General features: G+C 39.5%; 2 protein-coding genes and 2 pseudogenes across 2 annotated transcripts; 1 reads left to right on the top strand and 3 right to left on the bottom strand.

Moving 5' to 3' along the window:
- Positions 1 to 6,065: 6,065 nt before the first annotated feature.
- On the bottom strand, positions 6,066 to 6,199 carry LOC137769724 (U6atac minor spliceosomal RNA; annotated as a pseudogene).
- Positions 6,200 to 31,731: 25,532 nt separating this feature from the next.
- On the bottom strand, positions 31,732 to 443,889 carry SLC35F1 (solute carrier family 35 member F1). Its single transcript, XM_068551025.1, has 8 exons — positions 443,683 to 443,889; positions 197,034 to 197,209; positions 125,458 to 125,585; positions 82,779 to 82,938; positions 76,297 to 76,453; positions 74,226 to 74,278; positions 66,838 to 66,992; positions 31,732 to 33,751 (listed from the first exon to the last, which is right to left on the bottom strand). Exons 1-8 carry the CDS (start codon positions 443,850 to 443,852, stop codon positions 33,527 to 33,529), a joined length of 1,224 nt encoding a protein of 407 aa, XP_068407126.1. The 5' UTR covers positions 443,853 to 443,889; the 3' UTR covers positions 31,732 to 33,526.
- On the top strand, positions 398,968 to 400,536 carry LOC137769334 (centromere protein Q pseudogene; annotated as a pseudogene).
- A 95,677-nt stretch (positions 443,890 to 539,566) lies between the features above and the next one.
- On the bottom strand, positions 539,567 to 567,645 carry NUS1 (NUS1 dehydrodolichyl diphosphate synthase subunit). The gene is made up of 5 exons (XM_068551149.1): positions 567,097 to 567,645; positions 551,801 to 551,926; positions 550,375 to 550,524; positions 546,401 to 546,500; positions 539,567 to 542,415 (listed from the first exon to the last, which is right to left on the bottom strand). The coding sequence occupies exons 1-5, from the start codon at positions 567,578 to 567,580 to the stop codon at positions 542,325 to 542,327; spliced, it is 951 nt and encodes a 316-aa protein (XP_068407250.1). The 5' UTR covers positions 567,581 to 567,645; the 3' UTR covers positions 539,567 to 542,324.
- Positions 567,646 to 576,716: the final 9,071 nt, after the last annotated feature.

Here is a 576,716-nt window from a genome sequence, read left to right on the forward strand (position 1 = left end):
TTTTATCTTTTTTTCTCACAAGCTAAACATTGCCAAGCTTTTGAGTTAGGGGTTGAGCTGTGCAACCTTTCCTTCCACGAGGATTTTCACCCCCAGTAGATTTCAGGAGAGGCTGCCAGCCCCTCTGAAGTCACCCAGGACCTCTCTGTAGCCCTGACCACAGGATGTCACTCTAAGTCTTCACAGCTTTAGACAGAGGCCGTTTCCATCTAACTCTGCCCTTTGATGTCTGCGCTTTGCTGTTTACCTTCTGCTTCCCTGGATAACCTGCGCCTCTTGTCTCAGAAGTTTCAGTCAGCACACCCCCCAGACGCAAACAGGCCCAGCTCCTGTCAATTCTGCCTTCACATCTGTCACCTCCTCTGATCCTCTGTCACCGCCTTGGTTCAGGCTTTTGTCACTTCCCACCTGGATGATCTCAGAGCCTTGCAATGGTCTTCCTCCTTCCTCTCTCACCTCTGCTTCTCACAGCTGCCAGGACGTTCGTTCAGTCCAGACCCCTGCTGACATGCCTTTAACAGCTTTTTATAACTTTCAGGATGAAGTGCAAACTCCTTAACATGCCCCCCCCCCCCCACCCCCGGAAAAAATTTTAAAAGCTCTTTCCTTGTTCTGGCGCCTGTATTCTCATCCGAGCACCATCCCTCGCACCTTCCTCACCCTGACTCCCCCTCCAGCCCTGTCATCAAATTCCCTCTCGTTTCCAGCCCCTCCTCTCTCCCCTCCCCCCGGCCAACACACAGGCTTCAGCATCAGCGCTTGGGAAGCCTTCCCCGAGCTGCCTCGCTCTGCGCGCGGTGCCCCTCCCACGTGCCCCGCTCCGCTCACATGCCGTCACTGGGTTTGGCGTCACACACTTATCTACTGCTTTGCCGGACTACGAAGAGCCAGCGGGCAGTGTCTTACTCACCCTTGAATCCCAGAGGGTGCAGAAGGCCTAGCACAGAGCAGGTATTGAATACACGTTTGGATGCTTGCTGACCAGGTATCTCTCACCTGCTATTGCTCCGAGGACTCCTCCCATCTTGGACTCTGCTCCCCTGCAATTCAGTCCATACATCCAGCACCCTGGCAAAGGCCTTTACTCCCTGCTCTCACTGACAGATATAAAGAGAGGACTTAGATCTCCCCCTCGAGGCCTTTTCCTTTCCCCTTGCTTTGGTCCCTGGTGACACTCCATTTTTCAGACATTTCTAGCCTGTTGTCTATTTAGGAGACTTTGCCATACTTATCTTTGTATCTCCAGGATCTGGCCCAGGACTGCCTTGTAGAAGATGCTCGATCTGAAGGTAAAACGCATCTTCACATCCAGGATGAAGAGTCTAAGGTCAGGGAGGTTACCGGCTCACCACCGTCACACAGCTGCTCTCTAATGCAGCTGGTGTGAATTATATATGTTCTCACTTCAGTCCCCTGCTCTGCCCCTAGAACACCCTGTGATACTGGCGTGTGTGTTCTATTTCATACTAATAATATTAACTTCTGAGAGAAGATTTGGGAATTTGCTGTGGTTGACAGGAGCTGGCTTTACAATATATGAGGATCAGCTTCTTTGTCCTCCTTCATTTCCTCTCATTGCTCCTGAAATTCCATTCTCCCCACTAATACTTTCCCAGAAAGTTAGCATATGTATTTTAAATGTGCTTGCTTTAGTGCTACACTAGTTTGTAAAGTCCTGTATTTTAATTCAGTTTGTGGAATGCCTGTGTATTAGTCAGGATAGGCTGAAGTGCTATGAAAATAGACCCAACAAGTAATGAGTGAAACACAATAGAAGTGTCTTTTTCACTCATGTGAAGTCCACGGTAGATGTTCCAGATCAGTGGGGTGACAGTCAGATGGCTTCCTCTCCTTGTCATTATTCAGGCTGACATTTGGCTCTGCCGTCTTTAAATCATAGCTTCCAAGCTTGCTGTGTTTGTGATATCCCTTTATCTGAGAAACTGGAAGGAGAAAAAGCATGGGAGAGGTGTGCAAGTGGTTTTATGGTCTAGGTCAGGACATAAGGTGATGAACTTGACCTGATTTTCCCTGAGCTATACTGGCTTTAAAGCAGAAAGCTTCGTATCCAGGGAAACCCCTCAGTCCTAGGACAGCTAGGACAGCTGGTCACCCTCCATGGAAGTGGTACACTAACCTCTACTCTGATTCCCTTGGCTAGAGCTCGTCCGATGGTCATACCAGGCTGCAGAGGATGCTGGAAATGTAGTCCACCCATGTGCCCAGGAAGCAGTCTCACAAATATTTCTGCATAGACAGTTGGTGAGTATTTCTAATAGCTATAAGCACTGAAACAAGGAGCCTAAAAAGTGGCTTATGAGAAGAAATAGACACAGAGGGGTGGGAAAAGGACCCAAAATCTAGATCAGGAGGGGATGGCTGAATAAAGCCTTTGTTGGTGATTGTTCAACGCATGGGGACCAGTTCCTGCATTTTCTACCATGCCCTTAGCCAGGGTTTGTTTAGAGTGGAGGTTTTCATAATTAAGATGAAATACAATCTTGTTTCAAAATCTTACCTCTTTTCACCCACTTGTAGGTTATCAAGGATTCATTTGTGATGGCAGACCAGAACGACCTGCACTGGACTTCATCTACATGCAGCTTTCAGGAATACATCTACTACTTCTGTTCTTGGAGAGCCTTGCTTGATTATTGTCTTCTAGCAGCCATGATTTGACCCATTGGTATTTAAATCCATCCTCTATTAATCATAGCATCATTTGTTGTAAGCTTTCTATATGCCAGCAATCTTGCCAAATGCTTTACTTACATTATTTCATTTTGTTCTCACAACAACACTTAGGTACTTTAATTTTTCCTCTATTATAGATAAAGAAACTGAGGCTGTTAGATGTTTAGTGACTGGTGCATCACTACACACCTCTATGCTGCAGAATGAGAACTTAACCGCTTCTTGCCTCACTCCAACGCCTGATTGCGTGTACTGCACTAGAGAGACTCCTAAGGAGATTATGTTGTTAATTTGGGGATAAACTAAAATCTGCTCCAAGGATATTATATTTCTCTAGCATGGGATGCAAGGACAGATAAGAAATGCATGCTCCAATAATATGCTCGTTAGGTAAGCCCTGTGTTACAATATATTGTCTTATTTCTAGGAACACACTCATATTATCAAAATGTGTGTGTGTGTGTGTGTGGTCAAGGCCAGAATCAGTCTGCAAATATTTATCATAAATATTATTTATGTAGTCAAGCATGTATATATATATATATATATATATGGGGGACACTGAGTTGTGACATCCTGACACTCCTCCCCACCGCCCCTTCCAAGAACTCAGGTATTAGTCCCTCCAGGTTCTGGGAATGTTGGCGGCTGACAGCTCTTTGCTTAGCTCCTCTCTGGGACTTTCCTCAGCTAGAGAGAGACAGCTTGCTCAAGGTCTTGCCCCCTTCCTGAGGGTAGCCCATTCCCAGTATGACTGGTTGATGCAAGGGTACAAATGCCCTGTCTCCTTCGCCCAGTTTAGGACAACTTTGAAGACCATCTGTGATGGTTAATTCTGTGTTAACTTGACTGGGCCGAAGGATGCCCAGATAGCTGGTTAAACATTATTTTTGGGTCTGCCTGTGGGTGTTTCCGGAAAAGATTAACATTTGAATTGGTGGACTGAGGAAAACAGATGGCCCTCCCCAATGTGGGTGGGCATCATTCAATCTGCTGAAGATCTTAATAAAACAAAAAGGCAGAGGAAGGGAGAATTTGCAATATATAATATGTAATTGGTTCTTTCTCTTTGGAGAACCCTGACTTATACACAATGCAAGCTCCAGACCTCCGTGTAGGATTGGCTGAGGCCCCTGTCGCTATTGCATTGCAGATCAGCTTCTCCCTGTGACCAACTGTGCTGCCTTCATGCCTTGACAGGTGATGACTCGGAGCAATCCCCCCAAATAAACTTTCCTGTGCGCCAATCTCCATCTCAGAGTTGTCTTCTTGGGAAACCTCATCTGCATTTTATGCCATGTGCAGTCTCCATAGTCTGTATAATCTCTATGATAAAGACTAGAACACAGATCCTTTCACACACCCACACACACAAATATGTTCCTTAAATAAGCATAGATTATTCACAAATAAATTATTTGCTGCTCACCACTCCCTCTGCAGTGGGACTACGGAGAGGGCAATTCTGGGTCTGCAGTACGTCTCTGTGAGAGTGTGTGAATCTGCATAAATGTGTTCATTTTGAGTTTTCTTTTTTTATATTTGCTATATCTCTTCCCTCCTGCCCCCTCTAACATTTATTATTAGACTGTGGATATAAAACCAGGAATAGCAGTAGGGACAGGGTCAGAAAAGGCCAGCAAACACGTGGTTGGGTTAGAGCATGGATGTACTTTAGCAGAGAGAGCATCCTGTAGATTTCACTTTCTGAATAGTTCCTGATTTTGTCTACTTCCCGCCTTCCTCCCTGTTTTCTCTTGGCTGCTTTATTCCACCAGTCTTACCTAGATTACTACAACACATCCCTGGCTTATTTCCTGTTTGCTGTCTTATTCCCTCCAAACAAATGTCCATACTGTTTGGACGATATGGACAAATATGTCCAATGCATCCAGTGACCTGCACTGTCAATCTAACTTGTTATCCTGCTTGTTTAAATCTCTGAGTGGCTCTGTGGCACAGAATGCTAGCTGTGCTCCAAGGTTCACGTTCCCTTCCTCAGGATGAAGTTATAACTAGGAAACAGTGGGTACGTTTGACAGGCTCCCTTGTTTCTTGGTGTGACTATGTGATTAGCTCCTGCCAATGGAATGTTAGCAAACATGGTGCCAGTCACCTCTAGGCCACGGATTTTAAGAAATAAACGTGGTTTGCCATGCTCTCTTCTCATCTCTTCTGGCTAGAAGCAGATAAGACCCTAGGGAGCCGCAAGATGGAAGGAGTCTTAGTTTCCGAATCACCACGTGGAACAGAGCTGCCCACTGACCAGACTCTTCTGCTTCAAACTATTACATGAGCAAGAAGTCATTTTCTGTTGAGTTTGAGCCAAAATACATATTGACATCTACCAGTTACAGCAGCTAACCCACCCAAACTAATAAACTGCTTATTACTCTTATGAGATATTTAAGCCCTGTAGCGTGGCTCACAAGCTCCTGCAGATGTAGCTCCTGCTTGCTTCTTCAGCCTCAGTGGGTAAGGCCTCAGGCTCTGAAGCTGGTCCACATGGGTTCATGCTTTAGCTCCCTCATCGGCTTTGTGACCTTGGATAAAGTACTTGAGTTCTTTCTGTTTCCCCTCCAGAAGAAGATAACATTTGTCAAGAACTCTGAAGAGTCTGAGAATTTACCCTGCTCCAGAGTTAGCTTGCCTTGCTTTCATGGATGCTGGCAGAAGACACGAGACTCCTAGGTTAGAGGAAAAGGGCTTTATCATTCACAGCACAGCGGGTGACATGAACTTCATGTTTGTATTGGTTCCCCTTGTCCTCCAAGATCCCCCGTGCGATCCGAAGCAAGGCCACGTAGATGCTACACACGCAGTGCGTTCGCATCACAGCTAAAAACCCTGAGCTTAGGAATCCCAACTCTTTTTAAATGGCTGTGAACAAATCTGCCTGAACTTTGCTCCAGCAGGAAACATTATCCTTATTATAATAGACAAATATAATAAACAAACAAACCTGCTTCTGCTCTGGAGGAGATAAAATCTCTATCTTCCCAGGGAGCGATGTCTCCCAACAATATTGCCTTCTCTTTGGATTATTACAAGGACTAAATCAGTTAGCACCTAGAGCTGTTTAGAATCATGCCTGGTACATAATAAACCTTCAATAATTGAGCTGTTATTATCATGTCTCTCTATTCCACCTGCTTCTTTTTTTCTTTTTAATTTATTTTTTGTTGCAGTAACATTGGTTTATAACATTATTTAAGATTAATGTGTACTTTATATTTCTACTTCTATATACACTACACCATGCTCACCACCAAAAACTTAGTTTCCATTTGTTAGCATACAGTGGATTCCCTTTACCCTTCCCCTCTGGCAATCACTAATCTCTTCTCTGTATGTATGTTTCTGTTTTGGTTTAAAAATAATGGTTAGATGCCACGAAGTAGGTGGCAATGCTTTGACCGTATGCATGTTGTCAGGTCCAAGGGTCTCTTCCATCCTTGTCCCTGGGTCAACGGGAGTGCTAACCTTCTCTCCTTTCATACAACACTCCACCTACTTCTCTACGTGAACCAATCTGAGCTGCTTTTACTCACTCAAATGTGCCGCACTTTCTTTTGCCTCTGGGTCTTCAAACTGATTCCTGTGTCTGGAGTATTCAGCCACTCACCCCATTCCTGCTTTTCCCTCACTTCTGCCCCCACCCGTGAGCTTAGGTGCCCCTGCTCTGTGCTCACACCTCCGCTTACTCTCTTTCCCTCTCCTAGAACACTTAGCAACCCTCAGTGTTGATGTTGTTTACATTTCTTAAACTCCCCTGGAATGTAAGCTCTGGGAGGCTAGAGAAAATATGAAGCAGCAGAAAGGGCTCTGGTTAGCTTAAGGAAAAGGGAGAATTTATTGCAAGTTTTCTGAGTTACCTCATGCGATCAGAGCTGGAGTTGAACAACCAAGACCATGGGAAGGGAAGGGCCAGGTGATCTCCAACAACCTCAGCATGAGGTGTCCGCAGATCCATTTACTTAACTCAGCTTTGATGATTCCCAGGGTTTAGGTGTATCTTTTCCAAATTTCAAACATTAGAAACAGAATCTGAATTCAGCTTGGGTTAGGTGATCACACTGGATAAGTCAGCTATGGTCAGTGGATGGAGTTACATAATACAGATGTGGCCATTGGAGACCGTTCCCAATGTAAAGACATTAAACTGGGCCAGTCACTCCCAAGGATTGTCTACCACTGGGAATATGCCCAACATGCACTTTATTCCTGACGCCAGGCTTGCTGCCTCCAATTTTTTCCCCCATTGCAGTAGGACTCTTCTGGTATTAAGTTATTCTCTCTCAGCTTTAAACCCACTCGATACTCTGTTTAGTGACACTGGGGCTGGGTCTCTGCAAACCACATTTCTGCCCTGCTAGATGGATCCCTGCCAGGCTCCGGCAGTGGGGGCATGAGAAGCGGCCTGCAAGGCTGGAGGTGGGAGAAGGGACTTGTTCCTTCCTGGAGGCTCCCTGTTTTTGTTGGTGTGACTCACCCACCTTGCTTCTTCACCCAGCTGTGCCAGTTCGTTCCAGCAGCAGCATTTGAATCCAGTTTGCACTCTTTACAATACTCACAGAATTACTCTCATCATGCCCACTGATACCAGCGCCAGCCAAGCGATGCCCCCTCAGAGTGTGGGAGCCACACATGTCCTCTCCTCTGTGTGCGGAGACACCGACACCAGCTGAGCAGCACGCTTCCTCAATGTTTGGTGGTCTCCCAAAGCTCAGAACCCGCCCCCCCGCAAAGCTCAGGGATACCAATACCAGCTGAGCAGGACTCTCTCCTCAAGGGCCTGAGTTTCAACTCCGAGGGGCTCCTTCTCCAGGCTTCTGCATCTTGGCAACCACTTCTCCCTGTATCCCCAACCCTAGGGATAGCAGCTGCTTTCTACAGTTCCCACCCTGTGATAATGTACTGTTTTCTTCTTGCCTTTTCATTTATCTGACTAATAACTCTTTACATTGAACTCTATTAAAATAACTGGTATGATTTTTTCCTGGCTGGACCCTGACTGATATATGGGATGATTTTTCTAAAATAGAAATCTGATCTGATTTCCATTTTGCTTAAAATGCTTCAATGATTACACCAATGTTCATATCGGCACTATTCATAAGAGCCAAAAGATAGAGACAGCCCAAATGTCCATTGACAGACAAATTGCATAAACGACATGTGGTATATCCATCCATAACGGGATGTTGTTTAGCCTTAAAAAGGAATGAAATTCTGATACAAGCTGCACCTTGGATAAACTTGGAAAACGTTATGAACGTGAAATAAGCCAGACACAAAATGACACATATTGTATGAGTCCACCTGTATGAGATACTTAGACTAGGCAAATTCATAGAGACAAAGTAAAATGGAGGTTACCAGGGGCTGGGGGACTGGGAGAAGGGGGCATTATTGTCTATCAGGTACAGAGCTTCTGTTTGAGATGATGGAAAATATTCTGGAAATTGATAGTGGTGATGGTTGCACAACACTGTGAATGTACTTCATGCCACTGAATTGTACACTTAAAAATGGTTAAAATAGTAAATCTTGTGTTAGGTATTTTGCTACAATGAAAAAATTACCAAAAGCAAAAACTGAATAACGCTTTAGTGGCTCTCATTGATGATTTGGTTCAGTGAGGAAAAAGATGTGAAGATGTGACTCGGGCTTTTCCTGAGCAATATCAGGCTGTGGCGCTGCCCTGGCTTATGCACCTGCCATCGTAATCGGCGGGATCCCCCCTTCCATCCCAGGAGAGCCTAACATAGTCGGATGGGATCTACTACCAGCATATGCAGCGTTCTCGACAGGGCTGCTTTTCTCTCTTCATTTAAGCAGTGCTTTTAGGATCTTCTAAAATCATCTGCGCTTAATGCCTTCCCACCAGGCAGTGTAGTTACTGCAATTGTTTCTCTCTTGTCCTCAACTGGACTTTCGCATGGACATTCTTGTCAACTCACTTTTTTTTTTTTCTATTTTTTGGCTGCGCCTCGAGGCACACAGGATCTTAGTTCCCCGACCAGGGATTGAATCTGTGCCCCCAGCAGTGGAAGTGTGGTTTCTTAACCACTGGACAGCCAGGGAAGTCCCTCACTTTTTGATTCAAGATGACCACCCATTTAGTGTTTCTCTTTTTGTCACAGTGTTGAAATTCTAAGTTTTGATGGTCAGAAAACCCCACACCATTATAGCAGGAAGCACAAGAACCATGTAAGTGAAGTATCTCTGACCTAGTGCTTTGTTTGCCTTATAAGAGTTAATTTTAACCTAGAAGATTTGGGACCATAGATTGTCCTAACATCCTCAACTGATGGAAGATAATGGGATGATAAAAGACAGTTTCAGGCCCAGAAAGTTTTTTTCCCGTTATCAATTCTCTTCTTAATGTCCTATTTCAGAGAAGGAAGTTTCAGTGGTACTAATAAGATTTCCTCTCTCTCTTTCTCTATCAAGGAATGAGTACAATTTAGATATTTTGCCTGAGCAAAATAATATCAACAAATGTGAAACCAGCCTGATACTTTCATTTTCTTGCTGAGGCATATCAAGATCCGCGAGCTAGCTGCCAGAGACTATGAATCTAACTAATCTTCCTCGAAGCTCTTTCTAATCTCTCGCTCCCCAGCTCATCGAAGGCCCATTTCCCCTGCTAAATTCAATGTTAGGTTAATTGGATTGGCTGTGTAATATGCAACTGACATTATCTCCATAAAATTCATTTATAAGTTTTATTGCCTACATAGTGACAGAGTGAGATAATACATTTTTAAAATGACTACTGTAGTTAACATTCCCTAAAGAAGAAAATGTGTTTCAGGCATTTGGATTTATTAAGGAAAGGAAAATAGAGTCACAAGACAGAAAAAGAAGAGAGAGAGACAGATAGAGGGAGAGAGAGGCAACACCATTTAACTTCTAAAACATGGGTTGGATTTTGGACGACCTCTGAGGAGACTATTTCCTGGATCTTTTTGTCACAGTGCTTCAAGGCATGCTGAGTGACACGAATGATACAGAGAAGGGACGAAGTGCATTTTCAACATCGTATCTGTGGCCACTGTCCAGACTCCCCTTACGTTCTGTTACCCATGCAGTGGATGCTCGCAGAAGGCAATCAGAGGGACACGTGAGTCTAGGGGAGGAGTGGTACATTCTTCTCCAGCCCTGGGACACAGGGGCAGATACCGCGGGACAGGTCTGGTGTGGCGAGGGCTGCGTGACTCCCCAGTAGACCCGTGGCAATGCCTGGTGGCCATGGACCGCAGCTCTTCCATTCACTCGCTGTAAGATCTCTGACAAGTCACAGGGTCTTTGTGCGTCTCTGTTTCCCTCTCTGTACAGTGGGGATGAAAAATACTTGCCTCGTAGTATTATTTTGCGAATTCAAGGAGATAATACACAAAGATCTTAGACCGGTGCCTAGCGCGTACTGAACATTTAATCATTGTTAACTACTTTTATTAGCATTCTTCTCTCAAACTCAGAGCCTCAGGGGACTGGTGCTGAAGATGGCCACAAATAGTCGCATGAGAAAGGAAAAGAGAGGGACTGTCGGGGCCTTGGAGAGAAGGAGGAAAGCACCACAGTCCTGCCCTGGGACGGGCCTGGTACCCGTCGCTCAACCTGCACAGAGCGCAGCTCGTCTGCAGACTCTTACTTTCTAAGTCCTCAAGGCAATGGAGTCTAATGTTAAAAATGTGGTTAGAGCTGGTGTAGTTGGGCAAGAAGAGGCATCGTTTTCACCCAGCCTGTGTAGCTGTGGAGATGGCAGAGGGTAGGGGGTAACAGAGCGGATTTTGGAACCAAAGTGTGTCGGTTTCTATCCAGCACCGCCAGCTATTAGCCGAGTTCATTGGCGAGTTGCTTAACATCTCTTCTGAAAAAATGGGGATGATGATACTATCTACCTTGTAGAGTTGTTATGAGGATTAAATGAGTTAATAACTGAAAAACATTGAAGGTATTTCCTGGAACACAGTAAGTGCCATGTAAACATCTATAGCTGAAGAAGTTTATAGTAATTGTCATTTCCATGTGAGTTTAATGCTATTATGTATATGCAACCTCAGCTCTTGCATGGAATTTAGGGTGGAAACATTCACCAATGCAACCATGTTTCTGATTACCTGGGATGTGGTTTTCAGATTCTGTAAAGACGGTGAATCAAGCACACAGATTGTACATGATTCACTGGTAAACATTTAAGGTGTTTCCCAAACATGGAAACGGAAAGAAAAGGGAGAAGGGACAACACTGCCTAGTGATAATGAACCGAATGGTTATAAAAAGTATAGCGTGCCTTCAGGGGGCAGAAAAGGAGAAAGCACAGAAGAGGATCAATGAGAGGGAAGGTGGTCACTGTAGCCGGGAGAAGGAGTTGTTTGGCAGAATGGCTTAAACCACTTTTTGACGTGGCAAGACGGAGTTGCTCTAATGAGACGGTTGCATACACAGCGAGGCATATGCTTGCCCCCTTTCCCTTCTCCTCCCTCCCACGATGCCTTTATATTTTTAGCCTGTGTGGTTGGAATGATGAATGCCCAAGTGGAAATAGTGTTGGAAGGAGATTTTTCTTGGCAAAATGGCCGCAAGGGCTGCCAAGTATTTTCTAAGATGTAAACAAATCATCCATCTTCATGGGGAAAGATTAACACGGTATTCCCGAGTCAGGGTAGGATTTTCACCTGCTGTCATTTGCAATGCGAATCCCCCCCCATCATCATAAAGTTTACAACCATTAAGCAATCCATGACTCAGAGAAATCATTAGTGTCCCAGCTGCTAGAATCAAATAATCAGGCAGAAAATAGTAAATAAAAACCGCCTACTATGAACAGTGGAAGGCTACAGTGGAAGTGGCACTGGTTTGTAGGTTTGGATTTTCTCTTGGTTATACCACCGACTGCCCTCGGTATATCTCTACTTTCACAGTTATAAGAGAAAGGTGTGGGATTAAATGATGCTTGAGATACCTTCTTGCTCTGAATCCTACAATCTAGTGTAAAGTGTGATTCTAGGCTACTTTGGCCAGAAAGCAGCTCTGTCTTTATATTTATGATAAAAACCTTCCAGAATTTCTGCACCCCCCTCTCCTATCTTTTGGAGGGTCCCTTTCCACCAGAGTCACACAGTTATTGCCCTTACCATGCCTCACAGCTTTCTACTACAGTGTATGGATTCTCCCTCTCAACGGACTTCACAGGCTTGCTATGCTCTGGAATGTATCCTGTTTGACATACTATCTCCATTTCTCTTAACTTCAGCTCAACCCAAACTCACCTGTCTTGCAGCTTCCTTCCCCGGAGCCATACTCTTAGCTAGATAGCTTAAAAAATTATGTATTCCATCTAAAAAAAAATGGTTCTGAAGAACCTAAGGGCAGGACAGGAATAAAGATGCAGACGTAGAGAATGGACTTGAGGACACGGGGAGGGGGAAGGGTAAGCTGGGACGAAGTGAGAGAGTGGCATGGACATATATACACTACCAAATGTAAAATAGATAGCTAGTGGGAAGCATCCGCATAGCACAGGGAGATCAGCTCCATGCTTTGTGACCACCTAGAGGGGTGGGATAAGGAGGGTGGGAGGGAGGCTCAAGAGGAAGGGGATATGGGGATATATGTATATGTATAGCTGATTCACTTTGTTATACAGCAGAAACTAACACAGCAATGTAAAGCAATTATACTCCAATAAAGATGTAAAAAAATATGTATTCCAAAAAGTATTCCTCTTTTAGCAGAAGATATCTGCCTTTCCATATGGACTTAACCCAAAAGAATGGTAGGCATTTCAGTGACCACAAATGATGGGGGGATACCTACTCACACCCAGAAACTTTGGGAGTCCCAGCTCACACTGATAGCCAACTGCCTACATGTAAAGTCTACTTATATCTTCAGGCGATTCAATTCAAGGACCATATATCAATCACCAGATATTTGCATTTTGTTGTCCTAGGCTCTGGTGCGGTGAAAGGTATATCACTAAGGTAAACAGGACAGTTCCTTCTTATAAGAAGCTTAAGCCTTTGTAGAGCTACAGAATTGTTTTTTTTATCTTAAAGGATAGCTTTACAAATTTTGTATTGTGGAAAAATATACATAATATTCACAACATAAAATTTATCATTTTACCCATTTTTAAGTGCACAATTCAGTAGCGTTAGGTACAGTCACGTTGTTGTGATAATAGTTTTATCCACAATAACTTATTTATTTATTGGGAACCATAAGTTTGAGTGTATAAAACTGAGTAAATTATAGTTCACACCTTGTAGGTGTGACTTAGCTGAACAAATAAACGTGATATAAACTGGTCTAGAATTTTAAGTCAGTCTGCCTGCCTTCCTACTTTCCTTCCTTCCTTTCTTCTCTCTCTCTTCCTTCCATTCCCACTCTGTTCCTAAAATGGTCTAAAGTGGATTGCAAAGCTACATACAATATAACAGGGTGAAATAAATGGAAATCTGTTGGGGAACATAAGGGTGGGAAAGTGAGATGGAGCCACGTGTGAGGTGAGTTTGGAAGACACGTGACTTGGAGTCCTATAAACACATTATATACAGGCTTCAAATTTTATTCTAACCCTCCCAGAACCAGTTTAGCAGAGAAATTTGATCCATTACAAGATTCACCGTATCCTGACCGGGACATCAAACAAAAAGAGGTGCTCAAGAGCACACAGCTTTTCTTGATACCGAGATCAGAGGAAAGTTCTCCTGTGGGTTGTGCTTGAGAGGATGTACGTGGTATGATGAACCACAGCCATCCGTCAGTCTACACAGCAATGAATCACTATGGACTGTCTCTTATTAACAACCTCCAATGCAGCCTAATGGCATTGCCCAAATGGTCAGTTCAGTAAAAAAGTGTTGTTCCAGTGCTCAGGTCTTTATTGGGCTGGCCTAATCCAGGGGTGGATTTTAGAGGGTCTATGGTGGATTAGGAGGTTGGTATGCACAGTCTTTAAGGTGGTCTCAGCTGGGGCACTTGGCACATCCCCAGGTTGAATGCCTGTACTTCAACAACCTCCTCTATTTACCTCAGTGTGCCTTGCGAATGTTATCATTGTCTGTGTGTCTGTGACATGAGAAAAGTAGGGAAGTATCATTTGGGGCTAGTCTAGTTTGTGATGAAGAAGTCCCATCGCCTACACCTAAGAGACTGCTGAGCTCTGAATATGTAAGTGGGAAGGTCTGGTGGTGTGACCTACTGTTCCCAAAGTGGTATTAAACATAAGCTAAAGGGAGGAGAACCAGATCACAGGGCTTTTTAGCTAAGAGGATTAATCTATTTCTTCTCATCTTGAGTCTCAATATAAGTGCCATCATGGTTTCAGTTCTAGTCAGACAGAAATGTCCAGGTTCTCCATAGAACCCATGAAGATTAGCCCAGTTGTCATGATTTTTGGCTGTTGAGCATTTCTAGCATGCGGAAGTCCCTCATTGGAAGAGTCTTGGTGATGATGGGAATCACTGGAGAAACCATGAGCTGGGGGACCCCCAACTTTTTCTTGCACATGACTTGGCCAAGTGTACATTCAAACTTTAACTCTTAAGTGGTACACAGATGAAGAGACTGTGAGATTTGTTTCTCAGTAGTTGTGGTGGTGGTTTAGCAGCATTGTCTACAACTGGTGACAGTGTCCAGTGGCAGCTGAGTCAAGTGGCCATAGAGGTATTCAGCCGTGACAGCAGTAGTTCCTATCTGACGAAGTCTTTACCTTGGGTTTACGTGTTTTGTGAGCCTAGTTCTCCAGCCTTCTTATTGGGCTTCTGAGTTGCCCAATATTTTTTCTAATAATTCCTTTATTGCTTAAGGTAGTCAGGTTGTAATAAAGACTCTTGATGATATAGCCCACAACTGATTCCTTCTCATGGAACTAAAAGCTAAAGAAAAGGTTACTTTAGTCTGGAACAGTGTCTCCAGAAAGTGATACAGAGGTCAGCCATGATCCAGGAGTTAGTACCAAATGACCCATGCCTGCCATACCTACCCATAACACACAGGCCAGAGAAACCTAACCTTGTAATAGGGCAGGAAACATTGGAAATAGAACATTTGGTTAGCCAATAGGTTTTTAATTTATGGACTTTAAAAAACGAGATACCTTCTACTACGGATTTAACTTGAGAAGCCCACATCTATAGAGTTGAGAAAGGCAAAACAAATAATCAAAATCAGGGTCCCACATTGACAGTGGTCTTTGAACACCTCTAGGGGGCTGAAACTCATCCTCCAGAAGATTACAGTCAGCCTGAGCTTACTAATCGAGTGGAAAATCCTGACCTGGAGAACAAGCATCCTAAGAATCTGATGACATTCAAGGCATGCTACCCTCAAAATACAGCACCTTGGCGTATTGAATATTTCAAGTTGGAGGAATTTGAGAAATGGCAGGTGCAGGAAGGTCTTTCTGATCTTCTCCTGAAGCAGGTCATAAAAGCTTCCTGTGAGAGCTGCCCTTCACTCTTCAGCAAACCCAGCGTAGAAACACTCAGGTTGAACCATTCTTTTGGGGTCTTCATTTCCTTACAAAGTCTCCCGTGTCATGTAAAACTTACATTAAATGAATATGTCTGTTTTTCTCTTCTTAATCTGTTTCTTGTAATAGGGGTCCCTGTAGAGAACTTAGAAGTGTAGAGCAAAGAGATATTTTTCCGCCCCTACAAATTATAACATCCAGATATTGGCTGTAATTTGTGAAGCTGGAAGAGCAATCCTCCCATATGTGAACTTAGGCCTGAACTTCTGGGAATTTTCCTACCATATTTATAAGTATGGCTGTGGCTGCATAACTCCAATCAATGGCTCCCTTTTCCCATGGTCTTCTCCTTTGTGTGTCTCTCTGTCTTCTCTTCTGCCTCTTATAAGGACATCTGTCATTGAATTAAGGGCCTCCCCAGGTAATCCGAGATGATTTCCTCTCAAGATCTTTAATTACATCTGTAAAGACCTTTTTTCCAAATCAATCAGGTCACCTTCACAGGTTCTGGGCGGACGTATCTTTTGGATGGACCACCATTTATCCGACTACAGCACCATTCCGTCCCCCAGACCTAGGCTTCCACGTAAATGCCAGGTGGTGTCTGTTGGGGCCTAAGCTCACCTCCGAGCTGACTGGGGCTGGTGTTGGCTGTTTGGGTTCAATGGCAGCTCCCAGAGGTTGTGCTGCCTCTCCCCACAGTCCTCACCTCCTGGAAGAGCCAGTGAAGCAAAGCCCGGGAGCAGCTTAGCTCATCCTGTCTTCATGCCCAACAGAGGCTTTTCATGCTCAACTCCCCGCACTGCAAAATAGAAAGGAAAACTCGTCATGCCCCTATTTTCTAAAGACACTCATTCCTGCTTTTATTTACAGCCTTGAAAATTTCTCATTAGCTCTTATTTCTGTGGTTGTTACTTTCAGAGGTTTTCCGTGTTTATGCATGGGAAGAGATTCATTCGGTATCTCAGGCATTTTAGAATTTAATTCCAACCTGCCACTATTATTTTGTTTCACATTGTTCATGAGCCCAATCTCTTTTTGACTTTTAAGCACGATGATGATACCTGGCTCTCCTTCTCCTCCATGCCTGGGTCATATATATGTTTTTTATCTTGAAACTAACTCCTGAAAAATGAGATTGACTGTAATTTGCACCCACATTCTTTTTTTTTTTCAGAGGAAGTTGCAATATCTGATGTCTTAATATGCAATATCAAGTGTTCCTTAAATTATTCTCTCAAGAGGCAGAAGAGGATGTGGAAATTATAGTCAGCTCTCGACTGCAGACTGCCTGCATTTTCCTGTTCCCTAGAAACTGTCAGGGGTAGCTTGAAGAAAGGAGAGGAATCAAAACTCACATCAGCCAACTTTGCTACTTGTGAAGCTCTCTGGAAAAATATTTTGGGAGAAAAAACCTGGAGTTATCGACTAACATGAGGTGTGTAGTGTGTTCTGTGAATTTCACTCTTTCTGAACCGTTCGGACCCATACGTCAGATGACAGCAAGTCAGGCATCACTTTGATAATCTAATTTTGAAAATTCCTAATAGACTCTAAAGTCAGAATGTGGGGACATTATGAAGGACATTAGAAATTATGAAATGTTTGCCCATTATTTATTTCCACTCATTCCTGGTTCACATGAGATTTGTTACTTTTCTTTTCTTTCTGGAAGATGATTATCTCCTAGCATGATGTCAGAGTGTCTGGGGCTAACACAAAAGTAATGAAAATGCTTTTTAAAATTCACATTTTAGAATTCTTATTGAATTTTTTCAGAACCTTGTTTTTCAATATGAGGGTGCATTTATTTCATAATGAAAGTCAAGCAGTCAAGCTCTCAACTGCTTTTCCTTAATACTGCTAAAAGGTAATCAAATTCAGTTCATATAACTAGAAAATCTTTTTTCTTTGAGCTTTTTCCCCAGACTTTGTCACTTAGGGAAAAGATTCAATCCCAGCCTATTAGATCTCAGACTGCCTATGGCAGGACTGTAATAATTGGTTTTTAGCATGAAAGAACATGCATGTTTCAGACATTATTGTTTCCAGAAGGTACACTGCACTGAGTGTCAAGAGAATCTGGAAAGAGCTATTCCATAAGGACATTTCATATTGTGGTCAGGAAAAACCCTAATTATTTCAGTTAATTTTTACATTTCTTTTATTCAAAAATAAGTTGCAAGTTTGTTATTGACTGGGTTTAAACATGCTACCCCAGAACACGACATGTTGATATATTGCATATTTTAAGCTGAAAGAGGTTGATAAAAATGTCAGGAAGCAAGAAGGTCTGTCTGACCTTCCCTTGTGCTTTTCCATCACTGAGAAGTGTCCTCCTCACACCCTGGGAAAAGGAACATGCTTATCTCTAAGATAGAGAAGAGTCCAAATAAACAGGCCTAAGTTTCCCCAGTTTATTGCAATTAGCTCATACCTTCTTTTTTTTAAGTCACAAACACTTTTCTTTTTTTACTTCTTATTTTTAAATAATTATGTATTCACCAGAAGTTGATGAGAAGCCCCATATACCCTTAACCTAGTTCCCCACAATGGTTACATATTTAAAAAAATTTTTTTCTTTAAATTTTATTTTTTTACTGAAGTATAGTTGATTTACAATGTTGTGTTAGTTTCAGGTATATAGCAAAGTGATTCAGTAATCACAGCAAAGCGATTCAGTATATACATATGTATATATATTACTGAATCACTTTGCTGTATATATACATATATACATATACATATTCTATATATTTCTTTTTCAGATTCTTTTCCCTTATAGGTTATTACAAAATATTGAGTAGAGTTCCCTGTGCTATAGAGTAGGTCATTGTTGGTTATCTATTTTATATATAGTAGTGTGTTGGTTATCTATTGTACATATAGTAGTGTGTATATGTTAATCCCAAACTCCTAATTTAGCCCTCAATCCACCCCCCCCTTCCCCTTTGGTGACCATAAGTTTGTTTTCTATGTCTGTGGGTTTATTTCTGTTTTGTAGATAAGTTCATTTGTATCATAATTTTAGATTCCACATATAAGCCCTATTGTATGATATTTGTCTTTCTCTGTCTGGCTTACTTCACTTGGTATATAGCTCATGCCTCCTTTGTCCCATCATATTTCTCCACAGATGTCCACTCTTCATCTAACCTAGCATGAAAACACTCAGGTTTTAACCACTTCTTCAATTCTTCATTTCTTGAGGAAGGCTCCTGTGTCATGTAAAACATGTTAAATAAACTTGTGTTCTTTTCTCCTGTTACTATGCCTTTGTCATTTTAACTTTCAGACCCAGCCAGTGACCCTAAGAGAATCAAGGAAAACTTTTTCCTCCCCTACAACATCGAAGGTTAGTTCATGTTTTATTAAACAAATGTTCAAGTCCATTGCCACCAGGCCCAAGATAAATGATTTTCTGGTTTTCCTTTTTTGGAGTGAATGTTCTAGCTCAGTCATTTCTTTAAGAGACGGTGTTCATCATCACTGTTGTCTAACTTCATATTTTCATCCAGGAATTTTTACCACTTCCCTAAAGATAGTTCTCTTTTTGCCCAGACTTAGATAAATAGCCATGGATCTCTAGTCCAAAGTCACTCATTCACTTCCCTATATATTAATATTTGTGAAGGGGTTGAATATTTTTAAAAGCTGTATTTCTGGCTTAAAAAAAAAATGCTTCCTACTGATTGTGAGCCAGGTTTTGTTTATCAAAGATGTCTAAGGTCATACCAGGAGCACAAATGCTATTAAAACTCTACCTCAGAGAGTCAGAACGTTCCCAGTGAATTTCTTTCTCCTTAATCTGCTCAGAGCCAGTTTATGTTGCTTCAAACAAAACAAGTACCTAATATTCTTTCTAGGCTTACAGAGTTTATACTCTAGTGGAGAATATAGTAATAAACACAACAAGATGTTATTTTAAATAGCAGGAGGTATTATGAAGAAACTAAACCAGGGTAATGGAAAAGAGTGAGACTGGGGTTAGGGTGATCAAAGCAGGCCCTTTGGGGAGGCAGCACATGAGCTGAAACCTGAACGTGAAGCACCAGAACTGCAGTGATGGGGGAGCATATCCTACGCAGAGGACGTGAGGGCCTCGCGGTAAGAATGGGCTTGGTCTGTTGGAGAAAGAGACACAGGTGTGGTGAGTGAGTGATGGGAGAGTAGAAACACATGCACTTGTAAAGCTGCTAGGCAGGATCCAGGTCTGGTGGGTCCTGAGAACCATGTAAGGCGTTTGAATATTATTCTAACAGCTACTGGGAGAGACTGGAGGGGTTTATACAGGGAAATAACAGGATGTAATTTGCATTTTAAAAAGATCTCTCTAAGCAGAGTTGTAGGGAGTAGAGATGCGAGAGCACTTAGCTGGCAGTTTCCACAGCTCAGGATGGAGAGGGAGGAGGCTTGGACCGGGGCGGCAGAAGCAGCTGTGTTGAGTAGTCATGTTCAGGGCATGAGCCATGGGATTTGACAAGATTTCCTGATGGATTGGATGCGAATGCTGATGAAAAGAACAACATCGAGGGTGGATCTGGGGTGCTTGGCTCTAGTGACCAGGTAGATGATGGTGCTATTAAGTTAGATGGGGAAAACTGGAGGAGAAACAGATCTGGGGAGAATCACAAGTTCTGTTTTGGACCAGTTAGGTTGGAGAGTGTCGCCCAAGAAATGCAGAAGTCTGCAAATGAGAAAAAGAGCTTGTTTACCATCTTAAGAATTGCACTGCAGGAGGCACCAGTTTGAGTAGCAACTCAAATGTGCTCTGAGGAAAGCAGAAAACGGCGGGTTCATAAAGACTACTGACAAAGACATTCCAGAGACATTACATAGCTTATTTTTACAGAACTACGATTGGTGCAGGCATTCAGTCACTTGGCAGCAACTGGTTGCTTAGCTGTGATTCCTAAAGGGTAAATAAAGAAAACAAGTTCTGGTGGTCTCAGGAAGGCCAGGTCAGAAGTTTCTACTGCATCCAGTGTGGATGTAATTTCCACTTCCTTAATGGCCTCCTGGCTTCATTTTAGAGCCTTTGACATAAATGACCCCGTGTTGTTGTTCATAGTCTACAAGAGGCCCAACGGACATCCACGTGGACACGTGGAACAGGCAGGGAGAGGTCTGGGCTGGGGATGCAAAAGGGAGTCGTCAGCATGAAGCTGGTGTTTAAAGCAGTGCGAGTGAGTGCAGATAGAAAGGAGAAGCAAACTGAAGGCAGAGCTGTGGGCAGCTCCAACGTTCAGCGTTGTGCTGTGGGCAGCTCCAATGTTCAGCGTTGTGTGCGAGAAGGAGGGTCCAGTAAGGGACACCAAGAAGGAGTGGCCTGCGTGGCCTGTGACGTGCGGGGACGCCAGGCGAGCATGGTCCACAAACCTCAAGGGAAAGAAGTGCTTCAGGAAGGAGGCCGCGGTAGGCTGTGCCAGTGCTGCTGAGAGGCGGAGCAGGAGGTGGTACAGATAAGGTGTCTCCCTGGGGGAGGGGGTGGGAGGGACCTGCTGCCTCGGAGGGTGGGATGGAGCCTTTGGAGGAGTCAAGGACATTTCCCCGACTACGTCTTTCTACCTCCAGAACAAGTTAGTATTTCTTCCGTTTTTGTTTTGTTTTTCTTTTCTTCAGACCAGTGTTACTGTTGGGACTACACAGGGGGAAACCTGCCTGTCACGCGTTTCCGTACCCAAAGGTGAGCCTTGAATGTGGTTGGCGTTGGTTTCCTAAGCTAGCTGATTTAATCGTTACAATGTAACCCATTCTATACTTGGATACAGAGTCACTCCATTCCTCTCCCACATGCTTCTTTTCACCGGATTCTTGCAGGTAGCTTCTCAAAGGTTTGGTGAATTTGAACCATTTTCTGAGATATCGTAAGACATCTTGTTCGATAGTGTATCTTCCGTCTTTGGAGTCAGGCACACCTGGGTTTGCATCCTGGCCTCATCACTTGCTAAATGTGTAAACTTGGTGATTTTATATCACCAAACCGTGCCTCTATTAACTCATCAAAAAAAGAAAAAAACTGGGATACACTTTACAACCCACCCCATGGGGTTGTTTTGAGGACTCATTGAGACAATCGCTACAATGCCCATTGTCTAGCACACAGTAGAATAAATTATATCAGTTGTAGCTTCAGCTACATAGAAATCTGTAATAGATTCAAAGAAAATGCAATGGCTCCCCTAAAATCTTGAGCCAGGATGCTCCAAGATTGGCAATGGGCAAAGGTCTCTTTAAAGGGAGAGACCTTGAGATCTGACACTTTTCACTGAGCTGCATCTTCCCCTTGAAGATCTTACACTAATTACTGTAGCTCCACATTATCCCCCAAGTAATGGGAGAGTCTCCATCCATTGTCAGTATCAGAGGACCAGGGCTTGATTTTATAAAGGGAGCAACTGGTTTCCGTTATAGATGCAAATGGAAAAACTGGGTTTGGCCTGTTTGGGGGCTTTCATTTCTCTAACTTAAAAAGGCATTCATTGAAATCATATCCTAAGCACAGGTCTGGTTGCATCCAGGAAGGAGGAATGTAGTCTACCTGCTTTGTTCTCAAGCATTATCTCGTTCTGAACCACATGTGCCATGGGATGCTGGGCAAAATTGATGTCTTTGGTCTTATTATTAGCTGCCCTTGGGCTTCTCAGAGAAATCTCGGAGGCCTGAGTTCACAGCTCTGCTGGAGATTGACAGCTGGAATATGATGTTCAAATGAGGAACACATCCTGTTAAGGTAAAAGTAGACATAGCTACTAGATCGAGCTGCAAAGGAGAAGAGGAGGAAGGATTTTCAAATTTCCTTTCCTGGAGAAAACCATCAACTCGTGTTCATAATAGGACATAATCTGTAAGCAAGTGGCTGAAAGGTGGTCTCAAGTTCCATGTAGAGGTAGGTTTTGGAATCCCCTCTGGTGAGTCCAAATAAAAGCATTATCTGGAGCAACTCTGGGCTAAAAAAGGAGACCTAGATCATCTTAGTTAACTTGGATTCTCTTACTGTGTCTTTTTTTTTTTTTTTAAACATCTTTATTGGAGTATAATTGCTTTACAATGGTGTGTTAGTTTCTGCTTTATAACAAAGTGAATCAGCTATACATATACATATATCCCCATATCCCCTCCCTCTTGCATCTCCCTCCCACCCTCCCTATCCCACCCCTCTACGTGGTCACAAAGAACTGAGCTGATCTCCCTGTGCTATGCGGCTGCTTCCCACTAGCTATTTTACATTTGGTAGTGTATATATGTCCATGCCACTCTCTCACTTCGTCCCAGCTTACCCTTCCCCCTTCCTATGTCCTCAAGTCCATTTTCTACATCTGCATCTTGATTCCTATCCTGCACCTAGCTTCTTCATAACCATTTCTTTTTTTTTTAGATTCCATATATATTGTTAGCATATGGTATTTGTTTTTCTCTTTCTGACTTACTTCACTTGGTATGACAGACTCTAGGTCCATCCACCTCACTACAAATAACTCAATTTCGTTTCTTTGTATGGCTGAGTAATATTCCATTGTATATATGTGCCACATCTTCTTTATCCATTCATCTGTTGATGGACACTTAGGTTGCTTCCATGTCCTGGCTACTGTAAATAGAGCTGCAATGAACATTGTGGTACATGACTCGTTTTGAATTATGGTTTTCTCAGGGTATATGCCCAGTAGTGGGACTGCTGGGTTGTACGGTAGTTCTATTTTTAGTTTTTTAAGGAACCTCCATACTGTTCTCCATAGTGGCTGCATCAATATACATTCCCACCAACAGTGCAAGAAGGTTCCCTTTTCTCCACACCCTCTCCAGCATTTATTGTTTGTAGATTTTTTGATGATGGCCATTCTGATTGGTGTGAGGTGATACCGCATTTTTGTTTTGATTTGCATTTCTCTCTAATGATTAGTGATGTTGAGCATCCTTTCATGTGTTTGTTGGCTGTCTGTATATCTTCTTTGGAGAAATGTCTATTTAGGTCTTCTGCCCATTGTTTGGATTGGGTTGTTTGTTTTTTGATACTGAACTGCATGAGCTGCTTGTAAATTTTGGAGATTAGTCCTTTGTCAGTTGCTTCATTTGCAAATATTTTCTCCCATTCTGAGGGTTGTCTTTTCATCTTGTTTATGGTTTCCTTTGCTGTGCAAAAGCTTTTAAGTTTCATTAGGTCCCATTTGTTTATTTTTGTTTTTATTTCCATTTCTCTAGGAGGAGGGTCAAAAAGGATCTTTCTGTAATTTATGTCATAGAGTGTTCTGCCTATGTTTTCCTCTAAGGGTTTTATAGTGTTTGGCCTTACATTTAGGTCTTTAATCCATTTTGAGTTTATTTTTGTGAATGGTATTAGGGAGTATTCTAATTTCATTCTTTGACATGTAGCTGCCCAGTTTTCCCAGCACTGCTTATTGAAGAGGCTTTCTTTTCTCCATTGTATATTCGCCTCCTTTATCAAAAATAAGGTGACCATATGTGCATGGGTTTATCTCTGGGCTTTCTATCCTGTTCCATTGATCTGTATTTCTGTTTTTGTGCCAGTACAATTCTGCCTTGATTACCATAGCTTTGTAGTATAGTCTGAAGTCTGGGAGCCTGATTCCTCCAGCTCCTTTTTTCTTTCTCAAGATTGCTTTGGCTATTCTGGGTCTTTTGTGTTTCCATACACATTGTGAAAATTTTTGTTCTAGTTCTGTGAAAAATGCCATCGGTAGTTTGATAGGGATTGCATTGAAACTGTAGATTGCTTTGGGTAGTATAGTCATTTTCACAATGTTGATTCTTCCAATCCAGGAACATGGTATATCTCTCCATCTGCTTGTATCATCTTTAATTTCTTTCATCAGTGTCTTCTAGTTTTCTGCATACAGGTCTTTTGTCTCCTTAGGTAGGTTTATTCCTAGGTATTTTATTCTTTTTGTTGCAATGGTAAATGAGAGTGTTTCCTTAATTTCTCTTTCAGATTTTTCATCATTGGTGTATAGGAATGCAAGAGATTTCTCTGAATTAATTTTGTATCCTGCTACTTTACCAAATTCACTGATTAGCTCTAGTAGTTTTCTGGTAGCGTTTTTAGGATTCTCTATGTATAGTATCATGTCATCTGCAAACAGTGACAGCTTTACTTCTTCTTTTCCAATCTGAATTCCTTTTATTTCTTTTTCGTCTCTGATTGCTGTAGCTAAAACTTCCAAAACCATGTTGAATAATAGTGGTGAGAGTGGGCAACCTTGTCTTGTTCCTGATCTTAGAGGAAATGGTTTCAGTTTTTCACCACTGAGAACAATGTTGGCTGTGGGTTTGTCATATATGGCCTTTATTATGTTGATCTTACCATGTCTTGACTTGGCCTCTTTGTTGGCACAAAGTTTTGCTGGCACCCGTTTTTGCTACATTGGCTGACATGTGAGATGAGCTAAGTCTGTCAGGAATCCTGTTTACATCTGTCCATTTGCTGCAAATGGGCCAGTTAAGGGCAGAACCTGGATTGGAGCAAAATATCTGACTTTCACCAAAACTTTTATTTAGTTTGATTTTGGGGGGGCCTACATTTATTGCCTTATTTTTTAGATTTTCAACTCCAATATTAATACTTTTACTTATTACTCTGTTCTTCTAAGGATAAAGTATATAAGAAAAAAAACTTTTAGTTCTTTGTCATCAGGATAACACTGAATTATTTGCTCTATATTATTATCTCCACATTATCTTCTTGGTCACAACTTCCTCTCAGGAAGGTTTCCTTGGATGAATAAAAGAATAGCGTAAAAAAATTTTTTTTAAATGTTGGAAGTGAAAGTGCAAAAGAAAGAGAAATGGAAGAAAATAAGTTCATTCTGTAGGATGGATGGCATGAACCAACTCCACCAGCAGTAAAACATTTCACAGTGTTTTGCTAATGTGGGGATCTTGAAGTATGGTGTTGACAGGTAAGGACACTAGAAAAATAATAATTTTAAATTAAAAATATGATGTAATTTTTAAATCATTGTAATTTAGAACCTAGACTATTTTCATTTAATGAACATGCAGTACGATGTTAAAAAATCTAATTCTATTCTAATTTTTAAAGCAAATGTGCATACAGCCTAGACACAGTATCTGAGATACAACCATTCATGCTCTGTAGAGTTTCGTCCTTTTCTTAAATGATTTTAAAGACAAAAGATCAAATACAGTTGAGTTCTAAAGTGAAGAAAACCATTTTCCTGAAATGCTCAAAGAAGCAGTGAGCAAGAATGAATTAATGAAGTAGAAAGACCAAGCTAAGAAGATGGCAGCAGACGTGGATGCTGCCGTGAAGCTGGGTCAGTCACTTCAGGAGGAGTAGACAGAAGTAGTGTGATGCCAAAACTCGGATGCTGGTACAATCACATTAGAAACAGATGCGAACTACGTTGTACCCTAAAGAAGACATTCTACTTTATCATGAAAATGTAAATAATCAAAATTGCATTAGTACATAAAAGTCTATTCCTTTACAATGTCAAGAATCAAGGAAAGGAGACTGTATTATGAATAGAAGCAATCCATTCAACCAACCACAGGAGAAATAGTAAAAGGGTGTTTTCACCCCGTTAACCCAGGAGTAGAGGGTGGTGGCCCCATAGAGCCCTGAGGGCTCTGAAGAGACTCTGGTGCCTCCGGATAGACAGGGGCAAATTTTGCTTAAAAAAATTGAAAGCTTCAGTTATCATGATCTCTTTTTCAATGACTTTTATTTCCCCCCATCCTTGCATTCCAGGGCCCACTGGACTGAGTGGTTTCTGTTGTGCCAATAAGGAGGAAAAGAGAAGCTTCTTCACCTTTGAGTGCAGTCGGGTCTTCATTCAATGGCAGGTAACTTGTTTCCCAAGGGTGGTGGCCTCACTAGTGACGCTGACCTGCCATAGGTCATTGGAGAATATAGGAGTGAGGGCTAGTGGGTGTCTGGGAGTTTGAAATCCCCCCATGGAAGCAGTGAGCTCTCAACTCTGGCACAGCAGTTGCAGATAGACCATTGCAGCTCTAAGTAGTTCGTCTGGTTTTGGGAGTATCACAGGCAAAGCCAGTCCCAAAGACCCCTCTTCCACTTGTGTGTTGAGTAGGAGTAGCAGAGGGAGAATTTCCCATCTGTGTATTCAGCTGGATGGATTCAATCCAAAGGGCAAAGGCAGTCTATCTTGGGCATGTACTGGGTGCTTTTCTTTTCTTTTCTCTTTGGGATTCCACTTCCGGAGTTGGTTGGAAATAGGGATCCTCCTAAGGGTCATTTATCCAAGCTGCCTAACAAGCTGCCCGGCCCCTTAACGGGAGGGATCTGCATTAGTTCTCTGACACTGGTTTCCGGTGATCACAGAGCAGCCTCTGTAACAGAAGTACCACACACTATATTGTTACCTACCAAATTTTGCCAGTGATGAACAAGGCTGTAGCTTCTCCAGGCTAAAGATCTTTTCTTCAACTGAACCATCTCCACCCTTAGATGCCATGACATGACTTGAGATTTTGAATGGATTGATCGCCAGTGTTCCCGCTAGCTCTCAAATTCTGTGTCTAAGCTTGTGACTGAAATGAAGATGAACTTCACAGTTGTTTGGAGGTCATAATTATGAATTGAAAACTGAATGTCAAGTGAAGTCTCAGTCTTCAACTACGACACCAAACTCCTCACATTAAGTTGTCCTCTATCCCTGATAATTTTCCTTTTAATTAAAATGCAGCCTGATAGGCAGACTCATGGGGCCCATGAAGCAGTTATGTGATTCACTCAACCATTTATGCATGAGTGACCTATTTAGCTTTTAAAATCCTATTTAATGCCCAAAACTGTATTAGAGAATTCAAACAAAAGCTCGCAGGGAGTCCCATAATGAGACTGTTTTTTTTTTTTTAACATCTTTATTGGAGTATAATTGCTTTACAATGGTGTGTTAGTTTCTGCTTTATAACAAAGTGAATCAGCTATACATATACATATATCCCCATATCTCCTCCCTCTTGCATCTCCCTCCCACCCTCCCTATCCCACCCCTCTAGGTGGTCACAAAGCACGGAGCTGATCTCCCTGTGCTATGCGGCTGCTTCCCACTAGCTATCTATTTTACATTTGGTAGCGTATATATGTCCATGCCACTCTCTCACTTTGTCCCAGCTTACCCTTCCCCTCCCCGTGTCCTCAAGTCCATTCAATGAGACTGTTTTGATTATTCCAGTGATTAGCCCATTTCCTCCCTCTTTAATAATTTCATTTAAAAAAGTAGTCATTTTAAGAACAAGCAGATTTTCTTAATTGCTTTTCTAGTTTACTGTGAAATTGGCAAGTGGCCAACCATCTGTGAAACTGCAATTATTACAACTACTTAAAATTTATCAAACCTCTTCAGGTACTATGGAAGTAATGCTCCTCACCTACAAAGACAAGGGCAAGAAAGGCAGGAATAAGACCCAACATTGCACAAAAGTAGGTATCACCCCATGTTTCAACCTTTTAGCCCCAAATCCCAGAAATGGCATTTGTGGACACTGTTGGGGGAAATGTCAGGTGCAGAAGGCTTTTGACCCACCGCCATGAGGCGTGTGCTCTTCAGCACCTGGGGATCTACTTCTTCCTCCCATGAGGAATTCGTGCATGCACACATTTATCTGTCACTCAGCATTTCTTGAAATGGATGGGTGTGTTGCCTCGAGTGTAATTTACTTCTGAATAATTCCAGCAACGCCGCTTCCTTTAGCCTCACGTTTCTCTCTTGCTCTTTCACTTTTCTACACATTTAGCAATGACACAGTGGTGAAGATGTTCGAGATGTTACCACTGGAACATCTCTCGCTTCACCACCCCTGACCACAGACGTTTGGGAGGAGGAAGCCTGAACAGTAAGATGAGAACCTAGACCGGGGCTGCCCCCCAGGAATGGAGAATCCACTAACAGCTTCACCACTGTGGGCAGGTGGTCATCCTGATGTTTTAACCTCAGACAGCGACATCTAGTGGCCCAAAGACATAGCTATCCACAGTGCTGCCAAGTTCCCAGGGTCAGGGATGTACTGGTGTTATGCCTCTTAAAGCCAGTGTGACCACACAGCCAGCTTCGCCTGCAAAAGACTGGGTCTACGGACCTGTTGTCCAGGCATAATTACTGAGTGCCTGCTTGACGGATTGGATAATGAATTACACAGCCTATTTACTGCCTGACATAACATATTCTCAGCCAGTGCCATCACTGTGGGGTAATGAGTTCAGGAAGATTACTCCCCGTTGTGTAAAAAGCAATATTTATCTTTATCCATCCTGAAGTTATCCTCCAAGCATTATGGGATGGTTCCCAGCTCTAACGCTGAGGCCTGGTGAACAAGCTCGTTTTCATGCTTTTATAGATTTAGTCATATTACACCAGGCCTTTGTCTATCCAGATGGAAGCCCCTAATTTTAGTCTATTCCCAGGGACCTCCTCCCTCTGATCATTAGTTTTCCCTGTTAATCAGGTTGCAGTGTCGTTTGGAGGCGACTTGCCTGGCTGTCTAAAAAGTGACACACAATGCCTTGTCCTTTCAGGCACTAATGAAAGGCCATCTGGTAGGTGTGGGGCTTTCCAGCTGTATTATAATTTTTTTTGAATTAAACATTTTTGACCACATAGAGAATAAAGGACAGAGACCGAGTAGGTGGCCCAGAATGGTCCTCTGTTTATGTTCGCAGAAAGAAAAAAGAAAAAGAAAAAAGCAAAAAAAATCAAAGAAAAAAGGAAGAGAAGAAAGAAAAAAGAAAGATCAGTGTACATAATTAAGAAGCAATGTTATGCATTCAAAAACACTATTTGCAAGTGAAAAAAGAACTTCACTTTGTTGTTTTTTATCCCAGGGTCAACCTGAAGGAATACCCTAACATTTTAAGGGTTTGTTAAAAAATACAAGGGTGGTTTAATTGGACCTCGTGATGCCTTTCTTTCCAAGAACAGGAATTTTACAGAAAAAAGTACTTAGTTGTAGAAGGAAAAGGGGAACACTTTGTAATAGAATATCTTAGCCTTGTACTTTGTATTTCTGATTTAGAAGTTAGATTCCATTAGAAAAAGATGTATGAGAGCCTTGCGTGAGCAAGGTGTTTCGTGGGGACTGAAAATAGATCAGCTGGATTTGATTTCAGTCCCTATCACTGCAGATATTACAATTTGTTTTCCTATGGAACATCAAGACAATACAGTACTTACAGCTCACTTGAATTTTACTTGTTTCTCTTTTTCTTCATGCTAATAATCACAAAAACCATTCAAGTACTGCCTTAGCTTCCCTTTGCAAGAACTTCCAAGCATTTAGGAAACCCAATTCTTTCTCTTAAGAAAATGATAATTCACCGGGAAGACAGACTAAACATGACATATATGTTTATTAGGTATACTATGTGGACCCCAATAATTTAGAATTGTTGGACATTTAGACACAGACTGAGTTGAAGTTCAACTGTATTTCATCTTTGATCAAAGAGTTTACTAAATAAAAATAAACAATACTTTAGAGAAAGAGTTACATTTCTCAAGGAAAAAACTTTTTTTAAACTGAGTCATGCTGTTTAAACAAATTATTTATGTGAAGTGTGGTACTGTTCTACTTATAAAAGCAGATCACAGCGGATCTCTACTTAAGAGCCCTGTACAAAGGCTGTGTGCCACTGCTCCTTTTTTCCTTGAAAAATGAATGTTTTTCTTTTAAGATTTTAAATATATAACTCGGACACACAGTCTTTTCAGCTCATTTAATTTTTGAGGTCTGATTGTGAACATAAATGACAAGAACATGTAAATTTATATACAATCGTTTCTCAGTACTTAAATTTACTGGGTGACTGCAGTTAGTGGAGAAGTGACAATGACAAGATGCCGTGTAAGTTCGGAGCAGAAACGCAAACAGTCCTGCTTTACAAATGTTAATGCTCTTTCTTTGTGTCTGGCATTGTGCCGAGGGCAGCTTACACAAATCTTTCTTCTTTATGAGAAATTGTTTCTTGGGGGTAAATTTATAATTGTCCTACATGTGTTTTAAATGTGGGCTTGGAGGTTGTAGCCCCAGAGCCTCCTTAAGTACCTAGATAAAAAATTAATTTTGCAAATTACAAATGTGGCTTTAATTTGGCTTTTCGAAGCTACAGCTCTGAGACCAACTGTGCCCTTCCTAATTTGGAAATATTTTCTTTCTGGTTTTTATTTTGACATGTACCCTGCTATCTACTTTCGTTGCTATTTCTAGCATCCCACGGGAGCTGCTTCCCTGGTTGTCATAGTGCAGACAAACACTCAAGAAAACCAAGAACTCTGTGCTTTCATAAAGCATTTATTTTTATTTGAAAACATTATACAGGCATTACATTGCCACAGCCAGTCCATAGGGGAGCATGCAAATATCAAAAATGGAGAGTTTGTTCAACTTATCGGTGTCAATTTCCTTTTTGGTTCATATCTTCCATTTGCAGTGTCTGGATTAGTGTGCTTTGTTACGTGGCTTGACAGTAGAATCCTACCCATGGGGTAAAATCTGTACTGGTAGCTAGCTGGGGACTACTAAATGGTTACAAATCAAAAACAAACCCAAAACAAACAATACTACACGCTTGTCAAAAGGTTAATAGCACAAGTTAGCAATACCTAAACTAAACATTGAAACATTTTCATGGGACACAGTGGTGCAAATTTTTCCATTGCTTGTTCTACCTGGTTGTGTATTTCAGAGCTCGGAGCTGTGGGAAAGTGTGACCAAGGCGAGCAGTATCCCCAGTGCAAGTTGTCATTGAGTGAGGACCGCCACTTAGGAGAGCTAAGGTTTGCTTACCCAACCAAATTCTAGACAAATTGCTGAAGTCTCATTTGTGGAGGAGAGAGTGGTTGGTGGTGGATTGAAAAGCTGAAATTTTTGCTGGTGTCTACTGAGGTTATGAAATTTCAGAAACTCAAACAGCTAGAGTTTATGATGTCCTACCCCCATTTCCCACCCCACTCCCAAAGGATCGATGTTTTTAACACAGAAAAAGAGTTTGTTTCTTGCTATTTTCTTTTTTCCCCGAAGGGTCAATCTGGAACTCCTGATCTCAGACAATTCAGTACGTTATCAGCCTTTCTAAATGGAGAAGAACCAACACAGTGAGCTACCCCAGTGACATGAAAATCTTGTGTACAAGGACATTGGATGGTAAAGGGTATACAGTGAATTCACCTTAACATTCACACTTGGTTTCCATACAGTGGAGTCAATTAAAATATCCTAGAAAATAATTCAGATGGCAACTTGTAGCCGTCCACTGATTTGCAAACCCTTTTGAAATTTAAATTTGAAAAAAATTCCCAGTCCACTGAGTCGACTTGGAAATACTTTCATCCACTTATTTCTCATAAGACTTTACTAAGCGTCTACAAATTAGTGTCATAAAAATGAATAAAAAAGACTAAAACATTTGGCTTAAAATAAATACTAAAAATGCAATAAATCAAGCAAATTATGCAAACCAAAGGAATGTAAACACAAAAATAAAACCACAGTCTTTAAAGGTCTTCAGATCTGAATGGACAAAATATTCAGAGAAAGGTATTTAATTGGTTTAAAGGTAGCAGAGAGCAAACATTGGCAAAGTTCTTTTAACTTGATATAGCTTTAATGGTGATTTTTTTTCACTGAAAATAAAACATGTTTCTAAGGGGGTTGAACAGAGATGAACATAAAATCTGCATGTCAGAAAAGATAGTTTGTCTGCTCCAACTCCAAGGGCAGGACTACCTGTCCTGGGGTAGAGGGCAGGCAGAAGCGTCACATGGGTGCTGGCGGACAGCATGGGATGCTTCTGTCAGCCGTATTTAGGCCTTGTTCAGGCTACTGTGGAAATCCTGACTAAGCTGCAATCTGTTCCCTACCTTACAGAGACCCCACTGATGTTTTGCTTTGCTTGCTTAAGATGTATTGATTTGAATTGCCCAAAACATTTATTTTCCCTTTACAAACCCTGTAACTCTATCGAGGATCTTTTTGAATCGTATTGAGGCCAGCCAAAGGTAAAGACTATTGCACGTACTGACATGTAGAATCTATTGTAAATCATAGAGGTTTGTGGTGTTTCTTGATTTTCTGTGTTTGAAGAAAGGGCTATTTTAAGGGCAACAAAATTAGACCAGTGACATACCCCTCAAAGCCTTATCAGGACCCTGTAATATTCTCTGTATCCATAAGAATGTTGTGTGATATATTCTGCTATTGAATGGATGCCAAATATGACCACAATGCCAGACTTTTTCATTGGTGGCATTTTTACCACTACAAAATGGCCAGATCAATCAAACTATCGTCAGAGACTGTTCCACATCAGCACCCTGACTTTGTTGGGAGGCCAAACAACCAATGACACTCCACAGTAAAGGTAATTTCCCATGCTGGTGTATTTCAAAAAGGATGTCACACAAGAGGGCAGAGGACCATGGCTTTTTCCAATGCCTTGATTGATTTCCATATTATCACTAAAGAAATCTAGGGGGGAAAAGGAAAACCAAATATATTTTTTGAAGAGGGAACATAGGGAGGAGCAGAAAGATGAAAAAAAATGTATTGCCCTAAGCACAAATAATATTATTTCTGGGGTTTCCCATAAGCCACAGAAACGGAACTTTCCTTATCCTGTTATTACAGGGACTTGATTAGCAGAATTATGTGGCACAACAGAAAGGCAATGGCCTGGAGTAATCAGAGATTGAAATATAAAAAGGCTAAAATGTTTGTTTTATATCTATTCCTAGAATAGAGAATTATATGGTCAGTTGCCACTCCCCACAAGGGTCACAGCACAAAATACATATTGAGCAGGCAATCCAACAGGTAACAGAGGAAACTGTGAGCCCCCAGGTCCCTAGGATAAGGAAGCGTCGTAGGGTGGAGCTCCTGTGGCATGCAGCACTCAGAGACTGTGCACAAAAATAAAGTGTGATTCTTAAAAAGTGGCTTGCCATAAAAAAGTGGGATTGATGTTAACTACATGTGAGTGGGTCTGGTGAGAGTTCCCATCAGGAGTACAAAACCTCCTCCTGAAAGTCGGTGTAGTAACAGTAACCGTAATAATACAAACAATAATACTTGCTTTTGATTCAAACATTTTCACAGTAATTAATGCAGGGGGGTTGTGACCCGGATACACACTAGCTAGGCATCTCCCCAGGTCAGGTGGATCAGAGCCTGTGTCTCCAGGGATGTTTAGCTTACGCCTTTTACAGGCTTTCAGATTCGCTACCTTGCAGTCCACCTGTGTAAACCGCACCTAATAAATACCTTTCTCTATGTACAAAACATGAGATGACGGGCGGACACACGGCTGCGGAGGTGTCCTCAGTGGGCTGGGAGGGTGTCGTCCTAGGCCACACGAACGTGGGGCTCGTCTTCAGTCTCCTGGCCCAGGCTGGTATAGGTGACTGAAGGCTCCACCTGAGCTGTGGCTGGTAAGTCCACGACGGGTCCCGAAGGATTGCGGAACTGCTTGTAAACCCGGGGGTCCTGGGCTATGTATGTGGAGGTGGAGGAGTAGAGCACCAGGCCGAGGAGGATGGTGAAGAAAGACAGGAGATAAAGTCCTGAAAACTAAACAACACAACAGCCAAGTCACTTAGCAGCCAGAGCAGAAGCACTTACACATGAATGAGGTGCAGAGACGGGAGCGGAGCCGTGACAGGCAGCTTGATGAGTCGGCCAAGGATCTTGATGGAAGGTGAATGTTCTCTTCTACCCTGTCTTGGTCTTATTGATTCTCCTTATCTTTTTTCTTGACTCCGTGGCTAACACAGAGGAACACTCAGCTAATTGTCCCTAAAGCTAATTGTCCCCATCTGAGTACCTGATGTGAGAGAGAGTTAATCACGAATTAAAATACAAGTTAAAAGCAAAAAACTCTCCAGTATCACTCAACAAAGAGTTGGTTGTTTGTGACTTCATTAAACACGGAAGAAATAGAGATATTCCACTTAAGGTTGTAATGAAGCCATAAACACCGAGTGCCTCACTGACACAGCTGCATCAGGCACTTCTGTTTCACCTTAATCCAATTCAGACACTATTTGTCTTCTGAGTAGGAATTGTTATTGACTTTGGTAACTGTCTTTGCAAGATTAGATTATCCTTGGATAGAAAGAAATAGTATAACATTTCATTCTTGCTCCACTAATTTAAAAACAAAACCAAGTAGGGATGGATATATAGTATTCTGTTCCTAAACTACTGCTCGACAACTCATAGAGTTCTGTGGTGAAAAAAAGAAAATATTGGTGTATACAACTTCCCCGAGAATTTACATATGTTTTTTAAAAAAAACTACACCTTCTGGGCCTTCTTGAGTAGTTATTCTAGAATTATTTGAGCAGTTAGTGGGGGAGAGGGAGGTAACAGTATGAGTGTTGCCATATCTGTTGTTTCATTCATTCATTCACTGCTTCATTCAACCAATAGTTTTCTTCTATGTCTTCTCTGTATCAAACTTTGAACTATGTGCTGGGGAAAGAGAAATGAAAACATATGGTCCTTACCATCAAGGACTTAATAGTCTCAGTGGAGAAACAGAGGTACAGATAGGTTAAAACAATACAATGCACTTATGGCCTGCCAACTCCCATTGTAGTTGACAGCTGTTGTCCCAGTCTTGACTACATCTTGCATCCATTGGGAAAAAAGATCAATTTGATTTTCCTATTTTATTTTGTATGCTCATACTGTAAAAGAACTAAAAACTGGTAAAAAAAAAAAAAAAAAAAAAAGACAAAAATTAATTGGAAGCTGGAAGAAAGGAAAACAGGAAAAGGATCCAGAGAGTCTATAAAGTTAAGTTGCAATGCTATAATAAAGAGTTAAAAGGTGGCTATAATGTTCAGTAATAGGAAAGGCGGTTTTGAAAATGACACTTAGAAAAAATATTTCTGTGGTTAAAAGTTCCTGCTATGATGTTTTGTTTTGTTTTGTTTTTTACCTCTCTGTCTCTGTCTCTCTGTCTCTCTCTGTCTCTTTAGCAGCAGCAAGGTAGTTAAGACTAAAGATCACTTTCTGATTTTCTACAGCACTTCTCACTCTGTCCTGTAAGTCCTTTATCCTTCACACTCATATGATACTACTTTCTCAGATGGATTTGTATACTAGACTCAGCTTGTAACAGCTTCACTTAATTAGCTTGATTAATTCAGTTTTTCCCAGTGAAAATAATTTTTTTCTTTATGAATTTGTTTGTAAAACAAAATGGTAGCAAAAGAAGACTATTAACTCAGGACTGTTGTATATGATCTCAGAAAACTTATTTACCCCCAAATTTGCTTCCTGAAGTTCTACATTCAAGAGCTTCATCCTTTACCTGAAACTTTGGCAAATGAAATGAGTTTGTTCCTAACATTAGCAACATTTCAAATATTTTGTTAATGACTCTCATTTTCAAAAATCCCCTCATGCACCTCCAGTTTCCAGTGAGAACTTTTCAGGTCTTGGGTGTGAGGCCGCCCCTGTTGCAGCAGATGAAGGCCGAGAGATTAAGAATGGGGCTCTGAGATTAGAACTGCATTATAACCACAAACAGGATTCCAATCTAGCCCCACTCCTCTTTGGCTGTCATTGTGGACAACTTTTTTCCGGGTCCAAGTTTCCTTATCAGTACAGTGGGGATAATAATTGTACCTACTATATAGAGTTGTTATAAAGATAAAATTAGGTAAAGCATGTGAAGCACTCATCCTACTGCTTACCTCGCAGTGAGTATTCAACCTACATTGGCTCCATTGTTATTATTATTACAGCACTATCTTATCATCAATGACTATACATATAAGACTGTTACAATACTCTTATATAATCATTGATGAAATTGCCTTTCTCCTATAGTCCCTTGACTACGGGACTGTGTCTTTCTTGACCAGTGTCAAGTGCAGAGCCTGGCATAGTGTAGGCATCTACTAAGTGTTATTTGCTCTTTGTTTACATTTTGAATGAATTAATGAATTTAATTAAAGTTTCAAACTAAAGAAAGAAACCATAAAAAAATCAGCCTGTACCAATAGTGTATTTCAAATGTTTTAGCTTTCAACTCAATCTAACGTCATCTCTCATACATAAAATGCTAAACAAAGACTCCTTGAAAGGGAAGTCATAGCACTGATCCTTAATCATTGACTCCAAAAGTCATCTTCAAACCTGTGATCAGTTAGAGGAGAGTGATAAGACGATGAATTGGGAGGAGCAATGCAGACGGCAAGAGTCTGGGTAGAAGATTGTAGGCTGCTGACCAGAGGACTGGCAGAGGAAGTTTCATAAACTTGAGGTGGACAGGATTTGGCAACTGAAATAATGTAGAGACAGGAAAGGATCTGATACAGGGTATGAGAAGGATTTGAATTCCTCTCAATTTCTAATTTTGGCTGCTATATTCTGACTTGATCAATATGACAAAGATTTTAATAGCCATTTTATGTAAAGCTAATGCCTTTGCCAGTGTAAAAAATAATATCTGAATCAATCATTTTTGGGGCATGGAACTATCAAGTTGAGTGATAAAACCACTACAAAGTGTTTTCCTGGGACACAGCTTTAGAATGACAACACATACCTTACTTACAATGCATTTCCATTTAATCATACAGAATTCACTCTAAAATCGTTCAAAATACAGACAGAATGGAATTTGATATGATAGAGGCATCTTGGAAGTCACCCAAGGGGTTTTATTAATAGTCGGTAGAGAGAGTTTTCATTTAACACACAAACCCAAAATGGGAGCAGTAACGCAAGCATTAGATTAATCCAGAGAAATATTGAATGTTAAAAATAATTACAGAAAGGCTTTGTATTTTAAAAAGTAAGAAAAAGTTTCATTTTTCTCCTCTTTATAGATTGATAAGAAAAAAGAAAATTTAACAGGGGTAACTAATTGGATGACCCTCAGTTCTGGATGCTGCACTTATCCTGATAGGGCAATTGTTTAAAAAAACCAATCAATCAAACAAAAATTCTGTATATTCTAGGCTGCTTAATTTGTTTACTGCGAAGAAATACTCATGCCTAGTTCCTGGAAAGCCATCTCCCAGTGACAGATAAGGTGAGTTTCAGGTAGAGGTTTGCTGCCTCCCTTTAAGAATACGGGTTGGGCTTCCCTGGTGGTGCAGTGGTTGAGAATCCGCCTGCCGGGACACGGGTTCGAGCCCTGGTCTGGGAAGATCCCACATGCCACGGAGCAACTGGGCCCGTGAGCCACAACTACTGAGCCTGCGCGTCTGGAGCCTGTGCTCCGCAATAAGAGAGGTCGTGATAGTGAGAGGCCCGCGCATCACAATGAAGAGTGGCCCCCGCTTGCCGCAACTAGAGAAAGCCCCCACACAGAAACGAAGACCCAACACAACCGAAAATAAATAAATAAAAAAATTAATTAAAATGTTAAAAAAACCACAAAAAAACAATACGGGTTGCTGTCTGAAGTGTACTCCGTGGTCCTCGCCACAGTCAACTGTAGCCCTTCAGAAGATGTTGTGTGTTCGGTGCTGCACTTCTGCCTGCATTTTATCTGACTTGTAATTTTGAGAAGCTGAAAAAGGATGCACCCTTTCTCACTACCACACTGCACACACTACTGACTTTTCTCTTGCCTTTTTCCATCTTGACGGGTCTCACTGCTAGCAAGGATCAGAAAGCAGTTGCTGTACATAGGAGAATGCCTGCGTGTTGCTTAAAGCAATCTGACTGGGACACGAGCCATTAATTCAGAATGGGGTGGCTTGGAAGACTGATGATAAATCTGCACCAAGCTCTTTAACCTCCAACTAGGGATGAAACCTAGCTCTTAGCCAGCTGGCATCTCAATATAATTACTAGTTAGCTAATGGGACATTCAGCACATCAGTTAGCGACAGGCCAAATTTTCATTTTAGTTTTGGTATTAAGCATCTAAGTTGAGTTTTAATAAACGAATGACTTTAATGGGCCTAAATCTATACAAGTAGAAAACCACATGGTTTGAAAGCCATTTCAAAGTATATTTATAAATATATCAACTATACTATGTGAGGAAGAGGTCAGTTTTTAAGGGAGGTATTCTTTTTAGGTTGACTAAAAGATGGCAGGGGTAAGCAGAGGAGAACGTGGGCAACTGCAGAGAGGCGTGAGGTAGGGCATGAAGTGACTGTGGGTTAAAGCTCTACTTTCACTGACTGTGTGTACCAACTGCCTCTACATGGAGGGCCTGGTTTTTCCTTCTTTCCTGGAGAGTGCACGTTAAAAGAGGCCTTTTATGCTGTATGCCTCTGTGTAACATGGCTTTTACAAGGTTCCTGATGTTAGACTGGTTGTTTTTGCTCATTGACTCCACTTGGGCCTATTAATGACCAGAACTAATTTTGATTTAATAGATAATGAAAAGTTAAAAGATTCTCTTAGGGGCTTCCCTGGTGGCGCAGTGGTTGAGAATCCGCCTGCCAATGCAGGGGACACAGGTTCGAGCCCTGGTCTGGGAAGATCCCACATGCCGCAGAGCAACTAGGCCCGTGAGCCACAACTACTGAGCCTGCGCGTCTGGAGCCTGTGCTCCGCAACAAGAGAGGCCGCGATAGTGAGAGGCCCGCGCACCGCGATGAAGAGTGGCCCCCGCTCGCTGCAACTAGAGAGAGCCCTCGCACAGAAACGAAGACCCAACACAGCCAAAAATGAATAAATAAATAAATAAATAAATAATTCAAAAGAAAAAAAAAGATTCTCTTAGTTCTTAAAGAGAGATGTATGGCAGTTCTGTCACCAAAAAAAAAACAAAGGTTCGTTGGAATCGGAAATTATGTCGCTTGTGAGAGGTGGAAGGAAGACCCGGAAAAGAGCAGTTGGTGGGTTTCCTAGGAAAGTGGGGTTCAGGGGGATGAGACTTGGGTAAAGCTCCTGAAGTTATCTGAGAAGAAGGGGAGATTTAGATTTAAATCCAATTTAGGTCTAACTTGGAGAGCCGAAGAAGCTCAGAGAAAATACAATTGGAAGGAGGGAGAAAATAAGGTCAGATTAGAAAGAAGAAAGATACAGGCAAAGAAGATTTCTCAATAGCTAGGAGGAAACAGGACTGAAAAACTTGGAGAGCCCCCTTCCCCTATATAATTCTTTTCTAAATTTACTCAGCACGTATTTTTCTCTCTTTGTCTCTCTCTTTTAGTGTATATATATACACACACACACACACACACATCTATGAGCCACTACTGCTGATCTGATAGGATCCGCCTTCTGAACTTTTCTTGAGAGAAGCTGAGCAGCCTGAAAGAACACCACCCCTGAAGGTTTCTCATGTATAGCAGGTGAGCAAAGGAGTTGAAACTGGTCTCTCAACTGCATAAGGAAGCTTCTCAGAAATGAATTCAAGGATATTTCTAATTTGCTTTAGACATGGCTTTTGACATGGAAGTATTTCACGTATACAAAGGACATGTGGCCACAATAATGATTTCCTTTCTAGTTCTTATTCAAGTTTATTCTTTTAAACAGACACAGATGTAATCAAACCTTTCCACATTTTAAACTCTTTAGCAGAAAACATCTAAGAAGGTAGAGTCTGGGAATCTACAAATTTAGCAGTTGCTTCAGAAGTCAATGCAATCATGGGTCAGTAGAACCATGAAAGCAGTGACTGGTCATTCCCAAGGTTATATGCACAGGCTGATACAGGTGAGGTTCAAGGGCTGCTGGGAAGAATTTCCATGCAGAGAGATTGGCCTGGCAATTTCAGCAGCAAGTTATGCCTGGGAAAAATTAGACTTTTAATTAAATTTGGGAAACTGTCCTGAATACTCTGCTGTGTAAAACAAAGTGTCTTCTCCCCTATACTACCACACTCCATGATATAAAATGCACATATAAAGCCAAATCAACTGGCACATCTAACCAAGATTTCTAGACTCAAAGGAATAAATAAGCCCAATTCTGTTTCAAACAGAATCAGATTACACAGTTTGGAGATCTTATAGGTACCAGGGTAATTTAAAGACACAACAGTGACGAAGTTAAGCAAAATACCAATTAAAAGAATGAATCATGGGACTTCCCTGGTGGCGTAGTGGTTAAGAATCCACCTGCCAATGCAGGGGACACGGGTTCAAGCCCTGGTCCAGGAAGATCCCACATGCCGCGGAGCATCTAAGCCCGGGTGCCACAACTACTGAGCCTGAGCTCTAGAGCCCGCAAGCCACAACTACTGAGCCCAGGAGCCACAACTACTGAAGTCCGCATGCCTAGAGCCCATGCTCTGCAACAAGAGAAGCTACAGCAATGAGAAGCCCTAGCACTGCAATGAAGAGTATCCCCCGCTCACTGCAACTAGAGAAGGCCCACGCGCAGCAATGAAGACCCAACACAGCCAAAAATAAATTAATTAATTAAAAAAAAAGAATCAATCCATTAATTCTTCAAAAAAAAAAAAGAATGAATCATAATTAAAGATAATGCTGCCATCGTGAAGTTTTTAAGTCCAAATATTATGGGTAGGTAAAACTGGATTTTGTAACTAAAAGGGGAGTCCAAGGTCTCTTGGGTCCCCACTTGATATGTGGGTTGAAAGGTGGACCCTGTGGATCACAGCCAATCTGCTGAGTGTCCTGGGCCAGGAGGGAGAGGACAGCTCACCATGAAAACACGTCTCTCAGCAGCCGTGTGAGTATCAGAGGGCTGTGGACCACACCTTGAACCTGGGAGTGGAACGGTGGGGAGAGAACCAGAGGAAGCTGGTCATTGCTGGGCAGGCTGTAAGCTGTGGCTTGGTTGGGATCCTGTGACAAAAGGCTCTGCCTGCTCCTGATCTATCGCTGCTGAATCTGAGTCAATTGCTATTCAGGGCAAGGAAACTAGACAGACCTGGCTCCACAGAAACACCAACATAAACAAGTTGGTACTTGACCTCCTAATTTTGGCTCTGCACTAACCTAACAAGATCATTTTTATTATTATTAAGGGCATTAAAAATGCAAAAGTTCTGCTTCTGAGTTTACTGAACTGGAAATAAATTCCCCTCAGAGGCCCAAGCTTTTTCAAATTCTTTGGACCTGCCTCATTATTGCTTTGTCTCCTAGTCTTGTCTCCTCTTATTTCTCTTCCTCCTCTTTTTTCTTCATTCTTTTTTGTTTTTAAGAAATAAAAAGGGGCTAAATTTCTCTGGCTAAATATTGCAATATTCCTTTTTTCTAAGTCATAGCATGGAAAATACCAAATGTGGGCACGGCACACAATCTATCGACAGACACTGAAATTGGTTGTTTTTAGGGACTAAGAATACTGACCTCCACGCCTCCTTCCACATTCTTTCTCCAATTAGGAGAGAGGAAATAATCCCAAATTCATGCTAATCTAATTGAGACAGAAAATAAATCAATGAGTGCCTTAGTCAAAATGCCAAATGGTCTCTCTATCCATATCAGAAAACCAAGATATCACTAAGATTTAAAAACTTGGGAAACAACTTATCCTCCAAATATCATATTGTTAAGGAGAGAAGCAGCAACCAGGGCCCTTGCCCCTCCGTGGCCTGACACTGTCACTCGGGGCAAGGCTATGTCCCCCTTGCAATCTGAGTTCAGTTTATGAGGCCTTCTGTTTGGTTTGCAAAACCAATTCATTTGGCAGTACATTCTGTGCAGCCAATCACATCTAAGGCCAATAAGGGTTCTCTTACAGGCAAATATCTTCCCCTGTGGGTAATTTCACACATGAGTACAGCAACAAGGAGCTAAAAATGGATTCCTGCCACTATCTTTTATATGACAGACTTTTTCACTTGGTTTGATGAATTGTTAGAAATCCTCGTTCATGCAGATTTCTATTCTCTGCAGTCCAGCAAAAGACCTTCATAGCCAAGCCGCAAGTGGAATAAAAGGGGGCTAGTCTGTGGGAATGTTTAATTATAGGCTCAGTTACACCAAAGGCCATTCGATGGCTCATTTACGTTTCCTTCCCACGAGTGGTTCTTATTATCACTAGTCAAGAAAGGATGACATTTGTGTGTGAGGTACACCGAGCAGTGGCCTTCACTCTCATGTTTGGACTCTTGCATCACATGAGATCTATTTTCTCTCTACACAGCACAGGGGCACACACTGGGCTGGAGTGATTTTGCAAGGGACTGAATTTTAAAGCAGGTGAAAGATCTTAATTTATGGAAGTGATAGTATTGCAGCTCAATACACCTCAAAGAACATCTGTTCCATTACAGTGGAATCAAGAGATGGAAATGGGAGTGGCACCACTCACTTTTTCCTAGTGATCCACTGGTAAAATTTTGCTTCTTGTCACTGCAACCTTTTGCTCTGCTGATCTAAAAGTCTTAGTTCCAAAGGGAGGAACATATTCACCAGGAGACACACAATGATTCCACTGAACTGAAAGTTAAGATTGGCACCCAGCCACTTTGGGCTCTTCATGCTTCTCAATGAACAAAGAAGGGAGTTCTTGTCACTGCGCTGGCTGGGGTGGTTGACCTCGGTTACCAAGGGGAAATTGGGCTGCTACTTCATGATGGAGGTAAGAGTACGTCTGGATTACAGATCTCCTAAGCATCTCTTTGTATTACCATGCCCTGTGATTGAAGTCAACGGAAACCTTCAACAACCCAATCCAGGCAGGACTACTAATGGCTTGAACTCTTTAGGAATGAAGGCTGGGTCACCCCACCAGGTAAAGAACCACATGGTTGGCTGAGGTACTCGCTGACGACAAGTGGAGTAGAGAATGGGTACGGGAAGAAGGTAGTTATAAGTACCAGCTACAGCAACATAACCAGTTACAGAAATGAGGACTGTAATTGTCACGAGTATTTACTCCTTATTTTGTTATTAATATGGTTGTCAGTGTGTGTGTATAAAATATCTTTGTTTTCTCCCTTCTCTTATCCCCTTATCAGATAAGATGTATTGATTTTACATCATAGTATTTAAGTTACAGGACATCAAGGAGAAGAGTGAACATCCCCTGAGATGTTTGCATCCTTTTCTAGGGAAAAGGTTAGTGTGTTTTCAGTTGTGTGCAGGCTAGTTGTATCATGTTGGGCAAAAGTACCATCTTGTTATTGTCTTTATTTTGAGATTAAGTATGATTTAAGGAGATGTGTATATGGGTGCCGAGTTGAGAAGACGTAGACCTGTGACAGTTAATTTTATGTGTCAGCTTGGCTAAGTCATAGTGCCTAGATATTTGGTCAAACATCAGTCTAGAGGTTGCTGTGAAGATATTTTTTAGATGAAATTAACATTTAACTCAGTGGTCTCTGAGTAAAGCAGATTACCCTCCATAATGTGGATGGGCTTCATTCAACCAGTTGATGGTCTTAAGAGAAAAAGACTGAGGTCCCCGAGGAAGAAGAAATTCTGCCTTTGGACTCAAGCTGCAACACCAATTCTTCCCTGGGACTCCAGCCTGCCAGGCTGCCCTCCAGATTTCAAGCTTGCCAGCCTCTACAATCACATGTGACACTTCCTTAAAATAAGTCCATCTCTCTATCTCTCTAGCTCTAGATTGGAAGATGGATAGATACGACTATGTAGAGATAGAGATAGAGAAAGATAGATACACACACACACACACACACACACACACACACACACACACACACCCCCTATTGGTTCTATTGCTCTGGATAGCCCTGACTAATACAATTAACAACACAAAAATCTGTTATATTAAAGGGCTAGATGCTGATATAAACTTTTATAACAATTTCTCTCCATGGCAAGTTTTAGAATTGGAGTGTTTAATGATATTTTCCAGGCAATATCAAGTGGTGGTTCACAGTACAAGCTCTAGAGTCAGAATGCTGGGGGTTGCATACCTGTTTGCCACCTCCTTGTATGGACAAGTCCCTTACTTCTCTATACCTCTGGTCACGCATCAGTTAACAAGGGATAATAATAGTACCTGCCATATGGGACTGTTGTGAGCATTAAATGAAATGCAAGTATAAAACTTTTGGTGCAGTTCTTGGCACATAGTAAATGTTCAATAAATGTCAGCTATATTGTTATCTTTATATCACAAGAAGTAAATGCTAAAGCAAAAATAGATATAAAAAAACCTTCCTCAATAGCCCTCTCTGAAAACTTCAGCATAAATCAAGTTGAACTGAAAATGCATTTATAGAATTGGCAACTTAAAAGAAGAGACAATCAATCCATCTGGAGAGGAAGGCTTTTTTGGCAATGCAAATAATAACCCCCTGGCTTATAGGCTCAGTGTCTGGACATATTTTTCTTGAGTTTTCTTACAATGATAATTATATAAGTCCTCATAAATTCCTATTCTGCTTCACCTTGTTTATTAATTTTGAGCAACTGCTCCCCATTGACACAAATCACGTTTGAGCAGCCCTGAGTATATGTAAGTTTAGCAATTAATTTTGCTTCCTCATTGTGCTAAGCTTTAAAGTGGACCCCAAAGTACATTCACGTCCTAATCCCTGGAACCTGTGAATGTTGGTTACCCTATTTGGAAAAAGGGTCTTTGCAGATGTGATTAAGGAGTTTGAGATGACAGATTATCCTGGGTGCTATGGACTGAATTGTGCACCCCTCCCCAACAAATTTGTATATTGAAGCCATGACCCCCAATGTATCTGTATTTAGAGATGGGGCCTCCATTAAGGTAATTAAAGTTAAATGAGGTCATAAAGGTGGATTAGTGTCCTTATGAGAAGAGATCAGAGAGCTCTCTCTCCTACCGCCCGGCACTCCCCCTCATGTGTACACACAGAGGAAAGGCTATGCGAAGATGTGAGAAGGCAGTTGTCTGCAAGCCAGGAAGAGAGCCCTCACCAGAAACTGAACCCTGCTGGACTCTGATCTGGGACTTCCAGCCTTCAAATGTGTGACAAATTTCTGTTGTCCAAGCCACCCAGCTTATGGTATTTTGTTATGGTGGCCAGAGCAGACTAATATATCTGGGTTATTCAGGTGGGCCCGAAATGCAGTCACATGTATCTTACAAGAGGGAGCAGAGGAAGATTTTAGACTCACAGAGAAGAAGGGGATATGAAGACAGAGAAGAGAAATTTGAAGATGCTGGCCTTAAAGACTGGAGTGATAGAGCTACAGGCCAAGGAATGCTGGCAGCAACAAAAGCTGGAAGAAAGAACAGATTCTCTAGAGCCTAGAGCCTCGAGTTGGAACATGGCTCTGCTGAACCTTAGTCTTGGCCCAGTGAAACTGATTTCGAACTTCTGACCCCAGAACTGTGAGAGAATAAATGTCTGTTTGTTTTAAGCCACCAAAGTTTGTGGTAATCTGTTACAGCAGCCCTATGAAACTAATAGACTCAGTAACTATTAGTAATAGACTCAGTAACTAATAGCTCAGTAATTATTCATTTAATAACTGAGCTTAACCATGATCTGAGATCCTAAATATCACCCTAAATATTATATCCATCCCTTCAAGAAATGCTTACCGAGTTCCTATTATGCATCATGTGCTGGGGATATGGTGACAAATAAAATGGATATAACTCTGTTCCCAGTTTCCAGTCTATCGTGGGAGACAGACTAAAACTAACTTGAAGAACTTAATCTGTAATATGACTTTGGGAAAGACTGGTGTTATTGCAAAAACTCCTATATCTCCTGGTTTCCCCCCTTCCTCTTTGGAACAGTTTTCTCAGCACTTATCTGAGACGCTGTCTCCCGGGCTTGAAGTCCTAAGAATGTCGAATAAAATATAACTCTCAACTTTTAGGTGGTGCATCTTTTTCAGTCAATAGAGCCACAGGACGTAGGCACTCAGGAAAGTTGTCAGGCCCTTAGAGGTCAGCAGGGCATCTAAATTTTGCTCAAAATGCAGTGAGAAAGAAGTTATTAAAGGGTATTCAGAAGAAGAGAACATAATCTGATTGGTGTTTTAAAAGGATCACCCTGGCTGCTGGTGGGTGATTAACTGTAGAGACTAACTAAAAAAAAAAAAAATGCACCACCTAAAAGTTGAGAATTATGTTTCTTTGGCGGACAAAACTGAGCACTTAAACCCAGGATGCAGCCTCTCGGACAGCTCTGAGGGACCGCTCCGAAGAGGTAAGGGGGGAGCTGGGATATGTACGAGTTTTTGCAACAAAGACCAGGTGGTTGGAACATCAAAAGATTACTGTTAAAAAAAAAAAAAAAAGATTACTGTTAATTACAGAAAACAGACATCTCAAGTTAAGGAATTTAGCACTTTTCTGTGTATGGAAAGATGCAAAAGTCTGGGCTCATTGAAATCACTCCTTTGATATGCACCGCAGCTATCTGGGGCCAGTATCCTGTACTTTCTCACCCTGAGTCTCCTCAGAGTGCACCGGAGGGGGTGGCTGACTTCTAGGTGCATTCTGTTTCTATCCTGAGTCCCGTGGCTGTAATGTGATGACTGTGATGTGATGCAACATCCTTTGTTTTCGGATAGGGCAGCCAACATTGTTTCACTGACAAGAGGATTAAGTGGAAGCAGGAAGACCAAGAGACTATTGAAATGGTCTAAGTGAGAGATGGTTGTATTCTGAACCAAGATGATGGCAGTAGAAACAGAAGGGGATCTATTTTGTCGGAGGATGGATAGAATTTGCTGATGGAGTAAACGTGGGGAGTGAAGAAGAGAGAAATTAAGAATCTCAATTACTGAAGCTGACTGTTCTGAGAGTATGTGATTCTCTTCTAAGCATTTCTCATGGTGCGTTTATTGTCCTATTGTCACATATCATCTTTTTAATGGAGAGGATTTACTCTTAACACCTTCTATAGCACTAGCATACACTGTGTGGTGTCGTAGGTATAATTCCTGCCAATTGGTCTCCTTTCTCACAACCTGAGACGTGTTCTAAGATGAGAACCATATTTAGGAAAGTACATTTCATAACAATTCTAAATTAAGATTGATAATCTTAGATAGCAAACAAAGCTGTGGTCCACTTCCTCCAAAGTATCTTCATGTGTATCATCTCATTTCATTTTCAGAAAACCAGTCCCTCAGAGAAGCATGAAGCGCCGTGATGAACGACTTGGAACTGAGGACATGGGAGGTGTGGGCAGGTCTAATAGAGAACTTAGGGCTTGTCTTGTAGTGACAGCTAACACAGCACCCAGAGGTTCCACCCAATTCTCTTCCCATCTCCTAAGTGCTTGGTTAACTGCATTGCAGCGTAACTCTTTTTGTTTCTTCCATTCCCTATATTCAAGCTTCTAGGGCAATCCATATCTCTTATTGTACAGGGGTGGGTGGGGCTCAACTGTATTTAATTCAACATATCTTGGAACAACTTTAATGGATTGTTGATGAATTTGGAAGCTGTTCTTTCTCAATTCATAGAAATGCACAATCATCAAGAAATATTATCCTGGCTGCAGGCGGGGGAAACCCCTTGACAAAATGAAAAATGAACTCTCCTGCAACCATATTGGAATTCCTCATTTCCTTCTCTCACATGCACGTGCTGGTGGCAAGAGAGACAGAAAAATGAAATAAATGGATGAGTAATTTATTGTAAAGAATATCTTGACGTGGCAGCTGTCAAGGAAGAAATCATATTATGGTTTCAATGGTTAATACATTTGTTTTCTAAATAAGAAGTCTGGTACTGTAGACTGAAAAAAATGCACTACCTAAAAGTTAAGAATTATGTTTTATTTGGCGAACTTCCTGAGGACTTAAGCCCAGGAGACAAGTTCTCAGACAGCTATAAAAGGGAGTATTCCTAAGAGGTAAGAGAGGAGCCAGGATATACAGGAGTTTTGCAAAAACAAACTAGGTAGTTAAACATCAAAAGATTTCTGCTAATTAAAGAAAAAACAAACATCTCAAGTTAATGAATTTAGCGCTTTTCTATGTATGGGAAGATGCAAGAATCTGGACTCATGGAAATCATTCCTTTGATATGCACCTTAACTATCTAGGGTCAGTATCCTGTTTTTCTCCATCCTGAATCCCCTCAGGGTGCACAGTCTTGGCTCAAGTGGCTGATGGCCTGATGGCTGCAACATCCTTTGTTTACTGGTAAGGCTGGTGACACTCTTCATCCACAGAACCTGATAAGTAGCTGCCACCTTCTTAAATAGCCCTCGACACTCACTTTTTAATTCCAGAATATCACTGAGAAGTATTGGCAGTAGGCCCAGAATATTTGGTTATCCCATCATAAAATCTTACACCATTATTACTTTTTCCCAGAATTGTATAATACTTGAAATCCATGAACTGCTATAAAAAATGTGACAGACATTCAACACTGTTCATTTTTTTTCTTTGTACCTATTATTAAAAATTAAATTATCTAATGTCTTAGGACTTGCAAAAAATGTGAATTTTGGGTTATGTTACTATTATACAAACACATTTTTAAAATAAAAATCTAGAGTTTTCCCCTAAATTTGACATCCATGAATTGATATACCCATCTGTATGTCTCTCTCAGTATATAGTTTTGAGGGAGATGGTGAGAAGTCACTAAGCTGTAAGGACATTTGTCACTTGGAAACGACCTTCTTTATTGTCAAATTAACCTGTGCATATATACAATGGTTTTCTCTGGACACGTGATTCTGGGAAAGTTAATTGGATAATATTATTGTTATTATCTGATATTGTTGTTTCTTCTGGGGCACACAGTATGCAGAAAATCAGTTTAGGATGTGCTCCCTGTCTCCAGATGGCTTTGCTTCATCCTTCTCTGTCAGCTATGGCTTTAATATCCATCTTAGCTCAGGGCTGTTGTTTTGCATTGGCACCCCATTCCTCATTCCTTTACGTAAAATGAAAACAATTTAACCAATAAACTAAAGACATTTCACTGTGTTATATGCATGCCACAGATATCCTTATAACAAAACTAACAGATGCGGCCTTAGATGCCACCAAGAACTCAAATAGGAGGCGGATACTCCACTTATTCTAAAACTGTGTAGAAATGATTACAATTAGCTTTGAAAACAAGTCCACGCACTTGAAGTGAAAAAAAATCTGTGGCATTTTGTGTAGAGCTTCCAGCAGCTTTGTTAATGATACACTCTGCAGAGGAAATGGTTGCTTCCTGGTGCTGAAGATTAGGGAAAAGTTTGCAAGGACAATTATAGTCCACATCAGGGGTCAGTAAACTAACAAATCTGGCAGCTGCCTCGTTTTGTAAATAAAGTTTTATTGGAAGACAGCCATGTCCACGGCAGAGTTGAGTGGCTGTAAAGACTGTCTGGCCTGCAAAGCCTGAAATATCTGTAGTCTGATCTTTTACAGAACTGTTTGTGGACCCCTGTGGATGTAGACACATCAACAAATACAGATATAGATACAGAAATACAGTATATGATAATGACATTTCACAATTTTACTGTGGGATGACTTATGAATAATGAATCTGAATATTAGATATGATTTTTTCTGCAAATAGAATAAATTTCTTAGCAAATGTTCAACCCTTGATGTGAGTTCCATTCTTCCTGTCTCCCATGACAATGTATACAGTTATTATGGCATTGAACTGCTTTCTAATGCCCATGTTCCCTTGAGATGTTCCCTAAGCAATCCATCAATTCAAAGAATGAATCAAAACAGTGACTTGCTATTGTGGGATGTAAATTTTTAACTTTTCATCAGCTTTCGTCAACTTGAGATGTAAAGAGTCCATATCAATCAAAAGCTTTTTGCATCCTATGTGAAAATTCCTAGATAACATTCAGCTTAGAAAACTGAAGTTTAACCTTTAATGTTTCTTGTAGAAATAAGCCTTTCAGTGAATAAATAATTGCTGAACAACTACCATGCCAGGCCCTGTACCAGATATCAGGGAGACATGCATGGCCCCTGTCATCTTGAGCTTAGTACTTACTTCTTCCATAAGGTCTGTCCTTTCATTTAAAGCTGCGACTGGGTAGTGCACAAAGGCAACACCAACATAATCCCTAACTGCTGAGACTTCCAGAGCGATGGGAAATCGCTCCACTCCTGCACGAAAATGTCTGGTTCTATGGAGCATCAAGAAGGAACCGGATGTAATACTGGTAGCCAAAATTTACGTTCAAGTTGCATTGAGTTAGATTGCTGAATGTGAGGCCCCGCAGAATGGTTTACAATGTATTTATTTAAAAAATAGAACCGCATCCCAAAATACATTTAAATGAGGAAGAAACTAAGCATATGACTAAGTTGGTGCTTAGCAATGTAATGAGTGAAGGGTTTTAGTTATGTAAAAAGAATGAGGAAAACAAACACAGAGAAACCCTTTAATTTTTTGTCCATGTTTGTCAATTAAAACCGAGAATAAACCACTTAGAAACTTCTAATCAGAGTCTCATTGCAATTTTGTCCCATTTTTCAATGGCAGAGATTCGTATTTAGATTTCCTTTTTATTTGAGGGGATTGCTAGCCTTAGGTATTTCTGAACTGAAAATAAATTTTTTTATGATTATAAAAATAACAAATGTTCATATAGTGTTTCAGCAATACATAATTTATCCAATACTTTTAAGTGAAGAACATGAAATACAAGCACTCAAAATTCTACCATCCTTGATAATGGCGCTATTTATTGAGTGTTCACTGTGCCAGCTACAGTAGGTGATTTACACACACTATTTCATTACTATAAGGACCCCTAATGCTACCAGTTATACAGTATCCACTATTGTGACCCCCATTTTGCTGATGGGGAAACTAAGGTTGAGAGAAATTAAGTAACTTTTGCCCCTGGTAGCATCAGGGGTTCTTGTATAGAATTCAGAGGGTCTTCAAACCTGGACAAGAAACCCGGATTTTTAATTTCATTGACCTCTAGCTGACATTTAACATTTCCTTGTCATAAATGTAAGCAATGAGCTACATTAGTATTGTTGTACCATAGACTCTTTCGCAATAGAAATCACATGTATTTTTATATCACACTACAATTGCTGCACAGATGTCTCCAAATATTGCTTACACTCGTCACTGCTTTGAAATGATAATAGTTATTAGATGTGCTTCCAGATCTTGTGGTTTGTATATTACTATAACATCACATTTAAAAATATTTTGGGACAGATCATCCAAAATGAAAATAAATAAGGAAACACAAGCTTTAAATGATACATTAAACAAGATGGACTTAATTGATATTTATAGGACATTCCACCCAAAAACAACAGAATACACATTTTTCTCAAGTGCTCATGGAACATTCTTCAGGATAGATCATATCTTGGGTCACAAATCAAGCCTTGGTAAATTTAAGAAAATTGAAATCGTATCAAGTATCTTTTCCGACCACAACGCTATGACACTAGATATCAATTACAGGAAAAGATCTGTAAAAAATACAAACACATGGAGGCTACACAAGACACTACTTAATAACGAAGTGATCACTGAAGAAATCAAAGGGGAAATCAAAAAATACCTAGAAACAAATGACAACGGAGATACAACGACCCAAAACCTATGGGACGCAGCAAAAGCAGTGCTAAGAGGGAAGTTTATAGCAATACAAGCCTACCTCAAGAAACAGGAAACATCTCGAATAAACAACCTAACCTTGCACCTAAAGCAGTTAGAGAAAGAAGAACAAAAAAACCCCAAAGCCAGCAGAAGGAAAGAAATCATAAAGATTAGGTCAGAAATAAATGAAAAAGAAATGAAGGAAACAATAGCAAAAATCAATGAAACTAAAAGCTGGTTCTTTGAGAAGATAAACAAAATTGATAAACCATTAGCCAGACTCATCAAGAGAAAAAGGGAGAAGACTCAAATCAATAGAATTAGAAATGAAAAAGGAGAAGTAACCACTGACACGGCAGAAATACAAAAGATCATGAGAGATTACTACAAGCAACTCTATGCCAATAAAATGGACAACCTGGAAGAAATGGACAGATTCTTAGAAATGCACAAACTGCCGAGACTGAACCAGGAAGAAATAGAAAATATGAACAGACCAATCACAAGCACTGAAATTGAAACTGTGATTAAAAACCTTCCAACAAACAAAAGCCCAGGACCAGATGGCGTCACAGGCGAATTCTATCAAACATTTAGAGAAGAGCTAACACCTATCCTTCTCAAACTCTTCCAAAATATTGCAGAGGGAGGAACACTCCCAAACTCATTCTAGGAGGCCACCATCACCCTGATACCAAAACCAGACAAAGATGTCACAAAGAAAGAAAACTACAGGCCAATATCACTGATGAACATAGATGCAAAAATCCTCAACAAAATACTAGCAAACAGAATCTAACAGCACATTAAAAGGATCACACACCCTGATCAAGTGGGGTTTATCCCAGGAATGCAAGGATTCTTCAATATACGCAAATCAATCAATGTGATACACCATATTAACAAATTGAAGGAGAAAAACCATATGATCATCTCAATAGATGCAGAGAAAGCTTTCGACAAAATTCAACACCCATTTATGATAAAAGCCCTGCAGAAAGTAGGCATAGAGGGAACTTTCCTCAACATAATAAAGGCCATATATGACAAACCCACAGCCAACATTGTCCTCAAGGGTGAAAAACTGAAACCATTTCCACTAAGATCAGGAACAAGACAAGGTTGCCCACTCTCACCACTATTATTCAACATAGTTTTGGAAGTGTTAGCCACAGCAATCAGAGAAGACAAAGAAATAAAAGGAATCCAAATCGGAAAAGAAGAAGTAAAGCTGTCACTATTTGCAGATGACATGATACTATACATAGAGAATCCTAAAGATGCTACCAGAAAACTCCTAGAGCTAATCAATGAATTTGGTAAAGTAGCAGGATACAAAATTAATGCACAGAAATCTCTTGCATTTCTATACACTAATGACGAAAAATCTGAAAGTGAAATTAAGAAAACACTCCCGTTTACCATTGCAACAAAAAAAATAAAATATCTAGGAATAAACCTGCCTAAGGAGACAAAAGACCTGTATGCAGAAAATTATAAGACACTGATGAAAGAAATTAAAGAGGATACAAATAGATGGAGAGATATACCATGTTCCTGGATTGGAAGAATCAACATTGTGAAAATGACTCTACTACCCAAAGCAATCTACAGATTCAATGCAATCCCTATCAAACTACCAACGGCATTTTTCACAGAACTAGAACAAAAAACTTCACAATTTGTATGGAAACACAAAAGACCCCGAATAGCCAAAGCAATCTTGAGAACGAAAAATGGAGCTGGGGGAATCAGGCTCCCTGACTTCAGACTATATTACAAAGCTTCAGTAATCAAGACAGCTTGGTACTGGCACAAAAACAGAAATATAGATCAATGGAACAGGATAGAAAGCCCAGAGATAAACCCACACACATATGGTCACCTTATCTTTGATAAAGGAGGCAAGCATATACAGTGGAGAAAAGACAGCCTCTTCAATAAGTGGTGCTGGGAAAATTGGACAGGTACATGTAAAAGTATGAAATTAGAACACTCCCTGACACCATGCACAAAAATAAACTCAAAATGGATTAAAGACCTAAGTGTAAGGGCAGACACTATCAAACTCTTAGAGGAAAACATAGGCAGAACACTCTATGACATACATCACAGCAAGATTCTTTTTGACCCAGCTCCCAGAGAAATGGAAATAAGAACACAAATAAACAAATGGGACCTAATGAAACTTAAAAGCTTTTGCACAGCAAAGGAAACCATAAACAAGACCAAAAGACAACCCTCAGAATGGGAGAAAATATTTGCAAATGAAGCAACTGACAAAGGATTACTCTCCAAGATTTACAAGCAGCTCACGCAGCTCAATAACAAAAAAAACGAACAACCCAATCCAAAAATGGGCAGAAGACCTAAACAGACATTTCTCCAAAGAAGATATACAGATGGCCTACAGACACATGAAAGCATGCTCAACATCATTAATCATTAGAGAAATGCAAATCAAAACTACAATGAGATATCATCTCACACCGGTCAGAATGGCCATCATCAAAAAATCTAGAAACAATAAATGCTGGAGAGGGTGTGGAGGAAAGGGAACACTCTTGCACTGTTGGTGGGAATGTAAATTGATACAGCCACTATGGAGAACAGTATGGAGGTTCCTTAAAAAACTACAAATAGAACTACCATACGACCCAGCAATCCCACTACTGGGCATATACCCTGAGAAAACCATAGGTCAAAAAGAGTCATGTACCAAAATGTTCATTGCAGCTCTATTTCCAATAGCCAGGACATGGAAGCAACCTAAATGTCCATCAACAGATGAATGGATAAAGAAGATGTGGCACATATATACAATGGAATATTACTCAGCCATAAAAAGAAATGAAATGGAGGTATTTGTAATGAGGTGGATGGAGTTAGAGTCTGTCATACAGAGTGAAGTAAGTCAGAAAGAGAAAAACAAATACCGTATGCTAACACATATATACGGAATCTAAGGGAAAAAAAAAGGCCATGAAGAACCTAGTGGCAAGACGGGAATAAAGACACAGACCTACTAGAGGATGGACTTGAGGATATGGGGAGGGGGTGGGGTGAGATGTGACAGGGTAAGAGAGTGTTATGGACATATATACACTACCAAATGTAAAATAGATAGCTAGTGGGAAGCAGCCGCATAGCACAGGGAGATCAGCTCGGTGCTTTGTGACCACCTAGAGGGGTGGGATGGGGAGGGTGGGAGGGAGGGAGATGAAAGAGGGAAGAGAAATGGGAACATATTGTATATGTATAACTGATTCATTTTGTTATAAAGCAGAAGCTAACACACCATTGTAAGGCAATTATAGTTCAATAAAGATGTTTAAAAAAAATATTTTGATAATTTTAATACAACCAGCTTACTTTGTAATGCTATGTATTTTATTTTAGACGTTTAGAAACATTGAAAAAGGGGTCTTCAGGCTTCACCAGACTGCCAAAGGGACACATGGCACAAGAAAGGTAGGGGCCCCTTGGTAGGGAGTGAGCTGAAATGCACACACAGGTGGTCTGACTCCAGAGCTTGGGCTCAGGCTTGTGACAACTCTGTCATTCTGCCTGCCCTTGGACTCGTGTTCACATTTTGGTGAAGATATTTTCAGCTGTCTCTCCAATTTGGAGAGAATTGATTAAGTGGTGATTAGGCAAACTCAGGGAAAAGTCAAGGAAACATTCTTAGGAAAAAAAACCCTTCCTTTCTTCCTCTTATTCTCAAGGAGGCAGGGGAATTGGGGCTTGCCATTATCTGGGCCTCTGGGGTGAATTAGGGGAGCAGTTTCAAGGCCACCAAGGAACTGTATCCCTGGGAACGGGACAGGTCATAGACCAAGTTGACCTACAAGTGTAAAGACATCAGAGATATTCTCAAACAGAAAAAAACCCCAGAGATACCACACTTGTGAACTCTTGGGGAAAAAATAAAACCAAATTCCTTAATGACAAAGTCCAGTCACTCAAAAGATTGGAAAGGACTGGGTGCAGTGCTCAATTTTTAAAACAAAAAAAACCTCTCAATAGCTATAAAGCTCTGAAAAAAAGAAAGTGTTACCTAAAAAAAGTTATCCTTTGAATACAAACATAAGACATATTTTCAAGGAAGCAAAGAACACTTCCTGACAGACCCACCACTAGCCCAGTGGCACTTTTGCAGTGACTATAAAGTCTCCCCTCTTCAAGGCACTTGACCATCTGCTGGAACATATTCCTTATAAATGGACAAATTGCACTGTGGACAGCCTGGACAACCATGCATGGCAGCCCTGCTTCCTGACAATACCAATAGTGATGAAATCCAGCCAAATAAAGAGAAAAATCAAGATAAGGAATTCAGAAAAGAGCCTGCATTTCAGAGACTGGTGGTATAGTAAATGTAGTAAGTATGGAAATATGGGCTTTAAAACCATAGGGATTATATTGATAGAAATTAACTATTAAAATAATTGACAACATAAAAACAGTACAACAGAAGTCAGGAAATGAAGAAGGGATAATATCAATCATCTCTCATGGAAGGAAATAAATAAAAACTCTCAAAACTTTAAGTATAGAGTTTAAAAGAAATCTTCCATCTATAGTAGCCCCCTGGAGATGTATAGGGTGATGTCTCAGCTTTAGGCAAGGCAATGTTTGAGCCGATCTTTGTTCTTTACCTTAGCAAACTGATGCTCTGATTTCCACGTGCTTGGGTCATCCATGGGAGATGGATCCATACAGGTCTGCTGACAAAATTAGGTGTCTGATTGTGCAGGAGGGGGCCAGGCTATGCACCCTGATGACAAACACATCCCATGTATTCTCCTGGAAGACAGCTAGCTGTTTTTTCCTGGCTATGCTTCAGTCCAACCACAAGCCTTTCCATATGAAACTTCTGCAACACTTCTAGCTCATTCCATTTTTCCTTACAGCTTGTCCTGATGATATGAGTTCAGAATATCTGTTTGTGATGTGGAGTTTATGAATAGATTCACGTAGAAGGAATTTTTGACTTCTGGCTATAATTCTGGACCTGCCGCACAATTTATCCCCAACTTCTCTAATCCTTCCAATACTTCTGGTAGATGGAAATTGCTAATATGGCAGATACTGGCTACTCGTTCACTAAACAAACCTGTTTTCTTTTCTTCCCCCACAAACAGCTTGACTACATTTCCCAGCTTCCCTTGCAATAGAATGTGGCCATGTGACTGAGTTCTGGCCAATAGAATGAGGAGGAGGTTATATACATCACTCCGGACACAGCCATAAAAGTCTCCGGGCTGTCTTACAGCGAGCCCTGAAGAGGACTCCAAAAGCCTAGCCCAGGAGCAGGCAAACTTCTTCTTAAGGGGCTAGATAGTAAATATTTCTGGCTTGTGGGTCACACAGTCTCTGTCACAACTACTCAGTGCTGCTGTTGTAGGGCAAAAGCAGCCATGAATAACATACAAAGAAATGGACGGGGCTGTACTCTGAGAAAATTATATTTACCAAACCAGGAGGCTGGCTCACAGTTCATAGTTTGTTGATCCCTGCACGAGAGGATGGCAGAGCCACAAGATGGAAGGAGCCTGGGTTCCTGAATGGCTGCCTGGGAAGCACTCCCTTCCACCCGTGAAAGCACTTACTCTAATTCAGCAAGATGGAAACTTCAAAAGACACTGTACTGAGTTTCCAGGCAGGGGGAAACCAAGTCTAAACATTCATTGCTCTCACACCTGGGTATTTCATGTGAAATGCTTTGGGGCCTCAGTGATGCTAGTTTCTCCAATTCTCTACTCACCAGTGACAGTTTAAAAAATATGAAGAATCATAAAAGCTGTGTCAGTTTTAAAATCTCCCATTAATAATTGCATTAGGGAGTATTATACTTAAAATTCAGCCTTTTAAGATGCTGTTCTTACAAAAAGAAATATAACTGGTTACTTATGCAGGTATTTTTATAAATCAGATGTGAAGTATTGCTTTCTGTTCATCAGCTGCCACAGGCTGGAGCTGCCTGCCTTGGCTTTTCAAGTGCAGTTCCATTACTGAAATTGCTCACTGTCGCCGAGGATCAACAGGGTTGCTTGGCTGCAGATTCAGATCCGTGGCTAATGAAAGATTCCACTGTTGATGCAATCTCTACAAACTCTGGCATTGAAACTCAGATGTTAAGGATGCTTGAGATTGCTGGCCTATTCAAGTTTCAGTGGTTTGGAATCTCATCCTTTGCATTAATCCGCCTGGTGATTTTTGCTGTTCTTGTCACCTTTATTTATAAATAGTTAAAAACCAAAACAGTGCTTGGAGCATAGCAGGCATAGAATACATAAACGTTTGCTGAATGAAGTTCTTTTAAATTTAGTACACAACAACATATTATTAAATTAGCCCCACATCCAGAGTTATTAAACTTTTCTTGCCAAGTCCCCTGTAACAACAATAACAACAAAACTAGTAAGAGAAACTGGCGCATGTTGGGAGGTAATTTTTAGTGGCTGACAGAGAGGGTCAGGGTGGATCAGGGAGCTTGACACCTGTCCTCATAGGATGTCATCTGGATTGCCTGAATAGGCAGTTGGTGTTGTAAGAAACTTTTCTGATTACTTGTCAAAAATAACTCGCAGCAATTATAAAAATTTATCTGGTATAAAAATGCGACTAAAACATACAGATGAAGTTCTCAAAAATTCACGTGAATCACATTACCCAGAATAAAGTGGCATTCTTAGACAAATGATTTTGAAATCTCTCTCTACCTTTTTTTTTAGTAGTGAATATTTGGATGGTAAAAAGGTCTTCCTGATGTAAGTGTGTAAGTTTTATGGTGCCCTTACCTTCCTAAAATATTACTCTTTCACTAGGATAACCTGTGGTTTCAGGCTGTTTGATATGGGGGGCCAGGTAAGCCAATGGCCTAAGTGGAGTGTTTAAAGGGGACTCGGAGAGGACTTACATTGTTCATTTCTTTCTCTATCAATTTTTTATTTATTTTGATAAGGCTACAAAAATAATCGCTTCTTATGAAATTACGCTCAACTTTATTACAGCAATTCTGTGGCAATATTAAGCCTTGAAAAGGTAATAGCAAAGTATGTGAAGTAAGCCATTTTCTATTTTAAATGTCAGGCAAAAGGGAATACCCTGCATATTCAACACTGGCAGCTTTTTTCCTGAAGAATGTTCAGCACATGACGGCATATCTTGAAAGAATGATTGATATTTTATTAACAACACTTGAAATTTTAAAATTTACGGCTATCACCTAAAAATTCTATTGTAAGCAATGAAATAATCAAGGAATTCAGCTAAAAATGACTGATAAAATATTTTCTAGGGCTTCCCTGGTGGCGCAGTGGTTGAGAATCTGCCTGCCAATGCAGGGGACACGGGTTCGAGCCCTGGTCTGGGAAGATCCCACATGCCGCGGAGCAACTAGGCCCGTGAGCCACAACTACTGAGCCTGCGCTCCGCAACAAGAGAGGCCGCAATGGTGAGAGGCCCGCGCACCGCGATGAAGAGTGGCCCCCACTTGCCACAACTAGAGAAAGCCCTCACATAGAAACGAAGACCCAACACAGCAAAAAAATATAAATAAATAAAATAAAATAAAATAAAATAAAATAAAATAAAAATAAAAATGAATGGAATGAGATAGGGATTACTAATCCTCAACCGTACATTCAATCAGAGAAATGCATCACCACTGGTCACTTTTCAAAAATTACATAATCCCTTCAAAAACTCCCTAAGGCAAGTCTAATCTTGAAGTTGGGCGAGAATAAATAGCTCGTTCAAAGCACTTAAACAGTAAACAGAAGCCACAAATTCAATCTAGGCTCCTTTGACTTTTCAGTCCATGCTCTTTTTGCCACAGCAGACTGCTGAATTCATGCTTCACACAGCAGACATTGAAGTAGTCTTCTCACCCCAATTCATCTTCTCACCACCTGACTTAGTGTTTTCTTTGTTAAAGTGACAGATTAGCAGGTAACATAACTACTTTAAAAAGCAGTTGGGAAATTCAACAGGGTACAGTGTGTGTAAGTGGAGCGTACCTTCATTGCCCAGATTTGGCTTCTGAAGAGCACATGCACATGTCCCAGTTGGTCTGGCTTGGAGACATTGTACCCTTATTTGTGTTGGTGTAAATTATTAATGTGTCTACTGTAGTTGGCAGAATGATGGCCTCCCCAAAATGTTCACACCCTAATCCCTGGAAGCTGTGAATATGTTACCTTACATGGTAAAAGGAATTTTGCAGATGTGATTAAGTTAAGCATTTTGAGATGGTGAGATTATCCTGGGTTATCTGGGTGGGCCCAATGTAATCACATGAGTCCTTACAAGGGAAGCAGGAATGGCAGTCAGATTTGAAGATGCTCTACTGCTGGCTTTGAAGATGGAGGAAGGGGCCACAAGCCAAGGAAGCAAGCAGCCTCCAGAAGCTGGAAAGGGCAAGGAAACAGGTTCTCCCCTAGAGCCTCCAGAAGCCACCCAGCTCTGCTAACACTTGATTTTAACCAAGTGAGACTTCTGATCTCCAATACCGTACAGTAATAAATCTGTGTTGTTTTTAACTATTAAGTACATGGTAATTTGTTACAGTAGCCACAGGAAACCAATACCCTTTCAATTTCAAAAGTGTCCTTGTGTTCAATAAGCAAGGGGATGGAGTTCATAACTGGTCAAGCTTTGACCTTGAAAAGCCAACACACCATCAACTTGAAAACTTCCTATGTGAATCTCTTCCTGGGTTTGGTTTTAAGGGGTGTCTGAGGCCCAGTAAAGCTCATCTCCTGTAATTTCCATGGATTGCTATAGATTTACTGTTCTGGATTCAATAGTGTTGTTAGGTACTAAAGAACAGAAATATATGACCACTTCTCAAAAGTTTTGTAAAACTAGAGTTTGCAAGAGCACTATACCATGTAGATAGTCCACTTCAGAATTAGGTCTTTTGCTTCCTCGGGATGTGGGGCTTTATTGCTCAGTCAGCACAAGAGGTAGAGAAGCTGCTGACAGTGGACTGATGGGTGGGGAAAGGAATGGATTTTTTCCAAGGATGGAAGGTGAGAAAAAGCAAATAATCAATGTTGGGCAGGAGAGCTTCATATAATCATTTAGTTCTGCCTGAGTAAGCAACATCTGTGAGCAAATAGCCCTCCTCTCTCAACTTGTAGATATTTATAACCAGACCAGAAGGTTGTTTAAAGACATCGTGATTAGGTGAAAGGTAAACTCTGACTGCAGACTGTAGTAAAACCAAATGAGATCAGGTCACGGGTTAATCGTCAGTACTGAAGTATGAGTCCCCTCCCCGTTATCCCTCTCACATTCTTGCCCAGCTTCCTCCAGTGAGGGGAACCCCCAAGACAGTCTAATCCACTTTCGGATGACTCATTGTTAACAAGGTTTCTTTCTATTTCACTATAATCTTATAACCTTCACCCTTTGGTCCTAGTGCCACCTGCTTGCAGCCACATAAATTGTCTGAACCAATGACTCTCAATTCTGGCTGCACACTAGGGTCAACTGGGGAGTCTTTAAAAATCTAATGTCCAGGCTGCACTGCAGGCCACTTAAATACAGAATCAGTGAGAGTGAGACCCAAGCATCAGTATCTTAAAAACTCTTCAGGTGATTCCAATGTGTAGTCAAGGTTGAGGGGTACTGGCTTAAACTCTCTTCCACACTATACTCTTTAAATAGTTAAAGACGCCCTGACCTGAAAGGAATCTTCTCTTCCTCCGGCTGTGACTTTCAACCGTCTCCTTAGAGCAGACAATGTGAGGCAACTAGCAGTCAGTACTAAGCTGCCCTGGAGAGGAGTGGTATCAGGAACCACAAGGGAAGACTTGGTGGCCCAAAGGCCATGGTGGGCTTGAATTGGTTCCTTCCATGGTTTTAAAACTATAACCAGATAGATACTTCCAAGGACACTAGCAAGAAAATGAAAAGGCAACCATAGGGTAGGAGAAAATATCTGAAAATCATGTATCTGATAAGTATCCAACGTATATAAAGAAATACTATAACTCAAAGACAAATAACCCAACTAAAAATGGGCAAAGAATCTAAATAGATATTTTTCCAAAGAAGATATATAAAAATATAACCACCTTCTCCCACTGCCCCAAATACACACACACAGACACACACACACACACACACACACACACACACAACTGACATCACCATTTTTAAATTTTGCAAAACTTGCCAAGATTTTTCATTGACCATAAACTGCTCTTAATGATAAAAGTACCCCCAATAAGCAGTTTTTAAAAATCAATTTTCTGCGATGGCTCATCTGGCTGTGGTAGGAAACCTGCACGCCGCCCAGACCTGCCCTGCTGCCAGCTCTGGAGAGCCTCCCATCTGGGAAGACCACGGTCAATTTCAGAGGCAGGCAAGCTGGGCCCTGGGGAAAAACATCCTGGATTTTCCAAATAATGACTACTTGATTGCAAATTCAAGCATTGCTTGGAAGATTCTTTTAGAAATTAAGGAAAAGGAATTTTTTAAAGATTTAAATTGAGAATTCAGCTTATTTCTTTGCAGATATTAAATACTATTGTTCATAAAACAGAGAACAGTAAAAGGCAGTGTTTATTCAAGAAGTGATGTGGTATCATCTGTAAGTACAGGAGAGTGAAGGGAAAGGAGAAATAGAGCATTTGTCTATGTCATATGACATAGCCCATAATATTAACATGGCTTTGTGAATACTGCCTCTATACAAGGTTCCTGATTGGTCAATAGGATTCTCAAATTATTGTAAAGATATTTGTTTCAAAAAAGAAATGAAGTCAATTACGAGATTTATTTAAAAATTGTTTCAAAAAAATTGAAATATAGAATGTGAGCAAAGATTTAGTACAAGCTTATTCCCCAAATTATTTATAATAGCCAAAAAGAGATACCACTTGAATTCAATAAGCAGGGATTGTTCAATCAGTGGTTCTCAATGTTTAGCAACGACTGGAGACATTTTTGACTGTCACGACTTGCAGGATGCTATTGGCATCGAGTGGGTCAAGGCCAGGGATGCTACTAAACATCCTATAATGCACAAGACAGATCCCCTCCCCCCACAAAGAATCATCTGGTCTAAAATGTCAATAGTACCATGGTTGAGAAACCTGGGATTAAATAAATTAAAAGTATAGCCATTCCATGGAATACTAGATATCTACAAAAATAATCTCAACTCTGGCTGTGTATTAGGATATGTGATGAACCATCTGAAGAGCTTCTAAAAGTTCCCACTCCTGACCAATCAGGATCAGACTCTCTGGGGTAGGGCCTGGGCCTGGCTATGGGTTTTTTTTTTTTTTAAATAAAACTTTATTAAATCAAATAAGTGGGAATGTCTGTTTCCTAAGAAAGGCAGTTACAAAGGATAATAGCTGGTATGGGTTTGTTGACTTGGCTTTGAGCCTTATGGTCTCAAACCGTTGGAACGGCTATGTTTTGTATTTTCTCCAGGTGATTATAATGCACAGTCAGGGTTGAGAACCACTCATTCACATTCACATTATATACAGATATTAAAAGACAAGGAAATATATACATGCTAAGTTTATTTATTAATTTTTTAAAGATTTTTTTTTTTTGATGTGGACCATTTTTAAAGTCTTCATTGAATTTGTTACAATATTGCTTCTGTTTTATGTTTTGGTTTTTCGGCTGTGAGGCATGTGGGATCTTAGCTCCCTGACCAGGGGTCGAACCCACACCCCCTGCATTGGAAGGCAAAGTCTTAACCACTGGACAGCCAGGGAAGTCCCTACATGCTAAGTTTAAACAAAGCACGTAACAAAGCAGTATGCATGGTGTAATTAAATTTAAAAATATATATGGGGCTTCCCTGGTGGCGCAGTGGTTGAGAATCTGCCTGCCAATGCAGGGGACAAGGGTTCGAGCCCTGGTCTGGGAAGATCCCACATGCCGTGGAGCAACTAGGCCCGTGAGCCACAACTACTGAGCCTGCGCGTCTGGAGCCTGTGCTCCGCAACAAGAGAGGCCGCGATAGTGAGAGGCCCGCGCTCCGCGATGAAGAGTGGCTCCCGCTTGCCACAACTAGAGAAAGCCCTCGCACAGAAACGAAGACCCAACACAGCCAAAAATAAATAATAAGTTAATAAATTAATTTAAAAAAAATGAACTGCAAATATGTGTACTACAAAAATAATATGCACTGTAAATGGTACCAATGTATAACAATACTTATCTGTATTTTCTGACTTTCTCACAACTGATATGTATTTCTTTGTAACAAAAGATAACAGGTCACTCAAGAAAACATTTTGGCAATTTCTTATAAAACTAAACATGCTACAACCATAAGCCCAGCAATTGTACTCTTGGTTGTTTATTTCAGAGAAATGAAAAATCTGTTCACACAAGAACGTGTACATGAATGTTCATAACAGTTTTACATGTAATAGCCTCAAACAGAAACAACCCAGAGTCCTTCACTGAGTGCGTGGTTAAATAAATTGTGGTACACGCATACTGTGGAATAGTACTCAGCAATAAAAAAGGAGCTACTAATATATAAAACAATATGGATGAATCTCCAGAGAATTATGCTGAGAAATTATGCTGTGAAAAAAGTCGATCCCAAAAGGTTACATACTGTACAATTCCATTTACATGGAAGTGACAAATTTAGAGAAATGGAGAATAAATTAGTGGTTTCAAGGGGTTAAGGAGGTGGGTGAGAGACAAGTAAGCATGGCTATAAAAAGGCAACAAGAACAACCCTTGTGGGGATGGAAATATTCTGCACGTTAACTGTGTCAATGTTAATATCCTGATATTATACCACAGGTTTGCAAGATGTCACCAATGGGGGAAACTAGGTAAAGGGTAAATGGGAACTCTGTATTATTTCTTAAAACTGCATGTGTATCTACAATTATCTTGAAAGTTTGATTTAAAGAAAGACAATAAGAATCAATTTTGACTAGAGAAAACACCTATTGTGTTTTCTTACCTTAAGGAAATGTATCTGTTAAATGGTAACGAAATATATGTGTATAGTGAAAAGCATTGCTTTAAGAATTAAAAAACATCTATGACACCTCCAAATAGGTGAGTACAGGAATGTAATTTTCGGATAACACAGGTTCCCTTCTGATGGCACGATGACAGGGTACTGCACGGTTTCCTCTTCCCCAAAGTTACTTATCCTAAGTTAGCAGTAACATACAAATGATGAGAGGAGAAGATGAATTTTGGAGAGTTAGAATTTACCTGGTTCATCAGCCTTCCCAGTTCCTGATGCTTGTTTATGTAGAGAGCCCCAGGTCTAACCAAAAGTCAGTGGAAGTATGAGGAGTGACGGACTCAAACAGGAACAAGCACTGCTCAGGGACCCTTTTCAGGTATTTGTTCTCAAATTCAGAGAACATCAGCCTCACGGAGGAGCAGACTCCCCCAGGTGCACCCCCAGATGCTGATTCTGTGGCTCAGGGGTGTGGCCCAGGAATCTGCATTTTTAGCAAGTACCCCTGGTGAAAGCAGACTTTCCAGAGCACTGCTATGAAGGATGCTGAGAGCCAAACTGGATCTGGACTGCCCAAGAAGTGACCGTAGTCCTTCATCAAAACAATAGGTTTCAGTCATCTTTCCTCAAGGACAATTAAAGGGATTCTTCTAGTTGGACCTTATAAAGACAATTACAGGAGGAAGTGCTGAGAACAGAACTCATGCTGAGGAATGGACTAGATGTGGATGCTTAGCTGTAGAGGAGAGACAGAAAAATGGCAGCCACTGTGCTGTACTGATGAGACCCCGGTTGAGCAGTCCCCAGGGCTCTGGAAAAGAATTGGGTGTGTTTGGAGGGGGATTCTGAGGGAAGGTGGTCCTCCTAACACTGTGGTGGGGAGCAATGGGGGGAACATGCTGAGACTTTACTTTTTACCCTTATGAGGACCAGGGTGCACTCAGGAAACAGATTGCACCAACTAGACAAAACAAATTACCAACAACGTACAAATGCTGTCCAGCAATAAACAATTTCTTTAAGCTGCCATTTTTGCCACCACGCTTGGCAGAAGTTTCCCTGTAAAACAGGGACTCAGCATTTCATCCCTATCTGCTGCCATGGTTGCTTTCTTCACCTCTCATCTTCCAGATCTGCTTCTGGTCCTCCCAGCTGCCAACCTTGTTTGTGACCTCTTTTCCACCCGTGTCTGCTCTTCTTGGTCTGTTTCTTGGCTATGATTTTGGCTTAGCACAGTGATATTTCTGACCATTCACTTCTGCTGCTTGGCCTCTGGTCATCATCTCAAGTACATACTCCCTCCAGCTCAGCACTTCTCCGGGAACCTCCAAACCCAGTGTGACCTGGTTGAAGATGCTCTGCCCACCAAGATGCCCTATCAACTGGCCACATCCGTGAGAGGATGACATTACCTGTAATACTGCTGGTGAAGCACTTGGCTAGAAGTGGCCCAGAGCAGCGCCTCTTTTCTTCTGTCTCTTCTTCTTTGGCCTGTCCTAATTTGGTCTTATCTGTTTGGATATCCCTTACTCGTCCTTTTTCACACTGGTCATAGTCTCCACTGACCCTTATCTTATAGGACTAGTTAAGGAAGGGCAAGCGGGTCTCTTCTCACATACCAACTCTAGTCAATTGTTAATGAATCGGTGAGTGTAGTGTTTTAAAAATAGCCTCTCATAGCACACCTCAGTGGGCCATAACCAATGTCACACCTGCCTTGGGTGAGGATGTGGGTAGAGTCTTACACTTGAAGAGATTGCCATCTCGGTACTGAATAGTTTCTCCTTTAGGGCTGATATAATAGAAACTATTTTGAATGCATTAGCATTTTCCATTCATATTTGCTATAAAAATACATGCAAAACAGAAACTGCAGGAACTCTGTCTTTTCTCCAATGAGAATACACTCTTCCGATGCCTTTGGCAGAATCCATTTGGCAGCTATAGTTTGAGGATTGTACAAGTCTCCCTAGCTTTAGGCTGGAAAAAGAGTAGCTTCTGGGGTGAATGATGTCAGAAAAACTGTCCCCCATTATTTGAAAGCCTTTCCCTCTAGAGCTGTTTCTTATCTTTCACTATCAAATGTCTGTAGTGACTAGTCTCTTATGACAAAATGTTGCTTCAGTCTTACAGTTGGAATGTGAATACCCAGGTCATAGGGGTTAGCACACAGAGGTGCATTCCTGCTTCTCAATGCAAAATCACAGAATTGGGGCAATTCCGCAGCAGAGTATTCCTACCTATATGCATTCCTTCCTACAAAGTATCATCTTCAGAAAGGAGCACTGACTCCGCTTACCTTGTAGTGGAAGAGAAACAATCCACAGAACAAGCTGTACAGATCTGCGGTGAGCAGGGAGAGGTTGACCGAAGTGGCGCTGGTTTTCTTTATGACCACTGGCATGAAGCTGTAGAGACCAAACATGCAGGCACTAAAGCCAACGTAGAGCAGTCCTGATGGGGAGAGGAAAGAGAGGCGACGTCACAGCCTCTTCCAGGGCCTCTGTGGATCCACAGTGGGTGAAGGAAGGGGAATGGTGCCCCCCGACTTATGTTTCACTCTATTAACGGATGTTTATTATTGGGCAATACATAGCTAAAACATAAAGCAAAAAGTGAAAATCTGCACGTGGAACAAAAACCACATGTTTCTCACACATATATGATGTTTTGCTTCTTCCGGGAAGGAGTACCTCTTAGTGGCTACAGTCAGAACATAGGGTCAAGTCTTCTAAATTCTATTTCTGGTTGTGCTGTAAGTAGTTTCTAGTACCCATGTCTTTTAAAACTTTTTTCATTTCTTTTTTATTTGCAACATAGGAACGAAATTACTTGGTGTCATGTATTGCTCACAACGATGAATAACTACACAGTCCTTAAAATGGAAGGGCTTACATGACAAAGAAACGTGGACTAAGTCCGAGTACTGCACTGAAGTCCTAACTGTGTGACCTTGGGCAAATCACTTCATTGCTTTGACACAAGATGATCTGTCAGTTTCTTCCAGATCTGTGAATCCTGCTCAGCCCTACCGCCAATACCAGAGTCCTATTCCACCATCACTCTTCCTAGCATACCGTGGGCTCTCACATGCAGGCTCTGCTGTTTTAGAAATAGATAGGTAAATGCTTTGTAGACCATCAAAGAATGAAGTTTTGCAAAACAGAAAGATAAAAAAGAAGAAAAAAATGCCCTTAAAATGCTATATGATCAGTCCCTCATCCTCTGAAATTCTCTCTCTCTTTCTCTGTCTCTCATTATAACTAGATACACAATTGTTAACACTAATTCCATAAGCACATAATTTTGTTGAGTCCCAAACAGAAGATTATGGCTAAATCTAGAGTTTGGTTCATCACTTCCTAGATGTTGATGTAACACAAATGTAGAAAAATTATGCTCATTTCTCTACCTTGAAAGAATAAGGCATAGAATAAGCATAAGTAATGCGATTCAGTGGATCTCTGGGCATTTTTATATAATAAAATATCCAACATTTCCAAAGGAACCTTGATTACATGTGTCTGCTTTAGGCTGTGGGCAGATTACTTCCCTTGAGTCCTATGAATTTTGGAGGATTTGGTAGGTACTAGACATGCAGTCCCTTTGACTGTGAAGAACAGGGATCCCTCCATGGAGAAATTTGGTTTTCCCATATGAAAAGCATTTCAGGGCATGAAATTCATTATTCTATATGTTTCTGATATTTGAGGAAAGTTTCAGGAAAGCCATGCCAAGTCTATATAAGAATTTTATTTTGAACACTAAGTAAGCAAACTCAGTACAACAGCCCCCTCTAGTGTGGTGGAAATGCCCTAAGAGGAAACTGGAATAATCACTTTTCTCGTTCAGTAAATTATACAAGTCCTCTCGCGGATATTCTGTCATGGTAATGTCAGATGGCTTTTGGCTCCCCATCCAAGGTTTTAATTCCCTAAATGTTCAATTTTCCTGTACTTGGGTTTCATGCTACTTATAATTCATTTTCCTTTTAACCAAGTTACTAAAAATGCAATATTAAATAACCTATGATTAATACATGAAAAGACATAAAAACTAATTCAGTATTCCTTTAAGGAATCTGAGATGAACAGACTAGGGATAAAATATATCCTAAATTAATCCACTAAAAGTAATCAAACTTGATCAGAACATAGTCCAGGAACCAGAGCCTTAAAAATTTTTATTTTTTCGATTATACATGACTGGGCTAGGAAGTTCCACAATCCTACCCTCCCACCACTTTACCTAGCACACTATGGACTCTCACATGTGAGATCTGATGTTTTACATTCACTCAATTATTCACCCATGTATTCACTGAATACCTACTAGGCTCTAGGGACTCTGCTATGGGTTAGCAATACAATGGAAAACAGGATAGACAGGAAGCGTAGAGTTGGTATTAGTACTATGAAGGAAGAAAAGGGTTCCTATAAGGAATGACAGGGGGCTTGCTTTAGGAGGGGTGGAGGTGGCACTTACCTTGAATGCTGAAGGACTAAAGGAGATTGCCAGGGGAAAAATAATTTAGGCAGGAGGACCTACAAATGTAAAAGACCCTGATGGGTTCCAGGAGCTGCCAGAGGCCAGAATATCTGAGCAGGATGAACAGAGTGAGGCAGTGATAAGAGAGGACGTTGGAAAATTAGGCAGGGGCTGGATTATGTGGGGTTTTGTAGGTCTTAGAAAGAAATCGATCTTATTCTAGTTGTAACGGGAAGCCACTGAGGAGTTCATAGCAGGTGGCTAACGTCGGATCTACATTTCTAAAAGATGACTTTGGCTACTGTGAGGAGAAGGAACTGAAGGAGAAAAGCACGGAGGGGACCAGTGAGGAGTGCAGGGTCTCAGCCCAGGCAAGAGATGCTGGTGGCTTTGCTCGGAGTGGCAGTGGAGACGAAGGGAAGTGGCTGGTCTGCGAAGACTCAACACGCCCTGCTGGTAGACGGGATGTGGGTAGCGAGGAAAAGGACAGCGTCAAAGACACCTATGGGTTCACATGGGCTCTGGCTAATTTAGAAACTGGGTGAATTATGATGCCATTTACTGAGATGGAGAGAACTGAGCAGGAGGACCAGGTTTTCAGGGGAAATAAAAAGCTCTATTTTGAACACGGTAGGTGTTAGACGCTTACGCATCATCCAAAAGGATTTGTCCAGTAGGGAGTGGATATACAATTGGCAGCTCAGAGAAGAGGTGTGACTCTACAAGCAAATTGGTGAGCCAAGGAGTGTAAGAAAATAGATACACAGCAGAGTTTCACTCTACTCATCAGGCTACCTTGAGATGCTCCAAGCTTAAACACTCTAGACCTGTTCTTAAAAACTGCAGAAATTAAATTTAGAGGGATAGGAGTGAAATATATACACCGTCATAGTTAATCACTTTGCTGGGTCAACCAATGTTTTTGTGTGTGAATATCCTGTTTTGTGAGCAAAGCATGGTCAGCCAAGTGAACACATGATTAAGTGGAGAGTGGGAATGCAGTATTGCTGCAATTTACTGATTTGTTGTTCTTAGATGGACATTAGCTAGTTAATGGACGTAAGTGATGCATCTGAAGGCCCAACTTGCTGTGCATGTGGGGTTTTCAAACAATCGATCGACATGATCAAACAAACAGACTGAATTACTTTTTGACAGACAACCACATGATGGGTGCAATAACTACATTTACAAAGTATATGTATAACCATTTCTTATTTGAAATGATTCCCCTCTCACTAAAGACAGAATTTGGTAGCTCTTGTCCTCACGCACTAAAGAGATTTAAGCTAAAGAAATTGGAACGAATACTACCAGCTAATACTGATTGAGCACTTGCTATATGTCATGTACTTTATGTACATTAATTAATCTCCATAACAGTATAATGCCCTTGCTGCCATTGCTATTGTTATCCTCTTTACACACGTGAGGAAATAGGCTTATAGAGTGTATCAGTCCAAAACCGCAGTCCATACCATGTTCAAAAGAGGAAATATAATATGGGGCACAAGTTAAAAAGGTGTTTGAACGGGTGATGGGGAAACAGGGATGGTGAGGCAACCCAGACATTAGCAATAGCAGTAAATTATTCACACCCCTGGAGCCAGAGGGATCCAGGGAGGAGGCCATGTTACCAGAGGTTAGAAGTCAGGGAAGCCCAGCAGAGGAATAATCAGAGGACACTCGGCCATTTCTAGAGACCTGACCTGAAAGAAGGAGACACTCCGTGGTTTCTTTCTTTCTCCCACCCTCCAGTCCCCTTCTACTGCTTCCCATTGGCCACATCTAACTGAAAGCCAGTTAACAAAGCAGCCTGGGAAGCACTGTTTGTTTTGCATGAGTCAGTTGTCAGCCTCTGCAATGAAGAGCAGAGTAACGGTAAGAAAGAGATCTGTGAGCAAACAGGCAGAAGACAAGCTTATAGAGGTTGAGTAGCTTGCCCTCAGGTCACTCGGGCTGCCTGAATTTAAATTCTGAGCACATACTACTAACCTATGTTGTCTAATTATTATGAAGAGAAATGGGGCTTGGATGAGCCATCCTATTTGACTGTAATGAGCATCTCATTTTATATATGATATATACACATCATATATACATGATACATCATGTGATATGTGCTATATATGCTTATATATGATGGATATGGTATATACATGTATATAGTACGTGTCTGTGTATGCTGCATATTTTTATCTCATCACTTTCTTTGGGATCCCACTGGTGTCACTGGTGTTCTTTTACTTTCCTTTGACTAGACTAGATTTTTAAAACATTATTTTTAATTCTTAAAAATAAAAGCGAGGTAAGATGGTTTCTCAGGACATATGCACTAAGGCACCAGGCTGGGGGGATGACTCAGAGAGTGCAAATTAGTCCCACCACAGGCAGCCGTGAGCCCAGAGGAGCGGCCTCAGTTCCCGAGGCCTCCAGCTCAGCATCGGTAAAAAGAAAGGCTGTATTCTTAATGATCTTTAAGGTCTTTCCTGCTCTGTGGTCCCATTACTGCATCTTCAGGGAAAGGTCAAATCTCTTGTTTTGGACTCTAGGACAAAACCAAAACCAAAACCAAAGCAAGCATCACCCACGGCAAGAAAAGTGAAGCCCCAGCGCACCACGAACTGGCGTTGGCTGACCCACTGCACACTTTTTCTTCCTCTGACGCTGAACTTGCACGTCAGCTAACACTTGTTCACACGTCCTTCAACACAATATGGCAAATGGGATAAAGGGAACGCTTAAGCTAGTTATTAGATTTCTGACTAATCTGTCCACCTGTTCCACAGCAGGACATTTTAGCTCTATTAGGTCTTACATTTCACTTGAGTCTCATGATTACATAACCAGACCCAGTCATTCTGTTCAGTAGAGTAAAACAAAGAAATAAAAACAAACAGCATCAATAAATGAATGTTATCTTCTTGCTTTTAATTACTCTTTGTATCTTGCAATTGGCCAACATTATTAGAAAATAACAGAATCTGTTAAAAAATGCTTTCCAAATCCAGAAAATATGAAACATGTTTATTACCCCACTTGCTCCATTGAAAAAAAATCTTTTTACTTTGATAAAATGGCAACCATAGGAGCTGTCCAAGAGACTATATGATGGGGATTACTGATGTGGAGAGAGGGAAGGGAGAGAAACGCATCGACAGATACTGGGAGATATAGTCTTGGATTTTGGTTTCTTAACTAAGACACTGGGAGCGCTCCACCAAGACACAGTGATAAGAGCTTGGCACTCTTGGGTGATTTCCCGTGGAGCATGGGGAGGCCTTGATGGGAGGCTGATCCCCTTGATGCCTCCTTGCCTCTAGGGTCCATGAGTTCCAGTAGCTGCTATGCCATCTCCTGGTTTCCCAGAAAGAAAGTGCAATGCCAAGCCTAAGCCTCCTGCCCTGTCTCCACCACTTCCCTTTTGTCTATATTTTTGTAAGATAAGAGAGGGCAGGACAGCCCGTCTCCTTTGCTTGTCATTCATTCGCTCATTTAATAAACATTTATTCACTGAATTTTATGTGCCTAGAACTGAACCAAGCAGTAGAACATTGTAGTAGGTCAGGATGAGGTAGGAGGACAAAGATGGCCATGGTGTAAAAACACTCAACCCGTACCTGTGCTTCTGAAAGAAAAGATGAATATTTGGTTCCTTTTCTAGACCACCTGAGCCTCATTTCCAGTCAGAACTTAAACGAATGGTTTTATGATGTGTTCCCTTCATCATCTTGGACCACAGGAGATTGACATTTTAATGGCAATACGAGGGCTCAGAATAAAACTACCTTTTGATGACGTATTTAACTAACACTGAATTATAACAGAACCTTGGTGGACATGCACGTGACATCCACATAATTAGAGGACAAATTATTTTTTATTAGTGCTACTACTATTAATATAAAATTAATTTATACTCATGGACCACTGCATGTGAAGTGTTACCAAGCACAGGTAACATCCTGGCTCTGAGAATCACAAAGGTCAATGCAGCTGTAACCTGCAGCTGGCTTCCTTTCCCAGCCGCCTTCCTCTCCTCCCTACAATCCCTTCTCTCTATTGATTTTCATTTAATTGTATCATCTCGGGAGAATTAAACGGCAGGACTCTGTGACAGACACAAGGGCTGGGGAGCCCTTGAAGTCACTAGAGATAACCCCAGGGGCAGTCGTGCATAATTCTGTAGCACCTGGTGTGCCTTCAGAGGCCATTCTGTCAGCAGCAAGTCAACCCTGGATGCTTCAGGGTCAAGGATAGGTAAAGTGATGCAGGGAGCTTTATGTCACTGTTGTCCTTGTTCGGAGAAGCAGAATTTGACTGAAGCTGTCAGTTCCATGAAAGCTCATAGAAGCTGGAGATGGCTCAAACGGCCAGCTTCAGAGTGGGGAACCACCTGTATTTTCACCCGGGCACACACTTCCCAAGCATGCCCATAAGCCAAGCTCTGTGCTCACTGCTGGAACCCAGGTGTCTTGGTATAGACACTGAGGGGATATTTCAGGGCTGAGGGTAGGTCAGTCCCGTCTAGGGCTTGCTGAGTGATCATTATTAGAGCATCACCTGGGATCTTAAATCCTTGTCCTAAATTTTTTTTAGAGAAAAGTGACTTTAGAAACAGGTGGCATCTAGATGCTCTGGCTGACTATTAAGTAGCTCAAAGTCTGTCTGGTATTTTCCACCAAGTCCATCTGGAGATCAATTAACCATGTCTTTTGTGCAAACTGCTCCCTTCTGAAAAGGTTTTTATGGGTTCAGAATGCCCATTACCTTGTTTTCTTTTGTGCCTTTTTGTTAAGTTCAGTTTTTTTCCTTTACTAAAGTGCCACTTTTTAATGATCACGTCAGTTTGGTGTTTCTCAGCTGGAGCAAATTGCTGTCATTTGTGTCTCACCACTGCCTTGGGGCACTTTTTCTTTCCAGTTGGTCTTTAACCTAATAACATACTTCTGTGTCTACACTAATGGCATCTGGGCGATGATAATGGGCAGAGGCTCAATTAAGAAACATTATGAATCATACAGTTCAGTCTCTTCTAGTGTGTACGAATCCCTAAAGTGACAAGGGGGTGTCCTTTTCTTTTGTCCCTTGCAGTCTAAGTCCTTTCCTTGTTTGTGCCTCACCGCCACCCCCGTCACTCTCCATACGTTATTTCTCAGGTTTACTAAAAACAGCATCTCAGGTGAGCAAACCCCTTACCTATTTGCCAATCCCAGGGCACCTTTAACAGCTCCTTGTGCTCCATTATAGCTCTGCGAATTGAAAGAAAGCAGACCTGATAAGCAATGCGTCCTACTTCTTTTTTTCACTTACCAGATTTATACAAATCATGAAGCAATCAATTGAATTTCAAAAATTACTCTGGATCACGCAGAGGCAAGTTTCATTAGGCAGCCCAGCCCAAGGTTTATCCCTGCAGGATCTTGTTTGGTGAGTGAGCCAGTGGGCATGGTGGAGCACAGACCCTCCGCAGTCCTTCTCACCCAGTCTGCCTCTAGCCTTTGCTTCTTCTTCCTTAGATGCTTTCTCAAAAGTATATGGCGAGGTTGCAGGTTTAATCAGTTTTCTGATTGAGCACTCTTCAGGGCAGTGGTTCTCAAACTTAAATGTACAAAACCGCCACCTGGAGAGCACGTTAAAACAGTTTCCTGGGCCCCATCCCTCGAAAGTCTGATTCAGTAGATCTGGGTGGGGCCCATGGATGTGTGTTTCTGACAAGTTTTCATGTGGTGCCAGTACTGCTGGTCAGAGAACTACACTCTGAGAACCACTGTTCTGGAAGAGGACCAGGAGGGGAGGGGGCACGGCTCCACTGGTGTCCCTTTGGTTTCAGTGTGCCCTCAGTGTATCCCATTTGCCAAACACACTCATATGTCACTTCCACTATTTTGGCAGCAGTGTTTCTGAAGGGCTCTGTCAGCTCTAATGGCCTATAACTGAAGCAGATGAGTGCTAGATCTCTGAAGATATTTTTTGGATTCAAGAATAATAATCCATAAAATGAGCCATCCATCTACACAATGTTGGTTATGAACAGTTGAACTAGGCTATTTCTTTTCCTCTTACAAAGCTGAAGCACCAAATTTAGGAACTTTAAAATGCCAGCATGCTTTCAAAATGAACCAAAAATAAATCTTTCTTAGGGAGTCTTCCCATGTCCTTGCCTTGTTTGCTATGGAGTTTTTCACCTGTATCTCAGGATACCGAAGTTTGCAGGATTCTTGGAAACAGCCTATTTGCAAAACCAGTTTAAAGTGATGCCAAAATAGCTTCCATAAATAATTTCAGACATTGCCCCAGTACAAAGAACTTACTTTGTAGAAAGTGATTTGGTGAAATCAGAATTACTTGCTTTGCAGAGAGGGATTTGCTGAAATTAGACTGGAGGTTATACTATCCTTCTTTATCTCTTATGTGAAACTAAAATCCATGGCCTTTATTGATGGAAAATTATGCTTTGTTTGACACTTATTCTCGCAACAACTTCTGAGGCCTAGTCAGTGATGACTTATACGTTCCAATGTCAGAATTATTGCTAAATTGTTGTTTCTGACTTTTTGATGCTTAGTGAATGCCTGTGTTATATCTTCACTCGTTTAAGGAAAATGGAAACACTAAATTTCTAAGAGATGAATTTGGTTTTTGTTTTTCGTTTTTGTTTGTTTGTTTTTTTGGCTGTGCCGCACTGTTTGTGGGATCTTAGTTCTCCTACCAGGGATTGAACCTGAGCCATGGCAGTGAAAGTGCTCAGTCCTAACCACCGGGCTGCCAGGGAATTCCCTAACAGATGAATTTGAATATGGTTCACTTGTGCAAATCCATGCACAATAAAAGAAAAAAATTTATAAAAGGATAATTTAAACTATGAGTTTTCTAGTGGTGGTTACTAGTAAGACTAGTTTACTGGTTGTCAGTAGTAAACAGAATGCCCCTTTTTGGAAGTGCATCAAACCATGGCATTTATACTTAGTTTGTCTGTTTCTCTAAGTAAAACCTCATTGGCTGGTTTGGGAGAATCAATGTACTTCTCATGCATTCTTGTAAATTATCTTCAAAGTCCATTAAATATATCCATTAAAAATTCATTCAGTTTGGAGGAAATTTACTAATAAAGATATTGAGTTTTTCAGATTTCATGTGGGAGGTTGGTGACAGGTTTCTACCTGTGATTTTTGTAAAATAAAGTGAACAACCATACCCCAAATGAAAAACAAATTGTAAGAATAAGCTCTAAGAGTGTCGACTGCCTGAATTTCTTATTTTTACTCACAACTGAATTCCACTGAAAAATGCCCCGAAGAGTCCAATCATTCCCAGGAATTCCACTCGGCTCAGGGTTCGGATGATGTATTCTTCCCAGACGTTGGAGATACCGTAGAGCGTGGCTCCCCCTAAGACCAGAAGGTCCCCTACCAGCTTATTTTCCCCTAGGAACCAAAAAAAAAAAAAAAAAAGAGGAAGCTTTATTAAAATTTTCCTAACAAGAATCTGGCATCGGCAAAATCAGCTTCCTATGCCTATTCTTTTCTGACATTTTTATAGAAGTTCTGTATTTTGCCAACTGAGATTTAGTAAAGTCCGTTTATGTGTGCTCCAGTTATGTTGTGATACAAAAAGGTTGCCTATGTCCCCAACAAGAAGTCTTCCCTAGCTAAGAAAGGGACCAGTTTCTTCTAGATTGTACCCTCTCCATAAAGCCCCATGTCTTCTGTCTGAGCAAAAGGGATTATGGGTTGAAATGTTCAACTCCCCTAAAGTAAGTAACATAAGGGTGAAAATATATGTAATTCATTATCACATTAGTATTTTTCTTCTTTCATAAAAATATCTATTTGTTCTAAATTCAGTTTTGGTTAGTTTTGGTTCCTGTCCAATCTCTCATAAATTACGCACCTAGCTATTTCCTATACTTAGGCCAACTCTTTCCACTCCAGGAAGTGTGAAGCTAGGGAAGGACAATGGAAATCAGCAGCCGGTGGCCTCACGGTGGGCTTGCACCCAAGGAGCCTCCAGCTGTGTCCTCTGTAGTTGGCTCATCGGAGCTCAGCAGACATGCAGCTCTGGGGCAGAAGAGGTGCGGGATTGGGAGAGCGCTCTCTCCAGCGTGATTCTAAGGAAGAGACCCACCTTAGAGTAGCCTTGGATTTCCAGATTAGCTGGAACAACCTAAAACTGCAGAGGCAGATGTTCACTGTACAGTTGGGGCCACTGCACATTCTCTAGGAAGAGGTTTCACATAAAAGAATCTGGGCTGGGCTTGGGGAGAGACCTCTTCACTCTAATTACTGTCACTTTTTCTAAGACAGCGTCCCACTGCTGGTAAGAATCAGAGAGAGAAAAGATACCCCGGAAGGCAGGAGAGCTTGCTGGAGTTCAAGGGAATGGAGCTGAGAGCGTGGAACTGCGAGGGCTGGGAACCCTCCCGGGGCTCATGGGGAGTGGGTGGCCCAAGAACATGAGGAGGCTCCAATGAGGAACCAGACCTCACGGCTGTGTCCCTGGGTGTGTCTTCCAGGGAAATGAAGGTTGCTGTTACAGAGCAACCTGATGAATCTTTTTTTATGTGTCAACTAGGAAATCATGACAAAACTTCTAATTTTAAGGAGTTCATTTGCGGAATAACCCATAAAGTAAAAAGTATCCATTACTAAGACTATAAAATTATAATGAACATGATTCAGTCACTTTTCAATAAGGATCCATTTCAGAGTCTTGTGATGACATGGGGCCATTATTATGAATATCAATTATTGTTGTATTAGTGAAGTGTGGAAGTGCTGCTCGATAGAATTCTTGGTTACATGAAATTAATTTTATATGAATAGATTCAGGAAAGTTAAATTATAATAAACTATTTTAATAGAAATTAGGGAAACATCAGTCCATCTTTTAAAAGTCCTAAAAAGAGGCCACACTGTTTCAGTGAATAGTCTCAACAATCTTTTTCAAACTCCACATTTATATCATTATGGCCTATTCTGTTAAGCCTTTGACTATATGAAATCTACTGCCGAGTACTTTGAATTTTCACCAGTGCAGTGATAATTATTGTTAATAATGATACAATTTTGTGTAACTGCAAGTTTAGAAGTACTTCCCAAGTTATCGGTAACAAAGTGATTAAATATTACTTATTAAAATTGTACTAGTAAGTGTATTTATCAGTTTTTAAATCATGTGAAAGTGGGTACCTATACATAGAGCATGTATGAAATCTTAGATGATTAAATATAGTTAAACTAACTAGGACATGATTTTATCCAACCATATTATATAATGCAGTGTTTGATATAATATTTTGTACCTACAATTTGTATCTAGTTAACTGGAAATTACAACATATTACTCTATGTTTCGTGCCTTATTAACGCAATAGATATCTGACACGGTAGAGTCAATTTCTCTGAAAGTTCACAGGGAAAATTATATCTAGCAAGTGTGTCATTTACGTATGGTTGAAACCACAATGAGTGATAATGATTTGCAAACTTGGGGCAAATGTACACATTTGAAATTATGAGAAGTTCATTCAACCCAGTGCCTTCTTTCTCTCCTCTGAATTTCACACCATTGTCACTGCATATGGCCCCCACTGCACTTTGCTCCACGTCTATTATTTGTTAACTTGCCTGTCTTCCCCTTCCTGTTTTCTTATACAGTAGGGTTGAAGGGCCTACTGTGACTTACTTCGCTTTATATTCTCTGCGGTCCCTAGCACAGATCCTGGCATATTATAAGATCTCAATAAATGTTTAAATGAGTTGAGCTGATGGAAAAGGTCTTAATACATCTCATGGTAAAGATTTTGAGTGGTGACATCTTTCAATTCAGGTAGACATGGGTTCTAATCACATCTCTGTCACTTATTAGTTGTTAAACATTGGGCAAGCTATAGAGTCTTTCTGACTTGTGTTTCCTTAATTAAAATGAGGTTATGGCGAGGATACCATAAAATAGTGTCAATAAGATTTAAAAATGCAAAATAATGTAAAATGCTTAACATAGCATCTGGCACTTATTAAATGTTCAGTAAATGGTGGTTAAAAAAGAGTGAATAAATTGTTCCCTTTGAATCACCACCTGTCTGTTTGGGTTGGCCATTTCTCATTTTGGATTGCTTCTTAGTTCTAATCAACCCAGTCATGACAGCTTTGCAAGAGTTGGTTTTCCTTATTAGATTTTTGATTAAGTACTAGAAACACCATGTTTGGAGGGATACTTGTGTCTGTGTGGTTGTGGGAGGAGAAGAGGGAATATTATTTAAAATCATTACTTACCACTATTTCAAGAATAAATGGTGAATTATAGTATTCTAGAGTGTTGAAAGAGTGCTAATGCAATTTATGAAAATGAACCCATCTCACTGAATATTTTTGAGTTTTAAATACGACCAACTGCTTTGTTTTCCTGGGATTCTCTTGGTTTTAGCACAGAAAGTCCCACTTCTGGGGAAACCCTTCCATTCTGGCCTATCTGGGACAGTCATTCATCCTAATTTACTGCAATTGAACAATGGTACCTTTCTTACATGAGTCACAATTATGGAAGAATAAGTATTAAGTGGTGTAGCAGAAAGATTTCACATCTAGGCCACACCATTTAGTACTGGTGTGTACTTGCACATGTTTCTTATCTTCCCTGAGCCTTGATTTCTTCAGCTGTAAAAATGAGAATAAAAATACTTTCTTTGCATAATTAGGAGGATTAAATGAGATGATGTACAGGAATGTGCCTGGCACCAATAAAATTGTCACTTTTAAAAATTATGTTTAATTATCTAATTCTTTGAAAATGTTTTCTCTCTTTTGAAATAAATATAAAATTATGTCTGGTAGTAAAGAAAATGTCATTATGGTTATCTAACATCTTTGATAAGTGAACTATAAGATGCAATAAATGTATTGTGGTAGAAAGAAGATACTTTGAAAAGCAAGAAATACATTTTATGATAAGGATCTATTTTAATTGAGTTTTATCTTAATCTTATTTTCTAACCTTCCCTTTTATATCTATAAGTTTTCCAAGGAAAGTAGAAATGTCATGGAGAAATCTCTTTGGCCTTATTAAGTCATTTTTACACCCTCCAACATCCATCATATTCTCAGGAGCCACTTTATTGCATGCCTCTCCCCCATGCATCAATAAATGCAGAGCTGGTCTCTCAGAGGAGACTTATAATGCGGAGGAAGGTGGGCAAAGAGGGAATGCACATATTAGTCCCACCGATTAGCAATGACAAACTTGGAAAAAGACATCTTCTTTCAGCTGAGCTCAAAGGCATGGGAGCTCCTATAGTGGATGATCAGTTGTTCCTGAGACAAGCATAGAATTGGAATGTAAGTGTTTTTGTGTCTGTCCCACTTTGTAGACCATTCCACAGGCTCCAAGGCAGAGTCTCCACAGCTGATATCAAAAGTGCTTGAGGACAGAATTTTCAAAATCCCAAGCTAAGGAGAACCGTGGACTAAGCAATATAAAAAGGACTAAGTCAGTCATCTTTTCCTGATACAGTGATGACAATTTAAATCGGGTTGAATGCCTGATTAAAGTTCTGGTGAGTGCCTGAAGGATTTTAGAAAAGTTCCGTCCCTGGCGAATTAATGCAATTGAACCAACTCTACGGTAAGAGTGGTAACAAATGGAACATTTTTGATAGGGATGAACACAAAGATTATATTGTCCTCAAAATCAGTGTGTTATTTTCTTTTTTCAGGACATTTTATAAGATAGCTTAAATTGCTGCCTAATTTAATATTTTTGTAGCTGTAAGCATGCCCAATCATTATTTTGTAAAATGAGCCCTTGGATCCTAACTTTGGGCTGCTGTCAGGACATTATGCCATGTAGTTAGGCGCCATCAGATGAGCGTGGAAGGTACTCAACAATGAAAAAACTTAATTCTGTTAACACTGGTACTTCATATGTTACAACAGGAAAGATGCTGTGGGCCTTAAACAGGTTCACACGGACAGTTAAAACTCCGCTCCACCATGTTTCAGCTGCCCTGCACTCTTTTTAAAAATGACCACGTTTGAAAGACTCCCAAATGGACTTACTTTCTTTTTCTTAAATAGTACTAGTACCGCTTTCCTAACACTTCAATTGAAATCAAGAAAACATTTTTTACAGGATTAGTGAATACAACCTAGTGAAATCAATTCAAATTTGTTTAACATTTTGGGCGTAAATATTTAGATTTATAATGACAATTGTCTTCCTTGACTATGGATACAAAATGATGGCCAGGGTGAATAGCTAGAGTTCAGCAAAGCAAAATTTTCATAAATAAGGGTACATGTTGCTCAGTCTGTACTTACACAGTTCAAGCAAAGCTGAGAAAGTGTAATTAAATTATGACTTTATAACAACTGGGCATGTTGTATCAGACAAAAATATTTTCTGATTGGTCCAAAGAGATGATCTATATTGGGATCATGATGGGTATAGAGCAAAAACTAGCCTTTCATGTAATATATATCAATATCCCATGGAACCACTATTTCATAGAACAGAATTTGGGGAAAGCTGGCATAGGTATTTTTAGTCCATCTGTTGAGGTGGGGACTGATTACGTTGTGTAGGCAGCATATGGAGAGGACAGAGGCTGTCTCTCTTTTGCTGTGTTTTATCTTCAGCTCCCAGCAATGTGGGAGAGGGAAGGAAGCCTGCCCAGGAGGTCAGAAGACTTGGGTTCTAGTCTCAGCTCTGTGACCTCGGGCAGCTCACTTGGCTTCTCTGTGTTTTGGAGTTTTTGTGTGTCAAATACAAATGAGCCGAACAAGGTTCCTTTCAGTCATAAAGTTCTATGGTGGAACTTAAAAATATAAATAACTTTCATTTCAGGTATTTCTTATGACCTAGTCTCAAAGAGAAATGCCTCAATTTTAACTTTTTATCTCTAATTCCCTAGAAGAAAAGGCAATTCCAAAACTACAGAAGAGTGGGTACTTTCTATCCTATTCCTGATGTTAACAAAGAAGGTCAATTTTTTCTTGTCCCCTGAAACCTTCTGTAACTCAAGGATTTTTGGTACATTTTAAAGAATTACAGTGCTTTAAAAGTGGTCCTCTGGAAAGCGTTCTGGATCAGGGCTCCTCAGAAGATTCATAGCAATTTGATGAGTAAACCTTGAAGCTTTGTAGGTCTACAAGATAATGACCTGTAACTGCCACCCAAAACCTCCCCACAAATAAACCAACCAGAAACATGCATGAGGAGACTGCACTTAGCTCTCCCTCATAAAATTATCGAGAATTCCTAATCTAGGCTCCAAAGTTTAAATATCCACTCTTAAGCCTGTATACCTACCTTCACCCAGTAGTCTGAAAGCTCAGTCTTTCTCTGACGTGGGAGAGAAGGCGTTGGCAGGTGGGGTGTGGGGAAGGTCCCTGTGGCTCGGGAGTGGCCTGACCCACTGACACCATCTCTTACTAGCTGGTCTGGATCAGGCAGCTTTGATCCCCAACACATACTCCAAGTGGGTCCTGACTCTCAGCTTTAAACACCATCTGAATGTTTCTGAGTTCCTGTAGAATGGGCATGAAAGCTGTATTTTGCTTCCTTTGTTCACTAAAGAAATATGTATGAAGCACCTCCTATGTGCCACTGTCTTAGGTGTAGGGAACAAACACGAGTAAGACACAGACAGTAGGAAGCCCAGGTTCCTTGTTTCCACCATGAACCGTGAACATTCCACGTCTTGCCTTGGTCTCACCCACAGAGGCAAGTAACCCGGTGAACACGGAGACTCACCTGCTCCCTGATGCCTTCCCACAAGCACATCTGCGCCCGCCATGCATCCCATTCCCAGGATGCAGACGATGATGCCGAGGAAATGCACAGCCTTGTACCGGATCAGCAGGAAGAACCAGGAGAGCAAAATCACAACCGGGATCACAAAACAGTCCAGGAGCTACAGGGAGGGAAGGAGGGAAGCAACAATAGGGAGTTCAGAGGGAAACTTTCCATATAATGGAAACTGTCAGAAAAATAAGTTTGCTCTGTAGAAAGGGCATTTCCCCTGGATCTGTGTTTTTGGGTCGACCCAAAATTGATGCAATTAAAACAGACTCTGAAACAAATGCACATGAACTTTACTTAAACATCCCCCAGCCGTGAAGAAAAGGGGAGAAGGCAAATCAATAAGACAGGCTGGTGGTGAAGATTCTCCTGCCCCTATGGTGTCAGGGCAGCTTGGCATCCACCTTCCTCAGCACCCTGGCCGACTCCACAGGGACACTCAGATGTGGGGAGAATAGACGGAGCCATTTTAGATGGTCCCAGCACTCTGGGAGTAGATCTGGGAATGGGAGGTGAGGGGGCAGAGGTCTTATAATAGTTTATAAATTATTAGAATCTAGGCAAAAGTTTAATTTAATTTCTCCCAGAACTTTCTCTCCACTACCAATAAAAGTTACTTTAATCTCTCTTTGAAATTTCACTCTTTATAGGAAAAAAACCGCTCTAAATGTAAATGCAAATATTAATCTCAAAAGTTTACAAATACTTTTAAAATACTGTATAAAAAAAGTTAAAAACAAAAAGGAGGGAGAAAAAAGAATGAACAGAGTATTTAAAAAATCTTTGACTTCATTTCCTATATATTTTGTGCAAATAGTGAGATTCCACCTGAAATGGAAGCCCCAAGAGATGGTGGAAAGTTTGTCCCAGTCATGCAGTGAGACAACATAATGAAATGGGAAGGCCTTTGTGTCAGGAGCCAGAAGATCTGAATGTGAGTACTAGATCCTTACTTAGAGCAGTGTGACCTTGGGCAAACCACAAACTCAGGAAGCCTCAATTTCCTGTTAGTATAATGAAGATAATAATTCCTACTGACTTTCTCTGAAGATCATTGTGAAGCTCGAAGATAACACATGTGGAAGCATTTTGTAAATTACGAGGACCTCAATGCCAGTCTATACCCTGCTTCCAAACACATGCTCTGGACTCCACAGAACTGGTTGTCTCTACCACACCTCGGTAAGATGCAGTGACTTCTGGTTACTCCATGTGAGGCAGGGTCTCCACTAGATACACAGGTGGCACCCAGGACTCCAGACTCCATGTACCAAATGAGAAACTGGTGATCTGGTCCCACTGCACAGTACAGCTCCTCTGCTAGAATCCTAAACAGGTGGCCCTACCAGCCAGTAGCCAGATCCAGGGCAGTGATCTCTAACACTCCTTCACTCTTACTGTCTATATCCTATGGATCACTAAATCCTGCCAATTCACCTTCTAAACACTTCTTAAATCTACTCACGCCACTTCCGCCACCTAGACCAAACTAGCATCATCTCCTACCTGGAGCAAGCCCTTCCTTCCTGCCTCGGGTCTTCATGCATCCCCTTCCTTCTGGAATGCTCCATCTAATTCTTGAAGTCCTGCCTCCTTCTTCAGGCTTGCACCTATATTCTGCCTCCTTAAGAAAGCCTCTAGGGTCCCTAGGCTAGATCAGGTCCTATTCGATGATTTCCCTACATCCTATACCTCTCCTTTATAGTGTCAATTATAATAATTCTTAATTAATATGGAATTATTGGCATAATGTCTGACTTCCCCACTTGTCTGGAGTTCCATGAGAGCAGGACTACATTCCCAGCACCCAGAGTCCTGCTGGGCTTATGAGAAGTATCCAAGAATAGTTATTGACCAAATACATACAAGGATTTTTAATAATCAGTAACAGCAAATTAGAGTCACCAACATTCATTACAGGCTGAAAAATGTTTGTATATTTGCAAAGCATCCTGACCATCAGAATGGCTTTTTGGTACTGTAAACAGCACTTAGGATTCTCACTATCCCAAAAGCTGTTGGTGACCTGGACAGACCCTCATGCTTCTCCGTACCTCGGCCTTCCCCTTTGCAGAATGGAGCAAGCAATCAGAAGAGTAAGCTGTCCCCGAGGTTACTGGGAAATGATAACGCTGAGTAACACCGTTAACCCTAACACGGTGATGGGCTGGGGGCTAAGCCCACACGTCACAGCGCTCCGGGAGGGGCTGACTTCAGGCTTGACGGCTGGTAGGATTGCACTACAGCATATGGTCACCCACTGCACAGTTAATTAGCAAGTTAATGATCCTACTTGATATGGTAAAATGCTCTAAAGCAGGTTTTACAGCTGGCCTCAAATACCATTTAAGTATATTAGGAAATTTGTGTTTGCCAGTGAAAACTCTTCACTGGGCATAAGACAGTTGGTATTTTGCTTTAAAAATTAGAAATGATTGAATCAACAGTTAGAATATTTACCTACATGCTCCACAATTGGGATTTCATTATCTGGCCGGATGCCCTCGGTCAGTGAAGCTGAAGGCCTCTATACCTGAATTACTGAAGGCAAACCAGGCCTCAATCTTTGAGGAGGGCTCAAGTGAGCTTTTCTGGTTCTCAGTGTCATTAGAAACCCCAAAGCACTTGATGAGTCCTGGGATCTGTTCTCTTAATGGATTGAGCTGAAAAATCCTTATTTGTGAGTGTCAGTTGGCCCTTCGGGTAGGGAGGACTTTTAGAAAGAAGAGAAGGGGAAAGAAGGCTACAGTACAAACCAGGGTTTCTGGGACATTTCAGCTGGGAAGCGTGGCACCCAGCATACAGTAGGGAATCAACAATGGGTGACTAAATGAATCAAAGAATGGAGGGGCGATTGGTATCACTGACTGTCAGAAGGGAAATTCGAGGTAATCTACGCTGCTTCCGGCATTTGGTCTGGGACGATTCTTCATTTTGCAGGACTGTCCCAGGCTCTCTGCGGGGCATTTAGCACCACTGGGCCCTGACCACTAAAAAACATGCTCCTACACATTTACAAGTGCCCCTCGGGGGCAGTATCTTCCCAATTTAGAATCACAGAGCCCTTTATTTAAAAACTGAGGATTCAGAAGTTTCAAGAGGTGAAGTGATGTGCTCCCCGTCACTCAAACTGTTGGTATCAGCCGCAGTTCTGTCCTGATTTTTTTTAAATCATATTTTAATGAAGGTCAGTAACAGGAATTGCTACAGGTGGAGGTCTCACCACGATTTTTGTAACTAGAGACAAAACAACTCAAAAAACAAAAAACATTTGGGAGTTGCTGTTAGTAAACAGGCTATTATTTTTTAGTGATTTTTGGCTCCAGCTTTTCCCCAGCGATCATATAGTATAAAACATACTGACAAAATAATTTTCCAATAATTTTCTGGTAGCTTAACCCCTTAGCAAAGAGGTTGTTAGAGTAATAAAAGAGAGCAGCATTATAATAGATGCCCACGACTGGGGCTGTGAAAGCAGAAAATGAATTGAAAAACCTTCGGGTACTGTCATTAACCTTTTTAATATATTTACCTTTCTTTGCATACATTTCTATACCCAAAAGGAAATTATAAAATATCAATACCCAAAAACTAAACAAAAGAATTATTTCATAATCATTTTATACTCTGAAAAATCTCCAAGAACATGAAGAACTTCAGAAAGAAAAGTTCATTACCTCTTAGATTTACCTGGCATCATTCCTCCCTAAAGATATAAGCTAATTTTAGTCATCTATATCATTCATCCTTAAGTGACACCTGCCAGTGAGGTCTACGACCCCAGGTTATCTGATTTGACTGATGGAGGTGCTGAGGCACACCATGCTCAAAGACTGGGGCAAAGTCTCTTAAGTCATCATGATAACACCAGGATAATGATTTGAACTTGGTAGTTTTAAATATTTCCTCAGGATAGATTCTTGGCCTGAAACTACAGAGTTAAACTCTTGATGCATATTGCCATTTTTTCCAGGAAGTTAGTGGCTATTTACTTGTCCACCATTAGCGGGAAAATATGAACTAAGATGAGAGAATTGCTTTGCAAATTAAAAAGAGGTATTTCAGGTGAGGAACCTTCAAGACGGTGGAGGAGTAAGACGTGGAGATCACCCTCCTCCCCATAAATACATCGAAAATACACCTACATGTGCAACAACTCCTACAGAACACCTACTGAACGCTGGCAAAAGACCTCAGACCTCCCAAAAGGCAAGAAACTCCCCACGTACCTGGGTAGGGCAAAAGAAAAAAGAAAAAACAGAGACAAAAGAATAGGGATGGGACCTGCACCACTGGGAGGGAGCTGTGAAAGAGGAAAGGTTTCCACACGCTAGGAAGGCCCTTTGTGGGCAGAGACTGTGGGGGGCAGAGGGGGGAAGCTTCGGAGCCACAGAGGAGAGCGCAGCAACAGGGGTGTGGAGGGCAAAGCAGAGAGATTCCCGCATGGAGGATTGGTGCTGAGCAGCACTCACCAGCCCGAGAGGCTTGTCTGCTCACCCGCTGGGGCGGGCGGGGGCTGGGAGCTGAGGCTCGGGCTTTGGAGGTCAGATCCCAGGGAGGGGACTGGGGTTGGCGGCGTGAACACAGCCTGAAGGGGGCTAGTGCACCACAGCTAGTCGGAAGGGAGTCTGGGAAAAAGTCTGGACCTGCCTAAGAGGCAAGAGACCATTGTTTTGGGGTGCATGAGGCGAGGAGATTCAGAGCACCGCCTAAACGAGCTCCAGAGACGGGCGTGAGTCATGGCTATCAGCGTGGACCCCAGAGACGGGCATGAGCCGCTAAGGCTGCTGTTGCAGCCACCAAGAAGCCTGTGTGTAAGCACAGGTCACTATCCACACCTCCCTTCCCAGGAGCCTGTGTAGCCCGCCACTGCCAGGGTCCCGTGATCCAGGAACAACTTCCCCGGGAGAACACACGGCACACCTCAGGTTGTTGCAATGTCATGCTGGCCTCTGCTGCCGCAGGCTCGCCCCGAATTCCATATCCCTCCCTGCCCCGGGCCTCAGTGATGCAGAGCCCCCTAATCAGCCGCTGCTTTAACTCCGTCCTGTCTGAGCGAAGAACAGACGCCAGAGGGCGCCCTACACGCAAAGGCGGGGCCAAATCCAAAGCTGAACCCCAGGAGCTGTGCGAACAAAGAAGAGAAAGGGAAATTTCTCCCAGCAGCCTCAGGAGCAGCAGATTAAATCTCCACAATCAACCTGATGTCCCCTGCATCTGTGGAATACCTGAATAGACAACGAATCATCCCAAAATTGAGGAAGTGGATTTTGGGAGCAATTGTAGACTTGTGGTTGGCTATATGTGACTGACTAGTTTCTGATTTATATGTTTATCTTAGTTTAGTTTGCAGCGCTTGTTATCATTGGTGGATTTGTTTATTGGTTTGGTTGCTCTCTTCTTTTATTAGTTTTTAAAAAAATAATATATTAAAAAATGTTTTAAATTTAATAACTTTAATTTATTTAATTTATTTTTCTTTCTTTCTTTTCTCCCTTTTCTTCTGAGCTGTGTGACTGACAGGGTCCTGGTGCTCTGGCCGGGTGTCAGGCCCGAGCCGCTGAGGTGGGAGAGGCGAGTTCAAGACACTGGACCACCGAAGACCTCTTGGCCCCACATAATATCAATTGGCGAGAGTTCTCCCAGAGATCTCCGTCTCAACGCTAAGACCCAGCTCCACTAAATGACCAGCAATCTACAGTGCTGGACACCCCATGACAAACAGCTAGCAAGACAGGAAAACAACTCCACCCTTTAGCAGAGAGGCTGCCTAAAATCATACTAAGTTCACAGAGACCCCAAAACACACCACCAGACACGGTCCTGCCCACCAGAAAGACAACATCCAGCCCCATCCACCAGAACACAGGCACTGCCGCCTCCACCAGGAAGCCTACACAACCCACTGAACCATCCTTACCCACTGGGGGAAGACACCAAAAACAACGGGAACTACAAACCTGCAGCCTGCGAAAAGGAGACCCCAAACACAGTAAGGTAAGCAAAATGAGAAGACAGAGAAATACCCAGCAGATGAAGGAGCAAGGTAAAAATCCACCAGACCAAACAAGTGAAGAGGAAATAGACAGTCTATCCTGAAATAGAATTCAGAGTAATGATAGTAAAGATGATCCAAAATCTTGGAAATAGAATGGAGAAAATATAAGTAACATTTAACAAGGACCTAGAAGAACTAAAGAGCAAACCAACAATGATGAACAACACAATAAATGAAATCAAAAATTCTCTAGAAGGAATCAATAGCAGAATAACAGAGGCAGAAGAATGGATAAGTGACCTGGAAGATAAAATAGTGGAAATAACTACCGCAGAGCAGAATAAAGAAAAAAGAATAAAAAGAACTGAGCACAGTCTCAGAGACCTCTGGGACAACATTAAATGCACCAACATTCAAATTATAGGGGTCCCAGAAGACGAAGAGTAAAAGAAAGGGACTGAGAAAATATTTGAAGATATTACAGTTGAAAACTTCCCTAATAGGGGAAAGGAAATAGTCAATCAAGTCCAGGAAGCACAGAAAGTACCAAACAGGATAAATCCAAGGAGGAACACGCCAAGACACATATTAATCAAACTATCAAAAATTAAATACAAAGAAAAAAAATTAAAAGCAGCAAGGGAAAAACAACAAATAACATACAAGGGAATCCCCATAAGGTTAACAGCTGATCTTTCAGCAGAAACTCTAGAAGACAGTAGGGAGTGGCAGAACATATTTAAAGTGATGAAAGGGAAAAACCTACAACTAAGACTACTCTACCCAGCAAGGATCTCATTCAGATTTGATGGAGAAATTAAAGGCTTTACTGACAAGCAAAAGTTAAGAGAATTCAGCACCACCAAACCAGCTCTACAACAAATGCTAAAGGAACTTCTCTAAGTGGGAAACACAAGAGAAGGAAAAGACCTACAATAACAAACCCAAAACAATTAAGAAAATGATAATAGGAACATATATATCGATAATTACCTTAAATGTGAATGGATTAAATGCTCCAACCAAAAGACATAGACTGGCTGAATGGATACAAAAACAGGACCTATATATATGCTGTCTACAAGAGACCCACTTCAGACCTAGGGACACCTACAGACTGAAAGTGAGGGGATAGAAAAAGATATTCCATGCAAATGGAAATCAAAAGAAAGCTGGAGTAGCAATTCTCATATCAGACAAAAGAGACTTTAAAATAAAGACTATTACAAGAGACAAAGAAGGACACTACATAATGATCAAGGGATCAATCCAAAAAGAAGATATAACGATTGTAAATATTTATGCACCCAACAGAGGAGCAACTCAATACATAAGGCAAATGCTAACAGCCATAAAAGGGGAAATCAACAGTAACATAATAATAGTAGGGGACTTTAACAACCCACTTTCACCAATGGACAGATCAACCACAATGAAAATAAACCAGGAAACAAACTTTAAATGACACATTAAACAAGATGGACTTAATTGATATTTACAGGACATTCCATCCAAAAACAACAGAATACACATTCTTCTCAAGTGCTCATGGAACATTCTCCAGGATAGATCATATCCTGGGTCACAAATCAAGCTTTGGTAAATTTTAGAAAATTGAAGTCGCATTAGGTATCTTTTCCGACCACAACGCTATGAGACTAGACATCAATTACACGAAAAAAACTGTAAAAAATACAAACACATGGAGGCTAAACAATACATTACCAAATAACCAAGAGATCACTGAAGAAATCAAAGAGGAAAAAAAAAAATACCTAGAAACAAATGACAATGAAAACACGATGGCCCAAAACCTATGGGATGCTTCCTATGGGAAGCAGTTCTAAGTGGAAAGTTTATAGCAATACAATCCTACCTCAAGAAATAAGAAGCATCTCAAATAAACAACCTAACCTTACACCTAAAGCAATTAGAGAAAGAAGAACAAAAGAACCTCAAAGTTAGCAGAAGGAAAGAAAACATAAAGATCAGATCAGAAATAAATGAAAAAGAAGAAGGAAACAATAGCAAAGATTAATAAAACTAAAAGCTGGTTCTTTGAGAAGATAAACAAAATTGATCAACCACTAGCCAGACTCATCAAGAAAAAAAGGGAGAAGACTCAAAACAACAGAATTAGAAATGAAAAAGGAGAAGTAACAACTGACACTCAGAAGTACAAAGGATCATGAGAGATTACTACAAGCAACTATATGCCAATAAAATGGACAACCTGGAAGAAATGGACAAATTCTTAGAAAAGCATAACCTTCCAAGACTGAACCAGGAAGAAATAGAAAATAGGAACAGACAAATCACAAGCACTGAAATTGAAACTGTGATTTAAAATCTTCCAACAAACAAAAGTCCAGGACCAGATGGATTCACAGATGAATTCTGTCAAACATTTAGAGAAGAACTAACACCTATCCTTCTCAAACTCTTCCAAAATATAGCAGAGGGAGGAACACTCCCAAACTCATTCTACGAGGCCACCATCACCCTGATACCAAAACCAGACAAAGATGTCACAAAAAAAGAAAACTACAGGCCAATATCACTGATGAACATAGATGCAAAAATCCTCAACAAAATACTAGCAAACAGAATCCAGCAGCACATTAAAAGGATCATACACCATGATCAAGTGGGGTTTATCCCAGGAATGCAAGGATTCTTCAATACACGCAAATCAATCAACGTGATACACCATGTTAACAAATTGAAGGAGAAAAACCATATGATCATCTCAATAGCTGCAGAAAAACCTTTCGACAAAATTCAACACCCATTTATGATAAAAACTCTCCAGAAAGTAGGCATAGAGGGAGCTTACCTCAACATAATAAAGGCCATATATGACAAACCTACAGACAACATCGTTCTCAATGGTGAAAAACTGAAACCATTTCCACTAAGATCAGGAACAAGATAAGGTTGCCCACTCTCACCACTATTATTCAATGTAGTTTTGGAAGTTTCAGCCACAGCAATCAGAGACAAAAAAGAAATAAAAGGAATCCAAATCACAAAAGGAGAAGTAAAACTGTCACTGTTTGCAGATGACATGATAGTATACATAGAGAATCCTAAAGATGCTACCAGAAAACTACTAGAGCTAATCAATGAATTTGGTAAAGGAGCAGGATACAAAATTAATGCACAGAAATCTCTTGCATTCCTATACACTAATGATGAAAAATCTGAAAGGGAAATTAAGGAAACACTCCCATTTACCACTGCAACAAAAAGAATAAAATACCTAGGAATAGAGAACAGTATGGAGGTTCCTTAAAAAACTACAAATAGAACTACCATACGACCCAGCAATCCCAATACTGGGCATATACCCTGAGAAAACCATAGGTCAAAAAGAGTCATGTACCAAAATGTTCATTGCAGCTCTATTTACAATAGCCAGGACATGGAAGCAACCTAAATGTCCATCGACAGATGAATGGATAAAGAAGATGTGGTACAAATATACAATGGAATATTACTCAGCCATAAAAAGAAATGAAATGGAGGTATTTGTAATGAGGTGGATGGAGTTAGAGTCTGTCATACAGAGTGAAGTAAGTCAGAAAGAGAAAAACAAATACAGTATGCTAACACATATATACGGAATCTAAGGGGGAAAAAAAAAAAGGCCATGAAGAACCTAGGGGCAAGACAGGAATAAAGACACAGACCTACTAGAGAATGGACTTGAGGATATGGGGAGGGAGTGGGGTGAGATGTGACAGGGTAGGAGAGTGTCATGGACATATATACACTACCAAATGTAAAATAGATAACTAGTGGGAAGCAGCCGCATAGCACAGGGAGATCAGCCCGGTGCTTTGTGACCACCTAGAGGGGTGGGATGGGGAGGGTGGGAGGGAGGGAGATGCAAGAGGGAAGAGAAATGGGAACATATTGTATATGTATAACTGATTCACTTTGTTATAAAGCAGAAGCTAACACACCATTGTAAGGCAATTATACTTCAATAAAGATGTTTAAAAAAAAAAAAACCTAGGAATAAACCTGCCTAAGGAGACAAAAGACCTGTATGCAGAAAACTATAAGCCACTGATGAAATAAATTAAAGATGATACAAATAGATGGAGAGATATACCATATTCTTGGATTGGAAGACTTAACATTGAAAATGACTATACTACCCAAAGCAATCTACAGATTCAACACAATCCCTATCAAACTACTAATGGCATTTTTCATAGAACTAGAACAAAAAATTTCACAATTTTTATGGAAACACAAAAGATCCCGAATAGCCAAAGCAATCTTGAGAAAGAAAAATGGAGCTGGAGGAATCAGGCTCCCTGACTTCAGACTATACTACAAAGCTACAGTAATCAAGGCAGTATGGTACTGGCACAAAAACAGAAATACAGATGAATGGAATAGGATAGAAAGCCCAGAGATAAACCCACGTACATATGGTCACCTTATCTTTGATAAAGGAGGCAAGAATATACAATGGAGAAAAGACAGCCTCTTCAATAAGAGGTGCTGGGAAAACTGGACAGCTACATGTAAAAGAATGAAATCAGAACACTCCCTAACACCATACACAACAATAAATTCAAAATGGATTAAAGACCTAAATGTAAGGCCAGACATTATAAAACTCTTAGAGGGAAACATAGGCAGAACACTGTATGACATAAATCACAGCAAGATCCTTTTTGACCCACCTCCTAGAGAAATGGAAATAAAAACAAAAATAAACAAATGGGACCTAATGAAACAAAAGCTTTTGCACAGCAAAGGAAACCATAAACAAGGAGAAAAGACAACCCTCAGAATGGGAGAAAATATTTGCCAATGAAGCAACTGACAAAGGAGTAATCTCCAAAATATACAAGCAGCTCATGCAGCTCAATATCAAAAAAACAAACAACCCAATCCAAAAATGGGTAGACGACCTAAATAGACATTTGTCCAAAGAAGATATACAGATTGCCAACAAACACATGAAAGGATGCCCAACATCATTAATCATTAGAGAAATGTAAATCAAAACTACAATGAGGTATCACCTCACACCACTCAGAATGGCCATCATCAAAAAATCTACAAACAATAAATGCTGGAGAGGGTGTGGAGAAAAGGGAACCCTCTTGGACCCTTGGTGGGAATGTGAATTGATACAGCCACTATGGAGAACAGTATGGAGGTTCCTTAAAAAACTAAAAATAGAACTACCGTACAACCCAGCAGTCCCACTACTGGGCATATACCCTGAGAAAACCATAATTCAAAAAGAGTCATGTACCACAATGTTCATTGCAGCACTATTCACAATAGCCAGGACATGGAAGCAACGTAAGTGTCCATCGACAGATGAATGGATAAAGAAGATGTGGCACATATATACAATGAAGTATTACTCAGCCATTAAAAGAAACAAAATTGAGTTATTTGTAGTGAGGTGGAGGTACATCGTGTCTGTCATACAGAGTGAAGTAAGTCAGAAAGAGAAAAACAAATACCATAAGTGAGCACATATATATGGAATCTAAAAAAAAAAAAAAAGGTTCTGAAGAATCTAGGGGCAGGACAGGAATAAAGACGCAGATGTAGAGAATGGACTTGAGGACATGGGGAGGGGGAAGGGTAAGCTGGGACGAAGTGAGAGAGTGGCATGGACATATATACACTACCAAATGTAAAATAGATAGCTAGTGGGAAGCAGCCGCACAGCACAGGGAGATCAGCTCAGTGCTTTGTGACCACCTAGAGAGGTGGGATGGGGAGTGTGGGAAGGAGACGCAAGAGGGAGGGGATATGGGGATATATGTATATGTATAACTGATTCACTTTGTTATACAGCAGCAACTAACACAACAATGTAAAGCAATTATACTCCAATAAAGATGTTAAAAAAATTAAAATTAAAATTAAAAAAAGTAAAAATAACAATAGGTATTTTGGGAAATGTCCATGGTATTCCCATTTTGTACTTATTGACTTAAAAACTCAACACGTCTTGTTTTTAATTTCAAATTATGACCCTTAAATACCTTCAGAAAAGCCAAAAATAGCATTATGTTTTCACTCTGATAAAATGTCTAGATTTAGAGGCTGTCCTTTGTGTCTAAATTGCTACATGTACTGATATCTTCTTTAATGTTGGAGGCTTGTGGTTATGTCTCCTCTCCTCTGGAGTCTATCTGGCAGAAAGTAATAGCTTGATCCATTTGGGATGGCCATTTTTGTAGGTCAATTATGACAATTTCAATATTGACAATTTCACATAGTTCACCTAAGAGACCCAAGGAACCAAATGGAGATCCGACCCCCACCGTATTAACTTTAAGCTTGGCTTCCAGGAGCAGTGTTGCCTAGTATCTCCCACTCCAATTTTAACTTAGCCTAAACTTTCTTAGGCAGATATACTGGGGTAAATGGTCCTCAAGCCTTGGACACTGTCTCAGGGATCCTTCCAGCAAGGAACGGTTCTTACCAGTCCATTAAGCAGAGAGAAATGAAATACTCTGAAGACAGGTTGTTTCCTCCTTTTTGTTTACTTTTAAGGCATAACAACCCCACTGAGTGGTAAAGTCCCCTACTGGATACTTCATTAGCTATTTCCCCTTCGGGTTGGAGCAAGAAGGAATGGAGAGAGAGGAAGAGTTTTCTTCCACCCTCCCAGTGTCAGAAGGGAATGGATGTCTCCCCTGGCCTGGGTGGTATCATGGGGAGAACAGAAAAGTCCCTCAACATTCCTTCCCTACCATAACTTGGTTTGGGTGACTCCTATCTTCATGTGAAGGTTCATTTCTTCATTGAGAATCTACATATCATAGTATTAGGCATAAATATCTCCGGAAGGAGAAAATCGGAATTTGTAAGAATAAAATGTTAATAGTGGTTATCTTTGAACGGGTTCACTGAGTCTTCACAACCCCACTCCCCAAATTCTCTGTGGTTTCCAAATATCCTCTCTTGAGCATATACTACTTTCAAAATATATAAAACAACACCTGTTATGAGAGTGTAAAAAATCTACAAGAGTCAGATCAGTCTTTCTCTAGGGAAGCGAAGAGTTTGTAAAAAAAAGTAAAACAAAACAAAAAACCCGCTACCCAACTGCTTCCATTCCAGGAGAGCATAATGAGGAGATGACCTCATCCCTCTTTCTAATTCTCTCTGCCCAAAAGAGACTCCTCCGCCAGCCTTCAGTTCCTCATTAACGCTCCCCTCCGGCTATTCACAGGGCTCCGCTCCCCTCACGTGGCCCAGCTGTCAGAGGCTAAACCTGAGGCAACTGGTAGGTGATTCCAGGAAAGAGAACATTTCCGTCTCCATCCTTCCTCTGCTTCTAATTGGCAATTCTCCCGTGTTTCTAAAAGTGATATATATTATAAATTCATCTCCCGTGAGTAAAATTGAATCGTTAACAGGGAAGGATCTTAAAAAAGACAAACTTCAGTAACACAGAGACAACAAAAGTCCTCTTTTGGCTGACGGTCCAGCTGAAGAGAGTGACATATAATTTAGTAAATGTACCTTCACACGCAATCATGAACCATTTAACTGAGTGGCCTCGACAAGCAGCCATCCCAGAGGCATTTGAAAACCCAACCAGGAGTACAATTTCAGGGAGCAGTGTCTTTCATTTGGAACAGACTTTTCTGGTAGACACCCTGACCCCCTCCACACCTTAGGACTTAATGTTTAGGTTTTACTTTCTTAAAATGTTCATATTGGATGAAGCCATGTTTCCATCATGTTGCCCAGGAGATCCGAACTAATAAAATGTGTCATTATGATGACTATGTGACAGCCATTTTCCAGAAAATGTCCTATTTTCAGAATTTAGAAAAAGATTTTCACCAGACTATCTTTCTTGTTTCTACTGATAAGGATTTAAATGTGTGAATTTTATATGTTCCCTTGTGCCAGTTCATCAGAACTTCCTAGTTGTTAAAGTATCTTCTCTTGCTTTTTTGGCTTCAACTCTTAAAGACAAAAAGAAAGAAAGAAACAAAGATACTACCATGAACTAAAAACCTGGGACAAGCACCTAGAAATCTAGGTGACCACCGGAAGATACAGGTAATTAGGAAGACACACACTCTCTAGCTCTGCTGCAGGGAAATCTGCTTTGGGTGAGAGAAGAGCTGTCCCAGGGGACAAATTCCTACTGGGTGAGCATCAGTGGAGCTTTAATCACGTTTAAAAACAAGCTCTGATTGTCAGCAAACTAGATTCCAAAAGTAGAGAGCAAGGAATTAACATTTACTGAGTGTCTACCATACACCAGGTGCAATGCCTGGTTCTTATTTTTCCCGTTTTTACAGATGAGTGCTAAAGATAACAGGGCATTTACTTGAAGTCACATAGTAGAGTCAGAGCCAGGATGTGGTCCCAGGCCTGCCATTCTCCTCACACAAAGTGAGCTTAAGCAGTCAAGGTCCAGGTGCAGTAAAAAGTGTAAGGATCCAGTTATCATAACAGTGGTCTAGGCAGGGTCAGCCTTAACTCAATCTAGCGGGATTGTGCACTCTCTTTTACATTGAGAGCACTCTTAGAGAGAGGCAGACTCTGAGAGAATTGAAAAAATAATTACTGGTTGTCTGCATTTTTCATATGAAAGAAGGTGAAAGGTAGAAGAAAAGTGTGTGAGAATTAGAATTGTTTCTTTTTAGTGATGGGTCTCTGATACTGTGTAGCTATCTTGAATGCTTTTGGAGAAGTACTTGCCTTAAGTCATCCCAAGCACTACGAACTTGTATTTCTTATTTATGCAATCCATGAACATAAGAACATTAACAATACCATTAAAGAAAGTACACGTTTCAAAGCACATGTTGAAGGAAATGAACATTTTCTGATACAATATTAATTTTACATTAGTTTTGCATTACTTGTGATTCCTCCCAACATTAAAACAGCAAGGAGAAACAATTTCAAAAGCTAGAGGAAAACATCTTGTACCTTTTGGGGTCTATCTCTAGGTCTAATTCAACTACTCCAGGTTTTATTAAAAAAGGGAAAGTCGGATTTTCATCACCTTATACTTGTCATTTATTTCTTCAGTCAGCAGATGTTTATTGAATGCCTACTCCATGCTCAGCATTGCTACAGGTGCTGAGCATGACCCAAACACTCTAGGTTCAAGTGGACAGTTGTCAATGAACACACGTCTTTCCTCCAGTTCACAGCCAGTGTCTTCTCCTAAGGACTTGCCGGGCACTGAAGGAGATTCTGCCCTCTGTTCTTTGGGACCTTCCCCTCCTGCTCCCCGAGGGACCTTCCTCCAGCAGCCATCCTGTGTCTCTCCTGGATCTTCGTCCCTCCCTCTTCGCTGGCTGTTTTCCTTCACCATGTAGACATGCCCTGATCTCACCCTTGATGCCCAATTGCTCTGTAGCTATTTATCTTTCCCTCTTCACAGCCAGGCTTCCTGAAAAATTCATCTACAGTCTGCTTCTCGTATCTTGGCCCCATTCATTCCTCAAGCTGCATTGATACTGACAACTCTCTTTGCCATGATGACCAAAGCTACTTTGCACGGCCACTTTTGACTAAAGCTTTCTGCAGCATTTGGCATCATTAACCACTGTGTCCTTGCATTCCCTTCTTTCCTGTCTGTCTCTTTTTCCTCCTACCTCTCTGGCACTTCCTTCTGTCTTTTCGTGGACTCATTTTGTTCTTTCTGTCCCTCACAGTTGGTGTGTTTGAGGTTCAGTCCTTAGCTCTCCCATTTCCACACTTGACATATGCACTCTTTGGCTCTCACCCAACTCTTACTTCCTTTCCTGCCAAACTTCTTGGGAAGAGTTGCATTCAGCCCCACTCTCCATCTCTTCAACATCCGTTCACCCCTCTACTCAGTGCAATCTGGGTTCTGTTCTCCAAACACCATCAAAATCGCTCAAAAACACACCCCATTTCTGAACCGAGCAGAGCCATTGCAGTCCTTCCCTTACTCAGTGCAGCATCTGATATTCTCTCCTCCCATTGGCTCTTTCCTGCCAGGCCTGCTTCTGCCCCGCATTTCATCTCTCATGCCTCCTTCACAGACTCCTTTCTGGGTTCCTGGTCTGTGGGCCCCTAGATCTACTCTCATCTCTCAAATGCTGCGCTCTCAGGACTCTGTCACAGTGTCTCTTCTCAACTCTCCCTATTTACTCTGGAAGATTTCACCTACTGTTCTGGCTTGAAAAGTCATCTCTGTACTGGTGACTCCCAAATCTGTATCTCCAATCTGGATTCAGCTCTACACTCCAGAGCCATGCAACCCGCTTCTGATCTGGCGTGGAGGTACCAAAAATGTCTACAGTTCTGTGTGGTTCAACCATGTCCCCAGTTGTGCTTCCTCACGTAATTCTTCCCTCAGTGAATGGGACCACTAGTAACTTAGTTGCTCAGGTCTGAACCCTGCATGTCTGGCATCTAGGGGTCATTTCTTCCCTCTTGAAACAATTTCTTGACTTGCTTCCAGATTCTCCTCTTAACCACATTGGCCCCTTCTTGGCCTACTTTCCTCCATATATACTCTCCACTGGTGATTTCATTTGACCATGACTTTCAGCACCTTCTATAGGAAATGACTTCAGATTCGTAATTCCAATCCCACCACTCTCCTGAACCAGAGACATATACCCAGCCGCCTTGACTGAGCTCTGCCTGGATGGCTCACAGGAAGCTCAGACCTGCACAGCCAGACAGAACGCTTGATTTTCTGCTTCACATCTGCTCTTCTCCAGTTCTCCTCATCTCACCACATGACACAACCCAGCGGCTAAGGCCAATAACTAAGGAATCATTCTCGACTCTTCTTTTTCTCTCAAACTTCCTCAACCACCCCCATTCAAACACTCAGAAAATCCTGTTGGTTTTATCCTATAAATGCACCCAACCACCCCTAAACACCTCCACAGTTGGCACTTGGCTTCAAGTCCCCATCACCCTTCTTTTTTTTTTGGCCACGTCACGTGACATGTGGGATCTTAGTTCCCCAACAAGGGATTGAACCCATGCCTCCTGCAGTGGAAGCTCAGAGTCCTAACCACTGGACCACCAGGGAAGTCCCCCCATCAGCTTTCAGCTGTGGTCTCCTGACTGTCTAAGCATGTCCACTCTTCCTCCTATGTAATCAATCCTCCATGAGCGGCCATAGCCACAGTGATCTCAAAATACAAACTAGGTCGCATCAATCCCCTGCTCTGAACATTCTAATGATTTTCCTCAGAACAAAGTCAAACTCCTTTCCTTGACTTACATAGTCTTCTAGCATCTGGCCCCTCCCGCCTTCTCAATGTCATCTCTTACTACTAGTAACTGCATTCACTCTTTCCATTTCTCAAACATGCATGCTCAGGGCTGTCACCCTTGCACTGTTCCCTTTGCTTAGAACTCTCTTCCCCATATCTTTGCATCTCTCACTCCCTTGTGCCCTAGTGGGAGAGACAGAGAATAAAAACCAAGTATCACTTGGAAGGGAGGCTTCATGAGGGCAAGAGCACCGTCTTCTTCATGCTATATGTCTAACACCACGGAAAAGTATATAAAATATAGGCTCAATAAACATTTGCAGAGCATGTGAGTGACTAAAACACAGATTGACCCTTCTTCTTCACCCGCCCATCAAATAAGTCACCAAGTCCTGTCTGTCTAGCCACCTAAATATCACTAGAATCTCTTCACTTGTCCCATCCTGTCTGTCCCTTCTTCATTAGATCATGTGACTCTTTCTAAACTGCAAATCTCGTCATGGCATTCCTACACTAGCAACCCTCAGGATTAAACCCAAATTCACCAACGTGGCTTGTAAGTCCCTTGGTGATCTGTCACCAGCTACCCCTTCATTCTCTTCTTTGACCATGTCCTTCTTCAAACTCCATGCTGAAGAATTTTTAGTTCCTTAATGTGCTATGGCCTTTCTTGGCTCATTTCTTTACACATGCCGTTCCCCTGCCTGGAGTTCTCATGTCCATCTCTCCTTAGCCCACTCAGTCTTATCTTTCAGAGCTCAGTTTTGGACAATACTTCCTCCAGGAAGCCCTCTCTGATTTCCTAAGTAGGGATTAGGTGCCCTCCTCAGGGTCTCCCACTGATCTCTGTATTATCGAACTGTACTTACCGTGCTAAAACACAATACCTTCTATAAGGAGAGGACTTTTCCTCTCTTGCACTCAGTGTTAGCTCCTGCAACTGGGATGGTGTTTGGTACACACTAGGGACCCTTATTTATTTTGTTAATCCCTTCCAAAATATCTATGGGGCATCTACCAGACGCCAGCTACTATGCTAGGAAATAAAAAATCTAGGTAATAAAAAATATTCCCGCCTTATGGGGGTTTGTAATCTTGTGTAAGAAGAGACAGACAACGAATATATATAGTATGCCAAAGATAATAAGGACTATGCAGAAAAAGAAAGCAGGGGAGAGGGTAGGGAGTGTTGAATGGGGTAGGAAATTGTGATTTTAAACTGAGTGGTTGAGGAAGAACTCACTGACACCTGAGCAAAGTCCAGAGGTGCTTATCTCATTTGCAGACAGCAAATGTTGAATGAATGAATAAGTTGAATGAATAATGTTGATTTCTCTGAGCCATCTGGGGGAGATTTGCTGTCACTGAGGTAACTGGTACTGTCTAAAGCTGCGATTTGAGATGATTTCAGTCAAGAGGAGCTGAAGCTGAGCATCCTGTGCAGTTGCTAGTTCCTGTCATCATTCTCTGGCCCAGATGGTGTCACAACTCCTAATCTGATCACGGAGCCGCTAACTTGATGGCCCCAGAAAATGCACAGGCACACTCTGTCTCCCGGTACAAGGGCTTTTGAATTGGAAATGGCCCCAACCCAGAAGATACAAACAAGAGGGAGGAGATAAAGAAAAGGGACAAAAATAACTCCAGCTTTTTTCTCATATGTTGGTTTTTTAAATGAACTCTCATTGTCTGAGTCTTAAAAAGTCTCACAGCTTTAAGACTGTACTCTTCAGTCTGAAAGCAGCTCACACGCTTTTATTGACTAATGATTTACAAACAAACACATCCCTTCAAATGCATTGCCAAGGGAAGCAGGCTATGCATGTTTTTTCTTTAAGTGCAAGGTCACCGTCTCACTTTAACCATTTATTACAGGTAAATTTTGTACAGTGATTGAGTCGAAATGAGCACTTCTCTAAAAGCAACCAGTCACAGCATGGAAATGTTTTCACGTGCATCTATCCATGGCAGACAGCACCAAAGTGCTCTTCCAAGGAGCCCATCTAGGTGGCATTGAGAGTATCCTTTTCTCAAAGAATGAAAACACCAACACAGATGGGCAAAAGAAACCTGCTCTGGCATCCATGCTTCTGGTTCTTTTGGGAGAAAGCCCTCCAAAGGTCAGTTCCTTCAAATCCGCTTGGGAGTGGGAGTTAGGGGGAGAATTAAATATTGTCTCCAACTCTATTTGTTTCTTATTGTTGCTGTAACAAATGACCACAAACTTAGTGGCTTAAAACAATACAAATTCATTATCTTACAGTTTTGGAGGTCAGAAATCCTAAAATGAAGGTAATGCCTGGCCTGTGTTTCCGCTGGATGAAAGGGAAGAATTCCTCTCCTTGCCTTTTTTCGGCTTCTAGGGGCTGCCTGCATTCCTTGGTTTGTGGCTCCTTCCTCCACCTCTGACCCCTACCCCGCTTTTCAAAGGACTTTTGTGATTACACTGGGGCACCCAGATAACCTGGAATAATCACATCATTTCAATTTCATAATTTAATCACATCTGTAGAGTCCCTTCTGCCTTAAAACAATATGACAGAGGCAGAAGAACGGATAAGTGACCTGGAAGATAAAATAGTGGAAATAACTACTGCAGAGCAGAATAAAGAAAAAAGAATGAAAAGAACTGAGCACAGTCTCAGAGACCTCTGGGACAACATTAGATGCACCAACATTAGAATTATAGGGGTCCCAGAAGAAGAAGAGAAAAAGAAAGGGACTGAGAAAATATTTGAAGTGATTAGAGTTGAAAACTTCTCTAATATGGGACAGGAAATAGTTAATCAAGTCCAGGAAGCACAGAGAATCCCATACAGGATAAATCCAAGGAGAAACACGCCAAGACACATATTAATCAAACTATCAAAAATTAAATACAAAGAACAAATATTAAAAGCAGCAAGGGAAAAACAACAAGTAACACATAAGGGAATCCCCATAAGGTTAAGAGCTGATCTTTCAGCAGAAACTCTGCAAGCCAGAGGGGAGTGGCGGGACATATTTAAAGTGATGAAAGAGAAAAACCTACAACCAAAATTACTCTACCCAGCAAGGATCTCATTCAGATGTGACAGAGAAATTAAAAGCTTTACAGACAAGCAAAAGCTAAGAGAATTCAGCACCACCAAACCAGCTTTACAACAAATGCTAAAGGAACTTCTCTAGGCAGGAAACACAAGAGAAGGAAAAGACCTACACTAATAAACCCAAAACAATTAAGAAAAAGGTAATAGGAACATACATATTGATAATTACCTTAAATGTAAATGGATTAAATGCTCCAACCAAAACACATAGACTGGCTGAATGGATACAAAAACAAGACCTGTATATATGCTGTCTACAAGAGACCCACTTCAGACCTAGGGACACATACAGACTGAAAGTGAGGGGATGGAAAAAGAAATTCCATGCAAATGGAAATCAAAAGAAAGCTGGAGTAGCAATTCTCATATCAGACAAAAGAGACTTTAAAACAAAGACTATTACAAGAGACAAAGAAGGACACTACATAATGATCAAGGGATCAATCCAAGAAAAAGATATAACAATTGTAAATATTTATGCACCCAACATAGGAGCACCTCAATACATAAGGCAAATGCTAACAGCCATAAAAGGGGAAATCGACAATAACACAATCATAGTAGGGGACTTTAACACCCCACTTTCACCAATGGACAGATCAACCACAATGAAAATAAATAAGGAAACACAAGCTTTAAATGATACATTAAACAAGATGGACTTAATTGATATTTATAGGACATTCCATCCACAAACAACAGAATACACATTCTTCTCAAGTGCGCATGGAACATTCTCCAGGATAGATCATATCTCGGGTCACAAATCAACCCTTGGTAAATTTAAGAAAATTGAAATCATATCAAGTATCTTTTCCAACCACAACGCTATGAGACTAGATATCAATTACAGAAAAAATCTGTAAGAAATACAAACACATGTAGGCTAAACAACACACTGCTTAATAACCAAGCGATCACTGAAGAAATCAAAGAGGAAATCAAAATATACCTAGAGACAAATGACAATGAAAACACAATGACCCAAAACCAATGGGATGCAGCAAAATTAGTTCCAAGAGGGAAGTTTATAGCTATACAAGCCTACCTTAAGAAACAAGAAACATCTCAAATAAACAACCTAACCTTACACCTAAAGAAATTAGAGAAAGAAGAACCAAAAAACCTCAAAGTTTGCAGAAGGAAAGAAATCATAAAGATCAGATCAGAAATAAATGAAAAAGAAATGAAGGAAATGATAGCAAAGGTCAATAAAACTAAAAGCTGGTTCTTTGAGAAGATAAACAAAAATGATAAACCATTAGCCAGACTTATCAAGAAAAAAAGGGAGAAGACTCAAATCAATAGAATTAGAAATGAAAAAGGAGAAGTAACAACTGACACTGCAGAAATACAAAGGATCATGAGAGATTACTACAAGCAACTATATGCCAATAAAATGGACAACCTAGAAGAAATGAACAAATTTTTATTAAAGCACAACCTTCCGAGCCTGAACCAGGAAGAAATAGAAAATATAAACAGACCAATCACAAGCACTGAAATTGAGACTGTGATTAAAAATCTTCCAACAAACAGAAGCCCAGGACCAGATAGCTTCACAGGCGAATTCTATCAAACATTTAGAGAAGAGCTAACACCTATCCTTCTCAAACTCTTCCAAAATATAGCAGAGGGAGGAACACTCCCAAACTCATTCTACGAGACCACCATCACCCTGATACCAAAACCAGACAAAGGTGTCACAAAGAAAGAAAACTACAGGCCAATATCACTGATGAACATAGATGCAAATGTCCTCAACAAAATACTAGCAAACAAAATCCAACAGCAGATTAAAAGGATCATACATTATGATCAAGTGACGTTTATCCCAAGAATGCAAAGATTCTTCAATATACGCAAATCAATCAACATGATACACCATATTAATAAATTGAAGGAGGAAAACCATATGATCCTCTCAATAGCTGCAGAGAAATCTTTTGACAAAATTCCACACCCATTTATGATAAAAACCCTCCAGAGAGTAGGCATAGAGGGAACTTTCCTCAACATAATAAGGGCCATATATGACAAACCCACAGCCAACATCGCCCTCAATGGTGAAAAACTGAAACCAATTCCACTAAGATCAGGAACAAGACAAGGTTGCCCACTCTCACCACTATTATTCAACATAGTTTTGGAAGTTTTAGTCACAGCAATCAGAGAAGAAAAAGAAATAAAAGGAATCCAAATCAGAAAAGAAGAAGTAAAGCTGTCACTGTTTGCAGATGACATGATAGTATACATAAAGAATCCTAAAGATGCTACCAGAAAACAACTAGAGCTAATCAATGAATTTGGTAAAGTAGCAGGATACAAAATTAATGCACAGAAATCTCTTGCATTCCTATACACTAATGATGAAAAATCTGAAAGTGAAATTAAGAAAACACTCCCATTTACCACTGCAACAAAAAGAATAAAATATCTAGGAATAAACCTACCTAAGGAGACAAAAGACCTGTATGCAGAAAATTATAAGACACTGATGAAAGAAATTAAAGAGGATACAAATAGATGGAGAGATATACCATGTTCTTGCAGTGGAAGAATCAACATTGCGAAAATGACTCTACTACACAAAGCAATCTACAGATTCAATGCAATCCCTATCAAACTACCACTGGCATTTTTCACATAACTAGAACAAAATATTTCACAATTTGTATGGAAACGCAAAAGACCCCGAATAGCCAAAGCAATCTTGAGAAAGAAAAACGGAGCTGGAGGAATCAGGCTCCCTGACTTCAGACTATACTACAAAGCTACAGTAATCAAGACAGCATGGTACTAGCACAAAAACAGAAATATAGATCAATGGAACAGGATAGAAAGCCCAGAGATAAACCCACGCACATATGGTCACCTTATCTTTGAAAAAGGAGGCAAGAATACACAGTGGAGAAAAGACAGCCTCTTCAATAAATGGTGCTGGGAAAACTGGACAGGTATATGTAAAAGTATGAAATTAGAACACTCCCTAACACCATACACAAAAATAAACTCAAAATGGATTAAAGACATAAATGTAAGGCCAGATACTATAACTCTTAGAGGAAAATATACGCAGAACACGCTATGACATAAATCACAGCAAGATCCTTTTTGACCCACCTCCCAGAGAAATGGAAATAAAAACAAAAATAAACAAATGGGACCTAATGATACTTAAAAGCTTTTGCACAGCAAAGGAAACCATAAACAAGATGAAAAGACAACCCCCAGAATGGGAGAAAATATTTGCAAATGAAGCAACTGACAAAGGATTACTCTCCAAAATTTACAAGCAGCTCATGCAGCTCAATATCAAAAAAACGAACAACCCAAACCAAAAATAGGCAGAAGACCTAAATAGACATTTCTCCAAAGAAGATATACAGGTTGCCAACAAACACATGAAAGAATGCTCAATATCATTAATCATTAGAGAAATGCAAATCAAAACTACAATGAGATATCATCTAACACCTGTCAGAATGGCCATCATCAAAAAATCTACAAACAATAAATGCTGGAGAGGGTGTGGAGAAAAGGGAACCCTCTTGCACTGTTGGTGGGAATGTAAATTGACACAGCCACTATGGAGAACAGTATGGAGGTTCCTTAAAAAACTAAAAATAGAACTACCATGCGACCCAGCAATCCCACTACTGGGCATATACCCTGAGAAAACCATAATTCAAAAAGAATCATGTACCAAAATGTTCATTTCAGTTACAATAGTCAGGACATGGAAGCAACCTAATTGTCCATTAACAGATGAATGGATAAAGAAGATGTGGCACATATACACAATGGAATATTACTCAGCCATAAAAAGGAACGAAACTGAGTTATCTGTAGTGATGTGGATGGACCTAGAGATTGTCATACAGAGTGAAGTAAGTAGAAAAACAAATACCGCATGCTAACACATATATATGGAATCAAAAAAAAAAAGGAAATGGTCAGAAGAACCTAGGGGCAAGACGGGAATAAAGATGCAGACCTACTAGAGAATGGACTTTAGCATACAGGGAGGGGTAAGGGTAAGCTGGGACAAAGTGAGAGAGTGGCATGGACATATATACACTACCAAACGTAAAATAGATAGCTAGTGGGAAGCAGCCGCATAGCACAGGGAGATCAGCTCCGTGCTTTGTGACCACCTAGAGGGGTTGGATAGGGAGGGTGGGAGGGAGAGAGATGCAAGAGGGAGGAGATATGGGGATATATGTATATGTATAACTGATTCACTTTGTTATAAAGCAGAAACTGACACACCATTGTAATGCAATTATACTCTAATAAAGATGTTAAAAAAAACACAACAACAACAAAAGAATCCCAACAACAACAACAAAAAACCCCAAAAAAAACAATATGACATATTGTAAAGTAAAGTAACAAATTTATGTACTACAGGGATTAGAACGTTGATATCTTTGTGGGACCGTTATTCTGCCACTATAGCAGCTATGTTCATGCATAATGAAAAGTGTGCCTTGAAAATTTTTTTTAAGGGAAAGGAAATTGTTGCTTATTGAGCAGGGTGTGCAGGTGTTTACATACCTAATCTTCTTTAGCACACTGGAATTCATTCATCTGAACATGGTTGTCTTTCAATGTAGTCACTCTGAAGGTCATGGGCGTACTTTAATGAAGCTCTCATTGCTCAAGAACAGCTTGAACGCTTTGAAATTGCCTTCGGAGCACTCATTAGAATATCCTTGATGGAAGCAAACGCTCATTCTTTGAGAGTAAGATTTATTTTTTGGAAAGAAGCAAAATGCTGGATTAAGCTAGATAATACTTTCTGGATCCAAAAGAAGGATAAATTATAAAGAAACTTGCATGACTTAAAATTGGCTCTGAAGATTTTAAAAGAGAAATTCTAACAGATTTTGAACAATGATAGTCACATCAGAATAAGTGTATAATAATAAAAGATAAGCACTTTGAATATTGATTTGAATGCATAAAGTTTGCTATTTACTAAGCTACTTTGTTTACATCGTATATAGTAAAACATCATTATTACTTCAAGGATATTTTTATTTGAAAAGTAAAGACAATTCTTATATAAAAAGATGTTTCTAACGAAACTATTTGGCGTTTGCTTACTCTTAATTCTCATGTTATGTTGCCTAATTATGGAAGCGATTTGTTACAAACTAGCTCTTTTCAAGTCCATTATCTTTCATATTGTGTCCTCTCACTAAATCCTTTATAAGATGTAGTATTGTTTTTTAAAATGAGCTGAAACTAGATCATTGGTTTTAAAAAAATCCTCAAGTCCTGTATCCAACCCAGAAAATCATTGACTTTCTCTTTCATCTGATTAATGATCTTTAAAGTTTCAGGAACCAAGTAGTAATTATCTGGAGAAAACTATGAGAAATTATCAGTGATGCTATTTATAGAATTTTGCTTCAAGAAAGTCAGGAAGGATGACTTGAAATAAAAACATGATTCTAAATTTCTATGAAAAAATTTCTTACCTATAAAAATCACTTAAGAGGCCAAATGAACACTTTCAGCCAATGAGCATACCCTAATTGGCAAGATCTTAAAGCATGACTAATTGGAACACTCTGACTTTAGAAAATTTTAAATTAGTTTCTATCAAGGCTTATAAGTCATAAGTTTCTGAAGTAAAGAAAAATTTGAGTTTTAAAATTTTATTTACTTTGCCATTAGAAAACTTGTGTTTTCAATGCTGTGCTTTCTTTCCTTCTGTCTCTGTCTTGGTTTCTCTCTGTCTCTCTCTCTCTCACACACACACACACACACACACACACACACACACACACACACATTCCTTACCATTGACTAAAACTGTCCATTTGTACAATCATCTGCCCACAATTCCACTAATTGTATGCTGTAGAGACCGTTCATGTTCAGAAGGTCTAACGCAGTCAATGGTTAACAGATTAATCTGAGTGAGCATAAAGTGGCCTTGAGGATAGCCAAGGCTGGGCTTCCTGTGTCTTCCCATCTGCCCTATTCACCCTTATCCACCAAAGATGCCAGGCGAGGCAATTTGGCCACTAACTCTGAAAAATATGAATCCTTGTGTGTGGTGTAATAATGGACTATAGGAGTGTTTCACTTTTCACAAACTCTGTACATGGAAAGAATACCTAAGGAAACAAATGTGAGTTATTATTCATAGTACAAAATGATTTTTCAATTTACAAGCAATACTCTGTGCATTTCCCAGTATTTTAAATATATAAATTATTTATAAAAATTTATTGGGAAGTATTATTTCAGGAACATGTTCACTGCAAAAAAGGTGGTACAGTTGTACCATAGGAGAAATTTTTCTTGATTTTACATGTCAAGCAACAGCATTCCAGGGCTTTAAGGTTTGTTTAGCCTCTGGTACTGTGAAAATATTCCAAATAGGATATTACCATATTTTCTTGTACAATTTCCCTTGATATTTTCACTCTCAAACAGAGTGGGTGGGAGAATTTTGTTCGTACCTAGCAGCAATCTCATTAATTTTTATGAGATTTCACCTCTATTGACTGGCAAATGGTCCTACCTGAGGTAACACAGTAATCAATCAGTGGCAAAGCTAATTGGAATGTGGGTTTCCATAACCTCCTCCTTGTGTCTCAAGCAGATTCTTTCACCTAGATCACTTTGCACGCAACTGTGAATTTTTTCATCGCTCTTCTTAAAATTGCTGTCCAAGAGTGAGAGTGTATGAGAGGATGAAGTGGTTTAGGCAACATGTCTATTTTTAGTTTTTTTTCCCCTTAAATTGGATCAATGGAAAGAATATGTGAACTGGAAAATATGTGAGTAAAAGGAGCTGGCATTTAATGAGCAGCTACTACATTAAGGAGACGTTGCTAAAGCAGTGGGCATCACAGGTTGGCTGACTGCTTGCCCCATGGATCTCAAGACAATTCTGAGAATGTCAGAAGACCAGAGACAGGTCTATTTGTAGGAAGGACAGAGGAACTTCACTGAGGAAGGTGCTAAAGTCTGCAGTAGGAGATGGTGGCAGGATCAGAACAAGATAAGGTGTTATTGTTTGTTGCATTATTTTCGCCTTAGACCTGGTGGAGGAACACGGACCATTGGATGCAATGTTACATTTGCATATCCACAACCACAGCAGGAGGCAGGTTTTTATATTCTTACTTATAAGAGGGGAAACTGATGCTCACAGAGAGAGAAAACAAACACATAAAGGCATCTCACTTTTTTAGAACTTGTCTACATGAGCCAATGGAGCTGACGATCACCAGGGAACCAACCTGTCTAGTTTTACTGTCAGATTCATGTTCTCAGTGTCCTCGAGAGTCTTCCCTGTCACGGGTGGATCCAGTCACTCCACTTCTGCAATCCCATAGTATTTTGTGTATAGATGCATTTTACTGCCTTTCATGCTGCACTGTAATTTGTTTACAGATCTTTCTTCCAGCAAAATAGGATAAAATTTTTGGAAATTTAATTTTCCCCCTTAAATCACACGCCATCCAACCTTCTACCCATAAAACGGAGCCATGAGGAAAACAAGAGCAGGTCCTTTATAGAACAGAGAGGTCATTGATAAGCTTTCAAACATAAAGCTGATTTTCCTGACTTCTTATTAAGGAAGGGTCTAGAGGGTCAGGTCTGTGGAAAGATAAGGGGTTCAAAGTTCTGTAATCTCCCTCCAACATATCAAGAATCGATATTGCCAACTCCATCAGAATTTCCTCCAGAATGTGGAAGATTGCCTTTTCCTCCCTTAGGGCCAAGCCAGGAGGGCTGGTGTCCCAAAAGGAGGATGTGAGACGAGAAAGTCCATGCTAGAGAGGATGAGGGAGGGAGCACTTGTCCCCCACCGTGGACATGGCCAGAGGAAAGGAAGCTGACAGAGGAGAAATGGCTGCTGAATCATATGTGCCCAGAGGGGCCCTCTCTGAACTGAAGGCCCAAGGGGAGAAAGAATGCTAGACAGTTTGAAAGGAAACTGAAAGCAAAGCACCTATTTCCTTTTGGACAGCACCACACCCACCTGAAGAGGTCACATCAGACAACAAGCAGAGGTGAAGTGTCATTAGTAGAACACTCTCGTTTCCCAGCATCCTTCTTAGCTCCTGTTTTGCCAGAAGTCAGAGTGCTCTGCAAAGGGGTGCAGGCTGGCTGACCTGGGGCAGGACAGGGGGTTCTATGTGGCAGGAACCACCATGGCTGGAGACCAGAAGCATTCACAGCCAGATACCTGGAGGTCCACAGCATCAATGAGAATCAGGGGGCTCAGCAAGGGGGAGGAGCAGCAGAGGCCAGCAGAGTGCCAGACACAGACTGAGCCGCAGATCCACATCCAACCCAGCAAGTGCACACTCAACAACTGGCTGACTGCCCAATGGTGGACAGCAGCCAAAGGACCAACGTGAGGCCAAAGGTCATGCTAGAGACCCACGTGCCTTCTCGGAAACACATATGGGACAGAGGAATTCTGAGAGGCTGGGCATTTGTCCAAAAGCAACTGAACTATCCAAAGAAAGTTTTTAAACCAGAAGAAATTGGTAATTTTTACATCTAACCAGACTTTTCCCTCCAGCCACTGCTATTTAGCTACCTCGGGGATATTTGGAGAAGGTTCACTATGAAGATTAGATCAATTGTAGGATATAAAGAAGGTACAATTGCTTTGGACATCTAAGCATAGCATGAGTGAATCTGCATCTAGGCTTTGCCTGCAACACTTGAGAGCTAGGACAATTTTTTCATCATCTTTATATCCCCAGAGCATAGTAGACTACTTAAAGGTGTTTAGAGTTCCATACTTGGGTCCTGCAGGAATAAATGCACTTACTGATGATAAAACTATTAAAGATCACTTGTGCTGCCTTGCCCAATAACTGGCCCTTAGAAATTCATCCTTTCATTCATTAACTTTTTTATTCAAATATTTCATATATGTTTGACATCTATATGTACCTGATCTTGTGAAGGAGACAAAGATGAATTGTTTCCACATTTATTCAAACATCAGACATTTTTTCAGTGCTTATTGTGTATCAGGTACACAGGTCTCACCTCAAGGACCTTACAGACTTAAAGGAGAGAGGAAATACGTAAACAACCATCATATAAAGTAGAAAGTGACTGTTACAATAAGGAAGGTGAAGAGGAAGAAACAGAGTCAAGACAGGATCAAATGCATGTTTTCCTGGCTGCTGTGGAGTGTAGTGGGAGGAACGGAGAGAGACAGTCCTCTTACTTTCCAATGGAATTACCTGATGGCATCAAGGGACCAACCCGCGGGACCAGAGTCAACGGAGGTAGAGTATGAAAGCTCCCTTTTGTAGAAGGCGGTTTGACAGAACACATTTAAAAACGGGTTTAGGGATAGGCATCATCTGGAACTAAAGAAAGACTGAAGATAGTTTTAGTGAGTCCTTCGATGATATGCAAGGGTCTCTCCCCTATATCAGGACAAAAGGCTGACCAAAAACTGTGCTGCATCCAATCAAACATTTGGATTTAGACTGCTACATATTTAAGTTATTTTCACAATCATGAGAATAGGAAGTCCAGATTTAAGAAATCTGAGAGTCAGAATATCATGTTCCCTTTAGGGGTAAGAACATTGTTTTTGAATGCTTTGCCTTTAAATGCACTTTAAAATAGCTCTTGAATAGTCATTAAACTGCCACAGTCCTATACCAGGGACAGGTAAAAGCAGTGAGGATAAAGAAGGAAATACAGTCTTAAAAGCTGAGCTCATAATCGTAAACTCAAGCCCACAGGACATGTTTCTAATGTGCACAGGCGTGCTTTCTCTCTGCTCATCCACGGAGGTGGAAATTCAGGTTGGCTACAAATAAAAAGTCTGCTTAGTGACTTTCTCTCGTGTGTCACAACTTCTTGACTATAGGACCACCGTTACATAAATCTTCAGGGTGAGAAGTATCTCTTCCCATGTCTCCACTGAGCTGAATGCATATTTTCCCCACCACACTGCCACACTGTATTCTAATTGTTAGGGTAGCTGTCTATCATCCCATGGTACGGCTCTGGTCTGATCAGTAGCTGTGTCCCTATCATCTAGCCACAGTGTTGGCATTTTTTAATCAATAAAGGAATCTGTATGCCAAGTCTATTCATATGGCTTAAACTTTAGACTCCAGAGAGACATAAGAAGGTACAAATTACCCAGCCTTTCTCTGTATCTTATACAACTTAATTCCTAGCCTACTGAAAATGCAGAAAGAGTGGACCTAGAAAGTACTGAGAGTTACAAAAAGCCATCGCTTTGGTAAAAAACTGTTGCATGTGTATGTTGTACTATGCTGTGTATGTTACACATGTATGCTGCATGTGTGTACCTTGTAGAATTAGTCGCAGGGTCAGATATCACATTGCACATTAGGGAGGCTGGCTTTCATTCTGTATTAAGCTCTGCTAACATACCCAAGGAGAGGAGTGGGCTGAAGGAAAACAATCAGGGCTAGAGGGTTTTCTTTCTCGTTCTTTGCTCCTGCGAAACTGCTTAAAGAATGGGAAGAGCTCAGACACACGCACTGTGTGAAGGAGGGGATGTGTTAAAGGTACACACTCCTCAGTATGGTTAGCAAGAGAACTGGAAATTGTTTCCCATGTGAGTTCATTTTAATTACCAAACTATCCTGTTTGAAGAGACCTGCTTTTTTCTTATTTCACAGATGTACTAGTTTCACCTGTTTGCATTTTAGTACTACATGGCTGAAGAAAGATGAATAAACCTTGGGTGAGAAGTTGTAAAGCTGGTATTTCTACTGAAATGGTTCATATAGCACAGTTATAAAAATAGCACAGCTTTTAGAATTTATCCAAATGTCATTGCTAATCTGTCTCAAAGTCACAGACACAATCTATTCATTCTCTACAAGTCAAGAGATACAAACCCACAAATGTGCCTATAAAATAAAATCCTTATAAATCTAACATGATGGTGTTAACAATCTCTCCTTTGACTTTCTAATAAAGAAAACAGCTGGTTTTCTTCACTTCCATGTCTGTCTTTCATCATCTTTTTCCTGAATAAATGTTATCTTTTGCCTTTGTTAACTTTCTTTAGCTCCCTACTATAAAGGCAAAGTTAAAAAAATTTTTCCAAAAGATGTTTGACATTGTTAGCCATTAAGGAATTGCAAATCAAAACCACAATGAATTATCACTGCACACCTTTTAGAATTGCTAACAAAAAAAAATAATGATAACACCAAATGCTGGTGAGGGCAGGGAGAACGGGACCTCTCATACACTGCTGGTGGGAATGTAAAATTGTACAACCACTCTGGACAGTTGTTTAACTGTTTCTGAAACCAAATAGTCATTTTCCACATGATCCAGAAACTGTACTTTTGAGCATTTACCCCAGAGAGATGAGATCTTATGTTACTATAAAACCTCCACATGAATGTCATAGCAATTTTTTGTTTTTGTTTTCTTAATTTTTGAATTTAATTTATTTTTTTATACAGCAGGTTCTTATTAGTCATCAATTTTATACACATCAGTCTATACATGTCAATCCCAATTGCCCGATTCATCACACCACCACCCCCATCCCCCCGTGGCTTTCCCCCCTTGGTGTCCATACATCTGTTGTCTACATCTGTGTCTCAATTTCTGCCCTGCAAACCGGTTCATCTGTACCATTTTTCTAGGTTCCACATATATGCGCTAATATACGATATTTGTTTTTCTCTTTCTGACTTACTTCACTCAGTATGACAGTCTCTAGATCCATCCACGTCTCTACAAGTGACCCAATTTCGTTCCTTTTTATGGCTGAGTAATACTCCACTGTATATATGTACCACATCTTCTTTATCCATCCGTCTGCGATGGGCATTGAGGTTGCTTCCATGACCTGGCCATTGTAAATAGTGCTGCAATGAACATTGGGGTGTATGTGCCTTTTTGAATTAGGTTTTCTCTGGGTATATGCCCAGTAGTGGGATTGCTGGGTTGTATGGTAATTCTATTTTTAGTTTTTTAAGGAACCTCCATACTGTTCTCCATAGTGGCTGTATCAATTCACATTCCCACCAACAGTGCAAGAGGGTTCCCTTTTCTCCACACCCTCTCCAGCATTTGTTATTTGTAGATTTTCTGATGATGCCCATTCTAACTGGTGTGAGGTGATACCTCATTATAGTTTTGATTTGCATTTCTCTAATGATTAGTGATGTTGAGCATCCTTTCATATGTTTGTTGTCAATCTGTATATCTTCTATGGAGAAATGTCTATTTAGGTCTTCTGCCCATTTTTGGATTGGGTTGTTTGTTTTTTTAATATTGAGCTGCATGAGCTGTTTATATATTTTGGAGATTAATCCTTTGTCTGTTGATTCATTGGCAAATATTTTCTCCCATTCTGAGGGTTGTCTTTTCGTCTTGTTTATGGTTTCCTTTGCTGTGCAAAAGCTTTGAAGTTTCATTAAGTCCCATTTGTTTATTTTTGATTTTATTTCCATTACTGTAGGAGGTGGATCAAAAAAGATCTTGCTGTGATTTATGTCAAACAGTGTTCTTCCTATGTTTTCCTCTAAGAATTTTATAGTGTCCAGTCTTACATTTAGGTCTCTAATCCATTTTGAGTTTATTTTTGTGTATGGTGTTAGGGAGTGTTCTAATTTCATTCTTTTACATGTAGCTGTCCAGTTTTCCCAGCACCACTTATTGAAGAGGCTGTCTTTTCTCCATTGTATATCCTTGCCTCCTTTGTCATAGATTAGTTGACCATAGGTGTGTGGGTTTATCTCTGGGCTTTCTATCTTGTTCCATTAATCTATGTTTCTGTTTTTGTGCCAGTACCATATTGTTTTGAACTGTAGCTTTGTAGTATAGTCTGAAGTCAGGGAGTCTGATTCCTCCAGCTCCGTTTTTCTCCCTCAAGACTGCTTTGGCTATTTGGGGTCTTTTGTGTCTCCATACAAATTTTAAGATTTTTTGTTCTAGTTCTGTAAAAATGCCATTGGTAATTTGATAGGGATTGCATTGAATCTGTAGATTGCTTTGGGTAGTATAGTCATTTCCACAATATTGATTCTTCCAATCCAAGAACATGGTATATCTCTCCATTTGTTGGTATCATCTTTAAATTCTTTCATCAGTATCTTATAGTTTTCTGCATACAGGTCTTTTGTCTCCCTAGGTAGGTTTATTCCTAGGTATTTTATTCTTTTTGTTGCGATGGTAAATGTGTTTCCTTATTTTCTCTTTCAGATTTTTCATCATTAGTGTATAGGAATGCAAGAGATTTCTGTGCATTAATTTTGTATCCTGCAACTTTACCAAATTCATCGATTAGTTCTAGCAGTTTTCTGTTGGCATCTTTAGGATTCTCTATGTATAGTATCATGTCATCTGCAAACAATGACAGTTTTATTTCTTCTTTTCCAATTTGTATTCCTTTTATTTCTTTTTCTGCTCTGATTGCTGTGGCTAGGACTTCCAAAACTATGTTGAATAATAGTGGTGAGAGTGGACATCCTTGTCTTTTTCCTGATCTTAGAGGAAATGCTTTCAGTTTTTCACCATTGAGAATGATGTTTGCTGTGGGTTTGTCATCTATGGCCTTTATTATGTTGAGGTAGGTTCCCTCTATGCCCACTTTCTGGAGAGTTTTTATCAGAAATGGGTGTTGAATTTTGTCAAAAGCTTTTTCTGCATCTATTGAGATGATCATATGGTTTTTATTCTTCAATTTGTTAATATGGTTTATCACATTGATTGATTTACGTATATTGAAGAATCCTTGCATCCCTGGGATAAATCCCACTTGATCGTGGTGTATGATCCTTTTAATGTGTTGTTGGATTCTGTTTGCTAGTATTTTGTTGAGGATTTTTGCATCTATATTCATCAGTGATATTGATCTGTCATTTTCATTTTTTGTAGTGTCTTTGTCTGGTTTTGGTATCAGGGTGATGATGGCCTCATAGAATGTGTTTGGGAGTGTTCCTTCCTCTGCAATTTTTTGTAAGAGTTTGAGAAGGACAGGTGTTAGCTCTTCTCTAAATGTTTGATGGAATTCACCTGTGAATCCATCTGGTCCTGGACTTTTGTTTGTTGGAAGATTTTTAATCACATTTTCAATTTCATTACTAGTGATTGGTCTGTTCATATTTTCTATTTCTTCCTGGTTCAGTCTCGGAAAGTTATGCTTTTCTAAGAATTTGTCCATTTCTTCCAGGGTGTCCATTTTATTGGCATAGAGTTGCTTGTAGTAGTCTCTTAGGATGCTTTGTATTTCTGCGGTGTCTGTTGTAACTTCTCCTTTTTCATTTCTAGTTTTATGGATTTGAGTCCTCTCCCTCTTTTTCTTGATGAGTCTGGCTAATGGTTGATCAATTTTGTTTATCTTCTCAAAGAACCAGCTTTTAGTTTTATTGATCTTTGCTATTTTTTTCTTTGTTTCTATTTCATTTATTTCTGCTCTGATCTTTACGATTTCTTTCCTTCTGCTAACTTTGGGTTTTGTTTGTTCTTCTTTCTCTAGTTCCTTTAGGTGTAAGGTTAGATTGTTTATTTGAGATTTTTCTTGTTTCTTGAGGTAGACTTGTAGAGCTATAACCTTCCCTCTTAGAACTGCTTTTGCTGCATCCCATAGGTTTTGGATCGTGGTGATTTCATTGTCATTTGTCTCTAGGTATTTTTTGATTTCCTCTTTGATTTCTTCAGTGATCTCTTGGTTATTTAGTAACGTATTATTTAGCCTCCATGTGTTTGTGTTTTTTACTGTTTTGTCCCTGTAATTCATTTCTAATCTCATAGCGTTGTGGTCAGAAAAGATGCTTGATATAATCTCAATTTTCTTAAATTTACTGTGGCTTGATTTGTGACCCAAGATGTGATCTATCCTGGAAAATGTTCTGTGCGCACTTGACAAGAAAGTTTAATCTGCTGTTTTTGAATGGAATGTCCTATAAATATCAATTAAATCTATCTGGTCTATTGTGCCATTTAAAGCTTCTGTTTCTTTATTTATTTTCATTATGGGTGATCTGTCCATTGGTGTAAGTGAGGTGTTAAAGTCCTCCACTATTATTGTGTTACTGTCGATTTCCTCTTTTATAGCTGTTAGCAGTTGCCTTATGTATTGAGGTGCTCCTATGTTGGGTGCATATATATTTATAATTGTTATATCTTCCTCTTGGATTGGTCCCTTGATCATTATGTAGTGTCCTTCCTTGTCTCTTGTAACATTCTTTATTTTAAAGTTTATTTTATCTGATCTGAGCATTGCTACTCCAGCTTTCTTCTGATTTCCATTTGCATGGAATATCTTTTTCCATCCCTTCACTTTCAGTCTGTATGTGTCCCTAGGTCTGAAGTAGACAGCATATAGATGGGTCTTGTTTCTGTACCCATTCAGCAAGCCTGTGTCTTTGGTTGGAATATTTAATCCATGCATGTTTAAGGTAATTATCGATATGTATGTTCCTATGACCATTTTCTTAATTGTTTTGGGTTTGTTTTTGTAGGTCCTTTTCTTCTCTTGTGTTTCCCACTTAGAGAAGTTTCTTTAGCATTTGTTGTAGAGCTGGATTGGTGGTGCTGAATTCTCTCAGCTTTTGCTTGTCTGTAAAGCTTTTGATTTCTCCATCGAATCTGAATGAGATCCTTGCTGGGTAGAGTAATCTTGACTGTAGGTTCTTCCCTTTCATCACTTTAAGTATATCATGCCACTGCCTTCTGGCTTGTAGAGTTTCTGCTGAGAAATCAGCTGTTAACCTTATGGGAGTTCCCTTGTATGTTATTTGTCATTTTTCCCTTTCAATAATTTTTCTTTGTCTTTAATTTTTGCCAGTTTGATCACTATGTGTCTCGGCATGCTTTTCTTTGGGTTTATCCTGTATGGGACTCTCTGCGCTTCCTGGACTTGGGTGGCTATTTCCTTTCTCATGTTAGGGAAGTTTTCGACTATAATCTCTTCAAATATTTTCTCGGGTCCTTTTTCTCTCTCTTCTCCTTCTGGGACCCCTATAATGCAAACGTTGCTGTGTGTAATGTTGTCCCAGAGGTTTCTTAGGCTGTCTTCATTTCTTTCCATTCTTTTTTCTTTATTCTGTTCCGCAGCAGTGAATTCCACCATTCTGTCTTCTAGGTCACTTATCCGTTCTTCTACCTCCGTTATTCTGCTTTTGATTCCTTCTAGTGTAGTTTTCATTTCAGTTATTGTATTGTTCATCTCTGTTTGTTTGTTCTTTAATTCTTCTAGGTCTTTGTTAAACATTTCTTGCATCTTCTCAGTCTTTGCCTCCATTCTTTTTCCGAGGTCCTGGATCATCTTCACTATCATTATTCTGAATTCTTTTTCTGGAAGGTTGCCTATCTCCACTTCTTTAGTTGTTTTTTTGGGTTTTATCTTGTTCCTTCATCTGGTATATAGCTCTCTGCTTTTTCCTCTTGTCTGTCTTTTTGTGAATGTGGTTTTTGTTCCACAGGCTGCAGGATTGTAGTTCTTCTTGCTTCTGCCTTCTGCCCTCTGGTGGATGAGGCTATCTAAGAGGCTTGTGCAAGTTTCCTGATGGGAGGGACTGGTGGTGGGTAGAGCTGCCTGTTGCTCTGGTGGGCAGAGCTCAGTAAAACTTTAATCCGCTTGACTGCTGATGGGTGGGGCTGGGTTCCCTCCCTGTTGGTTGTTTGGCCTGAGGCAACCCAACACTGGAGCCTACCTGGGCCCTTTGGTGGGGCTAAATGTGGACTCTGGGAGGGCTCATGCCAAGGAGTACTTCCCAGAACTTCTGCTGCCAGTGTCCTTGTCCCCACAGTGAGCCACAGCCACCACCTGCCTCTGCAGGAGACCCGCCAACACTAGCAGGTAGGTCTGGTTCAGTCTCCCCTGGGGTCTCTGCTCCTTCCCCTGGGTCCCGATGCACACACTACTTTGTGTGTGCCCTCCAAGAGTGGAGTCTCTTTTTCCCCCAGTCCTGTCAAAGTCCTGCAATCAAATCCCACTCGCCCTCAAAGTCTGATTCTCTAGGAATTCCTCCTCCCGTTGCCGGACCCCCAGGTTGGGAACCTGACGTGGGGCTCAGAACCTTCACTCCAGTGGGTGGACTTCTGTGGTATAAGTGTTCTCTGGTCTGTGAGTCACCTACCCACTAGTTATGGGATTTGATCTTACTGTGATTGCGCTCCTCCTACCGTCTCATTGTGGCTTCTCCTTTGTCTTTGGATGTGCAGTATCTTTTTTGGTGAGTTCCAGTGTCTTCCTGTGGATGATTGTCCAGCAGCTAGCTGTGATTCTGGTGTCCTCAAAAGAGGAGTGAGAGCACATCCTTCTACTCTGCCATCTTGGTTCTTGTCTCAGAAGATCTCTCAGATAATCAATGAGATTGATTTCAAGTCTGTCTCCTGTTACATGGATGTTAGAGCTAATATAATTCTGTGGTCAGAACATCAAAAGAATAGACTCCTTTTCCACCTTCTACAGGCTATCCACGTTCCTTGACTTGTGGCCTCTTCCTCTTTCAAAGACAGCAATGATGGGTTGAGTCCTTATATCACAAAGACAATAACCTTCTCCTGTAGTCACACCTCCCTCTAACTCCTCATAGTAATTTTATTTGTAAAAAACCAAAGCTGGAAACAACCCAAATGTCCTTCAGCTGGTGATGGCTAAACAAACCCTGATATATTTATACTATGGAATACTACTCAGCAATAAAAAGACCAAACTATTGATATGTGCAACAATTTGGGTGGACTTAAGGGTATTATGCTTAGTGAAAAAAGCCAATCTCAAAAGGTTAAACGCTGTGTGATTCCATTTTATATAGCATTCTCCAGCTGAGAAAATCATATAGACGGAGAATAGAGCAGTGGTTGCTAGGGACAGGAATGAGGGTGGTGGAATGGGTGTGACTTCATAGGGGTTGTATGAGGGAGTTTCTTTGTGGTGATAGTATAGTTCTGTATCCTGACTGTGGTCGTAGTTACACAAACCTATACATGGATCAAATTGTGTAGAGCTACACACACACACACACACACACACACACACCGACAAAGGAGTGAAGGGATGAAAGGGATGAAAAAGGGATGAAAAGGGATGAAAACTGAATCAGGTCTGTAGCTTAGTTAACAGTATTGTACCAATGTCAATATCCTAGTCATATAAAATGTCACCATTGGGGAAAAGCTGTGTGAACAGTTCAAAGAATCCTATATAGTTTTACAATTCCTTGTGAGTCTATAATCATTCCAGAAATATATATTTTCCTCTCATGCTTCATGCATTAATTGTTTGTGACATTTAACCATGAGTTTGAGGAATGAACTGAAAGGGCAAGAGGATAAAGCACAGAGAGGCTCTTCATGTCTTTTTGATCTACATCACTGTTTTTAAGAGAATCAGAAGACAAAAGTACCTGGTCCTTTGCCAACTAGTAATGAGGACTGTCTTGTTAAAACAGGGGTGCCTTTGCAAAAGGGCTGCTGGGCTACATCCTATCATTTCTTTCCTCAGAAACCTTCACAGCTCTCTTTTATTTACAAAATTAAGCCACACTCTTCATTCTGACATTGAAGACCTCCTACGACATGACCCCAGCTTAACTTTTTGGCACTATCTTACTTTATTCCGTAATGAGCGCCCATTGCTTCAATCTGTTCTCTGCACCACAGCCTGCCTGGCTTTAAAACTCAAATATGGCTTCCCACGGCACTTAGCCTAAAGACTCAAACTCTTGACCTGGCTGTCAAGACTTGTTGAGTCTAGCACTTGCATCCTTCCCCAGCCCATCTTGCACCACTCTTTTCTTCACTCTCCTTGCCCAGTCACAAGCCCTTGCTCACAACCTCCTCCTTGCCATGGTCCTTCCCACCACAGAGCCTTGAGCACGCTGTCTTCTTTGCTTGGATCTCTTTCCTTCTCAACTAATCTTCCACTCCTCTTATAGATCTCAGCTCTACCACTAGTCTTTTAGGAAAATTTTCCTCAACTTTCCAGTTTAGGTCATGTTGCTTTGACAAATGTTCTCGTAGAACTGTGTTGCTTTCTTTTAGAACACTTATCTGACTATAATGATACAGCCATTCATTTGGTTATTTGGTTGCCTTTCCCATTTGCCTGGAAGCTCCAAAGAATACAGAAAGTATCTTTTTTTGCTATTTGCTCACTGTTCACTACCTAATACACTGACTTGAACAGAGATGTATTCAGTACTTATTTTTGAAGTGACTGGATGAATCAAACTAGAATAATTGTTCTCCAATCATATTCCTCAGGTTTTCTGCCCCTAGGCTTTTGCCATGATTTTCTTTCCAGGTTCAAAGCTATACCTAAATTTTATCCAATCTTATAGACTCCTCTGAATGGGTACTTTCTTGCCTCTGCAAATAAACATCATCTCCGGCTCCTTTGAAAACTATAGCACTTTGGCATCGGTTCTCTTGCCGTACATGATGTTACTATCAATAGACTGTGCCTCTTGTCCCCTTTATAAGTTCAGAAGCTCCTGGAGGGTAAGGTTGATTCATTTCCTTCATTCTTTTTTTTTTTTTTAACTCTGTAGAAGCTTTATCATTCTTTTTTTTTTCTGTTAATGTTTTTATTTTTAAATATTATTTTATTAAAAAATTTTTTTATTTTATATTGGAGTATGGTTGATTAACAATGTTGTGTTAGTTTCAAGTGTACAGCAAAGGTTGATTCATTTCTACTTACATCACTTGCAATAACTAGTACATTTCTTAGATGCATAATTAATGTATTTTCCTTATTGATTAATATATGAATAAAAGCTAAAAACTTAGCACGTATTATGTGCTCAATTAATATTTATAGAAACAAGGGAAAATCATTATAGGTCCTTGTTAGTTCCACTAATTTGCAATGAGTAAACAGAATTGAATTACAAAACAGCAGTACAGACATGGTTCCCAGAGCCAATGCCTTCTATTCTGACCATTTATTATTATTTAATAAGTTTATTTTTGTAGGTAGCAAAATGGTTCTAGAATTGTTTGATTCAACTTTCTTTTTTACTTCCCCCTATCCCTTGCTCAGTAAGTTATAATGAAGACAAAGCGATATTTCAGTAGAATTATTTTTTGTCTTTCTACAGAATTAAAATAAATTTTGCATAGAACGTAGCATTAAATGCGGTGTCAAACAGCTAGTTTGAGAGAAGTGGCAGGATGGATTAATGGTGGTGCATAACATGGGTTGAACAAAACACCTGAGGACAAGGGGAAAGTTGTTAAAACCTTGTCACTGTCTACAAAAAGAAATTGAAAAACTGAAAAAAATTTGTTATAAATCCCCATAGGACTTAAGCAACCAGTAATTGGTTGTGACTTTTCAATGCTTAACAAAAGAAAACAAAAGTCAAATGGATTTCCAAAGGGGTAAATTTCCTCTTCATGGTCCCCAGGAGGCCCATTTATAATTTTTGACTCTTCACTAATGGGCCCAGTTCTGCCATGAAGCCAGCATTCCTCTTTCTTCTCCCACATACCTGTATAGACATTCCAGGGGCCTCTGCATGTGGGTAGAGAACTGCTGGAAATTTCTGTGTCCCCAAATACTGGAAGTCAATGCAATTTAATTAACCCCTTTAAACATTTTTGAGTGCCTATTATGTGCTGGGTTTCCTACCAGGTACTAGAGCTTCAAAGGTGAACAAGAAATCCTCCTTGCTGTGAAAGAGCTTACAGCTTGGTGGAGTAGGTGGAAATATTCAAACACCATTCTTAGGTAAGACAGACTGTGAAGACAGAGCTATAAAACAAAGTGCCTGGGAGCACAGGAGAGAGAGAGCATGAGAGAGAGAGAGAGAGAGAAAGAGAGAGAGAGAGATTTGTTGTCATTGTGGGGCTTGTGGAAGTGAATAGGAGCCAGGCTGAGTTTGGAGCACTGTGGTTGTTCTCCCAGCATCCATCCACCTCATCTCTCCCTTAATGGGTGACAGATATGTGATTGGGTGAGATTGATCCTGCCCTGACTCCAGGAGTGAGTGCTGATTGGTGAGCCAGTGATTCTTAACTAGAGATGGTACCTGCTAGAGGGCATTTGGAAATCCATGAGGACACTTTTAGTTGTTACAAAGGCTGAAAGATGCTATGGGCATTTGATGGGTAGGGACCAGAAATCTTAAATGACCTATAAAGTAGGAAAATGACTCACATCATGAAAAATTGTCCTACCCAAAATGCCAGTAGTACTCCTACTGAGAAACATTTGTCTAAACAAATCAGAGAAATCTCATCCTGTATTGGTTCATAGAGTCCAGGTCTAGGTCAGTTAGCTCACACTATTCCCCTGCCATCAGTGTGGTCCAATCAAATAGAGCTCTGGACTTTTCTTCAGTGGTTGTAGGGAAGCATCCTTTCTGTCCCTTATTGGGTATGCAGAAGGAAGCATGTAGACCCTATCTAATTCTGATTTAGATAGATTCCCATTCAATCTATATAATCTGAATTTATTCAAGTGGTTTGTTTGCTTGTTTGTCTCTTCATTTTTGTTATTGTTTCTAAGCAAATTATTGGAATGGCAGCAATGTTGTTGAGGTATCAAATCTAAGTAAAATCTGATACATGAACAATATTTTGTTTTCATCCTGGAGCCTTGGAATGACTATAAAATTCATAATATTGTCATAAAAAGAGAAATAAGGGTGAAGCAAAAATAGTCAAGATTATTATTTATGGTTTAATGAGGAATATAAGAGGTGTCTGGTAAAAATCGTTAAAATCTAAGTTAAATTTGCAATGGTGTGTGTGTGTGTGTGTGTGTGTGTGTGTGCGTGTGTACACATAATTACATAAAAGAAAAAGAGAGAGAGGGAGGGAGGAAGGAAGGATGATGCAGTGGCTAGCTTCTTACCTAACACATTGTAGAAATTTAAATCTTGTCCCTTTAGGAAAAATTCTGTCTCTTCAGCTTACAAAATCTACACATTAAAGAAAGCTAAAAGAAAAGATTATTAAGCACTTTGATTACTTAATCAAAGTCCATTAGCATATTCTAAAACATTACAAGTTGTGATTAAAATAGATTTATTTTTATGCTTATTAATAATTCTTCTGCTGACGTAAGATTAGTATTCTTAGCTACAAATTATTTTCCTACATTGTCAATGGTTCTTGTGGTATATTAAAAACAAAGAAGAGATGTACAATTACATGTGAATTAAGAAAAATTAAAGGAACACAGAAATAAAGTTCAAGTTAATTTTTATATAACCGATTTCCCTCTTGTTGCAAAACTTACAAACTAGTATTCAGAACTCCCAAGTGACCAAACTGAAAGTAAACTACATCTGGAAAATGAGGAAGATGAGAAGGGAAGAGAGCCTTGGTACCTGGATACTGGTCAGAGTCGTGTACTGGTAAGCCTTGACCACCAGATAGTTTGCTTCCAAGTCTATCAGTCCCAGGATCATATACTTCCACCATCTTCGTCGTAAAATTGCCAGGAGGTTTTCTTCTCCTGTGTTACAAAGTTAAGAAGAAATGGATTAAGCTCTGAACACGTTGAGAAACTGTATATTTAGAAGGATTCTAAAATATATATTACAGTACTATATTTTTTACCGTACCTTATCAAACGTTTAATTAAACAAATGAATCAATATGTCAAGAATGATATGCTTGTGCTTAGTTTACTAGACTTCATGGTAGATTTCAGCCCTTCAAATTAGTTCCTATCCCAGAACAAGACTGGACAGGTTTTTAGTTCACTATGCAAAACATTTTCTCACAAACATTTGAACAAAAAATTTTGTCAAGTAAAAATAAAAGGAAAGGTGTTCAGAAAGGCTGTATAAACACGTGAAATCCAAATCATCCTGAACTTCAGGATTGTGGTAAAATAGACAAAAATGGAAAGAGGGTAGTCAAATGGAGAAAAGCCTGTGCTCAGCTGCAGATCTGCAGTAAGGCTGCAGGGTGCCACCCTGAGGGCTCGCTCGCCTCTGAACCTTACACGCAGGTGGTGTGTGGGTGATGGGAAGAGAGAGGAAGCTGGGGGTCACTCAAGGACGGGGAAGAGTGTCACAGGCCTTGGTCTTAATGCTGCTGACGACTGCAATCTTCACCATCTTGCCTCTTACGCTGGTAGCCTCAGAACAGACTTTGAACTGCTTAGTTCTTCATCCTTATTTTTACATATTTCAGGCCTGAAATGTACCTTTTCTCAAAGTGGGGGAACATGATTATTAATAATAACAGCTTTCTGGGGCCAGCCTGTGAGGTATCCTTAGAGGATGTGGAACATGCAGAAACCCTGAGTGAATGGTGACTCTTGATACCAAAGAAACAATCCAAACATTTGGCCCAAAGTATGCTTTCTCTTGCTTTTCCATGTGCTGATTCCCCTGCATGGACTATTCTTCCCCCAGCCTTCAAATGAAGGAGCAGCATAGACTCTACCACCAGGAAGCCTTCCTTGATCTCTCACTTTGATCTTCTCAGAATCGGTTGGGTTTCCATGCTATGGGCTCCTTTAACCCTCTATTCCACAGATACAGTACTTATCTCCCTGTATTATAATAGCCAGTTTTCTTGACTCTGTTACTCATTAGATTATTAACAATTTCAAGAGAGTGGCACTGTCTCGGTCATCACTTTATCTCTAGGGCCCAACAGCGCATGGTGAGTAGTCAGTAAGTAATACAGAATCTATGAGCACATTTTGTGTTTAATAACCTCAGCAATGTTAAATAACATTGAAATTGAAATAGTTAAAATATATCTACTACAAACATTCATGCGCCAGACAATGAAAATTGTTTTCTAGTTAGAACATCTGATATAAATTCATTTGGTGACCGTTTTACACATAACACTCTATACATAGGATGTAAAAGGTCAATGGCATATTGAACCGCAAAGCTGAAATTCTAAGGTCACAAGTCATTGTCCCGGTTAATTTACATGATGAACAGAGAATTGCTAAACTCGGAGCACACCAGCCACATTTCAATATGTGACATTGAAAATCTGGGTCATGGCGCTGTTTGTTCCACCAATCAATACATATTCAAAGTTACACAGATTCAAAGGAATGATTTGTTGTCTTGCTGTTCTGCTGAAGAAGTTTGCAAGCAAAACACTCTAAACAAATGCTCCCATATTGTTTCACTTGAGCACCTGAAAACGTACAACACACTTGCTTAGCAAAATTATCCAGGAAGGCAAGAAAGCTCTTTTTTTTTTGGCTGAGCAAAAAATGCAACCTTTAAAAGGACTGCTTAGGGATTTATCTACATGACTCTCATTAACACTGATGTACAATAGGCCGTTAAAATTCTAGAATAGTGAAGATATATTCTTTAGAGCCCTTGTGCCAAAGTGCTTTCTAAACCTCACGAAACCGGGCCATCCATAAAAGCACCAGCACAACTGGTGGTAAGTTAACGTTTTGAAGCAAAAGAATTTAAAAAATATTAACGAAGAGGAGTAATAAAATCTATGGGTGGAAATTTTAGAATTATAATTTGGCATTTAAATTTGTTCTGTTATTATTCTTACTATCAACATGTTCAAATATAAATAAAAAGCATAGAGAATAATGTGATAAGGTAATCTCCAACCTGATTTAATTAATATTAAAATTTTGCCATGTTTGCTTCAGATTTTTTTCTGAGAGAGGAAATGTTACAGATGAAATTGAAGCCCCCTTTCTGCCATTGCCAGATTCCATTCCCTTCCCTCCGTCCTCAAATCACCATCTTGATATTGTTATGTATCCTTCATGTTCATGTCTTTGTTATATGTTTTCTACGTATGTATGTATTTAAATGAAAGTTTATTGTATATACTGTACCTGTCATTCTTCTAGGGTTCTTTATACTTAACACTGTTCTACAAATAGATCCCTATTTTTTTAATGTAGAGAATAAATGTAATATACTTTAAATGATATATAATCACATTTTATGAATATGCCACAATTTATCTCATCTCCCACTGACAGACATTTAAGTTGTTTCCAATTTTTCTTTAAAGAACATCCTTGTACATATGTATCTCTATAATTGGTTTCGAGTTTAATTTTGTTTTCATTCTCTTTTTAAAGAACTGTGGAGTATGCAAGTATTCACAAATGTGTAAAACATAATTAAAGAAAGTAACCCTAATTGAAAGTAACATAGCGTTCCAGCAACAATAACTATGGCAATAATTGAGAATAGAGAGGGAAATTATTGACAGTCTTGATCATGTGACTCATATCTCATTTTCTAAGCATCAACAGAATGACCAATCAATGTGTTTTTTCATTTTTGTAACAAATACTTATATGATACTATATACCAGGCAGTGTCTATGTGCTTTACAAATATTAATTTACTTAATCCTTATAATATCCCTGTATGGAAGGTATTTCTGCTAACCTTATTTACAGATGACAAAACTGGGGCCTGGAGGAGTTAAGTAACTTGCCCAAAAGTTCACACAGATGAGCCAGGATTTGAATTCATGACAATCTGGCATTAGGCTTCATACTCACTGGTACTGCACTATTTTTGCCTTATTGGTTTGTAATTACGGCACTGTCCTCAGGAGTCATTAAAGGAGCTATCATGACCTGCTTGTCCCAACCCACCTGCAGGGTGCCCCCTCTGCCAGACTCCAGGGGGCGCCTGGCACATTGAAGCCGACGTGCACGGCGTCCCTTAGTGTTGCCGGTGCCCAGCCGCGCAGTCGTGCGTCCACTCCTGAATCAGCTTAGGGATGAGCACGTGTCCCATCACCCTCATTTCAGTATCAAAAGTTGATGTTGCCCTGCCTGATCTAAGTGCATGACAGAGTTTCCCTTGTGAAATGTAAAATAAGGCTTTAAATCAAATTTATGGCTTAAAGTCTAATGATAAGAATTACTGTTATATGCTGTACTACTAGTTGAAGCCTCGGGCATAATAACAATGGTCACACATGGGGTGGGGCGAGCGTGGCAGTGGTCAATGAATGTTGAATGAAGGAAGAGGAAACGCCTGTGCAAAGACTGAAACATGGTCCACATTCACAGCAGCGACTGGAAACCTGAAGAGCCTTGATTCATAGACAGGACTCTTGTTCACCCCCAGTGGTGGTCTGAGTAGAGAATAAAAGGATTGCGAGACAGCACCAGAGGTGAATTCAGCAAAGGGAACAAGAAGCTGCATTATTCTCGGGACTGCATTTTCATTAAGGGCTCTCATGGGTGGTGTGATCCTTCATGGTGTTTTTCTGCAAGGACAGAACTCAGCATGCATTTGCACAGAGGGTCTGCAGCAAGAGTGAAGCCCCTGCACAGGGGGCGAGACCCTTGCTTGAATAGATGCCTCCTCGGCTCACAACTTGAAGCCATAATGCCATCTTCCTTTACCAGAATTCCAAGGGAAGAGGTTAAATATTCATCAGTGAATTTGAAAAAAGGAATGACTGAAGATGGAAGTTTTAATTACTCACCTTTAAAAGGTGAAATTTAGTATTAGGATGTAGAATTCAAAACAATTCTTTTGTCAGAAAAGTGAACAAAATGAATGTGTTAATAATAAGGAAATGAAAACATAAATGGTTCACAAAAAGAATTGCAATCAATTGCACTTCATAATGTGAATCTGAGGGTAAGGATGAAATATAAAAAGGACAAATAATGAAGATTACATTTTGTTTTGTATTGTTTCATTCATTGTCACTATTGGAGCCAGACAGTGAGATTAAGAAGAGCAAAAAAGGCAGTCCTTTAATGTCTTGGCTTAGTGGCAACAGACCTGGTTTTGGCCACTGATGTACCTTAGTGGTACTGAGTAACTTGGGTAACGGCTCTGAACCTTGATCCCTCTACTGTAAAATGGAGACTGTAGCAACTATTTCATAGGGCATTGTAGATTAAAGGCAGTATGAATGTCGTTGTTAAGCTAATATCTAATGCCAGGTATGTGCACAAGACATGACAGCAAGTGGTGGGGTCCTGGAATCCTTGAATCCTGACCAGCCACCCACTACAGACTGGCTCATTGCGAGTGATGGATCCTGCATGGAGGAAGCCCAGGGAAATGAACTCTCTTAATTTCTCATTAGGTCTTTAGCTGCACATCCTCTGTCTCTAACTCTTGAGCTTGTGGATGGATCACACTGCAGCCAGCAGATGACATTTGCCCAGACAGGAGGCAGCCTGAGGGCCGTGTCCTTGACCTTGACACCTCTCCCCTGGGCCAGATCCTTGTCTTGATTCTCTGGATCTCACTACTTGATCTGGGAGGGGAAGTCATATGAACACACCCCTTCCCCCTAAGGCTTGAACTAGAAATGGCTTCGTTCTCTGGGACTCTAGTCCTACTGGGCCTTTCCAGGGTAGGGGCTTTGAGGAGGTGTTTCCAAGGTTACCACATAGGCTGCATGTGACAGGCAAAACGTAAAAGAGGAAACCACACAAAGGGTTCAAAGAAAGCCAAGAGGAGAAGAGACACGGCCTCAGTTCCCATTTTACACCCTTCACATCCCTCTTGCTCAAGTTCCCACTCACACTGCAAGATCCAGTTACCTGGATGTGAAGCTCCCATGTGAAGCTTTCCCAAGGTCTCTGCTTCCCCTCAGCACTTATTTCTCTTTTTTACATATCCTGAACTATGCCTAGCATAGTGATTTAGACAGATAGTTACTCACGTAAATAAGGTCCTGTTATCAAGGTAAGATAGCTGAATAACACCGTTAAAATCTACTCAGTCATCTGGCTGTTTTCCAGAGATGCCTAATAAGGGTTTGGAAAAATATCTAAAAGCAATTAAAAATGAATCATAATCACGTAAGTTTCTGGTAGCTGTGACTTTAAGAGAAAATCCATATATGTGTAAAAATGATTGTATATAGGATAGGCTTCTCAACAGTAAGTTTATTTTATTTTTTTCAAAGTTACTTTTTTGGCATTGATAAGTAAAATAAGATATTCTAGCCCTAATTACAAACTCAATCTATTACCTTTCTGACACAAAAACATATATACCTTATGATTTGAAAAATCTTTCAATGTATATTACCTTTTTAAACATGAAACAGATCACTTAAACCTCAGAAACCTTTTTTTTCTGGATTTTTTAAGCTGTCATCTTTTATGAAGCTAAGATACATGATTTTATGTGACACGCTTATACTCTACACCTCTGAAATATGCAAAACCTGTGTTCTTTTTTTTTTTTAATTTATTTATTTTATTTATTTATTTTTGGCTGCATTGGGTCTTTGTTGCTGTGCACAGGTTTTCTCTAGTTGCAGCGAGTGCGGACTACTCTTTGTTGCGGTGCATGGGCTTCTCATTACGGTGGCTTCTCTTGTTGCAGAGCATGGGCTCCAGGCGCACGGGCTTCAGTAGTTGCAGCACATGGGCTCAGTAGTTGTGGTTCGCGGGCTCTAGATCACAAGCTCAGTAGTTGTGGTGCACGGGATTAGTTGCTCCGCGGCATGTGGGATCTTCCCGGACCAGGGCTCAAACCCGTGTTCCCTGCATTGGCAGGCGGATTCTTAACCACTGCGCCACCAGGGAAGCCCCAAAACCTATGTTCTTGATGTATCTTAGGAGAGACACAATTGCTAACGTTTTCTTCTTTATATTAATAGAAAAATTGATGGTAAGTCTGCCTAGATTTTACCATAAAGGCAATTACAACAAATAGATAAACAAATAAAGAACTTTTCCGAAAGTTCAGGATATCTAAAACCCCATATATGAAAACTGTGTACTGACTATTAAACTCTGTTGACCAAAATCTATGTGTTACAGGTTCCTCTACCTCTTAATGAAAATAGTGCATGAGAGCCAAACAACTCCCCTAAACAAAGTCCATTCAGAATTTAAAAACTAGTTATACATTTAGAGCATCCATTTCATATTCTTGGAAAGAACACCCTATAAAGAATACACCCGCTTGCATGCTAAACACTGTCACTATTGATCACTGAAAATCTTAAGGATGTTATGTTGTTGCATGATCAAACACAAACCAATACTATTGTCCCATATTTCTAGCTGTGATAGACACATTTCTTTGTACTGATATATGTCATCCAACAACCAAAATTTAACTGATTAAAATGGAGCACATCTTCCTACTCCAAACTCCTGTCCAGTTTATGCTTTTTGTTGAGCAACCAGCCCTTGGGGCGCATTTTAACTTTGCTGGCTCTTTTGCAGTTATCTATATGTGCAGATTCTTGCTCTGAGAAGTCTCGCCAAGAGCTCTTCCCTTTTGATTTAGATAGTGAGTCGGTCAGGCTGGCCTTTCCTTTCTGGCTCCAGGAGACAGCCTTCTCAGGGAAGACAAGAATGGTGCCCTGCGGAGTTGTGGACGTGGCAGCCACACCTTTCCTTTGGCAGGGCAACACAGGGAGAGCACTGGAGCCATTCAGCAGTGGGCTCGAACCCAGCCTCTTCCGGGCACTGGGTGTATGATATTGTTGCACAACTTAGTCTATCTAAACCTCAATTTTCCTCATCTGTACATCGGAATTACTAGGTGGACCTGCCTCCCTGAGTGTTGGTCAGGATTAAATGAGATATTTATAAAATGCTTAACATGGTGCCTTGAGAGGAGCTCTTATCTTGACTTTTATCACAGCTGGTCTTTCCCCATGCCAAACTTCCAACATACTGTAGACGTGCAGTAAAGAATTTAACCTTGCCCCCAAAGAGGTCTGCAATTTGTCCTGGGGTAACGTTATGATTCAGGGCTAAGGATGGCCATGTCAGAAAGACCAACAATGTGATTTGGGGTGAAGGCTTTGGGTCATGCCCAGAGACTAGAGAATCAATCAGGCTTACATAACGGAGCTTCAGTAAAAACCTGAACACAGAGGCTCTAGCGAGTTTCCTTGATTGGCAATATTTTGTCCGTATTGTCACACACTGGTGCTGGGAAAGTAACATGTCTTGTCTCCATTGGGAAAGGACAATGGAAGCCCTGGACTTGGTACTTCTTTAGGACTCTGCCGTATGGGCTTATTCCCTTGGTTGATTCTAATCTGTATCCTTTCCCTGTAATAACTCAAACCATGAATATAATAGCTTTCAGTGAGTTCTGTGAGGCTTAGTAAATTTCTGAAACTGAAGGTGGTTTGGGGGATCCTCCCCCAACCCTGAACTTGCAATTGGCATCAGGAGAGAGGGTGGTCTTGTGTGGACCCTGAACTTTCCCATTTGGCCTAAACTCTCACAGTGTTATGAGGTAAGGGTAGTGTTGGGACTGTGCCCCTAAACCTTTGCACCTGGTTTTCCTCAAACACAACTAAATTTGTCCTTCTCTTGCTCAAGAACTCAAGTATGTGTTTGGTGCATCTCAGCAAAACCAGACCCTAGAATCCTCGAGGTCTGAATTCAAATTAAAACAAACAACTGGTGTCCTTTCCAGGTGATTTTAAACAACATATGTGATTATTTGTGGTCTTGAAAGAATACAGAAACTTCGCACTTTAAACCTAAATTTTCCGGCTTCCCTGGTGGCGCAGTGGTTGAGAATCTGCCTGCCAATGCAGGGGACACGGGTTCGAGCCCTGGTCCGGGAAGATCCCACATGCCGCGGAGCAACTGGGCCCGTGAGCCACAAATACTGAGCCTGCGCGTCTGGAGCCTGTGCTCCGCAACAAGAGAGGCCGCGACAGTGAGAGGCCCGCGCACCGCGATGAAGAGTGGCCCCCGCTTGCCGCAACTAGAGAAAGCCCTTGCACAGAAATGAAGACCCAACACAGCCAAAAATAAATAAATAAATTAATTAATTTTAAAAAATCAGCTATACTTCAATTAAAAAAAAAAAACCTAAAATTTCCGTCATTATAGAGATATCACTTACCGTGGGAAATACTGTTCACTAGCTCAAAATGGTTAATGATAGGTTGGCTGTGTGTGGGGTGGATGCTTTGATTTGAAATTATTCAAAGCAGTCATAATGAAATGATGGACTCATATAAATCTCTCTACTTTCCTGTGGCGAGCCTGCTGAGAGGAAAATGTATTTGTCCTTTTTAATGACATGACTATTTTCCTTTTCTTCATCCCATTTTGTGAAAAGTGACCCTGTTTGCCTTTTGAAGGCTTCCTGTAATTGGCTCTGATGCCCCCCGACGTTAGCAGATGAATCTGTCAGTTTTGTGAATTTTGTTTTGAACAAAGAGCTGTGTAGTAGCTAATGACACACGATGTAAGGGGAAGAGGCCAGAGCAGGCTTGCCTCCGGACTCCTGCCACACCTGCTGAGCATATTAAAAAGACAACATGACAGAAGATGCCAGCCTGAACTCTTGAGGGCTGACCTTGAACTTTGACATGAGAGCATCTGTCATGATGGACACATAGGTTAGACCCAAAATGGGAAATTAGCAAGAGGAGCGTCAATGGGCCAGAAGCCTGGCTAAGCAGAAAGCTGGCTGGCCTCCTCTCCCCTGTTCACGCTCCCATCTCCCACCCCAAATGTCAAGTACAGATCTACCAAGGCCACTTCTGTTACCTGACATTTATTTTTCATTGAACACCATTTGTCAGGACAAGGCCAGAGGCAACATATATTTACTTTCTCATTTAACTGCCACCCTATACTCTAGGTTAAAGGCATCAGAGAAACCTCTGTTAAAGTACTGACTTTGCCACTTAACTGGCTGTGTAACCTTGGCAAAGTTTCCTCCTTTACAAAAGGGGGCAAACACTACTTACTTGAAAATGTCGCTATACCAATTACATGAGAAAATGTATGTAACATCTCTGGCTTCCAGTAAATATTTGATAGCTTTGCTATTAACAGCCTTATGAAGAAACTATTTTTCAGATCATGAAGTCAGGTTCTGAAGAATTTTAAGCAATCTGTCCAAGGTCTGTCCTGACTTTTTACTGCAAAGCATTCACTACTCTAAGAATGATGCTTTTTGTTTACACGGTACATTTAATAAAACAAATCAGAAATATTTTAATCTTTTTATCAAATCTTTCTGAAATTAAGTTCAGTAGAAACAAGGCAGCATTTTCTGAGCAATGCAATAATAGTATGCAATGTGTACTTCTAAAATACACAGAATACACACACATATATTCTAAAAGATATTTCCATCTGAAAATATTGAAGAATATATTCATGGAGTTAAAAAGTTTCCACTTCACTAACCTAGTGGTAATGAGCACCATAGCACACAGATTATCATCTTAAAATATCATCTTAAAATTTTCCACCAAAAAAAAAATAATAATCTTGGAGAAATGGTTGACTGCAGTTCTGGATCAGGAAATGTAATACAAGTCAAACCTGGAACATTTTGTTATACAAAAGAGCAAGGAAACAATAAAAAAAACTACTTGGGTTGTGTCAAAAGGACTCAGAGGCCAACTTGAAGTGTCTTTTGTATAAAAATAACACTGAAATGGATTGAAATGCATCAGATATGTTTCAATCCATGAGCTCATAAAGAATCTAAAAGCAACAGCAATAGAAACAATCACAACCAAATTTTAAAAGCTAATTGGTCACTATTGGATATTAGTAAACCAACTCAATATTTGGAAAATTGGTAAAAAAAGGAAAAGAATCAAGTTTTCCCCCCTGGGATTCTCATATGAACTATACCAGTAGGTAACTAAATTGTAGATGAGGGGAGATTGGTCTTTATGGTGATACTCTAGCTAATAAAGAAGAAATGAGAGAATTAGAATATCATCATTTTGTACCCTTTAATGAATATAGGCCTAGAAGGTCAAGCTACTAGCATTTCAAAGAAAGAGGCAACCAAGCATTATGTTTTATGTGCTTCCTGATGGATGAACAAAACACTACCTATGGAAAAAAAAAAGAAAGACACCAAATCTGATCAAGTTTCAGGACTTGACTACACCAATTTAAGAAATACAGAGGTCACAAAAGTATGTATTGAATTACTCTAGAAAGATTCAATCAGCAAAAATCCAGATTGTGGGATATACTGTAGTCCAGCTACTCAGTTTGGCCTGTTGAATGGCAGTGACAGCAGCAACTGAGAATTTGTCAGAAATGCAGAATCTCAGGCCAACCCCAGACTACTGATTCCAAACCAGCATTTGATCAAGTGCCCAGGTTATTCCTATGCATTACAGTTTGAGAAGCAGTGATTGTATGGACCACCTGATAGATTCTTCAAAAAAGAAATTGCAATAAAAATGAAAGAAGGAAGAGGAATCTGTGGGTTAAAAGAACTTAAAAAAAATATCAACCACTTGCAATTTGCAGACCTTATTTGCATCCTGACTCAAACAACCTGTAAAATATACACATCTATGAGACCACTGGAAATTTGAACACTGACAGGATATTTGGAATTATTGTTAATTTTAAATGTGATTATGGATTTATGGTTATGCTATTTTGAAGCTCTTATCTTTTAGAAATACACACTGCAATACTTAGAGATGAACTTATATAATAGCTGAGATTTAATTTAAAATAATACAAGATGGGGGAAGTGGTAAGGGTTAAGGATAAAATAAGCCTGACCATGAGTTGAAATTTGTTGAAGCTGATACATTGGCTTATAGGTGTTCATTATACTATTGTGTCTACTTTCCTATATGTTTGAAATGTTTCATAATAAGAAAGTTATAAAGAGAAGAGGTTCCATTGTGCAGAGAAAGTTTAGCTGGTGCAGTAGCATTGGCCGGAACATCTGATTATCAATGGTGTCTATGTGTCTGTAGCCCTTTAAAGCATGTTACTGGTGCAGTCACATTCCCCTTACAGTGTCCTTGAGTTGCAGGTGGTATTATCCTCTTTAGCAGCCAGAGAATGCAGGAGTTTGAATTCTATTTCTTCCATGTGCTCACTTCAGTCTTTGAGGTCAGGAAGAACACTTGGCAACTCTTCCAAGCAGAGGTCTTGACAAGCGCTTAATAGCTAAGAACTTCTCTTGTTCATTTCCCTGTGTTCTGTGGTTGTGGCAGTGCCTTGCCCTTGTACTAATGGCCAAAACGTTCCCTGCCCTGGCTGCTTCCTTTACAGACAAAGTCTGTCTATGTTTGAACCCCAAAAGCCCTTTTAGGGAATCTTTTGTTGGTGCAATGTAGCATCTGTACCAACTACTGAGGCTTCGTAAAGCTGCTGATGGAGAAATCACGCCTCTCAGGGTTGGTGGCACTGTATTCATGTAGGTAGATATATAAAGGTAGAGCCAGCTGAGCGCAGTAATACCCGACCAATTGTAGGAGATGGCATGATATGAATCGTGACTAACAAGAACCAGGAAAGGAGAAGATGGGGAAAGATAATCTAATGTCCATCCCAAGCAAAGCCTCCTGTGTCATGTGGCAAACATATTCGGAGCCACAGATATCGATCAGGTATGGCAGGTCACAGAGCAAGGGAGGTTCCAGAGTATGTCACCAGCCTTAGCCATAGACATAAGCCTAGAATAAGTCATTCAACAGGGCTAAAATATTTGGGAAGCAAGAAAACAATCACTGAGCCAGTGATTCAGTTTTTTATAAGATTATACAAATGTCTACTTCTTGATGAAATCAGATTTTTGCCATTTTTCCCCCAGCTTTGTCTAGTCTGGCTCTTAACCTTGAGTGCACAGTAGAATTACTTAGGGAGCTTTTAAAATTGCTAATTTTGGGGCTCTACCTCAGACATTCTCCTCACTCAGCAGGTCTGGGCTGGGGCCCAGGAATCTGCATTTTAAAAAGCTTCCCAGAGACTTCAGTGCTGCATGTCACTGATTCCATTACATTTTGGCAATCTTGATCTAAACTAATAAATAAATTGGCTTATTTTTCCGAGGCATTTATGCTCCAGGGCCAGCTACCTGCTTGGCTGGTGACTAGAACCAACTGACAGGGTCGCCCCTGTTATAGGAATAAATCTGATATCTGTTCTAAATCTGTCAGAGCCCAGGGGAGTGGAGGGGCTACTTACAGACAAATGCAGCCTTGTCCCAAATCCTATCTTCTCAAAGAAACAGCCCCAATTTGACCCACATTGACTTTTCCTCTGAATTCTTACAGTCCTTATGCATAATTCTATTGTTTTTTGAACTTATATTTTTTCTCATATTTTTAAAATGTTGCAAGTGTGTATTTTTTTCTGTCCTGAAATAGTGGTAAACTTAGGAAAAGCAAAGTCTCTGTTTTATACTCTTTTTCTGTTACATACATTATTGTCTGCTAGACAAATATTTATTGATTTTCTTTTACAAACCAGTCCTGAAACATATGTAGAGAGAGTTATTCCATAGGACCTAAGACCTCTATTTTTATTATCTTCTACTACATTTACATATTACATTTTAGGGTGATTTTAACTTTCCCCAAATTTTATTCCTTTATTTATTGTGTGTCAACTATGGCACTAGTGAGTCAGCTTGTGTGCACTGCCAATGTTGACAAAACCTAATAATCCAAGTTAAAATTCATAGACATGTATACCCCTGAGGAAAAGGTCAATTTTACCATATAATAATTTTTTTAAATCCACAACAAATACAAACCCTAATGACCCATACTAATTGTCTTGCTTGAAAAGTGTTTCTGCTCTTGGATCTGTGTCCATCCACTGAATGTAAATCTCTGAGAATTAAAAGAATAGTGTCTCTGAAGGGTGTCTTTCTATGAGACACAGCAGATGGCCTGTAAGATAACGACATGAGTATTATTGACTAACAGTCCACCAATACATTTCCAGAACTTGGGGTTAGTTACTGATGGGAAGTGAACTCTTAGGAAACAAAATTGATCAGAATGTGTCCCAGAAATCACGGGCTATATAACAGCTTTTAATATGGTGTTCCATTTGCCTGTGGATTTCTTAGGACACAGAGAAATAGTAGGAGCTTAAAAGTGAATAAAAGAAAACTCTTCGGATTTCCAATTAGTAGTCAAGATCAGAGGTAAGGAGGCATAGGCTAAAATTAGCATTCCTAATGTCAACTTGGAAGACAATTCAAGTTATGCGCCCAAGTAGCCCCATCAACCGTTTTTGCTCTCTTCACTTGGATCTAATTCAAAGATCAAACTTGGCGTAATCATTGCCCACATCCACCAAATCCAGTTTATTTTTAGATCTGACTTCAACTGAAGCAGAGAGCTCCTTTATAAAGGTTAAGGATGAAATCTGAAGGGTGCCTGAAGGTTGTGGATATTCACCTGGCTGAGAAATGAAGATGCTATCACAGCTAACCCCTTAGGAGGTAACTTGACCTTGAACAGGCATAGTGTCAAAGGATATTTAGAGTGTTTCTTCCCACTGGTCTTCTGGGGGCACGATGCCAGTAAGCACGCTTCCTCCATTCTCTTTGCTTAACCATTTTCCTGAGAGGCCCCTGTCACTCTCATTTCTTCCTTGATAAGAGAAACTTAGACTCACCAATAGTCTGATATAATTGAACACAAATCCCAAGACTAGCATTCTACTTCAGAATAAAAAATTGGGCCATCTGTCCAGTCTGTGGGCCTGCTGCCATCCATACCCTGCCATCTGTCCTACAAGGTCCAGCCAGGGCAGGGAAAGCTAGGCTTTTCTCTTGTTGTCTCAGTGCTGCCCCCCAAGCATGAAGCTGGCCTTAGCAACTAAGCAGATAAATAAATAATGCTTCAAGAAAGCAAGAGAAAGAGAAATTTCCAGGAGAGGAAATTATTGAATTGACCTTGCAGTATCCTACAGGAGTTTAAATTAAGGCACATCGTGATGCCACTGTTGTATTTTTGAACCTGAGGTCAGGAGAGGAAAAAGCAGAAGGGCACAGTTTCAGCAAGGAATAATTCAATTGCTGAGTTAGGATGAGATGATTTTTTTTTCAGTGATTGTTATTTTTTTCTCTGTGTGGTAAAATATACATAACATAAAGTTTACCATTTTAACTGTTTTAAGAGTAAAGTTCAGTGGCATTAAGTACATTCACATTGCTGTGCAACCATCACCACTATCCACCTCCAGAACTTTTTCACCATCCCGTTCTGAAACTCTACCCCCATTAAACAGTGACTCCCAATCCCCGTCTCCCTGAGCCGCCGGTAATCATTGTTCTATTTCCTGTCTCTATGAATTTGACTACTCTAGGTACATCATATAAGTAGAATCATACATTATTGTTCTTGTGTGTCTAGCTTATTTCATTTAGCATAACATTTTTAAGGTTCATCCATGTTGTAGCATGTATCTGAATTCCATTCCTTTCTAAGGCTGAGTAATATTTCATTATATGTATATTCCACACTTTGTTTATCCATTCATCTATCAATGGACACTTGGGTTGTCTCCACCTTTCGGCTACTGTGAATAATGCTGCTGTGAACATTGGTTACAAGTATATGTTCAAGTCCCTCCTTTCAATTCTTTTTGCTATATACATAGAAGTGGAATTGTGGTAATGATCTTTTATAAATTCTGGGGCTCATTAGTAAAGTTATGTAATGAATGAAGCTACTACAGGGAACTCTTTTTTTCTGATTGTTTTGGCCCCTCTTTGTACTCATCCACAATGGCTCTTCCAAATCACTGGATCCTCAGGCCAGTGAGATGGTTTCTCAATTTTAATCACTTTGGAATCAAACTCAATTTAAGAGCAGTCTATGTGAATGAGGATGTGTATGAGAATGGGACTTACACATTATTACGTTCAAGTTCTATGGGAAACCTGGGTAGCTGCTATTTTTGGATTAAACCAAAGTTCATATATAAAACCATTTCACTCTTTGTAGAATTTGAAATTTCACAGTCTTGTGACTGTGAAATCATGACTGTAATAAAGTGATACTCTGTGTTATTATTTTGAGCTCTCTTCAAATAAAGACAATATGGAAATAATTCGTACACAGTAAGTATATTATTGATAGTTAATGAATAATCTTCATCAATTCTTATGATATGGACTTTCTTATAAATAAATTGCTGTAGAAGCCTCTGACTCAATTAATTTCAACCATTTCTTGACTGTTTTAATTCCTCCAACTTAAAATAATTAAAAAGCCCTCTGTTCCCTTTCTTCAACATTTTTTGGGGGTACTTACCTTCTTTACCTACCATATAACTTTTTAGTAGTAAGAATGACAAACTAAGAATTCTAAAGACTATGGGATCTAGAATAAGAACCATGCATACCAAGTATCCAAAATCTTTAGATTCTTGAAATGAACAGTGTTCATACTCCTATGGAAAAAAAAGAACTATGATATGAAATACCCTTTAACCTCTGTCATCATCTATCAAACACATTTCACTTTTAAGTGACAACCAAATTCCTTTGTTAGGTGAATGATGAATCAAAAGTCCTTGTTTCCAATTCAGAATACACCATATTCACACTGCTAAGATAATCAAGCTTTGCTGCTGCCCCTAATAGTTGTCTAATATACTCTGAAATCCTGCAGCTCCTTCCACTAACAGAGTCATCACAAGCTAGAAAGTTAGAAAAATCTTCTGCTAGAATAAACAGGCCATTCTGCATTAAAAATGTTAGCTGCGTCACACAAAAGTTTGGTATATTAGGCAAATAAATTAAGACACCTGACCTCTCTCAGTCTACCACATCTTCATTGCTGCCACCTTCCATTATGGGAGAAACTCGTCAGCCTGGTTTCTATTGTGACAAGAACTCACACTAAAATCCTCATGAGTTCCTCTACTCTCCTGGCCCACCATTGTCTTGGTATCTCTGTTGCCTGGCAGCAAGACCATCTTATCTATGCAAGCAAATAACCTTTAATACATATTAGTTGAAAGCACTTCTTGGCCTTTCCTTTATTTTTTTAAACTTTCAAAAATACTCTTTTCTCACATGCATTTTAAATTGCATCTTTTTTTTTGACATATAAGACAGCAAGGGAAAATTCACTGTGCAGTTTCCTGCTCTCTTCTGTTTCATCTACCTCAATACCTTGCAGTCTGGCCCAATACAGAAATCCCCAAGGAACAAAACACATCTGAATGCCAGCGCACACTGTGGTCAACAGCTTTTCTCCCCAGCTTTGCAGTGACTCCTACCTCAAAGTCCACTTTGCTTGAGTAAAGGACACCAGTGACCAGACCCTGGAGGAAGGTTAGGGTTCTCCTTTGCCTCCTGATTCCAGGGAAAATAGTATAATCAAGCTCCCTGGGGAAAGATCTTTGGACACATTTTGTTCACCAAAATACTGAGGCAGCACCTTTCACTTACCAGTTTTAAGAAAAGCGAGAGAGAAGGAACAAAAACTAAAGAACAAAAATCACACATTCATAAAAAGGAATAAGTATGTTATTGCTTCTCTGTGTTTCTGCTCCCCTCCCCCTTTATACTTGTGTCCCCTTTCTCTTTCTTTCTCTCTCTTTCACACACACACACACACACACACACACACGCAGCCTGCCATTTTTTGTCTCTTTGCAATTGCTTAGGGGTTTTTCTACCACATTGAACCTGGTCGCTCAGGGAAAAGGGAGCACAGACAATGTGCAAAAGCACGTGGAAAGCCATTGTATTAGCTGAGGGAATAAATCCAGAACCATCCTTTAAGGGCAGGGCCCTTGTGAGCCCCATGCTTCTACCTTTACCCACAGAGTTACTAAGCTGTATATGCTGTGGATTCAAATTCCTTATGATGCCCTAGAGGATCCATGAACCTATGATGCATTCAAAATTCAATTCAAGACCTCAGTCAATGAACACACATTGAGTTTCTATTGAAGGTACAGACCTTGCTGGATGGTCTGCCTTATCAGTACTCTTCAAATTCCTCTAATCTCACCTAGAGCCCATATCAATTCCTTTTGCTTTCACTGATGATTTTTACCTTTCTAATTAGCTCTGTGAAAAACACAGACTGTATTTTGGATTCTGCCCCTTCTTTCAAAACTCATCCACCGTCCCCTTTCTAGTCAGGGCAGAGGTGTGATTCTTCGACTTCTGATAGACAGTTCTCAGCTTATCATTCTTCACCTTCCTTCCCCCACTGTTGGCATCAGCAATAATTCCATTGTCCTGGTGTGGAATGAAAATCAAAATGGAGTTGGTTTTGCCAAGAGAGCTCTATAAAATAGAGCTGAGAGGCCACAGAGGAAGTGTGACTTATGCACATCTCATCCTGGATGGAATCTGACCTTTTGGTCACTTACTGTCCTAACGAAGGCATCCAAAACATCTGCCAGAAACTAAAGATACTTATCAGACCCTTATCCTAAAATAACTTGTGACAGCCTATATATCCATCGGATCCTTAACCTAAAATAACTCATGACAGTCTATCTACTTATCAGACCCTTATCTTAAAACAATTGTGACCGCCATGCATTACAGGCAAATATTTCCTTTCTTATGTCAGAGTACAGTCTCACAGCTTTTGCCTTTTTAAGCCCCTGATTCTTTCTCTTCCCCAGAACACTCTTTCAGTTTTACCCCGATCTATGTCTCCTGAAATACAATTTTTCCCAAATAAACTCTTTCCCTATTTTCAGCCTTCTGTGTTTCTTGATTGACACCTGTTATTTCAGCCTAAAGCTCCTGTGGCAGCTGCAATGGAGAGACACCCCAGACGATGATTTTCCACTGGATATCCACTTGGAATATTGATATTATAGAGAGATACTGGGAAAGCATAAAAAAAGAAAAGATGCTGTATGGTCATGCAGAAATGGATAGAAGACATTCTGAGTATAATGAGTAATTTCTGGTTGGCCTTTTCCAGAATATAGTCCTATACTGGTATTCCTTATTGTATACTGGTATTCCTTACTTTACATAATGGATGTGCTGCCCAAAAAAGTCAATGTAAAGAGACTTTTTTTGTAAACACCATCATATTTTGTATGTTCAAGAAAGAGACCTACAGTGAATCATTTTTTAAAAAAGGAAAAATTCCTTTTTAAAGTGTCAATCACACCCTAATTTAATCTTTTGTAAGTGGTGATTTTCTTGTTATGTTTTCATAGAGTGAAGCTCACCCACATGTAATTTCATGACAACTGGAATAATTTCATATCACAAGCCTATTGAAAATATTTCCACATTGAGGCATGCCTAAGCCCACATGTACTTTTTCCAATAAGGACTTTTAAGTTCTAAGGCTTCAAGATCCTTTCGAATAGGACTATGTCTTATATGCCTTTGTTATTTCCTGTTGTACCAAACATAGCGTCTTATACATAGCAGGCAAGTAACATATATTTGTTGGAAAATGAAGGAGTGAATCAAGCATCTTGTGTCATAGATAGTAGTGGACTTGAGAAGACTTTTAGTTTTGACAAATAAAAATAGAGAAAAATAGCTGGTGACACCAACGTATTTATAATAAAGAAATGGTAATTTTTAACATTTTCCAAAATACCTTCAAAACCATTTTTAAGAACAAAGTCAAATAAAAAAGAATTCCATGTAAAGTCGAAGTCTTCACTTTCCTTCACACCCAATTCTATTTCTCCCATCCTCAGAAGGAACAATCGGGAATTTATGAATTGTCTCCCAACCCATTTTTGTTTTTATACACATGTACATGCATATGTATGCATATCCATAAATATCATGGTTTTTTAAGAGTTTTATAAAATTTAGAATACTGGTATCATGCTCTAGTTACTCTACATATCATTTTGCAACTTGCTCTTTTTCTACTCAACATTGTGTTTGTGAATTAGCCATGTTACATACAAATAAACCTGGCCATTTAAAAAAACGTGCATGCTATATTTTATTTATTCATTCCCCTCATTCTTGGACTCACAGGTTATTTCCAATTTTTGCTATTATAAACAATGCTGCAATAAGCATGTTTCTATGCCTGTGTCAAACTCTCCGGTCCCCAAACTTACTGGTTTGTGGAATATGTGTATTTTTTAGCTACAACCAAATAACTCCCCAAATTGTTTGTACCAGTTTACACTCCACCAGCAGTGTATGAGAACTCCCTCTCTCCCCATCCTTGCTGATAAAAACTGCACACATCCTGCATGCTTATCTCTCAACTGACAAGGGGGATAAACTCTCATCAAATTTATGTTTTGTGATCAAGACAAATTCAACAGTCCTTAAATGATGGCTAGTACAGTTTGCATAATTATAACATGCTATAGACTTACTGATTTTAATACACTGGGTCTTTTTTTTTTTATTTTTTTAATACAGTGGGTTCTAATTGAGAGGTAAGTGAGAGAAAGGACTGAGAGCTGAGAAGTGATAACTTGAGCAGAACTGGAGTGCATCTTTATGCATGGCTGAATTTTAAAAAGATGCCCAGGTGGTGGGGTACCCCACCTCTTAAGTCTTTTCTTCAATAGTATGGTTTTAACTTTTTATAGGTGAGATCTAGTTTAGATATGAATTACTTCTTTTTTTTTTTTTTTTTGTGTATAAATGCTCATAGCACCTTTATTTGTAATAGCCCCAAACTGAAACAACCCAAATGGCCACCAAGAGGTGAATGAAAAGACACATTTTTGTATAGTCATAGAGTAGAATACACTCAGCAATAAAAAGGAATGAAATATTGATCCTTGTCAGACTATAAATAAATCTCACAGTAATTATATTGAATGAAAGAATCCAGACAACAACAAAAAAAGAGTGCCTATGATATTATTTCATTAATATAAAATTCTAACAATGAAAACTAAATTATAGTGACAGAAATCAGATCAGTGATTGCCTGGGAATGGGAGGTGGGCAAGGAGGGACAGAAAAGGGGGTTATACAGGGGAACAGGGAAAATTTGTGGGGTGATGTATTTGTTCATTTTCTGGACCGTGATGATGGTTTCACAGGTGTATACCCAGGTTAAAACATCAAATTGTATACTATAAACATGTGTCATTTATTTTATGTTAGCTATAACTCAATAAAGATGCTAAATGCTCGAAAATATCAGAAAAGAGCAAGTAGCTTTGAAGAATCAAAGAAAAACCTAAAAATAAAAAATAAGAATCAATGAACAAAAGACAGAACTGAAGACATTATCTGGCATGCAGCAGAAACAGTAGATGGAAGAACCAGACAAAAAGATAGAATATATTAAAGAAAATTTAGATGAAATGCACATCTACCTAGAAAACACAACTTATCAAGAAGAAATAGAAAACTCTAATAGTCTTATAAAGAAAACTCCAGGTCCAGAGGTTTTTTGTTTGTTTGTTTGTTTGCTTTTTGGCCACAACTCATGGCATGCAGAACTTCCCGACCAGGGATGGAACCCGTGCTCCCCTGCAATGGAAGTGCTGAATCTTAACCACTGGACGACCAGGGAAGTGCCCATGTCCAGAAGTTTTATCAGTGAGTTCTACCAAACATTCAAGGGAGCAAATAATTCCAATCTTACATAAACATTCCAAAGCGTCAGAAAAAAAAGGAAGTAGTTTCTACCTGCTTTATGACATTAGCATAATCATCACACCAAAACTTGACAAGGACTGCATGACAAAGGTAAATTACAGATCATTTTCACTTATGAACCACAGGTGCAAAAATCTTAAAGCATTAGCAAGTGGCATCCAGCAATAAGTATAAATGTTAATACATTTGGCCAAGTTGGATTAATTTCAGGAATTCAAGGTTGGTTTAATGTATGGAAAATTTTTTTCATGTAATTCATAACATTAACATAAAAAAGACATGATTAGCAGGAAAATCCATTTTTTGTCCTTCTACTGTTTCTTCTTCCAGCTGTGATACAGACATGCAGCTGTGGCTCCAGCAGTTATCTTGAACCATGAAGTGACCTTCTGAGGATTGCAAAGCAGAAAGGTAGGAGCCTGAATCCCTAAAGGTACCAGGGAGCCACCGTACTAGCCTTGGACTATTGACCTTCTGACTTCTACTATGTGAAAGTGAAACAGAGTCCTATCTTTTTTAAACTACTGTCATGCTTTAAAAAAAATGAATTACTTCTTAATATAATGGTGTTTGATCATTAGGAGATTTCCCAAAGTCAGTTACAGTATCTGTTTCTTTAAGAAAACTAGGTTAATTATTGCTCTAAATGGCTTAGAATACCGCTGATAAAAGAATTTGGATGACGGCAAGCTATATGATTATTTCTGTATAAAGATTTTTACAATTGAAAGCAACAGACATCAGCTGTGATGGATGATAAGTAGAAAAGAAAATTGTTGGAAGGCTGGGGAACTGAGTTTGAAAAAGTCAGGAACCAGGACTTCTGGGACATCTATAAAGTAAAGACAGATAGTATTTTTAGGATTCAATGGCTGCAACAAATTAAGACCAATTGTTTTTACAGTTTGCCCCACTCCACTCAAGATTTAAATACCTGGGAGAAAAAGAAACATTGGCTCAGAGGAAAAGTTAAGTTTACCTTAAGTAAAGTTACAAAAAGAATGCATACACAGGAAGAAGAGCCTATTTCTCCGAAGAAAATAAGGGAAAATCTAGCTAAAACAGAGGAGATTGGCACAAAATAGCAAATAGCTGCCACACGCGGCGGGTTGAACAAATATACATCTTTAATGTCTACCATATGCCAAGAATGACCAACACAGACAGGGTCACCATGCTGCAGGAGACTCCCACAAAGCCTTTGAGCCTGACAGACTATAGCTTGAGTAGGTCTGTGTGATTCCACCAACTGCAATACCTCCCAACGCAGCCAGATGCCCCCCAAGTATCCAAAAGGATGTGTTGTAAACAAGTGAATCTATTTCTTCAAAACTGAACTCAATTATGCCTTGCTCTGCGATGCTTTCCTACCATTATACTCCCAATTCTTGCTAATGGTGCCAACCAAGTCTCAAACCTCAGAAGCATCTTTGACGTTTCCCTCTTGACATGTACACCCTGCTATATTTAAAATGGATAACCAACAGGGAACTCTGCTCAATATTATGTAACAACCTAAATGAGAAAAGAATTTGAAAAAGAATAGATACATGTATATGTATAACTGAATCACTCTGCTGTACACCTGAAACTATCACAACATTGTTAATCAACTATACTCCAATATAAAACAAAAAGTTAAAAGAATTTTGAATCCCTGCTCATTCTCTTCCTCTGTTTTCTGCATTCACCACCTCTTAACTGTCCTGTATTGATTCAAGTTAAGTCTTTTACTGCTTCTCACCTAAACTATTGTACTAGTCTCCTGGCAGATCTCCTTAGCTCTCATTCCGAACCAATTGGCTCCACTATATACTAGTGCTAGATTACTTTTCCTGGATACGTTGAGAAAGGAGAAGGACAAATCCAGGCGAGAGGGTGGTTTGATGTTGGGACAGAAAATGTCACGTGTCTACTGTCATTTATCTTTTTGGCTGCTCAACATCCATACATCCTTACATATCCTCTTGGCTTCCTTACACTTACAGAAATGTCAGCATCCAAATAAAATTCACTCACTCTCCTCTCATTAGGGAAGCTACTAATGTCTCATCCAGTTATTAGGTTAAGGTCTTCTTTCAAGTGCTGAAATCACTGTTGCCAGTATTAAACCCGGAATACACATTTAGATCCAAGCCAAAAATCCCAGAGTAACAAAGCAACTTCTCAGTGAGCTCTTAAAGATCTGGCAACCTTCCTCCTAATGAAAGCTTAACCACCCCTAACGCACTGACTTATGCAATGAGGGAGGGAGAGAAGAGGAAAACCACACTAGAGCTCTCATTTGAGAAAGTGGAGAACTTTCTGCCTTTGTATCGAAATACTTTTGCTCAGCCAATGTAGTTGACTGCACTTCTGCCCTGGAAGGGGTCTCTTGTCTCTTGCCTTCCATGGTCCTTGGTTCTTCTCTTGGGGAGAATGTTCTTGTCTATTTTGCTCTGTGGCCACATGTGGGATGGACACACTGGGGAGGATTCTTCTGTGGTCCGTGCATTGTGAATAACCCACTTCCTGGGACTGGTGGGTGGCTGGAGAATCAGACTGTCAAGAACCGGGGCAGCATGAAATACTTGCTCTTGTCGTCAGGGCTGCAAATGGAATGTGGCACCTCCACCTCTTCCTGTTCTGCTCTGGGTTGTGTCTTCTTATGACACAGCTCAAGGCCCAAGGTCCCAGGAGACAATGTCCCACTGGCTTCAGTTTGGTCATGCATCCACCCATCGAGTAAGAACTGGGGCTTCCCGAGAGCCACATGGCCTGGATAGGGGATGGGGGTAGATCCCCTGACAAAAGTTGGGCTTCTTCGAGAGTGAATGGTTGCTGGCTGGGTAAAAACAACAATATCCACCCCAGAAGGTTTTACTACATATAGTTCTGATTCCTTTTTTACAATCTGTGGATGCCTCTGTATTATATTTATTGTGGGAAAATCAACAGTTAATATCCTCACCTGAGAAATCCAATTATTTAGGTAATGTATCAACTAAGTTCTCAAACTCCTTTCCACTTAGCTGTGCACAGTTCTGGCTAAGGTCAGACAAGGAAATTTATTATAATAATGATCTGTTAATACCAATGTAAGCTCCTAGCCCTGTGGGGATAAGCAACAGGAAGCTATTAAAATGCTGTAGTCAGCATAACCGGATCTTGGCACCACTTCTCCTCCTCAAGAGTCCATATGTTCCAGGTTGCTGTTCTTCGGTTGATTATACTTTCTTTAAGAACTGACATTTCCTAATGATTTATGCCTGTCACCTGCCTCTTTGGGGTCATATTTATTCATTCAGCAAATATTTATTGAGTGCCTAGTAAGACTGTGCTACACTCATTGTTTATCGTAGGCACACAATGACTATTTGATGAATTAATGACTGCAGTGCAGGCAGTGTGAAATGAATTAGACTTAGGTCTTGCAAAAGATCTCACGGTCTGCAAAGAGAGATATGCAACACCAGCACATGCACAGTTGTAAGACAGGTAGAAAGAAAGAAGGACCAGAAATTCAGAAGGCAACAGAAATTCAGAAGAAAAAGGGCTTACCTCTGACTAGGGTGGTGCAGTCATTTGCTAGGGCTACCATAACAAAGTGCCACAGACTGGGTGGCTTAAACAACAGAAATGTACTGTTGCACAATTCTAGAGTCTAGAGGTCTGAGATCAAGGTGTCTGGCAGGTTTGTTTTCTTCTGAGGCCTGTCTCCTTGGCTGGTGGATGTTGTCTTGTCCCTGTGTTTTCACATGGTGTTTTCCTCTGGGTCCTAATCTCCTCCTCTTACAAGGGCACCAGTCAAATTGGATTAGGGCCCACCCATAGGACCTCATTTTCCCTTAATTACCTCTTTAAAGATTCTACTTCAAATACAGTCACATTCTGAAGTACTGGGGGTTAGGCCTTCAAAATATGAATCTTGGGAGGGGTATGCAATTCAGCCCATAACAAGTAGTTAAGAGTGGATTCGTGAGGAAGGGAGGCAGCACTTGGGTGGGGACTCCCCTTTGACTCAGTTATGGAATAATCAGCATGTAACTTTACCTTAGCTAAGATGGTTGAGTTAAGATTGGACACATAATTTAAACAGAGTTAAAGAAATATAATAGGTTACCACAGTGACCAGGAAAAAGCTTTGCTCTTCCCCTAAATGTCTGAACCTGAAAGTTTGGAGACTAGAACTGAGGTAGATTTCTTATAATCACAAGGAGAGAAAAAGCTCATTTGAGAATGGACTGTACCCAGGGAAAGCCAGAGTGAAGACATGTAAAAATGGACAGTTAGGTCCTAATGTATAATCAGAGCCAGGTCAAGCTGCATGAAGCCAGCACTACCCTTCAGTTTCTCCAGTCTTTTTGTTGTTGTTGTTTTGTTTTGTTTTGTTTGTATTCAAGCAAATTAGAATTTGATTTTTTTTTGGTCACTAGTCACCACAAGGCTCTCAACTGGTAGGCATTCCAAACAAGACTTTTCTTAGATCAGCCGGTAAAAGCTTAACAGGGAAAAATGTCTTTAGAAGGGATTAGAAAATGAGGGACATGAAACATTTTAGTATATTAGGTGGATAATTTTTAATTGTTGAAAATTGTTAGGAGACAAATAGTAATAATCATAAGTAGGTCTGATTTTAATTATAAGAAGCATTAATAACTCAGGCAGAAAACTATATACCTGCCACTTTCTCCCATTTTCAGCCAACCTCCTCAAGGTGGAAAAGCACATATTTGCATAATTGGTTCCTTTTGTTCTTTTACTTGCTCCAACTAAGTGTCTTAGAATACCACTGCTATTGTTTCCACAGCTATATAGAATAGAGATAACATACTTTTTACAGGCCACTGAAATTATCATTGCCATTACTTAGTTTATTTAGAAAAGCAAAAGTGCAGATAAAACCTTTGGAAAAATTAGAATCAGAAATTACTTCTGTTCCTTTTTGTCATATGGAGCCAGAATGCATTTTTTTCCTTTTTTGGGTAACCAAGACATTTCAGAAGTCTTGATAATTTTCAAAAAATACTGACCCCTGTTCAGCAGAGTAATAAAATTACCTGTAATAAATTTATAAACTCTTAAACTTGTAGTGTCCCTGGTCCTATGAGAGCCCAGCAATGTCCTAAGGATATGGTAATTCTGGGCATCTAAACACTTAATAATCCAACTATAAAGGTAAGATTCACTACATCTACTTGTTAGAATATTTAACAGTTATTTTAAAAAACACTTTTAGAAAGGCTTTGTAAAACAATATAAAATGATGAAATATTAAATGTACAATAATCAGGTGTGAAAACTGTAAACCCAGTATGACTTCAATTATGTAAAATAAAAGCACAAATACTTAAGTATGGAAAGACTCTAAAAACGACATTGAAACACTAACAGAGGTGTTTGTGATTGGGTGTTGGCACAGTATGTGTTTTTTCTATCTGGTTACATGTATTCTGTAATTTTTCTTTAATAAGCATGAATTGCTTTCATAATTAAGAAGCAATTATTCAAAAAAAAATCTGTGCACTCCAAATAATGAAAAGGTTATTTTAAAATAAATTCCTCTTCACAAGTTTAAACTCTGATGATTTTTAAAAGATTTACAAAGAAATCCGAGAATGATTTAATCTACCAAACCATAAATGTCTTGCTCAAAGGAAATTGCAAAGTCATTTGTCATTATTTTATGAGCATCGTTCACACTCTGTGGTAGCTTCTCATTTCATTACCAGGTGCTTCTAGATTAGAGAGAGAAAATTACTTCCCAGGGTCATATATGAGTGGAACATAAAGAACTGGAGATCTCATCACAGCCTGGCTAAGTGGAGGGCACAAGCAGGTCATATAGGACGTGCTTTAACGCGCGCGTGTGCATGCATGTGTGTGTGTGTGCGTGGTGCGTATTCCTCTCTTGATGCTTCCATTTTCTTCTAAGGAATCCATTGCCCTTCTCTAGGGGCCCTGGACCTTCTACTCAGGGCAGAAATCATCACCCTGATTCAAAAAAGTAGAGATTTGTTATTATCCTTTAAACTTAATGGATTCCATTCATGCCAGGTGGGTAACTCTATTAAATATTTAAATGCCAATGGTATTTATGTCTAACAATGGGAAAAAGTCTTTATCTTCAATTAAGGGAATTCGAGGTGATGGTGAGCAGGTAGTTTAGATGCAGTGGGTGAGGGAGGCTGTCAGGAGAAATAGTTTCTTGTCCCTGAAATCAGACTAGGTCTCCAATTTGGAAAAACAAAGAACAGCTTCAGTCTTCATTAGGTACCTAGGAAGGTATGCTGACGTTGTCTTTCAACTTTCCTCCCTCTTATTCTGAACTTCACTTGTCCCTCCCCATCTGTAGGCCATCATCCCAACCCAAGTTTCTACCCATATTGATGGCCACCACTTTGTCGTAAGTTGCCTTTGAGTAGAACAGTAAATTTCATGTGTGTAGGGAAACACAGCCTTTGTGGTTTGTTATACATGTATCTTAGGTGCTTAGAACTCCAGGAAAGTTCTATAAATCATATTCAACAGAAAATACCTCCTAAGTCTTGTAACTCATTACATATGAATATTTTAAAAGAAATTACTTCTTAAAATCAATCAACTAACCAATCAATAAAACTCTGACTCATTTACTGATTTATTTTAAACATGCTTTTTTATTCTAACATATAACTTAGGAATTTTAATTTTGAGTAATTGACCCAATCATTTTTCTCCTACAAAAGGAAGCAAATGTTTCCAAAGGTCCCCTCTGAGGTCTGTGCTTATATTCCTTAGTCATATATTCCTCCTTCCTTTTAAAACATGATTTTGCCTAGGCTTATCATTAATATAAACATAGACCCAAGTATTTTTCTTACTTTGCCCATTTATTTTTACCCAAAGGCTACTCCCTCTTACGCCTATCTCTTCATTTCTCAATTAAGAGGTTCTTATTTATAAGTGAAGGTAAGCCTTTGACCAACTGCACATGTCAGAATTTGTTATATTAATCACTTAAAAGTATTTTTAACTTTTTAAAGAAAATAAGACAAATTGTTCAGAATATCAGCTTCTCAGCTGCAACAAGTGATTAAATCCTGAATCTTCTAAATGTTAAGAGCTTTGATAGGGAAAATAAACATTTGTGCACAAGTGCTGTGTCCTGCCAGACACAGTGCAGCTAATTCGATTTGCTTCTTGGTCCCCTGAGAAGGAGGGACGATGTCTGGTTTGTTCACCAGACAGCCTCTGTGACACAAAAGGCAGGACTGTCCCACCTCTCAAGTGACCCAACTGCATGATTGATCACAGGATCCTCAAACCTTGTTGGAATTTTTTTCTGTTTTAGAAACATATAGAAATACAAGGTTAGAGTAGTCACATCATTCTTTCTTGTGATATAAGGATCCAGAAATGTTTCCTATAGCTTTGCTTAGAATAATGAGAATTCAAAAATTCAAAATTTGACTTCATGTAAAAAGTTTTGTCTGTGGGTGGCTCTACATTAACCCATGTGCTGAGGTGATGCCCTCCCACTGGGATAAGCCACAGGGCGTGGAAGTGAGCTTAGAGAGGGATGGGTATGGTCCCTAAGTACTTTCTCCAAAACTGGCCCCTTATCAAAAATTTTTCCAAAGATAGCATGTTAACATGATGGCTAAGAAGATGACGAAAAAAGTTAGAGGATATAGTGTGAAAGCCAAGCCATCAGATAGGTAGAGAAAGGAATCAAAGAGTAGTAGCTTTTTTTCCTCTTTTTATTGTGGTAAAATATAGGTAAATATATATACATATAAGATAATATTAACAATTTTAACCATTTGTAATTGCACAATTCATTGCATTAAATATATTTACAGTGTTGTGTCGCCATCACCACGCTCTATATTCCAAACTTTGTCATTGTCCCCAGCAGAAACTCTATATCCGTTAAACAGTAACTCCCAATTCTCCCCTCCCTCGAGCCCCTGGCAACTTCTATTCTGCTTTCTGCCTCTGTGAATTTGCCTATTCTAGGTACCTCATATAAGTGGAATCATACAATATGTGGCCTTTTGTGTCTGGTTTGTTTCACTTAGCATAATGTTTTCAAGGTCCATCCATGTTTTAAGATATATCAGAATTTCATTTCTTTTTATGACTAAATAATATTCTACTTTTGTTTATCCATTCATTTGTTGATGGACACTTGCCTTGTTTCTACTTTTGGTTCTTGTGAATAATGCTACTACGAACATTGGCATACAAATGTCTGCTTGAATCCCTGCTTTCAATTCTCTTGGATATTTACTTCGGAAGTGGAATTACTGAGTCATATGGTAGTTCTCTGTTTAACTTCTGCAGGAACGGCTCAATTGTTTTCCACAGTGGCTGTACTATTTTACATTCCCATTAGAAATGTATGAGGGTTCCAATTTACCCACATCCTTGACAACACATATTTTCTGTTTATTTTATTATAGTCATCCTAGTGGGTATAATGTGATAACTAATTGAGGTTTCGATTTGCATTTCCCTAATGACCAATGACATTGATTTTTTTTCATGTACTTATTGGCTATTTATTTTCTTTAGAGAAATATCTATTCAAGTTCTTTGCTCATTTTTGAATTGGATTTTTTTGTTGTTGTTGTGAGTGGCTGCTTTTTAAAGTGTTGCTTTACTTCCAACCAACAGCACAGGCACCCTCCTCTACCAGAAGCTGCCCACTATCTTATACCCTATTTTAGAACTGCACACAAGTTTGCAATGTCCTATGACCTTCCTTCCTAGCACTGTCCTGCCTTTATGGAAGATGGGGAGCGCAGATGCAGCTGCAACAGGAAAGAAGGGGAACATCTTCTGGGGGCCCCCTGGATGTTGCAGGAGCCAAAGAAACTCTGACAAAAGAAGTAGAGGTGAGAGGTAAGCCCCCTTTCTGCTCTACTGGGAATCTCCACTGTGGTTTTCTTGCAGCCGGGGTCACCTCATACTACTCATGGGATCCATTGCTTTTTGGATCTTCTTGCCTTTTTTCCTTGGTTCTCAAGGAGCTTTAAGTCTTAATGTACCTAATCAGCTGGTCAGTGGATGATGTAATGAAAAGTTTCTTCTAACTCTGTATTTTTAAAGTAGACAAAGGGCTCTGTGGTACATTGTGGTAGAGTGTTACAATGGTGGCCCCCAGAATCATGCCTTCCTAGGAGCACACCCTTGCACAGTCCCTTCCACATTAGCTCTGGACCAGCCGGGGGATCTGCCTTGGGTCACTAGCAAACATGACACAAGCAGAAGCTTGAACAGCGCTTGTGCATTCAGGTTTGCTGTTTTGGGGCTGTGGTTGGAACCTTGAATTTGCCATGTGAGCAAGCCTGAGTCGGCCTACTGGAGAAACCATGGCAGGTGCTCCAGCCAACTATCAGACATGTGAGTGGGACCAGCTTAGATGGTCCAGCTCTTGTGGAGCCTTCAGGTATATGCGGACACATGATCGAGCACAGTTGAGCCCAGCCCAAGTCACAAACCCACAGAATCACAAGCAACAGCAGAATCACTGTTTTAAGCCACTAAGTTTTGAGGTGGTTTCTTATTCAGGAATACGTAACTGACACAGTCTTGCACCCACAATATCTAAAGAACTACAAATCAATAAGGAATGGACAAAACCCAACAGAAAAATGGACAAAAGGTTTGAACAGGCATTTCACAAAAGAAGATAAACATAAACATACAAACAACCAATAAACATAAGAAAACGTGCACATCTTGGCATGCATCAGGGAAATGCAAATTAAAATGATACGGAGATCTTCAGCAGAATGGCTAAAGTTAAAAAGGCAGAAGTTATTAAGTGTTGCTGAAGATATGGAGCAATAGGAATTCTCTTAGATTGCTGGTCTCCTGTGGGAGTGTAAGTTGGTACAATCACTTGGGAAAACTGTCTGTCTGTATCCACTAAAGATGAATGTATACATAGCCAAGGCTCTGGAATTTCTCCTGAGTACGCAGAGGTATACTAATATATGTTTAACAACTATCCTGCTGCGAACAACAACAACAACAAAAAACAAGAAATAAAAGCCCTGATTTGTAGCATTTGTTGATTTCCGTGGTATAAATACTCCCACTATGTGACTTTAAGCTACAACCTGACATCACTGAGCACAAAGTGGGAACAAATGTGAACAATTGGCTTTGTGAGTTGGTACAAGCTAGTTCCAGCACACCAGTGTATATACTCAACATAAATGTATCTATACACCAAGCAATAGGTACAACAATGCTCACAGCAGCACTATTCATAATAGCCCCAGACTGGAAAATACCCAAATGCCCATAGACAGTGGAATAAATTGTAGTGAATCCACGCACTGGCACACCATTTAGCATTAAGAATGAATGAACTACAACTATATGCAATAAATATGGATGTATTTTATAAACATAACGTTGACTAAAAGCAGTCAGACAAAAGAGTATACAAATGTTAATGATTCCGTTTACACAAAGTTAAAAAACAGGTTAAGGCTAATTTATGTTGTTAGAAGTTAGGATTGTGGTTAACTTTGGGAAAAGGATGGAGACTAAAAGCAGTTATGATGGGGGGACTTCTGCTCTGGGGAGTGGGTAATAATACTCTGTTTCTTCATCTGGACTCTGGCTACAGAGGTAATTCACTCTGGAAACTTCTTATAATTTACTGACTATTCTCTAGGTATGTTATACTTCAACGAAGGCTCAGAAGAGAAAAAAAAGAGAGAAAAAAAACTGCCCACTCAACAGATTCAGTAGCTTTGTGATATGTCTATTTCGTACGTAAGTCACCTCTGAGAGCACACTAGACTCAAACCTAAAAGCTCTTAAATAGTTTAGAAAGTGAAAATAGGAATTTCCTAGTGGTCAAGAATCAAGAGAAGATGCCTTATTTGTCCAACCATTATTATAAGGCAGAGTGACATTTTTAAAAGGCAAATTTGATCATCTCTGTTTCTAGTGTAAAAAGCTTCCGTGATGTCCCAGTGCAGTGACAGCAAAGCCTGCACTCTTTACCCTCACCCAGGAGGCCTCACGGGATCTGGCACCTGCCTGCCTCTACATCTGCATCTTGTCCTGCTGGTTCCCTGACTTTCGGTACTGCAGTAACACAGGTCTCCCCTCTGTTCCTCAAGCCCACCCGCCCCTCTCCCCTCCTCACCTTTGTGTCCACTGCTCCCTCTGCTGGGCTGTTCTTCCCTGCCCGTCCACATGACTTGCTCTTTTCTCTCTCTCTCTCTCTCTCCCGTTGGGTCCCATCTCAAGCAGTACCTCCTCAACATCTTTTTAAACCGACTTGTGTAAAATAGGCCCTCCATCATTATTGTATTACTTTCTATATCATCTCCTACTTTATTTTTTTTATGGCATATGTTACTATTAGCAATTATCTTGCTGACTCATCTTCCTCACTAGCATATTATCCTCCATGAAGACAGAGACTTTGTCAATCCCGCTCGCTGCTATATTTCCTGAATGCTCGCAAAGTTCAAAGCATGTAGTCTTGCAGAAATGCCTATTTGCTACATAAGTAAATGAAGCCATGAATGGTTCTAAATGAACTGGAAAGAAACCAGGTCAAGGTGGGACACAGCAAACATCATGTTCTCCCGCGGTATGGTTTCCAAAGGACAATTCAGATTAGATGGGTACTCAGCTGGGAGTAAGAGAGTTTGCAGTTATTTCTCCTCTAACGTCTCTCTGTGGACAGGCTTGCCTACAAGTCTTGGCAGGAAACAGACATATCCCTCCCAAAGGCATGGTTCCCTCCCCTTCACAGAGCAAGGTTTTCCTCCAATGGCCTTGGATGCTTGTCTAATGCACACAGAGCCCTCAGAGGGAGATGTATAGAGGGGCCCTCCTGAAAGGTGGGAAAATGGGATAAAGAAAAGAGACTAGTGCAAGGCACTTATAGAAGAGGCTGTGAGAATACTCAGTCTGTAAGCTCCTGCCTTGACTTCCGAGAGGCAGCCCTGAGCACGGGCATCTCTCTTGCATTTGGCGTTCATTCATACAGATGCCCTTTGATAGAGTGCTATCACAGGAGGACACTGCTGATCAAAGGGGCTGTGCTTCACTTAAGGGAACCACTGTCCTCAGAGTCCTGTGAATCTCAGGTGAGGGTTGAGATTCTGTGTAAATAGGGTGGAAGCGTGCATGGAGACATGCCCCAGCTTAGGAGTGAACAGCAGGAGTGAACATGAAAACTCCCAACGCTGCCATGAAATCTTGGCCGCTGTGTGAGAGCAGCTGGGCTGACTTGTGTTGAATGCAGTTTGCCAGAAATCAATTAGCCACAGGTAGCAACGATGGCTTCCTCTCCTTCTCCAAGGAAGCTGGTTTGTTGGGTTCTTATGCTGTTTGTAATAAAAATGTAAATTGTTGGTGCCTCTGCACTAGTATTTTCTCTGCTTAGAACACTCCTCACCTATGCTTTTTTCATGGCTAGAATTTATCATTCAGGTCTCAGCTCAAATGTCCTCTCTTCACTGAGGACTTCCCTGATGACCCAACCTAAAGGAGCATTTCTAGTCTCACGTAAGCCGCTCTGTCACACAAGCCTATATAATGGCCTTCGTAACATTTGTTACTACATGAAATCCATCTATCTGATTTGTTTATGTGGTTGTTTGTCCCCCTCCACCAGGTTGTAAGTTCCACGAGAGCAGGAACTTTGTCACCATCATAACTTCAGTGTTCAGAATATCCTAAGTGCTCGATACATTAATTTACTGAAGTACTGGACACTTTAAAAGTCATTCAATAATGTAGAATGGTGCAGTCACTTTGGAAAAGTCTGACAGTTCTTTAAAAGATTACACACAGAGCTACCGTATGACCCAGAAATTCCACGCCTAGGTATATACCAAAGAGAAAAGAAAAACTTGTACATGAACGTTTTTAGTGTAATTATTCATAACATACAGAAAGTAGCAACAATCCAAGCTTTTATCATCTGATGAATAGATAAATAAAATATGATATAGCCATACAGTGGAATATCATTTGGCAATAAAAAGGAATAAAGTGCTGATACATACTACAAAATGGATGAAACTTTAAAATATTATGATAAATGAAGAAGTCATTCACAAAGAACATACATTATATGGCTCCATTTCTATAAAATGTCCAGAATAAGCATGCCTATAGAGACAGAAACTAAATTAGCATGTGCCTAGGCCTGGAAAAGTTGGCCGGAAATGGGGAGTGACTGCCAATGGGTACAGGATTTCTTTTGGGGGTGATGAAAATGTTCTAAAATTGATTATGGTGATGGTTGTACAACTCCGAGTATATACTAAAAACTACTGAATTGTATACTTTAAGTGAGTGAATTGGATGATATATCAATTTTTATCTCAAAAAAGCTAGTATTAGAAGTCTATGTTTAATAAAAAATATTTAATAATAAAAAACTATCATAAAATCATTCAACGATGCATGATACCTGAAATTATTCATTCATTCAATCTTTCAACATGTATTCATCAGCTGCTTTGCAACGGGCTCATTGCTAAATGAGGGGGATACACAGATCAACAACTACGGTCTCTACCTTGAAGAACAAATAATCTACTGAAATGTTTGTAGTCTCTGTGCCAACTCCTCGCCTTATTTCTCATTCTGCAGGAAAAATCTGATTATAAGAAATGATGTGTGGTGGAGACTGCTATTTGTTGAGTAAAATCCTCATCCTCTTATTCTGCTCAAGCACACAACTAGATTACATTTCCTAGCCTCACTTGCAGTTGGGTGGCCTTGTAAGTGAGTGTTAGCTAACAGTTTGTGAGGGGAAGTCATATATCTTCCAAGTCTGGCACATAAAATCTTTCACTTGCTCCTCCTTGCATTTCCTCCCTTCCTCCAGTGGAATGAAAATAAGCATGCTGATCTTGGAAGCCACATGTTGAAAACGGCAAAGTCTTCATCAACTTGAGTCCTTGAATGACACTGTGGAGGCAAACTTCCCAAGTTGACCCCTAATTGCACTGTTATACTAGGAAAAAATACCCCACTAATACTAAAGCAAAACTTAGTGTCACCCTAACAAACACACCGGGGTACAATAAAAAGACAGAAGTATTGTTGGCTGAGATGCCCCTTTCAATCCCTTAAAAATCTAGGCTTATAGGTGCTGTTTTCCTTTCCATACAAAGTGGTAATTTTACAAAGCTTTGATTAGACATGTGTTATTGCCTTTATTACTTAAACCTGGTTTGGTTTCTTCTATTCCTTGAAACTGCTGCTACTGCAGCAACCAGGTACCTGGAGTGATACTGGCAGGGGAGAGAGTAGTTGTGGTTAAATACAGTGGTCCAGGCAGGTGATGCTAAAATGTGAAAACAAACAAAACACCATGGTGTTCATATGTAAATTATCAAGAAATATTGGGGTGATCCCCTAGCAGAAGTGTTGCCCCATCCAGCCTCCTCCATTTCCCTTCTTGATTTACTTTCCTATTATGCCTTTCATTTTTAACTGCTTTCTGACTAACCTTGATAGTAATTTAAACCCGATTCCATTCATTTTATCACATTAGATGGTGAAGGACACTCTTTGGGATGGATTCTAACCCAGGGATTGCAAACAAACTTAGATATTTGTTCAAATAAGCCCACTTTAGGAAGGCCAAGTTGCCATGAAGATATCATCAAACTTTTGAGAAAATAAGCAAACAAGGAAATGAACAAACAAAAACAACTGTCCTGGTGTCTATTCATTTGTGGGAAAAATTAAGTATCACTTCCTATCATAATTCTTGCACTTATTGCCAAGCCCCAAATTCTTCCACCTGCACAGAAATAAGAGATTGTAAACTTAAGTAAACAAGGGAAATTCTGTTACCCTTCCACAGGCCACCAGGTGTTTAGCTCTGTGTCCTAACCATCAGAGGGCCAAGGGAAGAGGAGGAAGAACCTGGGAGGGAAAAATATTTCCAAGGCAACTGGCACCAAGGCTCTAGCTATGGACAGAGCGACCAGAGTCCTTGTGCTTGAGACTTCCCAAAAATAGCTAAAGATTAAAAAGAGCAGCCAGGGACTGCTTTAAACTAACACCAAAGAAGATGCCCAGAAAACCATGGGGAGAAATTAAAATTGATGCAGAAAATACAGAGGATTATATCTAGCACGCTCAAGGGCTTTGCTGCCACTCTATAGTTCTTACTGTCCGAGGGACTTTCAAAACAGAAGGCTGTCAGAGGTACAGTTCCAGAGTGCTCTGAAAGAGACATTAGATGAGAAAGAGAAAGGAGTTTGAAGGGACGTGTTTTATGAGGTTTTCAAAAGCCATAGTTGCCATCATAAGTTGAAGCAGTTTATAAACGTGTAATAAGTTTTGGTGTGATTTCGGGGACCTGGCACTCTCACCTACACTGCTGGTGGAAGTATGAATGGTACAACAATCTTTCTAGAGGGCAATTTGGCACTGTGTACCAAAAGTCTTAAAATACTATTAATTAATTCTCCATCCCTCCAGTCACAAACTATGTGCTCTTTGATGGAGTTACTGCATTTCTAGCAACTTATCCTAAGTTTAAAAATGAAAGGAAACAAGGTTTTCGTTGTCAGGATTTTTCACAGTACAATTTATTATTTGGAAAATTTGACAAGACGATGCGATTGTAAGGAAAAATTTGGAAAATTTTTGAAAGACTTTGAAATTTACTAGGTGTCCTGTCTAGCCGCCTCCATCATTATTTGTGTTTGTGTGCTATTTTACAACTCTGTAGCGAAGTTCACTTGTAGAAAACGAATAGTAACGCAAATAATTCCTGTCTGTAAGAATACAAATTGTGTCTGGTAGAAAGCAATTGATTATTTCCCTGTGGATACTGACCAGTTTTCAACCAGTTTTGCATCCATTTGTAAATCTATTTCAGTATTCTTTTTTTAAAATTAATTAATTAATTAATTAATTTGGTTGCACCGGGACTGAGTTGCAGCAGGCGGGCTCCTTAGCTGTGGCATGCAAACTTAGTTGCAGCATGCACGTGGGATCTAGTCCCCTGACCAGGGACTGAACCTGGGCCCCCTGCATTGGGAACTTGGAGTCTTATCCACGGCGCCACCAAGGAAGTCCCTATTTTGGCATTCTTTATTTGACTCTAAACATCTGAGATAATTAGAGGTCTTTTAAAGCTGGTTGTAATACCTTACTGGTTCCTCATTAATTAATGAGATAAAATCTATGGTATATGTTTATTTTAAATTTGTATGGGAGTTATGATTTTATCCTCTTTAAAATTTACCCGTTAATATGGAGATTGGTTAAATAAATTATGGTACATTCATATAACAGGATGAATGCCTTAAAAGTTGTTGCTGCAGAAGAACATTTGACATAGAACAAGGCAAGCTGCAGAACTGTACGCACAGTATGAATTCCTCTTGTATAAAAATGTAAATATAAACGTGTGTGTGTGTGTGTGTGTGTGTGTGTGTGTGGCTCAGGACACAGTACCCAAAATATGGCACCTTGGCATATTACATATTTTAAGCTGATGGAGCTGAGGAAACAGCAGAAGCAGAAAGATCTTTCTCAACTTCCCCTGCCCTTCTCCCCAGAAGCAGGTCACAAGACCCTCCTGTGAGAGGTGCCCTAACTATATCCAGAGAAAAGGAGTATCCTTAGTTCAAAGATGGAAGGACACTCAGAAGACTGTGAATAAACAGACCTTGCTAAATCTCACCTACTTCACTACACTTAGCTCCTATTTTTGCCCTATTATATTTCTGCATGACCTTCCACTCTTCAACAAACCTAGCATAAAACCACTCAGTTTAGCTGTTTCTTAGGTCTTTCTTCATTTCTTTATGAAGGTTCATGTAAAACTCATAATTAAATAAATTTGTGTGCTTTTCTTCTGTTAATCTGTCTTTGTCAATTTAATTTCCAGATCCAACCAGGGACCCTAAGAGGACTGAGGAAAAGTTTCCCTCTCTTACTAAATATGTGTGTGTGTGTGTGTGTGTGTGTGTGTCTAAACATAAATGTGATATATATGCATATATTTCAGTTGTGGGATAATATACAGCACGGTAATAATAGGGATTATCTCTGGAGATGAAAGTATAAGTATTTAATTCTTCTATATGCTTAAATGTATTTTCTTGCTTTTCTAAAATAAATTACACTTACACTAAAAAAGTGCATTTAAAAAATGCAGTGGGATGGGCAAGAACATTTTTATCTTGCAGTGATTTATTTTCAGATTTAAAAACTCAATCCCTCATGCATAAATTTGCTCAGGACAGTCCTGGTTTCTGCCTGATGTCCCCACATGATTATTCAAAGGCCCCCTTTCATTCTTTAAACTGTCCCAGATTGAAAGAAAAAAAATTATGGTCATTTTACTTCTGTGATATAAGATCACAAGATTTGAAACATGTCATGCCTGACTGCATGAAGTAAGCAGTATAAAGAGAAACTAGAATATCTGTGAGCAATTTCATAATTTACCAGTTCAAAATCTGAATTTTATCTAATCCAGAAAAATATTCTTGCAAAAACATAGGATGCTTGCCTTCACAGATTGCACAATTGAATTCCAAGCTGATTTAATTGTCTGAATAAATGGGGAAAATGATCACAGCATTTCCTGCCATTTACATTTACTAACATTTACACTGAAGCTGAGTCCTCAAGTCAGTTGAATATTTTAGGGGGAAAAGTGTTCCAGAAGGAAAGTATCTATGATATAAGAACTGCTCTTAATAAAAGAAAATTTTTTCCTCTGTAAGTTTTACATAACTGCAAACAACTTAAAGATTTTAGGACAGAGAAAAGTCTTCAGCTATAAAGCAGCATTTATCTTGTCTGCAAGCTGATTAGAGTGATGCCTTTACAAATCCACCGCCAGCCCCATCCGAGGCTCTCCCAGCGGGGAACCAGCCGTTTCAGAAAGTGAGCTTTTCAAATGTAAAGTAGGGTTTTTTTCTCCTGCCTTCTTCCCTCTGAAAGCAGACAACTTAAAGTCTTAAAAATTCAACCCCGAATTGTTACAAGGGCATTTGTAAGGGCTGAGTACAGTTTGGGCCTTAGGCCATGGTCTTTATTCTGGCCAAAGCCCCATGAGGCAGGAGATCGATTTTTATAAGCTCAGAGTTCTATATTTTCCTGAATCCTCTTCCAGCATATTAATATTATACTGGAATCAGATAGGGAAACTTTTACTTAATCCGAGAGGTAGTGGAGTTGGTCTGATCCTCTGTACTTTCTAAGCTAGATGTGGGAAAATAACTTCACAATAAAGTAAAACCTCTTTTTATTCATGTATTTTGCTATAAAGGCAGCACAAAGATTCACTGAATTTTTAAAAAGAGAAATATTCTAACATTATTAATTTTTCATGTCATTCAGTTTCTAGACACTTGGAGACTCAAAGATACATCTTAGGTTATCTAATGAAAAAAAAAAAGGAAGGAAGGAAGGGAAGCAAAGAGGGAAGGGGAAAAAAAAGGTTTAAAAGGGAAAAGAAAAAAGAAAGGGGCAAATAGCTGATTCAATTACTAAGCCAAATAACTAAGGCATGCTGAGAACTTTTTTTTTACACGCCACTGGGTTACCAATGCTCCAATAAGCTTAAGGGATTTCAGCCAGAAGTATAGTTTTTCTTGCACTGTGATTTTCTTTGGCTGGACTTTACTGAATGAAGACAGCTCAAAAGACAGTGGAAGCATAACCAATATAAAAGGAATTTTCTGCAAATCAGAAGTGCCATCTCCAGGAGAGATTTAATCATTTTGTGGACAGCCCAGCTGGTGTCCACAGCAGCAGATCTATCTCCCCTGAATCTGTGAGCCTGGGTCAAGTTCTAAGTGATACTGTAGCATCATGGCTTAAGTTAAGGACAGTTACACATAATGAAGCAATCGGCTACAGTATTAAATTCTTTGGTAACAACTGACCGCTCAGAGACTTGACAATATGAGTTAAATACACTATGTTGTGGTCTCAGAGGTGCTGGACGATAGGAGTTTATGCCATTATTCTTGAAACAACTCTGTCTCCGGCAGAGGCCAGAGACAGTGGCCTGTGTCAGCGTCTTCCCCCCAGTGTGGAGCTAGCGAATGATTTATATGCCATGAGGGAGAAGAGTTTCTCCCTTGCCTGTAACAAAGACTATTTTTAACTCTCTCAGTTGAGAAAATTCTGTTTTCTGGCTCAGGCACCTTTAGATTAATAATGCTTCCTAAAATTGCAATGACTCATTAGGATCTGTGCTTGGAATGGGCTGCAAGCTTGGTTTGCACATCTCTCTCTGAGAGAGCTGTTTCATCTCACAGCCTCTGGAGAAGTCCCTCCAGCCACCTACACACAGACGACCAGGGGAAACCTGATTAAGGGGCTGTCAAGGAAAAAAACCCAAACAGCAAAGTGTAAACTCCTTTACGATTGAAGAAAGGCTTTCGTGACCAAAAGGTGAAATAGCGCAGAAAAAAATTCAACTTCTTTTTGTTGTTGTTTCTTTTCCACTTTATATGCTCAGAGAACTGCTTTTATGAGTTGGTTACAGGTTTTAGGCCTCTTTTTTTCCCTTACATTTCCTTACATTTTGGTACTAATTGGAACACTCGTCAGTCTCAGCAAAGGTGGTAAAGAGAGAAAGACGTGGAAACAAAAACAGGCTCTCAGAATGTGAGCGCTCCATCTGACAGAAAAGCAATTTCAGCCTTGGCTTTTCAGGGATGAAGAGAGAAGAGAGGTAACATTCACGTGTCTGCCTTGTGCAGGGTGTTGGCACATAAATTATCTCACTTAAGAGATGTGACTCAGTGACAGAGAGCAGGGGCAGTGAACAAATCCCAACTTGTGCACATCAGGGGAAAATGAGATCTTTCCAAAAGGCAGCTGGTTGAGATAGAAAGAGAGAGACAGCTGGGTACAAATAATGGGACTGATATGAGAAAAAAGGGGGAATGTAGGGAGGGATATGAGGGTCTGGAGAAAATATCTGCCCATGCCATGCCCAGCTTTAGAAGGTAGCCCAAAGCCCTGGGAAGCTGGCTTTGGTTCAAGTTGTCTAGGAAACTCATCACAAGTCCTTAGCGGTTCACCAGACAGGAAAAGTTGTACCTTTAATTTGGGGTGTGGGGAGAGCTCCTTGAGCTCACCATTTCTCTGGGGAAGGATCACTGTGGCCTCATTTAGAGAATGTGGGCTGCCTGCCTCATCACCTTTCTAGCCCTAGCACCTAGCTGGGCACCTAGCAAATAAGAGCAGCTCAATAAATGCTTACTGAATTAATGCCAAGAACAGTTCAACGAAAAATCCTCATCTCTTATTTGAAAATTGGGCGAACTCTTTCACAGTAAATTTAGTCAATAGGAATAGTTAGGAATAGTTAAAAAAGAGAAAACTGGAGACTGGGAAGAGGGAAAAAAGACGCAGTGACTTAGATGGTATGCTAGGAATAAATGTGTTTGCAAAGTGGTTTTTGTGCATTGCATAAGATAAAGAAGGCTGAAGAAAGGTATATTTTGATGCCCTGGAATTGTGCTCCTGGGAACCATCCTGGATTTAAATAGAGGGGCTGTGGGCCTTTTATTTCCATTCACAGGTATTGGGTGCCCTTTTCTGTGTTGGGCTTGGGGTTACAATGGGAAAGAACTCTTCTTTCTCTTCTCCTGGTGCTCACATTCTAGATGGGAAGACTGACAAGAAACATGCATCCAAGGTAACTCCATATATAGCCAGGATATATGGTGGTGTGTGTGACGTGTATGTGTGTGTGTGTGCGCGTGTATGTGTGTGTGTGTGCGCGCGCGTGTGTGTTAGAGAAGGAAACCCTGGCTCTGGACAGGGTGACTCGGGGAGGCCAAGGAGGCCATGTGACTACGTCCTCTGTTACAGTCCCCTCGAATGAGACCACTGAGAATAAAACTTACGCTCTTGATGTTGTACATTGCAGATAAATGGCAGAATAAAATTGTCATGTAAACACAACAAATCTTTTTTTGGGGAAAGGGAACAAAGCAGAGTTGAATAAAAATAAAAAAATTTTTTTTCAGCAGGGAGAGGGGTTTGAATCTATTCATTTTAGACATATTGATATATGTCGAATCCTAATATACACCAGACACTGTGTCTGTTGTAATGAACAAGAGACCCTCCTTGACATCACAGAACTTAAAACGTACAAACTTAGACGAGGGCTCACAAACTCAGGTCCCTGCCAGCTAAGTAAAGGATGAGCTCGTGGCCACCTGGAGGGTGCCCGTCTTGTCAGGTGTAGGCGGTGAGCCACAGCTCACTTCCTGGGATTGTTGCTGTCAGCCATGCAGAACCACTGTTGCCAGTTTGTTACTTCTGTGTTAGACAATTTTAGTAAATCATCATGACAAAAAGAATAATCAGGGTACCACCTGAAACCCTAAAGGGGGTCCCTACACTAGTCAGAGAATGCTTCCCTGAAGCATCTACATCGAAGTTACCATATGGAGGAAAGAACTGCTTACATTATTTGATTTTCTTTTCATGTTGACTTTTGTGGCTAGAATCCATTATGTTTTCTCCCTTCCTCCCCGCTATTCCTTCCACTTATTCAAACGGATAGTCGAGTTTCTGTTTCATTGCCTCAGAGAAAATGTGGCAGGGCCAATGTAGAATTAGCTTGCAAATCTTTCTGGCTTTTATTTTCCCAAAGCTTAATACCTTAGGAGTAATTTGCAGATGAGGTAAAAGAAGAAAAGATTTTCCAGTATATGCAGAGTCTTGGATATCCAAAGGACAAAATACTACTTATTTCCTGCCCCAATCAAGAAAGAAACTCCTCCCAGACTGGGAAGAGGTAGAGGAAGGAAAGAAGAAACAATAATGGGCTTCAGAGCAATAAGGATCCCAGCCTGGCCTCTTACTAATGCCACCGCTGATGCGTCTAGACAGAGGGGTCTGTAGGCAGCTTAAAGAACATAGCTGTATCCCAAGCATGGCATCAGGAGCTTCTGGGCAAGAAGGGGCCATGCAGACAGGACGACAGGTAATTCAGTGGAGGCTACATCTCCTGGTTACCCAGGACCATGGCCACAAAACCTCTGCACCATCCCTGACCGTGGAAAAGATCTTGTAACCATGGCGCAGCCCTAACGGGAGGGGAGAGCCCCAAGTGCAACAGAGGTGAGGTTTTCTTCCTCCTCATCCGTGGTAGCTAAGGTAAAAATAGAGTGAGTCACAGAAAATATGAAGATGTTTTATTTCCTCCACATTTGGGGATGTGGCTTGAAATTCAAACCCACTATAATTTTTAGTTATAGGCATCACACACTAAAGTGTCCATGTTTTCATATTAAGTCCTTTGGAACCTTTCTTTTTTTAAAATACAGATATGGCACAAATTTTTCTTTTTAGCCACTAATTCTATGTCCTGACCCTGAAAGACTGCAAAGACAGTTCCTGTTGCTCCCTTCCTAGAAATTCAGGTGCAGGGTACTCTGGTCCTTTGAGGGACTAATAGGCAGGAAGAGTGGAGTTGGGGCATGTGTTGCCTACTCAGAGCATAGTCTTTGGGTGCTGGTGAGAGAAGGTTTCACATTGTATATTATTCACCTTTAACATAGTAGTTGAGAGCGATTCCATGCTGCGGTGAAGCTTGGAAACCCTTCGGATTGCATTTCCAGAAAACCTGATCCATGTGTGGTAGGGCCAGGTACCCCATCATCCAGAAACCCTTTTGAGAGCTGTGCTCTTAATAAGTATTCCAGGGCATGGGCACAAAGGTACTGCCATAGGCGAACCAGGATGTACGGTCACCTTACCCTCGTGCGTGGAGATCCTTTCATGGTATATGGTGTATGGTATGTTGTGATTTGTTCTTTGTGCTTTGTCAGGAAAACATCACATCCTAAAAAATTACAAGCAGTTTGTCTTTTCTAAATCACCCAGTGGAATTTGAACCAATAATGAAGGTGAACTGTGTGCTGGTCCACTAGCAATTCCACAAAGGTCTTTGCTAGAAGATCCACTGTTCCAAGAGAGGTGGAGAGAGAAGCAAATTTTTCTCTGCTTCCTGATACTGAAAGATTAGGGAAAGGAATGAAAGCCAGAAGAATAGAGAATATTTTTACCTCTTATAAGAAAAAATTCAAATAAATGATTTAAAAAATCACACAAGAGAAAAGAAACAGTAAAAGATCATGGTAGGAAGAAAGATGGATTCACAGTAATTTGCAAAATGCTTCTATTAATTTTCAATTAATTGCAGAGTAAGTTGCAGACCTTAGGCCTACTGAGCCCTATTCCAGGAAGGCACCTCTAGGAAGTTTGGCTCTTCTTGAATTAACTAGATTGGGATTCTAGGTAACAAGAACTTATTGGGAAGCACATGCTTTGAGTTCTAGGGACATACATTGAAACAGGTGTTTTTTGATGGCCACTGTTGAGTACTGATCTCTACTCTTAGTGTTGTCAGTTCACAGGATCCATCCAATTTTTCTCTAAAAAGCAATCTCCTCTTCCATGCATGTCTTAGCACTAAGAAAAATTTTGCTCTGACACCTTCACCCTCTGTCATCAATAATGGCTCTCAACAATCCAGGTGGAATTCACCTCTAACCTTAACTTCAGAGAGTGAAATTTTAACTTAAATTGTGAACACAAAATACACAAACACATGCCATCCAATCATTTGCTATCTGTCACTATCTGTCATGGGCTTTAAAGCCACCTAATAAGCTTCAGAAAATAAAAGTCTTCACTGCTGGAGGTATTTCAAGACATCTGGTTATCATGATTGATTGTAGCAACCTGAGCCATATAATTTCTCTTACTTTGAAACAGATTTTGAGAGAGGTGTTTAAAGTTTTAGAGTCAGACCAAAAAGAAATCCTTCCAGGGAAAGCGTTTCCAAAAAGCAATAATATGCTTTAGGTCATTCATTTGAATAGAATAATCACAAGGATCACCTAAGTTTTATGGCAAATGGTCTTTAAGGATTAAATTTGGTCATGAAAAAGCACCAACCAGGTTATTTCACATTATAGGGCTTTGATAAGTCTATGAAAGTATAATTTGTTACAAATGTTTTTGTGCATGTGTATATATACATACATATACATATATATGAAAACAACAATGTCATTTCATAACGATGAATAATATAGGACACCTACATCCATTTACCTCTTAATTGTTTTCAAATTGCTTTTTTATGCTAGGGTTTATTAATGCCTTGTGTTTATTCTGTACTCTATTGAGTTTCTTAATCTCAAAGAAAAAAGTAAGAAAGGAGATAGTAAAGTATAAGTGGAGAAAATAATAAAATAGAAAACAAAGACATAGAAAGTATCATCCAAGTCAAAAGTTGTTTCTTAAAAAAATTAGCAAACATACTTTACAATATTTCTTGATCTATCAGTTATTGAAAGTCACCTTAAAAATCTCCCACTTTGATGGATCAGTTTTTACTTTATCTATTTTGAATCTATTCCATAAGATGTTATGGAAAAACCCAAATGGACATTTTGGCCAACCCAGTGTATTACTAGGTATTTACAAGCTTAAGATTGTTTAACATTTTGATTAACTAAACCTTTAATCAATAGGTAGTGAGCCTTCTCATCACTAAGTAATATTTTTGTCTTAAAGTTTTTATCAAATATATCTATAGTAACTCTCAGGGTTTTTCCAGTTATCTTTTTCCATTCTTTTACTTTTAATCTTTTTTTTTTTTTTAATAGTTCCAGTTTTAGGTATATTTTTTGTAATCATACAGCTAGAATTTTTAAAAAATTATCCTGATTTTATTTTTAAGTGGGAAGTTTTGGGCATTTACATTGATTGTAATTTCTCATATATTTCTACTCATTTTTGCCAAATTTTTGGACTTCTTATTTGTCTCATGTAATGTTTCTTCTCCCTGCTGCACTTCTTCCCTTCTCTTGGATTTATTGAATTCTGCTCCCTCATTTCATTGTCTTCCTCTGTTAGATTTTAAGTTTCGTGTCCTAACTCTATTCTTGTAGTGATTACTTAAAAATGTAATATTTCGGGCTTCCCTGGTGGCGCAGTGGTTGAGAATCTGCCTGCCAATGCAGGGCACACGGGTTCGAGCCCTGGTCTGGGAGGATCCCACATGCTGCGGAGCAACTAGGCCCGTGAGCCACAATTGCTGAGCCTGCGCGTCTGGAGCCTGTGCTCCCCAACAGGAGAGGCCGCGACAGTGAGAGGCCCGCGCACCACGATGAAGAGTGGCCCCCGCTTGCTGCAACTGGAGAAAGCCCTCGTACAGAAACGAAGACCCAACACAGACATAAATAAATAAAATAAATAAGTAAATAAAAATTTTAAAAAAATGTAATATTTCAATGTTTAAAGTTAACTTCACCCTCCTCCAAATCAATACAGGAACCTTGGAACGTTTTAATCCCAACCATTACTTCCTGACTTAAATGCTATTGTTGTTCATGGTTCAAATAAACATTATCGTCATGTTTTACACAATTAAGGTTTGTATAGATGTGCCTTAATATCTATTATTTTCTTTATTTACCATTTGTTCTTTTACCTTACACCTTACTACAATCTTATTTATTTTCCTGAAGAACATCTTTCCCTTACTGAAGGTCTGTTAGTAGTAAACCTATTTTCACTTGTGAGAAAATAATCTTTAGTACACCCTCTTTTTTAAAGGATACTTTTATTATATGTAGGTTTTTTTCTGTGCACAGTTGAAAGGCATCATTACTATTTTCTACATGTCATTGGTCATCTAATTGTTACTCTATTTTTTGAAAAAAAAATTTTTAACATCTTTATTGGAGTATAATTGCTTTACAGTGGTGCGCTAATTTCTGCTGTATAACAAAGTGAATCAGCTATACATATACATACTCCTCTTTTGTTGTGTTTAAGATCTCTTTTCTTTGGTGTTCGGTAGTTTAATTATGGTGTCTCTAGATGTGGTTTTATTTTAACTACTTTGCTTGATATTCACTAAATTTTCAGAATTTAGGGGACTCGGGTTTTTAGTTAATTCTGGAAAAGTTGTTACCATTATCTCTTTAGTACCACTCTCTTTTTCTTACCATAATCTCCTTCCAGAGTCCGAGTTCATGTTGCATCTTCTCAGTACTCTCCATGTCAATTAATATCTGTTTCTCTCCATGTCAATTAACATCTGTTATTTTTATCTATTTGTGCTGCATCCTGAATAAATTTTTAAGAACTTTCAGTGCACTAATTCTCTCTTAATTGGAATTGATTCTGTTTAACCTCTACATTGAGTTTCTAATTTCAATTATTATGTTTTTCATTTCTAGAAATCCTATTTGGTTCTATTTTTTAGATCTACCTGATCAATTTCTGATAGTCTCTTTCTTTGTCATATAATAAAGTCCTCCTCTATTTCTTTAAGCATATTTACTTTAAATTTTTAATCTGGTAATTCCACTAGTTGTAATCGGGGCAGGTCTGTTTCTGTATTGTTATGCTGGTTCCTATTCATGATGGTTTGTTTTCTTAATTTGTTTAACATGAAAAAAATGATTAGCTCATATTCCTTAGAACTTTATCTATGGAGATTTTTGAGATCATATTTTAAAGTTCGTTCCTCCAGAGGATCTGTAATTGTTTATGTCTGACACCTAGAGCAACTACTAATCTGAGACTACTTAAATTTTAGCCTCAGTGTTTTTTAATTCATAAAGATAATATGATTTCAAATATGCATGCATGTGGCCTGTGGTCAGAAATTTGCAGGGGAGAATTTATTTCTGCTGATTCTGCTCTAACCAGATCAAAGCCCAGAGAGACACATATCCCTACTTCTTCTTTTTGAGACAGAGTTCATCCACTGAGAGGCTTTCCCTTTGCTGGTCCTGAATTTATTCTAGGTCTCTGGTCCTACAGTCCATACTTATTGGGTTCTAGGCTTTTACTTTTGAATGCCATACAGGTGACCCCTTAAAACCAGTACTCTAAAATCAGCCTCTGAACCACCAGGATTGAGGGTACGTGAAGGTAAACCAGCACCAGTGTATGTCCATCCAGATGACCTTCTGGCTGACAGCTGTGTCTGGCTTCTACAAATTCCCATAAGTTTCCTGTAAGATCAATTATACTTTAAAAAAAAAAAGACTTAAAAAAACATTTTATCCCATAATCTTAGGGGTGCTGTACTGGGAAAGGTTGCTCAGAATATATATCCTATGTCATGTTTACAAACCAAAAAAAAAAAAAAAAAATAGAAATCCTAATATGGTCATTCTAAAAAGTACTCATTGTCTGAATTCCAATAACATAAAATATACTGGAGGCCCACCTTGGCAAAATATGCTAAATAAAAAAATAGAAGATAGAAGACTAATTTATTTACAGGATATAGAATTCTTGAAGTTAACCCATTCAGCTATATCAATAGTAAAACTACCTCCTCAACCCCCAAAAAGGCTAGGAGGAGAGGCTCTGGTTAGGGTTCTGAATGCTAGATATCTATTTAGACGGGAAGTAGAGAGGTGCCCTTGTCCTGAAAAGCTCTGAGATAAGCCTGGCTCCTGTCTGTTTTTCCTTAGTCCCCAGGTATGGAAGGGGTAAACATGAATTTAACAACAACAAAAAATTAGGTTAATCTCTGTCTAGGAAAGAGATGAATCCATTGAGTCACATATATTCTGCATTAAAAAGCCTTCATTAAAATTTCTAGTAATGTGGGCATTGTTTATTTATGGCTCTTCATAAAAATATTCTTAAGGGTTATGTTCAAAACTATTTTGCTATTTACCTGAGCTTAGTTTTAAGACACTGAGTTGCAGAACCACCATGGGCAAATCTGATTCTGTGTCAATCACAGACCTGGGTTTTTAGAGCACAAATCTACTCACAGAGGTACTGAAAAATCCTAGGAACAAGAAAAGAGAGTTATCTTTGGGATAAATCTTACATCTGTCTTGTGATTGTCTGGGTTTCTTTATCAGTCCTGTCAGTCTCTTCTACTTGAACGTGGTTAGGATAGAGTCCTCAATGAGGCTCAGTGCAGGGAATTTTCTCCATTTCCGGGCATAGTGGAATAAAAAAGCCATCTGGTTTTACTTCATATAATTCTTCTTAACTACTTGTGATCCTCCTTTTATAAGCAACAGTTAGGTAATAGGTATCATGAAAAAAAATATGCCAAAATTCACTTTTAATGTTAAAAAATAATACTAAAAATAAATTCTTATAAATAAGATGGTCAGCTGAATTGAATACAAACAAAAGGACATGAAAACTTTTTTAAAAAGTAGCTGTAGAAACACAGGGTCCAAAGATATCCTTCCAGACACAGGCGAGCGGCTGGGCCCTAAAACAGGACACTCTGACAAGAGAGGTGTGGAGAAAGACGTGAGGCAGAAGGTTCCAGGTGGAGAATGAGGGAAGGTAAGAGGACAGAAGAGTTGGTGTCCTCCAGAGGAGGGTCAAAAATCCAAATCACCAAGTCCTAGGAGGTGTTGATATTCAGTGGTGAAGATATCCTAGGGGTCTGAACAGAATCGACAGGGAAGAGTGATGGGGGTCTGAATCGCTGTGGTTTTCAGGTTTAGGGGCTTACTTGAGTTGCACCGTTGGGAAAGTTACTGTCGTAGGAATAGTAGTATCCACACCTTACAAAAGTGAGCATGAGAGAAGTCAACATCCACCCAACCCAGGACTGCAACAAAAGGAGGTTTAACAGTGTGACCTCAAGAAGAGGTCAAACAAGTAAAGAAGTAAAGAGGAATAGGGAATGGATCGATAGGCGGCTCTTAACCAAGACATTTTCTTCCTGCCAAAGGCCAGTGTGGTCTATGTACCCACTGCCCCTTCACACTCATGCAATGTAAAACCATTCCTAAGCAGGCAGAGACCATTTTTTTCAGGGTTCATGGTAGATGTCAAAGGGACTTGGAAACTATAGTACCAAATTAAAAAGATCATTCTGTAGAACAATGGAACTATAAATGATGAAGAATCTGCTTGAAGTATGAATACTGATTATTAAAAAAAGATTAAGAATTATCTGCAATTTGTAACCAATTTGTCATAGATCAGTGAGGCGCTTAGAGGACAATAAAAAGAAGAGACTGGACAGGATTAGAACAGAGATCATTCCCTGACCAAGGTTCTGGCATTTTCCCTTTTAAATTCAAGAGGAAAATTCTTAAAGAATTTTAATCCATCCTTTTCATTCTGAGTTTTCACAATGAACCATACACCTATCCCATGCTCCATTTATAAGGGACATGGGAGGGCTTACCTCCTTTACTTTCTTAACCATTCCAGTAAGTTTTGATTTAATGGAAGAAATACAATGAAATAAAATTTGTCTAAGATAGTACAAGGATAGGGAGGCTTACTTAGAAAAGAGGAACTTCTGTCAGTTATATTTAACAGTATCTGATGTATAGCTTCCCATTTTTAGGGACCATGGAGAGATCAAAGAGTTTGAAGGTGTGCAGTGAAAGCTATGATAAGCATAGAAAAAAGGACCTATGAAGAAAGCTCTAAGAAGTGTGCAGTAGTCCTTAATAAAAGATGGAAAGGTTTGGTGATTTAATATGACTTAAGGTGACTTTGAGGGATACAAAAGATAATTAGAAAGAAGTGGGTTTATAACACAGTGGCAGAAATTCTGGTCAGATATCAGAAAAAATAACTTTTTAACAAGTTAAAAGTTATGGAAGTAGCTGCTTGGGAAAATTCTTTCCTACAATAAGGATATAGGAATATGTAAGAAAATAAATCACTTTTTCATTTGGCATTATTTAGGTGCTGTGAGCTTTCAGTGCAAAAAAAAAAAAAAGATCAACTGCAGATTAAAATTTTATTAAAAATGTAATATTTAGAAAGAGGGAAGTGATCACTCTCTTTCCACTCTGAACAGCAGAGAAGTGGGTTTTTCTCTTGCAAAGGGAAAAGGAATAAATGGAAGGTGCTAAGAAATCAGAATGGGGAAGGTGCTAAGAAATCAGAATGGAGAAGGTGCTAAGAAATCAGAATGGAGAGGGTCTGGAGAGGTTTGCCTAGAGGAGAAAAGTGTGCATGAGGTGTGTTTCAAATATTTCAATGAGAAGAATTTAATATTCCATGGGGCCTCCCAAAATAGATTTAGGATACTGGGTATCAGTGAAAAAGGAAACAGGTTTTGAGTCATTGTGAGGAAGAAATTTAATGGTCAGAGTTGACCAAAGATGGGATGCATTTCCCTGGAATATAATGAGTTCAAAATACTTAAGTATACTCTGAGTCCCTGGTTTGGATATTGTAGAAGCAGAGATTATACAGGTGGAGTAGGTGACTCTTAAAGTCTCCATCAATACTTTTTTGTTCTTTAAACAGTCTCACTATAAACAACAAAAAATTATTTTCCTTGTTTGACTCTGTCTAAAATCAGATTAGTCAACTATGAACAATGTAGTGACTACAGATACTTTCTCAAGTGGAGCTAAAGTGCTTGTTACAAAACAAGCCTTTTCTCCTACCTTTCAGATATGACTTCTCACTTTCTGCCCCCAAATGCAGGTGTAAATACATTCTGAAAAATGGTAATTTTTAAAACTGCTAGTCATATTAGTTGGTAATATACATGTGTATGACAAAGACAATGGTGATGTTTGTGAAGGTGAGGCTGCTTCAGGTCACGAAACTGGAAAACATCTGAGTGATGACATGTGGAGTTACCAGAGTATCCTTGGCAGGAGGAAACCACATAAAACTTTTTGCTTTCTTTTATAACCCAGATAATTAGCTTAATGTCACTGTGTTAACTGGTTGGAAAATTTTGCTCTTTCTGATGGTTTTCTTCAAGTTAGAAAGAAATAGAATATTCCAAATTTGCATATTTAAAGTATTGAATTTCTTATATTTATTGCCAATGAGGATTTGCCTTAACAGAGAAGTGTTGACAAGGATTCTTGTTATGACTTTTCACATCTCAAGTCTAAGAAAGAGATCAAGGAAAGTGGGCCATGTTGAGCTACTCAGTGGAGCTTGTCTCTCATTTCTAATTTGTCAATTTGAGTCTATAGGAAGTAAAAAATGAGAACTTTTTTTTTTGGCCATGCCACACAGCATGCAGGATCTTAGTTCCCCCACCAGGGGATTGAAGGATTGAACCCAGGCCCTAGCAGTGAAAGCGCTAAGTTCTAACCACTGGACCTCCAGGGAATTCTCAACAGTCATTATTTTTATAATAAAAACAAACTGTAAAAATTAAACACTTAAAGGCTGGCATTGCCCATGATATATCCCAAAACACAACAAATACAATGAGGTAAAGGCAGAGCTGACTGTGATGGGAAGCAGAATTCCCATTTATAGGGCTCTGGTTCAAGTCTTGGCTCTGCTTCTTATTAGTTATACGCCTTTTATTTGCCTTCACTTTAAAAAGGTACTCTCATTATATATAGACTTGTATGATGACAGATTGTTGTTTTTTCCAGCACCTTAAAAAAGTTGTTCCATAGCCCTCCTGGCCCTATTGTTTCTAGCAAGTGGTGTTTTTCCCTCTTTGTAATGTATCTTCTTTCTTTTGCTGCTTTCAAGATTTTCTCTTTGTCTTTAGTCCTTAGCAGTTTGACTATGATATACCCGGGTGTAGCCTTCTTTGCATTTATACTGCTTGGGATTTTCTGAGCTTCTTGGATCTATTTGATGTCCTTCAACAAATTTGAAAAGTTCTTAGCTAAGATTTCTTCAAATATTTATTCTGCCCCATTGTCTCTCTCTTCTTCTGGAGTCCAATCACATGCATAATGGATCATTTCATTTTGTCCCAGATAGTCTATTCTGTTTTTCTTTTTTTTTTCCTGTTCCAACTGGATATTTTGTACTCACCTATCCTCAAGCGTACGGATTCTTTCCTCTGCTGAATCCTACATTCTTCATTTCTGATATTGTGTTTTTTATCTCTAGCATTCCTACTTGACTATTTTAAAAAGTTTCCTGGTCTCTGATGAAATTCCCCATATCCTCAACCTCTTCCACTAGAACTTACAATTTTTACCATAGTTATTATTAAGTTCTTGTCTGATAATTCCAATATCTATGACATCACTGGGTCCGTTTCTATTGATTATTTTCTCTCTTGACCATGTGTCACATTTTTCTTGCTTCTTCACATGTCTAGTAATTTTTTATTGTATCTGGACATTTTGTATAAAATAACAGTTGAGACTGAACTAAATAATATTTACTTTCCAAAAGAGGATGCCCTTTTTGTGTCAGGCTGCTTGGTTTTTGGGACTGAGTCAATCTGATCAGTGGGGCTGCATTTTCTTGTACCTTTAGTTTGACTTAGTTGACTGCTGACTTCAAATATTTGCAAGCAGGATCAGCACTACTTTTTTTCGAGACTTGAGGTTTGAGCACTGTTGAGGTTTTAGAGCTCTCTGCACTCTGCAACCAAGCAACCAACAGTCTGAACCATTAAAAAATATATCTTTGCATTATAGCTCAGCTGACTACTGTTTGGGTTGCTGGGGAATTCTCTTTGCTCTCCAGTCATGTGATAGGCTTTCTGCACCATAGAAATCTCTCTCTGTCTGTAATGTCTCTGAAAGATTTCCCTCAGCAATCCTGCCATGCCTCCAACCCTTGGAAGGTGAAAGTCTATAGTGCCTCAAGTTCATTTCTCTCAGATCTCCTGAACTGTTCCCTCCACCTTCAAAGGAAGACTGCCATGTACCTGGGGAGGCTCCACACATCTCAGGTGGAATCTCTTTTAGCTCTCTTGCTCCACACCTCAGGCTTTGGTATACTACACGCCCAGCACTAGACACAGATCCATGAAATACAGTTTGCCGGTATAGGTAGACCTGCTCTGTGGCTGGGGTCCTTTAGAATTAAAATCTGCCATACCAGCTCACATGTGGCCAGTAAAACCTAAAGTTTTGGCTGCCTTTTTTTTTTTTTTTTTTTTTAAACCTCTCTGTGGATTCCTTCTCTTGTCACTCTGCCATGAATGACAGAAGTTGTGAATCTTTTCTGTCTTACAAAGGGAATTTTCTGGAAATTTTTTATACACTTAGGTCTCTTTTCTTCCTTAGCTTTCTGGTAGGTTCATAAAAACAATGATTTTATATGTTTTTTGTTGGTAGAGTGAGACTGATGGTCTTTTGTGATTTACTATATGCTAAGTGGAAGCGGCTCTACACTTTTTGATAAGTCAGTATCTCAAAGCTTCAGTTTCCGTATCCATAAAATGACCTAAATGATGGTTATAAGGCTTACAGATGATGTAATTGTGTTGTATATTCTCATTTCCTTTCTCTTTCTCCTTTGGGGGGTACTTGAAATGGTGCATAGCATGGTCATAAAATCAAACAAACTCACTATGCACTATTTCTTTCTTTCTCCCTCATTTAAGTGTGTTCTTCTCTGTCAATAATTATCCAAGTTGAATGGACTGGCTTTTCACCTGTTGCTTCAGAAAAGTCTTACTCATCCTGGAATATACTAGTTTTATTCAGAGCCAGAAGTAAATTAAAGGCCAACCCTAGAAAAGTCACATACAATTGAATACTGTCTCTCAAATATCAACTAGATTGACATTTTAATGAAACCACCTTGGAGCACATAAAATGATCAATATATATTAGTAAACAATTTTTATTTAATAGTCATCCTCACTTTTTTAGGGAGGAAATTTGAGTCACAGAGATATTAAGTTGACCTGCTTAAGGAAGGAACGTAACCATGGTAGAAACCGTCCTTGAATGTAATTTGACTGTTCTGAATCCCACAGCAGTCATCTAAACCATGCTGCTAATTTATACTGATTTGGGATTCCTGGAACCTACTTCCATGCCACTTTCATTATTTTTTACAGAAGAGATAAAAAAACATATATACTAAACTGACCTCATTCTTTTTGTATTAAACATTAATAAAAATGCCACAAGAGTGAAGAAAACCATATGTAAATGACACTGAGCTATAGCAAAAGACAGGATCTATTTGGCTGATGGGCATATTCCTGCACTGATATTGGCTAAAATTATCTCTATTTCTCACTCCGATCCATTCTTCTCAGACATATTAACACCAGTAAACCTCCCCTGGAATCCAAAATCCAAATGCTGGAAAATGCCCCTGGGTTATCCCTCATATTCTGCTTTCTAAGCAAAAATAATCTTTTTTTTTGAATGGATATTCTGGTTATACCACAGCTAAACTGATTCAAGTACTTTAGTTTACATGATGCCCTAAACGATTATTACTGATGTCATTTATGTGATCACAAGCTGTGTTTACAGCCATAAAGAAAGCTAGGCTTGGGTAGTATTAATAGCCCTACTAATTACACTACTATAAAAGGTTTATGGATGATATAAATTTCTACATTATTACTCCAATGCTTTGGCAGTGGCGTTCTTCCAGAGGAAGGTATCACAGGGCCCATTTGTTTTCCCTTCTTTGCACTAATTCATGAGGAGATGAAAACAAGAGACTGACTTAAAGAAAGAAGGAAAGGAGTCCACTGGGACTTACTCTTACACCAAGAACAGACTGCAGAGGGATCATTATCATTTCATGTTTTTATTTTAGGGTTTAAAAGTTATTTCATCTTGCCCATAAACATGTGAAAGGATGCTCATTTCACTGGTAATTAAGGAAATGAAATTTAAAACAATAAGTATTTTTCACCTTTCAGATTGAAAAAAAGTTACTGATAATATCAAATGTCAATAAGTAAGTGGGAAAACAGATACTCCCAAATACTGTTAGTATGCTTTTGAACTGGTAATACCTTTTGGAGAGGACAGATTCGGTGATATTTATCAATATTTAAAATGCCTCTTGACTCAGCATTTAAATTTTTAGAAATCTAAACTATGAGATACTCTCAGATGTATTTAAAGATATATCTACAAGGTTGTTTCTTGTAAATGGATGGAAATGCAAAATTGGCAACAATCTGTATGACCAGTAATTGTGAGTTTATCAATACTATCGTAGCAATTAAAAATGATTAGGTAAATATACATGTACTGAGATGGAAAAATTTCCAGTATATATTATTAAGTGAAAAAAGCAAGTTTCAGAATAATATGTATAGCTCCAAGCATTTACATGAAAAACACATTATAATTATGTACATGAATGCATATGCATAGAAAAATTCTGTGAATGGTGAATACAAAATTTTAACAAAGATTTCCTTTGAAGAAGAGAGTGGCATTTATGTGGTGGGTGAGAAGCACTATCTCTTTTTTAAAAAAAATATTTATCTCTATATTTGCAATGTTTATGAATGTTTGTAATGTTTATATTCATGTATTACTTGAGGAATTTAAAAATACAAATACATTTTATAAATGGTTATAACATTGTCATCTCAAATATTGTCTGAGTCTCTTGAGCTTTCATGGTTTCTTCTTAGTATTTAGCAGTTTTTATGAAGTATACATCTGCCTTAGAAGTACTCCAACAAAGATCTTTGATCAGAAGATTTTTTACTAAGGAGATCTTCCAGTTTATTTTAACTTTCAACAAAAGTGAATTGATTTTATTTTATTTTTTAAATTTTTATTGGAGTATAGTTGATTTACAAAGTTGTGTTAGTTTCAGGTGCAGAGCAAAGTGAATCAGTTATACATGTACCTCTATGCACTCTTTTTTTAGAATCTTTTTGCATATAGGCCATCACAGAGTATTGAGTAGAGTTCCCTGTGCTATAAAGTAGGTCCTTATTAGTTATCTATTTTATATGTAGTAGTGTGTATATGTCAATCCCAATCTCCCAATTTATCCCTCCCGCCTCCCCCACCCCCTGGTAACCATAAGTTTGTTTTCTATATTTGTGACTCTACTTCTGTTTTGTAAATAAGTTCTTCTGTACTCTTTTTTTAGATTCCACATATAAGCAGTATCATATGATATTTGTCTTTCTGTGTCTGACTTCAAAGTGAATTGATTTTAATTGGAAGTTCTATATTAAGAGATGAACTGATTTTTTTTTTTTTTTTTTTTTTTTTGCTGCGCCACATGGCTTGCGGGATCTGGGATCTTAGTTCCCAACCAGGGATAGAACCCGGTCCACAGCAGTGAAAGTGCCGAGTCCTAACCACTGGACCGCCAGGGAATTCCAGAACTGAATTCTTTGAGTTTAGCGATAATGCTGTGTACAGAGCACAGTATGAACCAAAGTTATATCTTCTGAAACTAGTACCTAAAATATTAAGTTTATTTTTTTACATTAGGATCAACGTCTCCTGCTCTAAAACCCAAGGCAACTTGACTTGCACTTCAGAAGACACCCTACTCAGAAAACAAAAATTAGTTATTATATCTCTGGTCTCCTTTCCTCAAGTAAATGGGCATATTAGAAAGCAGAAATAGCAACATCCTAGTATCTTGATTTTGAGTCTCTTTGAATCCTTGTTAAAAGACCGTATTTCAGTTTACAAAATGAAGCTGGAAAGTAGATGTTGATTTTAATTGACATGGAAAATAGTCACCTTTCATTTACCAATTCCTCTCCCAACTGTTTTTAAAAATCCTGGTTTCAATAAAAGTCACAAATAAACAAGATTTACATGATCATCCAAAGCCTGGTTGACTGCTGCACTTTAGCTTAGCATAAATAAAGTTTTAAAAGAGGGATTACAGTGATGAAGATGTGGCAGATGTCAGAGACAGAGAGCTGTTCAGGGGTGGTAGCGGCAGTCCAGGTGAGAAGGAATGCTAGGCAGTGCTAGGGTTGATGGGGATGGAGAGAGGGCATCTGAAGGGGTCTCATCAGGTGCTGGTACCCAGTGGGCTCAATAAATATTTGTGAAATTTAACTGAAGACAACTTTGTACCATCAATATATTCCACAGTCAAATGAAACTTCAACCCCAGAGACGGTGGGACTTTTCTAAGTTAGTTGCTGGCTGTGTTTAAACTTTAACCTTGGGAGCTGCATTGATACGCAGGGGATACCTGTGGCTAGAGATATGCTTGCTAAGGGGAGATATTCTTTTCTGGTTTTCAGGTGAAGCCATGAATAAATAGATTTAGATCAGGGATTTTGGTACAAGATTAAGAGGATGCAATAATGGTTTCTTCAAGGGAATTATAACCATTGCTGTACTTAGTTGGATATTTATCTGTGCTACTTTCTAGAAATGAATTGGAACTACTGGAAATTGCACCTATTGTAACCCTAGTTTTCTCCTCTAGAATACTACGAAATGGAAACCTAACACCCTGAAAGAGATGTGATGAATACGTGCTGAATGGAGCATGCTGAACACTAAGAAAATAAGATGAGCTAGTTGGTTGAAAGCAAGCGGTTGATATTTTGTCCTTCCTTCTCACCCCTCCACATACGCTAAAGGTCCCAGTGAGTGGTTGGCAGCCTTTTCCCTTTGTCAGGTACTGGAATAAAGGCTGTGAACTCTGATATCCTCCACTGTATTATTACTTTTCATTTTATAACATTAAATTATTGTGGTTTCTATTTTATGGTTGTTAGAAACTTGAGAAGAGCTTAAATTCATGTAACAGTAAGTGCTAAAGGTACATTCCTAAATCACCAGAAAGGTAGACTTCTTAAAAGGATAAAGCCAGAAAAGTAAAGGGCTATTTTCCACCATGTAAAGGGGTCACTTAAGTCAGGCAAAAAGACGTAAATCTGTGATCCATATATAAACTGCCTGTAAGAGGCGAAGAGACTTTTGAGGGTCTTGGGAGCCACTAATAATCATGAAAATACCAACTGCTCTAGTTCATAGACGCCTAGCAGCCAGGAAGTTGCCACAGCCAAGTCTAAATAAAGGAGGTGGGTGATGTCTGTGCTGTGTTCTCCCAGGAGACAGCATGGGGCGTGGTGCAGGGACTGGGGGAACAGCTGCCACCCTTCTGAATGCAAAGTCAGGGTCCTGGAGCAAGGGGTGTGCACCGTCAAAGAAAGGCCAAGAGGAAGGCCGTGAAACAGCAATGGATTGATTCTAACTGCTTGGACTGAATCCTTCTACTGTGAATAATTGGGAAAGGGTGGCTGAATGGAGCAAAGAGTGATAAAATGGACAGCAGAGAAGTAAATTCTTTTGCAATGGAGATTTGGTGGAGATAAGGGAAAGCTGGGGGTGGTGCTCAGATCTGTCGGTACTCTTGCAATGACAGGGACTGTTTACTCTCCTCCTCTTGTCTGTGAGCTTAGAAGGGGTGTCAGAAGGGAGATCATCTTCACTCAGTTAGGTATCCTTCACACCTGGTAGTACAGTGCCTAACAGAACAAGGCCCTCAAGAAGTGTTTGCGGACTTAATGAATGCAATAATGTATGAAAGAATACATAAAGGAGGAATGAGCAACTAAGGAAAGTAAGATAACTTAAATTTAGATAAGAGAAAGTTGAATAGATGTAATCAGGTCAGAGTGTTCTAGAAGGTTCTGTATGAAGTAATCATGGGCAGAACTAAAACTATAAACCTCTGTAGGCTAGGGAGAATTTGAATCCTTGGCTTGTACACCAGGCTGATTCCTTCAGTTAAGAGACACTGAGTATAGGAACACATTTATCAATGACTTTCCTGTCAGATATCTAAATTAGTCAACATATCTGATACCAAAACAAGAGAAATCAGGGATTGAGATCTATTAGGTTTCCATATAGTAAACAACTACAATTTTTAACAGTGCAGAGACTTCTACATTTATGCCACTTATATAAGCTCTGCCCACACATTTCTCTGTGAAAAAGAAGTTACCAAGTTCCTTAACTTTATTTTTTAGAAGTTGAGTTCTTTGCTTGCTCCCGAGTGATCTTAGTTTCTTTTAGTCTGACAAAAGTGTAAAATCAATAGCTTGCTTAAAGCTGTGCTATAATGGTCCTGAGTTTAACACAGCACAGCTGGAAATTTCGACCTCCGCGAATGACATTCACTAAGCCAAAAGTTGAATTGTGCTTGTAGGTATAGAACCAGCTGCTTTGAATTTGGTGAGGCCCTAGTAGTCCATTGAGTTTGTCTGCAGCATGTTCTTCTTGCTGAAAGATGGCTGAGCGATGGCTCCGCGATCTGTGACAGCCTCTCCCCTTCTTAGCTAGAGACTGACGCACTGGCGGCCTACACTTCCCTGGCTGTGTAGCCCCCAGTGCTTTGTGCTCTCTCTGGGTATTTCGCAGCTCTTTTTCATCTTGGACTACTTTTATTTTTTCCTATTGTCACCCTGATTTTATTTTTCAACTTTAAAATAGAAATAATATTCTTACCCTGTCAAAAAATGGGAGCGAGATTCCCCCCTTCCCCTTCTGATTTCTTGTAGTTTGGACCATTTGAGTGAAGTTATGCTTGAAAGTTGAAGGGGGGCTCTGGCTCCTTCTGAACAGATTCTGGGTGCCCATGGTCTCCCACCAAGTAGCTTCCTCAGGCAGGAGGGAGCCCCACTCTACATGCTGGGGGGGAAGGACTTGGGCTCAGGCATTTCAGAATTAGTCCTGTTCTAGTATAATAATTATATCAATGAATTCCCTCATTCACAATGGACACCGTAGGTAAGAAAGCATCTAAAATGTCTCTCCTTTTTGATCCCTCTGTAAATCATACCAGTGCCTACTCTGACATCCAGTGACAAGTTAAGGAGAACATAAGTGCTGGGATATGGCTAATGAATTTCAGGGTCCGCATGATAGAATTGATTCAAATTAACGGGTACATGTGTAAAATCCAACTATCTGGGGAGGAAAATCAATCATTTATTAAGCAAATCTAATTCCAATGATGGCAGATTATATTCATTGAATGCTTTTTATATGTCTGACACTGTGCTAGGAGTTTTCCACATATATTACCTCACTTGGTCCACATGAAAGCTGTAAGGCAGTTACTATTATTATCCTGACTTGTGAAATGAAGAAATACAACACAGGCAAGTTAAACCAGGATGACTCAATGGCTCTTGAATTTCTATTGAACTGAGAAACAGAAAAAGTCTAGATCCTAATTGTTTAAAGTTACATTTTAATTTAGTGAACATAAGTAATAATTCCCAAATATGATTTTTAAGGGTAGACATTTTCTTAGACATGACTAATTAGGCAGTTAAAGGTAAAATAAAGTAATATTCATGTTCTTTCATACAAAGACATATCAAATAGTAAAAAATGGTCACAAACAAATTTTGATCATATTTTCTTTTATCTGGAAGTAATTTCTTTTATATTTTTTCCTCATATAAGTCACTGAAGGGGCCCAGTCACTCCAACATGTAGTCAGAACCCACCATTTGCAAGAATCACATTTAAATTTGGTGAGTTACACATTCTTCTTCCTGGTCCTCAAAAACTCAGAAATGGAAACCAATGAAACCAGACAGTCAAAAAAATGCATGGACAGGGAACTCTGATCTAAAGATAATCACAATGCAATTCTAATCCTGTGAAGAAAAAAAGTTTGCTTCATTGTTTTATTCCCCCCCCCACCCCCTGCAAATCTCATGCAGCAGACTGCAATAGTGTCTGCAAGATGGCTAACTGCTGAGTCTTTGATTTAATGAAAACTTAGGGAAAGCAATTCAATTCACTGCAGGGACTGCTTTGTTCTTCCATTATGATTCTTTTTTAATGAGAAAGATGATTGTAAGGATAAATTCTATTCCTCTGAATTTTTACACTCATTACATACAAAGCACTATTTTGGCAGAAGGGGACTTATCTCCTTCAGGCAATATAGTTATCATCTTGTAACCACCCTTCAATCTCCCACAAGAATGCTGGAGCTTCGTGCCAAGAATGAGTATTGCTCTATGCCAGCTCTCAGCATGGATAGATGAATGCTTAAAGATTTCCAGAATTAACAGTCAACATAGACTCCAGATAAAACAGGGAGACAATCCCTCCCTTCATGCTTATATGCTGTTTGGAATAGAAGAATCAGAAGGGCATCCATTAATGAAGTATTTGGCATGGGGAATGAGGGAGGGCCTGATGTATAGTGTGTGTGTGTGTGTGTGTGTGTGTAAGTTTATGTAAGGATTCATTAAAAGAAAATGGTGTTGCATATTCATGTCATTTTCCTTCAATCTAAAAGTCATTTATTGTGCTAACTGATATTGAAAGTTCTGGCTAAGGAATCACTCTATTTGAGATTCAGTCACTTTAGCACAAACAGTATATGCGCTATTAGGTACTGTAAATTTAGTTAAGACTGTGGGAGACTTGACTTGGTGCAGATTCACCCTGTAAGCACTGCATATGTATGAAATTTATGTACTTTTACATTATTTAATGGATTGTGAGCTTGATAAATAATAATTCATGTCCCACAAGCAAGTTCTTTAGAGTAGGTACATTTTCTGGGGTTGGAGGAAACTGTACTCATTCTTGCATTCTGAAAGCATGCCACAATGAAGTAGGAGGTTTTAATGGCATTTCCTAATATCCATAAGTGACTGAGGGAATAGCTACACATTGGAAACTCTGAGCCCAGTGATACGTTATTTCATCATGGCAGCCATGGAGTGAGAGTAGACAGTCAGTTCTCTTTTTTTTTCCCTTTGGTCAAGTGTATTAAAGTATAATTTATATGTAATAAAAGGCACCCCTCTTAAGTGTACAGTTGGAAGAATTTTGACAAATGTATATAGTCCTGTAACCTCTACAACAATCAAGGTATACAGAACATTTCCATTACCCTAAAAGTTCCCTTGTGTCCCTTTGCAGTCAACACCCCACTCCCCACTCTAGCAACCACTGATCTATTTCCTGACCTTATAGTTTTGCCTCTTCCAGAACATCACATTACTATGCATTATGTAATTATACAGTGTATAAGCTTTCGTGCGCGGCTTCTTGCACATAGCATGATGCTTTTGAGATTAATCCATATCATTGCATGTGTCAGTAGCGTTTTCCTTTTATGGCTGAGTCATACTCCATTGTGTGCATTTACCACAACTGTTTTTCTCCTTTCACAAATTGATGAGCATTTGGGTTGGTTACTGTTTGGGCTTATGAATATGAATAAAACTGCAATGGACATTTGCATATAGTCCTTTGTGTGGATATTATGTTTTCATTTCTCTTCGAAGAATGTGATTGATGGGTTACATGGTAAGTGGATGTTTAACTTTATAAGAAACTGCCAAGCCGTTTTCCAAGGTGTTCGTATCGCTTTGCATTCCCAGCAGCAGTATATGAGAGTTCCAGTTGCTCCATATACTGGCAGGCAGTTTTGCTAGAAATGGATTTTAATTTTCTCCTTTGAGCTTCTCTAACAATTTCCCAGCATGGTTTGTGTATAAATCCCTTCGCCCCCACCCGCTGCCCCACCTTCTCTTCTCCCTTCCCCAACACAAGCATAATTCCCATGGAGTGTCCACCAAGGTTCATTTCAGAAATCACTGAGGTACAACCTTTCTATACTATGGGGGATAAAACTCTCCAATCATACATATGAAGTAAAAATAAATGCAACATGACAAGGAACAGGAATGGAGGTTTGCCAAGTTATTTCCCACAAGGGAGATGTTTTAAGAGGCTCCAATGACTATTACCTCACCAGACGTAGGTAACTGACAGTAATATCTCCCCCACGACTCTCAAGGGAGTTACAATTCAGTATTTACATTTGTCAAGTCCTTCCTTATCCAACCATCTAACAATCCCTTCTCAGTGATTTAGTCAAGGTTATCCAGAGAACTGGACACTGAACTAGCTGTGTATGAGCAAAACTCAGGCTTCAACATACAAGATGGCCAAAAAGCACATGAAAAGATGTTCAACATCACTAACTATTAGAGAAGTGCAAATCAAAACTACAGTGAGGTATCACCTCACATCGGTCAGAATGGCCATGATCAAAAAACATACAAACAATAAATGTTGGAGAGGGTGTGGAGAAAAGGGAACCCTCCTACACTGTTGGTGGGAATGTAAATTGGTACAACCACTATGGAGAATAGTATGCAGGTTCTTTAAAAAAATGAAAAATAGGGCTTCCCTGGTGGCGCAGTGGTTGGGAGTCTGCCTGCCAATGCAGGGGACACGGGTTCGATCCCTGGTCTGGGGAGATCCCACATGCCGCGGAGCAACTGGGCCCGTGAGCCACAGTTACTGAGCCTGCGCGTCTGGAGCCTGTGCTCCGCAACAAGAGAGGCCGCGATAGTGAGAGGCCCGCGCACCGTGATGAAGAGTGGCCCCCACTTGCCACAACTAGAGAGAAAGCCCTCGCAAAGAAACGAAGACCCAACACAGCCATAAATAAATAAATAAATAAAATTAAAAAAAAAAAAAAAGAAAAATAGATCTACCATGTGATCTGGCAATCCCACTCCTGGGCGTATACCTGCAGAAAACCATAATTCGAAAAGATATATGCACCTTAACATTAGTTGCAGCACTATTTACAATAGCCAAGACACAGAAGCAACCAAAATGTCTATCGACAGATGAATGGATAAAGATGATGTTGTACGTATATACAACATCACTGGAATAATGGAATATTACTCAACCATAAAAAAGAATGAAATCATGCCATTTGCAGCAACATGGATGGACTTAGAGATGATCATATGAAGTGAAGTAAGTCAGACAGAGAAAGACAAATATCATATAATATCACTTACATGTGGAATCTTAAAAAAAATGATACAAATGAACTTATTTACAAAACAGAAACAGACTCACAGACTTTGAAAACAAACTTATGATTACCAAAATGGGAACATTGGGGGGAGGGATAAATTAGGAGTTTGGGATTAACAAATACACACTACTATATATGAAATAGATAATCAACAAGGACCTACTGTATAGCACAGGAAACTCTACTCAATATTCTGTAATAACCTATATGCGAAAAGTTCTGAGAAAGAATGGATACATGTATATGTATAAATGAATCACTTTGCTGTACACCTGAAACTAACACAAAATTGTAAATCAACTGTACTCTAATATAAAATAAAATTAAAAAACAAAACAAAACTGAGGCTTCTGCTCTGAGAAAATCCTGGATCCTGCTTTAACTCTTTTTACTGCTCTGGCCTGTGTTTTTGACTTCCTATGGTAAGCACCAAAGAAAATTCCAACAAAGGCAAGGGGCAAAGATTCACAGAGGCAGAGCCATACAAACAGAACTGGGGAGGTGAGATCTTCAGGGGATTCTAGGGTCTGACATACTGTGAAATGCCAGATACCTAAGTTTCCCAGACCTTGTTGTGGTTTTCTGAGAGGTCTATATTATTTCATATGAAGTCCTACATTTCTTTTAATTACACGGATATTTTAAATCTTGCAACATTGGTAATTGAGAATTTAGCCTATGTAACTGTAAGAAGTGTAAGAAGTATAGTGTTTCTGCAGAGAACAAATATGAAGCCTGCCTTACATTGGAAGAGGCAACAATTATCTTCTGATTAAATGTCTCCCCAGCCACCACCAAAAGGAGCAATACTTTTTTGGTACAGATTCTGAGAAGAACATTCTTGTGGGGACTAGACTACTGGGCCATGAGTTGCATCCAGCTATTGTGTGTAGACAAGGCTGTCATCTTTATATATTTCTCTCACCAATCCTGCCCTACTTGAGTGCTCCAGATGAAAAAAGAAGATAGTGGGTAAAAGGGATCAGGAGAGGGTGAGTGCTTGATATTCCTGAGCTGACTTAATGCCTTCAGCCTCCCCACTGAGAACTGAAATTTGAACCTAGACCTCTAGGATTTCTGGAATTTAATGTTCAAACTGAGAATATTTCTCTTGAACAGTAAGGCATGAATTTACTTTTCAGTATTCTCTTTGGAAAAAATCAAAGGGATTACACATGATATTTTTGAGTGTTCTGTTAGTACTATTGATGACTTGTTTCATTTTCACACTCACCCAAAGAAATATATAAAAGATTCAACAAATATTTTAATGTGGATGTAAGAATTTGCTGGAATTCACGCAATATTCGTCAAATTTTTAGCTGCAAGCTTGTCTTTTATTCAAAATTGGAAGAGCTTATAAAAATATCTTTCAGTGAAAAAGCAAAACTTGTAGAACCAGTCACCAGGAATATCTCTAATGATGCTCAACAGTGGCAACCTTTTCTTCTCTTTCTAGGGTCTGTATACAAAAAGAAGCAGGCACTTCTGATTCTATCCATGTGTTCATTACTGATACCCATTCTTTCCCCGCCATCATGACTTGAGGAAGAAAACAAGGAACGAAAGTGTTTTCTTTTCACTCTCAGCATCCTGCTTTAGCTCCACAATCCTTACCTCCCCCATCGCTGAGCAACTTGTTGATAAGGAAAACAAAAAGAAGTTGGAGAGGCAAGAACTGAGAAAAATTGGCAGAAGAAAAGGAAGAAGAAATTATTGACTATTTAAAAATTGTGTGGTTTATATATATTCAGAAGTTAAAAACTGCCAATAAAAGAACCATGGATATCTATTACTTAAGAACTGCTGAAAGTAGATCTGGGAAGCAGCAGGATTCTTGTAATAATTGATAAAAGAAGCTTATGGGCAAAAAGTTTGATGACATAATTTTTCTTGATAAGAAATATATCCTGGGCTTCCCTGGTGGCGCAGTGGTTGAGAATCTGCCTGCTAATGCAGAGGACACGGGTTCGAGCCCTGGTCTGGGAAGATCCCACATGCCGCGGAGCAACTGGGCCCGTGAGCCACAACTGCTGAGCCTGCGCGTCTGGAGCCTGTGCTCCACAACAAGAGAGGCCGCGATGGTGAGAGGCCCGTGCAACGCGATGAAGAGTGACCCCCGCTTGCCGCAACTAGAGAAAGCCCTAGCACAGAAACGAAGACCCAACATAGCAATCAATCAATCAATCAATCAATCAATAAATCTTTAAAAAAAAAGAAGAAATATATCCTATTTCACCTTTGTTTTAAAAGCCTGTCACATTTCTTGCTTCTACATCCAAATGCAAGAACTGAGTGGTCTTTAGTTGTTCATAGTCTTTGCTTTTTGTGTTTCTCTGCTTCCTGATTTCAGCTAGTATTACATGGAATTTTAAGAAAAAAGTAGGCATGAGGAAGAGGCTTCCCAGGCAAATCCGTAAGTTTTGGGAAGCTTCACTATACTTTCTTAGTCATATACCTGTGAGATAATAGAAATATATATATATCATTCTCTGCCCCCAGTTCCTGGCACAGAGCTCCCAAAACACTTGTAATTTCCTCAATGAGAAGAACGCTAGGAGCATATTTTGTTCTAATATTTGGTCTTTGACCCTAGTTCCTGACACAGAGCTCCTAAATCCCTTACAATTTCCAGGGAGATAGGAATTTCTTTTGTTTCTAATGAGGTGACTCTTGGAGCGCTCCTGGATGGGGCTGGTCACCAGAAACACCAAGCTATGATTAGAAGCCTGGAATTTTCAGCCCCGCCTTCCCATTTTCCAGAGAGAGGAGAGGGGCTGGAAATGAAGTTAATGATCATGCCTACCTAATGAAGCCTCCATAAAAATTCCAAAAGCATGAGGTTTGGAGAGCTCTAGGGTTGGTGAACACGTGACATGGAGGTGCTAGGAGTGCTGTGCCCAGAGAGGGCCTGGGGGCTCCACGACCCTTTCCACACACCTTGCCCTACTCACCACTTCCATCTGAGTGTACATCTATATCCTTCATCACATCCTTTTGCAATAAACTGGTACACAGTAAGTAAACTGCTTTCTTGAGTCCTGTGAGATGCTCGAGCAAATTAACCAAACCCAAGGAAGGTTCGTGGGAACCTCTGATCTATAGCAGGTAGGTCAGAAGCACAGGTAATAACTTCTATCCACCTCCAGATAGAACTGTCAGAACTGAGTTATACTGTAAGACACCCAGCTGGTGTCACAGAATTGCATGGTGTGGGAAAAGCCCCACACATCTGGTGTCAGAAGTATTGTGGTGTGGTGGTAGAGTGAGAGTAAAGGAGAAACACAAGAGGAGGACTACGTTTTTCTTTACAATTCCTGAAACCCTACTTTGTACATATAGTGTGAGTAGATTTCAGGCATTACTTCAACGGGTATGTGTGTGTATATATATATATATATATATATATATATATATATATATATATATGTATGTATTTTTTTTTTTGGCTGTGTTGGGTCTTCGTTGCTGCACGTGGGCTTTCTCTAGTTGCAGCAAGCAGGGGCTACTCTTCGTTGTGGTGTGTCGGCTTCTCCTTGCGATGGCTTCTCTTGTTGTGGAGCACGGGTTCTAGGCATGCAGGCTTCAGTAGTTGTGGCACGCGGGCTCAATAGTTGCAGTGCACGGGCCCTAGAGTGCAGGCTCAGTATTTGTGGCACACGGGCTTAGCTGCTCCAAGGCATGTGGGATCTTCCTGGACCAGGGTTCAAACCCGTGTCTCCTGCATTGGCAGGCGGATTCTTAACCACTGCACCACATTGTCTGAGTAACTTCCCCAAAGTGGTTACAACTAACCAAGTAACAGTTATCTAAATTTTATCTGAATTCTCAAATGTGATACATTGTCATTGGAACTACTTTTTTGAAGTACATTTTTTTTCTACAGAGTTGTATTAAACAAGCTCTTTAGGAGAAACAGCAAGATTTTTTAAAATTTTAGAACCATCTGGAATAAAAAAACCTAGCTCCAATCACGAAGGGCTAGCCTTAAAACTTGTTCTACAGTATACAATTTTTTTTAAGGAGGATGGTCTTTGTAGGAATCAATTTTTGGTTTTCTACAAATTTTTGTAGGAACCAATTAATAATCAGGGACAAATTCAAAACTCCAGTTTGAACTGGCGTTACACTGAAACTTATACTGCATTCTGTTGCTTCAGAGTCTTTGATCATTGGTTCAGTGCAAATTTGGTGAGGAGAATTCACGTTAACTCTGAAGTCAAATTTCCACAAGGCTTTTGTAATAACATCACCCTTAATGCTCTTGAAAGGCTTCTTGCATTTATCACATTGTGTTTACATGTGACAATCATACATTTTATAATTAAAATGATAAAGAAAGATTGTTAACTCCTGAGTCTAACTTCTTGCTATTACGTGGCCTAAGGTGGTATCAAATGAATATGGTGGCCCTGTGGGGCCAGTGACATCTGTGCTGGAAGAATTGGGAAGGCTGGCATCTTGCTCAATCCTGACCTGCAGCGCTCCCGGCAGAGTACTTAGAAGTACCTGGAAGGGAGGAGAAAATGTGGCCATGACAGCACTTCCCTCACACACATCACACTTTCCATCCTCTCCTCTTTGCTCTGTTCATTCCCTCTCAAATCTTGAGGTGCATGAGGAAGGAGATTATTATGTCTCTAGAACATGGCACTGAATCAGCCTATACAAAATTAATGTAATTACTATGTTGATTTCCAGATGTTAGCTTAACGCCAGCCTATTAAAACTTATAAAGATGAAGCTTAAAACAGACAAACATTCTGAGTAAACACCCAAATAAAGGCATGCCAGCATATTTAGTGATAATCTGAGGCAATGCAGAAATCTCTGGATAGGGCATTTTAGAAACTGGTTCTCTCCATCACCAACTGCAATGACAGTCAGAATTTTCTCAGGTCCTCCCTCTTCAGTCTTTTCCTTCCAAAGAGCCTCTGAATTCCTTGCTGCTTCTGGTCCTTGGCCTCTTTCCAGTCGTGCCTCTGCCCTGCCCACCCTTGCCATCCTCTCCCAGCACCGTTTACAGTCACATCCTCCTGACATCAGTGCTGTGCCTCACTCGACTTTGCCCCCAGGGCTGGTTTCTTATCCAGGGTTTTGAAATTCAAGGGGGAAAAATCCTCCTTTTGCTCAAACCTGTCTCCCTTCCCTCTTCCTTCCTCCCCAGACCGCACATGGGTGGGCACAGTGGGCCATGAAGGCACCCAGCCCTGGCCTGGGAGGGGCCCCTACTCTTCCTAGTTCTGTAGCCTGGAGCAAGTTCCTGATGCTGGGAGAGCCTCCGATCTCTCCTTTATAACATTTTGGATAATAATTCTTATTTCCTTGGATTGAAGGAGTAAAAGAGGTAACTCACATATGTAGTAGCTGGCACATTATAAAGCCTCAACAGAAGGTATTATTATTAACCTTGGGTCTTTTCTACATTTAGTTTCTTAAGCTTTTCTGTCTCTACCTGTAACTGTGAAATTATTCTCTGTTTCTTAGAATGGCTTGATTTTATTTTTTTCCCTGATGAGAGTTTTTCTTAAAGCTCTGGGCTCCTGGAAAGTAAGACTGACAAGAACCCAAAGACTAGTTGTAGTTCACCATCTTGTAGTCTAGACTGTTTGGTTCTAAAAATCTCTAGAGAACGTAAATTCACCACTTTCGTTTGATTTTTTTTTTGGTTATATTAGAGTGTTGCAAAATTGCTCTTTGTTTAATCTTACTATCCTTAATTATAATCCTTGTACTGCGCTAAAATCATTCTATTCTTTAATGATTCTAAACTATTATTCAAACTTTCGTTAAGTGATTTTTAAGTTGAACTGCATAGCTCTCTCTTCTTGAACGACCAAACTATACATCCCTCACGTTAACAGTCTCTCATAAGTAAATTTCTAATTATATGCCTCCCCAGTTTCCTCATTTTCTGGAGTTCTTTCCTGGATTGAGGCACCAATGGTGAAATTGTGGGTATAACTGTTTAGATAATGCATTTGTGGCATTCAAAATCATTAGCTTCCAAATCCTACTGAGGAAATATAGCTGAGACTCAATGTCTATAACTTTTGTAGCCTGAGGTTTTATTTGAAATTTTACTCTTAAATTAATTATGCCTACCGATGTTAAATTTTAAAAAACAAACACCAATAGCACCAATATTTGAGAAGTAAATGAAATTAGCTTTTCCAATACTTTAAACAAATCCCAAGTTAAACTAGAATTCAGTCCTAACTTGTTCATTTTTACTCTCCCTCTAAGATGAAATCTAGTCCTGGTCAAACCATTTTAATTAAGCAATATTACTCTGAAGGACAATCCAAATAAGGAAATGTAAAAATTCAATGCTGATATACAATTATTAGCAAAGTTTCTAAAGACTGTGACTCTTAGGATTGATGTATATGGCTATACACATATCTTTATTCATTATTATGGTATATAATTGTCTTCAAACCTATTAATGGCTACTTTTCAGCGCATATTTTACAGTTGACAGCTGCTACTGGGGGATTATTATTGGCTATTTCTGGGCCATAGGTATAATCATAAGTCTCTGAAGTATATCCTCCAGAGATATACCCCAAGGATTGCAATTGCCCTTTAATAAGTTTTTCTTGCACTGACTCTTGGAGGACTTGTTTCATTGTTTTGGCTCTTTTAAGTTTAGACAGAACATCTCACATGGCCATTTGTGGTAGCTTTCTTTTCTTTCTTTTCCCCTTTGTTATTACTAGAGTTGTTTGTGTTTACTATTTTTATCTTTCTCGTGACACTTTCCCAAGAACATATATTTGTCTGTAATTCCCTTGGATTTCTAAGGGTTAGCATTTATTAAGACAGCTTCATCAGGCCTGTTCCAGGTTCCAGGGAAGCAGTCTATTTAGATTCACTGAGGGGTACAAGGAATGCTAACAGGAATTCAAATATGAGCAATTGTACATTTCTGCCTATACATGCATTTCCTACTTCCTGCTGAATTCACACAATTTATGCTTCTTTGTGATTTACTCACTCATTTTGTTTGCTGTATTACTGCAAAATAGAAAAGTGAGATTTGGGGTGTTGAATTGTCTTACGACGCTGTAAGTGAAAAAAGTTAATCTGGTCATCGTTCATCACTCTTGTAGATGTTGCTAAAAGAGAAACGAAGCTATATTCTTGGGATTTTGCATGCTTACCTTGTCTGACAGCTAGTGTGGTGGTATAGACCAAGAAGAGAAGGATGTAATTGAGGAAACTCTGGAAGACTGGTGTATTGGCATGGAAATCTTCTGACAGGTACTTGCTGGTCAAGCTAATTCCACAAATAAGGAGGGATAACACCTGGCCTAGAGCCACAGAGATTAACATCTCCCTAAGAAATAAAGAGAAACATAGCAAAGATCAGCAGAAAGTCCATTAGAACAATCACTTAAAATTTACTGAGCACTTGTGCCATTCACTAGGCTAAGTGCAATAAACAGTATTTCTTTTAATCCATCATAGCAATGCTACCTTACTGGGGTTTTGCAGAGGAAGAAACCAAAGTTTAGAGGGGTTAAGGAATTTCCTTACAGTCGCATAACTAGGAAGTGGCAAAGCTGAGATTTGAGACCAAATCTCTCCAAGTGATCCTGGCTTCTACCTACTGAGCCCTGGAGCTCTGGGGGGAAATTAACATCATCCTGATGCCACCATGGCATGAACAAGTGTTCAGAAACCTGAGACAGAACCTGAACACTGACGAAGCAGGACCATATTCCAACCTTGTCCTCAGGTTCTTGTACCAAAATACGGAGACTTTTTTTCTTCATAGACCGAAATCTTGGCTCTAGGAACACTTAGGTAAAAAGGCTATACAAACCCCTGATAATCTAAAAGGACTATCTCCTCTCCATTCCCAGATATTGAACAGTTTGCTCTAACAAGCACTAATAAGAACTAGTCTCTGCTCTCCTCTGCTCAAGTCGCAGTTGCTGACACATTAAAACTCTCATTCATGAAGGAAATTTAGTGACTGAGGTGGTACAATAAGACATTTCAAATTCTGTGAATATTTCCTATGGCTTTTTTTTATAGGCACTGACCCTACAGACCACTGTAGTGGAGATTACAGGCAAGAGTGAAACGATTCACTTTGCATAGAAATAAAACGCCCATGTGGGCTTTATGGTTACATCCACCTGTATGCTCTGACACAGGACAAGCCCCTGGCTTCTGCAAAGCAGACTTCTGCTCTCCCCAGGAGTCTCATCTGACTTTCCTGGTTTATTTATTTAAAGAAAAAGCAACATAAAATAAGCAAAGAGTAGTATTTCTAAACAGAAAAGCATTAGGCAGAGCATCTGCAGCATTGCATATTCCCTCCCCCATGGCAGATGTGAATCCATCTTTCTGGAAGGGGCACTGGGCCCCTGGGCAGGGTTCTGGGTGGATACCTTGGTGGTATCCTTCTTTTTAAAAAAGGCATCCATCACTCATTCCATTTGCTTCCATGAGGAGGAAAAATTGTGGCAATGCATGTGGACCTATGAAAAAGACTCTGCAGAGGTTAGTCTGTAACATATTGGCAGAGGCTGCCTTGGTAGATGGGTAGATTGCTCTGTTTCCAGGTACTGGCCCCGACCCTTCAATTCAATCTTCCTAAAGGTGTCAAAGGAGTCAAAGTAATATTTTTAAACATATAAGTTTAAAATGTCAGTCTGTTGCTTAAAATCCTACCCTATAGATGGTACCCTACAGAATGCAGTGATCTATAAGGCCTATGTTACACCATCTACAAAGATGTCTGCCAACATTTCCTCACATCCCTCTACATTCATGCTGCTCCTCCCAAAGGGAGGTGGGGTCTATTTTCCTTTTCCTTTGTGACTTGCTTTGACCAATAGAAGGTAGGGGGAGAGATGTCATGTGACTTCTGGTCCTAAACCTTAAGAAGCTCTGCGGCTTCCATTTTCTGCCCTCTTAGGATACAGCTTCCATGTAAAGAACCAGAGTTAGACTACTGAATATTGAGAGGCTGTGTGAAAAGAAGAGAGACCCAGCCAACCACTGCCACCTCAGCTGAAGTACCAGACATGTGAGTGAGGATTGTGGATCCTCTGGCCCCAGTGGAGCAGCTCCAACCTGAGTCATGTGGAGCAGAGATGAACCATCCCCAGTGATTGCTGCCCAGTTGGAGAACTGTGAGAAATAATCAATGGTTGTGTTGTTTTAGGGCATGAAGTTTGGGGTGGTTTGTTATGCAGCAGCAGATACTGAAACAAGGCTCTCAATACCCTCCCTCCACTCCTACTACCGCAAAGCTCTGCCTCCTGCTTCCCCACTTTATTCCCCCATGAAGCCAGAGCTCCAGACCTACAGAGCTACTTGCACTTCAACAATGAGTCATGGTCTTCTTTGTTGGCATTCCTTTTCACGTTATTATTTCCAGAATGTTCATCCCGACGTGTCAGTCTGACTCTTATTCATCTTTCAAGATTTGGCTCACACGTTATGTTACCCCCTTTAAAAAGCCTTCTCTGCCCTCTCTTCCCTGGGATGTATCTCCTTTACTTCTATATCATTGTACTATAATTATTGTTTTTACTGTGATGTTGGTGTAATGTTCTTCACTATATTTACAGCTGGGCAATACCATTCAGAGGAAGTAGAAAATGGAGAGCTTCAAGACAGTGCAGAGGTAGACCTAGGCAACACTGAACAGTTTTGTTGAAATGAAAGGATGATTTAAAAAAAAAGAAGAAAGAAAAGCAGAAGTAAAGAGAAGTACCAGATTTAACTCAAAGGTTTTTAAGCCAGCCTAAGAGAAGTGTGATATCCACTAACAAAAACCATGATAAGGGGTTGGTTTTAGTGTAAAGATAACAAAACATTTTTAGTGTATTGAATTTGAGCTGCCAAATGAACTTACAAATGATCCAGCAGTATTAGAATCATGGGATCAGAGTTGGATAGGGAGGTCAACCAGGAGAAAAATATGTGGAAGTTTTACATATAAGAGTGGTGGCTAAAGTACTGGAAACGGATGCTAAAAACTTGGAAGGAAGAAGAGGAAAGAAAATAAGAAGGCCTAGGAAGTCTTTGGAGAATCCCCAGATTGGGGTTAGGGAAGAAAGAAGAGGCACATCATTGGAGTCAGAAGAGGCACATCATTGGAGTCAGAAGTCAAAGAACCAAGATAGTTCTTTATGTCAAGGAAACCAAGGGAACAGAGACTTTCGTGGAGGGAACAGTTGTAATATTGAATGTTGCTTAGAGGGCATGAAGAATGAGGACTGACAAAAGATGATTTGTAGTCACTGCCAGCCTTTGAAAGACCACTTTTGGCTGTGTGGAGAGCACCAGAGCAACACTTGGTATCATGGAAACAAAGGGAACAGAGAATTTCACAGAAGGGATAGTCAGTGGTGACTAATTGGACAGAAGTGGTGAGAAATAAAGGTGCTGACTTTGAAGAATTTTAAAGAATTCAAAGAATCCTTTGAAGAAGTTTGATCTAGTCACTACATAACATAAAAATAACAAAAATAGTTAAAATAATAATGCTTAAAATGATTAAAAATAATTTAGAGTGGATTCATGATTATCCTCTCATTGGGTCACTCTTACTTGCATAATAACTTACATCCTTAAGTGAAAGAGAAGCGGGGAGAGTTACAGCTCATATACCAGAGAGTGGGTCCTGGTGCTGAGTATGTCCGCTGGAGAATGCTGTGTATGGAGCATGTCTCCTTGGGAAAAGAAGGTCGACGACTACTGCTAGGACATGGTAATTCCTACAACTGCTTAAGTTACAACCATGGTATTTGAGACCTTGGCAATATCCTGAACAAAATCAAGCCACAAAAAATGACAGGGTGCTTACATAAGAGAAAAAAATTTTTAGTACTTCTGATGTATATGTGCCAATATGTTGAATACTATAAAACAGCCTTCACATGCCAGGCACTATGTATGCAAAGATGAATAAGACATAGTCTTTGTCACTGGGGAACTACCAAACCAAGATTTTGGAGCTTAGTTCCCAAGTAACTTACTACAGAATGGACCCAGTTAAGATGAAATAGCAATAATAATTCATATTTAATAAGTTCTTACTATGTGCCGAGTCCTAGGCTTAGATTTATACATTCTGTCTTATTTAATCCTCATAATAACTTTCCAAGGCAGATATTGTTATGGTTCCATTTGATAGATAAGTAAACTGATGCTTAGAGAGGTTAAGCAGCCAGCCCAAGGTCACAGAGCCAGCAGGAAGAAGATTTGGATAGAAACTAAGTCATATGATTCCAAATCCCAACTTCCTAATTACTATGCTACACCATCATTATGCTGCCAAAAAAATACTCTTTTCCCTCACAGAGGGCACAGAACACAGTGCTAAACCTAAGTGGCTGGTTTCCAGAAATATTCTGGGGAAGGTGAAGACAAAACAAGTCGTCCCAACTGACTGATGAAAACTCTTCCACCAAGACATCTGTAATGTGTGCCTTTCAACAGAGGTCAACACAAGCTTATTCTTGCTTCTTCATCCAAACAAAACAGCAAATCTGCTGTATCCAATTTCTGCTTTTAATTAGTGGCCGTGTCATTCAGCTGCTGCTGGTATGATTTGATACAAAACGCACATTATGGTTTTATCCATCATGCTAATAAACATGACTTGTAAAACAGGAAGGAATGGAAGGGACCTGTTATCAGATTAGTTCACCAGTCCTTTCCCAAGTGAAGGGAGCTAGTACTGGAGCTGTTGCAAGTCTGCATATCTGAGCTAAGTTACTAGAATCACCAAAGCAAAATAAATAAAAATATAAATAAACCTAGACACTTGGCTGATTCCACCTCCCACTCCTCTCCACTGCCCCACCATCTTCCCCTCATCAGATTCTCCTTTGTTCTTTTTTAGCAGAGAGCAAATCCTTTTGGTAATCTGTGTCTCAGAATGTCTTCCTACCACTGTCTCTGCCTAAGGATCTTTTCAGTTCATTTACTGTCACCTTATCCCTCCTAACAATTTTTTCCCACACTAACTAACCACTATAATAAATCTGTGGTCCCTTCACTTAATTCTTCATGAACTTAAGGTACCTTCTTCTCCAGGAAGCCTCCCCTTGGTCGCCCCTTGCTTGCTAAGGCTGAGTTAAGTGTCCTCCTCTGTATGTTCCTATCTCTACTTGTGCTCACCATACTGTATGACTCATGAGTTCCTGAAAAGAAGGGAAGGTATTCTAGTCATTTCTATATTCCTGGTGCCTTGAGGACTCCTGAATGGGAAGGAAATAGATGCTCAATAAATACAGAATGAATGAATGAACAAATTTACAAGTGAAAAAATATCTACAAATGAAAAAGATCGGAAGATTTGAAAGATGGCTGCTTATCTTATCTTGAAAAACTACTAGCTCTGAAAGACAAAAAGCATCTCATTTTCACTGTATTCCTTCTGCCAGTTAGACACTGAGATTAATAAACTCTTTTCTGGTGCATTTCTGAACAAGCCTGGTAAGGTGCTATCTTGCAAAAATGATGCTAAATACGGTGCCGGGTGGAATTTTATACTGGGAGCTGTTGGCTATTCATGTAGTTTATAGAATAGCACACCAGATGCATTCTAACATAGGATACAGAGTTCCTATAATTTTAGCAGCAGAAATGGAGAAGAGACTATGATACACATTTTCATCTTTGTTTATGCATTTAAAAGGACATCCTATCTACTTTAAATTCAGAATGACTAGACAATGAAAAATGTATGAGTCTCAGGAAAAAGTGCTGCTGGAAGCTGAATACCTGTTATAATAGAGCTTGTATTCATAAAGACCGACATAAACCATTACCACAAGCACTCTGCTCTGTTAAAGAAATAGACGTTAGAATCTTGTGAATAAACTTGTGTTTTACAAAGTAGATATTCAAAATAATAAGATTTAATATAAAACATAAGTTGAATCTCATTTTCTTCCCTTAGTTATAAGAATACATTCTTTTAAAGAGGTATGAAAAATTTCAGCATAGAGTTACATAATCATATTGCTTTGTAATTCTTTGGTATGAGAGTGAAACAATTCCATCATCATCTTGAAGGACAGCACATCAAACTTTCTGCAGAGACATCTTCATTCTGTTAACTATTCTCAGGCAAATCATGTCAGATCTGAATCAGCATATGAATTCAGATGAACGTACATAAATAACATGTATACTGCCTTGACTAAACACAATACCACTTGAACATGGGAAGAATGTGTTCTACTATGTTCTCTGACAAGATTGCTGTTTTCAGAAGTTAGGACATTAGCTTCTTGAAGATCTTTGCTGAAAGGCTATATTCCATTTAAGTATTAATTAGACTTCTATGTAAGGAGATTATTAGGCAAGAAGCAAATACACATCTCCAGAGGTTTAACATTCATTGGAGTTTCTTTGCCTCAGATTCTGTATTCATGGAATTTAACCTGTTCTCTGGTTCTGTGGTATCTGTTTCTTTTGTTTTTGTTTTTTAGAGGGAACCAAGTAAGCCACAAGGAAGCCCTCGTAAACAATATTCCACTGAGTCCATGAGGTAGTAAGTGTAGGAGACATTTGAAACTCTAGTGTGAGAGGATGAGTCACAGATGTGCATGTATACTAGATGTTGTTTGTCTAGAGAAGTGGGACAGAAGAGTGAAAAGCACCAAATAGGGAGTTAGATAGAAGCCCCTGGCTCTTGAGTTCCGTTGATTAAGCTCCACGATCCCGCGCATCTCCAACTTTGGGCTTGGATTCCTTCGTGTAAAGTAAGGATATTTTAATTGATGAGTGTCTAAGATACTTATGCTCCCCTTCAAATCTTGGTCTCACTATCTCCAAGGTATCCTAGCGCCAGTGGTGGCTGCCATGACAGACTGTGAATAGACTGCAACCAAAACTGTGTGGGCACAGCCCAGTGGCCCCGGGCCTCATGCCCATTCTGTGTGCCTTGTGCCTTCTACCCTGGAGATTCCAGGTAGATGCTGAAGGCCGGACCTTGTGGGGCCCTATTTGGTGCCCACTCATCAGCAACTGGGAGGTGCCAGGGAATTATTGCACTTGAGCAATAGAAAACTAAAGCAGACAGATAGATTCTTCTTCTTCCTCTCCCCCTGGCCCTCCCCCTGGCAGACTGTCCCGAGAAGCAGTCACTTCTGCAGGTTCTCTGAAGATGGTCCTGCCTCACAAGGTGCTCTGTTGGGTACTCAGTGCCCCAGAACTGTCTCTCCCTCCTTCCCTTCCTCACTCCTGCTCCCTGGGATTGCAGTCCTAAATAAAGTAGCGGCACTTAAGCCTCTGCTTTCTGGGGAACTCAAGCAAAGATAATGAGCTCTACATTTCCTTCTACTCTGTAATTCTGACTTACTTTTAGAAGACGCTGATGTGTAATCATTAACTCTTGAAATTGGCATCTCCGATCTTAAAGTCTATTCCTTCTGTGTATTTGATTAAACTCATTGGTAGCTGAGTTAGCAGCAATGTTTACTCGTTTATTATGCACACACTCTGCAGGTTTGGGGATTAGCTGCAGAGAAAGAGATCAGTCAGTAGCATTTGCCAAGGCCTGCTGGGTACAGGTTATGAGGAAGGGATGCTTGGTCCCTGCCTCCAAGAAGCGTGGAGGGGCATGGAACTTAAATAAGTGAAGCTACTTTACCTGCATAGAGAACATAAAAATACCCATGTACTCCAGTATGTCTATATAAAATTGCTAGAAGTTATCAGAGATAATTTCAGTCTTTAAAATTAGGCAGAGCGTATGTCAGTCCCAATCTGACATATACACACTACTATGTATGAAACAGATAACTAATAAGGACCTACTGTATAGCACAGGGAACTCTACTCAATACTCTGTAATGACCGATATGGGAACAGAATCTAAAAAAAAGAGTGGATATATGTATATGTATAATGGATTCGCTTTGCTGTACAGCAGAAACTAACACAACACTGTAAATCAACTATACTCCAATAAATTTTTTTAAAAAGTTGGGCAAAGCAAATATTGAAAGGTTTCATGGAGAACAGAGTTTTGAGTGCTTGTTTTAAATAATGGAAGAGAGTTAACTTGGTATTTTGAAGGTGGCATATCATTCCAGGAAAAAAGAATGCTGTGCTGTCTCAGAAGCAGAGACTGACACGCAGAATCACTGGGCTGGCTAGTGAGAATCATAATAATAGCAGAGATGGGTAAAGAGAGGTAAGAAGCAGAAGACCCTAAAGTGTAGGGTAGTGTTTTAATTCAGTAAGAATTGTTCTTTGGAATTTCTGAGCAAGGGAAACGAAGTAAGCTTCTGCCATAACATCCCCAAATTTCTCTGCTCATTCCATTAGTCAGATCCAAATCCTGCTTGTATTATGGGGGAAAAGTTTCAGTAAGGAGCCAGATCGAAGAACCAGATGTCTCTATGCAAGTCTGGCATCCTGAAACTCCATTAGCTTCACGGTAAATCCACCTCTGACGGAGGCATGCTAGATACATCTGTACTTTCATCTCAGCATTGCAAAGCTGCAGGCTTTTAATACTTGCTTCTTCCAATCTTCAGCATAGCTTTTTATGCATCTTTCAGTATTATTTGCAGAATGTTGCCATCTTGTTTTTCTTGTGTAATATAGCCATCTTTACAGTGATAAGAAGAGGAATTTCTCCAGTAGTATTGATATAAGGATTTTGATCATTTATTAATAAATAAGAAATACCAATTGAGGCTAAACAATGATTATTATATTTAATGGAATTTTTAAAAAAGTGATGGGTTGTATGACATTGAACATAACTCCCTTCCCTCCCCCCACAAATTGCAGAAGTTATTTTTATGTTATGGTTGCTTAGTTTTTTAACTGCTTGCTAACAATATGTCAGGTAATATCTTAAGGCACACTGTATACTTAGAGCAAAGTCCAGCCTTAATAAAAGTAGAAGCAAATGCATATTTTGTCTTATAAATTGTCTTATTGACAATTACAAATTGTAGCTAATATTTTTGTTACATGTGATTAGATTTCACTGTGTTTGTTTTACTTTGGCACATGGCTGATGGAGAAAGGTCAGATTAAGAATAAGAGAAGTTTCAACCGAGCACTTTCTTTGGTTATTTATTTATGGTACATTGTGGTATTACCTCTGACTCTCAGCTTTTGTGTAGGCATCATTTTTAAGGCAACAATCCTCTTTGTGAAGCTTAGTTACTGAGATGATACAATTGCTAAATCCTTTAACCAGACACTCACATAAACTGTCTACTATGAACCCCCTCTGACAGCAGGACAGCCACTCGTCTGTCAGAGAACCTCATACACCTTAAACGAGTCAATCATCCAAAGAAACCAGTGACAAAAGACCACAGTTTACATGATTCCATTTATATGATATGTCCAGAATTGGCAAATCTACAGAGACAGAAAGTAGATAGCTTGTTGCTGAGGGCTAGGGGGATGGGGAGATCAGGAGGTGATAATTAAAGGGTAGGGGGTTTCTTTTCGAGGTGATGAAATGTTTTAAAATGACTGTGGTGTTAGTTGCACATATCTGTATACTAAATACTAATATTCTAAAGAACATAGAATTTTACACTTTAAATAGATGAATTGTATGGTATGTGAATTATATAATATCTCAATAAAGCTGTTACCAAAAAGAAAGAAAGAGAAAGAAGGGAGGTAGGAATAAAACAGGTAAGGAAAAAAGATAAAGAAAAGAAAAAATTACACAGCAGTTAAAAAATGAAGTTGCAACCATCTGATCTACAAATTAAGAAATTGCACCAGGGTCAATTTATACGTTAAAAATTAGTCAAGCTTAATTCTTTTCTTTTTTTTCCCCACATATAAACTAATGATAATATTTTCTTCCTGGATCCCAGGGGATCAACCTGTATTTTCCCCTGAGATGTGTACTCTCACTTTGGAGACAACTGACTTAAAAGATATGTTTTTAATTCTTAGCTTGTAAGGTTAAAACTTTTGTCATCTTCCTCCAGAGAACCACCATGGTGTCATAAAATAAGAATATGTTTTGAAATGGATAGATCTGGATTTGGATCTTGACTCTGCCACTAACTAGCTGAGACTCATCTATTTTCTTCATCTATAAAATAGGGATAAAAATACATATCTCTCAGGGCTGTCATGAGGCCTAAATGAGACAGTTGATATAAACTTCCTACTACAGTATCTGGTTCATGATAAATACTCAGAATAATAGCTCTTATTACATTTTAGCACACTTCATAAGTACCAAATACGCTTATTGATTACTTAAATATATCTATATGATTGCATTGATACGTTGAGAAAATATTGCTAACATGCATCCCAGATTTATTTCCTCAAGTTCTGACTAATTAATTTATTCCTAAATATGGAAAGTTTAAAGGATTCCTGCTCTTCATAAGTTGGGGAAGGAAAGCAAAAAAAAAAAAAAAAGCAAATGAGGAATTTTTAAAGAGTCTTACCTGACATGACTATTATGAAACTAACAGATCTTAGTTTTAAATAGGAATTTCTGACTTGAATTCTCACACTTGCTAATATCTTCTTGGAGATTAGGAAAGAGATGACTACATTTTAGGCCAGCTGTGTTGCTGTCTTCTTTCTTGATGAATTTTTAAATGACTGACATTTTTCTTTACAAAATGTTTTTAACTTTGCATTTTGAATTATGTTAGTGAACCCTAAGGCCAAATGGCAAACATTTAACTTTAAAATCTATTGAATAAATAAAAACAAGAAAGTACAAGTGGACTGGTGACTCACTTTCTTTAAAAATAAAGACCCATGTCAAATTCCATTATTTTATCACATATTTACCAAATTTGTATGCATGAAGTGTAGTGTATTTGAAGGAGAGCAAATTGGGAAAATTAGATTCCACTAAGTGCTGAACGTCTACACACACAATTAAAACCTGCTTGAAAAATGTATAATCAACTGAGATCATCAATTATGCCTTTTACTTGGAAGAACTTAACAGGAAACTCAGGATAAATAAATAGGAAAGCCATGCTTCATTTTAGAAGACAAATATATCTGGCTTTTGCTTTCAAGTCATAAGAAGATTCTCTGAGTGGAGACTAGCTGACATTTTCCACCTCATTCTTTGCATCAAAAGATGACTCCAATTGCCCCATCACAAGGATCTGAGAGTAAAGGAGTAATTTTATCTCAGTACTTCTGACACACTACCTTGAAAAATAACTCAAAATTACATCAAAATCCAATTTTTGCAACATGGGCTAGACAAAATTTATTCTAGAGGAAAAGGTCTTCTGGAAGAGTGAACATTGGCTATTTACTATAATTAAATGTTATATATTTAAGAGATTTGACCTGTTGAAATTTCTATTGTAGGGATGATTCTAATAAAAAAAAATCTATTATTGCCACTCCTGCTTCAGGGTTAAAAGAGGAAAAGGCAATTAGAAGATCAGAAGGAAGGGATGTCCTTAAATGGGAACTACCAAAAGGTTCTCAGCTGCCTTTAAGATGGAAGAGGACAGAATTGGGGGTGAGGGGTAGCGGGAGGACCTCCTGAGGCCAGGCAATCAAAGGAAGATTTTTAAATTTTTAAGACTTGAGGCAGGAGTGGGGGGCTGGTGGAAAAAGAAAAAAATAACAATATTAAATTGATGAATTTGTTCAAAGACAACTCAGGTTGGTTCATAAGGTACACAATGTTCCAACTTTTTAAAAGGTGCTAAGACTAAGCATTATGGTAAACACAGCAGGCCAAAAAAAAAAAATCAGGCAAATTACAAACCAATGGTGCCATAGCGATTTTTATTCTGAAAATGAGCCTTCTCATTAAATTCATGTTCTATATAAAAGAGATTAGCCTATTCTTATAAGTAAAGTAGCTGCCGAGGCTATGACTGAAAACCAGCCTCAGGCCCTCAAGTCGTGTTCTTTAAGAACAAGGAAGAAAAGAAAAATGAAGGGTCACTTATGTAAACATAAACTGCACACTCACGTTCTCCTCCTTGAGCTCATTGTGAAATGCTGTTGAAGGTACCAAATGTGCTCTGAGACACTGGCTTTGGTGAAATCCAGTCCCCAGGGTGGGAAGGGACAAGGCGAGGTGTTTTGAAACCTTCAACACGGCTTCAGTCTGGTTGGCCCTTTTACAACAGAGACTGCTGGGGAAAGCAGTCACTTACTGTCTCCAACAGAAACCATTTACAAACCACCTTTCCTTCCTTTTCCAGATTTGGGGAAATCCAAGCAGTTTCAGATCTTTGACACATTTCACCTAGCTCACCTGTGTCACTTAGTAAAGGCTGCAGCAATGTTTCCAAATTGTCCAAGGCACAAAGGTCATCCAATGAGTATGTGGCAAAATATGAAAGAAGACAATGTTAAGATTTTGATGTTAAGGTTTTGTCTTTAAAATTAAAAAAAAAAAAATAGGGAATGGCCTCATTCAATTTTTTAAAGTTCCACTAACAGGGAAATTAAGTAAAGCTTCAAGAGCTAAAAACAAACACTCTAATTTTAATTCTAACGAATTTTTTTTTTTTTTTTTTTTTTTTTTTTTGCTAAAGGCGTATTTCCTATCTCCCCACCTCTCCTCCAGCCTAACTTCTTGAGCAATGCTGAGGCATTACCACAGCTCCAGCACACTGGTAAACCAAGAGGGCAGAGGGCTCACCGTCTGCTTGAGAATGCCTCACCTATAAGCAATTTGGGATCAAGGAAATATAGGAAAAAGACACTTGTTATCCCCCTTTGTTTTTAAATTACAGAAGCTTATAGCCTTGGAGGATTTCTGCTATATTATCCCGGCCCCCAAAAACCCAACATACAGCACTATGGCTCTCTTCCTGGAAAATGAGTTAAGTCGGCATTCTTCCAGTGTTGCTTATATAGGACCCACGTGGGCCCAGGCCCTTTAACATTGTGTTAGTAAGACCAGTTGCATCCCAGTATGGCATGTCTACTCAACAGAAAAACAATTTCCCGACACTTTAGTATTTTGAACCACAGCATCCCTAAAGAAGAGAGTTTCAAAAGCCATCACTGGTTCTCCTGAAAATCTAACGTTTTGTTTTTGTTTTTGCTTTTCCCCCCAGTTTTATTGAGGTATGATTGACAAATAAAAATTGTATATATTTTGGTTGTACGATGTGATTTTTTAAAGGTGTATAACTTGATGATTTAACCTATGTATACACTGTGAAATGATTACCACTATCAAGTTAATTAAACATATCCACCACCCCACAGTTACCCTTTTTTGTGTGTAATGAGAACACTTAAGATCTACTCTCGCAGCAAGTTTCAAGTATAAGTACAGTATTAACTATAATCACCATGCTGTGCATTAGATCCCCAAACCTTATGCGTCTTATAACTGAGAGTTTCTACCCTTTGACCAACATCTCCCCATTTCCCCCACCCTCCAGTGCCTGGCAACCACTATTCTACTCTCTGGTTTTATGACTTCAGCTTTTTAAAATTTCACATATCAGTGAAGTCGTACAGTATCTGTCTTTCTCTGTCTGGCTTTTTTCACTTAGCGTAATGTCCTCCACGTTCATCTGTGTTGTCACAAATGGCAAGATTTCCTTCTTTTTCTATGGCTCAACAATATTCCATTATATATATATATATATAATATATATATATATATATATATAGTGTGGCTATTGTGAATAATGCTGCACTGAACATGGGAGCGCAGATATATCTTTGAGATACTAATTTCATTTCCTTTGGATATATACCCAAAAGTGGGATTACTGAGTCATATGGGAGTTCTATTTTTAATTTCTTAAAGAACCTCCATATTGTCATATTGTTTTCCACAATGAAGGTACCAAGTTACATTCCTATCAACAGTGTACAAGGGTTCCCTTTTCTCTACATCCTTGCCAACACTTGTGATCTCTTATCTTTTCAGTAATAGACATCCAAACAGGTGTGAGGTGATATCTCACTGTGCTTGGATTTGCATTTCCTCCACGATTAATAATGTTGAGCACCTTTTCATATGCCTCTTGACCATTTGTCTTCTTTGAAAAACTGTCTATTCAGGTCCTTTGCTCATTTTTTTAAAATTGGGGTTTGTTTTTTTTTTTTACTGCTGAGTTGTATGAGTTCCTTATATATCGATATTTTGGATATTAACCCCCTTTATCAGATATACGATTTGCAAATATTTTCTCCTGTTCTGTAGATTGCCTTTTCATTTGGTTGACTGTTTCCTTTGCTTTGCAAAAGCTTTTTAGTGTGATGTAGTCCCGCTTGTTTATTTTTGCTTTTGTTGCTTGTGCTTTTGTATTGACACCTTAAAGTTTTAATAGTGACTGTGAAGGTGATTTGAATAGAGTCTGAATATCATTTCTTTTCCCTTATTGATCTATTTACGTGTGTGTGTGTCAGATGGAAAACAAGGGAGGGGCTCAAAAGGTCTCGGTTTTGGAAGTGTAAGTGAACTGATACCTGAAGTACTTGTCTCCCCAGCACACAGTCTGCCAAAGAGATTAAATTCATATGAGTTGTGTGTGGCATGCATAGTGATGAACACATTTTGTCTCCCTTAGTGCTCCCAAGGACTAGTTAGTTTCTATATGAAATGGATTACTTTAGATAGACTACTGCAGGGCTAAATAACTTCACTACATCTTTAAAGTAAAAATAGCAAATAAAATGAATCAAGGTGCAACATCTAAAATGATGTATGCATTCTGCTGAATTTAATTGAATTCTATTAAATTACTTGGAGCAAGATAAATTAGATTATTTTTCAAGCACATTTTAGATAAACCTAATGAAGTTCTATGAGTAAGACAGGCAGAATGGGCTTTGTTTAATGACTTAGTTGCTGATACATTCCCTAAGAGTGAATAAGAGGTCAGATTGACCTTGGATCATTTCTTCCTTGGGTGAGACGGATATTACATTAACTTCAGAAAGAGTGGCTAAAAAGAGACTAGGATTTACTTTATGTTGATAGTGAAATAATTTATTGAGACATTTAGTTATGTGGGTTTCCCCCTATAGTTTTTTCCTCTCAGGCTTTGAGTTCCCTGGCATAAGAACACTTTCTATTGGGAAGGAAAACAGAGGACTAAAAACAGAGGGCTAAATTTGTTTCTTGAATCCCATGGAGCAGATTGTGTTAGGTGTAAGGAAGGCAGAGAGCTAAAGAGAGGAGGGCACAGAAGTATCAAGCTGGAGGAAGAGTCAAGACTAGGGTAGGTTCTACAAGTGAAATGGACCCAGAACTACCTCCTCATGCCACTCTGGGGAGGGGAAGGGCACAGACGTCTGGGTGCATTGGCTTGGCAAACCATTTAGGGAAGCTATATCCCAGGAACCAGGGCTCCTAGCCTGAATAGATTTCTGTGTCCATGCGTGGCATAAAACTCACAAAGCTTCTGGTTTCCAATGGACAGTGCAGTCTCGGAAAACATGCATACTGGTAGTCCAGTGTGTTTTGATATGCATGACAGCCTGAGTCATCTGTGTGGCCCTAAAGGAATGGATGGGATTGGGAATAGTGGGATGCCAGGGTTTGGGGTGAATTGGGAATGAAGAAAGGGTACCCTTCCCCCAAATGGCTGAGAGAGAATTTCCTCTGAGTCCAGAGCCAAGAAACTTGGAGTCAGATTTAATTTGTTTTGTGGAAATCTACGAACAGAAGGTCTCAATTTCTTCTACCCTTGGAAAACCTTACTTCCATTTTGGTTAGCTAAGAAGTCATTCATGAGTAAAGCATCTTGCTTCCCTAAAATACCCTCTTTTCCTCCTCCTTTGGAAATGCTTGGAATTTTATTATGGGGACGGACTATAGTTTCTTCGACTTTGGGAGAGAGTGACAAGTTAAGTCTGAGAGGAGGGGGAAGGGGCAGAAAAGAAAGGTTCACAAAGCTAAAAGACACTTAAATTATGTGCTGAAGGATGAATGAAGTGTAGACAGGATGATGTGTAATAATATCTAGAAAAATAGAGCTATTCATATGACAATTATTCATTTTTTAAAACTATGACATATAAAATCAAAGAAGGGACTTCCCTGGTGGCGCAGTGGTTGAGAGTCTTCCTGCCAATGCAGGGGACACGGGTTAGAGCCCTGGTCTGGGAAGATCCCACATGCCGCGGAGCAACTAGGCCCGTGAGCCACAACTACTGAGCCTGCGCGTCTGGAGCCTGTGCTCCGCAACAAGAGAGGCCGCGATAGTGAGAGGCCCGCGCACCGCGATGAAGAGTGGCCCCCCACTTGCCACAACTAGAGAAAGCCCTCGCATAGAAACGAAGACCCAACACAGCCAAAAATAAATAAATAAATAAATAAAATTTTAAAAAAAAATCAAAGGAGAATGGCTTAAGAACCTGCGAACATTACCTAGCCATGAATGAATGGATATTGCTTATCTACATTCAGGTGAGAAATGAGGCCCTTTGAAGAACAGAACATGATAGCTGCTGTGATACATATTTCATAAAATGTTTTCTTACAGAGTGTTCTCTTCAGTGCATTCCCAATGCTGTCTGAGCTGGATCAGTGACAGAGATGAAAGGCGCCAGTTTTCTCACTAAACTCACCCTTTCATGTTTAGCACACAAACTTTTGGTTCAGTCGACAATCCCAGAACACACCTGCAAACATTTTCCCATTTGGTATTTACGGAAATATTTATTGAAACTATATGAGTGGAAATAGAGCTAGACTACTGAACTACTTTGGGAGTCTCTAAGAACAAAAAGGGGAGGGATGAAAGTAGAAGGATTAATGAGAGAAACAAGGCTCCGTCCTCGACTAGCGCAAAAATTCCTTCAAGATATAAATACTGTGATTCAACTATAATAAACTTAGAAACTGGAAGAAAAAAATGTTTTATTCCCATCAAGGCATGCATGTTAGCATAGAGACCTAAAAGCCTCAAATAGAGACACTCAAATAGACCAGAGGGTATTTTTTAATGAGCTTTGTTAAATGTTCCAGCACTATGGGGACAATTCTATATCTACTTCTCTTCAAAGATGAAACAAATACAGACATAGAACAGTGTGTTTAATAGGTTAGTAACTATAGATTACACACAAGACAATGGTAGGGAGACATCTGAATTCTTCACAAGTATTCTGAGGTAAATGTAGACCATTGCTAACACCAGGAGAATTATAAAAAAAAATAATGCTAACTTATAGTACAGCATGGCCAGCGAAGGGCAGGCAGTGGGGAGGAGATACTGCATGCTCACAGTAGGGCATCATGGGGAAGGCACTGTAAGAGAGACAGTCCGTCAATGTCAATTCCTGCAATCGACACGATGGCAATGACTTAAGGGTTTCTGCTCCTCTGCGTCCTGGTCTTCCCTAAAGCCCAGTGCACGCAGTGGGAACCCAGGAAGCCCAGTCTTTCACAGGATCGCTGGCAGAAGTGAATATCTGGCTTCCGGACCTACGAGGAAGATCTAATTCAAGATCTCCCACCCCCCAACTATGTGAGACAGGTGGTCTACACCTGATGCTATTTCCCCTCTACAGAAATATCTGGAAGAGAATTGGTGAGGGAATTGTGTTGGACAGAACGTGAATTTTGTACAGTATATTTAGCTGTAGTGTCAGAAATTGCCCAAATGTGCTGTCCAAGCTCCAACTTCCCTTCACTCCATGAGTAGCAAAGGTCTTCAGAGGGTTTAGAAGCCAGCAGGTGTTTAATCTGTGCATGCAGGGACAGATGCTGAAATTCAACTGGACTGTGAAGCCAGTGGGAAGTTCAGCTGGCCTGCAGGGCAGCCAAGCCAAATGAAGGGCCTGGGCAGGTCCTACACAACAACCAGCACAGATGGCCGGTACCAAACACCCAAATACTTCCAAAGGTGGAGATTTCATAATCCTCAATCCTCCCCTTTATTTCATATGCATCTTTTTTTGTTAAACAACATAAACAATATTTCTGCTGTAGAAACATAATAGTTCGAGTAGCTTTGACATTTCTTGAATAGTATTTTAGAGAGAATGCTACGATTGACAAAGAGTTTATAACCTGGAGAATAATTTTGAAGGACAGAAGGATTATTAACTTTTCAGTTTATTCGCATGCTAGTAATTAAGAGCCATCCTTGAAATGTGGCTATTTTGAGTTTTAATGGCTCTCTGGTAAACCTGTATCCTGAGCACGCTTATACACTAAAGGTGGGGTATGGGGCAGGATGCCTCTCAAAGTGCCTAGCATGGTCCATAGCTATTTTAGAAATATACATCATAGTAAAGGGGCATTCTTCACTCAGAAGCCCATAGAGAGGTGACCTACTTGACCTTCTCCATCTACTGATTTAGCCTTTGTATATATAACCTCTGTTAACAAGTAAGCTTTCCAAATTCATCCCTCACTTTGAGTAACAGAAGAGGAAGTCAAGATTCAAATTTTAATGCCTGGTTTGACAAAATGAAAGACAAAACTTAAAGAAGAGAAAGGAAGACAAGGAGGAAGAGAAGGAAGAGCAGGAGGAGGAAGAGGGGGAGGAAGTGGAAGAAGAGGAAGGAAGAGGAGAAAGTAGTACAGATTCTGATGTTTGCTTCTGCTGCTTTACGGAGGGAAGCAATGGCAGGTCTCTAAAACTGCAGTTCTGAGCCACTCTCCAGGTGTGTACACCTTGGAGGGCTTTTTTTTCATATGTCATTAGATTTTTCGAGTCCCTGGCTGCACATCCCAGGAGAGGCCTGCCTCATAGGGTCATACTCAGAAAGCAGAGACAAACAGAACGTTGCTGCCTACATCAAGTCACCTTGGTCTAGGTCTCTGCTTCAAATTCACCTTGGGATCGTATTTATTAAACTCAGCATCATGTGTCCTCATTCCGGGGCTCAGCACTATTTACTCACCAGCCTTCATCAACAATGCACTGCTGTGAGCAGCTCATTTGCGGGCCAACACATTTCTCCTGGCTCTCATGCCCCCAGAGTGCTGAATCAGAGCTGGAAACAGCCAACGTTTCTAATTCTCTGTCTCCAACTGGACTTGACAGATGATAAAGCAAGTGTCCCAAAGGCCGGGAGGAGAATTTCATAGTAAGTAATGAGATAACAGAATATAAAATGCAGCCAAACTACTTTTCTCTGTGAAGAAGACCTTGATCTTGTCCACCAATGTATTCTTCTTTAAGGCCCAACACCCACCTTAAGCAGTTCACCTTTGGACATGGTACCAAGGGCTGTCCTGCACAGGCACTCTCTTCTTTTTCTGTGATGCGGTAATCTGTTCCTCTTACTGAGATATCTTTATTAACTACAGATTTTATAAAGATTTGAACTTTCAAAAGTGGGTTGTGTTCCATCTTCTATAGAAAGGAGATAGATAGATGGACATCCTCAAACACATGACACATTAAGGCTGCCTTGATGGTCTCAGAGACACTTAGGAAAGAGAGGTATCAAGACACGGGGAAGGGATGGACAGGTGTTAACCAAGAAGGCTCTCCATGGACAGAAAGGTCAATGCTTCCAAGACACAGAGCACTAGATCTTTCAACAGGACAATGCCATGCAGCCCCTGGGCATCCAGTGAGCACCACAGTGACATGGTCCTAGTTACAGAGACTGTGATAAGGAAGGTCAGAGCAGATGTATGTGATCACCTCTAGGAGTTTAGCGGTCTATCAGTAAATCAAAGAACCCATTATTTTTGACATTAAAAAAAAAAAAAGTCTGTAAGCAACAACAACAACAACAACACCAATAACAAAATAGCGTCCTGTAGCTCTGCGTTACAAGAAGGAAAAGAGAAAAATAAATCAAAACTCTTTTTCCTTGAGAGTTGAAGGCTATTTTCTGTAAATTTAACTCCAAAATGGAAATCAAGAGAGAACATTCTTCTCTCTGGTAATTCTGCACACTGAAATGTTTCTTTGCAGTAAAAATTGGCCTATTTTATTCTATCAGTATGATTAACCTTTCTATAAACTTGTTCTAGGTGGAAATTCATTTTCTTCCTAGCCAGATATGTTGCCATTTATGCATCTAAAAGCTAGGTTTAGTGGAAAGAAATGACATTTTTTAAGAACCTAAAAATACTATTACTATTATAATAGTAATAGTATTACTATATATAGTATTCTATAAAGGATTATGTATCTGACACTTAGGGAGTTTATACAGTTTTTGTGACAAAAGACTTAACCATATTTATGTGGTGTTACTTATTTCTAGAAAAGCCTGTCTAAGAAAAGAAGATCATTGGTCTTAGCATGAAGATGAAATAATTCATCAGTACAGTGATACACATTATTTATATCAGTATATATTTATATATTTCTATGTATGTAGTGTGTGGATATTATAATATGTATAAAATATTAATATAATATAGTATAATATAATATGGCATATATTCAACTGTTGTTGATTGCCAGAATGCAAAATTTAGAGTTATTGCATCAATATGCACAACTTATTAAGTGGAAAAGGTGAGAGCTCCCGTGTTTAAAAAATGGGGCAAAACATCTCCTGCATTACTGACAGTGGTATATACTGAGATACAACCATATTCATATCCTTTGATGCTTCCAGTAATCTCCTATCTGAGAATGTATTACAAGGAAGTCATCCGGAAGTCGGAAAAACTAGACTTGCATCACGATTACTATTCATAATGACAAAAAATTGGAAATGACCTAAATGTTATTATAATAATGGTTCATTAAGTTACACTGCATCACGGAGGACCTTCAAGATGGCAGAGGAGTAAGACGTGGAGATCACCTTCCTCCCCACAAATACATCAGAAATACATCTACACGTGGAACAACTCCTGCAGAACACCTACTGAACACTGGCAGAAGACCTCAGACGCCCAAAAGGCAAGAAAAATCCCAAGCACCTGGGTAGGGCAAAAGAAAAAAGAGAAAACAGAGACAAAAGAATAGGGACAGGACCTGCACCTCAGGGAGGGAGAGGTGAAGGAGGAAAAGTTTCCACACACTAGGAAGCCCATTCACTGGCGGAGATGGGGGGTGGCGGGGTGGGGGGGAAGCTTCAGAGCCACGGAGGAGAGCACAGCAACACAAGGGGTGCAGAGGGCAAAGAGGAAAGATTTCTGCACAGAGGATCTGTGCTGACCAGCACTCACCAGCCTGAGAGCAGCTTGTCTGCTCAACCGCTGGGGTGGATGGGGGCTGGGAGATGAGGCTCAGGCTTCGGAGGTCAGATCCCAGGGAGAGGACTGGGGTTGGCTGCGTGAACACGGCCTGAAGGGTGCTAGTGTGCCACAGCTAACTGGGAGGGAATCCGGGAAAAAGTCTGGAACTGCCTAAGAGTCAAGAGACCATTGTTTCAGGGTGTACGAGGAGAGGGGATTCAGAGCACCACCTAAACGAGCTGCAGAGATAGGCATAAGCCACAGCTATCAGCGCAGACACCACAGATGGGCATGAAAGGCTAAGACTGCTGCTGCAACCACCAAGAATCCTGTGTGCAAGCACAACTCACTATCCACACCACCCCTCCCGGGAGCCTGTGCAGCCCACCACGGCCAAGGTCCCGTGATGCAGGGACAACTTCCCTGGGAGAACACACGGCAGCTTCAGGCTGTTGCGATGTCACACTGGCCTCTGCCACCACAGGCTTGCCCCACAATCTGTGCCCCTCCCTCTCCCTGACCTGAGTGAGCCAGAGCCCCCTAATCAGCCGCTCCTTTAACCCGCTCCTGTCTGGGTGAAGAACAGATGCCAGAGGGCAACCTACATGCAGAGGCAGGGCCAAATCCAAAGCTGAACCCCAGGAGCTGTGTGAACAAAGAAGAGAAAGGGAAATTTCTCCAGGCAGCCTCAGGAGCAGCAGATTAAATCTACACAATCAACTTGATGTAACCTGCATCTGTGGAATACCTGAATAGACAATGAATTCCCAAAATTAAGGCAGTGGACTTTGGGAACAACAGTAGACTTGGGGTTTGCTGTATTCGACTGACTAGTTTCTGATTTATATGTTTATCTTAATTTAGTTTTTAGTGCTTGTTATCACTGGTGGATTTGTTTATTGGTTTGGTTGTTCTCTTCTTTTTTTTTGTTATTACTTTTTTATTTTAATAACTTTATTTTATTTTACTTTTCTCTTTCTTTCTTCTTTTTCTCCCTTTTCTTCTGAGCCGTGTGGCTGATAGGGTCTTGGTGTTCTGGCGAGGTGTCAGGCCTCAGCCTCTGAGGTGGGAGAGCCAAGTTCAGGACATTGGACCACCAGAGACCTCCTGGCCCGATGTTATATCAATTGGCAAGAGCTCTCCAAGATATCTCCGTCTCGATGTTAAAACCCAGATCCACTCAACAACCAGCAAGCTCCAGTGCTGGACACCCTATGCCAAACAACTAGCAAGACAGGAACGCAACGCCACCCGTTAGCAGAGAGGCTGCCTAAAATCATACTAAGTTCACAGACACCCTAAAACACACCACCAGACATGGACCTGCCCACCAGCAAGACAAGATCCAGCCTCATCTACCAGAACATAGGCACCAGTCCCCTCCACCAGGAAGCCTGCAAAACACACTGAACCAACCTTACCCAATGGGGGCAGACACCAAAAACAATGGGAACTACGAACCTGCAGCCTGCAAAAAGGAGACACCAAACACAGTAAGGTAAGCAAAATGAGAAGACAGAGAAATACCCAGCAGATGAAGGAGCAAGGTAAAAACCCACCAGACCAAACAAATGAAGAGGAAATAGGCAGTCTACCTGAAAAAGAATTCAGAGTGATGATAGTAAACATGATCCAAAATCTTGGAAATAGAATGGAGAAAATATAAGAAACGCTAACCAAGGACCTAGAAGAACTAAAGGGCAAACAAACAATGATGAACACCACAATAAATGAAATTAAAAATTATCTAGAAGGAATAAATAGCAGAATAACTGAGGCAGAAGAACGGATAAGTGACCTGGAAGATAAAATAGTGGAAATAACTGCCACAGAGCAGAATAAAGAAAAAAGAATGAAAAGAATTGAGGACAGTCTCAGAGACCTCTGGGACAACATTAAATGTACCAACATTTGAATTATAGGGGTCCCAGAAGAAGAAGAGAAAAGAAAGAGACTGAGAAAATATTTGAAAAGATTATAGTTGAAAAATACCCTAATATGGGAAAGGAAATAGTCAATCAAGTCCAGGAAGCACACAGAGTCCCATACAGGATAAATCCAAGGAGAAACATGCCAAGACACATATTAATCAAACTATCAAAAATTAAATACAAAGAAAAAATATTAAAAGCAGCAAGGGAAAAGCAACAAATAACATACAAGGGAATTCCCATAAGGTTAACAACTGATCTTTCAGCAGAAACTCTGGAAGCCAGTAGGGAGTGGCAGGACATATTTAAAGTGATGAAAGGGAAAAACCTACAAACAACATTACCCAGCAAGGATCTCATTCAGAATCTGAATCCCTCATTCAGATTCAGAGAAATTAAAACCTTTACAAACAAGCAAAAGCTAACAGAATTCAGCACTGCCAAACCAGCTTTACAACAAATGCTAAAGGAACTTCTCTAGGCAGGAAATACAAGAGAAGGAAAAGACCTACAATAACAAACCCAAAACAATTAAGAAAATGGTAATAGGAACATACGTATCGATAATTACCTTAAATGGAAATGGATTAAATGTTCCAACCAAATGACACAGACTGGCTGAATGGTTAGAAAAACAACACCCATACATATGTGTCTACAAGAGACCCACTTCAGACCTAGGGACACATACAGACTGAAAGTGATGGGATGGAAAATGATATTCCATGCAAATGGAAATCAAAAGAAAGCTGGAGTAGCAATTCTCATATCAGACAAAATAGACTTTAAAATAAAGACTATTACAAGAGACAAAGAAGGACACTATATAATGATCAAGGGATTGATCCAAGAGGAAGCTATAACAATTGTAAATATTTATGCACCCAACATAGGAGCACCTCAATACATAAGGCAAATACTAACAGCCATAAAAGGGGAAATCGACAGCAACACAATCATAGTAGGGGACTTTAACACCCCACTTTCACCAATGGACAGATCATCCAAAATGAAAATAAATAAGGAAACACAAGCTTTAAATGATACATTAAACAAGATGGACTTAATTGACATTTATAGGACATTCCATCCAAAAACAACAGAATACACATTCTTCTCAAGTGCTCATGGAACATTCTCCAGGATAGATTATATCCTGGGTCACAAATCAAGCCTTGGTAAATTTTAGAAAATTGAAATCACATTAGGTATCTTTTCCGACCACAACGCTATGAGACTAGATATCAATTACAGGAAAAAAACTGTAAAAAATACAAACACATGGAGGCTAAACAATATGCTACTAAATAACCAAGAGATCACTGAAGAAATCAAAGAGGAAATCAGAAAATACCTAGAAACAAATGACAATGAAAACACGATGGCCCAAAACTTATGGGATGCAGCAAAAGCAGTTCTAAGAGGGAAGTTTATAGCAATACAATCCTACCTCAAGAAACAAGAAAATTCTCAAATAAACAACCTAACCTCACACCTAAAGCAATTACAGGAAGAACAAACAAAACCCAAAGTTAGCAGAAGGAAAGAAATCATAAAGATCAGATCAGAAACAAATGAAAAAGAAATGAAGGAAACGATAGCAAAGATCAATAAAACTAAAAGCTGGTTCTTTGAGAAGATAAACAAAATTGATAAACCATTAGCCAGACTCATCAAGAAAAAAAGGGAGAAGACTCAACTCAACAGAATTAGTAATGAAAAAGGAGAAGTAATAACTGACACTGCAGAAATACAAAGGATCATGAGAGATTACTACAAGCAACTATATTCCAATAAAAAGGACAACCTGGAAGAGATGGACAAATTCTTAGAAAAGCACAACCTTCCGAGACTGAACCAGGAAGAAATAGAAAATATAAACAGACCAATCACAAGCATTGAAATTGAACCTGTGATAAAAAATCTTCCAACAAACAAAAGCCCAGGACCAGATGGATTCACAGGCGAATTCTATCAAACATGTAGAGAAGAGCTAACACCTATCCTTCTCAAACTCTTCCAAAATATAGCAGAGGGAGGAATACTCCCAAACTCATTCTATGAGGCCACCATCATCCTGATACCAAAACCAGACAAAGATGTCCAAAAAAAAAGAAAATACAGGCCAATATCACTGATGAACATAGATACAAAAATCCTCAACAAAATACTAGCAAACAGAACCCAGCAGCACAGTAAAAGGATCATACACCATGATCAAGTGGGGTTTATCCCAAGAATACAAGGATTCTTCAATATATGCAAATCAATCAATGTGATACACCGTATTAACAGATTGAAGAATAAAAACCATATGATCCTCTCAATAGCTGCAGAAAAATCTTTTCACAAAATTCAACACCCATTTATGATAAAAACTCTCCAGAAAGTAGGCACAGAGGGAACTTACCTTAACATAATAAAGGCCATATATGACAAACCCACAGCCAACATTGTTCTCAATGGTGAAAAACTGAAACCATTTCACTAAGATCAGGAACAAGATAAGGTTGCCCACTCTCACCAGTATTATTCAACACAGTTTTGGAAGTTTTAGCCACAGCAATCAGAGAAGAAAAAGAAATAAAAGGAATCCAAATCAGAAAAGAAGAAGTAAAACTGTCACTGTTTGCAGATGACATGATACTATACATAGAGAATCCTAAAGATGCTACCAGAAAACTCCTAGAGCTAATCAATGAATTTGGTAAAGGAGCAGGATACAAAATTAATGCACAGAAATCTCTTGCATTCCTATACACTAATGATGAAAAATCTGAAGGAGAAATTAAGGAAACACTCCCATTTACCACTGCAACAAAAAGAATAAAATACCTAGGAATAAACCTACCTAAGTAGACAAAAGACCTGGATGTAGAAAAATATAACACACTAATGAAATAAATTAAAGATGATACAAACAGATGGAGAGATATACCATATTCTTGGATTGGAAGAATCAACATTGTGAAAATGACTATACTACCCAAAGCAATCTACAGATTCAATGCAATCCCTGTCAAACTACCAATGGCATTTTTCACAGAACTAGAAGAAAAAACTTCACAATTTGTATGGAAATACAAAAGACCCCGAATAGGCAAAGCAATCTTGAGAAAGAAAAACAGAGCTGGAGGAATTAGGCTCCCTGACTTCAGACTATACTACAAAGCTAAAGAAATCAAGACAGTATGGTACGGGCAGAAAAACAGAAGTATAGATTAATGGAACAGGATAGAAAGCCCAGAGATAAACCCACACACATATGGTCATCTTATCTTTGATAAAGGAGGCAAGAATATACAATGGAGAAAAGACAGCCTCTTCAATAAGTGGTGCTGGGAAAACTGGACAGCTACATGTAAAAGAATGAAATTAGAACACTCCCTAACACCATACACAAAAATAAACTCAAAATGGATTGAAGACCTAAATGTAAGGCCAGACACTATCAAACTCTTAGAGGAAAACATAGGCAGAACACTCTACGACATTAATCACAGCAAGATCCTATTTGACCCACCTCCTAGAGAAAGGGAAATAAAAACAAAAATAAACAAATGGGACCTAATGAAACTTAAAAGCTTTTGCACAGCAAAGGAAACCATAAACAAGATGAAAAGACAACCCTCAGAATGGGAGAAAATATTTGCAAATGAAGCAACTGACAAAGGATTAATCTCCAAAATATACAAGCAGCTCATGCAGATCAATATCAGAAAAACAAACAACCCAATCCAAAAATAGGCAGAAGACCTAAATAGACATTTCTCAAAGAAGATATACAGATTGCCAACAAACATATGAAAGGATGCTCAACATCACTAATCATTAGAGAAATGCAAAACAAAACTACAATGAGGTAATCACCTCACAGTGGTCAGAATGGCCATCATCAAAATATCTACAAACAATAAATGCTGGAGAGGGTGTGGAGAAAAGGGAACCCTCTTGCACCATTGGTGGGAATGTAAATTGATACAGCCACTATGGAGAACAGTGTGGAGGTTCCTTACAAAACTAAAAATTGAATTACCATACGACCCAGCAATGCCACTCCTGGGCATATATCGTGAGAAAACCATAATTCAAAAAGAGTCATGTACCACAATGTGCATAGCAGCTCTATTTACAATAGCCAGGACATGGAAGCAACCTAAGTGTCCATCGACAGATGAATGGATAAAGAAGATGTGGCACATATATACAATGGAATATTACTCAGCCATAAAAAGAAATGAAATTGAGTTATCTGTAGTGGATGGATGGACCTAGAGTGTGTCACACAGAGTGAAGTAAGTCAGAAAGAGAAAAACAAATACCGTATGCTAACACATATATATGGAATCTAAAAAAAAAAAAAAGGTTCTGATGAACCTAGGGGCAGGACAGGAATAAAGATGCAGACGTAGAGAATGGACTTGAGGACACAGGTAGGGGGAAGGGTAAGCTGAGACGAAGCGAGAGAGTGGCATGGACATATATACACTACCAAATGCAAAACAGATAGCTAGTGGGAAGCAGCCGCATAGCACAGGGAGATCAGCTCGGTGCTTTGTGACCACCTAGAGGGGTGGGATAGGGAGGGTGGGAGGGAGACAACAGAGGGAGGGGATATGGGGATATATGTATACATATATCTGACTCACTTTGTTATACATCAGCAACTAATACAACAATGTAAAGCAATTATACTCTAATAAAGATGTTAAAAAAAAAAAGTTACAGTGCATCTACCTGATTGACTAGTAGGCCGCAATTTCATATCATTACCAAAAGATTGTAGAGATGTAAAAATGCTTTAAAAATAATGCTGAGTGAAAAAGAGTATAATAAAAATTGTTTAAAACTGCATAAAATTATTTTATCCATATTGATAGAGACATTTGTCTTTTTTGCTTTCCTTGTATGTTACAACTTTGATAGATGAATTGAAAAATTCTTACTTTTGAATCTATTCTCCTCTATTAAGTTAATTGCAAAGTAACCTGGAATTGCAGAAACAAATAATATTGTTAAAAAAAAATTTGTGTGTGTTTGGGGAAAGCGTAATATTGGAACAATCAGCACATAGGCCGACTATGCCTAACCTTTGACTTCAGCAAGACAGTGACATTTCACACTCCTGGTGTGAGGGCAATGTTTGTTACCTTTCCATGACACACATTTTATGAAGATTAAACAGAAGATTGTAATCTGAAGTAATTGCATGAAAAAAAATTCCTAGTTATAGAAAACATAAAATATTTATAAAATCTCTATATACTTTTCCCCTTCCTTTATTGGTTTTGGTTCTTACTTTTTTTTTTTTTAATGATTTATGATCTCTGAGCCCCTTATTGTAATCCACCTCAAATCCTTTCTGAATGTAGCACAGTTTAAATAGGTAAGAAATAATAATAGTGCTTCATGCATACAAAGTAGTGGCCATTCTCTGCATAGAAAACTGCACATAAAATTAAAAAAAAAAAAGTTACTGCCTTATGGGTAGGTTTTTCCACACTTCTGAACATTTGGTATCATGTAATGTGACTGGCCAAGTGTTGTGCATTTGGTGTGATCTACCCAAAAATCTAGTACTAATACCTTGTTCTTAAATTTCAGCTTCCTTAGAAAGACACAGCATTCTATAATAAACCATTTTGCAGATGAAGAAACTGAAGCACACATATACTAAGAAGCCTGTCTAGACTAATAATAAGAGCTAAAATTTACTGAAATCATACTGTGTGACAGGCACTGCACAGCACTTCACAGGTACTGAGTCGTTTAATCTTCACAAAAGCCCACTGAGGAAGGTAGTACTGTTAAAGTTCAGTTTGCAGATGAAGAAGCCACTAAAGAGAGGTTAATATTTGCCCCAGGTTCAAGGCAGGAAGATAAATAGCTCAAATTGCTCATAACATAATGCTTAGAAAGTTCTAGGATCATAAAGTGTTTTGTAAATATGATGTAGTTTAGATACCATAACCTACAGTATATGTAAGGGGATGGAGAGTTTGGAAAATTAATGGTGATACATCAGAGGCAACAGGCAACCTGGCAAGGAGAAAAATGTATGAAACTTACCCAATGTCCTTATATTCAGTAAAGAAATTTCCAAAACATCATACAGCTCTTCTAGCTATTAGATTGTGTTCCATATCATGCAGTATAGGATTCTATATTTACCTGTATTATATGTAAATTGTCTCTTAAATATGTAAAGATTGTTCCTTTGGCAGCACTGACTTAATATTCATCATATTTATCATCAAAATTAAGGTAGGGACTTCTATTTTATGTCCTTAATTCTTCCCTATCTCTAATATCCCAGGCCCAGTCCACCTGCAGCAAATTCTGTTGATTTCCAAAACATCTCTCAAGTCCACCCCTTATCCCCATTACAACTGCCAATACCCAGGTCCAAGCCACCATCCCTTCTCATCTAGACTTCTGGGAATGCCCCCGGTCTCCCTGCTCCCAACCATTCTCACCCAATCCCCTTCAATCCATTCTCCATAATACAGCTAAAGGAATCTTTAGAAAATGCAAATCATGTACGTTAGCTCCTATGCTTAAAAAGCTTTGGATGCTCTGACTCCTCCGTCTTTCTCACTCTGCTCCAGCCACTCTGGTCCCCGATAATGCCTCTGCACCTAGACCTTTATGACTTCCTCCTGTTCCCACTGCTCAGAACACTCTCTCCCCAGCTCTTTCCAGCCTTCATAAACCATCCCAAGTAGTACCTCCTCAGAGAAACCACTTCTCATCTCTTCCATCTAACTTGAGACCCTGACATTATTATTCTTTACCACCACTCTCATTGATTTCCTCTACAGCACTAATCAAAATCCATAATTATTTGATTTATCCGTTTGCTTACTTATTTATCATGTGTCTTCCCAACTAGACTCTCCATGAGGAAAGGCTCCATGAGGAAAGAGACTGGGTGTCCGTTATGCACATTGTATTTTGCCCAGCACCTTGCCCTTCACATGGGAGACCCTTAATAGTCGATGAATGGATCAATAACAATCTAGTGAAATATTAGAAAGGGAGCAGTGAGTGTGTTGAGCAGGTATTGTTTCATCATTTATTTTCATGAAATACCTAAAGTTAAAACACTGACATTCAAAGATTAAAAAAAAAAAAAAGTAGCCTAATGCAGCAATTATTATGCGGCAGGCTCTTGTCTAAGCGTTTTATATGGATTAATTCATCTAATCGTACCAACAGGCCTCTAAGGAGAGTGTTATTTGTATCTTTCTTTTCCAGATGAGACACCAGGCCCAGAAAAGACAACAGTTGCTCATTAGTTCGTAAGGGGAACAAGGGGGCTATCAATTTTAAAGGCTCAACGACTAACTATTCTACCTCTCAAGGTAAAACTCCGACTGTATACGTTCTGAATTCATTTTCGTAAAATGTCCTGATCCCATATTACTTCTAACTCAGGCAGTGTTTCCATGGCCAAATGCTAGCAAAAAATGCCTCTTGCCCTAGGAATTAAGCCAAACATGATGAAAAAAAGAACAGAGATTATCCATGGGCAGTAGCCCAAAAGCCGCTCCAGGCCATGGAACTGCCAGCCTTCCTCCTTCACTGGGGTGACTGGCTGAGAGTAGATGTAATGATATTAACAAGGTCAAGTATTCAATATGCCTTTTCTCCAAAATCTCATCAAAATTACAGATGTCATCTGGCTTGGCTTGCTCCATCTCTGGCGCATTGGCGAACCCCTCATCTTAGAAACATGGAAAAGTAGAACCAGCTTGGTGTTCTAGTTATGAGGCTGCTTGACCACTCTGTATTCAGGGGAGTTCTCATATTTTATGAAAGCTAACTAAAGGGAAGAACTCTGGAGGAACAAGCCTATGAGGCTTAACTCACACTGCCCAAGGAAGTCCATGAAGTCTCAGGATATGCTCACAAATAAACAGGGTCAATCAGAGTCTAGTTCTTGCTCAACACAAAACTTTCTCAAGGACAAAATCATTTGCTCATTTTCACCTTTTAGAAAAATGCCAATGAATAACTATATATCATATGTAAACAAACTAACATCTATAGTATGGGGCAAACATAAATGAGTTTTTTAAAGTATTCAAATTATATATATGTAAAATGTATATATGTATATACATACACACACACACACACACACACGCACAGTATCTTTTCCCAAATAATTGTGTAAAGTTCAGATAGCATGGAGGGCAAAGTGACACATTCCCTACAACAAGAGATTTTAGCTAGTAGCTTTATGTCAGTAACCAGAAACAAAACCCGAGTGCTTAATTCTGAAAATACCATTTTCTTCTTTTTTTCTATAAATAAATGTGTTCTTGATTTTACTTTTAACACACACACACGCACACACACACACGCGCACACACACACACACACACCTGCAAGCACCTACTTACGTATCTGTATATCTGAAGACACAGAAATTTGTGCAAATAGTTGCTTATGCTGTCAAGATTCTGTATTGTGGGAATAAATATGAGAAGTTGAGCTGCAAGATACCCTTCCAGCATTTCTTTTGTCCATGGTTCCTGGTTGATCAAGTTTTGCTTCATTATAATTTACTGTTCATTCATTCTGTTGCCGTCTATTTTGCACATTGTGAAGAATACTGAGTTGCAGAAAGAAAGAGGCCAGGTACCATAAAGAAGAGCATTTATAATTGTAACTGTCAGTCATTTTTATAGTTTAGGTTTTTAGTGACACCTTGAGAATATATGGAATTTCTTGCTGTGTTCCTGAGACTAGATTTGAATAAATGCACTTGGGTGTTACCCAAGAGAAAGTGAGGAAAAGGCTTGTAAATAAGGATTTGGGTCTTTCATTAGGTTTAGAGTCTGACAGGTGTCCTTGGGATGTCACCTGAAGCAGATCAAGTCAGCCTGGACTTGGGCTCAGTCACAACACAGAGACCTGAGCCCTCAGACAAGGGGAAGACAGTGGAGGATTTTCTCCTTCCTTCCAGTGTGGGTATAGCTATTAATATTTCATTTCTCTCCTCTCTAAGGAGAGATAGGGATATGTAGGTCTAATACCATAGAGGGGACTCTTGGACTGGAGAGCACAGTTCAGAGAAAGAGAATGATTACCCCAGAACTTCCATGATTTTATCTTTTAAACCAAATCCAACAGATTTAACCAGTCCCTGCCTTTGAGACCAAAGAGTAATTATACACTAATTTAAGATAGTGAGATTTCAAGAGATTGGGTGAGCTTAAGAATTATATAGTGCACCTCTTTCATTTTAGAGTCGAGGAAAATAAAACTCAGAGAGGCTAAGTGAATAATTCAAGGTCACAACTTGCTAGTGGCAAAGCCAATCCTGGAGCCCAGATTCCCTGATTCTTAACTCAGATGTCATTCTTTTATGTCTCCCGGAGTTCTTGGGCCTTGAGAAAACCAGAAATACCCTAAGACTACAAATCCCTCAAGAGACAAATTCCACTCAAAATGCAGCTTTCTTCAGGTCTATAATTTGGATTTCTGCTCAAGATGCATACACAGAGGCCAATTTGCTGTATATAGGACTGATCACTTACAACTACGCCACCTCCCAAAAGCGGGCAGCAGGTCTGGCCAACAATGCTTAACCTGAGCTTACTAAACAGGCCCCCAAAGGTCAGATTACAAAGGGTTCCTTAGTCCATTGAAAAGTGAATGCTTCCAGGATCATCATTTTGACCCAGAGTTTCTAGAAACTCAACAAAGGGACAAAAGTGTACTTTCAGTTCAAGCAAGTTGTTCCACAGAATGGCGGGATGTTTTGACAATGATAGGAGATCACTGCAGGCTGCAAGATGTCAATTCAGAAATGTTTTCCATTTTAAGCCTGGGAGTCTGTCATTCTATTCATGGAAGACCAAGGGTTGCAGAGATCCCCTGAGTCCAAAATTGGCATTTTCTAAAGCTTTAGCATGCAGAACAGCAAGGCACAGAAGGGAGTCTCTTATTCATAGTGCACACAGGCAATTTCTTTCCTTGCCATTTATTAAATATCTTATCTGTTTGTGTAGAACCCATCTCCATGGTAACTGTAAAAAAAAAATCTGTCATTTGGTATTCAATTTCTAAGAATGGTCTTATAACACCTACTAAATATTTTACCTTTGATCGTCAATCCTACCCAACAATAGTTAAGCACTGAAGTTAAAGTCTAAGCTTTGCTTTGAATTTGCCTGTTAATTCAGGCAAAAATGAGATTGTTTTCCTTTAAATCTTCTGAGTAATTGCCTTAACCCTTCATTTTAATTGAACCTGGAGACATAGCCAGAAAATGTTTCTCTCAGGGTTCTATCTTTAGTTTGTAGATAGGTATTTGTTACACAGCATAAATGGAACATAAAACAAGCAAAAGAAAAGGCCTATTGAGAATAAATCCTATTCAAACTAACAATTACCCACCATCTCATCACTGAAACTGAAAGCTGATTTTTTTTCCAGCTAGTAGATGAGTTTGCTGCTGCCAGCTAGCTGTCTAATTTCCTCTCTCCTACTGGGGTCTCTGTTTCCATTTAACTTCCTGCTTTTAGCCCATAGGCTTGGACTCCCCAGTAGTTGATAAATGTTCCGAAATTTTCAATGCTCTTGCCTGCGCTCTATTCATTGCTGAGCCTCTATTAGGTGTTGGGTATTTTTTTTAAGCCAGCTCTTAATTATTTGGACACCAATTAGCCAGGGTCTGAATTAACTTGACTCTGCTCTTTCTCCATTTCTTTTCTGCTGCCTGCCTTTTGGCCACAGCACGGCTTGTTAGTTCCTTCATGAGGGAATAAGGGGCAGGAGTGGGGTAGGGATAAAAGCCTGGAGACTCAAATACACTCATTTTGTTATTTGTTGGCAGCTCTGGTTAAAAGTTTGGCAAGGTAGTGTATTAAAAGCACACAATGAAAGTAAACTTTATCATGTACATCTCATTAACCCAGGCTCTCCCAGATTCCCAGTGCTGGGGTTAAATTGTAAGCTGGCAGAGCTGCAACTGGTACCTTATATTATGGCAGCGAAAATAAAGTTTTTCAGACTTGGCAAAAGCTTGTTTAATGAGCAGCTTTACTTGGTACTGAATCCTTGCAGATTAGCAAGCACAGGGCAATCAGCCACTGGAAACGAAGCTACCACGCACATTGCCACAAGCTCCCCACAGCTGAGCTGCAATGGTACTAGCTGACAATGGGGTTTATGTTATTGTATTTCCATTTTTTTCTGAATTAAAAAAAGAAAAGAAAAAGGGAGATGAGGGAACTGGAGTAAAGATGCTCTTATATTGGACATGTAAAAATGTCATATTAAATTCTTCAATTAGAATAAATCATTATATCATTATTTTGCCTCATTTGAGATACAAAAATAAAATTTCACTGGGTCACGAATTACATTCTAAAAGTAAAGGTAGACTTCATTTTTATCAGTTTCCCATTTTCTAAGGGCAACTTCAATTTTAAAGATAATATAACTTTGAAATGGAGAAAACTTTTTCTTGAAGGATGTGAGGGCAACATTGGATTCTGAAAGACTAGAACAGCTATTCAAACACAGGGTGTAAGAGGAACTTATTCTGAAATCCCCAGCTGTGCTGTTAGTAAATCACCTAGTAATTTTTATTTTATTGATAATCTAAAGATCCGAGAATTGTATTTTCCCTTATGTCTCCCACAGTGTGTCAATGTGTCTGAGAGCCTTCCCCTTGACTGATGAGGAAAAGACAAAAAGGAAAGAATGTGGGAGATCATATAAAAGATAAATCTAGATACAAAGAGGGATTTCATACCTTTGAGGGGACTGTTAAGCATCAGAATGCATCTCTAAGGGAATGGTAGGGCTGTCTTTGAAGACAAAATAATTTCTCATTTACATGGATAAATTAAATGTGATTCTGTGTGATGAGAGGGTGGTTAGATGAAATGGTCCTTAAGGAGGTGGTACCTATACAGTGGAGAAGAATCTGGCCAGACAGTGCTGGGTTCAAACCCTTATTCTGCAACTTACTAGTGATGTCACCTTGAGCAACACACATAACACTCGTGGGCTTCAATTCTCTCAACTATAAAATGAGAATCACAATGGTTTTGTGAATATTAAATCAGATCAGTATAATAACTCCTTGCCATGGTGTCTATGTCATCATGTATTTTCGGGAGGTAATAGTTAATTTTATTAAGGTACCTTTCAACTTTCTAAAAATAGAGTGGTGCCACAGAGTCTAATTTATACCTCTGAATCACTTCTCCGAATGCATAATAAAATAAAGCAGTGAACATCTCCATACTAATGCTTACCATTGTAAATCAGGGGATAGACACAAGAAACAGGTGTCAAAGCAAATCAATTTTTGCCCAATTCTTGCTTTTTGATACCTCGTAACATTAAACCTCTTTTCATTGTTATTATTTTTATCTATTTTTAATTGGTGCCCAGTCTACTTTCAAAAAAGCTTTGAGGTCACTTAAAATTAACATATATATTATATTTCTGATGTAACTTACAGTTTTTTTAAACTGCTGTCCTTTAAACAGAGGGTTTAAAGGACAGCAGTTTAAAAGAAAAGGAAAGAAAAGATCATTATGCCAGGAACTAGAGATAATCATTGAGTTACTACAGCTAAGACTAGAGTTTAATATTGAGAGTCTTGCAGCCAAAGCAAAGGGCTCCTTTCATTATTAAATTCTTAGAGCCTTAATGGAATTAATTCTGTCTATGTCACTTCAGCGTGGAATCTTGTGAGGGGTTGCTGCTCCTTTCATGAGGCTTCAAATCACCCATCACTGTCCATCATCAGCTTTTCTCCATTCAGGTCTTCACTCTTAAAGTACAATGAATCAAGGGTTTGGGTTTGTTCATTATTTTGAATTATCTTGAGAAAAGATGAAAATTACTTTTAAGCAGAAAACCCAACCCAACAAACTCATGTTCATAAGGTCTGAACTATGTGGAAAAAGGGTTGGTAAACCGTAAGGATAATATGGCCAAATCTTTCCCTCCCACATTTACATCTATAGATATAAAGGGAGTTCCCTACTTCTGAGGGTCTTTTAACCATCAGCATGTATCTGTGAGGAAACTGTGCAGCTACTTTGAATACAAAGTAAGTTCTCAATTAAATTTGATTGTGCATGATGAGCAGGTAGTTGGGTAAAGTGACGCTTAAAGAGGTGGTATTTCTACAAAAGTGAGCAGATTTTCAGGAACGATCCAGATAGCTCAGGCTTCATAAGTCTGGTCTCAGCTAACTCTATTTGTAGCATCAACGCTTGTCACCAGACAGGAAAGATTTAAAAAAACTTTTTTTGCTCTGGATACAATTCTTTGGATTCTTGAGAATTTCCAAGTAGCTCATCATATTGTACCAACGGCCTATTCCATGCCAGGCACTGTGCACTGTGGGAAACCATCTGTATGTTTATCACTGGTGTCAACTTAGCCCAGAAGAAAAGAGGAGATGCTCTGAAATTCAGGGCTCATCTGATCCAACCTGAACCTAGAGGCTAGAGTAGTCCTTTGTGCTGTGGCCAAAAGCTGCTACTTTTTTTATGCCACTTGTGTTTTCTGGTTTCCATTTCAAAGATTATCTTTTTCAATACGTAACCTTAGTATTTTCACAAAGACTACCATCATGTTTGACCCCCTAATTTGTTTTATCTCTTCTTTCTCCATCTGTTATATACTCAATTTATTAAGCTCAGTAGTGCAAAATCTAAGTTATTTATGTAATTTGAATTGGATACCTACAAAAGATAAGCTACAGTGACCTGAATGTCCCTCAAGGAATGTGTGCCTACTATCTTATCCTGAAAAAAATGAGCACAATATTGTATGTTTCCTGCACATTTTCGGTAAACTGCCAGGACTATTGAGATTATGTTGGGTAATTCTCATGGGTACCTCACAATATACACAATGGTGCTGAATAAATATTATGTGGTAATGACTCCTTAGTACAAAATTGTTGTGTATTAGACAGCATTATTATATTTTAGCCAATAAAGTATAAATCTTTAAATAATATCTAAAATAAGAAAATACTGTTCTTGCTAAATTATTTTACATCATCTTGTATATAAGCATCCTATTCTAAATCTTTAAAAAAGAATACTTGTGCTACATTCCTTTTCTTCAAACATAAGATTTAATGACCATTTTAAACTCTCTGTGCTTTGAGATCTATCACCACATAGCTTTGTCAATATCTCTCGCTCTAATATGTCTGAAAATTACCTTATGTTATTTGTTATTTTGGAGGAGCTTCTGTCAAAAAAAGAGTAGTTTATTATCTCTTAGCTCAAGAAGAATCCATGTCTGGACCATGTAGCAAAAACAAAGAAACAAACAAACAAAAAACCCCAAAGCATATCTATCCCTAGAAGCTGCCATATTCATCACAGGGTCTTTCATTCACAACTTCCTATGTGCATCAATAAATCACTGGTGTACAGTACACACCATTCAGTGCAGTACATACCACTCAGTTCAGCCATACTGGGAAAGGAGTCTCATTAGCTCCCAGCTCTGTTCTTTCCTGAAATGAATTCTGCTCTGTTTACCTATCACATTTGTTACTTCCTCCACATAAGAAGGCATTCATGAGAACTCAGAGACTTCTGAACTATTTTTAAAAAATCTGTTTGAAGACAAATAACCCAATTTAAAAATGGGCAAAAAATTTGAACAGACATGTCACAAGATATATGAATGACGAAGAAGCGTATAAAAAGATGTGCTACATCACTACTAATCAGAGAAATGCAGATTAAAACCACAATGAAATCCCACTAGACCTCCACTAGAGCGGCTAAAGTTATAATGGCAGATGACACCAAGTGTTGATGAGGATTCACAGCAACTGGAATTCTCATAGGTTGCTGATGCGAATGCAAAACAGATAGTATAGCCACCTTGGAAAATCTCATAAACTTAAACATACATCTCCCTGAGTGAAGCAGCAACTTGCATTTCTAGATATTTATCCAATAGAAATGAAAACATGTTGCACAAAAATGTATATGAGAGACAACTGGGAAGCTCAGTGATCTCATAAAAGCACAATAAAGACATCGCTTTCGATCCACCTGCCGGGGCCTGAACCAAGATGGAGGAGTAGAAGGACGTGCTCTCACTCTCTCTTGTGAGAACACCAGAATCACAACTAGCTGCTGGACAATCATCGACAGGAAGACACTGGAATTCACCAAAAAAGATACCCCACATCCAAAGACAAAGGCGAAGCCAAAATGAGATGGCAGGAGGGGCAAAATCACAGTAAAATCAAATCCCACAACTGCTGGGTGGGTGACTCACAGACTGGAGAACACTTATACCACAGAAGTCCACCCACTGGAGTGAAGGTTCTGAGCCCCACATCAGGCTTCCCAACGTGGAGGTCTGGCAACGGGAGGAGGAATTCCTAGAGAATCAGACTTTGAAAGCTAGTGGGATTTGATTGCAGGACTTCAACAGGACTAGGGGAAACAGAGACTCCACTCTTGAAGGGCACACACAAACTAGTGTGTGCATCTGGACACAGGGGAAGGAGCAGTGACCCCAGGGGAGATTGAACCAGACCTACCTGCTAGTGTTGGCGGGTCTCCTGCAGAGGCGGGTGGTGGCTGTGGCTCACCGTGGGCAAAAGGACACTGGCAGCAGAAGGTCTGGGAAGCGCTCCTTGGCGTGAGCCTTCCCAGAGTCCGCCACTAACCCCACCAAAGAGCCCGGGTAGGCTCCAGCGTTGGGTTGCCTCAGGCCAAACAACCAACAGGGAGGGAACCCAGCCCCACCCATCAGCAGTCAAGCGGATTAAAGTTTTACTGAGCTCTGCCCACCAGAGCAACAGGCAGTTCTACCCACCACCAGCCCCTCCCATCAGGAAACTTGCACAAGCCTCTTAGATAGCCTCATCCACCAGAGGGCACACAGCAGAAGCAAGAAGAACTACAATCCTGCAGCCTGTGGAACAAAAACCACATTCACAAAAAGACAGAAAAGAGGAAAAGGCAGAGGTCTATGTACCAGATGAAGGAACAAGATAAAACCCCAGAAAAACAACTAAATGAAGTGGAGATAGGCAACCTTCCAGAAAAAGAATTCAGAATAATGATAGTGAAGATGATCCAGGACTTCGGAAAAAGAATGGAGACAAAGATCGAGAAGATGCAAGAAACGTTTAACAAAGACCTAGAAGAATTAAACAACAAACAAACAGAGATGAACAATACAATAATTGAAATGAAAACTACACTAGAAGGAATCGATAGCAGAATAACTAAGCCAGAAGAACGGATAAGTCACCTGGGGGACAGAATGGTGTAATTCACTGCTGAGGAACAGAATAAAGAAAAAACAATGAAAAGAAATGAAGACAGCCTAAGAGACCTCTGGGACAACATTAAACACAATAACATTCGCATTATAGGGGTCCCAGAAGGAGAAGAGAGAGAGAAAGGACCCGAGAAAATATTTGAAGAGATTATAGTCGAAAACTTCCCTAACATGGGAAAGGAAATAGCCACCCAAGTCCAGGAGGCGCAGCGAGTCCCATACAGGATAAACCCAAGGAGAAACATGCCAAGACACATAGTAATCAACCTGGCAGAAACTAAAGACAAAGAAAAATTATTGAAACCAGCAAGGGAAAAACGACAAATAACATACAAGGGAACTCCCATAAGGTTAACAGCTGATTTCTCAGCAGAAACTCTACAAGCCAGTAGGGAGTGGCATGATATACTTAAAGTGATGAAAGGGAAGAACCTACAACCAAGATTACTCTACCCTGCAAGGATCTCATTCAGATTCGATGGAGAAATCAAAAGCTTTACAGACAAGCAAAAGCTAAGAGAATTCAGCACTACCAAACCAGCTCTACAACAAATGATAAAGGAACTTCTCAAAGTGGGAACCACAAGAGAAGAAAAGGACCTACAAAAACAAACCGAAAACAATTAAGAAAATGGTCATAGGAAGATACATATCGATAATTACGTTAAACGTGAATGGATTAAATGCTCCAACCAAAAGACACAGGCTTGCTGAATGGATACAAAAACAAGACCCATATATATGCTGTCTACAAGAGACCCACTTCAGACCTATACAGACTGAAAGTGAGGGGATGGAAATAGATATTCCATGCCAATGGAAATCAAAAGAAAGCTGGAGTAGCAATATTCATATCAGATAAAATAGACTTTAAAATAAAGAATGTTACAAGAGACAAGGAAGGACACTACATAATGATCAAGGGATCAATCCAAGAAGAAGATATAACAATTATAAATATATATGCACCCATCATAGGAGCACCTCAATACATAAGGCAACTGCTAAGAGCTATAAAAGAGGAAATCGACAGTAACACAATAATAGTGAGGGACTTCAACACCTCACTTACACCAATGGACAGATCATCCAAAATGAAAATAAATAAGGAAACAGAAGCTTTAAATGACACAATAGACCACATAGATTTAATTGATATTTATAAGACATTCCATCCAAAAACAGCAGATTACACTTTCTTCTCAAGTGCGCACGGAACATTCTCCAGGATAGATCACATCTTGGGTCACAAATCAAGCCTCAGTAAATTTAAGAAAATTGAACTCATATCAAGGATCTTTTCTGACCACAACGCTATGAGATTAGAAATGAATTACAGGGAAAAAACCATAAAAAACACCAACACATGGAGGCTAAACAATATGTTACTAAATAACCAAGAGATCACTGAAGAAATCGAAGAGGAAATCAAAAAATACCTAGAGACAAATGACAATGAAAACACGATGATCGAAAACCTACGGGATGCAGCAAAAGCAGTTCCAAGAGGGAAGGTTATAGCTCTACAAGCCTACCTCAAGAAACAAGAAAAATCTCAAATAAACAATCTAACCTTACACCTAAAGGAACTAGAGGAAGAAGAACAAACAAAACCCAAAGTTAGCAGAAGGAAAGAAATCATAAAGATCAGAGCAGAAATAAATGAAATAGAAACAAAGAAAACAATAGCAAAGATCAATAAAACTAAAAGCTGGTTCTTTGAGAAGATAAACAAAATTGCTAAACCATTAGCCAGACTTATCAAGAAAAGGAGGGAGAGGACTCAAATCAATAAAATTAGAAATGAAAAAGAAGAAGTTACAACAGACACCGCAGAAATACAAAGCATCCTAAGAGACTACTACAAGCAACTCTATGCCAATAAAATGGACAACCTGGAAGAATGGACAAATTCTTAGAAAGGTATAACCTTCCGAGACTGAACCAGGAAGAAATAGAAAATATGAACAGACCAATCACAAGTAATGAAATTGAAACCGTGATTAAAAATCTTCCAACAAACAAAAGTCCAGGACCAGATGGACTCACAGGTGAATTCTATCAAATATTTAGAGACGAGCTAACACCCATCCTTCTCAAACTCTTCCAGAAAATTGCAGAGGAAGGAACACTCCCAAACACATTCTATGAGGCCACCATCACCCTGATACCAAAACCAGACAAAGACACTACGAAAAAAGAAAATTACAGACCAATATCACTGATGAATGTAGATGCAAAAATCCTCAACAAAATACTAGCAAACAGAATCCAACAACACATTAAAAGGATCATACACCATGATTAAGTGGGATTTATCCCAGGGATGCAAGGATTCTTCAATATATGCAAATCAATCAATGTGATACACCATATTAACAAATTGAAGAATAAAAACCATATGATCATCTCAATACATGCAGAGAAAGCTTTTGACAAAATTCAACACCCATTTCTGATAAAAACTCTCCAGAAAGTGGGCATAGAGGGAACCTACCTCAACATAATAAAGGCCATAGATGACAAACCCAGAGCAAACATCATTCTCAATGGTGAAAATCTGAAAGCATTTCCTCTAAGATCAGGAACAAGACAAGGATGTCCACTCTCACCACTATTAGTCAACATACTTTTGGAAGTCCTAGTCACAGCAATCAGAGAAGAAAAAGAAATAAAAGGAATACAAATTGGAAAAGAAGAAGTAAAACTGTCACTGTTTGCAGATGACATGATACTATACACAGAGAATCCTAAAGATGCCACCAGAAAACTACTAGAGCTAATCAATGAACTTGGTAAAGTTGCAGGATACAAAATTAATGCACAGAAATCTTTGCATTCCTCTACACTAATGATGAAAAATCTGAAAGAGAAATTAAGGAAACACTCCCATTTACCATTACAACAAAAAGAATAAAATACCTAGGAATAAACCTACCTAGGGAGACAAAAGACCTGTATGCAGAAAACTATAAGACACTGATGAAAGAAATTAACGATGATACCAACAGATGGAGAGATATACCATGTTCTTGGATTGGAAGAATCAATATTGTGTAAAAGACTATACTACCCAAAGCAATCTACATATTCAATGCAATCCCTATCAAATTACCAATGGCATTTTTTATGGAACTAGAACAAAAAATCTTAAAATTTGTATGGAGACACAAAAGACCCCGAATAGCCAAAGCAGTCTTGAGGGGAAAAAACGGAGTTGGAGGAATTAGACTCCCTGACTTCAGACTAAACTACAAAGCTACAGTAATCAAGACACTATGGTACTGGCACAAAAACAGAAATACAGATCAATGGAACAAGATAGAAAGCCCAGAGATAAACCCATGCACCTATGGTCAACTAATCTATGACAAAGGAGGCAAGGATATACAATAGAGAAAAGACAGTCTTTTCAATGAGTGGTGCTGGGAAAACTGGACAGCTACATGTAAAAGAATGAAATTAGAACACTCCCTAACACCATACACAAAAATAAACTCAAAATGGATTAGAGAACTAAATGTAAGAACAGACACTATAAAACTCTCAGAGGAAACCATAGGAAGAGCACTCTTTGACATAAATCACAGCAAGATCTTTTTTGATCCACCTTGTAGAGTAATAGAAAGAAAACCAAAAATAAACAAATGGGACCTAATGAAACTTCAAAGCTTTTGCACAACAAAGGAAACCATAAACAAGACGAAAAGACAACCCTCAGAATGGGAGAAAATATTTGCAAACGAATCAATGGACAAAGGATTAATCTCTAAAATATACAAACAGCTCATGCAGCTCAATATTAAAAAAACAAACAACCCAATCCAAAAATGGGCAGAAGACTAAATAGACATTTCTCCAAAGAAGACATACAGATGGCCAAGAAGCACGTGAAAAGCTGCTCAACATCACTAATCATTAGAGAAATGCAAATCAAAACTACAATGAGGTATCACCTCACACCAGTTAGAATGGGCATCATCAGAAAATCTACAAACAACAAATGCTGGAGAGGGTGTGGAGAAAAGGGAACCCTCTTGCACTGTTGGTGGGAATGTGAATTGATACAGCCACTATGGAGAACAGTATGGAGGTTCCTTAAAAAACTAAAAATAGAATTACCATATGATCCAGCAATCCCACTACTGGGGATATACGCAGAGAAAACTGTAATTCAAAAAGACACATGCACCCCAATGTTCATTGCAGCACTATTTACAATAGCCAGGTCATGGAAGCGACCTAAATGCCCATTGATAGATGAGTGGATAAAGAAGATGTGGTACATATACACAATGGAATATTACTCAGCCATAAAAAGGAATGAAATTTGGTCATTTGTTGAGACATGGATTGATATAGAGACTGTCATACAGAGTGACGTTAAGTCAGAAAGAGAAAAACAAATATCGTATATTAATGTATGAATGTGGAACCTAGAAAAATGGTATAGATGAACCGGTTTGCAGGGCAGAAGTTGAGACGCAGATGTACAGAACAAATGTATGGACACCAAGGGGGGAAAACCGTGGTGGGGTGGGGATGGTGGGTGCTGAATTAGACTATTGGGATTGACATGTATACACTGATGTGTATAAAATTGATGACTAATAAGAACCTGCTGTACAAAAAAATAAATAAAATAAAATTTAAAAATTAAAAAAAAAAAGACATCGCTTTCCCAGAACCCCCTGAGGTTAGAGTGTCCTAGAACTGATTAAAAGCTGTTTCACTGAGAAAAATGTATATGAGAATGTTCATAGAAGCATTATTTATAATAACAGAAGAAAGAAAACAACTTTAATCTCCCTCAAGGGGTAAGTAAACAAGTTGTTCTATATCTATACCACAAAATAGTACTCAGCAATAAAGAAGTATGAGATATTAGTATATGCAACAACATGGATGAATCTCAAAAACATTATGCTTAGGGAAAAAAATGAGACACAAGTTAAGAATTTACTGTGACTCCATTTATATGAAATTCTAGAAAAGGCAAAACTATAGTGACAGAGGGCAGATCGATGGCTGCTTCAGTTTCAGGCATTTGAGGAGGGGATTTTCTGCAAAGGGCACAAAGAATCTTTAGGGTGATGGAAACATTCTGTATCTTGATTCTGGCAGTGGTTGCATGATTATATACAATTACCAACATTTATCAAAATGTACATTAATACTGATGAATTTATTGTATGTGAAAAATAATTTAATTAAAAATTGTTCTTTCTGGACTGCAGTTTTGACTCATTCTATTTATTATAAAGTGATAAAACTGACTCCAAGTTACTGACCCTTGTTACCAAGAAAATCAACTCTGATAATCTCAGAAGTCCTCTCATTTCAGGACTGTTCCCTTGACATGTGCCATTCCCTTTCTTTCTACTTCTGTTTTCAGAATGCAGTTGCTGCAAATGTCCATGTGTTATTTTTTTCTCTCTTTGTTCTATGTCATAAGCAACAAGCACAGTGTCCTTGGAGAAGTAAGCTATTCCACAACAATGTGTATCCCCTAACTCAGGAAAATGTAGTAAGAATTCTTTATAAGACTCTGTTTTGAAAATATTTGTATTGATAGAGGCTATGATATTTAGAATTAAATATATGCAAATAGGGTTGTTGGTACAGCAAGGTATAACCTACTAATCTCTCACTTATCTGCTGCAGGTCTGAGAATGATCATCTCTTTTCAGTTAAAAGGAAAAGTGAGACCTATGTGAGGCCTCAGATAACAGGACGAGGGTCATTTGTGGAAGTTACAGGGTTTGTATTTATGCAAAGATAAACCTTCTTAAATCTACAACCGTTTGAAACTAAAATGGGCTGCTGGTGAAATAGCCTTCTGAGGCAGAGCTAATTAGCAGAGCTAATGAAGCAGCATTTATTTAACCATAAATGTTTACGTTGAATAAACATTTGTGCAGATGTCACAGATGTTATCCCAACATCAGCTAAGAGGTGAGACTGCGTGATCGCTAAGGTGTCATTCAATGCTGTGATTCTATTATTTGATTAAATCATCAATGACCTTCTCATCTGCATTTTCACCAAAATCATGGGTCAAAAATCCAGATTGCACAGGAAATGAGCTAGTGGTCACAGACCACTTGCTTGAGCACGTTTGAGAAGTTGGCCACAAAGAGCAGAAAGAAAGTAAGAAAACCGTGGTATATGTCACAGGGTCTCCACGGGGTTAAATGAGTCCCCCCATCCCTTAAAGAACATTATTTGCAAAGACAATAGGAAGCAAGCAAGTTGAAAAGAGAAAACTGAAGTGACAGAGAGAAAGAAAATGAGAGGATATAGCGTAGGTCCCTGTACATGAAATAAAGTCACTGGATGGTTTCTACCATTTCAGTAAAATGGGAGGCAAAGTCTTTTGAAAAGGAGGGGAAGAAGATGCGACTGAGAGTTTAAGGAAACATAAGAGTGGAAAACAGATGAATGAGAGGATGTTTGAACAGACACAAGTGTCAACATAAAATTAAACATCGTGGAAGGGTTATTCACATGTTCTGTGTCTCCCCTGGCAGCTCCCAAACAAAGAAAGCAAACAGCAGGTGATCTAGGGTTGAGAGTAAGGTTTAGTCCAGTCTCTGCTAAAGATCAAGGGAGAAAAGAGAATTCCCGCTGTGGAAAAGAGCAGCATTAATGTAGTAAATGCTGAAGACCCAGTGAAGCTAGAAAGGTTTAATGATGTGGGTAAAGCAGATGCTTAGAGGGTTTGATGAAGAAGGAGAATGGGAAAAATCTCAGCAATAACCAACATTTGATGGTGTTTTACCAATGCTTTTTATAGACATGGTTTTATTTAATTGCTGCAACAACTCTGCCAGGCATTATCTTTTAATTTTTAGATTAGGAAACTAGGCTCTTCATTAGGCTCCTAATTAGGATTAGAGACCCTCATTGTACCTAGGCCCCCTAGGTCACGAGGTTCATATGGTGAGAGGGTTGTGAACCAGGTCTTCTAAACCAAACAATCCTTCTCTTTCTTTGAACTCTACTGTCCTTTCTGTGTGCAGAGCGCAGTGTAAGGAACAGAGTGGGAGAGAAAAGCAGCAAGCATCCCGTGACAGAGATTGTCATGTTCCTCGCCATGTCTTCAGCACCCAGCAGTATTAACCAGCACACAGCAGGGACTCAATGAATATAAGTGAACTGAATCCTTACAAGGAAAACTGTTCTGTAAAGCATCTTGAAAACCACAGAAATATAAATGAATTAACCACCTCAAGTCGCTGTTCCCTTATAACACATAAACCATCACACTCAGGTTTTTTACCTCCACGTTCTGCATTCTTTTTATGTGTTGCATTTTTTAGTTGCACTGCTCGACACACCTTAAAATTTCTCTTTTCTCTTTTTGTTTTAAAAATAATTAGTCTTCAGAACTATTAAAGTAACAATTTAGAAAGGATTAATATAATAATACGTTTATCTTTTTCATTTAGCATGAGTTAGATGCTAAAACACTATTTAAATACTATAAATTGTCAAGTCACTTTCATTTGGGTGTGTATTGCTTATTCTATGCATCTTAGATGGTAGTAAATATGGCTCAAATCGTATTACAGTTATAGGCATTATATTCAATCAATACATATATAATGCCCCCAGAAGAAAGACTTTATTTCCATAAATGTCTTCAAGATTTTCATTAACTGCAAAGTTGCAAAATGTTGACCACACTTGTGTTCATTTTATAATCCAATGGTCATCAAACTGGGCAATGCGTCCCCACAGAAACTTTACAAAGCTTTGCAAGTATGGTCGGTTTTAAGACAATCAATTTGCCGAGCATCAGCTTCCCTGTGCATGTTTCGTCAGTGGATCTGCCTGAGACCTAAGATTGAATGTCAAGCCAGAGCTCCTTTCTCATTTCTTTGGTAATCTCCTTTCTCCCAGTTTACAAAAGAAATGAATACCTCTCACCCATCCTGTATTTCAGTATGGCCAAGGGAGACTTGAGGTATAAAGAGAACCTGGGGAGACTACACAAAGGGACAGTTTGAAACGTGGTGTCTGCCAAGTCTTCTTTCATCAAGGCACCAGGTCTGTCTCTCAGCTGCATATTTGAATTATTTCCAGGAGGAAGAGAAAATTTCCATGTTTGCCTCCAACAGTTCAACATTAAATCTTCAAATAAAAAAAAAAGATATGGAAGGTAAGTTGATGCTTTATATTTTTTACTCAGACTTGAATAAGAAACCTTTTACTTTTCAGCATTTTTCATATTAACACTTTTATTAGCCTCAGCCAAATATTCCCTGGATATGATAAATCCATATTAATTTTCTACTTGGGTACAAGTCAGCCTGCTGTCATTTTGTCAACCAATTCTCTGATCATTTATTCCTTCTTATTATTTATATTAAGCTAACAGAGTTATATTGTGGTTGACGGAAAACGTGAGAAGAAAATTTCGGAGGTAAGATAAAGAACTACCTGGACTGTCTCAGGTTCAGACACCTAGCATGGTGCAAACAGCGCACCTTACTGGCCAGTTTCAGCGTCTGTAGAATGCACCATCCACCTTAAGGACTGGTGGTGAAGCCCCAAAGAAACAACTGGTGTCAAATGTTGTGTGGACTGTATAATATTATGAATACAAGTATTTACATTCTAGAATAAACAGAAGAGAATTAGATGTAATCATTAAAGCCACTGCTTTGTCCTTGGTTCCTCTATCACCTCACCTTTTTTCCTTATTGGTACTATCAATTTTCCTTCCACTTCCATTTGTCAACCAACATGTGTCAGTTGTACACCTGCTATCTGGTCAGTGCACCTTCTTCCTCTCTAGCAGCTTTAGGACCTTCTCCTCTTCTACAGATTTTCTCTTTATCTCCCATCCTGCAGGTAGGTGGTGGCTAGCTTTGATACCACAAGCATAAATCATTCTTCCTGGAGCACTGTGACAAACTCAACAATGTGGAATAATGGATATAGTTGCACCTGAGAGCATTAGCTGGATGAGCCACAAGGTCTGAAACAAAGCTGTGTCTCTGAACACACTAAATAATGACCTTGATGAAGATGCTTAAGGTCAAGGCTAGTCTCTTTAATTGCACATAAACTGTAATCTTATTTCACAAAAGCAATGATATCCTAGATGGTGCTTCTCTGAACAGCCATTTTACTCTTTTGTGGTTAAAAATGTAATTCCTTACAATGGCACCAACAGTGTGCTGCAGTTATATGGAAATGTATTTCTCGTTATGACCCATCCCTTGATTAGAAGACAGCAAAGCGCCTGCCAGTAAGAGTAGCACATTGTAAATACTATTAGTTCCTGTTTTATGTCAATGCAGAACTGTGCTGGCAATAAAATCAGCTGATTGATGCTCAGCATTATCTGAGGCAAGAGCCTGAGAGAGTTCCTCAAAGGGAACTGTGAATTTAACAGTCAACTCATAACTCAGTGCATCTATTTGGGAAGAATAGTCCTGTATACCAAATTAGAAGTATCTAAAACAAGCACTTTGTGTGCCAAGTGGCTTTTACATACACCTGGTATTAGATTCTACTCTACTTTATAAAAAATTTAATTATTTTTTATATTTAATGAAGACACTGGATATTTTAAATAAACTGTCCCCTCCACCCCATTGCCCATGATTCCAATTTGATATAACAGGATGGCCCTTTTCAAAACCTGAATCATGTGAGATGTGGAATTGTAATGAAAAGCTATGAGGGAAAGACTTCAACTGTTGGTGTGGTAGAAGCTTGAATCACTGGAAGAAAATTAGGAGGCCGAACATCTTTGGGGTAAAGCTGAAGAACACAAGTACAGTTAAAATATAAGAACTATAAGAAACCAGGGGAAAATCAACACAATAATTCACTTGTGGGCTAAAATACTCCAAGAACATGGACTAAACGTAGGAAGCAAAACTGAAACATTATTGTGATGATAATTTAGCATTTATAAAGAGAGAAGGCAAGGTGTAGTGCTTAAGTATTAGGCTCTGGAGTCTAACACAGCCAAGTTCAAGCCCCAACTTTGCCACTTAGCAGCCTTGGCTAAGCTCTGTGGCAGCCTCTCTGAGATTTGGTTTCCCCATCAGTATAACAGGGATGAAACTAGTACCTACTTCTTATGAAAACTAAATGATTAAAGCTATATAAAACAGCTTGATTTAAGTTAGCTAATAGTAGTATTTTTGCTTCATTATTTGTATTAGGTACTACACTAGACTGAGTAAAGACAAGTAAACAAGTCATTGAACACTGGCAAATACATCGCTTAACAGATGACACTGAAACTACAAAATATTTACAGCTATAGCATAGACAACTATGGATGCAATGATATCCTAGATGGATAGGATATCCATCTTTAAATAACTAAAATTACACAGTATTATTAAACACTGTAAGTATTGGGCAACTAATTTAATTCTGGACTCTAAAATACAGAGAATTTGGGGAGGAAAGTCAGAAAAATATTTAATTGTTGGTAAAGGCAGTCTCAAAAGCACAGCCCTTTAACCAACCTCCACTGGGCCACATAAGAATGAGCCTTGGGCCTAGAACACTTCCTTACCAAGAGATAAAGAACCCACAGAACCTGTGCAGGACTTAGCACCTCGTGTGGGAATATTTTTACTTATTTCAGGCTCACTGAATATCTTTTTGTCACTGCTTAAAGTTTGTGCTTCATATGGCACCTGGCTAACCCTACTGTCGTATCTGTCCTCCAAGGGGAGGGGACAGGGTTTCTTCCACCATGGCACAAGAGGGGCGTGTGTAGTCCAACAGCTCTGCATTGGCCACAGGGAGAGACCTGCTGGCCATGGGGGCCTGGTACCCACTGCTGAAGCTGATCTTGCTCTGTACCTTCTCTATGAAAGTAAAGCATTGTTCCATCCAATACCTGACAGTGTTGTTTTCCTTGGTGACTCTGATACCAAGATGCAATGGGAAGTGTTGAGAGTCCTCTCCTGAAATTGGTAACCGGTGCATAGTACTCTACTCCCTTGGGACTGATAAATTGTACATGGTACTCTGGTCTACTCTAGCAGACTTAAGCTGAACCTAGGAAGAAAAGTTAAATAACATCATATTGACATCATAGTTAGAAAAGATATTGAGGTGTTAACTATAACTTTCCTTGCTCTGAAGTCAGCTCTGTCTGAAATTAATGCAGCTACTCCAGCTTTCTTTTGATTAGTATTAGCTTGGTGTATCTTTCTCCATTACTTTACTTTTAGTCTGTGCCTTTATATCTAAAGTGGGTTTCTTGTAGAAAAGATACAGTTGGATCTTATTTTTTTATTCACTCTGACAGTCTCTGTCTTTTAATTGGTGTATTTAGAACATTCACATTTAAGGTGATTACTGATATAGGTGGATTAATATTAATCATATTTGTAATTGTTTTCCATTTGTTGTTTTGTTCTTTGTTTCCTTTTGGTCTTCCTTTCTTTTTTTCCCTTCTCTGGCTCTAATTGGGCATTTTATATGATTCTATTTTCTCTCTTGTTTTAAGATGTCGGTTATATTTCTTTAACACATTTTTTAATGGTTCTTCTATGGTTTGCAATACACATTTATAGCTAATTCAAGTTCACTGTCAAATAGCACTGTACTGTTTCATAGGTAGTTCAGGTACCTTGTAACAGAGTATTCTCAATTCCTCCCTCCTCTACCTAATAACACTGTTGTTGTTATTCATTTCACTTATTCATAAGTTCTAAGCACCAAATACATTGTTGCTATTATTATTTTGAGCAAACTATTATATTAGATCAATTAAGAATAAGAAAAATAAAAGATGTTATTTTACTTTCATGTATTCCTCATCTAATGCTCTTCCTTTATGTGGATCCAAGTTTCTGAGCTATATCATTTTCCTTCTCTCTGAAGACTTCTTTTAACTGTTCATGTAAGGCAGGTCTACTGGCAACAAATTCCCTCTGTTTTTGCTTGAGAAAGTCTTTATTTTCCCTCCACCTTTGAAGGACAATTTCACTGAATATAAATTCTAGTTTGGCAGAGTTTGTTTATTCTTTTGACACTTGAAAATATTTCATTCCACTCTCTCCTTGCTAGCATAGTTTCTGAAGAGAAATCCAATGTAATTCTTATCCTTTCTCCTCTACAGGTCAGGTGTCTTCCCTCCTCCACTGGGTCCTCTAAAGATTTTCTCTTTGTTTTTGATTTTCTGCAGCTTGAATATGCCTAGGTATAGATGGTTTTTGTTGTTAATTTCACTGCTTGGTGTTCTTCAAACTTCCTTGATCTGTGGTTTAGTGTCTGTCATTAACTGTGGAAAATTATTAGCCATTATTACTTCAAATATTTATTCTGTTTCTCTTCCTCTTTCTTCTCCTTGTGGTATTCCCATTACATGTATTGATATGTTATACATTTTGTAATTGTCCTGCAGTTCTTGATATTCTTTTCCATCTTTTTCACTCTTTTTCCTTTTTACATTTCAGTTTTGGAAGTTTCTAATGACACATCTTCAAGCTCACTAATTCTCTCCTTGGCCATGTCCAGACTACTGATGAGCCCATCAAAGGCATTTTTCACGTCTACCATAGGACTTTTGATTGCTAGTACTTCCTTGTGATCCTTTCTTACAGTTTCCATTTCTCTGTTTATATTACCCATCTTTCTTGCATGTTGTCCACTTTTTCCATTAGAGCCCTTAGTATATTACTCATAGTTATTTAAAATTCCTAGTCTGATCATTCCAAAATCTCTGCCTTATCTGAATCTGCTCATGATGCTTGCTTTGTTTCTTCAAACACTGAGTTTTTTGTCTTTTTGCATGTCCTGTAATTTTTGTTGAAAGCTGAACAGGATGTATCAGATAAAAGGAACAGAGGTAGAGAGGCCTTTAGTATGAGGTTTTATTTTTATCTGGCTGGGAGTTAGGCTGGGTTTACCGTTTGCAGTAGCTGTCATGTCAGAGGCTAAAATTTCCTTCAGCGTCCTTGTTTTTATGCCCCTTTGTTGTCTTTGGGGTGTCCCTAGAGACTCTGTAAATAGGATCTAAGGCTTGCAGTTCTTTTAGCTTTAGTCCCCTGTTATTATGCAGGAGCCCTAGTAATCTACTCTCCAGTATAGCCCCAATGACTAACATAGTCCCTAACAGACAGAAGGCCCTTGATAGTTATGTGCTGAATGAAGGACTGAAGAAAGGTAAATGTTAGATATAAAGAAGGGTTTTCTTAAGGCTGTTAATAACCTGGACTGGGTCACTAAGCCAGGTTGTGAAATCTCCCTTCCCATATATCTTTAAAACTAGCCCACCTCTGGTGTGTCTGGCATGGTTTCTGAGTTCTCTCCTGTCAGAAAGTGAGAGGATGGATCTAACAGTCTCTCAATGTTCCTCACAGGTTCTTTTCCTGTTTTTTGTGCATTTGTCTCCTTAAGGACATCCTGACTATCAGTGCATTTCATCTTATGGATTAAGAAAGGTTTACATTGTTATGTCTCAAGAGAGGGTTAGTTTTTTATGCCTCAGAATTACTGTCTTTGGTCATTCAATAAGTATTTGCTGAATATCTCCTATGTGTGGATTACTGAAGTATTCTGTTTGCTAATATGTTATTGCTCTTTCTACCTTGTATGATTTATTCCTACTATAAGACAAGGTAACTTAGAATAATTCCTCTTTCTAACACACACTCCTCTCAAAATATTTAGGTCAACTTTAGTTTTTGGCTTTTCTCCCCAGGAAAGGTTTTTATGTTCTCCAAGTTCTTACTTCCTAAATGCTAGATGTTGAAACCCTAGTAAGAATTTCATATCCAATTGAAGCTTGATGCTGAGCATTGTTTACTTAGAACACGGTACTTTCTTTTTTAGGAAATGAGTAGAGAAAGTTTATGCATGAGCCTTGAACACAATGCTGTCATACCACTGGCATTGGAAAGAATAAAGACAAGAGTTGTTAAGGAAAGATTCCTAGATGTATGAGTCAATGCTTTTGGAATTCTAGGAGCTCGTGCTCCCATAATCACTCACTCCCGGCCACCTAGATGGTGGCCAATGGCCTGGTACAATCACCAACTTTTGGCCATCCAAATTTGTCCATATGCTCCACATCTGTTTATATCACCCATTTCTAATCTGTGTAGGTGACCCTCTAAAATCCAATTACTTCAAATATTCAGATTTTATCATAAAGCTTTGTCTTACTTTTTCTTATCTGAATCTCATCTTTCCTCTGAAATCTCTGAGTCTCATCTTTTCTCTACTATGATTCTCTAATAAGGAGGAAGTTCCTTACATGTGAATAAGGAAGTTCCTTACATGTGAATAAGTTCCTTACATGTGAATAAGGAAGTTGTTCCTACATGTGAAGTTCCATTTTAAATTAATCTGTTCCTTTGACATTCTTCTTCACTAACTTTCACTGTGTTTTCTCAGTTTCTTTGACTTGAAACTCTTATAATATACCCAGCAGAAATGTCTTCAAAGAAGCACAGGCATAAAGGACTTGAGAATGATTCAAGACAAAGAAAAATAATAAGTATTACAGTTTAATCTTATGAGAAGTTTAATTTTCCCAGTGTGAAAAAATGATATACCCATAAAATGTCACCGTAACATAAGAAGCTAAACTCATTTCTCCATCTACAGCTTGATAAAAAAAATTTAATAGATAGTAGCTGATTGATAGTTTTCAGCATGGGGAAAACACAGTAAGAATGAGATCCAAAACAATTCCCCAACCCACGCTCTCGTAATAACACGGTGCGAAAACAGACAAGGTATTTTAGGGAGACAACTGCTCTTGAGAAAAGATTTTCAAGTAATTCCCTTTGCTTTAATCATACATCCAAGGTGTTTTTTAAAAAGTATCTGCAAGCAGAGACTCCTAGCACGTTTAGCATTTTTGAGGGTCTTACACTTCTTAATGAGCTTTCTGGCTTCTCCCACAAGAGAAGAGACTACGGATATTCAGGCAGATTATCTCAGGGCCTAAGATAGTGACAAATCACCATTTAAAAATCCACAGTAACTCCTTCAGATTCTTAAGAAAATTTACCTGGAAGTAGCTTAGGCACTGGCATTAGTATGATGACTGTGACAAACAAGTCTTGACTATGATGAAAGCTTCTTTCACACTTTAATTACAGAAGAACTCTGAAACTAGTAAACTGGTATGTTAAACATCAGGTTCCAAAGAGGTACTGGACCAGCCCGGAAAAAGAATGAATTCTTTGTTATTTGGCAGCAGCAGAGTCTTTTTGTGAATCAAATATTTACCCTATATAGAATTACATTGCACGCCAGACACAAACTACCAACCTCCAAATAATTATGTGCGTCATACACGAGAATTTTGCACGGCTCATTCTTTCTGGGACGATTCAGAAAGCACTAAAGCAGTTCAACCCATTGCAGCACCTCCGGGTAGGATCTAAAGTTCTCTTGTGCCAGAGGCATGTGGGAACTGGAGCTAATAAAGGTCTCCTCTTGATAAAACTCCAGGCAAGGTAGAATTTGCTGTAATTTGAAGGAATGTTTAGAGATTTGTTTGATCCTGAAAATGTCTCATCTTTCCCTCATCCCCAACACCATTTACGCTACTGCCTCCATTGGCCAATATTGACAATTCTGATCACACACACACAAAATCCTTGCCCGTGTGTGTAGGTATGTATGTCTAACTTACACAAGGATCCTAAAGTGACAAAGATTATTTTGAAAGCTTTTTATTACATGCATAAAAATTAGTTCTAATCTCTATTCCATTCCTCTTAGATCTAGGATGCATCTAAAATATTGCCTCAGGGAAAAAGGCAGAATCCAACACTGACAGGCTATGTGTTCACTTTTCTATCTTTGTTAGGCAATGAAGAGAATCTTTTCTGATATATGGGATATTATAAAATCTGTCAGCATTCCATTTGAGGGGCAAATGGGTGAGGAAAAAAATATTTACATGTGCTCCCCAATTCTCTCCCATGATGATATTGAGTATATATATAATATATATGTACACACACACACACACATATATATATACACACACACACACGTATATTATATATATATGCAGCCCAAATGATAATAGAAGAGGGTTTGGGGGTTGAATGTCAGGACGTACGAAGGGGAAGAGAAATTAGAGCAGAAACTGATAGGAATGGCTGGAAAGAGAGCGGTGAGGGTTTTTTGCTTGTTTGTTTTTGTTTTGTTTTTTTCTTTGAGAAGACACAGACTTAAACAGATTTAAATATTTATAGAAAGGATCCAGGGTTTTTTGTCCATCCATTCCTTCTTTTAACAAACATTTCTTAACCATCTACTATGTATCAGACATTGTTCTAAGCACTGGACAATAGCAACAAACAAGACAGGCTAGATCTCCATCCTAACTGAGCTTGCCATCTATTAGGGGCAAACAAGAATAAACAATAAGCAAATAACATTAATTTTAGTTGGTGATGAATGCCATGAAGAAAATGATGTAAAGTGATATTGGGGGTGGAGTGTTATTTATGTAGAGTGGTTAGAAAAGGCCTCTGGGAGGAGGTGACATTGCAGTGGAGGCTGAAATGAAGAGGACTTTGTGCAGCAGAGGGAACACATAGCCTGGTGTGTCCAAAGGGCTGAAAGGTAGCCAGTGAGTGTAGAAAATGAGGGGAAGTGGTAGAAAATAAAATCTGAGAGGGAGGTATAGTCCCTCAGCCATAGAAAGGACTTTGAGTTTTATTCTAATCGCAATAGGAATGTATTACAGAGTCTTCAACAGGGGAAGTGAAATGATCTTCTTTAAACTTGAAAACAATTAGTCTTCCTGTTGTGTGGAGGTGCATTATAAGAGATCAAAAGAAACAAACAGTGAGACCAATTAGATAGCTACTACTCTAGTACATGGAAGAGAGCTGTAGCAGCAAAATGGTGAGCAGTGATCAGACTTAGCTTAACAGTGGATATAAAGCCAACAAGACTTGCTGATGGATTGCATGGCTGAGAAAGGGAACAAGGTTGTCTGAGGACTTTGTCATGAGCAACTGGGTAGATGGTGGTGCCATTAGGAAAATGAGAAAAATGAGAATGCATCATTGGGTTGATGTGGAAAGAAGAAACAAGATTTCTGTTGAGGTTTAAGTTCCTGTTGAAAGAAACACACTGACTTTAATGAGAGAGTGAGAATTGATAGTTTAAGGTTCTAGAGAAAGCAGAGGCATAGTTTATAAAGCTTGGGTGGAGGGGTCATTATTAGTTTTACAAAGGGTCTGCTCTCCTATCCTACAGGAGGTGAGGAAGAGAGGATGGGTACTGAGCCATAGTTTTTCAGACTTAATAACATTAATATTATCAACACTTAGTTGCAGGCTGATGGCTACTAATTTGTCCATAAAGTACAAAACAGGCAGAGACAGAAGGGCGACTGAGATTTGAGAAGATTGGAAATAATTTGAAATATTTACTGTGGCGTTTGGGAGAATGATCTGAATAGAAAAATGGAGGTTTGCCAGGTGGTGTTGAGGGTCTTTTTGAGGTTAGTGACCATGAATAGGTCGTCATATTATCTACTTTGATGTGTGATTTTTCTTTATCAGCACTCCACTGGTCAGGCATGGGCTTAAACTAAGCATTAAAGTGTGTTCCTCTAGAGTTCAATGTTTTATCTAATGGGTGTAATGAAAATACAGAGAAGGAAGGAAGTTAAGGGTTTGGGCATAATGAAAATACAGAGAAGGAAGGAAGTTAAGGGTATCAGCTAGAGTCCTATTAGAAAATAGACCTTTGAATCTAATAAGATAGTTAAGGATGCTATTAAAAGATGGCTGGGCAATGAGTAAAGAGGTCAATGCATTAGAAGGAATGACGAAGTGGAAAGAATGTCAAAGAATGATCATAGTGGGAGTAGTGGAGCAAGCAAAGTAGAACAAGAGAAGGTTTCAGACAGAATGTAGAATGCCAGAGTTATTTATTTTCAGGATGGTGATGTAAGGTCCAGGGGTAGACATGGGGTGGGTTTCTAAGATGGAGTATAGAAGGTCAAGGAAGAGGAGAAAAATAGGTGAAAAATCTGAGGTCCATGGTGCTAAATGGGTCACTCGTGTGGACGCTGAAATCGCCCACTGAGGCCTTACTGGAGATGGAGATGGAGACTGTGAAGCAATTATCCAAGTCTTCTATGAATGAGTGGGATTGGGGAGTAGACAACAGCAAGAAGGAGGGGGAGAGGGATCAGTGAATGGCTTGTTCACAAGAGAAGGGGTTGGCTTATAGTTGGATGCAACAAAGCAAACAGAGCAGCAGATCTGCCGCCTTACCCTGAGGAACCACAGATGCAAAATAATACTCAGCTACTCTTGGAGAAGACTGTAAGAAAAGTGGTGTCCTTAAGAGAAAGCCAGGTAGAGTGGAGGGAAGGCTTTAAGAACAAGCTGTGGAAATAAGACAGTGAAGGAGCAGCTCTGGAGGGCACAACAGAAGGAGTCAAGAAGGGGAGGAGCAAGGAGGTCCATGGCTAGGACAAGGATACTTAAAACACCATGGTCATGTAGACACTAAAAAGGTTGGGTCCGGAGGGGAGGAGTCGTTCTATGGGTTTAACACAGAGAAGACAGAACAGGTAGATTCAGTCTCAAGGATCTTTTTACCTTGAAAGGGCACTAGGCAAATGGCTGAAGATCACCGGGGTTTGGGTTACAGTGGTCCAAATATATGCTTTCAGGAGCTATACTGAGAATTTTCAGAATGATATATTCTCTTTATCTTCAGTTCTTTCTTTATTCATTGAAAAAATCATATTAGGGCTACATGATTTCTCCCTTTCTACTGGTACATCTGTAGTGACTGAACTTGAGAAATGAATCACAAATGACAAAAATAATGTTACTAAAACTTACAAAATTCTCCATAAGTAAAGGAAGAAAGTAGCTAACATGTACTGAGCCTTTATCATGTGTCTGGCACCGTGCTTCACGTGTTACCTGAAACTCATGAGAATCCGATGCGCCCAACATTATTATGTGCATTTCATGGACGCTGTAACTAAGAATCAGGGAGATTAAATAATTTGCCCAAGATCTCAGAGCCAATAAATGGTGAAGCCAAGATTTGACCCCAGTCAGTCTTATTCTAGAGCACTATGCTGTACAGCCTCTGAACCATTCTAGACACACAATCTGATCTCTAAATATATACCATTGGAGTATTTAAATACAAGTACTTTAAAAATGTGGGAAAAAGAAAGAAAAAAAAGAAGAAAGGGAAGGAGGGAGGGAGGGAGGAAGGGAGGAAGGAAGGAAGAAAAGAAAGAAAAAGAAAAGGAAGAAAAGAAGTGATGGGGTTCAGGACCCACTACTTCAAAATATGGCCCCTTCACATATTTAATGTTTTAAGCCAAAGGAGTTTGAGAAAACAACAGAGGCAAGAAGGTCACTAATCTCCCCCTTTCCCTTCTCCCCTGAAACAGGTCATAAGACCCTCCTGTGAGAGGCATCCTCCTTGTACCCAAAGGAAAGGCACAGCCTTGTCTCTGAAGACAAAGCGATCCCAGGAAGAATCCTAACAAACAGGCCTTGCTATATTTCCCCAGTTTACTCCACTTACCTCGTACCCTTTGACTTATCATATTGTACACTCTTCATCAATCCTAGCATAAGAAAATTCAGGTCTGTTTCTTCATTTCCTTATGAGGGCTCCCATGTCAGGTGGAACTTATATTAAATAAATGTGATGCTTTTCTCCTGTTAATTTGAATTTGGAAAGGAAAAGACTCTTACCACCTTTGCTTGACTGGTCCTCAAAGAAGGAAGAAAGGAGAAAAGCCTGACATGATTCTGAACTGGCATGCACGGTGTTTAAAACGCTACCTGGCTAGGATGGAATATGCAGTACTTTGGTGTGTTTACATTTTTAATGTAAGTTCACTAGGAGGCATCTGCGGACAAAATGTAGTCATCTACTTCAAACTCTTGAGGCTTTTTTAGGTGGCATTATTGGTTAAAAATAACTTCCGGCAGAACTAAATGATGGAAAACGACAATGTTCAGTGTAAAATCCATTTCAAGGCTGCTGAACAACCATCTGAGTTTGGACAAGCTGCACTAGTAAACAAAGCAAGCTGAGACCCGTTTGGGACATGACTCATCTCCTCAAAGATCCACTCTCTCCTGCAAAGGGACAGGAAAGGGTAGAGAGGCACCACTCACAGCTCCAGACAAGCTGCCTCTGCTGGCAGAGACGGCGGGAGTTTCCATAGATCAGCCAACACACACTTGGGCTCATTCAGCACCATGTGGCGACTCCCCTGCCATTTCTGGGGCAGCATGTTTGGCAAGCGGGTTGAATGTGCTCCCTCAGGCTTCCCAGGCCTGGGCACCGGTGGGGGGACAGTGATTTGGGTGGGCACAATCTCGGGGTGTGGCTGCTTCACCCACTCCACACACAGACAGAATCGGCCTTCTGCTTAGGCAGACAGCAGGGCAGGAGAGCCAAGTGGCACTGTGCGTACTAAGAGATGAATGTTCCCAGATGGGCCTTACAACCCCTGAAACAGCAGGTCACTAAGGTGACTGCTCATAAGATAAATTAGGCATTGTGACAATGTGATTTATAATAAGAAATATATCTTTGGTCTCCATCCTTGGTTCTCAGCACAGCTCCTAAATCCTTTGTAATTCCCTAAGTGATAAGAACTACAGAGGCATCTTTTGTTCCAGGCTTCTGAAATAGCTCCAGAGCAATAAAGGTGAAATGAGGGATTTTTGTTATTCATAACTAGCCCCTTTCAACCACATCTGAGTTTATGTTAATGAGGCGACTTTTGGAAAGCTCCTAAGGATGGGGGCTGGCTGCCAGGTTGCCAGGGGAGCCAACCATGTGACTAGAGGGTTGGAAATTTCAGTCCCACCCCTGACCTCTGGGGAGGGGAGAAAGGCTGGAGATTGAGTTCAATCACCAACTGGCAATGACTCAATTGATCATGCTAATGTATCAAAGTCTCTATAAAAAGTCCTAAAGAATGGGGTTTGGAGAGCTTCAGGGTTGCTGAACACATGGAAGTGCTGGGAGGAAGGTGCACACACAGAGAAGGCAGGGATGTTCCGAGCTCCTCACACCTTGACCTATACATCTCTTCCACCTAGATGTTCATCTATTTCCTTTATCATATCCTTTTATAGTAAACTGGTAAAGGTAAGTGTTTCCCTGAGTTCTGTCAGCCTTTCTAGCAAATTATCAAACCCAAAAAGAGGGTTGTGGGAATCCTGATTTACAGCGGATTGGTAAGAAGTATAGGTGACAACTTGGAACTTGCAATTGGCATCTGAAGTGGGGGCCCTGTTGTAGGACAGAGGCCTTAATGAAATTGAGTCCCCCTAAAACCGAATTCCTTTGCCAAGTTTATGATTAACCTTTCTATCCAAAACTTCATTCCCTTTCTTGTCCTGCCCCTGTTTCCCTCACAATTGAGGAGTATCAAAGAAAAGAGGGGATGGAAACCGAGCAGGACCCTGCGGGGCCCTCCCACTTACAAAAACCCCTCCGAGTCCCCCATTTCTTGTTTGTAGAAAAAAGCTTTAGTCTCCTGGGCCTTCCATGAGTTCCAATGAACAGCCTCAACAGTTACTAATTAGAGAAGTGAGGGAATGCAGAAACAAAGGAAATGCAGTTAAGCAAGAACAGTAATGCTAGATTAAACAATAGTCAGCGATAAAATAGAGTCCTAGTTCCTCCTCAAGGAATATACATAACAATCTGACGCATATCTTTGAGCTCTTTTGCAGAAACTAAGACCTCTGCCCAGTCAGGATGGTGACTGCATGCTGACCATAAGCACTTCGACCCCAGTCTGGTTGAAACCAGAAGGTTAATGATTAAGATTCCTGAAACACTACCCTGTTACCTCACCACCAACCAATCAGAAGAAAGTCTACGATCTGCAACCCTCACCCTAAATGCCTTTAAAAACCCTCCCCTGAAAGCCATCTGGGAGTTCAGGTCTTTTGAGCACAAGCTGACCATTCTCCTTGCTTGGAGCCCTGCAAATAAATGCTGTACTTTCCTTTACCACAACCAGGTGTCAGTGAATTGGCTCTACTGTGTGACAGGCAAGCAGACCTAAGTTCAGTTCGATAACATTAACTTATAGATCTGATGTGAACTCCAGGCAGATAGTGTCAGAACTGAGTTGAACTGTAGGACACTCAGTTGGTGTCACAGAACTGCCTGATGTGTGGTGAGAAATGGAATATTTCCTGCCATATCAGTAAGCAAAGGATGTCACAGTCAACAGCACTTGCAGCCCTCCAATGTGAGCTGCTGAGCCCTGAGGGAACGCAGGAAGGAAAGAATACCTTCCATCTAGCAGCCATCAGACTACAGCCACTCCCTAGAGTGAGCCCTGAGGAAATCCAGGATGTGACAATACAAGATACTGGCCCCAGAAAGCTGAGGTCATATCAGAGGAATGAGTTCAGTGAGCCCAGACTCTTGCATCTTCCCATCCATAGAAAAGCGCTAAATTCCTTAACTTGAGATATCTGGTTTTCTTTAATAATAACAATAATCCTTTGATGTTCCAACTACCTGCCCTTTGTTGTAAAACTTCTATATAACCTGGCTCCCCGCCTCGCCTCCTCGGAGCAGTTTCTCAGGGTTACTTGAGATGCTGCCTCCCCTGCTTGAAGTCCTAAAAATAAGCATAACTCCGAATAAAACACAACTCTCAACTTTTAAGTTGTGAATAATTTTCTAAGTCGAGAGTGGAAAACCTTTTCAGACATTAGGTGTCAAGAGTGTGGTAGCAGTGTTTGAGTAAAGGAAAATACAGGAGTGCTTTTCCAAGACAGGCATCAACTTTAAAGTCAATGATAATTATTTGCTTGCTTCAATTCTGCATTAGAAATTCCTTTACTTGATATTCAACATATTCTTCTTGGGAGGGGGGCATCTACTGTGTTTCAGGAACTAGACATATGTTCACTTATTTAACTCTAAAAATGGGACTTCCCTTGTGGCGCAGTGGTTAAGAATCCGCCTGCCAACGCAGGGGACACAGGTTCAATCCCTGGCCGGGGAAGATCCCACATACCGCAGAGCCACTAAGCCCGTGCACCACAACTACTGAATCTGCGCTCTAGAGCCCGTGCTCTGCAACAAGAGAAGCCATGACAATGAGAAGCCCGCACATCGCAACGAAGAGTAGCCCCCCCCCGGCTGCAACTAGAGAAAGCCTGCCTGCAGCAGCGAAGACCCAACACAGCCAAAAATAAATAGATAAATAAATAAATTTATTTTTTTAAAAAATCCTGAAAACAACCTTGGGAGATAGACCTAAAGATCACCTCAGTTTTACAGATGGGCAAATGGAGGCTCAGATAGGTGGAATAAACTGCCCCAGACTATTGAGCAGGGGTACAAATCTAGGTCTAGGCAGATACAAAAGTCCATTTTCTTTTCAATTCCCTGGCATCATATCCAGCTGTGTTAACGAGGAGCTTCCTTTACAGCTTTCCTTTTCAACAGGGTTGAAACCTGTTCCCTTCAGGGAAACACCTCCTTTCCTGCCAAGCACTGGTCTTACCTCTGGCTGTTGGGGACAGACCTAGGAAAGGAGAATTCAAAGAGGACAGAAGGCATTAAGCCTCAAAGCCCATTCATGAGTTCTTGAGGCACAGCAGTGGTTGCTTTCTCTAGATGTGAAGCAACTGATTTCAGAGCAAAGGCTGCTTGTGCCATGACATAAAAGTGTCACTCAGCATCCACGGACATCTTTAATTCCTCATCACCCAGGGCTGTCACATTACAAGCATAAGCTGCTTGTTGCAACTGAATATTAACCCATTCTTTTTTTCTTTAAAAAAATGGAAAATGGAAAAAATCCTTGCTATCCATTGTTATTGGGTACCAGTTTACGTTGCTTAAACCAGCAGCACTGGACCTAAAGGGTGGAGTTCAACAGTTTAAAAGCTGCCATAGTGATCATAAAACCCCATCTGTCTCAGACGTCTAGTTAGTGAGTGAAGAATAAAGACAACGTGCCAGCGAGAAGGCAAAACCAATCAATCTTGCAGATGTCCAGGATATTCAGATGCACACAGTCAGGCCAAATTAAGCATTCCTTTACCTCTTCCTCCATCCTACTGGAAATCCTGAGTTTACTCATCAGATTTGAGGGGTTTCAGTTTCCGAGAAAAGAGAAAAGAGGGCTTGAACATAATAGGAAATCCCATGTTTTGAGTGAGTTATAAACACAAGTGCGTAATGTGCATATTTGTTATAACAGCCAGCCCTTTAAAATAAAAGGCTCCATCCATGCATAACACGCTTCCCTTCAGAGCTCACCCCAGCCCTTAGTTATACCTCCTTGCTATTTTCTCATTTGCTTGCTCTTATTTGGAGAGACAGACATTAATGGCGCACAGGCAGATTTTCATGGAAGATTGCTTCTTCTGATGTTTTGCCCTCCCCCCCCCCCATTATTTTTCATTCTAGAGGTCCCTTGAAATTAGAACAGCTCTCTCTCTCCGCCTATTATTTGCAAGTACCTCAGTACAGTCTTTAGTTCCTAGATATCCATTCTTTTCAAAGGCGGACTTGGTTAACTCTGGCATTTTCTCATTTACGTGTGAACCAACCCAATTCACAAGCACTGTAATTTACATGTGGGGTGTATAAAAGCTTCACAACTGCAGAGTTCTGTGGCCCTCAATTCACACAGCATATACTCACTCCCTCGCTAAGGAGTTTGGTTTGTCTGCAAGTGAGTTCATTGCAAATTGCTGCTGCACTGTGGCACCGGCAGCTGCTGCCACTTGGAGCTCTCTGGCTTCCTCCTAATTTAGATGCTCTCTCCAGTGTTACTTTTTCTGACTTAGTGCTTATTTGCAGAAATTCCAGGAGAAAATTCTTCCCCTTTCTATGGCAGTGGGACTACTGCCTGGCCCCAGAATAGTGCTGCTGACCTAAAAGACATCATAAAAGTCACATCTGAGCAGGCATCCCTTTTCCACCACCTTGCTGTGCCCTGCTTCTGTGTAATAAAGAATCTAGCTGGCCTTTGTCCCCAGTCCTGGGAGGTAACCTCTAAACCCTTGGAATTTCCCAAGTAAATGGACTGTCTTTGTTATGCATGGTGGGTCCCTGGACCACACCTGAGAGTTTATGCTGATGATGTGATTCAAGCTTGGAGGCTGGCCACACCAGAAAGACCAATCATGTGATAGAGGGTCCAGGCTTTGAGCCACTGATATCAGCCCTAACTCCAGGTAGGGGAGAGGCGCTGGAGACTGGGTTCAACCACGCGGTCTGTGATTCAATCTGTCATGCCTACATCAAGAAATATCAGTTAAAAACTCGGTCAGCTATCACGGTTGGTAAAACTCAGTATTTTTACACTTTGATACGGGGAGGGAAACATCCCTGAAGACGATGGAAGCTTTGCATTTGAAACCCTCCTAGGCTTCTCCGTACGTGCCTCTTCTTCTGACTCGTTCTAATGGGTATGCATTTGCCATAATAAAACTGTAATCATTAAGTAGAGCACTTTCTTGAGTTCTGTGAATCATTCCAGCAAGTTATCAAACCTGAGGGAGTTCATAGGGACCCCCAAATTTGGAGTCAGTCTGAAGTGAAGGTGGCTATGGGGACCCCCCCCACTAAACTGGTCCAGACTGGTGTCTGAAGTGAGAGCAGTCTTGTGGAATGCTGTGCCCTTGACCTTGAGTTTGACTAATTCTGGAGAGCTTTCTCAGTGGTCTATTTAGTTCAAAACTTAGTAACCATTTTGTTAAGGTGCATGAAAAGCCCCTGCTCAGGTGATAAGCACAAAACAGTCTGATATAATAGTTTTTAAAAAGTCCAGACTTTGGCACCTGGCTGCTTTGGTACAAATCCTGCCTCTGTTACATATAGCTTGTGTGACCTTGGGTGAGTTATCTCAACCCTCTGTGCCGCAGATTCTTCATTTATAAAAAGAGTATAATAATAACAATCCCTACCTTATTGGACAGTTGTGAGGATACATGTGTTATGCATGCAAAGTGCACAATGTTACTCATCAAGTCAAACTAATGCATTGTTTTTTCTATTAAAAATAACAAAGAAGCAAAAATATACCAATGTCTTTTTTCTCTTATTTACTATAGTATCAAATCATAGTTTTTAGATATTTAACCAAAGGCTGTTTCCAGTGCCGTTTTTAGAGCACCAGAGGAATAAAGATGAATACCTCTCTAATCCACCCAGGTATGACTGGGAACCCTAGCCACCCCCAATGTGGGCTGTACAAGGTGGGAACCCGCAGGTGCAGGTGACACTGACAGCCTCAGTTCATGGCTGACCTCAGATGTGCCCTTGGCCACTAGGCCATTTCCGCCTAGGGTCATTCCCTTCAGCTCCCTTGGCAATCAACTCCATCTATATGGGAGAATGAGTTGCAGCATTGCAGGCTCCAGGAGTCAGTACTCGGCACTTGAGTAAAGGGATTCTGGTGGGGAGTGAAGAAGAGAGAGAGAAAGAGAGAGAGAAAGGGGTATGCCGTCTTCTTGGTTATATATCTTACCTATTTGACAGCTGTAGCATTTAAATCAGTAGTTCTCAAAGCAGGGTCCCCCAGCTAGCAGCATCAGACCTCCTGTATCAGAAACCCAGGGGGTGGAGACCAAAACCTCTTTTAACACGGCTTCCAAGTTATTCTGCTGCTCAAGTTTAAGAATCACTGCTCTAAATGATTTTGTCAGAACTGCTCTAAATGATTTTGCCCTCAGATCAGAAAATCTTGGCCTGTCTTTGTGGCACTGCCACCTTCATCAACATCTTGCTGAAATCTCCTCTCTAACCTCTAGGGGATACAGTTCTGCCCCTCACACCATGAGCATAATTCCCTCTGACCTCTCCATCGCCTAACTTCTCTAGCAGCGGCACATTTCCTGATGCTGTTTTCTCCAAGGCCCATGTCACGCCATCATTCATCATTCACAGATAGTCCTAGAGGCTGCACAAAGCAGGAACCCTAGAGAAGAAGCCAAAGCTCGTGGTGAGAAAATAAAGGGAACTGCGGGGGACACATTGAAAGGGGACGAAGAACTGCCCCCTCCTTCTACTCTTCATATGTGTTATTAATAAAATATAAGAATATATTGTCTTATTTTATTTCTCCTTTCCCCTGATTAGTAAAAATAAAATTCCACCTCTAGTCGTCATTTTACCTAAGGGCATATTATTAGATACACTGGTTTAGTCATCAAATACAGGCAATGGGGACTTCCATCCTTGAATGGAAAGCCGTTCAAAGATGTTGTCTAAATACAAAGAGGGAAAAACACACAACATGGGAGTCAGAGAAAGAAGCAAAAGGTCATCAGAGGTATAAAGAAAGGGAAGCTGATAAAAAAAACAGTAGGTCTCCTTTTGGTGGGGTGCTTTAGCTATCTTCACTCCTAGTGCACAGTGCGTGAGGCTTACTGGCTGCAGGAACTGGATTGTCACTGGAAACATGGGATAATGAAAAACGCACTGGCTCTAGCATCAGGAGACCTTGATTCTGATCCTAGATCTACTGCTTACTGGGTAGTGTTCCTGTTTAAATCAACAAGACAATCTGAGCTTAGGTTTTCTTAATTTAGGAGGAGGGTTATAGCCTTATCTACCTCATAAGGTTATTGTGAAGATCAAAAGTAGACATGTATATGAAAGTGCTTGGCAACTTCCTATACAATTGTGAAGTAATAACATAAGCCCCAGGAGCATGGAGATTTTCGACTGATTCATTTGTTGTATCCTCAGCACCTAGAACTGTGTTGGCACATAATAGATAATAAATATTTATGGAATGAACTGAAGTATTCTTGTTATTAATTAAGGGTATTGGTGTCGGTGTGAATTTTCCATTCACACTGTGTCAGAGCACAGCACACAGGGGACATATAACCATAGTAATCTTATTTTTAGAAAGGAGACACATGGTACTTGGAAATAAACCTATTTATAAATAGATGTGAGAACACCAAGGACTACCTAAACCACACCTACTCACTTAGCAAGACTGAAAGTTTCACTCTGGAATAATTACTAGGTAACTGGTAATTGTCGAATGATTATTACGGATTTAAGCTCAATGCTGTTTTTAATGGATTAGTGTTCTTTGTTCAATCCGCACAAAGAATGACCACTGGGGCATTATCAGCTGTTGAGACTGGTGTTGGCAACAAGATAATTCTCTAAATGAGATTTGTGATTTGAATACACTCTCCTGTATAAAGAAATCTTCACAGAAAAATATTGCTCTGTCAGACTCAGCTCTGGCTGTGCACTCAACTGTCCCACTCGCGATGGCTGACATTTGGACCAAAACAGCTTCCATCGCCCTCTGGGTCCAACAGGAAAAGAGACAGAGATAAATGCACACCCCGAAGACATAACTGATTGGAAACCTCCTAAATATGAAGGAAAAAACAAGGTCTTTAATGCTCTGGCTCAGGACAACTGAAAACGGGAATGAGATGTTTTAAAAGGAAGGGAAAACTCTACCTGCCTGGGACCTCCTTTCTCCCCTTAGAAGCCCACCTTCCTTCCTCTCTCCCTCCCTCTCTCCTCCTTCATTCTGCCGTCCTGCTTTCCTTCCTTCCTTCCCTCCCTCCCTCTTTCTTCCTTCCTTTCCTTCCTTCCTCTCTCCCTCCTTCCTTCCCTCCCTCCCTTCTTTTCTTCTTTCCTTCCTCCCTTCCTTCCTTCTTCCCTCCCTCCCTCCCTCTGTTCCTTCTTTTCTTCCTTCTTTCCTTCCTTCCCTCCACCTTCCTGCCTGCCCTCCTTCCTTCCACAACATGTATGAAGCTGTGCTGAATGTAGTACAGTGTGGTCTGGGCATAGGATTAAAGGAAAGTGGGAAGTATGAGGACAGAAAGGGATGTGGGGTCCAATGAGGGAGGACAATACGAGTCAGCTTCAGAGTGTGGCCTTATCCTGGGGCAACTGAAAGCAGTTGTATGAATTTTAAGAGAAGTGATAGCTTTGACTTTTAGAAAGAGCATCTGGGCTACAAAGAAGAACACTGAAAGAAGAGTAAAGAGGAAAAGAGGCCAGTTAAGAACCAAGTGAGAGATTTCTGAGATCCTGAACTGAGAGAAGATGAAGAGATCCAGCAACTGCAAAAGAGGTAGAACTGATAGGATTTCATGACCAATTCTGTGGAGAATAAAAGAGAGAGGAATATTCTGCTTGAGCCAAGCCAGGGAATATAGACATAGTAGAAAAAGAAGCAGATTAGGGATAGGAGAGAATGATACCATGAATAACACAATATGGTTCCCATCGCGGTTCTGCATTTTCCAGTAATGTTACCACATGTCTATAGTTAGACCCTGAATGAATAAATGGTCAAAAAGTGATGAGTGATGTATCTTCCTTAGCTCCTTGAAAGTTTCTCAGTAGGAAAGTCCTAGAATGAAGAGAACTAGAGATGAAGCGTGATCCCTGACAATCAACCCTTGGGATTTTGAGAAACAGTGAAGGCACATCTACTGTGCATTCGAAGGAGATTTACAACAATGCCTGAGTGATCAGGGGCTGCTCAAGAGTGCAGCCAGTCAAAGCTGAATGTCCAATCACTTTGGAAACTCAGCCGAGAGAACTATGATTATCTATTTATAGCCTGGTCTTTTCCGAAAAAGACTTGTGGTAGTTTAAAAAGGCAGTATATCTACAAAGATTTGTTTCATGAGTGGTTTTATCACTTACGACTTATATTCACTGCCTTCTGCTATGTCTTAACTAAAGAAACCTCATAGATTCAGCTATAGGGTGCAAATTTTTAGGCCAAAATTTTAGGCTGACCTAAAAATATCTATGTTCATGGTCTTCACATGTATTAGCATTTCATTCTTTTTATTTATTCAGTATTGCCAACTGCAAATTCAGTCCTGAATCAGCAGCTTGCTTGACTGAAGAAAGAGGTTGAGATTGGGATATAGAAAGTTCAGAGAAATAGGTTTTAGCAGCAATGTCCCAATTTCATTGTTTCATTGATTCAATTCCTTCCTTTTCCCACTCCCGAGACAGTACAGTCGACCATGCCTCTCCCATGGCCCACATTCTCACATTACTTTTTCTGTCAAAGTAAAATAAGTAAACTAGAGATCCAGGTCTAGGGTTTGGCACTGAATTGGTAATAATAAGATCAGCTATGGAACCATCTCAGTCCTAAACAGAAACACTGAACTGTGTATCTGTGACCTTCATCTGGTCCACAACTCCATCCCACACTCCTGGCCGTTCTACCTCTTCTCTGCTTCCACTTTCTCCTTTCCTTCCTGGTTGCTTCTTTCTAACTCTAGCTCCACCTGCACCCCAACTCAGCCCTCTATCAGCTCGGCTTCTTCTTGAGCCCCTGGGAACCTTATTGGTCATGTCCAGTTTGGTCAGAGGCTCCCCCCCCCCCATGATGTTCCTTTCCCACATGCCTCAGAGATTTAGGGCTCACTCTAGGCCACATATGAAACCTGCACAAAACTTATTAATCACCAATCCCCATAGCTGTTTACCCAATAACAAAGGGGCTGAAAAAGACTAATGGTAAGTTTTTTAAAGCAAAACACTCATTAAATATGTTGTCTACTTTGATATGTACAATTACCCCGTTGGGCAGAAACTACCACCTCCATTTTACAGATAAAGAACATGAGACTTTGCAAATGTTATGATGTGCCCCAGTTTACGCCACTCACCTCTAACTCCCTGCCCTCCTCGTCCTTTGCCCAACACCACACTCTTTTCACTGAGATATTCAGTGAACAGAACAAAGAGCATAAACTCAGATTAATGACAGATCTCTTGAGGGCATTAAGTGTTACCAAGTAACCTTACCCTATTTCCCTGAAAAATTTGCTTTCTCTCTCTCCTTAAACTTTCAACATCACTTCCTCTGCCTTCCTCACTCCCAGTTGGTGATCTTTGCTTCACATTTCACTGAAAAAATGAAAGCAATTTTGTGAGATCTACATTATTTACTTATCACCTACTTTACACATCTATTTTATCTGGTCCTATATACTCAGTCTTCCCTAATGTTTCAATGGAAGGACATTCCCTGCTCTAAGCAGTGGCCAACTTTCATATGTGCCCTGGACACCATCTTCTCTCACTTACTAAAGGATTTTGCTCTTGAAAATATCCCTACTTTCTTTTCTTGCATCTTGATTTTCTCTCTTGATCATTCTCAACAGCACAGAATCATGCTATAACTGCCACCTTAAAAACAACTGCGACAAAAGACCATCCCTCCCAAGCTATCACCTGATTTCCCTCAAGTCCTCTAGAGGAAAACTTCAAAGACTCATCTACCCTATATGCATCCACTGCAGGCATTTGTCCCTACCTCTCCACTGAAAGTCTTATTGTCAAGTACAGCCATGGCCTTTGTCTTGTCAAATATAACAGTTTCCAGTCCTCTTCTGACTCATCTTCTCAGTACTTCTTTCCCCAGGCTTCCAGGATGCCACATTCTCCTGGTTTTCTCCTACTTTACTGGATGCTCTTCTTGTGCACTCACTAAAGGTTAATGGGCCTTAGGATTTGTTTTTGAGACTTCTCCTGTGTCTATTTCACTCCCTTGATAACTCATGCAGTGAGCCTTAAAGACCCACTAGACATCGCCACTTAGATGTCTAATAGGCATCTCACATTAACCAGTTCGAGATTAAACTCTGAATTCCTCCTTCACCTCCATCTAAGCCGGTCACTCATTTCAGTTAAAGACCCATTTCTTTCATCCACACAGCAGTTAAGAGATGTTTTGAGAAACTAATTTGATCAATCTTATTCTTATTTAAAACTCTGTTTCAAACCCTTCACTGTTTTTCCATAGAATTAAACCCAATTCCTTATGATCTAGAAGGCAACACTTGATCTGGATTCTGCCAACCTTTCTTATTTCCCACTACTTTTCTCCTCACTCTCCAGACTCCAGCCCCACCTGCCTTCTCACTGTTCTTCAGCTATGCCAAGCTCATTCCCACCTTAAGGCTTCACATATGCTATTCCCTGTTGGCTATGCAGAATTTTCCCCCGGGTATTTACATTGTTGGCTCTTTCCTTCTCATCATTGAAGCCTCTGCTAAATTGTCACCTCTTTGACAGGCTTTTCCTGATATTTCCATTTAAAGTAGCATCTCACCACTTCAGCTCTATTTCCAGCACAGCTCTTATTGCTACGTGAATTTACATATATTCTTTATTTAATAAGCTATTGTCTGTTTCTTTCCACCATGACATAAGCTCAACAAGGGCAGAAACTCTGTCTCATCACCACTGCATCCCCATGATGGATACATTGTAGGCGCTCAAAACCCATTTGCTATGAGTAAGTGACAATACTGTACTAGGAGATTTGACTTGGAGCATTCTGGCCAGTAAAACAAGGGTCACCATGAGTTTTCATAATGCCAAATGTTTCCATAATTTATACACCAATTTATATTGGGGTTAAAATATGCTAGGAGTTGTCCTAAAGAGATGCAATCCCTGCCAGGATTTTAATAATTATCTTGATATCTTTGACTTCTAAACACCCATTCTCAGTTCCTTATCAGAGTTAGTTCATACTGCTCAAAGGCATGCAGAATTTAAACAGATTTTAAAGCGTTCCAACTGATCAATCTGTTTCCAAGACATTACCAACTGCTGTTTTAATCATTTATGGGACCATTACAGCTTTTCGGCTTCAAGTCAAGAATTGAGGCATTGTTTTTTGTTTTGTGAAATTGGCTTATGGAAGAAGAACTTGCTTTCCAATTTTGCAAAGTCAAATTGCAGGCTGATGATTACCTTGGAGAGAGCTGTTAACAGAACACTCTGTAATCCACAGATGCCCCCGGGATCTAAACCCATGGTAGGAGAGTGGTCTTTCACTGGCAATACAGGCACGAAAACAGGTCCACGAGTCTTCCAAGTGTCTATCTTTGAGCCAGTACTATTGCAAAAATATGTCAGAGGGCAGCTTGTGACCTCTTCTGTGTGTTGTTGATTTTGTCTTTTAGCTTGGAGAATTAGTTTACTATTAGTTGTTAATGCCACCTTCTTTTCCTGAGTGTGCATCCTGCACAGAGAATATCACAAAAATGAACAAAAGGATATAGAAATGAATGGTAGTGTTTTTCAGCAAGAAAGGACCTTGGAAGTAATGAGTACCTAATTCCTTTGGCAAATGGGCCCTGAGATATTGGATAACTTGTCTAAACTCTCAGCCCAAGCTCTTTTGTTTCTTTTAGGCTTTGGACACACAGAAGAATGAGCCTTCTCACGGCTGTTTTTTGGGGGACTCCAAAGATGTATGAAGTAGAAAATCCTCAAGCAGCACCTACAGTGAGACCCCTTTCAACAGAACTATTAAATTTCTCTGTCATTCTGGCTTTTATCTCCAGTTTTCCCCGTCTTAGTAAATGGCAACCATGATCACTGAATTCTCAGGCCAGTGTTCCAGGGTCCCCTCTCATTCTACCCTTTCTTTCCCACACCCCGTATCTAATCCTTCAGCAGGTCCATCCATTCTATCTCCTTGTCCTAAGCACCATCATTTCTTTCCTGGGTTTCTGCAAGAGCTTGTCAACTGATTTCTCTGCTTCCACTCTGGCACCCCAACTACGCAATATCTGGTAGGTCCATCTCTCTCTAATCCCCAGGGATGCTACTAGTCCATAAGGTATCTCTGTATAAGTTACCAAAAAAGGTGCCCCCTCTGGGTAGATGCAAACCCTACAGATGCAGAGTCTGATAAATGCACAGTACCTTTATGCTAATTAGAAAAAAAAGCCATCCTTTCTCTGGGTTAACACATCTGTATGCCAGGGTGCATGACTTGATGAGGCTTAATCAGACTGGTTTCAGCTCCATCTTCCCTTTGGCTGGATGCCCTTGCTTGGTGCACAACCTGCACAACCAAACATAGTAGCTTTGTCCCCACCACCACCGCCAGCACTACTCCCTTTCAAGACATTCTATTTATTTACAGGATAAAACTTATTACAAATGGTGCTCATTAAATATTTCAATATGAAAAAGTGAATGGATGAAACAGTGGGAAAAAGAGGCTGAGAGATAAACTACAAGGAAAGCTGCCCAGTTGCTGGACTCAACAGTTCTTTCAAATGGGTTCTTTCCGAGACAGTACTTTTGTGGCCAGTCAGATGGCAACTGGCACAGCTGATGAGAGTAACCCTCTGTGGCCTGCCTTGCATTATCTATTGTTTATTACACAGGTGTCAGGGATGGAAACATTTACAAGCCATTGCTCCTGTTCACCAAGGGACTACATTTTAATATAAGGGACTGGAAAAAATGGATAAAAGAGTACTCCATCGTAAATAATAAACGTGAAGTTTGTGCTAGGAAAAAACAGTGCTTTGGGAGTTCAGAAGGCAAGATCACCATGAAAAATTTATGAAGAGACATACATTTTAATTAGGCTAAATATTGATACTTCATTAAAGTAGCCATTAAAAGTAACTATTGGGACTTCCCTGGTGGCCCAGTGGTTAAGACTCCACGCTCCCAATGCAGGGGGCCCAGGTTCGGTCCCTGGTTGGGGAACTAGATCCCACATGCATGCTGCAACTAAGAGTCCGCATGCTGCAACTAAGAGCCCACATGCCACAACGAAGATGCCGTGAGCCGCAACTAAGACCCAGCACAGCCAAAATAAATAAATAATAAATAAATATTTTTTTAAAAAGTAACTATTAAAATAATCCAATGATTATTTTCTCCCTATCAATGATTTGTCATATAGTTCTGTTAAGAATATGAGTAACTGGGCTTCCCTGTTGGCGCGGTGATTAAGAATCTGCCTGCCAATGCAGGGGACATGGGTTCCAGCCCTGGTCAGGGAAGATCCCACATGCCGCGGAGCAACTAAACTCGTGCGCCACAATTACTGAGCCTGCGCTCTAGAGCCCGCGGGCCACAACTACTGAGGCCTGCGCGCCTAGAGCCCATGCTCCGCAACAAGAGAAGCCCTCGCACTACAACGAAGAGTAGCCCCCGCTTGCCTCAACTAGAGAAAGCCCACACACAGCAACGAAGACCCAACGCAGCCAAAAATAAATACAGTAATTTAAAAAAAAAGAATATGAGTAACTATAAAATGCAATTTTAACGTTTATTGTTTTGAATGCCGCTCTAAATCTACGACAAGATTCAAACCAATGTCATATTTGTTGAGTGGTTGCTGGGTACAAACCATGTGCCTGGTGCTTTAGGGTGAATAAAGATGAACATGACGTCATAATGTTTCCACAAGATGCTCATCATCCTACATGGGCAAGAAGAGCTAGCTGCAAATAACACTAATACAATAGAAAGAATAAGTAACTATAAATGTAACCGTACAGACAGAAGACTATGGCAGTAGAGACCAGGAAAACAGTGGGTGGTATCTGAGTTGAGCTTGATAGATGGGAGGATTTTGATAGAAGGAATTAGGACAAAGGCACAGAAGGCATGTATTCAGGCTGCTTTCTAGAAAGGTAGCAAGAGGAGAGTTAAATGAATTCAGTCCTGGAATACTGAACCTAGTGAAGAGCAGATCAGCAAAGATGAACTTGACATTTTTCAGACACTGCATCTCTAAAAGGTAAAGAGAAAGGCAAAACCACAACAACAACCCACAAACTAGTACTGTGGACCTAATTCTGATCTGTTGGTACCAGCTGCTAAAGTGAAAAGGGGCTTGTTATGGGCCGAATTGTGTCTCCCCCCAAATTAATATGTTTAAGTTGCTAATCCCTAATACCTCAGGATGTGACCAAATTTGGAGATAGGGTCTTTAAAGAGGTAATTAAATTAAAATGAGGTCATTAGGGTGAGGGCAAATCCAATCTAACACTTACATGATGCTCATATAAGAAGAGGAAATTTGGACATAGATGGTGACAGAGGGAAAACCATGTGGAGACACAGGGAGAAGATGGCCCTCTACAAGCCAAGGAGAGAGGCCTCAGAAGAAACCAACCCTGCAAACACCTTGATTTCAAACTTCTAGCCTCCAGAACTGTGAGAAAATAAACTTCCATTGTTTAAGCACCTTTTGGTCTGTGGTACCTTGTTATAGCAGCTCTAGCAAACTAATACAGGGCCCCAGCATCTCAGAGTCCCTGAGGCGTGGGAAGAAGGGAGAACGTTGTCAGACATGCAGACCAGGTGTTACAAAGAGGCTTTTACATATAGCAGAAAGTTCAGAGTAGAGGCAGGCATGATACTCTTTCCAAGACTATACAGTTCTGTGAGCCTGATGAGGAAGAAAGGAAGGAGACAGCAAAGAAGTTGCATGGGCAAGCTCCCCCATGAGCTTGTATTTTAAAAGACATGGACAAGACATGGAGAGAAGGACATACAATCAAGGAGAAGTATCTGACAGACACAAACTAGAAACCTCAGAAAGACGAAAGTCCATGGGGAACTGAGGCATCTAAAAATAAAGCAGGTCAACAATAAGAGCTTCCTAAATTAGAGCTGATGCCCCAAAACCAAGGGAGGCTGGAGCCTGGGCTGGGCAGATGTGCTAATGCGTCCAAACAATAGCTGTAAGCAGGATTTTCCATTTCTCTTCTGCTTTGGTCTTTGTCAGCGAGAAGGAGATTCCAACGAAGACACTGGAATGATCCTTGGTAAGAGGAAATTGACATGCAAGGGAGGTGAAGGATGATGAAAGAGCACATGGCTGCTCTAAGAGAGTTCAAGTATAAATCACATCTCGAGGTGAATGCAGAACTTGCAAATGGGTGGCAGAACTGCTGACACTGACCTCTGAGAGAGCACAGAAAATGGAAGAGGTAGACAAGACAGAAGATGGGCATATGCTGGCCTGATTTTCCCCAAAAAAAGAAGAAAGAGGAGTCTACAAACTATAAAATGGACAGTTTGACACCAATCTCAGGAAAAATTTCTCAACTGGGTGAATTATGAGCATTTAAGAAGGGGAAATTTGATTATTAGGATAGCATAGAAGTACTACAGAAAAAATTATGAATTGTAGAATTTCAGGATTGGAAAGGTTCCTCAGGGTGACTTAGCCCCCAAGGCTATCCAATGCTTAAATTTCCACAAGTTTGTGACCCAACTCACATTTGAACACCTCCAGTGATTAGAAACTCATTACCTTTCAAGGCAGCTCATTCACACAATCATATTGGACATAATCATACAAATTCATCCAGGGAAGTTGTTAGATCAGTGTATTAGTATTCAGCATGACGTATTTTGAAGATGAAGTAGAAAACTATAGGGTGGAGGACTGCTCACTTAGCTAAATTTGCAACTAGCTGAAACAGTCTTTACACAAAGGACATTAACTCATGGATTTGTGAGAAGGATGTTTATATTCTAATTTGCATCAGGAAGAGCCTAAGGAATTTGGTCCAAACTGGAACGGGCAGGCCTTAAATGTGTCAGAACCAAATGGCAGCCCTGAAAGTGAACCACGTTAGCAACAGCCTTACTGAAGAACCTCCTAGATCAGAGGAGGCCTCCTCTAAGGGGGAACATATCCTATGGGACCTCTTGGATGTGGACCCGAACTCCAGGGAAGCCTGGTGGCTCCTGAGTAGGAAATTCGGGGTGTGCAGGTATCAGTGGCAGTGAGGATCTGGTTACCTGCGTTCTGACTGCTTGCCAGTCTCTCATACATGGACCCCATCTCTTGGGCTGCCTACAGTCGGAAGAAGGGTTAATTAAACCAGTCAAAGAATAAAGATGCTTAGTCAGTGGCTCCCTGTTTACATGATGTTGGCTGAGGGCAGAGAAAGGCATAAACCTCTCAAAGCTGTTCCTTTGTTTTCCTGGTACTGCAATTCCAACCTACAGGTATATTTTTATGACTATTCTTATTACCTCTGCTTCACATACCACCAGGCTGGGGAGGTGGTGCTGCCCCACGAAATGCTATGAGAAAAGAGACACAGGATGGAAAAATCAGGCAAAGACACCATAAAATCAGAGACTAAGGTGATGAGACCTTGAAGCCCCCAAAAGACAGGCTGCTAAGTTCCCTGGGTCGGTGGAATCATCTCAACGTAAACAGTGGCATCTGGGGGAAGGAGCAAGTCACCCCATTTCCCCGCAACATGCTGTCCACCTCTGACTCCTGTCCTAAATCTGTTTTTAACAATCTGCCAATCCTTTTTTTTTTTTTTTTTTTAATCTTTTGGCCGCCCTTCGTGGCGTGCAGGATCTTAGTTCTCCAACCAGGGATCGAACCCGTGCCCCCTGCAGTGGAAGCGCAGAGTCTTAACCACTGGACCGCCAGGGAAGTCCCTGACAATCCTTTAAATGACTTCTGCATTTGGGCTTCCTCACCACCCAAACCAGAAGCAGGGTCACCTACCCTAGAAGCCCTTATTTTTGCATGGGCACTACTACTTTAGTGTCACTTAAGCATGCCACATACTGTACTTTTTAGTAGTTATGTTTGTACCTACCTCATCTCCCCCAGTAGAAGTTGTTATGGATTCATTGCGTTCCTCCAAAATTCTTATGTTGAAGCTCTAATCCTCAGTGAGATGGTGTTAGGAGGTGGGGCCTTTGGAAGGTAATTGATTTAGATGAAGTCATGAGGGTGGAGCTTCCAAGGTGGAATTAACTGCCTTATAAGAAGAGGAGAGCTCTCCCTCCACCACGTGAGGCTAGAACAAGAAGGCAGCTGTCTGCAAGCCAAGAAGAGGGCTTTCACCAGAACTCAACCATGCTGGCACCATGATCTTGGACTTTCTAGGCTTGAGAACTATGAGAAAATAAACTTCTGTTGTTTAAGCCACCCAGTTGATGGTATTTTGTTATGGCAGCCCAAGCTGACCAATACCGAACGTAAAGCACTCGCAAACAAATATTGTGTTCAAATTATTCTGTATCTCTTTTGACACATTAGCAAACAAAGTAGGGATGCGAGAAATTCAGAGAACAGCCTTGTATTGTTTAGAATCTTTTAGAAATGTCTGTGAATCTGTATGTGTGAAACAGCAGCTAAAATAAGAACCAACGTCTATTACATCTTTTAAAGTATCTATTATAGCTAAATATGGAAAACAATTAGATTGGGAGAGTATATATGATTTGTGTTGCTGGAGTCCTTCACTTAATTTAAGAACTTTACATTTCTTCTTTTTTTTTTTCTTTCATAAAGTCAGGGGTTAGGGATAGAGGAGGAGAGGAAAGGGCCTGGCATCAAGAATTTGGGCTTTGAAGCGACACAGAACTGGGCTGGAATCTTGGTGCCAGAATTTATTAGCTGTGTGACCCTGGGCATGTTACTTAAATTCTCTAAGACTCAGCTTCTTCAGACACGAAATGGGGAAATCAAAGCATCTACTGTTATAAGAATATGGCTATTATGAGAATTAAATAAAATACATATATAAAAGGCACCTATAACACAGCTAGTGCTCAAAAAATGTTATCATTATGTGTCCATGTGTGAAGAGACAGCAAATGGCCAGGGCTCAAAATTCCATACAAATAACCTCAGTGTAATTGGTGAAATCTTAAAAACAGCAAAGAGGTTTGCATTTGTGAAGCTGAGAAAGGTGCCTTTCGTAACTTGAAGTGACAATAATAACTGCCCTTAAATGATGCTAATTAATGATAGCTAAATTGCAAATTATTGTTTGTAGCCAGAAGCCAAACATATACTGTCAAGAACCAATCAAGATCAACCACAGAACATTTTTAAAGGGCACATCGTACAACAGAGAACCAAATACTAAATTATTTTTTTGACCTTGACTTCTTAACAGTGACACGAAAGCATCACTGGATTTTGTAAAAAGGATTCCCTTAATTATTTGCTTTTAATATCGGGAGGGGAGTACTTCAGGGATGATTTTAATGATTTTTGAATTGCATATTTTTTACCCTAACATTTCCTCATTTCTTTTCTTATAAGCATCACTAAACAGGTTTTGGAAAGTTGTGGGTGGCTCAAGTTCAAGGTCATATTCTCAATACAGGAACACATTTGCATACAAATATATTGCAATAGCAAAATCCTTACTGCTTTACCACTTAGGTCAGCCCATTTATCTTGGAAAGGTTTATAAAATGCCTTTTTGGGTATCTGTCTACACATTTGTTTACAATTCAGTTTGATAATATTAAATGTAGAAAAATTTGGTTTCCATTTCAGTCACACATCCTTCCCAATGGACCGTTAAATACACGTAGCCAGAAAAGAAACTTATTCTCCTCGCCCCAGAAGTGTCTGATGTGTGACTCCCCACAGATTACAAAGTTTAATGAATACTAGAATTTGGGGCAGACAAAGCAAAATCATTCAATTTGTTTTTTAGAGGACAGCTGTTGCTTTTTCCTGCCCAGTAATTCTTTCCCCTTGCCCTCTTTGGGGAGTCACTCTACTCTACCTTCAGGGGTCCTGGGGGATATGCTGGTATCCCCAACTCTAAAGGGGGATGTGTCACCCAGGCTGCCATTTGGAGTCCTCCTTCCCCAGGCCATTGGGACAAATTCAGGGACGGGCACATGATTCAGGCAAGACCAGTCAGTGCCTTCCCTGAGATCTGGACTATGGATACCGCAAGAGAGAGAGACACTCTTTCCTTAAAAAGGGATTACTTAACGGAATAAGTTTGAGACTGTCAGAGGTCATCTTTTTTCCTTGCCATTTGGAAAGTGCTTGCTTGAGAATGAAGCTAACACAGAGAGAAAAACAGAGCTGAAACACAGATAGAGCTCCACTATTTTTTGAGTTTCTGGACTCAGCTGTATGTGAAGTCCTAATTTTTGGTCTTCCCTATATGTAAAAACAAACAAACAAACAAAACACCTCTTTTTTGCTTTTTAGAGTTGAGTTTCTGTTACTTGCAACCAAAAGATACCTGATCATAATTGTTTAAGGAAAAGACAGACTTTAGAGTTTTATCTTAATATTCAGAGCTTCTTTGATTTGCTAAATTCTCTTCTCTCAGGGATAAACTCCAGGCCCTGTTTGTACCTATTGCTTTCTATAATTATACCCCAAGCCCTTCAGATTTCAGTAACTTCTATCACTAGTTACTGGCACCTTATAATAAAGACATACGTATAGTTTAAATCAAGACATCTCCTTTAGGCATCTTTAAAACTAGGCTTTGTTCTTATCTGTACAGAATGGTTTAAATCAGTGAGTCTCACCTAGGATTGGCATGTGAACCAGAATCACCTATTCTGTTTTTAAGAAAATTACACTTGCCTGAGATAAGCTGTCTCTAAAGCTCAGAGGTTGAGGCTCTGAAATGTAGTTTTAAAAGCTTTGTGTTTCATATACGTATCCCTGGTTTAAGAATCACCTGCAACTATTTTAGGCAGGTATCTTCTTTAAAGAAGAAAAATGGACTAAGTTAATGGGTCCTAAATCCAGTTAATCATCAGAATCATGTGCTCTTTAAAAAAATAAATTCTTAAGGCAAATTCATGGAGCTTTCGATCTAATGGATCTTTTAGAAACTTTAATGGCTCCCTGGGCGACTCTGATAACCATTCAGGTGTAAGAACTACTGGATTAAATGATAGAACTGCTGGTTCAACCTTCATGAATCTATGTTCACGGTCAGTTTGCAGACACAGAGCAAAGAGACTTTAAAGGGAAAAAACACAGGCTGAGACTTCCTGAGATTTGGAAGGCTTGGGACTGACCAGCATTTATCTGCACAATGACATGTGTTGAGCATGGACAAGCCAGGCTGAAAGATCGGGCCCGGTCATACCATCCTCAAAACAAAAACAGATCTGGTGTCTTAAAGGAAGCATAAGCTGAAAGCCAGTAGAAGTTCACAACTGTAGGTTTCATCATTCCGGTCTTTTCTCCATATGCATTCTTGTGTGGGCACAAGTGTCACTGTAACATCTCTACAAGGTGTGTCCTAAATATAAAGTGCTACTTAAGTGAGAAATTTGACTTTCTATTACTGAAAACTTCAGAGGGTACTCCCTGGACCAAATGGAAGTAAATGAGAGTAAAAGAGAGGATAAAGAGGAGATTCTGCCTGAATCTCTGACTTGTGAAATTAGCCATGATGAAACCGTGGAGCAGGAGGCCTCGGCTTACCAACTTCTCGTGTACAATGAACGGTAAAAGGGGCTGGAAATTACTATTCCCAGGCAGACACTGGCAAAATAAGTAGAATGGCACTGATGTGCTGTTAAAGAACACTGCTGATTTCTTCATTAGCTTTTTCTCTCCTCACTGACTGTTAACAGCTTTTTCTGCCTTACTCTCCAGGCTGAAGACAGTGGAAATGCAGCCCAGGACAGCTCACTGTTTCCTTGTGAGGTGATGCATATTAGCTCTGCAGCCACTAGGAACCCAAGCACATCAGTAAAGACTCCCACCGTCTTCCCAATCCCTATTTCAATCAATCTAGAAGAGTTCCTGCATATGCTACAAGCACTTTCACTTTATTTCAAACCTGGCTTAGCCTCTAATAGCTCAATTAAGTCACAGCAAAGCCATTAGAAATCAATAATCACACAGAACAGTAGTCTGAACTTCTGCAGTTATTTTTACTGTGCAGCCAATTTATTTTTCTTTACCTCTATCATATTGTTTTAAGATATATGTAATAAAGCTTTAGCAAGGCTGTGTTCTGATCTGAGAGTACTCACCGTATCTAAACACAGACCCTACATGCGTGTGCTAATAAGACATTTAAAGCCTCCCTCCAGAACTTAATAAGCCAAACGTGATCCCACTGGCCCCAAACAGCCGTGTGGCTTCACCAAGTCAGAAGTGAGGTTGTAGGACACAGGAACAGAAGAAAGAAGAGAAGCTGACCAGAAATTGGCCAAATAAATGGTGTTGCTAATGTAATGGTGATAGTAGTTTTGATAGATTTCACTGATTTTTTTTTTTCCTACCCTGCCATTCCCCCCATTTATTGAATTGACGGCACTTACTACTTTAGAATTTGGTGGATACCATCCAGGAGGAAAGATGTTAGAGTTCAGCTTTAAGTTTCAAGCTAAATGTTTTAAATGTTCAGAGTGACACAGCAGATTTGAAAGCCTGGCTTTGTTGAAAATAAGAGCCTTTCTAAATTCCAAAAGAGTTGCTTTACATATTAAAAGCAAAGTTTGGAGATGCACATGCTTTACTATGTCTTCACAAAGAAGGCCAGAGGATATGGTGCAGGGAAAATTCTTGACAACAAGAAGGGGTAATAGAAAGTCCTCTGGCACTGATGCACAAGACAAAGAAGAGAGAAAGTGAAGATCCAGCGAAGAGTGTGAGTGCCCAGGCTCACCCTCTCTCAGGGCCAAAACCTCAACTGAGAGAGGTTGGAAGGAATCACAGAACATGGAAGCTGTTCCTTTGTCCAGGGAATAGCTCAGCAACTTGTAAGTCCCAAATTCAGCCAGCACCAGGGCAGCACCAGAGGAATACAACCAGGCCAGCCGACTTGAGGACAGCCTCACAATGTCCTGCCTACCTCAGTGAAGTATGGAGGAAGCAGCCGAAAGTTCTCAGATCTCCAAAATTTGGGGGGACCAAAAAATTGCTGAGATAAAAAGTGGACCCCCTCCAGCAGTTCCACTCCTAGGTATATCTAAAATAATTGAAAGCAGGGACTTAAACAGATACTTCTACACCCCTGTTCACAGCAGCATTATTCACAATAGCTAAAAGGCGGAAACAATCCAAATGTCTATCAAGAGATGTATGAATAAATAAATGTGTTATATATAAACAATGGAATAATATTTAGTCATAAGAAGGGATGAAATTCTAACACATGCTACAACTTGGATGAACCTTGGAGACATCATGCTAAGTGAAATAAGCCAGACACAGAAGGACAAATGTTATATGATCTCACTTATATGAGGTACCTAGAATAAGCAAATGCATAGAGACAGAAAGTAGAATAGAAGTTACTAGGATCTGGTGGGGAGGAGAGAATGGGGATTAATTGTTTAATAGGTACAGAATTTATGTTTGGGATGATGAAAAAATTCTGGAAATGAATAGTGGTGATGGTTACACAACACTGCAAGTGTACTTAATGCCATTGAATTGTATACATAAAAACGGTTAAAATGGTAAATTCTACATTACGTATATTTTACCACAATAAAAAAAACTTTTAAGTGGACCCTTAGTGGCTTGGCCAAAAGACTAGGAGGCTACATAGTGTTCACGTCCATGGCAGGGACAATGGACTTCAGCGGTGAATGCCCATAAGCCACGCCAAAAACCCAGCCCCAAACAACTGCGGCTCAGGTTGCTCAGTGTTCAGGCTGGCTGACAGGCATTTCCACAGCGGGCAGTGAAGACTCAAAAGACAGCCCCAGTGTCAAAGGGCCATCAGATGTCTCCCCATCAAGCTGCACCAACGCTGAAAGGATACACAGGCTTCCTCCTACATCTTTATGTCACCTTGGGTTGGAGTAGTGGTTAGAGGAAAGAAAAAAAGTGATAGAGAAAAGGGAAAAAAGAGTCCTGACAGCGATACTAAACTCTGAATTGATTAATTATCACCAAGTGACAAAGTTTTAACTGAGATTGTATTAACTGCAAAAATCAAAGTATAATTCATCACTATAGGAATAAAGCTTCAAGGGGCAGGATAAGATCAGTTGTATAAATTTATCTATCTATCTATCTATCTATCTATCTATCTATCTATCTATCTATCTATCTATCTATCTATCTATGTGAGCTCCAGTCTCCTACAGAACCTGGTGCATGAGGCCTTTGGTCCTCAGCCTGACATATCAATAGAGTATATATTGCTATTCTTTTCCTCATAGTTTCCAATGCATTCTTTTAAAGGTTTTTCACAATATTAAACAACAAAAACAAAATTTGTGAATTTGCTCCTGTTTCTGAATTGCTGCCCCCAAATTTTACCCATTCCTCTTTTTATTAGTGGTCTCCAAGGTTTTCCATCTCTTTGTTCTTTCACAGTGTTTAACTTGAGCTGTCACTTTTTGCCTTACACTCTTTCTATTAACTTTGGATAGATATACAGAAAGAATAAGCATTGGGTATTTCTCTCATCCATGAATTTTAAAAATAATTTTTAAAATACTTCACCAAATACAGCAGGCCTTTGAGGTGACATCACTGAAATGAGAAGCCATTTAAAAAAGAAGAAGAAGAAGAAAAGAAAAACAGGTTCCATTGCTTTAGTCTTTGCAGGACATCAATTAAAGAGAGACACTTGCCTTCTGACATTTTTTTTTTTAAATCCCAAGACACAGAACTTAAATTGACTACCACTGGCAAGCTTAACCCTCTACTGAGAAAAAGTTAGTGAGCTAGAAAATTAAAACACAGCCAGACTAGGTGAAAAATGGTGTAAGTAACACATTTACGGTTGGATGTGAAGATCTTTAGACTGTCATTTCTTGCTGTTTCAGAGTTTTCTGGGAATTCTCTCCCTCTGCTACTGAATGTAGTTAATGTATTTCCCAGTCTGCTGATTCTGCCTGTCATAGGAATCTCCAGGGGCAGCTGTGTGCTCTACATTGCCTTCGATATGCTGACAAAGGTTCAAAATAAAACTATCTTAAACCCTCAATCTGTTGTCCAGCATTTAGATTATACATTGCTTTGCTGAAGTTGAACGCTTGTTACCACGTTCCACATTTATTATGAGTGAATTAAAATTCCCAAAAGTCTTATCAGATTAATTAGACAAAAATGTGTCTTAAAAAAAAAAACACTTGATAGAGTTTTATCCATTCCACTTCCAGCAGTGACTCTATAAGCTACTGACTTAAATTCTCAAAGGGCATTTCCCAGTCTCTCTTATAGACTAGTCAAACAGTTATGTCTATTTTTGTACTTGGCAAAGTGATATATTGGAAAACTGTGACATGAAAACAGAGTTCAGCAGTTCCACACAGATCCTCTACTGCTCGTGTATGTTCCCATCCACCCGGAAACCTTGACCCACACATAGTCTCCCTGTAGAGCCTTCCCGGGGCATCCCTGACTGGGCTCTCCTGGCCCTGCACACACTGCACTGAATGCTTTTGAGTGTTTACCTTGTTGGTACCGTTGTCTGCTTGCAATGAGGAACATGTTAACGCTTTATTTACAAACATTCCAAACTGTAAGATGTCAGTTCTCCAAAGATTAATCCATTAGCTCAATAAAATTTCAATTTTGATTAAAAAACATATAGAATTTGGAAACCATAATGTAGGTGGAGGCGGGAAAGGGGGCTTGAAAAATCATTCTAAAGTAAACAAAAAATAATTGCACGAAAATAGGCAAGAAGATTTCGAGAAAAGAAAAGCTGGTCCTATATATAATAAATATGGTAAAGCTTGTAAGCCTATAATAACTAAAACAGTTTAATGGGGGTGAAAGAATCAATCAATTCTATATAATCAATCAATATATAGAATCCATTGTATATTATGTATATATAATTGTACATAATAACAGTACATAATAAGATATTATTTTAAATTCATGGTGAGAATATGAATTATTTAGCAAACAATGTTGGAAACAATTGGCTAAATAAAGTTCCCAACTCACACCTTAGATTAAAGGTAAGTCCTTAATGCATTAAATATTTCAATGTAAAAGCAAAGCATGAAAATACCATAAGGAAATACAGAAAACGACTTATATAATTTGGGGGTGGGAAAAGTTTTCTAAGCATAACACAAAAAGCCAAATCTATAAAGCAGAAATCATAAACTCAAATAAGTACAGGAGCCAAACAGATAACATAAATGAGCAATTATCAGACTAGATAAAATAATTCTGTTTTTTTAAAATTTATATTCTCTTGCACATAAAAGTCATAAGCACGCATGTATAAATATATATTTTTTAAGTCTATATACATTTAAAAACCACAATCAACTCCAAATAGCAACCAGGTTGTTTCCAAAGTAAAGTGATAATAGATCAAAAATATTGCATTTGTGGTTTTCCCTGGTGGCGCAGTGGTTGAGAATCTGCCTGCCAATGCGGGGGACACGGGTTCGAGCCCTGGTCTGGGAAGATCCCACGTGCCGCGGAGCAACTAGGCCCGTGAGCCACAACTACTGAGCCTGCGCGTCTGCAGCCTGTGCTCCGCAACAAGAGAGGCCGCGATAATGAGAGGCCCGCGCACCGTGATGAAGAGTGGCCGCCGCTTGCCGCAACTAGAGAAAGCCCTCGCACAGAACCGAAGACCCAACACAGCCATAAATAAATAAATAAACCCAAAGTTTAAAAAGAAAAAGAAAAAAGTCTTTAAAAAAAATATATTGCATTTGTATAACTCAAAGACTAATGTGCAAACAAAAATACAAATGCAGTTTTAAATATTATATTAGTCAGGGCTTTACTGCTGTTTGTGCATCTAATTATAATATTTGTCATTTTAATCTTTGCATTAGGCTCCCAGTGCATCTTGGTTGGCAGTTATGAAATGTTTCTAGAAAAAAAGTGTACGTGTGACCACAAAATCTGATGAACTATTTTGTAATGCTAAAAAGATGCCAATATAAAATTAATTACAGGTTTTCTTTTGGAAATAACACTAGTTTCCATTTATCATGTAGATTTAAGCTCTTACTGGATTGCTATTAATATACTGTGACAATTAATGCAAAACCACTGAAGAAACTAAAAATCCTCTGAAGTATAATTATAAGTGAGAAATGTTCCGAGTCCCAGGGTTTTTTTATTTTCTGACCATTTATATTCTGACCAACATAAATAAGATCCTGACTGTAGGTTCAAGAATTCAATTGACTAATTTAACCAAACTCTTTTGAAGACCCAACATTCTCACTAAACAAGTACCATGTTGTAAAACAGACATGCTTTATCATCATTCATTCAGAAGGCACACAGAGAGAAAGGGCTGCATGAACTCTGCAGTGGAAAGTAAAGCTTTGGCACTTAGGTAGCAAGGTTGAAGCCCAGCCCCCTTCCCCCGCCCCTAGATATCTACTTCTTAAGTCTCAAAGTAACTGGATAATTAACAAATCACTCCTCTGTATTGTTGAACCACCAGAACCTCAAACTTGGTTTCAATCCTGAAGAAGATCTGAACTGAGAAAAACAGAATGCTGGACAACAAATGGTATCAGGTAAGTCAAGCTGATGATGCACTTTTGAGGAGGTCATGCACAGGCACAGAGGCTTTTACAGAGCAGATACGACAGTCAGGCTGAACAAGAGAAATTCAGTCACCTCTCCATGCTGGGAACATGGCCGTATTGAATTACACAACCCAAATTACCCCATTTCTTTCCTACAGGTAGGAATGGTATCTGCGCAAGCTTAAGACAATTGTAGTGAATTTGAAAGAAGCGTGACTGTCTTGCATTTACATTAAGGCTGTACACATTTCAGGGAACAGAAAGGATATACTTATAGTCTGCAGTAGAAGTAGGGCTAGACCCAAGTTTCCCAATTTATGGTACAATGCTCCTTCTTACTGCAGGGCATAATTATAAAAACATGCCACAATAAATGAAAAATAAAACATAGTCTATGGGGAAAAGCTAAAGTAAATGGATTTATATGATCAGCAGGAAACATTTTTCAGTTTCGACAAGCAGCTCTTTCCTGGATTTGCTGACAACAGAACAATAAAATAATGGGCCATATTTCTTTCCTTAAATTTTAATATGATAAATGATTTTTGTGTCATTTATACTGTAAATCAATTTAAAATGTGTGGGCCAATTTAACAACAAAAGACTAATCTGTCTTTTGTTAGATAAATCTTTAGGTTGTAAATAGTGTTCTTAAAATACAACATAAGGCTGCAAGTAAAAATATACATTGCTCATTATTTAAATAATAATGGCAGGGAATTCTTTTCTAATATTGACATTGAAAGTAATACTAACACATGTCTGTTCAATTATGTGATATATATTTAGTTTAAGGCATAAACCTCATTTTGATGTTAGGTTATATAACTAAATATATTGGATTTTATAACTGATTTACTCATGTTATATCTAAAACTTATGGATAGCATTTATTTGTTCTTTGTTCCTTCCAATTCCGTGGTAAGGGGAATAGCTACTTTAATAATAACTAATAACAGCGAATAATTATTAAGTGCTTACTATGTGCCAAGCATAATACTCAGTTCTTTGCAAGCATTATCTTATTTAATCATCATTACCATCCTATGAGGTGGTTGTTATAAGTACACCCAGTTTAAAGATAAGCAACTGAACTTCGGCGAGTTTCAACGACTTCCAAGGGTCATTCAGTCAGTAACATCAGAACCAGAACTCAAATCTAAGCTGTCTGACCCCAAAGCCAGAATTCTTAAACTCTAGGGTACATTTTAGTCTTTTCCATAGAGAATAAAAACTCAAGGTGCAATTAAGTGCTTCTATTTTGTGTCTCCCTCTTCTCTGAGCCAGTGACTGTCAATGTGCTCTCCCCACCTTAGGTCAATGGTTCACAGATGCTAGTGTGCAAAAATCCTCCTGAGAACCTTATTAAAATCAGAGCCCAAGACTTGGCGTTAAATATGAAGGCTTGACCAAGTGCAGCAGAGACCAGAGAGAAGCAACCCTGATTGGGGCTGAAAGATGGTGGGATCCAGAAAAGGAAAAAGGACTCCTTATAGAATGTCTAATATGATGAAGCCTTTGTGAAAAAAATAAAGATGCCATAATGGGAAAACAGGGCAAGAAATAAAGAAGAGTAATTAGAAACTCCAGGAAAGCAAAAGGCTATACAGGAAGGAAATGTTATCATAGTATACTACTGTGTGGGCAATAATTACAAATATTGCTATTGTGACCAATAGCCATAGTGTAAGCAGTAATAATCAATTTTTAAAAAAGAGAGAGTAACATCACTATAGCAGGAGGTTGGGAGATGAAAGATGGGTTAGCATAAAAAAATCTAGTCTTCATGTACCATAACAAGAAGTTAGTAGATGATGTTTAAAATTTTCTTAAAAGGAAATAGCAAACAAGAAAGCCGTATTATTTAGAGAAATTGAAGTAGCTATAACAGTTTAAAAGAAATTACTCGGGAAGCAGGACGGATGGTGGTGGAGTGGAATATGGTGCGATAGGACAGAATTATTAAAATTTGATACTAGCCAGTTTTTAAAATATGTACATGCATGTGTGTAGATAGGTAAGTGCATGTGCCTCCTTCTTCTCATGGGACTTGAACAGTTGCTGTGTTTAACTCCTATGCAAGAGTGTAGAACTGACTGTCATTGTTTAAAGTAGACTCCGGCTTCTTGATGCAAGATTTATGTTCTCATACCTATTGTGCCACAGAAGAAACATAAGTGCAAGCTGGAAATAAAACTCACTTGACAAGATTTAGTGTAGGTTGCTGTTTCTCTGAAATATAAGTTCTTACCTCTCTCTGAAGAGAGAAGACAGAAGTAGTTTGCTTAGATTTCCTTAGCTTTCACTGCATAATTTATAATGCATCAATTAAGTTATCCTAAATTAAATGAACATTCTTGCACAAATGATCTCATTTTGAGTAAGCAGCTGAATATGGGGAATCTCTGTTCTTTCAGGCACAGAAGGGACAGAGTTCATTTTTAAGTGCTTTACATTGAGTAAACTGTACTTTCTCAATAGTTCAGAACTGGTAAATAAGTATAATTATTCCTGATGCAAAGAACAGTTTAATAGCTAGATATTAGCTAGAGAAGCCAACAATGAGACTGGCTAATCATTGCTATGACAATCATCTGCTTTATTTTTATGTGTCTTATAAAACTGTCAAAGTTGAGTGACAAGCTGGAGCTTTGAGAAAATAACTTTTACTAGCCCAGGAGATTTTAGTAGAAAGGGAATGTTAATAGAAAACATCTTATCTCTTTGGACCTGATACTAGATACATTCCAAGGGGAAGGAGACTGGTAAAAAAGATAGTACATAAGACATTTGATCCCCACTCACCTCTCTCTCTCTCTCTCTCTCTCTTTCTCTCTCTCTCTCTCATCTTCTCCAAGGAAATACTGGTCTTCAGATGAAGAAAGATAAAAACTTCTCTGATGTCCTTGGTCTTCCTCAAGACGGACTCTGAGGATGATGTGAAGACTGTGTTTGACCTGTCCTACAATGCGATTTTAATGTCACCTTGACATAATGGGGGAAATTATCAAAAACAAAATGAGTGGGATCAAAGGAAGGGTTGTATATGATGCAACTGAGATGGCTAATTAATATCCACAAGTATTAAATGGCCTCAAGTATATAAGATAAATGACAAAAAGTAAATGTAAGTGCTTTACGTTTATGTACTTGAAATCTTGACTAACAGCCTTGTTAAAGGGAAACCTTTTTATATCATCTTTTACCCTCTTAACTATCTCAGTTTGACACAAGGAGTCAAAATCGTGTCTTGAATACTTATCACACTTCAGTCATTCCAGTAATTTCTGACTTTTGCCATATAATATAGGTCTATTGTTAATTGAATATTTTTCTTTTAATTGATTTACTTTTAAACTTGAGGCTTTGTTCCAAGAGCAAAATAATGGAATTGGTTTTCTATTTAGTGATATTTGTATCATTCCTCTGTAAAAGCTACAGTAATGAGAAAGAATAACCTTCCCAATTAAGGCCAAACCAACCTGAGATTAAACTCCAGACCTGAAACTTACCAACAAGGTAACAAAACTCAAGTAAATCTCTCTGAGCCTCAGTTTCATGACATGTACAAAAAAGAATAGAGATGTTTTCCTCCCAGCATGGTTACAAGGTCTGAATAAGATAATATTGATATATGGAGAACACCTAAGATATGACAGGTGTTTAGTAACTAAAGACCATTTTCAATGGTGTACTTTCCCTTTGGAGATGGCTTTTGCCAATCATCTTGAAGGAGATAACAAAAAGAAAAGTTTCCCTGAATAAATCCCATCTCCCTCACCTTTCCTTTTTCTGAGAAGTGACAAGTGCACTGCCAGCAGCAGCTTTTCCAGAGGCAAAGATCAGACTCTTTTTGCCAAGCTGGAAAAGGATTAAAATGAAGGTGCATGTGCCTTCCTCCAGCTGCGGTGGGTAGGGCGAGCAGGACTGATTCAGACCCCATCCCCACCCACATGCCTCTTAGCCTCTTCCTCTTACTCCTCTTAATTTCTCTTCCACTTTCCCTGAGAAGGAGGAGGAGGAATTGGATTCCTTTTAAACTTGTATAACCTTAATAGACACTGGCCTGTGCTGCTGCCCTATTTCTATTTCCCTGAACAAAAATTAAAAAGCCAGAACCCCCAAATCTAAAATTATTTTTAAAAAAGAAAATCACAATAGCCATCTCCTTCCCAGTTTAATTCGTCAATCCTTGTTTTCATGTTCTCCCCTCTCTCCCTCTGTCTCAAGCTGACGTACTCTAAAGCTCACAGTGTCACTCAAAGCCATCTTCCACTTCTGAACTCTGGAGCACCCAATCCTTAAGTTCCACATTGGGTTCTACCATTCTAAAGTATACTTATATGTGTACGCATATGGATATGTGGTCTTTTATAACAAAGATGGGCTGCTTCTAATTCTTCCACGGTCCGGCATCCACTTGTTTATTATGCCAGCAGTGATGGTTGGCAGTGGTCAGTTCATCCCTTCTTGGTCTCTCCTGTGATATATTCTGGGACCTAAGTGTTTGGACCAAAGTTGGAGTCTATGACAATGGACTAGATTTTCCTTCAGGGAATCTCTAACTTCCTTTAAGTGTATAAAACTGAAACCTTGTCCTCACTGGTACCACATTAGAAAAAGCAAGTGAACTGAGACAGATGCTGCTAGCTGCCCTTCCAGCCTCCCACTGACCCTTCTTGCTAGGAGAAACCTGTTTTTCTTCAAACACTGGGCAGCCATGTGCTTCTGGCCCCTCCCCAACCTCAGTGGTTTCAAAATGTGGTCTCCTCAACAGCAGCACCAGGGAACTTGTGAGAAATGCAAATCATTGCCCCCCTCCCACCTAGTGAATCAGAAACTCTGAGGGTAGGCTTCAGAAATCTGTGCTTTAACACGGCTTGAGAACCCTAGTAATCCAATAATTCTCAATCCTGGCTGTACATTAGAATCACCTGAAGAGCTCTGAAAAATGCCAGTGCTTGAGGACCCCTCCCCAAAATTCTGATTTAATTGTTCTGGGATGGTGCCTAGGCACTGATTTTTTTTTAAAAAGCAAAGCCAAGGGTGAGAATCACTGGTCTAACCCAACACATGCTGATTCCATCCTTGCTAGGGAAGGGTTTCAGCATGGACTTGGGATGTAACCCTGGCCAAGGTATAAGGAGATGTGGCAGGGCAGGGGGATGTAGGAGGTTCCAGAGGGATTCTGCTGAAAAAAATTCCTTCATCTTGAAAAGGATCTTAAGATAGTGTATTCCTCCTTCTGTTCTTGGCTAATGCTTGCAGCTCAGGGGAAAGTCAGAACCAGGGCCCTTCTGCCATGACCTACTGAATCCAACCCTGAAACTGATTACCTCAACCTTTCTTTTGTGACATAAATGTTCTTATAGCTTACACCATTTTAGCTGGGCATATTTGTAGATAAAAGCATCCTGACAGGTACACTAACTGATCTGGACCTAATAATGCATTGCGTTTAATTTTGTGTTTCAGATGAATAAAAAGGTGATCATCAATATTCCCAGGATTCCAAAATGCAAGAGTTTTAAAAAGAACACATTGGAAATGAAGCTTCCCTTTGCACTGAAAAACATTCTAATAGTCATATTTCAGTAACTTTTTTTAAAGAGTAAGTATAAAATAATGTTATATGTTAGTGGTGAAAAACCAGTGCTATTAGGTTAATCTACAATCCTACATTTTCTAGAATTTTCCAGAATTCTATAATTCTAAAATAATCTTAGAAAATGAAAAGTCAGTTACTGTGCTCTTCAGCTCTTGAATCTCATGCAAAGCCTACTTACAGGACTTCAGGCACCTGTTTTGCCATTTTGTGTCATTACACTTAAATGACTGGTTTTCTGAAATGTAAATACACCCTGTGAAATGTGGTTGCTCAAACCCAAAGCTACCAACAGTAGCTTTGAAGTAGCAGCTGAAGTAACATTCAGCTGCAAGTAGGGTACATGCTGTTCAAGTAAAGTTGGTATTTCCCTTGCTGTTTTGTTTTGTTTTCTGTCTCTTTGTTTTGCTTCTGCAAATTCTCCCTGAGAAATTGGAAAGCCATCTAGACAGGTGGAAGAAATCGGCCGTTCTTTAAGTCTCTTTCCCATATCTCACAAGAACAAGCATCCTTGCTTGAAGATGCCCAGCTCTCCACCTGTGCACGTATTTTTGTCTGGCTTTCTTCTGCCCCTAGCCTTTTCTCCTTTTTACCAGCATCTCCCCCTCCCTCCCACGAACATCCAAGTCTTCCCATCCCCCTTAGATGTTCCCTCGCCGAGTTCTCTCTCGAGCTACTATACTCTGAATACCCCCTCACTGCTAAACTGGAAAGAAATATCTATCTCGGTGGCGGTCAGAGCATGGGCCCACACCAGCAGCAGCGGCATCAACCGGTTTGGCAGACAGAATAACAACCTTCAGAGATGTCCACGTCCTAATTCCTGGACTCTGTGACTATGTTACATTACATAGCAAAAGGGTCTTTGCAAACATAATTAAGGTTAAGGACCTTGAGATTGGGGAGATTATCTGGATTATCCAGGTGGGCACACCCTAATCATAGGAATCCTTAAAATCAGAGGACCTTTCCCAGAGTGGGAAGAGGGGAGATGTGACAATGAAAGAATGGTCAAAGAGACGCAACAATGCTGGCTTTAGACATGGAGGAAGGAGGGCCATGAGGCAAGGAATGTGAAAGGCCCCTAGGAGCTGGAAAAGACAAGGAAATAGATTCACCCCCAAGGCCTCCAGAACTGTTAGGTACGAACTTTGCGTTGTTCGAAAACACTATGTTTGTAATCATTTGTTGCACCATCAATAGAAAGCACATATACCTGGGAACTTGTTAGAAATGAAAATTCTTGGGCCCTACCCTAGACGTACTGAATCAGAAACTCTAGGAGGGGGCCCAGCAATCTGTGTCTTAACAAGGCCTCCAGATGATCATGAAGCTTGGACAACACCTTCCTGCCTCCACTTCCTCACCTCCCATCTGTCATTCCACTGAAATCTGATTTAACCCCCACCCACTGTACCTGGTCTTGAATCACCTAGTTGCCTACTGGAATCATTTGTCTTTAGTCTTTGTTTCATCTGAGCCTTAATCGTCATTGAGACTAGTTGCCATCCCCTTTCTGAATTCACTGTCTCCTGGCTTCCAAGACATCCCTCCTACATGTCTCCTTTCATCACATGTCACTTCTTCACCTTCACTTCTTTTCTATGGCTCTTCCTTTACCCATCCCTTGTGTATGGGCTTTGCTTGCACTGTATCTGCATCCTCTTCTCTTTTCCCTCTGGTTCCCTCTTCCTGGGCAATCTCAGCCACTCTCAGGGGATCCTTCAACCAAGCCCTAATGACTCCAGTCCCCATCTCCAGCACCAGTCTCTCCTGTGCTCCAATCCTGAATTTCAAATTGCCTTCTACATCTCTACCTGTATGCCTGTAGGGGCTTCAAATTCAATATATCCTCCTTCCCCACCCAACTTTACTCCCACAAACCTGCTCCTTCTCTCGCACCTCTCGTATTATGCCGATATCAGCCATTCCGTTGTCCGATCATCCATGACTCTCTTTTACCCTTACCTTTCACAACAATTGTTCAAAAATCATTTCAATTCTATTTTTTAAAGTATCTTTGAACTTTATCCCTTCTCCTCTGTGCCACTGGGCAACAGCCTTACTTCAGTGTTTCTCGAAGAGCAATTTCAAACGGTGCACCAGAATCACATATGGAACTTGTCAAAATTCCTAAAGTCCAACCTAGACTCACCTGAATCAGACCTTCAGTGGGCCAGGGGCCTGTGAATCTGCATTTTAAATAAATAACCAAATTGTGGGGTTTTTTTCAGCTTTTTTTTTTTTTAAACTAAGGAATTTTTTTTTAATTAATTAATTTATTTATGGCTGTGTTGGGTCTTTGTTTCTGTGCGAGGGTTTTCTCTAGCTGTGGCAAGCGGGGGCCACTCTTCATCGCGGTGCGCGGGCTTCTCACTATCGCGGCCTCTCTTGTTGCGGAGCACAGGCTCCAGACGCGCAGGCTCAGTAATTGTGGCTCACGGACCCAGTCGCTCCGCGGCATGTGGGATCTTCCCAGACCAGGGCTCGAACCCGTGTCCCCTGCATTGGCAGGCAGATTCTCAACCACTGCGCCACCAGGGAAGCCCCCAAATTGTTTTTTATGCTACCAAATTTTAAGAACCACTGCCTTAGGTCAGCTTTAAACTGCTGACCTGAACTCTATTCCTTGGGCTTTGTATTCATCTTTCTCTTCCTGCAAAACAAATTACCACCACTTTAGTGGCTTAAACACACACACATATATTATCTCACAGTTTCTGTGGTTCAAGAGCCCAGACATGGCTTAGCCGATTCTCTACTCAGGGTCTCTCAAGACTGCAGTTCAGGTATTGGCTGAGCTGCATTCTCATCTGGAGGCTAAACTAGGAAGAAACTATTTCCAAGCTCATTTAGGTTGTGAGCAGAATTCATTTTCTTGAGATGTATGACTGAGGACACTGGCTTCTTACTAACTACCAGCTGGAGCTTGCCTTCAGGTTCTAGAAGCCACCTGCAGTTCAAGCAGTAATAAAAGAGGAAATTTTGTCTTTCTCACTTAGATGTTCTGTTGACATCAAATAATGGAGATTTTCTTTTTGAAGATGCTGTGAATCTATATTTCAACTGAGTTGCCTAGTCGTTAAATGATTTAAATATTAGAAATAAGCCAAATCCCAATATTATAAAAATATTACTTTCAAAGTCTGTAACACTCTGTATAAGACTCTCAGGGGTGTTTGTTAAAAGTGCACCTTCTGGAACTCCACCCCCCCCCCCCCCCAGATTTCTTATTCAGTAAGTCATTTTTTTTTTTTTTTCAGTAAGTCATTTTTAACAAGCACACCAGCTGAATCTAATTCAGATGATCTAAGGATCATGCTTTGTAACCACTACTCTATAAAATATAATGAAAAATAAACACATGTAGGTTTAAATGTCTTATTTTTGATTACAAACAAAATCTTCTAACAGAGTTATAAAATTACATGCAAGAGAAAAAAATCCTTCAGTTACACTAGTGATGATTTATCTACGTCCAAAATTATGCAAAAATGAATAGCTCAAATCAACAACATAATTTAACAAATCTAAGATATTCTATGATGATAAATCACTACCTAATATTTATGAAATTAATCTGAATTGTAACAATAAAATTCCACTAAATTTAATTAGCTGAAAAAATTTCAACCAGTTTTATGTAAATCTTCCAATAAGGAATCAGTTCAATCTTTTCTTTGCTCAATAACAATACTTTTATTTTTACAGTTTTCTATTTCTTATTCAGAACACCTTTTGGTTGTGAGCAGGGCCTAACTGAGGCAACACAATGCAGTATAAATCTATCAATCACCAAACATCAGTGGGAAAAAAAGCCTATAAAATCATGTTTTAAATTAATCCAGCCCTGTTTGTCTTCGAATATCTCTTAGTTTTTGTAGAAGACAGATTATGGATTATTGAAAAATAAATTCATGTTTAGTTTACTATCCTGCACTAGAATATCCAAAAGCAGGATTTTATTTCTGCTCTGCCTACCTGGGAATTTCTATGTGATACATTTAGTGAATACAGCACTAACCTACAAGCTAGAGGCACAGCTTCTATCATCTCTTTGTATTCCATTATCAGTCTCTAGTGAAGGATCATGCAATAATTTAGTATTCTTCCCCACAGTAAATCCAACTAATTCAGGTAATATGGTGACTTTCCTCACCACTTCCATCCCAAATTATCTAAATTAGCTGTGTGATTGTTCCCTAATACACCAATCTGTGGTGGAACCTTTCATTTGGTTTCCTGTGCTTCGGGTAATTCAATTCAGCACATCTAGATCAAGCAGCCAATAAGTACTAGACACTGAGGGGGATGAAAATATATACAAGACAGCAGCCCTTAGTAGCCAGGAAGAGAGAAAAGGCATGACAACAGATAACCAATATGCATGTGGTATAATGTAAAAAGTGGTAAATTCCTCAGAGCTGTTACAAAGTTCAGAATACAAGTTCAGAATTTGGCTTCATTTTATTTATTATTCAGACCTAGGGTGCCTAGGTCTGAAATTTCTAGGCACCCTAGGTGTCTGACAGAATCCACCGAGACCTGAGACTCGCTAACAGAAGCATCTACTATGCACTCACTGGGTCAACCGACGCCCAGCTTGGGTCACTCACATTTGCCTCTCACTTGTCCTCCTGTCACCTGCACAAAAGACTAGTGCTGTTCGACAGCCGGCTGCCAAATATGTGGGGGCCCCAGACAACTCTAAGGAGTATTTCGAGGTGCGATGGCCATGGTAGGTGTACTGTGGCTTTGGACTTATCAGCTACTATCTATGTCAGGCTATGATGCAAAACTAATCCCCAGTTCTGCAAAAGCCATTAAATTAAAATGATCAAAAGCTGTCAAGGAGCTAATGAGTTTGCTTTCGCCAGTCTTGGCAGACATTTTCTTTATATGATTTAATCATGTCACTCCTGTGTGTTATTACACCTTCAGTTCAATTTTTAGAAAAGAAGTTGATACTAAGTTTTCAAGAAAATTATTCCAAAATCATCCCAAGTTTCTTTTCAGGTCTTTGTTAAAAACATCATCTGATTTCAGAGTGTTATCAAAAATACTGGAAGCACCAGACCACCGTTCCCTCTCCTGGATGAAATATTAAAAGATGAATGTTATGTGCAGCAGTTCCTTACAACAGTCAATTCTCAGTGATTATTTTGAGGAGAAGGAAGAGTGACTTCACCAAGTGAGAATGCTGCAGCCAGCAGTCTACAAAGCTTGGATATGGGAAGTAGGGGTGGGCGTGGGTGTGGTGAAGGAATTTTGGAACAATCAATCTTTTATACAGTGAATAACTGAAAAGTATGTCAATAAAAATACAGAGAAAATGCATACATATTACACAGTCTCCTTTCGGGACATTCTGCCTATTTGTCTGGCTCTGGGTTCTTAACTTTAGAGCAGCCCCAGAGAGGAGCCTTGAGAGGCAGCGAACCGGGCTGAGGACAGTAGCATACAGAGAAAGGAAAGAGATGAAGTCTTTTTGCTAACTAAAATGTTCTCTCCTCTGTTTTCAAATTTTTCTATAATGGAATAATAAACCTTACTCCACTGAAAACTTATAGTGGAAAAAATTTAGAATATTTCTGTGCACATCCGATGACAAATTAAATATGAAAATGTGTGGGGAAGTATAAGATAAATAAGGAAATTTATGGAAAGTTTCACCCAAAGTAGGTTCTGTTTCCTCCTCTCCTGATTATAGACTGTAGCTCTCCAATCTTTTGGTGACTACACAGCAACATGACATTAAAATTTAGCTGTTTTTTTCTATAATATAAGCATGAGAAACAGAAGAATTACGTGACATATCATACCCCCAAAGTCCATGCATTAGGAGATAGATAAAATGTCTTTAATAAAATACCCTACATTCCCTAAAAATAATTACATCTTGCTCTAATTTTTTTAATTAATGAAAGTATCAAATAATATTGATGTAGTGAAACTTCAGGAGTTGGTGGTTTTCCTTTTTCACTTGTTAATTATTTGACACCATGAACAATCAACTTCTCCATTAATTAAAATCAGAACATCTTTTATGTGATCTTTTTTATGAAATGAGGTTTTTCTTTTAGTGTCATATTTTCATTTAGTACTACGGTGTTTTGTTTAAAAAATCATATATTTTCATGTTTAAAATATATACATATATTTTTAGACAATATATTTTTCATTTTCAAAAATCTTTCTGATTTTCCTATTAGAAAAATTAAAAAGATATTCCTTAAGAGTTCAAGGGCTCTATTATCATTTTTTAAAGGACATATTTTGTTCAGCTTAGTGCAGTCAGTTGAGTATGTTGTTAGGGCAGTAAACTTGAAATAGATGCAAATAACAGGCATCTTACAATTTCATTTAAATTTGTCTCTTTTTAGATCTCATTTTGAGTATATGTGACCTCGAGAAATAATAGCCAATCAGCCCTCTGTTAACTTTGACAACAGATTTGCTTTCTTATAACTTTAAAGGTATTTTAACTGAAGTTTGGGCACCTTTTCAAAAGGACAAATTCTGCAGACACTTAACCATTGGAAGGAAGCCTGGACTTCAAAAGACACTTTTGAGTTGTATATATGGATTCTTTACTTCTAGTTACTTTTTATAAAAATAAGAAAAAATTATGTATTTATTGGAAAACTGTTAAGTCCCAAGTCATATATACAGTTAAGTAACAACACAAAAAACATAACAAATACATATATACATAAATGTAATATATGTATGTATGCATATAATGTGTCTATGTCTGCATCGTTATCTTTCTATCTTTATCTATACATAATAGGTCTTACGAGAATCATCATGTGTCCAGTTTTTTTTTTTTTAATTCTATTTATTTATTTTTGGCTGTGTTGGGACTTCGTTTCTGTGCGAGGGCTTTCTCTAGTTGCGGCAAACGGGGGTCACTCTTCATCGCGGTGCGCGGGCCTCTCACTATCGCGGCCTCTCTTGTTGCGGAGCACAGGCTCCAGACGCGCAGGCTCAGCGATTGTGGCTCACGGGCCTAGTTGCCCCACGGCGTGTGGGATCGTCCCAGACCAGGGCTTGAACCCGTGTCCCCTGCATTGGCAGGCAGAGTCTCCACCACTACGCCAGCAGGGAAGCCCCATGTGTCCAGTTTTTTAAAGATGACGTTTATTTGAAGCTATCAAGCAAACTATCTTTAAGAGTTCATTCACGATTTCGAATTCAGAAAAAGAAGCAAAACCCATCAAGAAAAAGCAACTTTAGAAGTATAGAAATTAGGGCCAAACAGGTTGTACAATCTATTTCGTCTAAAAATAATCAACACAAGGTCTGGCAGCCTGTCTTAGTTATCAGCAGCTTCCCTTCATTAAATCTAATTGCTATGCAGAGGCCCTTTCAATTGATGCATGCAAAAAGCAATTTCAAGTCCATGATGGTGGCCTCCAGCCTCTCTGGGGAGTAGATAGTCCATTGTGCTCCTTTTTAATGTTCTTCTTAGTATGGGAAGGAAGTTGAGCTTACTAATGCCTGTCCATTCTGTGACCATCACTTGGCCTGAACCTGTCGATAAGTTTATCAAGAGGATTTGCAGTACATTTGGAATTGTGAAATGCAAATGATTTTACTAGAGAGAGAGAGAGAAGAAAAATGAATGAATGAATGAGTGGCAGAACTATGGTGCCTGAGCTTTGGCTTGAGGACCACACTGCATGATTTCAACCCTGGCTCAACCTCTTATTCTCTGTTCAACCATGGACAAGCTACTTAATTTAGTGTCCATGTCTGTAAAATGGGGAAGAGAGTAGCACATGTCTTCTTGTTGTGGGGATTAAATGAGTTAATGCATGTTAGCTGTTTTCTCTGTTTTAATAAAAATCCTCAATTCAAGCTGGCAAAATTAAACAGAATTATGTCCTATTTCACAAAAATTTAGTCTTTTTGTGATTTATTCATTCGTTCATTCATCTGTTTCATATTCTCTGATTTAAGCCTCTTTTGCTTATGAAAGTGACAAAATCTTATCAAGTGAGCCAAATGCTTGAGGTTCCTAAATGTTTTAGGGTAAATCTAGATGATAAATAACACTAGCCATTGCAAAATTACCGGCACAATAGGAATATAGGTATCTTTTGTGTTGTGGTAGGACAAGTTTAAAAATCACTTAAAAATACATTATCATTGAAATACATTTATCTTTTAAAAGGAAATAATGACATCAGATGTAGACTTGGATTTATATTCACTAGGAATAGAAAACATCACATGTGATTAAACTCATTTATTAAGAGCCTACCTACATGTATGCTGTGTTGAAGCAAAATACTTTGTATGTTAAAGTGTTCTAATAATAATTATCACTGATCAAGTGCCTACTATGTGGCAGGCACTTTATATTTGCCATTTCATTAATCCTCACAATAACACAGTGGTACAGATATTATTCCCTGTTTACAGAAACAGAAAGGTTAAATCATACAGTTACTAAGAAGGAGGGAACATGTGCGAGCTCAAGTCTGAAGTACAGGTTTTTCCTTGTTTGTTATGTTATGTGGCTTTTATCCTTATAATTTAAGATATTTCTCTCTAACCAGATATCATTATCTAGTCTCATATAATTATATCCTTACCTCCCCTTTCAAAATGTAAGGTGTTTGAGGGTATAAACAATGTTTTTAATATGCAGCCCTAATGCATAGTTTATAAGACTTACGGGTACACAATACAATGTTTTCTTCTCCCATCTCTCTAAACTTGATATCTTTAGACTGGTAGAACATCTTTCAATCAGTGGCCCCTTTGATTACCATTAGGGATGTTTACATATGCCATATCTTGCTCTGGTACGGGGGTAGAATTTTGTAATCCTCTGCTTGCTCGAAAGCGGTGTGTCCATAAGTAGAAATGATGATTTTAGAACCAGCACATGACTCCATGTTCTTTTTTCCCGGCCTCAGCACTTGTGAAATCATGGGTGGAGATGGCACCTTCCACCCCTGGGTTTCTGAGTAACTATGGTGCCGACTTGCAATGAACATATTGAGTGAGCAAGATCCAAACATGGTTATTGTGAGCCACTGAGAGTTTGGAGTTGGTCGTTAACACAGCATAACCTGGTTTGCACTGATACAGCATCTTAGAATCTGATCAATAAGGCATTTACCTTAAGATTCCAATTCAACATAGAAGAGAATAAAGGAAAGAAAGTTTACTACAGACTTTTATAACAATTTACAAGGTGACAGTCCACAGAATTAGCCTTCATCTTCCTTAAGTTGTATTCTTTAGCCTTTTTCCCCTTTGTGCTACTGAGGCATGAGTATGAGCGTGAGATTGGGAAGACACTGTTGACATTATACAGAAGCCATTCTCCTAAGTGACTCAGTGTACTAAACAACATGATCTGATATTTATTTTTTGTTGTAAGTGAATCCAAGGTTGACAGAAGTCCCAGCTAAGGTACATTCTCTGTTCTGTCGCAGTGAATATGAGAGGTACCTCAAACGTGTGGAATGCATTTTTACTGGGCTCAGGGATTAAATATTGTGCTGTATGCCTTCTCACACCCTGAATAACTAACTAAATTATTCTTATAACTATGAATTGCAATAAATCATCTCACTGAGTTTAACTTTGTGACATCTTTCATTATCAGAAGAATATTTTTAAATCCCCACAAATTTCAGTGACAAATGAAATATTTTGTTATATCTTGAAAAGGTTATGAATAGCTTTTGGTACGACAGCAAAATTCTCCAGATTCTATGTTCTGAATTTGAAATTTTCATTATATTTTCATTGCACTGAAACTAAATGAAAGCTGATCTTATCATAGAAAAAGAATTGCATTCGATTGTAAGAACTATTCTCGTAATTCCAATTTATTGTAATATCAGAGGCCAACAGAAAAACAGCAAAGTAAAGATTTATTAGAAAGAAAAATATGATTATCAAGACAAATAGCACTTTTTATAAGTTGGCCATTTCAAGCTACTTAAAGATCTCACAATAGAAATATTCACTTAACAACCGTGAAGTTGCTTTGGAAAGTCCTAATAGCTTGATGAATAATGTATTCTCTAAGTACTTTCAACTTTATTTATATATTCCCCACCTTGTTTCATAAAAATCTCAAGGTGGTCTGCAGGAATGCATACAGAGCAATGGGATTAAAAGAAGAAATGAGGAAATGGGGTCTATGAAACACAAATGTCTGGAAATAAGACAGGGATCAGACTAGTCCATAAGGTAAAACAGTAATTTACAAGATGCACATGCCCTATGTAATAAGTCACTCCTCATATGTATATGTATAACTGATTCACTTTGTTATAAAGCAGAAACTAACACACCATTGTAAAGCAATCATACTCCAATAAAGATGTTAAAAATAATAATAATAATAAGTCACTCTTCATATGTAATAAAATGAGCCACCTGCTTCTAAACAGCAGAAAATCACACCTCAAATGTCTCTTCCTCCTGTGGTACACAGTTGTCTCCACTGCTCAGACTTTCCTACAAAGAATGATTAACTTGTTTTACCAACACAATGTACTGGACACGACCACCAGAACTCTTTCACTGGATTTTTCCCAGAACCTTTGGAATCGAAATTTTTCCAGTATTTTACTTCTACCACGGCAACTTCTCACTGCTTTTCGAAACCTCATTTAACAAAACATAGAGATTAAGGCACTAGCTTTTTGGCAGGTTAATCGCATTTCAAATCAGGAAGAGGAATTTCTTCTTTTCACTATATTTTCTTAGATGGTTAATTTACATTACAAAATTACACCTTCATCTTTCTGCCTTACAACTCATCTGCAAGAATCCCATAGTGTTCAACATTCTCCTTAAATTCCACAGCATCCCCTCCTCCTGCTCAGGGCCATCAAGGTCACTGCTGCCATCAGAAGGATCCTCTAGGATTGGCACAAGTGTGACTCTATCCAGGTAGGATCTCATGCCTGTGCAGTACCACCTCCATCTAATCTTACTATCAGAGCCTGTATTAAAGCCTTTGAATTGCAACTTAGAAACATCTCTAGCATGACATTGGTACAACAGTACTGTAAACACTAATCAAACTAATTCAGTGCCTAATTTTATTTGCTCCTGCTAAATGGTTCATATGATATGGCGACCTTAAAGGCAGCCTTCTCATACACTTTACACGGGGAGTAAAGTGTACGAGAAGTCTAAATTTACACGGGGCAGAGGTAATCACTCCCAAATGCAATTATCTCATTATCACCAAATCTATAGGTGGAGAACTCGATTAGGACCAGCACACTTTCCATCTTTAATTTCTTGCTGTCCTTATTTGCTTGTTCTTTTTAAACAGCTATTACTGACAAAGTAAAAAGATTAACGCTTTCCTGCTTCTCAGTGCTGCCAAACAACAAGGTCTGGTAAACAAAACAAGGACAAGCACTCCTATTATTTTTGTTTCCAGTTTTCCCAAATGCAAAACTGGTACAATATAAAGACCAATTCTCTACTACCCTGGGGCATTAATTATCAAGATAGTGATCATCAAGCTCAAGGAAATTCCCATAGAAGTCTTTGTATAAATACAAACCATTTTTCTCTTCCACACTTGAACACACACACTCTTCTTAGGTTCACTGAACTAGAATACAAGGTATCAACTTCACCATTTATTATGATAGAGTTGCCTGTGGTTATTCTGTCTGCCTGAGAGTGCAACCAGATTTGAGTTGCAAAACTGACCTCTAACAAGCCTTTATAGATTGATTTAGTGTTGGCTGAATATTCATAGACGCAAAGCACTATCCAAAATATGAAAGAGGACTGTCTTCCTCTAGGAATTTGCGGTCAATTGAGCTAAATATCAAAATGACTTCTTTTATGTTTCCTTAATCCAACATATTAAATAGATGCTATGAGACTAGCCTTGCTTTTCAGATGTATATCAATCTATCCATACTGAGTCAGGATTTATTTCTTAAAAGAAACAGTACTAATTTTTAATGGAAGTAGAAGTATGTTATAGTTAAAAGGATATAAAATGAACAAAATACTTTTTAACAATGCCACAATAAAATAAAATCATATATTTAAACTGTATTTTAAGCAAAAGGCATTTTAATAATTAAAAAAAAACAAAAATAATTTTATATGTTAGAGATAAAAGGTATAATATCAGTACTACCTAACATTGTCTGAATTGACTGAAAAGCCTTAATATCTTGCTGCCCAACAAGAGGTCAACCCCAGGCACCCTCTTGAAAGCGTCCTTAAGTCAGCACCTTAGGAATTTCTCCAGACTCCACCTGCATTGGATGTTCCAGGTAATCTTGTCCTGTTTTGGTGAAAATCACACATCTGAGATTTCTCCTCAATGCTACCTTCTACCCAGCTTCCATCCTTCAGAGCGACACTTCAGTTCTGTCTGCTAGGCTTTTGGTGGGCTTTGCCCTGGACTAGTTTCCTGATCTCCCCTGCCTCCTTACTTTGCAGATTTCATGAAAAAAAGGCAACCCATGCCTTGCCCCTAAGCTCCTTCACATTTGGAAGAGGCTCCAGACAGAAATGAAAAGGCCTTGAATAAGTAGGGACACACTCAGAAGATCAGGGCACATTTTGAGATCTTTAGCATCAAAGATCTTGGGATTTTATCAACCCAAGGACAAGCCTGATGAGGAGGAGCTAAGTCATTCCAGAGAAAAAGCCACAAGGATTCTTCTTTTTCTGGAAGCCAGAGAAGTGGTTCCTAATCGGTGTGTCTCTGGCCCTGACTTCTGACTATGAACCAAAGTCCAGCCTGTCATGGATGCAAAGGCAAACTTGACCTTTGCTTGGGACCATCCCTCAGCCCACCTGGTTTGGTCATGCGTGTTGGTCAATGACCAAGGAACTGCTCCCTCCAGAGGCCTTCTTGTCCAAACACATTTTTTTTGCTCAAGCCTTATGCATGACTTGCCACTAACTTTGCCTCACAATCTGCAGCCCTGGCTCAGGCATCTGACCATCTGATGCTTTATCACCCAGACTAAAGGCAACATTTCCAAGAATAACTTATTGGATTGAAGATGTCTCCCAGCACTTTTACAAGATAACTAAGCATTTTTATGATTCATGCTGTTATTGCCAAATTTATTTGAAAAAAATCAAAATGCTTAGTAACTTTAGAAATAGGTCTCTTCCGAAAATGAATGTTCCTCTTTCTTAGAGTACACATGAGAGGCCAACAACAATGACTTTCAGAGACATCCAATATCAAGGAGGCTTTTCTTCCAAATGTTCACTATACTATCAAAGCCAGGTTCCTTAAATCAAAATCTGGCTAAATAAAAAAAAAGTTACCAAGAATAAAAAACAATGCCTGTATTATAAATATTTAATCAATGACACCATTGATAAACCAACCAGAACTACATTAAGATGCTTCATGACTCAGTGTTTAAACACAACATCCTCAAGAATACTCCTACCCATTCAAACTTTAAAGTAGAATCTAATAACAAATCTTCTAACACTGATAAAGTAACATCTACTAATATTCCAAACTAGATGCTAATATCCAAACACTCTTTAAATACCCAGACATATTCATCAATTGGTTGAAAAGAATGGAAGATTAACTCACGCAATTAACCCAGCAGCGGGCCTCTCTCAGACAGTTGGGAAAATGGAGCATGCCAGCATGTCCAACCTGCTACTCATCCAGTTCTAACAGATTAAGATGAATCAGTGTCAGAGAGGGAACGAGGTGACAGGTAATGTGGAACAGAGGTACATGGGTAAACAGCTCCCACAAAGATCCACATCATCTTTGATGCCAAAATGCCATGTAGAGATGCAAGACTGAAAAATGACCTCCTCTCTCTAATCTCGGGTTGTTACTGCGCCAGTATATTCCAAGATGGAAAACAACCTTTATATGTTATCCCTAAATAAAACATTTCAATCACATAGTCAAAAACATTCTTTAAAGGATTCTGAAACTGTCGTATGATATGTGACTAAAGCAGTATCCTTTTTATTTCCGTTCACACAATGGACAGACATTTATTGGAGAGGACTCTATTACCAGGCTGCCTTACCCCAGCCACATAAATTCTGTTCCCAGGGCTCCCTCTCTCTGAATGCCTCATTGTCTAGAAAGTGCTTTTTCTGCCCCCAAAACCCTGCTTATTGCTAACCAATTGCAAAAACTTATGATGACCACAAGAAAGAAATCAAGACTCCAAAAGAGAAATCAATGAATAGAAGCCAAGTCTCCAAAGATAAGGAAGGAGAAATGTTCAACAAACACATGAAGTAATTTTCAGTCTTACTAATTATCAAAGAAATGTACATTAAAATAACAATAGAGTACCATTCAGCATACATTAAATTAGGGAAAAAAAGGAAAATTCTCAGTGCTATCAATGTGGCAAAACACAGAAATATACTGCTGTGAAAATAATGATGTAGTGTAGTAACTAGATTTTACTATTTTGGAATGTTATATGGTATTGTATATCCAGAATCATAAAAGTATCCTTACACTTTGACGCAGTAATTAGAGAACTTATCTTAAAAAAAAACTCTCAGGCATAAAAATAATACATGCATGAAGATATTTATTACACATTTATCCATTCTTCTCCTGAGTTCAGTGAGCTTTTATGACCATTACTTTGAACTCTTTAGCAGGCAGACTGCTTCTCTCCATTTCGTTCCTTTTCTGAGGTTTTTGTCTCGACTGGAACATATTCCTCTGTCGCCTCGATCTGCCTAATTTTCTGTTCGTTTCTATGTATTAGCTATATCAGCTCTCTCTCCCAGTCTTGAAGAAATGGCCTTATTTAGGAGATGTCCCATGGGGCTCTAAAAGCACAGTCCTGCCTGGCCACCAGAGCCAAAGGCTGTCCCCTCTGTGGGCTGAGTGCACCCTGCTCTTGTGGCAGGACTGCAGCTGCCGTGGCACACTGGTGGGCAGGGCTGGCCCCTGGGATGGCTGCAGGGCCCAGAGGCAGCTGCCATGGGGTACTGGTGGGCAGTGCTTAGCTTGACTGGCTGTGAGGCCCGGCCGAGGCACAGGGACAGATGAGGCGCTCAGCAGGCTGTGCCCGCTCGCTCTAACAGGTTAGATGGAGAATTCCAAATTGGTGCCCACCAGCACCAGTATTAGCAAGGTAGCCTGAGATGACATAATTGGCTCCTGCCGGTGTCTCAGTCCCCAGGGAGCATCTCAACTGGTTCCTGCGTCTCTGGCAGACGCTTCAAGATTAGTACGTGGGCCCCCTTCACCTACGGTCTGCACACTTCTCAATCTGGTGTTTTTGCACTGGTTTTGGGCTTGAGTTAGTCTGTGCACGAGCCCTTCGAGAATGGGTTTTCTGTTCTCTGCAGTTCTATAGTTTTCCTGCTCATATGTCCTATTTCAAAGGCAGGTGTTTTGGGGGCTCATCTTTCCTGCTCAGGATCTAGGTGTTGGGATGCCTGATGTGGAACTCAAATCCCTTGTCCCTCGGCGAGGCCGTATTTCTGCCTCTCCTACCTGTCTTGATGCTGTCCTTTTAGGCCTTGTTGTGCAGGCTATGTTTATCTAGTTTTCAGAGAGAATTATTCCATACGTAGTTGTAGACTTGTGTCTGTGGGAGCAGGAGAGTGCAGGATCTTCCTACGCTGCCATCTGAACCCTCTCTCTGATGGTAATTATTTTTATGCACCGTTGATTCAGACAAGGTGCTTTGAGAAAAGGACAAACATTCTTTGAACATAACTGAGAGTTTATGGAAAAGACTACCTCATTTAAAAGTTCTCCTCATTGCAAATATATAATAGGAAAGGAATTTCTACGTTTTCTGAAAAAGATGTTACCTGATATTCTGTGATAACCCAGGATTAACTATTTACTTATACAATTCTAATTCTTGTGCCTGCCTCATATAACAAAAATAACATAAATATTTAAATCATCGGGTTTTTTTTACATCTAAATAGTTTTTCTCTTAAATAAGAAAAAAAATGTATACTAATAATATATAGGAATTAATATACTTAATTGCTAACAACAAACTTTGTCCTTAAACTTTATTTTTGCTTTTCTCACTAGTCAGATATGAAAGTGATTTGAAAAGGGGATAATATCAGATAATGCTAGCTAATAACTCACATTAAATTCTCTACTGGTTTCCACTTATTTGGAAACATTTTTAAGGCTTCTTTTAAATTTGCTCCTCAAGTACTTCCCATCTAAAACTTGCTTTGTCTTGGAGCATCCCTGTGCAATAGTAACTGGGTATTGAATTTATTAATACAGCAGAAAGTGAGGTAGAGTCTTAGGGGTAGTAAAAGTCCAGACTTGGAGACTTTGCTTAACTTCCTCAGTCTCCTATTAGCATTTTAATAGGAGACTTTGATTCTTTTAAGTTAAATTCTAGTTTTATTCTTTTCAATTTTTAATTCTGTTTTAATTATTTTAATAGTTTGAGATTGTGTGTGAACAGCATCTGGGGGAGATAAAGTTGCCTTCTGTGCAACGGGTTGTTTACAGGTAGTGTTTATTACCAAATGGCTTTAATATTTACCAAATGGTGATGGATAGAGGAAGGTAGTTGCGAGTTGTCTTTCTAAACAACATATCTAGATGAGGGAGGGCATTCTCTACTAGACAAATAGCCTAAGGAGATGTTGTGAAATGAGAGGAAGCAGGATTGATCTCCTGGAGTTATGAAGTATGACAGACTGGAGACAAGCCTAGGAGTGATGGGATCTTGATAAGACTAGGAAGGCAGTTTGCAACCAAATCATGGCAAAGCAAAACATTAGGGCTTGGTCTTGTACAAGAAGTGTACTGAGACCATATAGTTCCTGATCATCTCCACTCTGTTCTCCTTGGCACCGTGATAAGCATCCAGATTATTTTCACACATAAAACATTCCCTGGCAAGACAAGCCATTAACATCCCAAAATCAGCTTGCAAGCCAGGCTCCAGCATCCCTCCTGTACACTTTACTGGATTATTCTCCCTCTTACTGAGATCCTCCTTCTTTACATCCCTATTGAACTCTGTTGTTTCAACCATAACTCTGAGCTCTTAATAATATTTGCTGTACATTATTCCTCATTTTTTTCATGTGTCATCTAGCTCCTCACCAGTATGGTGAATTGCAAGGGACTAAGTATAACGTATTTTACATTTTTGTAATGCCCCCTTCCAGACTTGCACAGTAATGGCTGTATGATTGGTAAACGACAAATTTGTACTTATTATTAATTAATTTTCCTTCTAACTACAACAGTTGGAAAATTCTCTTATTTATCTTTCTTTTTAAAACACACACAAGCATCACACTCAATACAATGTATAATTAGAAAAATTACTCAGTTATTCAGTGAGGTACTGAGCAAAGCTGTCAACAGGGCTGGTTCCACAATGGGTCCTTGATAAGACTCAATGCATATTAAATAGAGAAACAAAAGGAAATATACTGAAGCTTCTTTTTTGGAAAATTAAATAATATGTTTCTAAGAGAAACAGATTTATAATGATAGTTAAATGGGTACAGTTCTTAAAGAGGCAATGCTTTATAAATATTAAGAAGTCGACAAACCAGACAACTAGGAAACTTAACTTAGAGTACATTTTTAACCTAGAATGCACAAATTCTTAACATAAACAAGTCTTTTAAGGAAACATGTACACATTTTCTATAACTTTATTTGATAGTAGAAGGGAAAAGTCTTCTAGATGTCAATGTACTCATCTTTGAAGTTAGTTATATGCTGAGGGATACCCATGTCACAAAGTTTTCAATAGCTCAAGATGTTTTCTTTACCCTCCAGCTGCCAGAAGCCCCCTAATTCATTGTTCTCTTTCCACGTCTCTCCAGCCAAGATCAACAGGGAATGACAAAAAATCATACTCTGCCTACAGAGTCCTCACTTTAATGCCTACTCAGTCTCCTTAGGATGAGGGCCAAGCTCCAGAAACATGGTCCACAGTAACACCTGGCCTGGTCTGGCCCCACCTTCTTCTTCAGCTTCTGTTCCCCGAGCCCCTGGTCCCCCTATGGTTCAACAGGGAATTTCTTTCAGTTCCTCAAGCCTTATGCTTGCTTTTCTCCAGTCCTTTAAATGCATTGCTCCCTCTGACTAAAACACTCTTTCTCTCCTTTCTTCCTTTGCCTGGGTAATTTCTCTTCTTCCTTAGCATCAAGAATTCTTCGCTGGTCTTAATCGGGTCATTTGTAGAGACGTGGATGGATCTAGAGACTGTTATACAGAGTGAAGTAAGTCAGAAAGAGAAAAACAAATATCGTATATTAACTCATATATGTGGAATCTAGAAAAATGGTACAGATGAACCGGTTTGCAGGGCAGAAATTGAGACAGATGTAGAGAACAAACGTATGGACACCAAGGGGGGGAAAGTGGCGGGGGGTGGTGGTAGTGGGATGAATTGGGAGATTGGGATTGACATGTGTACACTAATATGTATAAAATAGATAACTAATAAGAAAAAAAAATGATAAGGTGATAGAAGGTAAAGCCTGGAGCTTCTGTAGTAGGAGGAGGAGGAGTTGTTGCCCTACCCTCTGTGTCTAAACAAAACACTAATCAAAGACAGCAGAAACAAACACAATTTTGGCTTATGTCATAAAATAATGTCTCAATCTTTAATGGTCTAGGAGCTGATCATAGAGTTTTCGTATCCACACTCCCTTCCCTATGTTTGTCAACTGCATCATATAATAGTTTCTATATAAGAGAAATTTCTAGGAAGGAAGAACTCCAATGACACACTAGTTGACAGGTCTTATAACAGCAAAACACTAAACTTACAATTTTAATTCTTTGGGGTTGAGATCATTCAATGTTAAAGATCAATATTCATTACATAAAGACCCTAAAACAGTGCCTGACATATATTAAATGGCAATAAATATTAACTATTACAATTACAAAAAAAAAAAAAAGAATTCTTCTCTGGTCTTGTGCCTTCCTCTCACTGTCAAGGTTAGCTACCCTCCTCTGTAAGGCCCTTAGTGCCTCTGGACTTCTATCACTGCACTGTTGCACTGTAATACAATTGTCAGTTTTTTTGTTCTCCTCTGTTTTTTTGTCTTTATCCCCCCAATACATAGTGAATTCCTTGAAAACAGGTACCATCTTGTTTATTGCTATTATTTCCAGTGCTGGTTGTAAATCTTGATTATTAGAATCACCCACAGATAAGGCTGCTGAAATAGGTAAGCTTGTATCATTGCAAAGATGGATGCCATAGCGGAAGACACCATGTGTATTTGCTAATAAAGTCCAGGAAAAAAAGAAACCTTTGCTTTCAAAGAGACACAGCTCATTCTTTGAAGAAATGCTTTATGAAGTTTGTCAGCCAACTTTACTTTTCATCTAAGATGTAAAAAGCCAACTACAAAAAGTTCATATCTACCAAAAATTGCTCAAATGCTTCAAATAAAACCTAATACCCTAGACACACTTAGTAATTGCAGCCATCCCTCAAGGGCTCAAAGCCAATACAGAGAGCACCAAATTTGTGAGATGAATGCACAGATTTTATGTCTACAAACATACTTCCCTTTTGAATTGGAGAGGATATTATAAATTCTCTGTACCAACGTCTGTAAAGATAAGAACAATAGAAGAAAAATAGCCGCATCCCACCTTGACATGTCTACAATAGAACTACCCATCAGTCTGAATTGATGGGATAGCAAAACAGTAGAGTTTCAGTAACTAAAATAGAACATTTTTTTGGCAAAGCTTCTTGTCTTCCTGTGTTCAGCTGAAAAGAAAATATGTGTGTAATAATTATTGGAATTTCTGAGAATACATCTTTCCCTGGATTTTTTCAAAGCTTATTTAGGAAAATACATTCAAGTCTCCAGACTTAGTTTAATAAATGGCTTTTCTTCTAGGTCCCAGTTGCTGTCATATGAATGAAATACCTTGAAACTAAAATTGATGTCAGAGAAAATGTGTTTTTCAGGGTCTAAACTTTCATTCTGGAAACGATTTCATCACAGGATCAGAAATTTAAGTGATCTAAAAGCTTCAGTTCAATTTTAAGTAGGACAAAGTCAGCTGCTGGTGGGATTTGGTTTCGTCCCTCCCCATGAACTTTAGGTCTGGGTGCAATCAGTGAAACCCAGGGCAATGAGCTGCAGTGGCTCAGCCAGCTTGATTTATATCCTGGGTCCAACAATTAACAGCTACTGGGCCTCAGATAAGCCACAACCTCTGCGTGCCTCAGTTTTCTCATATCTAAACTGTGGATCATGATGGCAGCCATCTCCTTTTCATTCCTTTGAGAACTAAATAATAACTAAATAATATAATGTTTGGAAAACATTTGGCATCATATCCCACCCAGATGATCAGTGGGCAAATATGGCCCACAAACATCTTTTATTTGATGTTTTCAGATTTATAAAACAGGCTTAGCGGCCAATTTAAAAACCAAGAAAGTTCCCATAAAAAGTGAGATTTCTGGCTCCTTGAAAAAGCGAAAGGTCAGGTAGCAGATACTGTTTGTTAGTTGGTGACCACCCATATCCCACTGCATCCCCTGTGGCTTAGAAGGTAACCTCAAGCAGTCTCCCTGCCTACAGTTATCATGACCAGCCTCCCAGACCCTCAGAAGCATGATTATGGGGCGTGCTGTAACCAGTCTCTCAGGAGGTTCTCAAGAGTGATTAAACCTCTGTTGCCCACATGCATTAATACACCTAAAGAAAACAGACTATTTTTAACAGCAGTTTTAGGTTCACAGCAAAATTGAGCAGAAACTGCAGCAAGTTCTCCTATACCCCTGCACCTAAACGTGCATAGCCTCCTCCACTACCAACATCCCCCTTCTGAGTGGTACATTTGTTACAATCGGTGAACCTACACTGACACATCATTATCACCCAAAGTCCATAGCTTACACTAGGGTTCACTCTCCATGGTGGGCATTCTATGGGTTTGGACAAGCGTATATGTATCCATGCACTCTGTATGATCATTACAGGATCATACAGAGTAGTCTTACTCCCCTAAAAATCTTCTGTGTTAATGCATCTTTTATTAGCTTTCATCCCTACCCAGTCTCACTTACCCTTTTCCTCACCACGCTTCCGGGGACCCATTCCCAAATAAATTGCCATTACCCAAATTCTAACCTCAGGCTCTGCTCTTGGACAGATCATTATCCTCTCTTCCAGAGCAGCAGTGCCTGGAGCCAAGCAGATGCAGCCCCCCAATTCCCCGCGGACCCCACCACTCACACCATGTCTGCACAAGCACTTTGCCTTGGCCCACTGTGTCCACACAAATGACCTGCCTGCCTGTGGATTTCTGAGCTTGAGATCCAAGAGCCAGACCAACCCCTTAATTTTATGAAGGAAGCCACTGAGCACAAACAGGAGCAATGACCTGCCCAATTAGACAGAAGACAGAAGCTAGAACCCAAAACTTATGGCTCTGAGTCCCACGCTCTCAGATGCCCCATTTTCCCCAAGGTAGATGCCACTCATCATCAGCCTAAGGAAATCCTATATTCTTGTCTATTTTCTTGTCTTCATCCATTCCAATGCCCTCCTCTTCAACTTGGATTTCAAGTGGATGAAGCTTGGGATTCCAGGGGAGAGACTATCCCTAGTAAAGACCCAGGCAGGAGGGGCTTCTCTATTTAGCACACACAGTCACCTCCCCACTCCTTGCAGTCCTGGAGGGGACGCTGCTGATTAGGAGCAGAAGAAAAGAGAAGGGCCAGCTGGCAGCCCCAGAGACAGGGCAGTGAGAGATCAGATGAAGCTGCGGGAACCTGAAGGAGAAAAGAGGGAGGAAAATGGATAGAATTTCTTTCCAATGAGATTAGAAAACCAAATGTGATTTCTTTCCTGTCTCAAAAATCCATCTGTAATTGAAAAATGTGGAGAAAATCAATCTTGATATATCTTAAAATTGGAAATTTGAGTCAGAAAACCTAGTCGGAGGCCCAGTTTCACTCTCTAAATTGCTGTGTAACCTTTGGCAAGTAGTGTAAACTCTCTGGGACTTTGTTTCCTCATCTGACACGTGGGTGTAACAGTAATCCCTGCTAACTGGCCTTACTAACTTCAATCATATGTAAAGTACTTACAGTATTCTAGGCACTACACTAGGAGGTTTACATATATTTTCTGGTTTAATTCTTGACTTTGAGATTGGTTGCTATTACCCCCATTTTTCAGATAAGGAAACTGAGGCTAGAGGGGCTTAGCCACACACCCACAGTCACACAGCTGTGAAGGCTGTACCTGAAATTCAAACCCAAGCTGTTCAACTTCACAGCCTGTGCCCAAATCTCCACGCTACTCTTTGAAAAAGCACTTTGTAATGAGTCTTAACATTATGAACCTCACATTTAAAGCATCATTAATTCATTTGAGAATAGACAGGAATACAAAGGAACCTCACTAATAGAACTGGTATTAGCTTCATGATACCATGAAATTTTGTCCACTATCACAGCCTTATTGGTGATATGCCACAGTCATTACTAAATTTTGAGTAGAGTCAGATCTGAGACAAGTCAAATTTTACTTTGCAATGAACAGCATATGAAAAGGCATTAGGTTAGTCACAGTGTTAAAGATGTCAGACCTTGCTTACACATTCCAAAAGGACATGTGTCTGTAGATCCCTGCATTATTGTAGGAAAATGTTCACAGGTTTCTTTAAATGCCTGTGCATTTTAAGTATTTGGCTTCAAGTAATTCAAGTACTTTATAATATAGCAGGTGTAATACTATCTTGTTGAGTCACAACGCCATGAAAAAGATATTCTGTCTGACCACCTACTTTTCTCATCAGATAACTGATCTCAGTGTCAAGCCCAGAGATAACCAATATCCGGAAAAATGAGCAAATGATGACAACGTCAAGAGACGGAGAAAAATGAATCAGGCTATGTAAGAACACTATAGCATCCTTCTCCCATTCCCCCAACATAAGTCTCACTAGAGTAAAATCAGCAGCAGCACCTCAAAGCAGGTGTCTAGGCTGCTGGGTGGGGCGGGCCCATGCACTGAGACACTGCCCCTTCCTCCTCCTTTTAGACGTGCACAAGCTTACACACTCACAGGCAGAAAATACCTGTAAATCCCAAAGACATGGGAGTCAGGTGTGAGGGCTTTTTGTGCGAATGTGATTGGGAAGAAAAGGAGGAATGTGAGAGGTGACTTCAGAAATTAAGACAAATAGCTGCGGGCAGTAAATGTCCAAAAGTAAATTTCTGGACTTCAAAGCTTCTATATCAGTTCCGTTCACTAAACATCCAACAAGAGCTTCCTATAAGCCAGGCTCTATGCTGTGCCCTTGCGAACCCCCTAGCCATAAACAGCATCTATCTAGTGAACTCGATCTTAGACCTTCTTAACTCAGACCACTGACAAATTGTTATGTTTATAGCTAGCAGCCTAGGAACGCTTGCTTTCTTATATGTTTTTCTTTCCTGCTGGCAAATCATATCTTATTTCAAAATCTCTCCACCACGAGCAATGCAAACTTTGATGGAAGGCACAATCCCAGAATGTGAAATTTCACCAATTCTAACATCACAAAGCTAATCATTTAAGAGTAAATGTGTCAGACCAGGAGTTAGTTCCCTGAAAATTCATATTTTGCCTTTGAAAGAAATGGCGTAACAATCTGAAATTGTTTTCTTGAAAAATTCTCTTCCTATCCACTAGTATATGCAAGACTTCATCTTGAAGTATTTACTTAAAACTTAAACTTAAACTTAAAAAAAAAAAGATTTTTGTACTTTATAATAGTACAAAATTTGTCACATAAAGGATGCTCACAAGTTTCCTTTCTCCCATAGCTCCTAATTCCCTCTCTTCCTTCAAACTTCGAAGGAGAACATCTTGTGGAGAGAAAGGTTGATTCTGCTTCATGATAAAGTGCTAAGAAAGGAAAAGGGGATATTGAGAAGTAAGAGTCTAACTGGACAGGGGAAGACAGCAGCTGGGGGTGTGAGGAGGGCAGACAGGAGGAGAGAGGGGATTCTGTAAGTGCAGCTGTGGGCTCTGCTTTTTTTTTTTTTTTTTTCCTTTCCAAAAGCCTAATTCTCAACTATTTGGGCTACTAATCGTTAATTATTTGGGCTCTTTAACTGTGCATCTGACCACACTGCCACTCTGAGGCTGAACCAGGTGTGTCTGAAAGAGAAACAAATGCTCGGGTCGGCGCCTCTCAGCTGTTGGTGACTCAGAAAACACCTTCCCTGACATGAAAGGAAAAGCCCTGGAGAAGGATTTCAGGCCACTATAACAAATGTAAAGAGTTCAGAGAAATAGTGAGAAATGGAGGGAAAGGAAAGAATTGTTTAAACACAAGAAGAAAGACGGGGAGACCAAGTGGGAGGGAAGGTCATAAAGGGTTGCAAAGATGAGTCCCGGGCTGCAGCTCTAGTGTGGAGGAGAGGTTCATCACACATGGTAGGCGGCCCATCATGGCTACGGGTGACAGGCAGAATGGGAACCCACGTGAGCCATCTGTGCGTGAAGGATCAGGACCAAACTGAAGGGGACCTTGCTTTGTGGCTGCCTAAGTGCTTTCCCTTCACATCCTGGCAGGCGCCGGTCTGCACCCCTCGGGGGGCATCCTGGCAGCCCACAGCTCGCGGCCGGTTTGCCGCATTCAGGTCAATCAAGAGATCCACTGACAGTCCTCTTTGCCCTCCTCTGTCAGTAATCACCACGGACTTGTCAAAACCAAGGGGAACAGGTCAAGCCTGTACAGACAATGGAGAAAATCAGATTCCCCCTAAAGGCCTGATGTAAAGGCAATTCTGAAAGCAATGACAGAGGGAAAAACAATTTTTTTCTGTCAACCTCAACAAAGGACCTTAAGACATTTCTTCACATTGCCTATCTGGGAAAGTTGACAAAGGTCAGAAAGTTAAATTTTCTAAAAGTTCCATAGATGTACAATATATTTGAAGAACTTTCAGAACAAAAGAAGAATTGAGTGTGACGGAATATGTCTAACACCCTTGATCCCAGATTTGTATAGCAATCCCAATAAAATATGAAAACCTCTATATTCATTCACTCATCTGTTAAATATTTATGGACGTTTACAGCTCTAGATACCAGGTTAACAGTTCAAAATAAGATAGACACAGCCCCTCCCTCTTTTTTACCTGAAACCTTGAAGAGGTACCACTTACATGCCACAAATTGCCATCACCTTCTCCTATACAAACCACAGAAAGAATCCACTTAAGGAAAATATAAAGGCCCATTCAAAGTCCTCCTCTGTGACAGAGCTGCTGATAAGACTCACCGACTCTTTCTAATTCAAGGGTGAAGGTAGACACAAGTAGAAACCCAGGCTGGCACTTAACCAATGAGCTTAGTTAATGTTCTGTTAGTGCTTAAAGGCTCCAAATAATAGGTAAGCAACTTGTAAAAAAGAATCATCAATGTTACAATTCTATTTATTTACTCTTTAAAATATATATTTGTTGAGCACCTGTTAGGAACAGGTCATGTGTGTACTGCTAAGGAACATGTGTGAAAGCGAAATGCATGGCTCCATCCTCTTAGGCCATCACTCTACCTAGGGAGGTAAGTCATCCTTATCCACAGAATACTAACCACGCAGGATACACCACAGCAGCTGCCAAGTACCAACTGAGCTGCAAACACAATAAGCGAGATCAGTGTCTTGGGTATACTGCAGGAACTTTCAACATAACCTGTCCAAAATGGAATTAATTCTCTCTCCTTTAACCATGCTCCTCCTCCTCCGTTTTCTATTTCAGTTAATGAAACTGGTTTAGGACTTCCCTGGCGGTCCAGTGGTTAAGACTTCATGCTTCCACTGCAGGGGGCACAGGTTAGATCCCTCGTCGGGGAACTAAGATCCTGCATGCCGCGTGGTGCAGCCCCAGAAAAAAATAAAATCAAATTTAAATAAATAAATAAATAGGTTTAGATTCCCTCTTTCATATAATTTTGTCAAAATTTTAGATTTGGGGGTTAAGGAAATACAACAACATCCACATTCAGGACACAGGCTGTGACTTCATCACATGTACTCAGGTGGATATGTATACCATCTATGGCAACTGTGTGGTTAATCTGAAAGTGGACTCAGTTAATTTAGACCACAAATTTCGCTTTGGGGCATGATATGTAAAATGATGAGGTTAATTACCTTTAATGTCCTTCCAGCCCCAAATTTCTAAGATTCTATCCTGTGCAGATGTCTAGAATAATCAATTTGACTATGTAAACATTGTTTCCTGTAATGATAAAAGATATTTAAATACTTCTAGAACTATGTTTGGCACTCATGTTACCATATCACTGTTTGTTCTTCACAGAAGTAACTTTTTTCTTTATTAATAAAAGACTACTAGAAACTTCCAGTTCTGCCACGGCAATGTAATTTATCTACAATCCATCCCTCCACACTGATTATGCTTATAAACTCTGGAAGAGCAACAACCCAACCCAAGGATTCTAAAAAGTAAACAAGAGCTGGAAGTACTAGGGAGGGCAGCCAAAATTTGGAGGAACAATCAGCATGGAGATTTGTTTCTCAGCAATATTTTTCTTTTGCAACTTTACCCTGAGGGTGGGCCCCAGTCACAGAGCAGCACTGCAGTGTGGGCAGCTAAAACGCTAATAGAAACTTTGCCACATTTCTAGCTAGACATACAGGAAAAGGAGTCCTTGTGGCCAGAGAGTGGGGGAGGAATCCCAGAGGTAAACAGACAGAGAAGGAAACCCCTAATTCTATATAAAACCACCTAGCCTTCTTCAAATAAGTTTCAGCCTTATTCAAAAGATACACATCGTGGGACTGATCCAAAGCAGCATAGCAAAGGCTTGGAGAACTGAACTGCGATTTGAACCACTGACAACAGAAGGCAAGACAGAAATACTCAGTTTGATTAAACAACATTCTTCAGAGTATTATAACAGAACCCGAAGTCTATACAAGAAAACATTCACAATGTCAAGGCTACAATCAATAATTACTTGACATACAAAGAAGTATGAATGTTTAACCCAGTCAGAAGAGAAAAGACAATCAACAGAAGCCAATCCTGAGATGACTCAGACGTTAAAAACACTAAAGTAGGCACTATACTCCTGCTACATGAAAAAAAAGGAAAATAAAACTTGAAATAAATAACAAAAAAGAAATCTCGCACAAACTGCCAAGACTGAACCAGGAAGAAATAGAAAATATGAACAGGCCAATCACAAGCACTGAAATTGAAACTGTGATTAAAAACCTTCCAACAAACAAAAGCCCAGGACCAGATGGCTTCACAGGTGAATTCTATCAAACACTTAGAGAAGAGCTAACACCTATCCTTCTCAAACTCTTCCAAAATATTGCAGAGGGAGGAACACTCCCAAACTCATTCTACGAGGCCACCATCACCCTGATACCAAAACCAGACAAAGATGTCACAAAGAAAGAAAACTACAGGCCAGTATCACTGATGAACATACATGCAAAAATCCTCAACAAAATACTAGCAAACAGAATCCAACAGCACATTAAAAGGATCATACACCATGATCAAATGGGGTTCATCCCAGGAATGCAAGGATTCTTCAATATACGCAAATCAATCAATGTGATACACCATATTAACAAATTGAAGGAGAAAAACCATATGATCATCTCAATAGATGCAGAGAAAGCTTTCGACAAAATTCAACACCCATTTATGATAAAAGCCCTGCAGAAAGTAGGCATAGAGGGAACTTTCCTCAACATAATAAAGGCCATATATGACAAACCCACAGCCAACATTGTCCTCAAGGGTGAAAAACTGAAACCATTTCCACTAAGATCAGGAACAAGACAAGGTTGCCCACTCTCACCACTATTATTCAACATAGTTTTGGAAGTGTTAGCCACAGCAATCAGAGAAGACAAAGAAATAAAAGGAATCCAAATCGGAAAAGAAGAAGTAAAGCTGTCACTATTTGCAGATGACATGATACTATACATAGAGAATCCTAAAGATGCTACCAGAAAACTCCTAGAGCTAATCAATGAATTTGGTAAAGTAGCAGGATACAAAATTAATGCACAGAAATCTCTTGCATTTCTATACACTAATGACGAAAAATCTGAAAGTGAAATTAAGAAAACACTCCCGTTTACCATTGCAACAAAAAAAATAAAATATCTAGGAATAAACCAACCTAAGGAGACAAAAGACCTGTATGCAGAAAATTATAAGACACTGATGAAAGAAATTAAAGATGATACAAATAGATGGAGAGATATACCATGTTCCTGGATTGGAAGAATCAACATTGTGAAAATGACTCTACTACCCAAAGCAATCTACAGATTCAATGCAATCCCTATCAAACTACCACTGGCATTTTTCACAGAACTAGAACAAAAAATTTCACAATTTGTATGGAAACACAAAAGACCCCGAATAGCCAAAGCAATCTTGAGAACGAAAAATGGAGCTGGGGGAATCAGGCTCCCTGACTTCAGACTATATTACAAAGCTACAGTAATCAAGACAGTTTGGTACTGGCACAAAAACAGAAATATAGATCAATGGAACAGGATAGAAAGCCCAGAGATAAACCCACACACATATGGTCACCTTATCTTTCATAAAGGAGGCAAGAATATACAGTGGAGAAAAGACAGCCTCTTCAATAAGTGGTGCTGGGAAAATTGGACAGATACATGTAAAAGTATGAAATTAGAACACTCCCTGACACCATGCACAAAAATAAACTCAAAATGGATTAAAGACCTAAGTGTAAGGGCAGACACTATCAAACTCTTAGAGGAAAACATAGGCAGAACACTCTATGACATACATCCCAGCAAGATTCTTTTTGACCCAGCTCCCAGAGAAATGGAAATAAGAACACAAATAAACAAATGGGACCTAATGAAACTTAAAAGCTTTTGCACAGCAAAGGAAACCATAAACAAGACCAAAAGACAACCCTCAGAATGGGAGAAAATATTTGCAAATGAAGCAACTGACAAAGGATTAATCTCCAAGATTTACAAGCAGCTCATGCAGCTCAGTAACAAAAAAACGAACAACCCAATCCAAAAATGGGCAGAAGACCTAAATAGACATTTCTCCAAAGAAGATATACAGACTGCCAACAGACACATGAAAGAATGCTCAACATCATTAATCATTAGAGAAATGCAAATCAAAACTACAATGAGATATCATCTCACACCAGTCAGAATGGCCATCATCGAAAAATCTAGAAACAATAAATGCTGGAGAGAGTGTGGAGGAAAGGGAACACTCTTGCACTGTTGGTGGGAATGTAAATTGATACAGCCACTATGGAGAACAGTATGGAGGTTCCTTAAAAAACTACAAATAGAACTACCATACGACCCAGCAATCCCACTACTGGGCATATACCCTGAGAAAACCATAGGTCAAAAAGAGTCATGTACCAAAATGTTCATTGCAGCTCTATTTACAATAGCCAGGACATGGAAGCAACCTAAATGTCCATCGACAGATGAATGGATAAAGAAGATGTGGCACATATATACAATGGAATATTACTCAGCCATAAAAAGAAATGAAATGGAGGTATTTGTAATGAGGTGGATGGAGTTAGAGTCTGTCATACAGAGTGAAGTAAGTCAGAAAGAGAAAAACAAATACAGTATGCTAACACATATATACGGAATCTAAGGAAAACAAAAAAAAAAAAGCCATGAAGAACCTAGTGGCAAGACGGGAATAAAGACACAGACCTACTAGAGAATGGACTTGAGGATATGGGGAGGGGGTGGGGTGAGATGTGACAGGGTAAGAGAGTGTCATGGACATATATACACTACCAAATGTAAAATAGCTAGTGGGAAGCAGCCACATAGCACAGGGAGATCAGCTCGGTGCTTTGTGAACACCTAGAGGGGTGGGATGGGGAGGGTGGGAGGGAGGGAGATGCAAGAGGGAAGAGATATGGGAACATATTGTATGTGTATAACTGATTCACTTTGTTATAAAGCAGAAGCTAACACACCATTGTAAGGCAATTATACTTCAATAAAGATGTTTAAAAAAAAAAAAAAAAAGAATAAATCTCAACAACATGTTGGGTGAAAAACCAAAAAAAAAAAAAAAAAGTCTCAGCAGAGAAGTAAAATTATTTTTAAAAAAGAACCAACTGGGTATTTTTAAACTGAAATATACAAAATCTGAAATTTTTTGAAAATTACAGAGTGAACTTAATAGTAGAGGAAAAAAGCAGTTAACTTGAAAATAGATCAGTTGAAATTATCCAATCTGAAGAATAAAGAGAAAGTGGAATGGAAAAAACAAAAGAACACAACCTCAGAGGCATTTGAGACAGCATAAAAGATCTAAAATATTTTTAATTGGAGAAATAGAGGGGAAAGATATTGAAGCAGAAAAAATATTTGAAAGAATAATGGCTGAACACATCTCAAATTAGGTAAAAGACAGAGATGAATTCATGAAACTCAGTTAACCTCAAACAGAATAAATTAAAAGGATACTATACTTAGATACATCATAATCATGCTGCTGAAAGCTAAGAATAAAGGAAAAAAATCTTGAAATGAGCTAGAGAAAATAACACATTACATAAATGGAACAAACATTCAAATAATCACGGACTTCTCATCAGAAACCATGGAGGTCAGAAGATAGTAGAACAACACCTTTAAAGTGCTAAAAGAAAAAAAACCTGTCAAACCAAAATTCTATATCCAACAAATATATAATTTAGGAATAAAGGCAAAATAAATACTTTTCTAGAAAACCCTAAGGAATCTAAAAATGAAATCTATTACAGCTAATCAGTTGAGAGAGGTTGCAGGATATAATATCAATATAAACAATTTTTTCTACATACCAGAAAATAATAATCCAAAAATGAAAATAAGAAAACAATTCCATTTACAATAGATTCAAAAAGAATAAGATATTTAGGAATAAATTTAACAAAAGAAAACACATGTGGACTGAAAACTTCAAAGCAATGTTGAAAGAAATTAAAGAAGACCTAAGTAAATGGAAACACATCCTTTGTTCTTTGATTGGAAGACTTAATATTGTTAAGATGCAGTACTCCCCAAATCAATCTACAGATTCAACACAACCCTCATCAAAAGAAAGATTTTCAGATAAAGGAAAACTGAAACATTTTTTGTCCTGAGTCCTGTTTTACAAGAAATGCTATAGAAAGTTATTCGGACTGAAGAGAAATAACATTAGAAGGAAAGTTCTTCGACAATAACGAAAAAACATTAGAAATGAGAAATGTCCAGGAATATATGAAAGACTATGGGTTTCCCCACTTAAATTCTTTTAAGTGGTCTAACTGCTTTAAGTAAAAACTGTAACATTTTCCAGTGGGCTTTCAATTGTGTAGATTTAATACATATGACAACCATAATATTTAAAAAAATAGCAAAAAGGCATGGTAATGGGATCTATATGACTGCAAGATTTCTATATTTTACCTGAAGTGGTACAATATTAACTCTAAGTAAACTGAAAAAAAATTCAAAGTGATATAGCCAAAAGCCAAAAAACAATTTAAAATCAAATACTGAAAGTAAACTGAAAAAAAAATTCAAAGTGATATAGCCAAAAGCCAAAGATAATTTAAAATCAAATACCAAAACATATACAAATAATCCAAAAGAAGGCAGGAAAGGGAAACAAAAGAACAAAAAGCAAAGTGAATAAACAGAAAAAAATGATAAAATGGTAAAGAAATATCCCAAAATATCTAAGATTATGCTGATGGTCTAAAGTCTCCAGTTAAAAGGCAGAGATTGACAGAGTGGATAAAAAGCAAGACCCAACTAGATATCCTAAAGAAGACACACTTTGAATATTAAAACACAAAAAGGTTGAAAGAAAAATGGATGGGAAAAGTATAATATGCAAAAATTAATTATATGAAGGGTGTAGTTGGTATATTAATATCAGATAAAATAGACTTCAAAACAAAGTGTATTACCAGACATAAAGAAAAATGCTTCATAATGATAAAAAAAATTCATCAGGAAACAACAATTATAAATGTGTATGTGGCTTGATGCTAGAGCTTCAAAATACACAAAACAAAAATTAACAGAATTAAAGTGAGAATCAGACCACTTCAAAATCACACTTAACATCCCTCTCTCAGCAACTAACAGATGTCCCCCCCAAAAAAATCAGTGAAGACAAAATATCTGAGCAACACTATCAAAAAACTTGACCTTACTGATATTTGTAGAACATGGCATCCTACAATTGCAGAGTATGCTCTTTTTTCTTTTTTTTTGAATTTTTGAATTTTATTTATTTTTTTATACAGCAGGTTCTTATTAGTTATCCATTTTATACATATTAGTGTATATATGTCAATCTCAGTCTCCCAGTTCATATACCCTTTTTTCGAGTGCACATATGCATTTAACAAGATAGACCATAAACTAGGATTTAAAACAAGTCTTAAGAAATTTAAAATAAATATCATACAAATATGTTCTCTGACCACAACTGAATTGAATTAGAAATTGACAGTAGTAAGACATCTAAGAAAACCTCAACTATCTGGTAATTAAACCACATTTCTAAATAATATATGGATCAAGATCACAGAGGAGAGCATAAATTACTTTTAACTGAGTGACAATAAAAACCACAACATATCAAACTTTGTGGGATATAGTTAAAGCAGTACTTTTAGGGAAACATAAATGTTTGGAAACATATTAGAAAAGAAGAAAAAATTAAAAATAATAACCTAAGGTTCTACCTTAAGAAGCTAGAAAAATAAAAGCAAAGTAAACCCAAAGGAGAATAAAGGCAATAACAAAAGGAAAAGCAGAAATAAACGGAACAGAAAACAGGGAAGCAACAGAGAAAATGAATAAGGCTAGAAGTTAGCTCTTTGAAAAGATCAACAAAATTGGCAAATTTCCAGCTACACTGATTAAGGAAAAGGAGAGAGAACAGGAAACACTAATAGGAAGGACTTATCAACACAGATCTTACAGACATTAAAAGTTAATAAGAGAATACTAAGAACAATTTTATGCCAACCAATTTGACAACTTAGATGAAATGGACAAATTTCTTGAAAGTTACAACTCAGGGAAGAAGACACAAGAAGAAATGGAAACTGAATAGCCTTGTTTCTATTTCAGAAACTGAATTCCTTATCAAAAATTGTTCCCCAGGGGCTTCCCTGGTGGCGCGGTGGTTGAGAGTCTGCCTGCCAATGCGGGGGACACGGGTTCGAGCCCTGGTCTGGGAGGATCCCACATGCCGCGGAGCGACTGGGCCCGTGAGCCACAATTGCTGAGCCTGCGCGTCTGGAGCCTGTGCTCTGCAACGAGAGAGGCCGCGATGGTGAGAGGCCCGCGCACTGCGATGAGGAGTGGCCCCCACTTGCCGCAACTAGAGAAGGCCCTCGCACAGAAGCGAGGCCCCAACACAGCCATAAATAAATAAATAAATAAATAAATAAATAAATAAATAAACCCACCCAAAGTTTAAAAGAAAAATTGGATGAATGATCACCTTAAGGCAAGCAATGAGTATAAAAACACACTAATTAATAAATACAGTTTAAAAAAAAAAAATTGTTCCCCAATGAGAACTCCAGGCCCAAGTGGTTTTACCAGTAAATTCTAAGAAACATTCAAGGAAGAAATAATACCAATCTTACACAAACTTTTTCAGAAAATAGGAGCATGAGACACTGCTCAACTTGTTTTACAAGGTCAGTATAACCCAATACCAAAGTCTGTGTAAGAAGATTATAAATTATATCTTAATGAAGTTGTAAAATTTTTCTAAAAAGTGTAGTCCTATTGCCTTTATAATCCTGTAACAGTCTGGGACTATACACAAATGACTTTCGTTACTGAAAGGGCTCGCAGGACCCGATTATAATACAGCCTCAGGTGAAACATATAGTATAACATGTACTCTCTGAATAATTTTCTAATGATTTTGTTCTATAGCAGAGAAACTACAACCCGCAGGTCAAATTCAGCTCAGGCCCATTTTTTTTGTAATGCCTGCAGGCTAAGAACGAGTTTTACATCTTAAAAGTTGTTAAAAAAAAGAAGTGACAGCAACTACATGTGGTCTGCGAAGCCTTAAGATATTTACTCTTTGACCTTTACACAAAAAGTTTGCTATCCTTGTTAGAGTAACAAGTTTATGACCATAAGTAATTTTATTACTCTACTATCAGGAGGAATGGGTACCCAACATGCTTAGAAACCGGGACACCTGCCAGCCCTCCTGTCCTCTTCCCTCCACTTAGCATCTGCTCCTTATTGATTGATTCATTCATTCAATAACTATGTAGCCCAGTCCTATTATATATCTGTCACTACACGATTATATCTGCAATATAATGATGTACCAGATAGGCACCCCAGCCCTCAATGAGTCCACAGCTTCTACAGAAGAGGTCTCAATGTTTATTCAATGAATGACTCAATCATTCCAGCCCGCTCTTACCAGGGCCATGCAGGCAACAATGATCAGGTAAGCCTAGCACACCTTCCCCATCTTGTTGCTGCTGGGGCTTACTTTACACTCTTCACTGGATGTCATGCTTCCCTGGACCTCACATTTCTCATCATTATAATTTAAAGGTAATAATACACTTCAAGATAAAAGATGAAAAATTAATGTGAATGTATACAGATGCAAATATAAGATACTATTGTAGCCTTATCCTCCTCAATTGAGTGTCTCAAAATTGTCAAGCCTCCCAAATGGAAGCTCCTTCTTAAATCTCACATTTAAAATAAAACTAACACAGTTGAACATTAGGGAAAGATAATGCTGAGGAGGTTTTGTTAATGCATCCAAAAAAAACTCCCTATTTTAAAGTTAATGTAAAAATCTCCAAATCCAAAGGATGTGCATCTTAATGTATTAAAAAGCATTAGCTAACATTTACTTAGCCACTGATAATTATTTGGGTTCTAAATCCAGAAGGTGTAAGAAAGATTGTCAAAAGGAGTCAAGGGCGGCATTAATATGGGTAGAAAATAAAATATCATTCAACAAAATGTAACTGAGGATATTTTTCTGGATAAAGTGGTTGGAATCAATTATTTATTTCATGAAATAGAAAAATTTGGTGAAGGGAAGAGCCACCAGAGGGAACACATATATGAGAGTGCCAAATAAGATAGTCATGTTTATAAGGCAACATGGTGACCAAAATAATCAGAATGACTTGGATATGGAGAAAAGATGTCACCAAAGAGAAAAGAGAAACAAGATTAATGGCACATCACCTGCAAACCTCAGTTCCCAGTGGACAAATTCAAAAAAGGTGAGAAAAGCCAAATAGGAATGATTATAAGACTCAAGAACTTAATTGAAGGGAAGGGATTTTAAACTACGTAAAATATAGATGGAAGGAGTCAAGGTTAAGAAACTAAGGTGCTCATGAAAGGTATTTAATAAGTAAAGTCCTTTAAAGCCAATAGCTTTTCTGTGTTATAGGAGAGCATGATGACAAATCACAGCCTAGGGAAAAGAAGTAGACAGAATAATATCAAAGAGTTTTTTAAAATACCAACCATAGGGCTTCCCTGGTGGCGCAGTGGTTGAGAATCTGCCTGCCAATGCAGGGGACACGGGTTTGAGCCCTGGTCTGGGAAGATTCCACATGCCGTGGAGCAACTAGGCCCGTGAGCCACAACTACTGAGCCTGCGCGTCTGGAGCTTGTGCTCCTCAGCAAGAGAGGCCGCGATAGTGAGAGGCCCGTGCACCGCGATGAAGAGTGGCCCCCGCTTGCCACAACTAGAGAAAGCCCTCGCACAGAAACGAAGACCCAACACAGCCAAAAATAAACAAATAAATAAATAAATTTATTTTTAAAAAAAAATACCAACCATAACGTTCCTAACAATCATTTTTATTACACTGGAGTCACTTGTAACAGTTAAGTCAGGCTGGGAGAGAAACAACCTACACTGTATGTAAATTGCTTAAGGTCTGATGCCTGTTATTACTTTACAGCCAAAGAGGGGAAGAGAAAAGGCAGAGGGAGGGATGGAAAGAGTAGGAGAGAGATGTTTGAAGTTGAGGCATCTATTTGTACTCGACTTCATTGAGGCCAGAGATTGTGACACTCTCATGTGTCCAGCCCCCAGCACAGTGTCTGACATACATAAATGATTGTTTATCACAAGGGATCTGCACATATGTACCTCAACAATTCTCTCCTTTTTGAGGACATCCTTAGCCAAACTGAGGTATGCTCTACTTGACTTCTACTTGTTTCTCCGAAGTGGCACAAAAATCATGCCCTGCTCTCCTAGAATGGGTCAGAGCAGAAGGGATTCTGGCCAAGGCTCCTCCTGTAGCCATGAGCCACTGGCCAAAATGAGAAGGAACAAGGAAAGATACTGACCTGCTGACACTGATGGGAAACACAGAATGAGAAACCCACTCTAGACTATCCCACGTCATTGTCCCAGGCCCAGGAATTGCACACTGTCAAAGCACTGCCTAAAACAATTTCAGACATACATCTCTGAGCACATCTCCAACTACTCTCCCCTTCCAGCTTTACTGTCCTCCTTGTCGTTCTGCAAACATATTAGGCTGCCCTAGCCTCTGCAGTGTTGCACTTGGAATGTGACTCCCCCAGAGGGAAGCATGGTTTTCTTCCTCAACTCCTTCTAATTTTTAATGTCATCTTTCCCCGACCACCCTTAAAATTGACACATGTATCCCCTCTTCAACACATGTATCCCCTTTCTTTACTTTACTTTTATCCAAAATACTTATCACATCACACTAAATGTACACAATAAGTTTATTGACTTATTTGTTTATTTTCTCTCTTCCCTCACTGGAAGGAAAGAGAGGCAGAGGGATGCAAAGCCCAGGAAGTAGGAAAAGCTGCATATTATAGTTCCCTTCTTTAGAGTTCAGTAATTCACATTGAAGCATGTTGAAGGCTGCCAAGTATTGCTAAAAAAAAATTAACCTTTTCAGTAAAGAAATATTCTTTGTTGAACTTTTGTAAACAGAATATTTAATCTTGTAGCATTTATTAATAGCCATCAGAACATACAAGCTGGGAAACACAGCTAAGACATAGCGTCCCTGTTTCCTTTCTTTTTCCTTCAAGGAAAAATGGCCAAAGCCATTCTTCTAAATGAATATAATTGTCCTTTGTAGATCCTTATTTTGCTTGATCGCTACCCTATATATCTAAGCACTTCCTGAAGCATCTCCATCTGTTTACCTACTACCTGTTCTGTTCCCTCTGCTAGTTCTCTGAACATTCTTTCTCTGTTTTCCTCAGTTGTTTCGTATCTGCTCTTTAATTTTTAACTAGATGCACGTCAAAAGTTAAATCCTTGTCTTACTTTTCTTCTTTCACTCTTCCTGTCCTTGGATAGACTGATCTTATATTTTCAACTTTCACTTCTGTAATGATCCTTATGACTCTAACCTAAACTCCAGGTGATATTTCCAAAGACCAACTTAGACAGCGTCAATTGCTATCTTTTGCAAAAGAGCACAGTTTAAAAAAACCAGTATCTTTATCATCTTAAACTGGATCTTCATCCCATCCACCCCCCATTTCTGCCTCTAGACACACCATTTTCCCTGTCTAAAAAACTTTGAATGTTGGAATTTATCTTTACTATTTTCTCTTGTTTCTCTACATCCTCTCCCACCTGCACTATTTAGTGTTCTCATGCTTTGCACACTCTCTCAGATGGTTACTTTGTTCTTTGGGTCCCTCCCCATCCCTATCCCGCTTTTCTCCCACCAGTGGAATATAAATACAACACTATCAAACCCTGCCTCAGTGTGGTAGCTCTGCTACCATTCACTCATCCTTCCTAATTAGTCCTGTGTATCCAAGCCAGACTCCCTGAAGTATAAGCTTCTCTCCCTCACCTAAATACTAACTCCTCTGTGTTAATCATCTCTATTTCTCTTAGTATTCCACAGAGCCCCAACTATCACTCCATCTACTTATTTTCACTGATCTCACTAGACTCTTTCCAGAGCCTTTCAGTCTTTTGAAAAAGACTAAGATGAAAAATAGAAACAATATTACAAAGAAAGTCTCATTGATGTTGATTACAGTGGGGAACAAGAAAAAAGAATATGGGAGACGGGAAATAGAGACATTTACCTCTTAAGGAGTGTTGTCTGCCAGCCATTGTATTACAGTCAAACTCTATTATATGCATTAACAGAATGGAGCCAGCCATAGTATACAAGAAAATTTAAAAGTCAGGTATATATTTTGGATTTTGCATTTAAATATGAAATCTGGGAATCCAAAAGAGTATTTTAAACATAAAACCATAACTTTGCACCATATTAGACAAAACTGAGTCAAAATGGACACAAAACCAAATGTAAACCCTCAACCTAAAAGTAAAACTTCTAGAACAAAATATAGGAGAACATCTTTGTGATATCCTTGAGTTGGGCATAGAACTATTAGAAAAGACATAAAAAGTGTGAACCATAAAAGAAAATATATAAATTTGACCTTACCAAATCAAAAACTTTTGCTCTTGGAAAGATACTGTCACGAGAATAAAAAGACAAGCTACAGACTGGGAAGAAAAAATTGCAAAACACATATGTGATAAAGAGCTTATACCTACATTACGTGAAGAACTCTTACAATCCAATCAATAAGAAGATTTTTTTTAAAGATGGGGCAGGGGACAAAAGATTTGACAGTCATTTTGCCATAAAGGAGAAATACGTGGTCAATAAGCAAATGAGAAGATATTTAATATTATTAACTTATTAGGGAAATGAGATACCACTGTGCACCTATAAGAAGGGCGAAAATTAAAAAGACTCACTATACCAAGTACTGGTGAGAACGTGGAGGAAATAGAACTCTCATGCATTGCTGCTGAGACTACAAAAGGCTACTACCACTGTGCAACACAGTTTGACAGTTTCTTACCAAGTTAAACAAATATTTACCATATGACACAGCAATCCCACTCTGAGGTATTTACCACACATGAGAAAAAAAATACGTCCATGCAAAAGCCTGCTCATGAATGTTTATAGCAGCTTTTATACAAATGCCAAAAGCTGGAAACAATCCAAATGTTGATCAACTGGTGAATGGATAAACAAATAAAATAGAATACTTCTGTGATAAAAAGGAACAAACTGTTGACATATGCATCAACAAGAACGAATCTCAAAGTGTTATTCTAAGTAAGAGAAGCCAGGCACAAAAGGCTACATACTGTATGATTCTATACATATTCTGCTTATTTCATTCTGGAAAAAGCAAAGACAGAAATCTAATCAGTGGTTGCCAGGGGCTGGCAGTGGGGTTGACTACAATAGGGCACCAGAAAGTTTTTGAAGTGATTAAATGTACGCTATCAACTGTGGTGATGGTTACACAACTGAATACATTGGTCAAAACTCATCGAACTTCATACCTAAAAAGGGTGAATTTTACTGCATATAAGTTATACCACAATAAACCTGACTTTAAAAAAATCAAGACTTGTTTTAAAAACCAGAAAAGAGAAGGCAAATATTTTATTTTTCTTATCCCAACCTCCTTGTTAACTTCTGTCCCCAACCATCTTCATACTGAAAATATTTCTCAGTATCAGCTTAGTGACACACCTTTAAATCTTTTGAAGAGCAAAAACAAGGTTCAGACTGGGTCTAAAAGTTTCCTGTGGCAAACAAAATAGGAGTAAAAATGTACACTGTAAAATTTCAACAACTCTGGGATTCACAGAGAGAGTATTAACAAAACAAGAAATTGAGCAGAACCTCAAGCGTGAGGTCAATGTTCTTATTAACATATCCTAAAGTCAAAATAACTTTTTCCTTTAAAGAAAAGTCATAAGCTAAAATTGAACTCACTTAACTCACTTAAACTAAATAAACTATAAATTCACTGCGAAAGAAACTAGCAGTTCCGGTCAAGCTGAACTACTTGCCTGTCCCTGTAGTGGCCTTTATTTTCCCACCTCCAAGTCCTGCTTGCTGTGTTCTGTGCACAGGTCATGCTATTCTTCCCATTTCATCACATCTGAATCCTTCTGTCCTTCAGGGTCCATCTCATGCTCTAAAACGTTCAAGGTCTTTTCGAACATCCTCTTGACTAATGGTGTGCTCCGCCTTTTGTGAACTGCCATAGCATCTCTCTTACAATTCCTCAATTTCTGCACCCTACTTATGTAGGTACTGACATAATTAGTCTATTGGATTATAAGCCGATGGATGCTGGAGCCTGCATGTGAGTCATCCTCAAACTTCCAACAGCACCTAGCACAGTGTCTTGAAGTAACAGGTACCCGATAAACATTTGTTGAATGACTGAATATTAAATTTAGACTGTATTTGATGTGATCACAGAAAATGTGGTGCAAACACAGAAAATAGCCCACTTGAAAATTTTATTGACCTCTATTTTGTGTCAAGGTAATAGACTTATTCTTATATAAGATATATCCTGGTGTCTTTTGAAAGTGTATCACACTTGTTTGAAACCTATCAGATAAAATATATGCAAATTCAATGGAAAGAGTTCCCAAAGGCCAAAGTTAAAACACTTTGAGCAACAAAGTAAATAAAGGTGTATGGGATTGTAACCAAAACTATAAAATATATATCCATAGTGACACAAATGTATGACTGAATAAATAAATAAATAAAGGGAAGAGAACAATCTCCCACTGCAGAGGAATTCTAAATAATTTATACAGACATGCTGCCCTCAAGGAGGTAGAACACAATTCCCACTCCTTATATGGGCTTCTTAAAGTGACTTCCTTCCAAAGAATACTGTATGGAAATGGGAGAGGAAGAAATCTGACAAACACCACCACACCCAATTGATCAAGATTAAGATCAATGGTAAGTCGAGTTGAGAGTATGTATCTTTGATATAACGTGATGAGAATGGCACTTTTCCTCCCCCAAACACATAACCCCAGTCCAAACATGAGAAAAACATCAGATAAATCTCAGTAAGGAAGCTTCCACAAAATACCTGACCAATGCTCCTCAAAACTGTCAAGGTCATCAAGAAACAAGGGAAGTCTGAGAAACTGTCACAGCCAAGAGGAGCCCAAAGAGACGTGACAACTACAAATAATGTGCTCTCCTGCATAGGACTCTGGAACAGAAAACTAAGAAAATCTAAACAAAGTATGGTATTTAGTTCATAATAATGTATGATTATTGGTTTATTAATTATAACATACTAGCATAGGATGTTAACCATAAGGGAACCCAGGTGTGGAGCAAATGGGAACTCTGTACCACCTTTGCAAATTTTCTGTAAAGCTACAACTGTATAAAATTTAAAGTTTATTTTTGAAAAAATACACAAGTTTCAAATGTTAACAAGTTATACCGAAACAAACAAAAAAAAAATGTTTCTCGGCAATAAAGATTTAAGTTATTTCATGTGAGAGTCACCTGTAGAGAAACACGTCCCCAGAAGTATTTTAGTCCAGGGTAAAAAGTTGCAGATAAAGTTTCCGAAAACAAATAAGCTTAATATTTTTAATATTTATTCTAAAACTGTTTTTTATTTATAATTTAAAAATAATTGTTTCATTATTGCATATGATTTCCTTTACCTTAAGTTCACAAAGAAGTAATGCAATTTTATATTGAAAGCCACTGAAAAATGTGTGGCATTATTTACAGAAATTCACTCTGTGGTAAGCTTTATCTAAAATAAATTCCACTGAAGGAGATGATTTATTTCTCTTTTATCCTTCCCCCTTCCAAATAATGGGACACTATATTTTGCTATTAGAAAGCTTCATGATCTTAATCTTAATCACAAACAGCCTTACAAAATAAATTGGAAAGAAATTCAATACTAGTAAGATCTTAGTCTTTTCCATTGCTAAAATTATGACCTTTTTTAATCTTAATGAGCTTCCTGAACAAATTATTATCAATATTGGAGATACTGTAGTTGAAAGAACTGGGAGAGGGTTGTTTTCTGTTTAGTTAGTGGTTGTTTAGGATGGAAGATAACAGAGCATGTTCGGATGCTGTGGGAATGGTCCTCTAGAGTCTCTATAAGTCACCCCCTTCTAGCTGACTGATGTGGAATCACAACTCTGGGTCTCAGATTTCTCATTTATGAAATGAAAAGATTACAATTCACAATCACTTATCTCTAAATTCATTCTAGCTAAAAAAAAATCTAAAGTCTGAGTATAATTTCACATTTGCCTTTCAAATAAGTATGGGGAGCCTGACTCCCAGTAACCCTACAGCCTCTCAAGTGCAGGCTCTTTGAAATTAATGGAAATAGGGATGGGAGTTTTTTGTCTCTGAAATAGAAATTGTGCCGCAGAAGATATGACTCATTGGGACCAGCATACCTAACTCAACTTTGATTTCAAAATTTGTTACGTGCATTGGTGGTTCAGTGGTAGAATTCTCGCCTCCTAAAATTGGTTTCTTGTTCCCTGCACTCTGAGAATAGTCTTCAATAAGCTAGAGAGTAGCCTCTCTTTCCTCAGCACAAAGAAGCCAGCATTCAGGTAGATTTGAAGAGAAGGAAAAGGATGAAGAGGAAAGCTTCATATGTTCATAAGAAAACAGAGGACTTTGGGAAAACTGTGCTTAAGATGATAACCTCAATATTAATATTGCTTGAGAACTCACCAGGGCTGTCACAGAGCAGACACTGATATAGGACTTGAGGCCAGAGAGATCAGCTTTTCCATTTAAATAGGCAGAGATGAATTGTGAGGGTCAGCCCCAAAATATATCATGCCACCAAATTCCTTCCATGCCCACAACTTCCTTAGCATCCATCACATTTATGACCTTAGTTACCTATATGTTTGACAAAAAAGGAGAGGAAGGAAAAAGATGTTCAAAGAAAGATATCCAGATTTTCACAGTGACTGTGTTCTCCTCAGTCTCTAGATAGCTTCCCCATTGCCAGGCCAGCATCCTGAGCACGTGCCATGCAGTCACACAGAGCTGCACACTCAGAAGGGCCCCCGGGTTGGCTTAATGCTTTCTCGCCACCATCTTGAACTTCATAATTTTTGAAGAAGGGGCTCAACATTTTCATTTTGCATTGTGTCCAGCAAAATATGTAGCTGGTCCTGACCACTGCCTTTTAAAATACCTTATTTTGATCTTCAGAAATCTCTATCTACACTTCTTTTCCTTACATTGAGCAAAGACATTTTACCGAATACCTACTGAATGTCAGGGCTGAGCCGTGGAATTCTCTATGCCTATACAGGTTTCCCCCACTATCCAAAAGTAGAAGATTCCCATGAAAACTTTAGTAAGCCAAAATGGCATAAAGCGAACACGCAATTACCTTAGGACACACCTTGCTAATGGATGCACAAAATTAATCGAGGTAAAGCCCAGATGCTCACAGACACAGTTCAAAGCTATGGCACCTGGATGCTGAGATGCTGAGCGTAGTTCCCGGGGAAGGAGCTTGGTGGTGCCCCCCTCCCTGCTCGGGGTGTGCGCTGCCTCTATAACAGCTTGCTGCCAAACAAAGGCTGAACGCAATTTTTGCTTTTTGCCTTTTTTCGTAAAATCCTTTCAGATTTCTTTCGGTTAGCAAAAACAGGTACTAATGTAGGTCTTTCGTGACAGCAAAGTGGCATAAAGTGAACTTTTGAAAAGCAGAGCATACCTGTATACATTATGGCTTAACATTACTAGAAAAAATTGCCTAACCCAAGTAGCCTTGAGCGACCCACATTCATGGTTCCCATTCTCTGCCCAACATTGTCCATAACCCCATACTTCCCAGTCTTCTGTTCCCTCCATTCTCAGGTGAGAGCTTTTCCTTTTTCTTCATGGATGTTCTATAAACCTCTCAGATGCAACATTACCCAAACAGCAGCCTCCACCTTCCCATCTAAGCCTGCTCCTGTTTCAGTGACTGTCATGGCTTTCCTCTCCATTGTCCAAACAAGAACCTTGGTAGTCATTCTTGACTCTTCTCCACATCAAAATCATTTCCAAGTTTTGCCATCTTAATATTTTTTTAATCTGTTCACATTTGTCTATCCCTTTTTCCATTGCTTTAATTAATACACCCATAACTATTCTCCTGGTTTACCATAACATCCAGTCTAAATTTTCTTCCTGGTCACTAAATGCATTTTCATGCTATAGTCATAAAGATTTTATAATAAAAATCTGATCATATTCTGTGATACACTGAAAAAAACTGCCACAAATTCTTCCCATTCCTGTCTGTATACCCTCTGGCAATGCAGTTTTGACAATCCCTCTTCTCAAAAGTAGAATCTATCTCGTTTCCCCCTGGATTCTGGGCCAGCCTTGTGACTTGCTTTGACCAACAGAATGTGGAAGAAGTGTAATATTGTGGGAGTTCTGAACTCAGGCCTCCAGAGACCAGAGGGGTATGCAGGTTCCTGATGTCACTCAGAATGCTCTGTACTGGTTGCTGGAGAAATTTCCCCTGCACAACTGTAGTGCTAGATGAAGTTTTACTTGTTCACCAATTCCTAAAATAGTTCTCCCTTTTCACTATCCCATATACAGTATCCTAGACTAGGATCCTAGGAGTTATCTTTGACCCTTTTCTCCACTTTACCCTCTATAGTCAATTTCTCTAAAATCTCATCACTGGTTGTTTCAAAAGGTCCCCGATTTGTCCTTTCACCTCAGTCCCCAGTGCCATGCCCTCCCCTGAGTCTAGATCCTTAACTGAATTATAGAGCAATTCCTTGGCTATTCTCCACGCTCTAGTCTTGTGCCCTCCAAACATTTTAAGTACAGCATCCAGACTAATTTTCTTAACAAGCTTCCTTTTATTTCTCACACACACAAAAGTCCATAATAATTCCCTATTTCCCATTTCATCAAGTCAATACATTTTATGTCACTTTCAAGGGCTCTCCCTAATTCCTCCCCCCAAGTTTATCCAAATTTATTTCCTAGTAAGTATTCCTTTGTGTGTATCCTCTTCATCATACAGTTCAATTTTCTCAGCTACATAGAAAGTGCTCAGTAGTACCCCCCTGTCCTTAGTCAGTCATAAACACTCATTCATCTATGCTTTGCTCTCTATTAATCCGTTCTTCTGGAACCAACCCAAGTTCTACCTCCTTCAACTCCCTGGACCCTACATCAAAGACACGATGCTAATCCTTGCTCTGCCCAAAGTAGTTGTTTGAAGCCAGATGAACGACTTCTGCTTCCACATCTGTACTCTTAGGGGACTGAACCTTCCAGCTGGAACATTTGAAATTCACTAATTCCTCCAAGACTCTAATCCAGATCTAGCTCATTCTCCCTGGGCCTGCCCTCCTCCACCTTGGTCAAACACTTGTGTTCTAAATGCTTCCTTTGTAATCATTTTCCTTCACTTTCCAATCATCTAGTACACTTTTGAGGGCTGGACACCATATCCTGATCAGGTAACCCTGTGACACTTGGCACATAATTCGCAGTCAGACTAGAAGCTATGAGCTGATACCACACAGACTTTGCAGCCTATAGGAGGTGACTGGTGTTCAGTTTTAGTTCAGTATAGTCAGTGCAGCATAATAAGTCCTAATAATGATGTCTCTGAGAAAGAGCAGAAATAGAGGCACCATGAAGGACTCACTATGGCTAGTTTAAAAGAGGAAAAAATATCGTACCTATTTACATTGAATCTTCAGATGTGCCAGAGACCAGCCTCTGATATTGTTTCAGATGCTGTGACATTTGTCTAACACTTTTAAAAACACTCCTCACTGAAAAAAAATTATGGTGAATTAGATCCATCATGATAAAGAGCACAACACAAATAGAACAAGTGTTTTGTTAAAATGATTCTTCACCGAAGACAAATAGCGACTGAATCAAACAGTATCACCACTGTCTAACTATTACATAAAAATAGACCTATATTTTTCCCACTAGTGTTCCCCAAGGGGTTTAATCCGTAGTAAGGGAGTTAAAATGGATGAGATTAGAGTCACTGAGGATAATATATTATTCTATGCATTACATAATATTAAACAAGGACTGTGGAGCTATTGGAAAGATGTATATAAGGGTAATTTGTGCCTGAAAACTAAAAAACAGTATTAAATTGTTAGAAGTTTCTCTCTCTTCTCCGTCTTCTCCAATCCATAATATAACCACAAAAATGTTTCATCACATAGTAGGTGTTAATTATCTTCTGATAATTTAATTGAATACAACTATCCAGGGTAAAAAGAAATCTTTTAACTAGCTTCAACTATCAATTGCTATATTAATATTTTATTAATCTTTATTTGCCCTTATACAGAAGATGCATTCAAATGATCACACCACAAACATGTTCATTATTTGTCACTGAAAATATCACATAAAGATTTATTTGTTTATCATATATAAAATATGTATGTACATATGGATAAAATGATGTATTGACAATGTAAAATACCAAATAAAACATATGTTTCAATATATTTATTCTAACATCAAAGCTATATTTGTTCAAATCCAGTCCCAGGGAATACTAAAACTTGGTCAATTTTACATTATGGAAACCATGTTACAAATTTATACATGCAGAACATTAAAACCATTGTCTTTCAGGATAAAAGAAAAGTTATGTGGAAGCAGCAACTCCATTGGTCTTGTTTGACCCAACGCATTCAACTTAAAGACCTGAAATTGTTTCAAATGATTTTGTCTACTGTGACAGTCCTCATCAAGTGCTACTGTCACAAAGCAAACTGGAATTCTCTGCATGACATGTGAATTGGAATGTCCTCAAAACTGCCCAAGTTAAAAAAGAGTCAGTAAAGGTCAGTCAAACTAGGATGTGTGTAGCATGGCCTAACAATATAAATTTGGACACCATGCAGCTTCAACCAGTCCCATTAGCCACACATCACCAGCTAGAGCCATGGGGTCGACAGCAGAGCATGCGATTTTTCAGATGAGATTTTTCTACACAATATCGTTCATTATCGTTATTCTTAAGAGAAATATTCAAAGGTTCCTGTAAAGCCTTGTGTCTAAATCCCAAACGTAAAACCCTTAGCTTACATAGAAAGCCATATTTAAAATATCCTGTTTTAAAGCAGTTTGGTATTAACAACAATGATAACAACAACGACAAAGACACGTATAACGTGAATCTACAAAGTGCTTTGGACTTTGTATAAAGGAATCACACATATAAAGGAATCATTTACTCTCATAATAACCCTGTAAGGTAAAAATTATTATGTCCATTTGCAAATGATAAAGGGATGCTCAGAGAAATTGAGGGATTTATGTAGCTGCTAAGAGACAAAGTTCATCCTTTGATTACAAGTCTAATACTCCTTCCACTTAAAGAATCCCGATTCTGATAATGACTGCTCAGGAGACACCGTATAAACTGTTACTGTGACACTTTGGGCTAGAGCTGGAGAACTTTAAAAAGCAAAGTGTAAAGTAATGATAAGGCCCCTTGACTTCTTTGCGCATCTTAAAAAATTGATCTTATATCAAGACTCCATTAACTATTCTACAAAAAGGGCTCACTACAGTGCAGTCCCTCTCTTATGATGATGATCTTAGAAAGCAAAATTAAAAGGGAACTTAACTTCGAGCACTTTATTTAATGAGCAGAGCTTACATAAGTGTGCAGAAATAATACCCTGGAGTTACTTTATACAAGAGCCACAGAAGATCTACCACAGATGAGTGACAGAAACATAATTAGTACAAGTTCATACAGTTGCCAAGTTGCTATTATTTAGAAGAGCCCTCTCTACAAGTTGAGCTTTTGCTACCAGTCACTGGAAAGTGAAGAATGGTAGCCCAAGAACAGAGGATCCTGCTGTGAATTCTGGGGGAGCATTGCTAAGAGGTCTGTAATGAGAAGCCACATTCCTACACTGGCTTGCCTATGACTCCTGCAATGTGACCAAAAAAAAAAAAAAAAAAAAAGACAAAGAAGTACAGTTGTTTCTTTCTTGGGAAATTTAACACCAAGGCAAAGACACCCAGTCTAGTAGGGACTAGCTAGCCCCGTTTGTCCATACTCTAGATCGCATCCCGCCTGCAGTTTGGTTCCAGGCTCAGGGAGGGAGGGCCCCAGGGATTCATCCTGTTGTGCCCACTGGATGTGGCCTGCATCCACGTGAGACAACATTCAGACACCACCAGTTTATGTCAGTTCTAGAGGGAGCCAAACTAAGCAAGGCATTAAGTCTATTTTCCCTCTCCTAGACCAGATCTCACAGCTACTTAAATTTTCCAGAAACAGTCCAAGGAGTAAAAGACAGGGAGATTCCGCAGATCCTATTCTGGAGGCAAGCCTATGTGCCTCTGGGTTTAGCATAGGGGTGAGGAGACCCAGTCGGCCACAATTCCCTCAATATCTTGAGCCAGCTTCACATTAAAGAAAAACGACCTTGCAATTTCACTGCAAGAGTAGTCTGGAGTTTGCGGTGGTTTTTATTGGTTGTTAATAATAGTGGTGGTAGAAATTTTGAAGGGGGATTGTGGGGAAGGGGTGGGATGGCTTGGAGCCGTTCCTTTAGAAAATATTCATTAGAAGGCATGTCTTTTAACCTTGAAAGCAGCATGTGAGTCTAAAAAAATCTCTTGGATGAGAAGAACCCAGGACACCAGCAAAGAATCCAATGCTGATTAATTCAAGCATTAAGCAAATAGTAACTACCCGACATGGTGCAGACACTGATTCCACTGAATCATTTTCACACAATAGTTTGGAACTTCTATAAAAATAGAAGTTCTTGAACAAAGAATGTTTGCAGTTTAACCCTAAAATGTTGATTTAAGAAATGAATTCTATTCAATTTAAAAGGAATAGGACATAAATCATTCCACTTTCCCTCCCACATTTGCTGATGAACGAGCCTGGACAAAATAATGTTTTTAAATATATAAAAAGCTTACAGAATTCAATTTCTTAGCCTTTCTTTAAATTAATATTTCTGTGGGAAACAATATTACTTAATGAATGTTTTTTTTCTATATTCAGCATGAAACAGTAAATATTAGGCATGCCGTTTACCCCAAGGATTGAAATGACACAAAAGCAGCATGAGTGGTGATGGCTGTAGCTATAAAAACACTCAAAACCCAGGGGACTGGATGTCTGATCCTTGAGGCTGACTTAGAAACATTCCACAGGGGAAAACTTAATGTTGGGGTTACAGAAGGACTCCTACAAAATACAGCAAACTGATTCTAAGATTAAGGTGTGGGAAAGAACAAGGGAAGAACTGAATTCTTGAGCAGCAGAACTCACTGACTATAAAACTGGGCAATGGGGGACTTTCCTGGTGGCGCAGTGGTTAGGAATCCGCCTGCCAATGCAGGGGACACGGGTTCGATCCCTGGTCCCGGAAGATCCCACATGCCGCGGACCAACTAAGCCCGTGCGCCACAACTACTGAGCCTGCGCTCTAGAGCCCATGCGCAGCAACTACTGAAGCCCGCAAGCTCTAGGGCCCGCGTGCTGCAATTGCTGAAGCCTGCACGCCTACAGCCCGTGCTCTGCAACGAGAAGCCACCTCAATGAGAAGCCCGTGTACCGCAACGAAGAGTAGCCCCCGCTCGCCCCAAGTAGAAAAACGCCCACGCACAGCAACGAAGACAACGCAGCCAAAAACAAAAAACAAAAAAAAAAAAACTGGACAATGAGTGTATGTTTTGGAAGTCAGTTACATCTCAACAAGCAGGTGTGATCATTCACAGGTGGTAAAGTTTCCTTGAGAAAAGTATCCTCAGGGAATTAGATTAATTTAGTAAATCATCTTCCAAGAGAATATGTACAGATTTATTTAGCAAATAACTGGTTTTCTTAGCTTTTCAGGGCTCTCCGAGAGGCATAGGCTATATCTGGAAAATGGTGCTACATACAAAGATGTACTAATACAGCCTTTGCCCTTAAGGAGTTTTTAGTCTAAAGAGAGAAGTGTGGGGGGAAGGTGGGGAGAGGTGTTCAAAAGAATTTAGAGGTGTGATGCGGATATTTCCTGTTGAAAAAACAGGGACTTTTCATTTAAGCTGGCCCTTCGGAATTGAGGTTGGATATAAAGAAAAAACCTTGAATTTAGGAAACTGTGTGTAAAAAGAACATTGAGACCACAAGCTCAGCTAGGGTGGATGGGTGAAAAGTAAGGAGAGTTAAAAGTGGAAAGTCAGCCCGTGGATCAACCAGGACATGGAAAACTCCCGTTTTTGAGCAGGAATTCCTATGCGGTCTAAGCCAGTCGGATCTACCTAATTATCATACACCTGCCAACTGATAACAGGTGAGCCTCAGAGGGCGGCTGGTGCTAAAGGCACTTAAGATGCCCTCTTGCTTCCTCTTGGTCCCTTTTTATTGTGTCTGTGACTCTGAATACTTGTGCTGTGACATGTATCTACATCTCCATTTCTATTTCCTTCAAATTTGGCATCTCTATGACTCTCCCTGAGAGGGAGACAGCGGCTCTCTCCTTCAGCTTTTGGTTCACCTCTGACTTCTACTCCCAACGCCCTCTGCAGCCTCAGCCCCAGGAGAAAGCCAACACTGCTATCTGTTTTGACCACACCCACCCCAAGATATCCAATCACAACTGGGTTTTAAGGAGATTACGTAAGTGAAAAGTGTGAGTCTGGGTGTCAAAATCTGAATATCACAATTATACAATATATAGTTTCAGTGTTTACCAATTCTCATTTTCAAAATGTTACCATGGTTAATACATCCTGGCGCCTTTTGTGGCTTTCTTGTATATTTAGGGCCCATCATTTCTCACAAGCCATTAAGAGCTCAAATTAAGATGAACTTCCATGAATTCCTTCTAAACTACTCCAACCCACAAAGAGTACATCCTTCCCTGAAACCTGAGAGCCCTCAAACCGTAGTGCATGTTTTGGAGTCTTCAAATAGTGGGTAACATTTACTGAGCATCCACTCTGTGCTAGTGTGTTGTATACAATGCCTTACTTTATCCTCGTTATGTACCTACAATGTTAGTAGTATTAGAACCATTCACAAGTGAAGAAAATGAAACTCAGACCTCAACTAACTTACCTAAGAGATCTTAGCTAATAAACATTGATTGAAAGGCTGTCACTTTTCTACTAAATAGCCATAGCAGTCTCATTCTGTAGTAATTTTTTTGTCTTATAAGTCTAGACTGTAAATGGCTCTTGTTCTGAATTCATGTAACACCCAACACAGTGTTAGGTGTACTATGGGTGCCTAATTAACTATCTGTATACACAATATATAGTGTGACTGGAAAATCTCTACGTAAGGGGAAAAAAACTAATACGATTACATTTCACTTTGATCTACAAACAGTTGGGTGGGTTTGCATACAGCCAATATAATAAACTGTGACTACCGGATGATGAAACAATAGAATCAGTCAATTCAATGAGAAAAAAACAGCAAAGGGGTTCTAAGACATCACATGAATCAAAGACTGATCCTGTTTTGTAGTATTGGTTCATTTGTTTTGAATTTTAGATTCTACATGTAAATGAAAACACAGTACTTGTCTGTCTCTGTCTTATTTCACTTAGTATAATACCCTCCAGGTTCATCCATGTTGTTGCAAACAGCAAGATTTCATTCTGTTTTATGGCTAAGATTCCATTGTGTGTGTATATGTACCACATCTTCTTTATCCATTCATCTGTTGATGAACAGTTAGGTTGCTTCCGTATCTTAGCTACTGTAAATAATGCTGCTATGAACATTGTGGTGCATGCATCTCTTTGAATTAGTGTTCTCACTTTCTTCACATATATACCCAGGAGTGGAATTGCTAGATTGTATGGTACTTCTATTTTTAGTCTTTTGTGGAACCTCCATTCTGTTTTCCATAGCGGCCGCACCAATTTACATTTCCACCAACAGTGCACGAGGGTTCCCTTTTCTCTGCATCCTTGTCAACGCTTGTTATTTCTTATCTTTTCAACGATAGTCATTCTGACAGGTGTGAGGTGATATCTCATTGCGGTTTGATTTGCATTTCCCTGATGATTAGTGATGTTGAGAATATTTTCATGTGTCTGTTGGCCATCTGTATGTCTTCTTTGGAAAAATCCCTATCCAGGTCCTCTGCCCATTTTTCAACTGGATTATCTGTTGTTGTTGCTGTTGTTTTGTTTTGCTTTTGACATTGAGTTGTACATAACAGAAACAGACTCACGGATATAGAGAACAAACTAATAGTTGCCAGAGGGGAGGGAGGTGAAGGGGATTAAGAGGTACACACTTCCAATTATAAAATAAATAAGTCATTGGGATGTAATGCACAGAACAGAGAATATAGTCAATAATATTATAATAACTTTGTATAGTGTATAATCTATAAAAATATCAAATCACTATGTTGTACACCGGAAACTAATATAATATTATAGGTCAACTATACTTCAGTTCAAAAAAAAAAAAATGATTCTGTAAGATTTTCTCATCTCAGCTGCCTGCACTGAACCTGGTTTCATTCAGGAGAAATTGCATTTCTCCTGAGCATTAGCATAGCCTCACAGAAGGTATGGTAGGTAGTGAAAAGGAGAAACACACTTTCTTATTTACAGACATATCCACCCCAGAAAATAATTACACAAATTTACTTTTAAAACGCCTTTATTGATTTGGCTGATTTGAAAATATTAAGCTTTTCCTTTACTCAGGGTAAAGGAGATATGCCTCCTCTGGGGGAAATTCAGGCTAAATAGAAATTGTGACATCTCACCCCAGCTGACCTTGTAATTCATACACTGCAGATCAATATTTAAAGGCCTGCTGCCCAGTGTCCAAAGCTCCCCCAAGAATGTCATACACACAGAAAGCTGGCACCTGGATAAGCTTCAAAGTCCCCACATGGGAACTGGGGTGAGCTCATCACATCAGGCTAAAAACCAGCCTTTGTTCACTGTGTCACATCTTGCCTTAGTAGGAGATGGCTTCCTCACAATCACGTCCATTCATGAGGGGAGAGCACTGGGGTCCACGCTGAACAACTCTTCATTGAGCTGCAGAAAACAAGGAAATAGCTGCCGTGTTTTCCCAGTGATGTTATTAATATTTAAGTGCTGTTCTCCAGGGGATTGGGGGGAACGCATAAGAACCCAACTCTAAGAAGGCTCTGACCTATTTTCATGATTACTGCTGCACTAATGAACTAACTGCTCAAAAAGGGAAAAAAATCACAACCATCCAAATTTCAAGTAACCACCAGAGAAGGTTAGTTTTGGCAGAAGATGTTGCTTGCAAAACTTCCAGCAACTACTGAGGATAACATAAAAGATTTTAGATCTTAGCAGAGTGCTTAATGGTTTGTAGTAGTAGCACTCGCTTCCATTTGGGCAGTTGAACATGTTGTTAATGAAGAATGATGTTAAGTAATAACACCTGTAAAATAGCACAGGTCTCTGGATTGAGACCTCTTGCTGTATCTCCCCATTCTCACTGAATTACAGAAAGCAAATAAAAGTGAAGCGTAATCTCACGTCAGGGAGATTAAGTGATTTGCCAGGAACCGCTTAGCAAGTTGGCAAGTAAAAATAAGGACAGAAGCAGCAGGATCCTTCAGCAACACAGGGTTCACACACTAAGCTTGGCGTCTCAGCCCAGGTTTCCCAATCTGGACTAAACTGGCAACAGCTTGCTAATCCTTCCTGTACCTTCACCAGGAAGACTCCTGCAGTCATGTATCCAAAGGGTCTTGTTCTTCCATTTAGTTTACTTTGTTTTCTTTCAGTCATTTATGGTCCCCACATACTGTCTCCTGTGAAAGCTCCAAGTTCAGAGGAGGATCAACGAAATGCCAGTTGCAAAGTTTATTAAAAAGCAAAAAGTATCACAAGTCTCATTAAATAAATCGGCACACATTTCCCTTTTTCCTCTCCTTTTCTTTTGCCTCCTGCTTCTTCCTCTTCATCTTGGTCACTAATGTTACAAATAATAGGATATCATTTTTGATAATACTGACATTAAAAAAAGATGTTTTAATCCTTTCCTTCCGAATTTCTCTCCTTTTCTTAAAAGTCTATGCATGCTATTAACCCTGTTAACAACATTAAAAATATTATCTTTTTTTAAAGCATTATGATATGTATAAGGTTTTCATTCTGAAAATTCAAGTACTTTCTTTTTCTCTTTCTGATGGGCCTATAAGAAGCAGGGGCAAATAAAGATGTCTGGTATCTCTTGTCCCTCCACCCAGTGCTTTTGCCTCTATAAAGAGTTTCTCAACCACAGCACTACTGACATTTTGGGCCAGAAATTCTGTGTTGTACAGGCCGTCCTGTGCATTGTAGGACGTTTTGTATCATCCCTGGCTACTACCCACTCGGTGCCAACAGCAACCCCTACCCCCCAGGTTGTAACAACCAAAAATGTCTCCAGTGCCTCATGCCCCCTGGGGGGGGGCGGAATCAGCCTCAGTGGAGAAGCGCTTGTCTAGATGATACTGCCTGGTTGTCTGTGTGTTTGTATGAGTTGGAGAGGGAAGGAGGTTATTTTGAGTTTTGTGCATGTCACAGGTATGGATGTATGAAGCTGGGGATCAGTAAGGTGAGAGATTATTTTTTAATAATGTCTAGTCACCTCACATTGGTCTTGAGAGAATTGCTGTGAACACCACAAGACTGGTTAAAGAATTTTGAGTTTCTTGGAGGAAAAAATAAAATAATAAAAGCACTGAGGAGTAACATATGTTCTACCCAAGTCCATCTTATGAGTAGACTGAGTCTAACAGAACCATATGCATTCTCTACCTTTTGTATGTGTTAATAAGCCAACATTTTTTGGCATCTACTTATTGATATGGCCTAATAAAATGGTGAAAAAAAATTGAGAATGAGTACATTCTTGAAATATCATAAACCACTTTTATTTTTCCTTATCTTTATCACAAGGCTGTATTCGTCAGCTCTGGAAATATATTCAAGAACATTTTGTAAACACCTAATTAATCCTTGCAGTACATTAATATTGAAGGAATCGGTGTCATCTCTTACTGAGGAGGCAGATGTGAAAACAAGTGGCATTACTGTTCTGAAATAATACAAACTAATAAGAGGCTCTTGAATAGATTTGTGTCAAGACATCAGTAAATCCTGGATTCATACTTAGGTATGCCATGTCAGATTCTGGAATTGTAGCACACTGAACACTAAACTTCCTCTATGTGCTATCAAAATTAAATTTGGTTAGGGAGGATTTTTTTTAGTCAATTCCCACCTTTAAAAATGTATCTTATTTTTAAAAGGATCTCAAGTGACAATATAAGCATCACATACGCATGTGGTTTCTCTCTTCAGGGGTCAACTGTAAAATAGGCAGTCAATAAATTTCCAGGTGGTAAACTTCCCTAGCATGCAAATTTCCTTCTAAATAAAACAACAAAATTCCTTTGTCTGAAGCCAGATGCCTGAGACCAGGAAAATTTACTCTTATGGAGGCATAGGAGTAATAAAAATCTAAGAGAAAATATCTGAAAATACGGTTGGAGAGATTTGGACAAAAAAATCTTTAAAGAAAATGAGAATACAATTTATACTGAGGAAATGAGGTTGTCATTTTGAAAGTAGTTTTACTGAATGAATAATTATAAGCACACACGAATATAGCAACAAAGGACCAAAGAGTAGAGGGTGTTAAAGTATTTTATGGAGCTGTAGTCAAAAGATGATTGGACTTGGAAGATTCAAATCGCTGTCTCGCCTGTAATTAGTTCTGTGACCCTGGGCAAAATTGCCCAATTGCATTAGTGTGGGGCACAGAAACTGGAAGAAGAGCAGACAAGTTATTCTGAGTTTCTTCATGCCTATTTTATTTTTTCAAAACAGTTCCACTTAGCTTTCTTTAGATTTAAACAGAGGGAGATGTGCGACAAGGCTGGACCAGTCGGCACTCTGGAATTTCATTACTAACGCAACTTTGCCCATAGCCTGACCTCAGGTATCTTTTATTCCTTGATGCGCTATCATTTCACTGTCCGTAAAATAAACACAAGGTCTAATTTTAGAAAATAAAAGAATAAAATGATCTTTAGGATCTCTTCAGCCTGTCTAATCCCTCAATCCCCTACCCTTGAGGGCAGAAGCCAGTCTGTCCTGTTCTCTGTTGTATTCTGAGCGTAAGCACAGTGCCTGGAACACAACAGGCACTCAGAAAATATTTGTAGAATAAATGAATAATTCTATGCTTCAGACCCAACACAATATATCTTTCACTTGATTCGTTAGTTGGTAAGTGACTATACCTATAAGAAATGATAAATGGCACTCCAGGGCAGCACATAAGAGCCATGACAGCACATATTCTTAAGGGCTATCAGTATTTTAAGTTTTCCAATGTGGCATGTTCAACAGTTATCACAGTGCCATCTGAAATTCTTCATATAGGTCTTTGGCTCCTACTAACAGAAATGAAAACATGAGCAGAAGCGCCAGATTCTGAGGAAAAGTACAAAGAAACCAACTCCAGAGGGAATTTGGACAGTGGAGGCAAAATATTAAAGACTGTTATTCCTCGCAGCAATGGGCAGACTTTTTAAACTTAGGCTGTTACCATCTGTAGTTGTTACCGGCCATCTGCTTAGGTCTAATCTGGTCCGTCACTAGCATTAAATACGTTTAAATTCTGCTCCTCTTAAGTAAATTCCAGAAAAGGTTCTCTTATGCTTTTCTGAATTGTGAGCTAAATTTTTATCCTTGGACTATTTCAGCAAGAACATTAAAATGCTCCCGAACGGTCAAGGTAATGGCCCATCTAGCCCAACCTCCTGTGAATGCCAAGTAAGGATGGCAGTCACACCCTCTACCACTTGTAGTGAACCACCTCACGGTCCAGCCTCTGCTTTGTTTTTACATGTCTAACTTGTAACTAAATTAAATATTGACCCTAACATATCAATGTCATTCATGGGTGTTGTAGGCAAAATGTTAAAACGCCACCCGAATAGCAGCTCCCTAGCATGTACACCCTGTATAATCCTCTTCCCACGAGTGCAGGTAACTATGATGGGACAGTCGCTCCCTTACTAGGTTAAGGTTATATGTCTGTTGTAGCAGAACAGAAGGGATTAGAAGTCAGAGAGATGCACTCTAGCTGTCTTAGAAGAAAGCAAATATCTGTGCTGTGAAAAGGCCTATGGAGACCACAGGAACTGGAGTCAGCCTCTAGCTGCTGCAAGTGGCCCCTGTTCAGCAGCTAGCAATAAACAAGGACATCAATCCTGTCCTGCTAGAACTGAATTCTCCAACATACACTGAGAAGAGGACTCTGTAGATGAGAACTGCAGCCTGACCTAGTGAAACCTTGGGCAGAGGACCCAGTTAACCCATACCTGGACTCCTGACCCACAGAAATGTGAGCTAACAGACAGGTGCTGTTTGTGGGTCATGTGTTATATACCAACAGCAATCTAATACAATGGGTAAAGAATCCTGAGCACATTATAAAGTCATGAGAATGGGTGAAGTGATGGGGGAGTTAAATTCAGTGTACATTATGAGAGAGGGTGGGCTCCAGTTTACAATGGTTGAAGTGGCCTTTAACGCAAGCCATCCAGTAATGGACGGTGCTACCCTAAAGTCACTACAACCATGGGGGTCATAGCTGGGTGGCTAGCCTAGCACAAGGTCCAGCCCATAGTAGGTGGTCAATGAACATGTGTTGTTGAATTAATAAATGTTGAAGAAATAACTTTATTAATAAATAAAATGTCTGAAGAATTAAGAGAATAGTGAACATATTTCTTTGATGACTCAGTACACACTTCATAAATCTGCAGTGTCTTAAAGTTATTACCATTTTACCATACATGTAACAGAGTGGTTAAAGAACCACTCAACTCAGGAGTTACTTCTGGGGATGAATTCAGGGGGGGTGGGTATGGAAGAACATTTACTTTTTATTGTGTGTACTTCACATCCTTGGAAATTTTTGCAATAAGTGTCAAATTTTTAATAATAAGAGATAAACGTTAACAATAAAAAAGTTCTATCTAAGAGCACGCCTGGAATCAAACACTTTTTACGATTTAAAATTGCAAGAAGCAAACCTTTTCATTATAACCCTCAACATCTGGCCAGACATTTATAGTGATGATGAGCCAGCCGCTCAGTCTAGATGGCACATCTTTTTGTGGCCCTCTTTTACTATTGATACATGCTCTAGGGATGCAGAGAAGCCATAGCCTAAAAACAAACCAAAGAAATGATAATAACAACAATAATTATGATTTATTGAGCCTACTATGTGCTATGCATTGTGCTGAGTGCTTGATGGATCATGTCACAAATTTTCCCCTCAAGGAGCTTGAAATCTGAAGAAATCCAATACAATTGTAAAATAAATTAATAATTAACACTTCTAGGCAGCATATATGGGTCAAGGTGGGCCAGGCATGTGTACGGCAGAAGCAGCAAGTGAAACTGAGAGGAAGAGGTAACCCCTACAGAGGGGACACAGGGGAGGCTTGGTGGCAGAGCTGGGAGGAACACAGGAGCCAACCTGGCTGGATGAGAGGGCGGGTTCGGGGAGAAGGGGAGCCAAGGGTGGATGACCGGTTGGTTGGTGCTGCATCACGGGCTTGGGGAGCCAAGGAAGGAGGTTTTTAGTTCATTCCAACCCAAGTCGATATTTCTTTATCATGTTTGGCAGAATACCATGAGTCACAGAAAGCTGCTAAAGCTTTCAGAAGCCAAAGTGATTGAAACAGATGAACTTGTCAAGCTTAAGATAACTGAACAGGCTGGAGGAGAGGGGAGGCAGGGAGGGCATTCAGGGGGACCCCATAGTGGACCCCGCACAGGGAAGATGAGCCTAAAATAGGGCAAAATAGCGAGTCTAGAGAATGTCTAGAGACATCATGAAGGACAGACTAAAGGGAGAATTAGCAAACAGTTTGGAGAACAGCAGAGAGAAAAAGTAAAGAATTTGACACTGTGGCTTTAATCTATATGACTAGGAGAAAAATGGTTTCACTGACAAGAACAGGGAAAACACCTTTCAGTGGCTCCCACGATTTCTAGAAGATCACTCAAGCTCCTAAGTGTCACACTGAAGGCTTCCCTGGGGCCTGGCCCCTATTCTGGCTCCGCTCCACAACCCGGCATGTGGGCAGACACACGCACCAGGACCAGGCTACCGGCAGGCCTCTGAGCACCGCAGGCTGTTCCACTCCTCTGTGCCTTTCCTCCCCTTCTCTGTCTCACTATCTTCTAGTCACACTTTACATCCATCATCTCTCCGTGTCACCTCCTCCGGAAATTCCTCTCACACCCACCACCCTAATACAGATGACACTTTTCTTGCCGTGCGCTGACCCTGTGACTAAACACCTCTGTCCTGACGTCCATCAAGTTGCTTAACTGTCCCGTGTGTGTCTTTTTCACCACCCTAGACTGTAAGCTCCCAGTGAGCAAGGGCCGTGTCTTATTTGATTCCGTATGCCCGGCAACTAGAACTAGCAGACACTCAATAAGTATTTGTTGAATGAGTTTTGAATTGAGTTTCGTTGAATTTCAGGTGATGGTAGGACAGAGCTAGTACAATTAGAACTTTGTTTCCCAAATGAATGGTTAGCATATTTTATAAGGATTTACGTTTCAGACAATAAGCAAAATACCCACAATTTAATAAGCACCTTCAACTAAAACTCTCTGTGATAAAATAGAAACTCTGGGGCTTCCCTGGTGGCGCAGTGGCTGGGGGTCTGCCTGCCAATGCAGGGGACGCGGGTTCGAGCCCTGGCCTGGGAGGATCCCGCATGCCGCGGAGCGACTGGGCCCGTGAGCCCCGGTTGCTGGGCCTGCGCGTCTGGAGCCTGTGCTCCGCAGCGGGAGAGGCCGCGACGGTGGGAGGCCTGCGCACCGCGATGAGGAGTGGCCCCCCGCTCGCCGCTAGAGAAAGCCCTCGCACAGAAACGAAGACCCAACACAGCCATAAATTAATTAATTAATTAATTAATTAATTAATTAATTAATTAAAAAAAGAAACTCTGGATGCTAAATAGAACCCCAAAAGTTTCTGCTGATATTATCTCAAGAACATCTAGAAGGATTACTTAATTTCATGATTTGAAATGAACAAAAATAAAAACTTCAAAAGAGTACTCTCTAGACACCTGTGCAAGCACCATCTTTCAAGAAGAAATAAATGCTTAGCAAAAATACAACGCATTAAAGGTGACCCGGTGCACATTCATCCAGATTGCCTACTGTATTTGCAAACTACAAAGACTTGCATACGAAGACAGCTTAATAATAATAATAATAATGATAATAACTTAGCGATTTACTTTTTTAAGTTACTTTCACAGGCATTCTTCATCTGAGCCTCACACCATCCCTGCGAGGTGGCCAAGACATCACCCTCCCCATTTTATGAATGAAGATGCTGAGGCTGAACAAGTCCTGAGCCTCTCCTACTACCTCAGCTCCCGTATGGGAGCAGTGACTTTGCTCTTCTCACTTCTGTCTGCCAGGCAGGGCAGATCCAGGTTCTGTGGCATCTGAAGCTTTATACAACTTGGAATGCAAAATCATTTAAGGAAAAGAATGCAAAATCATTAATATAAAGTTAGGTGTAAATAGTAACCTTAGGGTTTTACATATCTGAACTCATTTAATCTTCATAGTAACGCCGTGTAATAGGCCCTATGATTATCTCCACTTTACAGATGAGAAAACTGAGTTATGATTTAGGTTTTCTCTCTATGATTCTCTCTCAACATCTGGACAGTATGCCCTTAGCTTATATCCAGAATAAAGGGGCCTACAAGTGCCAGGACCTCTAACCAGAGCAGCACTGCATGAAGGACAACCCACCTGGCTCCCCCAGCTTCCTGGATGAGACCCAGCCAGAGACCACAGGCTCTGGGAGGTTGCCCAGAGCCTGTGGTCAGCCCAAAAGCAACCAAAACCTCCTGCACCTGGACCACTGCATTCCATGATGTTATCGTGATGACTATAGAGTTCACTATGTCTATAGTGATAGAATCTCAGAAATAATCCTCTTTTCATTATTCTTTGGGTTTTTCATTGTTCTGGGTTTGCTGGAAGAGGTGTCTTAACCTCTTCAGACAGGCCTAAGTCTACACACACACAGGGACTCAGTTATCCCACAGCAAAGGAAATTCTGATGTGGCAGAGCCTTGAAAGATCATCCTAAACTATTTTACACTGAGTTTCAACTGATAGAACTTAACCTCTCTGGATGTATTTAAGACGGTCTCACTGCAGTTCACAAGTGGTTCTGTGTCCTTCTAAATGAATTAGTGTGCTGTATGTATGCTGGTTGATTTACTGGGCAGAATCTGGATATTGTATGCAGAGGTTGGTCAGCATTGTGTAAGCCTGGCTTCAGAGCCATGGGGAAGTGTAAAGAGATGAAGCAATGTTGACAAAGCACAAATAACTGGAATAATATAAAACAGATTTAATAATAGCATCTTTGAAGTTATAGGAACGGCTGCCAAATCTTTTTAAGTTCTCAAAAATAATTTTGAGTTTCTTCTTTCTGATGTCACTTTTTTCTTATCTCTTATGACTTTTCTTCCACACAGTTTTGAAATTCTCACGTCATGAAAAAGGTTATATTTTCACAAATGTCTCTTACAGCAAAAAGTCACCTGAGATAAGGTCTAATAAGATCTTGGAAAACCATTATTTAAACTGGAAAGAAAGAAATTCTTATATAGCACAACTGTGCAAGTTTTTGCATTTACACTAATCTAACACCCTTGCACTGTAAAAATTTCCGCTATAATCACTGCAGATTCAAAACTGAAATGTTACCTTTGAACTTTTCATTAAAAATATAAACATGAAGTTTTCATATTCGTATCTTAAGTATGAGGATTTCAGAAAAAAATCTTGTTGAATAGACAATTACATACACACTAAAAATATAAAGAAAAAAATGTGCATGATTTATGGTCTTCGTATGATGTTTGGATAGTCTTTGTATGCTCTCTCAGCCATGGAGAATACTTGTTTCTCCAAAATGGGAAATGGCATTGATGAAATCCCCCACAGTGATATTTTATTTCATTTAAAATTTATTTAATGGTAATTTGTCTCCTTCTGTGGAAAATAAAAAATATGTACTCTCTTTTCTATACAATAAAATCTATCCAATCCATCAAGATGTCCAAATAAAACGTATTTGGCCATTTCTAAAACAGAACTTAAATATGTTTCCTTTGGTGTACGTGAAAAATGTAAATTCATCATCCATCTACTGTTTCATTCATTCAATAAATATTTATTTAGCACTAACCACGTGTCAGGTCCTAGGCACTCAGTGTACAAGATGACTTGCCTTCACAGAACTTAAATTTGAGTGGAATTCTCAAAGGCCTTCACTGTACTTAGCAAAACATTTGGATATATCTGTCCAATTTTCCTTCCTAATGGGGAAAACACATTTGGAATTTTTCCTAAACTTTAGAATAAATATCAGTGGTAGAAAATGGCAGAACCAAGATTTTTATTTAATGAAAGAGGAAATGCATATTCAAGCTATTCTTTAGTAGTAGTAAAAGTAATTACCTTGCAAAATAGTAAACTCTGTGACACTGTTAGTATTCCAGTAGTGAGAAAAAACTCAAGCTGGATGAGGCTGGAGGGTCATAAAATTGCACAGCAGATGCCTATATTAGGTGAGACGTCAGGAGAGATGACCCCTAAGAGGTATTCTAATGCAGTGTCCTGATGTTATCAAATTTGACTTACAGACTAGAATATCTACTGAAATGCCAAATATACCAATGACGAGCCCTTGGTACTCATTTCTTAATAAAGTTTTAAGTTGTATTAATTGGTCTGCCTGAAAATTGAAAGAAAACAAGGAATGTACATTTCTGATGCAGAAATTATTCAAGGAGAGGCATATGTGCTCTCAACCGTCTTAGTTTTTCAGAGAGCTTCAAACATTCTAATGAAGCTTAACTTTACCAAATTATTTAATGATGTCAATGGACAGGCATCAAGTCAGTCAACAATATTTTATACCACTTTTTTTTTTTTCCCACAGATGAAACACAGTAGCTTTGGAGACAGAGTTCAAATTCCAATGCCAGTATTATTAGCTGCAAGTCTTTGAGCAAGTACCTTACCCTCTCTGAGCTTCAGTTTCCTCACCTATAAAATTGGGCTACATAGTATCCATCTCACAGGTTTGTGGTGAGGATCTGAATAGTCAGAAAGAGCTCTTGTGAGGAGGTCCTTGAAAGCAGATGGAACCAAAATGGCTCCACAAATATGTCAATATCCTAAACCCTGGAACCTTGAAAATGTTATGTCACATGGCAAAAAGTGTTTACAAATGGAATTAAGTTTAAGATCTTAAAATTGACAGATTATCCTGCATTATCCAGGTGGACCCAATCTAACCACGTGATCCCTTAAGAGAACTTCCTCTGACCTGAGTCAGACAGAGACATGGCAGAAGGGAAAGTCAGAGAGATTCAAAGTAAAAAGTTCCAAGAGATGTGCTGATATTGCTGGTTTGAAGATAAAGGAAGCAACATGACCAGGAATTCAGGTAGCCTTTGAGAGCTGGGAGAGGCTCCTAGCTGACAGCCAGAAAAGAAACAGGTGTCTCAGTCCTGCAACCACAAGGAACCGAATTCTGCCAACAAGCTGAATGAATTAGAGCCTCCAGACAAGAGGTCAGGGCAGCTGACACCTTGATTCTGCCTCATGAGACTCAGTGCAGAGAAACTAGCTACGTCCCTTCAGACTTCTGTCCTACAAAACTATGAGATAATACATTTGTGTTGCTTTAAGCCACTAAGTTTCTGGTATTTTGTTATGGCAGCAATAGAAAACTAGTTCACTTGCATTTGGACTCATCCGAGGACTGGAACTACCTACCCATTTATCACCATTATTTTAGCAAACATGGATCGAGGAATGCATTATAGGTAAACATAAAACACATATCAGTTAAGGTAACAAGAAAGGTATTTAAAGTCGAACAAAGTGAGGACAACTGTCAAAAATGAGGCTGCCGAGATTTCTAGGTTTTTCTTCAGACTCTGATCTAAATTATAATTATGAACAGGTGAAAGCTGAATTATTCTCTGGAAAAATAATACAGAAAAGTTCTCAGCAGATTAGTCCAAAGTCATTTCTTGCACTTGAATTAAGCTGAAGGATATAAAACGACTTCTTCCTCGTTCACTAATACATTCATATTACCTGGCACACAGTAGCTGCGCAATAAAAATCTATTAATTGGACCAATGAAAGCATATTTTAAAATGACTGAAAATAGAGAACTATTTTTATGTTTTTCATTGAACTAGTACTTCTGTAACAATGTCCGATGAAGGAATTACTCTGATTTCAAAAAATTTAAATTTGCTTTGGCTAAAGCTTATGCAGAACACTTGATTAAGGGCAAAGATTACCATGGGGAGCCATACGTCCAAGCAGTGTTTTGGGGATGGAAGAATAAGGAACGAAGATGATGCTGATGGGCTCCAGAAGAACTAAATGCATGTTGGCTGCACCCCAGCTCAGGCCAGGCATGTGGGAGAGTATGTTTCTATGGATTGGCTCATCAGGCTAATGGGCTGTTGGCACTTCTCTCCCAGGACAGTTGAAACTCCTGAGGCAGACTGAGCAGGAAGAGAGAGCTCACAGATGCCTTGTGATAAACAGGGTCCTAGGCTTTTTTTTGCATGAATGGCTGCATTATGTGCAGATGTTCAGTGCACTTCCACAAGCTTTTATGGATGAGTAAGTGGCATCATTATGATGTGATTTGACCAGAAATGAAGGAGGGCCCAATGCCATCTGCAAAAATCCTATCATTCTCATACAGATTGTAGAGGGATGAAGCTAACGAAACTAAAATAGTCTTCAGAAATACTGATGACTCCTGGAAAGACTATCGATTAATCTCAAAGTAAGAAATTGAATTTCTCTCTGTACCATGCTAGCTTTAAAAATCTTTCACTTCTGCCATTCTGAGGGTTGTCTTTTCGTCTTGTTTATGGTTTCCTTTGCTGTGCAAAAGCTTTTAAGTTTCATTAAATCCCAAACGAAGCAAATGACAAAGGATTAATCTCCAAAATATACAAGCAGCTCATGCAGCTCAATATCAAAAAAACAAACAACCCAATCCAAAAATAGGCAGAAGACCTAAATAGACATTTCTCCAAAGAAGATATACAGATTGCCAACAAACACGTGAAAGGATGCTCAACATCACTAATCATTAGAGAAATGCAAAGCAAAACTACAGTGAGGTATCACATCACACCAGTCAGAATGGCCATCATCAAAAAATCTACAAACAATAAATGCTGGAGAGGGTGTGGAGAAAAGGGAACCTTCTTGCACTGTTGGTGGGAATGTAAATTGATACAGCCACTATGGAGAACAGTATGGAGGTTCCTTAAAAAACTAAAAATAGAACTACCATATGACCCAGCAATCCCACTATTGGGCATATACCCTGAGAAAACCATAATTCAAAAAGAGTCATGTACCACAATGTTCATTGCAGCTCTATTTACAGTAGCCAGGACATGGAAGCAACCTAAGTGTCCATCAACAGATGAATGGATAAAGAAGATGTGGCACATATATACAATGGAATATTACTCAGCCATAAAAAAGCGAAATTGAGTTATTTGTAGTGAGGTGGATGGACCTAGAGTCTGGCATACAGAGTGAAGTAAGTCAGAAAGAGAAAAACAAATACCGTATGCTAACACATCTATATGGAATCTGAAAAAGAAAATGGTTCTGATGAACCTAGAGGCAGGACAGGAATAAAGACGCACATGTAGAGAATGGACTTGAGGACATGGGGAGGGGGAAGGGTAAGCTGGGACAAAGCGAGAGAGTAGCATTGACATATATACACTACCAAATGTAAAACAGATAGCTAGTGAGAAGCAGCTGCATAGCACAAGGAGATCGGCTCAGTGCTTTGTGACCACCTAGAGGGGTGGGATAGGGAGGGCGGGAGGGAAATGCAAGAGGGAGGGGATATGGGGATATATGTATATGTATAGCTGATTCACTTTGTTATACAGCAGCAACTAACACAACAATGTAAAGCAATTAAACGCCAATAAAGATGTTAAAAAAATAATAATAATACGTGACATATACGAAGAGAAAAAAAAAATCTTTCACTTCTGACTGTCTCTTCATTGCATTCAAAAAACAACCTTGTGCCATTCCACTAAAAAATTGCTCTCACAGAAAAAAATACATGGAGCTAAATAGGAAATATTTCTAATATCTACAAAAGTCAGAAATTTATATCAGCCAGAAAGGCATATTATGTGCAAAGTAATCAAATTTCCCAATTTGACTTCTCTGTGACCACGGTCTTCATACCTGCCTGGCTGAGAAGACAAAAGACAGATTTTGTATTTTTCAAATGATAATTAGGGAAAGATGAGAGATAAAGAGGAACATAGACGCAAAGAAAGGGAAAAGAAAGAGGAAATGTTATGAGGAGTAGATGGAAAGTTCACACCTGCTCTAATGTACAGGAGACAATGTCAGAAGATCAAAAAGAGAACGTGAAAAGATGATCCTTTTAGTTGACTTTTTAGATCATCAAGAACTGAACACTTCAAATACAATGATATCAAATAACTGGTAAGTGGAAATAAACAATACCTTGTGTGAAAGAGAAAACATTAGTCAGAGGAGGTACAAGAAGTTAAAAAAGGAAAAAAAGGAAAAGGAAAAACAATTTTTTTTTAATTTTTTTTTTTTTATTTATGGCTGTGTTGGGTCTTCGTTTCTGTGCGAGGGCTTTCTCTAGTTGTGGCAAGCGGGGGCCACTCTTCATCGCGGTGCGCGGGCCTCTCACTGTCGCGGCCTCTTTTGTTGCGGAGCACAGGCTCCAGACGCGCAGGCTCAGTAGTCGTGGCTCACGGGCCCAGTTGCTCCGTGGCAATGTGGGATTCTCCCAGACCGGGGCTCGAACCCGTGTCCCCTGCATCGAGCAGGCAGACTCCCAACCACTGCATCACCAGGGAAGCCCAGAAAAACAATTTTTTAATGCCTAGAAGAAAACCTACTTGGATTTTAGATCTCAGGATGGGAAGGACTCTCTAAGTAATGAATAAATTCAAAAATATATATTGATAAAATTAGCTATATTAACTTAAATCTTTCTATATCAAATATGCCATAAATTAAAAGGCAAGAAAAACAGAGATAAATTATTTCTGACAAATATGAAAAAAGGTTTGACATCCTTAATATAGAGATAGCACTTAAAAAATTTTGATAATCATGAGAGAAAAGTTTTCAATGGACATAGGCAGAAATGAAAAATTGGCCAATAAATATATGCAAAAAGTTATTCCACTACTAATCAAATAAGTGTAAAATAAAACAAGATACTCTCTCTTCTATCAAGTGAAAAATGTTGTTCATTATTCCTTTTTAAAATAATACTACTCTGGATTGTCAAAGGTACCAAGAGACAGACTTGCCAGCAGGCATATAAACCAGATCTAGGTTGAACACAAATAAAAATCTGAAATGGATTAAAAGACATATACAGCAGGCTGTTCATTGAACCTTATTTAAGCAACCTTATAAAACCAGAAACAATCAGAGGCTGCTTAAATATAGCCATGACTCAGACACTGAAAGTGTCTTCAAAGATTTCTTAATGGCATGAGAATATCTTCATGATATGGTGAGCGAAAAATCAAGATTAAAAAACTACATGTTCAGTATCCAAATTTAATTATAAAATTTGCTTTTATCTGTATAAGAAAATTCTAGAAGAATATACACCAAAAGAGGAAGAATGATTGTCTCTGGGTTGTAGGAGAGAGGTAGCACTGGGTCACGCAGCAAGTGGCTAAGACACCAGCAGAGCAGAAGTAATAAAAAAGTATTTTTTCTGAAAGAACTTCATGATTAAATAAGAAAAAGCAGTGCATTAGTCATCATGCAAAAAATCATAACACAGTTGGACTTCTTTACATTTATTGCACAGTTTAGTATTGTTTTTATTTTGAAATACAAATGTGGGTTAAGGGCGCTATATTTTTCTATTCTTTGCTTAATGCCTTTAAATGTCTTGATCTGGTCCTAGCTACAAATGATTTTTATTTTCTTCTTTATATTTTCTGACATTTTCAAGAATTTCAGCAATTAGAATGTCCACTCAATTTTCTAATCAGAAAAAAGTTAAGAGTCACCAAACCATTCACTTTATAAATTTATACCTATTTTTGATATTTGGGAGACAATATCATTAATCCCCACAAGCTGGCCAAATCACACCAAGTCCTGGTTTTTTATGAAGACATACAGCAGAACCAGCAGCAGACTGGGTGGATGGGACCACACCTTAACTGCAGCTGATACAGAGACACCAGCTACCCGAGCCTGATGTGGGCCTCCTCCTACCCCTCCATGCAACCGCTCTTCTATTAATATCACAGATTTCTAACACTTCATGGAAATCAAGAACAGATGTTAAAAGCACGAAAGCCATCTCTTCATCTTGTTTTATATGCCTAGCAGGGCTCAGCACACAGTAGGCACTTGCAAACAAGGTCATTTCAAGAACCAGTAAGCTGGTGTGCCTGCAGTCACTCTGCAAACGGCAAACTGCGGATGTGAACGCAACTAATAATTGATGAGTTCCTTGAGTTGCACTATTTCATACAACGTAATGCCCTGTTTCTTTTGCGAACTTGAAAATTACTAAGCTAATATACTTCTTCAGTTATCTAACAGTTATCTAGTGACTTTTTTTAAGGCACCATTCCTTCATTATGCTACTGGGTTGAATAGTTTCCCATTTAGAGTGCTCATTGCAGAATGTGAGCATAAGGAATTCATTTTTTCTATATTACATAATTTCCTTTGAAATGTGGTTAAAATTGTATGGCTGTTCGCATAACTGATGCCATCTTGGGCCCCTACAGTTCCTCTGTCCTTTGGCTGACCCTACCCAGGACTGTACTGTGTGGTAAATCACTTCTCTGTCATCAGGGGCTTTGTAGTTAATAGATATTTTTAATAATCATCAGGACCAGGTGTCTTCTATGCTCTGTTAGTCCCAAAACAATGAAGAAGACAGTATTCACAGCGCCCACAGACTAGGTACCCATTCATAAATCTTGACTTAGGAATGCACATCCTGTTTCTTAGCACGAACCCCTACATCCTGGGTTAACTATAAAATTGTCCCAGTGGCCCCTCAGCGGTGCAGAGTGCAGGCGCGAATGCTTCTGGATGGTTATCCACCAGACCCCAAACCCACCCTGTGAGTAAATCACCCTATAATAAATTGATCCACTGATTATATGCAGCTGCCTGCCTCATTTTTCGATCTCAAGATACCTTCTCAGTTAGGTGGGCACTTTTCATTCCCTCCATCCTCCAACAAAAATGAATACATTTCTTAAATTATTTTAAATTATCTTTTCACATAGACATAATTTCTGATTCTGGGCATAGCTACATCACAGAATAACAGTTTTCTCAACACAGACAAATCTAATGAAAACTAAAGAGTTTAGGAAAAAATAATTACACTAATATAACGTAAATTATCATAATGTTAGAAATTAAACACTGACATCTATACACCATTTTCTTAAAAATCTCTGAGATGCTTACTTAAAATGCAGGTTTCTAGACCTTGTCCAGAACCCCTGAATCAGAATGTTCTAGGGTACTTTCTTTTTAATTTTTAAAAAAATATTTGTTTCATATTGGAGTAGAGTTGATTTACAATGTTGTGTTAGTTTCAGGTGTACGGCAAAGTGATTCAGTTGTACATATACATATATCTATTCTTTTTCAGATTCTTTTCCCACATATATTATTACAGAATATTAAGTAGAGTTTCCTGTGCTATACAGTAGGTCCTTATTGATTATCTATTTCATATATAGTAGTGTATATTTGTTAATCCCAAACTCCTAATTTATCCCTCCCCTCTACCTTTCCCCTTTGGTAACCATAAGTCTACTTTCTAAGTCTGCCAGTCTGTTTCTGTTTTGTAAATAAGCTCATTTGTATCATTTTTTTTAGATTCCACATATAAGTGATATCATATGATATTTGTCTTTCTCTGTCTGACTTACATCACTCAGTTGATAACCCCTAGGTCCATCCATGTTGCTGCAAATGGCACTATTTCATTCTTTTTAATGGCTGAGAAATATTCCATTGCATATATGTACCACATCTTCTTTATTCATTCATCTGTCGATGGACATTTAGGTTGCTTCCATGTCTTGGCTATTGTAAATAGTGCTGCAATGAATGTTGGGGTATCTTTTCGAATTATGGTTTTCTCCAGATATGTGCCCAAGAGTGGGATTGCTGGATAATATGGTAGCTCTATTTTTAGCTTTTTAAGAAACCTCTGTACTGTCCTCCATAGTAGCTGTACCAATTTACATTCCCACCAACAGCGTAGGAGGGCTCCTTTTCTCCACACCCTCTCTAGCATTTATTATTTGTTGACTTTTTGATGATGGCCATTCTGACCAGTGTGAGGTGCTTCCTCATTGTAGTTTTGATTTGCATTTCTCCGACAATTAGTGATGTTGAGCATCTTTTCATGTGCTTTTTGGTCATCTGTATATCTTCTTTGGTGAAATGTCTATTTAGATCTTCTGCCCATTTTTGATTGGGTTGTTTTTGTTTTTTGATATTGAGCTGCATGAGCTGTTTTTATATTTTGGAGAGTAATCCCTTGTCGGTTGCATCATTTGCAAATATTTTCTCCCATTCTGTGGGTTCTCTTTTTGTTTTGTTTATGGTTTCCACTCTTGCCACATTTATTCAACATAGTTTTGGAAGTCCTACCCATGGCAATCAGAGAAGAAAAAGAAATAAAAGGAATCCAAATTGGAAAAGAAGTAAAACTGTCACTGTTTGCAGATGACATGATGCTATACAAAGAAAATTCTAAAGATGCTACCAGAAAACTACCAGAGCTCATCAATGAATTCGTCAAGTTGCAGGATACAAAATTAACACACAGAAATCTGTTGCATTTCTATGCAATAACAATGAAAGATCAGAAAAAGAAACTAAAGAAATAATCCCATTTACCATAGCATCAAAAAGCATAAAATACCTAGGAGTAAACCTACCCAAGGAGACAAAAGACCTGTACTCCAAAAACTATAAGATGCTGGTGAAAGAAATCGAAGATGACACAAACAGATGGAAAGATATACCATGTTCTTGGACTGGAGGAATCAATATTGTCAAAATGACTATACTACCCAAGGCAACCTACAGATTCAATGCAATCCCTATCAAATTACCAATGGCATTCTTCACAGGACTAGAACAAAAAAAGTTTAATTTGTATAGAAACACAAAAGACCCCGATTAGCCAAAGCAATCTTGAGAAAGAAAAACAGAGCTGGAGGAATCAGGTTCCCTGACGTCAGACAATACTACAAAGCTACAGTAATCAAAACAGTATGGTACTGGCACAAAAACAGAAATATAGATCAATGGAACAGGATAGAAAGCCCAGAAATGAACCCACGCACCTATGGTCACCTAATCTATGACAAAGGAGGCAAGAATATACAACAAAGAAAAGACAGTCTCTTCAATAAATGTAGCTGGGAAAACTGGACAGCTACATGTAAAAGAATGAAATTAGAACACTCTCTAACACCATACACAAAAGTAAACTCAAAATGGATTAAAGACCTAAATTTAAGACCAGATATTACAAAACTCTTAGAGGAAAACATAGGCAGAACACACTTTGACGTAAATCACAGCAAGATCTTTTTGGATCCACCTCCTAGAGTAATAAAAATAAAAACAAAAATAAACAAATGGGACCTAATTAAACTTAAAAGCTTTTGCACAGCAAAGGAAACTATCTAGTGTATTCTACTGGAAATTTAACACTGGTTAAACCGGAGAAGACACTCCATCTGGAGGAGAGAAGGAGAAGCATATGGTGTAAACAGCATATGTGAGACTCTCTTCTAAGGCTACTCACACTTCCCACTGGCCTCCAGAACAAGACAGAAGTTCCTTAGTATCTATATCTAGTTAATTTCTTTAGACTCCAAAGCTCAGGATTCAGAAATCTGCACTGAAAATCGTAGAAGTACAATGGGATGAAGAATCTCACCTGCTGGCTTTTTGGTTTTTTTTTTTAATAATCCAAGTGCCCTTAAAATGGAAGCTATTCACTTAACCACTTTTAACCAAAGGAAATGAGAAATGCCAACTGCCAGTCTGAATCAGATATTCAGTCAGAAAGTACATTCTGAATTTAAGTGCTTTGCTGTCACGATCATAGGCTAAACTGGACTCAACTCTGCTACCAAAACCAAAACAAACAAACAAACGAAAAACAAGTTAAACAAAACAGCTTGCAAAATACAAAAACCATTGTTGTTTGTCAGTCCAAATGAAGTTAATGTTTCTACGAATGCTTTGCAAGAAAATCAAGTTAGAGGTTTTGTTCTAGTAATCTTCACTGTTTTTTCCTTTTCATGAAGCAAAGCTCTATTAGTGCTGTTAATATTTATCACTTTACTTCATTCTACCTATGAACCAGAGCTACAAATTTGTATCCATATACACTGAAGAAATGAAATAAAGCCAACACTAAGTTTAGTGATTGCTCCCGATTTTAGTTATACTTAACTTTAAGAACCATACTTATAGGTTTAAATTTTTTTATTAATAAAAATGAAATTATTTATATGGTCCAAAATTGCAATCCAAGTTCCATTTTTCAAACCTCTTCAGTAAATCAAAAGGGCTTCAGAATGTCCCACAATTAAATACCTGAGATAAAATATCCTCAAAATAAAAACTGCAAGTGAAAATCAGAGCAAAATTTACTTTGAGTGGGAGGCCTTTTTCTCCTAGATATGCTACTTTACATGCAGAAGAATTCCAAACAATCTGACAGACTACAAGTGGGAAGCATGACCCCTACCACTTTTCTTTCAGAAAGCAGAGTGCAGAGTCGGAGAGTAAGAGAAGGTCTCCCATTTGGGGACAGAAAAAGGAATAAAATGTGTTCAGCTAAAAATGGTACAAGGATGCAGTTCCTGTAACTGTTGGGTCTTAGAGACAGAGACCTGTTATGTACCACAGTGCAATGCTGGAGGTACTGGGGTTGGGGAATGGGTGGAGGGTGAGGGTCCCTGAGTTCAGTGACCCTTACAGAGATGACCTATAAGGGGTCACTGGCCATGAATCATCTAGAACTTGAGTCCATGTCGGTTCCCGGGGTATGAAGAACTTCCTCTCTACCCATTTTCCCATTTTGCTGTAGAGATTTCTAAGTGTACAGTTCAGTGACATTAAGTACACTCACAATGTTGTGCAACTATCACCACTAGCTGAACTTTTTCATCATCCCACAGCGAAACTCTACCCATTAAATAGTAACTCCCCATTTCCTCCTCCTCTCAGCCCTAAGTCAGACATTGATAATAAACATTAAGAAACCAACATTATGAAGCTATAACATTTATCTTCTTCAAGGGAAACCTTTTGTGTTGGCACATTACTCAGTATCATAAAAGAAGTCAAACAGAGTTTATGGGGAGGTTGGTCAATATTAATAATAGGCACATCTATCTCTGATATTCAAATATCATCACTGAAACAACTTTCGCACTGCGGGCTTCTCTCCAAAGAAGCATCACCTCGGTTGAGGCGTTGGGACTTGGAACTCAGTTTGTTTAACTCTTCACAGACACAAATAGAGCTGGGAGATTTGAGAATTTCACTATATTCTATAGGTTTCCCTTTGGTCTTCTCTTAAGACAGGTCTTCTATGGCTCAGAGAAATCCTTACATTTCTGATTTGAACTAAAGTAAGAAATACAGAGAGGATTATTACATTATATCATTCTAGACGGGCTTGCTGCTCTAGGATAGATGTGAACTGACTATGATCAAAAAATTCACCATCTTGCCTCCCACCTGGGGATAAAATAATATTGTAGCGCTGAGGGATTCACACACGAGATACTCAACGTCCTACACTGTGTTCATTCACTTAATAAACATTGCTGGGGTACCTGCTGTGCCTTACACTTTGTTAGGGTCTGGGAACTAAGCAGTGATCAAGCCCACGTGATCCCTGGCTTCATGGAGCTGTCGGAGAGTGATGTGTGTCCTCCTGACTGTCCTGAATGGAGGGATGGAGCCTCGCAGGGCTCTCCCCTCTGTGGAGCTGGAAATCCTGTTCATTCCTTTCTGAATGTCCTACTACTGGTGGGTTCTGACTCTGTACACCCCAAGTTTCAAGCTTCCTGAAAGAAAAGCTATTTTTTCAGCTTTAGAAAGAGTACCGCCTGGACTGAAAAAGTTATAATTTTGTATTGCCAATGAAAATTGTCAGTCATTTAAAAGGCGTAAAATAATGTGTTTTGGAGAAATGCCCTGGCATAAAATGAGTCACAAGCTTAATCTATACGTCAGGGAGAGGACAGCACTTTACTCTCCAAGGACCTTCTATCTGCAGGCACAATAATTACTGAAGTATTCATTTGTCTTTGCTCTTCCTAGATTCATTCCCTCTCTCTTCTACCCTACTCCTACCCCATTTCTAAGCAAGCTTTGTGATGCCTTGCTGGGAGACTGGAAAGTGGAACAAGCTCAAATCCAAATGCTGTGGTAAAACCCTAAATCCATGCAGAGATTGGGCTGGGTGTCCTGGATTGGGCTGGAAGAGAGAGAGCCTGAACATCTCCTGCTTATGCAGAAAATTCAATAAGAACCTACTTAGAAACAGAATTAACAAGTGAATGTATCAAAGTCACTACAGGTACACAGAAATACAAAATAATGAGTTTTATTTCTATACTGGTAGCAGACAAAAAATAAAGTTTAACAAAAATACTGTTTATAATAATATTAAAACCTGTTAAATACCCTAGACTAAATCTAATGAAAGATGTCTGAGACCTTACTGCTGAAAACTATATACCTTTATTGAAAGCCTTTTTAAAAGATCTAAATACCTTGTTCATGGATTGGAAGACTCAATGTTACAAAGACATCAGTTCTTACAAAATTGAATTACAGATTCAAAGCAATCCCAATCAAAATCCCACTAGAATGCTTGGTAGAAACTGAAAGGCTGATTCTAAAATTGATATGCAAATGAAGAGCCAAGGCAATCTTGATGATGCAGGAGGAGGGGGAAGGGGGGAAGGGGGAGGAGAAGGAGGAGGAGGAAGAAGAAAGCTGGAAGACTTACATTACTTGATTGCAAACTTGTTATAAAATTACCATCTTAAAACAGGATGGAATGGACACAAGCACAGACAGATGAATGGACAGGACCCAGAACCAGATTCACACGTATATAGTTCTCGGATTTTTGACAGTGGTTCCCCCACAGGACAGGGGAAAGTAAAACTGAGAAAGCAGTTAGGTGTGAGGCACAGGCTTGCTCTTTTAACATGACTTTTGTTAGGAGCCTCACTTCCTTCCCAGTAGTTCATCTGAATGACCTTCCTCTGTGCTCCTTAGTATTCTGTGCATTTTAAAATCAATATACCTATCTAACTGTGGGAATCAATTCTTTACGGTCTGTATCTCCAGCACCCAACATGTTGCCTGGCACATAATAGGTAAGAAACTGAACTCAGCATAAGAGGTCCAACACAAGCTGCTGGAAATCATCTCCAATAGTAGGAGCTGCCATTGCTGTCAAGAACAAAAGCTCTTTAGAGCTGCTGGAAAGAAATGGCACCTCAGAAATATTTGAACCTTTCTGCCATCTATAACAAATGGGGTAAATATAGAGATTCATCATCTTGCAATACTCTCCAGAGTGAAGGGATAGACTAAAGATTTCCAACTAGTGAAGGTGGAAAATCAAACATGCTATGCAGAGTCGGGTCAGCCATGCAGAGGTAAATTGCCCTCAGAAGCCAGTGGTAGATGTGATCAGGAACGGAGCTTGGACCTAAGCCAATGGGTGAGCTTTCCCAACATTCAGCCACAAGCATCCCAATAACCCCAAGGGACTCAAGCACGTGTAGAAAAAGACAGAACATACAAAAACATATACACACATAATCTCAGCAAGTTTTCCTGAGTTAAGCAAGAAAAAGCAAAGCTAATAAATAAGTAGTCCATTCATTTTTGGTCTGACATGGGCAATGAGGATAGGTAGTAGATACATTTCTGAGACTCTGCCCACCCTGCCACTTTGTTTTCCTGAAATTTTTCCTTAACCCAAGACACTAATGGCCACGTTTAAACTATGGGACCTATATCCCTGGCCACAGCTAATTGGCCCCAAATCCAAGGTAAGCCAAACAGACCGTCTCCCAGAAATTGGGAACTGAGACATTGATTAGTCTCTGGTGAGTTGTGAGAAGGTCATGTTCCAAAATGTAAATGGAGAAGCACAAAAGACTGGTCTGCAGGAAGAAAAGCCTAAAGCAGACACTAGGAAGAATCAGAATCAAGAGACCATATGGCCTGACCCAGTGAGAAAGAGACTGAAACACAGCTGCTTACCTTTGAACCCTGCCTAGTTCTCTGTGATGCCCCAGCACACCAACTGCCTTTGGATTCCATGAGATACCCCTAGATCACGTCTATGTTTACAATTTCCCCCTTTCACTCAAGCTAATGATACTGTCTGCAACTGCACCCAACAAACAAAGGAGGCCTAACTTTATGTCAGATACCCAATTTAAGTGCAGGCATATTTACTTTAGTTTTTCTACAAATGTAAAGGTACCTTAAGAGAAAAAAATTGAAGTAGTTTTATGAACCATTTTCATTCTTCACTAATTGAAAGGCTTGAAAGTCAAAAGGAAATGAGTAAATGGATAGAGGTACTACTCAGTTTCTTTGAAGATATTTCAACAATAGACAGCGCATGTGGCTTAAAAGTATGTATATAGAGATATTTATACCACTCAACTACAGGTATTCAATGGCCTCAGATGCTCCTTTGTGCTGTCTAATGAACATCTTGAGATATTCCAATTTGAAATGTATAACATAACAACTTTTTAACTGTTGCATTTTACAGCAACTACTCATCTCTGCTGTTGTAGCACAAAAGCAGCCTTAGACAATATGTAAATAAATGGTCATGGCTGTCCTCCAAAACTTTATCTCTGGACACTAAAATCTGAATTTCATGTAATTTTCACATGTCATGAGATATTATTATTTCGATTTTTTCAACCACTTAAAAATGCAAAAACGAGTCTTAGCTTGTATTCAAGAATAGGCAGCAAGCCTGCCCCTCAGCAAACGCTGAAAAATATTATGATTACTGCCAATAACAATAACTGAAAATAGAAGAAGGATTGTGTTACTGTCAAATAGATAAAGAGATATTTTTTGAGTAAATGTGTTACTTTTTCCTACAGTTTAAACTGCAATTGGAGGGCAGATTATAACAGGAACTTCTGGATGGATGCCCATGAGATGATAGGATATATCTCTCAAAGAGTTCAAGAAGGAGCAGAGAAGCCCAATCTTCCCACTAGAACTTCCAATTTGGTCTAATTTTATATGGCAACCTAGACATGGCACTTAAATGGCCCTACATAGCTAATATTCAAAAATATCAGACCAGTCACAACAGAAACAAGGTATCAATAGGGATTTTAATTAAATATAGAGAGAAATGACCAATTCGGTTTCACTTTCTCATTTATACAATAAGTGGGTTTTACTACTTTATCTTTAAAGACCTTTCTAGTTCACCAGTAGGGTCAGAATGAGGATAGTTTTGCGGGCCAGACAGAAGTTGCTTGCCTGTCTAAAAGCACAGCATGGATTCATAACTGCTTCTGAATTTTCTAGGGCAGGTGAACCCAGTAACCCATTGGGACTTGAGGGACTCCACTTTAAAAAGAGCTTTCCCAGGTTGGGTGAGAATAAGCAATTAAGAACGGACAGTTCTTCATCCATAAAAGAGTTCACCAGCCATCTGTGCAAAGGCATGTGCTTGGGGGTGGTTTTCAAGTCCTTAAGCTCATCTACTACCACTCCATTGCTGACTCTCCTTTGAGACCGAGAAAATACAAGTTTGCTGACAGAAGTGCAGTAAGGAGCAAATTTACATTTTTCTCTTCTTCTAAACTAAGTGTCCCAGTCCAAGTCTCTCCAGTTTAATGAATGGAATCAAGAAGGGTAGATAGATGGAGAAGCATGCAAAATTTAAATGCCACCACCTCGATAAGGTATTAGGGGGTAAGACTGGATAATTAAAATCATATAGTTGAGAACCTGAAGATGTAGAAAAGTTAGTGAATGTATTTGTAGTGTGTCTCCCAGGTAATATCTCAAAGTCAGAAAGGCTACTTTGCTGATTTTTTTTAAAGGAGTGATGATATATAGAAAACTTGAAGGAAAACAAATGCATTGGTTTTTGTTTCAGCTCCATGTTCATTCTCTTTGAACAGAAGTACCCCAAGCACTAGACCATGTCTTGATCGCTTTCCCTTCTGAGAAGTTCTTGTTGATAATGTTCATACAGTTCTGCCAGCTGGAAGGGCCTCCCAGTCAGGGAGGACCCTATTCTGAAGTCAGCTGCTCAGAGGTTCCCTTTGGCCACCCGTACGTAAATTCTGTTCCAATTAAACGTCAATTCATCATCCCACATTATTCAGCACAGCTAATGTTTTGGCTGCCGTTGTCAGGGAAAATGGAAATAGTTTCTGCCCTTCTGATTTTCATAATGTTTTATGTGTAAGGACATAGAGAGTGAGGGCCAGAAGGCAAGAACCTGCCGTTCTCTGAAATCATAGGTGGTTTTATTTCTTGAAGATGAAGGTTTCACTGCTAATCCAGAGCCTCATTAAATACTGACTTCTGGGTATCCTCTCCTATATTTTGCATTTCAGTAGCTTTCAAAGATACTCACTGCCATCTCAGAAGGGAAAGCTAACAAGAAATATACGTCAGACACATACAGAGTCAAGTTAGAGTGAAAATAACTTCCTTTCCTATAACTGATTTTTAAGAGACAGAGCACATCATTGTGAAAAGAAGTCAGAAAAGGCTAATTCATTTAGAAAGAAAAACAGAAATCTTAAATAAATATATATTTAAATATAAGTTTGACAAAATAGATTTAGGGATTGTAATAGAGCGCGGGTTAAGTATGATATTTTGTTATACCCTTAAAAGAATAAGCACAGAGCTGCAATCCTGAAAAGTGCAGATAGTTCAGTGCATAGCTTGTCAGACACACATCAGTATCCTTTACACCCATCAGGTCACAGAGTTACCAGAGCTCTCCCTACCCTAAAATGATCTCTTCGCAAAAAAGACGAAACAAAAAAAGCAAAGTAAACACAATACTGACAACTACTCTACAGGCTGGAGCTATAAGAGAATAGTGTAGGTAGTGGTGTGAATATACAAACATTTATTCAACCACTGTCATATCCTTTAGCAGAGGTTAGAAAATTTAGAGCTTAAAGTAGACTATAAAAACAAACACAACCGTTTACCATAGTCCACTTCATGTGGCCTATTTTCCTTTTCATCACTGCTAAGTAAAGCCAGTAGTCCACACGGCTCAGCACCCCTACATACACCTAGAAGCCCTCTGGTGACACCTGGGAATAGACAAGCTAGAGGCAGCTAAATGTTTAATGCTAATGTTCCAATAAGAACAATGAGGCTGATGAGTTTCCTCATGACTTTTGACTCTAGCTGTCAACTCTCAGCCCTCCCTCACGTTCCCCTTCATGCTCCATCACCATCCCAGACGGAAGCCCCTTCAGTCTGCCTCCCTGTAGTCTTTCTCTTACTCCGCCACCTTAAATGTTCAAAAGATTCTGCTCTCAGGCTTATACATTTCATTTTGCCTGGGTGAGCTCTTCCAGGAGCACAGTTTTAACTGGCACCTATGTTTGTGTAATGACCACATCTGTGTCTGTACCATCATCTCTCTCCTGCACTGCAGGTGGGTATTTCTAATATCTTTATCTAGATTTTCCACCTCTAACCCAATGCAGCCAAAATATAATTAATACACTTCTTCCCCCCTCTCCCAAACCTCCTTCTCAACCTTGGTTTCCTATATTACTTAATAGCAACTCAAAACACCTGGTTACATTGGAACAGGGGCCCTTCTTCTGCTCCTCTACAACGAAAGCTGTCTAGAACTCACCTCTTCCTCTCCTTTTCCACTGCCTCCGCCTCTACTGCATGCTTTTATCATAGCCATAACTGGTCTTCCTACTTTCTGAGCTTTCTTTCTAAAATTCAGAATTGATGATATCACTTTATTGCTTAAAATCATCCAGGCTTCCCTGTTGCTGCAGGATAACTCAACACCTCTCCCATCCCTGTGTCTTCATTCATATCCCTCCCATTACCTGAATGGTCTCTAGGACAACTGTTGAACTCCTCCATTTCTCTCAGGTTTTCTCCTGGTCTCTAAGCATCACTGATTGATTTCTCTTGCACAGACTGTCCAGATACTCTGTAAATATGTCTAACCAGCCCTCACTACAAGATACTCTTACTACACTTTCCATGTGTATCTCTTTTTTAAACCTTGAGCTCCCTGAACCTGGAGGGACAACCACCAACACAGTGCTTTGCAGCTGGGGTCCTCAACTATTGTCTGATAAGTAAATGAATGAAAACGGAAACTCCTTTCTGTTCCACTTTTGCTTTTTCCTGAATCTCATTTGTGATATTTCTAGCAAATGTTAATATCCTCCACTGAGATGTATAACTGTTGAATTAGACACCTCAACAAATACAACATTAGAACCGGATGTTCAACCTAATTCTTGTAATCCTACAAGGTCATTAAGGTCTCATGAAATGGGAATAATTAGGCTCTTCCCAAGGGTATTCAAAGGTGTCAGGAGTAGCTGCCATCCCCATATTTCTTTCATGATGTACCTCCAAGAATCCCAGACTTTGTAGGGGGCTTGAAAGTCACCTAGCCCGTCTGATCATTTGCACCTTGGTGGAGAGGTTTAGTCCTGTAGGTTTCTGAAGCTTCCGTAACACGTTGTTTCACAATCAACAGAGATGTCGAGAGTGCACGGTAAACAGACACTGCCTTGCCGCTGCAATCAAACAGCTGAGGCTTTGGACAACCGTGCAGGGCAACTGGCCCCACAGCTGTCACACACACGCACAAGGGAAACCCATCCGGGGAGTGCAGAAGAATCTGAAGCCCCAATCTCAGCACAGGGGTAGAAGGAATTTCATAATGGTGCTAACAGCAACTTGTTACCACTGTAAAGGGAAAAAACATCCTGATAAGTAATTTTTACTGGCAGAGCTAAGAGAAACATACATCAAACATTCCTGCCAAGATGTACGAAAAGCCCCGTGTGCCATCACTCTGGGATACAAAAGGCTCCAGTATTGGAAACTGCATCAGCTGGATCTATTGGACACAAGTTAAAGGACCGCAATAATGATGTTCACGCAGCACATCCTAGAGGGAAAAAACCTGGATTTTCTTCGGTTCTCTTACCACGCAACCTCTTACACGACCTTGGGCTAAGAGCCTAAGAGAAGAAAAGAAATAATAATAGAATGTTAATGCCTCTGCACTTCAAAAAGAGTGATTTAAGCAAGTTTCTCCTTTTGATGTAAAGGCAGGGCACAGCAGGATTGGGGACACACCAGTGTGCTGATTGCTAGAGAACAAGCTGCGTTAGTGAAAGAGAAAGAACTATTAATACTTTCCAGATGCGAGTAAGGTGAAATGAAAGCATCTGAAATCTACTTCTGTTAGAAAAGGGGAAAACACTGTGGGGCAAAACCAGTCCTTAAGCTCCAAAATTATTATTATAAACAATTATTTTTAAAAAGAATTACTTTTTAAAAAGAATTATTATAAAAAAGAATAATTTTGGAGTATTAATATTCTCAAATATTGCATGGGACATATTTATACAGAAAATTATTCTTTGTTTATTTGAAATTCAAGTTTAACATGGCATCTTGTATTTTTATTTGCTAAATCTGGCAACCCTAAATGAGGGAAATGAGGCCTTAATGGGAAATGGGGCCTTAAATGAGAGAATGAGAATTGACAACCTGATTCATAACACCCTAAAGAAATGGGTTTCTTAGCACAGAGAACAGTATTAAGCTGTCATAGGAGAGGAACTCTGTTAAAGGTATGGAATCTGGCAGGAGAGAACCACGGGTTTTAGCCAAGGAAAGATGACCTAGGACTGAACCAAGCTGGGAGCCAGAGGAAGGGGCCTGGGAACAAAATACTGTGGAAGGAAAAGAAGTAAGATTTTTGCCATAAGCAAGTATGTCCCGTAGATAAAAGACATGAAGGCTACATAGGTCGTTGTTCACTGTGATAATGATGGAAGGGGACAATGAACCCAGCCTGAAGAGAAAGGCTAAGTGACAAGGGAAGGCAGACCTGGACTTGTGGCAGACCCCACAGCATCTGGTCATCTGGCAAGAGTGATTGTCCTGGCAAACTGGAGCAAGAGAGAGACAGAGAGAAAGAAAGAGACTCTTTTTCCACAGGAACATTCTCTGGAAGTGGAGCCAAAGAGGACACAGGCCCTAATTTCTGCTATCTGGTATTTCTAAAGCACAAAGAAGTGAGGCGCCTCTTTAGTGCTTTGGAGAAGATGGGTCCAATAGAAAAGGAAATCAAGTTCAGTCTAGATAAACGCACCTAAAGAGATAAGACAAATAATTTATTCCGAAAAAATAAAAATTCTAAGTCATTCAGTTACTCACTCACTCGACAAACACCTCTGAGCACTTACTATGTTCCAGGCACCGTGCATCAGAAAACAAACACACAAAAACAGCTTACAGTCAAGTAACTCACTTGGAGCTACTGGTGACTCAGGCATCTTTAGAAAACATAACCAACACTTCACAAATAAGTCGTGAGATTGAAAAGTGCCTTGAGGTGCAATCATCCTCACGTAATTCTAGGGAAATAGAAAAGACTGTAATAAATGCTTGTATTAGGCTTCCGGAAGAAGCTTTGAAGCAATATGGAGCCAAATCTTCCTAAAATCCAAGCAAAATTCTAATCTACTCCCAAATTAACATAACGATAAATTAGGGCTTTTTTTCCCTCAGTATTTATGATATCTAATGAAAATGAATTTATACTCCAGGAAACAGAATAAACTCCTGAAAATCTTTTACTAAATGAAGCTAAGATTTAAGCCACAGCCTCTAAAAACCTTTTCCTATCATAAAAATATTTCAATAAAGAACTATCTAAATATTCTATGCATGAAAAGAAAAAGCAATGACAGAAACTACACAGGTGTGCAATAGATTTAAACACATAAAAACTGAAAACTGTTCAAATATTTTTCTTAAAATCACAAGCCAATTAAATGGTGAAGTACAAACTGGGGAATACTCCAAATATAGCAGATGAATATATATTACCCTTACACTATTAAGAGCTCATTTGAAAAGATAAGAAAATCATCCCCACCAGGTAGAAAAATGGACAAAAGCCATGAAAAGATAATTCACAGAAAAAAACAAAAATGGCTAATGGATATAGAAAATAGTTAACTTCTCTAGCAATCAAGTAAGTCCTAATTACATCAATCATTAATTAACACTTTCACCTATCAAATTAGCTATTTTTTCAATTAAAATATGCAATATTAATGAGGGTATTTAGAGGGCATCAGGCACTCGCCTATTGTATCAATTGGTAAAAACTTTTCCAGAAAGTAATTTAGCAGTATACGTCAAAAGCCTTAAAAATGATCATATTCTTCCACGTAAGAATTCCACTTCTAGGAATCTGTCTTAAGAAAGCCATCAGATGTTCTGTCAAAGATTTATGACCAAAAATATCACACTATTATTTATAGTAGATAAAAGGAAAGCATATAAATGTTCATTAATAAAAGAATAATTAAAATGGAATATTGAACAGTCATTAAAATTGCATTTAAAACAGTCTAAATGACCCTTGAAAAAAACTGATATAACATTAAGTTTTTCCAAGTAGCATACAAAACTATACTTTTATATCTAAATATAGCATAATCACAATTATATATGAAAAGCGTGGAAGAAAATATACCAATATGTCAACTGTGATTAATCGAGTTGTGGGATTATGAGTAATTATTGTTTTCTTTTAACATTTTTTTAATATTTTCTGGGGTTTCTACAATAAATGTGTACTTCTTAGGCAAACAGGGGGAAAATAACAACTAGCTTCACCTAAAAAGCTTTGATTTATAATAACAAGGGAAACATAAATATGGATTAACCTAAGAATATGCACAAGGCTTAGACTCATATATCTTGGTATTTAAATACTTGGCATTTATAGATTTATATTTATAGATGTCCTCATGTCCTACAACTCTTTATTATCATCTCAACAGTACAATAAAAATGAACAAGAATTAAATCGAACAAAAAAACAAATAAAACATTTATTTCCCAAATTAATTTTCCCCTCAAAACTGTTTTTCACATATCTAACAAGTATGCAATATGTTCTGTTTTTTTTACAACCTAACGTTTGTAAAATTTGAGATTATTCGCTAAAAGAAAAAGAAGCCAAGTCGTAGTTTTCTTGTGGCCAAGGTGTCTCCAGTTTGAGTAAATTTATTCTTTTGCCACTTCAGGCATGAATATGAATCAGCGCCCTCTTGTGAGCAAGGGATGAAATTTTTACAAAATATTTAGAGCTGAAAGAGACTGTTGTGTATTACCCACCATGGGAGAAAACACACAACTGTGCTCACTAGACAGAGACCATTCTCCCTGAAGCAAAATCATCCCAGAATTCCTGATTATTTAGGTTTGCAACATACAGTGCATTTGTATAGGAAAGTGCCTGACATTAAATAGAGAGCTAGCTTGTCTTAAAATTCGTGAGAGGCAACTTAAATGTTCTCTTGTACTATCGCCACTGCTTGTTAGGGTTATCACAGTGGAGGGGGTGAGAATCTCCTCTGGGGCAAATACTCTCTACTGTGCTCACATGTAAGGGTCAGAATGTCCCAAAATGGAGTCAAGCTTTTCTGACATGAGAGAAGATGAGATAGTCACTTTTGTAAATTCTTAATGTAAAGAGGCATAAATCATTACTTTAAAAATAAACATGATAAAAAACAACTTAGTAGGCTGAGAATAAAATCAAATTAAGAGATCATTTAGAATAGAGACTACGACATCTTCAGCACAGTACAGAGCATGTGTAGGACAGAATAAATTTCCCTTTACATTGAAATGGTATCATCAACCAAAAAAAGAGAATCACATTTCCCATCCCTCTAATCTAGGGATTATTTATTGCACCTTGCTATGATACTATCACATCTGACCAACAGGCTGAGATATGCAATTAACCTAACACACCAAAGTGGGAACCTCATATTAAAATGAAAAGAATTTCTCAAGACTCTAGATCCTAAATCTGTAATTCAACAACACTTGAAGACTTTTCCTGGGATGCTGCCTGCTGCTCCCAGGTCAAAGTTTAATTGGCATTTGCAGTTAGAGGACTTTAAATTTGAGAAAGGCATTTATAATGCAGTTGACTCTAATTAAATTTTCTTTTTGTCTCAAGTAACCTTATCAAGAATATTTTTCTAGCTATTTAATGTTCTCATTTATTTTGAGGATGGACATTATCACTGAAGGGTGTGTGAATGACATCGGAAAATCATTTTTGTCAACTTTCTTCTATACATCAATGGAAGGAAGGAAATATTTCCAAGTGTTGAGCTCATTACTGCTAATAGAGAACTGCAAACTCTGAGGTTGTGGATTCCTAAAGGACTTGGTTTGGATCAGTGGCCCTCAAAGTATGGTCTGAGGGCTTCGGGAGTCCCTGTGATCCTTACAGGAGGTCCACACAGTCAAAACTATTTTGATAATCACACTAAAATGTTATTTGCCTTTTTCATTCTCATTCTCTTACAAATTTTGTAACAGATGACGTAGAAGCAGATGTGAATCCACCTGTCTTCTATGAAGCCAGACATTAAAGAGATCTGCAAAAATGTAAAACAATGCCGCTCTACTCACTGAATTTTTTTTTTTTTTTTGCTTTGGAAAATTAGTTATTTTCCATAAAAATGTTATTTATGCTAACCCACAATAGGTTTATTTTTGTTATTTTGGACAATACATAAATATTTTTAAATTTCTCGGTTTTAACTTCTACTATGGTAAATATGAATTGATATAATCCACATAAGCAAAAGCCCTTCGGGCCCTCAATAATTTTAAAGCATGTAAATGGGTCCTAGACCAAAATTCTTAAGAACAGCTGTCAGAGACTTCTATTTTGCCTCAGCATTTAAAAGTTATATTAATGTTGAACTCCGAGGCTCCAGAAGATCTTTCTGGATTTTCACAATCAAAGCAACCTTCTGCTTTGCCTCAGAGTTTGACTTTATACTACTCAGAATCCAAATTAAATTCCACTTAAGTACAGAACTAACTAGGAAGGAATTTTCAAATACCACTCATGTACCCATTCAGTAAAAATTTACTGAGTACCTATCATATATAAATACAACTATGCTTGATAAATTGCTAGTTTGGGAAAATAAAATGGTATCTCAGCCTGAACAAAAAAATCTGCGGCTGCCTCTAAATAATAAGGCCTAACATTTATTAAATACATACTATGGGCTAGATACTATTCTAAGTGCTTATTGGCATAACTAATTTACTCCTAGAAAGAATTCTATGTATTATTATTATTATTATTATTATTATTATTATCCCCTTTTTATAGATCAGGAAGCTGAGACACAGAATGATTAAGCAATTTGTCTAAAGTTAAAAGTCTGGTAAGTGGCATACCCAGGATTTAAACTAGCAGAATCTCTGCACATAACATCCACTGTGTACCTGGCACCATCCAACAGAGTCTTGGAGCTGGATATTGGGACTAAGCTGCACATGACTTAGAGCAAAGTCCAAAGCAGCATTCAGATTTGCTGGAGTTAGTTTCTCTTGGCAGAGCTGGAAGAAACCATCACTTCAAGTTTACCACTTATTCCTGGATTCTTTAGATTAGACTAAGAAATTAGACTGACTGGAACTTTTGGTCATGCTTAACTTTTTCACAGCCATAAAAGTTGTGAAGAAATGGCCCTAATATACCAATAATCCTAAACTGTAGTTTCTATAAAGCAGTCTTGACCTTGAAGTGGGGAGTGAGGCCCAGAAAGTATACTGTCAGCAAACCAGCTCCCAGTAAAATAATCTGTACACATTCAGTGACATCCATTTTCCGATAAATAAATAAGTAAATCAATCAATCTAATAAGATGTTAGGGACTGAATTGTGTCCCCCTGAAAATTTCATAAGTTGAAGTCCAAACCCTCAGGACACCTCATGAATGTGACTGTATTTGAAGACAGGGCTTTTAAAGAGCTAAGGATAAATGAGATCACAGGGGTGGGCCCTAATCCAATGTGACCTGATAAGAGGAAAGACACCAGGGATGTTCACACACGGAGGAAAGACCATGTGAGGACACAGAGAGAAGGCAGCCTTCTGCAAGACAAGTAGACAGGCCTCAGAAGATACCAAACCTGTCAACATCTTATCTTGGATTTCCAGCCTCTAGAACTGTGCGAAAATAAACTTCTGTTGTTTAAGCCACCCAGCCTGTAGTATTTTGCTATGGTGGCCCTAGCAGACTAATACGTCAGCCTATCTCTCTCAACCTACTGCATTTTCAAAAATTCCACAGTTTTAACATCCATCATAACATCTGTAAATTCAGTAAAATGTGACCTCTCCCTGATTCCACACTAGAGATCTAAGTGTAGTGGCTTTGCAGTGGGCCCCAGGCAGAATTGCAGGCTGTGGTCAACTTCTCTTGTCCTCAAGGAGCTGACAAGGAAAAACTGGAGGAAAAAAGACTAACCTACAGAACACTACTGAAAAAGCTGATATATAAATTCAAGGTCATGCATATCTGTTACATTCTAGAATGTCATAAGAGGGTGGTATCGTGAGCTAAGGTACTTTATGAATGGTTGTGAAAGATGATGAAGCCATACCTGGCAGCTCAAGGAGCTGCCCTGTGCTGGGCCACTGGGAGTAGTTTTTACCATCTTTACCGTCAGGAGAGAGAGTTCCTTAGAGATAGGACATGATAGGTCCACTCAGCAAACCATGTGTTCTACTTCAGACATTGCAACTAGCAGAATCACCAGCACGACAGAAGACATTGTCCAATACACTGACCTGTTCAATCCACTGATTACAATAACTTCAACATCAAACAGTAAAGCAGAAGTCACAAAGTCACAAAGTTCAGACAAAAATCACTAAAGATATATGAACTTCCTATTAATGAAAAATGTTGTCCTTACAAGTTAAAAAAAAAAAAAGAAACCAATCTGAACCAGTGAAGTCTGACTAGCCACTGAACGGTTAGAATACCAATTAGCTCAACTTCTCTAGGAAGCATACTTAGCAACATGTATGAAAACCCCTAAAATTGTCTCTTTTTGCAGGAGTTACACTTCTAGGAGTTTATCTGAAGGAATGATCAGGAATGCCTAGAGACTGACGTACACAATATTAACAATAGTTATATTGTTATATTTTGGAAAGGAAAAAAAAAATACACCAAAAAGTTAAAAATGTTTTTCTATGAGTTTTGAAATTGAACATGGTTTTATTTTTATATTTTTTGTTACATTTCAAAAGCTCAACAATAGCCATATATTACTTTTATGAATCAGCAAATTAAAGAAAAAAATTAATATTTTCATTTTTACAAGATTAACCATGTCACTGGAGTTCTGATCACAAACTCTCTAGGGCAAAACCTCTAGGGTATCTTCATGTCTCAGTTTGTCCTTTTGGAAAATAAGGACACAAATAAAGAATATATTTTTGTTTAAACACACAAAGTTGTTTCAGCCTACAGGAGGTAATATTGAACTACATTACAGAGAAATTTATTGTGAAAATGTGGACGTGTTGAAAATAAAAGTACCTGTTTCTCATTTCAGAAAGGGCCATCTCTCTGTTTGTTTCTGTCAGCTGAAATACAGCCATCTGAGACTGAGATATATGAGAAAGATATTCTTGTGCCGAAATTACAAAATCACTTACAAGAAAATAAACAAAAAACATTTCCTGAGCTATGTAAGCTACCCATAAAAAAATCTCATCATTAATCCTTCTCCAGAGCAAACTGGATAGTTAGTGAACTTATACAACAGAGAGGAGAAAAAAAAAAATAGATTAATAGACAGGCAGGAATCAGTGCTGCCAGAATAAATTGTCTATGAGCAGTTATTTCCCAACACAGTAGTTCTCAAACTTCTATGTGCATCAGAACTATCTGGAGAGTCCTCCACAAATTCAGGTCTTTGGATGTCACCATATGGAATCAGAATCTCAGGGGACCAGGAAAAATAGGTTTAGCAAGTAACTGAGATGTTTCTGATGCAGATAAGACTGTGGGCCATATTGTTCAAATGCCTTTAAAATATGCAAAGGGTTGAGTATTAGATTTCTAGGTATACCATGTCAACCCGAATCTCACTAGACTTATAAAAATAAACAAAATGTATTTCATTAGTTATTTCAACCTGCAATTTTCATTAAAAAATAGTTAAAATAAAATATTGGTAGAGATTTCGCATTCCTCAAATTTTCTTTCACGGAAGTTTTCACCTCTCTCCAATTTCTTTTCTATCCCTCATTACTGCTCCCCACCATCCAAAAGAGATCTTAATGATGAAACTTCTTTCACTTGAATTTGCCTAAAATGTTATGATTCCTGATTGTACCAAATAATGTAATGTTTTTCCAGATGAAGAATGGACAAAATACACTGTTAGTGAAGCCCTAATATGGAAAGCTGTTTTCTATGAGAAAGTCAACATCAGCTAATTTGGTGAGACTTACTATTTTTACAAATTAAAATCAGGTTCTCATTTTCCTTAGGAAAATAGTGGTATGATTCAACAGAGAGATAAAAGAGTGAATGGGTCCCATCTGAAGAACACTCAGGAATGCACTCCTGTAATACTCTGAAGAAACAAGAGAGGTCCACTAGGGTGGGGAACCCAAATACAATTCATATAAACACATGATGTTGGAATAATTGCCAGAATTTATGCTAATCTCTCTTTCAGTTATTTCAGAAAAGAGATGAAAACAGGACCCTGGGAAAGTAGTTAACATTTTCATTCTTTACAACATTTCGTGATTTCTCTCTCACACATAAGCACACATCCATCTATCTTTCACTAAACTAAGAATTCAAAGAAGTAAAAACAAAAGATTTTTTGAAATAAAGACAAATATTTCTTTCTTTATTTTGTTCACATTGAATTGAAAGGGCTCCCCTATACTACTCTTAGCTCTTTTCTTTTCATGGGCTTAAGGCAACTTACCTTTTGATACCAGCATCCACCAAGGAGCAGATTTATTGAGCTAACTTTCATTAACTCATTCATCACAGAAGATCACTTGGCTGGTCTTTCTGCTCTCAATGGCTTGTTTATTTAAATGAACATGAGTAGTTCTTAGCACTCAGAAATTGCTGAAAAGCCAACAATTAGTTTTGGAGACAAGAGTAAGCAGTAGCACAACGTGTGGATTTGTCAAGCTGAACAAACATTCTCTTGAGGTGTTAAGAGCCTGCCGTAAAAGCCAAAGCAATAGTTAAGTAAATCAAAAAGTGGATGAGAACGTAAGTGTCAATAGGAGTAATCTACTAACTTTCATGTTACTGATAAACAATATCAGTAACATTTACAGTGATTACTTAAATTCATAAAACATTCTCTTCGGTGGAGTTTTCTGATTGCAGCCTCCTGTTTCTTCCCATAGAACATTTTACAGAAATATAGTGTAGGTTTTCTTCTATGGTCTCAAAATGGATTTTTGATATTTTCAATTTTTCCTCTGATATTGTCCATCCCTTCTTCCAGTTGTTCCCTACGCTTCATAGTTAATTTTTCCTTTCAGGTCCTTCTGCCATGTACTCTAGTCATTTCTTATTTTGTACATTTCATGCTTTCAACTATTTGGATGAGGTAGGCAAAGTACAGTTCTCAAAAATATTCAGCAATAGCTATTTATAGTTCTAGTGAATAGAATTTTGAGTGGGTTTTTTCCTGTCATCTCAGAAGTAGGAGGTAAGGCCCAAAGCTGAAACAAACCAAAAAGATCAAATTTTCTAAAGCATCAGTGATACCTGGGGCCTGCAGAAACAACCCTACCATACTGTTATGGGTTGTGTGTGTCCCCCCAAAATCCACACACTGAAGTCCTAAGTCTTAGTACCTGGGAATGTAACTGTGTTTGGAGATAGGGTCTTTAAAGAGGTAATTAATTTAAAATGAGTCATTAGGGTGAGCCCTAATCCAATATGACTGGTGTCCTCATAAGAAGAGGAAATTTGGACACAGACGTATACAGAGGGAAGATGATGGGAAGGCTCAGGGAGAAGACGGCCATCAACAAGCCAAAGAGAGAGGCTTCAGAAGAAACCAACCCTGCTGACATCTTGATCTCAGACTTCCAGCCTCCAGAATCGTGAGAGAAATTTTTGTTGTTCAAGCCACCTAACCTGTGGTACTTTGTTATGACAGCCACTGCAAACAAATAAACCCATCCACAATCTACCACCCCAGTGGGAAAGGAATAATAGGGGTCCTGGGCTCTGTGGGGAGAGCAGTGCTCATGGTAGAGGACCCCACGGGGGAGGGAGGGAGGGGACCTCTCTCTCGCTAATACAAAAGTGAGGGCCTCCAGGAGATTCATGCAAAAAGACTGGGGTACATGCAGGAGGGGGAACCAAATACTGGTTTTCTGCAGTTGGACTTCTGCTTCGGTAGCAGCCTTGCCTGTTCCTGCCTATCTGAGCAGAGCTCATGAGAACTGAGGAGAGACGGTAGGACTGAGGAAAGGCTTGCCCATGGCTTAACGTTCGCTCCTACCACTTGGCATAACAAGGCCTTATGAACTGTCCAGGGTTGCGTGTACTTCATTGGAGGCTGCCGGACTTGCAACATATTGCTGGCACCCAAGCACAGAGTCTGTGGGGTGAGCAGCTGGTGACAAGCTGAGTAGGCACAAGCTGGTGAAGCCAACGCCTAAACCTCCACACTAGGGAAAGGTGGGGAGAACGCCAGCCGTGGTCGCTAACAGCCAACCAGCCAAAGAAATGGCAAAAGCAGAGACCTGGGCCTCCCTCGGTTACTTGATGAAACATTACCTCTCTCCCCATGCCCCTCCTGCGCTCTACACTGGAGAAGCACACCTAGAACACAGAAGGACATGTGTGTAAACAGAAGATTAGGGTCCACCCCTTCCCACCTCCAAGCCCCTTAGGTCACAAGTACAGATAGCACTGGCGGAGGGAGGAAGTTCTGAATCAGATACGAGAGAGAGTAAAACTCTAAACTGACTGGTTAAATTAGTACTGAGTCAAAGCGACCAGCACTGTGTAGCACAGGGAACTACATTCAACATCTTATAATAACCTATAATGGAAAAGAATCTGAAAAAGACACTTTTATATATAAAACACTGAATCACTTCGCTGTACACCTGAAAGTAACACAACATTGTAAATCTACTATACTTCAATTAAAATAATAAAAAATAAAAAGAATTTAAAAGGCAACCAGAAAGGTTAGGGATGTCCCATGATGTCATGAAAGGATGGCTGGGCAAGGAGGAGGTGATACTCAGCACAGCTGAATGTGGTAAACAAAACAAAAACAAGTCCTATTTAGACCCAACCGAGGTGAGGCTCCTCCCTGCAGCCTCCTTAGTGAGGCTCCCTGATTACAACTGAGCCCAGGATCCATCATTAAAAACACAGAAAATAACTCAAGACTTGGCAAAAGAACCCCCAGAATTGAAAAAATATTGCTTGGAAAGACTTTAGGAGTTTAAAAAGCATCAATGAACAGTTTCTTTGGTAATGTACACTTTCACATTTTTTAATATCCCTCTTTTCCCTCTAAAATGTTGTGTCGTGCACATGATTAGTTTAAGAATTAACATAAGTTAAGATTAATTTTATCCTTAAAATGTGTGTATTAAATCTTAGCATTTTTTGTGATACTCTGAAGCCAGGATTAGAATTACCAGCAAAAAGACTTCCTAAAAGTGCAGCCAAAAACACAAAACAGTTACTATTCATTAAGTATTGACTGTATTCCAGAATTGATGGTGCTAAGTGCTTTGCATACAGTGTCTCATTAATCCTGACCACAACGCTACGAGGTAAACTCTATTATGCCCATTTTACAGACTGGCAATGATATGCTTGTGCTAGCTACTGAGCCTACTGTTAAATATTCAGGAGTTTTGCAAGCCACAACCCTTGATAGCTTGAAATCGCCATAGTGGAAGTAGTGGAAATTGGCAAACGCTACAAATCAGAGCTCCTCCCCTTCCCCCTACCCGTGCCCCTGAGCCGGTTTACCAGCACAGCATTATGTGAGACACTGAGGTGCAGAGATTTAAGATATTTGCCTAGATCACAGAGCCAGGAAGTGGTGGAGCCAGACTTTGAGCCCAGGTGTCCGGAGTCCCCCAGCACAGGTTCCCACATGCTGTGCTGTCCGTGCATGCATCAGGGCTTTCCCATGTTATGAAAAGTGGGCAAGAGCAGCCTATCACAATCAAAGAGCGCCCTGGCTCGTCTAGAGACCCATATCTCTGCATTTTTCAATATTTCTTCTCCAGCACATTATACTCTGAAGACACTTTCTCCTTTGATCACTCAGGAAGGCCCCGTGAGGAGCAACTGACACGAGCTGGCAGGCCATCCGGGGAAGTCCAGCGCCCTTCGGTGGGAGAGGAGTGGTGGGCGTGAACATCTTCCCTGCATTGTTGCCCTTTTCATCCAAGCTTTGTTTGCTGAGAAAGAGGGCAGCATCTGCTCTCTGGGTGAGCAGATGATTATACAAGACCCCGTGGTTTTACATCAAAGAAGAGTGAATCTTAAAAAACCTTTTGTGTGCTTGTGTGTGTGATGGTGTTCAAGGTCCCGCATTTTCAAAAAGCAAGGAGGGGGAGTCATTTCAAAATGTAAACATGCTGAAAGAGCTACAGAAACGAAGGGAATTTTTAATAAGTGAAGGAAAAAATAAATAATCTCACTGTCTTATAAAACACTACATATGGATTTTGGTTTTTCTGTATTAAAATCTTGGGGGAATATTTCATGAGCTTATGTGGTCTCCTCACCCATATACAGTAGTGAAAATGGAGATTCGTAGACTGGATGGGAAAGCAAAGAACCTGCCTGTCTCGCCTCTCGTATGTGGTTACATCTTGGCTTGGCAATGGATTGATCCTGAATTCTAAAGAAATGTTACATACCAAGGACCCCATACCTCCCAACGGAAACAGGGATTCACTTCATAATACAAGAGTTAGTAAATGTCCAAGATGTTAGAAACATAACTACAACATCCTCAATAGTATCATCAGGCACAGGTCCTCACACAGGAATAACAGTCACTACAGGCATTTATTCCATTTGCAAATGTTCTGCCATCACTGCTTTATCTTATGCTGGACGAGACTTTTCTTCACATACCTTTATCTGTAATCGGTAAGACTAGGCATTATAGGAGAGACAGAAATGTAAAGAAGGGCTATTGATTAAGTTGTGTCAAATTAGAACTACAGAAAATGGAAGATGTCACACATTAGTACGTTCAATACTGGAAAGAAATCTCTCATTTTACAGTAGATTACTACTGGGAAAGATTAAATTTGTAGATGTTGCGTTGCATACCTAACTTGAGACTTCAGGCTAGTAGTTAAAGAAGCTAACACTGGAATCAAGAAAAATGACAGCCATGTCCCTCAGGAAACTCTGCATATCTGTGCCTGCTGTGAACTGAGCACAGAGGGCAGCGAGAGGAGGAGAAGTGGAGAAGGAAGAGGCCGGACACAGACATGGGATTGAGAAGCACTGGAAATCGCTGCCCTTCTAGATCTGACCGAACAATGCTGGAGCTTGATGCCCGGCTCTCTTCTATTAATCAGCCCTTTGTCCGGGCAGCCTGAGTGTCAGCTGGGAAGGAAGAGATCACAAGGTTTCCATTTGGTTTTATTAAATGTTCTCATCCTGTGGAGATGACCAGAGTCTTGGTGTCCTGCCTGCAATTGTTCTGGTTTTCTGAATAGTCTCAGTGATAAAGCGGAGGAGAAATGTTGTCAGAAGAATTGAATCTGCTAGAGATGCTTTCCTTATCCATTCACGGAGATTCTGTTGTCTCATTTCCAAGAGTTTCATGGAGTTCCTTAAAGGATTTCCCATTATAAATGAGCAGCCGCTCATTAGGAAAAAAAAAGAAAACACTCTAAGCCTACAGGAAATTTGCAATTCACAATTCCTGAGAGAAATGCAACACAGTCTGATCCTCCTTTTGATTCCCTTTCCATTATGTATGTGAAGACCTGAAGCAGATGTAATGCTCTGTTAGGTGACACCAAGTTAGGCAAAGATGAGTGACTGGACACGGGGTGTCATAGGGCGCACGTCTTTCTCTTCCTGAGCTCCTAAGTGAAACTAAAAAGCAAATCCTAAGTGCAAAGAGTCTGCTAAATGAAGGAATGCAAGTTTCATATAGCTATGAAGAAGTGCGAAATAAATGATGCAAATTTTCCTAAATAAGCTCTAAAACATGCCATCAAGCCTCATTTTCTCCCTGCCTCTCTGGGCACCTGACATTTGCCCTCTCTCGTGCCTGTAGTAATGATTCGTTCCTTCTCCATCAAGCATCAGTTGTCACACAACTTTTCTTTCCTGCAAAGATACTTCATCTATACCGCATCCACTTTCTTTGGAAATATACCAGAAGGACTGCTTTCCTGCTCCTCCTTTCCCTTTCTATGTGAGCTCCACAATATCAGGACAAATCTACTTCAGCTTTACTTGCATCATGTAGGGAGTCAGAAAGCTGACAGAATCAGATGTCTTATTTTAACATGAAATACACTGTAACTTGCTAATTTATAATTCTCCCGCTGATCCTTCAAAGTAACCAAACTGATGATGAACCTATGTTGTGCATAATCCAGTCTGTAAAATACCGTGTCAGGTGCCAACGGTAGGTAATGGGGGTGAGAATTTAAGATGTACACATTTTGGCACAAATAAGGACATTTAAAAATATTATCTTGCAGAGAACAAATGTCTAAACTATCCTCAAGGCAGTGGCAGTGTCTACTCAAGGCAGACATCTAGGAATGCGTAAGAGAAAGAGAGAAGCAAATATATAGATAGCTGCTAAGAGTTGTCATCCCATCTAGACTGTCAGTTTCCTGAAGGCAGGGAGCATGCCTGTCTGGTTTGCCTTGGATCCCAGCACTTCCTCGGTGCCTTGCACACAATAGGCGCTTCTACTGTTAGTTTTCCACCAGACGGAACTATCAGGTTGGACAAAAAGTTCACTCGGTTGTTCGGTAACATCTTACCCGAACGAACTTTTTGCCCAGCCCAATAAATTATCCTTGAAAAGACAATAAGATTACAGTGGAAAGTGTGTGGATTCGGAGTCAGATATTGCCGGATTGGAATGCTGCTGTCAATTCTTAGCTATATATAACCTCAAATAAATCTCTCACAGCTCTAGTTTTACTTTCTAAAAATGAAGTTGATAGCATGTAACTAATAATCTGTGGAGAACATTGCGGAAGCTTGTGGAAGTAGCATATAGTAGGTGATCAAAAAGAACTGTTTCAATTTATAATTATTATTTATTAAATATGTCCAGTATTATATGTACTTTAAATCTATCCTAATAATGTCTCTGAAGAACCTCTTGGTTCTTCAACCTATTTTTTCAACTGCATTAGAAGAGAGGAATTTCAAATGCTGTCATGCTTGCTGTTCTTATTCCATGCATTATTTAGCCAAAAAGTTTGTTTATTGAATCCTATTTTTATAGCTATGTATTTATGTAAGAATATATTTTACTTATTTTTCCTATATCTCAGGTATGGCAAGGTACATCTATTTCCAGATGCTAGAATTGTTTTCCTCTCTTCAGATATGGCACACGGGAACCTAAATGTTAAACTCTTTGTTGCAGAACAATCCTGAGCACTGAGGAACTTTGCCTCGGGCCCCACAGACAGAGATTTAGTTACTGAGATGTCAAAAGGCCCTTGTTACATGGAAGTCTCACTTACAAGTCCTGGATGCAGAAGACAGCGTTTGATACGGTGTGCTTAAAGGAGCAGGGCACTCAGCTCCCAAACACAGCCCTGATAAAAGCGCTGTGAGGCTGCCTCAGTCTCCTCTGCTAGCGATTCCCATCCTGCTCAGAGTGCATTACTGTACCCATATCCATGACTTAGAATGCTAGGAAATAGTGAACATTCAGAGTGGTTACCATGCCTGTTCTACATAGATCACCTGGATAAGCCTCAGAACAACCCTATGAATATCCACATTTTATGGATGAAGAAATGAATGCACAGAGAGGTTAAGCGATTTACCCAGGGTCACGCAACGAGCAAGTAGAGAAGTCAAGATCTGAACCAAGTAGTCTGCCTCTGAAGTCCAGGCTCTAATTCCACTAAACTACCTCTCCAGGGTATGAATGACAAGTTAGGGATCAGAAATTCTAGAAATGTAGAGGTCTACCAAAGGAATGCATATTTTACCACGGTCTTTCACTGAAGCACTCTTTGTTGCCAAGAACTATCCACAAAAGGAGAGAAAAACTGTTCATTTTTAGAACAGTATAGAGAGATACATTTTAACAGCCAATACCAAAAATTCACAACCCTATATAAATCTTTTAAATTTCTCCGTATATATTCTAAAGGAATAATGGATTATACAACGAAACTATTTTTCAGATGCTTCTATCAAAGCTCGCATCTAAAATTCAAGCTTTTTTGGATGATTGGTAGAACCTATTTTGAAAATTCTAATATATACTAAGTGCCACTACAATGCTTTACAACTTGATGCTCTCTTTTTTCTTTACTTCTTGTGGCTTTCTCCAAAGCAGAGTCCCAGTATCATATAGTTCTAGAATCACTAACCTCTGAAAATTGAATGTGACGAAGGTATTTCTATAAGGGGTGTAGAATGGTCAAAAAAGAAGTTAGAGTCAAGAAATACTAAAATATTCACATGGGCAGTTGGGGTCATTCTTTCTTTTGATAAATGTTTGTTTTACCTAGAAATATGCTGGAGAAGATGGAAGAAAAAAAGATGACACACTGGATGCAGAGGCAGAAAATCATTCAGGGTACCTGAGTCATGAGGAGAGATGCTCACCAAGCATGTCTCTGAAGAAAAACCTCCCAACCAGGGCCAAGAAGGAAGTTATTACTGCAGGCTTAGAATATTGCCCCATGGACAAAACTGGGGAAAATGTACGTCCCTCTTCATCTTGTTTCCTTTTTCAGCTTTCACTTTGATGCTAAGAGTTATGACAAATGTCTGGCTTTAAAGTTAGATATTTGCTTAAAGAAAATACTGAAAATATGTCCACTAAGAAGAATGGGGTTTCCTTGCCTCCTCAATATCCGTTGAAACCCTAACCAATCAGCAGGGGCCTCGGTGACATCTGGCAAGTCCCAAAATTTTCCAGTGAGAAATTAAAAGCTTCACTTGTAGGCGCTTTAAAATGGCCTCTGCAATGCCTCCGATTACTCAGCGGCTGGATCAGATGGCAGAGTTGGGCAGTAGCCCGTTAATGAGGCCTGGATGCACTTACACAAAGGAATAGTCATGCTTTCAACCTCGAATTTTATCAATGAACTGACTAGATTCCAGGCACTGTCCCCCCGTTGCCTAGTAAAGAAGCGCTCGTTGAAGGTTTAATCACAGTTTCCCATCCACAATGGAGGGGCCAGCATCCTTCACTGAGCAAGGCAACCCAACAGCACATCAAAAGACAGCACAATCGCTCTGCACTGTTCCATACATGTTCTCTCTGGCTGGGCAAGGCAAAAGGACCCGGGCTTGCCCATCTTCTGGAAAAGCCTGATGCCCACAGTACCCCAACTCTCTCCTGTCCACTGCAGTGCACTCACACCAGTCACCATCTGGAGACAAAGCTTGAGGTGCTCCATTCTGTCTGCCGGGAAGACACCCTGCTTATGAATTGAAGAACAGGCATACGTGAGCTACCCGGAGGCATCGAACACAGATGCAGAAAGGACACGTAAGAGTGGGCCTGGAAGCAGAGACAGCATTCAGCTTGGCTGGAGGCTCCTGACATTCCTGTAAAACAACTCATGCATACCTCCCAAATGGCAGGACACCACTCTCTCCACAAGCCAGAGCCCAGCCAGCTGGTTTAAGCCAGCACGGTTGCATTAGCAGATGAAATTCCAGAGTTGTAAAACGCTTTTCAGTCCTTAATTCTATGCTACTGTTTCTGCTTTTTATTATCTCAGACCATCCTCAAGCAGGGCACTTGAGTTCAGGTAGGAAACTTTGAGTTGAGCAAGGTAACAAAGGCAGTAATTCACCACAGGCATGAATGAGAGAAAGTGGGTAATCCTGGACCAGGGTTCCACTGAGCTGAGGCCTCACACAGCCCCATTCGCATCCTCTCTAGTTCCTGATTACTCTAACCTCTTTCCTTTACCCTTGGGTCTCTGGGGAAGTGGTGAGGTGGGGAAAATTCTTGGACCACCTTTGGGAGCTTGGAAGTCTTGTTCATAATTGTCGACCCTGGAGCATCAAGACTCCCTTCAAGATCCAAAAAAGCAATAAAAAACTTTAAGCCAGGGATAATATAATCCCGCACTTGAGAAAGTTTCACAGAGCTCTACCATGTGCAAAGCTTCTACCCTATGTCGGCTGCTCCATGTGTGGTAACCATAGGCTGGGAGAGTCCCGATTCCAAAATGCAGTCCATTTCTCAGACTACTTGTCACACTATGCTTTGGACAATCGGTTCCAAGTATAGCTTTGAAAATAAGGTATCTAGTTTTGGGAGGGAATAAATGTTACGAAATACAGTTCAAATATTAATTTTGCTTACAATTCCTAAACTGTGCTCCTTCTGGCAACAGCAATTTAAAAATCACTTAAAAATCAGGATGTATAAGTCCTGAGATATAAAATAGCACAGGGATTCTACAATAGATTAAGTGGCATAAATATCATGTTCAGATGTTAGTCAACTTAATGCTAAAAAATGACCTAGCTATAAGAAAGAATCTTCTCGTGATAAATTATAAAAATGAAGTATTAGGGGCTTCCCTGGTGGTGCAGTGGTTAAGAATCCGCCTGCCAATGCAGGGGACACGGGTTTGAGCCCTGGTCTGGGAAGATCCCATATGCCACAGAACAACTAAGCCCGTGTGCTACAACTACTGAGCCTGCTCTCTAGAGCCTGTGTGCCATAACTACCGAGCCCGTGTGCCACAACTACTGAAGACTGCACGCCTAGAGCTCATGCTCCGCACCAAGAGAAGCCACCGCAATGAGAAGCCTGTGTACAGCCACGAAGAGTAGCCCCTGCTCTCCGCAACTAGAGAAAGCCTGTGTGCAGCAGTGAAGACCCAACACAGCCAAAAATAAATAAATAAAATAAATTAATTTTTTTAAAAATTAAGTATTAGCCCCTAGGTATTTGAAATAGTCTAGGACTGGATTGTGAAGCTTAATTTAATATTAAGGTTAATGGACAGTTCAAAATAAATTATAGATGAGTTAATATTTTCAAAGAAGTACAATACAATAAAATATGCTTAACATTCCAAATTTTATCCTGAGTATAATATTAATACTCAGTGAGTAAGAAAACCATGGGGTCATCACTATATTTCCTGCATATTTAACCATTTGCATAGATGAGAAAACTGAGGCACAGAAAGACAGTCTGTGACAAGGCACCCCCAGACCATATGAATGCAAAGTCTGGATCAGGAGCCATCAGATGAAAGTTTGGATCTACATATTCCTATATATTCAGATGTTGGGATACAGTAGAGCATACATCCAGTCGAGAGAATGACTCTTACCTGCCATCTCCACCCCATATCTCCATCGTTACCTCTTCCCTTGCAGTCTTTTAATTCTGCAGATCTAGCTTGAGCAACATAATCTTACTGACTCCCTAAAAAAAACCTTGTCTTCTTGGTCACCACGTTCATCACTGATGGTTGCTCAACTGGCTTTCTCACTGCACCACTTTCATAATCCATGACCAAGTTAAAAGCCATTATCACCTATTAAGACTATTATAAAATATCAAGCTGATTTAACAAAATTCAGATAACTTTTGTCTTCTTGAGTTATTGAGATCTTCTTCATAAATGCTTAAGGCTATACTTTGAAATCTGTGGGGCTGAAGATCCTCTTCAACCACAGCGGCCAAAGAGACATCAAGAACTACTAGTATGGGGACCACATACCCCAGTTGATATAGCATTCCATTCAATTAGTGCTGCCTTTCACTCTCAGAACGATCCCAGTTTTTACAATAAATTATCTGCTTTATGCCCACCATGAGAACAGCAGGTTACCCACTCACTCAGACACCTTCATATGGGGCCTAATTGGAGATGTGCATCTCTATCCCCCTAGATTGGCTGGGGTCCCAGGACCACACATGGACTCTGAAACATTCACATATAAAACAGATTCAGATGTGACTATAAATGCCTGCCTCCTTAGCCTGCTCTTTTAGCCCCTGGCTGACCCCTAAGTGGAAAACAGCAACAACTTATATATTTGATGAGACTTTCTTGATGTCTCTATAAAAAGGATTTTCTTAGGGTTTGGTAAGTGGATTGTATAAAGGAATTTCAGGGGTGCTCCAAGTTGCTGTCTACCAGTGGAGATATGTGTATTCTCAAAATGAACTATGCAAGAATTACACAAAATGTAGTTTACATATGTACATGTGTATAAATAAATACATATATAGGTATGTATGTTTATAAATAAATCCATAAATAGAAAGATAAATTCAATAAAAATTAAAGCACAGTTCTTACAGTAATAAAATACCTAATGGTAAGGCTATCATGTGACAACTATGTAAGAAAATTTTCACAAAAAAATAAAAGTAAAAACATTTCCATTTGCCTTTGAATTTTAGAATGGAAGGGATTTTCAGTTCCCATTTATCCCATCCTCTGCCTATGTAGCCCAAATTGATGAGTGGAAGAGATCCCAGTGAAAGTTATAAAATCACATTACTGCTAACAGTTAAAAGGCAGAATAACAATAAAAATACAAAAATAATAGCAATTACTCTCCACAATGGTTTAGCAGAATTCTACCCCCAAACAAATAAATACTCTCTATAAGTAGCTTTACAAACTCTGTCCAACAGATCCCTGTACACGCAGACCACTGTGAGGTAAGATTGAGCCTCTATCCTGCCCACTTCTCTCCACTTCAACAAGAGCAGCTACAATTGTGTCTGATTTACATGTAAAGGTTCTGAGTAAGATTTTACTTGAAATAATTTTTTTTCTTGAAAACCAGAAACTAGGTGATCTCAGTGAGTCCAATAACCCAATTCTTCAAAATCATCTTCAAAAGTTTTCCCCCAGATTAACCTCTCCTTCAGTTCTGTTAGGCTAATGATTATAACCACAGGACCAGTATTGACAAGCAAAATAGGATTTTCTCTTTTTCTAAGGACAATTAAATGAAAGACCAAATCAATCGTCTCCTGGTAAAGTTTTTGATTTGTCTTTTGGGGTGTTTCTCTCCTTTGTAATTAAGAGGAACCAGCCTGTAGTTTGATGAACACCACAGGGAAAAAAGCGATATTGACGAGGGCTACAGAGCTTTCCTCCAGGGAACTGCATCAAAGTGTATTTATAGACACCAGCCAAGGCAAGAGGGACAGAGGAGATTAATCAACCCAAGTTAATGTCAGGTGATTTTTTTAAAAAAGGAAAAAATCGGCTTAAATATTTTATTCCATAGGCCTGTTCTTCACTAGCATTTCTGGAAAGAATGACTCCATCCTTCAGTGTTTAGGGGGAAAGATTAACAAGCTGTGGAAAAGGAAATGTAGAGGTGCAAGCAGCAGCCCAATTGTGCAGGTCTCCAAAGGAAGAGGTGACGGAGCATTCCAATTAAAAATCAACCTAACGCATTAACCTTCTCGACAACATCCACCGTCTCCCACCGGAGAAGACTCAGACACACACCATCCCTCTCCCCTCACCCGCCCCCCCCCACACACACCCACACACAAGCCCACAGGAGTGCCAGCAAAGGATTCAATCCATCCATCGGAATGCAGATCACACCACAGAAGCTATTGTTCTGTCAAAAAAAAAACCCAAGAGAGATTCATTCATTAAAGCTGCAGCAGATGGCTGCTCGGCAGAAGGGCACAGCATGAGGCAGGCCACCGGCTGGCATCCACAGCACAGGCAATGTTCACTCCCAGCTGCACTAAAGGTTCCTTTCAAAAGCTCTGCATTCCACCGGCAGACACTTTGCAGGGAATCCCTTGGACTTATTGGACAACTTTAGGCACAGTCCATTGGCAATCCAGACGGAATTCCTCTCCATCTCCCTCGGCCTTGTCTTCCACCCACCCTCCTGCACCAGTGTCATTCTTCGGGAAGGGTTAGGCTGCTGGCAAAAAGAGCATTAGTGTGGGGTCTTTGAACATTGGCCTCAGTTTGAACAGGGGTCTTTTCCCAGTCTCTTATCTCTAGCATATTCCTTGACCTACACAGCACAAAGAAGCAAGTCTGTTAACTATTCTTTCAGAGAAGCCAGAAATTTAGAAGAAAAATTAGATCATGCTTTCAACTTGCCGAAGTGTTTTCTTTGACTTTGTCCTTTTGTTATTTTTTGTGTTTCCTTTGTTATTTGGAAACAAAGGAAATACTTTGTATCTTATACATACTCCTGATTTTTGCTAGATCATTCAATTCCACTGAATTTCATTTTGCTCATTTTTTCTTTATAAAATAAAATCACATTGCTAAATTTCTAGTAAATGAGGGTTTTTTCCATCTCTACAAGAGTTTTATGTCCAGATTGTTATCAAGACATAACTAAGACTTTTACTCTCAAACCTAGCAGAAAACTCTTTACTCCTTCTAATATGACTTTCTTTTCTTCTTGTTGTTTTTTTTTTTTCTCCTGAGAAAGAGCAGATTAATTAAGTCTTTCCTTCTGGGCACTGAATTTGATCCCTAAATCTTAGGCTTTTCCAGCCTTGCTCCAAAGCTCCCTCAGTTCATTCTGGAAAGATTCTGGACTCTGCACAAATCCTACAAAATATCATCTTTTTCATAGATCACATTCATGCGATTGAAATAAATCCCTTATGAAGAGAAATGTTCCCGTTCAGGACTAAGAATAGAGCATCCAGACAGAAGTGAATAAGAAAGTAATTCATTCCGTTGTGCATGTCTGTGATTTTTATTTTAGTTTAGACATATTTAAGAATGAATTCTTTGACTATATGGGTTTTTTAAAATTTATTTATTTTATTTATTTATTTTTGGCTGCACTGGGTCTTCATTGCTACTCGCGGGCTTTCTCGAGTTGCAGCGAGCGGGGGCTACTCTTCACTGTGGTGCACGGGCTTCTCATTGCGGGGGCTTCTCATTGCAGTGGCTTCTCTTGTTGCGGAGCAGGGGCTCTAGGCGTGTGGGCTTCAATAGTTGTAGCACGCGGGCTCAGTAGTTGCAGCTCGCGGGCTCCAGAGCACAGGCTCAGCAGCTGTGGCGCACAGGCCCAGCTGCTCCGCGGCATGTGGGATCTTCCCGGACCAGGGCTTGGACCAACGTCCCCTGCATTGGCAGGCGGGCTCTCAATCACTGCACCACCAGGGAAGCCCTATATGCTAAAGAATTTGAAAAAATTCTTTCCATTTCTTAGAAATATCTTAGACTATTTAGAAGTCCCTTATTTATCAACATTGATGTTGTTTCAACACCTGCTTCCTCCTGTGCCTTAATTGTAATTTAGGGCATTATAATTCCAACACTGCACATTTTCAAATTAAACGCTCTGAGCATGTTTATTGCTAATGTTTAATGTTCACTTAAATTTTAAAAATTACATCAGATGATTTCCCTATATCTACCATCTTAGTTTTATAATGGAAATCCTCTATTTTATTTGAATTTATGGCTACATGTGCCAGGAATATTTGAAATAAGTCAGTGACCAGAGATGTACATTGGTCTTTGAGTCACTCTGCTGGAGAATGAGTCGCCTTGAAAGGAGAGACCTTTGTATGCCAAGGATCTTACATGGCATTTGGCACAGAGTATTCAATAAATGCTGCTGGATAAATGTTTCTTGAACAAAACTAGCAAAGCCAATAGTCCTTAATGTTAAGAATTGGAGCAGCAGCAGAACACTGTAGCCAGGAGCTCTGCCTTCAGGGTCCAGTTGACAAAGGCTCAAGTCTCTTGAGATGGCAGTACATGCTCCGGGATATTACATAACCTCACCAAGCATCCAAAACCTAGAAGTTAGTAGAGTCTAGAAGAAATGCCAGTTCAGCCACGCCCCTAGTAGATGTGTGGCCCCCAATTACTGTAGTGCAGGCTAGGATCAAACTCCTTGCTAGAGAAAAATGTGAAAGGGCTTGAGGAACACCTCTCTACTAGCTTATTAAAGAAGATGAATAATCCCTGGGCAGAAACAACACTCAGAAGAAAAAGAAGAAAATGGGTAGCACAGGATGAAGACCTAGTTGAAGGGCTGCAAATGGGAGACCGTAATATACAGAAGAAAAAGCTACGCCAAGAGAGTTATTCAAAAAATGTGAGACTCTGCTCAAGGAGGAAAACACCAGACCTGCAAATGAGGAAGCATTTCATACCACAGAACAGTAAAGAAGATGCATTATCAAGTGCAAGGACCCCAATTATCCCCCAGAGAGAGACGTATGTTACTAAAGGTGAACCGTGTGAATCTATGGCTAACCAGGTGGTGCACCACTTCCTGGACCCAGGCCACTCGCACTACCGTTCACAGCTCCTTCCGTAGAAACCTACAGTGATAGGTTAGGACACCGAAAGCCCCGGCGACACAAGTGAACAGATACTATTTTCAAATCTTGTCCAACTTGAAGGTGATAATTACATGAGGGAAATGAGCACATGTGAGAACAGCAGGTTCCATGGAAAGTGTTAAAGGATGGAAGTTTTTCTGAGCCATGGTTCACAATGTCAGGATCAAGGGCTCCTGGAAGGGGTCAGATGGCATCTCACATAAACTGAGCCTTGGCAGGAGACTTGCCAACCTAATAAAGAGACTTTAAATTCAAATTTGTGGAAAGAGGAGAAAAAATCATCAAAAATAATTAAGGCCCTTGTCAAATATGATATGATGGAGGATAGCAGGTGTGTCATGGAGACTAAACGATAAGCCATAACGAAGGAGGTTCCTAATAATTCCAAGAAGAAAATAACGAGGAAAAGTGTTAGGACTAACCAACTTACACTTTTAGCATAAGATGCACATATTATAACTGTACTATGGCTTTGAGAAATCACTCAATCTCTCTCTGCCTTAGGACACACATCAGCAAAAATGGATTTAATGGATTTACTATATCACCCCAGAGGGTTGTTGTGAGAATTCAGTGAGTAAATACACAAAGGACATTAAGAACAGTGCCCAGCCCAGGCCATAAAATGGCCTATATAATCCAGCTCCTGCTAACCATTCTGACTTTTCCCCCACATGCCTTCTAAACTCTGCACTTCTGCCTTCATGCTATTTTGCCCAGACATATATTGCTTCCCTGCTTAGAATATCCTTTGCCCTCTTGTTCCCTGGAAAACTCTTATTGATCGTTCAAGACTAAGCTTGAGTATTACCTCTTCCGAGAAGCACTCTTCAATTCTTGCCAGAAAGTTGGTTGCTCTCTCCCTGGAGTTTCTTTAACAAATCTCCCCTCAACACTCATGTCCACTACAGCACACATCACACTCCATTATAATTGCTCATGCACACTAGAGTGAGAACTCTTTCAGGAAAGGGAGTTAACTTGTTTGATACTTGTAAACCCAACACTAACTGCAAAGCTTGATATGTAATAGATTCTGAAAAACGTTTGTTAAATAAATAAAGGCCATGAAGACAAGTCTAGACCCTCCACCAGAACCAAGGATGCTCTTATCCTCAAGCATCAAAAGAAATGTAATTGAGAATCAAATCAGAGAGAAAACTTAACCACCCCCCGCCCCAGTATACGAAAACAATTTAGAGGGCAATGGACCTAACTTCCAAGTAAAAGAGTAGGTGCTGTTTACCAAGTATCCAGGATATAAAAGCCTAAATTATCTTTCAATACCAAGTCAAATCCAAAGTAATTAAAATTGATACATTTTCAAGAGCAAAGGCTGGAGGGGAAAATGAGTGTAACTGCTTCTTCATCCCTGACCTCCATGCGGACTTAGTTCTGCCATTTAACAGTTAGGATTTGTCTTAGTCAACGCCCTGTCGTTTATGAACATTTTCCTGGTTTTCCCCTACACCACTGGCCACTTTTCCTCAGTTTCCTTTACTGCCATTTGCTTCATATACGAGAAGAAATACTGAAACAAATTAATCTACTAATACAAAAAATGTTTATTTATACCTCATGGATAACTGCTTCTTAGTCTCTTTTGCTGGTTCCCCCTTCCCCTTAGCTCATAATGTAGGAGTGACCCAGGGCTCAGTCCTTGGTCCTCTTCTCTCCTTCGTCTATATCACTTCCTTGGAGATTTCACCCAGTACCATGTTTTTAAATATCAACTATGTGATAACTCCCAGACGTGTATGCCCAGCCAGACCCTTCCCCTGCTCCAGACTCCCAGACTCAAATGCCTCCTCAACAATCGACGTGAATACTTAACACACATTCCAGATTCAACACTGAACTGCTGATCTTTCCCTCATCCCCGCTCACTCACTACACCCTCCCTATCATAGGTGACTGCAATTCTATCTTTCCAGTTTCTCAGGCCAGAAGCCTTGATGTCATCTTTAACTCCCTTCCTTCTTCCACACCCCACAGCCAATCAGCCCAGAAATCCTGATGGCTCTCCCTTCACAATATATCCAGAATCCTACCACTTCTTAGCATGTACACAGCTACCATCAACTTGCACCTGGATTAGTGCTGTCATCTTCTAAATGATCTCTCTCATTCTATTCTTGCCCACCTATGACTGTCTCTTCTCAACACGGCAGCCAGAGTGATCTTTTATTAGAGAGCTCTTATAAATCAGATCCCATCTTCCCTTTGCTAAAAATCTCTCATTTCACTCAGAGAAAAGCCAAAGTCCTTACAATGGTCTGCAGTGCCCTTCTCCAAGGATCAGTCCTGTTTTCATCTCTAGAACTTCTTTTCCCACTATTTCTTGAATATCCCAGGCACCTATGGCATCAGCATTTGCACTGATTGTTCCCTCTGTGTGGAAAGCTCTTCCCCAGATACCCCAATAGCTTGTTCCCTCATGTCCTTCAGGTCTTTACTCAAAAGTCATCTTAACAGTCAGGCTTTCCCTAGCCCCTTATTTCAATTTCATCACCCTTTCCATACTTCATATCACCCCTCCACTTTAAGTTTTTCTTTATAGCCATTACCTTTATACAACATACCATATATTTTATATATTTATCTTATTGTTGTCTGTCTTCCTCCACAGGGATGTAAACTCCATGACAGCAGAGCTTTCTGTCTACTTTGATCACTGCTGTTTCCCCAAAACCTAAATATGTGCTTGGCACAGAGTAGGCACTCAAATAAATACCTGTTAAATGGATGAGTGAGCCAGGTCAATAAACAGCTATCCTGCCTTCCAGACCTGGTTTTTGAAAATTAAAACAAACAATACTATTCTATAACTGCTAAAAATGTCTGCAATGGTTGAAAGTCAGTATCAGGTAACCTAAATACTCTTAGTGTCCAAAAAAGTCAATAATTTTTAAGGACATTTGTCCCTACTTCTCTGGTAGCGTCACAAAGCACAACATTTCCATTTAGCCACTAATGGTTTTCCTCTAAGTCAAATCACTTAGAAGAATTTACACAAGGGTTAACAAGGACCATGATGTAGTCACCTTTAAGAAGGAAATATTATACGCTCTTTCATACTTATGACAGAAAACTCAGCTTAAAATGGGAAAGCCATGGTGAACTGAAGAAAATTAGACTGAATGTCATGTGGCCTGAGTTCTTATCCAAGGCCCACCCCTCCAGCACTTTGTAAGGAGAGGCACCAATCTCTCAAAACCTTAACTTACTCAGATTTGAATTAAGAAACACAATCTCGGGAATTGCTCTGAGCGCGGCACCTGGAAGGATTCAAGAGGCGTCTTTGACATTTTGAAACACTGTTATAGTTGTTCTGTTTACATCAAGATGTCTAGCAAAGCAAATCCTTCTAAAAAAGGTCTCAACATTTAAAAAGAAATCCAAAAAGAAAAATTGATAATGAAGAAGCGGAGTTATCAGAGAAAGAGGTTAGAAACACAACGAAAAAAAATAAAAGTCATCCAAAACATCTGTCTTCTGAAGGACAAGCAAAGCATACTAATCTAAAACAGGTAAAGATCGCAACCCACAAGAGAAAAACCTGGCAACCTCTTTCGAAGAGTAGCAGAGAACATTTGCAAACTATGATGGAATCAGTAATAATAGCAATTTTGAGTAACAGTGTTAGAGAAAAGGAAAAAATTCAATATCATCTGAACTTCCTAAAGAAAAGATTGCTGCAACTGTGTGAAACCCTGAAAGTCCCTCCCAAAAAGCAGCAAGATTTAACTCATGTGTCAAGTCTACTGAAAATGGAAAGGGCACAGCACAGAGCTAATGAAGAGGGTCTGGCATTATTGCAGGAAGAAACAGATAAAATAGTGGAGACCATAGAGTCAATGACTGGGGATATTCACAGTTTAAAGAACAAAGTTCATGTTCTGAGAAGTGAGGGAGAAGAAGAGGAAAGGAAGGTAAAACAGATGTTTCAAATAGATAGTGAGGTACTCTCTCTTCCCGAACTTTCTCAGAAGAGTCTCAAAGCACCCATACTTCAGAAAAAAATTTTGATGCTAATTCCAAACCAGAACGCTCTTCTGAAAGATTTAGATGTTCTCCATAATTCACCCCAGATGAAGAACATGTTAACTTTCATTGAAGAAGTCTATAAAAGACTGGATGCCTCTTAAAGAGTTTATTGTTTTGTTTTGTTTGTAGATTGTTCCATATGAGTTTAATGTTTATGAATTTGTAGAAATGTTATTCTACGTGATATTGCCGGGGCTGAGGCTTCTTCAGGATTCTCCTAATATGCGCTTTAAAATTAACCTCTATAAATCTACCATTAACCTCTATACATCTAACGTAGGCCTTGAAAACTGTTTTTATCAATTCCCACATGTAGGAACTCACATTTATGTTGCTGTATTTCCAGTTATTTGCCTAAAACCGTAAAATGAGAACAGCCACAATCTGATGGTTTATAATGGCTGAATAGAGTTCATTTATTGGTTAGTGCAGAGGAAATATGATACTGTGACTTAACATACGTAAAGTGTTTATAGTGCCTAGCACATAAAAATGTGTTTGGTATCAGTATTGTTTTTTTGGCTGATGACTTGCATTTTCTGTCCGGTCATGTGGAACTCTAGAAGTCCCCAAATGCCTTTGCTCTTTTACATAACTCCCTAGACTTTTTGTGGCATAATTAAGATTTGCCAGGTGTCTTTAACTTTAGAGGTAGCATGAACATTTTATTTCTTTGGTTAGGTTAGTGAATAGATGTTGAATATTTATTTTCTACTCTCATCAGAGCATACCTTTATTTCATAAAATTGTTAAAAACGAACCCAAGTTCATTTATTCCCTTAAAATAAACACCAGACCAAAAAAAAATCCCTTTCTAAATCTTTTCTCATTGCGATAATAAGCATATACACGTGAAGAAATTATCACTTAAATATATTAAAAATCATTTTTAACCAAAAAAAAAAAAAAAAAAAAAGAAACACAATCTCGGCCCTTCTGTCATCTTAGACTGGATGTGAGAGTTATATTTGAATGGCACTTTGCAGGCTGCTTTTACAACATCATTTTATTTGTGGTTATGTCATTGTTATTGAGAGAATAAGTTTCAAATCCACATTTTTGGATTAGGTGCAAACCCATTTAGACTCTCCTCTTCTCCTACTCCACTCTCAACCTTTTCCAAAAAGTCTGGAAATGAGTCAGGACTTGGAAGTTAGGTGTGAGGAGAATGGAGGGAAATGGGTGTTACTGAGGAAATCATCCAGTTCATTTCCTTTTATTCTTGAACCAAAGTCTGGTCAGAATAATGAAGCACAAGGAAAGAGTCAGAGTTTGGGTTCCTTGATTCTAAACTAACAACACTAACTGTAATTCCTTTCAAAACTTTTTACAACTCATGGAAAATGCTCATCATTTTAACAACTATCATTTTCTCTTAGGACTGTGGTCTCTCTCCTTGTGATGTTTCTGTCTTCAGCTCTTCTGAGATCCATCTCTAAAAGTTCATTTCTGAGGAACCGTTATACTGAGCAACTTACACTTTTTCCAAAATTAAAAATATCTCTACATTACGAAAGGAAAAGCTTGTTACTATCCAGAAGAGAAGCGTTTCCCATTACAATCCCGCTGTGAAGACAGGGCAACTCGAGTTAAGCATAGCACTGATAGTGAAAAGACAGGGGAGAGTCTCCTTAAGCCTGCATCACTGGAAACATGTCTTTACTTGGAGGTTTAAAAACTAGAGAAGGGGGAAAAGGATGCTGCTTCTAAGTATTAAGAAGTGATCATCAAAAACACTTGCAATGCTCTCTAAAATAATCATCATGAGCAGTTAGCTTTTATTTTTCAGAAAAGCTGCGAAGAATATATTATCTATATATAAACATATATAATATGAGTTACTCTCCCTAAAGAACTGTCTCCTCAAGTGTAAAAAGGGGTAATAAACACTGCCTACCTTGAGGGATGTTATAACTGACATAATGTATGTAGCAAGTACTAAAGAAATAGTAGTAAATTTGTGACTGTATGTGAAAAAAAAATTCAAACAAGGAGAAACACACCCTCTATTGTAGTACATCTTTCCAAATAGGGCCAACCCCATCTATGCATGACTTAAGGAGAGTCGCTTTTATACCCTGACTGAGACTGGGCAGCATTAGGGGGTGACTGGGCAAGTGCCAGATGACCCGTGGATGGGAACAGCCCTGGCCCTCGGAGCCCCGGCAGTTTGCCCACACACTCTGCCAAGAGAGATTTCTCAGCTCTGCCTTCCAACCCGCAAATCTGCTGTACCTCGTCAAAGACAGTTCTAGCTACCCTTATGCAAGAATCCAGACCATTTAGAAGTATAGTAAAAACACTCAGATTAGACAGCGTAATTGAAATTAAGAGTAAGAACGGCTTCATACAGAAATAAGAATCACATCTCAAAAACTGCTTACAAATTACTCTTTAAAACTGGAATCCTGTAAGTTTAGTTAAATTTGCCTTGTTTGTATGCAGGCATTCTCTCTCTAGAACAGATGCAGCCATAAAGATGGCAGTAAAGTAGGTCAAAACAAATCAACAAATACTTATCATGTGCTTACACTTAGAATATATTCTCACTGTGTGGGTGTGTTGATGTGTCTGTGTGCTAGGAGAGGCGGATCTCAGAAAACAAAGTTGAAAACTTTTTTCAGGATATAACACAAAAATAATAACTAGTTTGTCAGGACGTTAAATTTACTCAGTATTTTTCTTCACTACATTTTGAACTTTTCAGCTATTCAGAGCATTTTCCACTTGTAGCATGGCTCTGAGCCCAACAACACAATTTATTCTACATTTGACAAGGAAGTAGGATATCTAATCTCATAACTTTGTCCTCAGAGATGATTTGTTCCTTCCTTCACCCAGATCCTTTATTTTTTCCTTACTAATGGCCTTTGAACCACCAATAATGTACACAGACAGCACACAGTAAGCAAAGTGATAACAAATAGGAAAACTGGACTAGAGTTCAACTATAGAAAAAAATTCTCTATAATTGTTCATGTTTTGTTTCTGAATAGGAAGCACAAATATAGAACAACAAGACTATGGAATATAAGTGCAGAAAATTGTCTTGTGATGGCCACTTATTTTCAAAAATAATGATGAAACCATCCATTTTTAGTGCATTTCTCACACTTGTAAAGCTAGACTTCACATCTCCACGAAGAGACTGGATCTGTGGATGCTGAAGGAACATTCTCATGGAGGTGTTGTTGCCAGAGTTTGTGCTTCCATGACCAATGCTTATAAAGTTGGAAATACCATCTTTATTTCAGATTTATGTGTATCAGACCACATAAGAGGGAGGCAAAAAGGGGGACAACTAAAGGCAGATGTGATGACAAAAAGTGAAGCTAAAGGAACTTCTTCCGTACCAGCAAAACCAATGCTATGACTGATACAAACTGAGGTTTAACAACGTTTTCAGACCTACACATACGGAAAGCTTTTATTTGGTTTGAGTCTGGTCAATGGTCTTCATGTTCACTGCAACAATCGAATGAAAAGATTTCTCCTTGATAGAACATTCAAAATAGAGCCAACTTTTTTGCCAAGGATTTCGATAATTTCCATTACAAGATGGTTTCAATGATCTCTGATCTACCACTGACGTACGCTTAAACCCAAAAAGGACATTACACAAAATTTCACACTGACATCAATGTCCATAGACTTAACAAGTGGCATTAATTCAATCTGTTCAATTTTCCATGACATTAAATTTTTCAGGTTTTTTTTTTAATCTGGTAAAAGTTGGAGCAGAGAATGTTAACAGCGCATCTAATAACAACATGTATTTTGTTCATGCAGAGGAGATAATTGCATCACTTGCCTAAATTCCAATTTATAAGTTAGGACTTCATTGGAGACTTAGCAAATTAATATATTAGAAAAACTACAACCACTTTTAAATTGGTTCAGAAAAATGTGGTTTTGGCTGCTTCCCCAGATCTGGTCCCAAGATGAAATATAAATCAGCTGTTATGATCTACCAAATAATTTGGTTAGAGATACACATAGCACATTCAAATGGAATTTGAAGTAAAGCACCCTGTATTTTAGAAATCCATTAACAGGATCTGCAAGACTCAATCCAAAAATGGATCAATAACAATATCCGTACATTTGACAGGAAAAGTTGTCTCAGAGGTACTTGACTATTGATTGTGTTAAAATTGAAAGAATTTGAGACTGGCATGGTATTTTGACAAAGGGTAATTTGTGATAAGATAAGCCGATCATAATTTTCTCATGGACTAGCTAAGAAATAAATAAAAACCATCAGGTTTTTTTTCATTTCTAAATGAATACATTACTGGTAAGAATAAGTGACCTAAAACAAAATTTCAGTAGCTAAAACCACACATGTCATCTTGCTACTGACAATGATCTGGGGAATCGGATTTGGCAGAAATTACCAGCATGAAACTGGCAATGGCTAACCATTGATAGAAGAATTAAACCTTCCTGGTAAAACTTCAATCACGACAATATTTGACCAAGAAACTTGGACTTCCACTTCAATGACAGATGCTATAATCATTAACATTTTAATATATGCCAGAAAGCTGAACAATATATTAAATCATTGTTTTAAAAATTATACAGAACAAGTGACCCGATGACATTATTTTCAGTAAAATAAAAATACACTAAAAAATGAAATGAGCTGTTCTGAGTAGAACAGAGGCTGCTTCTAGAAAAAATGAAAATTAATTGGTGTTAGTTATTAAAAATTGAAATTCACAAACATGAAGTCATGAACATCCTCAGAGTCAAAACATTCTGTATCAAACTGGCTTTGATCTCTTGACTACACACACAAAAAATTGTTCTTCCTTTTTCCTGGATATTTAAAATATCTAAGCTCATAATATTTACATAATTCATTATAACAGTGCAATTAGGTCCAAATCCCATAATGAGTGCAAGGGCTTTGTTGTCAGTAAAACTTCAAGTTTCAAGTTCAAGTCCTTACCGCACACTCTCTGGCTGTGTAACCTTAAACAAGTGACCAGGCTCTGTTGGCAAGTACCAATGTCAGTAAAAAGATGATACTTCAAAGTGTTGTTGAGAAGATTAAATGATAATTTGTATAAAATACGCCTGCAGTGGCTTTTCCACTACTTTTTGCTTCTCCTTGATAATGTTTATGATCTTGAGAAAGAGGTGTGCTACGCACACAGTAGGAATTCAAATATAAGGTAACTATTATGCAAATGATGGTAAGATGATGATGAAGAAGAAAATCTGCTTAGCTAACTCCTAAAGTATCAACAATAACTACTGAGGCATGTTTATTTTATGAGTGTTTTCCAGATATGGATGGGGATTCCAGATGAAAAAAAGAAGTCTGTTTTCATTCAGAAAAGCCTCAAGTAAACAAGAAATAGGGTTAAATGTATATATGGCTGTTTAAATACAGGCTCAAATCTTCAGTGGTACTTGAACAATTCATTCCATGGAATGAATTTGTTTCTGAATCTAAAGCTAATCTGTTGCATTATTGGCAATCAAATCCATAATTTCCAAAGGCAAACAGAATATTGCATGAAAGAAAGAAAGTCACTGGTTTAAAGATATAGTCATTTCACAACCAGATGAGCTGCCCTTGACATCCCTATGGTTCTTGGTTTACTTGAAGGGTCATTATTGTAGTAAGTGTTATTGGCTTTGCTATGGTTATTCATTGGTTTTGACTTTAGGGTTTCATCAAGGATGTTACCCCTATTCTGTGAACCTTCTTGCCTTGATTATAGAAATAGAAGAGGAAGGAAAACAGTTACAGCTTTACCTTGAATGTAAACAATGTGGTGAGACTAATTTGCTTCTAAACGTTTTAAAACAGCAAAAAGTCTTTCCAATACATTTTCAGCATGAAAGCCTAAAAATAATTGATCTAAATACAGATTTTCTCTCAAGAGGTACTGGAGCTTTTGTTTTGCTTTAGAAAATACCTTCTTTAATATGGAATTTATAAATCAGAAAGATAGGTCTAGATTCTTAAAACCAAATAGTAACAGCATAGCCGACATGTGACCACCAGGTCTTAAAACACTGAAGGAGAGAAACTGGGACGAGGGAGCGAATCTGAATTTCAGGTCAGTGAGCACCATATGGGTATAAATGCAAGTTGCCGTTATTGTATTTCTAGGAAAAGTTTCAGATGCTGAGACGTAATCTAAAAAAAATCACGAAGGCAATAAATAGAGACCATCTTAGAATAGATGAAATGCCCCAGATGATCCTCAGAGATAAAACTCCATCCTCCACAACACTTCAACAGAAAGTGCCTAGTGCCTTCTGATGATTGAAGCCTCTGCTGCATCCTTTTTTTGTCCCTCTGGGTATTCAGCAAATCGATTTATAAGAGATCAAAAGCAATGAGCCTAGGAAAGAGCTATTGACCCTTATGTATTTCTCTCCCCACCACACTCATTTTGAAACGAAAAATGATTTCCTTGCATACTTCCTCCATGCCATTGCTCACTTGGTTAAACTGCCATGGCTAATTGCTAGAAGGGCTCTTCAATCAGCAGATACAGGGAAAAGACTAACTTAAAGGAGCACCCTGGCCTGGTCTGGCCTGAAGGCGCATGCTCATTCCTCTTTACTAATTCACCCTTTCATGCTGGGCTGCACCATGGGCTGTGGGACCATGTGTCAGGTCCCTCTGCCCCTTTGCCCCACCAAGGCAACACTGATACAGTGACTTGTATCCGCTCAGCTTGCTTGTGCCTGCCTCTCTGAGCTGATTTAAAAGGAGAATTCTCCTAATTTAAAAGTAGAAAAGGAAAATAATGTGAACATAGGGTAACCTTTCAGTTACTTAAAAAATCACCTCCTCCCTACTTCTTTTCCTCTTCCATAACTTCATAGTAGGGTATCTGTTATTCTTCCAGGTTTATACACTATGGCAAGTCTCAGGAACCTTATTGGGATGAAGGTCCTTTGTATTCCAGTTTTCGAAATTTTTGAGTAGCTTTCAATGAATGTCAGAAAATTTCAAAGATGAATTGGGCACTGTGGAAAATCCAGGTCCAGAACACCCACATAATCTCAGTATACCGTAACTTGCTGTTTAAACATAAAAATACCAGAGGAAGAGCTCCTGGGGAAAAGAGACAAATGCAAAAATTACTTGCAGTACTTGACTAGGCTAATGTGAGACTCAGATCTGTCTGAGAAGTAGAGCTGAGGGATACTTGTTCTTAAAAGTACCTATCTGCATCCACTGACTTACATTAGGGCTAAGAGGCCTTCTTGGGGCATGGGCGGAAACACACTTGAATCATGTCTCCATGTAGAGTTCAGGCATGTACAGGCACATCTGGCAGAACTCTGAAAGTAAAAGGAATGGACGCCAGGGTGCAGGAAGGACAGTGGAGACTGCCTGCAACAGAAAATTCATTTTAAGGGCAAAAGCTGTCTAACATAGTAAGCCAAAGGCCCTGAGGGTGGGGAGGAGAGGCAAGTATGAGCACAGCATTCAGTAAGTTGGTACTTAAATCCATTTAGGCAAAGCTACCTGGTGATATGGACAAATCTCTGGCAGGAAAAGAACTCCGTGTGACCTGGCAAAGCCATCACACTCAACTCTGCCACATTTTTGGCCCAAGAACCCGTGTTTTGGGACCTTCTTAGCTGAGTATTACCAAGAGGTGGAAACATCCTCCTTTCCACTTCCCATGAGTTGGCCAAGCTGTCGGAGCAGGTTGAACTTGTCAGAAGCCTTACTGACTTGGCAGGAACCTGCTCCTTCAGCTGGGTGCGAATGCCAGTCAGGGCAGCAGGGCAGGCCGAGGGGCGAGGGGCTCCGTGCAGAGTGGATTAGGAGGCCGGGAGCAGGGGAGTCCTGGCTGTGAGGCATGTGAGGCAACTCTCAAAAGCTTACCAGCAGAGATTGGAGCTTCTGCCAGAACAAGCTGAGATTTAGAACAGTGAGATTTAGGTATTAATGTAAACATGTTCTAGTGTGGTATTATTAACCAAAATCATGAGAATTGACTTTTTTTTTTCTGGTCCTGTAAAACAAACATCCAACTTAATGTCAGTGAGATTTATTTCTATATAATGTTTCTCAGATGACATAGAATAACAGATTAGCAACTAGTGTTTGGCAGAGGCAAGAACCTTTGGATTTCAAGTCACCTGCTCCCCTCACCCCACCAAAAAAAAAAAAAAAAAGAGTTAAAGAGACAGGAAAGTTATGGAATATTTTTTGAGGCCTGATGCCCAAGGCCTGATTTCCACAGATTTATACTTAATTTTTATGTCATGGATAACTGGACTCGTCTCTAAAATGGGACCCACAGACAGGAAATTATGTCTTCAAAGTATGTGTGTGAGATCTAACTCTTCCAATCAGCTCCATCAGAAACTGGAGGGTGGGGACAGTAGAGGCTGTAACATGAGGCCATATCCAGGCCATGCTGTCAGGAAATTTCTCCGAAATTTGAGTTCATTCTGAGTTTAAACAGCTCAAAATGGAGGAGTTAGAAATTGGGATCTTCTTGCTTTTATCCAATGTACTCACCATCTCTAGAGATTAAAGCAGTAGTATTTTTCTGACTTAAATCCAATCATTAAGTAACTCCGTTATGTTTTTGCAATATAGCTGTTCCAAGCTAGAGGCCTGCTGTGTGCAGTATTTCTGATTTATTATCTGTTTATTCAAATGAAAAACCCTGGAGAGAGTAGAATTATTTTCCTTAAATACATTTTTGATTGCTATGCCTTAAATTAGAATGGAATTTTTTTAATGGTTGATAATGACACTAGATTGATCATTAATTTGTTTTTAGAACGATGAACTTTTAAACAGTATATTCGTTCTAACATGAAGAATCCAGTAACAGGAGGCTGTAGCATATGCCTAAATGTTTACCACACAGTTCCTCCAACGTAGATGCATTTCTCATAATTGTCCTATCATCCTCATTTGTTTGTGCCTGAGCACATGTGCGGAGACCTAATAATCAGCATCATGTAACCAGCGCCAATCTTCTAGTAAGAGTGCGATATAAGGATGAACTTGGAGCCAGAGAGCTGACAGGTCAGATCCAGCACCTGTACTTATTTGCACTGGAAAGTTAAAGTCACTGAACCTGTTTCCCTATCCTCCAAGTGAAAATGACAACCACTACATTATAGGATCTCTGTAAGAATTAAATGTGATAATGAACCATAAAGCACCAGGCATCACTGTTTTGTTACAAATGTGTTAAGAGCACAGAAGGTACTCATATAAAAATATAATTAATAAAGTATATTTGAGTATTTATGAAGATAAAAATAATCCATACAATAATAAACACAACCATAACAATAATAAATTGGCATCAACTAATGTGTTCTTACAGATGCCTACATAAGCCATCAATAAAGAATTCCACACAAATCCTGCCTTGAAATCAGAATTGAGATATTTTTGTCTGAACATTTGAAAAATACAACGTTGTTTTTTTTTTTTTAAAGAACTGTATTTTTTCCTAATTAAAATATTATGGAATTAGATCAAAATGACAGACTAAGCTTTTATGCCTATCTACTCCCACCTCAAATTCCTAAAAATACCAGAAAATCTGTCTTTAAAAGGAATAAATTCACAGCAGTGCTTGAAAACAAGAATGGGTGGAATTGATGGACAGAAATTTTGAGGACTTCCAGAAGTAAGGAAGAGTGACAGAATCATATTGATGGGGAAAATCACCACCCAGATCACATGGAGGAATAGTCAGCTGCAAAGGTGAGAGCAACTCTGGGACACTCAGAACCCCGAGATGACAGACAAGGCAGCAGGGAGGAGTCCGGATGAAAGCATCGCAGGAACTAGCTGGTAAATGGTTCAGGATACACTGCTCTCCCCCTTTCCACAACCCCAGCACCACCGCCAGCAGGAGGAGCTGCACCCACCCCTCGGCCTAGGCACCACGTGAGGACAGTGCACCGGAGAGGGACTTGGATTGTCATCGCCAGAAAGAACAGGAAGTCCCCACACGGAGAAGAGGAGCACATGACCACCACGCCCTGGTAGCACATCCCAGCTCCCCCACCTCCAGCAGAGAAGACTGATTCTTGTAACAGAAACAGTGTTCACAGAGAAGCAAAGAAGCTCAAATATAAAAATGAGCACACATGAGAATTACAAAATATCTCAAGAAAACCAACCCCATGAGAGAGGGCACCAAATTCAGTAGAGAAAACCACAAACATCTAAAGAAACAGACTTTAACAGCACAAACGGAAGGTGACTTTGAACGAAGTTGAGTTGATCTTCATTATTTGTGGATTCCATAATTGTGAATTCGCCTGCTCGCTAAAATGAATTTGTAACCCCAAATCAATACTCGTCGTGCTTTCAAGGTCAATCAGAGACATGTATAGAGCAGGGAAACTTTTGAGATGCCTGATGTGCACATTCAAACAAGGTGAAAAACAAGGCAACGCTCTGCCTTCTTGTCTCAGCTCTCATACTGTAAACAAGTGTCTTTTCTGTGGCGTATTTAGTGCCATGGTTTTCACATTTTTTATTGGTGATTTCACTCTTTAAAATGGCCCCCAAGCGTGGCCCTGAGGTACTGTTTAGCGTTCCTAAGTACAAGGCTGTGATGTGCTTTACAGAGAAAATACGTGTGTCCCGTAAGCTTCGTTCAGGCATGAGTTATGGTGCTGTTGGCTGTAAGTTAAATGTTTATAAATCAACAATACAGAGTTGCCCCTTGGTATCCATGGGGGATTGGTTCCAGGACCCTCCAGGATACCAAAATTCGAGATGCTCAAGTCCCTTCTATAAAATGACTTAGTATAGTCGGCCCTCTGTATCCTCTAGTTCTGCATCTGCTGACACAGAGAGCCAACTGTATATTAAATAAGGTGTCTTCAACAAAAACAGACATTAAAAAAGGTCATGTGTTGATCAGTTGAAGAAAATGTTATGACCAGAAACTCACAGGCATCACCTAATGCTTTATTTCCTGTAGGAGCAATGGTTCAATATTCACTAATCCAGTATTTGCTAATTCACCAATTCACAGCAACTTTATAGAGCATAACTACTGTGAATAATGAAAACTGATTGTACAATTAATACCCTCATATGAATAAGAAAGGCGACTGCATCTAAGAATAATATTAGACTGTATGAAAAAATAATTTGAGATTCTTGGGAGATAAATATGATTGTAGAAATTGTAAAATCAGTAGATATAATGAATAGCAAAATGGACACTAGCTTTAGAATAAATTAGCAAGTTAGATCAAGCCAGAATTCTCCCAAAGATACTGCAAAGTAGGTGAGAGAAGTTTAGAATTAGAAGTATAAAAGTTCTAACATCTAGCGAGTAAGAGTTTCAGAACCAAAGATAGAGAAAAGAAACATTTCTCAAAATCAAAGAAAGACACGTTTTCAGATTGACAAAGCTTACCAAGTGCTCAGCAGAATGAATTTTAGAGTCCACATGTAGACACACTGTGGTAAAACTTTCAACACTAAGGATAAAGAGAGGATCTTAAAAATTTTCAGAGATAAAACTAGGTTTCCTGCAAAGGAACAAGACTCATTTTAACCTCAGAATTCTCAAGGACAACACTAGATGCTAAAAGAAAATGGCACAACATCCTCAAAGTTCTTACGGTAAAAAAACTTGAGCACAAAACCTAGGCTCAACCAAACTAGCATCCAAGGGGAAAAAAAGGTTTTTGTTTTTAATGCAAGGACTTTGGAAGTTTATCACTCATAAATCCACTCCAAAAGAATCATTAATGTACTTCAGCAAAACAAAAAGTAAACTTGTGAGGAAGAGGTGGGACACAACTTGATCATTATTGAGTAAATACTATTTTTCCAAATAATTATTCAGACATACATCTACATTTTACAGACTTCTTTGATGACCACTTGTATTTTTTTAAGTAGTGACTGCAAAAGTATTACAAGCCCATGAGGGGTCGGGGGAGATAAACGTTGGGAAACAGAAAAAGATGAAAGGAAAACAAGTCATTGAATCCTGTAGTAGGATATTTCATGGACTCTACTGGCCAGTGTCACCTCTGGGAAATAAACATTGTCCTCTTCTGGGAAAAGAATGCTTTGAAATCCTAAAGCTTAACAGGTTCAAGAAGAAGGCTGGGAAGGAAAAAAAGAGCAAAAGAGAATTTAAAGAGGGAAACTGAAGTCACAATCCTAAAGAAGCCATTTTTCTGAAATCACAGCAGCAATTAGGAATGCTGTTTAAAATTCCTGACTGCCAATATTATGCTCAACCCACCTCACCTCTCTAAATTAACTTTAACGTAACTAACACTGAAACAGTTATGATCTTGTCCCGAACTAAATTAGACAGCGAATACACTTCACTGAAGGACTGGCATGGTGCAAAACAGGTCAAGTTGAGAAAGGAGACACAAAAAGTAAAATCATCCACCAGACGGAAAAACACAATAGGAGTTAAACTGATACCCTCTATGGAGCCTCATTTCCCCAGTGCTGTGTACGTTTAGATTAGGTCACAGAAGCCACTATTTTCATTTGAGATTTGTCAAAAAGCTCTGCTACCTTATTGCACATTTACCTAATTTATTAGCCTGTTTTAAGACGCACTTAAGAATCATGTGATTTTTCCAAAAGTCGCGGAGTCTCCCAGCCTCTCAGACCTAGCACTGTTCTAGACAGGGGCTGGCAGCCTGCCCAGGCTTTGGTTTCACACTGTGTCCTCCCAGAACACTAAGGCTCTGATGTGATGCTCAGGGCTTCCACCAACAATGATGTGCTTTCACCAAATAATGAAGACAATGTATCTGAGTTGACTTGGTCATTGTTTCTAATGGTTAGATACAATGATGTTCCCAATACAATTTCATATAAGGCAAAAAAACAGTAACTTTACTGTCTAAAACACTTGAAAATTATTGGCCAGAGAAGGAACAGGCTTTGTAATAAAACAGATCTTGGTTTGAATATCAACTACAGTATTGTCCACATAACCTCACATAACCTTGAACAACTTATGTAACTTCTCTGAACCCCAGTTTCCTCCTCTGTTGAAATGAAGTTGATAATGACCACCCATTTGGTAACTGATCATTTTACACAAGGCTGTTATATAAAGTATATGAAATGCACAGTACCCAGCACTTAGTAGATGCAGATAAAGTGTTGGTTCCTGTAACTCAATGGCATTATACCTGCTAATGACATGGTTAATGGGAAATTTGACGGATTGAGGGAGATGGCTTGGCTAACTGTAGCGCTGTCCATTCAAACTGTCTATTTGGATATTAACAAGCTGCGGGGGTAACTCCTTTCCATAAGAGATCAGTATTCATATAAGTGAAACAAAATCTAATTCTGTTGGCTTCAATCTGAAACACTACAATTATTATAACTAATCTTGAATTTCTCTCCCTTTCTATGGCTCCAATTTTGCTACTCTATCTTACCATATCTCATGGTTAGAAATTCTAGCATGAACTAAAATACTGAAAGAATAAGAAATCTCTTATTTATTCAGATTTGTTTAATGCAAGGGGTATTTGCTAGAGAGTAAAATCCATCCAATGGAACAAACTGGTAAGTTTTCTTGGTGTAGAATTTGTGCATAAATTATTTGAGAGTGACTAAGTGAGTCTTCATGCCAGAAGCATCTATAGGGTTACACTGTGACGTTGAACTCTGTATCTCATTCTTGAGTCAAACATGAAAAATTTCATACCTTGAAATTTGTTTTACACAACAACATCAGAAACGAATCATTTTTATTTAAATGAAACCACCAAACAGCTCATACAGCTCAATACCAAAAAACAACCAACCCGATCAAAAAACAGGCAGAAGATCTAAACAGACATTTCTCCAAAGAAGACATACAGATGGCTAAAAAGCACAGGAAATGATGCTCAACATCGCTAATTATTAGAGAAATGCAAATCAAAACTACGATGAGGTAGTACCTCACACCGGTCAGAATGGTCATCATCAAAAAGTCTGCAAACAATAAATGCTGGAGAGGGTGTGGAGAAAAGGGAACCCTCCTACACTGTTGGTGGGAATGTAAATTGGTGCAGCTACTATGGAAAACAGTATGGAGGTTACTTAAAAAGCTAAAAATAGAGCTACCATATGATCCAGCAATCCCACTCCTGGGCATATATCCAGAGAAAACCATAATCGAAAAGATATATGCACCTCAATGTTCATTGCAGCATTATTTACAATAGCCAGGACATGGAAGCAACCTAAATGTCCATCAACAGAGGAATGGATAAAGAAGATGTGGTACATATATAAAGTGGAATATTACTTAGCCATAAAAAAGAACAAAATAATGTCATTTGCAGCAACATGGATGAACCTAGAGATTGTCATACTGAGTGAAGTAAGTCAGACAGAGAAAGACAAATATCATATGACATCACTTATATGTGGAATCTTAAAAAAGGGTACAAATGAAAGAAATTTGGTACAAATGTAAGAAATAGACTTAAAGATGTGGAAAACAAACTTATGGTTACCAGGGGAGAAAGAGGGGGAGGGATAAATTGGGAGATTGGGATTGATACATACACACTACTATATACAAAATAGATAACTAATAAGAACCTGCTATATAGCACAGGGAACTCTACTCAGTACTCTGTAATGGCCTATATGGGAAAAGAATCTAAAAAAGAGTGGATATACGTATATGTATAACTGATTCACTTTGCTGTACACCTGAAACTAACACAACATTGTAAATCAACTACACTCCAATAAAATTTTTTTAATAAATAAATAAATGAAACCATCAAATATAATAATTTATTTAACTCTTGTGTTTGATATTTATATCTTAATCAAATATTGCCCCAAAATAATAAATTATAATTTTTATAATTGGGAAATGAATTTTTTTCCAAACCAAAAGCAACTTTACATTTTATTGAGGCCAGAATTCACTTTATAAGTGACTTTTTAAGCTATCATCTATAAAGTGACATGAACCTACACATGAATCATTGAGGCTTCTCTTTGTGACTGTTAATTCTATTTAAAAATATATCCTTAATAATTATCAGATATTCCCTTATCAAAATTTATCCCCAATACTGTCACAGACTATCTTCTAAATATGATTCCTTGAATTGTCCTAGTTAAAAACACCTCCAATATATTAACCTGTTTCCATTAACCTTTCTGTAAGAAATCCTTTCAGTCAGGAATGGCTCTGGGTGCCAGCCACACCGGAATGCATCACACTTCGGAAGGACAGACTGTCTTTAAAAGGATTGGAAGCTACAGGTCTTGACCCACAAGGAGCTGGCAAAAAGGCAAACCCTATTCTAGGTGCCAGATGCCACTGCTCAACATAGTTTAAATTTTGGAAATCATCCTTGAGTTGCTCATTCCCTTTTGAGCCCTTTTTTTCTGTAGTTCATGAATTTCCCTTCACAATGCTTTGCTCTGTCTCAGCAGACCCCTGCTCAGCAATCAACCTTCAAAATAATTTCCACTTTTGTTATTTCTACTGAATAGAAATCAGTGGTAAATTCCAGTTCAATTCGAAAGACCTAGGTCAGGACACACAGAAGAGCGTCTGCCAAAGCAGTGAGGCGCTGAGCTCCGAGTTCCCGCGGGGTCCTGGAAAGTGCACAGGCAATTCAGAATCGGAATGCAGAATATTCATAAAGCAATGGGCCCCGCCATGCCCAAGTGTATTTTGCAATCAGTTATCACAAGAGCCTTCTCTGTCAGCTGGAGTGACTGCTTCCCTGCCCTGCAACCTTCTGGCACTCGCCAGTGGGAAGGGAGAAGGCCGGGCAATCAGAGCACAAAAGCAGCTTTCTCCATCCCTCTTTCCGTGAAAGAGAAAAAGAGAAAAACAACCTTTTCTTTTCCCCTGAAATTCCTCATAAACGAAGGTACGGGGAAGGGGGGGGGCAGTTTTAACTACTGTTTTGAGTGATTTACATGGATTTATATTCTCCACTATTCTTTTTGGGAGGTGATTAATTTCTATGGCAACCATTACATCACAAGACATCTATGCTTACTCAGAATACTGTGAGTTCAGTATACCTTCTTTAAAAAAAAAATACATGCTTAAAAGAAATTGGGAATTCCTTAAGTATGATGTTGTTTTAAAGACAATTGGCTTCTCCAAAACAATACAATCTGGAGTGTTTTGGGGGCTTGCTTTTGTTGGAAGGAAGAAAACAAGAGGAAGAGGAGTCTCAATACCGAATATGGTATGCACTAAGAAATGATTTAAGGTATGTATATATACACATACACACACATACACAAGGTTTATAGTGCCTAACAATGTATGCATGTCCAAGAGGTATTACAAGCAGTGAAAAGGGGAAGAAAGGAACTGATTATCATGAAGAAATAAGTGCTGCATCCCCCTGTGTGACATATCTCAACATGCATCAGATTCATTTCACAAGCATTAGTAGATGTCTCTGTGCAATTCCTAGTTACGAAGCACAAAAAGCAGAAGTCAAACAAGTTCTGAGCTTCCTTGGAGCTTTAGTGAAACCAACATAAGAAATTGATTTTGTTACCACTAGTTCTCTAAGCAGCACCTTCTGAGAAAGCCCAGCAGGGAAGCTAGGGATGTCGAAGTGTAGCGGATGGGCCATGGGCCATGGACAAACTGCTAGCTTGTCCAGCCCTGGAATCCCAGTCAAGTAGATGTCCCGTCTCTTGGATCAGAAGAGCCTCCAAAGTTAACATTTTCTGACACCTCCAAAGGAAAACTTGGATCGACCTCAGTAACTCCAAGTTCTAGAAGTCCCATGTGGTTTTCTCATTTCCCTAAAACGTCACATCATCCTTGAAACGTTACACCACAAGAAAGTTTTTAGAAATGAATGGCTTTGAATGTATTGGTTTTGCCAGAAGAAAAGCCTCAATTTGTCTGAGATTTGGTTCATCTAGCATCTAGCATTTTCCATCTTGGATTTGGGTACAGAAAGTTAATTTATCTGGGCAGAGACCACAGGAGGCTTTAAAAAGGTGTCCTTTTTTGCCATCTTTCTAGGTACAGTGTGATGGTTAAGATAACAGACTCTATAGTCAAACTGAATTCACATCTCAGCTTGGCTACTTGCTCTGTTATCTTAAACTTTTTACAGCTTGGTTTCCTTCTCTGTGAAACAAATATAATAATAATTGAAAATGTATTAGGCAACAATAGCAAAAAGCAATAAGGATACTTCCCACCTCATCTGGAGGCACCTCTTTATCCATAGTTTCTCAGAATCCAACAGCAACAATTAGGCAGAAAACTGCCTCAAGAGTTCCTTTGTCTGCACCATCCATAGCAAAGCTAAAGACTTCTACAGGCAATTCTCATCCTCCCCACTGTGGAAATGCAGAGAGAATCCCAGAGAAGCCTGGGCAAACTCCACTCTCCCTTCCCCTCCTTCTCACAATTAATTACATCCACCTGCAAAGTGAAAAATCCCCCTGGGTGACTTGGGGTCATTTGGGATGTAAAGATTATTAAATAATGTGCCAGGAAGTGACTGAACCATATGAGAATGAACATGGGAGGGTTTAAGTCATTGGTCAACCATTAGCTTAGACAGAAATGGGCCACATTCACCATGAAAGCAGGTCTTTTGACCTGAAGAAGAACACCTTTGGGGATCATCAAGATAAGCCAGCTGCAGCTTTATCACGCTGAATTCCTGAGACTGGGATCTTTAGAGAACAACCACCTGTACACTAGTATTGTTTTTTGTTTGTTTGTTTGTCTTTGTAACAGCTTTATGAGATACATACTAGTATTGTTTGAATAAAAGGGAAAAGAACAAACTTTTTTGGAAGATATTTCTTTACTTTTGCAATGCAACTAAGAATACACTTAAGTTGTGAAATGTGACAGAGGCACAATAATGAGCATAATTAAATCAAATGCTTGCCAGGTTCAAACAGGGCCTGGTAACCTAGCAATCAAATAACAACAGTACAGCTGGAACCTTGAACAACACAGTTTGAACTGCACAGGTCCATTTATACATGGATATTTTTCAATAGCAAATACTACGGTACTACACAATCCACTGTTGGTTGAATCTGAGAATGTGAAACCACAGATATGGAGGAACCGAGTCTAAAAAGGGCTAGCTATACGTGGATCTTCCACGGCAAGGAGGGCTGGCACCCCAGCCCCCATATTCTTCAAGGGTTAATTGTAATTACAATAGCTAATGTTTACTGAATGCTAACCATGGGCCAGGAGCTTACAATACATCCTCATAAGATCTCTGTGGGATAGATACTGGTATAATCTCCATTTGACAGATGGGGGTATGAAGTTTGAGAAAGTGTCAGGGTGAAAGACTCAAACCAGGCAGTCTGACCCAGACCACTGCCCTTAGCCCTCTTCTGTGCTCTGCCCCTTTAAAAATGTACCCTGGAGAACTCTCTGAGTGCAGCACACAATGGATTATTTTACTCTGTAATGACTCAGATTCACTCACTTGCTCGAAAGCACTTACCGAGTGCCCACTGCGACAGAAATCTGTGCTAGAACTCTAGGGAGTTACTAAAAGAAGACTGGGCCCTGCCTCCTAACAGCTCACAGTCGAAAGGAAGATAAGATTGCAGGAAGATAAGGCAGGAATACAGACAATCACATTTCAGGGTAGTCTTCGATTTGCAGTTAGGATGAGGTGATATGAGCATTCGGTTGTACCATCTCCTTTCCTAAGACAGCCTTTGATGTTTAGGTACCTACTGGGAAGCTAATTTAGCATTAAAGCTTGAAAAGAAGTTTGCCTAGGTCTTTTGCTTTGAATCAGAGGAAAAAATTTTTAATTCCACATTTAAATTCTAAAGAGTTTAGGACTGGCTTTCCTCTCAAACAGGCCAAGGAACTAAAAAGAGTGCTCCCACAAATGGCTTCAAGGTACTTCTGCCACTAGGGAAACAGAAAACTGTCACACCCAGTCCAGTCCTAGGAGGTATCCACTGGGGAGCTGCCTTCCCAAGGAGGTGTCCACAGGGAACTGTAGATGGTGGGAGACCTGAGTGTAGCAGTACCCTCTCACATTTCACCTGTTCTAGTTCGGCTTTCCAGCATCATGCCCTGCTCCCGGACCCCCAAACCCACCAGCCCAGAGTTAGACCCGAGAGCTAGGTGGTACCAACCACAGAGCTGCATGTTTGGGACCTAGGAATTAGACCAGGAACAGGCACATAATCCAAGCAAGGCCAAAGTTATTTCCTGGAATTGTTACACGGCTATGGAAGAGCAAAGCCCCTTTCTACTGTGCTTGCTGAGGATGAGTCCTACCTTCCGCATAGAGAGAGAGCCTCTCAACAGAATAAAGCTAAGAGGAAATAAGCAGAGACAAGAGATGGAGCAAAAGGCAGAGTCCTGACAACATCCTTTCAGCTCCTGGGTCCAGTTGTGCCTAAAGCCAGTCACCTTAGACTTCCAGAGAGCGAGAGACAAACATTGCATCCACGAGTTAGGCTTCTGTTACCGGGACGAAACAAAAAGGTATCGATTAATATTTGCTGTATAAAATGCTACATTATAGCATGGGCTTCAGAACTAAGCCCTAGCAAGCCACACAGTCTCTGCGTGACTCTGGGCAGTTTAACAACCTCTCTGACTCAATAACTTCCTCTTTAAAATGGAGATGAAGGTTTAAGAAGATTAAACAGAATAATGCACGTAAAGCACTTGGCCCCCAGTGACTGATACATGGTGATTCTAGGACATCTGAGGGCTACAAACAACACAGTCCCCATCATCATCACCACCAGTGTGACAGTTCATTGAATGTGTCAGCTTGGCTAGGTTATGGTGCCCAGTTATTCGGTCAAACACTAGTCTAGGTGCTGCTATGAGGGTAATTTACAGATGTGATTGACATGTATAATCAGTTGACTTTAAGTAAAGCAGATTACCCTTAGTAAGGAGGGTGGGTCTCATTATTATCCAATCAAGGGAAAGCCTTAAGAGCAAAAACGGAGAAAGAGTTTTGCCTCAAGACTGTAACAGAAGTCCTGCCTGAGTTTCCAGCCTGCTGGCCTGCCCTACAGATTTTGGACTTGCCTGCCCTCACAGCTGTGTGAGTGGATTCCTTTAAACGAGCATCTCTCTCTCCCTCTCTCTCAGTATATATAAATCAATATTTATTTATTTATTTATAAAATAGATAAAAATCTGTTTAACATATATGTATGTCCTACTGGTTCTGTTTCCCTGGAGAGCCCTGACTGTTACAGTCATCACGACTTGCCTAGCTGTTCCCCACCCCTTTGCGGTACCAGTCAGAACACGATCCATAACCAAGACGATGCACAGCTGGCTGCAAGCAAGCTGCTAGCGTATTTAACTGACTTCCACAACTGTTCTCCAAGCAGCAAGACATTTCCAGGCTTGTCCTCCTCAAAGACCTAAGTATGGCATCTCACAGTGGAACATACGAACATAGAACAAGCTAATATCCATGGCTTCCACTTTACCCATCTCTGGCATAAATCTAATGAATGACTGGAAATTTATCCTAGGAAATAACTGTTCTGGAGGTCCAGTTCTCATCTCAGAACTGTGTGGCGTACGGTTTTCTAGGGACCCATTTTTCAAAGCATTAAGTCATTGTGTTTTCACCAACTGATCTGGAGGGGATTTGTTTGTTTTTAAGCAATGCACAGAGAATACTGATTGGCCCTTCCCTAACTAATAGGTACTGACATCTGAAATTCTAAGCCAAGGCTCTTGGTCCAGGGATTGATTCAGACTGAGGGAGCTGGAAGCAGCGCATTGTCTCCAGTGATGCAGAGAAACTCCCTCCATGTACAGCAGGGAGCAGTGCCCACCTGCCATCTCCTTCCTCCGCCCACCCTCTGCGAAGGGCATTTCCGTCTTCTCTCTTACTGACTGCCCCTTCACTGTAGGGCCAGGTTCTATGCTAAGCACTTTGTATATTTTGTCTTGATTATTCTTTCCCACAATCCCCTTTTCTACTCAGAAAACACTCACAAAGCAGCATGCTTCTGGAATGGAAGGGATGAAAGTTACATATTTCGGATAAAATGGAAGTAGACAGAAACCCTGCCAAATGCTTCTTAAAGGCTGCAACACCTGCAGACTAAAAATAGCAGCTCATGCAGCCCAAGGAAAGAATCCATTCTTTTCTTTCAAACTCTGGCTTCAGAAATCTATCTCCATGAATCAGTTCGTCAGCCATTGATTAGCTTCTCTAATTAGCTTCTCTAATGACTGTAAGAAAATACAAGGCTGCTTTGTAGGTGGCAAATGGAGGGAACTCAATCGGGCATGTGCCTAGACCTCAGGCAGAAATTCTGAGCCCAGAATTTCGAAGCTTGGTAAAAGCACATCCATCTCTTCATTCATTCATTCATTCAACAAATAATTGTTGACCACAGTAGCTACTATATGGCAGCTGTTCTACATGATTAAAAACAAAAAAAGTGGACAAAAGCCCCCACCCTAAAGAAATACACCTGCTTTCATCTAAGCTTCCAGCTGTGTATCTGCAGAGTATTGTCACTACAGAGAGAAACCACAGGTCCTTCTGGAAGCCCTTGCTCCCAGCATCTCCCAAGACCAAAGTAACTTCTCTCCCTGCCCTGTGAATTCAATAGCCCTTCTCTACTCTTCTCCTTAGACAAAAATAAGCACACCTTCTATTTATCTTTTTCTGTCTTGATTTCTATTCCTTCTCCTTCCAAGAGCAAGGATTATTAGAAATTTTTTGCCTACACAATAAATATAAATCCTTCTCCCAAAGAAAACATGATAGCACCATAGTTATACTTGCTTTGTGATTTTCATGTGACTCTCAACTCCCAGACTACAAAGGAACTCAGATAGAAAACTCTTCCACTGCCACTGTTCTTCTGCCTCTTCCTTACACATTTATTCATTATTATAATGACTAACATGTTTCAGGCATGGCGCCCAGAGCTATCAATATATTATCTTATTTAATCCTCTTCAATGACCCTATGAGGTAGGTGTTCTTATCATATTTTCACAGATAATGAAACAAAAACTCAGAGTTTAGGTAACTTGCCTGACAAAAAATTCGAATACACCTACCACCAAACCCGATTCACCTTCTCTTATGTACTAATTACAATCAAAACCCATGGTTTTAGAAAGGAAAGGTTAAGAGTACATCATAACTCCACGTTTCGCCTCTGCAACCGTCTCCTGGCTGGGCTCCTTGAAACCAATCTTGCTATCCTCAAATGTATTGTTTATACTGCAGGCAGCCAGAGCTTATGAAAGTGTACACTGGTCGTGTTATTCTTCTGCTTAGAGTCTCCAATACTGCTCAGTGCTCTTAAGATAAAGCACACATAACTTAATAAACTTCCAAAGTTCTGCCTGATCTGGAGCCTACCTGCTGCTCCAGCCTCTAACACCTCGCTATCTTTCACACACAGCTTCAGCCTTTGGAACTGATTTCATTTCCCGGAATGCACAATGGTTCCACTCACAGTTTCATGATATGTTGTTTCCTCTGCCTAAAACTTCATTCCCTATAAACCCTCGCCACACACACACACACACACACACACACACACACAGTCCTCTCTTTATTCTAGCTAAGTCCTCCTCATTCTCCAGTTGTCGGCTTAACTGTCATACGCTCAGATGCCTTCCCCAGTCCCTTATATCAGGTGCCCCATGGTTCTCCCCTATACTCTGTGAGATCTTTCACGTACACAGTGCCTGGCACCAGCCTGGCACAAAGCAGGCTCGGAACAGATGCTTATCAAACAAGTGAATAAATGGATGATGTGGTGGGGGGAGCCTATCATCCAGCACTTCAATCTCCTCAATATTTGTCTAATCCAGACCAGCTCGGGATTATCAAAGGTGCCACAGACTGGTATGGATAACCCATCACAAGAGCCCACACCTTCTACCCTCTGTGCAACCACATGCTGGGAAAACCAGCCCTTTACACCACAGACTGGAGCAAACCTGCCTCTGCTCTTTCTTGGCAGGTGTGTCCATACTGGAAAAGATGAAATGGCCCTGGCTGGCATTCACATTAGATCATCAGTTTCAAGGCAAAGAGAGAGAGATGTGTCTATCAGTTAAGGAAGTGCTCAGGTGCAGGTCAAACAAATCCCAACTCAACCCGGCCAAAACAGTTAGGATATCTATAACCTCACATGGTGAAAGTCCAGTGATAGAGCAAGCTCCAAGCATGTAGCACGGCAGTCAGTTGCTCAATATTACCTTCAAGGACTCAGGTACTCTCCCTCTTTCCACTCTGCTGTCCTCACCATCAGTGACATCCTAAGGCTGGTTTCCTTCCTGATCATAAGGTAGTTGACAGTAACATCCCATAGCAAGATGGCTGTTTCTGTGGTCAAATCCAGCAGAGAAAGAGGAATCTCTTCCCTCACCATCAAATGTAAGTCTTTCCCTTCTATCTGATTCGGCCAACCTAGGACCTGTGCCCACCCCAAGACCAACAACAATCTGCAGAAAAATGCCAAGAACTCATTGGCATATACAAACCATCTGGGGTAAGATGGATGGACTAATGAGGAAACCAACCGAGACTCTGGAGAACAAAATCTCCAATGCCAAGGACAGAAAAGAAAGAGTATACTCCTTCCCATCTAATACAATTACTATATTTTTCTATTTGCAATGGCTCCTGAAGATGTCACATGGAAATACTCCCTATTCCTTTTGATTGTGTGGTTGTATTTCTTCTTGCTGACATTAGCTTCTCTTCAAGTTAATCATCTTCTTCTGCAGACATGCTTATGTTGAGTCAGCATTTAATATTTAGAGGCTTACTGCTTACAGCAGCTATAGAAACTGCTCCCCTCAACCCTGCACAGAGGCAATACAAATGATATCAAGAATGTAAGCCAAATGACTTCATGACTCTTTTTTATGTAGGCAGATCTTTGGTAATATCACAAAGCGGAAGTTTCCATCACTCCACATTGGAGGAAACATCACACCTTAGTGATGCAACATAGGCTGGAGAGAGGAAAAGAAAGGCTGTCACAGTTACCAACCCTCTAGTACTGTCCTGTTCCCCAAAGGGTCACATTTGGGTGTTCTGGAACAGGAGTTTAAAAGCCAACTCATTTTTAGAAAAAAATAGGTATGCCAATGTCCATTCTATTCCAGTGCAGATAACTTGTCAAGTTATCCTGAGTCCATCTTTGCAGGGTTTATCTAAATATACTGAGGTATCTAATAATTCCCTGGTTGGAACTCTAATCCAGCACACAGGATCTTTAACTTTTAAACTCTCTGCATGGGTTATTTGCCTCCAGGACACAAGCACATGGAACCACTGCTGAAATGGCTGAGTTTTATTTAATTTTATTCTGAGGGACCAGCATATGAAGAAGAAAGACTATAGATATGCTTTAGAAATAAACATCACTTTATTTCTCAGAAGGTCTTTGGGTTTTATTGTCATGTATAATCACGTACCATAAGAACTGGACAGGGATGTAGTGACTGTATATTTCAAATGACTTGTCAAAATTCTCACAGCTGTCACATAGATGTATTCTCAAACATTTATTGACCAGCATGCCTCTGAAAGTCTTTGGGTGAAGTGGTGGCTGACCCCACTGGTGGAAAGTTCTGGACACACTTCAAAGACAACGAAGTTGATCTCTGGTGGTCTCCCTCACTTGTGTGTTCTTCTCTAGCCCAATATGCTTATAGCTGTCTCGTGGTACAATTTCCCCCTCCATAAAAATATGCCCAGTGTCCCATGTTCCAAAGCCACCTTCAAGCAATGCTCCATCCTTCCTTGTGACTAATTTCAGCTCCTAAGAGGAAAGCAATCTAATTGATTGACTGAAATAATAACTGATCAACTAGATTAAAACACACTTGCAAGCAGAGACCTAACTTTGTATGTTTGCATCTCTTAACCACACCTAGGACTGCTTTCCTTGAAGCAGACATACGAAGGATACAAATCTAATCTTGTTTAATTTTCCCAAGGCGATGTATTTAAAGAAGAAATTTAACTCTAATTTCTAACTGGTATAAATTGTTTAGGAAAATATTTATGAACAGGAATAAGATATGTTCTCCCTTCTCCTCACTTACTTTGAGCTAGGACCTTACCAAATGACTCTCTTACCTTTCCTTCCCCAAACCACCATAAGTACACACCATTAATTCATTACACAAGTATTATCAACATTATAATGCCCAAGGGCTATGCTGGGCACTGGGCAAAAAGCACTAATCAAACCAAACATGGGCCCTACTTTCACATACTCTTCTTGGCAATTAGTTTTCTTCTTCCCTATGTTTTCCTGGGCTTTTTACCTGCCACTGATGATGATGATGATGACGATACTAATACTAATGCTAATAATAATAATAAAATTTTGAGTAGGACTTTCTATATGTCAGATGCTAAGTGCCATATCTATATGTGTGTACATACATATATACACCGTCTTTTAGTCCTCATAACAACGTGGAAAAAGATAAGAAATTGAGGTCCCCAAGATCAGAGCACTCAGATGCTAAAGTAGGCAGTCTAGCCCTGTTCTTAACCACTGTTGCTTATAATGAGCTTAAAATGACTTCTATTTTTATTTCTACAACTGATTATCCCACAGGAAATTTCTTGGCAGAGAGAATTTAAAAAGTTTGGGAAATAGAATTGATAGAAATGTGTGTTGAGTTTTAAAGTATGAGTAGGACTTATGTATCACACCTAGTGTTTCCCCAACTCTGGCACCATTCAAATTATCCTTCTATACTTTTTCTACATCCCCTACCTTTACATAGATCGATTTAAAAAAAACTGAAACTAAAATTTATTGAGTACCAACTCTGTCCCAGGCTCTATGACCCACATTATTTGAGAAAATAAAATCAGAGAATATCAATTTGCTGAAAATAATCTCTTTTTTGAAGGGGTCTCTAGCAGATCATTTGCCCCGTCACTCAGCAAATATTTATTGAGCACTTACTTCATGCTGAGTTCTATGTAAGATGTTGGGTACAGAACACCCTTGTGGACTTACAACACATTGGGAGAGTTCAGACAAGAAAATAATGTAGAGTGTGAAATGATAGAAAATAGCCAGCACATGGAATGGGGCATCTAACCCAGACTTTGGGGGTCGAGGGTCAGATATCAAGGTTTTCAGATGCATTGGTGCCTTTGTGTTTTGGTTGAAGAGTTATAATGTCTCATACACTGAGCTTCTATATCAGTTTATCTTTAGACTGTACTCTGAAGCACTCATAGCACCGCCTAAGAGCACCTGAAAATTGAGGGTCAGGGCTTTATAATGTCATTCACTGCTTTACTTTATTCATTTCTGAAGTTCAAAATATTTCCACAGAGAACACTAATAGTTCTCCAAAGTGGGAATTTTGACATGGAATGAAGGTGCCTTTGATTCATTCACATGTCACATGGCGTCTGGGACTTTTTTGTTTGTTTGTTCACTTGTTTCCCTAAGAAGGGACAGGAATCAACATTTTAAGCCTTATGGAGCTAATTACTTTAATGGTTAAAATAGCAGAGAATATTAGAAATCCAAGGCTAGCTCTGCAGGGCTCCTCCACCCCGACCCAAGCATTCCATTTCCTTCTGCCTTTCACTTTGAAATGCCTTTGCTTCTTGTATGTGTCTTAACCTCCCCCAACACCAAGAGTGTGGGGTACATAATAGCAGACTGCAGAAATTTCTTTTTTAGAAAAAGTGTGCACTACAGACTCTGGCTCCTTTACCTCCTACTCCAGGAACCACTAAAAAGGAAGAGAATAGTCAGGTTCCTAAATCCAATGAACTGCTTTCTAGCTGTGGCAAGGGAAAACAGGGAGGGGACATTTTTGTTGTTGTATCTCAATTCACCAACCTACAGCCCGACCAACTGCAGTCGTGGTCCTGCAGGCCATTCACACACATTCCCACCTGCATATTTTTCATTTCTTCAACAAACTAATATCCAAAAGGAGCAGTCTGATATCCATTGCTATAAATGCTTTGGACCGTGCTTTTCTTCCATCATCTTCGAAGGCATACTCTCAGGTTGCAATGAGCTTTGGGGCTAAGGAGGTAATAATTATGGTCTCGTCACATTGGATGCAGATGAGTCCACTTATCAGCATTAGAGCTGCATATGATCAATTTTCTAAAACCAGTGCAAGCAAGCACCTTCTTGCTTACACTTCTTTAGGCTTACACTGGGGAAGGTCAATCCAAAATGCAGGGACCCCATTAGCAGCAGGAAATAAATAGGAAGCATTAAGAAAAAGAACTAAAAAAAATAAAGAAAGAAGTATTTTGCCTGAAAAGCACTAAAATCACGCAAACTGTTAGAACAGGTAAAAAAAGATACATTTTTAAAATATTTTTATTGCATATATACAATATGTACAATATTTATACTATATATTTTACATTGTATATATATAACAAAATTTGCCATTTTAACCATTTTTATGTGTAGAGTTCTGTGGCATTAAGTACATTCACGATGGTGTACAATCATTACCTCCATATATTTCCAGAAATTTTTCATCATCCAAAAAGAAGCTCTATAAAAAAAGGATACATTTTTAAGTCAAGTCACTGGACTCGTTACCACTTGGAACTGAAGGGTTGTAATGAAACCATATATGGCTCAAGGAAAGGGAGGGGGTGGGGGGAAGGCGGAATCTTTATGTGGTGGCTTGTTCTACAGTTGTATTCACACATTCAGATATAGCTAGCTCACAGGTAATTTCACACTGAATATTTTTGTTTTCTTAAGTGATACCAAGGGGCTTCCCTGGTGGCGCAGTGGTTGAGAATCTGCCTGCCAATGCAGAGGACACGGGTTCGAGCCCTAGTCTGGGAAGATCCCACATGCCACGGAGCAACTGGGCCCGTGAGCCACAACTACTGAGCCTGCGCGTCTGGAGCCTGTGCTCCGCAACAACAGAGGCCGCGATAGTGAGAGGCCCGCGCACCGCGATGAAGAGTGGCCCCCGCTCGCTTCAACTAGAGAAAGCCCTCGCACAGAAACGAAGACCCAACACAGCAAAAATAAATAAATAAATTAAGTGATACCAATTCAATGTGGTTCCTAAGTAAAAATTAAACACATTAAAAATAAAGCATTCTCCTTGAACCAACTCTGAGCCAAAAAAAGCATGGTAAGGAAAGTTGAGGGTTGTCTTCAAAGAAGGAAAACAAACTATTCCAAATGGAAAAACTATTCTCTTTCAATGTGCATGTGTGTGTGAGTGTATGTGTGTGTCAGAGAGAAACAGAGCAAGGTAGAAAGAGACAGATGGATAAATAGACAAAGATTCATTACAAATAATACCTAATATACACTATTTGAGAAATAATGTATATAATAGATACTATATTTAAATATTTATATAGTCCCAAAAAGATACAGAAATGAAAAGTAGGAGATAAAGAAAAGGTCAAGGTACCACGGATTGATGTCTTCCTTGGTCTGTCTTATCTGGGAACTCATATTTCCAGAGACAGTAACAACCCTAGGGGTGTGCTGGTTACCCAATCTCTCCATCAGTAGAAGTAAACACACAACCTTTGTAAACACTGTGTCCTCCTATGCAAATTCAGCTTCAGGACAAGTTCCCTGACCCTGCTTCCAACCACATGGGTGCTCCTAACCCCTCCCAGCTAGCAATTCTGGAGCAATCACTGAATGGAATAACCAGAATGTGAAATTCATTCCAGCACTCACTGGGTGATGGTAGTTTTTGTTTGGTTGGTTTTCGTGATGTTTCAGACTTACCCCGTAACTAGCTAAAAACTGACCTGTGCTATTTTCAAGGATAGCGCACCTCCTTTTGGACTGGCTTGAAGGCCACTCATCAAGCTTGGCATCACTGGAGGGACAACAGTTAGTTTTGTGAAGCTGTAAAAGTGCTTCCTAGCTCTCTGACTCCACACACCCTACCGAACAGCTCTCCCCCTTCCCATCCTCCGTCCCCCCCCCCCACCTCCCAGCCTCCCTGCTTTCAAGCAGTCACCCCACCCTGGGACTTTCCACAGCCCCTCACCGCCCAGCAGCATTGGGAACGGTGTGTAGGGCTATCCGTGGAGGCAAGGGCCCCTCTGTGAGAGCGCAGTGTTTCTCTTGCCTGCAGCACGATCCAGATAAGGACAGAGGCTCCAGCCATCCCCGCATCACAAAGAGCTCCTCTGATCCCCCTGGCATCTGGGCTTCCCCTCATTAGCACATAAAAGCTGCTCTGTGCCTTCCCTCTGAGCCTCTCTATCTGTCCCACTGCCGGGCTCTATGGAGCCTTTTAGGCCCAAGCTCATTTTGAAACCTCCCCAGTTCAAGAGGCACTAACCCTTTCCCGAAACCTGTCAAACTCTCCTTTACAAACCGCAGGTACCGCCGAAGTAACCATCACTCTGAGAGGCACAATCAGACTGCAGGGCAGATGCCTTCTGCCAAATTAGTCTTCCCAAGAAGAGGCGTTCTTAAAACAAAGCCAAAAATGTTTAAATATATCTAGCTTTCAAAAAAACGCAATACAATGAAGTAAAACAGACTTGTGCCTTGTTCATAGGTGGGTGGGTTCCACTTCAGACTCTGACCCGCAAGGCTCAGGAGGAAAACCACCGAACCGAGCAGCGCCTGCACCCAAGTCCTCGGCGCGCTGAGGGCGCTCGTTAGCGCTTATCCCGGGCCTGCGACGGCACAAAGCCACGAGAACCCGAGCTCCCATTTCAATTTTGTGACCAGGATAACAAATGCAGAGTGCTTGGCAGCTTTCCAAGCCATCTCCCAGATGTTATGTCATTTAAAAATCCCCAAAATGCAATGGGAAATGAAGGGCTAGGATGATTTTAACCAGTTTACAAATGAGAATATTGAGGTCCCCGATAAACGGAAGTCAGTTCCCTGAGACAGAACATCTCACATTTCACATTCTGAAGGGGACATCATCATTCCAGGGGCCCAGACACAAAATCTCCAAGGGACGTTTAATTCCCTCTTCTCTCTCTCACACCCCACTCCCAAGTATAATCAGGACCAAAATCCTCCTGAGCGCCCCTAAATACGCCCTGCACTAATATCCTGACGTCTTCACAGCTGAATCCACTGACGGTTCTCGCATGCCTTGTCACCAGGGCCCAGATCTGTTTCTGAGTTAACCCTTTCCCAGACAGACTCTAAACAGCAGTAGCTTCTTTCTGCCCATCACACTGCTCACCGCCTCCTCATCACAAATGTCAAAAAAGCACACAGCTCTGCCTTACATCCTACGATACTTCTCTTGTGTGTCTCCTGACTCTTCAAAATGTCTATTTCCACTTCTCTCTGTACAAATGTCCTACACCCCTCCCCCACTACCCAGCACCTTCATTCTTAATTGATAGGATGACCTCAGAGTTCACAGAAAAAGAAAAGCCACCAGACAAGAATCACCTTTTATTCTCACCACCCAATCTACCAAATTACCTTCGTTTACACCCACGCTTTCTCCCCCCACCTCCTGGAGCATGGAGAGTGTCCTGGCTCCTCTCCAAGGTCAACCCCTCCCCCTGCACCTGGGATCCTACCATCTCAGCCTTTGCAAGGCCTTCCTCCTTCCTTTATCCCATTCCTTCCTGCATATGCAATTTTCCCCTCTCCACTGTATCTTTCCCATCAGCATACAGACCTTTTGTATTATGTCCTCTGTTAACAGACTCTCCCTTTACTCTGCTCCCGGTTAGAGGAAAACTTTTCAAAAGTTATGTTTTGAAACCCCCAGTTCACAGTCCCTCTCCAAACCGTTCCATCCAGGCCTCCATCGGCACCCACCACCTGAGCCTGCGCCTGTCTGCTGCCGAGACACTGATCATTTCTCCACCCTTCCCTTAGCTGATTACTCTCAGCACGTGCACTGTTTATTTCCTCCCTCTCAAAACACTTACTTCTCCAGGCTTCTGAACACCGTACTCTCCAGTTTTCCCTCCTGCTTCAGACCTCTCCTTCTCCGACTCCTTTGCAGGGTCCTCCTCCTCTGTTTGACTCGGAAGTTGATGCGCTCCCCAGAGTGACCCTGGGACCCCTTTTCTCCTCTATCGACACATTGTCCCCAGATGATTATCCAGGACCACACCAATGACACCCAAATCCAAATCCCCAGCCCCTGATTTCTCCCTAAATCCCATACTCCAGCTATCACGTGACATTTCCACTGGACATCTCTAACTTAACTTGCCAGAAGTAAACTCTTGACTTTTTATCCACAAACATGTTCCTCTCCCTGTCTTTCCCATCTTGGACAAGGGCACCATCACTCACCCAGTTTCTCATGCCCCCAAACTGGAGTTTTTCTTTATCCATTTCCCTCAGCAGCCTCACCAAACCACACATCCAATCCCATGGACTCCATCTCCCAAGATGAATCACTCCAAAACGCAATCATTTCTCTCCACCTCATTGCTACCCTCCAGTCCAAGCCTGCAACGTCTCTTTCCTCCTGGAGCCACTTACCTCTCCCGCAGTCCATTCTCCAACAGCAGCCAGGGTGGGCTTTTCAAAACATTAACCACATTACTCCTCTGCTTAAAACCTTTCAGTTGCTCCCCATCCCACTGAGAATAAAACACAAGTTCTTCTCCTGGCCTATGGGGCCCTAAAAGACCTCACGCCTGCCTCCCCCAACCCTGCCCCAGCCCGTGATCCCCCCCCTCCCATGCTCCCCTCCTTCTTGCACTCCCTTACTTTCAGTCACTCTGCTGCTTGTTTCATCTCAGCATATCCACCTGGAATGCACTGCCTCCTGACCCTCAAGTAGCCGGTTCCTTTTAGTCATTCCAATCTTGGCTTCAATGTTACCAGACAGGGAGAGGCCTCTTCTCACCACTCAAGTTAAAGTACCACCTGTTACCTCTCTGTCACATCGCCCCACTTTAATTCTCTGGATAGTATTTAGCATAATGAGATATCTGTCTTATGTATGCGTTTATTGCCTGCCCCCAACTAGAACATAGTCTCCAGGAGAGTGGAGGCCTTTTATATCTTGTTCCCTGCAGCTTCCCCAATATCTAGATGGTGCCTCTTAGCTGGCTCAGTAGTGACGGTGTTGAATGGCTGAAGAGTTCCTACTCTGTGCTCCTCAGAGCCTGAAGTAGAGCCATGCCAGTGGCCCTGCTGCTCATGCTGAGCCCCCCTGTAACCCTGACCCTGCTTTCTGCACTCAGACCTAGAATCTGCTCTCTTTAACTTGAAGATCCTTGAAAAATAGCACTCTCCACTTATACCCCATTCCACAGACCTGCGATGCTGCGCTCTACCCCTTCTCATTGCTAAAGAGCTTCCCCGCCTAACATTCCAGGGGATCCCTTTAAGGTGGGCTGCGCTGTACCCCTTCTCATTGCTAAAGAGCTTCCCCGCCTAACATTCCAGGGGATCCCTTTAAGGTGGGCTGCGCTGTACCCCTTCTCATTGCTAAAGAGCTTCCCCGCCTAACATTCCAGGGGATCCCTTTAAGGTGGGCTGCGCTGTACCCCTTCTCATTGCTAAAGAGCTTCCCCGCCTAACATTCCAGGGGATCCCTTTAAGGTGGGCTGCGCTGTACCCCTTCTCATTGCTAAAGAGCTTCCCCGCCTAACATTCCAGGGGATCCCTTTAAGGTGGGCTGCGCTGTACCCCTTCTCATTGCTAAAGAGCTTCCCCGCCTAACATTCCAGGGGATCCCTTTAAGGTGGGCTGCGCTGTACCCCTTCTCATTGCTAAAGAGCTTCCCCGCCTAACATTCCAGGGGATCCCTTTAAGGTGGGCTGCGCTGTACCCCTTCTCATTGCTAAAGAGCTTCCCCGCCTAACATTCCAGGGGATCCCTTTAAGGTGGGCTGCGCTGTACCCCTTCTCATTGCTAAAGAGCTTCCCCGCCTAACATTCCAGGGGATCCCTTTAAGGTGGGCTGCGCTGTACCCCTTCTCATTGCTAAAGAGCTTCCCCGCCTAACATTCCAGGGGATCCCTTTAAGGTGGGCTGCGCTGTACCCCTTCTCATTGCTAAAGAGCTTCCCCGCCTAACATTCCAGGGGATCCCTTTAAGGTGGGCTGCGCTGTACTCCTTCTCATTGCTAAAGAGCTTCCCCGCCTAACATTCCAGGGGATCCCTTTAAGGTGGGCTGCGCTGTACCCCTTCTCATTGCTAAAGAGCTTCCCCGCCTAACATTCCAGGGGATCCCTTTAAGGTGGGCTGCGCTGTACCCCTTCTCATTGCTAAAGAGCTTCCCCGCCTAACATTCCAGGGGATCCCTTTAAGGTGGGCTGCGCTGTACCCCTTCTCATTGCTAAAGAGCTTCCCCGCCTAACATTCCAGGGGATCCCTTTAAGGTGGGCTGCGCTGTACCCCTTCTCATTGCTAAAGAGCTTCCCCGCCTAACATTCCAGGGGATCCCTTTAAGGTGGGCTGCGCTGTACCCCTTCTCATTGCTAAAGAGCTTCCCCGCCTAACATTCCAGGGGATCCCTTTAAGGTGGGCTGCGCTGTACCCCTTCTCATTGCTAAAGAGCTTCCCCGCCTAACATTCCAGGGGATCCCTTTAAGGTGGGCTGCGCTGTACTCCTTCTCATTGCTAAAGAGCTTCCCCGCCTAACATTCCAGGGGATCCCTTTAAGGTGGGCTGCGCTGTACCCCTTCTCATTGCTAAAGAGCTTCCCCGCCTAACATTCCAGGGGATCCCTTTAAGGTGGGCTGCGCTGTACTCCTTCTCATTGCTAAAGAGCTTCCCCGCCTAACATTCCAGGGGATCCCTTTAAGGTGGGAGCCCCAACCTAGCCTGTTGGGTTGAGTCCTTGATACTTAATGTAGCTATTGTCAGGCCTAACCTGCTGCCTCCACATTGCCAGCTGGGATGTACAGATTTCCAGGGCCATGACTAGCACCATCCTAATGCTACCACTATGAGGACCCCCTACCCCATGATTAGATGCACTTCCAGAATCCAGACTCGCTGTTGCTCCCTCTTGGATACTGGACTGGGACCAGTGCTTCTCAAACTATCTGTTATAAAATATTGGTTCTTTTTTTTCAATTCACTGAAGACAATTCCTTTGTAAAATACAATTCAAAAAATCAACTACTAGAAAAATAAAATGGCAAAAAACCAAAAATTAAAATACATGACCCGATATTTTAATATTAGAAAAAAAATCATAAAAGTACTCTGTCGGGCTTCCCTGGTGGCGCAGTGGTTGAGAATCTGCCTGCCAATGCAGGGGACACGGGTTCAAGCCCTGGTCTGGGAAGATCCCACATGCCGCGGAGCAACTAGGCCCGTGAGCCACAACTACTGAGCCTGCGCGTCTGGAGCCTGTGCTCCGCAACAAGAGAGGCCGCGATAGTGAGAGGCCCGCGCATCGCGATGAAGAGTGGCCCCCGCTTGCCGCAACTGGAGAAAGCCCTCGCACAGAAACGAAGACCCAACACAGCCATAAATAAATAAATAAATAAATAAATTTAAAAAAAAAAAAAAAAAAAGTACTCTGTCAAGTTGCTATAGCTATTTCTAATGCTTACTCTTGATTTCTGTTCTCCTCACAGTCTGGTTACACAATCTGTGAATCAGCACAGGTCCACAGGCCACTGAGTAGCTGGCTAAGGTCCTCCAGCTGCCTGTCTAGTTCAGGTAACACCCTAGGTCTCTTCTGCCCTAGTGAGCAGATCCCTTCCTTGTAGCAAGTTTATCACCTTTCAGCAAACAAGTATTAACCACCCACTACGTTGCAGACACTATTGAGTACCTTCTCAAAAATAATCTAATCTTCCTCTCTCTGACCCTGGTCCACACTCTGTTCAAATTACAGCACTTCCCTCTCCATCCTGGCTGCCTCCATCCCATTTAGACTCCTGTCTCCACTCCACTATATGGCTACAGTAGCCACCTAACTGACCCCTAAACCCTAGTCCATCCTCTGTCCATCTGTCCTACAGACTTTGTCCAAAATATAATGTTCAGGCACATCTCTGCTCAAGTCCTTTCTCTACTCAATAACCTGCAAAAATAATAACCCACAGTCTAACTCATATTGGAGTGTCTAAGGCTTTCCATTATCTGACTCCATCCTGCAATTCTAGCCTTACTTCACTCTACTGCCTTTTTACCTACACAAAATATTGTCAAACTGGTCATTTAATCCTCCTCCAGTCTCTTACTCTATATTTGGTTCATCCTTTCTGTCATCTCCCTTCTTGCACATGTTCCTATCCTACCCATCTGCTATGGATCAAATGTTTATGTCCCCCCAAAATTTATGTGTTAAAGCCCAACTCCCCGGTGTAATAGTATTTGGAGGTGGAAACTTTGGAGGTATTAGATTTAGATGAGGTCATGCGGGTGAAGTCCCCATTATGAAATTAGTATCCTTGTAAGATGAGAAAGGAGATCTCCTTCTCTCTCTCTCTCTCTTTCACTCTCACTCTCTCCCTCCACCATGTGTGGATACAAGAAGACAGCTGTCTGAAAGTCAAGAAGGCCCTCACCAGACACACAATCTGCCAGCACTCTGATCTCAGACTTCCCAGCCTCCAGAACTGTAAGAAATAAATGTCTGTGGTTTAAGCTGCCCAGTCTATGATATTTTGTTATAGCAGCCCAACCTAAGACACCATCTTTCAATGCCAGGGACAAATGCCATCCCTGAACCCTCCTGCCCTGTCTCCAGCCTAGTCTCTCCCTCCTCTGTAGTCTTATAAAAGCACTTAGCTGTGTGACCATAAAAATTGGTTTCCATATCTATAAAAAGATTATTATGAGAATAACATATGATGTAAAATTTTATAATATAAAATGTATGCTTTATAATGTAAAATTTAAGAATTTGAGCTACTGTCTAAATGCTCATTTTAATTCAAACATTCATAGGTTGTATCAAATTACATAGTAAAGCAATCGAGTCCTTCCAAATCACCCTCAATCTCTCTTACCTGCAATGCACAAACATGTCCCCAAGCTCCCTCAAAGTTGTGTATGCACTGTCAGAATGTAGATATTTTCAGGAAACTCTATTTTCTTGTGTTATATGGCAATGACCTTGATAGGCTCGCCCTGAAATGGCAGGATGAGATCCAAGTCTGTTCTCCTTATTCTTCTAACACTCTGAAAGTAGATGAACATTAATGGCTATTCCTCCTTTGTTTAAAGTCCTAAGGGAAACAAATTGTATTGTATTCCTCAAGAAAGATCTGCCTCTTGACTCTGTAAACTTCGAGTAATTTTATTATGGGTTCAGTCTTCCTCTTGAGTAGTTTTCTTACAGGTGAAACAGCTAAATTATGGGGCTTTTTTTTGCATCTCTGTTAGATCAGCTTGAAAATCTAATCATTTTGATGTGTGTTATCTTTATTTCTACTTTACTTAAATTGTCCCCTTGATAGATTATATTGAAAGGATAATAACAGTTAGAAACTCCGCCAGTGGCACTCAAGGGTCCACGTCAGCCCATGACTGTCTGGTTCACCACTATGATCCAGCAGTGCCCAACATATAGTAAACACTTAATAAATACTCATTGAATAAATGACTGACTGATTGAATGAATGAGTGGACGAGGAAAAGAGAAACCAGTGAAGTATTTGTCTTACACAATGGATCAGTACCTTGTACTATCTCCAAGCCAGGAATGATTAGGAATTGTAGCCCTGTCACTCTAAATCTGGATATAATTAGCATGTTTTAGTTTTTAGCCTCCTTTATTTTTTTTTTTTACATCTTTATTGGAGTATAATTGCTTTACAATGGTGTGTTAGTTTCTGCTGTATAACAAAGTGAATCAGCTATATGTATACATATATCCTCATATCCCCTCCCTCTTGCGTCTCCCTCCCACACTCCCTATCCCACCCCTCTAGGTGGTCACAAAGCACCGAGCTGATCTCCCTGTGCCATGCAGCTGCTTCCCACTAGCTATCTATTTTACATTTGGTAGTGTATATATGTCAATGCTACTCTCTCACTTCGTCCCAGCTTACCCTCCCCCGCCCCGTGTCCTCAAGTCCATTCTCTACGTCTGCGTCTTTATTCTTGTCCTGCCCCTAGGTTCATCAGAACCATTTTATTTTTTAGATTCCATATATATGTGTTAGCAATACGGTATTTGTTTTTCTCTTTCTGACTTACTTCACTCTGTGTGACAGTCTCTAGGTCCATCCACCCCACTACAAATAACTCAATTTCGTTTCTTTTTATGTTTAGCCTCCTTTAAATGTGTATTCAGTTGTACTAGATTTCCCTAATTAATTTGTTAAAAGGGCAGGAATTGATGGTTCATAATATCAGAACTTGTAAAATGGTATGTAAGGTATTTTTTAACATCACAGTCACATAGGTAAATTTTCTTGAGAGTTTAAAATTTAAATGTAGCAGAAAACAATATTTTAAAAAGTTTAATAATAGTATACTTAAACAAATTACATTCATGTTGCCACCGATTGAGGCATGTCATTTTTCTAAGAAAATATTTTCTAAGACATATTTATTTTTATTGTTTTCCTTGCCATTTCCTGGGAAACTCCTTCTCAACTCTTGTACATTCAACTAGTGTCTGTATAAGACAGAATAAGTGCAATATGGATCGCATACCGGACAACTTATTTATATGATTCTAGCATCTAGATATTTAGAAGCATAAGCATTATGCATAAAAATTCAGATTACAGATTATAATCATTCACTCTCAATAGCAGTACACATGCCAAGCTACCCAGTTAGATTTTGAGGTCCTTCAAGCCAAGAATAATGTTTTGCTATGTATGTGTCCTCCAGAAGAGGACTCAGCACACAGAAAGTGATTAGGAACAAATGAATATAGAAACAATCAACAGAGTGAAAAAACAACCATTGGAATGGAAGAAAATATTTGCAAATCATATATCTGATAAGGGGTTAATATCCAGAATTTATAAAGAAGTCCTACAACTCAACAACAACAACAAAACCAAACAATCCAATTTTAAAATCAGCAAAGGATTTGAATAGACATTTCTTCAAAGAAGATATACAAATGGCCAACAAGTATATGAAAAGATGCTCAAAATCAGTGATTATTAGGGAAATGCAAATCAAAACCACAATGAGATATCACTTCACACCCATTAGGATGGCCGCTATCAAAAACAAACAAACACAGTGTTAGCAGGATGTGGAGATACTGGAACCCTTGTGCACTGTTGGTGAAAACGCAAAATGGTACCACTGCTATGAAAAATGGTATGGAGGTTCCTCAAAAAATTAAAAATAGAACAGATGACTCAGCAATCCCACTTCTGGTTATATAGCCTAAAAAAACTGAAAACAGGATCTTGAGGAGACATTTGCACATTCGTTTTCATTGCAGCTTTATTCACAATAGCCAAGAGATGGAAGTAACCTAAATGTCCATCAACAAGTGAATGGATAAAGAAAATGTGGTATTACACACACACACACACACATAATGGAATATTATTTAGCCTTAGGAAATTCTGCCACTTGTGACAATGTGAATGAACCTTGAGGACATTATGCTAAATAAAATAAGCCAATTACACAAAGAAACACTGCATGATTCCATTTATATGAGGTATCTACAATAATCAAACTCTTAGAAACAGAAGGTAGAATGGTGGTTGCCAGGGCCAGTGGGGAAGGGAAAAGAGGAGTTGTTGTTCAATGGACACAGAGTTTCCGTTTTGCAAGATTAAAAAAATTCTAGAGGTCTGCTGCATAATGATGTGCATACAGTTAGCACTACTATACTGTACACTTAAAATGATTAAGATGGTAAATTTTATGTTATGTGGTTTCAGACCTTACATATATACACTAATATGTATAAAATGGATAACTAATAAGAACCTGCTGTATAAAATAATAAATAAAATAAAATTCAAAAATTTAAAGTAAAAAAAAAGAATAAATGAATGTATACATGTAGATGTTCATGTCACAGTCAAGAAATATGCCAAATAGTATGGGGTATTTTTCCATGTGTCTACTGGCATTTGACTTCCTAAGTATACTTTTTTAGAAACATAATCAAGAATTAATGTGTTTGAACAAGGTGCAGTGAATGCTCATTGGCCTGAACTCAAATGAATGAGAAAGCTAAACTAAAACCTGGTGGTGGTACTTTCACATGCTGCATTCTGCTTTTATGAGAAATGGCAATTAAATAATAAATCAGCTCTTGCATTAAGTAACTTTAGAACTATATGGGCAGCAACTCAATTTGCCATATTGTCTACATCTATAGCAGTGTACAGTAAAAACAGACATCTTTTATTATGGGCCTGAGGCACTGAAGGATCTTGAGAGAGTAAAAGGTCAAAGAAAAATTACATGAAGATAGGTCCATTTTCTTACACGTTACTTCCTTGGAAATGCACCATCTTTATCCAAGGTAAACCAAATATTCCTTTAATATGAACATTCAGCTTTCCAAGCTCCATGCAAAAAAATATACTGGATGATCTTCCAGTTTTATAATTTTGTCCTTTAGTTAAAAATAAATGTGTCCTTCAGACATCTTTTGTTTACTACTAATCTTAGAAATGTCTGTTTTTAATCACACCATGCTGTTCCATTTGGAATATTTTGTATCAATTATCCTCATTACTGGTTGGTCTTCCCCTTTCATTCTGACATCTGTTAGAAGGAGTAGCTTGAGGAAGAGCCTCACTATCAATTTTTTAACAAAAGCCGTCCCATTTGATTAAAAAGGATCACCTAAATGATAATAGATGTCTTCATCAACTGTACCTAATAGTACAAGCATAACTCTGTTCCTGGCGGCCATTCTGTTGGTTCACCATGTTCTCTCCACCTTACTTAATAACTCAGAAAAGCTATATATACATACTGTCCCATCACATATGGTAACTTCCCACGTGGATATCGATTTTATGTAGGCTTGCTACCAACTCTCCTATGTATCCTCCTTAATGCTTTTTAGTTTTCAATTCAAAAAAGTTTCATAAATTTGAAAATTAAGGAATTAAATCAGAATGTACGTTAGAAATCAGCTAGTTTCAAATCAAATGAATGGATGACCCAGAGTCACACTCGTGGTTCCATGCCAACGATTAAACATCCCCACCACAAGACACAAAAAGGCAGAAATGCCTTTATAACTTGAAACAACCCAATGCATCTCTCATTGGGAAGAAAGTGGGTCAAAACTTGAAATTCACGGTTATTTTTATTAAGATCTGAAACTAATATTCAAGTGGGAAAAGATAAATAAAACCGCACACAGGCAAAACATAAAACAAGCTGTCACTCGTTTTCCACAAACATTTCGTAATGAAATCATTTTAGAGGAGAAAATCTTCAGATACTACATAGATTAGTATCTACTCCTATATGTTTCTAAGAAATCTACTAGTATCAGCAGTTCCTGTGAGAGGGTCATCAACTGTTGCCCTTGAAGTATTTTCTTTTTTGTCATATCTTGCTTGCCTGTGGCAGGGTAATAAATACTATCTCACACTCAAGAAATAAGTGAAGAGGAGTTTGCCATAATTTTTTCCTTCTTTGAACCAAGACATTATTCTAAATCTTTGGGAATTAAAGAAGTAACAATTATCCCAGCATCTAAATCATCTTGTATTTCTTGCATCACACTGCCAAAACAATTTTGAACAGGACAGGGGAGAAGAATGTGACACATCCCATTAACTGGTAAAAAAAAATTATCTAGCACCTCCTCTTTCACCAAAATTATGGATACTATTATATTCTACTCTAATTGTTTTACAGGGAGTAGTCAATCAGTGAGATGCCCTATTTGTCATACAAAAAATGCAACCATTCAACTCAATAAGCCTTTAAAGAAAGGGGAAAGGATATGGAGATATACTGAGGAAATAAAATGATGCAGGACAATGTAAGGCAGATTGCATTAAGGTAATACTGCATTTTCATTCTAAGCTTCTTGAAAGACAGTACCTTTAATTATTAATCAGTACTTCTCCCTTTACCTATCCCTCGGTAGGCAGGATACAGACAGCATACGTGTTTGCATTTCTTCCTCTGGGTTGGCAGGTAGCTATTGTTACAGGCTGTGACCAGTGGCAGGCAGTTCACCAGGCTTGCGCTGCTCACAGTCTGACACTCCTCGTCCCAGTGCACCATCCTCAGTCTCTCAGCACCGCCCCTCTGGCCCAGTGGGATCCTCAGAGTAACTAACAGTGGTGCAATGCCCCACTCAGTCACTGAAGAGACTCTACTGGCCAGCTCACAGCACTAGAACGCTGCCAACAGTATATCTGCATGCCAAAAGTTAGAGGGATATTTTTCATATTGGCTCCAAACTTCCAGATTTCCAACCTCACTTTCTGCTAGCAGCTAAGTTGCTGCATGCCAGAGGTAGATGAAAGGAAACGATTGTCCAGAAGACAATTAGTTGATAGGGCAACGTAGGTGAAGGAAATAGAAGTATTAAGGAAAGAGGAAGAGGAAAAGAAGAAAAAGAAGCAAAAAGGGATCTTTAGCTTTTAGAAAATGAACAAAGATGCTTATGATATGGCGCCCAATGGGCCAGCCTTAAAGCCATTACTGACTAGTCCAACATACCTGGAGGGTTCAGACCAGAGGGGAGCCACACCTAAGTGCTGGCACAGGAACTCGAAAATTCCACTCCCACCCCCCACCTCTTGCTTTTACACAGAGCCCAACCATTCAACAGCCACACCTAGTGCTGTCTCCTGTTGACATAATCATGGAGCAAAAGCCAAGCCCATCAGCATGCTAACGAAATTACTCCACCAGGATTTTTACACTTACTCTGATTTTTTTCAGTCACCTTACCAAAGGCGCTCCTTCTCCAAAGAAATATTTTCTTCTTATCCTTTAAGGATAAGGAAAGATCATTTACTTAATACAAAATATTACACTGAAAATTCTGAAGAACTTTGAAAGACAACCAAATGTTTCAGTTGAAATCTAAAGGCTATAACCCTTGGGTTCCATTCACAGATGTATCTGCCATGAAATGTCATGGACCCAACCTTTCAGTCTAAGTTCCTCCTCTATAAAACTCATGTCACAGATCACAGAAGGCTAGTAAAATACAACATTCTCCCCATGATGTACCATGACTTCAATTAACTTGTGTACAATATTCCCACTGTCCTCCCTTAAACAACAGAATTCGGTTGAATAATGAATTCGTGTAAAGCTTTATACTTTCCCAAGTCTTTTCTTCAGTATTACCTCATCTATTTCTCAAAACCATGATAAGAGAGGTAAGACAAATATAAAACACATTTTACAAATGAAGGAACCAAGAGCCATGGAGATGAACAGCTCTGCCCCAAGCCACGTGGCAAGTCAGCGGCAGAGGAATGATGACAAACCAAGCCCCTCAGCTCCCACCTCAGTGCTCTTGTTATTCTGGACTCTAAGATCCACGAAACATCAAGAAATAACCTGCACAGAGTCAATAATAACTTACAATCAAGCAAAGATAAATGAACAATGGCACCAGTTTTTTCTCAGTTTGATGAGGGAAATTAATAATTAACATATTCTGCATTAAATTTAAACAGCCAATGCCAAGTCATTTACAATTCAAAAAAAACACAGGTATTCAGAAAGGATAGGAAGCCCACATAATGTGTACTGAGCCAGCATCTTCTTGATTTATTCTGCTCATTATCTTTTTTAGATGTAATATGTAATATTTTGGAAGGTGTTATTCTAAGCTACAAATCAAAGGAAAGTAAAGGCTTGAGTTTCTATTACCAACTCTTGTCTCACTTCAGAGTGAATTTCTTCTCGTTTGCTAATAAATGGAAACACTCGGAAGTACCCACAAGTAAGCTAATATACGTTAAGTCTTCACAAGTGACGACTCCTGAATGGTTTGGGATTTCATATGACTAAATTAAACCATACTCCGAAAATAAGGAGCTTTTCAAGCTTCTATTTCTGTACGTATTTTGTGCTCCCACTAAAGCTTTCAGCCCCAAGGAGCTCGAGGTGAATCCCTTGGGGAAATCTCGGCTACCCCAAAAGAGTGCCACACAGAAACCTGTACGAACAGAGCAACCTTAAGAGTTACCCCCAACAGATGCGTCGAAAGGCACACACGCACCCAAATAAAAACACACACAACCGGTTCTCTATTTGATTTTTAAGTGTCAGCTCTTCAACCATTTCAAGTTACTTTAGTAGAAAAAGTCCCTTTCGCATCACGGCCGACTCAGGGGCGCCAAGGGGGGGCCCTCATCTCACATCAACCCGGGTTCTCATCCTAAACGCCTCGTCCTTGATCCATCCACTGCGCAGATTCCAGCACTGGAGGCGCCGGCCGCCAGCGTTCGCCTCCTCTGGCTTCGACACAGCCAGGAGCCTCCTCCTCATACCCTTCCCGCAACATTTCTGCACTTTGCGTGGGTCTGACCCAGGCCTCTAGCCTCCCCATCCCCGCTCCCAGCCAGGAAGAGTCGGAGCCGCAACTGGGGCGCCGGGCGGGAGAAGTGGGTCCCCGCGCCGCCCGCCGGGGCTGTCGCCACTAACCCCATCTCCCGGCGAGGGGCTGGGATACCTCCGGGCGGAGCGCGAGGCCGGCGACTTCCACGCCATCCCCGCAGCCCTGCGCCTTCCCGCCTCCTCCCCGGCTACCCCCAGGTCCGCTCCGGCCCCCGAGCGCAAAGCTGGGGCCCGAGTGGGAGAGGGAAGCGAGGCGACACGCGTGTGCGAGGGTGTGAGCGCGGACACACAGCAGCCAGGCTGGCGGAACCCCGCCTCTCCCCGAACTCCCGCCTCGGACCAGCCGGCGCCCGGGCGCCGCGGGGCTCCCCGCTCCGGGACAAAGCTGCCGCGGCCTCTCCGCCAGCGCGGGGCGCGCCGTCGCCCGCTCTCCTCAGTCTCCCCGGACGCGACTCCGTCCGTCCCAAAGGGCCTCCGGGCCGCCCGGGGGACGGAGGGGTCCCCGGGCCGGGCCCCCGCAGCCGCAGCCCCGCGCCCCCGCCGCCGCTCACCTGTTCAGCACTTTGCGGATCCTCTGGCGCACGCCGGCCCGGGAGGAGGCGGACAGGCTTCCGCCGCCGCCGCTGCCCTCGGCCGGCAGGTTCTCGATGGTGGTCACCACATGGTTCGGCGGGGCCGGAGGCGGCTGCAGCTGCTGCTGCTGCGGCTCGGGGGGGATCATCGCGGCGGAGGCAGCGGCGCGGCGGTGATCAGAACGCTGCTGGGCGCATCGTGCGCCGGCTCCGGGCCCGGGAACGCGCGGAGGACTCTGCCGGGCGGCCGCGGCCCGGGGAGGCGGTGCTGCCTGCCAAGCGGCGAGGCGGGGAGGCACCCGCGGCTACGGCCGCCGCCGCCGCCGCCGCCCAGCCCGCCACTCACACCTCTCCAGTCCCAGTGCGCGCACCCTCGCTCCGCCGCCGCCGCCTCCTGCCCCGGCTCTTCCCGAGCCGCGTCCCCAAGTCCCGGCACGCCCCGCGAAGTGGCCGTGAAGGGTGTCGCGCGGGGGCGCCGAGCGGCCGGTCGGCTTAGGAGACCCCAGAGGAGAGAGAGGATGAGGCTCCGGGCCTCGCCTTCTCTCCCGGTGCCCAGGTCTTCTCGGGGCGAGCGGCGGCAGTGGCGCTGGCGCCGCCTCAGCCGGTCCCCCGCTCACTCGGAAAGCTGCCGTCTGTGTCTCACGGAGTGAGAGACCGGGAGTGAACCCAGAGAGCCTGGCGGGGGCGCAGCGGCGGCGGCGAAGGGGGGCCGGGCGGGGGACGCGCGCTCTGTTCTCGCCAGAGGGCGCTCCCGAGGTGCCTCGATGCCGCGACCCTCCCATCCCCGGTCCACCAGAGGCCCACGGTCTGGATTGCTGTGATTGTTTTCTTTTGGGGTTGTTGTTGTTTGTTTGTCTGTTTGTGGGTCCCCCCCCCCCGCTCGTGAGGTTGAGAATAGATCCTCCCTCTTTAGTTGGAGGGAACTCCCCTCTCCTGCCGAGATGCCGCGGAAACTAGCACCACTTTCCCGGGACAGCGACAGGATGCTGAGAAGGGCGCCGGCCCTGGATTACAAAGCCAAACTCGAGTATCCTAAATATTACACCTACAGTCACTATAATGGGCCTGGAAGAAACTGGAGGAGAAACAACTTCTCACAAAGAATTCATTTTGGGAACTGGAAAAAGCATATCAGACCAACTCAACGTCTCGGTTTCATAACACTGTGAAGGGAATGTAGGCAGATTTGAGTTCCAATCGTGCCTCTAAAACTCATTAGCAGAGACTCCCTAAGCAATTTACTTGAATTCTGAGACACAGTCTCCTTTGTGCAGCGGGGCTACTCCTGTCTCTCTCCCCGCAGTGCCGTAAGAGTTAAATGAGGGAAACCACCCAGCAGGGTGCCCTGACAGCTTCTTCAGTGGCGCTACTACCACAGATCTCCACTCTCAAAAGGGAAAACCCCTGTGTATCTGACTCCGAAATCTTAGACCTGAACACCATATTGCCGCCAAAGGGAACTGATTCTTTCTCCCAGGCATCTCTCAGACCTATTGATCTAGATCCCAGTTAATAGTTGACTCCTAAGATAGAGAGATTTTTCACATTTTTCTTTATCTAGACTGCCTGGATAGAGATCCTATAGTGAAAAATGATACACATTTAACATTTTTTTCCATTTCAGTGCAGTACGTGGAATTATTTGCCCTGAATATGTTTAATAGGTAAGTATATCTACAGAAAAGCATGCTGATACCACCACTGAATGCAAATGCACTGGAAACCAGCAAATAAAAAATACTGGTGATAGGATGTGCCACAGAGAAGGGGGTTGAGGAGAAAGCAACACTGAAGAAAGGGATGAGCTGTCTGATTAACAGAGGGGAAAGGGGAGACGGGAGGATAAAAAGAAGATGAGATTCATTTTTTGGTTAAGAAGTAAGTTCCCATTCCTTTAACAAGATTGGGAGCCCTTTTTTTTTTTTTTTTTTTAATCATTGAACATTTGAGGAAACAGCTATCCAAAAAAACTCTCCAATCTATGTTTCAATTTATGTAAAACCCAGTTACCACCTGAAATATCCCTGAAGTCTTTTTCTACCAAAATTAACTCAAATTAGAACATTTTCCCTTTTATAATTAACACACTGTCCCATTCTTTCTCAGCAATCATTCTCATATTTTTCCACCTCAGATTTCTACAGGATGCTTTGAAGAATTGTTACGAATAGGATCAAGGTTTGTAACCTCATGGGCATTAAGATTCTAATAGTTCGTAATGAGTTTGCCCTTGGAGGACCCACCAAATGTAGGAGATGTGAATGAAATGCACTTCAGCTGAACCTGACAGCAAATCATGGTTGGAGTCTCTCTATTAAAACAACATTTATGGTAATTTCAGGTGTCTGCCTTGAATGACTGTTTGCTTCAGTGCCCTCTTCCTTCTCGTTTGGCTTGCTTCCATTTGAATGCTTTTGGCACGTCACAAGTGCTGTGTCTGCACTTCAATGTCAGCATTTGCACCTGGTCATTCCTCTAGAGGGACCACTGAATGCAAATGAACTAAATCTCTGCTGAATCAGGAAGGGAGAAAACCAAGATGGGAGAGAACAGGATGAGAGATGTAGAATTTCAATCTCGCTGTTAAGAAAAGACCCAAAAGCAGTCTCAAGCACCATGTTTTTCTTATTCATTATGGTAAAGGGGATACAACAGCAGCTCCCTTCTTATCCTCCAATTCTGTGTTTCATGAGCATCTCCTAAAAAGGAGCTGAATTGCATTTGAGAGACAGAGAAACAGGTATTAGAAGTGCAAAGGTCAAGTGGTGTGTCTGAATGGAATTAAACAGAAAAGATGAGGGGAAGGCCTATTTCCCTTCCCCCCCCACCCCCGCCCCCGCTGCCTCTTTGGCTTCAAGGGATGAAGGCTGTCAGCTGGAGTTTTTTAGTAGTGGCATGTGGATGCCAGGGTCATACTTGACTGCTCAGTTTACCTCTCTGACCAGTTGTGGTTATGGGCACATCACTATTGCAAAATTTCCATTCCACTCTTCCCCTTACATCATCCGAACCTCACTTAAGACACACACTAGCACTGTTGAATTCCTTTAGGAAGCAGAAGTTGAATCTCAGCAACACCTTCTCTAATGTTGCTGATTTTGAAGACACTTCCACTCGTGTAAGGAAGAGTAGACTTTGGTCTGTGATTCAGAGCTCAGTCACCAGACATTTTGACCAATCTGTTTAGCATAGACCGCACCTGTGTGTTTATCAGATTAAAGCTTCAAAGTTATGCTTCAGAAGTGACGGATGATTCTCCCCAAATTGCTCAACAGTTGTCTGGAATTGCTTGTACTACTGCAAATGCCCAGTGCCCATATACTTTCCCCGTGCCATTCTCTCACTCTCTTTCTTTCTCTCCTAAGTCTGGTTGAATCCACGCAACACACACTACTAAACGCGTGGCATCTAGAATGATAGAGCTTCAGAGTTTCATTCATCTAATTGAATTCATGCAGGAGAGAAGAAAACAAAGCTGGTGGGAAATTTGTGGAGAGGGGAAAGGGGAAAGGAGTAGAATGGGTAGGTCTTAACAACAAGTGAAAAAGAAAATTTTTAAAAATGGTACTTATGAACTCCAGTGATAACCGAGAGCTGTTCAGGCCTGAGGTGGAAAGTAATCATAGTTCACTAATTGTCTAAACTCCAAATTGTGTTTGCTGAGCCATAACAATGCAGACACTGCATCTTGATCAATAAGAGAATCAACTAAGACAGTGGAAAGTGATTGCTTGTGGTGAAGTGGAAAATGGTGGAGAGGTGGGGAGAGGCACCACTGTTTTGCTTAACAAAGCTTGTAGGATCGACTCTTTAAACCATGTACAGATATAAATTTGACAAAAATAAACATTTTTTCTAAAAAAAGGGAAAATACAGAAGTATAACCCTGACATTTTTTTTCTCCATTGGATTCTTGGTGTTGTCAAGGCACCTTCCTAAGCAGATTGCAGGTAAGGGGGAAAAGTAGGGGTCGCCATCAAGAGCTGCAACAATTTCTTAGTTAAGCTAACAAACAATTGTCACAGTAAATCTACAGACAGATTCATTAATTTGCTAATTGTGCTTCCATTCACTGGAGTTGTCTATCCTTTCCTCATTGATAAACCTTCAGTTTCCCAACAGAGAGATTCATCTACAATTCAACAAGCAATTTCTTGTCTTTTGGGTTGACATAAAATGACAGACTCTAATAAATGGTGAGACACCATTTTCTAGTTAACATCCTCTGGCAGCAAAGTGGGGAAGGTAGGAAGATGGTAAGCAATTTTTTTCACTTTACAAATCAAAAATTAAACATGGTTGAGTTTATTCATTCAATTGGATATAGTAGATTTTTATTTTCCCCTTAGGTTTGTAAACATCGGTGAGTTGTTAAAGTCAATGGGAATAAGTTATCTCATACTGGGTATCTTTCAACATTACTTTGTCAAATAGTGAGAAGGCAAATAGTCTACCTCTAACCCAATAACAATTTCTCTTTTATTTATAAATTCTTTTTATTTTTAAAGCATTTCTACTTAATCTTCCAAAAAAATACATGAAAATATATTTGTGATATTTTTGTTTACTCAGAAACCCAAGTGAACTCCTAATTTTGTACCTAATTCCAGTTTCTTATTTTGTGACTCAGACTTGAACATGCCATATTCTCTATTTGGTAATAAACTTTAAAGAGGCCAAAAACCTTACTGAAGGCCAATTTTTCTCAGGGCTAATTTAGTTAGAGCTGACTTTGCAAGGTCATTAGACTCTGTGAGCACTAGTTACTTGTGTATTGATTCAGTCCTAAAATAATGTCTCTGTCACCCAGCACTGAGGTGTATACAATTCAAAAACAAAAACAAACAGCAACAATGTTCTATGTGGAACCAGCGTAAAGGCCACAGATTTCTGGTGGGATCTCAAAATAATGAGTATTATCTAGCCTTAGAAGCCAGCTAGTGTTCTTGTGTCAGTCCTGTCTTGAGAGCAACTAATCCTACTTCATTGGTTAGGACATATCCAACTGCTAGTAGCTGAAACCCCTGGCTCAAATCGGCTCACACAATAGGAAATATATTGTATCGTAAAATGAGAAATCCAGGGGTTGGGCAGGATCCAGAATTAGTTAATACAGTGTCTCAGAAATATTACCAAAGACCTAGAGTCTTTCCATATTTCTCTACCAACCTCAATGAGTTGGTTCTGCCATCAGCTTGGTTCCTTCAGGGTTGCCAGAAGATTGCAATTCTATGTGTCAGATCCAAATACACCAACATCCAGAAAAGGAAGGAGCCATGTCTTCCAGAAACCCATGGACAGACCTCTCTTACACGTCACTGGCCATGATTGGGTCACATACCCGTCCTACACTATGGAGGCAAAGAGGATGACAATACCATGATTGGCTAAGACTAAACATCTGGGATTAAAGGTGGTTTAGGAATCAAACACAAAAGCCACTAACTTTACCTCTGAGACTCTTTCTTCTGTTATTTTACTCTTTGACCTCCCAACCAACATTTTTCGGTGTGTTCTCTGAGAAGAAATGCAATTCTATCATTCCTTCTCAGTTTCTTGGAAATTTTACTCATATTATCAATTGTTTCTTCTCCCTCCTATACATAAAACATCTCCCTTGTCCTGTAGATATTCAAACATACGCAAGTCTTTCCAATATTCAAAAAAAGATACCTTCTCTAGATCCCACATCACCCTCCCATTTCTCATCATCCCCTCAAAGCCAAACTGTTGAACTTGCCGATTCATTATTCCAGTTTTCTCACTTTTCCTTCACTCCTCAATCAGTCTGGCTTCTGTCCAGTAACTTCACATAAAACTCTTGCTGAGATTATCAGTGATTTCCATGTTATAAAACTCGATGGGTTTTTTAGTCCTCACCTTAGCCTTTGACAATATTAACTAATCCTTTCTGTATAAAACAAATTTTCCCAGTGTATCCCATCATGACCCACACGTTTCTAGTTTTATTCTAACCTGATGGCTCCTTCTTAGTCTTCTCTACAAGCTCATTCTCCTACACCCAGCCATCAAATGTCATAATTCCTGAAGTCTCAGTCTCTAGACCCCTCCTTGTCACTCTACACCCCCTAGACAAGCTCACCATACCCATGATTTTAATTATCATCTATATGCCAGTGGCTACCTAAAAGAGAGGGCCTTTCTTATTCCTTAGCAACAAAGCAACCATCAGCTGCAGGCAAGGACAGGTCTCCAGTGGCTCCTTATTTTTTTTGACTACTACAACTTCATCTGTGAGACTGATCCCCTCATGCCTCATATCTCTGATTGTTACTTTCAAAATCCCAAGCTTTCTAAGTTATCAACCATCACCCACAGGATGATAGCCATATATCCTTAAACTGACTTGATCTCCCACCTTTCCCACACCCTTAACTTTTTTCTATGCCTTCTAGGACTCACGATATGTTATCAGAAAACTACTCTTTTCATCTTCAGCATCTTCACCTTTCTTTGCCTTAATTGAAATCTGAATATCCCTTATGACTCCACTCCCTTTGAAGCCCTTTCAGGTGGGTGCTGCTTTTTGTCTTATACCCTACTTAGCTTTGGTCCCAGAACTAGGATAGGAAGCCTCTTGCTTCTTTCACAACATTTCTCCTTACACTTCTTTAAAAACTACATCTCCTTTGAAATTCAGGACATCACACTTGACAACTTACTACCCCTCCTTATTGCTGTCACCTATTGACCTGCTGCCAATACCCCTCATTAATTGATCATCTTAGTCCCTGACTCGCTTTCTCATTCTACCGGTTCCTATGACGACTTTTGTTTCAACATTCAAACAAATGACCTACCAAATGCCTTGATTCCTCCGTTCCTTAGTTCCAATGATCTTTTCATCAGCTCTTCCTTCACTCCTGTGGTCCTTATCATCACAAAAAAACTGAGTGCTTTCTAAAATACGTATATGAAAATATCCTATTCTCCAACCATCACCTCCACCATCTCCACCACCTCTTCTTTCGCACTCATCAGTTACTGGCCTCCTATTTCACAGAGAAAATAGAGGCTGTTGAGAACTCCCTCAGCTTCCCACAATCAAACCTACAAATTTACCTCTTTTGGCCCTTCTCAGCTTTCATGATGGAAGAGGTATCCCTCACCTTTCCGAAGACTACTCTCATCACCTGTGCTCTGGAGCCTATGTTCTCTCACTTTCTCAAGGAACTTGATCAATCAAGTACGCCTGCCTCTCCTGCAATTTTAAACTCTCCCCTCTACTGTCTCCTTACAGTAAGCATTTGGACCTGTTCAAATCTCTCCCTTCCAAAACAACAGCAACAGCAATAACAACATTACCTCTGAGTTTGTCAGAGGAATGTCTTCTAGTTAAAGGCATTTTATCTCCTTTACTGGGAAACTTCTTGACCATGTTGTCTACATTTGCTCTCTCCTATTTCTAACCTCACACTCACTCATCACTCTTACACAGCCAGGTTTCTACCCAACTGCTCCCATTCACCACTCCACAGAAACTGATTTTTCCAAAGTTACTGAGGACCTCCTAGTTGCTAAATCCTGTAGACACTTCTTAGTCTCTATTTTGTTGACTCTTGTATAACGTATAAACCATGTAACACAGGTGACACTCCTGAAACTTTCTTCCTTTGGTTTCTCTACTCTTGGTTTTCTTTCTCTGACTGATCCTTCTCTGTTTCTCTTGCAGGAGTCTTTTTCTCTGTATGTCCTTTAAATGTGTTTTTTGAGGCTCTGCCCTAAATTCCTCTCTTTTGCTCCACAACCTCTCCTTAGGCAATCTCGTATATTTCTATGGCTTAAATTATCATCTATATGCAAATGAGTTTCAAATCATTTTGAAATGATTTGTCAGGACAAAGTGGTTCTCCAGAGCTTCTGACTAGTATAGATTACTGCCTACTGAACATCTTCACTTTTTTATCCCACAAACATCTAGAACCCAAAACACTAAACCGAACTCAGTATCTTTCTCCTGAAATAACTTCTTCACAAATTCAGTGAATGGCTGAGATATTGTGATTTATAAGAAATACATTTCTCATGTATTTGGTCTTTGTCCATGGTTCCTGGCTCACAGCTCCTAAAACCCTTGGAATTTCCTAAGTGTTATAGTTGTTCTCTGTACTGTGACCATGTAATCACTTCTGAGCCTGAATTTTTCTGTCAGTGAAAAATGTAATAATTATGTCTGCAGTAAAGTGTAAATTAAATGAGAGAGCACATGGGAAGTACTGGCTACAAACATAGAAAATGCCAATAAATACATGTAATACATATGGAAAGTCCTTCCCCATTCGTAGCATGGTTTTCTAATGACTTGTAGAGCTGAGATTCAGTTTCCCAATCTGGGAGCCTGCCACTTGACACATGACAACCTCCACCGTCATGGTAATCAATAAACCAACAGCCATCACATGTCTCCTCTGCAGAGGACACCAGAGTGTGTATGTGGTCTGTAGGCTTCTTACAAAATATAGGGCATGCCTGCCACATTCAAAGAGCTTAAATCTAAATGAATATATTGGGTTTTTCATAACATCTTATGACAAAACCTGAACGAACTTTTTGGCCAACCCAGTAGAAGCACTTAAAGAGCAGTCGTCAGTGAGGAAAGTGAAAGTTGTGGCTGCCATCAGTAAGGCTCCAGACAAACTCTGAAACTCATGCCAAGGCCAACAGCATCATTGGAAATAATGGCCCAACTGTGAACAGAGAGCCTCAAGGCAGCAGGTGTATTTTGACAACTTCCCACCGAAACTTTTAACACCTTCTTGAGGACTAGAAGGATTTGTAATGGAGCTAAGGGTACCAGAGTTCCAACACTGACAACAGTCAACACTCAGATCTCGAGACTATGTCTCCAAATTAGAGAATCACAGTATTAAAATCTGGAATGTATGAATGCAAGTACTAGTTTGACTCATACATGAGTGTATATGTCATATTTGGATAAAGGCCCTTAGGAAAACAATTGAAATATAATTTGTATATGAATAATCCTTGGACCTTTTAGTTTCAGCTCTAACTTGATCTCCCCAAATTTCCACTAAAATATTTGTAAAGAACCATAAAGGGATGTATACATTTCTGAGGCTGCAACCGAAAAATGATACTCAGCTGATGCCCAGAATTTGAGAGGCATTTCCTCTAAGAGTACAACAGATAAAACTAACTACACAGAGAAGCTGTATTATACCCACATGATAATAGGGAGCGAGACAACTTTATTAAGTCCCCACTGTTTAATCACTGGGTCAGAAAAACATCAGTCAGAAAACTGGGCAACTTGCCATCTGCCCCGTGAGCGATGCTTCTCGCATCCCTTCTCCTCCTCGCTCTCCCTCAGAGTCGCTTTCTAGTGTCACACAGAGATGGTTACTCCCAGAAAACAACCAGGCACAAAGAGGGAAGGGATATACAGATCAAAGGTGATAGATGTGGCGGATCAGCCCTCATAAAGTTTTAAGGTAAGGCTGTCAGGAATTGCTGATGACAGCATGCATGAGAATTGAAGTTCTTGCGTTTGCAATTTACTCAGAGTGTTAGAAAGTCGGAAAGGAGGGTTAGAAGACCTCATGTCAGTTCAACAGAACTGCAATGGAAGAAAGCCTGCTAAACGTCTGAAATGGGGTTGGAATGAAGTATTACCCAGCTGTGTGAGAAGGGCGTTTAACTAGAGCTCAAGAGCAGAGTTGAGCCAGAGAAAACTGACAAACTCTGTGGTTGACAAATAACGGATTTGGGTTGAATTCTTCTTCTCAAAAGATAAGGTTTCTTAAAAATAACCATCCAATTCTCAGTCAGGATTATTAACTTCAAGCAACAGGAACCAAATCTAACTATCTTAAGCAAAAATAGAGGATTTACTTCAAGAATAGAGGGGAGGGGATCTGTTTCATTCATTCATTTATTCATTCATTCAATGAGCCTTGATTAAACCTCTAGTATATGTCATACACACAGACACACATATATGTACTTAGAATAGTATATGTAGTATAGTATATGCTGTATACGTTGTATATACTATATATATTAGATATACAACATATACTACACAACACTGTCATTATACTACACTATATACATATATATGTATGTATATGTGTGTGTGTGGTGTTTGTGTACGTATGTAAAATTCTAGATAGACTTACCCAGACTTCAGAAAACGTGCTGCTGAGGAAGGTGACGGATCCTGGAGCAAGACAATTCCATGGGTAGAGCACAATGTTTCTGGAAAATGGATTCACATGGCAGAGATTAAGAGGGTGTTCTAATGTAGCATCTCAGGCTTAAGAATGGGTTAGCAAGATCACTAACTCCATCCCTTTTTTTCCCCTTATACTATGGAGAAAGTCATATTTAGTATAAAGTTTTAAACATTTTGCTGTTCACAATGTCTTTTCCTTTGGTTACGCCAAAATCCCAGTAGAATCAGATAAAAACATGGTGGAATTGCGGAGCAGAGAGGCACTGTGGAGTCAGTCCTCACATTGGTTCCAGGGAGAGAGAGTAACATTCTCTGACAGGGACTGTGTCCAGGAACGTCAGAAAGTGACTAGAAGCAAGGTAACTAGTGGCCCATGGTGCAACTGGGAGTAACAGGGGCTCATATTACACAGGGAGCAACTGCCAGATGGGAAACTCGGGAACGACTTAAGACATTCTTCCTTTCTCAGTATACACTAGATCCAGGGTTTTTCTCCAGGGGCACTTTTAACATCTAGATGGGACAATTGTTCCTTTTATAAGACTGTCCCACATTCTGCAGGGTGTTTAGCAACCCTGCTACTGTCCACTAAATACCATAACTGAGCATCGATCTATTTAAACATCTCACTCCCAGCCACCGCTTACTTCACAAAAGATAAAATATGCTTTCTCCCCTGTGGGGTTTCACCAGTATCAAAGAGTGTGATCATCTTGTCAAAGTGTCAAGCTCCTTCCTAGGTCACCATTGTTTACTTGCCAAGAACGCCTAGAAAACATAGATAAGCCAGAGATCAGTTGCCTAACTAAGCGACAGTGGGAGGACCACCTCATTAGAGCAGTCAAATCAAGTGCAGACAAAGTACTGTTCCTGTAGAGAAGACAGGAGGGATTCCATTGGGGGAGGGCAATTGTAATTGCTAATGTGTCATTATTTTTAAAATAATTGGGGTATTTTTTAAGAGGGAAAAGTCAAATCTTTTCAAACAGATTTTTTTCAAGTACTAAATGCCTGCTGGTTGACAAAAGAGCTTAACCAGGTGTTGGCTCTGCTGCCTAATGAGATGGTTATGGAAATACACTCGGAGTGTTCAGCACGGTTGGTTGGCCTGGACATGTTTAGGGAAAGGGGAGTGGGGAGGATAAAAAGAGGCTTAATTTTTCTCCAATTATTTAACTGTTTCATTTTATTTAACACACACACACACACACACACACACACACACACACCCCACATCTTTTTCTCCCTACCAGGAGTAGAAAATTCTGCTTTCAGAACTTCCAGAGAGAAATGGGTAAAAGAGATACGTAGACCTTTAATGCTATAGAAACACCACTCTATTATGTTGTTATGTTAGTTTTCTTTTTCTTCAGAAATAGTAATGAAAAATGTTCCCACTGTCCTCTTGAAAAGGCTTTTTGTTCAGTGAAGCCCAGTTGGGACTTATGGGATTAATCAAAGGGTCAAATGGCTACCTCTTTTCTTAGAGAAAATACACATATGTGGGAGAACCAAAAGAAGGCAAAGAGTGAAACAGAACAATGGAAATACTTTGCCCCTTTATTTTGAAGGAAATTACATTTTGTGTCTGCAAAATAACACTAAAGCAGGTGCCTGTGCGAGGTTCTGGGTAATGTGTACAGTCTGCCCTGTGCGCCAAGATGCTGTCAGTTCAGCATCACCTCAGGTACCACGTGTGGACCCACTACAGGGGAAAACGCCCAGGGAAAGTGACCTGTTCACAATGGTGGCTGCTCTGCGCATGGATGCTATTTTCTAATAAACTGCTGTAAACATTTCTGAAAGCAGGTAAGAGGGAATCAAAATGGAAAAGAGTGTACTGTTAGAACAGAGAGTGATTGTACAGCATATGGGTTTGCTCTTTCCAGAAAAGATGTGAACGTAAAGAACCGATAAATTGCTGCAGGCATGAAAGCAGAAATGAAGGTTCTCTCTTCTCAATAGTAGACCCATGGACCTAAGCCGCCTCAGTCTCAAAGTAAAGGAAATAATCTGAACCACTGGAATTCCATGATGCTCCAGAGAGATAATTTAATATATTAATTTATCAAATACAGTTCTTAGGCCTCCAAATTATTTCTCAGTGATTACTGGATAAGCATCTTTGAAACAACTAATGTAAATTAATACTTCGTTTAACTTAATATCTCTTTCTTTTTTCATAGAAAAGACAAAAAAAACTTGTAGTCAATGACAGCCAAGAATCTTGCACTTGAGGTCTCTCTCTCTTCCATAATTATGTGAGTTTTTCCTAGAAAGAGAACAACTATATGAGGTCCAATAGCAATTTTCATTAATATTTGCCAGGCTATGGAGATGAGTTAAAATGTTTAGATTCTACAAATATTGACACGCAATGAATTCTTTTATCTCCAGCTAACATTAATCAGACTGTGATGTTTAGGCATAACAAATGACCATGAATAAAAAATCTCCTGGCTGTACACCGCACTTTGATTCTTAGAATAAATCAATTGAAATATAGTTCCAGTGACTGTATTATAATACATATTTGTAAAGGGTTTAATAATTTCCCACAAACTACACAGGGATGTTTCTAATTTAAGATATTTACTTTTGAGCAGTCCACAAGTAGTACCAAAGCTCCATTACACGTAATATTTACTACAAAAATTTGGAGAATTTGGGCTTAAAAAGTAACTTTTGTGGTTTACCCAACTATAACTGATCCTTGAATTTTAATCAACATTAGACATCATTAATGTGGATGTCAGAGTTAAGGAAAGAAATCTAGTTAAGTGATTCTCACATCTCAGTGGTGAATTACTTAGGATGCATTTTTGATAGGGTCATTTCTTTTGCTTAAAAATAATATGAGCAATGTAGTATCAGCCACATTTTATATCTAAAATTCATCTGGCTTCAATGGAAAAGTGTGCTTACAGTGCAGAAGGGGGCTGTTGTGCTTGTGTTTGTTTTATCTTTATTAGTTTCTCAGAAAAAATTAGAATTAAACTTACAATGTTAACTTATTTTATATGATTCATTCTGTCAGTAAAGAGCTTTAATTTTGAGAATATTCAGTTATGTAAACAATTTCTCAGTATTATTACTTTTTTTTTTTTTAGTATTATTACTTTTTAAGTGTAATGAAACAACCACAAATAGGCAACTAACTGTTACAAAGACTATGCAAGAATGAAGAATAGACAAGGCATAATGGAATGAGAGCATTTTGATAATTTTCTTCTTCCAAACTCTGAGCCATAAAACAAACATTTACTCCCATTTTGATATGTCCAACCTCTCTTCCTTAGCAAGAGAAAGTCCAGAATTTGACCTACATCTTTAAATCTAGATATTTTAATCTAATCATTTTAAATATTTTTTACATGAGAGGCTGAGCTATAAATATTGTCTTTGTAAATTCTTTGTAAACTGATGAGTGTGCATATGGCTAATATTTGAATTAATATTCTGCAAGTTTAGAGGTATTTGTGTATGCCAAGTACTATTCTGTTCCAAAATTAGGCTGGTAAATTAAATATACTTCAGATTGCTGGAAATGAAGGGGAATCTGTTCTAAGTCTATTGTGATCTTCTGTTCTCCTCTATCAGTTCTATGGCAACATTTCAAGGGCAGTTGATCACAGTGTAGAACTCTGGAAGTTTTTAGAACTGAATTCGTTTTTGAAAAGGAAAAGTCATATATGAAAAGGCTTAAACTTTCTGAAACAATTGCAGTTACCACAGAAGCAGGAAAGTAAAGTGGAAATACCAGAAAAGGGCATGCACACAGTCCTTTTACCAACTTGCTCTGTAAACTTGGGTCACGCAAATTTTTTGGTGTTTGTTTCCTTAGCTGTGAATAGACAGAATTTCTATTCAATACAGTGGATGAAGCTAATGTGTAGATACACACACATAAACACAAATGCATAAAAATGCTAAATAAAATAAATCAAATACTTTTCTTATAGTTCCTAGAGTTCCAAAGTAAGCAAAAGATGACCACAGATACCAGAAACTATGAAGAAATTTAAAATTGAAGGGGTGACAAAAGCTAAATAGTCCTGAAGAGTGTCAGGAGACATGAGGTAAGGGGGTAGGATCTGGTGCCTGAGAGAGGTTTATGGCTGAGGCTGCAAACCTTGTGTTTAGTGGGGACTGAGCTCCCTGCCTAAAGATAAAAGCCAGAAAGAAGAGTTCAGTCCATGGAACAGTGAGAGAAAAACTCTGCTCACTGGCCCAAGAACATATCATGGAAAGCAGGCTGGCAGCACTGAGTAATGAAGAGTAGGTTTGTCCTCAAGAAACTAAAACCAAAATCTGTGCCTGGATATTGGGTACAATTTCTCATCACCTGCATGAAGTTAGAACCACAAATTTAGATATTAAAAAACAGTATAGACATGAGTTATATTTATATAGATAGATAGATAGATAGATATAAAACTGATATATATATATGTATATATATGCTTTCTACCTCTGTTTACTGAGAGGGCCTAGAATACCTCAACAGCAGTGAGCACACTTAGCACCCAGTCTTGCTAAATACCATTCTCCATTAAAGAGAACCAGGGACCCTTGAAGAAATGGCTGCTTCTAGGGCTGGAGCAGGGAAAATATAAGATGGGCTTGAAGCATCTTGAAGTACCAGAAAGTAAGGAAGTAGTCATACAGAAATCTTTTAAAATCTTGTTATACACAATTTACAAAAGACAAGCCTCACCTACAACTTTTTGACCTAGAAATTAGAATTATTTGCCACAATAACAAATTAAAGAAGAAAATGTTTGGTGATACTAATTGATGCAAAAAAGCACTTGATAAAATTCAACGTATTTATGATTTAAATAAAAATTAAGAACAGAACGATTATTAATCCAGTAAAAGATCTCTACCATAGAGTAAATCTTATACTTAATAGTGAATCTTTAAAAGGATTCATTTTAAATTCAAAAACAAAACAAGAAATCCCACTGTCAACACTGAAATTCAATATTATAGTAAAGGCCCCAGACAGGATGGTAAGAGAAGAAAAAGGATAAAGTATCAAGAAATGAATTTAACAAACAATATACAAGGTCATTATGGGAAAGTTGTAAAATTTTATTGAAGGACATAAAATAAGATCTGAACAAATGGAAATATATAGCATGTTTGTGGAGGGAAAAATCAGTAGGTAAAAGATTTTAGTATGCCAGATTTTAGTTTATATTAAATTCAATTATAGTCAAAGTTCAAAAAGTTTGTCAGAACTCTGTAAACATATTCCAAGAATAGCCAAAATAATTTTGAAGAAGTACAAGAAAAGACTAATTGCTTTGCCAGATAATCGAGATTTAATATGAAGTACTGCATAGTATCAGCACAGATAGGCTCAAATAGGTCAGTGGAACAGAATCGAGAGCCAGAAACATACCCATGCATATGTGAGATCTTATTATCTGATAGACATTCACAAATTCTCAAGGAAAAGACAGGCTTATATACAAAGCAAGAGATGTTTGGATGAAGGCTATCCAAAAAAGTATTTTAGATCCCCTCCTCATACCACTTAGAAAAATAAAATTCAGATGAATTAAAAATCTAAATGAGAATAAAACTTAAAACATTTTAGAAAAAAATAAAGGGAAAATATCTTTGTGACCTTATAACAGAGAAGGATTTCTTAGAAAAGCGCTAAAGTCACAAATCATAAAACTGATGTGTATTTTAGATGAAAAATAAATGATTCCTATTGATAAATGACTCTGGCTAACTATTTTCAGTTGACCAATACTCAAGATACTTCAAGTAAGAATGAGGTTTAGAATAAATTTGCCAGAAAATTCTTTAATCCTCCTTCTTAGCTTTGGCTCTGAGCTCCTGATATCAATGTATATCATTCTCATCATCACCATAGGTAAAGTTTTAATTGTTTTTATCCATTTTCCTTAATGTAATGCTCAACAAAACACCATCATTTCACCATGGACATGTACATCTTTGAAACCACACTTTTTGTTTCCTCTCAACTAAACAGAGTTAGTAATACCTGTTTCTTATTTTACAGCGATCAGATATGTTAGTATCTGTTCCTTTCTTCATAGAGGTGTGAGAATTAATTTTGAGAAACAAATCTATATTTTATATTTTGACTGTCTTTGGAATCAGGCGCTACTTAAGAATCTACCATCCTGCTTAGATTTTAAATCTTATTTCTTTTATCTCTAATGTGTACAAGGAATAGATTACTCATTTAAAAGAATAAGCCCGGGCTTCCCTGGTGGTGCAGTGGTTGAGAATCTGCCTGCCAATGCAGGGGACACGGGTTCGAGCCCTGGTCTGGGAAGATCCCACATGCCGCGGAGCAACTGGGCCCGTGAGCCACAATTACTGAGCCTGCGCGTCTGGAGCCTGTGCTCCGCAACAAGAGAGGCCGCGATAGTGAGAGGCCCGCGCACCGCGATGAAGAGTGGCCCCGCTTGCCACAACTAGAGAAAGCCCTAGCACAGAAACGAAGACCCAACACAGCCATAAATAAATAAATAAATAAATAGAAAAGGATAAGCCCAACTTTATTTTCAGCGTGATAGTTTGGGAACTTAAACATCCCCAAACAATAAACTCTAGTCAAGACCCAGCTGACTGGTTACTTTCCCTGATAAGTGGCAAAGGGATACTCAGTGCATAAACAGGTTTAAGTAGTAGCTTTACAAGTTCACCTTTGGGAAGCACGTGTACTTTTTCATCAGGATAATAACAAAGATGAACTCACTCTATACCTCTCAGCATGAAGAAAAGGGCTGGTCATATTGTTGGTGCCGTAGAAGCCAGCCTTCCAGCCAAACACTGTGTCATGGTTGCTTTCCAATACGGTAAGACTGAACACAACCTATCTTTGAGCTACAATATTCTTTACACTCAGCAGAGTTTAAAGAATCTTCAGCAGAGGTGTAGCATTTACCTAAATCCAAGAGCCTCTGGGGGTGGTTAAGGATTTAACTCAACCAACTTACCCACCTATTAAGCCTCGCAAGTGCCAAGACACTCGATACACCTGTGCCCCTCCCCTCCAACCCGCCCCCGGCATTTGCTCTTCTAGAACACAGCAGGGGGACTTAGTACCCATAAGGGAGAAAAAATAAGTACCGTTAAGTCCAGGGGCCACAGCTTTTCTTGGATTAGCCTTAATAATGTACCATGCACAGAGTGACCATATAGTTTATCGTCCACGCCAAGACATGTGTGAGAGTGAACGTGAACTCTAATAGGCAGGGTCATGAGAACAATGCGTGTTTGTGCAAACCAGTACTGTCCAAACACACCAGAATGCGTGGTGTGTGGTCCAACTGGCATGCACACGGGGTTGCTGATAGTAATGACATGATGATAATAATGTGCTTAGAGGAAAATGTGTCCCATGCATTTCTGCATTTGGCATTTGTTACCAATTGCCGTGTCTGTGAAGCTGCTGTTTCTATTCAACCCGTCTCACACTCCTTAAGTTTAGCCTTAGTTAAGGAAAGTTTTCTGCCTGATGTAGCAAAATGCCATACTCAATCACAGGCCCAAGGGACTGATTCTGTTACTTATTTATTTTCTGGCGAATGCTTTGTCACCAGCTTTCAATTTCATTTGCTAGAGTAACTTGTAAATATAACAGCATCTGAGAATGTCAAGCCTTTTCTGTTTCTGTTTTCTGAAATTCATCTACTTCTAGAAATCTATCTATAACCACCAGCTTCTCAGCCTATTTTTTAGCAATCTTTTGCACTGGTGCTGACGTGGAGTTCATGATGAGCTATGACTATGTATGAGCGTGACTGCTGTCTGCCAGCGTTTGGGAGCTAAGCGTCTGAGGCTTTGCTCAGTCTCTGTGCTACCTCACAAAAGAAACATTCTCCATCTTCAATATTTCTGTTTGGCAAGAAACTTTTCTCAGGTAGTCTTTGCAGTTAAAATAAATAAAATGTTATATCAGAATGATGTGGTTACATTCCTATCTAGCAGCATAATGATTTTTTACACATCTTACATAATGATTTCGCATATTCAGCACAGGTCTTTATGTTTAAACTTGGGCTATAGATTCATGAACATCTATTCAGCCAGGACTTGCATTTTCATTATGACATTTTTATCATTTCACCACAATGTCTCAGCCTCCTATCTTGTAAAATGAAACTTCAGGGACTTCCCTGGTGGCACAGTGGTTAATAATCCACCTGCCAGTGCAGGGGACACGGGTTCGAGCCCTGGTCCGGGAAGATCCCACATGCTGCGGAGCAACTAAGCCCGTGCGCCACAACTACTGAGCCTGTGTTCTAGAGCCCACGAGCCACAACTACTGAGCCCGTGTGCCACAACTACTGAAGCCCACGCACCTAGAGCCCGTGCTCTGCAACAAGAGAAGCCACTGCAATGAGAAGCCCACGCACCGCAACGAAGAGTAGCCCCTGCTCGCCGGAACTAGAGAAAGCCCGTGTGCAGCAATGAAGACCCAACGCAGCCAAATAAATAAATGAATAAATACATAAATAAAATAAAATAAATGAAACTTCAACTATACTGTTATTCTCTAATTTTAATAAAGCTGAGCACTGAGACCATCATTCAGGGGGAAATTCTGACCAAAGAAACCCATTAAAATTTCAACTACCATAAACATAGAAATGCAGCTCAAAACCCAAAATGCATTTCTTTTAACTTCCTGGAATTTCCAAAAGATTTGCTCAACTCTTCCGTTCCTCTTTTACCTTGGAGAAGGGTTCTCAGGTCACCTGCAGCAAACAAAAAGCTGGGTGAAATTTTAGTGGCCCATCCCAGAGCTTAACAGTTGTAAGCCTATTATTGTTCACTGGCTTTGTAATTTCCTTCAACGTGGAACAAAGAGCATGCGAATAAAGTTGGCAAAAAGTTCTAACGCTAAGGCACTGTTGGCATCACAGGAAGGAATAACCATATTCAAATTCCACAGAAAACTCAGCTCACACTTATTCAAAGTGTATTATAGGCCCAGTACTCTGCTAAGTACTTTCCACATGTTGTGTCTGCTTATAATTGCAACAATATTATGAATTAGGCATTATCATTATCCCTATTATAAAGATGAAGGAACTGAGGTGTGGAAAGGTTAAGTAAGTTGCTCAAGGATACACTGTTCGTAAAGAGTAAAGCCAGCACTAGACTGAGAAGCAATTTACTCCGGGGCCCTAGTATCACCCTTCGTACTCTTATGTATTACCCACAATGCTACACTCCTACAACGGGAACAAGTGTCAGCAATGTGCTTTGGAAGAAATGGTGAATAACATTACTATGCTGAGATAAGACTTTAAGTAACATTCTAGTCAGGAAGAAAAATGATCTAGGCAGCACTGAGAAAATAAGATTTGCCTTCAGGATATGATGAGGAAAATGGCTCTATAGATTTTTGAAACATTATGCTAGGGAAGGGCGTAAGAAAAGTTTTTCATTTATTTATTTACTCAGTCAGCAAATTTTCTGAGTGTCTGCTAGGTATCGAGGACTGTTTTACATGCTGAAGATACAGGGTGAAAAGAGACCAAGAACTTAAATGCTAGAGAAGGAGACAGATAATATATACAAGTAGGCAAATAAAAATACAATTTCAGGTAGTAATGATCAAGAACTGTGAATGGTCTGAGGTTGTACCCTACTTGCAAGCTAGCAAGTTAGCCTGCCACAGCTTCACGGATGCTGGCAGAAGACCTAACGTTTTACATCGGCAAAGATTTTTTTTAAATGAAGGCAAAATAAACAAATTTTCATAGGAACAAAAAAGGAAAAAAATTATCAGCAAAGAGACCAACACTAAAGGAAAAACCAAAGGGATTCTTGAGGCATAAGAAAATATGATTCCAGTCCTATGACTTTGGGGCCATGAAAATGCCAGAAGAAATAAAGACCAATTTTTTTTTAAAGTAAGTTTTTGGGTAAATAAATGCAAATGAATATTGACTATAAAAAACAATAATGTCTTATGGGATTTTAAACATATGTGCAAGCAATATTGTAAGTCAACTATACTTCAGTTAAAAAAAAAAAAAACATATGTGCAAGTAAATACATTGCAACGATAGCACAAAAAGCAGTAGCAGGTAAGTGGGTTTGTGTTAGTCCGGGTCCCCTAAAAGCAGATGCCCAGACTGGAGTAGCCATGCAAGAGATGCGTTAGGCCAAGGCCTGTGAGGGGACATAGGGAGGGAGCTGGGGAAGGACAAGAGAGCTGTCAGGTCAAACCGTACATTCCATGTGCTTCTCACATGCAGGTGACACATTTACCAAGATTGACTACATGTTGGGGCATAAAATATGTTAAATAATGGAAATCATTCATAATATGTTTCCTGGACACTGTAATTAAACTAGAAATCAATAACAACAACAACAAAATCTCCCAAATGCTTGGAAATTAAGCAACGCATTTCTGAAAAATCCATGTTCAAAACATCATATTGGAAATAAAATGTTTGTAATCAAAAGATCACGAAATATTACATACCAAAATTTGTGGATACCAACTAGAGCTTCAAAGAAAATGTATAGCTTCAATGTATTTATTAGATACAAAGTTAAAGCTAAAAAAATCAGTGATTAAAATGTTTTCCCAAGAAGGTAGAAAAACAACAGCAAATTAAACCCAAAGAGAATAGAAAAAAGGAAGTAATAGCAATAGAAACATAAATTAATGTTAAAATATGCACAGGTTAACATATTACAAACAAGTTTGTGTTTAAACAAGAATTGCAGTTTATGACGAAATTGACATATACATGAACTAGCTCTTCTCTGACAGTTGAAAATTGTGCATAATCCCTCTTCCTCTTTGAACTTGTATTTTAATCCCACATTCTCCACACAATTTTATACTAAAATAAAATATTTCATGCTTCATAGTATTTTATTCATCATCCTACTTTACTTCTCAACAATACACACACACATATATATGCATCTATATTTAATTGTTTCATTTTTATATAACCATTAGGCTCTAAGTCAGGGGTTAGCAAACATTTTCCGTAAAGGGACCAGATAGGAAATATTTTAGGCTTGAGGGCCATTTGGTCTTTGTCATAACTACTCAACTGTGTGTCTGGAGCTTGAAAGCAGCCAGAGATAATATGTAAACCACAGAGGTGGCTGTGTTCCAGTAAAACTTGATTTACAAAAACAGGTGATGGACCAGATTTGGCCCATGTGCTATAATCTGCTGACCCTTGCTCTAAATGATCAAAATATAGAAATATTTTTTTGCTAGAATGAGACATTTAGAATGAAATTTGCTGCCATTTTTCATTTCCATGGATGTTAGCACTGATTAAGTTGTTTGTATAAATAAGTATATGAGAATGAAAACCATTTTACTAGAGCAACGTCACCCGGTTTTATGGTGGTTAAAATACTTATCCCAAGAAGTTAGAAAAACAACAGCATATTAAATCCAACGAAAAGAGAAGAGAAACAATAGAGAGAAGAGTGGAAATTAATTAAATAGAGAGAGAAATACACAATAGAGAAAATTATTGGGACCAATCATTAAAAATGTAAGGATTTATCAGCTAACAGTTTAAGTCTTCTTTCAATTTGATTGAAAGCAAACCATGAAAAGAACAAAGGAATTGTTATCCAGTTATTAAAGTCATTTACTTTCTTAACCCCAACGCTAATATTCTGAAATATCCCTCTTTTTGGCACTGTGGAGGGTGTATGAGAGAACTGGAAGTAAACATTTCTTTTGTGAAATGAGGAATGGAGGTTATGAAGGAGGAGATGGTGGAGACTCAGTCTCCATCACAGCGGCTTTCTGACTTGTACTTCCTCGGGCAGTTACATTTTAGCACATAATATACGAGGAAATCGAGGAACACAAATATATGTCCTTAGAGCTTTCCATGCCCCACGTACCCCCTGGATTCGTCTACTCCCAGGGACACACATACCCCTGTTTGTCCTAAGTGAATTGATTTTTTATTTTTCAGGATCCGAATCCCTTTGAGGACCTGATGGACGCTCTTGTCCATCTCCCACAGAATGCTGCACATACACGTATACTCAAATATTGTATATGAGTATGTGCGGTGTTAGGGAATTCTCAGACCCGCCCTGAATCTCATGCATGGATCTCAGTGAAGATTCCTTGGCCAGATCCAACAACCTAATTTGAAGGTGAAGGACTCAGAGAGAGAGGAGTTTTAAGTGACTAGAAATAGCATAATAAGGTAGTTGGAAAAATATTGGAGCCCAGGGACTCATTTTTTTAAAAGTTCTTTCCTCTCCCTCTTCTCAAAATCACAGGCTTAGTTTGTTTCAGAAGTAGAATGAAAATTTGGATCTCTTGAATTTCTATTAAATAACAGGTATTTTTAAAAGTAAGGTAGTTTCTTTAATTTACCTAAATAAGCCAAATGTCTATGTTTGTAATCACATCTTTAATTTGTCACTCTGGAATAATATTTTAAAAACCTCTCTCTGTGGGTCCTAAATATTGAAACTTTCATTCCAACAGGCTGTTGTGCTTCAAAAAAATGTTTGTTGGGTCAGAAAAAGTTTTTATTTTGACAAGGTATTTCAAGATTAAATATTATTTCTGGGGTCTGAAAACTTCTCCAGCAACCCTGAAGCACTCCCGGACAAAGATCATAGAACGTATAAACAAACAATGGTGACAATGCAGCCCAAGGGCTACCCCACATGGTTTGAGAATGAAACTCAGGTAAACAGTCATTTTTCTTTTCAGCTGCTGGGAAAAGAAGAAAATAATTTTTCGTTCCACCCCCCAGGACTAGATTCCAACTGTTTAAGACTATCCTCAGGAATTAAAATACAAACACCATAGGCTCAAAAATGAATCACAGGTAATTGCTAGGTGCTTCTAGTTGGTTTTTGGGGGTTTTTTTGGTATATATACATGCCTGGCTTTTTTGTCTTTATTCAGTTGACAACTTGCTCATTTGGATCTGATGTGAAAACCAAATTTACATAATGAGTTCAATAGAGTGAAAAAGGGGGAAGATGCATCTATTTCCTTACAAGTGCTTGATATGGTTGTCTATGGTGCATATTTCACGCACCATAAGTGTTGTCTATGGTGCATATTTCATGCATTAAGATGTTTTTCAAGATCTTGAAAAAATATTGTTAAACACTTCATTAGAAGTTGCTTCCATGTTTTGTGTGTTTGTGTAACACAGTGGCTCTTATTGGGGTAGGTGGGGGCTGACTTTGGCTCCCAGGGCACATTTGGCAACATTTGGAGACATTTTTGATCATCACAACTTGGGAAGGTTTATACTCTTGGCATCTAGTGTGTAGAGGCCAGGAATGCTGCTAACATCCTACAATGCACAGGACAACTGCCCACAACAAAGAGTTACAAACCCAAAATGCCATCAATGCTGAGGTTGAGAAAGCCAGGTGTAAGCTCACATGTGTAAATTCTGTTTATTTTTGTTACAATTACATATTACCACTTATATCTATTTCTCCCAAAATAAACAGAAATGTTTGAAAAATCAACATTTGCTTGTACAGAAACATTTAACCATATCAAAAAGATCGCTGAAAGTAAATGCATTATTTCCAATATTTTCATGCATATCAGTGTCCTGTATGGGATAAAAATTTATTCAAGAATATAGGAAAGGGCATATAGAAAAAAAGAAACAATAATTAAAACAAAGTTTGACCTTTATGCTTTATGGATATAGAAAAGAACTACCATAAAATACATTTGAAACACGAATCATTCTCACTTCTTGATGCTTTAATCATAGCCCATTTTGTAAGATCACTTTTTTCCTAGTAAGAAATATTTTTTAAGGTAGACAAAAATCAAAGATATATTTATAAAATGTACCTATTTATGAAGTTTCCCTGCCTCTATCCTAAATCAAAAATGAGTTTCCACATTTTAACTAAAGATCCATAAAAATGACACTCTAGCAAATGAGGTGCTAATATAATTGATCAAATCTCTGGTCATTTCTGAAAATAATCACAGGCAACAGAATCTCCCCCAGCTGGTTTGTGAACAAAAAGGTACTCTAGAAAATATCATGTAGTCTACAGAATATCTTGCAGTGTCCAAGTGTAAGGTTTAAATAACACACAGCCAGGAACAGAGCAAACAGAGAAAAGCTGAAAGACAGCACTGAATCTAAACAGTGAAACGTAGTTGCTGTGCCCCACCAGTCTAATCCCATGACCCCCAAGTCAGAAACTTCACGACAGCTGACCCAGGAAAGCTGGGCACCTCTGCCATCCGCCTTGCCGGGAGATGCAGTGTACACAGCCATCACCCCATGCTCACTGCTCCCTCCAAATCAATTGTAGTTGGGCTACCGTGGTGAAAGCTAGGTTGCTTGCAGGACCCTGGCTGCTAGGGAGTGTGAAAATGCAGCTTTTAGCTTTACAGTCTTTATAGTCAAGTTAAAGGGATTGCAATGGGAGCTCAGTGAGCCAAATTATAGTATCTGCCACAATCACCAAATTATTTTAAGATACATCAGCATTTAAAAAAATATTTATTGTATAGCAGTCTAAAAAAATATTTATTGTATAGCAGTCTAAATATTTATTGTATAGCAGTCTATTGTATAGCAGTCTAATTGGGTTCTAAAGGTATTCATAATCCTGGTTTTTTGTTTGTCACCACTCTTCATGTTTATGTTCTTTCTACAAAAGTGTTCTTTTCTAAAATATTAAGCTTAATTGCATATCATTTATCTAGTCTATCAAAAAGTATTGAATGTCTACTATGGAACTATTATTCCATCCTGTAGGTACAAGCAGTGATTTTTAAAAGAAAATCTCTGACCTCATGAAGTTCACATTCCAGTGGAAACTCAATAAATCAATCAGGATTAGGGTCAGCTAACTACAACAAAACGAAAGGAAAGGAAACTAAATTACAGAAGCTTCAACAAGACAGAAGTTTGTCTCTTGCATAAAAGAAGTCTGAAAGGTGAAAGATTGCAGAAGTAGCCCCTATTCTCCACCCTTTCCTCTATCAACCCCTTTGCTGTGTAATTTGCAGTTCCTCTCACTAAAGAGGTGGAATCCACTTCCTTGAATCTGGGCTGGTCTTTTGACTTGCTTTGGCTGACAGAATGAGGCAGAAGTGCTGGTGTTCTAGTTCCAAGTTTAAACCTTCAAGGACCTTGCGTGTTTCCACTGGCTCTCTTGTGCCTCTATCATTACACTACAAGGATGTGCTGCACGTGCTCTGCTGGAGGGTGAAAGGCAGATGGAGCAGAGCTGAGTCATAAATTGCCCCACTTGAAACCAATCTAGATCAGCCAACCCTCCACTGACCCCCAGAAGGGAGCCCAGCATCAGATCAGCTGAATCCCACATACGTGTAAGAAATAGGTATTGCCATACGCCGTTGAAGTTTTGTGAACATTTCTTACTGAGTATCACTGTAGCGATGGAGAGGTGATACAGGAACAAAGCGATCTGGGCAAGTGTGAAAGCTCAGAAGTGTTAGAGACCCACGCTCCTTTGATTTTGCTGCTCTGCATCCTCAAATTGTGGCTTCTATTTCACGATCCAATATTGCTGCTTGGCCATCGCATCCAAATTCTGGCCAGTGGGGAAAAAAAAAGAGGTAAAGAAGGGGACAAATGCTCCCTTTAAGGAAACTTCTTGGAAGTTTTTATACAAGAACTTACTTACTGTCGCATCCAGCTACAAGGGGTGAGAACCGGAAAATGCAGTCTTTATTCCTATTGCCTGTGCCTAGATAAAAATTGGGGACTCCGTCACTAAGGAAGAAAGGGAGGATCGATACTGGGGAACAATTGGATGCCACATGTGCCAATAAAATGCACTGACAGGAAAAAAGTTATCTATGTCTCCACTTTTGTTCACATTTAAGGCTCTTATCAAACGAAAGCAGTTTTCTAAACTTACCAAACATTTCTTTCTGGATAGATAGTGAAATTACAATACTTTATAATTAAAGAAATATTAATTCATAGATCCAAAATAGAATTTTTTCCTATGGCATTTTACTTCTTATGCAATTTAGCTTTTTCCCAAAGGGACAGGACTTTTTTGGGTTAATAATTCCAACAGTGTCCAACTGTCTAAATAATTCAGCCAGTGTTATCAAGTGTTAGGACAAAGAAGCATTCACTTTTGTCTTAAGTGGTCATCAAGCATAACAAGAGATTCCATCTGGAGTGAAAGGCTAGCTTTTAAAAAACTGGGGGTGGGCAGGTAATGGTGAAAGCTCTAGAAGCAGAAAAGGAATCGCTTCAGCACATTCAGAGCCGAGGTTCAGGCCTGCACTGTAGAATTTGCCTGACAATATGTATTCAACTATATTTTTGAGTAAGGGGTTCAAATTTAGTAAGAGAATGAATGTACACCAGTAACTTAAACTATGAATTAATAATTCAAACAATAATTTAAAATACAATTTCCTTATTCTTGGGCTCTTAATTCCAAAATCAAATTCTAAATGCACTTGAGCAGAGCAATATGGTATTTTTAAGGATGTTAAATGAAATGTACAGATTAACTTTGGATGATTTATACACACACACACACACACACACACACACTGCTAGAAATTGAAATCATTTCCTCCCCAAATCCACATCCCCTGACAGAAGCTCCTCACATCTGCTTCTTGGAGAGCTGGTCTTCACAATCCCTGCAAAGTGGGCAGTGGGGCAACTTACTGGCTGTAAATAACTGAAACAGTGGTAGACCCCTGACCTCAGAAGGGAAAATTGTGTAGTTCTCTCTTCCAGAAGTTTGTAATTGAGACTCAGCAACTCTAAGCTCTTAAGTTGATGACCTGAGAGAATTATGGCGGAGCCATTTCCTATCATATCCCTACTTAAGTACTGGATATCAGACTTCAAAGAGAATGGGGAATGAAGCAAACAGGAAGAGTTACGAGAAACCATGAAGCCCAAGAATCAGAGAGAGAGAGAGAGGAATTAGCTGTCTGTTTCTGATGACTTTCCTGGCTTCAGTCCCTTACGAAGCCAAATCAACCAACCTACTTGCATCCGGGCCACATTATTGCCTTCCTTCCTGTTACAAGCTCCTATGATCCACTGTACAAGCTACCGTCTAAAGCCAGCCACTCCATTTGTGAACTCGGTCACATCCTCTTATCTCCTAATCAAGGACATCATTCCAGATATTATCCTTAATTTCTCCTGCAACATCAATTTTTTTCCTCAACACTAAATCACTCCCCAAGTGACAAAGTAGTGCCTGGAACATAGTAGAAGCTAAACAAGTATTTGTTGAATGGACTCACCAAAGGGGGAAAAGCACAGTCAATAGAGATCAGAGTTTCAGGGAAATAAATTGGCAATACTGCAGCGAGCAAAGGGAGTAGGAAGCAGGGGGTGGGATGGGGGGGATTATATCACTGAGAAACATTTGGGAAGGTCACAGCCCAGTAAAAGACTGAGATTTAGTCACAGGATTATAGAATGCTATTTCACTTCCACGCTTTATCACAACACCAACAGGGCTCCAGTGTAATATCAGTGGACTGATTGCAGCTGAAAGAACTGCAAGATACAGACTGTCTCTGAAGGTGAGGACTTAGGGAAGCCTTGAGTCAGGAAGGGAAACAAAAAACAAGGGCACTAAAGAAATGTTAAGGCTCTGACACCTGTAGCAACAGCAAACATGAACAGCCCAACTTCTAGCCCAATTAATATAAATCCACCCACTGAGGGCTCATTCATCTTAGTTCCTATTACCTGATACCAATGTCCAACTTTCAATAGTAGCCTAAGGAGACAGGATGATTACATGTAATGTAGTATCCTGAATGAGATTCTGGAATAAAATAAGGACATCAGGGAAAATTAAGGAATTCTGAAAAAAGTATGTATTTACTTTAGCTGATAATAATATATAAACATCGGTTCATTAATAGTGACAAACGTACTACACTAATGTGAGATGTTAATGGCAGGGGGAACTGGGTGAGAATTATATGGGAACTCTGCACTACCTGTGTAATTTTTCTGTAAATCTACAACTATTTAAAAATTTTGTTTAAAAATTATAAAAAAGCTGAAAATCATTGCTAAGTAATTGTCACTCAGCAACATAATGCTTGCTTCTCTGTTCATTAAAAATATCCCTTCTGGGATCTGGAGATCATAAAGTATCAACACGGTTTTCACACAAAATAAGACATCTTAGAGGCAAATGTGCAAATAACAGAAAATACTTGGTCTGTTATTTTTGATTTTCCTTTTCCACATCAACAAGACACACAATAAGGCCGATAGTATCATGTAGAAGGGAAAACCTTCTCTCCACTGCTATCCTAAAGCCTATTTAAGCTAGGCTTGCAGGGAAAAAAATAAAACCAAGAAAAGTCATTAACATATATGGCTGTTGGTTTTGACAGTTCTTGGCATATTGTTATTTCACAAAGAATGCTCTCCTTGGGGTGGAAGGTGGAAGGAAGCATTTGTGTTGGATATCTGCCGCCCAGGGCAACACGAGTGAATGTTCATGCAGACTTGTTTGGTGCCAGGAAGCAATGTGTGTTCTCTGGCCTTCCATGGGTTCATGGACCATAGCAACACCTGAACCTTCACTGTCCAATTTACTTCTGTTTTTGTAGCTCAACAAACATGTATTAAGTAGCTAAATATAAGGTTATAACTAAGGATGATTAAAATTCTGGCTTTAAAAAATTTTCTAACCAAAGAGATTAAGTCATGTGCCCAATAGCTATAACAAAATATGTAAAATTCTGTACCATATAGTGGTGGATGAGGAAGTAAATAAAGGAATTAGAAAGTATGATTCCTAAAATATCATAGTTTCCATATTACTTAGAAAAAAAGAGCACAGGGGCTTCCCTGGTGGCGCAGTGATTAAGAATCCGCCTGCCAATGTAGGGGACACGGGTTTGAGCCCTGGTCCGGGAAGATCCCACATGCCGCGGAGCAACTAAGCCCATGAGCCACAACTACTGAGCCCACGTGCTGCAACTACTGAAGCCTGTGCGCCTAGAGCCCGTGCTCCGCAACAAGAGAAGCCACCGCAATGAGAAGCCCACGCACTGCAACAAAGAGTAGCCCCCGGTCGCTGCAACTAGAGAAAGCCTGCGCACAGCAACAAAGACCCAACTCAGCCAAAAATGAATAAATAAATTTATAAAAAAAAAAAAAAGAGCACAGAGGCAAATACTTGAAAAGAATTTAAAATCACATTCACGTATTAGAAAAGGGTAGCTCTAATGATCACAACCCAGGTATTATAGAAATGCATTTTCTGAAGTACGAACTCTTTCTTGTCATTCTCTTCCTCCAACATTTCCCCCTTCTGATTGATAGCAAGCAGAATTGACCTTAATAGCATTCCCATAAGTAGAAAAAAATTGCTGAAGTCCAGATGTGTCCAAAATAGCTTTTCCCTATAGTACATTTTGGAAACTTGAAGCCAGTTAATTCTCTTCACACCACTCTGCCTGGTCATCCAAAATGCATGCCATTGGGATCATCCATCCTTTTCCCTACCCTCATTTCCACCTACCTGGCTGTCCCTGTTCCTGTCTCCTCACCTCTGAATGTCACTTTACCTGTTCCTTTGTGCCCCTTGAACTCCCAAATCCTCTGTAAATAAACTCTTCTCTTTCCAGAGTGTTTGCTGCACTCCCTTTACCGTGAAATCTTCCCTCTTGGCTCTTAAGCACTTTCTCTTCTGTGCTACCAAATCTACTTCCTAAATTTACTCTAGAGCTTGTCACTCTGTAATAATTCTGTTTCCTATTCATTTTTGCATTCCTAGGACCTAGGAAAGGCTTTACTAAACATTCAGTAAATGGTTAAAGCAACACTTAGTAAATGCAGATTTATATGGTGAAAATGTGCATGTGTATGGTTTAGAGGAAGGGTTGATTGTATTTAGATTAGAGTTAATCAAGCAAAGCTGCAGCTCTCAGTGAAGTGAACTGGAGGATTCATGTATGAAAATACAACTCAAATCATTTAAAATGAAAAAAAAAAGAAAAGATGATTAAAATTTCCCTTTTTTCCCTCCAATCCTCCTAAGTCCCTAAAGAAATTTAAGAGTATCATCAGATTGACAGCTTCTCTCTATGAACCTTCTACACTTACACGTGCGCAAGGACAGATGTGGCTGAGGTAAGAGGAAACAGCAGCCTCCGCAGCCCAATAAGAGACAATTCACACATTGGGAGATGTTGTCCTGACCATGACTGCATTCTGAGAACTGCACTGCTAAGAAGAGAATAAAGAACCAAAATGTGAGTGGATGTCAGAGCTTCCTCAATTTCATTGACAAATGAAGAAATCAACAAATATAAAAGCAAAACCATCGTATTCTTTTCCTCATCAGAATTTACATTTTGAACAGTGGATGTCCAGTGATAACCCAAAGAATTAAATAATGCAATTCATGTTAGTGGACATTTACATTTCATAAACTTTTCTGTATAAATATTAAATAATAATTTTTTTAAAGTGCAATAAATCTCCATGGCTTAATATTATGAAACAAGGAAAATTCATTTATAAAAAAGCTACAAGTTAAATTTACCATTAATAATTATATTATATATATAGTAAAGGTCAAAGAGGAATGCAATATCAATAATTGAACTCTCAACAATTTCTTGACTTTTCATTTCAGCACTACTTTTATTCAAATGGCATTGCTAGGAAATAAAATAACAGTCAGTAATCATATTGACAATTGGGTTATGAGAACAATTGTATGTTTCTTAGACCTCCTCTAAAGTAGAGATATTTTAAAAGACACTTGTTATAATCAGTACAGGAACTCAATAATTTACACCGGTCTCTCCCACCCAAATGGCTTTCTGAGCCATTTGAGAAATAATACAAAAGAGTAAGGTGCAAATGTAAAATAGATAGCCAATGGGAAGCAGCCACATAGCACAGGGAGATCAGCTCCGTGCTTTGTGACCACCTAGAGGGGTGGAGTAGGGAGGATGGGAGGGAGACGCAAGAAGGAGGGGATATGGGGATATATGTATACATATAGCTGATTCACTTTGTTATACAGCAGAAATTAACACAACAATGTAAAGCAATTATACTCCAATAAAGATGTTAAAAAAAAAAAGAGTAAGGTGCATTAGGGTTAAAATATCACCTTTCTTAGTCTTTAAGTTGATATGAAAGAATGTGGCTTTAATGTGCAGCAGCAATGTGTTTCTAATACTGTACCACAGAATTAGATAGACTCACCCACCTGGTCTCAAGCAGGGCTGAAATTCACAGGACTTCCCAGAGGGCAGCATGGAGGAGCAGACAAGAGCATATACTTCCAGTGGGCAGGAGCTCCCAAAGAGAAAGGAAGTGGAAGGAGTGGGGCTATATGTGTCTGGGTCCTCCTCCCAAACTCACTAATCAGGTAAGATGGAATGGGGAAGGGTAGAGAGCAGGAATGATGATAAACAAGAGTGACAACCAGAGACTGGAATACAAACTGAAAGATGCTGGAGTTACACAAATTCATGTCCCCCAACAAAGATGGAAGCATCAGGAGTTGGGAGGCAGCGTTCCCCCCACTCCCCAAAGCTGCTTTGTTCTTTGCTGGTCTCTGACATACGCTTCCCATTTTGAAAACCTCCTTCTCCACACTCTGTTGTAATGGGTATTATCTATTTTCCCAGCTGGACTGTAAGTTTCATGAGGGCAAGGAATAATGTATCTGCATTTTTAACTGTATTCTCAGCATCTAATACAGAGCCTGGCATAGAGTAGATGCTCAAGTATTTTTCAGTGATTGAATGAATGAGTGAGTGAATATGAATAATATCCAGGCATGACTCAGCAAAGCCTCAAAGGTAGTGCAGAGGAGCCACCACTATTGCAACAGAAAAACAGATTGCCGCCTTTGTGTGTGAGCGTGTTAAACTTGGCTCTGGATGGATCTAATTGCTCTCTGCTACATCCCCTCACTCACATACACACACACACACACACACACACACACAAGCATGCAAACATGCACACAGTGGAATATTTATGATGGAAGAACAGAGTCCACTATTGAACATAGCTGTCTCATGACTGAGCAGCCAGGAAGATTTCCAGGCTAAAAGACAGCAGGGGACAAGCTAAAGAATGGTGGGCTCTGTCTGAGGTGATAGTGTATGGGGTGTAGAAGATATGGAAGAAAATTAAGCAAATGAAGAGAAAAAAATTAGCCAGGCAACAGCTTTTTCCATTTTTTTTCCTTTTATGTAAATACATTATTTTTCAAATTGTAACACTTTGGGAGCATGGCAGGGAGCAGCTATAAGTATTTAATATTAGAATGTATTTGTGACATCAAACAAGGCAAGACAACACAGTGTTTGACAACTGACTTTGCAGTCACACAGATCTCAACTCTGACCTCTTACAAGTTACATGATCTTAGTTAAGTTGCTTCATCTCTCAGCATTCAGTTTCTCATCTGGAAAATGGGAAAAACAATGGCTACCTCACAGAGTTGCTGTAAGAGTTAAACCAACCAAGTAGATGTGATGCATTTAAGAAAGTGCCTAAAACACAGTGAATAAATGGTAGCCATTGTTATTCTAAATGTTCAAATGCTTTGTATACTGTAAATCACTGAGTAACTGTAAGAGATTATTATCATTATTATTATTGGAGGAAATTGCACTGCTGTTTCACAAAAAGGCAACAGCTAAATAGAGGCTGTTTTGTTCCATATCTATTACACAGAAGCCAACAGCTGTGCATTAATGGCTGCCTCATTCCCCAGTAGGATGTGAGCCGTATTATAATAGAGAAAGTTACATCCTCATTAGGCATATAAGGTGTGTTGTGGAGCAGAAAGGCACATGTCAAACGTGCTCAACTGTCCTCTGTCACGTGTCATCTTGTCATGTTTAAGTCAAGAAATACATATAAATTCATAACAATTTAGGTGCTGTGATTTTTTTAATTGCTTTAAAAAAATTCTTTTAAAACTGCATTTTTATTTGATATCTCTGAGGTTAAATGTTTAATGCAGGACATTGTCATTGCTGTGTACTTCAATATATAACATGTAATTAAGATTTCAAGTGACTCTCATTCTGAAGCGCACTGCCTCTGCTTTGCATAATGCACAATATATTCATTGTTGTGGCTTCCTTTGCATAAATCAGTCTTATTAATATCTAATTCATCTTCTTGCTTTCCAGAGTCTTGAATCAAATTAATTCTCTGAAGGAGGAAGTGTCAGGACTCAGGGAGCTAGGGAGAGCTGCAGAATTCTAGTTCGTTTTTCAATAAAATTTGTACTACAGATGGTCACATGATTTATTAGCAATTTTTAACTCTTCTGCCTCTTTGTTCCTCTAGGAAACATGTGATGTGCAGAGAATTGGAGTAGAAGGGTTAAAAGAAAAGAGTGGGCATCTAAGCTGTGACAGTGACTCACAGTGGACTCCCCTAATAGATATTCTAGAAGGATTCCCAGTTTGAAAACAAGAAAAGTGAATGCTTTGTCATTATGGAAACTTGAAGCAATGAATATTTTATTCCATTAGCATAAAGCTGAGGTGTCACCATGCTATTCAAAGTGGCAGAACTTCCACTGAGGAATAAGCTTGATGCTGGCCGCTCCCACCCTAGTTGGTGACACAGAATGGACCTGCAGGACCCAGGTGCAGAAGGATTCCTCCAGCTGATTTTGTTTAGACCCAGCTGGGCCTGGTGTGAAACCACAAAAAAAAATCCCTCAGAAAACAAGGTGAAAATTGCTAAAAAGGAGAGAGCGTTGCCCTCTTTATATAGCTTCTCGGAAAGCTGATGATGACATCTCCAATCAAACAAGATATGAGTCTCTTGACAAGACACCCTTTCTTATTCCCCCAGAAAGCTGTGTGTATTTCTTCTGATCTCAACAACATGGTTGTTTCTTCCCAGCCAAGTCTACTATAGATGTCAATTTTCTTTCCACCAAGAAAGTAATCTGCATTGTGTCAATGTTCCTCAATCTCCTCTAGAGAGTTTACCAATAAAACAGTTCTGGATACAGAAATATTTCCATTTGCATGAAGTACAAGCTAACTAAAATTAGAAAAAAAAAAGTTCCATATTAACATTTAGTACCTTCTTCTACTCCTATCTTCCACATTTATAGTGGACCAGTAATGGAGTTTGAGGGTAGATTTTCTTTGAAATCTTAGAAATTTATCCAACAAACGTATATTAAGCTCCAATTGTGCCAGGCTTTATACTGAACACTAGGAAGGCAAAGTCAAATTCATTCATTTATGCATAAAAATGTTTTGAGTATTGGACTTCCACTTTGGGACATGATGGAGTAAGTGGTATTGGAATTATTCTCTCACCAAAAACAACTATAAACCTGGGCAAATAATAAGTGGAAAAATTTTTTTCAGGTATTGGACAATAGCACTCGTTTGATGCTTGAAAGACAGGAAACACAAAGTGAGCTACACATTCACTGCAGTTTTCTTCCTTGGGGCACTTTCCTGACCACCCAGAAATGTGGAACCCGAGAGGAGAATAATGATCTCAGTGATCTGAGGAGACAGAGTACTTTGAGGCTGTTGAGGTGGCTGGAATGCACATACCATGGTAGAGCTAAGAGAAATCAGTACAGAGGGGTTCCCAGTTATCTTTGTGGTGAGTACCCCGGGGTACTTGCCTGAGTGCTGGACAGACCATAAGCAACGTAAGACTCCAAGGGTGTAGCAGAGAGCAAGTACTGGGTGGCAGAGGGCTGAACGGAGATACTACCAAGCTGTTCTGGGAGGGGTTGGAGTCCAGCCACGCCAGAGTTGAGAGACCTTGCTGAGCACTGGACATTCAGGTACGACCCAGAAAGGCCATGCCTTAGGAGTAAGTAACACTCCCGAGAATAACAGTCATAACCTAGGACAAAGGACAAAAGCAAAATATATCTGGCTCAATAAAGCCTAAAACCAATCCAGACAGGGTCAAGAAGATTCACCAGTAAGTTGACCTGCTTGCCAGAATAAAACTTAATATGATTCTGACTCCTCACAATTTATTACCCAAAATATCCAGCACATAATACAAATCACCAGACATGCAAAAAGAAAGGGGGGCAGGAAAAGGTGACCCACATTCACAAAAAAAGCTGGCAATAGCTACAGACCTCAAGATGATCCAGATGTTGGATTTAGCAGATAAGGAGTCTTAAAAACTATTGTAAATTTGTTCAAGAAAAGATGGACAATGAATGAATAAATGGATGGAGAATCTCAGCAGACAAACTGAAAATATAAAAAATATAAATATAAAAAACTAAATGGAAATCCTAAACCTAAAAAAGACAATATCTGAAATTAAAAATTTGCTGGATTAAAGTCAGATTTTACTTGGCAGAAAAGTCAGTGAAGCTGAAAACAGATGAATGGAAGTTATCCAAATTTAAGAACAGAAAGAAAAAATATTGAAAAAAAATGAACAGAGCCTCAGTAATTTGTGGAACAATATCATTTCCTTGGATGACTGGAGTCCAGGGAAAGGAGAGAAAGAATGAGGCAGAGAAAAATATTTTAAGAAGTAATGGAAGAAATGTATCCAAATTTGATGAAAAACTTAATTCATAGATCCAAGAAGTTCAGATAACCCCCAAACAGGATAAATACAAAAACAACTACACCGAGCCCCATAAGTTCAAACTACTGAAAATCAAAGATTAAAATAAAATCTTAAAAGCATCCAGAGGGAAAAAAAAGAAACATAACATATAGGGAAATAATTATAAGAATAACAACTAACTTCTCATTAGAAAAGATTTGGAAACCACAAGAAAATGGAACAAAATCCTTAAAGTGATGAGACGTGTATTAGTTTGCTATGGCTGCCATAACAAAGTATCATAGACTGGATAACTTAAACTACAGAAATTTATCGTCTCACAGTTCTAGAAGCTAGAAGTTCAAAATCAGGAGTTGGTTGATTCCTTGACAGGGTTGGTTCCTTCTAAGGACTGTGAGGGGAGGTCTATTCCAGGTGTCTATTTTTGGCTTGCAGATGACTGCCTTTCCCCTGTGCCTCTTCACATTATCTTCCCTCTATGCATGTCTCTGTATCCACACTTCCTCTTTTTCTAAGGACGCCAATTATATTGGATTAGGCTTCCCTAATGACTGAATTTAACTTGATTACCTCTGTAAAGACCCTATCTCCAAATAAGGTCACATTCTAAGGAACTGAGGATTAGGACTTCAACAAAGGAATTTGGCGGCGGGGAGGTGGGGGGGCGGCGGGGGGGCGGGTGCGGAGTGAATGGAGAGACACACAAATCAACCCATAGCAAAAGAAAGTTTTAAAAACCTGTCAGGCTATAATTCTATATCCGGTGAAAATATGCTTCAAAAATGAGAATAAAATAAAGGGTTTTTTCCCAGGGAACTTTTTTGCGACCAGACACTTATTTCAAGAAACGCTAAAGGAAGTTCTTTAGATTGAAGGGAAAAGCTACATAAAAAGTCAAATCCACAGGAAGAAATGAAGAACTCCAGAAATGTTAAGTCTATAGGTAAATATGAGTCTACTTTCTTTTTTTCCTAGTTTCTTTAAAGGATAATGTTTATAATATATACAGAAGAAAAATATGTGACAAGAGCACAAAAGAAGTATACTGTTACAAGTCTCTTAAGTGTTAAAGTGGTACAATGTTGATTCTAAGTGGGCTGTGATAAAATAAGGATGCAAAACATAATCCCTGGAGCAACCACAAAAAGAATACAAAGATTCAGAGCTTAAAAAGGAGGAAAAGTGGAACGGTAAAAAAATAATTAAGCCAAAAGAAGGCAAGAAAGGTTGGGAGGAGTGGGGAGGAATAGAACATTAAAAACAGATGGGACAAATGGAAAACTAACAGAAGACAGAGGGCTTAGGCTTAACTGTAGCAGACTGTACTTCCCATATATTGCCACAATAATATTTCCCATCTTCTGCATGGGTCTGTATTCATTTTCCAAGCCTACTATAGCGAATACCACAGACCAGGTGGCTTATACAACGGAAACTTAACTTCCTCATGGTTCTGGTGGCTAGAAGTCCAAGATCACCATGCCAGCAGGGTTTCCTTCTGACGCCTCTTTCCTTGGCTTGTAGAGGCTGTCTTCTCCCAGTGTCTTCACGTGGTCTTTTTCCTCTGTGTGTGTCCCTGTCCTAACCTCTTATAAGGGTACTACTTATATGGCCTTAGGACGCACCCCAAGATCACATTTTACCTTAATCACCTCTTTAAAGGCCCTATCTCCATATAGAGTCACATTCTAAGGTATTGGGGGTTTGGACTTTAACATATGAATTTGAAGGGACCCAGTTTGATCCATAACAGGGCCTTTGCCACTCAGGTCAGGAGTCGTGGGCGGCAGCGGCAGTACAAAGCGCTTGCTCGGGGCCAATCCTGAGGAGCAGAAAGCTGCGGCGGGAGAGGGGAAACGGCTGCCGAAAACAAGCCGGAGGAGCGTTTCCCAAAGTGTATTCTGCGGAAATAGCACCTACTGTGTTCTCAACACCTTGCCTCCTATAGAAGATGATCATGGGAAGAGCGATGGTAGTCATGTAAAAATCTTTTTACTGAAAAAGCTGCTTGAATGTCTGCCGAAATGTTCAAGTTTACCCAAAGAGAGGCACCTTTGGAACACTAATGAGAGATCATGATGCAGCTGGGCTTTTGGATTTCTTTTTAATAATGTGTGACCCTTCACCTTTGATCCCCTAACCTGCATTACCTTGGTAACCATTTCATTTTTTAATTTCATTTCATTTTTTGATTTTGGTGCACAAGCTGTAACATTTCCTCTCTCAAAGTGTAACATGCTGATTTCCTCGAATAGAGATAACCCTTTGAGCGATACATTTGCAAAATGCTGTGTTCATTTTCTGTATTACAATTAATTTCAGTTTTAAAAATTAAAAAACAAAACAAAACGGACGCAGAGTTGTTTCTCCATCCCTTTGAATCTGGATAGGTTCCGTTAAGGCTTTGACCAATGAATTAATGACAGAAGTGATATTCCTGTCAGTTCTGGGCATGGCCCCGATCTGACCTGGCTGTGTGCTTACAATGCAACACTACTATGCAATAAAAGGAATTGAACTACTGTTAGACTCAACTCAGATGAAACTCAAAACCAGTGTGTTGAAAGAAGCCAGACACAAAAGAATGCATACTTTATGATTCCATTTATATGAAGCTCAAGAACAGGCTAAAGTAATTTAATGTGATAGAAACTAGAAGAGTGATTCCCTCTGTTTGGGGGAGAATGGTTTGACTAGAACGAACCAATGAGGGAAATTTCTTGGCGATGGAAATATCCATAACTTGGTTGGTTGCATGAATGAAGATATTTGTTAAGACTTGTCAATCTATCTGCTTAAGACATGTACATTTCACTGTTTGTATTAGTTTCCTTTCACTGCTGCAACAAATTACTACAAGCTTAGTGGCTTAAAACAAGACAAATTTATTATTTTATAATTCTGGACATCAGAAGTGCAAAATAGGTATCACTATGTTAAAATCAAGGTGTCAGCAGGGCTGGTTCCTTCTGGAGGCTCTAAGGGAGAATCCATTTTCTTGCCCCCTCCAGCTGCTAGAAGCTGCCCATATTCCTTGGTTTGTGCTTCCCTTTCATCTTCAAAGCCAGCTATAGCCATTCACGCCTTTCTCACACGGCCTTGCTCTGACACTGCCTCCCTCTTCTGCATTTGAAGGACCATTGTGATTACTTTGGGTGCATTCAGATGATCCAGGATAATTTCCTTACCCTAAAGTCAGTTTATTAGCAATCTTAAGCCCATCTACAACCTTACTTCCCCTTGTCAAGTAACATTCATAGGTTCCAGGGATTAGAGTTTGGACATTTGTAGGGGGAAATCATGCTGCCTACCACACTTTATATAAATTTTATTATACATCAATAAAAACCATTTTTGTAAAAGCTACTGAATGCCTATTATATGTTAGTCATTCTTCTAGGTACTTAGATATGTATCTAGTTACATATTTATTTATCTTTGTCTGTCTCCCCTACTAGAATCTACGCTTCTTGAGGTCAAGGAGGCTTTTCTGGTTTATTGTGATTAGAACAGTTATCTAGCACATAGTAGAAATTCAATAAAAATTTACTGAGTAAATGAATGTGAGCTCAATGAGATTCGCCTATCTTTGCTGATTTTATTGATATTGTTGATTGAATGGATTTGTTGGCAGAACATTATGTAGACAAAAATCACCGAAATTAAGAGTTTGCAAACCTCATTAAAAGTGTTTATCTTTCACTCATTAAATGTCAGTATTAGAATACCACCATCACCTTACAGGACTCCTATTCCTAGTGACAGGAAACAGGGACAGAGCCGTTCATTGAAGGAGTCAGTCTCTATTTTAGAAAATAGAATTTTCTCAGAAAGTAATTTGGTTCAGGAGAAATACTCGAGGATTTACTTTCTAATATATATGTTGGTTATTTATGTTGTTATTCCTTATGAAGCGGAAATACATTATTTCAAACTAAAACATATGCTGTTAGAAATATCACCAAAGAGAATATATTTCCCTTTTATTTATTATTTTTCTAAAAGTTTGTAAAATCAACACCAGAAAACATTAAGTTTTGCACCATCATTTCTACTATTTTTAAACAATGGAAGGATCAGTCTTCTTCATAACTTCATATCTTCGAATATGAATACATGAGGTCTTTGAAGAAAGCAAAGACGTTCCATTTGACTATGCATGGAGGAGAATAAAAGGGTTTCTTCTTTCTGTTTCCCCGCCAAGTTATTAGTGTTCCCTTAGGAAATAAACACAGCAACAATATGTAAATTCACCAACAGCCTCTGACCTCCCCTTTACTCTGGTTTGTGTTTCAAATATTACAGAGAAAACTGTGAGTCTTTATAACTGTGTCCATCAGAGAATAAATAATTTATTTCATTGCACAGACAGAACAATTTTGATTACATCTATGTTACAGAGTGATCCTAATAGAATTAGCACACAGACATACACTGCAATTATCTCTTTACTTCCAAAGATCTACTGATCAAATATGTCTTATTTTTATTTTATTTATTTAAATTTTAACATTGAAGTATAGTTGATTTAGAATATTATATTATTTTCAGGTGTACAGCATAGTGATTCAGCATTTTTGCAGATTATACTCCATTGTAAGTTATTACAAGATAACAGCTGTAAATCCCTGTGCTGTATAATATATCCTCGTTGCTTATCTATTTTATATGTAGTAGTTTGTATCTCTTAATCCCATACCCCTAATTTGTCCCTCCACCCTTCTCCCTTCCCTTTGGTAACCACAAGTTTGTTTTCTATATCTGTGAGTCTGTTTCTGTTTTGCTTACACATCTGTGTTATTTTTTAGATTTCACATATAAGTGATATACAGTATTTGTCTTTCTTTGACTTATTTCACTAAGCACAGTATTATCTAGGTCCATCCATACTGTTGCAAATGGCAGAATTTCATTCTTTTTTATGGCTGAGAAATATATGTGCACCGCATCTTCTTTATCCATTCATCTGTTGTTGAGCACCTGGGTTGCTTCCATGTCTTGGCTATTGTAAATAATGCCGCTACGAACTTGGGGTGCATGGATCTTTTCAAATTAGTGTTTTTGTTTTTTCCATATATATACCCAGGAGTGGAATTGCTGGATCATATGGTAGTTCTATTTTCAGTTTTCTTGAGGAAACTCCATACTGTTTTCCATAGTGGCTGCAACAATTTACATTCCCACCAACAGTGTACAAGGGTTCCCTTTTCTCCACATCCTCTCCTACATTTGTTATTTGTAGACTTTTTGACAGTAGCCATTCTGACAGGTGGGAGGTGACATCTCATTGTTCTGGTTTGCATTTCTCTAATAATCAGCAATGATGAGCAAAAGATATCAGTTTTAAACCATTTTCTATCTTAAAAATTTATATGGCATATGATCTTTCCCAATTTAATGATCATCATAATTAGATTGTTTTTCTTTATATATTTTTCTTTTTTAAAAAAGTGTGTGTGTGTATTCCTAAAGCTTTCTGTGGAAGGAAACAAGGGCTTTGAAATAATGGGCATCTGGGATGGACTGAATGTTTCTATCCCCCTAAAATTCATAGGTTGAAGCCCTAAATCCTCACATTGCATCCTCAATGTAATGGTATTTGGAGGTGGAACATTTAGGAGATAATTAGGTTTATATGAGGTCATAAAGGTGGAGTCCCCAGGCTGGGAGTAGTGTCCTCATAAGAAGGAGAAGAGACCAGAGCCTTCTCTGTGCCATGTGAGGGTACAGCAAGAAGGCAGCCATCTGCAAACCAGGAAGAGGTCCTCACCAGACACTGAATCTGCCAGCACCTTGATCTTAGATTTCCCAGCCTCCAGAACTGTGAGAAATACATGTCTGTTGTTTAAGCCACCTTGTCTATGGTATTCTGTTATAGCAGCCCAAGCTGACAAAGACAGCATCCTGGAGCCTTTAAGAAGTGAAGACAGCCAATGGAATTTGGTAGAATCAAGAATTCTAAAGGAAGGATACAGATACATGAAAAAAAAGGGGGGGGGGTACTAATAATGGATTGTATGCAAGCAAAAAACAGAAATGTTGCAGAAATAACTTGCTGGACAAATAAGGAACTACAGACTCTCTGTGGGTGGTTCTGTACATGACAAAATTAACCTTGAACTGGAAAATACAACTCATCTGAAAAAGCTATGTGACATTGAAGAAGAAGTAATAATAAGTCAGGTAATAATAATGGAGAATTTTTAAGAGACTGAAAGGCAAAGTTAGTAGGCAAGAAGCCTTGAGATAACCTAATACAACTTCCCAAAGTCCTGGAATAAATATGAACCAAGGGACAAAATAACCAGACCTGGGAGTCCGGGTGGGGTCGGGGTGGAGGAGGATCAGAGAGAAGAAAGTATCTTTTTAAAATGGAAAGATGGGTAAAGAGAGGAGAAGAGGCAAATTCAAACTAGAAATTAAGGCACAAACCAGAAATTATGCAGAAACCAAGAGAAGGAATTCAAGGACAACCTTGCAAAGAATGAAAATGCATGTTTAAAATTTCAAAGAAAAGAAATTCTGAGAGAATATTTCATAATCAGAGAGCAAAGGATGCAATCAGGAGATTTAAAAGCAAAAAGCAATATGTCTTTGGTTGTTTAGAGCAGATAGCACAGTGCCTTGAACATGAGGAGCACTCGATTTTAAAATATGTGCCCATCTGATAGACTTTTTGGTCTTCACTTTGGAAAAAGTTAGGAAGATTTCTACTTTCAATTGCCATTTGAAGGAGATAGATCAAAGATATTACATCAAATAACAATAACAAACACCAATATTCTACACCTAATCAGGAGACATTAGGAAACAAAGTAGAGATAAAAAATAATCTGTGCTGGGGCTTCCCTGGTGGCGCAGTGGTTGAGAATCTGCCTGCCAATGCAGGGGACACGGGTTCGAGCCCTGGTCTGGGAAGATCCCACATGCCGCGGAGCAACTAGGCCCGTGAGCCACAATTACTGAGCCTGCGCGTCTGGAGCCTGTGCTCCGCAACAAGAGAGGCCGCGATAGTGAGAGGCCCGCGCACCGCGATGAAGAGTGGCCCCCGCTTGCCACAACTAGAGAAAGCCCTCGCACAGAAACGAAGACCCAACACAGCCAAAAATTAATTAATTAATTAATTTAAAAAAATAATAATCTGTGCTAAACTTTTGAAGAAACTTGAGAGTTTAATCATAGAACCCTTGGCAATGAAACTTATATTCCATAAGACCTCGTTCATGGCTGGGGTCTGATGAATTGCCTTCAAAATTCATCCACATGAAAGACTCCAGAGGACACTTTGGGTTCTAAAGTCAGTGGGCCTCATTTCCATACTGATGAATAGGGTCTCCGGACATATGAGTAAACATCCAGTGTGGAAAATGGAACCTGTTTTTTGTTAGGCAAAATCCTGCCTGGCTGATCAAATGCCTCAGGGCAGTTTAAGATATTCTTTTCAAACACTGATCAAATGAAAATGTACAAAGTTCTTTTTTTAAAATTTATTGAAGTATAGCTGATTTACAATGTTGTGTTAATTTCTGCCGTACAGCAAAGTGATTCAGTCATACATATGTATATATTCTTTTCCATTACGGTTTATCACAGGATTTTCAGTATAGTTCCCTGTGCTGTACAGTAGGAACTTGTTGTTTAAGAATGTACAAAGTTCTTAACTGTGCACGTTACTAAACTCAGTTCCACATATACAGTGATTTTAAAAGACAAGGCTCTTAATCTAGCATAAGCAAGGCCCTAAGGCATATCAGAGTAATTCATCACCAATCTGTGCCTTGAAACTCCTATTTATTTGTTCCTTTCTTCACGTTTTGAATTTCTACTTCAAACTCCACATTCCAAGTACCTCATCCCTGAGTCAATAGTATCAACAAGGTATCCGAAATTGTTCTAAAAAAACACATTGTCACCCCTGCAAAGAGATTCAAAATGGTCACACTTTTAAAATCACAAGCCTGGAAATAAGACCTACGGAATGTCTCAATAAATAAGAAAAATAAGATAAAGATAAATTTCAAATAATTTGTTTCCTATGGGCACAGCAGTACTTACACTAAAGAATGTCTTTCTGACTTCCAGACTACGAATGTGAAAATTCAATAGACTTCTACGGTTCATCCCTGGAAGAATCTGAGTCACTGATAATTAAATAATCAATTGATTGTCCCCATTCCTTCTGCACATCACTGAGGACAGTTTTCAATGCCTGACAACTCTCTGTTGTGGTCATCTTGAACCATCCCTGTGGTTCAGGACTCACAGTAATAAAGAATGATTGTACGGGGGGAGGGTTGGATTGGGAGTTTGGGACTAGCAGATGCAAACAATTATATATAAAATGGATAAATAACAAGGTTCTATTGTATAGCACAGAGAACTATATTCAATATCCTGTAACAAACCATAATGGAAAAGAATACGAAAAAGAATATATATGTACATATATATGTGTGTATATATATATATGAATCACTTTGCTGTACACCAGAAACTAGCACAACATTGTAAATCAACTATACTTCAATAATTTAAAAAAAAAGAATGATTGCTTTGCAGGAAGAAATATCTCAACGCCATGTTTGAGGCTCTTTACCTACACAGTTCACTAATTTGATTTCACATATTTACATGGTTTGAGTTTGTTGATGGAAAAAAATATAATCCAGTTGAGAAGGCCTGCTTCTCCAGTTTGAAAGGTTAATGAAAGATACAGAACGGAGTTGTTACATCAGAGCAGGGCTCTCCAAGGTTGACAGTAACAACTGGAGAACTGAGAACTATACATTTCCTCCCCACCACGTGGCTGCCAGACTGTATGTTAAATGAAAACAAGTCAGAATAAATTGTGCCACACATACAAACATCGTTTTACAAGCAGGTACGGAAACAGTCATACAACCTGTTCTTTTAAGCTTAGTAAACTCTTCTCTCAAAGTAACCCTGTTATGGACTGAATGTTTGTGTCCCCTCCAGATTCATAGTTGAAGCCCTTACCCTCAATAGGATGGTATTTGGAGGTGGGGTTTGGGAGGTAATTAGGTTTAAATGATCCACAGGTGGATCTGCATGACAGGATTAGTACCCTCATAAGAAGAGAAAGACACCAGAGATTTCCTTCTCTCTCTCTTTACATCCTATGAGGCTACAGCAAGAAGGCAGCCATCAAGTCAAGAACACGGTTCTCACCAGAACCCAACCATGTGGCCACCCTGACCTCAGACTTCCAGGCTTCCAGAACTGTGAGAAATAAGTGTCTGTTGTTTGAATCACCCAGTCTGTGGTGTTTTGTTATAACAGCCCCAGCTAACACAACTCTTGACTCTAAAAAGCATCCCATAGGAAACTACAAAGCAGATCTAACAATATATTTTTTTAATAGATTTATTTAATTTATTTATTTATTTTTTGGCTGCATTGGGTCTTCTGTTGCTGTGCGCGGGCTGTCTCTAGTTGCAGCGAGCAGGGGCTACTCTTCGTTGCAGTGCGAGGGCTTCGCATTGCCATGGCTTCTCTTGTTGCGGAGCACGGGCTCTAGGCGCAGTCTTCAGTAGTTGTGGCACACGGGCTTAGTTGCTCTGCAGCATGTGGGATCTTCCCGGACCAGGGCTCGAACCCGTGTCCCTTGCATTGACAGGCGGATTCTTAATCACTGTGCCACCAGGGAAGCCCCAGATCTAACAATATTTTGAAGACAGGATCAATAAGCCTTTTAGTCCTCCATTACAGGAGTCACAAATGACCAAAAGGAGTTCTAGAGCTAAGGCATCATGCAAACATTTTATGTGGCTGCATTTGCAGGATGTTTGCTGGGTCCTTGATTTGTTTGTTTGTTTTTTCATAAAAGGATAAAGATGCCTGTACAATCTTTCTAGCCAACCATACATCTTAAACATTACTCATTTCTTCAGTGAATAATTATTTATAACATCCCTTTGGCTAAATAACAAAACACACTGGTGCAGATTTAGATAACAATATTAACTAGCTACCTCTGGGGTATGGACTCCTAACTAGCATTTTAAAAATGCTAATTAACCACTTTTAAGTAGATTGTAAATTACATACCATATATATATATATATATATATATATATATATATATATATATATATATATATAAATAAAACAGAGGCCAAGCTACTTTCATTTTTTTACAAGGCTACCATTATACTGAAAATATGAAATTATAAATTTCTGTATATGTTCAATGTTTTCATTTAATAAATAAGTCCTTTGGTATAAAATACAATAGAACATATACAGTAGAACATTAATTCATAGACTACTACAGTCAATGTAGTCTAGGAACAGGACACAATTGGAAGTTGGTAATAAATGGCTTCTCCTCTCAATGCGGCAACAGTATCTCTGTGACAGTTGGACAGCCTGATTTGGAAATGACATCAAAATCTGAAATAGAAGACCTTCATATGAAGAAAGTTAGGCCTGTGCAAAACAGCACGACCTGTACCACCTCTCCAACTCAAACTCAGACCCTAATTCATAAAATCCCAGTGGCTTGGAAGTTTTCCCCAAGGCGTCTGCCTAGATCAAGGTCACTATGCTTTCAATCACATTGTCCTACCTCTCACATGAGGCTGCTCACAGGATTGCTCTAGACTCAACTGTCAGGCACCTGCCTAGCCACGCATGTAGTCTGACCCAGGATGGCACTTCTGATGTACATAAATGTAGTCCTCTTTTTACCATGTATACAGCTCTTTTTACCACTTGTTAACTGGATAAATGTTACCACCACTGCACTCAGGGTCCGTCTGAAGAAATCAGGTAATAATGAAAAATTCACCAAAATTGGATGAGTATTTTTCACTTAATTCACAACTGGAATGAGGTGGACATATTTTGATCACTGACCCTTTTTAATATATTAAGTGGGTTGTTAATGAGTTGCCAATAACTACTCTCAAGTGAAGAAAACTCTTTAGGAGTTGCTATAACTAAGATTAAAGTAAACCACATTAAAGTGTTAAGGAATAAATCTTTCTCACTTTTATAATTACCTCTACACATATGCCATCACTCAGAATTTTTGCTGCTTTGTTGTCTGTTAGTAATTAAACTAAAATGCTAGAGAATCCTCTAAAAATGCCAAGTAAATCCTCAGCAATGACCTGGGACTCTACTTAAAATAATATCGGACATCAAATGGTATGGCAACCGTAGTATTTACATGGGGTCTATTACCACAAATGTTCATTGCACTGTACCTATCCACAGGAGACAGGAAATGAATGAGAAGAAGGGGGAAAGAGAAGATGAAACAAAGAAAAAACACAAGTGAATTTTCAGTTATCCTCCAAAGTAAAGAGAATCTTCCTTGTTCTCTAAACCTGCTTCTACCCTCTTGCCCTTAATGGGTCATTATGAAGCTCTTGGTTTGGTCTCCCTAGCCTTTGTGAAGAGTTTACCAGACAATAATGGAAAAGTACTGTATTCCTACTCCACAGGGCCTTGGGTTTCTACTACTATCTCTGGCCTCTTGTAGATGTACAATCTAATTCAGAAGTTTAATTGGACTGACTTAAATCCTACCAAGGCTTACAGAGCAAATTTCCTCCAGTCACCTCCTGGCTGAGGGTTCAACTCTTGAGGCTAACAACAGTCCTATCTGACTTAATTCCCCCTTAAGAGGTGCATTAGAACCCTCAGCAACTGACTCACCAATTAGCTCCATTCCTGGTTGAGACGTGTCCAGAAAGTTTATAGAGCCCTATTACCAAAAACAGGCTAAATGTACTATATTTTATGCCAGGTAGGTCTGCTACTTAGTTCAGCTACAGTTATGATATGTTAAATTGCATGAGACCAATGGTTGTTTCTTATGAAATCAGTAGCTTGCTTGGGGTCTCTTTCCTATCTAGACTACGTATGATGGGTAAGAGTTTTGCTCATGGATTTTAATAGTCAATGTGTATAAGAGATTTGGAGTTTTAGAAAACATTTTTCCTTGAATTCACATTAAAGGAAACACATATTCTCATGTTTTCCCTTTGTGTGTAGGAGTCCGCTGTCCACTGCATTTTATGAAATTAATACTATAGAGGCATTGAATGCTCAGTCACCACTATATTGCAAGCACTCTCCTGCCACATCCAGAACTGTGGACAAGTTGCTCCTTCCAATAAGTGCATGGGAATGTGAAAGAAACTGCCAGAAAATTAACCTTGTAGGGTGGCCCAGTCATTCCAGATGAAAGTTGGCTGAAGCACTCTTTCAGACATAAACCTATCCAGGCAAAACCTCCTTCAGAGATTCCCAGTGAAGTAACAGCAATCTTGGGAAAACAGAACTAACTAAAGTCACTCAATCTGGGTCTTTGTTTCAAAGGTCAATATGAGGAATCAAATGAACAAGTCATTAACTTCAGTTAGATTTTTTTTAACTCAAATTTGTCACAGAGATAAAGATACATAAGAAGCCCAAACTACACACCTCCAGTTAATTTATGTGTGTATCTGCGTGTCCCACATTGGCTAGGTAATATCTGCTCTGTATTTATAATAATTTAATCATATGTCATCGTAGTGAAATCTCAGTCACTTTCCTAGTACTGAAAAATCATGTTTCAGATTGTTTGTATGATAAGAGAATAAGTAAATACAAAACAGAGACAAGCAAACTGGGAACACAGAATGAAAAAAAATATACATCCTTGACCTTCTTGTTCATATGTGGCTATTACTTAACTCAATTGCATGTGGTGCAGATGGATGTTGATTTTAAATGCTAAGTGTGTAGGTCATAGTTAAGAACAAGTGACATGACTCATAGAAATTAAATGTCAAACCTCTTTAAATTTCCTGTTTTAAATTCTGCTTTGAGTACTTGGAAACCACTAGACAGATTCCAAACCTCAGACATCTCATTTCCAAGAGACGAGAAAAAAAATCTAAGTTTCCACTCCCTCCTCATTTGTAAGCATACAGATTGAAGTCATGGGCAAGGAAACGAAAAAGATTTCCTATTAGCTGACACTGGAATTCACAGACCATGAGAATCAACAAAACAGACCAGAAATCTTATTCAAGTGATGCTAAACATTCACTTTAGAGCACAGTGTCTTGAATGCTGAGTGACACATGCCAGCTCTACTGGATTTCCTCAGGGACAGCGCCTCCTGCTGATGTGCAGATAAAGTCAAAATTTAGCCCTGGTGCAAGGGCTAAATAAAATAAATAAATAAATAAATAAATAAATAAATAAATAAATAAATAAATAAAATTTTAAATGCTGTTTTATTTTAAAATAAAGTGCTATTTATTTTAAAATAAAACAGCATTTTCAGTGCTTGGTAGGGAGTTATGCCGGTGTCTACACCCCTAGCTGGACATAGATATGTCATATGTTTTCCTAGAGAGAAAGGAAATCTGCAGAACTATCAATAGAATGATAATAAGCTTGCCTGTTATGGACAACAGGGTACAGACCAACCTTTCCTAGTCCAACAGGGGAGGAAATTCACTTACTTTTTGGCTTACTGGAATGGTCATCCTTGGGACCCTCATACATGCTTATATAACAGGTAACCTGAGCGCTAGACCCACAATAGCCAATATTTATAAAGCACTTCTCATGGTGTCTGGTACTGTTCTATGTGTTTGTTATGTGTCAACCAATTTAATTCTCATAATAACTTTATGAGGTAGGTTCTACTATTATTCCCATTTTATAGGTAAGGAAATGGAGGCAGAGAGGATTTAAGTGTAGGATGCAAACTCAGGTGGTCTGCCTCCACAGTCTCTACTTTTAACCACTACCCTGTGGATTCATACAGCGACTTTTCCTTTCTCAGTCCTGCTTCTGCAAATCTGTTGTCAGCTCCCTTCTATGCATAACCCGTGCCCCACCCCCTCCTTGAAATGAAATCCTGGGCAGGTGTCAAGGCCTTTCTCCTAGAGAAGAAAAGGCTTCCAGTAACTTCAAGGCATAAGAAGAGTCACCATTAAGTAAATAATAGATGAGCTACAATGTAATATTAGCTTTTAATGCTCCAAACAAGCATCTCCTAGCATCTAGCACCTTCCAGCTAGTGGCTGTCTCAGGCATCACTCTGCGTAAGAGAGGGGCCTTGGGGGGCTGCTCACACCTTCTAGCTAGCTCTGGTTATTTGGAAGAGAAAGGAAGGTAGATAAGGGGGAGGAGACCCTTCCTTCCTACAATGAGCTAGCATTAGCTCCCCAGGCCATGCAGATGTTTAAAACCAACGTGGTCTCAGGAACAGACCTCTATGAGCTCTGGGAGAGCCCCCATCACCGAGGTGGCACCCACAGTCCCCCGTGTGGGAGGTGCCTTCTGACTAGCTTCTTAAAACTCCCCTTTGGCTCTGACTCTCAGTAATCCACCTGCACAATTCTTCTGTTTTGATCTCCCCTCCAGGCAGCCCTCTTGTGCCAAGTTCTGTTTGAGGACTCCAGGTTGGCTGTCTCTCAAGCCCACCATGGAAAATGTCCCCCTTTGTCCCATCACTGGTGGGACTGTTGTTATTTCCTAAACCACAGCCTTCTGATCTGCGGCCCCAGGCTGATTTCCAGCCTCCCTTTGGCAGGAGATGCGACCCAGCCCTTGGGGTGGTCTCTGGAAGCCACTGTCACTTTACTTGAAGGGAGGGGTAACCCCTCCCTCATTGCACCAGTCTCTCAAGACAACACTCCAATTTCCAACTTCAGTGTCTTGGTGAGAGCTGGTTACCTGTGGTCAGCCTCACCATTTGTGAGTCTTGCTCAGAGGTCTGACACCGTATTTTAGAATGCAGGAGTAGTTTACTCTTATAGCCTTTGAGCTTCAGTTGAAAATGAGACCAAAAAAAAAAAAAATTATCATTTAAGCTTACATGAGAGAGGCAGCTGGACCTCACAGGTAAACTACTGGGAAAAGCTCAGGGGGCCTAAGTTCTCTAGTCCTGATTCTGCCAAGAATAATTCTGTAGCCTTTGGGAGTTACTTTGTTTATTTGGGACTCAATTTCTACATATGTCTCCATCAAAGCTTCCCAAAGGGCTATCAAAAGAACACTAGTGCTGTGGACTGCTAATGGTTGTTTCATGGGGATAAAAGCATTCTAAAATCAAATAAATTTGGATAATTGTCATTAAGCTAAAGTTAAATTATGTTCTTTACAATAGGAGTTCTCATTGACGTGCATTGCAAATTTCCAAGGAGAAATGTAGTATGCTGTAGTTCCCAAATGTTTGCACCATGGGACCTCTGTCACAAGCAGTGCTCCTTAACATCTTTCTCAGAAGACAATTTTAGAAAATCTGGACTCGATGAACTCAAAGGACCCACATGTTCAGTTTTCAGTGTCACAGGAATCCACAATTTTATGGCCCTTCCAGGTGCTCTACCCCTTTCCCCACCTGGGCTTCCACTCTTGAATAGCTGTGCTTAGCATACGCAGTTGACTAGTACGGAAGGAGCTTTGCTTTGTGTTGCAGGTTGCATTGTCCAAAAGCAGATGCTGAGACAGAGTTTGGCATACAGGGAATTATTAAGGAGCAACGTCTGTGGAAGGGAGAGGAAAGAAGCCCTATCCACTGGAGGGAACTGGCTGTGATGCAGGCATGATGAAGCCTCAGTCAACTCGATGGGGACCTCAGGAGCAAATATTGCCCACGAGAGTTGAACCACATCAGGCCAAACTCTCCAGGCCTTTATACCGCCATCTTGACCAGTGGGGCCCTTGAGAGAGGCCATTCCCGGAAGCGGAGGCAAACCCTGAAGGGGCAGCTGGAGGCTCTCAGCTGACAGCTGGGCTATGAGTCCTCCACTGCAGGTTAACTGCGAGGCGCGTCTCCGTGTTCAGCACACCCTTGCTTAATTAAGGTGAACACGCTCCTGTTCTGTCTGCTCCAGTTATACTGGAGAAAAGAATATGGAACGTGGAAGGCAGGAATCTATTTTCCTTTTTATCCTGAAAGGCATTGAATGTGCTCAATTGGTTCTAAGGGGATCAATAAACTTTGCAACCTATAGGGGTCTCTGTACAGTCAGGGATCCATTTCCAGAAACCATGGAGGACAAAGAGAGTCCACCCAAACTGCCGTGAAGCATTAAGCTATTTCCTGTCATAGTGAATTGCTAGCACCGTCACAACCGGCACACCTCCATCCATATGCCTCTTCCTCTTCCCTCCAGTACTAGAGAGAAACTCTCAAATCTCATAGACTATTTGAATGGAAGTGGGTGAAGAATATATCACCAATAGGGGAGACCAACTGCAAAATACAGAATACACTATGTTATCAGAATAGTTTTTATCCTATTTCAATACTATGTTTATAGAAATTGGCTTAATGATAGACCCAAATTATTTATCACCTATAGTTAACTGAAGACAGATTGACACAGGTGCCTAAGTAAAAGATCTAGGCAGTTCCGAGAGTGACTTATGAGAGAGCTGGGTTTTTTTTTGTTTGTTTGTTTGTTTTTAAATTAATTAATTAATTAATTTATGGCTGTGTTGGGTCTTCGTTTCTGTGCGAGGGCTTTCTCCAGTTGTGGCAAGTGGGGGCCACTCTTCATCGCGGTGCGCAGGCCTCTCACTGTCACGGCCTCTCTTGTTGCGGAGCACAAGCTCCAGACGCGCAGGCTCAGTAGTTGTGGCTCACGGGCCTAGTTGCTCCGCGGCATGTGGGATCTTCCCAGACCAGGGCTTGAACCCGTGTCCCCTGCATTGGCAGGCAGATTCTCAACCACTGCGCCACCAGGGAAGCCCGAGAGCTGGTTTTTTAAGCGTATCCAGAGAAAAGAAAAAAGATCATGTCAGGGCAACATCAAAGCCAGCTAGAGCTCTGACTTAATACAAAGTCCAGCTCCAAACCTGAGAACCAGATGGGGATCGAGGAGGGTACTAAGAAAACAGCCTCAGGTACCCACTTCCCTGGCTCAAGAAGAGTCGTAAGCTCTACTTTTCCATATGTTCAACTGAGGCACCCAAGCTGTGAGTACGGAAACAAGTAAAGTGTCAACTCTTCATTCTGAGCTATTTATGGAAAACCGAAGGGGTAGCTGATGCTGAGTGAGCAGGTGGATTTTAGTAAAATATTTCCCTGGCTGCTTTAACTTATGCAAAATCCAAACTGAAGAAAGCAACATAATGCTAATTAAAGCTGTAGCTCAGAGTTTGCCAAAGCTGCTGGCTTTGATGAATGAGCCTTTCAAAGCCTCCCAATCTCATAGACGATCTACCAGCCAGCATGTACCTCATTCAAAGACTCCCTAATCAAAGAGCTTTATTAAGTCACTAAGGGATGAATCCTAAATTATTTAAAAAGAATAACAACAACAATTACTATTTAACATCTACTTTTTAAGACCCAAAATATTCTAGACACTTGTACAAAACCTTAAAAAAATGTAGAACCACTCCAGACTTTCTCTTTGAGTCAAATCCTAGTAACCTGTTGAAGAAAATCCTAGTAACCTCTGCTCCCATCTGGTGATTCTATGAAATGAACAGCTGGTCTTTATAAAGGTATTCAAGGGACTTCCCTGGTGGCGCAGTGGTTAAGAGTTTGCCTGCCAATGCAGGGGACACGGGTTCGAGCCCTGGTCCGGGAAGATCCCACATGCTGTGGAGCAACTAAGCCCGTGCGTCACAACAAGAGAGGCCTGCACAATGAGAAGCCCGTGCACCGCAAGACCCAACGCAACCAAAAGTAAAAATATAATAAATTGGGCTTCCCTGGTGGTGCAGTGGTTGAGAATCTGCCTGCCAATGCAGGGGACACGGGTTCGAGCCCTGGTCTGGGAAGATCCCACATGCCGCGGAGCAACTAGGCCCGTGAGCCACAATTACTGAGCCTGCGCATCTGGAGCCTGTGCTCCGCAACAAGAGAGGCCGCAATAGTGAGAGGCCCGCGCACCGCGATGAAGAGTGGCCCCCACTTGCCACAACTAGAGAAAGCCCTCGAACAGAAACGAAGACCCAACACAGCCATAAATAAATAAAGAAATAAATAAATAATTTAAAAAAAATATATATATATAATAAATTTAAAAAAAAAAAGGTATTCAAGGCATTTGATCTAATTCTTGAAGATCCAGTGATTCAGGGATCCAGGTAAACTGAATTATTGAGGATTTACAGATCAAGAAGGGGTAAAAAGGACAATATGAGGTTATTTATTCAGAAGCTAAGTGTGCTCTGTCTACATTTAGTCCACAGGCCAAGTGTGGAGGACATCACTAGTGTTCACCACAAGCAAGCCTCTCCCAGTTCCTCTGCAGATGGGTGGGGCCACATGACTAGTTCTAGCCAATGAAATGTGAACAGAAAGCACCTGTCATTTCTGGGCTGAGGTGGTAGAAAGCCCATCAGTGCTTCTCCTGTCTTGTTTGTCTGCTTCTGCAGCAACAGAGGAGCTGTATGTTCCAGATGATGCAACTACAATATGACTGAGTTCCCATCAGCCTGGGTCCTTTATTCACCTGATTCTGGATGCCCCTCTCTTACCTTCATGTAACCATTATCTTGATGTTGGTAAGGTCCTCCATACCTGTTTTTATACTTTTGCCACATTTATATTTGTCATAAACACATCATATTGTTTTGCATGTATTTAAACTTTAAACAAATGGTATCTTATTGTGTGTGTTTATCAGTCTGTTGTTGCTTTTCAGTTCACATTATATGGTTGACAATTATCCATGCTGTTACCTCTAATTCTTTCAAGATCGAATGAACACATCCAATTTACTTATCTGTTTTCCTCCTACTTGTTCGGGTAGTCTTACTTTTTGCTGTAATAAGCAATACTGCAATAAAATTAACATATAGGCCCCCTGAGCACAAGTACGGGAGTTTCTCAAGAATTTGCACCTCAAAATGCAATCATCAGATTGAAGTGTATGGACAGCTTTAGTTTTACTATATATTAACAAATGAAAATGCCTAATACCTGTATAGTATTAACCCTGTGAGAAGGAATTATTTAAAGTTTTTCATTTGATCCTCACACAAACTCAGTGAGGTCCCTTAGAACAGGGCCTGGTTTGAAATAAGTAAGCTCTCTCTACATCTGGCTGTTCCGGTCACGTGTGGCTCACAGATGAAGCAGCTGAGGCACGGGTACTTGAAGTACACTGACCATGTCACACAGCCAGCAACGGAGGAGGGCTGCCTCCAGAGTCCACCCTCTTAAACACTAAGCTCTCCTCCCCCTGGGCTGCAAAGGTCATGGAAGAGAGTGCTTATTTCTCCAAAGACTTGCAGAATTTGCTATTATCAAGCATTTCCATTTTTTGCCAATCTTACGTGTTTAAGGTGTTATTTCAGGATTGTTTTCATTTTCAATTCCCACACTAGAAATTGAATGGTTTTTCATATGTTCACTGGCCATTCAGGTGTTCTCTTTTGTTGTGATGGGCTATTCATACATTTCTTTTTTTTTTTTTAATATTTTATTTATTTATTTATTTTTGGCTGTTTTGGGTCTTCGTTTCTGTGTGAGGGCTTTCTCTAGTTGTGGCAAGCGTGGGCCACTCTTCATCGCGGTGCGCAGGCCTCTCACTGTCACGGCCTCTCTTGTTGCGGAGCACAGGCTCCAGACGCGCAGGCTCAGTAGTTGTGGCTCACGGGCCTAGTTGCTCCGTGGCATGTGGGATCCTCCCAGACCAGGGCTCAAACCCGTGTCCCCTGCATTGGCAGGCAGATTCTCAACCACTGCACCACCAGGGAAGCCCTATTCATACATTTCTTTTGCCCATTTTTATATTGGGTTGTTTGCCTTTTGCCTGTTGATTCATAGGTGTTTTCTACATATCCTAGAACGAATTCTTTGCCAATTATATTTATTTCAAAGATCTTTCCCAGTCTGTAGGTAGTAAATAAGCCCTCTAAATACCTTTTGTAATGAAAAAGCTTCTCAATGCTAATATAATTAAATTTATCAACCTTTTTGCTTGTGCTTTCCATGTCTTTATATTTAAGAAATCCTTCCCTATACAGAGATTATAAAGATATTCATCTATATTCTCTTCTAATAGTTTTAAAATTCTGTCCTTCATATTTAATTGTCTAATCTTCCTGGAATTTATCTTTGAATTTATCTAATGCTATTACATTGTACTGACATTATTTAATAAGGCCCATCCTTTCTCTACTGATTTATGGTGGTATCGCTGTCATGTATCAAGTGTTCCTAGGAGTGCGGGCTTTTGCTGAGCTCTACTTTGTACCAATCTGTTCCATTAATCTTTTTGTTTATCTCAGGAAAAAAGCACCACCTTGTGTTACCCTAGCTTTATAAATTGTCTTCATATCCGAAGGGCAAGTCTCTCCTCTTTCCCTTCTTCAAAATTATTTTAGCTTCTCTTGGCCCTTTATACGAAAGGCCTCTTGGCCTTTTTCACATGAATTTCAGGATCAATTTGTCAAGTTCCATGAAAAACTCTATTGGGATTTTATTGGAATAAATTATTGAGTTTTTAAGTGTTTTCAGGGAAAAAAAATAACATAAACTACGATATCCAGTCTTTCCATCTATAAACACAGTATATACTTCTATCTATTCAGTTTTTTTCCTTAGGTCCTTCAGTAATGTATTTTAATATTCTCCATGGATAACTTGCACATATTCCTTCCTAGGTTACCTTTGGTTTTTTTGTTGCTCTTGGAATGACATCTTTTTTCCTGTTCTATTCTTATTTGCTTATTGCTGATATGGCAATACAAATTATTTTGTATGTTAATCTTTTATATAGCAAATTTGCCGAACTATTTTATTACATCTAATAATTTGTCTGTAAAGTCATTTGGATTCTCAAATTTATAACAGAGTATAATCTATATAGAAACTGTTGTCTTTTTCTCGTGCTTATACTCCATGTCTTTTATGTCTTATGACATTGGCTGGGACTTCCAATAAAGTCTTGGGCTCACAAAGAGGGAAGGACATCCTCAAAGTTACCAGTTAGATAATGCCAGCTAACCCAATGTTTAATACCCAAATCATGTCTCTTTGTCACTCTATAAACATTTTTCTCTGAAGGAGATTTCCCCCCTTGGTCTTCTGTTAGATTGTTAGATCAGTTTTAGACGACTGTACAAAAATTTTAATTAGGTAAGAGGGAAAGATGCAATCACACAAACATTAAAAGTAGATTGATTATGAAGTAGTAAACTTAAGATAATACTTTTTTACATTTAAGTAGTCATGGGGAAGCTTCATTACATGCTTCAAGTTACATTGCTTAGTAACAGCTCTTTAGAAGTTTCAGTTATCGGTATGATCACTAAAAAGAGAATAAGCTGCAAAATTAATCTACAAAAGCTAGATACGTTTGCAGCTAGAAATAAATGAGTAAATATCTAACTGTGTTTCAAATATGGCATGGTCTTTTCCATATCTATCATTTTTGAGGCGTTGTCAGGCTAAATCTTCCCAGCATCAGTCATTTGTTTTAATTTTCTCCTTTCATATATAGCGCCATATATGCAGACAGTGGCTTTAGCATTTTGGTCCTCATTTTCCAAATTTTGGGACAGACCCCTTTCCCTTGAATTGAAAAATAGACATATGACCAGGGGTGTCTAGTGCTTCCTTTCTGGGTAGCTGCCTCTGGAATAATGCTGGCATACCATTAGCATTCAAAACTGGGCTGAAGAGAGCAAAACTGCATGTCCTACTCTTATGCAGATCCAGCCTGGGCTGCATTTTAGAAGAGAGCGAAAAAAGAAAGCCAAATGGCTTTGCCTTTGCTACCATTTTAATGACTACTTTCTAGGAGTGTCATGTTTGGTTCCAAGGTACAAAGATGAACAAGAATTCTCCCTGCCTTCCATGAGCTACAGGTTTAATGAAGGAATCAGTTCCTGAAACACTCACTACTGAGTGACAAGTGGTCTAGTGGATACACATCCAAAGCGCCACAGAAACAAAGAGGAGGCACCACGTAATCAACGTGTTTTCTCCAAGAAGACTGGGGCTATGTGAGTAACTAACCCTCAGTAAACTGGATAAAGAATCCTTCAATAAGCACGTAACTTCTATAAATACAAACCATTGAGGCCCTTACTATATAAAAGCTCTTACAGGTAAAAGATTAATCCTCCTATTGACAATAGGCAAAGGATATGCTCAAGCAGTTAACAAAGTATGAAATACAAGTGGCCAATAAACCAATGAAAAGATGTTCAGCCTCACTAGTCATTAGTTAAATACAGAACAAAACATCAGTGATGTCATCTTTCAGATTAACAAGTATTGAAATGATTGTTACCAGGCAATTGCAAGGATATTGGGAAGGGGGGGGTCCTCTCATTCATTGTGTACAAGCGTGCAAATTGATATAAATTTTCTAGAGAAATCTGTTAATGTGTATTAAAATTTTAAAGCACTATCATTTAATACAGTCATTCCATTTCTTAGAATATATCCTCAGAAACATAATCAGACAAGTACACAAGGATGTAGGTACATAGAATGTCCCCTATAGATTTGTTTAAAACAGTTTAAAAAAACGTTTTAAAATTTTTACTTATTTGGTTAAATAAAATATGGTATATCCACCCATTGGACTGTTGTGCATCTGTTTTAAAAAATGAAGAATATAACTTTTGACTTGGAAAGATGTTCAAGATATATATTTTAAGTGACAAAAGCAGTTTATAAACAGTATGTTGAGTGTGATCCCATTTATACAGATATATTATGTATGCATAAGAAATGGGAAGTCTGTGCACTAAATAGTAGCTGTAGTTGTCTGTGGGAGGATGAGCTTACAGGGAACTTCCACACTGTACATTTGAACATTTGAATGTGTAGTTTGAATTTTTGTCATGGAGCATATGTTACTTTTATACTCAAAACAAAACCAAGATAGCTCTTAAAAAGGGGGAAGACTCCTTTACCAGTTTACAGGATGTTATTGAAATGGTATTTTGTATAAATATTATATTTTATGGAATATTGTTGGTTTATAATAACTTTTTCTAAAACTTCTTATTAAAAATGTACATCCAGTCAGGTTATTTGAGCAAAAATTCCAGCAGCTTCACAGCCCATTCTTGACTCTAAAATATGCCAAGGCTATAAACATATAAAAGGTCTTTAGAATGGTTAAAAAGAGGTATCTAGGGTCTTTCTACAGGAAGCCTGCTTCCTCTTCTCCCAAAATATATGGTTTAAGCTTCTTTGTGAATTTATGTAATTCTATGAAATATTTTCATTGAAGAAGTGTGGCTCCATGTGTGCGTGGTAACTTGTAAGCTTATGCTGTTAATCAGTCTGTATTTGAGATTTTTTTCCCACTTCAAGTAATTAGCTATTAGGACAAGCAAAACACAGTTTTTGTGTCAAGCATGTAGCAGATTTCAAGAATAAAAAAAAAAAAAAAAAGAAGGATGGCAAAGAAAGACTGTAAAGAGCCAAAATAAAGAAAAAATATGTAACCATCAGGAAGATATCATTTGGATTTTTTTGTGAGGTTTTTTGGTTTTGGGGTTTTTTTGTTGTTGTTTTGGTAAAACCAATTATTGAGGTTATGGCAGCAAGCATGACGCTGTCTACAAGCAACTACAGTACGGATAACATACCTGAAGACTCTCAGTATGGAAATCTCTGTTGTCCCAATACAATTGTGTGAATAAACTTGTTAACAGGAGATACACCAGGATCAAAAGCAGCCACACCCTGCTCAGTCTCCTTCTGTACTAGCTGATTAAGAGACAGAAAATAGGGCTTCCCTGGTGGCGCAGTGGTTGAGAATCTGCCTGCTAATGCAGGAGACACGGGTTCGAGCCCTGGTCTGGGAAGATCCCACATGCCACGGAGCAACTAGGCCCGTGCACCACAACTACTGAGCCTGCGCGTCTGGAGCCTGTGCTCCGCAACAAGAGAGGCCGCGATGGTGAGAGGCCCGCGCACCGTGATGAAGAGTGGCCCCCGCTTGCCACAACTAGAGAAAGCCATCGCACAGAAATGAAGACCCAACACAGCCATAAATAAATAAATTAAAAAAAAAAAAGACAGAAAATATGGAGTCAAGCTCCTTTGCCATATATTATAAAGCACAGTCCAGTACAGAGAGTAAAATTAGGAAAATTTGAGATCAACACTTAACCAGAAATTACCAACTAGATCTTGTACTAAATTATATTCTCAGACTCTAACTAAGACATCAAACTGCACCAGACTGAATCAGGATCAAAGCAGCCTAACAAATTAGCCCCTTCATTATAATCTCACTTAGCAAAAAAGTCTGAAGGTAGGCACTTTTGGGGTGGGGTCAGTGGATCAATGATGTAAGAGCTCTACATGTTCATGTCTGGGATTCTCATGACCTTATGGTTGCAACATGGCTGCAACATCTCCAAGCATCACAACTGTACATGAAAAGTTCCAAAGCAGGAAGGATGGGGTGACTCTCCTGTAGCAGAAGCCCCCTAGAAATCCCCACCTGACTTCTTATGTCACTGGCTAGACCCCCTAAACCAATCATTGGCAAAGGGAAACAGGATTGCTGTAATTGACTTAGTTCATTCATGATTCATCACAAGCTGCAGTCCAAATAAAACCGAATTCTGTTAGAAGGGAGGAGGGGGAACAACCATTGAGTAGGCCATCAGCAGCATGTTACAGAGAAAACAAGGTTCCCACATAATGGGCCAGGAAGCCCTTTGACCACCCTGGTGTTCAAATTTTTCTCTACAGAATCCCTCCTAAGAATGATTCCTGGGAGTCATATCCCCAGAAACAGCAACTAGTTTCAGGGAGATTTTCCTAGAAAATTGTCCCCAAAGTCAAAACTTGCACTCTGTTGAAGAAGAGGAACTCATCAGCAACCTTTCACAGTCTTCTGTAATCACATTTGTCTTTTGGGAAAAATCTGTGGATGAATCTAGCCCAGAGTACACTTAGGCTCCTTCTAACGTGCTCCTTCATGCTCTTTCCTGAACAACCAATCATCACTGTGGCCGGCAGGAGTTAAGTGGGCGTTTTCTAGTCTAGTCCTGAAAGCAGACTTCTGGGTTTGTATCTCAGGAGGTGACACAGACTGGCCCCGGCCCAGGCAGTCTCATCAAAGTTTGGTGGACTTGGTTAAATTACTAATTTACACCTCCATGTTCTTAAAAGTATACCTACAAGCAAAACCATGTTGCAAAGTTAGGAACAAAATAGCTATTTTAAAAAAATTGAATACTTACTATATGCCAGTCACCAAGCCAAGTGCTTTATATGTATACATAGGTTATCTCACTTAATCCTGTACAAGAATCTTCCAAAGTTGTTGCTGACATTTTACCCCTATTCCAATAAGAAAACTGAGAACTCCAGGCCACGCATGGAGGAGCTGGATTCACTCAGATCTGTCTGACTAAAACTTGTGTGCCTATCTGCCACACATTCTTTTACTGTCAATGTGTGCAAAATAAAGAAACCACCTCCAAATGACCCCCTTGTAACTGATCATTGTGATCACAAGTACCCAACAAAGTGAAGCCCATAAACCCTCTTGACCTGTCTGCCCTGTGTCCTCACCAGCAGTCAGCAGCTACTCTTAGATTTTGGATCTCTGGTCACCAGAAGGTATGTGTGACTTGCTAGCCACAGCGCCATGCTGGGCCAGAGAGATGGGTGTACAGATGCTTTAGAGACATAGTATTAGAAAGATGACCAAGCCCTTGGATCCCAGCATCTTGTTGTTTCAGTCAGGGTTGGTTTAGTTGCAGAGAATGGAAATCACTGTGGCTAATCTAAGCAGAGAGAGTTTTAGTGTAGGAAATTTGGTATTTCCTGGAAAATTGAGAACAAGGGCTGGAGGAGAGTCTTTAGATGGAGGCTTCAGAAATGTTTCCTAGAACAGCTCTGCAGGACTGCCTGCCAGGGGGCAGCATTCTCTGCCACAGCTGGACGTCAAGTGTACCAGTCAGGCTCGATCAGGGAAGAAAAGAAAACAAACAAACAAACAAACAAACAAAACTTCTCTTGACATTTCAAGCAGAGGAAACGTAATACAGGCATTGGTTGCAAGGGTGTTAGAATGGCTGGAAAGACGAAGGAAGATAATAAGTTTCCCCAAAGATCCATAAGTGCAGGAAACCATGGCTGCCCGTAGCTGGAGGAGCAGAAGGGCAGACCGCATGACCCAGAGCCCAGGATCCCTGTGCTGTTGGGGTCCCTGCTGGAGCCCAGGCGCCTGCGCAGGAGCCAGAGCCCGCCTTCCGCCCACTGCTGCCGCTGGAGCAACCTCAGCCACTGCCGACACCACCGTTGCGCCTCCAGACGCTGGAAGACAGAGGGAGCTCACTTATTGCCGAGCCCTGCCTTGCCAGGTGTCTGACACTGTCAGTGTTAAAAACAAGACAACAGGCCCCAAATGAAGTCACTTATGCTAAGCCCCGCGGCAGCAAACTGAGACTTAAGACTTACAGTTTTGGCTCTTCCAGCAATGGAATCATACACCCAGTCAATCAGGAATCACCTGATCAGCACTAGTGATGTCAGCTCCCTGACAGACCCTGCCTTCCCCTAAAAGAAAGGGACCTTGTCACAGCCAATCCACTTTTGACTAGTGTAACTGCCTTGTTCTCGCTCCATTCTACCTATAAGAGTCTTTGATTTTGTACAGCTCCCCAGAATTCTTTTCTTTCTGCTAGATGGGATGCTGCCTGATTCATAAATAGTTGAATAAAACCACTAAGATCTTTAAAATTTCCTCAGTTGAATTTTGTTTTTTTAACACCATCCATTGGCTAAACCTAATTAGGCACCAGTTGGAGAGGGAATCTGCAAATGTAGTTTTTGCAGCCTCCACGCCCCCTACAACAGAGAGCACAAAAGGCTGAGGTGGCCTGGGAGCAAACAGGCAAATGGCCAACACTTTAGGGGATCAGAACCCAGCTGCCACAGCTGTCAGCTCCAGGAGCCTCCCACCGTAGTGAATCAATGCTCCTGTCTGGCTCCATTCCTCTATTCGTTTCCTAGGACTGCTGTAACAAATTATCACAAACTGGGTGGCTTGAAACAACAGAAATTTATCCTCTCAAAGTCCTAGAGGCCAGAAATCTGAAATCCAGGTGTTGTTTCAAGGGGTAGTTCCTTCTGGAAGCTCTGAGGGATAATCTGCTCCATGACTCTCTCCAAGCTTCTGGTGGCTACTGGCAACCCTTGGCGTTCCTTGGCTTAAGGCTTAAACTCCAATTTCTGCCTCCATCTTCCCATGGCCTCCTTCTCTCTGTACCTCTCCTTTTCTGTCTCTTATACAGACCCTCATTGGATTTAGGGCCCAACCTAATCTGGATGACCTGATCTCAAGATTCTTACATTAACTCTAAATTCTAAATAAAGTCACATTCTGAGGTTCTGGGAGGACATATCCTTTGGGAGCCACCATTCAACTCTCTACCACCCTGAACTCACCGCTTCTCTTAGTCTTGGGACCTCCCAGCCTATGTTGGGAACAAGGATGAGGCACCAGCCTCCAACACTCTGAGTCCTCTAGATCATTCTGGGAGTTTCTGCTGCTCCTGCACGCCTCTCAAGATTGATCCCAAGAGGGATGGGGGAAGGGACCTCCTCCTCTGAGGATAGGTTCAAAACCAATTAAACCATAGGCTCAGAAGTACCTAAAAAACAACTGATATTCCAAGTAAGCACTCAATAAATGGTCCTCACCGTGACAACGTTAATAATTATTCTCATGATTATAATTATCATGTAAAATGAAAACCCATTATTGAAATTATCTTAAATCATCATACATCAAAAATAACCCCTCTCAAATCATTAACAAATGTAGTATTTCCAGCTCATATAAAAACACTGTTGGTACTTGCTTGTGATCATTATGATTGAAATCAGAGTGAAGGAGAGACAGTATGTGAAATGTATAAGCTCGTTTTTTATAAAAACAAGTATCACAGTGGAAGCCTGCCATTGCATCTGCTTATTGTCTGCTGAACTTAGGACCCTAACAGTTAAACGTGAATGAAAGGAAGGCTTCACAAAGATGACAGTGTTCTGTCGTTGGTCATTTTTATTTTAAGACCCAGGAGCTAATATAGTCTCCCAGGAAATAGATTCAGTGACGTTTAGCTTTGACCTTTAAAAGGAAAGGACGAAATCCCCAATAGAAGACTCTCTCAACCTGGTCCTCTGCTCTTGCTGATGTGAAGTTATTTCCCACAGCCACCACTGACAGACAGAAATGGGACCATCCTCTCACCCACAGACTGGTCATTTGTTCACATATTCATACGTAGTCACTGAGCACCTACCATGTGCTGGGCACTGGGGACCCCTGGTGAACCGGACAGGCTTGGCCTCACGGAGCTCACAGCACAGCAGGAAAGACAGGCAAGCAAATGAGGGAGTCAGGATGAATCTTCGTCCTTATACTCAGTGGTGGAAAATATACACATTTCTTAATTGATAACTTAACCTACTTTCTGTTTCCAGCTCCCAATCCCCCAGCGTAGCAGAAAGGTCATCTCAGCCCATTAGAGGCCTCCTCTTTCCACAGGTTGCATATAGCTTTGGAGGTGGGTCTTACAAAGTGTTGAAGAGTTGCTAGGGAGGGGTTGGGAAGGGCAACACTGTCCCTTGAGGCCACCTGCCGTTACCTGCCCATCTGCATCTGCTGAGGCATCCAGCATTCCTTCTGATGCTTGGTATCGGCCTCTGCAGTCACCACTGAGAAGTGGCCCCTGGCCCATCGTGGCCTCCGTGTCCTGCAGTTCTCTATCCTGTGCCTGACCCGGGCTGCATGGTGTTTGGGGAACATACGTGTTCCCTTTGTAGAGTTCTCCTACCAACCTGGCTGGTCTCCACATTCGTTTTCAGGTTCCACAACCCTGTCTGTATCAGGGTTTTCTGTCCCCCACCTCCATCCTCCATCCCCTCATTAAATAGTTCACTGGAATTATGCAGCAGGAAACCTTCCATGTGGTGATTCATGGACCTATTCTCCTTCCCTTCCGTGGCTCCACTGTCCTCTAGGTCCTTAGTGGTTCTCCATGCAGCCAGCAGAGGAAGAGAGATGGAGAGTGGAAAATTGCTCGGGAGGTTTCTACGGGCCAGGTATGGAAGAGGCACAGATCACTTTCATCAATATTCCATAAGTCAGACTTAGTTATGGTCTCATCTGACTACAGGTGAGTCTGAAAAATATCATTTAGCTGTTATGCCCAAGAGAAAAAAGAAACAGGTTTTGGTGAGCACAACAGCAAATTTTGCTACGTGGGAAACGCTTCTTCCTCCAAAATGTTGTAGAAGCCTTTTGCTTTCTGCTCTCCACATGGCTCCTCTGAAGCAATGAGCACATAATAGCCTCCCCAGGGAGGCTATGATATATTATCCAGCCATGTGCATAATTTAAATTGTTGTAAGTGCTTCGCTAGCAGAACTATGGGATGCTCTGGGAACACACAGAGGCCTTAAAGAATTTCAGCAAGTGAAAATGGAGAAAAGGCTGTGATTGGGTTGGGTGGCACAAAGCAGGTGTTAGGAGGCCAAAGCATTGGCTTTGTTTAGGACAGAAGAACAATAAGGCTAAAAAGATCTTTGAGTAACTTGAGACCCTGCTTACGATTTACATCACATCATCTAACTTGGCAGTAATAATGCCAAAGTGTTCCTGGTATTAAGGAGACTTTCTTCACTGAAGACTCCTAATCTACATGTGCCTGGCAGACGGCAGGCCTCTCACGCCACTCACTGGGTTGGTCATTTTCAAAGTGCATGACGTGGAAACCCACAACTGGTAAACACGCCAATTTGTATAGTCCTTGTATCTGTATAGCCACACAGGCAGCCCTGACCAACCATCTGGAAATGTTTTTTGAGGGCTCACCATATACGAGCATTGTCCAGCCACCGTAGATGAGTTTGAAAAAGATAAAACCTCATAATCAAAGTCTTTGCTCTTGTAATTTAGTTGTAGAAATACTGCTAACAATCCCTTAACTTTTATCTCACTGTTTCAACTGTGTGGTCCCGACTAAAAAGAGATCAAAGATTACAGTAGGTAGAGAAAGGTTTCACTGAAAGAAGAGAAGCTGACCCCCAAAAGAGAAGGATGCAGGAGGGGTGGAATCAGCTTCTAGGAACTGGTTTCAGTTGACACCAAGTTGGAGGGGAACACAATGGCGAGTAAAGGAAAATAAGGTGGGAAGGAGATGAGGACCGACAGAGGACAGAAGAATTGGGACCATGTCAACTACTCCAACATTTGTGAAGAGAAGCCATTTGTTGGTACATTTTGATTTTGTAAGATAGAGACTATTTTATAAAGCTCTCAGATTGGGAATACAGAAAAGAGAAAAATGCTCAGTAGAAAATGCTATTGGTTAAATATTCTAACGTATCAACAAAACTATCTCTCATTTCTCATGCATAAACATGTACGTTTATGTGTACATACAGTACCCTCCAAAGCAGTTTACAAGAGACATAGAGAATCCATTAGGAACCACGGTGAATTTTTTAAGAGAAAAAAAATCAACAAGAATAAAAAAAAAATTAAATACTAAATTTTGTCGTACTCCGTAGTCACAATAGGATGTAGCCTTGTATAGTAGAATAATAATGGGCTTCCCAAAGCAACCATGATTGGATTGAAATCCAGGCTCCCCCCCCCACCCCATTCTGTGGTCTGTTGGTCCAATCAAATTACTTAAGTTTTTTGAACCCCTGTGTACTTATCTAACAGGATGAAAATAATCTCTTCATCACTAGATTATGGTGGGAACTAAAATGAGATAGCATATATAAAGCATGTAGCTCTGCTTTAGCACTCTGTGTGACCAGTAAGTGCCGATTTCCTTACATTCCTTAATGATAATACGAAATGAATAAACACCAGCCTTGCCATTTACAATACAACACAAGGTCTATTGGTGACCAGCTCTGGAGAGAGAGAACATGAGAATGGTCTGAGACAGATAGCAAGTTCAGGAAACCCCAGGAAGGATCACATGATGGAAAAACAGTTACTTTGCATTTCAATCATAAGCAACATTTAAATTACCAACAGTATTTGTATAACAAAAATAAAATGCTCTAATACAATAAGCTTGAACTTCTATCTTAAGAATTTGAGAAATTCATTTTTTCCACTTGTGAATCTCCCTTGGGCGGGGCGGCGGCAATGATGAGAAGAGATTAAATAAAAATATAAGGGCCAGGGGGGAAATGCTTTAACCACAATTTGGACAATAATTTGCATGGTGACCCTGAAGAAAGAGTCCTTTACTACTGTGGAGGTTAAGGTGCTCCAAATGACTTTGCCTCCTCTGCTGACCTCTCCCTTTGTAACTCACAGATTGTATTTTCCCCACCTGTTTCCCATCACTCCCATGTCACCAGAGACACAGAGGCTTGGGCCTCTAGAAAGTGTAGCATCCCTCTCTAATAGCGTAGATCAAATGGTTACAGGCAATACAGGATCCAGAAAAACAAGCTAAATTATAATTTGTGTCTAGAACATACTTTTGATGTAACAAAATTACAGGGCAACAGAGAAGCATATAAAAATTAATTATTTCATTTTACTGAAATGATTAAAAGAGAAGCAGGATTTGAGAAAGCACTAAAAATATCAAACAAGATGATTAGAAAATATAACTTACAACCATTTTGCTGCAATTCCTACTCCGTGAAAGAAAAATGCAGACAGGAGGACAGTGGCAAATGAAACTAACTTAAAGCATATGGGCATGTTTTGGCAAAACACAGAGAAAGGTGGAGTCAGTCAGTCAAGATTAATCACGCACCCACGGGTACCCAGGGGAAGGCAGCAGGTGTTCACAGAGCCCTCTAATCGATTTTAGATTCTCAGAAATTCCTGAGGGACACTCTGTGTGTCTTGATACTTTCTCCAAACACTGAACAAAGACCAGGCAGTGTTCTCTGCATTGCTAATTTCAAGTCTTTTCAAATGATAAACACAATCCATAGAGTAACAATGAACAGACCCGATGTGTTGGTGTTCATCATTTATAATCTTCCTGCTTGGTGTAATCGGCCCTTCAATCCATAAACTCTTGTTGAGCTTCTACTGAGCGCAAAGCACTAATCCGGACTTCCTTCAAGGACTTCATCTTGCAGGGAAGAGCTTGAGAGGTAAATAGAGAGAAACAGGAACTTCTGCTAAGTGAGAAGGAAGAGGCAATCATGAGGAGTGATGAGAGCAGGGGGCAGTACACTTAACCCAAACTGGATGGTGGGGAGCTGAAGACAGTCTTCCTAAAAGAAATGGCATATCTAAGTTTGTAAAGATACGTAGGAGCTAATCTATCAAAGAGGTCACGGTGAGTTGGTGGTGATGACGATGGACCAGGTAGCTGAGAGATGACGTGGAAAGGTACAAGACAAAAATGAGCATGACTTTTTGGGGCTGGTATTTGGGGTTCATCTAGCATGGAATGGAGAGAACAAAGGGCTAAGGGTGGTGAGGGAAGCGCTGAGGTCAGGTTAAAGAGGTGGGCAGAGGCCAGAACCTAAAGAGCCTTGTATGCCCTAAGGGTTTGAATTTTATCCTAAAAGTAGCAGGAAGCCATTGTAGGATTTTAGCAGGGAAGTTCTCCGTTTAAGATTTGTATTCTTCCCACTGCAACAAAGGTAGAAAAGGGAGCCAAGATCACAGTGGTTAAGACCAATTTGCTTGGGGTAGAGTAGGGTGTCATTCCCTATCAATAGAAGCACGGAGAGTACAGGAGAAGAAACATTTGGAGACAAGAGGAAAAGAAGAGCTCAATTTTGGAAATCTTGAACTTATGGTGCCTGACATTTGTCCAAGTGAGTGTGTCCACTTTGATTTATGAAAGAGGTTTGGGATAAGAGGCACAGACCAGGGACAAAGGTGACTGTGGACACCATGGAGTCAGGACTAATGTTCAGCTGGTATGCTCTGGCACAACTAAATCTGATGCTCATGGCCAGTACCTGTTCTGATTTGTCAGTGCCCAACTGTGCCAGCTGTTAAACATTGTGGCTCTCACCTCTGTAAGAGATGACCCAGGATAACAATAGGAAAGGGTGGAGGACAGACGCCTGAAAAATGTTCATGTGTTTATTGGAGGAAAGAAGAAGAAGAAAGAAGATAGAGGAGGAGGAGAAGGAGGGGGAAGAGGAGTGGGAAGAGTGGGAGAGGGGGAAAGAGAAGGAAGAGAGGTAAGAGATTTATGGCAGGAAATACCAGGAGGAATGTTTCAAACAGAGAGCACAGCCAATAGTGTCTGGGGAAGGGGATCGCATGAAGGAGAGAAGATCCTGAACACATTTATATTTTGAAAGAGAAAGCAAGTAGGTGGAAGAAGCGTAAAGCAACGGAAGAGAGCAGAGATGAACAGTGGAATGACAACCCTAAGGAAATAGGAAAAGATGGGGTACAGAATCTTCTACTGTAAGAGCAAGTGGATCTGTATAAGTGGAGAAGGAGGAGTTGGGAAAGGACTGAGAGAGGGGATGTAGCAGAAAGTTAAGGCGGTGACTCTTATGATGTAGATGGCAAGAGCCTCAGCTGGGAGCTTTCAGGGAGGTGACATGTAGGAATCTCAAGGAGAACGTCATGGGTTGAAATGTAAGGCATGATGGAGGCAGCGCACCAGAGCTAGGCTGGAGACTGTGAACTTACAGATCCTCACTGAAGTGTAACTTCATTTTTCTAATAGCTCTCTGGAGACTGGGCATTGATTTAGCAGTAGGGTTTTGCCAGAAAGATGCAGAGGAAAGACGAGAAAGCAAGAGAATTGTCAAAGAATGTTATTAATAACATCACATCATGAGGTCTATACTTCTTTGAGACACAAGAAAAGAGAGGGGGGAGAACACGGAGGAACTGAAGATCAAGAAAAATTGAAGAACAGAGAAATAAGAGGACTAGAACAATAGAAAAAGGTGGTGTAAAAAATGTAGATTTTTAGGATTTTGCAGAAGGAATGATTCAGGTTGCTTGGGTGTAGCCCAAAGCTGAAAGCGGCAGGGTGGTGTGGAGGTTGGCTGAGCTGTTGAGATCTGAGAACCATGAACAGAGGGCGCTCGGTGAGCTGTCCACATCACAGCAATCCTCACAAGCAAAAATTTATGTATCACTTTCGACGAGTTGGCCATTGTGGTGAGCAATTTACTTGTCTCTGAGCCTTTTTGAAGGAAGCACCATTATCGTGTTTTACATGAGAAACTAAGGGTCAGAGATATTATGCAATGTGCCTATGGTCACACAATTGGTAGAGGGCAGAGCTGTGTTTCAAACCTAGCTCTGATTCTAACGCTTGTGCTTCTTTCAGGAATGACAGTGGAGCTTGGGATGAAAAGGAAGATATGAGCCACAGCCCACAGTCATTACTGAGTGTGGAAGAGTGACCATCTAAGACAGCCGTGAAGAGGAGAAAGGTGGAAGGCCTGAACCTTCAAAGAGAAAGCCTTGCATGTGAGCATGCAGGAGTAATGGTTTACTAGTGGTGCTGGGGGTCAGGAGAGTGCCCTTCAGCCCCCATCCTGAGGCTCTTGGACAGAGGATAAGTCATCTGTGGTGATCGGGTTCTAGTGTTGGTAAGAAGTTATTGTGCTGCCTCCAAAGAAACCTGAGTCCAGATTTGAAGGCGGAAATGGGATTGGATGGTTCTATAAGCCGAACTGTACATTGCAAACATGTGGAATCCCCAGTAAGTAGGAGGATAGAGGAGGACTTAGGTCTCTTTAGAAGCGGCCAGCTGTAGCCTAAATGATCATATTTCTGAGGGAATGGAACAATAGCTTGAAAAATAAAAAACAAACACAAACACAAAAAACTAGGGAAGCTACTGTGTAGGTTCCATAAGGAAAACAGTCTTTGACTCCAAGGCAAATCATTCTCACCAGTGAAGACTTTTGAAGGCTTTGCTGATTACCTCAGTCCTCTTGATCTCCATCCTTTGGTTCCTGCAGTCTCCGGTTTTGTCTTCTATCATGCTGTGTATTACTCATTGTTGTATATTTGTCAGTACAGAATGCCCAAATAAATGGCTTATTCATCCTAGAGAAGTACTAAGCACACTGTAGGTGCCTGACAGGCATATCACTGACTCTCTAGAGAAAGTGATGAAAGCTTTTAATGTACCATTTTGTGTTTTCATCATCTCTTAATATATATTTCTATGGCTTATAAATAGTCATATTTTTCGCCTGAGAACTTGAAGCCCTTTAGGCAGGATGTGCTCTGGGAGAACTATATGAGTCAATATAAAATCTCCAGGAAAAGTGACCTAAGCTTGGCCTCAACTCTGTCCACCACACAGAGACAGCTGGGAGAAAGAATACCATAGAGAAGGAACTGGGCACTATGGAATCTGCACAGATTTAGGCTCTCAGACAGGACCCAAAGGTAAGGAGAGTTTAGAGTCCACTTTTGTTATTTAACCAAAGAGAAATGGTTTGCTTTGCTAAAATAGAAATTGCTTTTTCCAAGAGCATTGAGAATGATTAATACCTCCATTTTCTCCATCCCATTCAAGCCTGCCCAGCTTGATAGTATATTTCTTAATCAAGAAAATGTATCTCCTTTCTAAGGACATGGCCAATGGTGGGGCGGGGGGAGCTTCCAAAGTTGCTGACAGGTAGGATATTTTTGAAAACTAGAAGATGTCTACTCATGAGGCCTGGTGAGTTGAAGGAGAGAGAATTTAATAGCAAATAAATGTGCCTTGGACTCACAATCCACTATCCAGAGCCCAAATACCAAGACATATCTAGCCCACAGGTATTATTACTAAATTTCGTCACACAGATACATTATCCATTCTTTAACTCTCAGCAAAAATTAGCTGAACAGCCAAACAGGTCGTCTTCACTAACCTCGGAGAGTAATAGCAGAGAAGGCTGCGTTAATCTGCTTCCCACACGAGCTTCTCGATTATATTCAGTCATTTGACAGAATGAACTAGAAGCTAATACATGAGACAGAAGCTGAATGGATGCAGGCAAAAGCTAATGGGAAATGTATCTATTAAAAATAATCAGTATGTACACTTAGACCACCTTAGGGAGATTTTCTTTTTTTTTTTAGAACTCATTGGTTCATTTTTCAGTGTGCTGGACTCATCTGAAATAGGCTCTAGAGTTTAGTAAGCCTGAGGAAGGACCAGAACAAAGGGTGGACGGAGTGAGGGGAGAGCGGAGCTGACACTGGAAAGGCTGGCTCGGGAGAGCTGAGGAGTCTCTGCTTTACTCAAAGTTGGATGAGATGTTTTGGGTGGGTCTTGAGGAGGGAGTGGGGTGGTCTGACATCATGTGTGTGTTTGTTTGTTTTAAAATCGCTCTCCTACAGTGTAGAGGAGCGGTCTGAGGGCCAGCAGTGGCAGTGGCGGGGAGCTTCTGGGAGGCTCTGGCAGGAGTCCAGCGGAGACCAGGATGGCAGTATCGGAATGCGGGCTGGTTAGGGGGCCCAAGGCAGAGGAAACGCGAGGTCATACTAAATGTCTGAATTTTTTTTCAAATGAAAGGAGCAACAGAATTAAGAATGAGGCATGGGGTGCATCGGTTTTGTTCATTTTACTGAGATTTTATCTCAAACTTGAAAATGTTTGTAATATTTTTATCTCCTAAATCCAATAAACACCGTATTCTATAACTCAAAATAACAAGTTAAAGGAGCAAACACTCATTTGTTCTGGTCTTTTCACGGCATTTCATGTATTGGAAAATAATTATGAAAAGGAATACAAAGTCTGGTGGAAGCATCAATAATTGTTCTGGAACTAATTCTACCTAACATGATTTAATAGGCTTTACAGAATTCTACAAACAACCAATTTAAATTAGACACACCAAGATTTAAATCCATAAATGCATTTAGTTTAAAACATTCGTGTTAGTTCCCTCTCAATCCCACACCTACTCTTAAAATGAATAAACAAATACCACAAGTGACTATGCCTCTCAGTCCATAAATTTACATGTGTATGTAAGAAATATCCATTTATTATCTTTAAATCCACTTAAAATCAACTCTGATCCCCCACTCCACTCAAACCTAGGCCTGTAGTTCTCAATAGGTTCCTTGACTTCCAATTTTTCTCTATTCCTGAGGAAATCTCTCCTGCCCCCTCTTCGTCACTTAAAAAGCACTCCCTTCTCTTCTCCTCCGTCCCTCAAAGTAAACAGTTCAATAAGGTCAGAGTTTTTGGAAAACAAAAGCTAGAGAGTAAAGTTAATAAAGGTGACTTCAGTTTTCACCCGACATTCATTTCTCCTAAGGGCTAGACTTAGAGACTTCCTTTTAACAAATAGAATATCATAAAAGTATTAGGATGTTAAGTTATAAAAGACTGTGACTTCTGTCTTGATTAAGTTACAAAAGAATGTGACTTCCACCTTGCCGGCACTCTCTGGCCCTCTTGCTGTTTTGATCTGATAGGAACTAGCTGCCATGTTCTGAGCTACTGTAGAAAGAGTCCTGTGTAGAAAGAAACTGAGATCAGCCTCCAGCCAACAGCCTGTGAGGAACTAAGGCCCTCAGCCCAACAACCGCAAAGGAAGTGAATCCTGCCTACAACCACACGGAGCTTGGAGCAGCAACTTCCCCACTCACGCCTGCAGATGAGACCAGAGCCCTGGCAAACCTGACACAATCTGTGAGAGACTCTGGAGCACAGGACCCAGATAAGCTGCACCCACATCTTGACTTGCAGAAACCATGAGATATAAATGCTGTTGTTTTAATCCACGAAGACTTGGTGGATTAATTTGTTATATATCAATAACTAATACAAATTGCCAAGCATCTGTGGTGCCCTTGTCAAAGTATGAAGTTCAGAGAGCCAGTGAGAGGTTCTTACACTGCTTGCACACTGCACCTATCAAATGTCCTGTTCACTGTATGTATCTAAAATATTTATTGATGAACGATTGGGTAAATACAAGCAAAACAAAGAGACAGACACATCACACAGAAAGATCCTTAATCGTTTTGTTTTCTTATTTTTGGTGTTTTTGTAATTTTTTGAACTGGTAGAAAATTGAATAACTGGCAGTGTTTTAAGATAAAATGTGTTTTGAGATAAATGATGATATGTGGCAATGTATACCAGCATATAAGCAAAATGCCATATTAAATGCCATATTAAAAATGGAGTAATTAAATGACCATTTATTATCAATTATCAATAAATAATATTAAGATATTAAAGTTGAGACTAAAAATTACACAAATCATAACAAAAATTTTCCTTTACTTCACAGAGTTCATTATGTGGGTCCTATGGAAACAAATATAATTAACATTTCAACTGTAAATGGTACTATTAGTTCTTTTGACATCCTGGAAAGGGCATGGCTGCACTTGGAAGAAACACATCAGTGCTGATAAAGAGAAGTTTCTCTAAGTGACAGACAAGCAATGGGAAGGGAATATATTTTTTAGGCCAAATCAGACCTGCCCTGTAGAAATGTGACTCTGGAATCAACCACATTCCTCTTATGGCTTTGAACCTAGAACAAGGTCTGAGCTGCCAATGACAGCTAATGGCCCAGGGAGTAGTTGTCAAATTAAGCAAATGAAAGTACAGAATGCCCCATTAAATTTTAAACTTCAGATAAACACAAATAATTTTTAATGTAAATATGTTCCCCCAAATTATTATTATTTACTTGGTGGGGAAGGAGGGCAGACTAGTCAATGAGAAGACCTGGAGGAGGGCTGCTGAGTGAGAGGACAGGAGAGAGAAACAGAGGATGAGGAAGTATCCATAGAGGACATTCTGAATAACTAAGTGGGGAGGCTTTGGTGTTCCTTTATGAGGCACGAGGTGGTGAGTTATATTAAGTTATAAATGTTTGACCTCTGACTTTGCTGTGCTTTGAGTTGTTTACTTCAACCCACATCTAAGTGGCACCATTTCTCACTGGAGACCTAATAAACGTACATTGCTTACCACAATTTTCCAGCAGAGGGCAGTAAAATGTCTTTGAGGAAGGAGCAGGTATCCGCCAGGCACCTTATCGGAAATATTTCAATTCAGACAGCTCAAAAGACTTTAATGAAGAGACTACCTCCCCTCCCTCCCCATGTGTGGACAGGGCTAAGGAAACCAAGAAGGGATATTGCACTTGGAAACTAGCAAGAGCAGGAAGCCATCACCACTCCTGGACCTGCAGGAGCAAAGGAAGGAAATGGTGTTCTCGGAAGCCAGTGGAAGCTGGAGTGATGGTGGACGGGCCCCTCTCCTAACAGGAGGTGCAGGTGTGGACAGAGGCAGCCCCTACCAGAAATGCAGCCCCAAGCAGGGAGGGAGCAGAGATAAATGTCCTATCTCTCCCTCTGCCCTTCTACTCTCCTTCTGGGGTCTCCCATGGGCAGAACTCCAGTCTGTTGGCAAGGGAGCCCAAGTGATGCAATGAAGAGAGGTCAGCCACCCAAGGCAGGGACTTGGCAGGGACCAGGGCAGGGAAGTGTGGAGAACAGCAAAACCAGCACAGGATCCTTTTTCTAAGATGCACAGAGGCATTGTTTGGACTACCAGCAGCCTGCCTTTTGTTAAAGATGTGCTTTAACACTCGTAGGAGTTCAATAAATCTGGCCTGTGAAGTCAAGTATAGTGGTATTTTTACTTATTAAGTACTTAACAAGTACAAATCAGTATGGGGCAAGAGAAACTAGTAATGACAATAACTAACATTCATGGTCCACTCACTATGTTCCAGGCACTGAACTAAGTGCTGTACAGGCATTTCTTCATTCATCCTCATGCCAGCCCTATAAGTTAGGCACTCTTATTTTTGACACCTTATAGAAAAATAACTGGGAGTCATAGAGGTTAAGAAACTTGTCTGTATCATGAGCTGCCCAGATGTGAAATTACGTTAATCTGACCGCAGACCTTGGTCCCTGGACTCAAGGAATCTAGTCCAGAAGCAAAAACACTGGTTACTGATAAATGGCAAAAAAAAAAAAAAATGTTACTGATAAATGCTGTCTGGAGTAACCGTAGGGAGTTATGAGAGAAGAGAGGTGAGGCAACGAACCCAGAACACAGTGGGGAGAGTGGCAGGTGGTTATAAGGAAGCTGTGGGGAATGGAGACCTTATCTTAGTGATGGTATCTGTCTTCTAACAGTTAAATTATATTCTGCTTTGCAGTACAGCTGTTTCGTGCATAACCCATGTGCCTACCTTAGTGGTCCTCAGTCCTCACTGCACATTAGTATCACCTTAAAACAATGTCCTAATATAATATTGTACATCAACTATACTTCAATATTTAAAAAATGGCATAGACCCCACCCCAAACAACTTAAATCAGAGTTCCTGGGACTAGAGTGCTGACATCAGTGTTTTTAAGTCCTGCCCAAGGGATTCTTCCCTGCAGCCAGAGGTGAGAAAAAACGTTATTACTCTAAAACTTCTTATGAGTAGGAGAAATATCTTATTTATTTTATACTTTATAACTCTGCCTTACATATAGTTCAATATTTAATTGAACTAACTTGAATCAAATAGCTAAAGGGGATAATTAATGAATGGGAAAAATTATAAAACCATATTTTGATTACATAACTTGGAAGGATTTAAATGAAAAAAAAGGAGAATAGATACCACAGAAGTCCACCCACTGGAGTGAAGGTTCTGAGCCCCACATCAGGCTTCCGAACCTGCGGGTCCGGCAACGGGAGGAGGAATTCCTAGAGAATCAGACTTTGAAGGCTAGCAGGATTTGATTGCAGGACTTCGACAGGACTGGGGGAAACAGAGACTCCACTCTTGGAGGGCACACACAAAGTAGTGTGCACATCAGGACCCAGGGGAAGGAGAAGTGACCCCATAGGAGACTGAACCAGACCTACGTGCTAGTGCTGGAGGGTCTCCTGCAGAGGCAGGGGGTGGCTGTGTCCACTGTGAGGACAAGGACACTGGCAGCAGAAGTTCTGGGAAGTACTCCTTGGCATGAGCCCTCCCAGAGTCTGCCATTAGCCCCACCTAAGAGCCCAGGTAGGCTCCAGTGTTGGGTCGCCTCAGGCCAAACAACCAACAGGGAGGGAACCCAGCCCCACCCATCAGCACTCAAGCAGATTAAAGTTTTACTGAGCTCTGCCCACCAGAGCAACAGGCAGCTCTACCCACCACCAGTCCCTCCCATCAGGAAACTTGCACAAGCCTCTTAGATAGCCTCATCCATCAGAGGGCAGACAGCAGAAGCAAGAAGAACTACAATTCTGCAACCTGTGGAACAAAAACCACATTCACAGAAAGATAGACAAGATGAAAAGGCAGAGGGTTATGTACCAAATGAAGGAACAAGATAAAACCCCAGAAAAACAACTAAATGAAGTGGAGATAGGCAACCTTCCAGAAAAAGAATTCAGAAAAATGATAGTGAAGATGATCCAGGACCTCAGAAAAACAATGGAGGCAAAGATAGAGAAGATGCAAGAAATGTTGAACAAAGACCTAGAAGAATTAAACAACAAACAAACAGGGATGAACAATACAATAACTGAAATGAAAACTACACTAGAAGGAATCAATAGCAGAATAACTAAGGCAGAAGAATGGATAAGTGACCTGGAAGACAGAATGGTGGAATTCACTGCTGTGGAACAGAGTAAAGAAAAAAGAATGAAAAGAAATGAAGACAGCCTCAGGAACAACATTACACGCAACAACATTTGCATTATAGGGGTCCCAGAAGGAGAAGAGAGAGAGAAAGGATGTGAGAAAACTTCCCTAACATGGGAAAGGAAATAGCCACCCAAGTCCAGGAAGCGCAGAGAGTCCCATACAGGATAAACCCAAGGAGAAACATGCCAAGACACATAGTAATCAAATTGGCAAAAATTAAAGACAAAGAAAAATTATTGAAAGCAGCAAGGGAAAAACAACAAATAACATACAAGGGAACTCCCATAAGGTTAACAACTGATTTCTCAGCAGAAACTCTACAAGCCAGAAGGGAGTGGCATGATATACTTAAAGTGTTGAAAGGGAAGAACCTACAACTAAGATTACTCTACCCAGTAAGGATCTCATTCAGACTCAATGGAGAAATCAAAAGCTTTACAGACAAGCAAAAGCTAAGAGAATTCAGCATCACCAAACCAGCTCTACAACAAATGCTAAAGGAACTTCTCAAAGTGGGAAACACAAGAGAAAAAAAGGACCTACAAAAGCAAACCCAAAACAATTAAGAAAATGGTCAGAGGAACATACATATCGATAATTACCTGAAATGTGAATGGATTAAATGCTCCAACCAAAAGACACAGGCTTGCTGAATGGATATAAAAACAAGACCCATATATATGCTGTCTACAAGAGACCCACTTCAGACCTAGGGACACATACAGACTGAAAGTGAGGGGATGGAAAAAGATATTCCATGCAAATGGAAATCAAAAGAAAGCTGGAGTAGCAATACTCATATCAGATAAAATAGACTTTAAAATAAAGAATGTTACAAGAGACAAGGAAGGACACTACATAATGATCAAGGGATAAATCCAAGAAGAAGATATAACAATTATAAATATATATGCACCCAACATAGGAGCACCTCAATACATAAGGCAACTGCTAACAGCTATAAAAGAAGAAATCGACAGTAACACAATAATAGTGGGGGACTTTAACACCTCACTTACACCAATGGACAGATCATCCAAAGTGAAAATAAATAAGGAAACAGAAGCTTTAAATGACACAATAGACCAGATAGATTTAATTGATATTTATAGGACATTCCATCCAAAAACAGCAGATTACACTTTCTTCTCAAGTGCACATGGAACATTCTCCATGATAGATCACATCTTGGGTCACAAATCAAGCCTCAGTAAATTTAAGAAAACTGAAATCATATCAAGCATCTTTTTTGACCACAACGCTATGTGATTAGAAACGAATTACAGGGAAAAAAACATAAAAAACACAAATACATGGAGGCTAAACAATACATTACTAAATAACCAAGAGATCACTGAAGAAATCAAAGAGGAAATAAAAAAATACCTAGAGACAAATGACAAGGAAAACACGATGATTCAAAACCTTTGGGATGCAGCAAAAGCAGTTCTAAGAGGGAAGTTTATAGCTATACAAGCCTACCTCAAGAAACAAGAAAAATCTCAAAAAACCAATCTAACCTTACACCTAAAGGAACTAGAGAAAGAAGAACAAACAAAACCCAAAGTTAGCAGAAGGAAAGAAATCATAAAGATCAGAGCAGAAATAAATGAAATAGATACAAAGAAAACAATAGCAAAGATCAATAAAACTAAAAGCTGGTTCTTTGAGAAGATAAACAAAATTGATAAACCATTAACCAGACTCATTAAGAAAAAGAGAGAGAGGACTCAAATCAATAAAATTAGAAATGAAAGAGAAGTTACAACAGACACCACAGAAATACAAAGCATCCTAAGAGACTACTACAAGCAACTCTATGCCAATAAAATGGACAACCTGGAAGAAATGGACAAATTCTTAGAAAGGTATAACTTCCCAAGACTGAACCAGGAAGAAATAGAAAATACAAACAGACCAATCACAAGTAATGAAATTGAAACTGTGATTAAAAATCTTCCAACAAACAAAAGTCCAAGACCAGATGGCTTCACAGGTGAATTCTATCAAACATTTAGAGAAGAGTTAACATCCATCCTTCTCAAACTCTTCCAAAAAACTGCAAGGGAAGGAACACTCCCAAACTCATTCTATGAGGCCACCATCACCCTGATACCAAAACCAGACAAAGATACTACAAAAAAAGAATATTACAGACCAATATCACTGATGAATATAGATGCAAAAATCCTCAACAAAATACTAGCAAACAGAATCCAACAACACATTAAAAGGATCATACACCATGATCAAGTGGGATTTATCCCGGGGATGCAAGGATTCTTCAATATATGCAAATCAATCAATGTGATACACCATATTAACAAACTGAAGAATAAAAACCATATGATCATCTCAATAGATGCAGGAAAAGCTTTTGACAAAATACAACACCCATTTATGATAAAAACTCTCCAGAAAGTGGGCATAGAGGGAACCTACCTCAACATAATAAAGGCCATATATGACAAACCCACAGCAAACATCATTCTCAATGGTGAAAAACTGAAAGCATTTCCTCTAAGATCAGGAACGAGACAAGGATGTCCACTCTCACCACTATTATTCAACATAGTTTTGGAAGTCCTAGCCATGGCAATCAGGGAAGAAAAAGAAATAAAAGGAATACAAATTGGAAAAGAAGAAGTAAAACTGCCACTGTTTGCAGATGACATGATACTATACATAGAGAATCCTAAAGATGTCACCAGAACACTACTAGAGCTAATCAATGAATTTGGTAAAGTTGCAGGATACAAAATTAACACACAGAAATCTCTTGCATTCCTATATACTAATGATGAAAAATCTGAAAGAGAAATTAAGGAAACACTCCCATTTACCATTGCAACAAAAAGAATAAAATACCTAAGAACAAACCTATCTAGGGAGACAAAAGACCTGTATGCAGAAAACTATAAGACACTGATGAAGGAAATTAAAGATGATACAAACAGATGGAGAGATATACCATGTTCTTGGATTGGAAGAATCAATATTGTGAAAATGACTATACTACCCAAAGCAATCTTCAGATTCAATGCAATCCCTATCAAATTACCAATGGCATTTTTTACAGAACTAGAACAGAAAATCTTAAAATTTGTATGGAGACACAAAAGACCCCGAATAGCCAAAGCAGTCTTGAGGGAAAAAAACAGAGCTGGAGGATTCAGACTCCCCGACTTCAGACTATACTAAAAAGCTACAGTAATCAAGACAATATGGTACTGGCACAAAAACAGAAATATAGATCAAGGGAACAGGATAGAAAGCCCAGAGATAAACCTACGTACCTATGGTCAACTAATCTATGACAAAGGAGGCAAGGATACACAATGGAGAAATCACAGTCTCTTCAATAAGTGGTGCTGGGAAAACTGGACAGCTACATGTGAAAGAATGAAATTAGAACACTCCCTAACACCATACACAAAAATAAACTCAAAATGGATTCGAGACCTAAATGTAAGACCGGACACTATAAAACTCTTAGAGGAAAACATAGGAAGAACACTCTTTGACATAAATCACAGCAAGATCTTTTTTGAGCCACCTCCTAGAGTAATGGAAATAAAAACAAAAATAAACAAATGGGACCTAATGAAACTTCAAAGCTTTTGCACAGCAAAGGAAACCATAAACAAGACGAAAAGACAACCCTCAGAATGGGAGAAAATATTTGCAAACAAATCATCAGACAAAGGATTAATCTCCAAAATATATAAACAGCTCATGCAGCTCAATATTAAAAAAACAAACAACCAAATCCAAAAATGGGCAGAAGACCTAAATAGACATTTCTCTAAAGAAGACATACAGATGGCCAAGAAGCACATGAAAAGCTGCTCAACATCACTAATTATTAGAGAAATGCAAATCAAAACTACAATGAGGTATCACCTCACACCAGTTAGAATGGGCATCATCAGAAGATCTACAAACAACAAATGCTGGAGAGGGTGTGGAGAAAAGGGAAACGTCTTGCACTGTTGGTGGGAAAGTAAATTGTTACAGCCACTACGGAGAATAGTATGGAGGTTCCTTAAAGAACTAAAAATAGAATTACCATATGACCCAGCAATCCCACTACTGGGCATATACCCAGAGAAAACCATAATTCAAAAAGACACATGCACCCCAATGTTCATTGCAGCACTATTTACAATAGCCAGGTCATGGAAACAACTTAAATGCCCATCGACAGACAAATGGTAAAGAAGTTGTGGTACATATATACAATGGAATATTACTCGGCCATAAAAAGGAACGAAATTGGGTCATTTGTTGAGACGTGGATGGATCTAGAGACTGTCATACAGAGTGAAGTAAGTCAGAAAGAGCAAAACAAATATTGTATATTAATGCATATATGTGGAACTTAGAAAAATGGTACAGATGCACCGGTTTGCAGGGCAGAAATTGAGACACAGATGTAGAAAACAAACATATGGACACCAAGGGGGGAAAGCGGCGGGGGGTGGGGGTGGAGGTGTGATGAATTGGGCGATTGCGATTGATATGTATACACTGATGTGTATAAAAGTGATGACTAATAAGAACCTGCTGTATAAAAAAAATAAAAATTTAAAAAAAAGGAGAATAATTTTCTTAATTAATGTTCTTTTCTTTGAAGCCATAAAGGGCACAGGACCCCTATACGTTTCCCAATTATCGGTGCACACTGTTTTTCTCAAGAAGCACATATTCAACCAAGTGTCAGGAAATTAATGGAGCAATTTCCATCTACATCCCATGAATAGCATGTGCATCAGAGGCAAGAAAATCATGGATAGGAAGCCTTCATGAGAGGGTATCACCAGCATGGGTGCACCCTGGCTGTGACCTGACTGACTGTAGAAAAGAGAGCAGTAAAAATGTTTGGAGTACCTGGAATGGAAACACAGCCCTGGGGCTGCAGAGAAACAAAACAGAGGTGGAAATAATAGAGCAAGTCTGGTCACTCCCCTGTGCTCTGTACATTTCCTGGCTTCCTAGGTTGAATAAATCTGTAGTGTGGATCTGGGTTGAGCTAAAAGGATTTCAGGAATTTTTATGAAGTAGAGCATTTGCAAGCCTGTGATATTTATTTGCATGAGATGATCTGAATAGGGGAGGGGGTGGGTGGAGAACATCTGCCAGAGAAGCTTGTGCTCAGGTGCATGGGGAAGGAGAGAGAGAGCATGTATCTGTCACCAGGTGGACAGAGGTCAGAGCCCAGAGGACAGAAGAAGTGCAAGGGCAAGAGCCAGCGAGACCTGGGTTACCCTTCCTGATGAAGCCTGGGTAACACCCTCACCCCATCCTCAAAACTTTGTGATTTAATATAGGCAAAGGTGAGATCCACTTTTTTAGGACAACCTAAAAATGGCCAGTTAAGCTTTTTAAAAACTAAAATAAGTAAATGAGGAAACTGGGCTTAGTGAAAAATAAGTCTAAAAATTATAATGTGAAAGCAGAATTGATACTCATATTCAGTAGAAGTAGAATACCCATTTGGTTCTGAGCACCCTAGTGATCAATGCAAAGGGAGAAACAGGATCTGTTGCATAAAGATGTACAGTGCAGATAGGAGAAACATCAACTAGTAACTCAGAAGTACAACAAATTCTTCATTCCAGAAGCCCCATACCTTAATATTTTCAGGAGACACAAAAGGAAGCTTTTCACTCCTATGAAGTAGGGGTGTATATGTCTAATAGATTCCTATATTCTGATGGAAGAATTAGGTTTTTCCTATTTCACGTAACATATGTAAGAGAAATGTGATTTCTCCAAGTAAACTGCCCTTAAATCATGTATCTAGCTATGAAAATAAAACAAGAAAAGTGAACACAATGGATGTGACTCCACCCCTAATGAAATAAATAGGCATTAAGGTGACCCCAGAATTTTGTTTCAGTTGACTGATTTGTCAAATGCCGTTTTCACACAATATCACTGGGAGAAATAAAGAAAACATTAATATTCACTGCACAAAGACTAGCATATTCAAAGATTGCTATTTTCAATTGGATAAAGATCACTAGGAAGGGAATCGGCCTTCATGAGCCAAATATGCTTAACAACCACTTCGTTGAAATCTGCTGATGCTGCAACTCTTTTTGAGAAATGGGACTTATAACAACAAGCCATGGATAGCAACAAGATTACTGCATCAAAAAGTGGCCCTTATTTCGTCTAGTTTTTAAATAGTTTGAAGTGAAGTCAGCATGATGGTGAGATAGGAGTTTCCACCACTGGTCCCCTCACAGAAACATCAATTTGAACAACTAACCACTCACAAAAATACCTTCACAAGAGCGAAGGATTCCAGGTGAGAGATTACAGCACCTGGATGGAGCACGGAAATAAGAAAAGATGCAATGAAGAGGGTAGGAAGGACAGTTTCACATTACACCCTTCACCCCACCCGAAGCCCAGGCAGCACGGTAGAATGACAGAATGAAGTGAATGTCATGGTGGACCCCAATACCTGGCCTGCCCTAGTGACCAACAACTTGGCGCCTACAAGAGAGTCACGTTAGCTTTAATGACACACATAGGCTGAAAGTGAAGGGGTGGAAAAAGATATTCCATGTAAATGATAACCAAAAGGGAGAGAAATGACTATACTTATGTCAGACAAAATAGACTTTAAGTCATAAACTCTCAAAAAAGACAAATAACGGCACTATATAACAACAACGGGGTCAATTCATCAAGGGGATATAACAATTGTAAATATATATGCACCCCAATATAGGAGAACAAAAATATATAAAGCAAATATTAATAGGACTGAAGGAAGAAATAGACAGCAATACAATTGTACCTCTACTTTCAATAACAGATAGATCATCTAGTCAGAAAATCAATAAGGAAACAGTGGACTTGAACAATAATATAAACCAAATAGATCTAACATACACACACAGAACATTCTATCCAACAGCAACAGAAGACAAATTTTTTTCAAGTCTGCATGAAACATTCTCCAGGAGAGATCATATGTTAGGCCACCAAACAAGTCTTAAAAATTTAAGATTGAAACCATAACAAGTATCTTTTCTGACTACAGTTCAAATGGAAGTTGACCTAAATATAAAAGCTAAAACCATAGAATGTCTACTAAAAAACATAGGAAAATACCTTTTGTGACCTTGGACCATTAAAATATTTTTAGACAAGACAAAAAGGACTAACTGTAAAATTTTTAAAATTGATAACTTGAATTTAATCACAAGTAAACATTTTTGCTCATCAAAAGATATCATTAAGAAAATGAATAGACAAGCCATAGACTGAGGATAAAAATAATCTTAACACATTGATCTGACAAAGTACTGGTATCAGAATATATAAAGAATTATACAAGTGGGAAAACGTCTTAAAGCCACTTGACAGGAGAAGGTATATGAATGGCCAATGAGTGCATGAAAATGTGTCCAACATCTTTAGTCATAAGAGAAATGCAAAATAAAACTACAAGACACCATTTCACGTCCATTAGAATGCTAAAAAGACTGGCAACACCAAACATTAGTGGTGATAGGAAGTGACTAAAACTCTCTTCATTGCTACCACTTTATACTTATTTATTTATTTATTTATTTATTTAGTTTTGGCCACATTGGGTCTTCATTGTTGCTCACGGGCTTTCTCTAGTTGCAGCGAGTGGGGGCTACTCTTTGCTGCAGTGCACGGGCTTCTCATTGTGGTGGCTTCTCTTGTTGCGGAGCACGGGCTCTAGGCACGCGGGCTTCAGTAGTTGTGGCTCGCGGGCTCTAGAGCACAGGGTCAGTAGTTGTGGCACACAGGCTTACTTGCTCTGTGGCATGTGGGATCTTCCCAGACCAGGGCTTGAACCCGTGTCCCCTGCATTGGCAGGCGGATTCTTAACTGCTGCGCCACCAGGGAATTCCCTACTGCCACTTTAGAGAACCGTTTGGCAATTTATTATAACTTAAATATACATTTACTCTTTGATTCAGCAAGTATGTATGGGGGGAGGGAAAGAGAGGCGGAGAGAGAGAGAGATACAAGAGTGTTTATAGCAGCCAAAAACTGGAAATAACCAAAGTGTCAATCAATCAACAGGAGCATGGATAAACAAAATGTGGTATATCCATACAATGGAAAACTACTCATTATTTAATAAAGGGAACTACTGATATACTCAACTAAATGGAAGAATTTCAAAAACATTATGGTAAGTAAATAAATCTAGACACAACAGGTTGTATAATCTATACAATTTACATGAAATTTAAGAACCAGCAAAACGAATCTATGGTAATAGACATCATAACAATAGCTGCTCCTGGAGGTGAGAGAGAACTGACTGGAAAGGGGCATGAGAACACTTTCTCTGGTGATAGAAATGATTTATGTCGTTTTGGGTAGGTGCATAAAATTGTCAAAACTCAGTAAAACAACACTTAAGATCTATGCATTTTATTTATGTTAATTATACCTTAAATTGTATTACATAAATTATACCTTAAGAATGCTGGTTTTAAAAAAAATCAACCAATAGGATGTACCTATTCTTTTTCTCAGAAAATTATTCTCACTCTGTTCTGATCTGATCTTTATTTTGACGATAAGGCACAATTCATTGCTTTCTAAATTCTGCATTAACCTCTGACGAAAATTATTACAAATCTGACCTAACACAAAGAAATACTAATAGCATGATAAATATGGGATGTGAGGTACTTATTTTTGCATCTGTGCATAGGTAGTTGAAATAAGGATCTGATGTGATGCAAGGAGAAGGGAGAAAAATCTTTCATCAAACGTCCAGCATGTGCATGCACATAACGGCTGGACACAAACATGGCTGGGATGCTGCCTTTACACCATGTGCTCCACTCTTTCTTTGGTGACTCCCAAAGTAGTCCTTCTGTAATCTCCTCCCCCTGAATCTGAGCTGGCCCAGTGACCAGCTTTAACCAATACAATAAGGCAGAAGCCCTGGCAGCTTTTGCTTTTGCACTCTTGGGAGCCCTGAGCTGCCATGTCAGAAGTCTGGCTACTCTACTGGAAACACCATATACAGAGGCAATTTGAAGACACCACGTGGAGAGGGAGAGGTCATGAGATTACACGGAGAAGAGGTGAGGAACCTAGCCAACAGGAAAAACAGGCACTAAACATATAACCCCAGCAGAGTCATTCAGGCCCTCACCATTGGAGACTTCCACTTGGAGGCATGAGATATGCCACGATAAACAGGTAAAATATCACTGGGACAAAGTATGGTACAAGAAGAGAACAGCCTAAAAAGTTAGCTATTTCTGCCAGCTTGATCATGAAATGTAAGCCATACTAACTTCTTCAAAAGTTATTTTTAGTCTCTACCTCTATATCAAGATTCTCCATATGGTTTTCAGCTAAGCTATGAAGTTGAGATTGCCTTAAGTAATCCCAAATGATTTTCTAGATGAGGAAGGTGTTCCTTAAAAAAATTATATTTATATGTTACACAATTATACAATTTTATATATACATATATATCATATTAAACTATAGATTCGTTTGTGCAATTCTGCAGCTGGCTTCAATCTACATCTGCTACGCCAGCTGCACCATCTGTATGTGTTGCTGTTTTGAGAGCCACACTTAAGTCACAAATATAGGATGCATTAAGTCTTGCAGTGACTGGATTGTCTGGACTTCACTGTACTTGACTTACTAGTGATGGTTGAAGTTGTTTAGAGGGTAACAAAACTATCAGCTGCCCCCTCTTTTCTCTTTTGCCAATGTCTCCATTTCCTTATCTAGGAATTTTAATGGTACCTGACTCATAATATTTTAATGAGGATTAAATAAGATAACGTATAAAACGCATAAAACAATGATTGGCATGAAGCAATCAATAATAAATTTTATTATAATTTTTTCTGTACGTGCCATATAATTAATTAATTAACAAAAAAACTTATCAGTTTTATCTTAAAGTATCGAGCAGAATTCTAATTATCCTGGGGATAATAAGGATGCTAAAACACTAGCTAACTTGTCACAAAGACCTCCTTAGATGTTTCGATTACTTTATACAATTTGGTATGCCTTGAAAAGATAATCAACACTAGTATTTTAAGGCTGTCCAAGGCTCACTTTCACTCTCTGTTGAGTCAGAAATCCTATTGGATTAATGAAGCCTGAATTCTTAAGAAAATAGTAAGATAGTAAGATAGATACTAAGACATTAAGAAGAGCCAATACATCTGTTAGAAACCTTCAAACTAAAAGTAGCAGAAACTGACACCAGTTCTCTCAAGTCAAAAGGGAAATTACTGGAAGGATATTGGGAATTCACATTATTGGTGGGATGCTGGCGGGGGGGGGGGCCAAACTTGGACTAGGAGCCAACACCAAGACAGTGCTGAAGTGAGGAAACAGGGCGCTTTTAGCAGAAACAACTGCCCCTGCTGCTGTGAATCCTGCCTAACCGTCCCTATGGCATATGGCAGTCACTGAAGATTCAGGGTCCTGACTTGGAATGTTTAATTAACTAAGCCCTGGTCATAGACCAAGTCCTGGCTCCAAGAAGAAGAGGAGAGGGACAAATTAACCATTAACTATCATTGGAGGTAGCAGCCTGTGTTCCACTGAGACTCATGGTGGATTATCCCAGAAAGGAGGGAAAGTTTGGAAGGTGGACAGCCATAGAAATGCTGACAGTCCACTACACCTCTGAATTGTCGGACATAGCAACATGAGACTGGTCGCTTATAACCAGTTGTTCAAAAATTTTTGGTTTTACCAGGTGGTTGTCAGTTCAATGATCTTTGAAGGCAAAACATACCTTACTTAGCCAAATTCACATTCCTTCAGCCTTAAACGCACTCTGCCTTTTAAGCAGTTAGCCTTAAAAACTTTGTCTTCCTGGCACAATAGTCTGAGTCAATTCAGAGATTATATAGACAAATAGCAACAGATTGTAAAAAGATTTAAAATAACTTATTACATAGTAAGACAAATTGGTTACTTATAAATATATTTGACACACACATCAGTACACACACACACACACTATACAGCCAGGCTATCTCCTACTACAACAGCCATTTTCATACGGCTTTAGTAACTTTTCCATCTATATTAGTTTTCTGTGGCTGTTGTGACATATTATAGACTTGGTGACTTAAAACAACAGAAATTTTTTCTCTCACAGTTCTGGAGGACTGAAGTCTGAATCAAGGTGTCTGCAGGGCCACACTCCCTCTGAAGAATCTAGGGTAGAATGCATGCCTTGCCTCTTCCAGGCTCTGGTGGTTCTAGGCATTCCGTGGCTTGGGAAAGCATCACTGCAATCTCTGCCTCCATGATCACACTGTTTCCTTGATCCGCATGTCCTTTCCTCTGTGTCTGTGTTATCTCCCTTTGCCTCACTCTTTTAAAGCTACTTTGACGGCATTTAGGGCCCACCCAGATAATCCAGGGCAATCCCCTCTTCCCAAAATTCTTAATTTGATTACATCTGCAAAACCCTCTTTCCAAAGTTTAAGGTAAGGTTTATAAATTCCAGGGTTTTAGACTTGCTATCTTTGGGTGGCCATTATTCAACTTAGAACACCACCATAATCTGTCGCTAAATAGTATTGTTTAAATTTCCATTTACTCAACATTTTATATGAATACCAAAGACAAAAGTGCCCAGTAAAATAAGAATGACACATTTGGCTTAAGGGGAAATTGGGTTCAAGGAAATGATGAACAGTAGTGTTTTAAATTCTGCCTGAAAACAGAATGGCTAGATCATGTTGAGCCGCACAGTGTTGATGGTCTCTAGATCACAGATTTGGTTCCAGTAGACACATTCAAACACGGATTAAAGTTGCCTAGGGACAGTCATTTGTGTACCTAGTATTCACCAAGTACCCACTATGAGCAGATTATTATTATGGGGTGGGAGAGACGGTACAACAAAAAAGAACAAAAGAAAATGTCAATGAAAATACCAAGTGCATTTGATTTTTTAAACTGTTGTAAAAAAAAATTAATACACAGAAACCTCAATTGAACAGAGTTGGGCAACCAGAAGGGGGCGCTCTCATGCTCTGAAACGACAGCAGAGCCAACAGGAAGAAGGAAGACTCCTTTCCTGACAAGGACTCAGCCAATGAAAAGCCACGGACTCTTTGTTTACTACAGCCCTCCCAACTTCCTTTTCCTCTCTGTAAAAGCATCCTCCTTCCTTTGCTGTGGCGGGGACTTGAACAAAGCTTGCCATGGTTTCAGACCCAGAATTGCAATTCTCTGCTGATCCCAAGTAAACCTACCTTTCCTGGAGAAATATCTGTGAGTCTATTTCAGGTCAACACTGTCAATCAAAGAAAAATAAAGTCACGTAGAATATTTTGAAATAAAAAACATTATACAAAAATTCTATGTAAGTAAAACAAAATATATACCATACACATAAAATATAAAACCCTGGCTTTTTTAATATAAAAGTTTACTCTATGTAGGTGTTCATTTATAAAAATAATACACATTACTGAAAACTTAGGAAGCATGAATTTGGAAGTCTTAGCTGGACTGTCTCCACAGCAATGCATAGACTCACCAAGTAAGTTATACCAATAAATATAAATAGGCTTAACAAACTATTTATCTTTTCCCACATAGTTTAATAAAGCAAAATCCAAGCTTATGCTGTATTCAAGAGACACCTCTAAAACAAGGCTAAAAATAGAGAAATAGGCAAAAGAGACTAGGCAATTGCCAACAAAAGTAAAGCAGGGCTGTGAGCATAATATCTAACAAGATGAATTCAGGTCCCAAAGCACTGAACAAAGACAAAGAAGGACACTTTATAACATTAAGTTCACAATTCATAATGAAAGTATAGCAGTTTTGAATATCTCTATACCAAATAACATAGTGGCCACCTTCATAAAGCAGAAACGTGAGAAGATGCAGGGACAAATTGACACACATATTAATAATACATCATTATTAGTCCAAGACAAAATAAAAATAAATATACGTAAGTATAGAAAAGTCCTAAATAACACACTCAGTAAGGTAGATGCTTATATATATGAATATATATCAAAATCTGTACCCTGATATTAAAGAATCTATCTTCTTTTCAAGAAACATGAAACAGTTGAGGGAACTGACTACATATTATGTCAAAAAGAACACCTCAAAAAGTTGTATGAAGTAGGAAAATACAAACAATATTTCTTTGATCACAATATGGTAAAATTAGAAGGCAATAAACAAGTTTTTAAAGCCAAAAATGTCATTTTAACAGGAAAATTTTACAAACCACGTATTAAACACACAACTTAGGTAAGAGTAAAAAGACAAGCCAAAATCGCCAAATTTCTTTAAAAATTATAATAAAAACAGGATGTATAGGATACAACTAAATCAGTGATTGGTGGAAAATTTAGAGCTTATATATATACTTATACTAAGAAAAATAAAGAATAAATATACTGCATTAAATATGCACTTCAAAAGCTATAAAAATAGCAACAGAGAAAACTGAAAGAGGAAATGCAATAATACAGATAAGGCACAAATAATGGTTTAGAAACAAAATGAAATAATAGAACTAACAAATTAAAAAGCTGGTTCTTAAAAATTAATCAACAAAATAAATGAGGCCACTAGATAACTAATCAAAAAAAGAAAAAGAAAACACAAATACACAACACAGAAATGAAAAGGGAAAAATAACTTGGAAACAAAGGCTACATTAAGAAAAAAGAAAACACTGAAAGATTACTTAATACATGTCTTTACAAATAAATTTGAAAACTTGAATAGGTATCCTAGGAAAATATATTTTACCAAATTTGGCCTCTACTGAGATAGAAAATATAAACTGAAATTAAAAACTTATCAAAGAACTAACCCCAAAACAAGCACCAGGTCTAGGTGGTTTCAGAGGGGAAGTCTATCAAATCTTCAAAGATCAAATAATCCCAACCCTATTAAACTGTTCTAAAAGAAGAAACACTTCCAATGTATTCTTGTAAAATATAACATTGATTCCAAAACCTGAATTACATTGCAATGGAAAGAAAACTTCAGACATATCTCACTTATGAACATCAATGCAAAATTATAATTAAAATATCAGCAAATAGAATCCAAAAGCTCAGTTTTTTAAAAAGAACAATACATCTCTGTGTGGTTTATTCCAGGAATACAATGAAGATTTAATATTAGGAAACCGTTAGCATAATTCACCATATTAGAAGATCTAAGAAGTAAAATCATACAATCATCGCCATATATTCTAAAAAGCCTTGAACAAAATTTAGCATCAATTCTTGATTTAATATTTAATCAAGTATTTAAATAGGAAATGATGAATACTTCCTTATCACAATTTATATGTATAAATATAAATATACACATATGCTTAGCTTCCAAATCAGCATCTGATAAGAGGAGAAACAGTACGGGCATTCTCACTGAAGTCAAGTTTAAGGCTTCGTTACCCATTATCTCCACCACTTATTACATTGGAGGTATTAGCAAACATAATTAGAAAAGAAAAAACAGTTAAAAACATAAGAATTGGAAAGGAAGAGGTAAAATTATCTCTATTTGCTGATGATAGAATACCTAGAAAACCTAAGAAAAACAAAAGTAAAACTAATATAAACAATATGAGAATTCAATGAGGTAGTGGAATATAAAATCAACATACAAAAATCAATACAAAAGAAAAAGAAACCAAGATTAAATACTTGGGTGTAAACCAAGATTAAATACTTGCAAACTAGAAATTTGCAACACTTACATGAATAAAATTTTAAAACCGTCTTCAAAGACTGAAAAATTCAAGAGTAAACTTGAACAAATGGCATGATATCCCTTGTTCTTGGTCAATTCAACATCATAAAAATGTCAGTTCTCTCCAAGCTAATATATAAATTTAACCTGAAACAAATAAAAATAACAAACAGAAGTTTGGATTAAAATAAGGTCTACGCAAGGTAATTGATTGATGTCTTTTAAATCTCTTTCCATTTATAGCCCCTCATAAGTCTTCTCTCCCTCTCCCTCCTCCTCCCTCTGGGACCCTCCCCCCCTCCACCCCCATGTGGTCTCTCCAGCAAGACAGACCTCATTATGTGATGGCTCAGTGCTCCAAGAACAAGGAGGAAGAAGCAAGATCTTTAAGATGCAGGCTTGCAAGCTGAGTGTCACTTCTGACACATACTATTAATCACAGTCAGTCACAGGGCCAGCCCAGATTCAAGGAACAGGGAAATAGACTCTATCGCATTATGAAAAACTGGCAAAGTAACACAGTAAAAAAGCATGTGAAAAAAAAAAAGCATGTGGAATGGGAACTACTGTTACACCATCTTTGCAAACACAATCTACCATAAAATGCAAATTAAAACTACAAAAAACATTTCTCATCCATCAAATTGCAAAGATCTAAAAGTTGATGGCGGCAGACTAAAGAAATAGGCAATCTCATACACTGCAAGTGGAAGTATAATAGAATATGGTATAGGACCTACAAAGGGGAATTTGGCAATGATTACCCTTGGACACAGCAATCAATCACAATCCTACTTCTACCTGCATGAATAGAATATGTACACATGCTGGTTGTGTTAACGTCGCTTTTCTTTCCCTGGGCACAGAAGAGTAAGCAGTAGGGAAGCTATGTTTTTCTTTCTTTTAAAATAATTAAAAGCATCATCAACTGATACGCTGAGCATTGTGGCTGGTCTTATATTCCATCTGATAAGCTGAGGATCTCAGAGTATAACTGATAAAGTCTGATTTTGAAAACTTGATATTCTGCATATTTACGTAGATGAACTTCAGCTTCCAAGTAATTCATAAATTAGTATGTAATGAAATCATTTGCCTGGATATTTCTTATGCTTTCCTATTAATCTCCTGAAGACTCTATATTGTTGTACCTCACACTCCAAAATTAATGACAGACTTACCAGGACTATTTTCACATATACATATATCCCATGTACACCTGAACATAAGCAGGTTTATACCTCTATAATTATCCCTCAGAAAAGTCCTCTTTGAGGTCCAGGCCAAGCAAAATCTCTTTACAAGAAGCACTCTCAATTACTTATTTGAATTGCAGGTAATATTTGGGAAAATCACATTAGACTGAAGCCACTTCTATCAATGTCACTTTCAGAGGGCTAAAAAAGGAAGAGGTAAAGAAATATAACAATGATTTAGTTATTATTCTTGGAGATGTATCTCAAAAATAAGCATGGGATGTATATACAACAAGCATTTTAAAGATAATTTTTAAGAACAATATAAATGGTTATATAATGTGGAAATCAATTACCTACAGGATGCATAAAAGAAATTGCTAACTTGATGTTTGTTTATACAATGAGTAATTTGAAGCATGAGATTTCTTATAATATCATACCGGTGTAAAACATTACTATCTTTCAAAAAACATTACTTTCTCTCAAATAAATTCGGGCAACAAGCTGACAAGCTTTGGAAAATTGGTAGGCATCTCAAAATGCCAAAGATAAATGTAAAAATAATAAATAGAACTTATGAGTGGAAAAAACTTAATATATCATTTCATATAATTAAAATATGCATATATAACATTTCATCTCTAAACTATGATCTATAGAGTCAAATCTAAACAAACTTTTTTTTTTATAATTACCATATAGCATAGTTTAGGCAACATCCTCACCACCCCTCTTCAAATAAACTACACTAGACCAAAGATTCTGAGCCTCAGCACCGCTGACTGACAGTTGAGGCCGGATAATTGTTTTGAAGGCTGTCGGATGAATTGCAGCACTTTTAGCAGCATCCTTGGCCTGTCCTCCCCCAGTTGTAACAAATAAAAACGTCTCCAGACATTAGCAAATGTCCACTGTCGGGCGTAATCACTCCAGTTGAGTACAACTACATTGGATAAATGCTGCCAAACATCTCCAGTTAAGTAACTTCCACATTTTTATATTCCATTTTCTAATTATCTGAAACCTAATTAAAATATAGGTTCCTCTCTGCGGAAAACAGTTGGTTACTATACCATTACCCATCTACTTCACTAAATTTTGTACAAATAAGAAACTTAGTTGTTATGTACACCTACTACTGGGGAATAACATGGCAAAATACACTTATCAAAATAAAGGAATAGTTCACAGAACCAAATGCATAAAAGATTTAGCAGTTGAAATCAATCATCAGAAAGGAAATATTAAATACTTTGTGCAAGTAAAACTATGCTGTTAGCACTCACCTAATTCTGATTTTATCATTTTGATCAGGCTTTCCTTCCTGAGACAGATTTTTTTTCTTGTCCTCACAAAAGCAAGTTAAATTATTAATGCTAATGAAGGAAAGTGTAAACATGGTCAATAGCAGATAATCCAAATAGTTTGACCTGGGAGGACATACACTTTTTATTTTTTTTGCAATCATCTGGATATGAATCCAGATGCTAAAATTTAACTTACAGTACCTGAATCTCTAGAAGATGGAGGCAAGAGAGATGAGTATAAAATTACTTGAAGAATTTGGGCCAAGGTTAAATACTCATTAAGGACAACTGAATGTGGACCATAATTTTTTCCAAACATTTTATTTTCATGTGATGTAATTGTTTATATCCAGACACAATAACCAAATACAAAATAGAATGCAAGACTCAATTTATGGTTTGTAGTTTAAAAAGAATCTCTTTATTAAACCTTTATTATACAGTACGATCCACGTTTCAAAATATAAATACAAAAAAGTTCTAGGATTGTCACCAAAAATGTAATCAATGAGCGATGGAATTAGAAGTTATTTTCCTTTACATCTGCTTCTCTGAATTCTCTAATTTTTTTTTTTTTTTTAGAATGAATGTGTATTTTTTATTCAAGTCTCAAATTTTTTGCACTTCCCTTTTCCACCAATTTTATCGCAGTTTATGTCCTATCGACTAGGATTCTTGGACAACTGCTGGCCATATTCTTGGTTTCCTGGGTTTTATTTCAAACTATCTTGAACTTTTCCTACACTAACTTTTGTTAAAAGCATTTCCTATTAACTAAAAAGGTGACCTTTGAGAAACAATTTCAGATAAAAATTATGCACAAAAAGCCAGCTATCTTATAATTAGATCCTCGAGTTAGAAAGTGAATACTCTATGCAACGTAAGACAAACCACAGCTCTTACCCTTCTATTTCCTGGTTTAACGAGAACGTCAAATTCCTTTTTAAAAGAGTACACATATACATTTTCAACTTGGCATTCCATATTCAGTAAAAAACTGTTCAGATTTTAATCACTGTGGAATTTTGACAATTTTACCAACGGCAAAGCTGAATTTTACCTGTTACCTAGCAAAAAGCAAATAACATTTTACGATTCCAAATGTTTAATCTGGTAAAAATGAGAATATACTTCAATCAAGAACTTACCATCCAAAAAAACAGTATTGCTATCTTGTCATATGAGTTTCTCATTACATTTTTGCAGTCCCTACATGTTTAGAATGTAGCATTCACATAATACTATAGTCCATGAAAAGTGTATATTCTTTTATTGTTTTTGTTCATACATGTCATTTCAACTTTCAATAGTAAAATTCAATAAATTTGATTCCTTAATCATAAAAACTTGCTTTACACATTATTTACATGTTGCCAAAGTCTAAAGCCATACAAAACATCACAAGGATTTGACTCTATGCATGGTACCATCACACAGGAGGGAACTAATGAAGTAACATACATTCAAAGATTAAATTGTAGATGTGTACAGTGTATTTGGCACTGTTCATTAACATTATAACACATTCCTCTCTTAAGACAGGCATTATTAAGCCTTAGTCACAATATACCAGAATTTGCTATTCACATCAAAACCAGCTTTCAAACTTTCTAACAGTAATCAGTGTTAAGAAACAAAACACAACCAGAATTGGGAATGGAATTCAAACCCTCCAACCTCTTGCTAAGCTCCAAGCTGCCATCCATAAGGTAGGTTTAACTTGATAATTTTTCCATTGTGGGCAGTGTCAAGAAGAAACAATTTAAAGACAATATTCTTCTAAACACATCAAGACAAACAACACGTTTCTTTAAAGTTTTTATCAGTTCTTCTTGGGAGTGCAAAGGGACCGCTGATAATGCATAACTAGTAGATGATTTGGGTAGGAATTACAGAATGACTGATGTCATTCAAATTGTGGAGACTATACTAGCAATTAAACTCATGGGAAGGATCTGGAATGCCTATATCTGAAATCAGAATCCTCAGCAACTTGTTTTAAGGGTCTCTTCCTACTTAGGGCTATAACAGACTCAGGTCACAGGTTACAGATTTACTGTAATGTGTAACACTACACTGCTGTGAAATATAAGGAGAAATAAAAATACAAAGACTCAACTATTAAACCTGTAGTGGCTTTGGCTATATCCCAGTGGGTAATTTATTTGACTAACTTCATTTTAACAAATATTATTAAATCCCTTCACTTCAATCGGGCCCATTAAATTTAATTCATTAAAACCATATATATTCCAGAATGTTTAAAAAAGACACATGTTTATAAAAGGCAAAAATTCAGTCTTCAACTAAGGCCAAAAAGCCTCAATAGAACATGCATGACAGTACAGGGGAACAGAAATAAAAAATTCTCTGGTAAAGTTTAGAGATATGCTGTAGCGTCACACAAAGCTTTTAGCAATAAATTAAGACTTAAAAAAAAGTCTCACAACGTACAAAAGAACTACAATGTGCAAAGTAACGTCACTGAACCAAAATTTAGTTTATAATCATTTTATTTCAAGTGTTTTTTAAAATCATAAATGGGGTTTTGGAATCCAAAGTCAAAACATTTATTCTTCGTAGCCTCAGAATTTGGCAAGCAATTCCAGACCTTGCTTTCCAAATCCAGTCTTCTTTGCTATTTTTCAGACTCTGAGACCTAGTTTTTAAACTACTCCATTCTAAACATACAATTTTGGATAACTATTGTGCACTTGTTAATAAGATTCTTCTGAAAACAGCCCATCAAATATAAAGAATAATGGTTTCTGTCCGAGTATCAGCAGTGAGGGAAGAAAAACTGAACACCTATCAAAAAATCATTTCTTCATTTAAAAAGTAACAGAACCAGTGCTGTTCTCTGCCATGAAAGAGAACATGAAAAATTAAATTACTTTTGTAGACTTTGGTAATGTTTTATTACCTACACAGGCCTCAATCTTACTTAAAGATCATATTTTTACGCAAAGTCACCGTCAGGATTTATTAAGTAAAAATCCTGGGTACTAACATGGTCCTAAATGTGCTATTCCAAAGAGGAACAGGTTACTTTTGAGGAAAAGAGCTGCCTCGGTAATTTCCCTCAAATGCTTATTTAAATAAACACAGTTAATGGAAATTTTTTAAACCAGCTTTGGGTACTATCTAGCCCACTGCCCACCAAACAGAAAAGGAGATCGAAACTTTCTTTCCTTATTCAGGAAAGTTTCACCTTTACTTTTAAGATTACAACCTTTTCACCTTTTATGACTGCCTCATACAATATTTAAAATTTTTCAAATTCTGCATTTCAATGTTGTAAGAGTTCTTTTTCAAGTGATCTTCACAACCCAGAACACAGACAACAGAGCGACATTTTCAAGTCACATTGGTTGACAATAACAAAGAGATGAAAATGGACGGATGTCTGAAAATAGGTATTCCCTCTGCTCCGAAGGTGAGCAAACTTTTAACATGTGAACAACACAGAACTCCATTCCTCTGGAGATCCCTCAAACTCAGAATGCTTCCGTTTAATATGTCAATATACTATTCTTAAAAATTAAAGTTTGGTCACTTGGAAAGACTGAACAAAAGTTATTCCCCTCCCCCGCCCCAAACAACAACAAAACAGCTTTAATCACCCCTTTCTCTCCCCACAAAAAAGGGAAGTAGTTGGGGCTGAAGCCTGTAAATCTGAAATTTCAGCTCCTAAAACATCGCTGCTATTTGCTCAAAGGTGCAAGTCCACATATTTCCTCCTCCAATACTTCCCCCATTTATAAGTTTATTTCCACACACGCATGCACACGCACGCGCGCACACACACACACACACTCACACACACACTCACGCTCACTCACATGTACTCTTACTCTCAAGTAAGACACTTTTTTGTGTTTGTTGATAAATTATGAGGATTATGAACTAGGTGTGTACAGGGTTTCATAGGTGCTTTGTAAACATCAGAGTCACTTGAGTCCTTTTCTCCAAAAGCCTGAAATCAAATTACACAACCAGGGATCACTACTTTCCCAGACGCTGTTCACAGGCTGCATATTGACAAAGGGCAGAGAAAAAGTCCTCGTAACTGATGTTCAGGTGGGAAGGCAAAGAGCTGAAAAAAAAATAAAAGGAGAAAAAAAGCAATTAGATGATATGCTGTAATTTGGAGGGGGAACCAGACGGGTAATGACCAAAAAGATTAATAAGGACAGAAGAAAGTAAATTATAAGCCTAGAGTACGTCAAACTATTTCTACTAAATGATTGTTAAACTCACTGTGAAACAGTTCAAGTAAAAAATAATCCCTCCTTTCACAAGAAGAGAAAAGCAAATTGTAGTGAGATGGAGATTCAGAACGTTTTTTTATTTCCAACTTTCTAATTTTTATTTTTGAGGCTCCCTAACAATCTTGCACCACCAGGCATCTAAGACATAAATGTCATCTGATAGATCTCATCTCCCTCCTTTGAAAAAACTTGTGTCTAAACCATGAATTTCTATACTACTTTTAAAGAACACAAGGCAAGATTCTGCTGATGAAATTTATTTAAATTTATTAAAACTGGTAGGTGAGTCTACAAAAGACTAAAGCAAGCACGGAAGTGGCAAAGTACCATAAACGCTGTACTGGACTTCAGCCTTTCTGAAGGCAATCTACTTAGGATGATAAGACTTACCTTTGCTCACACAGATCTATGGACCACTCGAACAAAAAATTTATACATTACGTTTCTTATTTTTTTTTTGAGATTTTAAAGGGATTTTTAAAAAGTATTTTAATTTTATTGGAGTATAGTTCATTTACAGTGTTGTGTTAGTTTCAGGTATATAGCAACGTGATTCAGTTAAACATACATATATAGTCATTCTTTTTTAGATTCTTTTCTCATATAGGTTATGACAGAATATCGGGTAGAGTTCCCTGTGCTATATATACAGTAGGTCCTTGTTGGTTTACATTATATTTCTAATTCTAAGGATAAAGTGAAAATTACTAAGAGACATAACTTACAATGAATTCATTGGAATGTTAGACCATTTTCAATTCTGACACTTTTATACTTTGGAATATTCTTTTATCCTCCAAGATGAAGGCACAATGAAGTGCTAGAGAGATTCAGAACCTATTAAAGCATAAGTCCAGATTAATGCAAAACTGGAGAGCTATTTATAAAGGATCTCACTCAAATTTACTTCAAGAACTCGGCTTTGTCAGAGTAAAGCCAGTGCTACTTGAACAGTTTACAAAAGTCAGGCTGAATGCTGGCAGAGCAACACAGCATCCCCACATGATGATTACTGAAGCCATGTGGTGAGCAACCAATAAATGAACAATATTTATCTCCACCATTTTCGATCGCTCAAGGGGGCAACTACAATGTGAAGACAAGCACTTTTAAGACAAAGTGAATATACAGCCAGAGGGTTTCCCCTTAAGTATTTTAAAGACTTAAAATAATTTTCAATAATTAACATTAAAAAAAATCTCTAATTTATACAGCTTTACTTTGATGTTTTGGACATTTCAAACAGTATCAGAGCCAAAATCCAGTCAGATTACAAGACTCACATTCAGAATTCTACAGTCACATGCACATAAGAAAAGGACTAAACAAACCTACCATAATGAACTCCTGCCTGACCCTGTGGTTCTCTTCAGCTATGTTTTCATTATCCTTCCTTTTCTTCCCTCGCCAGGTTTATTGAGATATAACTGACATATAATCTTTATCCTTCCTCTTACTGTTAAGAATTCTGAAATAAGCCTCCTGTTTCCCTCCATTTCCTTATCTCTTAATAATCTCTGCTATCAATCTTTTATCTTATTCACTCTACTGAAATGATATTCAAGGACAAACGTAACGACTTTCTTTTTGCTAAAGCTTGCTTCCAATGTCTTCTTCAAACTACCCCCTTTATCAACGGCCTCATCTCCTGTCACTCCTCAAGAAGCACTTAGTGTCACTACCCCTCAGTGACTCAGAAGCAGTCTTGCTGTTTCCTGGTCTGTCCCGTCAGGGCTCCAGTCTTCTTCTCTACATTGTGATTAAGACACCTCTCCTGTCATCACGGTGCTTACAGTCTGGTGGACAGTAGACAAATATAGAGCAAACCTCAAAATAACATTATACAGCTATAATAGACATATGTACAAAGATCTGTGGGAAAGCCTGTTATGTGCCAGGATCTGATGCCCATGATCAGATTTAAATCCTCAACTCTGAATTAAAATGCCCATTTTACAAATATAGAGAAGTTTCAATAGCTTTCCGAAGTCATGTTACCAAGCTACATAGCCAAGATTCAAACCAAGATCTATGTTCTAAGACATACTCTTCCTACCAAACCACTCCCAACCTCACAAAATATCACTGCTACCTTTCTTAGAGCCCATCTGAAATGACTTGGAAAACCCTTGGGGGCCGGGGGAGGGGGGAGGAAGAGATAAGAGAAACACATATCACCATAAGGAAACCCAGAGTTTGGAGATTTGGGTTCTAATTCCACTTTATTACAAGCTTGAGTAATGTCTCTTCCCCATTTTCCTGGCCTATGAAATGAGGAGGCAGTACCAGACGACCTACAGCCCTTTCTGACTCTAACATGCTACGTGTTCTTTTCGTCTCCCTCCTGCCCCCAGCTTGAAGCATTTCATACAGGACCCCTTGGTACTGTTCTCTTCTATGAACACACTAGGGAAGTCCTCTATTCTCACAGGTTCAACTACTTCTACTTCCTACTGACAACTCCCAAAGATCCATTCTTAGCCTTGACTTCTCATCCAAGCACCAATTCTACATCTTCATCTGCCCTCTTAAGTATTTCCATATAAACAGACTCTGGCCTCAAACTCTTCTTATTCCTGAATTCAACATCTTCCCTTCAAAATCAATGGTCCCTTGACTTTCCCATTTGTCTCAATAACACCATAATTCACCCAGTCACTTAGGCTTAAGAACTTAGGAATCACTTCATTTTTACTCTAGTTTTTACTGCAATTAATTGATAGTAAAGTGCTAGGCCTGCAAGTATGCTTGGTAATTAGTTCTCATGAGAAAGAAAATTTGTAGTATATTCCTCCTAAGACTCAGAATTTAAATATATTCTAAGGCTCCTAAGTCTCTCCTTTATTTTAAATCAGGGGTCTGCAATTACAGCCCAGGAGCCTGCCACCTGTTTTTGTAAACAAGGTTTGATTAGAACACAGTCACACACATTTGTTGACATACTGTCCATGCTTGTTTAGCTATACTAGCAAGTGTTTAGTGGCAACAGAGAAGAGCAGTTCCAAGAGACTATGTAGCCCCCAAGGCCTAAAATATTTACCCTCTGGCCCTTTATACAAAAAGTTTGCCAAATAAGCAGTTACATTCTCATCAATGTATTCTCCCATAAATTATAGGCATGGCCTCGTCACTTGTCTTTTTACCTCACCCTTGCCCAAACCCAATCTACTCTAGTACATAGTTGCCCAACAAATCTTCCAGAATCACCATTCCCACATTACCCACAGGCTCATCAATTTCCTACTGCCTCTCTAAACAATTATACGCATTCCTTACGCTGATATTTAAAGCATTCCCAATGTCAACACCCCCAAACAATTTGATTTCACCTTATACTGCTATCTAACACTAACTCTCTGCGCTGGTGTGGCCAGTTCCCTATTTCTTTCAAACGTGATGTTCACGCCCTGCCCCTCCCACCCAGCTTTTCTTTCTTTTTTTTTTTTTTTCCTTGCTCACCCCCTACACTTCCCACCTTTTCTTTAATTACAAAAATTCTACCCATTTTATATACCCTGGGTCAAGTCACATCTTTTCTGTGGAATCAACAACTCTGGCCCACAGCATTCTCTCTCACTCCTGATCTCCTACGATGATTAGTTTCAATACCAAACATTTGCACAACCATACACTCTCTTGTGTCTGAGTCACTGATACAGGTTTTTATTTTACCACTGATACTGTCAAATACCTGAGGGAAAGGATCCAGTATTATAATTCTTTGGGAATTCCCACCACATCTAGCACGGTGCTGGGTTCAAGAAACTCTTGCTGGATCGAACCAAAGTCAGTACACATTTAATTACTTACACAATCTCAGTCAACCTGATGTGCCAGGGAAGAAAGCCTAGTGTGCTGTCCACAGGACCAAACTTCAATACTAAATCAGGATCAGGGAAACCATTTGAACCTTGGAAAGATAAAAAGACACATGAACTTAATACACATTGCTTACCAAAAAACGACCAATGGCAAAATCTGTTCATCAAATTGGTTTCTTATGCTTTATGTATCTGTTCTCTTCAGAAGCTTTATTTGTATGTTTCCATACCCCTATTCCACGGCCCAACATATACTTTTATATCTCTGTTATTTCCAAATGTGGAAGTTTCCTCTAAAGGCCATTTAACTGGATTGATTACCTGATAAGGAGAGGTAACCCAACTCCCACCCTAAACCCTACCAGTAGCCCCTAAATCCCATCTATCTTTCAAGACTCAACTTAAGTGTTCTCTTCGCATCCTGGGACCCTCACTGCTTTAAGGACTTAATACTTATTCTGGCCACAGAACTAAATAACTTCAGAGATGAAAAGCAACTTAAAAAGTTATCTCCTCTCCTTCCTTCCCCATGCTCTGATTTTACAGAGCAAGACCAACTCCAGAAAGACCAACTTCTTGCTATATAGTACAAATGTTCTCAGTAGTCCCCAGAGCCCAAGCTCCCTAGGAGGGGAAAAGGAGACTGTACACCTGCCTCAACCAAGGTCTGGCCATTTTTTGCTTCACAGACTGGTTTCCATATGAGATCTGGCTTGAGAGAAAAATGGGATAGAAATATTTCAACTGCTTAAAAATAAAGTAAAATAAATCTTAAAATAAAGAATCACTGGTATAACAGGAAAGATGCTTTAATCCAAGAGACCCAGGTTTTAACAGCTTCTAATAACCTCAGTTCAGTCACTAACTTTCTGTTCACACAGTCTCTCCAGGGCTTAGTTCCTCATTTGTTAAATAAGGAGACTGGATTAGACAGGTCCCTTCAGCAGTAATAAAGAATTATTTCCATAACAAAGTCTCTTTAAAAGCCTATGTTGGCAGAGTGAACAGACTAAGTAGAACACATATTCTTCTTCCTGCTAAAAAAGCAAATCCTCCTTAGTACACACACACACAGAGAAAAGGCAAGAAGGGACTTCTGGCTAATAGTGGTGTGAAGAGGGTGACGAATCCTCTCCAAAAATAACATGTATTAAACAGGACAAAACCAATCACTTAAGAGCACTGGATATTAACCAGAGCAGATGATTATTCTTTAAAAAAACAAAACACCAGCTAGAGCTTCAGGTAAGAACTGTAGGTCTTTTGGTCTTCCTGCCTGGGAATGCCCCCAACCCCCATGTCTCTATCTCCATCAACTGAAGGAAACAGTAGTTTTACCAGCAGGGGACTGACAGCAAAAGCTAGCAGATTTGCTGCTTGTAGCCAAAATATATGGACTCAGTTTGGAGGTTGTGGGCAGGAGGGAGGGAGCAATGGTGAAAACCTATGGACTCAAAAGGAAACAAATGAGGAAAACCCACAGCTTTGTTACCCCGAGGTTGTAGCCCACCATTAGGGCAAGCAGAACAATGGACAGAAATTTAACAGGGAGATGCTGGAAACACTGGTTCATATAAGCTCTCCATATATCCAGGCTGACTAGGAAAATACCACATGCAAGGGAAGAAGGAGGGCAGACAGGACAGGGTGGCAAGAAAGTCCAGTGAAAGGTACAGCCAAGGAGACCTGAGAACTGACTTGAATGCACCCTCCAACATCACACAAAGATCTTGGAAGCCTTACAAATTTAAGGTGTTTGAGCACAACCAGTGTGCAAACCACTGTCTGACACATTAAACTATGCAGACACAGAATGCCAGACTAAAGAATAAAATTAAAAATAGAAAAACCGAGCAGAGACAGCAGTAGTCATCTTTGTTTATAGACAATATGATCCTGTATTTAGAAAATTCTAAGACTCGACAAAAACAACTACTAGAACTACTAAGTGAATTTCAGCAAAGCAGGATACAAAATCAGTATTAAAGAAAACCAACCTGTATTTCCATATATTATCAACAATCTGAAAATAAAGTTAAGAAAAAATCTCATTAACAGTAGCATCAAAAAGAATAAAAGTCTTAGGAATAAACTGAAAGAAGTAGAACTCTATACCCTGAAATTATAAAACACTGTTATGAGGAAAATTAGTACCCAAATAAATGGAGAGATATACTATGTTCATGGATCAGAAGATGAACATAGTGAAGAATGTGAAGATGGCAATTCTCCCCAAATTGAGCTACAGATTCAACTCAATCCCTATTAAAACAGAGTTTGTTTTTTTAAATTGACAAACTCATCTTAAAATGTATATGAAGATGTAAAGGACCCTGAATAGCTAAAACTTTGAAAAAGAAAATCAAAGTTGAAAGATTTACACTGCTTGAATTTCAAAGTTTATTATGGTAGGCTATAGTAATCAAGACACTGCAGCATTTTAAGGACAGACATATAGACCAATGGAATAGAATAGAAAGTCCAGAAAAAAACTCACAGATTCATGAAAAACTGATTTTCAATAAAGGAGCCACAGTAATTAAAGGGGGAAAACACAGTCTTTTCAACAAGTGGTGGTGGATAAATAACTGGTATCCCTTACCTCACACCATGCACAAAAATTAAGTTAAAATGGATTAGACTTAAATGTAATAGCTAAAGCTATAAAAATTCTAGAAGAAAACAAAGCAGTTGCTTCATATTGGCAATAGGAGTGGAGATTAACTGCAGTCACAAGGGAACTCTTGGGGGCGACAATATTCAGGGGGTTTGCTTCTGTCAGATTAATGAGTTAACTTAAGGATTATGTACATTTTCGTTTATCATGGGTCTAAAACCCCTGCAGTCAATACATGGCCTCCAAAGGCTATCTGAAGGACTACCTTTCTTTGGTCCCTGCATCACTTTTAGGACATCCTCAAAACTACTCTCTGGTTGGGGCCTTACAGGATCCAGGAAACAGTCAACACTCCAGTAACCTCTGCCTCGAGAACCCCTACAATGGTTTACTTGAAGCCTATTCATTCAGCCTGAATAGTCAGGCAATGACAGAGCAGAGAATAGGAAAGTAGGGTAAGAAGTGAATAGTCAATTAAAGTAGGGAGTTAGTGAGACCAAGAGGCCAGAGAGGGACTGTGCTCTGTAATGGACATGTCAAAGCAAAAGAAACAAAGAACTGAGAGTTAAATAAATGACTGAGAATTAGAAAATGGATGATTAATAAGTAAGGTAAAAGGAGAATCTATGTGAATGAATGAAAAATATGTCTGAAATTGTATGGCTATAGAAGCTATCAACAGACATGAATTTGTTAGAAATACTGCCTTTCTTCAAAAGGATCAAGGATAATGCTAATAAGCAAAAAAGACCATAAAGTTAAGGCAAAAAGTTCCTAGGGAACTTTAGAGAGAATAAGTAAACTAAAGGCTTTTATAAACAATTGAAGAAAAATATATAAAATATAATGTTACACTTGGTATAACGTGACAAATATAGTGGTATAGTTGGTATAACATAATAGAAGGAATACTTAAAAAGGAGTCACGGATGATAGCAGTATTATATTCTTGGGATTGTTTCCTAAATAGCTATTAAGTTCAAACTTAATATTCAAGAGAGTTCAAACTAAAAAGAAAGAGGAACACTGTATGTCAATTATATCTCAATAAAACTGGAAAAGATAAATCAAAATAAATTTTAAAAGAGGGAGGCAGAAGCAGAAGACCCATTTTTAAGAATATTCATCACTTCCCCCCAAATCCTTTTAGATCCTCTCCTTTACCAATAATTCCTCATGCAAGTGAGGGGACTACAAATTTCATTATCTCAAAACTATTTTCACATGTGTGTCTCTAAACTTCAAAAACATAACAAGTATAATGACAACAACAATAAAATGGAACTTAGTCTCCTTCATACTGTATCCTTGTGGGACAAAACTAAGAACAAACATATATGACTTACTAAGTAAACTGTCTAACATATCTACATCCAAATCTGTGCATTTCTTTTGCTGCTGAGCTACTAACTGGCAGAAGTCTTGAGCAGCTCTCACAATATCTGCTTTTCCATCTTCTGGGGACAGCACCTTCACTGCTGATTGGCAATTTAAAACTGGAGAAAAAAAACAAGATATTTTAAAAAATACCCTCTTCCAGATATATTTCAAAATAACTTAAGGACTATGTACATTTTCATTTGTCATGGGTCTACAACCCACGATATTAAGAAACATTAAGCTCAGACTAAAAGTACAGTTCTTATAGTAAACAAGAATCTTTTAAGCCCTTCAATTTCAATATCAAAACATACCTGGCTACTCTCCTCTGAAAGAACCAATATATAACATTTGTGTATATATTTACATACAGCCTTCTTTTCAAAGTGCTCAGAATGACCTTGTATCTGTGAATAAATCCTCTAGAAAACAGAAATTTTAATTATAGGGTAACTTACAATTTCCTACTCAAAATGCCATCTACAATTATAGTACAGTTAGCAATAACACAGAAGACAAAAATGAAGACTGTAGGAAAAAAATGAGCTTCAATAGAATATGAATTGTCTATAGCACACACATCCACCTTATCAAATTCTGATTCTGTGGAGGTGTTTTACAATTGACAGGATTCTAGGTAACTGACGGCAATGCCCAATTCTTTTTTTTCTTTTTTAAATTAATTAATTAATTTTTGGCTGCATTGGGTCTTCGTTGCTGTGCGTGGGCTTTCTCTAGTTGCGGCAAGCGGGGGCTACTCTTCATTGCACTAGGCGGGCTTCTCATTGTGGTGGCTTCTCTTGTTGTGGAGCATGGGCTCTAGCCGCGGGGGCTTCAGTAGTCGTGGCGCACGGGCTTAGTTGCTCCGCAGCACGTGCGATCTTCCCGGACCAGCGCTCGAACCCATGTCCCCCTGCACTGGCAGGCAGATTCTTAACCACTGCACCACCAGTGAAGTCCCAATGCCCAATTCTTGTTTATGCAATTCTTTGCCTGGTAGAGGTTCAATTATGTTCATTCTAATCCCATTGAAAAACAAGTTTTGCCTCTATTCACATATTTATTTCAATATTTCTGATCTATAAATATCTCCATTCTTTGGATTCTCTTTGAATTGGCTGTAAAATCTACCTGGCTCCTGGTTGTTTGAGTTAAATAAAATCTTTAACATGTGTGTATTTTTTAATATCCATGAGTCATGATTTTATCTTTTTCTAAATATTATCTTTTAACAAGATGAAGAAAGAAAAGTCTAACTCTGATGATTAAAGATGGTGATAATAAAGACTAACAGGGCAAAATTAATAAGTAAATGAATGAGTAACAGAATCTGCCTTGAAACACAAAACATATCTGCATATGTTAGATATTCAATTTTACACTCACGCTTACCTTGATCATCTTTGTCATTACTATTTGCAAACTCTGGTGAGTATTTGGAACAATCTAAGCCCAGGAGTTCCTGCTGTTGTTTTAAAATTTCATCCATCAATCTGGAATTATTTCTTTTGAAAATACCTTAAAAAGAAAAAAAAGGGAATCCCAACTAGGTTAATTTACTCCCTTCAATGATTAACGGATACTTGTTGTGAAAACAACCCTGGATCCAGAACTGAACAATTTCCAAATGAATCACTGATGACTAACCCTAAACTAGAATCTAAAAGGAAAACATGACAACAAAACTCTGTTATTACAAGAGTCTGGTTTTGGGCTAAAGTCAAAAAAAGGACAGGGGTAACAACTTTGTGTCAATATGAATATGAGAGACATTTAGACCTAGACAGAAATTTTAAGAAACCATTTACTTGACACCTTTATTTACAGATTAAGAAACTGATACCCAAGTCTCAGTAAGACCATTAAGAGACTTGTCAGACATACGTCAATTATTTTTCAATAAAACTGGCAAAAAAAAAAGAGACTTGTCAGAGAACTTATAAACTGCAGCAGTGATCCAAAGCTTCTATCTTCCTCTCTCCCAGCCTAATGTAATTCCCCTACAGATTTACTCTGTGCACACAATACTATTACCTCAATTTGATTCGTTGGTTTTTATGGTAAGAAGAAATAATATGAATTATGTAAAAAGTAGAGAATAGACAACAGTACAGAAAGCAAAATTTCGTAAATTCAAACAAAGCATGAAAATATATTACATAAAATTGTTTCTGATCCTCCAACCATGCACAGAAAAATTAAAACTATAATTACTATCATATCACTGAGAAAGATGAAGGAACTATGTGACATACATTTAGTATAAAACTAATACAGAGAGCTCTAATTAAAAACAATTTGGCTATTTTCAGAGAGGCCAGCTTTCTAGTGACCATTGCCTTTTTGATCTTTATCAAGTGTTCCTTCTCTGTATTCTCAGTCCTGTCTTTAAAACAGTTCAAAGATTAACTGGGAGAGAGAACATAATAAGTATATATATAAAATAGCACAGAATCTGCTGAATCTGCTGTATAGTGGCAACTTGGTTGAATATGTGTAATAGCAGTTCAAGGATGAAAGCAGTCTCCTTCGGTAGGGAAACACTTTGTAAAAAAACAAGCAAGACTTAAGCTGAGCTGACCTCAGAAAGTTAAAGAGAAGAAAATGGAGAGGATAGTTAGATGGGGAAGATGCTTAAGAAAACAAGCACTGACTGCTCAAAAGGCAGACAAATGCCGCTGGTACAAATGATTTGAGAAAAGGGGCAAGGGAATAGGCCTAATTTTCATTCATTTTGCCTACCCAATGGGTAACCACTCATTTCCTGTGGAAATGTGTGGAAATCTTTATCTTTAGGAAAACCAACCTGGTGACAGTTTGGTTTTTGGTGATAGAGAAAGCCTGGCAGCAGACTACTGCAATATTCCACACATAATTTGATAAAGCTGTGGAAAAGGATTCACTACAAAAGACGAGTTGAGAGAATAAAGAATATGACTTGATTAGAGGTGCACAGAGAAAATTCCGTGACTTTAATCCTGGATAACAGAAAACGATAACATTTTTAAAAAGAAGGGAAATTCTACAATGAGAACTGGTTTGAAGGAAAAGACAAGTTTAGTTTTAGACAGGTGATGATAGAATATTTAAGTGGGGTTATTGTAAAAGCGATTAAGAGACATGAGGAAAGGGTGTTCAAAAGAGGTCATATAAGCACCACGTGGGTAGGGCTCTTACTGTTTGCTTACCAGAGGCTAGCACAGGGCCAAGCACAGAACAGACACTCAATAAATGTCGGCAGCAAGACGATGACAGGTCAGAGACCTGTTTCCTTCTCAGAATCCTATCCTCATCCCAGCTCGTGTGAGTATCTTCCCTTGGATCAACTCCCAATCTGCTCCTTGAATGGCCCCTTTGCACTGAATCCTTTTCGTCTTTCCACCTCTAAATGGAGATTACTCCTCAGAGTTCCTACTTCAGCCCTCTTTGGGTCCATGTGCTCCTCCCTCTCTGATTCTAGTCACTCACGGGACTTTAATACCACTCAGCGTCAGGACCAGGGTAACATGAGTAAGACAAAACTGGGGGGACTGCGTGGAGGGTAGTTTACAAAAAACCCAGTAATTAAGATTAATAATAACTTGGTGTAAAGATATTTACATAACTGTCTTTAAAAATCAAAATTAATGCAAAACATCCATGATGAACAAAATACTAAAATTTTAAGTAAAAACAGGATCAGCATTTTGTTCCTAACATTTTCAGTTCATTCAAACATCTAATCTCACCTTGAAGTTGTGTAAGCATCTGAAAATGAACAAATCTAAAACTTGGCAGCTTACAGCTTATCTTTTAAAGCTAGCTCTCAAACACTTATATTACATCAGGTTAAAAAAAGAAAGAAAGAAAGAAACAGTACTGTAAGTGTGAAACTTACATGCACTTAAGGATAAGGCCTAAAAGAGAATAGGCAATATGAGAACAGTAAATATGTAAGGTTGATGGGACAATAGGTGATTTAAAATCATAACTGCTGTAAAGCTGTTTATATTTTTGTTTAAAAACAAAAAACTCAGCCCTTCTTCTTCTTGTTCTATTTCTTATAAAGACATCACTACCTGCTCAGTCACCCAGGCACCCTCTCTACTCCAGCATTATCACCACCACCCCCAGTGCCCTACTAAGATGCTAAACCCTTTACTCTTCTACAGCAATGTTTCCCTGTACCCATTTCCCTTTGTCCATTGTCCCCACTGTTTCAAGCAATAGTCTTCTTTGTAATATTAGAACCACCTTCTAATGGGTATTCCTGCCCCTTCTAGCATGGACCACTAGATTAAGTACCAGATTGATCTTCCTAGGGTACATCTGTAATCCTGGCACATTCCAACTTTATTATCTTCAATGGCTCCCAAAATGCTTAATGTATCAAGAACAAACTGCTCAGATCAGCATTAACATTCCATCCTATGCTTCCATACTCGGTAGGTAGAAATAATGTATGTTTATGAAATAATTGAAGCTTCCAATTTCTCTACAGTACTCTATCCCCAGCAAATTAGATTGCCTTATTCTGCCCCCCCAAACACCTAGAGTGACTCCAACCTTCATCCTTTGTTACCTTCCCAGCCCCACACCTATAAAATTCTAATTCTTCACAGGCCAGCTGAAATGTCATTTACCCTCAAGAAAACTTTGAGTTCCCCAGGCAGATTGAGCCAGGCTCAATTTCTCTTCTGACTTACCTCACTCCCTCCAAATACCCACATTTTGCTCAAACTCCTTAACAAACCAATATTCTACTTTTTATTAGTTACAGCTTAACTCTCCCCCACCCCACTGAACTGTAGCCTTACTTGTGAACTTGGGTCTTACCCATTTCTTTCCCCCTAAGGCACCTTCCACATAGCAGGAGTTCAATGTTTACTTAATAAACTGAATTATCAGTGCACAGAGTGCCACCTAACAACAACAAAACCTAAATGGACATGTCACTGAATGGAATTTTTAAGAAATTTCCAGGAAACTCTCACAATAAAAGGAGACACTTCCTTATTGCATACAGGCAGAAATTCTGTTAAAAAGAAAAAATATTAGAGGCACAAAGTACCTTCTATAAAGACCTCCATAAAGTTATTTTAAACTGAACCTTTATCTTGGCTGATTTGGATGAAGACATGAAATTAAAAAGTATAGCTTCTGAGAAGTGCTAAATGCATAAATAAGATAGATTACTAGCAAAATAATTCCTGATACCTCACAGCTTGACCCCCATCCAGAAACCTGATTATACTCTATGGTACTTATCTTATTTCCCATAAGCAATATTCTCAGCTTATAATTTTCTTCAGGATTCAAAGTCTACACATACACACTTCACGTCACAAGAAATGCAACAAGTTATAAGAATGCCTTTGACTGAGACAGGCAACTCCTCTGGCAATATAATATATTGATATGTGGAAGAGTCTTTTTCTCATATCATAATTCATCTTGTTTGCCTTCACAGAATCTAAAGCCAAAATGATGTAATATCAATAAAAGTAAAGAAACTATAACAAAAGTCATTTTATGCAAAAGGAAGTTGAGATTGTATTCATTTAGAAATAACTAAGGGAAAAACATTAGCAAATACTCAAATTTTTGAGAAACCTGTATTTTACAGAGTTATATAATAATGAACTGCAAGAATTATTTTATCTCATCCTTTTACAGATGAGGAAATAGACCCAGAAAGGTCAAGCAATTGTCCTTGGTCAAGAGTCTAAGACTTTGGACTGAAATCCAGGTCTTCTGGCTTCTAATTATTCAGTTCAGTAACTACTTCTAATGCTGATAACCAATGCTAAATCCATCTTACTATTAAATTTTGAATTTCCCCCCCCAAAAAGTTAAACTTCATAAAATAAATAAAGCTGACCCCTTTACAAATGAGCAGAATCTTTTGAAAAAAACTAAGACTAGAGCTCTTTTTAAAAAGGCTTTTCTAAATAGACATTTCTCCAAAGAAGATATACAGATTGCCAACAAACACATGAAAGAATGCTCAACATCACTAATCATTAGAGAAATGCAAATCAAAACTACAATGAGATATCATCTCACAGCGGTCAGAATGGCCATCATCAAAATATCTAGAAACAATCAATGCTGGAGAGGGTGTGGAGAAAAGGGAACACTCTTGCACTGTTGGTGGGAATGTAAATTGATACAGCCACTATGGAGAACAGTATGGAGGTTCCTTGAAAAACTAAAAATAGAACTACCATATGACCCAGCAATCCCACTACTGGGCATATACCCTGAGAAAACCATAATTCAAAGAATCATGTACCAAAATGTTCATTGCAGCTCTATTTACAATAGCCAGGACATGGAAGCAACCTAAGTGTCCATCATCAGATGAATGGATAAAGAAGATGTGGCACATATATACAATGGAATATTACTCAGCCATAAAAAGAAACGAAATGGAGTTATTTGTAGTGAGGTGGATGGAGTTAGAGTCTGTCATACAGAGTGAAGTAAGTCAGAAAGAGAAAAACAAATACAGTATGCTAACACATATATATGGAATCTAAGGGAAAAAAAAAAAAAGGTCATGAAGAACCTAGTGGCAAGACGGGAATAAAGACACAGACCTACTAGAGAATGGACTTGAGGATATGGGGAGGGGGAAGGGTAAGATGTGACAAAGATAGAGAGTGGCATGGACATATATACACTACCAAATGTAAAATAGATAGCTAGTGGGAAGCAACCGCAAAGCACAGGGAGATCAGCTCTGTGCTTTGTGACCACCTAGAGGTGTGGGATAGGGAGGGCGGGAGGGAGGGAGACGCAAGAGGGAAGAGATATGGGAACATATGTATATGTATAACTGATTCACTTTGTTATAAAGCAGAAACTAACACACCGTTGTAAAGCAATTATACTCCAATGAAGATTAAAATAAATAAATAAATAAAAAGGCTTTTAAGAAGTCACAAAGTAACAGATATTTGAATTCTTTAAGAATGACTTGGGAATATAAAATAAGTTTTTGCAATAATGACTTAAAGAATTTTACATTATGCTTGTTGCTCTACAACTATATCTCATGCACTCTCAATTTCCCACATGTAAACTAACTGGAAACATATACAGAAAAGCTACATGAAAGAGCAGAAATTTTTAAAAACACACACATGCACACACCCAGAAAAACCTACAATTTCTATGAAAGAATAAAATATTATGCTAGGAAAGCTGGACCTCAGAAAGACAACAATGTTTTTGGTGTTTTTGATAAACACTAACTATACCAAATGTAGATTTCTTTTTATATCCTAAGAAATATCCTTTTTGAATTCTAGTATTAAAAACTGTATAAGATGTTCAAAGTTTAGACAATAAGGATATGTCCCTTAACCATCCTTCCTAACAAATTGAATGCCCCTTAATCTTAGCATCATAATACAATTATTTCTGGTTTTTAATATTTCTTAGCCTTTGTCCACATGCATGTGTAATCTTGGCATATATGACCATGCAATTTTGTATCCTGCTTTTTTCACTTGTATAACATGTATCCTTCTTTGGTGGTAGTCTCATGATTATTTTAACAATTGCACTATTTAACAATAAAGGTCTCTGAATTCAGAAAACATTCCAAGTACAATGGGAAGCCGTTGGAAGGTTTTATTCAGAGTTTGAATAATATTACCAAAAAAGATCACTTTGCTGGTGGGTGAAGAATGGACTATACAGGGGTCAGAACAGAACTGAAGATAAATTAAGAGGCTACTACAGCAATCCAGGTGAAAAATAATGAAAACTCAAACTTGGATGGCTACAATGAAGAACCAAAACAAGTGGCAAATTTGGGATATATTCTAGAAGATCAAGATTAGAGGTAGAACATGATGTAGAAGACTCACATCTAAATTTTTAGCTTGAGCAGTTGGTTGGAAGGTAGTAGTATTTTCTGAGATGGGAAAAAGGCTGAGCAAGACAGGTTTGGGGTGGAAATTCAAGAGTACTGTTTTGGACATGTTAAGCATTTGAGATGCCTAAAGAAATCAAAGTGGAGATGTTAGGTAGGGTGAGATACAGGAGCCTGGAATTATAGGAGAGATAAGGACTGGAGATTCAAACCTGAGTGTGAGCATACATGTGACAGTTAAAGCCAAAGGACTGGAAAAACCATCTGGGACAGGAGTCAGCAAACTACTGCTACTGGAACACAGTCACACCATTCGTTTATGGCCACTTTCTGACTATATTGGCAAAGTTGAGTATTTGTGACAGGGACCATACAGCCCACTAAGTCTAAAATATTTACTAGCTGGCCCTTTAAGAAAAAGTTTTCTGACCCCTGATCTAAGAGATAGGGTGAACATCAGAAAGACAAGGGCACACATACAGCACAAAATTCTAGGACATCTCAACTTTTAGAAGTGGAGAAAACAAGCCAGACATAAGGCTCAGAAGGAACAGTCAGCAAGATAGGAAGAAATCCAACCAAACACGATGTCATGGAAGCCAGGAGAGAAAATATTTCAAAGAGAGTAGAATTAAGTATGTCTTATCCACCAATCAGGTTATATACTGTTCGGGATATAAAGACCTTATTGGGGTCTTTAATAGTTAAAATTACATTTTAGAGTTATTTATAAGTCTCAATATTCAGTCTACCCTAACAATCAACTATGTACACATTAACTGGGTAATAACGCCATGATGTAATAGTTTTTTCGAATTAAGGGAACAAAGTAAGAGTTTAATTGAACAAGTATTCAATCAGCAAATCTTATCTGTATCCCTTAAATACTGCTTCTTCTAAAATTTACGTGAACTGAATAATCAATTCTAGAAAATGAGACTTTCAAAATACATTTAATATTTCTTTTAGATCTGAAATTTGAACTTTTACTGTGATTATTCCTTCCCTTCTATAGAAACAGATTTTTAAAGAAATATCTAACAGCAAGTGTTTATAAGGACAAGGGAAAGGAAGGGAAGAAAAGCGAGATAAACACTGAACCAATCTCTCTGGTTACAAAGCATCTCACCAGTTAAGGAACTAAAGTAATACTTTTTTGCAAACAAACGCCCATCCTTCGAAATAGTCTACCTTTCTTCTTTTAAACAAGACACCTAAGTAAGTTATCTGGTGGTTACCCTCATTTAATTCTCTAACAATCCAATTATAACACTATTAGAGGCAACCTTCAGAGAAAAAAACATATACTTATGGAACAATAATTTTTAAAAAAAATCTACCAATAAAATTTTACACGACAGAAGTAGTCATAACAAAATAAATCTTATAAGCCATTAAACAATTTTATTTCAAGAGGGAGCCCCAGGAGGGCTTCCCTGGTGATGCAGTGATTAAGAATCCACCTGCCAATGGAAGGGACACGGGTTCGAGACCTGGTCCGGGAAGATCCCACATGCCGCAGAGCAACTAAGCCCGTGCGCCACAACTACTGAGCCTGCGCTCTAGAGTCCATGAGCCACAGCTACTGAAGCCCGCGTGCCTAGAGCCTGTGCTCCGTAACAAGAGAAGCCACCACAATGAGAAGCCCGCGCAACGCAACGGAAGAGTAGCCCCCGCTCGCCGCAACCAGAGAAAGCCCACACAAAGCAATGAAGACCCAATGCAGCCAAAAATAAATAAATAAAATACATAAATTTAAAAAAAAAAGAGAGAGAGAGAGCGCAAGCCCCAGGATACCTCATAGAACAACAATTATACTGGAATGAGCATGTTGTACCAAGAAAGATATGTGTGATGGTGGCACAGCATACGGGAATGAGCGCTGGCTAAATTTTAAGTCCGAGTTCTTTAGCAGGAGAGATGTGTAAAATAAACTAGCCAAGTGGGCTTTCTCAGCCTCTGGCTGCACATTTTTAAAATGAGAATGTCTTCCCAGACTCTGCTCACCTGACAAGGAAACAGTTCAATACAGAGCAGGAGCTCCATAAAATTAAATTTAGTTGATTAAAAAAGTCAAGTGTGTCCTACAACTCAAAGGATGAATGTTTATATTAGTAGTATGAAGAAAATTCTATTTACCTTTAAATATCTTTTACAGATTATTTCTACTACCTCTAGATAAGTACCCACTTTACCAAGACTTTAAGATGACACAACATAATCAGGAAGAGTACTAACATGACTGTACTGTGGTTACATTCTCTTCTCAGTGGAAGTCAGTACAGCATAATGCTTAAGTACAAAAGCTCTGGAATAAAATCTGATTCAAATTCTAGATCTGCCCCTTCCTATATATGGGTTCTTGGTTTTCTAAGTCTCAGTTTCTTGACTGCTAAAAGTGCTAAGGATTTAATTCACTTCTTTGCATGGCATCTAGTGCATAGTAAGAGTGCAACAAAGAGTAATTATTACTATTAAGGAAAGGTTTATTTTCATACATAAATCCAGTACAGTTAAATAGAAAGGTACTCAGAGAATGAGGTCAGTTCAAAAGCAGGATAGAGCTTTTCAAAGACAAAGCAAAACTGGGGATGGAACAGTCAAGAGAGGCTACTTAGCAGGTAATAGTGAGAATGACGTACAAGGATCTACTGATAGCTTTTGACAGATAGCTAGCCCTTTGGTAGAAAAAGGGAAGAGGACATCCCAGGATGTTAAGATAAATATGAAATTCTGTATTATTTTTGAAATGCACTATACAAAGGTGAAGATTAGAAATAGAATGTTCCCTTACATGAGTTTCCACATGAGGGAAGACAAGTACTCTAGTTTGTATTGTCTGTATACCAAATCTAATCACATTTATATTTAGACTTTCAACACTTCTGGTAACTCTGTATTTCAGCGTAAGGAGAACAACACTTGATAAAATTATATTTCCCAACAGCATCTGTGTCAGTGTGCCAAATAAGTAAACTAGGGCAAACTACGTTCATTTCGCCCCACTATTTTAATTAAGGCTTCTGGGTACTGGTGTTGGGAAACAAATTACAACTCAGTTCATCATTCTTATCTACAAGAAATGCAGCCCCTTCTTCCAATTCAAGGAATATATACTGACCTACTCATTACATGCAAACACCAAGCTACAATCTGTAGGTGAAGCAACAATGAGAAGGACAGGGGCTTCCCTGGTGGCGCAGTGGTTGAGAGTCTGCCTGCCAATGCAGGGGACACAGGTTCGAGCCCTGGTCTGGGAGCATCCCACATGCCGTGGAGCAACTGGGCCCGTGAGCCACAACTACTGAGCCTGCGCGTCTGGAGCCTGTGCTCCGCAACAAGAGAGGCCGCGATGGTGAGAGGCCCGCGCACCGCGATGAAGAGTGGCCCCCGCTTGCCACAACTGGAGAAAGCCCTCGCACAGAAACGAAGACCCAATGCAGCCATAAATAAATAAATAAATAAATAAATAAATAAATAAATAAATAAATAATAAATAAAAAAATTAAAAAAAAAAAACAACGAGAAGGACAGCTAGCATCTGCAAAGCTTACAATCTAGTAAGAAAGTTCGGGCACATATACATACAACTACTACTTCACAAAATGGAGAATGGAAGTACCTTTAAAGATGTACAATATTTAAGGAGATTCAAGGACAGAGCAAGATTAGGAATGGAATAGCCGAGAGAGACTACCTAAGAGGTGATAGCTTGCATAGACTTAAAAGGATCAATGATAGCCTTTTGAAAGCTAGATAGCCATTTGCCAAGAAGAGGAGAAGAGGACACTCCAGAAGGAGGGAGCATCAAGTAGCCTAATTATGGATGCAACAAAAGGCATATAAAATAGTGAGAAATATGTTGAGAGGGCTGGGAGTACACAGGGCAGATCTTTTTAATTCTAGTGTAAGAAATCTGAATCCAAAAACCATTTCCTACGATACCTAGTATAGATTTACAACTACGGAAATAACACTAAAAAGAGCAACACAAAAGATTGGTTTTGTTGCTGAATTCTCACATAGAAGGCAATGCCTTATTCTGGATCACTCCAATTTACAGTAATGTTCAGTAATAATTAACTGCAGCACTATTTACAATAGCCAAGACATGGAAGCAACCTAAATGTCCATGGACAGAGAAATGGATAAAGAAGATACAGTACATATATACAATGGAATATTGCTCAGCTATTTAAAAAGAATGAAATAATGCCATTTGCAGCAACATGGATGGACCTAGATATTGTCATACTGAGTGAAGTCAGTCAGACAGAGAAAGACAAATATCATATGATATTGCGTATATGTGGAATCTACAAAAATGGTACAAATGAACTTATTTACAAAACAGAAATAAAGTCACAGATGTAGAAAACAAACTTACGGTTACCGGGGGGAAGGGTGGAGGAGGGATAAATTAGGAGATTGGGATTGACATATACACACTACTATATATAAAATAAATAATAAGGACATATTGTATACCACAGGGAACTCTACTCAGTACTCTGTAATGACTTATATATGAGAAAAGAATCTGAAAAAGAGGGGATATATGTATATGTATAACAGATTCCCTTTGCTGTAGAGCAGAAACTAACACAACATTATAAATCAACTATACTCCAATAAAAATTAATTAAAAAATAAAATAAAATAGAAAGAAAAAAAGTAATATTAAGTAATAATTAATATTAAGACCCACCCAAGATTATCTTCACTTACGAAAAGGAACATAAAGGATGAATGAATAATTTGATGTAATACTAGTAGGGTATCCTTTCATTTGTGTTAGGGTCAAACTTCAATGTGCAAATGTATCATATAAGTAGCTTAATAAAAATAGAGATGCTCAGGTCCCACTCCCCTAATTTGGTCTGATCAATAACTGTGCTGAATCTGTATTTTTTATAAACACCCCCAATGGCTCATTCACAGATGGTCCACAGACCATGTTTTGAAAACTACTGCCCTACAGCAAGGTTCTCAGCATGGCACCAATACAGCTGAGCAACATGAACAGGTTCCGTCACTGAAGATAATAATGTATCTCTAGGTAACTTGGATCTAGGTGTACTTCAAGTGAACCCAGACAAGCATAACACCCCTAAGGCTACAGCACCAAAAGCCCCAAACTCCAATTTTTGTACCAGCCCAATTATGGTCATTTCTTAAATTATAATAATGTAGACAAAATAGCCAAATCTTCCTTCTAGAATTCTGAGCTCAAGAAATACCTGAGAAAACAACTCCAATTTCTAACAGATTAAATTATTACTTGCAGAAATTCTTGATTATAATCAAGAAAGAGTGCAGGTAGATGAAAATGAAAAGATCAGTCTGTTGGCAGAGTCAAACCAAGGTAAATATCAGTGGATTTTTTTTTTAGTCTAAGAATTAAATATAATCTAAATCCAACTATAATTAGAATGAACACTGATTTAAATACAAATTTGGGAGGTTAAGGGGTACAAGACAGGGGAAAATGGAAGGTGGTACATCTCCAAGATGGCTGCCACCAGCCCAGCCCCGACTCCTGCTGCATAAGCCATTTTCTCATCGAGAGGTAAAGTCTACCTCTCCATTTTTGTGATTTGGGGCAGACCTGTGACTTCTCAGACCAAGAGAATACAGCAGAAGTAACACTGTATGATTTCCTGAGCTAGGTCATAAGAAGTCTTGCAGCTTTGGCCTTTGGCTAATTCTTTGGGAACACCTATAAAAGAAGTATGACTACCCCTAGGCCACTATTAAATGAGGAAACTTAAGCTAGCCATGTGAAGACAGATGACCAACCTGTCCTCATCTATTCCAGCCATCACAAACCAGGCACTAAATGTATGATAAGAAACCTTTATGTCCCAGCTACTACCTGACCGTAACCTTATGAGTAGAACCAACCCCAAGGAAGAACTGTCCACCTGAACCGAGTCAACTCATAAATTGTTTTAAAACACTATGCTTTGGAGTAGACTACAAAGCTACAGATAACCAGAACAGGTGGCCAAGCCTTCATCCTACCTCATTTCTCAACCTTTCATTACATAAACTTACCTATTATATTTACTGATCCCAACACACTGCTCGATGCTGTTGTTTAATCTACTCTAATGGGAATGCTGCCAATGGGGAATTCCCCATTCTCTTTCTCTTTCTCTCTGTCACACACACGCACACACAAAGAACACTGTACTGATTATGCTAATCCAAATTCTACCTATTTTTGCAAGGCCCATCTCAGATGTCACCTCCTATGGACATATGGAGGTTACCTTGCTCCTCAGGGATTTTTCTCTTTTTTTCTCCTTAAAGTCTCTTCCATTCACTAGCATTTATATATTAGCTTGCATTAATTTTTAGTAACTATCCCTAACTTGAGTATAAACTCTTTAAGAGAGACAATTTCTTGTACTTCTTTGTATCCCAGTAGGTACTCAATAAATTGACGTTTAAGAGTATGTCAATAGGATTTTTAAAATCAGTTAAATATTTACATAGAAATAGGTTTAAGTGAAAGTTTGGGAAAACCGAATATAGCTTAAGTATTTACAGTTCCCCTGAAAAAGGAATAATTTTTCTCACATATCCACATGGCTTGATCGCTCACCTCTTTCAGGTCTACTCAAAAGTCACGGAGGCTTTCTTTGGCCACTCTATTTAAAACTGCACCCCCTACTCCACCACTGACTTTCAACATTCCTCTCCCCGTCCCCTGCTTTATTTTTCCTCTTTGCTTTTATGATCTAATACATCTTACTCATTTATGATATTTGTCAGACTTCCACTAAAATGTAAGTTCCATGAGAGTAGGAATTTTTGTCTGTTTTTTTCACTGGGGCACTCTCATGCCTAGAACGGTATCTGGTACTTAACACACACCCAATCTGTCACCTGTTAAATGAATGAACCAATCAGTCAAAACCAAGGATGAGTAAATTGAAAGCCTCTTATTTCAAACAATGAAATTAACCTTTATCTCTTAAAAAATAATTGAAATTGCTTTTACAGTAGACACAAAATGCTCGAGTCCATGCACTGAAAATGCTTCGTAAAACTCCTTTTGCTTAGCTTGACTTCTTCCTTTTCATTACCAATCATTTTTCTTTTAGCGAATATGACACAGGCTATTTCTGAATCACATCAGCAATTTAAGAACAGGAATTGCCAGAACAAGGAAGTGTGGCAATATTATAATCTGCATTCGTAGGCAGCCACCAATGTAAACTATTCAGCTATTCATTTTCCTTCTCTACTAGAAGGTAAAGGTACTTGCTTTAAAAGAATCCCCTGGATATAAGTGACTCACTTAAAGTGAATTCACCACATTGCTCAACAGCTTTAATTAATTTCCGTTTCTGCTTCACTTACTTTTTTTCCCCCAACGTTTCTGTTGCACTGCTTAAGCAAAGAGTGCATCGCCTTATAACAGTCTTGTGATTTCTATTGTTCTGGCAAGCTCCATAAAATGTCAGCCCCTGACTATATTAAACTTTACCTTTCAGGGTAAGTTATCATTTGATGATGACAGGCTATAAGTCACCATATTCCTTGCTGGCTGCAAGGAAGGCAATCAGTCAACCAAAGATTACTCTAATAGCCTGCAAGAGGTGCTGTCTGACCTCCACTTAACCTTTCTGACAAAATGTCACACTTAAACCTGCCTGTCTAACAAAGACTTAAAGATTAAAAATCAAGTTGTAGCTTCTGTGAGCATACCAGTAATTTAAGGTACTGAACAGAGCCTAAAACACTAGTTTTCTTTCCTTCATACCAATACTCCTAAATCATTCTTACCTTTAAGGAAATACCATTGCTTTCAGGATTTGACTGAAACCCAAACATGACATTTAGAGCCTTCCCCAACCTTATCTCCTATTCATTCTTCAACATCCGGCTTAAACGCCATCTCTGGAGGCACTTCTCAAGTTTCTCCAATGAGAATTTCTCTTCCCCCTTCTCATAGCAGTTACTAACTCCCAACATTTGTTGCTACCCATGCCACTCATGTGAGTGTGTCTACCCTCCACCCCACAAGCCTGAGAATCCATGAAATTAAATGTAAAAATCCAAGGAATATGCCTAGCACTGCGCTTTAGGTTTGTAGCTACCCGAGCAATGCTGAAGTCTTGTACCTACAAAAATTCCCTACAGTGAAAATTTCCTCAATCAAAACTTATAGGAGGACAAGTATTGCGTTGGCCCCTGAGGATCAAGGATCGCACAACATCTCAGACCTCCGAAGACAGACGGTGACCACTTTCCTTTCTGTCTATCCAGTCTCTCACGTACTCTTCATAAACCCACTTCAAATGCCACCTGTCCCCAACCACTTAGCTTATGCATAAATCCTCCACAACCTGCTGTGACTTAAGAACAGTGCCTTGAGCCTCTCTGAGGAACCACTGCGGTGTAACAAAAAGGTAAATCTGTGGAAAAGCACAGACTGGCTAAAATTTCAATCCTCCTATTACTACCTCTCTAACTTCGAACAAATCAATGAATGTTATCTCAGCTCCCTCATTTGTGAAACAAGGGTACAGAAACATCATCCACCTTAGTGGGACATTATAACGAATAAGAAATATTTTTAAATATGTAGAAGGCAACTGAATCGAATTCAGGAACTTAGTAGGTGTCCAATTAAGCCTATCTCCCTTCCTCGAAAGCGCCAGCACCATAATTTGTACTTAAGGGCCTCCGGACGAGGTAACTCGCGGACCCGGGATGGCTGTGCCGAGCGACGCGCCCCGGGTCCACCTGCCCGATGCGCGGTACCCGCGGCCGGAGACGCCCCGGCCCCCCTACCCGCTCCCGGTCTCACCTTGGTGGTCGTAGACGCTAATGTAAGAAATGCCCACGGCCATACACCACACCACGAGGCTTGCGATGTCCGAGAAGCTGGGCTCCTGCTCCTCCTCGGTGATCACCAGGCCCATGTGCACAGGCAGCTTCTCCAGGGAACGGCCGTCCGCGCGCCAGCGTAGATGCGGGTGGGCGGCGGCCGGGGTCGGCCCCCCGCGCGGATGCCGGTGGTGACGGCGGTTCCTGCCGTTCCTGCCGACAGCCAGGAGCTTGGGGAGCGTGAAGCCGAGCGGCGCTAGGACCGCGGCGGAGGCGGCCCGACAGCAGCGCCGCCAGATCCAGTTCCAGGTGCCGAACCGAACACGGAGCCAGGAGGTGAGCGTGCGGTGCAGGCAGAGCAGAGCGTGCAGCACCCGCCACACCAGCTCGTACAGCCCCGTCATACTCTCGTGGCGCCCGGGCGCCCTCCTCTCTCCTACACCCGCGGCGTGACCGCTTCTCATCCGGCCCTGCAGCCGGCACGGGCCATCTCTCCGCGTTACCCCGCCCCCCGCACCCAAACCCCTTTCTACTGCCAACACCTCACCTCGCCCCCGCCGCCATCTTCCTCTTGCCTCGGCAGCCTGCCCCCCGCCCCCCCCCCCCCCAGTACATGGACAGTTCTAATTGGTCGACGTGGAACTCTGACGCGGCCTCTGGGTCCGAGGATGTGGCCTAGCCCGGCGCGGGGAGGGACGGCGTGCGGCTGCGAACTAGCTGGGCCGGAGACCGAGCGCGCCCCCTCGTCGCGTGGAGGGCGAGGAGCAGACGCCGGCAACACTCGGAGCAGGACGTCAGTCAGGCGCGCGTCTTCTTGTTTAGAATGGGCGATTCCGGGGAACCCGCGTCCCTCGGATCCTGGGCATCTTAAACGGTCTGTCTCTTCTCATAGCCCCCCCAGAAACGGCTTCCAAAGAGCAAAAGTGGCCCAAGTGGATTGGAAATTACAAATGCCAGAAGGAACCTAGGGGTAGAAAGTAGACCTCAGCATGTGTTGATGCTGGAGGTCAACCAGGGTCGCCAGAAGGAAGTGCCTTCAGAGGCGGAAGCGTGCCCCGTAGAGAGGTCTGTACTTCGGTCACATCTTCTAGCTGAGGCTAATTCTTCCAAGAGTGGCAATGAGGATATTTAGTAATGTTCCTGAAACACAATGCTTTCTGCCCACGTCGTTCCTCTCTAGTCGGTATCCTTACAGGCTGTTCATTGCTTAGTTCATAAAAGAGAGGCTACATCGCCTGGCGCTCCAGTCACTTCATTCTTCAATTCATTCATTCGTTCATTCAGCGATTATTAACTACCAGCACGATTGACCTCAGTCACCACCTCTATTTGATGTAAACTGTCCATACTGCGGTATCATCCCCTTCACACAGCCAATCGGGACTACAAAGTGGTCCTCCAGGCCAGTTCTGTACTTCCCTGCAGCAGTTCTGTACCATTTTTGCCCCTTTTGCACAAGATCTTCTCTTCTCCCGAATTCCTGTTTCCCAACTAGGTATTGCCCAAATCCCGACCCGTTTCTCAAGGTTCATCCTATATGCCACCTCCTCAATATAACTTCTCTGATTCCCTAACCTGAAGTTCTCTCTCCCTCCTTGTAAATCTCACGGCTCCTCATAAATTTCGTGGCTCTATTTATAGTACTTCTCACCTTCCTAAATATGTGGGTCTGTATATATAATATTATTACGTGTTATACATTACATATTTTATTATATATACATATACATAACCTATATATGAAATCACACAGTTGCATTTTTTTGTGATACCTACCTAATCCTTGTTTTTTCAGGCCCCCTTTTTCCACTGGGAAACATCTGTTAACACCTTGGTTCCATGCCTTAATGTTTTAATCATTGTCACTTTTTCAACTAGTCTCCTTTTCATTTCTAAGACTCACTTCACTTTATTTTAAAACTTGAATCTCATGTTCGTCTCAAAATTTTCCTCCCTTTGGCAGCTCAGCCCGAGGAAGTGAGGGCTGGGCAACAGGCACCCCCTTCACACTCTTTGACCTCCCTCGGTCTCGTCTGCACCTGCTCCTCTGGTGATGGGCAGAGAAGAGGAGGCGGGGAAAGGCCATGACCAGGAAAGCCTGCAGTCTTCTTCCTCACTGGCCATTGCTGTTGCTTATGGGACTCCAGGATGCCCTGCTAAGGAAGCTCCCTGGGCACCAGCGTCCCTTTGAAATTTGGCTACATGTTCCACAGGGCACCCCGGCACCCCCAGCTGACACCCTGCCACATTTCTCTGCTATCCTCACCTTTTTTTCCCACTGTTTGCCTCTTCTGCCACGATTAGAGGCATCAATCTCATCTCAATCCCATGGCCAACCCAGGTGTGAAGGCACATGCAGACTGCAACTTTTCTACTTCTTTGAATTGAAAACTTAAGCAAACCATCTCCATCTGACAGTCTCTACCACCACCCCCAGTATGCAGATCCTGGCATCTTTCCTGTTGTTTGTTTGTTTGTTTCCTCCTAGAAAGCCAGAGGTAGGTTAGCAGGTCTCCTGGCTTAAGGGATGTTCAGTCTCCTAAGAGGAGGTGGGAAGAGATGGGGGCCCATTTCTCTCCTTTGACACCTTTCAGTGGGCTAAGAATGAAGGTGCCCTGTGGTTACTCCCATTTCAGGCTGCATCCCTGCGCTTAGAAGGAGATAGATTCATTGCCTTTTGTTTTCAGCCACAATTCTGGGACAACAGGAAAACTGCACTGCATGTCCTATTATATATAGAGAGATATATATGTACATTCAATCCAAAGAAGTTTCTGAACTTCTTTCTTTTCTAAATGATTTCTTATTTGTCATTCTCCCCGCCCCAAAAGCGGTAAATGTGGCACTTTCAGGAACTTTAAGGGTTCAGAATACAAATTTTGGACTTAAGCATATCTAAACTCCTCAAATTCTACCATGTACAGAAAAATGCAGAAAGAGTTGCACAGCCTCAGAAAGATGTTACGTCCCAAACATTATGGGAACAGTATTTGATTTCTTTTCAGTTTACAAAAATGTTTTAAGTTTTACTTAATCTTCACAACTAAACGTATGATCGGTCTAGGCCAGGTAGAACCATCTCAGTTTTACAGAAAACTATTAGAGATGAACAATTCAGGAGAATGTGTAAGAGGCTGGGCTCTAAGGAAGATCCTTTCGGCTAGCTCATCTACTTACTCCCTTCCCTGTATCCTTATCTGTAGTGTGGCAATGGCACCATGGAGGTGATGCTATTCCAGTCCTCATTTGATTGTTGTAAGAATTAGGGCAATAGTGTATGTGAAGTGTTTAGCACAATGTCTGCTCGGTAGTAAGAGCTCAGTAATTTAATGTACTACAGAAAAAAAATGAGACAAAATTTCAGTATTTTTTTTTTTAGAAAGGACATTATCATTTACTACAGTTTTCATTATTGGCAGTTGTAACCTTGTGGTTGAGCTAATACAAATAGCCCCTAAAATGCATCATTTTCTCATTAAAAGGTAAAAGCCTCTTTAAGTAAAAAATACCTAGGCCTGGTCCAGGTTCAACTGCTGGATCTTGAAGCATAAAGAATGACAATATTAAGAAAAAAATGTTGGCTCAAAGGGTAAACTTTGATTTCCATCAAGCCACATTGCAAGAATAGAACTAGACATAAGAATTTAAAAAGAAGATTATCTTAAAATATAGTTTTGTCAAATATGTAAGCTCCAAACATGAGGCCCTGAACTTTTAAAAAATATTTGTAATGATATCTTTGCAAATGAAAGTTTAAAACCTTCAAAAAAATACTTGGAAACACAGCATGCTGAATTTGTCAATAAGGTTCTTAAAATTAAACAAAGAAAAGAAAAAGACATACAGTTATCAGAACAATTTCTTGGTCATTCAAGAGAAAACTTTAATATCACCACATTTGGTGGCATATCCTTTATAGAGCAAAAGAGAAAATGATCTATACAGCTACTGGAAAGTTATCCTTCGAGCAGTTACGGATCTAGTACATAGGATTTATATGATAAATCAACTGATAAATTAAAAATTAAACCTGTTCAATTGCAGAACATTTAGAAGCAACGCTGAATACTCAGCTAAAACAAGTTATGGAGAGTGCAAACCAGCATGACAGGGTGGATTTTGCAAGCTGTACAACACTTCAGATGTAAGAATGTGGCAATGCGTTTTTATAAAAGATGGGTTGTGTTGTCTAAATTTAATCCCACAGCTAACTAGATTAGCTATGTGTAGTTAGTTTGAAAAAAGTGCACTTTAAGTATATAATAAACTGGAAAAAATGTAAGGAAATTGCAGGTGATGAAGAAGCAAATATGGCTGGGAAATGCGGTGGAGTTTGTTTGCTTTAACTTTTATGTGAACGATTTCAAATACGTTAAAGCATGATGAACTTCCATGTATCGTCACCCAGCTTAAACGGTGACTGATTCATGAACAAACCTATATCCCCATTCACTTCCCCCAAATACAGAGCTAAATCCCTCATAATATTTTTAAACAAATCCTGCACATCATAAAATTTCATCATACCTCAAATGATGAGCTCTTTTTTAATATATAACCGCAGTACATTATCACACTTAAAAAAGTTAGCAACATTTCCTGAATGTCATTAAATATCAAATCAGTGTTCAAATTTTCAGTGGTTTATATAATCCTAAAGTTTTTTAAATTTTTATATTTTGCAGTTTGAATCAGGATCCATGTGAGATCCACACTTTGCAACTGATTGATATACCTCTTAGGTCTCTTTCAGTCTATTCATCCCACCTCCTTCTCTTTGTTTTCCTTTCCAGTTTGCATATGAAGAAACCAGATTGTCCTGTGGAGTTTCCCACTGTCTGTATTTTGGTGTAGTTTTGTATGTTCCCCCATCCTTTGTAGGATATTAAAAATTTAGACCAAGGGTCAACAGACCATGGCCACGGACCAAATCTGCCCCATTCCCTGTTTATTTATTTTTTAAAAACAGACTTTATTTTTTAGAGCAGTTTTAGGTTCACAGCAAAATAGAACAGAGAGTACCAAGGGGTCCCGTTACACTTTAATGTGCTTGAAATTGTCTGCATAAAAGGTAAAAAAACCCCAACAAACTCCATTCCTTCTGGCATTCCAGATATGTAATATTTCATTATTCCTCAATTACAAATATTTTATTTCCAATATGATGTTTTTGAACATGCGTTTTTCAGAAATGCATTGCTTAATATCCAGCCATTTGGGAGATTTTTCTTTGTTATCAATTTCTAGCTTAATTGCAGTGTCCAGAAAACATATATGAACGATTTCCATTATTTGACATATTTTATGCCCCAACCTGCAGTCAATCTTGGTAAATGTGTCACCTGCACATGTGAGAAGCACATGGAATGTACAATGTACAATTTGACCTGACAGCTCTCTGGTCCTTCCCCAGCTCCCTCCCTATGTCCCCTCACAGGCCTTGACCTAACGCATCTCTCGCATGGCTACTCCAGTCTGGGCATCTGCTTTTAGAGGACCCGGACTAACACAAACCCACTTACCCCCTACTGCCTTTTATGCAACTGTTGCAAGGTACTTACTTGCACATATGTTTTAAATCCCACAGGACATTATTGTATTTTGTCTTTAGATCTAGCTATTTTTAGAGCAGTTTTAGGTTCACAGCGAAATTGGGAGGAAGGTACAAAGATTTCCCATCTACCTCCTGCCTCCCCACGTGCATAGCCTCCTCCGTTACAACACCCCACGAGACTGATACATTTGTTACAATTGATGAACGTGCATTATCATCCAAGGATTATAGTCTACATTACAGTTCATTCTTCGTATTGTATGTTCTATGGGTTTGGGCAAATGAATAATGACCTGTACCCATCATTATGGTATCATACGGAGTATTTTCACTGCCCTAAAGCTCCTCTGTGCTTCACCTGTATATCCTTCCCACACTCCCCCCACTCCCCATTCCTCACAATCACAGATCTTATTACTGTCTCTATAGTTTTGCTTTTTCCAGAATTGCTGTATAGTTAGAATCATACAGTATGCAGCTTTTTCAGATTGACTTATTTCACTTAGCAATATGCATTTAAGGTTCCTCCATGTTTTTCATGGCTTGATAGCTCATTTCTTTTCAGTGCTAATATTTCATTGTCTAGATGTACCACAATTTATCTGTTCACCTACTGAAAGACGTCTTATTTGCCTCAGGTTTTGGCAATTATGAATAGAGCTGCCATAAAAGCCTGTGTGCAAGTTTCTGTGTGGACATAGTTTTCAGTTCCTTTGGGTAAATACCAAGGAGCACAATTACTGGATCGTGTGGTAAGAGTATGTTTAGCTTTGGAAGAAGCTACCAAACTGTCTTTCAAAGTGGCTGTACCATGTGCATTCCCGCCATTAAGATTGAACGTTCCTGCTGCTCCAATTCCTTTTTTTCTTTTTTCATTGAAGTATAGTGGATTTACAATGTTGTGTTAGTTTCTGGTGTACAGCAATGTGATTCAATTTGACATATATATGTGTATATATATATATTCTTTTTCATATTCTTTTCTTTTGGTTTATTACAGGATACTGAATAGAGTTCCCTGTGCTATACAGTAGGACCTTATTTATCTATTTTATACATAGTAGTTTGTATCTGATAATCCCAAACTCCTAATTTATCCCTCTCCCACCCACTTTCCCCTTTGGTAACCATAAATTTGCTTTCTATGTCTGTGAGTCTGTTTCTGTTTCATAAATAAGTTCATTTGTATCATATTTTAGGCTCCACATATAAGTGATATCATATGGTATATGTCTTTCTCTGACTGACTTACTTCACTTAGTGTGATAAACTCTGAGTCCATCCATGTTACTGCAAATGGCATTATTTCATTCTTTGTTATAGCTGAGTAGTATTCCTTTGTGTATATGTACCACATCTTCTTTATCCATCTGTCAATGGACATTTAGGTTGTTTTCACATCCTGTTGTTCCACATTCTTGCTAGCATTTGGCGTTGTCAGTGTTCCAGATTTTGGCCATTCTAATAGGTGTGTAGTGGCATCTCGTTGCTTTAGTTTGCATTTCCCTGATGCTACATGATGCATCTTTTCATATGTTTATTTGCCATCTGTATATCTTACTTAGTAAGGTGTCTGTTAAGGTCTTTGGCCCATTTTAAAATCAGGTTGTTCGTTTTCTTGTTGTTGAGTGTTAAGTGTTCTTTGTATGTTTTGAATAACAGTCCTTTAGCAGATGAGTCTTTTGTAAATATTTTCCACCAGTCTGTGGCTTGTCTCCTTATTCTCTTGACACTATCTTTTGCAGAGCAGAAGTTTTTAATATTATGAAGTCCAGCTTACAAATTATTTCTTTTATGGATCACATGTTCGTGTTGTATCTAAAAAGTAATTGCCATACCCAAGGCCAACTATGTGTTCTCCTATGTGTTATTCATAGCTTTCTGTTTTACATTTAGGTTTGTGATATGCTTTGAGTTAATTTTTGTGAAGGGTGTGAAGTCTGTTTCTGTATTCAAATTTTGCATGTGGATGTCCTGTTATTTCAGCACCATTTGATAAAAAGACTATCTTTTCTTCACTGTATTGCCTTTCCTCCTGTGTCAGAGATCAGTCGACTATATGGATTTATTTCTGGGTTCTCTATCTTGTTCTATTGATCTATTTGTCTATTCTTTCATGACTACCACACTGTCTTGATTAGTGTGCCTTTATAGTAAGCTGTAAAGTTGGGCAGTGTCAGTCCTTCAATATTGTTCTTCTCCTTTAATATTTAGGTGGTTATTCTGGGTCTTTTGCCTCTCCATATAAACCTTAGAATGATCAAATACATATTTGGATGTATTTTTTGATATCCAAAAATAGACTTGCCGGGATTTTGATTGGGATTGCATTGAATCTATAGGTCAAGTTGTGAAGAAAAACATCTTAACAGTATTGAGTCTTCCTATACATGAACATGGAATATATCTCTCCATTTATTTAGTTCCTCTTTGATTTCTTTCATCAGTGTTTTGTAGTTTTACTCATAGAGATCTTATATATATTTTGTTAGAGTTATACCTAAGTATTTCATTTTTGGGGTGCTAGAGTGAGCTAGAGTTGGGTACAGTCATCCCTCGGTATCCACAGGGGATTGGTTCCAGGACCCCCGTGGATACCAAAGTCCTCAGATGCTCAATCCCTTATATAAAATGGTATAGGATTTATATATAACCTAAGCACATTCTCCAATATACTTTGTCATCTCTAGATTATTATAATACCTAATACAATGTAAATGTTATGTAAATAGTTGTAAATGCAATGTAAATAGTTGCTGGAGTGCAGCAAAGGGTCAAGGTTTGCTTTTTTGAACTTTCTGGATTTTTTTTTTTTCGAATATTTTCTATCCGCAGTTGGCTGAATCCATGGATGTGGAACCAGTAAATGCAGAGGGCCAACTGTATTTCCCTTCCCCCACATGAAAGGCTAGAGTGGGCTGGAGTTGGGTATTTGTCTTCCCCTAGGTCGGTTAGGCTCTGATAAAACCCCAACAGTTGAGGCTCTGGTAAAATAGTTTCTCTTGAGAGCCCGTCTTGTTAAGAAGAACAGAATGCTCTTGCATATTTCAAAATGGTCCCTTTCCCCCTCCTATTGCCAGAAGCATGAGGGAATTTTTCTCCAGTGTTCAGTTGAGCACCTGATTGAGTTCCTGGAGGTAAAACTCACAAAAGGGGGGAGGCTCCCGATGACTGGGACCCCCAGAGTTTTAAATTCGCAGACCTGTCCACTCTGAGCCTCCAGCAATTCATCAATATAGTTCAGGTTTTCCTACCGCAGCACTGGCTCCTGTGGAGGTTTCTGCTCCAATAAGTTGCAATTATCTGTATTCCCCTGTCTGTCTCTCCAATTTGGAGAGCAGCAGTTTGCCCTCTGACCTCACTTCCTTTATGGGTCTAAGAAGAGTTGTTGATTTTTCAGTTTGTCTAGCTTTCCCTTGTTGTTACAACAGATTAACAACTTCCAAACTGCTTACATGCTGGATCATAAACTGGAAGTCTACCACCATTTTTTTTTTTTTTTTTTTTTTGGCTGTGTTGGGTCTTCGTTTCTGTGCGAGGGCTTTCTCCGGTTGCGGCGAGCGGGGGCCACTCTTCATCGCGGTGCGCGGGCCTCTCACTGTCGCGGCCTCTCCCGTTGCGGAGCACAGGCTCCAGAGGCGCAGGCTCAGTAGTTGTGGCTCACGGGCCTAGTTGCTCCGCGGCATGTGCGATCTTCCCAGACCAGGGCTCGAACCCCTGTCCCCTTCATTGGCAGGCAGATTCCCAACCACGGCGCCACCAGGGAAGCCCTACCACCTTTCTTTTCTTTTTTTTTTTTTTTAAGTTTTATTGGAAGATAGCCATGTCCATTCATTTATGAATTGTATCTGGCAGAGTTGAGTAGTTGCAACGAGACCACAAGGCCCACAAAGTCTAAAATATATACTATCTGGTCATTTACATAAAAAGTTGGCCAACACCTGACTTAAATTACAAAATCCCTTAAGTAAAAGGAGCCTTATTCAGATTGGTTTATAGAGGCTAAAAAGTGCTTGCATAAATCTGATATTACTAGAATTCCCAGA

The sequence above is a fragment of the Eschrichtius robustus genome, chromosome 9, assembly GCF_028021215.1.
Source record: "Eschrichtius robustus isolate mEscRob2 chromosome 9, mEscRob2.pri, whole genome shotgun sequence".
Classification (NCBI taxonomy): domain Eukaryota; kingdom Metazoa; phylum Chordata; class Mammalia; order Artiodactyla; family Eschrichtiidae; genus Eschrichtius; species Eschrichtius robustus.

Excerpts from the sequence above, each read along its gene's own strand:
- SLC35F1 (XM_068551025.1), bottom strand. The coding sequence starts at position 443,852 with ATGATCCCCCCCGAGCCGCAGCAGCAGCAGCTGCAGCCGCCTCCGGCC. Across the intron at positions 197,210-443,682 it reads ATCCGCAAAGTGCTGAACAG|GGAGATGTTAATCTCTGTGG; the intron begins GTGAGCGGCGGC and ends TTTATTTCTTAG. Across the intron at positions 74,279-76,296 it reads TTTTTCAGTGGAATTCAGTT|AGCTATAATGGAGCACAAGG; the intron begins GTGAGTAAAAAT and ends TTCAATTCGCAG.
- NUS1 (XM_068551149.1), bottom strand. The coding sequence starts at position 567,580 with ATGAGAAGCGGTCACGCCGCGGGTGTAGGAGAGAGGAGGGCGCCCGGG. Across the intron at positions 546,501-550,374 it reads TATGTTAGACAGTTTACTTA|GTTCAAATGGTTTCCCTGAT; the intron begins GTAAGTCATATA and ends TATCTTTCCAAG. Across the intron at positions 542,416-546,400 it reads ATCAGGTTGACTGAGATTGT|CTCTTTGCCTTCCCACCTGA; the intron begins GTAAGTAATTAA and ends TTTTTTTTTCAG.